The following is a 550,059-nucleotide window of genomic DNA, read 5'->3' on the forward strand; positions in this document are numbered from 1 at the left end:
CTTTATTTCATTAATTTAAAACTTTTCAACTAATGCTCCATAAACTTTCAGAATTGATACAAACATTGGAGCACACCATATGTCTATCTTGGAGTGATATTAAAAAGTAGCACACGAGGACAAGCAAAGAACAATAGTGCAGGTGAGAGAGATCAGACATTTGCCTTTTCTAAATGATCTGCTGAACATAAATGTTTGATGAATCCCTTTATTCTCATCCCTCTTCAACAGTCTATCTCAGCTTACCTCTCGTGATACAATTAAGTTTGAATTTTAAGGTCTCTCTCTCCCTCTCTCTCTTTCTCTCTCTCTCTCTCTGTGTACGTGTCTATGTGCCTATGCCTCTGTAAGCACCTCTGAATATTAAGACACTCCAAGCAGTCTCCCTGAGAGTATGGATACAAATCCTATAATCCTGCCTGGAGGAGCCTGATCTGAAGCCTCTTTTTTTGGGGGGTGGGGGAATGGGTTATTTCTCTATCTCTTTTTCAGGTCCTTCCAATTTTGAATAGTTACAACAATTCTACATTAAAGAATACTTATTGAGGGTTTTATGTAGTAAATACTGGGTGACACTCTTTACAGGCAACATTTCTTTTAAGCTGTCTCAAGAGCTAGAAAATATCGCCATCACTGCTCCCCAGAGGAGGCTGCTTAAGCGTGGAAGGCTGAACAGCTCAACAAATAGAGTCTGGATGCCATTAGCCTTTAAGTGGTTGCCCTCCTCACTAGCTTGCCAAGTTGCCCATTTACTCTCTCCTTTGCTGGGGTGACCTCTCTTTATCCACTTCCTCATCTTTGTTGCTAAACTTCTAGTCCTTCATGAGAGCCAAGACTCAAGTGTAATGTACTAACCATGATTCTAGACAGTGCTCACACTCTCAGTTTCTCTATCTAAAACCTAGCTGCCATCGCAGGGAGCCTCTTGTATCCTGTGGTTTTTCTGCCTAGATGTCTCTCTGAAGTAGATTTTGAGCAATTCTGTTATCTTTCTTTAAACCTTGTGCAAAGTTTTTGGGCAATTGACCCTTAAGAATGCCCTCTGAGTTTATTTGAATGGAGGGTCTAAGTTGCTCTTGCACCAAAGATAGTACCAACGAGGAGCAGGACAGTTTTCAGCACAAGTAGCATTGTTGAAGGGAGAATGTGAGCCACTAAAATGTATTCTTTGAAAGGATATGCCTGGGTATGGGGACTCTCAAGTCTGCTTTTTAAATTTGAGAAACAAATTAAGAAATAATCACTGTTTGGTATTGGTGGTTTAAGGTCAGATGTGTGAGCCAACAGTCTAAAAAGTGGATGGAATCAAAGCGCAAAAGCTTGAAGAATTCAGAAGTACCACAGTTTCATGAACCAGCTTCTTTCAGAAGCTGGAACCCAGAGTACTGAGGTTGGACTTGGAGATTGCTTTGTTCCAGGGTGGGGAAGAATATGGTTCTACCCAGTCTTAAGAAGACCAAGACATACACATACATACACTCATGCACACATGCACACACACACACACACACACACACACAAGAGAAGATCAACACATTGAATAGCATGTTTGATGTCGTCCTAGGCTAAGGGGATAAAATCTGAGTCCCAAATATGTGTGTGTGCGCTGGGGGGGGGGGCTCTGGATAAACTCCCCACACTCATGTGGTATTCTGAATAAATGAATACCAGAAGTAGGGCAAATTGGAAGTATGCTGTACATTGGAAAAGCTGCTGATTCACTTGAGTTGTGAAATCAGTTCAATATGATCTGTTATTTCCTCACCATTGGCAGAAAGACAGGGAAACTCCGGGCCTGATGGCTTCAGCAGTGAGTTCTACTAAATACTTGAGGTGAAGCTGACACCAGAAAATAGAGAACATCCTTGCTTAATATTATAAAGCCCAATAACCTTGATAGAAGAACCAACAAGCTCATTGTAGGAAGAAGAGTGACAGGCCAGTATCACAGAGATGCCAAATTACATTCAACAAAATAGGAAAAAGATATTTCATGACTTAGTCAAATTTAAGTAAAGATGGTTTAATACTTAATACAAGAAAAATATTCTGTAATTATTTTCATAAGTATAGAAAATTATTTGCTTAGGTAGACATGCATACATGTTAAAAATGTAAATTAAAAATTGAACAGAAATTTGCTTTTCTGATGATAATGTCCCAAAAATCCTGCAATAAATGTCTTATTAGGTGACTGTTGAAAGCTTTTCTTTTGAGATGAAGAACAAGGAATGATGCCCATTCAGTGTTGGATTTCCTGAATCTATACAATAAAAAGTTTTCTGAATTAGAAATGAGAAAACAAATGATAACTATGAGGCTATAAGCAATCTTCTTGAAATAAGCAACTACTGAATTAGATTGTTTTGAGATTGCTTTACAGTGGGACACATATTCTAAGAAGGACATTAAAATATTTTAAAGAGGCTTGATTCATTTCCTCATGAAAATTGTCTGTCAGAAATGGCTGTAGCACTCCTCTCTTCTTGGGAATACAGCAACAATCACGTCAAAGGCATCAGGAAATCCACGAGACATAACTGACTTAGTTTGTGTAAGCAGATTCTGTGACATTTGAACAATGGCACAATAACCTAGTAATACATGAATCAGAATATATCTGTGACATTAGGTGGCACATGACTGTTATTTCAACTGGAGCAAGGGAGTGCCTACAGAGAAAGATGACATTAGTTTGTGCATGAGGTATCTTCTTGGAGGTGAATATGTTAGCCTGAATGAGAGTTCTTGCTACAAATGTCACAGTTTGAGCCCTCCTCCGTTTAAGAGTCTAAAAAAAAAACAGAATTTGAAATAAAGACCTTTAGTTTGAGGGCTGGAGAGACGGCTCAGTGGGTGTGTGTACTCCTCTTTCAGAGGCCCCAAGTTTAATCGTCAGTCATTTTATGCAGCTCATAATCACCCGTTACTCCACCTTCAGGTAGACTCTATGCCTCTGGGCTCCTTGGGCTCCTCCATCATGTGCACATATTCCCCCCATACACGTAAGCTTAAAAGTTTTTCTTTTTTTTTTCTCGATAACATGACAATCTGAAAGAATGTTAGCCTGCTGACTTAAAAACCAATCTGTGGAGTTTTTTTTTTCCTATCTCATTAATGACGCACAAACTGCCACAAACTAACCTTGCCACGCCCAGCTGACAACCTAAGATGCGCGTCTGTCTATTCCTGGGCCACTGCAAACTTCACTGCCTGTCTAGACCGCAGACCTGAGCTGGCCAGGGACACACTGCTTCGGCAGCCTCCATCACACTTCTGATCCCAGCTGGGGCTGTGTTTATGGGCTTGGAGAATCAGATGCGTGCATGCTTCTCTCTCTAAGAAAAAGACAATTTCATTTCTATGTAGAGAAATTCTGCAGGTTCCTCATCACCCTACAATTATAATCATTCTTCTTCCCTAAACTCCATTCGCAAGGAGTCATATAGTTTGTCCCGAGTAGATTATATCTATGTAGGGGAGATAACAGAGATCAATAGTCTTGTTTGATATATGCTTTCAGATTTCTAGGACATGTGGTCTTTGTTGAAACTATCAAATGCTATCAGGTGGCACAGAACACCATAGTTCGTATGTAAGTTACAGGATATGGCCATGTTCTAATGAGAATTTACTGAAAGAACAGTGGGCCATTTTGGACCATGACTGTGATTTTTCACTGTGTGGTAAAGAATAATCATTTCCTCTGAAGATAGAAATTGACTGTTGTGGACATGTGGACATCAGACCAAATGCATCTGAATGCCTATTAGAAATATTAGGAATCAAAGTGTGGCAGATATCAGAATCACCCGGATAGATCACTACATAGAATCCTGGGCTCCAGCCTCAATACTTCTGAATCAGTAGATCTAGGTTAGGGCCTGGGACTTTGCCTTTTTCACAGGTTCCCAGATGATTGAAAGCTGCAGCCTCAGGGTCACATTTTCAGGATTATTACCCTGAATAACCCCTTTTCTGTACATGGGATCTGGGGAGCAGCCTTGTGGTCCAAAGAGCACTAAGCAGGGGCTGGAGTAGCAGGGGTTGAGGAGGCATCTCTGCTCATTTCTTTAGTTGACTCCTTGCTGGGATGAGGGCAGGACAGTACAGGAAGCAAAAGGTTGTGGCCTGATGAGGAGTTCTGAAGTTGGTGTGAGCAGAAAGCTCTGGAAGGAAGAAGACTTCCAGAAGGCAGAACATCCCCCTCCCATTCTCTGTGGCTCCATTTGGCCAGGATGATATCTGCTTGCATTCAGCCAATGGCAATATAAAGGGGACTTTTGAGACACATGAGACAGCCACAAGGAGAATCTACAAAGATATCTCTTCCGTGAGAGGCTGCAGCATGACTAAGTCCCATTTGCTGTGGTATAAATATTGTTCAGTTAGAACTGACTCACAGGGTGTGTAGTTATGGAACTGTGAGTGTCTCTAAAATATCTTGGGACTTTCTTTTCAGAGATGAGGTGACAGCACAAAGCTTTGTGTACAACAAATTGGATATAATTGGACATTGGTATTTAAGATAATGATAGAATTATTTGAACCATCTCTTGTTCTAAAGCTTTTGGGTAGTAAGAAGGCTTTCTCTCCCTCTCCCCTTCTCTCTCTCTTTTTATAGGGAAAATAATTATATTAAAAATGTTAGAGCCCAGTCTGCAAAATAAAACAAATATGTAAAACGGAAAGGGTTGATTTTAATTTCTAGGTAGGCTTAATTAGCTAGTAATAGTGAAAGAAATATGTAATCTGAAAGTCGCTAACATTCTGAAACACTTCAATAACATATATATATTATTTCTGTTCTTATCTAAAATATTATTTAGTAAAGGTTTCTTTCTAAGATAAAATTTCTTTTATCATAATTTATTCTTAACTTCATTTCCCCCATATTATGTAGTTGTTGCCATGTCTGATTTCATTATCTCATTTTGAAATGTGCTCATTTTAAAAGTACTTTTAAAGCAGTCAACAACATCTGTATTTTTAACTTAGACATTTTCTTTTGCCCATGAGCCTAGGTCCTTCTGTTGGGGAGCAAAGCTGTAGTCTTCTCAGATAGACACTTCTTTAGGGAATGGTAGCTCCTCAGTTCTAAAGGCACTGGAGGCCAGTTGCTCTAACCAAGCATTTAGAGATCTGAAGAGGGCTTTGTGGGCCAGTGAGTGATATCGAAGCAGATAGCATCACCAGGGGAGCCTCTTTGCTACTGTCCTCACCTCTGAGCTTCCTCAGGTGCATGTAGCTCAAAAACTGATTCTTTCCTCAAGGCTCAAGCCTTGCATAGCCCTGAAGGCCAATGACTTGGTGGCTTGGCCTTGGCAGAAGAAGAGTCTTATAAAGATGACAGACATTAAGGAAGATTTACTTAGATCTTACTAAGAAGGAATCCTTGGGGAGGCCGCTTAAGAAAAAAGGCAAGGCAAACAATTTGAGACTCTGCCTTTTTGTCTTTCCCACAGGGTAAAGGACAATATTTCTTGTGTTTCACACCCCTTTCTGTGCATTTCAGCTTTCCAGGTGGTTCTACTTCTTCAGGTGCCCATGATCTGCAGCTACCAGAATAACACTATCTGTTTCCAAGGAAGTTTCCACACAAGGGAAGTTTTCTGAAGACTAGACTTAATCTAAACAAAGAAAGGGAATTCCTGGTTCTGTGGCTCTTATGCCACAGTAAATGGAGGATACAAGAAATCTGCCCAACAAGAAAAATTCCCCTTCCAGTTTTTGGTCAGGTATATGCTTAGTTTTTGTCAACTTCATACAAACTACAAATACTTAAGAACAGGGAACTTAAAGTAGGCATCATTGCCTGTGTCAGATTGACCAGTGGAAATGTCTGTGGGGCCTTTTCTTGACTCATGATGGATGTAGACAAAACCAGCCATGAGCAGGTAAGAAAGCAAGATGAGCAACCCGAATGAGCAAACCAGCAAACAATATTTCTCCATGGTCTCTGCTCCCGTTCTTGACTGCCTCCAGGTTTGCGCCTTGTGCTTCTGCCCTGACTTCTTTCAGTGTGGACTATTATCTGGAACTCTACAAAGAAATAAACCATTTCCCTCAAAGTTGCTTTCTGCTCATTGCTTAGATCAACAGAGAAGTAAACCAGGACACTAAGGCAGTCAACATAGGCCATTGCCACTGCCTTTAACTGCCACCCTGGACTAGAAGATAAGACCCTATTGCCAAAGTCACAACACATGCCAGCCACAGGACTTGAGGGGGGTGAGGCTGGAATTGATCTGGAAGCCTCCTTCCTAAGGGCTAGTTCTCATAGCCCAGGAAGGTGTCTTCAAGAAAGAAAAGCAATCAATAATTATGCCCAGCAGTAATCCTACAAACTATAGCAATGACAGTCCAGGCAAGTTATTCCCAATGGTGCAATAAAGGCCCTTTTAACATGGCATTAACAACAGCTTATGGTCTGCCTGATATGTGAAGCTCATGCATGACATTCCAAACCAATGGCTGGAAAGGTCATAGACTCTACAGAAGAAATTCAGCTACTACCATATTCCTAAATCAATATACCTGCTTAAGAGTATTTAAATATATATCTTTATACCCACAGCTCTAACCTTTCATCAAAAGTTTCTTCTGCAGCAGATAAAGGCCATTATAGAGATCCACAACTGGTCAAAATTCAGAGAAGTGTCTGGGGATTGCTCAACTCCAAGTAGCACATCTATAATAAAATCCTCCGCATAAGGCTCAGGGCTTATCAGAGAAGCAGAGGGTGCCTGTTGCAAGATAATGTCTGTTATATGTGACAGGAAAGCCGCACCCATGAAATCTCAGCAATATTTCACCTAAACATGTATGCATAGTGACACCATGTGTTGACACGCCAACATGGGTGGCAGTGTGGAACATTGAAGACCTCACCCTCAGCTGAAGACCTACAATCAATGGCTGTTGACAGAGGGAGGATCAGTGTTTTCCCAGGGATGAGGCCACTGATAGATTACTCAATCCCAAATAGTCAGCTCTAAACACATTTACTTATAAGCAACACTAAATGCACTAAATGGACTCAGAAGGGTGTGTGCATGTGTGTCTGTGTCTTTTGTGTGCACATGGGAACCTGTGTGTAATAATAACTGTATCAGAAGTTATGATGCATTTGAGCAGTTGAAAAGGAGGAGTTGATTGTGTTACATATGAAATTCTGGGAAAAAAAACCCACTTAAAAAAAAATCTTTCTGGCATGTCTTAAGCTATATTCAGACTCTACAAGTTATGTCAATGCCCCATCTCTGGACAAACATATTTTTACACCCCCAAACCCCTTTTTCTTTTCTACTCATTTCACTGAACTCCTCACTTTCCCCAATTCTGTCTCCCTGGATTTATTTTACTCCTTGGCACCTGTTTTTCCTTTGTGCATTGCTTCAAGAGCAATTTGTTTGTAGAATATCCTTTGGCCTAAGAGCTGAGGGAAGGAGGAAGGTGGGAAAGCTAGGGAAATGTGACCTTTCCTCAAATCCCACTTTCCCAAGTTATTTTGCCAAATAAGTTAATAATGCCTATGATCATAAATCCTCTATATTAAGAATTAAATGAATTACTGACACTCATAAATTGTGAGAGTTTCAGAAGACTAGACATATTCTGGAAGATAGCTCACCTTAGAGGTATTTTTCAAATGACCTATAATCTTAATGGTGTCATAGCACTTTGTGTCAGCCAGAGGCAAAGAAAATGCAAGATGAGCATTGAGTACAGATGTCAGTCATTTTCCTTATAGGGTTCCATTCAGCTCTTTATTATCCTCTTCTAATGTACATGTTTAACTGCAGAACAAAATAGGTCTAATTTCATAATCATTTAGTCAGACTTACATAAGAAAAGGAGAAGATAAAATTTGAGGATGATAAATGATTGATTATTAAAGTTTCATTTCATTATACTTTTTATTTCAAAGTTTTAAATTAAAACATAATGACATAATCCCCCTCCATCTTACCCTTCTATGTCTCTTGTCTTAGTTAATGTTCTATTGTTACGAAGAGATACCATAATCAAGAAAACTTATAAGAGAAAGCATTTAATGGAAGGTTCGCTTTAAGTTTCAGAGGTGATATTTATTACTCAGGTTTCTCTAGAGGAACAGAATTTATGGAATGAATCTTTATAGACACAGAAAGGTGATTTATTAGAATAGCTTATAGGTCCAGCTAATCCAAAATGGCTGCATATGAATGGAAGGTCCAAGAATCTAGCAGTTGCTCAGTTCTCAAGGCTGGCTCTTTCAGCTGGTCCTCAGTATAGGTCAGAATCCTGGAGAAGTAGTCTCTGACACCAGAGAAGGAGTGGACTTGCCAGCAAGGGCAAGCAGGCAAAAAGAGAGAAGCTTCCTTCTTCTGTGTCCTTTATAAACACTGCCAACAGAAGATGTGATCCAGATTAAATATGCATTTCTCCCTCAAAAGATTTGCATTAACAGTTTATCTTCCCACCACAAAGCTAAGGAATAGAAGTGGGTCATCCCACTTCTAATGATTTAATTAAGAAAAATAGCCCTCACAAGTGAACCCCGCTCTCCCCCATCTTTTAGTTAATTCCAGATGTAGTCAAGTTGACAACCAAGCATAGCCACAAGTCTACCTCTTGTCAGTTTGGTACACAATCACAGCACCTTATGCCATGTTTAATTTCCAAATGAAAGCAATAACCAGACCATAATTACACATGCTATGACATAACTATCGTTCCTACAACTGCAAATGCATTACAAATTTGGACTAGATGGCAAAGCCCGTTGAGAGACATTCTTTAATATCTCAAACTTAAGTATAATAACCACTGATATTCTCATAGTTGATCTTACATAGCACAATAAAGAAACTGAGGAAAGAAAACACAAATGTCTGTATGTACACATTTTTTAAAAATATGACAGAAACACTCGTGCCAATTATAGTCCTCATTTCTGCAACTGGTCATTGATCTTAAGCTGGTGTTTATAGTTACTTCCCTCTTCTTCCCATTCTGTGTTTCTCCCACCCTCACTGAGCACCTCAAGCAGGTCTTGGCTCTTTTTCCTAGAGGAGGGCCCCATACTTTCATTTCTGGGGAGTCTGTGCCCTTTTTGATCCTCCTGGACTAGGTTGTTGTAGTTTCCCATTGATTTTAATGACTTGAAACATAATCTTTATTACCTCCATTGTGAAAAAGAAATGCAATTTCCCTTTGGAAATCTAGACCAATAACCCCTCCTAACACTGTCATTCTTTAGCTTGTTGGCTTAAGGGTATCAGAAACCTAAAGCGGCCAGAGAGAAGTCTGAGCTTCTAGTTCAATGGGACATTTGTTACAGCTTTTGGCAAGAGTATTCCTTCTTCTGAAACAAACTTTTGGACCTGCAGAACTTAATGCCATGGGACAGGAAGCAAAAATGTTCCTAATTGGTCACTAGTGATGATTGTGAGTGGACCTGTTAAATTTTCTACTCCTGATTTCTAAATCTGAGGATCCTGGCTATGAAATAAACCATTCCACATATTGGATGCTGATTGGGCACATGATCATGGAATCTACTGGTCTTACCACATTCCCCACCGTCTTTAAGCAGCTGGTCTGACAGAAAAATGGAATGGCCTTTGAAGGCACAGTTAGAGCGCCCATTAGGTGTCAGCAGCCTGGGTGGCTGAGGCAGGGTTCTCGGTGGTACATGCTTTCAATCAGCATCCGTATGTGACAAGTGGAGTTCCATATCCTATGTGGCTAGGAGATTTAATTCTAGAATCCGGTAAAATGAGACTGAGATGTCAGAAAAAAAAGAGGGAAATGATTACCAAATCTACAAACAAACAGAAATTCCTGCATCGTATAGATCTTAGTGATCTAGCTTGATTTTGTGATGCCCTCTATATTTAATGAGCATTTTACATGTTAAATCATAGAAATATAAATTTTCAAAATGAAGCCTAGAAAGTTGGTGGTAGAAAAAGAAGGAGTTGAGTTATGGCTCAGAATATAACTCAAGGGGAGAATGTGAGAGCAAAAGTTGTAAGTTTTAGTTATTGTGCCTAAGTGCTCCATAAAACAAAAATACTTCTAACCTATAAGACCCTTGCCCAAGGACAGATACTGCCTGAGATGGTGGCAGCTGTTGTGTATCTAACAAGCCACATGCTTTCACTTCCCTAAACAAGCTTGGTTGACCCAACTGCACCAGATACACTTGATCACACATTGGTGGGAGGTACATAGGCAGGAAGTATGTCAGGATGTATGCTTGCTTCTAGTTGGATGAAGGTGGGAAGTACAGAGCCTTAGGAGTTTGCCTTTATAAGCTCCTGGCCAATGTAGTTCATGGCCATTTTCTGGGAAACCTGGAATGGACTGGCCAGAGTCCATTATTCTGGCCAGTATTTAATTAACATTTGTTTCAAACAAATGGAACCTTGTGAGGCTATGAGCAGAGTGTTGTGAGGTGGGGAGGGTTTAGGCGAGGCTGCACAAGTTCCTGTAGCAAGGTTATAAGCTTTACAAAAGTTTGGTAAGTTAGAAGGGAGAAGAAGGTCCATTTGGAAAGGGCTAGTGACTAGAGAAAGAGGATGCAAGTTGTATCCAGCAAAGAAATGGGCACCCCCGTGCCTTTTAGTTCCTAAAATATTCCTATTAAAGAGATTAGGCTTCCTGATGTTGGCTCATTTCATGTGGGTCTTGAGTGGCTCTCCTGGTTTCATCAAAGACAAGAGAGTGTCTTTGGGCACCTGGGAGAATTAGAGAGTAGGGTGATGTCTTTTTGATAACATGCTGTAACTGGCTGGTGAGATAACTCAGTGTGTAAAGCTGTTTGCTGCCAAACCTGGAAATTTGAATTTGATCCCCCAAATGTACAAAGCAGAAGGATCAACTCTGGCAATTGTGGCCTTCACACACATGCTGTGACATGTACACACACTCACACACACACACACAATATAAACAATAGAAATAAAAAATGTAAAAAATGAATTTTGTATTGTTCCATCAGGTTCCATCACCAATTCCTGTGGTGCACGGGAATCTCTGTCTATTTTTTTTTTTTTAATCATCTGTGGTTGAGGTACTCATTAAATATTAGGTGAGTTTCTGCCACAGGAATAGAGAAATGAAAAGCATATGCAGAGAATAAGGCTGAGCTGTAAGTGGTTGTCAGGAGAAACTCACTAACAATGAGAGGCCCCAAAGGTAATGTCAGCAACAAATTGCTGCCAGATTGGTATTGCTGCCAGTGAAATAAGAAGTTTCTCCTCAGGGACCTCCATTTAGAAAAAGCTTGAGCCTTGCCACAAAAGAACTTCAGGATGTTTATTAAGCTGAGGTAAGACATGATATCATCTTTAGGTTCAAGCTTACACTTCTTAAAAGAAAGGTCCATGGCAAAGAACTGTACATAAGAAAGGCTTTGATTTCAGACACCTTGAGGGGGAGACCTGTGCTTAGGTGTACTCATAAAATATGATTCTGTGGCTCTCCAAATTGCATTTTCCATAGGATATAATTTGTAACAAGGATTGATGATTAAGAAAAGTTTAAAAGTTAAGTAAAATTTAAGTAAAAAAAATGAAATTATCTAAAAGAATTAATTTTTGTAAATGAAACTGTAACATGATTTTTATGAGGTGAATTGTTTGGGTGTAAGGGTGAAAGAATACAGACACAGACATTCTGACCCTAATTTAGCATAGTCATTTGTTGTTTTTAACATCTTTATGAAAAATCAAAAATAAAGGAGGTGAAATAAGTTTTATTAGTATTTAATAATATTTATATTTAACCTACTGTATGCATATTTCAATATGTAATCATATATTGCATGATTCACAGCTCACATCAATGTGTAACAAAAATTACTGAGCTATTTTGTCATCTCTTTTCATAATGAAACTTCAAAATCTATAAGTCTAATAATTTATACTTAAAGAAAATTCAACTAGAAATCTTACCAGAAATACATAATCTATACTCAGATTTTATAAAATTTACAATCGAAATATTCCACTCACATTTACAAATTGTCTCAGACTTGCCTAATGTAATTGAGCATGCTTCTTAACTTGACTAAAATATAATAACATTAAATATTCTCCTCCTCACCTGTGTCAGCCTCTTCACGAGTGAGTAGCAAGCAGCCACATGGGCTGACAGCTGCTTTACTTGACATTGAAGGCTTAGAATGGGAAGTTCTTGTCATTCCTTAAGCTGCCAGGTGAAATATAATATATCATTAAAATCGATTTCACCTTGTTTATTTTTGTTTTTTCTAATATAGCTACTTGAAAAATTTAAATTATATTTCTATCCAACAATCCCTTCTGTTCCTTTTATAACTTATTAAATTATTATTAAATTTTTATGCTATAGCAAGCATCAAATACTACTTAGTTACATTTATTTATTTATTTATTTACATGTTTAAAGGAATTTAAATGTAGCTCAGGGTGGACTTGAACTTCTGCTTCTCATGCATGCGTCTTCCTAGTGCTTACATATATAGGAGTGTGCTAGCACATCCAGTTTTATGTTGTGCTGGGGATCAAACCCACAGCCCTGTGAATGCTGGGCACTCTACACCCACACCCCTCTTGGTGGCTTTTCAACAGATGGATTTGAATACCTAGAAAACACTAAGACTTGTGCTGTATGCAATTCAGAATCACGAGGTTTGTTAAATAGTATACCACGGTGGAAAAAGTAAAACATGGGACTTCTTAGTTTTTTGTAAGAAATAGCTAGCATTCTCCCTTTGGTGATTAAAAATCGTGGCTACCTTCTCGAATGTATTTCCAGCTGCGTCTCGCCCCTGGGGGCAATGGTCTCCTGAACCTACTCAGACCTCGGACACCACCACTGCTAGTTCTAGAACTGATGCAGGATGTTCCAACGAGGGGGTTAAGGCTTCTCATAATATTTCCTATAAGCCCACACCTGTTTGTCTATATCCCCCATTTTTATTCATTATTAGCCAGATAGAGCCAAGTAATTGGGGTAATGATACTTGCTTTTTTGCCCAATGCTGGAATGCTAGTAAATTTAGGTATGCCCTGGTTACTCGTATGCCTCACTGGGTGCCTGTGCCCGTTGATGCCCCTCACACTATGACTCTCTTCAGACAGAAAAGGGATCTTGGAACTACAGCCACCATTGTTACTACCATCTCATTGGCGGCTGTTGGAGCTACCACTGGGGCATTAGCCATGAGTCATACTGTGCAGACTGCTCAGACCCTGAATAATCATTTAGCCAATGTAGCTCATGCCTTAGTTGTACATAAAGGAATTAATGCTCAACTAAAAGGAAGCTTGATCAGAGGATTGACCTCGTGCAGGAGCAAATTGATACCCTATGGCAAATCGCTCAACTTGGCTGTCAATGAAAATATGCTGGACTTTGAGTCACTAGCATATAACATGAGAATTTTTCCTGTGCTGCAAATCTGTCTAAACAATTGTCGAGCTATATTTTAGGTAATTGGACTGGAGAATTCGATACTACGATGGAGCAGCTGAGAGTGGCCATTGTCACAGTAAATTCTACCAGAGTGGACGCAGGACTAGCCACAGGATTATCATCATGGATTGCTGCAACCATGAATCATCTGAAGGAATGGGCGGGCATGGGAGCGTTAGCAGGCCTTCTGGTGTTGGTCTCCTTGGTTTGCCTGTGGTATATATGCAAGATTAGAGTCTCACAACAGTGTGATGCAGCCATGATCATTCAGGCCTTTACAGCCATTGAAGCAGGACATTCTCCCCAAGCATGGTTGGATACCATAAAAAGCTAAAATGTTACGCTCAGGATGCGAGGCTAAGCACTGCACTCAGGGTCAGCCGCTTTGGACCCACAGAAGAGCATGTCTGATTGCATGCGGGTTGATGCCCTAGGTCCCGCCTCTGAGAAAAAGGTATCGGACGGGTCTGATGCTCTTTGGGTGGATGACACCTAAATGAACATCGGTACAAAGTCCCAATTTATTTCTAATATCAGAGATCAGACCTCTACTCTTGCCTGATGCGTCTAAAACAAAAAGGGGGAACTGTAGAGAGCTGTGGAATGCTGTGCCTTAAAGATGGAGCTGGTTTCTGCCTTCCACCTTCCCGATGGTGAGTGCTCTCTGTCACGAACAATTCCACATTTGGCTAAGGCTGAGGATCTGGCTTGCTTCCATGTATGTGGACCTATCTGCATTGCCCACGTGGCACGCCTGGGTTGGCTACCCAGAGGCTATTTAAGCTGTGGGCTGGCTTTCCCCAGGGTCCAAGGATTGTTCAAGGTTCCTGAATAAACTGCATTGAAAAAAAAAAAAAAAAGAACCTCTAAGTTTGAAAACTAGGAGCTTCTTGGGGTTACAAGAAATTTAGTATGAGAAAATCAGGAAGGTTGGATTTAATCAGTAGCCAACAATTATGCCATCTATCCCTTCTGTGTGATTCTATCGGGTAACCCCTGATCTTGTCACAACCTAAGGAATAGTATAAACTATCCTTGCAATGAATTCTTGAAGTTTATAGTATTTTCAGAATGAAAATAGAATCAGTTATTTTTTAATCACTGTCTTGCCTAATGTGTTTCTTTTGGAATGTGAGGGGTTTTGGCCCTCTCTTTCATAAGTGATGTTCTAAGACAGATTCTCATGTCCTACTAAGTGAGCACTGGCTGGAGCCATAGTTTCTCTATCCAACATTCTAAGAGTTTGACCGTAAATACTGATGTGGAGGGGAAAAACATAATGTCAGAGTCAGGGGCTTAAAAAGCAAGTCCCTTAAACAGGTTTGAATGTGAATATTGAAAAATATGGACCTCTTATTGAATACCAAATAAGTTGTGGTTAAGGAGGCTACTAACATTGACCATAACAGCCATGAAAATAATGATCTTTTGAGGTTTAAATATGCTTTGACTTTGTGTTACTTTTGTACCAGTATTGTTCAGTGTTTCAATTAACAATGACTTTCTAGACAGGTCAACATGCAGGATAATTGTTCTGCGAGAAAGCATGTGTAGCAGTGAATGAGAAGAGGAAGCTGGCCAGGCAGCCTGGATGCCTCTCATTCCTGATCTGGGACTGTGTCCTCAGGGCCTGCAATGGCCACTGTTTCAATTATCCAAGACAGTTAGAATCCCAAGGTGTGGTTCCCATTTCCACATTAGTAAATATAACCATGTAAATTAAATTAATGGATTCTTGGTGAACTATTTACGTTCCTTATAAAATATTTAGGTATTTCCATTTTTTTTTCTTTAAAAATGCTTGGACAAACCGTAGTACACCTAAAAAAATAATTCTATAGGTTTTTTTTTTTTTTGTGTGTGTGTGTGTGTGTGTGTGTGAATTTCACCTCCTGCATTCCAATCCCACTCTTCTCTCCCTCCCCTCCTACTCACCCTCCACCCTTGCAACCTCCCTTCCAACAGAGAAAAACCATCTCGTTGTTGAAGCTGTACTGTGTCGCAGTATGTCCCACAGTATATCCTTTTGTCCACACGTCTTTGCTTCCAAATGTTCATGGCAATGAGTTGTTGGTCTGGTGTGAGTGCTCTGGCTTCTGCTACCCTATCAATACTGGAACCCCGCTGACACTCCTCTCAGACATCCTGTTGCTGCTCTGTCATGGAGATCCTCTCGTTTTGGGGTCTGTAGGACCAGCTCCTTATGTACTCCAGCAGTTCATAGATGGGGTAGATGTTGTGGTGGGCCAATTCAAAGCCCTGGATCGGGCCTGAGAGGTATCTGAACTGATCAGCCTGCTAGCTCTCCCGCTCTCATGCCCTAGGGGTCGGCTCGCTAGTAACTACTGAAACCAGCGCCAGCTCTTCCCTGCTGTCCAGGTGAGGTGCACAGTCCACTCTCCTGAATGTTGCAACCAGTTAGGGACATTGCCAAGGCCAGCTTTCTCACATGCCATAGATAGTGAGGGGCGAATGAGGGCAGAAAGGCATCTCTCCTTCATCTGTGCCACCACCCGGCAGACAAGAAGTAGGGCCAGCTCACCTGCAACCCCACATCCAGGGCCAGCTCTCTTGTGCTGCCCAGCTGAGAGGCAGGACAGATGTGGCCAGCACTCCTGCCTGCCATAGGTGGCAACGGACAATAGGCAGGCACCTCTCCCTCACCCATGTCACCCATGGCAGACAGATCTCCTCTGCTTATGCCCTCAAGGCCAGCTTGTCCATACCTCTGCCACCAGGGTCAGCTCTCCTGAGGTGCGAAGGTTAGATGCAGTGCCTCTCTCTAGAGTGTAGCTGCTGGTAATGGGTGGGACCAGCTCTCCTACTCTCATGACCCAGGGCCAACACTCCTGCCTGCCATAGGTGGCAAGGGGCAAGGGTGGCGGAAGCCATTCTCACCTACTTACAACACTGTACAGAAGACAAGAAGCAGGGACAGCTCCACTGAGACCCTCATGGCCAGGTCACTCACAGCCCCCACATGTAGGGCCAGCTCTCCTTTGCTACCCAGGTGAGGTATAGGGCCAGCTTTCCCAAGTGCTGCAGCAGAAGAGGGGCAGGGCCAGTTCTCCAGCTCTGATGACCTTGGGGCTAGCTCTCCTGCCTGCTGTAGGTGGCAAGGGGAAGGATGGGGTAGGGGAGTCCCCAGTGGCAGCACAGAACAGGACCCCACCACAGTCCCAGGTGTCATCACTGGCTACTCATAGCAGGCTGTTCCTCATTACCTCAAGTCTCCCGTCCAGCCTCTCTTCATTGTGCCCCCATCCTTCTGTTTTTCTTTCTTTTCCATTTCCACAGCTTACTTGGTCCTTTGAGTGGCTCCTGGGAGTCTCTGTGTGTCTGGGGTTGTCTCAGGAGTGGTCTCGAGAGTGCCACGCCCTGCTTATGCATTATGGCACTGGGCAAGGGTCTTCTCGGATGTGGTCTATCTGCTCAGGCCTATGAGGCACTGGACTAACGGTCACCTCAGGCTAGCTCCCTTTCCAGGACCCATGGCAGCAGTCTCGTGGTCATCAGACTGCTCCTTGCCCAGCCTGCCTGAGTGGCCCCTTGCGAGGGTCATCTGTCTCGGGCTCACTCATGCCTGGGGCCTGGGGCCTGTGGCCTGTGGCCTGTGCTTCTGGGCAAGGTTCTTCTAGTCTCCCGCTTGCTCCTACTCCTGGAATCCCATCCAGCCCTTCACCCCCCCCCCCCGGGTGCTGCACGGGTGGTCATCTCAGACTATCTCCCTGTCCAGGCCCCTGTTGCCAGACTAATGGTCATTTCATGCTGTCTTTTCAGGGACTGTACTGAGCTTACATACCTTCTCTCTTCTCTGCCACCTAGGGGCAGGAGTAGTAAGTGCATGGGTGAAGAGGGAGAGAGGGTGAGACTGGGAGGTGACGAGGGAGGGGGTCACAGTTGGGATACAAAGTGAATAAACTGTACTTACTAAAAATAAATAAATAAATAAAAGGAAAGGAAAAAATCTTAAGCAAGTTGCTCTACAGAATCCATTTGTGTGATACATTATTAATCTTGAGACTGAAATGTGAGTTTATAAAGTTTAAGCCTGACTGAATATCTATCCATGTCATTTCAAATGCATGGTTCCAAGGCAGCCATTGGGGGATGCATTTGACCTCTCTCATTGTCTAGGCAGAGATGATTACTGAATGGACATCTTTCATTTAGATGTTGCGTACACCTTATAGTGTGCTTAAGGTCATAAATTTTATGGGCTGGAAAACTGAATATAAAACATACTCAGTCAAGTTAGGTACATCACACATTGGAGTGCCTTTGTTTTTCTAGAACCAAGGAGGGACAATTTTTGCCCTTTCCTGGCACTTATCTAGTTTTTTGTTTTGTTTTTGCTTGGGGTAGGGATATTCTTCATCATACAGAATTGATGATTTATTTTCGTTTTCTATAGAAACAAAGATAGACCTTTGGGAAAACAACAATAAGAAACCAAGGAACAATGAAACTTTTTATACTATCTCTGGTCTTCCTTCTCACACTCCTGTGGTTTATCATCCCCCTCTCTATGTCTTAAGGAAGTGATGACTGCTGTTCTTAGCTTGCTGGGTTTAGTTATTTGAGTCTTAATTGCTTTTAGAGTCACCAGTGACCCCACATGTCCCTTAGGTCCCAAGCTCCCAGAATCATCTGTGTGTTATCTCCTCCTCTGCATGTGGCCTGCGCTCAGTGACTTGCTCTGAGCTGAGAGAGTTGAACAGATATGTGTCACATGAGACTGGGTCACAGAAGACTGCTGCCATCTTGCTGACCCTCCCCTTTTCACTCTTACAGGAGTGAGCCTCCATATTGTACATATCTCCAAGGACAGGCTCGCACAGCAGTAACTGAGGAAGAACTCTGGCCAAGAGCCAGGGAGGACCTAAGGATGTCAACAACCTAGAGAGTCTGGAAATGGGTCTTCCCTGGCTAAGGCTTGAGATGCCAACAGCTCAGGTCAGTATCCTCACTGTAGCTTTATGAAACACCTGAGCTACGTCCCCTTTGGATTCCTAATCCCCAGAGATGGTACCACAACAATGCAGCTTAAGCCATTAGACTTGGAGTGATTTGTCACAGCAATGTACAATCAACACAACATCCAACACCAGTAATAACACACTCCCTTTTCTGTACACATCATGAGGACAAGATCTGGTTCTAGTGCCTCCTTTCATGACTTCAGAGTGGGGCGAGAGTGGGGTCAGGAGGCAGAGACCTGAGGGAAGTGGGAGAGCTTGACATTGCTGTGAGTCTAAGAGGAGCCATGGATGAGGGGTAAATGGCCAATGCTCTCATAGCTCTGTATGGGGAGGGAAGGCCGAGCCAACATCATCGCCCAGGCAGCACTATCTCCTCCATCTCTTTCTGCAGCCTCCATTCTCCTCCCCTCACCATGGGTTTGAGCCTGGTAGAGCCTCTGGTGTTCTGCAGGGCCTTACTGTAGCACAGAGATCTCAAGTAGGCACCCAGCTGTAAGAAGATAGGTAGAACCTAAGGACTCTCTACTGGTGGGCAGGGTGTCACAAGATTAGCACTGATGGAGACTCAAGGCTGAAGGGGAAGAACAGTGGCACAGCTCCAACTTGCCTCTGCAGCATGGGAATCCTCCAGCAAGAGTTATTGTCCCAGAGGAAGGGCAGAGAGAGCCATTGAACTACTGAGTTGAAGTTTCAGAGGCACATAAATGATAGATAATAAAATGATCTCAGACCCAGAGGCATAAAGAACATCACAGGTCTCACTCAGCTCAGCTGTTGCAGTGAGATGCTTAGCTAGCTCAGGATCTCTGATTTGTCAGGAGGACAACTAGGGGAGGTTTGGGGAGAAAAGGGCCTCTCCAATAACTGAAAACCCTAGCCCCCGCTATCCCCAAAGGGCTAGAGACATTCTGTGTGTGACTTGTGTGTGTGTGTGTGTGTGTGTGTGACTTGGGTTGTGTGTGTGTATTCCTAGATATAGCCTATTCAGTCTGTAAAATGTTAATTGTGTATGTTTTCAGGTCTGACCACTTGGGAGTGAATATCCAATTGGTGTGCTTTTCTCTGGGGAAGAACTTCTGCTCCAAACTTTCCTCAGTTGCCTATAGTTCTTTGAGTAGAGGTGAGGCCTCAAAGGATTTTCTGCATAGTTTGGCATGGTCACTGGTGTCATCCTTGTTCAGCTCACATTTGAGAGGACATGTTGGTCAGACTTCATGGGTGTACTTTCTGATGTTACTATGCTACTCTGGCTCTTATGGTCTTCCTGCCTTCCTCCCAACCCATCCCCCAATGATATTTCCTGGAGAACTTTAAACCACAGGTTGTCCGAAGCTCTGAGCTCCTACTGCCATCCTCACAAGCCGGGCAGGATAGAGCTTCTGTGGACTTCCCCTTGTGAAGCCCAGTGCCAGGGCAGGATATGTGCAGAGAGTTTGAGGTAGGAGCTGGGAGTGGAAGGCGTCCAGTGAGCACCTCACAGCTACTGCTCTATTAGAAGATCCCTGGGAGCCAAGGCCAGTGGCACATGCCTTTAATCCCAGCACTTGGGGAGGCAGAGGCAGGTGGATAGCTGTGAGTTCAAGGCCAGCCTGGTCTACAAAGTGAGTCCAGGACAGCCAAGGCTACAGAGAGAAACCCTGTTCTAAAAAATTGACCCCTTTCCTCTAAAAAGAAGCAACAAACAGGAATTTGAAGAGAGACTTTTGCTTTGAGCTGCTATGGTGTTGAAGTTTTAATGGGACACTTTATGTGCAGTCTTTCCAGTGGTGCTGGGAAGAGACAGGAAGGGCTCTTGCACAGTCCCCAGTGTTTTGAATATCACAGGCATACGGTTTCCTGATTTCTCTTTTTTTTCCTTCATCTTGCCCCCAAGTACCCTCAGACAGGCAAACGTGATAGTTCCTTTAGATTGGCTGCCACCTGTGTTATTCTGTATCACACACTGCCGGTTTCAGATTTCAGGGGCTGAAAATTAAGCACACCGCTGCCTAGGCTTTCTGAGCCTTGCTTTCCTCTGAAAAACAAGCACACAGCAACTTCGAGCAGCAAACGAGCAGGGAGAGTTCAGCATGTGGCTTCTTGTAATGTCCCGTGTAAGCTGATAACAGCAGTCGGGGAAGGAGTGACCTTCAGTGGCCTCACACAGAAGCCGGGGCCTGGCTGCTCTGGAGAAGAATGCTGGATGGAAAGCCTCCTTCCAAGGACTGAATTTTTGACTGTGAGAGACCAGATTGGGCAGCCCCATCAGGAGTGGGTGTGAAGCCAGGAAGAGCCTTTCTCCATCACTTAGAGGAGGCCCAGGCCTAGAGCCAGGTCTCCTGGGATTGTGTGCATTCACAACAGCTCAACAACAGTGCAATTTAGGATGATGATGCCCCAGTGGTTTTGTTAGAATAGAACCCTCCCCCCCTTTGCCCCTGTGGGCCTCAGACACAGTTACCCCGCAGTCTGTCTTAAAGGCTCTCATAGTAACACTCAGTTTTGTCTCTCAACACCTATTCCTTGACTCAGTAAGTGGCATTACTATTTCCTCAAACACATAGGATAAAAACGTGAGCAGTTTTCTCCTAAGGTAAGCCAGCCCCATTGCCAGCACGCATCTCAACCTCAACTGCTTCTCTGCTCTGCTGCCGTTGCTCTAATCTGATCGCTAACAGCCCTTGCCTGGATGGCTGTAAGAGCTCCTTGTCTGTTCTCTTTCCTCCTCTATGGAACTACAGAAGCGGCCACCCTACCACACCTCCACTCCACTCCAATCCCCACTCCCTGCTGTCTGCAGGCTCTGTTCTACCATCTGCATGCTCTGCTGCCCACAGATTCATAGCTCTGAAGAGCACCCCTCTCATCTTCAGAGCTGTGAGAGAGAGAGAGAGAGAGAGAGAGAGAGAGAGAGAGAGAAAAGACAGAGAGACAGAGAAAGAGAAAGACTGACTTTCTATCTCAATCTCATTTGGTATTTCCCCCCTCTGAGCTCTTATTATAGTCTCTTTCATTTATTTTATTAATCTGTTTGTTTTTATCAGTTTGTACCTAGGACAAAGAGGTTCTGTATGTCCTGTTCCCTTTACTTCCTAGTGTCTAGAACACTGTCTGACCTTTGTTGCATGATCCTGATAGAGTTGTTGAGTTAAAAAAAAAAAAAAAAAAACACATAAGGACAAGAACCCTAAACACCATCCCTGTATTCTAATTTCATTGACTTCCCGTCAGATCCACACTGTGTGCATATACAGTCTCCTTTGGAAATCTCACCCAAAGTGCAGGCTAGATTAAAGTATGCAAAGTTATGTGAGTGCTGTAAAAAGTGTGAGAATATCATAACTTTGAAGAGCTAAGAATAATGCTTGAAAGGAAAATACTACTAAGAAACTCCCAGTTGGTTGTCATGGGAATTTGTGAAGTAACTCTAGGGCTGGAATTTCTAGGGTCTTTAAATGAGGATTTGATTTATCTTCTCACAGAGGCAATGCAATGCCATGACAGATCTAGCTCTGTATCCTGCATGCTAACTGGTGAAGGAGTCTTTTATTATATGAACTTGCACAACCCTGAGCTTCCTGTTCTCTGGCTGGGACACGGGTCCTCATCAATGATGAAACCATGGAACAGAGACAGAGTCCTAGGGGTCTGCAGAGGGTTCAAGCATTGGAGGCCAATCTTCTCAAGTAGCACCCCCCTACACTCCCACTCAGCTGCAAGGGCAAATTCCCAGGGGCTGGGATTTTCATTTCAGCCAAGCTAGCTTGGACCAGCACTTAACTCTCCTGGGTTAAGTCAGTGTGGAATGTCCTCTGTGTTCTTTCTTCACAGTATCATATATACTGTATCATGCTTTTAACTTATTATTTGAGGATATACTTAGTTTTTATTTGTTTTTAAAAGTCCTAAAAATTCTGTTATTTCTTTAACTTTATTGGAAAACATGTTTCATAGTGTACTGGGTTTTCTTCATGTGTGTGTGCTGCACAGACTAACAGTATCTTGTAGATAAATGAACTCTGAAGAGAAAATATGATTTATGACTTTTTCCTACCCTTCTCTCCCCCTCCACATCTTCCCCTCCGTCTTCTTGTCCTTCTTTAATTCCTCTCTCTCATTTGCTGTATGTGTGTATGTATGTGTGCTGTCTCATTTAGTATATTCTACCTTTCTAATCTTAAATTTTAAGAGTAGCAAGCTCGTGCTGGCCAGAGAAGAATAAAGTGGTGAACAGCTGTCTTGGAAGTTCATCTTCTGAAAAAGACATGGGCTGTGCGTAAGAAGGATTACTAACACTTATCAGCACACTGCTTTCTCACAGGTGACTGCTTACTCTCATGATTGTTGTAGCTTGATTTGTTTGATGCCTTATGTGAATAAGTAATTACAGGTATTGCATTCAAAACAGCAATGCTGAGTGTGGTTCTGTGCTCTGCTTCCTCCATCAGGACATCCAGGCACCTGTGCACATCGGGTTGGGAAGGATAAAACAGAGCTGGAATGAGCAAGTCAGAGGGACCCTGTGCATGAGCTGAGTGCTGGGGGAAGACGTACTTCTCAGAGGTGTTATAGCACTTTTGGTCCCTTTCTTCCCTTCTGAGTGGCTAGGCACGTGAGCCTGCAGGCACCAGATGAAGGAATGAAGCCTTGCTGGGTGTGTGGGTCTGAGGGTTCCAGTCTGTTGGTGAATACCAGGAGAGAGAAAGCCCTCTCTGAAGCAGCTCTTCAAGTTTTTACTGCCTTTTAGCTCAGAGCCTTCCCAGAGTTACAACAGCTCCCAGACGCTATTCAGTTAAACTGACACAAGCTAAACAGCTTGTGTCAGTTTATTCGGGCTGAACAAGGGCTGCTATGACTTATGGGGAGTAGGAAGGGATTTCCAGGGTGGGCTCCTGTCATTGGTTGGAGCTGGGATGCTGGTGATGTTTTGTTTATGTGGAGAGGAAGTCTAGGTGCCAGGCTACCCTGACTACTCCTAGAATTGCAGAGGAAGGTGGTAGAGACTACCCCCCCCCTTGCGTGCTGGCAGAAGTCTGATGCTGTTTCCTTATATTTATTTGCAAATGTAGTAGTCATTTACTTCCATTCCATTTGTCCCTCCAGAAAATGTGATGGCTCCAAAATCATACTCATTCCCATTCCGTTACCTTGATGGTAAGACGCTCTTGGCAACCTAACACAGGAAGTCCTCACCAACTTCTTTTCCTTTTTGTTGCTCTTCTTTCTCTTTCCTTCCTTCCTTCTTTTCAGATGCAAAGTGTAACCGGTCATCATTCTCCATTTCTAATTAAAATTATGATTGTTAGAAAAATTCAAAAAGAATGAGAAAGCAATTTATAATGACACATGAAGGAAATGAAGGAAGAGTAGAGCCCCCCCCACATACACAGAAATCTAGCGAAAGAAATAGACATTCAGAAACTACTCAATCATTATACTTTTGAAAGTACTAAAAAGGTGTCTTTCTCTTACCACTCTTCCCTTATGTCAACAGTCACCAATGTCCCAGATGCTACCCTGTTTGTCCACTTCTTTTCAGTATTCAGTAAATAAAAGAATACTGCCTTGCCTCATCACAGGTTCAGCTTTCCCCCTCTGTTTACAATGGAGATTGGATAGCCAAACACAACTGTACAGCCGTCAAAATGTCCATTGTCCTGTTCCAAGCTATCAAAAGAGCAATCTTGAGCATTTTTGTTTTGTAGCCCATAATACGCTGTTAAAAAGTGAGATAGAGATGACATGACAAATCTATCAATTTGCCTCAGATTCAATTTGACACAAGAATTTGAAACAGCTTTCAAGATTTCTAGGAAAATGATGTTTTAGTAGAATGGTAACTGCACTTTCAGTCTAGATAATTATATTTCCTGCCTGCTTTTAAGTGGAATACATTGTAGTCTGATACACAAATTTAAAAAAAAAAATGGACTTTTATAGGTTGTATCTTCCTGGAGACAAAGTTCTCTCAGTTCACAACCATACATTGTTCATGTTGCTTGTGGCAACACTTACATATGGTAATACTTACATATACCTATTTTGAAAAACAAAGGATAGCAAGAGTAAAATTAGAACCAAAATAGCTGATGAGCACCTTGAGAATTCACTGAGAGCTGTAACTACTTCAAAAACATTAAACAATGATGCTTGAGTTTCTCAATCAAAATGTCAAAGATACCACTAGTTTTATGTTGTTCTCCTTAAATTTATATTAAGAATATAAAAAATTAAAATGTAGTACTTAGATGTGTTCACTTTCTTTATAAATGGAAACAAACTTGGCATCTGCTTAATGATTAAAAGACTCTGAACAGGCTGCCACATTTTTAGGACTAATGTGCATGTCTTTTTATTTGTGGAAATAAACATCACAAAACTAAGCACAGAATTTTCCTCACCAGATGTCATTAGCCTTCTTATATTTAATATATGTCCCAAGGCAAGCAGCTAGAAGGGTGGGCACCACTGCTTAGGCGATTATATGAAAGCTGCTTTGAGAATGTTCTTCTAAACACAATGATGCAGATACATACTTCTAGGACTTGATTCTCAAGATGCAAAGTAAAGGAAAAAAGACATTACCACCATATTAGGGAAAAGGGAAGATATATTAGCGTGTGTAACATATTATATACTAATATTAGAATGTTAACATTCATAGAAAATGGTTATAATCCATGGTAGAAGAACTAAAGACAGCGAAAAGCAGAGATTTGTTTATCAATGTATGGAATTTTTTAAAATTATTTTTACCTTTTACTTTTTCTGTGCATTATACAAGAGAATAAAAGAGAAATTATGCACAAAAGAGGTCAGATTGCAAAAATAATATGTAGGCCATTTTTAACCGTGGACCGTTTTTCTCTCAGCTCTCTCCTTAATGTTCCTTGAAACCAATACCAGAAAGTGTTGTGAAGGAAACAAAGATAGATAAAAGGGAATTTTAAAAACTGCTTTAAATTTGAGCTCCTGACTGACAAACCTTTGTAATATAAACAAACACAGTTAAATTGTACTTGGAAATACATGATTAATCATAAAACACAGGGTCTGAACTGGTCACCTTAGGATAAGACAGGAATGACACCTGGCAAATGTGCCATCATTTTCTACAACCTGGGGGCTAGTCAGTTTTAAATTATCAATTACCATTTCACAATCATTCAAAACAATTTTCTCAATAGCTTTGTATTACAATGTCTATATATCTTCAAAAACCAACCAGATAATTTGATCTATCTGTGATCTGTTGATGGGTGCTGCTGCCTTCCCAGGACAGGTAAGACCCTGTGGAGTGTGGAGACCTTGGTGGAGATAGAATTCATTGCAGATGACGAGTTAATGGGGAAAGGGTGCCTTGTACAAAAATTGGGATCAAGATCAATACTGATTATAATGGGCCATGTGCTAGAGGAATCACTCTTAATCCTCTTAATATTATTAACTCTCTTAATTCTATTGCTTTTAACTCCTAATATTATGAAGTAATTCTGCATGTACATGGGTGAGTTTGGTGTGGGAGAGAAGGTAAAAGGGACATGGTTGATAATTGCATATCATGAGAAGAATTTGGATGGCTGTTACATTTGTAGTATAAACTGCCCACCCGAGTTCGTGTTTGAACACCTGGTCTCTACTTGCTGGTACTGTTTTGAGAGGTTATGGTAGTTTTATGAAGTGAACTCTGACTGGTAGCAATAGGTCACTCAGGGTGGGATTTTCAATCTTGTTGCCTGGAGATGGGTTTGAGATCTGTGGCTAAGGATAGAGGGTCTGCAGCAGGAGAATTAAGGTATGTGGAGCCTCAGATAGATGTGGCATAGATATTGCTCACAAAGACAAAGGATCAGGGAGTCCACAAGGAGGCATAATTACATCAACACTCAGTTCAATGTACAAGAGATTTCTTCCAAGAAGATGGGTTATAGAGATAGGCTATCCAGATTAGCTTAAAGGCCCAGGGAAGGATCTAATGTGGTCTGTTACACAGCTAGCATAGAAGTCATTTGCGCTATTATCTACCTCCTGGTTGTGGGAACTTGGGGGAGCCCCTGGCTATACAGATAATATAAAGGTCATGTAGGCTATTAGCCACCTCCAGTCCTGGTAGAAAAAGTTTGATATGGCCTGGTCCAACAGGTAATGCAGATCACCAGACTATTAATCACCTCCATTTTCCAGATTTCTGGATAAAAAGATGTTATATGTTCTTCCCTTTGTAAGGACAATCCTGTGTGCTTAACATTCCTGGTTTCTCTGGTAATCTGTGGGTGCAAGGATCTTCATGCGCCCAACAAAAGATCTTAAGGACATTTATACAAACTCCTCCAAAAGTGGTGTCTTAGTTGGACTAGGTTTATAGTGAGTAACATAATAGTTATATTTATATAATATGTTATAGTTATAATATGTTATAGTTATATAATAGTTCCCAGGATATCCAGTAGCTGCCATCTTAGCTTACTTATATGGATATCCACACTGGTGCCATGAGGCTCTTACAGCCTCTATTCTCTTCATTCCACCCTTGTTTAAACAGCAGGCGCTTAACTGGAAAGGGCTCATTAGGATGCTTCTTGGGTCCACAGTCCATAGCAACAGTTCAGTGAACAGCAACATGTGACTAACATACTGTATCTACTAAGACTGGGATGAGCACTTTAGGCTAGTGGAGGTATAGGCTCCCCATTGCTCTAGGGATGCTCCTCGGATACTTGTTTCTTATCATTTACTTCTTGTAAGGTAGCCGTTCTATTTCCTTAGTAGTCTGTGATGTATACAAAACACTTAATGTGGTACAAGTCCACCCTAGGCCACAGTCATCAGATTTTGGGCCATCCCTTCTGTAATATCACTCTTTTTTTGTCTCCACAGTTTCACCAATGAGAAGGGGCACAGCCTGACAGGGCTGAATCAGGACACATACCATGTGTTCTGCTAGGGCATTTACCTCTACTTTCACATCTATGGACTAACCTCAGGCAAAAAACACTGCTGGGGGATAAAACCACCATGGTGTGTGCGTCACTTGGTGCCACTGTGTGTGTCCAGCAGCCCAGTTGTGGAGTGACTGCTGCAGTGTGGTGAGATGTACAGATGCAACGTCCTGGTCCTGTCCCTCTACCTGGCAAGTATGCCAGATATATCACCCACAAATTCACACGAATCCTGGGCTGGGAGGTGGGGATCTATTAGATGGGTTCATTCTACCATGGGACTGTAGCATTTAGTACAGGGTGATCCAGTCCACAGCTGCCATGGGATGGTATTTATAGGTAGAATATCAGGACAAGGTTCAGGGCGTGTCTTTCCCACTACAATGTCTCTCCAATGCTGTACTACACGGTATAGTACTAGAGTGAGCATGTCCATCGCTTCGCTTGGTGCCTGCCCATATCCATCCCATATTCACAGGAGCAGCATAGCCTCAGCTTGTGCAGTGTGTTCCTCGCTAGCTCGGCTGAACTTGTTCCTTCAGCTTTGGTCCCAGATAGCCAGGTATGTACATTTTGCATGTGTTGCAGGATGAATCCGCTTGGCATGCCCTTTGCTAAGTCTTCAGGTAATTCCATGCACACCTGGAAACGGGATGAATTCATGGCTTGGACGTGTGTTTGCACAAAGGGACCAATGCTATTCCTTGCAGTGATTCAGGACGGAAGCACAGGGAAGACATGGAGACCACCTCGGGCAAGTCCCTGCCCTCACTCATGGCTCAGTAAAAGTGGATAGTCTGCTACATGACAGACGGTCACAGACTTATTTTCTTCCCACAGGGGGCAGTCTCATGGGGGACAGTGGTCCTTTGCCCAGTCCCATAGGTGACAGGTAGGGACCCACAGAATGAGCCCCTTGTATACAACGAATTACTGGTTCACACGTGAAGAAGGGAGGGCTTACTTGTTGCTATCTGCCATGTACCCTTTGACTCTGCCTTGACCAATCCGTGTCTCTATCCAGGTCTCATCAATGCATTGCTGCTCTGTCACTGCCAACCACGTAGCCCACGGCCTCCTGGTGGAATTCTCAGTGTTCCAGGCATCAAGGAGTGGTGTGAGCTCTTCTCAAAAGGGAGTTGGTACTACAATATCCATCTCTCAAAGGCCCATGTCCATGTCCATGTCCATCACATAGTCCACTGGTCCCAAGACCTGTTGCAGTTTAGCTGTTAGGGACTGCTGTCGAGTGCTCCACTTGGTTTTATGTAAGTATGTAGCCCCCTGCCCCCCCCCTTTTCTAAAGTATGTATACAAACCAACCTTGATAACTAAGGTATTTTTAGAATAAACTTCATTATTTGGGCATACTATTCGAGATATTCCATATATTATTCCAGATATAACCCAGACAAGAAATAAAAACAAATTTTATAAATATTGGATTACATTACGATTGGCCTAAAAGATAGAGCAATGCTAGTTTTCTTTCACTTGAAATCAACAGAAGTAGTAAAAGAGCCTGAAATGCATTTAAGGTGACAAGACTTAAGATCATTTGTAAGAAAAGATTTCTAATTTCTTATAAAAAACTATTATAAAATGATTGAAATTTCAGAGGCATTGTATTTTGTGAGGCAATGTGTCCATAATTTTAAACAGTTAAAGCCCTGCCATGAAAGAGAAGAATTTGATGCCTCTAACACATTTTCTTGGCTTTCTTGCCTTAGGTACTTGTTCTTACAGCTTATGAAATGGTTTCTAAACTTTGAAATTCCCATCAATATCTGCAGCCATAATGCTGGTAGTTTGGAAATTGTGCCTAAGTGGGTCACTATTCTGAACATGAAACTTTTTTTCATTGTGATACCTCTATCATCAAATCCTGAAAAACAGTAGACACCAATATCTATTCATTAGAATTTGATTTATCACAGTAGTCTTTACTGAGTTAAATGAGCTATTATAATTTCATAAAATGAATTTAGGGTTCACTTCTTTGTCATTTAATACAGTATTTCTTTAGTGTATCTATTTAATTAAATTTAATTGGTTGGACTTGATCTTTTTACCAGTGACAAACACAGCACATTTCTTAAAAACTATATTTAATAATTATTTCTTGCTTTTGTAATTGATTAGTGTCTTGTGGGCACATTTTGTGGGTACAATGTGTCACAGTGGGAATTCCTTAGCACTTTGTAGTCATTAATCCATGTCACTGTTTTTGAAGTTTATGGGAAGTCTGTCACCCAGATGACTTCTTTTATCCTTTCTTGATGAAGTTACTTATTTTACTCTGATGCTAATTTAAGAACGTTGCCTTTTTAAAATGCTATCTGCCTTCTTTTTAAGAAATACAGCCTCTAACATACCTGTCATTTCGTTGTATTAATTTTAAATTTCTTTTCTGGTAATTTCAGCTATAGTGCCATATCTTTGTCTGCCTGTTTTTGTTTTGTTTCTTGGAATGTGCTATCTTGTCTTTCCTTATATTTAGCAATTATTTTTTTTTTTTTTTGGTAGTAGCCAGCTTGTGTAAGATAGTGGAGACACAATCAAATAATTTTTAGCCTTAAGGTGGATATATGTTTACTTCTGGTAGCATTTTAATGGAATGTTTGCATTTTCTAAGGTAGGGCTGGATTTATAACTGTATTCTTGTCTTTGTGATGCTCAATGTATGACATTTATCAGATATTTTGACTAATACTTCACATTAAGAATGAGAGCTGATAGGCCACAAAGTTTCTCATAGTATTTTCTCCATTCCAAGTTTTAGCTAATTTCATTGTTGCACCTGAGAGAGATGATGAAGACTCTGATGAGGTGATTCTTTTTTGGAGGGAGTATATGTTTGCAATTTCCTGTTCTTATTCAGCTTGCTTCCATATCCCCCCATTTCTATGAAACACACACATTTAACCAAACCACTTCCATGTACCACAGATCAAAACTTAATCTTTTTGGTTCTTAGTTATGACTCAATGTCTGATGTTGGAAATATCACTTCATGGAAGTGAATCTTGTAGCAACTCAGTTTTCCATGAGCCACATGCTTCCTGTTTTGTGCTCATAGGATTCTTGATTGTTGGAAGATTTTACCCAAAATGTAGCCAGGAAACAATGAAGGAGAATTGGTTCTGTGAACCTTTACTTGGAATCGACTATATACTTGTCTTATGTACTTATGTATGCCCAGCTTTTAATCAGAGAACAGATATCTGGTATCTTTGACATACAAGAGTCCATTCCAACACTAAGTGTTTTTGTACTCCCACTTCTAGCTCTTCTCCCAAGCACCCACTATGTGGCAGGTGCTCAGTAATTATTGATCAAGTGAAAGAAGATGGATTTTTCCCCTCCAAGAGGTCACTTCTGAGCCAGCACACAAAACAGTCAAATACCAGGTAGCCAGTAGCATCACGGGCTGATGAGTGTCACACATACACAGAGCTGAGAGAGAGAATGCTTTTGATCAGATGGGAAAGGGAGGCTGCATTGGAAAGTGGTGCTTCCAGCTGAAACCATGATGCCTTACACAGAGAGGGGGTCAGTTACAAATACCACTCCAGCTCTGGTCACTCAAGCATGTTCTCTGCTTTCCAGGAAAAACAGTCACTGAGAGTGTCCTGCCCCAAGAACATGCTCATAGAACAGAGATTCCTCCCTCCTGGATAAGGCCAGCTGCCATAGCCCCAGGAGGGACTAATACCCTGCTAAGCAGATTTAACGTGAATCACTTCCTGGCCTTTTCATTTGTGTTGCTGCATTTGTGGCACTTGGCCTCCTCAGACTCAGCAGTGAACAAGTGTCAACACATCACCCTGTCAGAATCTCCTTTTTATTGTGGTAAGGGTGTTTGTGATTACAGTAGGATGTACTCAGAAATCCAGGACAATCTCTCCTCATCGAGCTCCTTAGTTTAATCTCAGTGCAAAGTCCTGTGAGGCATTCATTCACAGTGCTGGGGTGAGAACTTGGACAGCTCTGGGGGCTAGTTTCTCAGTTTGCTAGAACATCCAATTAAATAAGGATGGAGGCTGTGTCTTCTTAATCACTTATTTTTTTTTTTTCTTCCCTTAGTCTCTCCTAATACTGAATTCAACAAACATGCCCACAAATTAGGCCCAGACATTCTTCTGTCATGTATATGGCCAATCAGAACTTGCTTATATTTTTCAGTTGGGTCAAGTTTCTGTGTGTATGTGGGTGCCCTGAAAGTGCAATTTCCTAAGAAAGGGAAAATTGTATTCAAAAGATCCAGGGTGAGGTGCTTGATGGAGTGAGGGGTTAAGGAGACAAGAGGCAGGGAAAGAAATGCTTGTGAGGTGAACTCAGGGCTAGTTCTGCCTGGGCCAGGCTTGTGGTCATTTCTAATGAATGGGAAAGGAGAGCTGCATGAAGGAGGGGGATTTCCACACACTTGGGAAGAAGGGTGAAGGAGTGCTCAGCCTGTACTCCAAGCTCACACGGATTTCTTTGAGCCAAGAAATGCAGGCGACCTTGAAGTTTCCACCCAGGACCTGCAGAAGGAAGTAGCTCCACCTGCTGTTGATTTCATACTTGTGATATCTCAGGGAAAAAGTAAGTATGTGTGTTTTAAGCCGCTGGCTTTATAGTGACCATACGGCAACAACAAAGCAACACATTCGCAACTTCCAGCCTAAGCTTCTTAGCCGCTCTCATGCCACCATTTAATGACCCCTCCTTCTGAAATAGGACTTTATCCAGTGGGCTCTCTCTTTGGTGGTTTTAATGAATGACACCCCCACTCCCAGACTCAAATAATTGAATGTTTAGTTTCCAGTCAGTGGATTGTTTAGGAAGGGTTAGGAGGTGTGGCCTTGCTGGAGGAAATGTGTCACTGGGGGTGGGCTTTAACTTTTCAAATGCTCATGACAGGCCCAGTATCTCTTTCACTCTGCCTCCATAGAATCATGCCTGCCTGCCTGCCTGCATGCATGCTCCCTGCCATGATGATAACAGACTAACCCTCTGAAACTGTAAGCAAGTCCCCAATTAAATCAGAACATCTGGTTGCATTAAATGCCCCCAGAGGAACCCTGTGCGAGTTCCTGAGATGAGGGAGAATCAGAGTTCATTAAAACCACATTACTGCTACAGTTGATTTTTATAATGAACTTGTTGCCTCAGCCCACAGATATTAAAAAAATCAGCATGAAAACCCATTTTAAAGTAGAAATTAATTTCAAAGAAATGGAGAACTGAGTACTTATACCCCATGCTCCTCAGGAGGTTTGTTTTGTTTGTTTGTTTGTTTGTTTTTAAAGTACAGAAGCCCTGAGAAACTGCATGGGTCTATAGCATACTGTTGGGAGCTGTTAATTATCAAAAGAGAACATTTTTATTACTGATTAATACTAGACTTATGCAGTTTCTTTTGTAGGTAAGTCTGCTAGATTAAGATGATAAATGATAAGAACACGTTAGAGGAGCTGGAGAGATGGCTCGGCAATCAAGAGCACTGGCACTTCCATAGGACCTGGGTTGGATGCCCAGCACCCACATGGTTCACTATGTCCAGTAACTCCAGTTCCAGAAAATCCAAAGCTCCCTCCTGGCCTCCTCAGGCACAAAACATGCACATGGTGCATAGACATACATACAGGCAAAACACACACATGCACATAAACATATTAATAATATATTTTCAAAATAATACACCCAAATGCAGTATAATCCTATTAGGAAGTGTTAGTTTTCTTTCCTTGGATGCTTAAATGACTTTGAAACTTATGTACCGAATTTGAACCTTTTTTATTTCTTTAACCGGAGATAATATCTATCACCACTTGTAAGCATCAGAGTTAACACACACTGACCTCAGTCATTCCTCTTGGATTAGGACTTACGATGCGTCAGGACGGTCATACTTTATTATTCTCTCAGGTAGGTTAGAATAGTTTTTAAAGGTTTCATAGCATTTTTTCAAAAACTGGATAAAATAATAAAAACATGTTTTTTCCTCTTAGTAAGTATGAGACGGTGTGCAAATAAAGATTCAAAGAAGTCTCTGGATTGGGTAATCCTATTACTCTGTGCTGAAATGTCCAGATGTTTCCAACACTGAATGACTTACAGAGGAAGTAGTCAACACGTGGAGGGTTTAAATGAGACACTTAAGCACAGTTGGGAATCATAAAACAAAATATAGGAGAAATAAAAAGGCCCATTCTGGTTCTACAAATGGACGGGGATCATTTTGGAAATTGGGAAGCTGAGTTGTGGTGATGGCTTTCAAGTCCCAGAACCCTTGTGAGGCAGAAAATTACAGCTAGCTCATTTTCCTTTCAATAAAGAACAGGCACAGAAGTTTCCAATGCAGCTTCAAAGAGCTGAACACATTGTCAGCAGGCAGGGCTGTTGTGTAACCCTGCAGTGTACCCTATCCTGAATGGTCTGCAGTAGAATAGATGGGCCACCTGTGCAAGGACCAAAATAGAAAAGTCTCTCTCTGCAGGTGTCTCCAGGAGTCTGGTCCTCTGTGAACCCCTCTGTGCCTCCCTTGTTTTCTTACCTCTTAGCTTTCTGTCTTCATTTTCATCCCTGGTGAGACTGTGGGGTCCAGACAAGAGACGAGAATCCTGAAACACTCACCTTATTGCTTTCTTTGAAGACTTTAAAGCATAGTGTATGATTCTGACTTGTAGTGCATATTTTTTAAATCTTTTTGTTTGTTTGTTTCTTATACCTCTTCTTCCCTTCCAACCCTCAACATCAGGTAGGAGAGAAAGAAGGTGTGTGTGTGGTGGGGGAGTGTATGTCTCTTTACTACTTCCTGCTGTTTAGAGACATAGTTCCTTGGGGCAAGTCCAATCTTTGTTTCAGGATATCTCCAACTTCTTCTCATCAAACTGCATCAACAGCAAACAGGAGTAGCAGTCTTCTTTCTTGGAGACCCCGTTTCTCTCCTGGCTATGGCTTTTATTCCCTCTCCAGAGTCCTCAGAATTAAACTATCTGCAGCTGGCAAAGATCACACCCCTCTCAGAGCCCCCATGAGGCAAATAGCCTGCTGCTGTGGACAGTCTAAAGCAGCCCCATATCCTACACCTGGATTAAAACAAGACCATGCTTACATAACCAAGTTTTTAAAGACACCAACAATTCCACCACACTCACTCCTCTTTCCATTTTTAATTCATTATCATTGTGTATGTATAATATGGGTGACCTTGCCTGCCACAGCATGCAAGTGGAGGCCAGAGGACAGCTCTGTCACATTGCTTCTCTCCTTCCACCTTTATGTGGGTCCTAGTGATCAAACTCAGGTTGTCAGCTTTGTGAGCAAACACCAAGTTCTCTGCCCACAAGCTACCTTGCCAACCCATGGTTCTGATTCTTAGAAAGAGAAGCCCAAATCTTCCATCCCTGATATGAAAGATTGTACAGTTTTTCTTCAGGGGCTTTATAGGTAGTTGCTGCATGGAACAAATTGGAAAAGCAGGGCAGATTTCTCATGAGGGCTGGACCATATGACCCATGCATGCGCTCTCAGAGTCCTCCCTCGTTGTCAATTCCTACAACTAAAAATCACTGCTGGGCTTCTGGTTTGGTTTCAGCCAGTTTGCGATGATGTTTCAATGTATTTTGATTCCCATTTTCAGGCTCAAACTTTGCAAATCATTCTCTAATAACACAGAAGGTGTCAGTCTGGAGTGGCCAGATGAGTATTTCTGCCTAGCAATGATGCATGGTCCTGTCTGTTCACCTGCCCATGGGCTGATAAATCTCTTTCTGAGGCAGCAGTACTTTAGATGCTGTGATGGTATCCACATCTGGAGGTGATTTTATGTCTGGCTTTAGGACATGCAATAGCCTAGAGTTGCTGGGAGGGGAGTTTAGCATCCTTTCAGTTCTGCAGGACACTTAGATCTTGGCTAGTTTTCTTAGCACACTGCAGGTCTTCCATCTTGGGATAAAAGATGAAGCAGAAAATTGTGCATATGTAGAGAAGAGGCATGTCCTTTCTAGAAGTGCTTCCTGCATTGTAGTTTCTTTTTGTTTTACCTTTTTTAAAAGGCACATGAGCAAAAAGTTGCATTGTAAAACTCTGAAGATTAAAGAACACTGTTCTTGGAGTTAGCAAAGCAAACTTTCGTGTCCTGAACTTCTGGGGTATCTCTGTATAAAGTAACATGACATTTGTGATGGTTAGTGTTAACTCTCACCTTGAAGGAATCTATACTAACTTAGGAAATGGACCTGTGGACATACCTGTGGGATTATCTTCACTATGTTGAGGTTGGAAGGCCTGCCTACTGTGGGTCAGACCCATTTTTATGGCTGTGATTCTGGACTGTATTAAGTAGAGAAAATAAGCTGAGTCCTAGCATACATGCAATCATTGCTGTCTGTTGTTTTTTTTTTTTTATGGTGCAGCTGCTTCAAGCTCCTGCTTCTTTATTTCCCCCAACCCCATGCCAGATAGTACCTTGATCTTTGAGCCAGAATCAGCCTTTTCTGAGGCAGGGTTAAATAAACTGAACAAGGAGGCAGGGTTAGCTAGTCTTAATAGGAGCCGTCTCTGTAGGAGAGCAATCTTCAGGCCATAAATATCTGGATGGAGAAAACTACACTGGACCTTTCCTGTATACACTATCAACATTCACACTCAGTACTGAGAATGGCTTTGTCATCCCTTTGGGAAAGATTTTGCTGCTCCTATGGGCCAGAGACATTTGTTCTTGACATGGCTATGTCTATATCAAACAGTACACATTCGCTCAGGACTTTTCCTGCTTCCTACATCCTTGCTGCAATGTTGGCTGGCTGGTCATGTGTGCCTTTCACAGGCAACCACAGCCATAGTGAGTTCATATGTACAATGGCCCTGTGATGTCCAGACAGCTTTACAGCAATTCTCCCCAACCTTTGCTTTTTATAGTCTTTCCACTCACTCTTTGATTATCTGACTCTCAAGGCAGGGGCTGTGATAAAGATGTCTTATTTTGGTCTGGGCACCCCACGGTCACATATTCTTTTCACTGAAAACTTACTCTGTCTTAAGTACCATCTACTGCAAAAAGGAACTTCTGTGGCTAATATTGAGGCTTCACTAATAGATAAACATGGTTAAATATTATGAGAAAATTTGATACTAAGTCTACTTAGCAACATAATTATAATATACTCTATCCTTGGGCTTATAACTTCCTCAGCCATGGATTCTTGGACAGATTTACGGTATTGAGTATGAGCTATGTTGTATTGAGTTGACCATAAATTCAATCAGTAAGTGGTTGGGTACCACATAACTATCGTGTTAGTATTACACCAATGGTCATATCTTGTCATGCTGGTCATTATTGTATCTTGAAGGGTACACATCTGGGCAAAACAGCTGATGACTTCTCCCCTCCCCTTTCCTCAGCATCCTGCATAACAACTTCTAAAAGTATGAAAAAGAGGATGTAGTGAAGAAGTTTCCATGTTAGTACCAGCATGTTTTCTTCATGTCCTATGGCCATGGTGTAATGTCCTCAGCAATAGAATCTTGCCATCTGGTTCTTGTAGGCAACTAACTGCCTGTAGTATTTGGGAGGGATGTCTATGGGAGCCCCTTGACCAACAACAATTCAAAGGGAAGTATCCTGCACCTGGCATTGGAATTTTTGTTTGGTACCCTATAGATTCTGGTCTAGCATTTATTCCTTCAAGGGTAACTCCATTCAAATTCATTAAATTGTTTTTATAAATCTTTTACAATTGTAGGTTTCCATATGCCTTTTCTAAGCATTCTTAGTGTTAGTCATTTCTCTCCCTAGCCTTGCCTTTTTAGTTCTCTAACCTCTCTCCACTTACCTCTAGCTCCATTACCTCTGTCCTGCCTTTAGACCACCTGTGTTCCACTATCTCCCCAAATTTTTTTCTTTACCCCACATCGCAGTGTTCTATCTGTGGTTCCTGGATTCTACAGATACTTTCACTTAAACACACATGTTTCAAGATTGAAGTTGGGATCCACTTGAGAGACAACATATGTGTTTATCTTTATAGGTCTTGGCTATATCAATTAGTATCATATTTTCCTGTTCCAACCATTTACCTGCTAACTTCATAATTGTATTTCTCTTTACAGTAGAATAAAGTTTCTATTGTGTATATGTACCACATATATGAACATTTTGTTCATTCAGCACTTAAAGGCATATAGGAACGTGGACACAGGGGTATCTCTGTAGTATCTTTTGGCTATATGCCCAGGAGTGATACATGACAGGTTTATTTTTATTCTGAGGAAACTCCACATTAGTTTCCAGAGTGGCTATGCCAACAGGAAAAACAGTCCCTCTTTCCCCACATTCTTGGCGGCTTTTGTCTTTTCTTAACCTTAGCCATTCTAACTAGGTGTGTTCACTATCATCATCATCATCATCATCATCATCATCATCATCATCATTGTCGTTGTCTCTGTACTCCTCCCAACTCTAAGGAAACTTGGCCTGTATTTAGTGTTATCTCCTAATATATATATATATATATATATATATATATTTTTTTTTTTTTTTTTTTTCCACAAAGGTGACCCAGAGCGGAAACTAAAAGTGAAGCGTGTCACATCCACACCCTCAGAAATCCCCTGATAGATGGAGTGGTTCCAAAGAAGACAACGACTGGGAAAGAATCACATTTCTAGTCATTTACAAAGAACTCAAGAGTGCTGAAGGTCCCAGATGGTTGCCAGTGACAAACTGTGCTTAGCTCCAAGTGATGAAGACATCCACGTCAGGGCTGCCCACACTTGAATGAGACAGTTAGAGGCCAATCTGAGTACACCTGTGCAGAGAGCAAAACCATAAGGGAAAGAGAGCTCCTGACTGCAAAAGCCCATTGTGCTACCTGACAATTTTTATGTCAACTTAACATAAGCTAGAGTCATCTGAGGGGTGGAGCCTCAATTGAGGAAAAAAAATCCATAAGATGGGCCTCTAGGCAAGCCTATACAGCATTTCCTTAGTGATTGATGTGGGAAGGCCTAGGCAGTTGTGTGTGGTGCCGCTGAGATGGCGGTTCTGGGTTCTATAAGGAAGAAGGCTGAGCAAGCCAGTAAGCAGGACTCCTTCATGGACTCTGCATCAACTCCAGCCTCCGAGTTCCTTCCCTGCGTGAGTTCCTGCCCGGACTTCCTTCCATGACGAGCAGTGTTGTAGAAATACAAGCAAAATAAACCTTTCCTACCCACGTTGCTTTAGGTCATGGTGTTTGAGCACAGCAACACCAACCCTAGCTAAGACATCCTCTTAGACAAAACTGTTCCACGGCAAACACCCGTGACGCAACAATGCAGCAATCACAGGCAGTAGGAACGATGATTTTTTGCTTAATGATTTTTTGCTTTTACTAAATGTGCTTTTAGTAAATTTTAGTAATTTTTTTTGCTTTTAGTAAATATAGTATTTTGATCACCCTCACATCCCTCCCAACTGTATTCCCCACACACCCACGCTGTGCTTAGCTTGTTGCCTTGGTCTCTCAAATCCAAGAGTGCGGTGTGGGATGGGAACTATAGGATAAGCACAGAATCCACTCTCTGTGCATAAAGCAGGACAAACGCTTCTGCTCCTGACAAACTTTCTTAATAGAAAAGAGCTTCCAGCGCGCGCGCGCGCGCGCGCGCGTGTGTGTGTGTGTGTGTGTGTGTGTTTTCTCTACTGTCTCTACCTTTATTAAGGTCCTAAGGTGTTCATAACACTTAGAATATACAAAATGAGCCACATCTTAAAAATCGCACACAAGCACGCACAGCACCTTGGGTGTTTTCATCCCCCTGCCCAACCTCCTCCAGGGCTACTTTAAAAGCAAACACCTGAGAATTCTTAATTAAGCAAACCAGCGCTGAGTTAAGTCACTTCAAAACCGAAGAACTGCCTGACTGAACTGCAAAGAACACGCAAGCCCCAGGCAGAGGGACCTCGCATCCATACCTATATTTCATGCCAGTCTGCTTGGCGGTGGACTCCTTGAGAGAAATGTGATGCTGAGGGGTGAAGGTCCCCAGGCTGCGAGCGATGATAGCGACGGTGCGGAATTTGGCCCGGGCTGCGTTCACCACATTGGGGGCGGTGGAGCTCTGCTTGCTCAGAAGTCGGTCCTCACCATTTCGACTCTTCAAATTGTGCTCTGTGCAGGCTATGGAGACTTGCATTGCTTCCCAGGACAGCGCAAGGTCCTCTCAGAACCCCACAGCACAGGCGGTCGGCAGAGGGTGAGCAGTTGGGGGACTGCTGCTGTCTTTCAACCCCTCTCGCCACACTTCCTGGGGGCCTTCAGCGGAGTCCCGGCAGCTGACTTCAGAGCCCACGGAGGAGCAGGAGGGGCTGAGGTGCAACACAGAGTCCCTGGGACCCAAAGAAGTAAACAACGAGGCTGGAAGTTGTCTCAGCAGCTGGAGCGCGGATCAGCCTCCCCGGTCTTCACAGGCTGTGATCTCGGCTGATTAAACAGCCAGATCCATGTGGTCAGGAGGCTGGTGCAGAAGCCTAGAGCTGAGCGTTCATGGTGACTGCACACAGCCCTGCCTGGAGCCAGTTCGAGGAACCTGAATGCAGAGGGCTGGCTTCTGGGCGCTGGCTCAAAGCAGCGCAGGCATACCGCAAGATGCGCCGCCAGCACCCTCTGGATCTCAGGCAGGAGGCTCAACTGGAGAGGAGCATCCCAAGAAGCAGCCAACAGCAAGCGGGGCCGCGCGGACCCGTGGTCTCCATGCGCTCTGCCTGCCAAGTGCCTTCCTGCCTGGCTTTGGAGGATGCGGGGGTGGAGGCGTCTCAAGACCCCTCCCCACTCATCTTCAGGCAAAAGCTGGGGCTCCTGAGCCAGCTCTTACTCGGGTTGGCGACTGCCTGGAGGAGCTGGAAGGTCCCTTTAAGGAGCGCCTTGCCTTTGTGTGCAGTGGGAAGGAAAGATCACTGTGACCACTCCTTACTGGAACAGGACTGGGAGGGCTGTTCCATCAGGGGGCTCTGCCTAGAAGCCTCCAAATCTCGCTGCAGCAGCACAGGAGTTGGGATGGGGGAAGGCTGAGGGGGTGCTGCTCAGAGCAGCATGCCAGTGGTTAACACGTGAACACTCTTCTGCCTCGCTGGGACACAGCTTGGAATTGTGCTGTTGGCCTTGTCGGGGTTCAGTCCCCCTCTGCTTGTTATTTCTTATGCAGATGAGCTCAAAGTTTCCTGAAGAGCCAAGGTGCAATCTCGGTGGAGTCAAGTCTGCTAACTTACTGCACATCTGTTTAGAACAGCAGAACAGGGAATTCTGGGATGCTGTGGGGAGCAGTGAGTTCTCCGCACTGGGAATGGCCTGGGCATAGCTTCAGTAAGGATGCTGACTTGGTCACCTAGAAAAAAGAGGTCAGGAAGGCTGGCAGGGGCCACACACACAGATTTCCAGGAGCCAAGTGTGAACCATAGCAGGCCTTGTCTGACTATAAATCGGATGCGGAGCAACTACTCAATCCCTGAACTTCGACCAAACGAATCATAAGTTGCCTGGTAACTGATTCACTTCTCAATTTGAAATGTTCGAGAAACAAACTGTAGCATTGCTTACGGTAAAATTACAGCCTCTGAAAGAATCAGCTTTCTAGGTGGGATTCCTAACAGACCTCGCTGCCAGGCAAGAAGCAACACCGTTTACAAATGATGTTCATTAGGTGTGTTTGGGTGCAAGTGTATGTAGGCATGTGCCGCAGTTTGATTGTGAAGGTCAGAGGACAAAGTGCTAGGGTTGCTTGTCTGTCTCCTTCCACCGTGTGGGCCCGGAGGATGGAATTCAGGAGTTAGGCTGGTGGCAAGCACCTAATTGGCTAAGTCACTGAGTTATCTTACCAGGAACTCTGTGGTGGTTTTTTTTTTTTTTGCCACAGGCAACAGAAGCAAAAGCTTCCAAAACTCATCCAGACACTGTTTCTGGGTTGGATGGAGCAATGTACCAACAGGTGGTTCAAATCTTGCAATCCATGTCTGCAGTAGATTTCAGTTCTCATCCATATTCCACTTGACCATAGCTTCTTAAATTGTCAGTCACAGTTTCTGCATCCATTCCTCATTTGAGGGGCACCTGGGTTGTTTCCAGCTTCTGCTATTACAAATAAAGCTGCTACAAACATGGTTGAGCAAATGTCCTTATTGTGTACTTGAGAATCTTTTGGATATATGCCTAGGAGTGGTATGGCAGGATCTTGAGGAAGCACCAGACTGATTTCCAGAGTGGTGGTACAAGTTTACATTTCCACCAGCAATGGAGGAAGGTTTTCCTTTCTCCACAACCTCTCCAGCATGTATTGTCACTTGAGTGTTTGATTTTAGCCATTCTGATGGGTGTAAGGTGATATCTCAGGGTCGTTTTGATTTGCATTTCCCTGATGACTAAGAATGTTGAACATTTCTTTAAGTGTTTTTCAGCCATTCGATATTCCTCTATGGATTATTTGATTTGTTGCTGTTTAACTTCTTGAGTTCTTTGTATATACTGGATATTATTAGCTCTCTGTCAGATATAGGGTTGTGTGAAGATCCTTTCCCAATCTGTAGGCAGTCATTTTGTTCTGATGACAGTGTCCTTTGCTTTACAGAAGCTTTTCAGTTTCATGAGGTCCCATTTATTGATTGTTGATCTTAAAGCCTGAGCTGTTGGTGTTTTGTTCAGGAAGTGGTCTCCTGTGCCAATGAGTTCAAGGCTCTTCCCCACTTTTCTTCTAACAGATTTAGTGTGTCTGGTTTTATATTGAGGTCTTTGATCCACTTGGCTTTTAGTTTTGTGCAGGGTGATAAGTATGGATCTATTTGCATTTTTCTACATGTAGACATCCAGTTAGCCCAACACCATTTGTTGATGATGTTGTCTTTTTTCCATTGAATGGTTTTGGTATCTTTGTCAAAAATCAGGTGTCCATAAGTGTGCGGATTTATTTCAGGGTCTTCTATTCAATTCTATTGATCCACCAGTTGGTTTCTATGCCAGAATATTGCTTAATAGCAATAAAAACAAGGAAATCATGAAATTTGCAGGCAAATGGTGGGATCTGGAAAAGATTATCCTGAGTGAGGTATCCTAGAAGCAGAAAGACACACAGGCTATATACTCACTCATAAGTGGATATTAGACATATAATATAGGATAAACCTACTAAAATCTGTACACCTAAAGAAACTGATCAAGAAGGAGGATTCTGGCTAAAATGCTCAATCCCCATTCAGAAAGGCAAAGAGGATGGACATCACAAGAAGGAGAAAAAACAGAACAGGACAGGAGACTGACAAAGAGGGCCTCTGAAAGGCTCTACCTGCAGAGTATCAAAGCAGATGCTGAGACTTATGGCCAACCTTTGGACAGAGTGCAAGGAATCTTATGAAAGGGGGAGGTGAAAGACCTAGAGGGGACAGGAGCTCCACAAGGAGAGCAACAGAACCAAAATATCTGGGCACAGGGGTCTTTTCTGAGACTGATACTCCAGCAAGGACCATTCCTGGAGATAACCTAGAACCCCTGCAAGATGTAGCCCATGGCAGTTCAGTGTCCAAGTGGGTTCCATAGTAATGGGAACAGGTACTGTCTCTGACATGATCTGATTGGCTTGCTCTTTGATCACCTCCCCCTGAGGTGGGACCAGCCTTACCAGGCCACAGAGGAAGACAATGCAGCCACTCCTGATGAGACCTGATAGACTAGGCTCAGAAGGAAGGAGAGGAAGACCACCCCTATCAGTGGCATGAGTGGAGAAGGGGAAGGGAGGGTGGGACTGGGATGGGTGGAGAGAGGGGCTACATGGGGATACAAAGTGAATAAAGTGTAATTAATAAAAATTAAAATAAAAAAATATTAAGAAAAATTTCAGTCATAAAATCCACATGGGGCCAGGTCACAATGTATGGGAGTCATGAGAAATTTGGTAACAGTAAAATATTTCTGTGTTGCAGCATCCAAAATTAATTCAAAATCAAAAGTGTAATTGAACCCCATCTGTTTTTGAGTGCCCCCTCTGAATCCTTTTATCTCCTACAGACATCCTCACAGGAACACTGAAATTAGTTAGCAGTTGGCTGTAGAGTGTCCATTCCTAATAAGAATGCTAGCAGGTCACATGCTACCTAAGCTGAGGAAATTAGACTGGCTATGTGTCCTTTCATTGTTATGTAGTAGGGTTTGGAGGAGTCTTCACTATGAGAATTCCAGGCTTATATGAGACAGGCAATAAACACATTTGTATAGAGATATACAGATATAGATGTAACTATATATGGCTGTAGATAAATGGGTTAGATTGTCTCACCCAAATTTTCATGCACTGAAACTCTGGCCTCTTCCCAGTATGTCAGAATGTGACTGTATTAGGAAACAGAGTCCTTAAAGGGATAACTATCGTATAATGAAGCCATAAGGGTTCATGTCTTTATCATAAGGCTCATGCCAGGCAGGTGAAGAAACACAGAACAGCGGGCCATCCACAAGCCCAGGGAAAAGTCCTCAGAAGAGGCCAAGTTTGCTGTCACTTCGACCTCAGAATTCCAGTCTGCAGAACTGAGAGAAAATACATTTCTGTTGTGGCCATCTAAGATGCGGCACTTGGTTGTGGTGGGGTAAATTAATACAGGCATAGATGTTTTTACTCTAAGTTGTATATTTTTGGTAATAAGGAACTATTAGCTCTCTAAGGAAGTCTTTAAATGTCATGATGATTATCTTCACTATGTACTTCACACACCCTTAGCTGTATATGTGTTGATAGAGGGTGGTGAGTTCAAGACCAGGGCAACACAGCAAGAGTCTTACAAGCAACAAAAACAAAGAATGACAAAACCACAAACACTAAATCCTTTCGTAAAAGCTACTCATTGTTTTCTGCAATGGCCTCCACTTGCCGCAAAGAGCAGCTTCTTTGATGAGGAGTGAGAGCAACACTTATTTGTGGGTGTAAAAATAGGTTTAGTGTTCAGTTAGCAAATAGCTGGTCTATAAAGGCTGTGGTAGTAGGCTCACTTCCAAGATCTATGACCTCACTACCCCCAGGTAGTTGGCTAGGTTTCAAGTATCAGGCATGACTTCCCTTCTCTGAATGGACATTAAGTACAATTAGACTTGGTTACTGCCAATATATGAGTACTGTTATTGTACCTTTGGGGATATCTTGCCATGCTGGTCACTGTTGTGGTTCATGGTACTAGAAGGTACTATGAAAGTTGTCTAAGGCTGGGGTCGGGGCAGGAGAATCAATGGTTCTATCCAACTGTGACACATATGAACCATAAAGTCTTTAGTATAACTTTTCTTTCTTTTTTATTAGCATGCATCAATTCAAGAAGGTGATCAGCTGCATTATGACATTTTCATGTACATAGATATATGAAATATTTTGATCATATTCATTTCCTGCCATCCTCTCTCACCCTTCCTCTGCCATTCCTCACCATCTTTCCTAAGTCTCCCTTCCACTTTCATGTTATGCGGAAAGTCTTGATAGAAAAAGTGGTTTTCAAACACAATTGTTTTGCGATGAGGATTTGCTTATTCTGCCCAAATTGCCCTTATGATTTTGCTTCGTGCTCCTCCCTGGGCTGGGGCTCAGTACCCTCAGGGACTCAGTCAGTGGAGAGAGCACTGCCCAGCAGACAGGCATGGATTCCCCATCTTCATCTGTTGTTTCACCTCTAACTTGGGAGTGGAGTAATGCAGCTCCTCTCACTTTTCACCCAGAGGAAATTGGAGGGGACCTTATTTCTAAGGTCACTTCATGTTCTGTGAAGGCCATGAGGTATGTTCTTCTGAGGTAGCAACATAGTGCAGAGCCAAATTATCAGGCACTATTTGATTTTGCTGGAATCTCAGCTGATCCTTCTTCGTTATCTTTTTAAATTTTATTTTTAATTTATATATTCACTTTACATCCAGATTGTAGCCCCCTCCCTCCTCTCCTGTCAGTCCTCCCTTTCCCCTTCTTCTTCCACCCCCTTCCATTCTCCTCAGAAAAAAAAATCTCCCCCCACCAACCCACCCCAGCATGTCAAGTCGCATCAGAACTGATCTCATCCTCATCCACTGAGGCTAGGCAAGGCAGCCCCACCAGAGGGAAGTGATCCAAAAGCAGGCAACAGAGTCTATGTCAGAGACAGCCCCCTCTCCCCAAACTAGGGAACTCACACAGAAATCAAACTGCCCATTGGTTACATATGTGTAGGGGGCCTAGGTGCTGCCGTCCCTGCAAGCCCTCATGGGCCTAGGTTAGTTGACTCTCTTGGTTTTCTTGTGGCATTCTTGTCTCCTTTGTGGCCTTTTATTTCCCCTCACTCTTCCACAGGACTACCAGAGTTCCACCTGATGCTTGGCTGTCAGTCCCAGCATCTGATTCGATCAGCTGCTGTGTGGGCCTCTCCGAGGATGGTTATGCTAGGCTCCTGCCTATAAGCACAGCAGAGTACTATCAATGGCACCAGGGGTTGGCTCTAAGCCATGGGGTGGTCTCAGGTTGGGCCAGGCATCAGCTGGTCATTTCCTCAGTCTCTGCCCGATCTTTATCTCTGCACATCTTGTAGGCGGGTTAACTTTTTGGATCAAAGGTTTTTAGGTAGATTGGTGTGAAAACAGTGGAAGTTGGAGGGTTGGAGGCGTCATGTATTTATTTCCAAGATCACTTCCTGTTCTGTGAATGCCATGAGATATATTCTTTTGAGGTTGCAACATAGTGCAGAGCCAAATTATCACACACTATTTGATTTTGTTGGGATCTTGGCTAATCCTTCTTTGTTATCTGATGTTAAATTGTTTTACAGTAATGTCATCTTTATTGGGTCATGAACTGTTTAAAAATAGATCACAGGTCACAAAATTCATATTCTAATATTCTTTGTCCTCATGGTCATCTCAGTGTCCTGTTGTGGATGTAAACATGTTTTTGTTTTGATTTCAGGTGTAGGGTGTAGGACTGATTCAGATTTTTCAGAGCAGCAAACTATTTGCCTGGTGCCGGACCTGAGAGGGGCCCTCTGCCAGCTGCAGATACTTTAAATCTGAGGACTCTGGAGAGAGAATAAATGCCAGGGCCCAGAGAGAAAGGGGGGGGGGGCTCTGCTTCCCCCATGCTGCTCCTGATTGTTATCTATGCAGTTGGATGAGAAGTTGGAGGTACCCTGAAACGAAGATTGGACTTACTCTCTAGAACTCTAAAACACTAGCCAGCAGGAAGTATCTTAAGAGATCTCTGTCTCCTCTCCCCACTAATGTTCCTTCTCTCCTACCTGGTTTTGGGGTGTTGGAAAGGATTTAGGTGGTGAAGGAAGAGACATAAAAAAATAAAATAAAATAATATAAATAGTAAAATAGTAAGGCCAACAGTGTCCCTTATAACTCCAGGATGTATCTAGGGGAAGACGACAGAGGAGCTTAAAGCTTAATCTTCTGCATCTTCCCTTTCCTAGGCTGCTGGGCAGGACCTTCCTCATGGAGATATGAACAAGTAAGGGTGTGGCTCTTCAGATAAATTGCCCTGCTATGGGCTCCATACTCTGGGTGAGAGGCACAAGATGCAGAGAAGTTAAACCTGTCCATGGTGCCCCAGACGGTAGGATTCAACCAAGGAGGCCTTCCAGTGGATATCTGACTCTGCAAGACTTAATCAGAAGAGCCTCACTGCTCATCTTTTTATGAATATAACTTAAAAAAGAAACTGTTTTCTATTATATATGGTAGAACCAGGGAGTACTTGGGTAGGGCTAGAGGAAGGGTAGTTAGGAAGGCTGGAGGGAGAAGTGGGAGGGGTGAAGTGATGCAATTCTGTAAAGAAATGTAATTCAATATTGAAAATCTAAATATTTCTTCAGAATGACATACTTTGTGCTTAGTAGCTTTGGGTATGTCTCTTATCAAAGTTTTATTAAAATATTGTAACTTAGTAGAACCAAAGCTCCCTGTAATTTTGATCACTCCGTGGAAGTTGGTCATGGCTCATACTCCTTTATGTTCTGTAGATACCACGAGGAACATTTTTCAAGGTTGAACATAATGCTGAGCCCAATGATTACTTACTCTTCAACTTTGCTGGGATCTTAGCTGATCCTTAGTCATTACCTGATGTTTGAAATTAATAATTATTGACTGTGGATACAGTTACAGGTTAATTAAAAGGCACGCCACTGCTGGGGGTGGAGGGAGGATATAATGCAGTGACAAAGCTGTAGACTAGTGTGCTCAAGCCCTGGACTTTCGAATCCCCAGCGCTTAAAAACTTGTCTATCCTTTGATAAAACTCAGGGCTTGAGCACACTAGGCAAGTGCTGTGGTAAATATAGTCAATAAAATGCCACACATAAAGAAAACTGAGAACACACAAGAGAAGAATGGAAAATGCTAAAAATCAGTACAGAACCAGGACTAGGTAGACAAAGGCTGTGGATATGCTAAGGAGTTGGAAAAAATATTTAGGCTAGTCATCTCTTTTTTTTATCTCTCATCCAATTCTCCTTTCTCCCTAAACATGCACGTGCACACAAACACACACACACACACGCACACACACTATATATATATATATATATACATATATTTGAATAAATATCTCTATCTATCAATATATCATCTATTTATCTATCTACATATATATGTGTGTATTGTTTTAAAAATACTAAATTTCCATATAGCTTTTCGAAATATTCTTAGAGTTAACTACGATACCCCCAATGTCCTTTTCCTCTCTTTACACTTAACCCTCCCTATTCCTCTTTTATAGCACCCACATTCTAGTTATTTATTTTATGTATATGACTGCTCTATCTGTACGTACACTGCACATCAGAAGAGGGCACCAGATCATATTATAGATGGTTGTGAGCGACCATGTGGTTGCAGAGAATTGAACTTAGGACCTTTGGAAGAGCTCTTTTTTTGTATTTTAATTTTTATTATTCACAACTTTTATAAACTTTATTTATTTAATGTGTGAGCACATGCATGTTTATGTGTACATGTCTTGTGACATTTTTTTAAATTAAGCTTTATTCATAATAGTTAGAACCTGGAAACAACCCAGATGTCCCTCAATGGAGGAATGGATACAGAAACTGTGGTGCTTTTACACAGTGGAATACTACTCAGCAATTAAAAACAAGGAAATCATGAAATTTGCAGGCAAATGGTGGGATCTAGAAAAGATTGTCCTCAGTGAGGTATCCCAGAAGCAGAAAGACACACACAGTATATACTCACTTATAAGTGGATACTAGACCTATAAGATAGGATAAACATACTAAAATCTGAAGCTAAACAAGGAGGAGGACCTGGGATAAGATGATCAATCCTCACTTAGAAAGATAAATGGGATGGGCATTGGATGTAGAAGAAAACAGGGAACAGGACAGGAGCCTACCACAGAGGGCCTCTGAAAGACTCTACCTAGCAGTGTATCAAAGCAGATGCTGAGACTCATAACCAAACCTTCGGCAGAGTGCAGGAAATCATATGAAAGAAGGGGGAGTTAGTAAGACATGGAGAGGACAGGAGCTCCACAAGGACCAAATATATCTGGGCACAGGGGTCTTTACTGAGACTGTTTCTCCAACCAAGGACCATGCATGGATATAACCTAGAACCCCTGCTCAGATGTAGCCCATGGCAGACAGTGCTCTTAACAGCTGAGCCATCTCTTTAGCCCCAGTACCTGCAATCTAAATCTTAAATACCAAGGTAATAGTTGTCCATGTGGTACAGGCTTTGAAGCCATGAAAATGGAAGATTGAAGGAATCATGGCGAGTATCTGAGGCAAGGTGTGTGCCTGCAAAGTGGCATAGTGGCAAGGTCAGTATGCCTGCAAAGAGGTCACTGGTGAAGGTTAAGCCTCAGTTACAATGGGAACCCCAGGACTATGCAGCATCTGCCAAGAAGAGCTTAGGTGTGCAGTGGAGCAGTCCTGAAAGGAAAGCGTGTGTGTGCTGTGAGGACGCAGCTGGAGAGGGAAGGTTGCCCAAGTCCTTTGGAGCCCAGAAGGCCAAAAGCATCCTGGGCATTGAGCTACAAAGTTTAACTCACACTGCTGGATTTTCTTTCTTTCCTTTTAACATGTGATTGTTCATTTCACTTTTGGAATATGAATGTTTATATATCTTTTTTTATTTCTTAGAAGCACACATTTGGGAGACTTTAGAATTTTTAAGTGTTAGGATTTTAAAGAGTGGGAGAGTTTTAGAATTCAACTACACTGTTTTATGTAGTATCGTGAGACTTTGGCAACGGGGGTTTGAAAGTTACAGCCTAAGTGATGTTTATTTGTCAAGTTGTCAAAGAGCATTGCGCTGGTTCATTCTGTTAAATTTGCACAACCTGCAGTCATCTTGGAAGAGAGACTTAATGAGAAGTTATCTAGACCAGGAGGGTCTGTGCACAGGTGTGTAGGGTTTTGCTTATTAACTGCTGGAGAAAGACTCATCCTGAGTGTGAGCACCATTTTATGGGCTGGGCCCTGAGCTGAACAAAACTAACAAGCAATCAACAAGCGTGGACACATTCTTTTCTCTCTGCTCTTGACTGAATGTAATGTGACTAGTTGCACGAGTTCTTGACTTCTAGAAATAATGGGCTGTTACCTGGAGGTATAAGCTAAATCAAGTCTTTCCTGTTCTAGGTCGTTTTTTTTTTTTTATCGTGTTTCACCACAGCAACAGAAATGTGAACTAGAATAGACACCAAAGCCCATTGTCAGCTAAGACAGAAACACACCTACAGAGCACACGGTATGACAGAGACGCAGGGGGTAAGATGCATTAAGAAAAAGTAGATCCTGGTAGGGGACAAGATATGACAGTTTTGCTGGCTGCTCAGGATTTCAGATGGAAATGGAGCAGAAATGCAGCTTTGGGTCAAGTTATAGGGAAACTTTACTGCCAGCTCAATTCAGAAGGCAAAGGGACTCTGGTGGGTACCATATCTGATGGAGACGAATGTCACATACATTTTCTTTTTGAAATTTCATTTTGAGCATCATTGGTCCATAACAATTCTACCTTATGCCTTGGGTCTGGGCCTAGTTTGTATCCATGGCAATGATAAGTGTAGTGCATTTGTTCCTAATGTGATGCATTAAATCAATTCAACCTAATGGTATTCACAGCCTGAAACTGCAAATAATAGTTGGCTCATAGAACCCATAGGGATAATGGAAAGTTCAAAAGCAACAATTTCAGATGAAGTAGTTGGAGTGAAAAGGTTTGTTCAGAACAAAGTAGCCACACTGCTGGAAAACCCTTCTACTAATGGGCTGAATGCTCCATCAATCGGCCAGAGCACGGAGAGGGGGCTGAGTGTCACCCACATAGTTCAGCAGGAAAGGGGGAGGGAAGCTGCTAATTAATCTTCACAGTCAGCCACTGTAACGAAGCTCACTGCGGTTTCTCTTTTATCCGGGCAATTGGTATTAAAATGACAAGACAAGAATCTGTCTGTTTGCTTTACAGGCTACATTATTTTACCTCAGAGGCCAAGTCAGAAAATGTTACTGGGTTCTGCTGTTTCTGAAGGCTGGGGGATGGGAAGCCATGGAACAAGACTGCCCCTTCCCAAATCACCCCTGACCCAAATGGGAAGGAAGGCTGAGCATAGTGAAAATTATGTTTTGTTTTGTTTTTTGTAAATCCAGTTATGTTATGTGACTATGTTTTTGTTTTAATCCCAGGTGTGGAATATGAGGATGCTTCAGATTGTCCACAGCAGCTAATTATAATGTCTCGTTCTCTCCCAGGGCTGTGATTTGTGCTGCAGATAGTTTAATTCTGGGAACTCTTGGTAGAGTATAAATGGGAGAGCCCCTAGAAGGAAGGTGGAGGCTGCTGCTCCTCCCCACCCCCACCTCCAAGTTGCTGGTTCATCCTGCTGCTGTATTGGCTGCTGAATTTGCTATTGCTGGTTTTCCTGGTTTGCTGGGCTGCTGGATGTCCTGATGATGAAGTTTGGACTTGCCCCAAGGAACTACTTCCCTATTCAGTGGGGAGAGGTCTCTGCCCACTTCCCCTCCAACCTTTCTCTCCTACTGTGTGTGGGGGGTTGGAAGAAATAAGGAATGGAAGGGATATATAGGTATATTAACCTGAATAAAATAGATAAAACATATGCCAACAGCTGAGTCCCTAGCCTCCTTTCTGCAGCCAACAGAAATCATGAAGGTCACAGTCTGACCAGGGAGCTTTGTGACCTAGCATCTACTATATACCATGCCACCTTTCTGCACAGTCCACAGAGACATTTCATATAGATCCAGGAAGAACTGCAAAGTCCACAGAGAGACTTCATATAAATCCAGTAAGAAGCACAGGAGTCTGTGAAGAAGGCTTGGGCTCTTTAAACTTTTTTTTTTCTTGTTGTTGAGTAGATAGATGTTAAGACAACTCTGGGGACTCTATTTGCCTTAGCATGTTTAACTCAGCAAAACCCAAACAAAGCCCGTCCCTGCCATCTTGAGAGAAGAGAAGGGTTTGGCAAGAGATCTGCATGGAATGAATGATCTCATCGTGGTGGCCAGTGGCTGACCTTGTGTGCTTCTGCTGAGAGCAGGCAGCAGAACAAGCCTACTTGTCTCAAACACTCCACATAAATTATTCGTATGAACTACATTAACCCCTCTTTGCATTTTAGAAACATTTTGGTTCTCAAGGAAAGAACCACTTTCTAAATATCTTCATAAAGACATGCTTTTGCATAAGACCATAATTTATTTTATTGTAGGTCAATCACTGTAGGTCAATTTCTGGAGGTAGAAATAAAAAAAGATACAGCTGTTTTTGTTTCTTTCATTATTTGCAAGGAAATTTCAGTATGAAAACTGTTCCAGGAAACAAGAGGCCATGCTCGGTACCAGACATCTAGGTAGAACCTCTGGAGAACCCACTCACTTTCTCTGTACTCCTTCCCTTTTCCCAATACCACCTTTCCTCCTCATTGCCCTGTCCCAGTCCCCAACATGGGTAGATAACATCAACTCAGACAGAGGCTACAGCAACTGTCAGAAGTCAGGTGGAGATCCCTGGTCAACCACAAGGCGCTCAGGCCAAAAGACAAGTGTGGAAACAGAAACCAAGGAACAAAACATTCATACAACAAAGAGGAACTCAGAAATAAACATCTACACCTACAATCAACCTTAGGTGCCTAGACCCCAATGTAAGGACACAGTCAACAACTATTGTTGTTACCACCAGAGCCTAGCTGTCTTGCTAAAGCAAGTCAACACCACTGAAGCACAAGAAAAAGAACTTAAAACCAACTTTATAAAGATGATAGCGGTCCTTAAGGAGAAAATTAAGAAATCCATTAAAGAAAGCCATGAAAGCCAAGAAACAAAACAAAAAAAGAACAGTTGAAGGAAATTAATAAAACTGTTTAAGACCTGAAAAAGGATATCAAAGCAAAAGAGAAAACACAAACTGAGGGAATTCTCAAAATAAAAAATTTAGGTAAGCAAACAGGAACTACAGAGTAAAGCTTCACAAACAGAATATAAGAGCTGGAAGAGAGACTCTCAGGTGTTGACACTGCAATAGAAGAAATAGATGCATCAGTCAAAGAAAATGTTAAAACTAAAAAAATTCTACAACAGAACATCCAGGATATATAGGACACTATGAAAAGACCAATCCAAAGAATAATGGGAATAGAAAGAAATGGAAGAATTCCAGCTTAAAGGCCCAGAAAATAATTTCAATAAAATCATGAAGGAAATTTTCTTAACCTAAAGAAGAATATACCTATAAAGGTACAAAAAGCATACAGAATACCAAATAGATTGGACCAGAAAAGAATATTTTCTTGTCAAACAATAACCAAAGCCCTAAACATACAGAATAAAGGAAGAGTATTAAAAGCCACAAGGGAAAAGGAGCAAGTAGCATACAGGAAGACTTATTAGAATCACACCTGACTTCTCAATGGAGACTCTCAAAACCAGAAGTGCCTGGACACATGTGCTGCAGATTCTAAAAGACCACAGATGCCAGCCCAAACTACTCTACCTAGGAAAACTTTCAATTATCATGATGGTGAAAACAAAATATTCCATGATAAAGTCAAATTTAAACAATATTTATCTACAAACCTAGTCCTCAGAAGGTCCTATAGGAAAAACTCCAGCCCATGAAAACACAGGAAATAATCTTATACCAGTGAAAACAAAAGAAGGGAAACACACACGTGCGCGCACACACACACACCACCACCACCACCACCACCACCACTACTGTCGCCAATGTCACCACCACCAACATCAACAACAACAGCAATCACAAAATAACAGGAATTAATACTCATTGGCCATTGATATCTTTCTATATCAATGGAAGTAATTTCCCAATAAAAAGACAAAGACAAAGACTAAGACTGGAAGAGAAAACAGGATCCATCCTTTGGCTGCATGTAAGAAACATACCTCAGTATCAAAGATAGACATTACCTCAGAGTAAAAGGTTGAAAAGATTTTTCCAAGCAAATGGACCTAAGAAGCAAACTGATGTAGCCATTCTAATATCTAACAAGATAAACCACAAACTAAAAATGATCAAAACAGACATAAAAACATTTCATAGTCATAAAAAAAAATCCACCAAGATAAAGCCTCAATTCTTAACATCTATGTCCCAAATGCAAGGGGACACATTTGTAAAAGTGACATTGGTAAATCTTAAATCACACAATGGCCCCCACACATTGATAGTGTGAGACTCCAATACCCACTCTCACCAATGGACAGGTAAAGAGATGAAAACTAAAAAAGAAGAACAAACCACATGTATCTATCTAACAGATATTTACAGAACATTTCATCCAAATACAAATGAATATATCTTATTCTCGATAACTTATGGAATTTTTCCCAAAACTGACCATATACTCTGTTACAAAGCATGTCTCAACAAATACAAGGGAATAGAAATTCCCTTCATTCTCTAAAACCATGGCAGATTCAAAGCAGGATTTCAACCACAGAAACAACAGAAAGTCTAAAACTCATGGACACTGAAAACAACTCCATCGAATAAAACCTGGGTCAAGAGAGAAAGAAGAAATTAGACACTATCTGAAATTCACTGAAAATTAAAACACAACTTACTTAAACTTATGGGACACAATGAAAGATGTGGTAAGAGGAAAGTTCATATCACTAAATGCTTATGTTTAAAAAAAAAGAGTGGAGCGATACTAGCAACTTAACAGCATACCTGAAGGCTCTAGAACAAAAAAAAAAAGCAAGCAAAGAAAAGTGAAATAACAAAATTCCTTTTTTATTTTTCCATGAACACAAGCTGGTTTCAGGAAAAGATGAAGAGACTTTGAGAGGGGATGGATTCCCACCTGGACGTCAGCATTTACATATGTCTTGAACTTGACTTACCTTTGTGAAGAAGGACGGGATCACTCCCTGCTGTCATTTGGAGAACTCACTTCCCTAGCACACTGGAGTCTGCCCACTCTTCTTTCTCAAAGATTTTTCTGCTTGCCTCAATCCACCTTTGTCAATTTCCAGCATTCAGATATGCTAAAGAACTCCCAGTCAAAACAAAACAAGATAAAGCAAAAGGCCTCCCAGACCCACATCCTAGTGGCCAACACAGCATTCACTCATAGACATAGGTGTGTCATGAAGAAGGCTGCTGAACACTCATTTTTTTCTGACTGTACTCATACAGATTTCTTCCCAGTCAAGATCATCAGTTTGCAGCTCATCTTACTAAGACCAAGCTAAAGCTTATTCTCCCCGAGGCTGTGTTTCCTGTTTCCACAGTGTGAACATTCTGGTCAGATGGCTACTAAACCGGAGACCCTTACCAGCTGCACTCCTGTGCCCATGTGACTAGCTGCTGTCAATGGATAGGGACCAGGATGTGCTAAGGAACTGGGCTGTTGTTCTAGGCTGACAGGCAATTAGCCGTCAGCAAGGTCTGTTTCCTCTCTGAAACTGTAAAGCCCATTCTTGGTAGGCACTAGAAACTTATTTTAATTTTCCCTTGCATCGGATGACTGCATGGTCAGTGACCTCCCTCTCCGTGACTCTGGCCTAGGATCTCTCCACTAACAAATCTATCTAGACAGCAGCCCTTGCTCTCCATGGTCATTTATTTTCCTTCATACCACTTATTTCCTTATTCTTGGTGTCAGTGTTTATCCAGAATTACTTAATTGTTTAAAAGAAAAAGTGAGACTGCAGTCCCCAATCCAAGAGAAATCACGAGGTCTTGGAAGGATCCAGGATTCTGCGTTTAATCAGATGGTCCGTGTAGACAACATATGGTCACAGATTTCTGGTCCAGTCACGATCACGGGTGTTTCTCCCAGTCAGCCGTATACATGAGCAATCAGAACTGGCTGCTGTTCTCAGCCACTAAAGTTTGCACTGAATTCTGATGAATCAGTGGGTAACTGAAGCTCTGAGAATAGTAGAGCCTTAGATTCCAAATTCCAGAATGAGCAGTAACAAAAGGCTGCAGAATAAAAGAAAATAAAATGCCAGTTTGTTGTTTATAATGCTTTTAATTTTATTGAATTCCTTTGTCTCTTTCTGATCAAATATAACAAGTGAGACAGGAAGTGCTGCTGTGCTACCAGATCTCAAAGCCCATTCTCAGTGCTCATTCTTTCAGCAAAGCTGTACCTCTTAAAGAGCTCACAACCTTCTTAAACAGTATCATCAGTTGGGGACCACGTGTTCTAACACAGAAGCTTACAGGGAACATTACATTCAAACCACAATTGTTGGTCAAAAAGAATTCTGGAGAAATCCACAAAGAATTCATAAAGCAGAATTCCTTCCACTCACTTAACTATAGTTCAAGCACACAAATGAGCAACTGGCCTTCTTCATCCACTGCCCATGCTTTACGTTTAGATACTGCTTGGCTCTACTTGAAAGGACCAGTATATGGCACAAGACACTCTAAAACCAAGTTCTCAGCACAAGGGAGATTTATTTGTTAAAGAGAGACAAAGGGCAGGGAATAAGAGACAAAGATAGGAGATAGAGGATGAAGGACATGGGGAAGGGACCCAGGAAGGCTTCGAAGGGATATTTGTCCCAGAGGGACAAAGAAATGCCTCTAGATAGAAAGAAGATAGATGTGGCCATGGGAAAATGGAGGGTTTTTTTAAAGGTAAAAGGGGAAGCCCTGTGTTAGGATACATTGGTGTTTTTTTTTGTTTGTTTGTTTGTTTGTTTTTGATTGGGCATTTAAATTAGAGTAACCAAAAAGGAGCTTTTGATTGCTGAACTTCAAAACTTTGATAACTAGGCAGGACTTTGGTTAGCCTCAAGGGAAGGAAGTGGCCAAATAAGGGAATAGCGTGTCTCGATGGCTGTCTTGAGGGATATAATATAACAGTTTCTAGCAAAGAAGAGGGAGAGGGGGAGGGCAAGGCCTCCCAGAGCCATGTTTCCATGCTAGGGACTGCGAGAGCCCTTCCCTAGTTAAGCTTTCCAGTCTCCACTCTTGCCTTTGGAAATGATTCAGAACATCCCCTGTCCTTGACACTGCTCCTGCCTCCACACACTGTTAAGGGTGTGTGAGGTCATCTGTAGAATAAAAAGGACGTTGCAAAACTAAGTCAGTGAGTTCACTGGTAGAAACCACAGAGAACATTTTACCTTGTGAGCTCCGGGATGCTAAGAAGTTTCATCTTTACTCTATAGGCTGAAAGCTAGAAGAATGTTGGCAAAGCCTAACTAGCCCAAGATGAACGACATAGAGTCTTTGACATTGAGAGTGTCTACACTAGGGCTCAGTTGGGAAAGCAGAAGCCCACTCTGTGATTAGAGCTTACACAAACGTGGGTGGAGCCCAGAGAAACACAAATCTAGATGAGGAAAATCATAGGAAAGGAGAGTCGTGGCCCACCATAACTGACAAGAGAGTCACCCTCTTCATTAGGACCATGAGTGTCACCTTGCTTGGCAAGAGAAGATTTGCTGTTGTGACTCTGTAGGTTCTTCAGCTGGGAGGAATTATCCTGAAATAGAATGGTAGGCTTACACTACCACAGCAGTCCTTACCAGGGGGAAGCAGGGGGATTGAAGTGAGGAAAAGATGTGAAGCAGAATGAGAGGTTGGAAGACAGTGCTTTGAAGATGGAGACCCACAAACGTTGAGAGCTTTGAGACCTGGAAAATTCAAGGACTTAAATTGCTTTTATGTCCTCCAGATGCCTGGAGTTTAGACTCCTCACCTCTAGAAGTATAAGATAATAAATTCATACTGTAACTTACTGTAGCATCCACAGGAAATTAAACACAATAGCTTAAAGCACAGGCACAGGTGGAGCAAGTGAGAAAGCTTCAGAAAGAAAAAGCGCTTTGTTATCCATATGCAATAGAGAGAGGAAGCTGAGGGCAGGTTAGGAAGCCACAGCCTCTGTAGGAACACTGAGAAGCACGTGGGAGGTTTGGGCCGCGTGAAGTCAGTGGACTCAGGACTTGGGATAGCTGTGTCCTCCAACTTTACCTCTTCCTTCCAAACCTTTAGAAGTTTCTTTCTCAGCCAGAACTAAGCACATAGAAGTAGGATCTGGAGAAGATTCCCAGACTTGAACAGGTGTGGTAAGGACAAAGATATGCAGTGTTGCTCCATTCTTCCCTGGAGAAAATTTTCTGAACATTCTTTTTTTTTTTTCCCCCAAGTTAATTCATATTCTCTACCAATTTTTTTTCACTCCAGAAGTGTCCAAATAGATCATCAGTGAAAAGCAAACAAAACAAATAAAGAAAATAATGATCCCCCCCCCCAAAAAAAAAACCCAAACCTCAAAGCCAATGAGATCACATATTTGGTAGGATGCTTTCGAAGGAGAAAAGAGGGAACAAGTCAGGAGCCTGACACAGAGGACTTCTGAAAGGCTCTGCCCTGCAGACTATCAATGCAGATGCTGAGACTTATGGCCAACCTTTGGGCAGAGTGCAGGGAATTTTAGGAAAGAAGTGGGAAACAGTAATATCTGGGGAGGACAGGAACTCTACAAGGAGAGCAACAGAACCAAAAATCTGAGTACAGGGGTCTTTCCTGAGACCGATACTCCAACCAAGGACCATGCATGGAGATAACCTAAGACCCCTGCACAGATGTAGCCCATGGCAGTTCAGTATCCAGTAAGTGGGTTCCATTGTAATAGGAACAGGGACTGTCTCTGACATGAACTGATTGGCCTGCTCTTTAATTTCCTTCCCCTGAGGGGGAAGTAGCATTACCAGGCCACAGAAGAAGACACTGCAACCAGTCCTGGTGAGACCTAATTGACTAGGATCAGAAGGAAGGAAAAGAAGTCCTCCCCTATCAGTGGACTTGGGGAGGGGCATGCAGGCAGAGGGTGGAAAAAGGGAGGGATTGGGATGGGAGGATGGAGGGAACCACAGGGGGGGGGATACAAAGTGAGTAAAGTGTAATTAATAAAGAAAAAAAATTGGTAGAGAATATGAATTAACTTGGGGAAAAAAAAAAAGAATATTCAGAAAATTTTCTCCAGGGAAGAATTTTTCCCTGTTAGGAACATCTGGAGACTATTTCCTCCTATAGTGGCTTGAGCCTGAATTTACTGATTCTTACATTATATGCTCAAGTTATTTCCATCTGGAATTAAAATTTGAGATATTGGATTTTTTTTTTTAAATGAAGCCTAGAAGGGCCTTGCATTCATGATCTTTCTCCCTCTACTTCAAGTGCTGAGATTCTAGGCATCTGCTGCCATACATGGTTTGGTACATTTAATTTTAACCCCACTTTGTTTGTTCTAGTAAATATAGCTTTTAATCACTCTTATGTAAGCATAGACGACTACATAGCCATCTGCGATTCTCCCAAATAAATACATTCAGTATCTACCAGCAGATCAAAAGCCCAACTTTCTTTTCTCGAGACCCTTACATAGCCAGAAGAAGAATTTCTTGTGGGCAGGGCTTGATTGTCAGCAATTTACTGAATATAAGAAAGGACCATTTACAACATGGGAGCTTGTTCACAAGCTTTTGTTCTAGGTAGCTGCAGTTTCTCAATCTCAGGGCAAATGTGTATTTGATGGAACATTGTGACCAGCTTGTTTTAGCATCTCATCATAGGTACTTGCCATAGCCCGGAGGATGGGCAGGCAGGTTAAATGATGAGCACCATTTGGTACTAACAACAAATACCCAGGACTGGTGAATTTCTAAGGTGATAAGAACAGCTCCCTGGTCTGAACACCTCAGGCATGCGGTCAGGTTTTCTAGTGCATATCCATCCGTAATGACAATTCAGTGGCTTAAGGAAGAGAAGACCCCTTCCAGAGTGAATGCCCGTATCGGGACAGAGACTTTCTATTCAGGCCTTCAGATAATCATTTCTGTAACAGGAAGTGAAAATATTCGCATACTAATGTGTCCTGATTGCATGTCTCAAAACATGATGTGACACGGAGGCTTGAAGCACATGAATATTTTTGTTCTTGTTTGTTGTTAACGTATGTGGAATAGAGAAGGCAACACTAACCGTGTCACCAAATTGATGACACAATGACTGGGAGTGAAGGAAGACGCACCATCTTTGCTGTCTTCGTTCCCTTAGCATCCTACTGGGATCTACTGCGAAGAAAATTCATCTTTTCTTCTCTCCTCAGATGCTAAAAGTTTAATGACTCGGAGCCTGGAATCATCAAGGAAAGGCAAGAGTTGCCTCTCAGAGTTAACTAAGTTTCAAACTAAAATATATAAACTGTATTCCACCTACTTCTCTAAATTAAAAGGTTCAACATAATATTGTACCTCAATAGCATTTGTTACATTCTCTAAGGGTGGGGACACCTCAAATATACAGCCACATGCCATGTGAAAAGGCTGTTCAGGGCAAGAAGTAAAAATCTTCAAATGTATCTGGTTTTGCCATATGCATTTGTTGTTGGTATAAAACAAAAAAATCATGTGTCAGCAGTTACAGTTCAGGATGTCAGTCTAGGATATCACTAAGTAGGCTAACCCTACATGTTTTGCTGCCCTACAGGAAAAATTGGATAGATGCATGTTACACTGTGAAATGGCTGTGAGCCTATAGGGACCAGGGGCCGAATGTTGCGGCATCAATGTGAAGTGTCTACCATAGTTCCCCTGTCTCTGGACACTTCGTCCACAGCTGGTTTGTAAAGTTTGTGAACCTTTAGGAGACGCAGACTGATTGGAGGAAGTGAATCACTGGGGCATGAATATTTGATAGCCAGGTCCCACTTCTGGTTCTATGTCTGCCGCCAGACTCCAGGCACAGGGTTACTAGCTAACCCACACACTGTGCCTTGAAGAGTCTTTCATGGCCACCTGTTCTGCATAAACCCGACGTCAGCACCACAGGCCATTCTCCCATGCAGCCCTGTGTCTTGCCTTCTGTTTTTCCAGCTAGTCAGAGCATGCTGGCTAATAGATGAGCATACACGCATGTTCCCCCTTCCAGCTTTTGATTCCATTGCTGTGTCTACATGGAATCTCCACTCCACATTCTCTAGTGGCCAAATGAGTGCTAGCATTTCAAGAGAAACCCGAGAAGACAGAACTTCTTGTAAACTTTATCTGCTCCCTTCCTGTATGCCCGAGCGCTACGTCAAAAGTCACCCATGCCACCTCAGGGCCCCCTTAATCTCTGTCTGACCTCTACTTCAATGCCCACCATGTCATAGTTTTATGCATAGTGAGCAACTGTTTCATTCCTTGGGTGGGGCTTAAGCTAAAGCTAAATTTATCTATCATGCAGTGATTATTCTAAGGAGGGTTCCGGGTGTGTAGTAATTCTTCTTCCTACTGTAAAAAAGCTACCTGGCAAGAAGCAACTCAAGGAAGGAAGGGTTTGTTTTGCTTAGTCTTAGATGGGATACAGTCTGTCCTATTAGGAAAAGCATCTTGGCAGGAGTATGAGCTGGCTGATCACACTGTCTATAGTTGGGAAGCACAGGTAGATTCAGAAGTGGAGCTTGTGTATCAAAACTCAAGGTCTGCCATCAGTGATTGCTTTCCTCAGGCAAGTCTTTTCTTCATAAAAGTTCTACCACCTACAAAACTGCACCACCAGATGGCGACCAAGTGTTCAGACACATGAGACTCTGGGAAACACTTCATTTGTACCCCAGCATTCTGCCCTTGGCCGCCATAGGCTCTCAGCAATCTCAGTGCAGAATGCGTCTATTCCGGTTTCAGAAGTCCCATAGCGTTTAACGGCTTAACGCTGCTCAAACGTCGGGAGTCTTTTCTGAAACACGAGATAATCTCTGGAGGAAGGAGAAAACAGGGAACAGAACAGGAGCCAACCACAGAGGACTTCTAAAAGACTCTACCCAGCAGGGTATCAAAGCAGATGCTGAGACTCATAACCAAACTCTGGGCAGAGTGCAGGGAATCTCATGAAAGAAGGGGAAGATAGTAAGACTTGGAGAGGACAGGAGCTACACAAGGAGAGCAACAGAACCAAAATATCTGAGCACAGGGGTCTTTTCTGAGACTGATACACCAAATAAGGACCATTCATTGATATAACCTAGAACCCCTGCTCAGATGTAGCCTATGGAAGCTCAGTATCCAAGTGAATTCCCTAGCAGGGGGAACAGGGACTGTCTCTGACATGAACTCAGTGGCTGGCTCTTTGACTCCCCCCACCCTCCCACGAGGGAGGAGCATCCTTGTCAGGCCACAGAGGAAGACAATGCATCCAGTCCTGATAAAACCTGGTAAGCTAGGTGCCATACCCATGCCAGTGTCGCCATAGTAGCATAAGCTACAGGACGGGGGATATGATTTCCCCGGAAATAATGCCCCCTGGAAGGTCCCTGGCAAACTCATCCCACTTGGAAAAGAGACGTGTTCTGAGATGTCTACGCTTCTTCAGTTGTGGCTCTGGGGGTGAAATAATGAATTCTTTGATCTTTCTCTGTGACACCTGAAACAGCACAGCTAACTTTATAAAGAAATTTATTATTAGTAGATTGTTAAAGGCTTTAATAAAAATAAGTTTAAAAAAAGTAATAAATTAGATTTAGTATTAATAGGCATTAAGAATAGTAAAATAATAATAGGCTCCTTCTTAAGAAATAATAGCATGAGAGGTGCAGCTGGCGGGAGTTTCCCCCTCCCTTCAGTGCCTTGTTCCTAGAAAAGATCATAAATCTTGGGCTGGACATATGGGAGGATGGTTAACAAAGGTGTAGTTAGATTTTGATATAGAGAGGGACTTTGGCAGGCATCTGACTTAGCTCCTAACTTTCCTCTTCATTGGTTAGCAATAATAAAACTATATTTGAGGTTTCTTTTCCTTTGTTTGCTCTGATCAAAAAGTTTTTAGGCCAAGATTACTTGTGGGTACTGCTTTATGTTTGACTGCATTTTGAGTTAAAATGTAAACTTTGTAGTCTAAATGTTCTGGGAAGTATGCCAATTTTAAGGTGCCTTTTGTGAAATCATTATAAAAATACTAGCTTGATTTCAGTAAAGTTGCAGCAGAGTCAAAACCATCAAGGTGTCTCTGTCTGTCAATTCTTCGCCGAAACCGTGTCTTCCTGTCTAAAGCCTTGTTCTCCCGCTGACGACGGGAGCCCGACTGGGCCGGTCCGTGGCAGCTAGGGTCAGATGGAAGGGGAGGAGGACCTTCCCTATCAGTGGACTTAGAGAGTGGCATTGGAGGAGAAGAAGGAAGGAGGGGCTACAGCTGGGATACAAAGTGAATAAACTGTAATTAATATAAAAAAATAAAAATTTAATTAAGAAAAGATAATCTCTGACCTGTAAGATCAAAAACAAGTTCTCGCTTCCAATTTTAAATCAACACAGAGCAAGCATTCTCATTCCAAGGGGAGGAAGGATGAGGAGATAACACAAATCCAGGCCAGGGAAGATCAAAGCACAGCAAAGCAAACAACAAACCCTGCAGCTCCGTGCCCAGCATCTAACGTGCATAATGGCACCGTCACAGAGCCAAATATCCTTGGGCTCCTGTGCCTGTCGCAGATGTAGCTTCTTACTTGAGCCAGCTTTACTTTACGCTCGCAGCTTTCCTCAACGGATGTTGGCGTTTCTAGCTTTGGTCTCAACTTCCCCTTAGGCTTCTCCTTGAGAGGTTTACACATTAGTCTTCCGTGGACCCCTGGCAGGTACTCCAGCTCTGCAACACATTGCCTGGCCTGAGTGACATTCGGGAGTACTTGCAAAAGCAATATTATATGGCTGATACTACCAAGTTCTACTGACAAACAGAGGTATGTTTCCATCTCTGGTTGCTGCATCCTCTCTGTGCTCACCCTAGAAAATATTCCCTAAATCAGTGGTTCTCAACCTTCGGAATGCTGTTCCTCCTGTTGTGGTGACCCCCAACCATAAAATTATTTTCACTACTACTTTATAACTTAATTTTTCTACTGTTATGAGTCGTAATGTAAATATCTGTGTTTTCTGATGGTCTTGGGCAACCCCTGTGAAATGGTCATCCAAATGCCAAAGGGGTCGTGACCCACATGTTAAGAACCACTTCCCTAGATGCTATTTATATGCTGAAAAGCATCGTCAGCAGCATCCTTACTAATGCTTCCTTCCTTTCAAGTGAACTCTTGTTTTTTAGGAGATGGAGCTTCCTTGGGGGGGGGGGGAGGAGTTATTCCCCTTCCTATCATCCCAATGGGAAAAATTACCATTAGGATCTGGAACCAGTAAGACACTGGATTCCTGGCCTAACATGGCTGGAGAGCATAAAGCGCACTTAGAAGATTTCCTCCTATCCCAGTATACCCCATCAGCATGGCTGGATGCCTGAAACCTGGCAAGCAAAGCTTCCTACCAAGACATGGTAGCCAAGGACAGTCTCTGGACTCTTTTCTCATCCTTGTTTGATCTGAGATCTCAGCCTCATTCTCTGAATCCAGTGCCACTCCTCCCCTGAGCATCTTCCTGTGACACCTGTTACATCAAAGCTGAGAGACTCAGAACTATGCACCTGCCATGTGTTCACATCATGAACACGAGCGCTTCATGGGACATGGTAAGACGACAAAGGGCAAACTCGTATTTGAAAGCCTTTGGCACAGGGTGTACAAACATAGCACCCGTGCTTTCAGATGTGAAGGAATTTTAGAATAGTGTCAGTTATCACAGAGGTAAAACAGTACTTGTACCTAGGACAACATCTGGGAAAGACAACAGCCATTTTCCACTGCATTGACCATACATCTAGAAACACCGTAGCTTGCACGTTAAAATCCTAGGCAACGCACATAAATAATTTGGAAGAAAATATTTGCAGGAAAGTATGAGGCACAAAGCAAACCTTCAAAAAATTCAGATTAATAATTCATTTTGTGACGCTTGTGATTGTCCTCCATCTTTAATTTCTGGTCCTCAGAATAAGATGTTTAAAGGTATAGTTTTGGGACTGGTAAGATGGCTCAGCAAGTAAAAGCACTTGTTAAGCAAGCCAACAATAGAAAGAAAAAATTGTCTCTCACAAAAACTTCTCCTCTGGCCTCCATAATGTGCTGTGGTATCCACATTTTCCATTCCATCACACCTATAAGAGCACACAAATGCAGTAACAATGTACAACTGTTTTTAAAAAGTCAAATTCTGTTACCATAGTATGGTTCCTATTCCTGACTAACCTACATCATTCTGTCAATACAGATAAAAAGAGCATCCCCAGGGCCCACCTTTCACTGCCTAATCTTGGAGGAAAGGCAATATCAAATCTCTCCTTGTCTGACTTCATATGCAACCCAACACTTAAGATTTCATTGTTTATCCTGTTTTTCCTTCTGAGTGAGCGTTCAGCCTTCTAGGGTTGTTTAGCTTCTTTAGGACTCTATATTTTAGTATGTTTATCCTATATCATATGGCTAATATCCACTTATAAGTGAGTATATACCATATGTGTCTTTCTGCTTCTGGGATACCTCACTCAAACAGGATGTACACCAGAAGTAGGAGAAGACAAGGAACAGGACAGGAGCCTTCCATAGGGAACCTCTGAAAGACTCTATCCACCAGGGTAGCTATTGAAGGAGATACTGAGACTCATAGTCAAATTTTGGGCAGAGTTCAGGAAACCTTATTGAAGAAGAGGGAGATAGAAAGACCTGGAAGGGACAGAAACTCTACAAGAAGACCAATAGAGTAACATAACAACAACAATAACAAAAAACTGGGCCTAGAGGGGCCTGCAGAGACTGATACCCCAAGCAAGGACCATGAATAGTGAAGACCTAGTCCTCCTGCTTAGAGGAAGCCCACAGGCTGCTCAGTTTCCAAGTGTGTTCCCTAGTAAGTGAGATGGGGGTTGTCTCTGACATGAACTCAGTGGCCAGTTCTTTGATCACTTCCTTTAGGGGGTGCAGTCTTGCCAGGCCACAGAGGAAGAAGATGCAGCCATTCCTGATGAGACCTGATAGGCTAGGGTCAGATAGAAGAGGAGGAGGTCCTCCCCTATCAGGGAACTATGAAAAGGGCATAATGGGAGAAGAGGGAGGGTGGGTAGGACTGGAAAGAGATGAAGGAGAGGGTTATAGCGGGGATACAAAGTGAATAAATTGTAATAAATAAATAAATTTTATTGTCATTCATAAAACACTTTTCTTCTTTTTCCTGTTGCCTTTGAAATCGCCACTTTACATGTGGCCAGCACTGCTTTTTGAACCTAACCCAGTGGATAATCACATGTAGAAGTACCCACCGACTAATTTTCCCACTCTATGTCCTATTTGGTTGGGCAAAATAAAAATGGAAGTGAAAATAGAAGAGTAGCGTGCATTGAAAAGAGCCTGACAGCAGGTTGCAGACAGCGGTGCCTGCCATGGCTCCACTGACAGGGATCCTGAGGACCACAGCAAGTGTGCAAGGCCAGGGACCAGAAGATACAACTTCCAGGCTGAGAGCTGCCACTTTTTCCTGTGGTTTGTGACAGTGCGTGTTTGCACTGGAGTGGTGTTGGGGGAGGCCCCAGTCTCCTTGGAGAAGATGCTCTCAGCATGAGCAGTGCAATCTGACTGGCTTTTGGGGTGCTGCAGATCAAACCTAGGCCCTCGGCTGTCTACATGAGCCCTATACTTCTTGGGTTCATCTCCAGCTAATTATTCCTTAAAAATGTTATAACTTGTTTGTTGTATGAAGTTATTAATATTTACTAATGGTTTATCTTCTGGTAATACTTGCTGTTAATCTTAAACAGCTGTATAACCAAATCACCACAGAGAGACTGGGCTATTAGTTAACCTAGAACACAATGCAGGGCAATATTTACCCCCTCCTAAACCTCCAAGCCCTCAGTTTCCTAACATTTAGATTTCCCACATTATACTTGCTTTTTGTGAAATCTTAGGTCTGATTTATGCTCCACGTCTTCCAAGCTTCCAAGCTCTCTCCTGCGGCTCTGCTCTCCTCGTGCTCCTCCTCCTTCTCCTCCCACCCTTTCCTGTTCTCTAGCTCCTCCCCTCTTTCCTGTCCTCTGGTTCCTCCCATTGCACAGCATTGTATCTAGTTGCTTTATTTTGTCCTGTTTACACAAGAGTTGAGACTGGATGCTTATAATGAGTATCACAATGCAATATCTGGATTGAAACCTGAGAGTTGGGAGTGGGGAAGTCAGCATTTGAATTAACAAGGGTAAGGCGTATACGTTTTAAAAGAACATTATACCAACACTTGTTCTTTTAAATTAGCAAAACACTGGGCTTCGTGGTGGCATTCATATATTCACCTTGCTCTTGCTGGTCCTGTTCCACCACTCCACTCTCTGGCCCTTCCTGCTGGTCCCCTTCTTCCTACAATGGCCTGTCTTCTGATTTCATGTCATTTTTCTATTACCCTCTCTTTCTACCCCTATTAGGAGCAAGTTTTTCAGTCCTAGTTTTATGACCTGCTCTCCACATAGTCTATAGCACGTATACAAATGTTAAAATCTAGGATCTTCATATAATACTCATGGTACTTGGGTCACGAGCTTTCCCTAAATTCATACAACCTCTGAATACTGTCTGTTGATGAGAGTGTGATTGGCTCAGGTGTTCTTCTTCCTTAGAAGCAAAGACAAGTCTGGACAGAATCTGTAGCTATTCCTGCAGGGGAGCCTGACTATTGCCAGAACCCTTAGAGATCTGCAAGAATGAAGCACAGCGAGGGACAGTGGGGGAGCACGAAGTCACATCCCAGACCCAGGAGGCTGTGTGTGCTCACAGGCAATTGAGCACCATGGATACTTGCACCAACTATCATATTTTTTGCCTGAGTCAGAGATTCTTAAAGTGAAATTCAAAATACTATGTAAGAAACAATCACACCTTGATAGAAAATAAAGCAACTTTCCCACTGCTAGCTTTTGCTGCATTAGTAGTAGTGTGCCACTGAGTTTGAGTGGAGAATTCCTGACTCATTAGGACTCTCTGAGTTAAAATAACAATAATAACAACAACAATGATAATAATATAAAAACAATAGACCTGCTGTGTGGTGAGGTGCCTGAGATCCCAAGAAAGAGAGAGATAACCGGTGAAAAGATGAGAGCTAGAATTCCCCCTCCTAGACTTCACTCATGTCTTTTCATTCATCTAAAGTATATCATGGGCTTTTGGACCTGCATCTCAACCTGCATTTGCCATGGGAGCTCATGTCTGTTCAGTTGTGAAATGAAGAAAATGGAAACAGTCACCTGAAGTAGCGTGCTTGGAAATGAGGCACTGAGCATACATCACTGTGCATTTCACAAGACCCCTCCCAGTGAGAACACAGAAGGGACTTTTGTCACCTTTGCTTTATCTTTGTTGTCTTCTATGGCACTTGAAGGATGCAATCACTGTGGCCCTGACAGGACTATACCAGTATTCTGAAGTTTCAAAACTGGATACCAGGTGCTGCTGCACAAATCCGAAGCCCCCACAACCTGAAACTAATTCATGACCTAGAGGAAGAATGAGGAATGAGGAACAATCTGTAAGTGTTAAATGCTAGCTTTAAAATATAAATATAGTTAAAATAATGTATGTTCCCAATCTATGGTCTCAAGCAAAGAATTTCCTCAGAGGACTAGGACAAATCCCTGTGGGTGATAAACATATCTTTGCCAAGGAGTATTCTTGGCAACCAATGGGTAATTGCTCACAAACAGCTGCCTTCTGGTAAGAAAGGGAGGAAGCATTCCCAGGCATTCTGAGGAGGCTGTGGACTAAGCCTGTAAGCTCAGGAGGAATTCTCTCTCTGTGAGCAGTGAGGAGTGCTCATTAACCCAGTGTGGCATTTTATTAGATGAAGCCGAACTATGAAGGACATCAGGGAGAGAGCTCTCTGAGAATCGACCTATTCACTAAGTCTTGTTGGCAACATCTTCAAAGTATAAGGGTAGACGATGTGAACCTCCACACTTTGGAAAATGAAAACTACACACACTTTGCACACCAATAGCACCTGGTCAAGGCAGGAGTGTCACTGCAGAGTGACTTATGAAGGTGGAGCCAGCCTTGGAGAAATGAGGTTAAGCTCATAGATCACCAGTGAGTTAGAAATAACCTTTCTTTTTGGAAACACTAGGGTCACTGGGAGATGGACTATGTTTAACTAACTAGTAAGAAATCATAAAGTGAGGATGAAGTGAAGGCAATGAGCATCACAGTAAGGTGTGGCACTGATGACTTGTGACCCTAATGGTATCATGTGAAAAACATCCATGTGGAGGGTTATAGTGAGAAGAGCTCGTGTAGAAGAATTGTTTTTAAAATGAGAAGAGATTTCTTTTAGTAGTATATTTTTATTAGAGAAATAGAAACCATTTTCTCATACTTTATGAGGTAATACAGAGAGAGAAATATAAAATAGATAAAAGGTACATAAAATGTAGCCTTCTAGTGCATTGTGTGAGCATCGATTGGACCAGAAAATAAACATGGAAACACAAAGATGACTGGCTGTAAAACAATAAGAAAGATGAATGCCCCCAACACACCAAACTTCTATTGATGTCTTGCTCACAATGACTCCTTTTTGCCTATTAAAGAAACTAGATAGGTGAAGAACTATAAAGTCCTAGTAAATTTTAGAAATTTGGAATTAATTCTAAGTGTCCCTTTGTTATCTGTGAGTTTCACTTAAACTGTATTTTTTTTTCAGTGAATACTTTCAGGAATGTGGTCTACAGAACCCCTGTTTCCCATCACGTGTCTAGTGTACAGCTGATACCACATTCCTTATGTAGTGCATTTAGTTTATTATAAATTTTAATGCTATAAGTAAAGCTTATACATGTGTCCTTTTGTTTGTTTGTCTAATCATTCCTTAAAATGTTCTTTGGAGCAAAACCACATGATCAAATGTTCCACACATTTTCCATGATCCAGAAACTTGTGCTGCATTTTATTCTGACTATGTTCTATAAACTTTGTTCTAACAGTAGAAGGGGGAATGTTTGAGAATGAGCAGAGAGGATGACTGGAATACTGGGAATCATGATAAAATGACCTGAAAACAAGAGATTTGTCTTGAGTGAGGGCCTAGCAAGCAAGGGAGCAGAAATGGCTGGAGGTGTGGTTACACAGTGGATTGCCTGCATGGCATGCTCAAAGTCCTGGGGTTGTACAGGATTTTTCTAAGGCGGCTTAGCCATTGGTGAATGTGGCACAGAAACTGGTGACTTTTTTTTAACATACTAACAAAAATGGCAGAACACAGATTTAACATGAAACCTTCTAATTCCACTTCTTTCAGTTTTCCATTCTGTCATTTCTGCACCTGGAAGAGAAAGTGTGGTCTTCTGTCACCACTTTTGATACTTTGTGATGAAGCAGGATGCCTTTCCTCATCCTTGGAAGACCATGGAATTGGCTGCCATGAGACTTGAAGAAGCTGACAATGCTAAACCAGAGGGAATAGGTTCTACACATTAAAGTAACGTTGGAACTGACACCCATGACTCTGTCGTTATTTATCGTTGCAAAGCATACAGGATCTTCAGCTGTCTCCTCTCAGAGGATTGCTCAGCTCCTATTCCAGATCCATAACTTGCGAGTGATTGTGAGATCTCTGTCTGCAACATGAAATTATGTAGTGGGAGCAGCAAGCAGGTCACTGGGTTGAGGCACATACACACACTAACACTCCATCAAGGTGCTTTCTTCAAACGGATGAGATTTCAACACTTCCATTACCCTCGAACTCGCCATATTACAATGGATAACAGAAAGAAGTGCTTGGTTCTGGGGTTAACTGTGCTTTTATGGGTTGGATTACATACTCAAAATGAGGAAATATATGCTGATGCACCGCATAATGAGACGTGCAGGTTGATGCGCAAGTTTAATTTGAGTGGATATGTAGAAGCCGAAAACCATTCCTTTGTTATTGGAGGATTATTTCCTATTCACTCTAGGACCATCCCAACAAATGACTCTGATGAGGAACCAATATCAGCCATGTGTGAGGGGTAAGCCATTGTTAAATTTTTTTTTCCCTACAGTAATTTGGGTGGCTGGAGAAGAGTGGTCTGCATGGGGCCTGCATTTCAGTTGAAGTTCTCTGATTCTGGCGTTATCTGACTTTATCTCAGTTTATAAGGAGAGAGATTTTGTCTGTTTGCTCCTCAGAGGGTTATCTGTGGACCACCAGAAGCAGCAGCATCTATTATACTATTATATATACTATATACTATATATAATATACTATACTATGATATATATACTATACTATTATACTATTCCATGCTCCATAATCGAGTTATTATTAGAAAAAGCGATCTTCAGTACTGTTGTTGACAAAGTAAAATGTTTGTGATGAGTCCCTAATTACTACTTTCTCCATCCCTCTAATTGGTTTTCATTTTCAGAGGGAAGCAAAGGGCACAAGAAGTGAGGTATTACTTAGTTATCATAGCAGCACTTAATCACAACTGTCACTTTTTTATCACAATGCACCACATTAATCTTTCTTAAGTCAAATTACCTAACTTTGTCTCCAGTCTTTACTAGAACTTCTAAAGTTTATTTTCCAGAAAGTGTTAGATGGAAAAGGCAATATATATAATTTTTTTCTTATTTATATTGTTTTACTTTTTGGCTTACAGAGATAGGTACCACATTTAGCCCTTGCTGGCCAGTAAATTACAATGTAGACTAGCTTAGTCTTGAACTTGTAAAATTTTATTCTGATTCTGCCTTAAGAGGGCTTTGATTACAAGTACTTGTTACCATTTCCTAGAGTTTCTTATTTTTCAATATAAATTCTTTGCCTCTTAGATATAATTTTGCATGTCTTATGATGGAAACAATATGAGAAGTAAAAATATCCGCTTAGAAAACTAATTTCTTCATTAAGGGTATTTAGTGATCTGCTTAATCATAATTATGATTTGAGTGGATACTGCCTCAGTGTTATACTATTTTAAAATAATACTTCTCTAAGATTTGTTGTATATAATCTGTTCTCACCATTAAGAGTCCACAGTTCCTCTGTTTGCACACAGGCCCATTGTTCTCTAAACATTTTACCCTTTCTCCATATGACACGGATTCTCCCAGTGTGCGAGTCCCTGGACCAGACTCACTCATGCAGTGTTCAGAAGTGAGGGTAGACCTAATCTACTGTTAATTTCATCTGGTCATCACTAACTTTAACAGTAAATGGCTCAGAAATTTCATTCTGAAATCAGCAACTTTAGTAAGATCCTAGTTTCATGCAGCCATCACTTAAGTTTTATAAAAGAGGAAGATCTTGTATTATTTTGAAAACATTACAATGAAATGATTCAAAGATGAGTATTTTATTTCTTGCTTTGGTTAAGGCACCCAAAGTCTAAATTTAAAAAAAAGCAGTTTGAGGAAAAAAAAAAAAAAGATACATTGTATGTGATAGTACTGTGGGAATCATAATAGAAAACAAAGAAAGAAGAAAATTTGCTCCAAACCTCACCTATTTACATTGAGATGATTTCTTTGTTAGTATTTTAAAGGGCCCACATACCTTCTATGCAGTTTTAATTATAGGAAGTTTCCTACTGCCCATTTCACTGTCTGTTCTAGTCACACTACTGTGCCATATCTCTAGTTGAGTTTTTTTTTTTTTTAATAACAGAAAATATTCCCATACAGCTGACAAGCCACCACTTGGACAGAGAAGATTAGTCCAGTATTAATAATATTGTAAATAATTCAGTTTGGGGCAGATAGTTTTTTTCCTTTGGGAAGAACTATTTCTTTGGCTAATGTAAAGGTGGACTTACAGTCTCAAAGCAAGTGTGTTTTTTCTGTCTTTCAAAATGAAAGTCTATGTTACTTTTAAAAATTATTATTATTTATTACAATCTATTCACTTTGCATTCTGGCTTTAGCCCCCTTACTCATCTCCTCCTGTTCCCATCCTCTCACCCTCTTCCCCCTATGTCCCTTCCCTAGTCCACTGACAGGACAGGTCCTCTTTCCCTACTATCTGACCCTACCCTATCAGGTGTCATCCAGACACTCTGGAGTCTCTTTCTCTATGGCTTAGTTAGGCCACCTCATCAGGGGGAGGTGATCAAAGACCAGGCAACTGAGTTCATGCCAGAGACTGCCCCTGCTCCCCTTACTAGGGAACCCCCTTGAGCTGCCCTTGGGCTACATCTAAGCAGAGGGGGTCTAGGTCCTCTCCACTCATGGTCCTTGGTTGATTCATCTTATTTTTAAAAGATACTACTATACTAATTTTAAAGAAGTATAATATCATCATTACAAAACTAAGTAAAAGGTAAAGGCTGTTTGTGCCTTCGTATCTTTCATTTTTCACCTTTGTTTAATTGTGTTACCTCCCCCACTCTGTCTTCCAAAAATAACTATTTTTCAATATTTGAATGTTTTTCCAGTTGTAAAATCTTTCTCTAACTGTAGTAACTTCTCACTAGCTGTCTGTCTGCAGCCCTCTCCCCATCTCTCTATCATCCTTCAAGCCTTGTTTTAGCTGTTAGTCTGTCTAAGGTGCGTGCTCTTTGCATTTCATTGCTTATACATCTATTCCCATCACTATTTTTTTCTGTTGATCACTTTGCTTGACTACTTTTTTCCTTACATAGATCAACATTTTCTGGGCAAAGGAATTGAACACAGGCTCTTCATTACTGCATTTATAATATGCGATGCCAGAGAAACTCAACATCTGCATACTAAATTAAAAGCAAAAGTAACCAAAGCATGAATTAAATAGCCTGGTCTGGGGAGAGGGTTCATTTGGTAGCTCTTGCCATGAAAGAATGAGGTCCTGAGTTAGAGGCCCAAGACCCACATTAAAAAGTTTGGTGTGGTGGCATTCTGCAATTCGAGTGCTCAGTAGGAAAAGACAGGAAGATTACTAGAGACTGATGGCCAGCTGGGCTACCAAGTCAAGGTCGAAGTTCAACGAGAGACCTGGCATTTACATCTCTTCTCTACGCATTACAGAATGTGTATACACACGGACAGAAAGGGAAATTTTAAATTGTGATAGAGATATTTACTTTTGGGTATTGAATTCAAAATATCTACTAAGCTGAAGATAGAAAGTTAAATAGTACAGCTGACTACAGAGAATAGCAAGAGAGCAGTTATTTAAATAATTGCTTTGCATAGTTTTGTTAAGGTATGGTGAGAATTCAGGTGGAAAAAGGACTAGAAGAGGAGTTTTTGGTGTTGTTTCATGTAAAAGGCCTTGTAAACAATATGGTGATAAACTACTGAAGAATGATTTCTCTTTTAATGGATGCAGAATAAAAAACAGTAGTCTTGTATTTATGTTTTCAGATGAGAACAGCAGGAAGATAACTTCAATTAAAAATCTCACAACAGTAAGATGCATGCTGTAATTGGTACATAGCATGCATGTTGACTTTAATAACTTCTGCCATAATTATTTAATGTATTAAAATTATTTTTATCATTATAACTAATGTTCAGAAGAAAATAAGCTAAGAAGGAGCTCCAATGAAATGGATAAGCATATTCTAAGGGATTGTTAGGTATGTTTGCTGAAGAGAATTGTAACTAGAAGAACAATTTTTGAAAATAAATTTGAATATTTTGTAGTATATAAGACATATATAGGTCATGAAAATGCAGCACAGTCACTTACAAAGACTGAATATTACTATATTTGAATCTTTTCAGATTGCAATGTTATTTATGAAAAACTGACAAGTACAGACAACTGAGGCACCTGCTGCTGCTTCAGCAAAAAGCTGTAACCAATACTTAACTGAAGCTCCTTATCTGACAAGCCCCGCCTTCTACCCCCACAGTGGCCAGTGCCTCACAAAAGCTTTTCCTTTCCAAGTTTAACTTCCGTGGTTTCCGCTGGATGAAAACCATGATCCACACCATCAAGGAGATCAATGAGAGGAAGGACATTGTGATCTTCCTGCCCAACCACACTCTGGGCTATCAGATCTTTGACACCTGTTTCTCCATCTCCAAAACAAGGGAGACTGTATCGGCCTTACTTTCAGGGCAGGAAGATCACAAGCCCCAATTTAGAAACAGCACTGGAAAATATCTAGTAGGAGTTATTGGAGCAGGGGATCATCCTTGTCAATTGCTTCTTCAAGAATTCTGTCAGGTATCTTGGAATAGTGTGCTATGTACTTACAAAGAAATGTAAATGCTGTGCCAGGAAAGGTGATACATGCCTTTACTTTCAGAACTTGGGAGATAAAGGCAGGTTAATCTTTATGAGTTAAAGGCCAGCCTAGTCTACAAAATGAGTTCCATGACAGTTCGGCCTGTAACACACAGAAAATCTGTGTGAAAAACAAAACAACAAAACAAAAAAAGAAAGAGAAAATACAAATACAAATAGTGTGCAGAAATGATTGCAAATAAATAATTTGCAATAATTATTGCAAATAAAGAGGCTCAACTAAGGTACAGAGACAACAGAGAATGGGGCAGGGGTACTCCCAAATTACTCTGGTCAACCAAACCCCTACAGCCTGTTTAGAGGTGACTTGAGATTGTTCTGCCTCCTGGAGCATCCTGCTTGTACTGACTGAGTTGTGACACAGTGACATGGATATTAATATCTTGCTAGTCACTGAGCTTCGTGCACTGTGTAGAGCACAATAGAGGTCATCCATGAATTCCTGGTGGTTGATTGGTGGCTGGAAAAAGGCACAGGATTTTGTTTGGGTCTCTGTTGCTGTCTGTCAGCCATGAGCAAAATCATCACACTGACATATTAAAATGAGCCTGGGAATTTCACATTAGCTAACTTAACAGGCTATTTTAAACTCAGAAAGGGTGGCATGTCAATACAAGAATAAGTAATTGCAAAACAGGAATTATTAGGAAAATAAAAAGATCTAGAGTTATATCAACGGCTGTGTACTTAAAGTGTCAAAATATATTAAGATGAATGATGAGCAAGCTTATTGATGGTACTGAAATAATGGGAGTATTTCATTCAACTTTCTTTTCTTTATTCTCTCCATGCTTATGTCTCCCTAAATGCTGAAGACAAACATGGATTCCTGTCCCAGTGAGGGAAGCACACTTGTCAGTTATCTGGCTATGTACATTAAAAAGAGAGTTTCTGGTAATATTGTTGGAGAATAGTCTTTAGTCTTCTGGTTTGAGTAGTACATTCTATCATCTCTCTTAAGCCAAGTTTTAGGACCTGTATACTCCTGAGTCCTGACAGGAAGAAACTGAAAGAGAGAAGGAAGAACAGAAGGGAAGTAAGAGAGCAGAAGTGAGCCCAGGAGAGCACACAGGAAACAAACTCATGTTACTGAGAAGACTGAGACTCAGTCCATCATGTCTGCACTTGAGATGCTAAAGCTGAGTCCAGACATCCTGACTCAGGGAATCACCACTATCCAGGAGGATAAAGGAGAGTGGAAATGACCTTCCTGACAGTGTTTACGGTCTCACCTATGAAAACAAGTGCTTTGAGTATCTTCATCTGAACAGTTGACAACCCTAACAGCTTTGTTTTGATAGAACAACCATAGTGTTGCTGGAATAGTCCCTACCCCCACCCACCAAGTAGAAGCACCAGTAGGAAGCCATTGTCTACAGAAGGATGTGAGGGCAAAGGGAGAACTGTTTAGCTCACTCCGTCTCAGTATTCTGAAGCTGCCACTTAAGGTTTGGCTCTGACTTCCTAATGACTATAAATATTTTCAATTTTAGGTGGGCTATTTTTCTTCCTGCTCAATTCTTAGTGACAAATTCCAGTTTCCATCTTTTTTGCGCACAATACCCAGTGACAAGATCCAGTCCGAGGCCATGGTGAATCTTATCCAACACTTCGGTTGGGTCTGGGTGGGCACTATCGCAGCTGATGATGATTATGGAAAATATGGGGTAAAATCCTTCAGGGAAAGAATGGAGAGTGCCAACCTCTGTGTTGCTTTCACTGAAACCATTCCCAAAGTCTACGACAACGTGAAAATGTACCGTGTTGTTAAGACAATCAAGAGTTCCACTGACAAAGTCATTGTGCTTTATACTTCTGACATTGACCTCAGCCTTTTTGTGTTGGAAATGGTTCATCATAACATAACTGACAGGACATGGATAGCCAGTGAAGCCTGGATTACCTCCGCTCTCATTGCAAAGCTGGAATACTTTCCATATTTTGGTGGAACTATTGGATTTGCAGTACCAAGAAGTGATATACCAGGGTTAAAAGAATTTCTTTATGATGTGCACCCTAGCAAGGATCTGAATGATGTCCTGACCATTGAATTCTGGCAAACTGATTTTAACTGTACCTGGCCCCAATAGCAGCGTGCCTTATAATGTGGACCACAGAGTGAATATGACTGGTAAAGAAGACAGATTGTATGACATGTCTGATCAGCTCTGTACTGGAGAGGAGAAGCTGGAAGATCTGAAAAATACCTATCTGGATGTGTCTCAGCTAAGCTATGTGTGCTATGGCTTATGTCCTGGATTGTGTGATGAGATGTGACATAGCAGAATCAGAATGGGTGGGTGAGCAATGTGCATATGTACCTTTTTTTCACCCTGAGGAGGTAAGTCATTTTATCCTATGACACAACATGAGGTAAAATCAAGTTTTGCTGCCAAAACAAGTTCATTTCATTAAATTGCTGATTTGCTTCCATACAACTTTATAGCATCCACACTTACAATAATGGCTTGCCTGTATGGTTTGATTGTTCATTTAAGTCTACATTTGTTATCAAATTATTAAATTTGTTTTCAGTGATAAAAAAATCATCTCTCCCTTTCTCTCTCCATCCCTCCTCTTCCCATACAAATGTCTTCTACTAATAGGCTGTTTTTTTATTTTATTTTTTATTTTTTGTCAAATAAATGAAACTTAAAGTATCTAGGAGTAAAACATGAGTTAGTGACTCTGGTTTCTTCATTTTATTTGTTCCCTATATGCAATATAGATTTTGTAATCTAAGATAACTACTTGGGTTCCAAAACATCATGTTAATGTTATAGAAAGACATGTATGTCCCTCAAGTTTAGGATGACTCCTGAATATTACATACAATTTTCCTTACACTCCAGCATTTTTATCTTAACCATTGGTCTTATCTCTCTTGAAGGAAAGATTAGAAGATGAAAACTTCATACAATATAGTAGGAGCCACACAAAAGTGTGAATGTCAGGGAGTAAGGACTATAGGGTTATCTGGCAGGATTATATTGACAGTCCCTGTGCTTTATCTCCTGACAAACAATTCATGTTGGTACCCGGTAGCCTGAGCAGACATGCCAAGCGTGGCCTCACCCAAGATTCCCTGCTTATATCTGTCCTTGCCTCCCTCTCACTGGAAATAGAACTTGAGCATCCCAGCTCTGGCCCTGTAGGCCCTGCAGGATGTCCACTTAGCTTCTCCGATGTGTTGCTTCTTCCTTGCCTGATCATTACCACTTAACTCCCCTGTAATTCTGTCAATTTAACAGGCCACAGTGTCTGGGACCCTTGTATTTCCACTCACCTTTTATTTCCAAACTAGCCCACTCTGCTTTCAGTGCTGACTGTTCTTAGTCTCCCAGCTGACACCCATAAATCTGTGACACCCCTCACCATCCAATCTGTGACCATTGTTCTGTTTGTTTGTTTTTGTTGTTTCCTTTTGCTTTTGGGTGGTTTTCTTATCTTTGATAATTTCTTTTAAAGTTTTACTTTATTTTACTTAATGTGTGTGAGTTTTGCCTGTATGCATATATGTACGCCACAAGCATGATTATACCCACAGGGATCAGAAGGGAGAACTCAGCTCCCTTAAAACTAGAGTTATAGATGGTTAGGAAACACCATGTGGGTCTTGGAATCAAAGCTGGGTCCTCTGCAAGAGCAACAAATGCTCTTAGCCACCAATCCATTCCTCCAGCCCCTTATCCTTAATACTTTTAATCAATGCTGGTCAGGTGTTTTTAGACTGATTATAAATGTAGCTTTGTCTGATTTTTTTTTATCATGATTAGGCTGAACATATACATTATTTGGAAAAATAACAGAGATGGTATTGTGTCTGCTTTTAGACTTATTTTATTTTATGCAGATAAATGTTTTGTCTGTGTGAATGTATGTTCACCATATGCATGCCTGGTACCAATGAAGGTCAGAAAAGGGCACTAGATCCCCTGGAATTGGAATAAAGGCAATTATTAACTGCCATGTTATCTCTGGGAGTAAAATCTTACTGTCTACAAGATCAACAAGTGCTGTAAATATCTGAGCAATTTCTACAGCCCCAATTGTGTCCTTTTTAAATTTTGCATATCAGAGGTCAAGTGATATATTGTCTTTCTTTATTGCTTTAAGTGATGCCATCATTTTTCTCACCACCAAATACGTTTCTATGGAATTATTAATTATGTTGTGGTCACCACTCGTGCCTTCTATCCACTTTTATCCACCACTCACATGGCTCATGCCTTCTATCCTGAGACACTATTGCCGTGGGTTCAGAGCTAACTCCAGCTACGCTGTAAGTTCCAGGTCAACCAGAGGTAAACAATAAAGCCCTTTCTCAAACATCAAAGTCACAACAGTAGTCATCTTGCTGGGCAATATTCTCCAGCCAGAAAAGTGTCTTGCTTTTCATCATAGTTTTCCTCCACCCATATAAAATTATTCTTGCCCTAAATACCTGCCCCCTGGCTGCTTGAAAATTGGTTCTTTTTCCATTTTCTCATTCTATCCACATGTAGACTTCTACTTTTCCTCTACCAATTCTGGATATCAAGGCAGTCTCGACTAAATTTTTCTTCTGAGTGTTAGTCCATAATTTATTTATTTTGCTTGGAAAAGCTCACAAATTTGACTGCTGGGAGCCACTTTGAGTAGGCCCTCTTGTTTATTTTATTGACATTTCAGCTTCATTTTAAACTTTCTCTGCTCCTTCTTTAAAGTCAGCTATTTGGGTAGAGTGTGCTGTGTCCAGTTACTAACATGGATCTTAGAAATAAAGCAGGATCCAAATGCTAAGGATGCCGAATAGAGTTTTATTAACAATCTGACCAACCTAGAATCACCTGGGAAGGGGGAAGTGATTGTTACGACCCGTGTAATTGTCTCACCAGCAAGAACGTACGCGGACAACAGGATCCTTCTGCAGCAAGCTTTATTGCAGTCAAGCGATGAAAGGAGGAAGACCCCGAGCCCCGAAGTGGTGCTGTTTATATAAGCCCTGCTTGCACCAGAGTGGTGTGAGATGACGTATCATTCCCTGATTGGCTGCTCACCCATCACCCCATATGACGCCCCAGGCTGGGCTCGTGACTTGGTGCGCTATTGCCAAACGGTCATGCGCTCTAGGACTTGTTTACCAGTTTTGAGGGCAGAAGCCAGCGCCATGGCGACCAAACCCCGGCTCTCCACAAGTGATCAGATTGCCTTGTGTTTCTAATAGCTTGTCTTGATTGGCATTTGATGTGGGAGGGCTCAGTCCACTTTCAGTGGCACCATCACCGGGCAGGTGGAACTAGACATTATAAGAAAGACATCTCATCATATGCCAGAGAGCAAGGCAATCAGTAGCATTCCTTTGTGCTTCTGCCTTCAGGTTCTTAACCTGGTTTCCATCAGCTATGGATTGTGACCCGTAAATGTCAACCAAATAACTCTTTCTTACCCCAAATTGATTTTGGTTATGGGTTTTGTCACAAAAATAGAACAATATATATTCACTGCTACTCAGAAAATTGTGATAAATACACAATGAAAAATTAAGTTAAATTTTAGATGTCAAAGATATCATTTTACTGGAAGTCTTTTGAATACTTCTGTCAGGTTAAAAACTCTTGCATACTGAAAAAATGATCCAGTAGCTTATCTGAATACTGAAATGCTAAATTTAAATTTGTTCAGAGATACAATTATTGCAGGAGAAACAGGCATTACAGATGGTCTAGGGACCACATAGTGTCAAAATGAAAGTTAGTAGTTGTCCATACCAAGAGTTGGTCTCCATATAGCACCATATGTCAACAAGTTAAAAGAAAATCTAAGTCCTTACAGTAGAGAATAACATAAACAGAAAATCTTGGTAAGTGTATCAATATTTAGTATTTGTTTAACAAAAACAAAAATACACACACTGTCTTTACTTATGTTTTAAGCTTTTCCTACCAATAGACATGGCTAGAAAACCTTTCAAATTCTGTTATTTACTTGGGCATTTTAAAATTCTTCTGCCTTTTTTTCTTCTTATTATTTTACTCCCCCTGCTCCTTTTCCTCCTCCCTCTGAGACAAGTTTACACTATGTACCTTGTATCTGTCTCTGGGAATAGATGCGTGCCCAATACCCAATACCCAATACCCACCTGGCATGTCTAAATTCTTGAGAAATATATGATGGTAAAGAACTGTGTCCTACCATCCAAAAACGACAAGCAAGTGAAACTGTGGGAAGGCTGATCTAGAGAAGGGTCTGAGTGTGGAAGTCTTTGACTATTTACTTCTTTGACTCCTTTGTTAAGGAGGAGAAAAAAAAAGGAACATTTCATGGACTTGGCAATAAAAGTTAAATTTTCATTATTTCTGACATATATTTCATTGGAATTGAAAAGAATGGACAGGAAAAGAGGCAGATTAGAAATAAGAGGCCAGATGACAAAAAAAGTAGCCCTAGTATGTTCACTTAGCACAATCTTTAAGGTATTCAGACTTAATTCCTACAACAAGTATTAGGAAGAATAACATCTTCTCTTTACAAACCAGGCAAATAATGCTTGTTATATGTGTGCCTTGCTTATGGTCACAATATTTTACAGAACCAAAAGACTTCAGGTCTCCAGACACCATCATATAGGCTTTTCCCACCATTTTCTGCAGCCTTATTGGTCTACGGAAGGCTGACCACCATAGTAGGTTCTTTGGTTGAGAACTCCAAGTGCAGCATGTAGTGCAGATGAAGTCAAGGTTGTGTGCTGTGTGATGGACTACCTTTATGCTAAAGAAAGCATGCTCTTACCAACCTAAAGTTAATAAGGTGAGGAGTGAGTTAGAGAAAGGTTATTTTCTCATAGGATTCTTGTCAACATCTATCTTTGATCTTATAGGCTTAACATGAACTCTTGTCATGTCCTTTCCTGCACTATAGAGGCTTAGAATGCAGAGGCATATTCTGAAGGCAATTTCCTGTTAATCTTTTATAGTCCAGCTAAAGTGGACTCTTTCTGAGAAAAGAAGAATTTCCAATGTCCTAGGTCAATCAGCCATTACCTCCCCTGTGCCCTTTCAACATTCTTTCTACAAGAGCAACTGTTATGTGACAAAACATTTAATGGGAAGACACAGCACAGACATCCACTTGCCCCAGAGAGGGAGCCCACACAGACCAAAGTTCAGATGCCACCAAAGTTCCACTAAACATTTTAAGATTTATTTTTATTACTTTCTGAGAGAGAGAGTGTGCATATGAATGAAGGTGCCTTCAGAAGTCATCTCTCCAGGTCTTAGCAGCAACATTAATAAGAAAGTACATGCTGTATAGATCAATTGGGAAACACTGTGCATTCTCCGCACACACACATGCACATATGCCACTATCTGAGTTCATTTGTCCTAAAGCACATACAAATGACTGAAGTAGAAAATTAGAAATGAAAAGCAATACATAATAGCAATAATGAATAAAACATTTAAAAAGTCACAAAGGACAAGTAATACAACGCAGAAAATGCTGTGAAATAGTGCCTTGAAGGAATGTTTCCTGGCTGGAGTCTCTTGACGGGCCAGCAATATCGTAATAATACAGTCTGTTCTCTACTTGAGCATGGCATTTCATTAAAATGCTTTATTTTATTTTATTTTATTTTATCTGTTTGTTTTGCTTTGTTTTTTGAAACATGGTCTTGTCTGGAATTCACTGTGTATACCAGACTGTCCTCAAATTCACACAGATCCACTTGCTTTGTCTTTCATGGGCTAGGATTAAAGCCATGTGCCTCCACACTTCATTAAAGCATCTGAAATGTGCAGTGTGGTATTAATAAAACAAACATGTTATGCTTCTTATTAAAATACCAAAGCAAACTAGTAAAAACAAAATAAAACAAAACTATGAACAACAACAATAAAAGGTTTTAGTACATTTGCCTGTGCTGAAATTGCCATTTGGTGGCATGACCCTCAGGCGCTATGGCGATATATGAAAGCAGAAACATGATCTATCCATAGCAGAGGTAGGGAGATAAGAATGGCTCCCTTACCCTAGAAAGGTGTTGATTTGATGCTTTTTACTCTGTCTCTCAATGAAGGTTTGGGTTTAGCAAAGTAGTCCTTGAGTACCACGAACCACACAGCTCTGTCTTTTTCAACGCTGGGTTTTCAAAAGCATGTTTACAGTCCCTGTGAAGACATCTCTCCCTATTGCTGGAAGTAACATTTTGTTTGTCTGCTCAGATCTCAGTTGCACTAACATGTTGATGGCATATGAAGGCTGGGCTCATCTGTGATTTAAGAAAACATCTTCTAACTCAAACCCACAAGACTATATTTGTTCTCTCCAAAAATCTGCTTGGTATAAAAGGGTTTGACAGTCTCTCTGAGTCTTCAGGCTTCTCTCTTCCTAGAAATATTAGAGTCAGAATGCATTAAGTAGAAGGCCACTGAGAATTTGAAAATGCTCCAGTGAATATGTAGATAACACAAACTGGACTTGTTTTTTATCTTTACTTTTTTGGTCGGGCAGGGGTGTCACGAGAGTTACGGACTGGGAAGTGACTATGATGGAGTTCATGGTGTGAAACTCCTGAAGAATCATCAGTAATGCAGTGCTGGAGAAAAATAAACAGATTCAATGTCAACTACCCCTCCTCCTCCCAAAAGAGTTCTGTTAAGTCACAAATGAGAACTTTATTGCAGTGGTAGATGGTGGGTGAGTCATTTGCTCATAGGTTAACACTATACAATAACCTTGCAGAGGTCATCAGTTGATCACTTCTCTCTAGCAAAACCTTTCGAATTGTTCCCACAAATAGCGATTGCAAAGTGGTGCCATCTCAATGAAAATAGGTATAGATTTCCCAAACAGCAAAAGATAAATCTACCTCATGGCCCAGTTATACCATTCCTCCGGATATACCCAAAGGACTGTATCTCTTAAATGCTCAGGACACAATTGAGTCTTAAATACCAATAATGTGCCCACACGGGTTAGTGATTTTATGGAATGAGGTTCACTTCTCCAAACTTTAAGGCTGGATTAAAGACAATGACTTCACTCGGATGATCCACTAGCAATCACTCCTTTCTTTCTAAAATCCAGCTTGGAAGGAATGAAGAAGCTTATCTGAAACTGTAAATGACTATGAATTCATTAAAGCAGCCAGACAAACGTGCTCTTCAGCAAAGAGTGAGGAATTGTACTCAAATGTTAATGAAGAGATCAGAAATTATTATGCTTTTCATTTTCTTCCCCTTTTCAGCATCTGTGATTCTTTAATTCCTTTTCAGCTTTATGTACTCGGGATTAAAGTTCTTACTTGCTCTGTGACATCTTCTGATCTGGGCTGAAGTTTTCTTTGGTCTCCCTCTAAGAACTCTTCACTCAAAAGGAAAAAAACAAACAAACAAACAAACAAAAAGCACTATTAAAACAAAACCTAGAGACAACTATTTTATTTACTCATCTCTAAATTCTAAATGTAGCCACTGAAATACAAAATTAGCCCATATAATTGGAAGTTTACAAGTGCTGTAAACCTTTCAGGTGCATGCGCTGGAGAGATCAACACCTCGATACCAGGAGTAGACAGTGGCTGTTGTCTGGCTGCTGAAACATCAGAGTCCAGCTTGTTCAGCACCTCCCCTCTGCACTTCCTGATTCTGCCTTTTCCCCTTCTCCAGGCCTGCCCAAGCCGTTGCAATCTGTTCCATGTTTTAGGCTTCTAATCTCATAAATGCTGATCCCATTTTCTCATCTTTCTATCCAATCCACTTTTTATCAAGTTCAACACTATCCTGGAATTACCAGTTTAAGAACCAAATCTTTTAGATCTTTTGTGAATATCTCACACACATACACAGTTAAAAGATTCCAACATATACTGAGATTTATAGAGTGAACTCCCTAACCGGACTCTCCATGACTTCACTCTAGCCTACTCTATGATAACCTCTAATTTGATTTATCCATATATTTCTCTTATGATCCAGAAAAATTAAGTTTATGGCTGTTTCCTGACTAAACCCAGTGCTAAATAATACCAATGTAAATTGTTATTTAACTGTGAATAAGAAAAAAATTAGACCAAGCCATGATGGTCTATCTCTTATACTTCCAGAATTTTTAGGAGGTAAAGGCAGGAGAACTATGAGTTTAAGGGCAGCAGGGCTATACATTGACACACACACACACACACACACACACACACACTGTATTATATTTATACATATATATATGTATGTATATATATATATATATATATACATATACAGCATTTGGAATCACATCACTTGTGACATGAACTTCTAGGTATGCTTGAGAAGGACTATCTTGACTGCATTTATTGAGGTAGGAAAAGTTGCCAGTTTTACTGACATTCTGAACTATGTAAATGGATAGGAAGCTAAGCAGCATGCACGCATACATGACTCTCCCCTTTCTTATTGTGGATGTGATGTGACCAACTGACCAGCTGTTTTAAGCTCCTGAGCCTTGACTTCCTCATCATGATGGATTATATCCTTGACCTGTATGCCTAAAAAAAACCCTTTCTTCCTTCAGTTGCTTTTCTAAGGAGTATTTTATCACAATAACAGGAAAATAAACTAAGTCAGAAATTGGTACCAAGGACTGAAACTATTGCTGTACTAATTCTGACCATGTGGTTCTTACACCTTTGGCTTTTCCAATGACTTCTTCAACCTCGGAGCTGAAGTGACCTCCAACTGCTACTCTTTAGAGAAAGATAGAGGCCACTATTAGGGAACCTCCACAGCATCCATGTAGTCTAGTCTCTGACTCTGCACTGTCCTCCCCCACCTTGTCACCCAGCAGACTGCCAGGTGTTGTCCAGCCTGTGTCCCTGTATCCTAAGACTTCATGTCCTCAAGGACCTTGATCAACCGTTTGTCCTTTCTTTCTGGAATCTTCAACCTGAGTTTCACATTGCCATTTCCCTTCTAGTAGTCAGGGCATTCCCATTCTCAAAGCACATTCTCAACACCTCCTTATCCCTAGCTGCCATCATATTCCATCCACCTACTGATAAAGCTTTTCGAATCTCTATAGCCTCACCTTCTGTTGACTGAGGATGAAACATGGCCTCTATTGCTCTGATCGAGCAGTATGCCTGCTAAAAGTACCATATTTCCAGTAACTGAATCAAGCTCTCCAACTTCAGGAAAGATTTCTTTCTCTTTCTTTGGAAATTTAGGTTTAAGAAATAGAATGGTTAGGTGACAGAATGTTTGCTAAACTTGCTTAATGCTAGTGTCCTACACTTACTTTTCAATTATAACAAAACGAACCTATGGTAGAATTAAGTTGGGCCATAGAGCTTAATAGAGGATTGTATCTATGGTCAGTTCTAGGCACAAGACAGAGAAATGCCTCATGTTGGAACAGGAAGCAGCATCAGTATCAAGAAAGAGGCTCAAGGCCAGAGGCAGGTTTTAGGTTTTGAAGTAAAGATAGTTCACAAATGAGTGATCCTTATCTATAGATGGAGCCCTTTCTGCATTGTGGAAATTTCTTGCCCTGGTTTCAGTTTTATCTTTACAGTGGTCTTTACCCTAGTCCCAGGCACCTGGGAAGATTTGTACAAACCTGATAGCCACCATTTATGAAGAGAAAAACGTCTTCTATGGAAACCACATTTATTCTTTAACTGTTATTTAGTTCATATCTGAAGCGTATGTGGTTTTTATATAAAAATATGGAATATTAATCACAGGGCATGGATTTTTGGAATCCATTCGGAGGGATGGACCTAGGAAAGTTACCAAACCCCTTGCAGTTTCCTCTCTACTTCTTAAAGAAGTGTGCATTCTGTTTAACCCCTTAATCCTCTCCAGCTGCCCAAGATATGCAGACTCCTGCTTCTCAAACTTCAACGTGCAAAAGCAATACTTGAAGGGGATTATTAAAGTACAGGCCCTACTCAGTTAGGCTGGTGATTCTGTGTTTCTAATAAGCTCACAGGTGTTGCTGGGGCAGCTAGCTTGTCCTTTCGAGAACCCAAAACTCTGTGTGTTTTTACAATGCAGGTTGAGAATCCTTAATCTGAGAATCTAAACCCCCAAACAGAAGTGCCCTGAAGCTTTTTGAAGGTGATATGATTGCTCCCCCAAAATGGAAAATCTTATACAAAGCACGATCAGAATGCAGCCATACTAAAATTATCATATAAAATGCTCTTCAGGCAATGTGGACAAAATACATAGGAGGTACAGATGCATTTTGTTTATACTCTAGCCTCATCTCCAAAAATATTTTATTATCTGTATGCAATATTATAAAATCTGAAATTAAAAAAAATGGTCACAAATAAAGGACACTCAGTTTATATGACTCTGAGAAAAGAAAGCTAATGAGCTCTGTTCCTTACAGCAACTGAAATCCCTAGCATGTTCCTTGACCCAGAAGAAGTTCTGGAGCCACTGATACTATTGGGTCTGTTCCCTGAAGTATCTTATCTTGTGCCCTAACTAGCCACAGCATTTAGGTACGCCATATTTTTACAGGGAAACCTCCAGATTTCCAGTCTTTCTTTTACTAATCGGCCCCTGGAGAGGAGAGTATGTCCTAAATTGGGTCACAGGCATTGCAGAATCAGGCACTCCCTGGTGATATGACCTGAACCTCACAAGGACTCATAGTACAAAGTAGCTTTTATTAATCAGACTACGAAAAAATAGGCCAGATACTTGAATGTTACAAAAAAAAAAAAGCATATGTGGATGCTTTGAAACATCTAAAAATCACTCTAAGTGTTGAAATGGAAATAGCAGAACAATAACAAGATAATTTACTGATGCCTTACTAGGTCTCAATTGCTTTATTTGAAACATCCACAATTCTCATGGAAACAATAGAATCCATGCTTTCCTTTTTCACACACTGGGACTGTACTGGCTAGTTTTAAGTCATCCTGACCCAAGCTAGACTCATTTGAGAGGGGGACCTCAGCTGAGAAAATGCCTCCATAAGATCAAGCTTTGGCAAGCCTCTAGGTTATTCTCTTCCTGAGTGAATGATGTGAAAGGGCCCAGCCCATTGTGGGTGGTGCCTCCCCTGCTTTGGGGTGCTATAAGAAAGCAAGTCAGAAAGCAGCCCCCCTCCATGGCCTCTGTATCAGCTTCCGCCTCCTGGTTCCAGCTGAGATTGAGTTCTTGCTTTTGATCTCCTTCAGTGGTCTGTGATTCAGGGTATGTAAACCAAAAATAGGCAAATGCTGTCCTCCCCAAGTTGCTTTTGGTCATGGTGTTTCATCACAGCAATAGGAATCCTAACTAAGATGGGAACGTCAAACAAATGACTGGTCAAGGTCACATGTTCGCATAAGACAGAGCTGAGAGCAATCCACCTCTGCCTGATGACCATTAAATCCCATTTACTTTTGCAGAATTAAGTGATTTCCCAATCTCTATTCATAGTAGAAAACCACTGATTTACATTCTCATTGACAGTATTTGTGGATTTTATTAGTGAGTCTCCCATTTATTAATTTATTTATAGTCTTCAATTGAGACTATGTGATCCAATGAACTAATATGATTATTAGAAATTATCAGTTAAAAGTATCCTTGCAATACTTGTTAGATTTATCTTACATGACATGGTGTCCCTCTTTCCTGAAAATGGGTGAGAAACAAATTTATTTCTTTTTACCAACAAGAACCATCAGTATGTGATGGGTGAGAAGGATCTATCAGTAATATGAATTGTTATTTGATTTTTTATTATGAGGCAAAAAAAAGAATCTGTATCAAAAAAAGTATATAGTGTCTTCAACAATAGATCTTTACTGTCAAGTTTTGGTGAGCAACCAAGACTGATGGTAATCGCTTGTAATGTTTTTAGGACCTTTAGGACACCCCTGACAAGTGACTTGAGGGAAGGTATCCCACACATGGTGCCAAGACATACAGAAATCAAGCTGTTACCAACTGGGATGCTTCCGTGTTGTTGGTTAGTTCTCTTAGTACCAGAACGTGAAATATAGGTGTCTGGGGTCAAAAGTTACCAAGTGTCTTAGCCAGCCAGGAACCCTGTGAGCTGCAGTAATGATTGACAAGACATGGCCATGGATACAACAGCGACACCAACTACTTTATGGTTGAAGTTAAAGCCTTCTCTGTAAGAGGAAACAGCTGCCTGGTACTCTCAATTTGGCCAGAACCAATGGCTGGAAAGCTCATAAACACTAGGGGTAAACCTGCTACTATTATTTTGCTAAATGGATATAGTATCAAACTGCCTGCTAAATGTGTATCTCTTCACCCATTGATTAGTACAACTCTCAGAGCTCATCAAAAAAGATTCTCTGTATAGCAGATAGCAATTACGTAGAACCACTCAGCTCTACAAAGTGCAGAGGATAAGTGTTTTCAGAGTGCTCAGTCAAAAATTCGATATCTGTATCACAACCCTTCTCCCCAAATTTGAGACATGGAAGTGGAGGTGAGGGTGACAATGGGAGCAGAGAAAGTGTAAGATCCGGAAGCCTGGAAGGAAACAGTGTCTTCTAGGCAGGACACGAACCCAGAGCAGCTGTGGCTGCCTGCGTAAGACCTCTAAAGATCAAGCAGGTTAACTTTCCAGCATTTGGGTAGGGAAGTTGCTAACCCCTACCCTTGGCTGAGAAGCTTTGGACAGATGAAGGCTTCCAGGGGACAAATAGCCTGTTTTCTTTAGGAGTATGGTTCCTGGTAGTTTGACCACACTTCAGTGAATGGACCCACACTCAGTGAATTATGAAAGAAAGAAGAAAGGAAGCTGAAAGGGAAGTTGGAAAGGTGAAAATGAATCTGGGAGAAGTGAAGGGTAGGAGTGAAGACTTAATAGAGTACAAAATTACAATATAATCATACATTATACATGTATGAAATTGTCAGAGTAATAAAATATAATATATAATAAGATATGTCTTTATATGTACATGTGTGCACACACACATATATATACACACGTATGTACACACATATACATACATAGTAAAGTAAGTTTGCTTTTTATGTTAGGTACCAAGGTGTCAAAATATATCAAATCCAGTTTTGGCAAATTATGTACAACAGTTAATTGTCATAAAAACTAAGTTCTTTCATTACAAAATGTAACAGACATAAAGTTGAGGTATGTAACATTTTTATATGTTATTGAGTAAAGCTCAAAGGTAAAAGACTGTGAACCAATCAAAGGTTATGTAGTGGTGAGTGATGGATCATGGTGAGTGATGAACTGAAGAGAGTAGTTCAGAGAGAAAAGGGAAGGAGATAAATTCCCAGCTGCTGAAGAAAAGCTTGCTTGTGTGTTTTTGTTTTTATATTTGTTTTTCTCAACTCAACACAGGGTTATTGAACGCTAAAGAGAAACTAACCGGTCAGGGCCATAGTCTGGACTCGGGAGTCAGGCTATGATGTTGATCTACTCCTAAGGCAGGGTTTTTGTTTATGTAATTATTTTTAAGGATGTTATCAAATCACTTTGGGACTTCAATTGCATTAGATAAACTTAAGATAATTATATAAGAATGTTTAAAAACAATAATGCAATATTCTAGGTATGTATCCTTTGCAGCTACGTAATACTTGAAAAAATGTTGAGCACTCATGGGTATTTACCCTGATACTTAGTTTTAAATGTTTGAAAGGAAAGGATAAGCAGAAAGCTTACTTTTTAGAGTTATAAGAGTGCTGTGGTGAAGTTGATGCTGACATCTATTGAATTTAACGCAGAGTAAACACATTTCTAAGTGTTGCACACATGTTTTAGTAGGGGTTTCTAATAAGAGTATCAATAGTGTTCTGGTTGCTAGCGTTGCACGATAAATCTTCCCAAGCTTAATAGTCATAGTAAGGCCACTGAGAAATTTAGCTCACAACCTTGCCAGTTTGCATTTGAGCAGGGTGTGAGTATTCAGGGATGTCTTGGAGATGTACTGTGTAGTGGTCAGATTTGAGGACTCTCAAAGCTGGCTCATTCCGCTAGCAGCTAATGCTGTCTGGGAAGTTAGCTGGGGCTGCTAGTTAGGAGCACCTGTGTGAGTTCCCAGCATGGTCATGTCAAGTGGTCACACTCCTCCAAGACAGTGGGAATCTCCCTAATGAACTGCCCTAGGCTAGTGGGTAGAAACCACAGGGCCTTTCCAAGCTAACTCCAGATGTTGTATGCTAGCACTTCCTCCATTCTTAATTAATGAAAGCAGTCAGAGCCCTGGACAGAACCATGAGAAAGCAAACAACTCTACCCTTCAGAGGAAGGAGTCTGAAAGAAGTGAGAGCCTCATATTAAATCTGTAACAAATAGATAGTTTTATCTAGTTTATAGATAAGGAAGCTACAGTATGAAAGAGTTAAATAATACACATATAAACATACATGTATGTAGATGTATATATAACTAAATTATTTATATAAAAACTCATGATATTTGTCTATCTTCATCTCAGTCACTCTCTTGTATCCTTGTACTACTCTCATGTCATATATGTGTGTGTGGATAGATATATAGATAAATAGATAAATTAGATGTATGGGAGAAAATATAATATTTGCCTTTCTAGGTCTTTTTGTTAAAATGAAATCTAGTTCCATCTATCATCCTGTAGATGGCAGAATTTTAATGTTTTTTTTTTATAGATGAATAAAACTCTATTGTGCAAATGTAACATAGATTTAGTCCGCTAACTTGTTGATGGGTATCGATGCTGGTCCCATCTTGGCTATTGAGAATAGTGCATAGTCTGTATTTGACGGAAGTCTAGGAATGTCTAACTACAAAATTTGTCTCCAGAAACTGCACAGTGGAGAGCCAAGCTGGAATGGATTCTGTGTTGCAGGAAGTCTTGAATGAGCAAAGAGATGAAGTCAAGGGAGGACGCTATAGAGATTGCAGTCTGTTGGTTACAGTGACCACTGCTTCAGGTGGGGCTGATCCTGGCAGTTGATATCAACTGACTCCATGTGTGTTTCAGGTTCCATTTGGATTGTTGCTCGTTTCTAAGCTTAGACTCAACGAGAATAACACTTTCCTATATATAGGAGAGTCCGTGAGTTGTGACTGTTGCCTTCTGATTCTTGGTTTAGATCACTTAACAACTGTTAAGTCTTCTCAAAAATATTGCCATGCTTCTGAAGAGCTAACTGTTCCTTCTGTCTCTTCATTCCTTTCCTGTCCTGCCTTCTCGGAGTCTATATGACCTCATTCTATGATTTTAACCTGTGGTCTTATCATACATGGGAAAATTCACATATACCTCAGGTTCTACAGAAGACACTGAGATAAAAGTTAAATAGGAGGGACTTAGAATGATTAGGGGAGCCAGGGGTTAATAAACCAAACAACTCAGTAGTGGGAATCTTGAGAGAGCAGTGGTATCACAGATATCAAGGATCCTCTCAGGCAAAACAAAATACAGGTCATAGATCTTTGAGAAGGCTTGGGTCCTATTCATGTCTCTTAATAAAAGTTATTAACTAAACTGTCTTTCTTTCTTCAGAGTTAGTTTTATATGCCTTTAACATACGTGGGCACAAACACACGCCAACAAACATGCACACATATGTTCCTACTACTTCCTTCCACGCCAGCTGCAAATCCAATTAGAAGATGTTTTTCATGCCTTCCGTGGGTTATAGGAATCTGAAGGGCCAATTGTTGAGATCAGCTGTGGTGGGCTTACTCATCTCACAGAAGAAATCACAAAGAACTTGGTGTGTGATGTGGTTCACACATTCAGAGAGCCTTCTGCTGCCAATGGAATGTGAAATAGACCCAACCTGTCACTTTATGGCTTAGCCAAAAGGTCAGGTAAACTGTTTCATACATTGAGACAGTTAATCATATTGGAGGAAAATCACATTAAAGCTTTCAAAATTCTGAAAGGGGCAGATAAGTCTCAAGAGGGCTTTTAAAAAAAATAATGTATTGATGAAATATAATTTACCCAAATCTTATTGTCTACGATAAAAGTTGAATGAAACCATAGTCCTAACTTCATAGAGGATACAGCAGCATAAGCTTTAGAATTACAAAGTTTTGGAGACTTCTTGAATTTCCATATTTCAAGAAGTGACAGGAAGTGACCGCCTTACCTCTCTGCCAGGAAACCTTAGAGGTAGATAGCCTTTCATCCCAAGCGCGGCGGGCTCAGTTACAGGTCCATGGCAGGATAAGGTTAAGGTGGGGGAGGCAGGCGAGGGACAGAGCAGAGGAGGGAGACAGAAGTAGAAATCAATTCAAATTACTTTGATGACAGTCGCTTAGCATCTTCCCAGAAAGGCAGACAGGGACTTGCAGGATGCTGGCAGCCCGCACAGGCGCTGCCGGGAGTCAGATCTCAGACGACAACAGCAAGTTCCGAAAGCAGTCTGGCCTCTCCTCGGGGGGTAAAGACAAATCTCCCAAGAAAGCCCCCGAGAATGTCAAAGACAGCAGCCTCAGCCCCTCCGGGCAAAGCCAGCTCAGGGCACGGCAGCTGGCCCTGCTGCGGGAAGTGGAGATGAACTGGTACCTGCAGCTCTGCGAGCTGTCGAGCGAGCACACCACAGCGCACACCACGGGGATGCCGCACAGGTGAGCGCGCCGCGATGGGGGCATCCAGGGCGGGATCTGGAGGGCTGTGCCATGCATCCTCCCAGGCTGTGAGATCTTTGCAGCCTCTCTCAAGGCCTCCCGGGTGCTTGGCACTCCAGAACGCCTACAACCGAAAGCAGAAACTTGGTGCAGTTGTAAACAAGGCTCCCTGGATTGAGACTCAGAAAACATCCTTTGGAAAGCCAGGAATGCACTTAGTGGAGGAGAGTCAGATTTTTATCAAGGAAAAAAAAAAATCTAAGGAATTCGGAGGTTGTAGGAAAAAAAGTTCCCTCCACAAAGAACAAAATATTAATTGCAGTCTACCTGCAGTTTCTTTACCGTGGGAGGTAGGGCGTGAGGAGAGGGCTCTTTTCAGCTGTTTTGAAAGTGGATCGTTGAATAGTGTGAACTTGCTGGTTCAAGAGTGGTGCGGAACAGGTCGTCGTACTAACAACCACATACCTGGATAGCTGAGCCGGATGGCACTGTGAGAAAAGGGCGCGTTTGGAAAGGGTGTAGATGTAAGGCAATTTCCTGCAGACTTTCTTTCTGTTCTTTCCTCAGTCTGGCCTTCTCATGTCAGGAAGGAAGGGTAATTGCATTAAGCTCACTGCCGCAAGGCAACCTGTACTGAGGAGTGTCTGGGGTCCAGAAACAGAAGTATGCTCATTGCCTATAATTCATATTAAGAAATCTCTTAGGAAATAGAGATAATTTTGCAAGTGAAGCCATTGTGAAATGAACCCAGAATAGTTTTCATTAAATGATAACAAAAATTCATTAGAAAAAATGTTAATGAAAGAGCTAAAATATCTCTCTTGTTAAGACTACAACATGCTATATCAAACATCCTGTGGTCGTTTAGCAGCTTCCAAGTGTGTATGTGGGGTGTGTGTGTGTGTGTGTGTGTGTGTGTGTCTGAGAGAGAGAGAGAGAGAGAGACAGTGCATGGGGTGGTTTTCCTTGCATGTCTGTGATAAATATTGTCTATATGTGATATGTGTGTGTGTGATTATGTTTGTGCATGTCATGTGTGCGTGCGTGTGTGTGTGTGTGTGTGTGTGTGTGTGTGTGGTATGAGGGTGTTGGTATGTGCTGCATGCTAATGAATGCACGTGCAGGTGTATAGGGAGGCCAGAGAAGGACATCAGGTTTCTTCTGCTGTCACTCTCGTCCTTAGTGTGTTGAAGACAGATTCTGTCACTGCTCCAGAAGCTTGTCATTTTGACTAGGCTGGCTGTCCAGGGAGCTCTCAGGATCTGCCTGTCTTGGCCCCACCATGCTGGGGTTAAAGGCACGCATGGCCCACCTGACTTTTTACACAGGTGCTGGGGTTTGAACTCAGGTCTGAACACTTGCGGAGCAAGCGCTCTTATCCACTGAGCCTTTTCCCCAGCTTCCATTGTTATATTTCTAAATCAAAAAGGATATTCCAGGGAAACTTGTAAAGCAACTGAATTAGATAGTGCAAATACTGTAGAAACCTGGACAGCACAGTTCAAAATTGTGTCCTCAACATATTTACATTCCCCCCCTTTCTATGGCAGGAGGTAAATAAATGTTTCCAAATGTAAGTCACTTAAAATGTGGGATGAAATAATTCTTCTAGAAATGTCTGGGAAACAGATTTAGCATTTACAGCCAGGGTGACTATTCTGAGCTCCTGTATAAATTCTGGTACTTGCACTTGGGGCGAGATGGGGGGTGCTGTCTCCAGAAAGAGACAGTCTCATTTAAGGAAGGCTTGAGGGAACTTCTCCCAGCTAGAAATTCACCTCCTTAAATAACCCACATCTCATATCATTATGTATATTTTATGTCTATAAAGCTATTATCACAGGGCCTCTGAGGGAAGTTCAGTGACAAGGAAAATTCCTTGATAACGTTTTCTCTCCTGAACATATTCTTTGACTTACGCTAAACCTGCAACTTTCCATAAGGACTACAATACAGGACCAAAAAAAAAAAAAAAAAAAAAAGATCCCCTGCTGTCATCTGACAATCTGACACTGAAGCAACAGTTACCCAGCCAGAATGAAATACCATTTAAGACAATGAGGTTCAGTGAGAAACTTGGGGAGAAAAATAAATCACTACTTTTGAATGTTCTACTTAAGTAATAACTGGCTCTGTTGTCAGAAAAGACTGGGTAAAATATGAGTAGAGATTATTCTAGTTTTCAGAGAAAAGCCACTTAACCACTGACTGTCGCCTGCTGTGTGTGCCCTTGCTTAGTGAGTGTGTCGAGAGAGTAAAGGTCTTACCTGCTGAACATCACCAGAATGGAAGATGCCTATCCATCCTTTATTTTGCAATATGATTGCTACCAGGAAGAAACTAGTGTATGCAGTTGGCACTTAGTTCAGTCCTAACTTAGATGAAACTCTGAAGGTCTCAGAGTTTGCATAGCTTGGGAGACCAAGGCCATTCTTCTCTTTGCCAGCTCCCTGCCTTTTTAAAGGCCAGTACAGGAAGCACCTCGTTTTGATGAGTTTCCTGAACAATGACTGACTAATGAGACAACATTTCACATTTTAAAGATCATGTTGAAATGCAAATCCCAGAGTTATTGAAGTGTTTGGATTAGCTTTCAGGAAGTTATGGAAAGTTCTTAGGGGCTTGCAATGTGTTTTCCTCAAACAGTCTGGCTCTTGTGTGCTTTTCTCACTTTAGACCAGTGTGGAGATGATAAATGTACCTAACCTTTAATAAATATTATACCTCTGTGAAACATTGTGTATAGGGCAGAGCATGAAATGTGCTGAGGGGAACTTAAAGGTGCCACATATTGTAACTGAGAATTCGATGATCCTTTAGCCAGTCACCATCAGTAAGGACTTGGTAAACTATTTTGACTCTGATTCCCTTCCTGGGGAGATGGAATTAAAACCATCACATAGCAAGTTAATTCTAGCTCATGTTGGATTTTTTACACCTGGATCCCACAACAACCTGGAAAAGCATTAGAAGTAGCAGCATGGTTCAAGAGTCCTGGTGTATACACCAAACATAACTGTAGGAAACAGGACAGGAACACAGATCTAAGAGCAGCCCTGTTTCCTTCTCTGGGCTGTATGTACATAAATGATACAATAACACAATCTAATAAAATTTGCTTCGTATTGACTGATTATCCATTTCAGAGCTGCCTGGTGACAGCGACATTGGATGTATTTACTATCTGTGGCAGCTCATTACTTGCCTACCAAAGAAGAATAAAGCAGGAGCCAGAGTTCTGGAGTTAGAGAAAAACCTTGGCGTTTCCTCTTTGTTCCCAAGGATGCTAGTTGTTTTTGTTTGCTTGTTTGTTTGTTTACATTTTTTGTCAATTTGACAAAAGCTTGAGCCATCTGGGAAAAGGAAACTCAGTTGAAGACTAGCCTCTAGCAGACTGGCCTGTGGGCAAGACAGTGGGTTGTTTTCTTCATTGATGATTGATGTAGGAGCTCACTGCGGGTAGTGTCACTCCTGGGCAGGTGGTCCTGGGATGCATAAGAAAGCCACTGAGCCAGACATGAGGAAAAAAGCCAGTAAGCTATACTCCTTCGTGGTTCTGCTTTAGTTCCTGCTTTAAGCTCCTGTTCTGGCTTCCCACAATGAGAGTTTATGATGTGAAAGTGTAAGTCAAATAAATCCATTTCTCCTCAAGTCAGTTTTCGTCAGTGTTTTATCATAGCAAGAAAGAAGGAAACTAGGACACCATTTAGACATGACTTTTACATTTTTATTTATTGTTTTAAAATAAATTTTCTGAACAGAGAAGTAACCTGTGGACTTTGCAGAATGTTTTAAAATAGATGAATATAAGCAAGAGAGCTGGTGGATAGTTAGGCTGGTACAGTGCTTGGCACACAAGCATGAGAACCGGAGTTAGAATCCCAAGCACACACATGAAAATATGCTGAGCCAGAAGCAGACTCCTCTGCTCTGGGCAGGTGAAAACAAGAGAGCTAATGAACCTTGATGGACACCCAGCCTAGCCAATCAGTGAGCTCCAGCTGCAGTGAGGGACTCTGTTTTAAAAACTAAGTATGGGGCTGGGGAGATCACCCAGTGAATAAGGGGGGGTTGCTCTGCAAACACGAGGACTCATACCCAGCACCCATTTAAAAATCTGCATGGCTGTGCATGCAAGTATTGAGGTGGGGTAGAGACAGAGGGGAGCAAAGACAGGCAAATGCTCAAAGCCCACAGCCAGGCTAGCCCAGAAAAGGTGAGATTCCAGTTCAGTGAGAAATGCGGTCTCAAAGCAAACAATATAAAGAATATTGAGGGTAAGGTACCCAACTTCTTGCTCCTATTGTGGTCAAAGAAATAGAAACTCAGAAAATTAATTAACTTACTTAACAGTTTGTTGAACTACAAAACTCAATGATTTCATGGACTTGCAAGATGGCTCAGTGGGTAAAGGTGCTTGCTGTCAAGACTGACTACCTGAGTTAGATCCCTGGAACCCACAGGGAGGAAAGAGGACTGACTCTTGCAGGGTGTCCTCTGACCACCACCCATGCACCATGACTCCTCCCAATAAATAACTGAAAAGTACAAAGGGGAAATATTGAGGGCAGAAGGGTTCAGGGAGGCATTAGAGTGATAAAGATGAAAGAGGGGACAGAGGAAGCGTTCACTGGTACAAAGTGTGTATGAGTGAGCTGCGTGGGAACCTACGACCTCGAAACCCTAGTAAAAATATAATGAGGGGAATGATAGAACAACTGTGCTGTTAAAGAATAGGAAAGGGATATGGGAAGCTAACGATTGACTAGGGATGAGTGGATGGGACAGAGAGCCGGGGGTAAGGAAAAGAGAGGTAGAGGGTGGGTTAACCAAAACAGGAGCTATGAAGAAGCCATATGGAACCCTACTAGTTTGTCAGCTAATTAAAGATATACCTATTTGAAAGGAGTCTGAAGAGATACCTCACATTAGTGAAAAATGCTGCTCCCAGAGGCATTATTAAATGAAATCTTTAGTGTCAGGCACTACCCTGCTATGAGTTATTGGTCAGGAAGGCCCAGAGAGAGTCACCCCAAACTGCACAGGCTGTTTACATCACTCTTGGTTACCCACTGTAACTCGACGGTAGGACCCTCTTGCTTAATACACCACACACTTTGGTTGCAGCACACAGAAATTAGTCTTGGACTAAGTAGGAAGCTCTTTGCTTGCTGGCTAACTTCCATCCTGCTGCCAGGGGCTGTTTTCAGTTAGGGGTGAAAAGACATCAGTGGTCTTTTCACTGGATCCTGCATATTATAACACTGATTTATCCTCATGATGCACCCACTGGCCCAAAAGCAGAAAGATACTTTACAGGGTATGACAGTTTGAATTAGAATGATTCCATAAGCTCATATATTTGATTACTTGGTCCCCAGTTGATGGAACTTTTTGAGAAGGACTAGGAAGTGTGGCCTTGTTGGAGGAGGTGTGACATTTCAAAAGGCCCATGCCATGCTGAGCCTATTTTTCTCAGCTTCCTACTTTTGGATCAAGATAGAAACTCTCAGCTGTTTCTATGGCCATGTCCTTGCACCACCACCATGGAGCATAACCCTTTGAAACTGTGAGCCTCAAAGGAAGTGTGCATGTGTGTGTGTGTATGTGTGTGTGTGTGTGTGTGTGTGTTTTAAAGTTGCCTTGGTCATGGAGTTTTATCATAGTGATAGAACAGTATCTAAGATAGGAGCAAACAGTTTCTCACTCGAGTATATTTTAGGCCTGCCACACAGGAGGAAAACATGGTCAAAACCCTTGGTTATGTAAGCCACAGGCCCTAGGAGAGAATTTATTGATGTTGTTTTTCTAAATGGTCAAGTTGTTAAGCTGCCTTCTAAATGTTTATTTTTATATGTTCTGGTTTGCTTTCTGTTGCTTTCATAAAACGCTGACCCAAAGCAAGATGGTCAGTGAAAGTAAAGTTTTACTTGGCTTACAGGTTACAGTCTATCATCAAGAAATGGCCAAGACAGGAGGCAGGAACTCAAGGTAGGAAGCAAGAAACGAAGCAGAGGTCATGAAGGATGTTGCTTATAAGCTTGTTCCCTGGGCTCAAATTCATCTACCTTTTGTATCTTTCCATGAGCATCTGCTCAGTGGTGGCACCGACCATGACTTGGGCCCTCCCATATCTATCATTAATGATAGTAAAAAACTTTCCCTCAGACTTGCCCATTGGACCAATCTAACGGAGGCTTTTCTCAGTTCAAGTTCTTCTTCAGTTGACTCAAGATTGTATCAAGTTGACTGAAACTCAAAAGCATCATATGCATGTGCCCAGCCTTTGTCATAGGAGCTTCTTATTGCAGTGGGTGGTGGTTAACTCGGAGACCCACGGCCATGCAAAGTGCTGAGACTAAGGGACTGTGAGTGCTCAGCTGCAGGTGGGACCTCTGTATCAACCCTCCCCATTATCACCTCCCGCCGGGGTTCAAGGAACATTCCAGAAAATGGGAGCAGAAAGAACATGAGAGCCCGAGAACTGGGAGGAGTGCTGTGAAATGCTGTTTTACGGCTAGGATATGGTGCTACTCACAACACAAGACCTGCACAGATCCAGCCATCATGGAGGGATAACGGAACCCTCCGGCTCAAACTGAAGAGCTAATGGCTGCTGGGGGAGGGAGAGTCATTTTTATTTGAGGCTGTAGCCATCAGTGGGTTGTCCATTCCCGTTGCGTGATGCCGAGCGTTACATGCCTATAGGCAGCACTAATTGGGCACAGAGTTAAAACTAACTAAATAATTGTAAAAAGGAGGTCATGAACATGGGCGTGTCTTAGAGGAAGTTAGAGGAAAGCTGGCAGGGGGTGAATATGATCAAGATACATTGTTTACACACATGAAGTTTTCAAAGGGTAAATTTAAGATAAAGTTCTTTTTTTAAAAAAAATAGCTACCACTGTAAACAAGTGTGATAAGGCACGTGCACTATAAATACGAATGATCTGAAAGCAGAATGCATTTGCTTTCATACTTTGTCTGGAAAGAACTGAGACATAACCCATATTATGCATGGCCTATGTGGCTAAAACTTACAAAGACTGCTGAGAGTGAGCAAGGTTTCTGGAAAGAATGTGTGCTTCACCCAGTACCTGAGCGCTGCTCACTGTGCTCAAAGCAATTAAGATTCCTGCAGGTGTTGAGGGGAGCACCATCCTCCCCAGCAAACGTGAACTGGGGTTAGAGTGAGAAGAGGTTTTAAATACCAGCAGTATTAACATTCCAAACCAGCTCAGCCTGAGCCTGGTAAGTGGCAATTACTGGAGACGTTCAGTATTCACCACATAATCACGTGGGCGAAAATTTAGAGATTTCACCTTCTGAACTCATCTTCCTCATGATCTAGGGCAGCAGCTAACTGACTCGCATCCTAATGTTGCTCTCACTGTCGCCAGAATGACTTGAATTCCCCAAATTTGTTCCCCTCCATACGCTTCCAGAAGGCCAGCCATGGTTCTTAGCACAGGCCATTCTCAAGTGAGTTTTGATAGACTGAGTTCCTGCCAGCAGAGCAAGAACTGACTCCAGAGCCTAGAGGAGTTTGGTGGCATCTGTGAAAGATCTAAGATTATTAACGAAAGCCATGCAAGAAGATAATCTCGAGTATCAATCATGAGATCAGTAAATGATGGTCATCGGTGTGATTGAGCATTTTATCTATACACCATGACACAAAGATGAATTACTACAGCATCTACTTGTACACACGGGAAATAGTACTTCTACTGAAGTCAGAAATGCCATAGAAGAGAAGGTCATAGAATTCAGCGAAAGGATCTGGGTTCCTGGCGGTGACTGGATCTGCACTAGGGGCAGGAGCACAGCTTGAAAAGCTGTGATGGGCATCAAATACAGCTGTTGGCTTTGGCAATGGAAAGTATGGGGGCGGGGTATAAACTTTTCTAAGTGCCCTGAGTCAAATGTCATCTGCCATGTGCTCTCTCTATAAGCAGTGGCTAGATCTCTTTGGATTTGGAATAGAAAGGCCTGGGTCTAAGTCCTGGTGGTGTTTCTGGATACATAAATGAATGTGGGGTCATATATTCCCCTCATGTTTGAGATTATTCCTTCCTGTCCCATGTATGTTTAGCAAAGGGCTAGATGGGGAAAAAATCACTCACACGGTCACTCAGAGGACCTTCTCAATGGGATGTGCTATGAACTTCATTGTCTCTTCAGGCTTTTTTCCTACAGGGCTGTTTCTTTCTGTCGAAGGATCTGTCTGGAGGAACTGGAGTGGCAACTCTTGTTAGATTAATTGAGCTCAGTTTCACTCATTGCATTTGAGGCAGCGCTTGGCTAGGTCTGTCTTATTTGAACTTTAAGAAGGGCAGATGTAAACAACCACCCTGGCTTTTCCAGTGCTTGTCACTAAGCGGAGTGCGATAATGTCTTGCCAGGAACTCTTCTGTTGGCTTCTGTGCTATTGTTTCATTTGAGGGAGGCGGAACAGGGGGCTGAGGAATGCTTGTTCGCATTCCTCTGGAGATGCTAGCTGAAGCTATAGCCCTTCAAAAACAGCCCTTCAGATATATTAAATGCCATCAAGTGTCAATCTTCCTGGCTTAGGAAAGAATCTCCCTCTGTGTTAAGAGAAAATGACAGTTTTATGTGTGCAGGCACACATGATATAAATTCAAAGGCGGATCTCTGAGACTTTGAGGCCAGGACAGCCAAGGCTACACAGAGAAGCCCTGTCTCGAAAAAAATGAAACAAAACAAGCAAACAAAAGAAAAAAAAAAAAAACAAATACTTTTTAACCTAATGAAGCCATTCATCATAAAGCTACCCCCAGCTGCTAAATCATGACACATTAGTGACCTGATATGGTAATGTTTATTTTGCTAGTCCAGCTACAAGGTTGAAGATCCAATTGGATGGGACCTGAGGTGACAGCTCTGTCACCTTTACCTTTTGTTTTCTTAGATGGCTTGAGAATTGGCATTGACTGATCAGACAGAAGAGAGAAAGGAAGGAAGATAACATGAAGGGTGCTGGGCTTGTAAATGGTATTTGTGAGGACAAGTTTACAGTGAGTGGAATTCAGTCACATGACCACACTTAACTGAATGGGATGCTGGGATTTGTAGTCCAAACAACTGCTTAGGAAGAAAGAAATGTACATGGTACAGCTAGCCAGTCTCTACTGCAGGGCAATGGCTCAAGCAAGCAACATGAGTTTTACAATTGCCTTTAACAGGGAGAGGTCGCTATTGCCCTTTACTTTTAACAATATTCCTTTATTTCAAAGCCTGATTCTTTGACCTGACTTTTCCTTGGGCACATGGTGAGTCAATCTCTTTGAGCTTCCCTGCTTGGATTTCAACTTTCCTGTCTCACTGAGAAGGCTGATGACACTTCAGAAAACTGTAGAAGGTGATCTGACACCACGCTAGCAGGGACACGGGACACTGATGAAGTAAACATCCTTCCGTGTCCATCCATGAACACTCAGCTCTCACTCTGAATCTCCCAGCTCCATGCAGCCCTAAGGATCACCCGAGGTTTCAGAGCCTCCCTGCAGCTCATGTTCCCTTCGTCCTCCTTAGGATCGTGGGAGGTCATCTTGGTAGAGAAGCAGCTTCTTCCTTTCCACAGCCACAGCCTCTGGCGCCAGACACATAGGCTGCCATCTCATGAGACAAGATCTGGCACACGGAAACATAAGTCAGACGGCGCGGGCTCAGAGCCAGGTGACCTGTTGATTCAGTCTGTTATTTCAGAACCATCAAGGTGTGCGCTTCTAAGAGAAGCGTCTTGGTTAGTATGTCCACTCAAATGACATTTATTATGTGTTTTTCATAATAAAACTTGCATGATGTTTGATGGTGGTCAAACCAGCCATTCAGTTGTCAGAAGCAGTGTGGTTTTGCATGTAATATCATTTAGTAAAATTGTGTAAGGACATTAGTCGTCAACATCTCTTTCTCTCTCTCTCTCTCTCTCTCTCTCTCTCTCTCTCTCTCTGTGTGTGTGTGTGTGTGTGTGTGTATGTGTAGAATAGTGAGGATTCTGAAAATAATTGGTTAAGACAATCTTAGTTTATGTTCAAGGGATTTGTTTCAGTACAAATATCTCTCATTTAAAATTCTCAACTTAAAAAAAAAAAACAAAGCCCAAAGTGCATTTTATAACATAATATTTACATTTCATTTGATTACAGTGAGTGTTAAGTATGAAATAAACTGTACAAAAGAGCTGTTAAGTTATGTAATTTTCTCTAGGGCTAAGAAGCTGTTGATCAGTATAAACAATCCACAGACAAGATGTGCTGAAAGACCAGCTCTGTCTGCAAGCTCAGTGATTCAAATGATGAGATAATCTAAATAACAGTTACTTATTAAGAAAAATTTAGTGATTAAACCTGTTTACAGTACTTTACATTCCAGATGGTGGATTATCCAAAAGAAACAATAGAAAAGCATTACTTTTACATGTATTTTAAAGTATTTTCAATTAAATACATTTCCCACCATACTTAGCTTCAGAACTAATTAAGAAAAAACAAACAAACAAGCAAAAAACAAATGTGCTTTCCAGGATGTTCTTTCATTAGTGTAATAGTAAAATAATCTTTAATAATCAACTAGAAAATTAGTTCACTAAAAAGATTTCAACATTACCATGATCTAGTTTTAGGGACACAAGGATTATTCAGGAATAATAATCTTGCCGAAACAAACTGTAGAGTGTGTTCGGTGATCCAAGACTACAGTAGTAAATGGGTATGGATTTAAAAGTGTGAAAGAAAGTCTGTAGAATTATGAAGTGACTCATTTTAGAAGGGTACAGGGGAAGAAGAAAATATAGGAAAAAATAGCATACAAAATGCACTGTTGCAACAAGTTTAAATGGGGATTTATGGGATTTGTGGGATTCATGGGTTTGTGGGAATGCAAACCAATGAGAAGCAGGTAGGATGACCATTGAAAGGGGACTGTCTAAGAGCAAAGTTAAGCGCTTGGGAGGGTAAATGGATGATATTTCTAAAAAGAGAAAACAAGGCTCCATTCATCCAACACTGGGGCATAATAAAACTTTCATCAAAGCCATTTTTCCAATAGCTGAGACATAAAGTATTATGGCTTTAATGTAATTCTTAAACTTGAAGAAACAATTTGCCAACTCTAGTTTATCCTAGTGGCTGTTGACTATTGCGTTATGCTAAAATGTCCTCTGCCATGGAAGAAGGGACAAAGAGATTATAAGAACTGGAGGTTCGTGAAGACTTCTGTGGAAAAGTGTTTCCTAGACAAGGCACGGTGATATGCTCATGAACTCACTGAGGCTGTGGTGAGCTGCCCAAGACATGCATAAGTCTGTGCCCTCAAGCGTTCGTCATGGAAGAGAAAGGGGCTTGTGTGGCCTAACGCTTCCCGAGGGAATATTCATAGTTATACTGGCTGGAGGAAGGGGTGTCATTTTTGTTAGAGGTGTCACACACACACACACACACGAAAGAGCTACCACTATAGATGCACGGGGATTCGAAACGTTGAACAGGGATAGAATGTAACATGGTTCATTTCTCATGAAAAACAGCTTGGCAGTTTGTCAAAAGTTAAACGTAGATGTCTCATATGATCCTGTAATTCCATGCCTAGATATGTCCTAAAAACATTGTAATTTTATTTTATTTGTACCTTTAGGGTTTTGTGCAAGTGTATGTTGTATGTTGAACATTCCCCCCTGGTTTGGGCAGTGCCCTGAAGCAGTTTTCTTTCTACGTTCATGTCATTTCATGTCTCTATATCTGTCTTTCTGTGAGTCACTTAATTTTCTTAATCTGATGATCTTCAGTAGCATCCTGAAAACTACAAAGCTTCATTCTTTATGGCTGGAAAGGATTCTCTTTTGCTTGTATAACACCTTCTCCTTACTCACTCCTCTGCTGTTGACTCCTTGGGTTGGTTCCACAGCTTAGCTACTGTGAATAGCACTGCAGTAAACCTTTGTGTCAAAGTATGTACACATTCACCCATTTCATATCCGGACTGTTCAAAATGACCCTTAGGTGATAAACGTCCCGGGGCTCCTCAGTGAGGAATGAATGAACAGACTGTGATGGTGGTGTGCACATACAATGGGACATTATTTGGGGGCATAAATAAGGGAATCGGTAATAACACCGGCGGACCTTCAGAACATTTAGGTTAAGTGAAAGAAACCAGACGCAAATTGGCATACCACCTATGATTCTTTTTGAATAAAATATCAAAAGCAAGTAAATCCATCCTGGCAAAAACACAGATTGGGGTGTTTTCTGGAGCTGAGGGAGTAGCTAGCAGTTGATTATTGCCTGTGACACTTTATTTCGGATGAATGGGGGAGTTTTGCTGTAAGACAGAGAAGCGGCTACAGGACATTGTCAAGGCACTACTGCTGCCAAATCATTTGCGTTAAGACTTTGTATTTTCTGTTGGGTGATTTTTATTTTAACAACTTATTTTTAAAAGTGAAATGTGTTCACTGGGATTGTTTAAGCTGTATGGGATATGCCTTGGAAAACAGTAGAAGCATTTGTTACTTGAATTTTGTATTGTGGTTTCTTCATTCTTTCCCCCATTCCTCTGTAGTCTCTTGTTGATGTTGACTTTTCTTGCATATTTAGGTATATACCTGGCCCTAATTGCTCTTTTCATCTAATTTCCCATGTTTACTTGGATGAAAAAACAGGAAAAAAAGGAAATCAATAATGCTTAACTTACAATAAAGAAAGACCATTGGGCAGGCATAGTGTCACATGTTTTTAATCCCAGCAGAAGCAGGCAGATCTCTGAATTAGTAGGCCAGCCTGGTCTACAAAGCAAGCTCAGGACAGCCAAGACTACACAGAGAAAACCTGTCAAGAAAGAAAGAAAGAAAGAAAGAAAGAAAGAAAGAAAGAAAGAAAGAAAGAAAGAAAGAGAAAGACTGTTTGGGTTCTGAATGGAGGATTTGTTACATTTCATTTGTTCATTTGGTTCTTGGCTGTATTCTGTTTATCAAAGTGGGAGAAAGGTCACCTCTAAACCAACTCAGTTGCTGTTCTCTTTGTAGTAACATGAGTCTGTCTGGGAGAGTGCCAGGTCCAGGAATCACCCTAGGTTGGTGTTTATCTGGGGGCACCTTTATAGATTCTAGAGAGGCCAAGCATTTAGAACTCAGTTTTCCAAAATGTTGACAGGATGTGGCTATTTTAGCTTTTATATATGCCCCACCCATCATGCTATCACAAGTAGAGTTGGCAAAGGGAACAAATCATTTCTCATTCATAGTAGACATTCAGGCTTCTCGTCTAATTATTTTTATGTAATTACTGCCTTAGAACAATAGTATGTTCAGTAGCTGAGCGTTTATAGCTATTATGCAGTGAAAGGACATTTCGAGAGTCAGCCTGAGGACTGGGGATATAGTTAATAAAGTGCTCACTGCACTAGCGTGAGGACCTGAGCTTGGATGCCCAGTACCCGTGTAAAAAGCCAAGCATGGGGTCTGCGTGTATCCCGGAGCCGGGAGGTAGAGACAGGAACAACTATGATTGGCTGACCATACAGCCTATCAGTAGTAGTGAGCTCCCTGTTCAACAAGAGGCACGCTCTCAACATTAACACACACACACACACACACACACACACACACACACAGAGAGAGAGAGAGAGAGAGAGAGAGAGAGAGAGAGAGTAAGCCTTATATATTTGGATATTTAAATAATTAGGTCTTTGGTAGCATTTCCTGGTGGGGATATAGGTCTCCTATTTGTTGAGAGCAGCTGTTTGGAGCCTTGTTTGCTATCACCCCAATTTGTCAGGCTGAGGACAGGCTGAATAGTGCTTTGTATTCAGTCTTGGGGCTACTCAGTGTTGTTTCTGAATGGGGTGTCAGAGTGATCTCAGCGGGGCTAGGAATAGCTTCACCTTTAGCACCTAGGAGTAAATCTTCCGTAGGCCTAGTAGAGTCTCTCTCATGATATTCAGGCGTTTTGTAGAGGCCTTGCAGGGTTTTGCAGGGATCCCTTGAGTCCCAGATTACCCCGCAGTGTGGGTGCCAGATAGGGTGGCTGACAGGCAGGTGGGTGAGTCCAGGCAACTTACCAGAAGTTCTGCTTAGATCAATGTAGCACAGGAATAGAGAAAGAAAAGAGGTACAAACCTCAGTGTTCTAGGAACTACCCCCTTTTCCCATTTTACCTCTTATTCTTTCTTGAGGGAAACTTCCACAGTGTTCCGACTGGGGCAGGAGCCATGTTCAAAGCTCCACAGCCGGATGTGAATGGTGCTTGCGATCACATGATAGAAGCGGAGATGCAATTTCACTTGAGAATCCCAATTTCTCTATATTTTCATCCTACCAGGTGGGGTTTTATCTTGATTTTTTTCAAGTCTTTTGTTTTGTTATGATCTCTTCTTTCTTCCTGGAATCCAGAGCTTTGGCTTCTAAGAGGAGAAGGGAGTTAGACTGGGTAGGGCTCACAAGTGAGCTAAGGAAAGCATTGTTAACTAGAGATAATGTCAAAGCATGTGCATTATTATGGACGTTACATGGTACGTATTATGTGCTTCTATCAGATGCCATGCTCCCCTCGAAGTACTGACCGCCTAGACAGAGTGAAGATGGACACATGCAGAAAGGTTCCTCACACTCTCAAGTGTCAGGACTTCGGATCCCTGTGCTTCCCAAAGTAGGACTGGTGACACTCTCCTGGTGGGCAGAGGGTTAGTGCACACAGGAAGCAGCAGGCACCTTTGAGTCGTGTCATTAACAGAATATTCCTATTTATTTTATTTTTCTTCAAAGCTTCCGATTTCCTCCGCTAAGAGTAAAGGGCAAACATGCCAGATTCATACTGAACCATCTCAAAAACACCTCTGTAATGCCTTTTAATTTCCTCAAAATAAATGTTAGGACTCCAGTTCAGAATCTTTGGAGACCATAGGAGTTCACTTGCAAATTAGCATTCCTCATTTTGGTCATATAGCACAATGATAAGGTTTCCTTACTAAATACTTTACTATAGGCTGCTCTAATCAGTTTCCAGACCTGAAGGTCTCTGATGTTAACTGTTGTCAACTGTGCGTGCCTGGGTATAAAGAAATTTTCCATCATAAAAGTAGACAAAAGAGACTCGCCTGACAGCTACAAAGGAAAGTACAGAATGGGGAAAAGTGAGATAAGGCTGGAAAGAACATTTTCAAAGGCAGCAGAAATGCTCCAAATGGTGGAGGGTTTGGCTGTACCATGTTTCCTCAGAAAGAACTCAGCCACTGGCCAGGGGACAGCAGGCTTTGTGCAGTTTTCCTCAAGGGGAACCAGCAAGCCTGAGAGAAGAGCCTGCTGCATAACGCCATGGGCCTGAAGCACCTCCCCTGGAAGCTGAAGCAAAAGGAGAGGAAATCAAATGGCCTCTCTTAAATGGAGAGGGGAAGCCTGCAGACCTTTGCTACTAACAGAGACAGCAATGAAGAGCCACTTGGTATTCTGAAAGCATCACATCCCATCCTGCACAGGACTCAAACCTGATTTAAGCCAAGCCAGCGAGAGATCTTCAGAGCTGTTATTTCAGCATCAAAACCCAAGCATGGATATGGGAATCTTGTGAGAAGCAGTATGTCAAGCAAGGGTCATCAAATGTCATAGGGTTTCTATTGCTGTGACAAAACACTATGACCAAAAAAAGCAAGTTGGAGAGGAAAGCGTTTATTTGGCTTACACTTCTGTATTGCTGTTCACAATGGAAGAATGTCAAGGTAGCAGCTCAAACGGCAGGAACTTGGGGCAGGAGCTGATGCAGAGGCCATGGAAGGGTGCTGCTTACTGACTTTCTCCCATGGCTTGCTCACCCTCCTTTATTATAAACTTAGGACCACTACCTCCTCCCCCATGGCACCACCCACAATGGGCTGGGCTTTCCCCATCAATCACTAATTGAGAAAATGGCCCACAGACTTATGTACAGCCCAATCTTATGGAGTCATTTCCTTAACTGAGGTTCCTTCCCTCTTCTCAGATAACTCCAGGTAAGTCAAGTTGTCATAAAACAATCCAGCACACCAAACACAACCCAAAACACATTCTCATGCTGAATTCTGTGTTCTCAGGAGAAATCAACAACTTTTATTTCCTGCATTCATGGAAGCAACATTCAGCTTGGGTCAAGGGCATGATCCCCCAGGAAGTTTAGAGCAAGGGGAAGGACTGACTGAACTCTTTCCTGCCGGGGACAGTTTTACAGTAGCTGAGAACTGGAAGCCTTTGAGATACCTGCCTTTCAGTGAGGGGTTTGTCGCTGTAACCCTCCCCCCCAACCCAGGGAAAGCAGAGTGAAGGGTGCTGGATGCGATGGCAGGGGCCCAGAGCTGAGGGAAGAAACCAAAGGCATGTAGTTGATTCTTTTCTTATCTAGAGTAGCCATAGTCCAAGTATATGGAGAGCAGAGGACAGTTTTGTGGAGCTAATTCTAAGCTTCCACTTTGTGGGATCTGGGTAGTCAAACCCAGGCTTACAAACATGTTCCTGCTGCTGAGTCACCTGATGGACCCCAGAGCAAATTTTTTTCATGTTGACATGATCAACTTTGAGCCCTCCTCCTGTTGGGCCAGAAATATAGCTCTGTCAGTTAAGGTGCTTGCTGCCAAAACCAACAAAATGGAGAGAGGAGACTCTGACAAGCTGTCCTTATGCCTGTGCTCACATGTATACACTGATACACAAAGGTACAATAAATAAATACATGGAAAAATGTACCTCTCTCCTGTTTTTATAGTTTCAAATGTACTTTTGGCTCATGGTTCATTTTGAGTTAATGCTTATATAGATGTAAGTCCAGAATTCACTTATCTTTTTTTTTTTTTTTCTAATTTTGTGTGTGTGTGTGTTTGTGCACATGAGTGCATGGACCTACAGCATACAAAAGTAAACATCAGATCCCCTGGAGCTGGGATTTCAGGTGGTTATGAACCTCTCAATGTGATATCAGGAAGCAAACCTGGGCCCCCTGTAAGAGCAGTAAGCTTTCTTAGCTGCTGAGCCATCTATCCAGCCCAGAGTCACTTATCTTCTTTTTCTGGTTATATTTTGTTATCCTTATAAATGTCCTATTGCTCTACTTGTTGAAATCTATATACTTCCTTCTGGGCTTTATAAAACACCAGTTGCCCGTATTTGTATGAGGCTTCTGTTTCTTAAACACACCTCATTGATTTTCATTATCACCTGACAGAAACAACTAAAAAAGAAGTTCATGACCATTTCACCCAAATGAATTCTGTCACTAGTAAGAAAATTGATTATGAAATATTTGATAATTTAGAGTGGTCTGCTGGTGCTTTTATGAAATTATTCCCAAGGCTTTATGGTAACAGATCTGGCTGGTATCCTACCAAAATATTTCCTTTACCTAAATAGAAAGACATGGGAAAACATGCCCACATTTTTCCCTAGAGCCAATACGTAGTTGTCTTAGATTCGACTCTGAGGCATTTAAAGAGAAGAGAAAGCCTGTTGGCTTCCATTAGGCTCTTTTCTACCCAAGCCTTGGCAGAGACTCTCTGTTAGGGACTTGGGAGCCTACTTAGATTAAAATAATAGGAAGGGAGATCTAAAGAAAGCCAGCTGGTCCCTTTCAGGGACAGACCAAATCCAGAGAGCCTGAGTTACTCTCAGCCAGTCTTAAAGTGAAGAGCTGTGAAATTTGCTTTGTCTCCTTGGGCTTTTGAACCATGCACCTTTATAAGCCTGCCTGTGCAGACATCCCCAGCCCAAAGCTGGCTCTGTCCAAATCCAGTGAATCAGCTCTAAAATGCAGGCGGCACCTAACAGTGACCAAGACCCAGCCTCAGGGAGCCTGCTGGCCTGTTAGACCGAGTGGAACTACAGAATGGAAATGCCTGGAGAAGTTTTTACGTGCCCATGGAGTTTCACTGCAGGAAACCACCAAGGCGAAGACGGGCATGGCATACAGGTACTGTTGATTGCAGTAAAATCCAACCAGAAACTGTACTGATGTCAAAGGTTATTTCCATTAAAGAATAAAGATTGAAATAGCAAGACAAGATATTAAGAAGAGAGAACAGCAAATGCAGTGGGCCCTTTTGAGTTCTTTTGTTTGCTTCTTCTTGCTTTGAATTATCTTTCTCTTTGCTCAAAGAGTTACGCAAAGAGAATCAAGTTCACTTGTGGAAGGTTCCAAGATCACCTGTGAAAGGAAGGCTACTACGTGCTGCCAATAGGAATAGCTTGAGCTCTGAGGAAGTAGGTGACTGAGCATCTTGATGTGAAGAATGTGGACTCCATTCTTCTCAGCGTAGTCTATCAAGCTGAGCAGAGTGTTTTCCAATGCTGTGCAGGCTTCAACTGCTGTCTTTATTTAAGCCTAAATCACGTGGGCTGTGCTAACGGTTAACAAACTAGTGGGTTCTTCTTGAAATGACAGTGCTTTTTACCAACATAGTCCAAGATGAATCCCCTGTTCTGCACTGGCCTTTCAATACCATTATTTATTAATGAAAAGGAAAGGTTTTTTTGCTTCTTGGTATGAGGTTGAGTGTGTATTTGTCAATTGCTCTGAGAAGCAATTTGAAGCAACTTTGAAGCAATTTGTCCCTTCCTTCTGTGAGCTGAGCTGTACTAAGTCAGCCAGCAGCTGCTAAGCATGCGCACAAGGCTTTGCTCCTCCAGAGTCTCAAGGCTGAGCAAAACCACCGAGGAAGTACAAGGGAACTGAAAACAAAACAAAACAAAACAGTTTAGCATTTGTAAAGGATGCTCTTCCTAGCCACTGCCAAAAGTTGGACTTCTCAGGCTAAGTTTTTTCTTTTTCTTCTTCTTGTACAACTTATCCCCAACGGATTCATTTTCCAGCTCTAACGTTCTATTTTCGTAGAGCAGCCGCTGCTCTGATTTACCAGCTAATTTTGTTAATAAAGCAACTTGCAATAGTGTGGCTCCTCTCTGGAGAGCAATGCATTTTATACAGACAGTTTATATAATAAAGGGCTGGTGCAGAAGAGGAAAGGACTTTCGTGGATTCTTAGGGAGCTCACTACAGTTAATCCCATGCTGACTGGAGACCAGAAAGAGTCTCATTGCCCGTGTAAGAGAATTCAGCTTTGCTCACTGAGGCTGAGCGCAGGCTGCCTCCTTCTCACCACCTCCCTTCTGATTCTGCTTTGGCAGGAGCCTTCTCCCTCAGCCTCTCCACATCCCCTCACTTTCTTCTCATGCTCCCCCTTACTCTCAGTGGTAGTTGTGAGGCTGGTGTGTGAGTGCAGATCAGTGAAGGAAGAGGCATCGTTTCTCGTGCTACCATAAACTTGTGTGTAACCCTGCAGAGAGCATGCCTTCTCCTTTAAAAGTCCTCCTTCCGTTATCTCTCCATCCCTCCGAGAGCAGTGCTTCTTAAAGGATTGTGACAACCAGGAACACTTCCTTCAAACACGTGAGAGTAGAGCTGCTTCAGGGGAAGGTGGGGCCTGGAGCCCACCTCTACCGTGGTGGATTCCATGCTTCATGTGATTTGAGAGCGTGGGTCTGGGGCAATTCTGTAAGTTGCCTTCGTGAGCAGGGCTCTGCGATTTGGGAGAATGCCTTGCATAGGCAAGCTCTCCGGCCAACACCTATAATCCTAGATCACACTCCTGGGATCTAGAAATGGGATAGCAAAGAACTCTACTATGTTCTCCCTCTCCCCCTCCCCTTCCCCTTCTCCCTCTTCCTCCTCCCTCTCCCTTCTCCTCCTCTTCCAAGTTAAACTCAATACCGACCCCATGACATGGTTAAGGATTTCAATCATGATGGCCTTGGCTGTGCTGACACATCTTCCGGATGCTCCCTTAGCACGCTTCTCCCAGTTTCAACAGTGCTTCATTTCTTCTGTCAAGACACCTACTAATTACCTTTGTTTAGGCTATTTCCTTTAACTGTTAAGGAGGGAGTTTTAGGAACAAGGACTGTGACTCTTATGGTTCCTCTTCAAATAGGCTTTTACACAGTGGTGTCCAGACTTTAATTTATTATGACATTTCCTGCCAAGATAAAAGGTATGTAAAAGGATGATGGCTGTGTGAAGAGACCCCTGTTTGACTTTAACCTTTCTATTCATTTTGAAGGATATCATTCTGTCTCATATATACTGGAAAGGAGATAAATCTTGGCATTAAGCAGACCAGAAGCCATATCCCAACTCTGCCAGTTTGAGAACTGAGATATTGATCTTGAAATAATGTATTGGTTGCCTAGCACACAGTAGACACTCATTAAATTTAGGTTTTCTTCCCAGTTACCCAATAGCATTTGTTTGTCAAATCATAAGAGATTATTCTCAGGAGTAAAAGGCAACAAATTCTGCAGCATCGCAGTATGCAGGCTCCATGCTGAGCGTTGGAGCCCTGAGGTCTGGGAATGAGGTAAGCTGCTGTCTTCTTCCTAATTTGGGCAAATGCCATCGAAGCCTTCAGCCTAGGGCCAGCTGCTTAGGTCCTATCATATGTAAGGGAGTGTTATGTTATGTTTCCATGGAGACTTGCTACTATTTCTGACTAAAGCTGACCAGGAAAGGGGGGATAAGTCAGTAAATACGCAAAGGCATACATAAACTGAGAATGGTGAAAAGGTGTACCAATTTAGCATGGAGATCATTCTTAGAATTCTCCGAAAAAGGTACTTTGAAAAGCTGTTGTATTAGAGGCTACAAAATAACCACTAAGAGAGCAGTCATTTCTAAGAGGCTGAGTGTTAAATGTCTTTATTACATCACATTGAACTCTTAGGAAGACAGTAAACACAGCTGAGTCAATATTAAAGAAATATATTGAAAAGCAGGTTCGAGCAAAACACAAGATATATCTGGACTTTTAAGTGGCCACAGATAAGTAGATAGATAGATAGATAGATAGATAGATAGATAGATAGACAGACGATAGATAATTTTTAAAGTAATTTGGTTGTACTAATAATGGCAGGCGGAACTGACAGAGATGTAAAATGAAATTCTAATCCAGGGGTCAGCAAGCTCTTCTTGTAAGTAGTAAAAATCTTAAGCTTGAGCTGATCTTGTTTTTATATAAGCTAGTTGAGTGAGTGTGTGTGTGTTTCTTATAAAAATTATTCTGTCATTGCCATGAGAATGAGAATTAGACCTTTCCTATCCTGCAATCCTGCAAAACTTTTGCATTTTGGAAATTCTCAATACAAGTATGTTCTTTATTTTTTATTTTTTTCTTCACAATTTATTGATTATATATCTTGATTGAAGCCTCCTCCCTCAACCTTCCCAGTCCCACCCTCCTTCCTTCTTTCCCTCATCTCCTTCCCCTCACCATTGAAAGGGGAAGTTCCCTTCGTTGCTTTCTGCCCATAACTCAAGTCTCATCAGGACTGCTTGAATCCTCTTCCTCCATGGCCTGGCAAGGCTGCATCATCAGGTGTGAGTGATCAGAGAGCAGTCAACTGAGTTCATGTTAGAGGCAGCACTTGATCCCCTCACTCAGAGAGCCACATGGAGACTGAGCTGCCAATCAGCCACATCTGAGCAGGGGGTTTAGGTCCTCTCCATGTGTGGTCTTCCATTGGTACATCAGTCTCTGTAGGACCCCCTGGGCTCAGATCTTTTAGTTTTGTTGGTCTCCTTGTGGAGCTTCTGTCCCCTCCATGTCCCTCTAATCCCACCCCTCACTTCCGTATGATTCATCTGAGCTCTGATCAGTTTGGCCCTGAGTCTCAGCATCTGACACGCGTGTTCTTGAGGAGCATACATCCAGTCAGAAGTTGGACAGAATAAATACCAAAGAGCAAACAGGAACTTCTGACCCCCATGCTCAGTGCTCTAGCTCCCTACGAACAGTGCTGTAGCTCCCTATTTTTCCTGTATTAGGCATTAAGGTTATCCTGTTATCTTTGCTGAGTTCCAAATGCCCCATCTGGAAAACAGACCGAACTCAACATGCCAGCAGCAGGTCACGCATTTGCAGAGGCTGGGCTCACTCTTGACATTTCTGTGAGCCTAACATGGCACTTGTCCCAACACTGACTAGTTCTCTTTAAACTTGGGAGCAGGGAATCTGTGTATTTATTTTTTGCTGTTGGCAAGTAGACAGGGCCTTTTATACCAGAGTCCAAGCTGGATTTAACTCTCTATGGAGCTGAGTTTGGCTTCAAACTCATGGCAAAACCTTCTTCCTCCTAGGCAGGTCTTGGGCTGACAGGCTTCCATCACTGTATCTGCCTCAACTTGGTACTTTGAAAAACAAAAACAAAAACAAAAACAAAAAACAAAAAAACATGTGTTAACTCTCTTTAAAAGATGGACAGAAAATAAAAACACCTACACAATTCTGGCCTCATTGCTATTTCTCCCTCATTAGTATTTGCACATTCATTGCTTCTTTTATTGATTCATAAAGATCTTTAGAAATTTCTATTTTTATTCTCATGTCTTTTCACTTAACACAAGGATGTGCTCACAGGCTCAGCCTCTCTCCTTTTCTGACTCCTGTATAGCGTCCTTGTCTATAAGGAACAAACCCTTGTGGGATGATAGCATTCACACCGGGGGCTTATAGAAGGAACCAGGAAGGAAATCCACTCTGCTTTCCATAACATTACAGGGCTGAGGTACCAGGGATGAGGAATAGTATTTTTAAATTAAATAGAATCCACCACTTCCTCCCAGTACTCCATATCACACACCGTTCTCTGAATTCCTGTGGCCTGTTCTTTCCATGAGATACTTGGCACACTCAGATCTCCTTGAAAAATAGCTATGGCCATGTCTGAAAAACAATAGCCTAGAAACTGCTGCCTGGGCAGGAGCCATATCAAGGTGAGCTGACATGATTTATTTTAGGCAGGCCTAATTTGGGTCAGTCCTGGGGCCTGTGCTGATTTCCCTGAGCCTCGGCCTGTGTCTCTCCTGAAACATTTCTGGAGGGTGGTAGATGTCATCGAGGTGTATGAGGCTCAGGATGTGTGTGATCTGAGGTAAAGGACATGAAAGACAGAGCAAAGCAGCTGATTTAGTGTCGAATGCCACACTTAGTGCCTAGGTAATGGAGCAGAAATTCTAAAACAATTACAGATCGTCAGTGTCACTTTAAATAAGAAATGCCCTAGAATGTGAGCATGATTGTAGTTTGAAATATCAAGAGACTAAAACCCAATTCGTTTTAAAATTTCGACTGTGATTTTTCTAGGGTAAAAGTTGCCTTGCTTATGTAGCATGATGAAAATATCAGAATCAAAGCTTAAGAATATCTCTGAGTTACATGAATTATATTTCTCTATTATGGATGTTGTTGTTCCTCTGAGAACAACGGGTATTTTGAAACCTGATTTTTCCCGACCAAGAAGCAACCATAGGCCAAAATATATTTATCCATCCAGCCCACAATAACTTTTGAATTTCCCTGCAGCCCTTGTGAGTGCCGGTAGGGTGTGCTATTTCGTAAAGAAAAGGAAGCTTTTTCTCATTCCTTAGAATGAAGCAAACAGGATGATTTTCCAGAATCTATATAGAGTTGCCTGATTGTGTCAATAGGAAATTTTCATACTGAGAAAAAAGTAACAGATTATGTCCAGCATATTCCTGGGTTTCTGAAAAGCTCAGGTATTACAGCAGGCTTATTATGGGCTACTCCAGTTAGGTGTTTTACTATTTTAACAATCATTTAAGATGTTTTTGATTCTTGGGAATTTCATACATCTATACAAGGCAATACCATCATATCCACTCCCTGGATTTCCCTCCTTCAACTCCCTCTGTATTTCCTTCAACAAGTCCTCCTTCCAATGCCTTCTCTTCTGCTACCCTCTGTATCCAATTAGGGCTGCCCCCGGGGGCATGCACATGGAGTCATGCACTGATGGGTGAGATGCCTACTAGTAGTTAAAACAAACAAACAAACACACAAACAAACAAACAAACAAAACAAAGAAACCTTCATAAAAGGATGGTTTTGTCTCTCCCAGAAGCTATGAACTGTCAATAGCTTCTCAGTAAAACGTAAGATCTTAAGAACTTGTTTTCCGCCTACGCCGGAGTTTTGCTGGCTTGATCTTATGCAGGTCTTGCTTCAATAGCCATGGTTGCTTTGAGATGACATGTCCAGAAGCATTTCACAGCTCTCTTCTCCATCCCGTCTTTTTGGTTCTTTTTGCCTCCTCTTCCACGTTCTTCTTTGTGACCTGGCAGGAGTAGGGTCGTTGGAGAGGTCTCATTGAGTACTACACATTCAGTCTCTCATTCCAGTACTTTCACCAATTACACATCTCTGAACTGTCTGCTGATCTCTGCAAAAAGACGCTTCTCTGTCCAAGATGGAAAGTGGTCCAGGTATAAACACAAATATTTAGAAGAAAGTTTAAAAGCATTGTCATTTAGCAAAACAACAACAGCTCTTTCAATTCCATAGACACTCTGCAATAGTTAGGCAATGAAATCAACCTATATGTCCATCCACAGATGAATGAATAAGAGAAACAAGTCACATATCCACAATGAAATATTGCTCAACTGTAAAATAAAATTCTGAAGTTTGCAGGTAAATAGATGAAACAGAAAAATAAGACAGACTGAGTAAGGTATTTCAGGTGCAGAAAGACAAACTCAACATGTTCTTCCTGTGTGTGTTAAACTGGAAACACAAGTTTTGGAAGCCATAAAAGTGGCTTTGGGAAGAGGCCATGTTAAGGGAAGGGACACAGTTGATTACAGGCTAAAAGGAGGTAGGGAGGTGGGATACTGGGGATAGAAAGGCTAATGCAGGAAGAATTATAAGGGTATAGGGAACATCAAGATGTGTGGGTAGAGGACAAACCAAAAGGAAGGTATATGAGAAGCCCCATGGAAGCCCACTGTCTTACAGCCCAAGTGAAAACACAAGTGGGAGAATAGTACAGCAAATGTGATAGGAAAGGAGAGAGTGTGACCTCGGAGTTAAAGGATCAAGTGGGGTACATGAAGAAAAGGACGAAGCTGTGGGTTATTAACTAAAAATAAAGAGGCATGATAAAACATTACAGAAACCCAGTATTTAGTAAGATGATTTCAAAATATAACTTTATAAAATAAAGACTTCAAATAGAATTATCCAACAAAAGTAGACAGTGCTGCTCCCAAGAAGACATGAGTTAATAAATAAAACTCATAGTGCAAGACATGAGATGCTTCCTTAATGAGTAATTTGTCAGGTAGGCCCCACATGTCTCCAAAACAATACAGATTATTACATTACCCTTGGTTATCCATCATAACTACATGACCCTATTGCTGAAGACATCTGTCTTAGTCACTGTTCTATTGCTTTGAAGGGACACCATGACCACAGCAACGCTTAAAAAAGAAAGCATTTAATTGGGTCTTTCTTACAATTTCGGAGATTTGATCCATTATCGTCTTGGTAGGCAGACATGGCGCTGAAAAAATTAGCTTAGAGTTTTATATCTGGATCCTCAGGAAGCAGAGAGAGAGAGAGACACTTGGCCTGGCTTGGGCTTTTGTAACTTCAAAGCCCACTCCCAGTGACTTTCTCCAACAAGGCCACACCTTCAATCCTTCTCAAGTAGTGTCACTCCCTCCCTAATAACTAAGCATTCAAATATATGAGCCTATAGAGGACATTCTCATTCAAACCATCACAACACCATAATGCATTTTAGCTGCAGGAAGTAGACAAATCAATCTCAAATCAACTAGGAAGCCTTTTTCCTGGTGTTTAGCTTTCACAGTGCCAAAAGATGCTATTTAAGTTCCTGGGGGAAAAATTCCTTCAGTTTTCTTACCCACCACTGGACCACGTATAGTGCAATACAGACCTGATATGCAAGATGCTGTAATAGTGGCATGCCTGATAATTATGGGGTAAGAAAACACTATCTGATTGGGTGTGAGACCTGTTCTATGGCAGGGACTTTCCTTATTGATACAAAATCCCCATGGTTAAAGAGGTCATAGTTCCTACAGTATATCTGCTATCGTTATTTTGCAAAATGTCAGTGAGTGCTTGATAGAGCAAATAGTCTGTGTTCAGAAGTTTCCTTGCCATGTATTCTAAAGGTATGTATGCTACCGACTCCTAAGCATGGCTGACAGAAAAGAAAGGCACATCTTTCATTCCTAGCTATATTTCTATATTTGTTACTTTATTTTCACTGATATAACAAAATACCCGAACAAAAAAAAAAAAAAAAAGAAAAAAACAAAAAACAAAACAAACAAACAAACTTAAGGAAGGAAAGATAGGTTTACCTTGGCTGACAGAGTGTGGTCTGTTATGGCAGGGGAGGCATGGCAGGGAGAAGACTTCAGTTAAGGCTGTGTTATCAGGAACTTGGCGCAGTTGGTCACATTGTACCCAGTGTCAGGGAGCAGAGAGAGACGCCGTGTCTGCATCTTTTTCTTCTTTTTTCATTCAGTCTAGGGCCACAGCCCATGGAATGATGTCGTTCACATTCCTAGGATGCCTGCCCTTCTCCTTTTCTGGAGACTCTCCAGCACACCCAAGGGTGTGTCTCTTAGGTGAGTACAAATCAAACCAAGTTAACAATAAAGATGAGCCGCGACACTGGCCTTCCTTTGGACAATACTCTTTTGTGTGTGTCCATTCAGGGGATTTTGTTTTTGTTTGCTTTGACCTTTTTTTTGAAGATAACTTCAAACTACAAAAACAAACAAACAAAAAACAAACAAAAAACTAGCAAGAATAATGCACAGAAGTGCTCTTAGTCTTTTACTCTTAATGCAAACATTTTTGCTCTATTTGTTTTAAACACCGTTCATGGTCTGACAGGCCCCTACCCCATACCCACTGTCCTATTTGATTTTCCAAACCATTGAGTATAAGTTACATGACCCTCTGTCTTTCAATACTTCCTACAAAGTGGGTATTCCTGTATATATTCCTGAGGAAGTACAATCCTAGTTTGCTCTCTGTTGCTGTGATAAAACAGTGACCAAAAGCAACTTGGAAAGAAAAGGGTTTATTTGGTTTCCAGTTTACTGTCCAGCATGGAAGGAAGCTGGAGGCAGGATCTAAGGCAAAGATCATGGAGGAACATTGCTTGCTCACTCAGCTACCTTTTACAGTGTATGCCCACCTGCCCAGAAATGGCACTGATAACAGTGGGCTGGGCCCTCTCTTGGTCCTCACACACCAATCACCAATCAAGAACATGCCCCTCCAACGTGCCCATAGGCCAATCTGTGGAGGCAGCTCCTCAGCTGAGACTCTTTCCTCCCAGGAATGCCTAGATCTATGTCAAACTGACGAAACACTGAGACAATCACCACCCTCAGTAAGGTGTGCATTCACAGCCTGCTTTAACCTAACCATCTGCATTCTAATTATGCTGACCAAGAAAGGAATGCCTTTGGTGGCCTTTTAAAGTTCTAGTTGGAAGGAGCTGATACTGGATTGCAAACTGTATTGTGTCGTCCTGTCCGTGAGGTCTGTTTTCAACCCACAGCAGTTCAGTCAGAATTAAGTGTAGTACAGGTTATAGAGTTGTAACTATGAAGTCCACCTCAGGTTGGGAGAAGACCCTGTGATGCTGGAATTCGCTGTCTATCTGTAAGCCTCCTGGTTAGGCTACTGCCATGTGGTGGAGACTGCTGTCTTCCACAGTTACCTGAGGAGATCTGTCATGATTTCTTCTGGAACTGAGAACAAGGCTGAAGGGTCTTTCAGGAGAAGACCGACCTTAGGGAAATGGAGGCGAACGAACTCAGTCATCTGTGTTCATCTAGTTGCAATACCTCCTCCTCAGAGAGGTGGTGCTGGTGGTCTGTGTATGGAGGGGCGCCAGGCAGTACATGAAACAGCAGAAGGGACACTAACCGGCCATGCATGGGAGGGCAGTAAGGCAAGGGCTGCCAAACGCAATTACTTCAGGGTTAGGCAGCCTTTTTGCCAGAAAGGACCCCAAAGGGTAGAACAGAAGACAGAGAACTGGTTAGGGTGGAAGAGAATGGATTCGGGCTGGAGGTCCCAGAGCACTCCTTTCTGCAGGAGAGAGAGGATTTTAGGAGACACGGGTCCTGGAATGCTTTCAGGCAAGGGTTTGCAGCCGATTATCGCTTCTTCCCTCAGCGACGTTCTTCTGAATTCGAGTGTGATGGAAACGTTGGCAGGTGCGGAGCGCGGGCGTGGAAGGTGCAGTTCATTGACTACGCTCTGTTCTGTAGATTCCGAAGGGTCCTAACCGACCGGTGGTTCACGCAGCTTTTGGAACTGCACAGCGTTCTTTAGCTCAGCATTTAGGAGTGGGGTATGGCTGCGAAGCAGCTATGGTTGCTCCTGAAGTGGCCGCTGTATAAAACTAGCACTCGGTGATGTTTCTCAGAGGCTAACTGTCATCGTAACTTGTTTATAAGCTTCATTAAATCCGCACCTTCTTCCTTCTCTCTTAGCAGTCTTCTCTGTTTACTGCTATGCTGTCTGTCTCTCCCACTGGAGTGTGATTTCATCTGCGGGGTTAATTGCTGCATTCTCAGAATCTGACATCAAGTGTAGAAACCAATAAATATCAGGTGAATAAATGGGTTGTTAATCGGGAAAATAACAACAAAGTTCTGTTGTTTACTGGAAGACGAATCTGCCAGATTCTCAGGTGCAGGGAATATTCTGCCATCCCTAGTCTCCTTTCCACTTCTTTCCTTTCTTTACTAAAAATATCTGGGGTCTAAATTCTGGATAATTGGGTACCACATTGTTCTCATAGGAATTCAATACCCACGCAGTTTTGGTTGAGTATGCCTAAGTAGATATCATTGAGGATGATATTAACATTTGAAAGGAAGGTTGCTCTCTCTAATGTGTTGATGATTGCCTAAATAGTACAAGAAGACTGGGCTTTGCACCATCAGGACACAACTGCTTCCGCCTCACTGCTTCTAGACTTGAGCATCTAGCATCAGCTCTCTTGGTGCTGGGTATTTGGATTTAGCACTCCTAAGGAATTCTACTGATTCTCCTCCATCCCTTGGCTTCTGTAACCATGAAAATCATCATCAGTCTGGATATCCACCTATTTATCTCCTATTGGCAGGATTTCTCTGGAGAACTCCAACCAATAGAAAAGAAAGTTCTCTGTGACATCTCTGTCAGTTTAATCCACTATAGGGTCCTAGGTTACCTTGACTAGAGTGAGTCTCTCAAGGATTTCACTCCACATATTCTTTCTGCTCAGATGTGATGCTTGCTGAGTGAGATTCTAGCTGATGACCACCTGATGTCCATTATACACACTTGCCAGAACCATGAGCCTCTCCTCCACTACCCTTTATCATCCTCCCCATCTTTTTCCAGTCCCATTGGATAGCCCTCTTTAAGTTTGCCTTTTCTTTCCTATTTCCCTATTCCTATGTTACTATAGATAAGATCATCATCTCAATTTAACAAGTAATATCATCTCCCAAAAGTTGAGGACAGGTATGGCTCTTGTTTGGGATTCCTAGTTGATTCTTCAGTTGAGTTCAAATATAAGTATAGTAGAGGGTTTTCTTAGTGTAATTGCTGATGACTAAAAGTTCTAATTAATGCTTATTTGTCTTGGTATTGCTAGAGTCTTCCACTAAAAATCGCTTCTTCAAGTGAGGAACTCTATTGGCGATTAGCAGCTGCAGAATGGGCTTCAGTGGTACCATCAGGCCTATGGGTTGTCTTACCCAAGTCTAGCCCCACCCTGGCAAGAATGCAAGACTGCTCCATTTAACTGAGCAGAAGTTCTCATTGCTGCTAGGCCTACGGAATGCATTGGAAAGATCATGCCTTTCCACATCAAAAACCTTAGCCCAGACATACCAAGTGAGTCTCAGTGAGAGTGGGCAGCTCTCAGTTCTCTTCTTCTGAGCCTTCCACACAAACAGCTCCTCTCCAAGGCCTTCCACTCCCAGCCTCACAGGCATCACTTCTTGATTCTGGGTTGCTCTGAGTTAGAGACATCCTCTGTTTCATTTCATAACTATTTTGTTTGGCTTGTTGAATCGTCTAGGTGATTGAAAAACAGGTTCATGTGGCATTAGAATACATTGTATGATACATTGGTGGCATTATTTTTATGAAGTTATTCTGTTTCATCACTTATTGTTCTGGCTTTGGTAGAGGTTTTTTGTTTGTTTGTTTGTTTGTTTTGTTTTTCTGTTTCTGTTTTCTTTTTTTTCCCATAAGACATTACAAGTTCATTCTTTCATTCAACAGACATTCACTGAGTATATACCTTGTGGTATACATTTTTTTTTGTGCCTTGGAGAAACAGCAGTGAACACAGACTTTGCTATCTAACATCTCGAGTATTTCATTTTGATGGGCAGAACAAATAAAATGATAAATGAAATGCATAATACTTCAAGTAGACTAAATCTTTTGGAGAAATATAAATCACATGAAGATAATCACATGTTCAATGAACAGCTATAATTTTTAACAGTAGATCCAGAGAAGACATGATTGAAAACAGAATTTGAACCAATGCTCAAAGCAAATGAAATGTGATTGCATGGGTTTTGGGGGGTAGTCTTCTACATAAAAGGAAGAGTCTCTAAGGGAGAAACATCAGAGGTGCCAAAAAATTAAGAATGAGTTAATGGATGGTGGAATAGCAACACATGACATCAAGAAGGTAACAGGGACCATGCCAAGTTCAGATCGTTCCCTTGCGTCTGACTATTCAATAGAAGAACTCACAGAACACAACAAAGCTTTATATTCATGGCTATACTTTATCATAAAAATGGGAGATTAAAATTAGCTTAGCGTAAAGGTAGCGCTAGGCATGGTGCTTTGAAATTCTCCCTCTTAGCAGTACTGTGGCTAGTGTTTATTCCTCCCCGCAGCAATGTACACGACCTTCATGGAGTACTCCCAGCCAATACAACTCATTTAAATTGTTGTGTTCAGCATTTTTTATTGGTGTTTTGGATATGATAACTACCTGTGTGTCTGACTTTAGTTTCTAGCCTTTGTGGAGGTAAAGCTGATAGTGGGTAGTCCATGGTCCCCATCATGACTAAACAACAAATCATGAGCCCTAGCATAAGGCTCCAGATAAATAACGACACCTTTATAGCATAGGACATTCTAAAGCTTAGATTTTTAACTTGCAGGAGTTGAGGGAAAGGGGCCAGATCTTTGGGCAGTTAATCACTCATTTCATCAGTCAGACTGAAGGGTCTTACAGGTTATGTTAAAGGCATTAGCTTTTATTCTTCATACAATGGGAACATCTCAGTACTGATCATGAGAATGATGTGACTTGAGATATTTTAACAGGTTTATCTAAATGTTAAGATGTAAAATAGGCTGAAAGATAATCTTCACATATTGTTACTTTCCTGTTGTTGCAATAAAATGCCATAACCCAAAGCAATTTAAGGAAGGAGAATTTTGAATTTTTAGCTTATAGTTCCTGAGAGTTAGAGCCCATAGTGATGAGAAGGCATGGTATCATGCATTCAAAGCAGCGAGCAGAAAGGCTACCTTTCAACTTCACACAGGAAACACACACAAAGAGAAGAGACCTGGTAAGACTATAAAACCTCAAAGCTTTCTAGAATGGTTGTACAAGTTTACATTCCCACCAGCAGTGGAGGAGGGTTCCCCTTTCTCCACAATCTCTCCAGCATGTGCTGTCTCTTGAGTTTTTGATCTCAGCCATTCTGATGGGTGTAAGGTGAAATCTTAGGGTCATTTTGGTTTGCATTTCCCTGATGGCTAATGAGGTTGAACATTTCTTTAAGTGTTTCTCTGCCATTCAATATTCCTCTGCAGAGAATTCTCTGTTTAGCTCTGTACCCCATTTTTTAATTGGATTACTTGATTTTTTGCTGTTTAACTTCTTTAGTTCTTTATATATACTGGATATTAGCCCTCTGTCAGATATAGGGTTGGTGAAGATCCTTTCCCAATCTGTAGGCTGTCGTTTTGTTTTGAGGACAGTGTCCTTTGCTTTACAGAAGCTTTTCAGTTTTATGAGGTCCCATTTATTGATTGTTGCTCTTAGAGCCTGTGCTGTTGGTGTTCTGTTCAGGGATCTGGAAAAGATCATCCTCAGTGAGCTATCCCAGAAGCAGAAAGATGCACACGGTATATACTCACTCATATAGACATATAATATAGGATAAACCTATAAATCTGTACACCTAAAGAAACTAATCAAGAGGGAGGACTCTTGCTAAAATGCTCAAATCCTATCCAGAAAGGCAAAGAGGATGGACATCAGAAGAAGGAGAAGAGAGGGAACAAGTCAGGAGCCTGACACAGAGGACCTCTGAAAAGCTCTGCCCTGCAGACTATCAATGTAGATGCTGAGACTTATGGGCAACCTTTGGGCAGAGTGCAGGGAATTTTAGGAAAGAAGTGGGAAACAGTACGATCTGGAGAGGACAGGAACTCCACAAGGAGAGCAACAGAACCAAAAAATCTGAGCACAGGGGTCTTTCCTGAGACTGCTATTCCAACCAAGGACTATGCATGGAGATAACCTAAGACCTCTGCACAGATGTAGCCCATGGCAGTTCAGTATCCAAGTGGGTTCCATTGCAATAGAAACAGGGACTGTCTCTGACATGAACTGATTGGCCTACTCTTTAATTACCTCCCCCTGAGGGGGAAGCAACTTTACCAGGCCACAGAAGAAGACACTGCAGCCACTCCTGATGAGACCTAATTGACTAGGATCAGAAGGAAGAAAAAGAAGTCCTCCCCTATCAGTGGACTTGGGGAGGGGCATGCATGCAGAGAGTGAAGGAAGGGAGGGATTTTGGGACAGGAGAAGGGAGAGAACCACAGGGGGGATACAAAGTCAATAAAGTGTAATTAATAAAGAGAGAAAAAAAAAACAAACCTCAAAGCTAGACAGTTTTGTTCTTCTTTCCATCAAGACACCATTTCTAAAGGTTCAAAAACCTTCCAAATGGACCCACTAACTGGGGACCAAGTGTCCAAATACACGAACCTAAAGGGGACTTTTTTTTTTTTAATTTAAAACACAACATGAAGCAATAACACCTTGACCAAGATGGAAATGATAAGAAGTAGGTAAATTCTGGTTCTATTTTAAGAGTTGTCAAGAGGATTTGCAAGTAAATTGAATGACTTCAAGTTTCTTGGGTGGGCAACTGGGAGAGTCAAGTATCTTAAACTGGGCATATAAAGCTGAAAGACCTGGGTCTGAACAGAGGAATTATAGGAGCTGTTTTTAGACATGGTCAGTTAAAAAGCCTGTTCACCAGCACAGGGAAATGCAAACAGAAAAAGAATCTGAAATCCTTGGGCTAGAGATTGAGATCCGAATCATTAAGATATAAATCTTGAAGTTATCATTCTATTGTGAGGATGGATAACCATGGGATAAGCAAAAAGGCATAGAAGGAAAAGTGTTAAGAAATGAGGAAGATAAAACAGAAGCAGCCTGGGCATCCTAGTGAGTAAGCAGGAAAGGAATGAAGAAACCAGAGTCTGTGTTAAATCACTCTCCAAACAATGGAGGAGGGCAATATCTACTCTCTCCCTGGCCTCTGGTGGATCAAGGAAGTCGAGGTGAGAAAAACCACTGTGTCCAGGAACACAGAGCCTTTATTGACAAGAGCAGAGTTCAGAGTCATACCTTCATACACAGAGCCAGTCTCGGCAGAAAAAGGAAAGACTCATCTGAGTCAGTCAGGACATTTTGAAAGTTAATTCTGAACTCTTGACAAAATTCTGACTATTCAGCAGCATTGCTGAACTTCCTTCTACCTGAGAACGTGAAGAAAAAACGTTGTAGTTGGACACTTAAATTGGCCCAGCCTCTGACCATAGTTAAGGAGGACGATATGCTTATACATTATATAATTTTCATAACGTAGAAGTAATCTGTTTGCCTCATGAAACACATTTGCTCTGCCTTTCTCCCGAGAGAAGGAAGGCTTTGTATGTAGCCACGCTTTGCACCATTAGGAATTCAGTACTTCTTTTGTTTAGCATCTAGTTGATAGACTTTACTACAGATTTCCATTCCTAAGTTCTAAACTTTAATGTATATTGGTTTGTTATATTTGATTTAACAAATTCTGTTTGTTTGGAATGTACGTACAAAGTGCTAATCTCTCGTATTAGCCCATATGTTACTTCTGAAATTGAAATAAATAAAAATTATGCTTACAAATTGGGCACAATCAAAATTTTACATGAAAAAAAAAGAATAGAATGAAAGATAACCAAATATTAGCTGTTATTTTGACATTGTAGAAAAGTGGATTTGATCCCCTTCTGTTATTAGTTGCCTATATTACTTTAATGATAGGAATGATGATTGCAATTAAAATTAATAAGTTTAATATTAGTATCATTAAATTTTAAGAACTTAAGAGATAAATGTATATATGGTTACTATGGACATTCTGGGAGCCCCACATTGAATGCCATGCGCTATCAGAGAAACTGGGATCCCATTTTAGAGTTCTTCATCTCATTAATAAAATAACTTAAAAGCCAACTCAGAATAATTTTACTAGAAGTAAGAGGAGGGGGCTGGGACAGGGCAGGCAAGTTGTAATGTTTGCAGCTCTCCAAAAGAGGAGCTAGAAAAGAGAAAGAGAATGCAGTGATGAGAACAAAGCAGAAATAGGCTAGACAGTTTAAGGTCAGAGGCTCTAAGTGGCAGGGGCCATCTCTATCTGGCATAAACTGACTCACATTGTGAAGGAGACTTAACTAGCTTGTGTCACCAAAACTCCAGTGGCATGTGCAACTTGATAACAATGTTATAAAGTTACAAACAACGTAGGAAGGACCCAGTACTTTTTCTGCTTCATGAGGCCTCCCTTGCTTCAGTCATAACCAATCCAGGCAGCTTGTACCGGCCTTGGAAGACTCTAGTCTCATTCCCAGCAGGACTCTAAGTGGATCTTCAAACCCTGTACATGTTCTTTTTCAGGATGGGAGGGAGGGCCTCCGTAGTAACTGAGCACAAAGCAATGATTGGCACATAAGTGAGCGTCGTAATTGGTGCTTTTACAACACCTGTGAGAGAACTGGAGTTAATGCCTGTGCACGGCCATGACTGAGAGAAGTGCACGCTAAGCTTAAGTAAGCATGGTCCCTTTTGAGTTATATAAGAGAGCTACTCAGTTCTGTCATGTTAGTCTAGGAGGCTTCTCTCTTGTGTATCGCCTGCATGTCAGAACATTAAAACCCATTCCCAAGTCTTCTCAAGGGTCTTTTGTTGGTTAATACTCTTTATTATGGATAGAAAGGCTGAGTTAGTTTCACAAATAGCAGGTAAGGCCCTAGACCTTCCAGCCACTGCAGTGACAGTAGCATAAAAAAGCAGATGAAGAGTTACAGAGATGCAACAGCAGCTAAGGACTCCAAAACCCAAAGCTCAGCACTCTCACAGCAAAAGAAGAGTCCCCTAAAGCCATCAAAAGCTGAGGTCTAGGTGGAAACACTAGGAGGCAGTTGTAACCTTCTAGAAAAAAAATATCAAGGACAGAATCTGTAAAATGCTAAGACCACAAAAGATGGAAGACATATTAAGAAAGCATGAAACAGAGAAGTAACAACTGTGATAAATAAGAAGCTTTTAGGAGCTGAAAGCAGGAGCCAAGATAACAAATCCCAGTTACAAGAAGAGTTCAAGAGAGCTGCTAATGTCTAAAGAGCTACATTGGCAATATCCAGGCTGAGGGCTCTAACTAGTTGCTGTATATCAATACTCTAAACCTGCAGCAATAAGCCTGTGCATGGAGCACCTAGATCAATATGCCTACAGGCTTTCAAAGCTCAGAGCCACAGGCCTCTGAATCAAGGCTTAAACCTATAAGCTTCTTAGCCTGTGAGCCATTTAAGCTTGTAGCCCTCAGTGCTAAAAGAACCTGCCTTTGCCTATCTGTGAATCTGAACAGAGGACTAGAATGAATCTACAGCCATTTGTGACAATCTCATCGTATTTGCCTCGAGGAGGAAAAAAAAATGCTTTCCCTGGAAGTACTACCTTTCTATTCATTCCTTAGGCTTGATTGGATATCCTGCTCCTCTGATCCACTGACCACTTGTCATTCCCTGGAGCTATAGCTATGAATGAGTACCACAGCTGCTGCCTGAGCTTCCCAGATGGCTGATGAACAGAAAGTCGGATTGTTCTTATTTGAAGGAAAGACGAACAGATTATGGCAGGGCAGACTATATTTGCCATCCACATTTCCTCACGATCAAGCCTGGAAAGGCAGGTGTGGAATGAGCTGGGATAGTAGTGAATTCAGAGCTATAAAGAGATTCTAGCTGGTGGCCTGTCACCAGGAAGTCCGCAGTGACACGGCTAGCCCCTCAAGTGTCGCCTGTGTTCCAAAGCTCACATGGTTGAGGGTTGGATCTGGTTCTTAGCTCTCTTTCTGTGCTAATGTTCTCCATCTTCGTATGTGCAGGGGGATAATTTCCTTTATTAGGTAATTTCCCAAGTGGTTTTTGCTACTTAATTACACCACTGAAATATGCAGAAATCTTATCTCATTTAACCAAAAGGAAAATGTTGACTTTAAAAGATATTTAATTTACCATGGAAAGCAATGCATTTTTAATATAGAACACATTAAAAACTCATAAAGTGGTTTATTTATGAGGTGGTTAGCCCCAATCTGCAATAAATATAGTAAAGCATGTCAACTACTAAGTAACAGACATTAATTCAAATGCCATCTTCATCTTGAATCTAGTCTAGGTTGTATTCCCTTGGCAAGAATTCTCTCTGGACAGAGAGTAAAAGTGCACAGAACTCTAGCATCGGAAGCGATATGAGACAAGTAGAAACGTCCACCCTCCTTCGGGTTTACAAATGACTTCTTAAGAAGAGATCTCCCAAAGAATTCTGCAGAAGAATTGCACATAGGAAAGTTACTTTACAATCTCGGTGAGAAGATGTGAAGAAAAGCAAAAGCAGGAGGGAAGCGAGGGTAGATGCGCGAGGGCTGAGGGAACAGAATGATTTCTGGTATAACTTTGGTCACGGACCCCTGGCTTTCATTTCCACAGGCACATCAATAGACGGTCTCAAAGGGAAATACACATGAATCTAATTAGGCGTGGAGGGGGAGGTTTGCCTTAGCAGCAGCATGAGACAGACAGAAGAGCCAAGCTGCAGAGCAGCTGCAATCGTTCTGGCTCTTTCTGCATCTAAAGTACTTCCATGGAGGCTCTTAAATCATGCTCATTCTCATCCATAGGAAAGAAAATATCAGACAGAGAAAGAGAATGAGCCTTGAGCCATCAAGTCTTTCCCTCCCCCCTTTCCTGACTCGAAAGCAATTCCTTAAATGACTATATTCCTGAGGCAATTATCTCATTGTCACAATTTCGTAACTCAGAGTAATCTCTCCTGTGCCACCTTTAGGTTAATGTATAACCCAGGACTTCCTTTGAGATGGCCTGATTCTTAGGCATTGGAGGGTTCCGAGGGTACAGGGTCCACAACCGAGAGTGTGTCCCCAGGCCCAGGGGACCACTGCCTTGCCCTCATCACGACCGTCCCTCACCTTTCACTTCTACCCATCTACTCCTCACTCTCAGCTTTCTTACTCTGGTGGCCTGTTGCGTTTGTTACTATGCAACAGTTTTAGGGACTCTACTACTTAGAACCAAAGTGAAAGATTAGATAGTCTGTTTGTGCACACTCACACCCCATCTCCCACCCTGTCCAACCCCGGAACACTGCTCTCAGGAAGAACGTTGTCAACCAGGGCTCTGGCATCTGCACACACTTGAGGTGGGCCCCTGCCACCAGGGCTCTTCCTCACCCCTGGAACTCCCAAGCCACACTTCAGATCTAAGACCAATTCAATTTTATTAGTGTCCCATTTTGGATATACATATACATATATATATATATATATATATATATATATATATGTATACACATATATATTTAAACATGGTTTCATTCTAGCCACATATCAGTTCTGCATAACCTCGGAGGTGGGCCCATGTAAGCAAACTGGCAAGCGTGACACTTTTCATAAAGTGCTTGGTTGTTTAACCAGCTACAAGATGTGTACCTCAGCTGGAAATGAAAATGAGTGAAGAATTACTGACAAGGTATCTTAACTTTGTCTATAAAAAGAACTTAGGCCTTAACTGTCTATATTTAAGAAGCTATTCATATGAGCAGTTTTGAATTTTTTTGGTCTAGATATGGAAACGTTCTAAGGATTCACGGGATCACAGGATATTGCTTAGGGAGCTTGATGGAGAGTGTTAGCCACCAACCTTTGAAAAACTTAGACCCAAAGTATTTTCATCACTCGAAAGCACACAGCAGATTTCTAAATATTGCCCAAGGCCAAGTTGTATGGAAAGACTATTTAAGATATACTTATAATGGATTTATTTCATCAGTGAAGGTAGAGGAAAAGGTAACATTTCCATCATACCTGCCCATGTCTGGGTATGGTATAAATCTTATATTTCTGCCAATTTTAGGTCTGTCAGTTATTCAGCCGGCTAACTCGTTTAATAGGCATAAATCAGAAAACCAAGGAAATTCGTCCTATAAAATTAGTTATGGACTTCACAGAATTCAGAAAATCAATAACCAATTGCAATTCAGAAAATCTATACATACTTCAATTCAGAGTCAGCAACTAAGTAGTTCAGAAATACTGCTCTAAATGTGTAAGTTGATGTTTCATGTATGCAATAGCGTTTTAAAATATGATCCACAGTAGATTTTAAGGCTGCTGCTCAGAGCCGTGGATTTTAAAGTTAATTATCTTGAAGTTAATTTGAAGTTGTAGTTTCCCCACTAGCTTCAGCTGAAGAGACCAGTGGCTAAGGATGGCAAGGAACCCGTAGATGATCGCTACCACCAGAACCCTGGTCTATGACACACAGGCAGGCAGCTCAGGCTCAAAATCCTTAAATGGTCTATGTTTCATGAGATTTTTCTTTTCAGGTTTTCATGTGCACAATGTTGTTAAAAAAAAAAGTCCTCTATCTTGAGCCAGGAGTGGGACTTTTAGATGTCAATCAATGTGAGCCTTCTGGTAAAGGTGTAGGAGCTACGGTCTAAAAGTATCTAATTATTACCTAACGGTGGAATTGATTTAGTGACTTATAAATCAAACTGTTAAGGAAAAGATGTCAGGATGTATTTAGCAAAAACGTTCTGATGTATATTACTCTGCATAGCCATCTATTATTCAGGTCATCAACTGACATTATATTGTCCTAGTGATTTAATCTTCCAGAGCAAACACTTTCCTGACACCAGCTTAGTTTTGTGATTAGTGGAAGAGATACCTTCTTCTTCTTCTTCTTCTTCTTCTTTTTTTTTTTTGTATTGGCTCATTTCCAGCCATAACTTCAGGTTGTGTGTAGATTCTTAAGTGAAGAAGCACTTTAAGAAAATGAGCTTTCATTTTGCTAATTCATTGCCTTTTGCAGCGATGGCAAAGTTTGTACAGAATTATCAATCACAGCCCATGTTCTATGAACACCCCAGCATGAATATTCGTTTAGTGTGTACATAACCTTGATGATCGACAAGGTGATTCATCGCTTCTTACCCTGTCTTCCAACCCTGGATGTTGACGAATACTTGCGGATAGTCAACACTAGGTACCAGCCTGCAAAGTCTTGCATATTATCCTTCTTAGCTTTAACTGATTCTCAATCTTTGGATGCAGGAAGCATTGCCTTTCAGAATCAGTTATCTAAATGCCGTGGATAAATCTGGGAGGGTTGAAAAATGGCTTGCCACCTCTTGGTAGTTTGTTCAACCATTTGACAATTCAGATGTGGACAAATGAAGCAGGAAGATGACTATCCTGAAAGACAGGAGAGTATTGCCTACAGTAGCCTCATCAATCTTTAGATCCTACTATGCATATGTCTCACTGCCTCTGTTCTCCCCATGTGCCTCTGTTTTGAGTTGTATGCATAACTATCACTTTTGCTAGCCTTGAAGATGCCCAGAGGAAAGAGACCTTATTCTCATCCATTTTTATGACAAATAGCATGCAGACTGGTATATGAACTGTTTATTTGCCCCAGAGAAGAAAAAAGTAAATGCAACACACACACACACACACACACACACACACACACACACACACACACACAGAGATCTATAGAGAATGCCTTATATTCGTTTACAGAGAAAAGCATTGTCCTGAGTCTTTAAGCTACTCTTCCCATTGCTTTGACAAAATACCCAGCAAAATCAGCTTCAGGAAGGAAAGGCTTACTTTGGCTCGCAGTTGGAAGTATAGTCCATCAGTGCAGGAAACTCATGGCAACAGGAGCTCGAGGCAACAGGCTGCACTGCGTCCCAGACAGGAAACAAAGAAGGAAAGAAAGCTAATGCTCAGCTTGCTTTAGACTGCAGCCATGGAGTGGTGTTGCCTCATTTAGGGTGGGATTTCCCACCTCAACTAACAGCCTAGAAACTTATCCACAGACAAGCCCAAAGGTTTGTCTCCTAGGTGAGGCTAGATTCTGTCAAGTTGACAATATTAATCCTCACACGAATCTTCCATGGGTTGAGTATTTTCCTGTAACCAAAGGGAGAAAGACATTCATCACGGTCTTCTAAAATGTTCCATATATGTATCTGCTGAGTTTGAGGCATCTCTACCTCCTAAATCATGCAGTGCCGAGTGGTAGAGTTAGATCTAAGACTCAGTGTTTTTAAAAGACTATTCCCTGGAGTAGGAGCACTATAGGGTGGCTTAGCTATTAAGAGGACTTGCTGCTTTTCCAGAGGGACAGGGTTTCATTTCCCAGCACAGCACCCACATGGTGGATCGCAACCACCACCTCCAATTCATTTCCAGGGGGTCTGATACCTTCTTCTAATTTTCACAAGCACTAGGCACACACATGGAGCATATAGATTCATGTAGGCAAACATTCATACACAAAATAAAATACATTTAAAAGAATATTTCTAGTAAAAAAATTACACATTTTGTGCCCCCAAATTTTTACTTAAGAAAACTATTTATTTACTCTTAGCTTAGCAAAACAGAAAATGAATCCCACCTACTTTCCGAATAGCAACAGATGTTTTGTGCAATGACATCAATGGAACAAAAGCATTGTTACCAAAAGTGTTGTGTTTGCTTAAAAAAACCAGTTTATAACAGAAAGAAAAAGTCAGTAGAAACTGATATTACTGACTTTTTTTTAGATTATAGAATTTTATGCTGTGAAGGGACGTAGTGAGGAATAATGAAGCAAGAGACAGGGGCACTGTGGTCAGGTTGTTGCCTTTCTGTGGAAACTCTAAATTGTTTGGGGTCTGACCTCTTAAGATCCGACTTCACACTGATCAGATGGAAGAATCTACCACTCACTTTAGAGCTGCTACAACAAAATCTCTGACAAAAACCATGGAGGAAGGACATGCTTATTTTCACCTCACAGTTTCAGAGGGTTTAGTACATGCTCCTTTGGCCTTATATTTCTCAACCGTTATGGTGGAAGCACATCAAATATAGAAGGGTGTCACTAAGGCTTCTCGTCTCACAATGAGGTCAGTAATCAGAGAATGGGAGAGATAACGGGGACCATGTCTGACTCCCAGTAACTTACTTCCTGACAAAATAATTAATTGCAATGCTTCAACTTTATATAACAAAGGCTATTTATAGCATCAGAAAATAATTTTAAGTCTAACATGCCACAAATAATGATGTATGTCCCTCTTTAAAAAGAAACTGGCAGGAACCCTAAGTGGAGGATGAGTAAGAAAGGAGTGACTGCTTGTACCTTGTGGATTTCACTTCTTTAGCTGTTTTTGCCACACGGACTATGTGGGTATTTCCATTTGGTCTTTTCAGTCTTTGTCCAAGCTTCCCTTTAACTTAATTCCTTCTGCACTTGCCCCAGATTGTTCATCCTGACATCTTGTCTCTGGTTTCTCACTTCTTTTTACTGTCAGGATCAAGCACAATGAGTTTCCTGACCAGCTGAATGCTTCTCCAAACTGGGTGATGCCCTGTTGTCTAGGTGGGAGCTGGAGTAAACCTAGGCTTCCAGGACATTTTGAGTCACAGCTCAAAGTTTACCCCAGGCTTTTTGTGTTTTTTACCAGTTGTGTTGTGTTTACTCTGGGAGCGATAGAAGGGTAAAAATTTATAGTTGACTGAACTGTGTCTAGGCCCTTTTCTGTCAAACATAAACAATAGATCATACTCAGAAACTACACACAGGCACACACTGGTTTCCATCTAGACCTTTGCCACTCTTTCTAGGAATAGCCATCAACTGTTAAGAGACCAGTATTTCCCTGTTTCTCCTTTTTATAAATGCCATTGAATAATAACTTTCCCAAGAATTCTACTGTACACAATTTCACTTTAAATGTAAAGTGTTCTTGGTCATGGATGAGTTATTACTGAGTATAAAGTAGAATTCTTGAAAGAATTTCCTTGAGGGAAATTGGTATAGCAAGAAGGAAAGAGATTTGTGCTTTTCATTTAGTAGCTATATTTATTTTAAGAAAATGTTACATCACTAGGCCTAATAAAGAGCAAGAATGTGAAATATGCCCTCCCCAAAGACAGTTCTTCATGTCTGCATAACATTCTCGGCTAATAAACCAACACAGGAGAGTTGAATGTGCATGTGCTCTAGAGCTGTGAGAGTGTTTCAAGGGCTCTCCAGTCTTTCTATACCCACAGAACGCTGAAAATTGAAATCAACGAGCAAAGTGCCCAGGCTTCTACTAGATTCTAATTTGTAAACCATAGAGCAGGATCTTTGTAAATTCTCAATCTGACAGGGAGTTTCTTTGATGGAGGATGCATTTGAAAATTTGCATTTTAGGCAAGGAGAGCTTTTCTAAGTTCTAAGCATTTTGTCACGTAACAAACATATTTAACTCGGATACAGTGAGCTGGATGGTCCATTTCTTGGCAATGCTCATTCAATATACATACCACCAAAACAACAACAACAGAATCCCAGGAAAGACCTATGACCAAAGAACAAAGTAAATATGTTATTCTCAGTGTATTCACATATAGCCTGACATTTCTTGGTATCTGAATTCATCAGAAGTTATGGATATTATAAAAACCCTCTAGTTCCTTCTGGTGGAGAATGACAAAGAGATAGTAGACATGACAGAGTTTGTTGTTGTTGTTGTTTGGTTTTTTTGTTGTTTTTTGCCATTGTCAGATGCTTTTTATTTGGTTTGGTTATTCAAGACAATGTTTCTCTGTGTAGTTCTAGATGTCCTGGAACTTGCTCTGTAGACCAGGCTGGCCTCGAACTCAGAGAACTGCCTTCCTTTACTTCCCAAGTACCAGGATTAAAGGTATGTGCCACCACTACCTAGCAGAACAAATATAATTTCTTAAATGGGAATTGAATATGATCTCTTTGCTGTCACTTATTTTGAGGTCTGTGGTCAATAGGAAGTGGTCACTAAGGTAACCAATTCTAGGACATCTGGGACAGTTATTTTGGAGTCATAGAGGAGACAAGACAACAAGGTAAGAACCCTAGGCACAAAGACAATAGAGATTGGAAAGATTTTAAGGCAACTTCAGAGTTTGGGGATACTCTGAGAACCTCAGTTTACTAGTCATGGGAAAGCAGAAAGCATTTGATACCTCTTCAGCTAGGGAAGCTCTCTGGTCTACAACATAGCATCCTAGAGGCTCCTTTGGCAGGATAGTTCAGAAACCAGTTTGTGTCTTTTAGTCGCCGGTGGGCCCTCAACACTTGGCTTCTAGGCAAAGACTCATCCAGGGGACTCCATTAATGTCTGGCCAAGGCTTTCTCTGGAGACAGAAAGCCTGAAAAAAACCTTGAATGCCTAATATGTCACTCATTACTGTCAAGTTCAAGACACTGTTGCAAAATATGTTCCGTAACAAGGGACTCAGTATTTTCTCAGGGAATATCTACATGGCTTCAGACCTCATCTTTGATTGCTTTGGGAATGCAACTGAACTGTCATCAAATTTTTCAGTGAGCTAGTCAAAGCATTTCTGAGGTGTGAGAATGAGTAACAGAGATGGAGTAAGGAAATGCAAAGAAGAGAACTGGGGGCAGCGGAAGGGAGTAGGAAATCACTGTGACTCAGAGCTCCTGTTATTTTTAACTAATAAATTTTAAGGCATTAAATAGAGTAGAAATGGACAATCAGTTGTTTCAGAAATATGAGCAATTACCATCCTAGTGTTCAGTAGGGGAGAAAATAGCATAGTTTTTGAGGGGTTGCTTCCAGTTATATGAATTGATTTTTGAGACCTTGAGCCAAGCCTTGTAGATTTCTAGAGCAACCTCGGTTTCCCCATCTTTAAATAAAAAGTCTTACATTCTCTTCTCCTATCCACAATCTATGTAACCCCAAAAGACAAAAAGTTGACATGTGGTACTTAATTTTATAACTTTAACAAGATCATCAGATGCTTTGATAGGTGATTAACCATTACCTTGGGTTTGTCTGAGAAGGTATTTCCAATGAGATTGACATTTGAATTGGTGGGCTGAAAATAGATTGCCCTTTGTAGTATAGGGGCACATCATTCAATCACTTGAGGGCCTGAACAGAGCAAAGAGAGTGGAATTCACTTTCTCTGCAAGACTGTTAATCAGGAACATTGTTCTAAATCCATAGGGACAATATTCATACCATGGATTCTCCTGGTCCCCAGGCCTTAAAGTTGAACCATACTGTGAGCTTTCCTGGGTCTTCAGCTTAGGACAGGTTATGGCAAATCTTAAGTTCCACAATCACATGAACCAGAGAACCAAGTCCTTATTCTCTCCTTCCACCTCTCCTCCTTGCATTACTTTTATTAACACATTGTACATTTCTGAACAAAGGCATTGCTCAAATCTAGTCCTCTTGGCAACAATTTTACAGAACCTAATTTTAGGAGTTAAGCACTCTGTATTCTCTCGTTGTTCCTTTCAAGTAATGGTTGATTTTTCAGTGGTTTGTTCCTGGGTAGGATTTAGAAACATTGTGTAGCCGGCAGTCTCTTCATGATTGGCTTATGAGGAAGAACTGCTTTTAGCAGCTCACTTCTCAGTGTGAGTTCAGCAGGAGCAATTCTTCAGCTGTATGAAGAGTGGTCAGAAGGTAACTAGTTAGCAGCATCTATGAAACTCAACAAAAGAAAGCTCTCTGAACAGAGAGTGGCCAGCTTCATTACCCATCAGTGAATGAAATGAGCCCTTGGCTGGTATCCTGAATGTTTCAGTGTACAGCAAAAGTAACAAGAGGAAATCAATAACCCATACATCTGCTGTATTCTTCTTTAGGTCTGTTCATTATAGATGGTTAACTGCCTCCTAAATGCAGGAGGGGATGAGCTCCAGATGGGAGGAGCTGGGCAGAGAGAGAGGGTGAGGACTCCAGGAAGGAAAGGCTTGGGGTGGGAGGGTTGCTAGTCTGTAAACAGGGTTGCTGCTACTGGCTTCTTGGTCTTACAGCAGCCAGAGCATAAGGTGTGGAGTCACACACGCAGATCAGTACCAGAAAGGTATCCAGCTCAATAGCCATGATGGACCCTCTACTGTGAGCTTTCTTTCTCACTGCAGGCAGCTTCTAACTTTGTCAGGTAAAAACTGTTCAACTCCTCAACTACGCAAGTAAAAATTCTTCAGGATAACATGGGGGTTCTCTGGCTGTCTTGCAATTTGTTTGCTTAATTACATACTCTTTGATGCAATATTGCACAGGGAGGAGTGTGGTCTCAACCAAACAATCAGCTATGCAGCCTTGTATCTGTCCAGGTGGGCTTAAGCTTTGAACCTTTGGGTTTACCGCTGAGGGAAAGCAGAAGGTCTTTGAGGATTTCAAGTCCACCTGCCTCTTACTTTTGTCCCCCTTCTTCTGTGGCTCTGTTAGTAGTTCTCAGCAGTGTCTCCTCCCAAGTCTCCTTGTCTCTGCTTGCTCCTGCACAGAGCTTTGGAAGCAGTATGATTACTTCATCTTTATTGCATGTGATGCGCTTTCTCTGGGGATGACTCCTTGATTAGCACAGAATCCATAACTACAAAGAGAATTCAGGTAAACTTTTTTTTGGGGGGGGGTTATGAAGTGCTTATAGACAGACTCATAGTGCATCTATAAAACCACAGTGTTCGAGAGTTGTCACTCCCACTTCGACATAGCCAGGTTCGCCTCACTATGCCCAGGTTTTTTTTTTTTTTTTAATTATGTGGGAAATAGTGTCATTTTGAATTTAGGTTTGAAAGTTTTTAAATTGGTGAATTTTTTTTCTTTTTTTTTAGAATTTGTAAAAAGCTATGGGTCCTCTTCATAGCCAAATGTACCTAATGCATACATACCCAAATTCTATCTATGACTTCGTTAAGGGTCACCACTCTTCCCAGAACTCATCCTGAACTTCCAGGATAAAAAAAGAGATTGATGTTTGCAGTAAGGAAAACTGGATTCAGGCATTCACTTGTTATGCCAGGATCACAAGACCCTCAGACACCACCAGGAGATGACTCGATTCAAGAGCAAGAGAGCTTTATCACAAGAGTGATCAAACTTGGGACCCAAGTCTCACTGACACAGCAGTAGAGAAGTGGGACCCCGAGCCCCGGGTGAGCAGGGTTTTTAAAGGGAAAAACCGCAAGCAGGGAGTTTTCATGAAAGCAAACAGGGGGGTTCATGCCTTAGCATTACAGGATTGGGTAAAAGTCAGAGGGTCGAGGTAACCTTCTAGCTGAAGTCTAACTTACAATGGCTACTCTTCTAAACTACATCTGGAATGTTGGAAATAATTTTCCCAGCTGATTCTCACTGATTGTTGCCAGGAAGATTGTCTCTGTTTTCTACCAAGTATTTATTCTGTGACATTTCCTGGAGGCTGTTGCTAGGAGAGTTAACTTTGTTTTCTGCCAAGTGCACATTCTGTTTATTTCCTGGTACCTGAGTTCATCTCCCAGTCAAGATGGCTTCTCATTTCAAAATGGAATCACCCAAGCTAACTTAAATTCCTCACATTTGAGGAAAATTGCCAGAATTCCTGTGAAACTGTATTCATGCTGATACAAGGAAAATCAGGGAACTCAGCTTGGCTCTTTGCTTTCTACCACACAATCTCATTGTTTAATGGGAAAGGGTAGTAAGAAGGTCTTACTTATTTCCATATTGCTGGGCTAGAAAAACACCATGACAAAAAGTAACTTATAAAAGGAGGGATCTATTCTGGGCTTACAGTTCCAGAAAGATAAGAGTCTATCATCACCGTGGCTGGGAAGGGTTGCAGAGAACACCAAGCATGGTGACAGAAACAGCACCTCTCAGCCACAAACAAGAAGCAGAGACTAAACTTGGAAAGGAACATTAGCTTTTGAACTCTTAAGAACCACCCTCAGTGACACTTCCTCCGGCAAGGCCATACCTTCTAACCCTCCCTGAGCGGGGTTACCCGCTAGGGGGCACAGTAGTCAAGTGACCCCAGGGTTCAACCACCACAGGACAGAAGCAGAACCCTTAAAGAGCCCTCTTTTCTCTACAGCACATTGACTTTGGAGGAGGATTTGCCTAGTTGGTCTTAGAGACTAATTAACTTCATTTTTTGAGTGCTTATGGAGATTAGCATACAGTAGGCACAGAATAAATTTTTTGACTAAATAAGTTTATATCTCACAGCTGCACATGGTGCTACCCACCTGATATCCCAGCACTCTGGAGGCCACACAGGAAGGAGGCTGAAATGTTCAAGTCTGAGCACAGCTTAGGCTGCATTGCAAGACTCTGTCTGAAGCAAAAAAAGCCAACAAAAACTTCCGTATCTCCTGTTATTTTTTGAAAGTAAATATGATGATGACCTACTGCTGTTCCATTCAGATGAGAATCCTCAACCTTATCTAAGGTTTGATTTTACAGAAGCCATTGGAATTCAGGGAATATTTACTAGGCTTTTGTTGTATGTGAAACACAGTAGTAGGTATTTAAGAACAGTGTGTATAATAATTATTTGCTCGGCTTTCGTTGTATGTGAGACACTGTAATAGATATTTAAGAAAAGAGTGTATAACCCAGTGTGTGCTAATATCAGGAAGTATACATAAATACTACTAATGGAAAAATTATGCTCCATTTTGCTTTTCCATGTCAGAAAATTAGAGGATAAGCGCTTATAAAATAAAAGACAAGCTGTATTAAAACATCATTTGCTGTTCCTTGGCTGAGGTCTTATCACCCCGAGTTTTTCCTTCTAATTTCCCTGTTCCTTCACAGGAAAGGGACCTGCCCTGTATAAATGTTTTGGGTCGCATGAGCAAATCCTCCGCGCCCCAGGCAGAAGTCACATATGCTATGGATGACAAATGACTAGCAGCTTGGCCTCCCTTTCCGCACTTACATACAGTACAATCACATGGAGTTCTGGCTGCTTGGCTAGGACAGTAATCCCAGACAACAAAGGTACAAGGTGATGAGGCAGACACAGCTCTGTCAATGACGCAGCTCCAAACTATCTTCATTCAGGGTAAGATTAAATTGCTTCAAATACTGGAATCCTCTTAGAAAGTTTATCATTGCAGACAAGAAACTTCTTTTCATTCACGGTAGTAGCCATGTTTTGATCTTCATCTTCCTGATGCATGTAATACCAACGATGTCAATATAAACGGTATTTATTTGATATGTTCCATGCAGCAGATTCTGTTTTATGCACTTTAATAATGATTTATGTATGCTGAGTACTCACTGAATCAGGCGTTGGAGTAATTTGCACAGCAGCCTTCTGTGCTTGGAAATATGCCTGTCACCAACATTTACAGATGAGCAAACTGAGGGTTAGAGGGTTTAAGTGACTACCAGAGCCATGTGCCTGGTAAGTGGTGGGACACTGAGCTTCCAACTCAGGCTGTCTAATGTTCTTTCCAAGCCAGTGCTCTAATGTGACCATGGGCATTTCCAGCTTATAGATAAGGAAATCAAAGCAGAGGGGTGAGTCCTCTGATAATGGCCATAGCTAGTGAGATCACAGTGGAGCCAGATGTGTGTCCAGATGAGCCTAACACAAGCCAGTGCTTTTCTGTCTGGACTTAAGCACTTCCAGGTTATGAAAAGGAAGGCACTTGCCTGTCTAAACTTTTTGAAGAGTAAACATTGTTTTGGTTTGGCCAATGTGATGCTTGGTTTGGACTCTCGGCTTCTGAGCATTAGGAGATAAGCAGGAAAGCAGTGAAGCCCAGCTCTGGGTTTACCTCTGATGACATTTCCTGAAATGGCTGGAACATGAAGTTTCTGGCATAATGAATGGACCAAGCCCTTGATAGAGTCTTCATATCATGGCGTTATTGGGAAGTGGTAAATGATAAGCTGTGAGGCATTTGATTACCAAATATTTGCAAGTCTTTGCACACTGATGAGTATGGGGATGAATAAAGTCTAACATGGGGTAAAGACATCACCTAAGACACACAAGACATCATATAAGAGACCAAATAAGAGAATAATCAGTAAGAATGTGATACAAGCCCTGAGGAGATGGATCAGAAGATGTCAAATGGAAACAGAGATGGCTTTGATGATGACACAGAAGTTTCCCAGGGCCAACACACATAAAAAAGTAGCTCAGACATGGTGGCTTGCACAACAGAAATTAATTTTCAGTCTTGGGTGCTGTAGGTCCAAGGTTAAGGTATCAACAACCTAGGTTTCTTCTGAGGCCTGTCAGTTTAGTGACATTGTTGCTGTGTCCACACAAGAATGCCCCTTACTCTTTGTGTTTGTGGCATTATAATTTTCTATTGGGACATCAGTAATTTTGGATAAGGTCTCACTTTAGTGACCTCATTTCAACTTAGTTACCTCTTAAAAGGCTGTATGCAAAGACAATCACTTTTGAGGTACAAGGGATGAGGTCTTCAACATTTCAATTAGGAAGTAAGATAGTTCAATCTACAACAGATGGCTAAGCTCAAGAAGGATTCTAAGCAGAGGAAACAAGGTTAAGAGAGGAGAAGAGTCAAATGTGTTTGGCAAAATTAAGAAAGCCAATATGAGAAGCAAAGAACATAGTTAGCAGAATCTTAAATACCAGCCATGCTCACATTGGTGAGCAATGGAGTAGTCTGAAATTCCCTCCAATAAAGCTGTGCTTCGGGGTCTTTCAATTATATAGAAATAATAGATTGGTAAGAAAGAAAACAGATCAAGAGCAAGGACATCCTAAAGAAACCTATTCAGAAACTGTCGTAGAGAGATAAGGTAGGAATGAAGGAGGTGGTAGAAATGGGTACACACAGAACAGCTGAATATCACATCAACTTACACATGTGATCACTACCTAGCAGCAGTGGAACACACGAAAGAGGGATTCCAAGATGCCTTCAAGAGATGATGAGTCTGTAAGTAGGCGTGTCATCCACCGAAAGAGGAAAAGGGGTGGAGTGGGGCTCTGCTTAGGAGCAAATATATTGACTCAATTCAGAACATACTGACTGCGCTGCTCAATGTGCATCAATAGAAAAGAGCCAGCCTTTGGGGTATGTGAAAGATTGCTAAGTAGGGTGAAATGTTTCACCAAGGGAAAAATGACAGAAATGTGCATTAAAATGTGCATAGAAATGTAGTCAATTTGTATTCATGACTTTCACTCTTTTGGTATTATTAAAATATTTACCACAAGCAAATGATCGACTTCATGCAAATGTGAGGTGATGTGTAAAGGCCTGGTTAAGATAGGCCCACTGTTCACGGTCAATGCTTGGCGCCAAATAGCTAGGAATTTCGCATTTTCCTTTTCAATTAGCTTGGTTTATGGACTGTCTTAAATCTCACAGCTGAGCCTCTTATCGTGCGCCCCATTTATTGGATACTAATCGGTATTTTATTTTACGAAGAATAATTTACAAAATAGGCTAACAAAAAGTCTTTTGCTGGTGCCAGCGTTTATGGAGACTCAGGAGAGATGGAGGGCCCGTGTAATGCAGACATACAAATAATTTGATACCAAGGTAGGTCAGTCTCTCTTTAAAGGATCCCAGCCATTTCCAGGGACTCAGCCTAACATCAGGCCACTCTTGGTCACTTGTCCTAGGGGTGGGGAGTTTCTTCCCCTTCCTAATGTCTCAAATTCCTATTCAAAAAAGAAAACCTATTTAATCCATGTGTGTGATAACTCCTTTCCTGAATTTATTTCCATAAATCTTATCATTTCCCATTCAGTGGCCTATTAAGGTATCTTTTTCTATTAAAACAGTTTCAGCATGAAGAAGAATTTTAGCTCCAGACTAACACAGTTTTGATCATTCTGAAACAACTGATAAAAAGGTGACTTTTAAATACCTGCATATCAGAAGTTTTGGGCAAGCAATGCCATCAGGAAGAGTATGTGATATGAATAGGAAGAAAGCTTCGGTAATATTTATAGTGAGGGCTGGTGTGGGGACAGAGAACCTGGGGAAGGAGATGAGGAAGCCAGGTCCGTGAGGAGGTGAGAGCCCGAAGAAGGGTGTGAATTAATCCTCCACAGAGAGAATTTGGGACAATAAAGATGGAGACAAAGCCACTGTTGCCGCCGGAACGGAAGACAGTGGTGCCATCAGAGCGTGCCCCAGCTCCCTGTTCTTAGTGTCGCGGTTGCTGAAGGACTCACTTGTGCGTTTGGAAACAGGGCGCTCAAAAACTCTAAAGGTAACGTTTAAAACAGCGATGGTGTAGCGCAGGTGTGCGCGCTGCCTGGGGCGCCTTAGCAGTTCGCGCATCACAGAGGAGCAGGTGCCCAGCGGTCTGTGGACGTTGCTGAAGAAGCAGCCTGGCTTTGTATCCTTCTAAGATTTCTGCTGCTGTCCATCCCAGACTCGGATGCCAGCTTCTGCCATCCACGTCGTCTGTCTAGCTAGGGGCAGAGAACCCAGGTTCCCGGCTCCGCTGCTTTTTGACTGAGAAATCTAAGACAATCACTTCATCCCCTCTGCTCACTTTTCTTAAGTGCTGTATGGTAATGAGCACAATTTGCTCCCTCACTTCCCAGTGTTGTGATGGTGCTGACAGAGAAAAATCGTTAAAATCTTATTGACTCAGTTGCCTAGACTTGGCCATGCTTTCTGCTTTTTCCTGAACATGTGGCTTTGAACCAGTTACATAATTTGGTAATGCACAGCCCCTTATTCTATAAAAAGGGGATAGTGATTCTGCCTACTTCATAAGGCTGTGTGAGCTTAAGTAAGACCTTGTATGTCAAGATCATAGAGCAAATTTGTGGTATTTAATAAGTACTACATATAATTATGCTATAGCCAGTATTACTGCCATTATTATGTTGAATGATAGCTAATTTGTTTATACATTGTCTTTAAAAGATTCAAGTCTGTCAATTCTTTAAATAATACAGAGAGAGGTAAGTTAGATATTGAGAAACATAGTTCTTTTTTTTTTCCCATTTTTCACAAAATTCTGCCTCTGTCCTAATTCTGATGCCTGGGTGCTGCCAGCTTGGTTCTGACTTTGCCAGGCTTAGCCTCGATCAGGTTCTTATAGCTCCAGTTCCCTTTGCTTCCCATAGAGAATCTAATGTTCTGTCCAGCCCTGTCTTGGACCTCTGTGTGACTCGGAGGAGGGAGGTAAAGAAAAATGACAGCGCTCTTGGTGCAGGATAGAAGACTGGGAGCAGTCCTTTGGTGCAGGATATCAGGCTGGCTGGGTCTTTTTAAGGATGGAGTTACTACAAGGTGTTCTAAGGCCAAAGGGAAATTGCCAGTGGAGATGGAGTGATGGAAAATGCTGGTGAGAGAGAATAATTGATGGAGGAATGCTTAGAGCAAGCAGGAGCGGATGAGTTCAAGAACACAGGTCCTTAAGAAAAAAGTTAGCCAGGTCTTAAAATAAATCATGAGAAATAAAGCTGTCTACCTCTGCAGCCTAACATGACCAAAATATATCCTCTTTACCTCCACATACCTGAAGGCAAATAAAGTCAGTTCTAAGCAAAACTGGGAGCTCCAATGAGGCTTATCATGTCCCTTCCTGGTTCCCTTCTCTTGTCTCATCGCCCATCCTAGTCAGGCCTCTCCTTTCCCATCCAGGGACCCCATGATCTTCTGGGTTCATGTCCCATACTTAAGGCTCCAGCTCTAATCAATATTGATAAACGCTGATGATTTTGGAAGCACCGTTGTGAATATTACTGTTCACTGTGCCTCCATATTATTCTCATAGAGAAAAACAAAAATCCAGGGAGTGTAGAGACAAAGCTGAAGGTCACACAGACAATAGGTTGCATGGATAAAATAAAATAAAATAAAATAAAATAAAATAAAATAAAATAAAATAATAAAATAAAGACTAAAGGCCCAGGACTCCTGAAGAAGGGTCCAGGCTTTCTTCTCTTTTCCACTTTAGCTATCAAATTGCCTATGTCTTCCTTTAGTGAAACCTCAGCCATCTTGTCATCCTGTTAACAGCTGGCGTGCCTCATCAGTCCTCAGGGCTGAATGTCATCAGTGCACCCTGGTTTCCAGCTTCTCTGGACAAGGTGATGCATATTCTCTCTAGCACCTGAGAGCCAGGCTGCAGGCTTCCAGATGGGTCTTTGGGCTCCTCTCTGGACTTTCAGGATATTATTTTCCAGCCTGTCACCGTAGCTTTGGCTTTGGCATGGGATTTTGCCTGAATGGGTTCCTTTCTGCAGAGAGACCACTTGCACTGGTTGGTTTTCGTCAACTTGCACACATTGACACAGAATAGAGAATTTCAGTTGAGAAAATGTCTCCATAAGATTTACCTTGTAGGCAAGTCCATGGGGTACTTTTTTTTTTCAATAAATGATTGAAGTGGAAGGGCCCCTCCTTCCATTTTTTAAAATATCAATATAAAAAGCAAGCTGAACAAACTGTGGAGAGCAAGTAAACAGGGCTCTTCAATGGCCTTTGCTTCAGATCCTGCTTCCGGGATCCTGCTTTGAGCTCCTGCCCTGACTGCCCTGGATTATGGACAATAAGCTGTAAGATGAAACAAACTCTTTCCTCCCACTGTTGCTTGTAGTCACGGTATTTTATCCCAGCAATAGAACCCTAAGACACCATTGATTTCTGACATCCAGCAAAACATGTCATTGCCCTACTAACAATCCATCACAACTTCCCTGGCTTTCAGCTACTGAAAACTTATATTCTTCAGTATGGCATGCATTCCTCATCATTCAGCCCCCACCTGGTACTTTTATTTTCTTTCTTTCCTTTTTTTTTTTTTTCCTCGACAGAGTTTCTCAGTATATCCTTGGCTGTCCTGGACTCACTTTGTAGACCAGGCTGGCCTCGAACTCACAGAGCTCCACCTGCCTCTGCCTCCCTGAGCACTGGGGTTGCAGGTGTGCCCCAGCAACTTTTATTTCTTATCTGTTCCCTTGCTTTGCAGGCCACAGCTCATGCTGCCCTTCCTGGCCTTTTTCTGACACACCATCCATTCTGTCTTGATTCATAGCTCTCCACATCTGTTCACTGAGAGAATTCTTCTATTCCTTTAGTGAATTTCTGTTAACACCTTAGTCATCTCAAGGTTAACAACCTCCTTGGATAAATCTTTGCCCAATTCTCTAACTCAGATGTATGTTCAGGGCATTATTTAGTCCATATTGTATTACCTCTGTGTGTGTGAGTCTCTGTCTCTCTCTCTCTGTGTAGTCTAGAAAGTTTAGAGAAAATGGAAAAAGTAAAAAAAAATTAAAATTATCTATAAATTCATTCACCTTGAAATTTTTTTGGCACTTTAGTGAACTTCCACTTACCCCCTTACTATAACTATCCAAATATATTTAGAAATAAGTATCATACTGTATGCCTTGTTCTATAGTCTACTTAAAAAAAACTTTGTGTTACTGAATATTCTGCAATGGCTTGATTTTTTTTCCTGCTTTTCCCTCCTCCTCCTCTTCCTCCTTTTTCTCCTCCTCCTCCTCCTCCTCCTCCTCCTCCTTCTTCTTCTCCTCTTTCTCCTCCTTGCCTAGGCTCTCCTTAAATTCACCTGCCTGGCCTTGAACAAGGAGAAGGGTGATTCAGCTGCCTCAGTGTCCTGAGGACTGGGATTACAGATTTAAGGCACTATGCCCAGTTGACATTTTATGCAAGTAATTTATTCTTATCTTCTGATGTGAAATCATAAATAAAAATACAAGCAAAAATGTACAATTTGGCCCAGGAATTCCTCAGTAACCATGTCTTAGTCATTTGGTTGCACCATGCTTCTCTAGACTATTTCCTCTAATTTAAATATGCATTTAATTTAAATATGCATTTAATTTAAATATGCATTTAAGGCAGCGGGCAGTGTGCTGCACACTTCTCTGAAGATTTCTTTAATTTGAGTTTTACGTGATGAGTGCTCTGCCTGCCAGTGCGTCTGCGCATCGTGTGTGGAAGTGCCCACGGAGGCTGTGGAACTGCAGTTTCAGGTGGCGGTGAGCTATCACCTGGGTGCTGATTACCAAACGCAGGTCCTCCAGAAGTGAGGCCGGTGTTCTCAGCCTCTGAGCCATCTTCATCAGCTCGTCAAGTCCTCTTTTAAAAATATTTAACACTGCATGTTTTGAAAATCTAGAAATGAACTTTAATGGTGTCCCAATTATAATTTTTGTTTTGCTCCTCTATGACCCTGATTCCTGACACGAGCTATTTACCTCCAGATAATTTTCTATTTTCAGAGAATGGGGGGATATCTACAGTCACCATATCTGTTCAGAAAACTTCTTACCTGCTGAAGAAGATGTGGCTGCTGTGGCTCACATGTGGTTTCTTCACAATGGATTCCTGTGTGACAGGACCTTTAGGAGACAGAGCCCCACAGGTGCCCTGGAGTCACCTGGAAGTAAACTTTTTGGAGGGATTAACATAACTCTTATGGCACTCTAGTCTTTTTAGCTCTTTGTCTTGGGATATGATTGTTTGCACAAGTGTACCAGAGAGTGATTGAAATTGGCGTCTAACCTGTGAGTATCACTAACCAAAAGCTTCAGTCAGGTCGTTCCATGAAATTGCCATCTCCTTGCCACCACAGCTGTTTGCGGGTTTTCTCAGGCAGTTTCTCAAAGTACAATAATGAGCAGCATAATGGACTTCATGTCTAGCCCTTGGTGATCCCATAGATTATACTGCATGGTGATGTCATAGCCGTCTTGGTTTATGTAGATGCACACAGTGAAGGTTGTTTAGCTATGTTCACCTAACACTGTTATCAGGTATCCCCTTGGCAATGACACTTGACTCTGAAGAGTCCTTTTCTTCCCCCCATGCTCTTCTCCACAACGCCCAGGCCTCTATCTGCCATCCTGCCCCTTTCTTATCACTAGAACCAGAAGACTGTGCATCTTCCCTTATTTTGTGTTAAACATAAAAATACTTAGGTCCAAATATAAATTATCCTTCTCTTCTAGAAATCAGTGTGTCCTCATGACAGTTCAAAAAGCACAAGAAGCTTTAAAAGTAGAGGGGAAAAAAGAATCAATTTAGGCCATTTCTAAATAGAGCTGGTTACTTATAAAATGCAAGGAGAAATTAAGGAAATTAAATAATATTTGCAGAGTAGATACATATCTGCCGTCTCACTGGACTGTTAAACCTGTGAGCAGTTTCCTTATTTGCAAAATGGGGACAATAAGTCTGAGCCTTCTGACTTTCATGGGTTAACATGAATACCTACTAAGGTAATCTCTAGGAGTTAGGAATGCACTTTCAGGGTGCATTTTGGTAACAAAAACATATAGTATTCAGGTAATATAAACATGTGAATCTTTCAAAATAGAGTAGAGGGGCCCTACGTTGAGGATTTGTGCCTTTGTAAGGATTTGAAGAGATGGAATCACTTAAAGGTTAAATCACGGATGAGGGGCCTTTGAACATCATTTCAGGAGCGTGAAGCAAAGGCCTCAGGGCATCTGCTGGTCATGCAAGGGCTGCCAAGACCACCTGCAGCCTTACAAGCATCCCATGGCTGTTAGTGTCAGCGCTTCAGCAGGGGGCAGCAGGATCTGTCACCAGGTATCCTAGCTTTCCAATCTGGCAACTAAAACAGCCTTCCATCCCTTGGCCAAATTGCTTAAAAAAAAATATTAGCGCTGTATCTTCATCAGGATTTGTGTTCCTTTTGAAAGTGGCCCTTTCAAATGCTTCCCTGAATGACATTTTCAAAAGCTCTGATATTTTGTCCTTCCCATTGGCTGCTCCTGAGAGTAAATTCCGTAACCAATGGATTTTATGTTTTTAATGAGTCAAATTTTAAAACACAAAAATAGAATCATTGTAAATGGAGAAAGGTCTCAGAATTAGTCAGAAGTTGACTAATATACCTAGGTTCTTATACCTATTGAAGGATAAAGGTAATGAGATTTTAAAATGTATTTTCAAAAGTTGCCAGTTTATTTTAATACATTTGTCTTTTCCCCAATTTACATATCATCTCTTGACTTAATGTTCTTTCCATGGAAAAAGCTAAGGTACTGTGTCAGGTACCATCTCAGGTGAGCCTCAAGGCCATGAAGTAAACATGATATAACTCTGACTCCCTAAGTGCCTCCCATATAGGTGACTAATACTAAAAACCATAAGATCAGAGATTCATCCCTTGGAATAAATTTATCAGGCCCTTTTTTTTTATATCTCCAGGTAACCAACAGCAGCTTTCTGTTGCTGTAAAGTACTATGTATTACCTGAAACTTTAGATGTAACTGCAATCACACACTGTATCCTCTTTGGGGGAGGATTCTGACATATTTGACTCAGATTAAAAACTCAAGGCTCACTTAGGCTGCTCATGTAGCATGGGTCTATCCTATAAATCTATGGCAACTCCTTCTCCTCCTCCTCCTTCTTCTTCCTCTTTCTTCTTCTTCATCAAAAACTTCATTTTTTTCTTTTTCATATATTACACCCTGACTGCAGTTTCTCCTTTCCCTTACCCCAGTCTCTCTCCTCTGCCTTTTCCCATGGATCCATATCCCCTTCTTCTCCCCTTCAGAAAAGAGCAGGACTTCCAGAAACATCAACCAAATACAGCATAGTAAGCTACAATACGGCCAGGTACATATTCTTATATCAAGGCTGGGCAAGGCAACCCAGTAGGGAAAAAAAGGTCCCAAAGGCAGGCAAAAGAGTCAAAGACAGCCCTATCTCTCACTGTTAAGAATCCCTCATTCCAAGTATCTGAAATTAGATATTCAGTACCATACAAGACTACTATCTGTGTCTACTTTTTCACTGCAGTGACAGAGATGAAAAGTTTTGACAGGCCTGCAAACACTTACTCTCTGAATTTGAATAAAAACATCTACTGGCTGAGCTATAGAATAATCATTTATAAGCATATAATAGCATCCATAGAGCTGGGGCAGTCGTGCACACCCTCTCTGTGACTTCAAGGCAAAGCCTGGTTGGTCTAGAAAACTAGTTCCAGGATAGCCAGGGCTACACGAAGAAACTGTCTCAGAGAAAAAAAAAAAAAAAAAAAAAAAAAAGGAAGAGAATTTCCTTCTGATACAAGATCTAGAGTAAAATATCATTGGGTATGAAACTTGACTGATAAGTGCTCAGTCTTCTCATGGGCCATCTTCTTCAACTACAAATTGTGAATGACAATGCTAATAACAACTGTAAACCAGGTACAGTGGCACACACCTGTAATCCCAGAACTCCAGGAGGCAGAGGCAGGCAGATCTCTGTGAGTTCCTGGCAGCTTGATCTACAAAGTGAGTCCAGGACCACCAAGGCTACATGGAGAAACCCTGTCTCAAAATCAGGTTATTTTTATTAAACATAACATCTTTTTTTTTTTTTTTCAGATAACAGAATGCCAAAGTAAATGCATTCTAGAGTCTCTCTTGCATCTTTTCAACAACCTTCTTTCACAGGAAACTCACCTTGGATATACTGCTGTTTCTTTGTGTGTGGAGATCCTGAAACTTTGGACCTGCAGTCCTGGCCCCTTTCCAGCAGCCGGTGGGTGGGTTAGATGTTGGGGTGCCAACTCAGACTCCTGGAATCTGGGCATGGGTGGGAAGCTGATTTGATCAGCCTGCTAGCTCTCTTGTACCCCCACCCCCCAGCTCTCCTGCACTCATACCCTGGGGTTGGATCTCCCTTGCTCCTGGCACCAGGGCCAACTCTAAGCTGCCTGGCAGAGGCGTAGCAGCCACGCAGCCACTCAGAGAGGTGTGCTGTAGCCATCTGCAAACAGTAGCCCCATTTTTTTAAAACCTGGGGTATCAGATAGATTCAGGCTGTACTTTAGTTGAGTCTTTCTCCAATATTTCAGATCTGAACAAAGGGTGAAGGGTTTAGAGTAGAAACAAAATGTCTTTGGAGTAGGAAGAGGGTGCTTGTTTATTTAAACAGTATGTCTGGAACCTTTGATCTGTCCATTCCATTCAACTTTTTTCTTGTAGGTCTTCATAATGTTGATGTTTTTCAAACACACTATTTTCTGTATTATATCAGGCACTAGGTACTGCTTGATTGTGTAAGACTGAGATTTGCTCTCCCCTAGCTGTTGTATGGCTTCCCTTCTTCTGCATCACCACCCATTTGTAGGTGTTTTCATTCAGGGTAACATCTACTTATTTCCTGGATAGGCACTCTACTTTCAAGCTATTGCTCATGGGTTAGTAGGCTCTTTTTTTTTTTAAGGTGTGTATTTCATATAGTTTCAAAGTTGAAGCATAAATATGGCATCTTCGTCTCTATTTGGAGAAGACATGAATTCCCCACCCTTGTCCATTTAAGTATCAATAAATAGGAAGCTGAGTGAGTGGCCAGAGCGAGCCATTGAAGCTGTATCAATTGATTTTTTTGTTTGTTTTTAAATTAATCAAAAGGGAAGTTATTTTAGTGAAACAGCCAATCTGTACAACACCAAAATTAAACATCTCTTAAGTGAATAGACAATTAGTAATCATACATGCAAGTAATTCTTTTTTTGTAATTCATTCTTACACTGTGTACAAAGAGAAGGCAAAATTCCAAGCTTGTTGCTTAAGCATAATTTTTGATTGACTTGTATTCATTTCATGCCTGTATTCATCACCAAGATAATAAAGATATTTTAAAATCCACCTGGACATGGGCTATTTTCACGCAGGCCAAAATATTTCACCTGCAATTATTCTACTTCTCTCTTCTTTGCATTTGTAAATTAAGCAGGAAGAAGCTTTAATTATAATAGAATTTGGTTATATAATAAGAAGTTAAATATGAAGGTACACAGAAGATGTGCACATAGACACTGAAACGCCTGGAATGGATCGAGCACCCTGTTCAGCACACTGGTAAACTCAGAGTGAGCCACAACTCTTGTTCCCTATAGACACAGAAGTCAAAGCCTAAGTGCTGCTCAAATTCACGTGCTAGCAGTACCTAACGAGTCCCTCCCACTACATGCTTTCCTCTGCTCTTAGATACTCTCTCTCACCTCTGAGTTCAGTGGCCTCTTGGGATATCCATTAACTTCCAGATTCAGCCTTCTATTCAGCCCTCTTCCCTACATTGCCTGTTCTACCTTAATTGACCCCGTGTTACCATCTAGGGGTCTTGATCTGGTTTGCTTTCTGTGCCAGTTAAAGAATCAAATGGCAAATGTACTTGTTGTGTGGTTGAGCATCTTTCAGATATATGCCCAGGAGTGGTATATCTGGATCTTCCTAATTGTCTGAGAAGGCACCAGACTGATTTCCAAAGTGGTTGTACAAGTTCACATTCCCACCAGCTATGGAGGAGGGTTCCACTTTTTTTAAGTGACCAAGTACTCAGATCTGTGAGCCTGTGGAGACCATTCTCATTCAAAGCACCACACCCTAGGTTTGGAAAATGGACTGCTCACTACAGAATCCCATTGCTGAGGGCTGTAGCTAGTCCTACTTCTCTGAGAAGAACTTCTAAATCCCCTTCCAATATCTCTCCTTTGTTTTGTCACAATCTTTTCTTCTCTATGCGATCCTTCCCTTCCTGTGAACAGAGCAGCACCTCTGTCTCAGCTTGGCTTTCTCTGAAGTGGAGCTGAAGCAATGTGGAGTTAAAAATAACAGCGCCTTGTGAGACGAGGAGGAAGGGTGGGAGGGGGAGCAGAAAGCATGTTCATTATGAGCTTTTAAATTTCTGAATGCCCCGTCTGAGTCATTAACAGTCTTGGCTAAGAAAATCTCAAGCAACTTGGAGAAGGAGGTGAAGTTTTCCTGTGTTGTACTTTGGCATATTTTGAGGTTATATGTTAATATGGATATAAAAAATGCTTTTTCCTGCTGACTATGAGTTGAATGCCATGCTGTGAGCAACTGGAACAGAGTGGCAATGCCCATGTAAGCCTGTTGTGAGAGAAGCCCTTGTCCTGACTGCCCACATGGGTAACACAATGGTCACTAATTAGCCAGGACTTTCACCTTGCAGAAATTCATTGTTTACGCAAGACATACCACAGTTTCCATAAGCTCGTATATTCCAATTAGAAGTGACAAACATTGGAAGTGGAACTATTGAGAAATATACGTTATGGGATATTTATTTTAGGTGTGTAGCATAACAGAAATACACTATGTTTTTAAACTTAAAAAGGCTTTAAATAATCATGAAGTAAGGTAGTACAGGTAATAAATTCCATAATCAGTATAGATAGCATGTGCAGAGAAGACACTGCCTCTGGCTTAGTGGGAAGATGAACAAGTGCCAGGGAGTGCCAGGGAGTGCTTCTGGAAGGAAGAGTGAAGTTAAATTAGTGTTTGGATGGGACGAACATTCCAGACAGAGCAATAACACATGCAAAAACATCATATCAGAAATAAAAAGCCCAATGGCAGGTATGGGATACTCCCCCTCAAGACGCTGATTGTAGATGTACCAGAGATCCCTCAAACAATACAGGAGATTGCTATTTCTCTTGCTTGCTCACCAGAACTTGATGGTAAGACCCTATTGATGAAGAAACCACACATTTTGGTCACACATGGAGAAATCAAGTTGGTACCAAATGGAAAGCATCCTCCTCACTATCCAGCTTTCATAGTACTGAAGGTCCTATGCTGGCTTTGTGGAAAGAAAAGGCATCAGCAGTCTTACTCTGCTGTGAATGCTGTGAGTTATGGTAATGAGCAGCTATGCAAGATATACCCTCGGGTACAATAGTGGCGCCAATATTATAGAGGTAATTAACTGCTTCCTGATTGGATTTAAGGTCCTTTCCACAAGAGGAGATGCATGTGTGCCTGTTACTATAAATCTGGCCAAGAATCTATGGCCAGGGAGCTCATAAGCTCCAGGACTGAACCTCCTGCTATTATTGTGATAAATGAACATTGAACTAGCCTCTAAATTTGTATCTCTATATCCATAGATTAGTAGCTCTCAGACATCATTAGAGAAATTTCTTTGTGCAGTGGGCTGCAGGTTAATACAGAAACTTAAAATTGTCAAAGTGCAGAGAATACATGCGTGTGGGTTAATCAGCCTTATATAAATGGAGTATTTATATCTGATCCCAGGACTCAGGAACAATCTTGGAAGATTTAGCACTCTAGAGGTTGAGGAGAACCAGTGTCCTCTGGACAATGCACGACAGATACACTAGTGAACTCATAGCATCTGTGGTTGACTGAGGATGACTCAGAGAAGATCCAAGCTAGACAACTTTCCAACATGGCATGGAAGACAGGAGCACCTTCTCCTAGATGAGAGGATGTGTTAACTGATGTCTGTTGGAAGAGAGAGAGAGGGTCATCTTTCTTTAAAGCTGTGGCCATCAGTTGTTTGCCCATGCTCTAGTAGAAGAACCCACACTTATGAGTACCTGGGCAGCACAAATTTGACTCCGTGGTTTATTTAAAAAGTAGAGGATATGAGATTGGAAGAGAAGAAGGCTGATAAAAGTTGATCTAGGAGGATTTAAGGGATGAGTAGGGGTGAATATGATCCAAATGTTTTATATGCATATATGAAATTCTCAAAGAATTAACAAAAATAGTATATTAAAAATACCATTGCAGGCAAATAAGATCATTCAAAATGGAGAAAGGATACTCAAATGGCTCCATTTTATGTAAAGTATTTGTACTAATTAATAAGTTTACATCCATGTCAATAAACCTCAGTATAATACCAGAACCTTCAGAGGACAAAAAAGCTGTCCAAGTATTTCCTAAACATCAGTGACATTCATTATGGTTTTGATATATCATACAAAATATAAACCACATGCGTTTTGGTTCTTTCTGTAATGTGGATGTGTAAACATCCTATACTGCATTACATGTGTAAACTAAACAGAAAATTTCTGGAATTTCCATACAGCAGAGTAGCATACGGAAATATCTGTAGATGCTCAGCACAGCATCAGTGTACTTCCGAACCTGCTGACCATGTGTCACAGGTTATTCTCTCACCCAGGTCAAGCATCTGCATGTCTTGCTCATGCCATCCATAGCCTAGTAAACCTATTCAAGAATGTCAAAGTTGTAAGTGATTGGGGCAATGGTGGAAATTAAGATGAGTTATAAGTTCTTACCAGTGTACTCTACATGAGCTAATAATTCTTGAAGACCTTAAAACCAGAGTCTCATAGTTATTTCATTGCTGATTTCATTTTCTGCATGTACTGTGAATGTTTGGTAGGCAACCATCAAAGGGCATTGGGTTATTGAGTTTAAATGGACCAAGTTCTAGGCTGCGCTCCTATTAGTAAGCTGATTGTGTGGGTGGTGTGTTGGACAGGAAAGCTTTGGCTTTCCCTTGTTTTGTTTAAACTTTGTTTCTAATCTGTGTAGTCACTTTTTCCTCCATTTCACTCTGAAAATAGGCTAGATCTGAATGTGTTTGTTTTTATCCTTATTTTCACACTGTCTTGGGTTATACTCCTAGACTGTATTACTGGTATGAAAAATGTGAATAATTCTCTGAGGTTCTATTTGCATTTTTAGATATTACACAGCTAGAGAGGAAAAATTGGCTCCCATAGGCATCTATAAAGCCTAACACTTACAGAGCATGTGCATTGTAAAAGACAGTTATTAGCTAGAGTTTTAACTCAGCACTTGGCTAGCATGAGCAAGGTCCTAGGTTTGATTCCTTGCATCTCAAAAGCAAATCATCAAGTATGGTATGTGCCAGGAATCATTCTGAGAGCATTATCCTTCATTCAGTTGGCATGCCACCCATTCAATGCAAGACCAGAGACTGTCTTAAGTGACAGGAGTGAGTATTAGATCAGAGAACAGAAGTTATTTCTTCTGATGTGACACATTACACACATTTTTTTTGAGACAGGGTTTCTCTGTGTAGTCCTGGCTATCCTGGACTTGCTTTGTAGACAAGGCTGGTCTGAAGCACACAGAGATCTGCCTGCCTCTACCTCCTGAGTGCTGGGATTAAAGATATGCATACCTGGCTCATTACACACTTTCTAATGCCTTCAAGCCACCTATGACTAGGCAGTGACCCCAGGCAGGCTCCTATGTCTGCTCTTTAGTCTCTTTTCAATTCATGTTGCTTTGTTTCAATTTTCTTTTAAAAATAATTTTTAAATAATATAATTTTATTTATTCTTTGAGAATTTGATTATACTCATTCCAACTCCTCCCAGATTCAGCTTCTCTTCCTCCCAACCCCACTTTGTGCCCTTTTCTATTTAGAAGAAAGAAACACCCAGGTTCTCTGGCTCTTACAGTCTTTCTTCCCCCTCTTCCACAATGTTTCCAGAGCTTTTGGTGTACTGCCTTATGGTCCATTGATTTCTACATTTTGATGATTGTGGCTCTCTGTGATAATCCCCATCTGTAAAAAGAAGCTTCTTTGGTGACAGGTGAGAATTAGACTTGTTTGTGCATACAAAGATAAGTATATGGAATGCTGTTAAAATGTATATTGCTTTAAGAAATCAACAGCTTTAGCTTCTCTGGTAGGTTCCATGGGTTCACCAGCCATGGGTAGCTGGCTAAGTTTACAATGCCAAGCATGAGTTTCCTCCTGCTATGTGGGCCTTAAGGCAAGTCAAGTGACAGCTGGTTCCCCTCAGGGTAAAACTGTCACCACTGTCCTGTTTGGAACGTCTTGTCATTCTGGTCACTGTTGTGGTCTGCAGATGTTATAGCTGGATAGGACTATTGATTGCTCCAATTGATCCCTTGGTAGCTTGCTTTTCTCTTTCCAACACTGTAAGAGCTAGTTCTCAAGGAGGGCTTCCAGAGCAAGCATGGATGGATTTGTTCAAGTTCTGTATCTGAACTGTGCAGTGTCGTCAGCAAGACACCAGAAATAATGTCAGTACCCCATATTGTTTAATTTAGGGTTGCTTTTTTTTTAATTTCAGACATGAGTACATATTTACTTCATTCCTATCCTATACCTTCCTTTTCCCTACCCAGATTGTTTAATATGTACCACAACTTCCTCTCATGTGCACGATCTTCTCCAATGATTATTGTTACACACATGCACGCACACCCTTCTGAGCCAATTTAATTTTGATCTTATTTCTATGTGTCTGCTCAAAGACAATATGGAGTGGATAAATTGAGTGGTTGGGTGCTTCATCTTATGATTTTCCCATAAGATTAGGTCCAAGAAGCAGGGTTGAATTGTAAAGTGGAGATTTCAAAGCCAGAGAGAGAGAGAAACATTTCCTTTGTGAATGATAATAAAAATCCTCATTGCTAGTTATATCTGATCAACAGGACAGTAACTGAGATGGTTCCTAGAAAGAATGGATGATGAAGAGGGGTGCAAGAAGGAGCACCTCTTCTCTGCAGTGTAAGAATGGTGTAGACTAGGCAGAAGAACCTAACTATGAGAGGAAGAGAGGAAGAGAGACGGGGTGGGAAAGTCTCATGCATGTCATGGCATGTACGTGGGTACCAGTGCCCTCATTCTACTGTGGCACCTGGAGATCAAATTCAGGTTGTCAAGCTTGTGTGGCAAGTACTTGCATGCTCTGAGATTTCATCATCATCCAAACTGTTATTTATTATGTTAACCTGTTTTGAGAATGCCATATCAAAGAAGCGTGCAAGCAAAGAGTCACCAAACGAATTACTTATTAGAAACTGTGCTCATGGTTTGCTCAGTGCCTGGTTCGTTCTAGTAGATCATTTCTTTCAGTTCTTTTTTTAACAATCTTTTTTCTGAGTAGTCATCTACAGTGACTAATGTTTGTTATATGCAGACCTGTATTATTTTTAGACACATAGTCAGTGCAATGGGAAATCAACCGTTGTCTCTCACGAATCTTGACAGAAGGTATTGATGCCTTTCCGCTCTAAAATAATTGACTCCTCTAAAATCGTTCCCTCGGCTTGGTAATTTTCAGTGCTGCGCCAGTGTCCACACACAGGAGCATCAATTAAGTCCTACATGCAAAAGGCAATTCAAACGGCAATTTGCTTTCTGCTGTTGCATCATGTCCCATGAAAATTAAGCTAGGTAACATGCTATTAGAAAAGTGTTAGTTTTGCCTACCCATGGCCCAAAGATTTATCTACTTCTATGTGTCTCAGAATCGTGCAGTAATTACTCAAAGGGAGCGAATAACTCCAGGAAACTTGGAGATATTTTTGTATCTGAACATATGGTAGGGGCACAGTTCTCATCAGTCTCTCACCTGAGATGCAGCAGGTCTAGTAAGAGCTGTTCGCAGGAAGATGCTCTACAGAGGATCTAGGCTTGAAACCAGGAAGAGTTGGGCTCTCAGATGAAAGGAGGATGAAAAAAACAGGCCAGAGAGTGTCACTGGTTACCATGGCTGCACAGGAACGTCGTCTGCTTCATTTCAGGCATCCAGATGACGCCCTCTACTGAGACGGGAGGAAACCTTGCCACATTAATTCAGAGAAGCAAGTAACTTGCTGGTTCCAAATGCTAATGTAAATTAATCCTCTGGATATAGATATAGGAGAGAAGGTAAATTAAAAATAGAGACTGTTGGGAGTCCATGCATTAGCTGATACATTCTTCACAATCAAATGTGAGCATATGATCTCCTTCTCAGAGATAGTTTCTAGTTACTGACCTCTCCAGAAGGCCTGAAACTATTTCACCTCTATAGGGATAAATTCTCAGTGCTGGGCTCAGGCATATGAGAAATTTGGTGAAATTCTGTTTCATATGTAAGTTATCTCACAATCAGTAATTGATTATGACACCCCGTGAGCACTATGTCAGGATTTAGAGATGGCTGCAAAGGAACAGAAGCCCACAGGGCTGACACCTGGGGATGTGATGACAGACAATGGTCAGATGGGTGTAACATTACATCTCCCACCAGGCAACAAAGGACACACGGTGGCACCCAGAATTTACTGTAAAGGATTGGGCTTAGGCCTGAGAGTAAGGCAAAACAGGTGGTGGTCATTGCAGAGGGAGCTTACAGGGACCCAGGCCAGAGATGGGAGGCAAGTGGGGGAAGGAGGGATCTGAAAATGAGTCACATGGCAAGAAAAGCAGGCAGAGGAATGGTATAGTAGAACTGATGAAGACTAGACCATAACACCCCCCCCCCCGCCCCTGTAGAGGGTGGAGAGTTAACTGCATCGACAAAGCAAGTGGAAATATAAACAGCTATAGAGACACAGGGAGGGCTGGTTCAGCATAAAGACATGCTGACTGCCATTTGAAGAATAAATTTCCTGTTGGAGGGAGGGAAGCTGGGAGGTTTGCACTAGATTGAAAATCTCACCTTACAAGAAAGATCAAAAAGAGTTGGAGATGGCTGAGCAAGGGGGAAAATGGGGGGGGGGGGGAATCCTCCATCCTTCACCTGTCAGAAGCATTACTGTTCTCTTACTGTCCAAACAAGAGAAGCTGGAATCCTGTTAGTGTCCTCTCCTCCTTTCCTTTCCCCTTTCCTTTCCTTTCCCTTTTCCCTTTTCCCTTTTCCCTTTTCCCTTTTCCCTTTTCCCTTTTCCCTTTTCCCTTTTCCCTTTTCCCTCTCCCTCTCCCTCTCCCTTTTTCCTTTCCTTTCCTTTCCTTTCCTTTCCTTTCCTTTCCTTTCCTTTCCTTTCCTTTCCTTTCCTTTCCTTTCCTTTCCTTTCCTTTCCTTTCCTTTCCTTTCCTTGTCTGTCTTTTCTCTCTCTTTTCTTTCTTTCTTTCTTTCTTTCTTTCTTTCTTTCTTTCTTTCTTTCTTTCTTTCTTTCTCATTACAACCCTCCTTCCCTCGTCTCTGTATCTCCCTTCCCTCTCCCTCAGAAAAGGGAAGCTTACACACACCGTACCCATCCCAGTACATTTTGGTTTATCAGGACTGAGCACATTCTCTACCACAGAGTCTGGGCAAGAGGGGGAAGTGATCAAAAATCATCTAAGATAGTCATTGCCAGAGACAGACCCCCACTCCCCTTCCTAGGTCACTCACATGAAGACCAAGCTGTCCATTGGGCACATTTGTGTTAGAGGCCCTAGGTCCAGTCCATATATGGCCCTTGGTCGGTGTTTCAGTCTCTGCAAGCACCCCCCCACGGTCAAGATGAGTTGTCTATGTTGGTCTTCTTCCTATTTCCTCCAGGTTCTTCTATCCACCCCAAACCCCCTTCCACAAGGCTCCCTGTGCTTCATCAAACATTTGGCTGTGAATCTCAGCATTTGTTTTGATCCATCTCTGGGTAAGGCCTCTCACTCCTCCTTTCTTAAACCTCGTGTTTCGTCAGCTGCTACAGGTGCCTGGAGGCCTATCACCCCAAACAAGGGTCTAGATAACTGGTTACTGCTCTACTTCCCACTACAGGTAGGAAATGTTGGGGAAACTTTCCCACCCACGCCATTCACCATTTGGGGACCCAGGTAATACATAAAAAGCAGTATTACTTGTCTGCTCCTCTTCTGACCTAAAGAAAAAGAAATATTTGGTTTCTGATCACAGTTCTTGGCACATAACTCACCAAGTACCTTGGAATTTCCTGAACAGTAGTAGCATCTATGGTTTAAATGAGGCTGTTCTTTGGAGTTCTTGGATAGCTTCAATATAGAGCTAAGCATCTATCCAGACCATGATTAAGCTGGGAGATGTTTAGCCTACTTTCCGTCCTCCAGGGAAGGAAAGGAGTCTTGAGGTTGTAAAAAAATCAACCAGCTCTTCATGGGAAAGTCTTCATGGTGAAACCTGTTTGTGTGCCCAGAGGGTAGTGCATCCTAGCTCTGTAGGGTCAGAAGTTCCTGGGCTTAGGGCCTCTCTTGTTCTTGCCCTTTATCAGACTGTTCATATGTATATACTACAAGAGAGATATTTCAGGGTCAGGAGCCTTATCAATTGAGCTACCTAAATCTTCTTTTTCTTTTTTGTTTTGTTTTGCTTAATCCTAGCACTTTGAGAGGCAGAGGCAGGCAGATCACTGCTAGTTCAGGACAGGCAAGGCTACACAGAGAAACCCTGCCTCGAAAAACACCAAAAACAAACAACCCCCCCAAAACAAAACAAAACAAGCAAGCAAATACAAGAGAGATGTTTCCTAAGGTTTTATTATTTGTTTTAGCAAATCACTGACTCTGAGAATGGGGTGATGGAAATCCAAAGTCTGTGGCCAAGACAGAAGCGGGGGTAACCAGAGGAACCAGTATTTCCGTTGGCTACACATTCAGGTTAGTTTTATAGAATTGAGCCCCAAGCTCTTATTAACTCTAGGACATTACTGTCATCCTCAAGGAGTAGGAGAATCTCTCTGAGAAAACCCACACATCTAGTGTTGAAGCACTGAACATAGAAATAGAACAGGTGTTTTAGTTCACCACTCCGACAAACAAACAAAATAAAAAACAAAATAGAACTAAAAAAACCAACAACAACAACAAAAACAAAAACAAAAACAAAAACAAAAACAAATGGAAAACACCTTTAAAATAAAAATCCCCAAGCCAGCTGGGCCTGCATAAGTACAACTCTGTTTATTTGTTTACTTATTTGGTTTTCTTTTTTTTTATATTTTATTTTATTTTATTTTATGTGTGAAGGTGTCAGATCCCTTGGAGTTGGTGGTGCAGACAGTTGAGCTGCCACGTGGGTGCTGGGAATTGAACCCAGGTCCATTTGGAAGAGCAGACAATGCTCTTAAACACTGAGCCATCTCTCCAGCCCCTACAACTCTGTTTAAAAAAATAAATCCTAGGATTTCTGTCATTGCTCCCATTTTGGAGAGGTGCAAATGTTTTCAGCTCGGAGCAGGAGGTTATCTGCCTGCTGTGACTTCAGGGCAAGACAAGGTCTAAAAGACTGTGAGTTTAGTAGCATGTGGCTAGACGCAGCACTCACCCTGCCATATTCTTAAATGGCCACAGGTTGAAATGCTATAAGAAGCTCTCGCAGATCAATCAAAGCCAAACTCTAACTTCTCAAAGGCTCAAATCTGGCTACATTTTCCAGTGGATATCAGAAATAAAGGATGAAAAATATTTTTTTCTCACGTGGAGAACTTGGGATGGGCGTAAAAGCATCAAACATACTAGGTTATTGCTCACTGCAAGCAGAACTTTAGCACTCTGTCTCCCATGGAGTAGAACTGTTTGGGGAGTGTCTAGAATTCTGTCTGCCTCTCACTTTGCTCCTTCTTTAGACTTGTTATTTATCAGTTAGATGTTTAACAGAAAAATAATGATTTTACATTTATTAATATTATAATCATTCTCTTTTCCCCCCTCTATGCCTCTATGAAATGCAGCTTCACATGTATTTAATCTTTACAGTAACTTTGTCAAGTAGTAACTACTAGCCTACTTTTTATTAGAAAAGGGGGTATAAATAATTTGGGTAACTAGGGATAAGACATGCACATGGCAAAAGGGGGATTTATTTTAAAAACCAGTGCTCTTGACCTTCGTACTAAGGGTAGCTTAAATTCTGGAAAGCCATCTGCAAGCCATAATTTAATCTAGACTAGATTTAATCAACATTTATTAACCATTGTGGTGTGGATGTGAGACTTGTCACATTTTATGCCCCAAGCTGTGGGGCATAAGACTGTGGAACTTTCAGGATGGAGAGACTTGCTAAGGGAAGTGAGTTACTACAAGCAGGCCTTTAAAAGGTTTGTTGGTCTAGCTCTGCATCTTGTCTACTCTCTGCTTCTTAATTATGATGGCAAAATGATCTCATGCTCCTCTCTTCCCCTGTGTGGTGGACTGTCTCTCTTAAACTGTAAGCCAAAATAAATCCCTTTACCCTCAAGTTGTTTCTTGTCAGGCATTTGGTCACAACAATGAGAAAATTAACAAATACAGAGATTTTTGTACCTTAGGAAGGTTGCTGCTATAAGCCTGAACATGGGGTTTGTTTGCCTTTAAAATTGCTTTGCCCAGGGAATGTGGGAGAGTTGGAATCTGGGGACGAGAAATACTAAAATGTAGAAAGCAGGACTTAACGGGACATTCTGGTGGGAGTTTTGGTCTGCAGGAGCTAAAATAACAACAACAACAAGAACAAACATTCAAAATGGAGGCACCATCCATGAGGTTTCAGAGAGGAACAGGAGTTTAATGAGAGAGAGCAGCAAGCAAAGGAGAAAGAGAAAAGGTGTGCAGTTTGCTGAAGAAAGAAGGAAGTTTGAGTTTAAAGACTCAAACAAAGTAGTTATGGAAGAGATTGACACAACTGAGGAGAAACCTAGTGTTCTGCCCTGACACAATAGGCAAGACTTGAGGGCAGTGTGCCTTAACCCACACAAAAGGTTCTAGCTCTGAAAATACGGGTGCATTGAAATGAGAGAACTCAACCTAAGCATGCAAGGAAAGGAAGTCCCTGCTTGAAAACCAAGTTCTACAGAGGTGTGTGCACAAGGTCAACACATGGAGGCTACTGCAACTGCAGTGCAGGGAGACTGGCTACACCTCGGGCTGGCAGCACTTCTCGGCAGAGTCTCCCACGTCGTTATGCAGGCATGAAAGATGTGAAGGCTCAGGGGATCGTGGAGGTATGTGCCAAGACCTCTGTAAGCTACGGAGGATAGTCTGTCAAAGTGTGACAAGGATGCCAACATGGAGGTCCCGCAGGGTGTCTATGTAACATCTGTAAGGTGAAGCATAAGTTGTAGTAGAGGCCAGAAGATGGTAGAGATTCCAGGACCACAGGATATCTACAGAGGATAGCCGTGAGCACACAATGGGACCAGCCCAAAAGAAAGTCTACATGTGCTATACTCGTGAATTCTGCACAAGACAGTTGGAGATAATACCGTCAAGAGACCAAGATGCTGGGCATGGAGCTTGAAATATTTGGTGTTTGGTCTGAGGATTGGTCTTGCTTTTTTGATTTGCCCCAGTTCCTCCCTTCTTGAATGAGAATACTGACATTGTGCCATTGTATGTTGAAAGTACTTAACTTGATTTATTTTGTTTATTTTGTCACAATTAAGAGACTGCCTTAAATTTCAGAAAACTCTAGAGTTTTGAGCGGTATCGGGAATATTAGAGACTATCTGGACTTTTGAAATTGGAATAAACATTTTGCATAATAAAATGACACGAGTTTAAAGGGGAAAACTATGGGATACGGTTTGAATGTGAAATAAATCCTTGAAGGGTAATGCATTTAAATATCTGATCTCCAGCTGGTGACACTATTTTTGTAGGACTGTGAAACTTCTAAAAGGCAGAGACTTTTGAAGGAGGTTGGAGTCACTGATGGTGAATCTTGAGGTGGATTAGCTACCTCACTGTACTCTCAGTCCCATCTCTAATCCCTGACTGTGGGAACAAAGTGACCAAACACCTCACGTGCCTCCACCCTGCTCGCTCCACCACTATGGGCTGTGTTTCCTCTTGAATTGTAAAACAAAACAAGTCTTTCCTCCCCGCAGTTTTGTTTCATCAGATATTTCATCACAGTAATGAGAAGCATGAGTGACAAAATGACCAACTGCCATGGACCCAGAACTGCCCTCAGCACAACAATAACAAGATGGAAAATTTTAGTCCTAGCTTAAGATCTGTGAAAAGAACGAGAAGACTTATATTATAGTATAGCATGTGTCATTCGAGTGCTAAAATAGAACTGATGCCAAGGTTATAAAGAGCTCTGAGACGCAGAGGTAATTCCTGATAAAGAGTTGGGCATAAAGGAAGGGAGGGTAAAGTTTAGAAGAAGTGTTACCTTCATCTTGTAAAACAAGCAGACATTTGGCAGGTAGCAGAGATAAAAAGAGAATTTCCTGTAAACACAGCAGTTTATTTAAAGGCAGGAAGGTAAGGAGATGCATGGCTTGCTGAGGGAACATCAACCATATTCTGATAATGTGGTGATTTCAATGAAAATGGACCCCATTGGCTCGGATATTTGCATGTTTAGTATCCAGTTGATGAACTGTTTTGAAAGGATTGGGGCTATAGTCTTGTTGAAGAAGGTGTGTCACTGGGAGTAGGCTTTGCGGTTTCAAAGGCCTGCTATGAGGTTTTCACGGCCTGCTGCCTGTGGATCGGGATATTTAGATCTAAGTCACTTCTCTAGCACCATGCTTGCCTGCCTGCTGCTGCACTCCCTACCATAATGATAATGGTCTAAAACTGTAAGCAAGCCACAATTAAATGCTGTCGGTCTCCTCTTCCCTCCATGGCCATTGGCCACCAGCCCTCAAAAGCAGGAAGAGCAGAGGTGGGACAGGAGCAGGACTTAAAAGGCCTTGAGCACAATGGAATGACAGATTTCCAGGACCAGGTGCAGAGAGGCAGATCAACTTTATTCCAGGGGTGGGAAGAATATGTAGGAAAAGGCAAGAAGCCAGGAGGTACTCTGATAGGAGCTCACAGTGTACTTCGTTTGCATTAAATAGCATGGTCCTATCACCTGTGCGTGAATAGTACCCAATTATCATACGAGGGGATGGGGAGTGAGGGAACATTCTGGAGGAAGCTCTGTCAGAGGCTACTTCTACAATAAGCCAGGTATGTAGCTCAGGGACATCCTGCAAAAAAAGACAAGCAGAGAACAGGAAGCCCCTGCTGAAGGAAGGGAGTCCTCCATTCTGTACAGAGCTCAGAGAACTATCTGGACATGGGAGCTGCAACCCTCAGCAGCAAGTCCCTCCAATAAAATGCTTTCTCTTATAAAAGTTACCACAGTCATGGTGGTGTCTCTTCACAGCAATGGAATGTTGACTAAGACAGAGAATGTGGGGCTAACATGAAAGGAAGAAGAGGGGAACCGGGCAAGGGGGCGGCTGAGAGTGAAAATGGCCTGCTGCTGGTCTCAAGGTTCAAAGGCAATGAGTGGTTGTGGGAGATTGGTCAAGGAGAGGTAACAAGATTACATTTCTCTTTGGAAGAGCACAGGATTAAGGGGTTATTAGCAGTTACTCAGTGACACAATAAATTGAACTATATGCAACTGTTGTCACATGACCATTTGGGTTTATACCAATGACAATTTCATATAGTGAAACTAGATACATTTTGAGATTTTGCTTCTGACATGGCAAAATCTTTGCCTGTAATATTGGCTATATATTTGAAGTCTCTTTCCCCTTGAAGAACTTGACAAACCGGTCTGGTTCTTTTGAAGTTCTTAACTTAGTCAAGTCTCTGAAATAAAGTGTTTTTTTGTATTGTTTTGTTTAGTCTGTAACTTGATTTATTCGGAATTGCAAACTTGTCCATTTCATGATGACTCAAGGCTTTGCATAGTGGTAGATAAGGCATTAGACTTTCTAATGACTATAGGAAGGATATCACACACAAAAAGTGAAGATTATGGGAAGTTCTTTATAATAAGAGCTATTATCTATTAGAGGCTGTTATCGAGAGCCTGCAAGACATACGTGCTGTGATTCCCAGCATCCTTGGGAGCCTGGAGTTTGCTCACATATCTTCATCCATCAAATATTTTCTGACAGTCTAAATATTTCATGAATATTTCTAGGCACTGAAATAATGTTTGGAAGTAAGACAGATATATTTGTATAGAGGGATCTTGAGTTTTCAGTGGGAAGTAGACTAATAAAAGATAAAATTGCTGTTTAGCAGTATCACTTAATACTAACACTATATAAAATCAAGATAGAGTAGAAAGGGAAGGCAGTAGGATTTGGTAGCAAATACCTGGAGACAGCCTGAGTGTGGGCTTCTTATTTTCTTTTAGAATGTCAACTATTATACAAATTAAACAATGTTATCATTGCCAAATAAACAAGAAACTTAGATGTCATAGACACTGAGGAAATCCCCGCTGGTTAGTGAGATAAAAAGGTGGTGGCGCAGCGTGAGGTCAGACGGCACACCTGAGCTCCTACCATCAGTGTTTTACATAAAAGTCCTGCGACTCAAATGTTTATTTGTGCAGGGGCTTGTTTTCCTTTCAACCCAGACAGAAACAAAACAGGATAATCATAACCATTTGTTGACAATGCAACACAAGCCATAGAGATAGAATTAGTATCAAGGTCAGGGGACTGACATTTGCTAAGGCATGACAGCAGCTTTCAAACCCAAGGTAATGATACTGCTGCCTTCCTGCAAATCCAGCAAATTTCAGGAAATGCTGGGAGAAAGAAGACAGCACACAGACTCTGCAAAGACAGTGTGCATTTGTCCCCAGTCATTAATTTTGTGACATGCTTAGTGCTGTGGTACCTTCTCTCTCCCATATGCATTAGCAGCAAACAACCAAAAGCAATGTTCACATGGTCTAAACCTCTGTGTCACATCAGGCTTTGATCGGGACACTAGAGTAACATATAGACACATTTTTCACTTCCTCTTTCGAAAATGATTGTTTGAAGATCTGAGCAAAAAGACCATGTCCTGATATGGGCATCTACTCTGGAAGGTTTTCTGTTCTCCTTCAAGTAGATGGATTGTCACCACAATCTATGAACCAAAACCCAGCGGCCTTTCTTCTGCTTGAGTACCAGAGGTGTACAAACCACGGAGCTTGTCCTCATCTTAGAAATGCACCAGCCCCAAGCTGCCTAGTTGTTTTTTCATTGCTTTTAAAGGGAGCTCACCATTTAACCTGCCTGCTCCTCCCTCCAGGGTGGAGATTCTGGAACAGTTTGGTCACAATATTCTTTCAGAAATGCATCTGGCTGCAGGGCTGTGAACCTGCAGTTACCTGGAACAAGGACTCCAGACACAGCAAAAATTATTTCCAAAGCTTGTAAGCAATCTTCCATGTTTAAAGTACTTCTTTTATCCTAGATTCAGACAATGCCCCATAGCCAAGCCCCACCTGTGTGGCCCTGTTTCTCTCTATTGTGTAAGCTCCATTGTAGCCCTGCCAGTCTTGATTAGTTCTGGCCACAATGATCTCCAAGCATTTTGACTTTGGGGCAAATCAAACCTTGGAGGACTCTGCAGTAGCGACATAAGGAATAAACATTTACTTATTAAAGAACAAACTATAAAGCTCAGAGCTTGGAGAAACTGCAGAGAAATAAAAGCACATAAAGAATAAATTCCAAACACAAAAAGAAAGCTTTGGGGATTGCCAAGTACTTTTGCGCTTTTCTATTCGATAATAATGGCTTCTAAACTCTTAGTACTGCTTTGTGGCACTATCGCCTGAAAGAATTATCCACCAAGTCTTCCTGGGAACAAGAGTAGGCCAATACTCTAAGGATAAGTAATGAATTAAAAGAAAGCAAATATTTTTGTTCTTTACACCAGTCTCTTTTGGTTTAGTGCTGAAAAGACAGGTCATTTGTAAGAATATATCTAACTTTAAGAAACATGACAAAGGGTATTGTTTTTGGAGGCGTTTAATAAGCTCTAAAAGTCTGACAAAGAAAGAAAAAAATTATATTTGGAACATATCAATACAAAGGCTATAGCAAAGTGACAGCTTTGAGAGTCCAGGAAAGATTTATTTTTAATTTTTTACTTATTTTATTTTTTTCTTATCAGTTACATTTTATTAACTTTGTATCCCAGCTGTATCCCGCTCCCTCATTCCCTCCCAATCCCACCCTCATCTCCACCCTGCCCCTTTCCAAGTCCACTGATAGGGGGGACCTCCTCCCCATTCATCTGATCCTGTTTTATCAGGTATCTTCAGGACTGGCTGCAAAGTCCTCCTCTGTGGCCTAACAGGACTGCTCCTCCCTTGGGTGGGGAGGTCAAAGAGCCTGCCATTGAGTTCCTGTTAGAGATAGTCCTTGTTCCCCTTACTATGAGAAACCAATTGGTTACTGAGCTACCACAGGCTACATCCAAGCAGAGGTTCTAGGTTATATCCATACATGGTCCTTGGTTGAATGTCAGTCTCAGAAAGACCCTGTGCCCAGATATATTTGGTCCTTGTAGAGCTCCTATCCTTTCCCCGTCATACTAACTCCCCTTCTTTCGTATGATTCCCTGTACTCTGCCGAAGGTTTGGTTATGAGTCTTTGTATCTGCTTTGAAAACACTGCTAGTTAGAGTCTTTCAGATGCCTTCAGTAGATTCCTGTCATACGTTCAATGCACATCCCATCTGTCTTTCTAAATGAGGATTGATCATCTTACCCCATGTCCGCTCTCTTGATTATCTTTTTTAGGTGTATAGATTTCATTATGTTTATCATATCTTATAGGTCTATATAAGTGAGTATATCCCATGTTTGTCTTTCTCCTTCTGGGATATTTCACTCAGAATGATCTTTTCTAGATCCCACCATTTGCCTGCAAATTTCATGATTTCCTCCTTTTTGATTGCTGAGTAGTATTCCATTGTGTAAAAATACCACAATTTCTGTATCCATTCCTCCGTTGATGGACATCTGGGTTGTTTCCAGGTTCTGGCTATTACAAATAAAGCTGCTATAAACATGGTTGAGCAAGTATCCCTTTTGTGTACTTGAGCAAAGTTTGGGTATATACCTAGCAGTGGTATAGCGGGGTCTTCAGGAAGCACTATTCCTAATTGTCTGAGAAAGCAAGCGCCAGATTGATTTCCAGAGTGGTTGTACCAGTTTATATTCCCACCAGCAGTAGAGGAGGGTTCCCCTTTCTCCACAATGTCTCCAGCATGTGTTGTCACTTGTTTTTCATCTTGGCCATTCTGATGGGTGTGAGGTGAAATCTCAGGGTCATTTTGATTTGCATTTCCCTGATGGCTAATGAGGTTGAGCATTTCTTTAAGTGTTTCTCTGCCATTCGATATTCCTCTGTCAAGAATTCTCTGTTTAGCTCTGTTCCCCATTTTTTAATTGGATTACTTGATTTGCTGCTTTTCAGCTTCATTAGTTCTTTGTATATACTGGATAGTAGTCCTCTGTCAGATAAAGGGTTAGTGAAGATTCTTTCCCAATCTGTAGGCAGTCGCTTTGTTTTGATGACAGTGTCCTTTGCTTTACAGAAGCTTTTCAGTTTCATGAGGTTCCATTTATTGATTGTTGCTCTTAGAGCCTGTGCTGTTGGTGTTCTGTTCAGGAAGTTGTCTCCTGTGCCAATGAGTTCTAGGCTGTTCCCCACTTTTTCTTCTAACAGATTTAGAGTATCTGGTTTTATGTTGAGGTCTATGATCAACTTGGACTTTAGTTTTGTGCAGGGCGATAAATATGGATCTATTTTCATTTTTCTACACCATTTGTTGAAGATGCTGTCTTTTTTCCATTGAATGGTTTTGGCTTCTTTGTCAAAAATCGAGTATTCATAGGTGTGTGGATTTATTTCTGGGTCTTCTATCTTTTCATCTCCTTAGATGCTGAAAAAGCATTTGACAAAGTCCAACACCCATTCATGTTTAAAGTCTTGGAGAGATCAGGGATACAAGGCACATATCTAAACATAGTAAAGGCAATATACAGCAAGCCTATAGCCAACATCAAACTGAATGGAGAGAAACTTAAATCAATCCCACTGAAATCAGGGACAAGACAAGGCTGCCCACTCTCTCCATACCTCTTCAACATAGTACTTGAAGTCCTAGCTAGAGCAATAAGACAACTAAAGGAGATCAGGGGGATACAAATCAGAAATGAAGAGGTCAAAGTGTCACTATTCACAGATGATATGATAGTATACATGAGTGACCCCAAAAATTCAACCACAGAACTCCTACAGCTGATAAACACCTTCAGCAAAGTGGCAGGATACAAAATCAACTCAAAAAAAAAAGACAAAAGGGCCGAGAAAGAAATTAGGGAAACAACACCCTTCACAATAGCCACTAATAACATAAAGTACCTTGGGCTGACACTAACCAAGGAAGTGAAAGACCTGTTTGAGAAAAACTTCAAGTCTCTGAAGAAAGAAATTGAAGAAGATATCAGAAGATGGAAAGATCTCCCATGCTCATGGATTGGTAGGATTAACATTGTGAAAATGGTCATTCTGCCAAAAGCAATCTACAGGTTCAATGCAATTCCCATCAAAATACCAACTCAATTCCTTACAGACCTTGAAAAAAAGATTCTCAGCTTCTTATGGAAAAATAAAAACCCAGAATCTCCAAAACAATCCTGTACAACAATAGACCATATGGAGGTATCTCCATCCCTGATCTCAAGCTGTACTACAGAGCAATAGTAATAAAAATTGCATGGTATTGCCATAAAAACAGAAAGGAGGATCAATGGAACCAAATAGAAGACCCAGGAAAGATTTTTTATTTCAATGAAAACTGCTTTTTCTCACAGTACCGTTGACCTTATATAGGAATATATGCATATGACACATTTGTGCATATATCTCACATATGTATATATTCATATGTATGTATTTGTTATAGTTGGTTTGTTTTTATGTGTAATAATATAGCATTGTTTGAACAGTGAGGGATGACCGTAAAATGGTTCCTTTATTCAATACTATGAAAAGACAGAAACACCCAAAAACAAACTTTGAGAGACGATACCTTGAAGGTAGGACTCCAGTATAAGGAAGTTTTGGCCCATCAAGGAACTTAGCCCTGATTCTCACTCCATCACTCTCCAGGCTTGTCTCATTGTCTGAGCCATGGAATGATCTTCATCCCCTGACTCGTACTTTTCTTAACTACAAAATTTAAAGTTAAATTCTAAGGATAAGATTGTGTCTAATGTTAAGGCTTATGACTGTTCTGTTTTTATCAAACTCGGGCTATGTGTTCGCTTATTCTGTCACTGCCTCATTAACATTACCAGCATAGCGTGCGCAGAACGCAGTGGCATTGTGTGTACAGCAATTTGGAGAAGCAGTGAACTTGTGCAAAGCACATTGAGAGGAGGAGGTAGGCAACAGGCAGGTGAATAGGCAAGTAAACCCACACACACATCTTTAAGTTTTCAGGTAAATAAGAGGGACAATGAAATAGAGAATAAGACTGTGGGAAGGGTCTTCAGAAAATGAAGTTGGGTTCCTGAGCTGGGCGTAGACACAGAGTATATTGGTCTGGGAGCATCACAGATCACTGTGCAATCTTCTCTTTATATAGTATCAGCTATTAAAAGATTTAGTGTAGCACAGCAAAAAAGTGGGCTAAACCTGAATGTATGAGCAGGTACAGTCATAGGTCATAGGCACCTATAATCCTAGCCCTTGAGAGGCAGAGGCAGGTGGATCATGAATTCAAAGACTGTCTATCCTACCAAGCAAAGCCCTGTTGCAAAAAGAAGAAAAAAAAAAAACCTGAATATACATCCACATATAGTTCAGACTGTCAGCAAGTTTATGACCTGAGGCTCTTTTGGAGGAAATAGTCTCCAACCATTCCCAAGAGAAAAATCCTGCTCTGGAGAAAACTACTTCCACTCTTGGATTTGCAGCTGCTTCCTTGGGTTTTGACTTGGAGTTGTATATCTTTTGTCCTGCCTGCCCTGACTCACGGTGTACCCTTCCCTATGCCTGGCTCTGAGTTCTCTGCAGTTTGATTGGAGTAACAGCCAACACATATATTCCTGTGACCGCAATGAGGCTGAGATTATTTGTAACTGTACGTGATTTTTTTTTCCTTTCCGGTACAACTTTTTGTTTCCCTAGAATTAATAAATACTTTGTTTCAAAGTAAATGTATTTTCCCTTACTCACCTCAAAGAGTTGTCTAAATATCCCCTCAAAATATCCACTGAGAGCAGGCATGCCACAAATTGCTTTATGCTTAGAGAAAGCCTCCCAGAATCTACTGATGCGCTCTGCTTTGTGTGGGCAGCCTCTGCTTGTATCACATTTCAAATGCTTCATCTTATCCCTTGGTGGATGGCTTTCCTCTCCTCTCCTAGCTTTCTCTTTGTTGGTTTAATCCTTCTTTCTCTATATCATATCTTCCAGTGGTTTACGGGGGAGGGGAAAGGTTGAGGAAGTGAACTTTTTGAAATTTTGTCTGTCCTGTCTCCCTGTATCTGAGTCGAAGTTTGCTTACATGGGTGTTTTAGGTTAGAAATAAGTTGCCTCCAGGATTTTTGAAGTTATACCCACTGTCATCTCCCTTGCTGTGTTGCTGTTGACCTGTCCAGAGATGCTTCAATTCTTTGCCCTGTATATGAAATCTGTCTTTGATTTTTCCCTCTGGGACCTCTTTAAGATCATTCCCAGAAAAGAAAACCAAGTATATAAGAGCCAGAGGATGGGAGAGATAGGCAGCAACACGAGAGACCTAGACGTGACAAAAGCTTTGCACTCTGATGCACAAGGCCTGTGCCAGCTTGGGCCAGTCAATGTTTCATCGTGGGAGGCATGAGGTCCAAGCTCTCCTGAGAGATCTACCAGCAATTAAAGGTTGTTGAGGCAGGACATCATTCTTTACCGTGACACAACCTCTGATGTCACCCTTGTTCCACGAGAGCCTCCTAACCCCTTTCTCTTTCAGGCAAGAGACTTTAGCTCTACTCAGCAGGCCACACAAAAATAACACATGAAAGTGGGACAGGTACCTCTTGAGAAAGTTCCCATGGGAGAGGAGGATAAGAAGTGAAGGGGAGGGAAAAGGGACTAAAATTCATTAGACAAGTGTATGAAGCTGTCAACAAATAACGTTTTTTTTTTTTTTTAAAGAAATTACTCTTTGGCTCTAGTAAACTGAAGTTCTGTGATGAATGTTCTGCAGCGTGGATCTATTTTTGTCTCTTATGCTGGTGCCTTGCATCCAAGGAGCTCACACTCTTCTTTCCTGCGCATTTCCCTGGATTACTCCACACTGGCTCTGTCCTCTTCAGCTTTGTTTTATTTCTCTCATTTTAGAACTCTCATAACTGAAATGCCATGCTATTTAGGCTTTCTTTCATCTAGTTCTCAGCACCTATTTATTTATTCAGTCTTTCTGTGAGTTACACTCAAATTTATCTTCATGATTTGCTATTGAGGTTTTCGTTTACCCTGCTGTTTTTAATTTCCACAGCACTCTTTTTTTTTTTTTTAAATCCAACTCCCTGTTCTCATTTCCTCCATTTCTATGAGGCTATCTCAGAGACCTCTTTTAGGTATCCTTTTCTCTACATAGTTCTGTTTTTCTTCTTCCCCCTACCTCTGCCTCCAGCCTTTCCTTCTTATTTCTTTCATTTTAGAATCCTTACTTAAGTACATGGTAATGTTCTGTTGTGTTCTGTGGTGATGTTCTCGTAATGAATGGTGGATGACAGCTACGGTTTGAATGTATTGCCAGTGGTCATATATTGCCAACAGTCTATGAGAAAACAGTGTTGAGAAGAGGGGCTTTTAAGAGGCGATTAGGTCACAAGAGCTCTGACCTCACAAATGGGTTGTTGCTACCATGGTTAGTCATCACAGGAGTGGGCTCCTGAGGAAGGATGAGTGTGGCATTCCCCTTCTCATTATTGGGCATACTCTCACGGTTGGGCATGTTCTCCTTGGTCCTACTCTCTATCATGCCGTGAAGAATTAAGAAGGTCCCAAAAAGACGAAGACCCGTTGACTTAGACTCCAAAGCTACAGAACTGTAAGGAATGAATCTCTAGTCTTTATGAATAACTCAGCAATGCATGATGGTGAACGCAATGGAGCAGAAATCTGATTGAGAAGGTACATTTTGTTAACTCAAAGCTTATTGCAAGGTGATCTCATTAGGCATTTCTGTAGGAGAATCTACAGTGAGAATGCTTTGGGGTTTGTCGTCTTGACCATCACATTCGCAAGGATGTTTCACCATTCTGTGTCTGGAGGATGAAGGCCTGGAACAGAAGGCAGGAAAATCTAAGCATTCCTTTTACAGTCCTCTCCATTAACTGAATGGGGACTATACCTTTCCTGGCACTGGATCCCCAGAGATGAACCTTTCTAAAGAATAAAGCTCTGATTTCCACGTACTGGGTACAATCTTCAGATTGAGAATGGTTGCTTGGTTGCAAGGTGCAGGAGAGGGACTTCATGAGCAGTTTGGACTGTGTCCTTGTTTTATACCCCTGTTTATCCTCTTCTTTGGCTCCTCCCACCAGCAGTTATTAGTCTTTCAGGACTCCTAGCATTAATCAGGCTGTTTCTTGGCTCTCTTTGCAGGACTAGCCATGTGTCACATTTTTTACTACTTGCCAGCCACCAGGATTTAATGATTTTCCTTTCCTCCGTACTTTCCTCTCTCCTTGTGGGTCTCTGTCTTAATTTATAATTTCTTTGCTTTGACCTTAGTGAGATTTTAGAGGGAGTGGAATTCAATATGCATATAGCGTTGACTAGCTCCCTACATGCCACCTGCAAGGAATGGGGGCATGAAGGCCCTCATGTTTTATTTTACGTTTAAGATTTGCTTTGTTTTTGTTCTGTGTTTATGGACATTTTGCCTGCATGCAATGCCTGCAGAGGTCAAAAGAGGGCATGAGAGCCTTCTTTAAAGTAGTTGTAAGCTGCCTTGTGAGTCTTGAGAATCAACCCTGGGTTCTGTGAAAGAGCAGTCATATCTACTGATCCATATTCCCAAGCCCATAGATGCCTTATGTTTTTTTAATATATAATTTTTTTATTTATTACAATTTATTCACATTGTATCCAAGCTGTAGCCCCACCCTCATCCCTCCCAATACTGCCCTCACTCCTTCCCTCATCTCCTCCCATGCCCCTTCCCCAGTCCACTGAGAGTGGAGGACCTCCTCTCCTTCCATCTGACCATAGCCTATCAGGTCTCATCAGGACTGTTTTTCATAGTCTTCTACTGTGGACTGGTCAGGCTGCACCCCCCTCAGGGGTCAGTGATCAAAGAGCCAGCCACTGAGTTCATGTCAGAGACAGTCCCTGTTCCCATTACTAGGGAGCCCATTTGGAGACTGAGCTGCCATGGGCTGCATCTGTACAGGAGGTCTAGGTTATCTTCATGAATGTTCCTTGGTTGGACCCCTAGGCCCAGATTTTTTGGTTCTGTTGCTCTCCTTGTGGAGCTCCTGTCCCCTCCAGGTCTTTTTATCTCCCCCTTCTTTCATAAGATTCCCTGCACTCTACCCAAAGTTTGGCAATGAATCTCAGTATCTACTTTAATACCCTGCTAGATAGAGACTTTCAGAGGCCCTCTGTGGTAGGCTCCTGTCTTGTTCCTTATTTTTACCTTCTTCCAATGTCTATCCTGTTTGCCTTTCTGAGTAAAGACCGAACATCTTACCCAGGGTGGTCCTTCTTGCTTAGTTCTTTAGGTGTACAGATGTTAGTATGATTATCCTATATTACATGTCTAATATCCACTTATAAGTGAGTATATACCGTCTGTGTCTTTCTGCTTCTGAGATACCTCACTCAGGACGTTCTTTTCTAGTTCCTACCATTTGCCTGCAAATTTCATGATTTCCTTGTGTTTAATTGATAAGTAGTATTCCATTATGTAAATGTACCATAATTTCTATATCCATTCCTCAGTTGAGGGACATCTGGGTTGCTTCCAGATTGTGGCTATTACAAATAAATCTGCTATGAACATGGTTGAGCAAATGTCCTTGTGTGTACTTAAACATCTTTTGGATATATGCCTAGGAGTGGTATAGCTGGATCTTGTGGAAGCGCTATTCCTAATTGTCTGAGAAAGCGCCAAATTGATTTCCATAGTGGTTATACGAGTTTACATTCCCACCAGCAATGGAGGAGGGTTCCCCTTTCTCTACAACCTCTCCAGCATGTGTTGTCACTTGAGTTCTTGATCTTAGCCATTCTGATTGGTGTAAGGGTGCCTTATGTTTTAAAATGAACATTTCTTCAGATTTGTGGGAAATACGTTGAAGGAGAGTGAGAATAGATAGGGCCACTTCCAGAGAGAATAAGATGGGAGTCAAGTCCAAGGCACAGGCAGGAAGAAGCTTCTGAAAATACAAGCATAAGACAGCTGATGGTTTGGATGGGGGGAGTAGGGAAAGGAACACCCTACTTGAGTGCTTCAGTTCTTCCTGGAATAAATGGATGCATAATGGTGTTATTTATAAGATGTACAAAAACTAGCTGCAAAATGTCATATTGGAAAATTTCAACCATTTTAATCATTCAATCATTTCATGAATGCTGAGGGCCCTTTGTAGTCCTGGACAATAAAGACTGTTGTAGAACTGGAAAACAACGTTGATACGGTTTTATTAACCAGCTTTCTTTTTATGTTGCCAGCTCACAAGGGCTTAAGTGGTAGAAAACTAAAAGGCTCCAGTGTGGTGTTGGGATGTTGCCAGATGCTACTCTGAGTAATTTTCCTGTTTACCGTCTTTCTGTGGTTAATGCAGCGTATTACAATAAGTGAAGGTTTCACAGTAACAGCTGATCCAAGAAGCCGCAGAATCTAAGCGCATTCTTCCTGAGTGTCAGAAGTACCCTTATGAACCTCTGGATCCACAATTGCTTTTTTTTTTCGTTCTTATACTTGTTTTCTACATCATTTGATTTCACTTTATCTATTTGCTTAAGAAAAAAAAGTTTTTTTTAACACAACAACAACCAAAAAACCCACTATTCTGAAAAAAAAAATAATTGAGTTGGTTTATTCCTTTGATATTAGAAGTTGGTAACTTGGTAATAATTCTGTATTTTATGAGCTGGGTTACTTTATGAATATACTTTTATACAACAATGTATTATAAACAAAAACTGCCACTGGTATTTCATCACACACACACAAATCTGTTTTTCTCACTTGTCTTACTGTTTTGTCAATTTTAGTGAATTCTTACTATTCAAAGTTCAATTCAGCAAATCACTTTTCACTGTACAGATTTTATAGAGGTATTGTTAAGTGGCTCAATAGATTTATGTGCTTAAAATAAGTTTATATTTAAATTCTGTTCTGAAGATATTGGGAACATATATCTGAATTCTGGAATGCTGTGACCACAATAACATTTACAGACTGTAATTTGTTCCTGGGATGAAATATAAGTGTGTGACTGAAAAGGCCATTTACTAAAGGAGTAGAAAAGAGGAAAAAGAAAGCACCATGCATTCAAATGAGATCACTGGAAGATGTGGAAAAAACAGAGTTGGGCAGCAAAATAGTGTTTCATGTTGGACTTATAAAATGAGAAACAGCCATTAGCTACTCAAGTATAGATGCCAAGACTACCCCTAACCCCTAATCAGCATTCAACTGATTCCTACTTCAGTGAGAAACTCAAATCTTGAGAAGCTGCTTCTCTCACTACATGAAAATGGGACCCTGCCAAATGCTAAAACCAAAAACACAAGTGATAGTACATGCTGGTGAGAATGTGGAAAAATGGGAACATTCCTCAATTGCTGGTGGGAGTGCAAACTTGTACAACCAGCTTGAAAATTAATCTGGTGTTTTCTCAAAAAATTGGGAACAGCACTTCATCAAGACCCAGCTATACTATACCTGGGCATATGCCCTAGAGATACTCCACCATACAACAAGGGCATTTGCTCAACCATGTTCATAGCAGCTTTAGTCATAATAGACAGAATATGGAAACAAATACCTCAACCAAAGGATGGGTACAGAAATTGTGGTACATTTACACAATTGAATACTACTCAGCTATTAAAAACAAGGAAATCATGAAATTTGCAGACAAATGGATGGAACTAGAAAAGATCATCCTGTGTAAGGTAATTCACTTATAAGCAGATATTAGCCATATAATACTGGATAACCATATTATAATCCATAGACCTAGGAAGCTAAATAACAAAGAGGACCCTAGGGATGATGCTTAATTATCATTCAGAAGGGCAAATAGAAAAGATACTGGAAGCAGATGAAGAGAAGAATCAAGACTGGAGCCTACCATAGATGTTCTCCAAAAGACTCCACCTACCGGGGGATCAAAGCAAATGCTAAGACTCACAGCCAAACTTTGGGCAGAGCACAGGGAGTTATATGGAAGAGTGGGAGGATGGACCCAAAATGCACAGGAGCCACATATGGAGACCAACAATGTGAAAAAATCTGGACCCAGGGTGGGCCTGCACCAACCAAGGACCATGCACCAAGCAAGGACTCATGTACCAAACATGGACCATGCATATAGAGGACCTATACCCACTTCTCAGATGTAAACCATAGGCAGCTCAGTCTCCATATGGGTTCCCTAGTAAGGGGAGCAGGGGCTGCCTCTGACATGGAAGTGATGCCCACTTTTTGAGCACTTCCTTCTTGTGTGGTGGCCTTCCCAGGCCACAGAGGAAGAGGATGCTGGCAGTTCTAATGAGACTTGACAGGCTGGGGTCAGATGGTAGGGGAGGAGCGCTCTCCCTTTCTGAGGACTAGGGGAGGGAAATAGGAATGAAAAGGGAGGCTGGGTGGGAACAGGAAAAGACAGTGAATAAATTAAAAATAAATGGGACCTACTCCTCACCTCCTTCCCTCCATTACTACCACCACCACCAAAGAGAGAGAGAGAGAGAGAGAGAGAGAGAGAGAGAGAGAGAGAGAGAGAGAAGGCACATCAAAGCTGGACAAAGCAACCCAGTAGGAGTAAAGTGGTCCCACAAGTAGGCAAGAAAGTCAGGGAACAGCCCCCTCTTCCACTCTAGGCTCCCTGATCTCTGCAAGCCACCACGAGTCCTAGTCAGTCAATTTTGTGGGCCGTGTTCTCAGGTTTTCGTGGTGTCTCTGAGTCTTCTGGTTCCTTTGACCCCTCTTCCCCCCTCCTCCATAGGATTCCCCAAGCTCTGCCTAGTATTTGACTGAAGGACTCTTCACCAGTTGCTGACTGAAGTCTCTCCGGTGTCTTTGATGATGATTCGGCTAGGCTCTGTTCCCAGAACACTCTGCAGGCAGGACAAACTGTAGGTCAAAGTTTTTGTGGCTGGTTTGGTGCCACAATCCCTCCACTTGAGGCCTTGCCTGGTTGTAGAAGATGGCTGGTTCTGGCTCCCTGTCCCCATTGCTAGGTGTGTTTGTTAGTGTCACTCTCATGGATTGCATAGTTTCCACTGCATTAGATTTCCACTTCCCTCCCAAAATGCCCCCAATTCCATTCAGTTCTTCCACACCCTGATCCCTCCAGTTCCCAACCCCACCGGGCACCAATATTCTATTTCCAGAGGAGATCTTGCATGCCCCCCTTCAGCCTGCTTGTTGGCTTAGCTTCTTTGGGTTTGTGAATTGTAGCATGTTTATCCTGTACTATATGGCTAATATCCACTTAGACGTGAATACATACCATATTGGCCTTTGTGGGTCTATGTTGCCACATTCAGGATGACAAGCAGCAAACCAAGTAATCCAATTAAAAAATGGGGAACAGAGAATTCTCTGTAGAGGAATACCAAATGGCAGAGAAGCACTTAAAGAAATGCTCAACCTCACTGGCGATTAGGGAAATGCAAATCAAAACAACCCTGAGATTTCACCTTATACCCATGAGAATGGCCAAGATCAAAAACTCAAGTGACAACACATGCTGGAGAGGTTGTGGAGAAAGGGGAACCCTTCTCCACTGCTGGTGGGAATGTAAACTTGTACAACCACTCTGGAAATCAATCTGGCGCTTTCTCAGACAACTAGGAATAGTGCTTCCCCATGATCCAGCCATACCTCTCCTAGGCATATATCCAAAAGAGGCTCAAGTACACAAAAAGGACATTTGCTCAACCATGTTTGTAGCAGCTTTATTTGTAATAGCCAGAAGCTGGAAACAACCCAGATGCCCCTCAACTGAAGAATGGATGCAGAAATTGTGGTACATCTATACAATGGAATATTACTCAGCAATGAAAAATAAGGAAATCATGAAATTTGCAGGTAAATGGTGGGATCTGGAAAGGATCATCCTGAGTGAGTTGTCCCAGAAGCAAAAAGACACACATGGTATATACTCACTCATATAGACATACAACATAGGACAAACCCACTAAAACCTGTGCATCTAAAGAAACTAAGCAAGAGAGAGGACCCTAACTAAAATGTCCAATCCCCATCTGGAAAGGCAAAGAGGATGGACATCAGAAGAAGAAGAAAACAGGAAACAACCTAGGAACCTACCACAGAGGGCCTCTGAAAGCCTCTGCCCTACAGACTATCAATGCAGATGCTGAGCCTGATGGGCAACTGTTGGGCAGAGTGAAGGGAATTTTATGTAAGAAGTGGGAAATAGTAAGAGCTGGAGAGGACAGGGTCTCTACAAGGAGAGCAACAGAACAAGAAAATTTGAACACAGGGAACTTCCCAGAGACTCATACTCCAACCAAGGACTATTCATAGAGATAACCCAGAACCCCTGCACAGATGTAGCCCAGGGCAGTTCAGAGTCCAATTGGGTTACATAGTAATGTGAAGAGGGACTGCCTCTGACATAATCTGATTGGCCTGCTCTTTAGTCACCTCCCCCTGGGGGGGAGCAGCCTTACCAGGCCATAGTAGAGGACAATGCAGCCACTTTTGATGTGAACTGATAGACTAAGATCAGAAAGGAGAGGAGAATCTCCCCTATCAGTGGACTTGGGGAGTGGCATGCATGCAGAGGGAGGAGGGAGGGTGGGATTGGGAGGGGAGGAGGGAGGGGCTTATGGGGGGATGCAGAATGAATAAAGTGTAATTGATGAAAAATAAAATAAAAAAAAGATAAATGAAACTTTTCAGACTATTTACTTTTTTATCACATAAGCAACAGATGTTTAAAGTAGAACAATTAGTAATTACAAAAATATAGCAATTAAAATTTTGTCTTATTTTTGCCAACTTAAAAATGACTATAGACATGAATGGAACAGCATTACATACTTATCACACACACACACACATACACACTGTTTCATAACTTGTCAAAACAGTGATCTAGAAAGTTGGAGACATACCAAATATAGCTCCACTGTCCATAGTTTCATTACCCCTCGAAGCCTTTGCATATGTGCAGTCATAACCCAGCCTGGGGTTCTTACCTACCTGGGTCATACAAACTTTTGTTCTTGTAATTCATGTTGGAGATCAGATGCTACATTCTCAGACCATTCCTGGCAATTCACACGCTCATTTTTCACCTCCTTCTCTAATGATTCCTTGTTTACTTTTGAGGTGACTTTTTGTGTACTTGTTCACATGTTTCCTGTTTTGTTTTGTTTTGTTTCCTGCCACAGTACAAGTGTCTAAAAGGCTGAGTCCTTTCACCTCTGTCTCCATATCCTAGAACAACAAGCCCAGAGAAGGTTAGTCATAGTATAAGGAAATGACTGATTAAGGACTGAATGAATGAGAGTCTTAGGGAAATGGAAGCCACAAAGAGTGATGAGAGCATGAGTTGAGGCCTAGAATGGGGCAAAGAGGCAAAATCAGTGGGCTTTATAAACAGGATCACTATCCATGCTCCTAAGTGGGTCTTCAAGGTATTCTTTTGTCTCTCACAAGACAAATGGCAGAACCTGGGTGGAAAAGATTCTTTTTTCTCAGTCCTAAATGAGGCTTTGGTAAAAGTAAAATTTAGACCTTTAAGATTCATAAAATCTTCTTGATGCTGTTTGCCTCTTTCAGTTCTGCTGCCTGGACGCAGTTGCAGTAGTTGACTGGGGAAAACATGAATAATTTCCCCAACTGATGCTGCTTTCTGTGCCATTGACTCAGCTCATGGTACATCCTTGTCTGTGATCTGAAACTGTGACAAATGAGCAATATGCTGAGCTAGGAAATTATGCATGAATGCTCAAGCTATCAGCCTGCTGCCAGGCAACAAGGCTGCTCCTGTGAGAAATGTCTACACCGGGACTGTGATTTCACATCACATACCAGAGGGATTTGACGCAGATAAGAATTTGCCTAATTAGAAGAATTTGCCAGGCAGTGATGGTGCACACCTTTAATCCTAGCACATGGGAGTCAGAAACAAGTGCATCTCTGAGTTCAAGGCCAGCCTAGTCTACACAGTGCATTTTAAGACAGCCCGAACTATATATATATATATATTATGAGGCAAGAAAAATGAAGAACTGTCTACCTTATCTTGGCAAAGCTTAGAAAGCAACGTCAAGTCCTACTTGTCCATAACTGTGACAGCATGCTGTCTGCAGTTGAAGCAAGCACGTTTTTTTTTTTTTTTATTTTTCATCAATTACACTTTATTCATTCTGCATCCCCCCATAAGCCCCTCCCTCCTCCCCTCCCAATCCCACCCTCCCTCCTCCCTCTGCTTGCATGCCACTCCCCAAGTCCACTGATAGGGGAGGTTCTCCTCTCCTTTCTGATCTTAGTCTATCAGTTCACATCAAAAGTGGCTGCATTGTCCTCTACTATGGCCTGGTAAGGCTGCTCCCCCCCAGGGGGAGGTGACTAAAGAGCAGGCCAATCAGATTATGTCAGAGGCAGTCCCTCTTCACATTACTATGTAACCCAATTGGACTCTGAACTGCCCTGGGCTACATCTGTGCAGGGGTTCTGGGTTATCTCTATGAATAGTCCTTGGTTGGAGTATGAGTCTCTGGGAAGTTCCCTGTGTTCAAATTTTCTTGTTCTGTTGCTCTCCTTGTAGAGACCCTGTCCTCTCCAGCTCTTACTATTTCCCACTTCTTACATAAAATTCCATTCACTCTGCCCAACAGTTGCCCATCAGGCTCAGCATCTGCTTTGATAGTCTGTAGGGGAGAGGCTTTCAGAGGCCCTCTGTGGTAGGTTCCTAGGTTGTTTCCTGTTTTCTTCTTCTTCTGATGTCCACCCTCTTTGCCTTTCCGGATGGGGATTGGACATTTTAGTTAGGGTCCTCTCTCTTGCTTAGTTTCTTTAGATGCACAGGTTTTAGTGGGTTTGTCCTATGTTGTATGTCTATATGAGTGAGTATATACCATGTATGTCTTTTTGCTTCTGGGACAACTCACTCAGGATGATCCTTTCCAGATCCCAACATTTACCTGCAAATTTCATGATTTCCTTATTTTTCATTGCTGAGTAATATTCCATTGTATAGATGTACCACAATTTCTGCATCCATTCTTCAGTTGAGGGGCATCTGGGTTGTTTCCAGCTTCTGGCTATTACAAATAAAGCTGCTACAAACATGGTTGAGCAAATGTCCTTTTTGTGTACTTGAGCCTCTTTTGGATATATGCCCAGGAGTGGTATGGCTGGATCTTGAGGAAGCGCTATTCCTAGTTGTCTGAGAAAGCGCCAGATTGATTTCCAGAGTGGTGGTACAAGTTTACATTCCCACCAGCAGTGGAGAAGGGTTTCCCTTTCTCCACAACCTCTCCAGCATGTGTTGTCACTTGAGTTTTTCATCTTGGCCATTCTCATGGGTGTAAGGTGAAATCTCAGGGTTGTTTTGATTTGCATTTCCCTAATGGCTAGTGAGGTTGAGCATTTCTTTAAGTGCTTCTCTGCCATTCGGGATTCCTCTACAGAGAATTCTCTGTTTAGCTCTGTTCCCCATTTTTTAATTGGATTACTTGGTTTGCTGCTTTTCAGCTTCTTTAGTTCTTTATATATACTGGATATGAGTCCTGTGTCAGATAAAGGGTTGGTGAAGATTCTTTCCCAGTCTGTAGGCGGTCGCTTTGTTTTGATGACGGTGTCCTTTGCTTTGCAGAAGCTTTTCAGTTTCATGAGGTCCCATTTATTGAGTGTTGCTCTTAGAGCCTGTGCTTTTGGTGTTCTGTTCAGGAAGTTTTCTCCTGTACCAATGAGTTCTAGGGTATTTCCCACTTTTTTTTCAAGCCGATTTAATGTGTCTGGTTTTATGTTGAGGTCTTTGATCCACTTGGACTTCAGTTTTGTGCACAGTGATACGTATGGATCTATTTTCATTTTTCTACATGTAGACATCCAGTTGGACCAGCACCATTTGTTGAAGATGCTATCTTCTTTCCATTGTATGGTTTTGGCGTCTTTGTCAAAGATCAGGTGTCCATAAGTGTGTGGGTTTATTTCTGGGTCCTCTGTTCGGTTCCATTGATCCACCATTCTGTTTCTATGCCAGTACCATGCAGTTTTTAAAACTGTTGCTCTATAGTACAACTTAAGATCAGGGATGGAGATACCTCCAGAACATCTTTTATTGTAGAGGATTGTTTTAGTAATTCTGGGTTTCTTGTTACTCCATATGAAGTTGAGAATTTTTCTTTCCAGGTCTGTAAAGAATTGTGTTGGTAATTTGATGGGCATTGCATTGAATCTGTAGATTGCTTTTGGTAAGATGGCCATTTTTACTATGTTAATCTTGCCAAGCCATGAGCATGGGAGATCTTTCCATCTTCTGATATCTTCTTCTAATTCTTTCTTCAGAGATTTGAAATTTTTTTCATACAAGTTTTTTACTTCCTTGGTTAGGGTTACTCTGAGGTACCTTATGTCATTTGTGGCTATTGTGAAGGGTGTTGTTTCCCTAATTTCTTTCTCAGCCCTTTTGTCTTTTGTATACAGGAGGGCTACTGATTTTTTTGAGTTAATTTTGTATCTTGCCACTTTGCTGAAGGTGTTTATCAGCGGAAGGAGTTCCCTGGTAGAGTTTTTGGGGTCACTCACATATACTATCATATCATCTGCAAATAGTGATAATTTGACTTCTTCCTTTCCAATTTGTATCCCCTTGATCTCCTTCAACTATCTTATTGCTCTAGCAAGGACTTCCAGCACTTTGTTGAAGAGATATGGAGAGAGTGGGCAGCCTTGTCTTGTCCCTGATTTTAGTGGGATTGCTTTAAGTTTCTCTCCATTCAGTTTGATGTTGGCTATAGGCTTGCTGTATATCGCCTTTACTATGTTTAGATATGTGCCTTGTATCCCTGATCTCTCTAATACTTTAAACATGAATGGATGTTGGATTTTGTCAAATGCTTTTTCAGCATCTAGGGAGATTATCATGTGGTTTTTTTCTTTCAGTTTGTTAATATGGTGGATCACATTGATGGATTTCCGTATATTGAACCACCCCTGCATACCTGGGATGAAGCCTACTTGGTCATAGTGGATAATATTTTTGATGTGTTCTTGGATTCGGTTTGCAAATATTTTATTAAGTATTTTTGCATCAATGTTCATAAGGGAGATTGGCCTGAAATTCTCTTTCTTTGTTGAGTCTTTGTGAGGTTTAGGTACCAAGGTGACTGTGGCTTCATAGAATGAGTTTGGTAATGTTCCTTCTGTTTCTATTTTGTGGAATAGTTTGAAGAGAATTGGTGTTAGCTCTTCTTTGAAGGTCTGGTAGAATTCTGCGCTGAAGCCATCTGGTCCTGGGCTTTTTTTGGATGGGAGACTTTTGATGACCGCTTCTATTTCTTTGGGGGATATAGGACTATTTAGTTGATTTACCTGGTCCTGATTCAGCTTTGGTAAGTCAAATCGATCAAGAAAATTGTCCATTTCGTTTAGATTTTCAAATTTTCAAATTGGCATATAGACTTTTGAAGTAAGTCCTAATTATTGTTTGGATTTCCTCAGTGTCTGTAGTTATATCCCCCTTTTCATTTCTGATTTTGTTGATTTCGGTGGTGTCTCTCTGCCTTTTAGTTAGCTTGGCTAAGGGTTTGTCGATCTTGTTGATTTTCTCAAAGAACCAGCTCTTGGTTTCATTGATTCTTTGAATTGTTTTATTTGTTTCCAATTGATTGATTTCAGCCCTGAGTTTGATTATTTCCAGCCATCTACTCCTTCTTGGTGTGTCTGCTTCTTGTTTTTCTATTAAGGTGTTTGAATGAGCTGTCTCGAATTTCTTCTTGAAGGCACTTAGTGCTATGAACTTTCCTCTTAGCACTGCTTTCATTGTGTCCCACAAGTTTGGGTATGTTGTGTCTTCATTTTCATTGATTTCTAGAAAGACTTTAATTTCTTTCTTTATTTCTTTCCTGACCCAGCTGTCATTTAGTAACAAGTTGTTCAGTTTCCATGTGTGTGTAGGCTTTTTGCTATTTCTGTTATTGTTGAGGTCCAGCTTTATTCCATGGTGATCAGACAAGATACAAGGGATTATTTCAATCTTCTTGTATCTGTTGAGGCTTGTTTTGTGACCCACTATATGGTCTATTTTGGAGAAGGTTCCATGAGGTGCTGAGAAGAAGGTAAATTCTTTTGTGTTTGGGTGTAAAGTTCTGTAAATGTCTGTTAGGTCCATTTGATTCATGACCTCTGTCAGAGACATTGTTTCTTTGTTTAATTTCTGTTTTGTTGACCTGTCCTTTGTTGAGAGTGGGGTGTTGAAGTCTCCCACTATTAATGTGTGGGGATCTATATGTGCTTTAAATTTTATCAATGTTTCTTTAACAAATGTGGGTGCTCTTGTATTTGGGGCATAGATGTTCAGGATTGTGATGTCTTCCTGGTGGAATTTTCCCTTGATGAGTATGAAGTGTCCTTCCCCATCTCTTTTTATTAATTTTGGTTGAAAGTCTATTTTATGAGATATTAGAATGGCTACTCCTGCTTGCTTCTTGGGTCCGTTTGCTTGGAAAGTCATCTTCCATCCCTTTACCCTCAGGTAATGTCTATCTTTGTGTCTTAGGTGTGTTTCTTGTATGCAACAGATTGCTGGGTTTAGTTTTCGTATCCATTCTGTTAATCTGTGTCTTTTTATTGGAGAGTTGAGTCCATTGATGTTGAAAGAGATTAATGACCAGTGGCTGTTAGATCTCTTGATTTTGATGTTAGCTGTGGTCATCAGGTTGTGTGCTTGGTTGCTTTTTGTTTTACTGAAGTGAGGTTATTTATTTTCTGTGTTTTCTTGAATGTAGCTAGTTTTCCTGGGTTGTATTTTCCCTTCTAGTGTCTTCTGTAATGCTGGATTTGTTTGTAGGTATTGTTCAAATTTGTTTTTGTCATTGAATATCCTGTTTTCTCCGTCTATGAGGACTGAGAGTTTTGCGGGGTATAGTAGCCTGGGCTGACATCTGTGTTCTCTTAGGGTCTGCATGATATCCGTCCAGGCCCTTCTGGCTTTCATAGTCTCTGTTGAAAAGTCAGGTGTGATTCTGATGGGTTCTAATGTTACTTGGCCTTTTTCCCTTGCAGCTTTTAGTATTTTTTCTTTGTTCTGTATACTTACTGTTTTGATTATTATGTGGCGGGAGGATTTTCTTTTCTGGTCAAATTTGTTGGGTGTTCTGTAGGCCTCATGTATTCTAATTGGCCTCTCCTTTAGCTTGGGGAAATTTTCTTCAATGATTTTGTTGAAAATATTTTCTGGGCCTTGGAGAAGGGAGTCTTCTTTTTCCTCTATACCTATTATTCTTAGGTTTTGTCTTTTCATATTGTCTTGGATTTCTTGGATGGTCTGTGTCAGGAATTTTTCGGATTTAACATTTTCTTTGACAGATACATCGATTTCTTCCATTGTATCTTCTACACCTGAGATTCTTTTTTCCATCTCTTGTAGTCTGTTGGTTATGCTTACCTCTGTAGTTCCTGTTTTCCTCCCTAGATTCTTCCTTTCCATTATTTCCTCCATTTGTGTTTTCTTTAATTTTTCCAATTCTATCTTCAGGTCTTGAGTTGTTTTGTTTACTTCCTTCACCTGTCTGATTGTACTTTCCTGTTTTTCTTTTAGTTCCTTCAACTCTGTTTCTTTTATTTCATTCAGTGCTTTAAGCATTTCCTTTCTAAAGGCCATAAACTGTTTGGCTGCAGCTTCCTCTATTTCTTTACGGATGGCAATATTCTGTTTGAGTTTATCTTCCTCTATGTCTTTACTTATCTTATTTGTTTCCTCTGTTATCATCTTCATGAGAATAGTTGTTAGGTCATCTTCTTGGATTTCAGTTATGCTGGGGTGTCCAGGGCTACTTGCCCCTAGGTAACTGGGTTCTGGAGATGCCATATTGCTCTGTCTTTTGTTGCTTGAGCTTTTACGCTGGCCTCTACCCATTGTGCTATCTTAGGTGTTTGGAGTTATTTTCTGGTGGTTCCTGGGGATCCTGTGGTGGAGAGAATCCCCTTTGCAGAAAGCTGGATTTTCCTGAAGGATGTCTTCTCAGCTTTTTGGGTATAGTCCCTGGATGGCTGGTGTTTTTTCAGGAGTTGCTCACCTCAGGGATATAGACCTGAGTGGTAACTGTGGTCTTTGTTAGTCGAGAGGGTTCTCCTCTCACCCAGGGAAGTCCTGAGGGCAGCTGCCCTGTTTCTGGGTTTCTTGTTGTAAATTTAATGATCAGCTGCTGTGACCCAGTTGGACATCAGGCGCGCAGCAACTGTTTGTGCCTGTGTCTGGAGCACAGCTGAGTGATGGCGCCTCGGCCCCACTGGTCTGCTAGACTTTTTCTAGGGAAGGATTGGGTGATTTAAGTCAGTACAGTTCCTTCCTTCCCTGTGGATTCTCTGGAGACACGGACTCCCAGTGTCTTTTTTTGCCCTGGTGCACACTGCTCAGTGTCCGCCAGCTGGCTGGCCGCAGAAACTGCCTGTGCCTGGAGCACAGCTGAGTGATGGCGGCTCAGTCTCTGCCAGCTGTCTGGTGCGCAGAAACTGCCTGTGTCTGCCTTTGCGGCCTTTGGGAGCCTGGGTGCCTCCCTAAGCTGGGTAATTTTCCGGGGACCTTTTCAGGCTGGGGGTGTCGGCTGAGTGCTCTGAGATCAGACCAGCCGTTTCCCTCCCTGTGTGTTTGCACCGGACAGTGAAACTCATTCGCTGGTGCCCTGGTGCCCACAGTTCTATCTCAGGCGGCGAATCAGGTGCGCAGGCAGGCAGGGCTCAGTGCCGGAACCTGGGTCCCTGGCTCTGGCTCCGGGCTGGCTCCTGGGGTGCCCGTGGAACCCGAGTCTTTTCCAGGGGATGTCTGTCTTAGTGACCTAAGGCTGGTCCCAATCGTTTCCTGTACCCTGGGGTTATCTCTCGACTGAAAATTCCAGTCTCTGATAGTGTGGTGCACACGGTTCAGTCTGGGACCTTGAGCAGAGACACTGGCTTGTGGCTCTGGGCTGGGGCTGGGGCTGGGGCTGGGGCTGGCGGCTGGCAGCCAAGCGTCTGCCGGAACCGGGATCTCTTCTGCGGTTTAGCCTGGTGAGTTAAAAGCTGATTGAATCCCCCACTGTGGGGTATCCTCTCACCTGGGAAACACAATGACTGTGTTTTATGGCCGCGAGTTCTGATTACTGGTCACTGTGCTGATCCTGCTGCTGCTGCTCAGAATGAGAGTCCTCCCAGCGCCGCCATCTTGCCCCTCCCCCCGCAAGGGCTTTTTTTTTTTCTTCTCCAGTAGCTAGCTTGCCATGTTCAAAGCAAACTCTGTGTGGAGGTTATTCAATGCCCATCATCTTCTATGATGTAGACTTGGGGTGCTTCTAGGAGCTGCTATGTGTCATTGTCAGAAGATCCTTTTATTAATAAAACATCCTTAAATACCATATTCTATGGGTCTCTGAGGTTTTTGAAGACCATCTATTTATTTATAGTATATCTGAATGGGCAAATATGCTCATTTCTAGCTACTGTTGGTCTTCTTGATATCTTTCTTCCTGTCTGTAGCCAAGATCTTCAGGAGGTTTCTCCTCATCATATTTGATTTTTATTAAACTAGATGAATTCTATAGCTTTTTCTTTTTTGTTGAAATAAAGGCAAAACCTCCAATATAACACACTTTCTGTCTGACATTCTGGGACTAACACATATGCTGATCTAATTCAGCAACCCTCTCTAAAATCCAGTGTGGTTTTTTTTTCCTTTTTTTTTAACACCTGTGCTATCTGTCTCATTGACAGTTTAGAAATTTAAAGTCAAGAAAGCATTATTTAATCTATCTGTGTGAGATCCCATATCCCCCCCTTTTTTTTATAAGCATTTTCTTTAAAGTCCTATTAGATCTCGCTACAATTGTTTGTCCTGTAGGATTGCAAGATATATCTGTAACATTTCCTATATCATAATGTCTAAAATATTGCTGTATTTTACTGGATACATACGTTGAAGCATCATCAACTTCAATCTGTAAAGGCATTTCAAAGACAACCATCATCTTTAATAAATGTGAAATCTCAGAATGATTTTTTTCAGAATTCAAGGCAAAAGCCCATTGGACTTCTGAATATGAATCTATGATAAGGTACACATTTAAAAATATTTTTAAACCCTGCTAAATGAAACATGTAAGCTAAGAAAGTCGTGTTTGTACTCTTACAGTAGCAGATGGCTGGTGGAGTCTGCCCCTAGTGACACTGTAGTGTAGGCTAGCCTTCTGGACCCTTCAGTGCCTCTTTCTCAGAAACTGCCTTTTTGCCTCTTTTTTTTCTCTGTCTGCTGCTTCTGTGAAGGTAAAAATGCTTCCTGTTCTGAATCCCAGTGCTGGGTATTTCTGAAAGTTCCTCCAGAGAGGGATGCCTGTGCTTGTCTGTCACAATCTGCCAACTATCTCCTTCACACATTATTACAAAGAGAGGGAGGTACTTCTTGATGTTGGTTAGTTTGTTTATTGTTAGTCTCCTCCTCGGAAATGTTTGTTCTCAAAGGCAGACACTCTGCCCTGTTCATCTTTTGTGTCCTTTGTACCCAAGGGTACAAAAAAGATGCTCAAAATGTTTTCAGAAGCACACAGGCAGAAGTGTGAACTGACAAACTCACAGCCCTTTGGCTTTGCTTAGGGATTGGTGAATGAAGAGACCTTAGGGATGGCTGGAGATTGTAATTTTCCAACTTTGAAAATAGAGAAACAAGCTGAGTGTGTGGTGCTCTCCTTTAATCCTAGTCCTCAGGAGGAAGAGGCAGGTGGATCCTGTGAATTTGACACTAGTCTGCGCTATATAGTGAGTTCCAGGATAGCCAAGGCTACATAGTGAGATCTTGTCTTGGAAAAAAAAAAGAAAGGAAGAAGAGAGTAGAAAAACAGTTGGGGGATCTTGGAAGAAGAAGGAGGATGGGAAGAAGAGAAGAAAGAAGGAGGAGGAAGAAGAAAAAAGAAGAAACAAAGAAACAAAGAAAGGAAGGAAGGAAGGAAGAAAGAAAGAAAGAAAGAAAGAAAGAAAGAAAGAAAGAAAGAAAGGAAAGAAAAAAAGAAAGAAAGAAAGAAAGAAAGAAAGAAAGAAAGAAAGAAAGAAAGAAAGAAAGAAAGAAAGAAAGAAAGAGAAAGAAGAAAGAAGAAGCAATTGCAGTGGTGGTTCACGCCTTTAATCCCAGCACTTGGGAGGCAGAGGCAGGTGAATCTCTGTGAGTTCAAGGCCAGCCTGGTCTACAAAGGGAGTCCAGGGCAGCCAGAGCTACACAGAGAAACCCTGTCTCAAATTCACAAAAACAAAATTAACCCTCCCCCAATCCCCGCAAACCCTCAGATTTGGGACAAGAGCAGCTTTTAAGAGGTGATGGGGAAATACAGCCTCATGAAACAGGGTTATTTGCATAGTTTTTAAATTGCAAAAAAATAAAGTCATACTGAAGCAGAGGGGGGAATAAGAAAAGTTAATGAAATCATTTACAAGTTTAGTGAGTAACTGTGGATGCATTTCATTGTTTAAAAATATTTTCTACAACAAACATGTTTCATGACTTCAAGGTGTATTCAGCACACCCATAGGGTTTTGGAGTTCTACTCAAGTTGAAGAGATGCAGTATCCATTAAAGCACCTTTTGACAGTTCTCAGAGCTAACCTTGGTATTCTTCATTGCTATCATTTCTTTTGTTCCCGTCCTTTTTTTCTTTCATCCATACTTAGGCTCTTTCATCTTTCTAGTCAGTATTAAAAGTAAGAGTACCCGCCTTCCACCTTCCCAATGGTGAGTGCTCTCTGTCACAAACAACTCCACATTTGGCTAAGGCTGAGGATCTGGCTTGCTTCCATGTATGTGGACCTATCTGCATTGCCCATGTGGCATGCTGAGGTTGGCTACCCAGAGGCTATTTAAAGTGGGCTGGCTTTACCCAGGGTCAGATGATTGTTCAAGGTTCCTGAATAAACTGCATTGAAAAAAAAAAAGTAAGAGTACCCAATAAGTGTCAAAGAACATTGGAGGGCTTGTATATCAATCCACATGGCTCCTGTGTACCACCTTTCTTAGCCTTTCTATAGGCAAAGGCCTTTGACTCATTAAGATTTCCTTCTAACGTGTATATATCTGTGTTTTTACATGACATGTGAATTCATTACCCTCAGAAATAAGGAAGGACTTGAACTCTGTCTTATCACATCCCCCTGCTTCTTTTTTTCTTGTATAATATGACTCCAAATTTTGTTCAGTACATATTCAGTGCTGACATTATGTTTACGCAAATTTTCTTCACAGCTGAAAATGGTAAGAGCAAGGCTTCCGTGGAGTAGACCAGAACAAGGATTCAGCTAAAACAGTTTATGTGGGAGAAGCAAGCATCACCAAGAGAAGAGAAAGGAAAGGATAATGTAAAGGAAAGGCAGTAACAGAGGATAAGTTATCAAGTGGGTACCATGATGGGTAACCATAGCTTAATCCAATGAGGGAAGCTTAGAGAATGGCGTGGGACACTCAGGGTCAGCCCAGGATGGCTGAAGGAGAATGGGTACTTCTAAGACAGCATCATTTGTTAAATACTCCTGAGGGGCGCTGGTACCTCAGCACTTCTGGCCTGCTGTGCAGACAGCCATGGTCCAAGGCCTTCTGAAGCTATCATGAATGCCCTATGCAAAGAGAAAAAGGTGTTGGCGGGGGGAAGTTGAACTCAATCAACATCAACAACATACTGCACTGCGATTGTGTGCCCATCCCTCTTGTTTTGTCCTGAATTTGCCTTTTAGGTTTTAGTGAGTATTCTTGACACACATTGCAAATTTTTCCCATGCCCTCCAATATGAGAGTCTATGAAGGTGATCAAGGAATCTGTCATCTCCATCTTTGTCTTTGGAGACAGTCAAGATGGCCTCTGTTATCCCCAGTGGGCTGATAGCTCTCCAGGTCCACATCCTGGAACTCCCGGGGTGCTCAGAGAACTTCTGAGTCAGATTGCTCTCTGGGCTAAGTGTTTTCCTTTCTTCGGTTATTCTCGGGGAAATGCACCACGGAGAAAACAGGCAAACTAGAAGATAGTCATTCCTGAGTTTTCAGTAGGGTTGCTCCCACTGAAGCTGCCATCTCGTTTCCCTTCCCAACTCAAGGAGAGAACTTCAATAATCTCCTTAATAAATTGTCTCTGTCTCTGCCTCTCTCTCTCTCTTGCTCATTCTCTATCTCTCTGCCTCTCATTAAAAAACAAAAACAAAACCTTTCCCCCTCTTGGTTTATTTCTTCATTTTAATGAAATAACCAGTGTCTTAGAAAACCTGCTTGAAAAGTAAATGTGTCAAACCTTGTGATTCTGAAAACGTCTTTATTTCCCCTTACATGTTGGAAATCATTTATCTTCAGAATTCAAAGACATTTTTTTTTCTGTAGTATTCTACCTCCCAAAGCATATAGAACTATGAAGGAATTTCAATATGTACTGTATATATTGGTATTTACATTTATAATATTGTATTTGGTTTGTTGGTGATGTTGTTTTTAAATCCCCAGAAGCTCACAAAGTCTTCTTCAGCTCCTCTGCTCTAAACCTCCATGCTGAGGTCACATGAGGTGTGGGCTGATTACCCACTGTGCCGTGCATTACCAGGGCTGCGCCATGGCTGCGCCCTTCTAAATTGCAAATTCAAATCTTCGGTTATGAAAAATGCTCTTATAATGTTCTTGCTATATCCTCTCTCCTCTGGTGCCCCTTTTGCTGACGAGAGACCTTCTGTACTGTAGTTGCTCTGCATTTCTTCTTACATTCTTCTGGTTTTTTTTAAAAGCCTTCTTTCTGAAAAGCGTCCAAGTTGTCTTTTTCCATTATATGTTCAAAGTTTTGAGTTTTGTTTAGTATCATGGATGCTTATGTATTTAAATCATACTATAAATAACATTTTATGGATGCAATGTTTTTCTCCAAACCTCCTAAGGGAACCAGTGCTTTCAGTTGTGAGAGGCTGTTTCTACATGTAACAGCCACTTGTGTGATTTGATATTGATTTGGCATGTTCAAGGATTTTCATGGATGCTTTAATAAAAAGACCTTGAAGGTCTGTATATGTTTAAGAGTCTGAAACTAAAACTTTGCTTAGATGTTTGAAGGATGTGCATGAGGCTTTTGAGCTTTGCTCTTTGTTGAAGAGACCCATTGGGCTCCTTCTGCAAGAAAATTCTTCACTAGGCTTGGTTTTCTCAGCTTGCCATCATTGTTCCTACAGGAGGCTAAGACGAATCTTTTCTAGAAGCACATTTCTGTGTGCCTAACTTCTGCTCTTCCCCTATTCATCTAAGTTCTAATTCTTACAGTGAGCCTCTGATTACCTAACTCAGCCTAATGGATACCCTCCCAATGTCAACATATTTCTGTGCACTTCATCCTTGTAGGTTAGTTAGATTGTCCCAAGTTCTTCTGATTGCTTGCCTGTGGGTATAGAATTGACTGCTGACTACCTGGGGGTTCAGAGGGTACAAATGTAGCAGACTTATCTTGGTTCACGTGTTGACTTAGTTTGGCTGCTTTGGTAAGGCCCTCATTTTCTGCTGTAGGAAACCCCACAGATAGCATTTGCTTCATGCTTCCTAGATGACCTCATTCAGTCCCTACCAGTGAGTTTGTGGAAGGGGTAACAGTCATAAGGGCAGAGGACAGGGAGGCTCTAAACACTTAAGAGTCCCTGAGGTGGTGGTTATCTGGGTCCCTTTTCAGTAGCCTTTGCTCCTTCTTTTTGTTCAGGGATACCTGTTGCTACAAGTCCCCAATGTTTTGATGGTTCTATGTCTCAAGAGATTGCTTCTTCACATTCCTTAATCACTGTGTTTGAATATGGCTTCTGGAATCCACAGAACTATCTTATATCATCTATTTAAATGCTTTCAAATTTTGTTAATACTATCCTTTCCCTTATAGAATTTATGAGATTGTATTGGTAAACTAATCTTGTTCTTTTAATTCTAGAGTCTCATGTAGTTGAAAGTCATAATACAAAAACAACTCCATACACCTTCAACCACGATCATTATGTCCTGCATGGCTATTGCAAAAACCTCAGAGCCAGAAAGTTATCATTAAATTAAATCATTCATACTTGTTTTTTATTAGTTTTACATGTACTGATTAGTGTCTATTTCTATTAAACTTCATAGAACATGTTATATTGATATAATGCATAAGTAGATGCTTTCTGAGCCAGACAGAAGTAGAAGCATATACACATACACAGTATGCTCCAAGATCACCCATCCTTGTGGCATATACCTAGGCCTGTGGCCTGATCACCACCACTGATCTCTGCTTTTATTTTTTTTAAGAGCCTTTTTATTACAGAATTTTGGAGGAGCAAAGTCAATTGTAGCAGTGTGACATCTCTATTTAAAAGTTAAAAGATTAAAAGCAGAGCAAAAATTTTCTTGAAAAAGAACCAAGCATGGTCAAATCTTACTGTCTTTGCAACCTTGACTAGCGATAGACTGTTGGCTAACAAAGTTCTTAAATGCTCCGTATCCTTCCCATTATTTTTGAATCAAGCATTAGAAAGGCATTTACCACATAATAAATAAATTTATTACATTCATGATGTTACATTTGGTCTGTGCCAGATTCCTCCCTCACATGGTATAATAAATGATGAGTTATTTCAGTCAACATTGGTCGAAAATAAGCTTAGAGCATTAAAAAGTTATTTACATTTTCTTCTTAAAGAGGAATGCAGTATTTTTTGATTCCTATAAGAATGTAGGACTAATGAGCCAGTAAGATGCACACATAAGGAAACATGACATGTACCTGAATCCTTTAAAACTATCCCAAGTAGCTGACCACTCGGATGACTAAATTATCTTGATGAGTTTTTTTTTTTTTTTTTTTTTTTGCATTTAACTTAATGCAGTCATAGGAATTTTCTTTGTATATGTGCACTCATGTCAGGAAGCGAGAGAGGAGGCTTGTGAGACAACCAAAAAGCAGCACCGAAGCTCAAAGTGAGCCTAGCTAGTGAACGGGAAGCTGGTATTTTGTGTTGACTCATTTATGTGCATTGTGCTCTATTGTAGATTGTGTTTAGCTGAGTACAAGGAATGCTATCTAAAAATCTACCACCCTTATTATAGCAGTTCTTCTACAAGGCTCTTCTTGTAAGATAATTGTGTTTCGCTCGCTGTGCTTGATCAGGAAGACACAAGCGAGGTGATGACAATGAGACATTTACAAATAAGCAATGACAAGAGAGTTGTTTTTCTTTTTATCACTGCACTGTTTTTGTTTGAGCCCATCTGCAGAACTGATTTAGGGCACAAAAGCTTCCCTGGTAAAATGCAAAAGGGAATGAGCTTCTGCGGCTGTCTATTGATGCAGGATAAACTGCTCCAAAACGTAGGGCTTAAAACAACAACCAGTTGTGATTGCTTGTGACTGTATGGCTGATTGGGAGAAACACTTCTGCTCACGCTCAGGTCACGCTGATCTTGGCTGCTTTAGGTTCTATAGCTGTAGTCAGCTGGCAGAGTGTCTGGAAGACAGGCTGCCTTAGCATAGCTGTGCTCTCTGTGATATCCATGATCCAAAAAGCTATCCTGGACTTGTTTACATGGTAGTTTTGTGGGTTGCAAAAGCAACGGAAGCGGAAGCGCAGAAAGCCCTTGTGATGGATGACTTAGTCTAAGAAGTAGCAAACCAGGTTTTCAAAAGGCATTCTGTTGGCTAAAGTAAGTAAGAAAGCCAAGCCACATTCATGGCTGATCTTTACAAGTAAGTAAAATGTTGTTACAAAATAACACAGCCTATGTGTTCGTGTGCAGTTCTCTGTGGTAGAAGATGCTTTTGCTTTGGGGTGCCTGGCACGCTTTGTGGACCTTCCATTCCTATTTTCATAACCATATCCTCTGAAAAGTTGCTTTTGCTTTTGCTTTTGCTCCAGCATACTGGATCATAGTACCCTTTGTGTTACCACCAACTCATAACAAAGCTATTCTCTACTCAAGGTTTCCTGATCCTTGAGGACAAGTAATGTTTTCAACCAGTTTTTTCCCCAGTTCCTAACAGAGTACTGGGTCCAGGAAATATTTTCTGAATAAAAGGTGATGTGATGGCCATTTTTCTTGCTGCTTTCTCTTCTTCCTTCATGTTTTCTTTGTACAATCATATTGAGAAGATTCCCTTCCTTAATTTCTCTAGTAAGCATATTTTAGAAGGAGTCACACCATTTTTCAGGTCATCATCAAAGGAACAATAACCTTCTGTTTTGTATGTTAAAGTTTTGAGTGGTTGTAAATCTTGGCAGTTGTATTGTGATATTCATACTTTTAATTTTTCTGTTATGGTGGCTTCTTTTTATCCTGTTTAAATTTTTTTTGATGCAGTTGAAAGCCATATTTTTAACACCTATCAGCACAATTGCATATGGGCAGTTATTAAGAACTCCCTGGCACTTCTTTAGGACTTAGCTTCAGGAAGTACCTTTTGTTATCTGGCAATTTGGTGCCCTGGGAAGTTGTTCTAGGAGCCTATAATACATAATCTTTTTGTAGCAAATGCTTCTGTTTTTTTGAAATTCCATTTTATTCTATGTTATTATTCAAGGTGTTTAAGTATGTGGCATAGTTCAGGGTCTCTATGAAGAATACCAGAGAGAATGCCTAACTACACACACTCATGTTTCACAAATGTCTCAGTGAAGATCCATGGAGACAAAGTAGCATCCTCAGACACACAATCCTTTATAGTTTTAGAGCATTTAAACAACTGAAACAGTTTACCTTGTTAAGACAGGTGAAGCCCCACGTGAAAGAAACCTCACTCAACAGACATTCCTCCTTTCTGAAAATGTATCATTTACATCTCAAGCGGACAAACTGAGAGGACAGCCCCTTGTTAGCTGTGAGCACTTTGGATCAGAATCATCTAGTTAAATGTGGATTATGTGGGAACATTCCAGGTCCTCATAAATTCTTGGAGGATTTGAATAGAAACCTAGTTTATGTTAGCAAGTACAACGAAGCCAGAGAATCAAAATACACACTATAACATTAAAAATAGCAGTAAATGCCATATAGGAAAAAGAAATTACCTTGAGAAATGAAGGGACAGATGCCATTGATGAGTTAATGGAAATGTTCTAGGTCATAGGCCATGCAAAGATCTGTAGAAGGGGGCATAAGAATAAATGTACAGTGCCTGACTAGGAGTGAGCTTTGCAATTTCAAAGGAAAGAAAGACTGTGCTTAAGGCCATCCAGTTGTCTATCATACTTTAAAAGCCCACATTCCTTATAATGCTGTAAAGGACTAAACACAATGGCTGGTCCCTGTCCCCTGACACATAGTCATGGTTGGTGAGGGTCTCTTGCTCCCCAGCCATTGCTTGAGAATCACACGAAAGAGGAGCAGAGCCTTTGGGAGAATACGCGTTAGTATGTTTTTCATAAGATGAGCTGAAAACTGACCATAGATTTGGCAAGATAAAGAACACTGACAGCCTTGACAAAAGCTTTGTGTAGGAAATGCTTAGCAACCTTCATGGACTCTTATTATCTATGAGTGAATGGTGTGCTGTCTACAAGGATGTTGGATCTGGGAGATCTTTTGTCTAAAACTAGAGTCTCTGTAACACATTTGAATGTTGTTAGAACTGATCATGATCTGAGGAAGAAACTGACAATTAGCAAGCAGAAAAACTTTGAGAATGAATGGATGGAATCCAGGGCAATAGGCAAATGGCCACTCAATATTGCAACAGGGACCTTTCAAACAAGGTGTGGATTAGAGTTAAAGAGATAAAGAATATGTAAATGTTGAAATCATTCAAAATCTATTCCATCTCAAAGCCTATTTTACAGTTTTTCCGGAGACCAGCTGTGTTCAAGAAAAAGAAAACCCATTGTTTTATTTCTCCCTTCCCTTTCTTCTTCCTCCCATTATTCACCATATGGTCCTTTGTCCCAGAACCCATCGTTCTTGCAAATATTACTTATTCAGTCAACATACTGTTTGTGCACCCACTCTGTAAAATGTGGTGTCTCCAAGTGTGTGGAATAATGTCTAGATGTGGAGTTGTTACCATAAGAGAAACAGTTTTGTTCTTTATGCCAGGATGGATAGATATCTGTTACACGGGGGAGCTGATAGTTTGGACTCTGTCTATAACCATAGGTTTGGATCTTAAGAGGTGTCCTCAGTCATGAGTGGGTAAGCTTAGGAGATGACGTAGGAAGGGAATTGCTGCCCACTTGGCCATTTGAACCAAAATAATCCAAGGATTAATGTGTGATAATGTCAACAATATCTCTGTTGACACATGCAAGATATATCCAGGTTAATGCTTTCATAGCACTCAACTAAAATATTTTCTTAAAAACTTAACTTGCTAGAAATTAACAAGAGGTTTTTTTTTTAATAAACAAGAGAGTTTTGTTGAATTTTTAATATTTTCTTTACTGGCACAATTGTTTCCTTTCTTTGTTTCACATCATTCTTTGATAAATAACCAAGAAATTAAAAAGTTTCAAAAGAGCATCTTTATAACAAATGGACACCCAAACTGGGTATTCAGCTTGTGTAAAAGTTTGGATCACTGATAAATAACATACTTTCTACTACATTAAATATCCTAAGTTAGAAGAGATAGCCAGAAATACAACACTTGAAGTGGGTATGATGGTGGCTCACATCTCTAATCCCAGTACTTGGGAGGCCGAGGCAGGGCTGTTGTGACGTCAGGCCCTCTCTGGGCTACATAGTGAGACTGTCACTCACACTTGCCTGACTACCCATCCTCCCAAGAGGAATAACTAAATGTGTTTACAAGCCTGAGTCCAACTCTGTGTGAGAAGGCTCTAAGCAATTCCTGGGCAAAATATGGTCTGAGGTCTAAATAAGAGGCTTAAACCAATTTCCTGGAATAAAAAAAATCACTTAAAAGCAAGGGTACTTAATTGCCTAATTATCCTTATTGCTAAAACAAGGATAATGAAAGGAAATCTATGAATGATCAGGAGAGTAAAAGCATAAAACTAGGACTGCTTTAGAATCAGGGTAAAGTTCTTACAGAACATGTACAATGAGAAGGATCAGAGTAGAGACAATGTATGGAAGATTTGGGAATCCTATTATTTGTAGCTATCCAGAGTGAGGAAAGCTAATGGCTGTCAGCCATTTGTCCATATCTATTTTTGGCCTGGAAAGAGTCCTTTCTCGTGAAAGGGTGACCTCAGGGGAAGATGTAAGAGAGGGATGCCAGTCTTCCAGAATCTAAACTAAAATATAGATTCTTTTTTTTTTTTATTTTTTATTTTTTTTTATCAGTTACATTTTATTAACTCTGTATCCCAGCCGTGTCCCGATCCCTCATTCCCTCCCAGTCCCTCCCTCCCTCCCTCATCTCCACCCTGCCCCTTTCCAAGTCCACTGATAGGGGGGACCTCCTCCCCATTCATCTGATCCTGTTTTATCAGGTATCTTCAGGACTGGCTGCAAAGCCCTCCTCTGTGGCCTAACAGGACTGCTCCTCCCTTCGGGGGTGGGGAGACCAAAGAGCCAGTCATTGAGTTCCTTTTAGAAATAGTCCTTGTTCCCCTCACTTTGGGAAACCAATTGGTTACTGAGCTACCACAGGCTACATCTGAGTGGAGGTTCTAGGTTATATCCATACATGGTCCTTGGTTGAATGTCAGTCTCAGAAAAGACCCTGTGCCCAGATATATTTGGTCCTTGTAGAGCTCCTATTCTTTCCCCATCAGACTAACTCCCCTTCTTTCTTATGATTCCCTGTACTCTGCCAAAGGTTTGGTCATGAGTCTTTGCTTTGAAAACACTGCTAGTTAGAGTCTTTCAGATGTGCTCAGTAGACTCCTGTCATACGTTCAATGCACATCCCATCTGTCTTTCTAAATGAGGATTGATCATCTTACCCCATGTCCGCTCAACTGATTATCTTTTTTAGGTGTATAGATTTCATTATGTTTATCATATCTTATAGGTCTATATAAGTGAGTATATCCCATGTTTGTCTTTCTCCTTCTGGGATATTTCACTCAGAATGATCTTTTCTAGATCCCACCATTTGCCTGCAAATTTCATGATTTCCTCCTTTTTAATTGCTGAATAGTATTCCATTGTATAAAAATACCACAATTTCTGTACCCATTCCACCGTTGAAGGACATCTGGGTTGTTTCCAGGTTCTGGCTATTACAAATAGGGCTGCTATAAACATGGTTGAGCAAGTGTCCTTTTTGTGTACTTGAACAAACTTTGGGTATATACCTAGCAGTGGTATAGCTGGGTCTGGAGGAAGCACTATTCCTATTTGTCTTAGAAAGCGCCAGATAGCTTTCCAGAGTGGTTGTACCAGTTTACATTCCCACCAGCAGTGGAGGAGGGTTCCCCTTTCTCCACAACCTCTCCAGCATGTGTTATCGCTTGAGTTTTTCATCTTGGCCATTCTGATGGGTGTAAGGTGATATCTCAGGGTCGTTTTGATTTGCATTTCCCTGATGGCTAATGAGGATGAGCATTTCTTTAAGTGTTTTTCTGCCATTCGATATTCCTCTGTCGAGAATTCTCTGTTTAGCTCTGTTCCCCATTTTTTAATTGGATTACTTGGATTGCTGCTTTTCAGCTTCTTTAGTTCTTTGTATATACTGGATATTAGTCCTCTGTCAGATAAAGGGTTAGTGAAGATTCTTTCCCAATCTGTAGGCAGTCGTTTTGTTTTGATGACGGTATCCTTTGCTTTATAGAAACTTTTCAGTTTCATGAGGTCCCATTTATTGATTGTTGCTCTTAGAGCCTGTGCTGTTGGTGTTCTGTTCAGGAAGTTGTCTCCTGTGCCAATGAGTTCTAGGCTGTTCCCCACTTTTTTTTCCAATTGATTTAGGGTATCTGGTTTTATGTTGAGGTCCTTGATCCACTTTGACTTTAGTTTTGTGCAGGGTGATAAATATGGATCTATTTTCATTTTTCTGCATGTAGACATCCAGTTGGTCCAGCACCATTTGTTGAAGATGCTGTCTTTTTTCCATTGAATGGAATTGGCTTCTTTGTCGAATATCGAGTATTCGTAGGTGTGTGGATTTATTTCTGGGTCTTCTATGCGGTTCCATTGATCCTCCTTTCTGTTTCTATGCCAATACCATGCAGTTTTTATTACTGTTGCCCTGTAGTACAGCTTGAGATCAGGAATGGAGATACCTCCAGATGATCTGTTGTCGTACAGGATCGTTTTGGAGATTCTGGGTTTTTTGTTTCTCAATATGAAGCTGAGAATCTTTTTTTCAATGTCTGTAAAGAATTGAGTTGGTATTTTGATGGGAATTGCATTGAATCTGTAGATTGCTTTTGGCAATATGGCCATTTTCACAATGTTAATCCTACCAATCCATGAGCACGGGAGATCTTTCCATCTTCTGATATCTTCTTCGATTTCTTTCTTCAGAGACTTGAAGTTTTTCTCAAACAGGTCTTTCACTTGCTTGGTTAGAGTCACACCAAGGTACTTTAAGTTATTAGTGGCTATTGTGAAGGGTGTTGTTTCCCTAATTTCTTTCTCAGCCTTTTTGTCTTTGGTATATAGGAGGGCTTCTGATTTTTTTTGAGTTGATTTTGTATCCTGCCACTTTGCTGAAGGTGTTTATCAGCTGAAGGAGTTCTCTGGTTGAATTTTTGGGGTCACTCATGTATACTATCATATCATTTGCAAATAGTGACACTTTGACCTCTTCCTTTCCGATTTGTATCCCCTTGATCTCCTTTAGTTGTCTTATTGCTCTGGCTAGGACTTCAAGTACTATGTTGAAGAGATATGGGGACAATGGACAGCCTTGTCTTGTCCCTGATTTCAGTGGGATTGATTTAAGTTTAAAATATAGATTCATATATTTGAAGATACTTCCAGAAAGTGCCTAGGAAGAACACTGTCACATCCTTTCTTGACCCCTCTTGTTCCTCTATCTCAGTTGGATAAATTTCTGATGAATTGGGGAGTTTTTGCTAGGCATGATGATCCAGGACATGAAAAGGTCTGACATTATTGGAGGTGGCTGATAAGAAGTATGCCTTGTCAGGCCAAGTATTCAGGGACATGCTTAGGACATGGCCTCAGCGTCATCTATGCTGAAACATGGACCAGGCACTGAGTGCTGCATATGTGGCTCTGTCTGTTTTCTGACACAGGCTTAGGTGTCATTCATCCTAGCTCAATGACTCCGTGGAATGTGGTGTCTTTTCTTTCACTTGTTTTTAGTATTTTCTCTCCTTCTATTTGCCTGCTGGGCAGCACTGTATACATTTGATAAACCAACAGTCTTGTTTTTTTGTGTGTGTGTGGTTTATTTCTTTGGAGTTTTAAATTCTGCCTAAGTCTGTAGGAGGCAGGCATGGCGAATGGATTTGCCATTGCTAGCCCCCTGTTTTAAATAGCTCATAGCCTTTGGTTGAAAGGCAGCATTTAAGATGATATGTGATGTTTTCTCATCTATCAATATATGAAGCTACTGAGCTGCCTTCAGAATAATTGCTCCTCAGCTTGGCACACGGATGGGAAATGAGTTAGCTTACTTCAAATATACAGGAGATGGGGACAGCCATGGCTCAGGAGGCTATGGAAAGCAAGGTGCCCAAGCTATGTTATCTATAAATCTCCTCTGCCTCATCCCCAAATGTCAAGGAAGACTCCAGTCTTAATGAAGGAGCTGGAATGAGAGGGTTTTGAGAGATCAGAAATGACATTTCTTAGTTCACATGGTTTGCTATGTTTCTGTGTTGGGCCTATTGGGTTACTGGGACAAGACATCCCATCTATCAGTGATTTTACCTCCAAGTTCATTTAAATGATGGTTGACATTCCTTCCAGGCACAGCCAGTGTTTAGATCACTTCCTAATGAAAACCAAAATGGTAAAGAGAGGGCTGGAGAGAGAGCTCAGTGGTTAAGAGAGCATACTGATCGCGGAAGACCTGAGTTCAGCTCCCAACACAAATCAGATGGCTCACAACCACCTGTAATTCCAGCTTCAGAGGTACCTGGCCTTTGTATTTAAGACTCATAAATGGAAAGTAATTGTGTCAGACTTACAATATGGTCTGTCTTACTTCAGTGTAAGGTAATAGTCCAAATAATGAGCACTTTATTCTGTTTGTTTGTCTGGAAACAGTCTGGCATTTCACTCAGGTTGCCCTTAGAACTGAAAGTTCTCTTACCTTGGCCTTAACCAACTTTTACTTTGCTTTACCACACTATGTCAACGAATAGAGGTATTTTTCCATGGCACTGAACGAACTGGAATCAGAAGCATTGCTGACCACAAATGTTTTCCCCTGTCATGTTTCAGAGTAACTACACCCTCCACACACAATGTTCTGGGTTCAGTGGCTGGTGATCTAGGCCCCGAGATCTTTTCTGTCCAGTTCCGATGCTGTGTTTGTCAGGAAAATTAAGAGACTTACTGATGTCAGCCAGGTGACCGTGAAGCCAGAATCAGTGCATACCACACACCTTACAGGTGCCTTGGTTTCTTTTCTGTACTGAGGGGTGAATCTTGACACATGTAAGGCACATAGTTTATGTCTAGATCAGCAGGATCCCAAACTGAGAACTTTCAAAAATACACCATCTTAATTAGAAGCCACCTCAGACAGACTGAGTTACAAATTCTAGGAACAAGAACCAATCTGTCACAAATGCCTGGTACCCAGGCAAGCTTAGGAACCATTGGTCCTCCTTAATCATAAAGGCTCACATCCCAGGCACCTTTTGAGACTGATGTATCAATAACATAAGAGGAGGAAACGTGCCCTTTAAAAAAGAGACACTGGCTAGCTCAATGTCCTTAGCATGGTGGTAGAACAGGGATATGATTTTTAGAGGGAGGTTTTATTGAATAGCTTTACAAACAATAAAAAGAACGAAAAGCAGAAGTATCTCTTGTCTCTGCCTTTACGGGTTTCTTAACAAAGATCAATGCCCTCTACATCAAAGACCTAAAGATTTTCATTTACTATGAGGTGTTCTATAGATTTTAGAAAATAGCCTTTATGTGTTCTTTGAGGAACATAAAATATGATAGATAGATAGATAGATAGATAGATAGATAGATAGATAGATAGATAGATAGATAGCAATAAGGGGCTACAATGATTCCAATGAATAATTTATTTGAGATATCCAAGGTAACTGAGACCTATTATGCTCCCTGCTCTCAGCAGAACATACATGAAGCAGCCAGAACTGGACTCCTGTGAGGTTCCTCAAGGTCAGGCACTGAGGGATGGGTTTATCCATTTCATGCAGATCTCTTGCTATCACTGCTCTCCCAGGATGATGGGGAATGGCTTTGTTGGTATTTTCCTGAGCTAACCATTAAAAGGCAGAGAGGGTCTCCAGAGTTCCTTAAGCACCTTTGGTGTCCACTGCTCCATGTGTGGCACTGACCAAGGCCATGTTCTCCTCATGGCTTATTTGCAATTCTTACCTCATGGGTCTCATGAGTCTTGTTGAGAACTGTGCCAAAGGCTAGGGACTCAGCTTTCCTTACCCTCTGGGTCAGGGGTGATAAGGGAAGGGGCAGTCTGGTTCCACTCCTGCCCATCCCCCAGCCTTCTGAAGTAACAAAACCCAGTAGCATTTTCTGACTTGGCCTCTGAGGTAAAGTAATGTAGAGCAAGCAGACAGATTTCTTTCTTGTAATTTTTAATACCAATTGCCCAGATAAAACAGAAACTGCAGTGAGCTTCATTACAGCAGCTGAATGTGAAGATTAATTAGCAGCTTCTCTCCCTTTTTCCTGCTGAACTGACTATGTGGGTGACACTCAGCCCCCTCTCTGTGCTCTGGCTGATTGATGGAGCATTCAGCCCATTAGTAGAAGGGCTTTCAGCAGCATGGCCTATCTGTCCTGCACGGCTATTTATAGGCTACTTTGTTCCAACAAACCCTTTCATTCTACCTACTTCATCTGAAATTGTTGGTTGTGAACTTTCCATTATCCACATGGGTTCTATGAGCCAGATTATATTTACAGTTTGAGGCTATTAATATCATTAGGTTGAAGTGATTTAATGTGGCACATTAGGGACAAATGCACTACACATACCACTGTCATGGAAACAAACTTGGCACAGACTTGAGGCAGGAGGTAGAATTGCTATGGATCAATGATGGTCAAATGTTTCAAAATAATGTATGTGACAAATGTCCCACCCAGACATGGTACCCACCAGAGTCCTCCTGAATTGAATTAAGCTGGAACCTTACTCCAAAGCTACTTTCCTGATCCATCTCAATCTTAAACTCTCACCAGTCTTGTAAGCTCTTCCTCACTACCTGCCAGGTTCTGCTTTTGCCCAGCGTCTCCTGCCTCCTCGTCTCTAACATGCTTTATTCTGACTTAGATTAACTTAGCCTTATCTGACAGTGGGCTCTGGTGCCTCTAAAAATATGATACTCATGTTTCAAGGTTCAGCAGGACATCTCTCTTCCAAATAGACTTCCCTAACTGCTTCAGCCGTAATGAAAACGTCCCAGGCACTCCCTCCCTCACACTCCCTGTCATCCAGCAGCTTGTGTCTTATTCTGCCTTGTGCTGTGGGTGGCTACCTTAACACTTTCCTGTCTCATTAGTTTTTAAGTGCCTCAAGAGAAAGGGGCATCTCGGCGTTTACTTTCTTGCTGTTCCCACACCTCAAAGTGTGGAAACTGTTGGTACAAATTTGCTTAAATGGAAGATTAACGAGATTTCTCTTCCATATTACATTCTCCCTAGAAAAGAAGCATCGTTTAGAGCACTGAGTTGGAATAATTTCAGAAAACTTGGGTGCCTTTAAGTTTTAGTCAGATTAGTTTAAGTTAGCAAATGACAAAGGCTTGTCTTTCCAGCACCACCACTTACATTCCCGTTTGAATATGAAAGGAATACAATGCTTTCAGAAGTGTGGTATCTCACTCCTGATACTTTTCACATCTTTCTTCTCAAATGAAACATCTCTCCATATTTTGCTTACTTAGAAAGCTGTGCAACTCACTGAAAGAAAGAGTGTCCTACCCAGGTAGCTCTCAGAAATGCCTAAAGGAATTGGTTGCCCAATACCTTCACTGGTACCATCTTAAACAGGTCGCTCAAGGCTTCTCGCCGTTTTCAGGTCCCATGTACACCCTTTAACGAGATGTTTTTCACTCATGCCCATCCCTTCTTACACAGCTTTGTGTTTCCAGATGGCTGCCCTATGCTACCGAGGTTTTTTACTTCCAGTAGCTTCAGCCAGTTGGCAGGAGATTGGAAGGCTGGTGGGAATACAGTAAAGATATTAATTCCCTAAGATCCCACCCTTTGTCTATAGGCAGGTGCGTTTCTCTATTGAAGACTACACATCCTGTCATGTGCCCCTAACTAGAGAGGCAACATTCTGCTCATTCTAATCGCTTCTTTCAGATAAGGAGTAGTGATGGACCTCAGGAACAGAACCATCCTCTGTGCCTTAAGGAATTTATATCTCCCTTCAGGGATGCTCCCAGTTCATTATGCTAATACTTTCTGCATGAAATTTCCTATAAGATCCATGTCCCATGGAGTCTTTCTCTCATTGGACCTTGGCTGAATCAGTGTGGTCACATCAAGCATAATTAGTGTCTCAGTTTTGGTGTCTATGTTTGTATTGGTTGCTTTTCTTGTTGCTGTAACAAAATACCAAACAGAAACAACTTAAATAAAAGGAGGTTTATTTTGACTTATAGTTTAAGGGAGCATAGCCTTTGTGAGAGATTGTGGTACTTTTTCATATCAAGAAGTAGTGGCAGTGAGAGTAGAAACAAGTAAGCTAGACCCCTCAAATAGACTCTAATAGCTTACTTCTGCTAAGTGTCACCTAATAAAAGGTCCATAGACTCCTCAGTGACATCATCTGGGAACCACATGAGTTATTCAAATGCCTGAGCCAAGGCTGAGGGTTTTGGTACATTTGTAATTTTAAACTATAATGCTTTGCCTTTGGCTCTATAAGCTTATGACCATTTCCAAAACATATTCAAATCAACTTAAAGAGATCATCAAGTCTTAACAGTCCCCAAACCGTTCAAAAGTGCAAAGTCACCATTGAAGAAGTGCAAAGCAACACAAACTCTTGGCTGTGAACCCCTATAAAATCAAAACTGAAGTTACATACAGAGGAAATTTTCCATCCTAAAAAAAGGAGGAATAAGAGGATAGAAAGGAAAGAATGAACCAGACGCATGAAAAACATCTCAGGGCAAGCATTAAACCTGTGGCTCCACATTTGCCTAGAGCATGTGGTTGGCATCACTGAGCTCCAGTTGGCTTGGGTGGCGCCACCTCAACTACCTTGATGCCTGCAGCATGCATAACTCATCTTGAGATGTTTGCCCCCTTCTGTCTCAGCTACAGTAGCCTCTGAGCATCCTGATGGCTGAGCCTTGATCCTTTCCTAAGGCAGTTCTGTTGATTTTGTAAGATAAGGTCTCGCTATGTCATCTTGGCCATCTGGGAATTCACTATGATGACAAGGTTGGCCTCGAACTTATAGAGCTTCACCTATACCTCCTGAATTTGGGGATTAAAGGTGTGTGCCATATGGTCTCAAGCTCACTTTTTAAATGAAAACCTTTAATGTGTTTTCAGTTTGTTTCATTTCCTGCAGCTTTGGCTGGATGGGGTCTTGTCTTTCAGACACCTTTCTTAACATTGTCTTCCAAAGTTGGTTCATGGGATCTCTTCACTGGTCCTTATCATATAAATGTTTACAGCATTCACCTTGTCTGAAACTTAATATGCCCAAGTTCATTTTCTCATCACAATGTACACCTTTCTCTGCTTTTCACCCAGAATTCTCATTGTCAACCTGAACAAAGGTAGCAAGCAGCAGCCATGCAGTACCTTGGATGTTGTATTGTCTTGAATTTTCCTCCTCCTCAAAAAACAAACAAAAAACAGTCCTTCTTTTTTCAGTTCAACTCCAAACTGGAGGAATATAGCCAGATTCATTATTGGAATGTAATACAATGACTTCTAGCCAAATCCTGAATGTCCATATTCTGCTCTAAAACTATGTAAGCATGATCTTTATTAAAATCCGTGTTTCTATTTTGTTAGGGTGGTGCACACCTGTAATCCTAGCAATCAGGAGGTAGAGGCAGGATTATGGATGCAAGGCATCCTTAACTAAACAGCACGTTTGAGGCTAGCATGAGTACAGGAGACATGTCTCCAGAAAGAATTGTTTTTCCTGTCATTCTGATCTTCTAAACTCCCATCCAAGTGGCCCATTAACTTCTGCTTATAACATTCTAGGGCCCCCGTAGCTCACAGCTCTAAGCTTTTCTACATTCTTTTCATGAACCAGTTCCAAAAGCCCATAACCACATGTTCAGTCTTCTTACAGAAGTGACACAACTCCTAACATCAATAAAAGTTCCTTTTATCTCTACTGCACAACGTACCTAGCAGAAGCAACTGAAAGGAGGAGACAAAATTTATTTTGGCTTATGATTTAAGATGATACATTCCATCAAGGAAGAGGAAAGGGGAGGAGTGGAAATGGAAGCTGTATCTGTGGCTGTAGGAATTTGCTTGCTCCATTTGGTCAGGAAGCAGAGAGCTTTGTCTTAGTGCCAGAGTTGGATTATTACCCTCAAAGGACCACCATTAGTAGCCTGTATCTGTCAACTAGACTTTACCGCCTAAAAGACTCTATGATCTCCCAAAGCAGAACCATTTTCTGGCAATCATGCGTTTAAATACATGAGTCTATGTGAGATGTTTTACAGCTAAACTAACATTATTTTTAAAAAGTGGTGCTTTAGCCCCCTGAAGAAGATGGGTGGTAGAGAATGTAAGGGAAGGGACAGAATGCATGAAGTTTTCTGCTTGGCAACATTCCTCAGCAATCTTAATCCATCAATCTCGATTAAATATAAATCCATACAAAATGACTGAAAGGGAACTTTTAAATGAACCCTAAAATTGAAGCAGACCTTGGACATCATCTGTGAAATGGACTAGGATTGTTTGCTTGATTGGTGTCTGGGGCCCCATTCCAAGGACAGCTTCTGCATCAAGAAGCTTGCAGCAGACCCCCTGTACTGCTGGGCTCTTGGTGCAGCCTCACTAAAGTGAGTTCAACACTTTTTCATGCTTCCATGTTAACAAGGAACTAGATCCATGACTGGTACCTGACAAAGAGATGGACCTTCCATGGTCAAACATGAAGGCCACAGTTTAATGGGGCCTGTAACACAAATAGCATGGTCAGTTTCTTCCTGCAAAGAAACTGTTTTATCATTTATATGACAGGTCATACTATGCAGCCTCAATGGTCCTAGAACGAGATTGCCCTACCTCATCCTGGCTATCTGCTTGTGGTACATAAGTACACAACCACATTCAGCATTCTCTTGGGAATTTAAATGGGAGGTATAAAATAGTAATCATATCTTCATGAAAGAGACAATTTCAGGCTTCCAGCCCTGAAATCAGTGGACATGGAGCCCAGATATCTGAATCCCTGAAGCATCAAATGCAACATAATGCCAGGCCCTCCTCTATGAAGAGAGAATATTATGTCCTAGAATATGTGGTCACCCTAATGACTTCCATTCATACTCAAACAGGTTCTTTCCTTAGATGGCTTTAGACTAGTTTCGAGTCAAATAGAACAAGCATTTCTCTTTTCCAATAAAAGTTGCAGGATTTAGCATTATTAAACTACTAGTCAGATGACTACACCTGAGCCACTTACCATAAAAATGAATACTTTCATTGACTAAACTAGGTCACATGCATAGAGCAGGAACTTGGGCACGGGATCTCTCTAACTTGAACTATAGGATGCTGTTTCAGAAAACGGGGCACTGGAGAGCCCAAGAGAATAGATCCATGTCATCTCTTAAGACTCTGATGTCTCCCATTACCTGTTGGGGTCCAGCTTCCACTCAAAGATACAAATTCTCCATCGTTTCATGTTTAATTCTAACATCTAGTCTCGTGGCAGTGATTCAAATGTGTCCAGCAAGCTCACCAAATCTGCAGGTAGGCAGCCTGATGTACTTACTGTTGAGCAGCCCACATGACCACGAAGTCATTACCATGCAATCGTCCTGACAGCTGCCAGTTCTCTTTGGTCCTGTTTCTATCACAGGTAACAATACCCTTAAATGTCCTCCCTCCTCCACACAGCAACCTTTTGAATTTCAGAAGACAGCTAACGATTAGAGATGATTACAGGGAAATTAAAATCAGCCAGTCACTTGCTGGAAGGAACATATTTTCTCATTTACCTAAAGTAGCAGTTAATAACTCACTCCTACACAGTTAAAAGGAAAAGCCCCAAGCCAGAAACTTTATTAAAAATCTAAATACTGTCTGTTTCTTTCCTCCGCATGGAGGCTTCTATCAGAGCCTTGTAGCTGTGCCGTGCTATGCTGCTTCTGTGAGAGAGCTCTAGGCCTGAGTGATGATATCAGCTGAGGAATAACCCAGAGAGAACACCACTGGGATCTCCTGACCGAGGTGGGGGTGGGGGACCAGCATTTCCCTGGTTCCCGGGGGTTTCCTGAAGATGGAAGTGATGAGTAGGACCCATCGACAAGGAGGCAGTGCCAACTGTAATGTCTGGCACCTTGTCCATCCAGGAGAACACTGATCTGATAAAGTGGGGGCCCCAAGTGGTCTACATGGAATGCTCTCCTGGCTGGGAAGGTAGACAGTTATGAGGTCAAAGGTCACAGTACTCCCAACTCCACACAAAACATGAAATAAATAATAGCACAAACAGAGGGTTTCTTTCTTTCTTTCTTTCTTTCTTTCTTTCTTTCTTTCTTTCTTTCTTTCTTTCTTTCTTTTTCTTTCTTTCTCTGTTTCTTTGTTTCTTGCTTGCTTGCTTGCTTGCTTTTTTAATGGTTCTCATCTTGCTTTTAGGCCATGGACCTGAGCAAGCAAATAGCCCCAACCTCGCTGTTAAAAAACAACTCATCCATTACCAAAGCAGAAGCTTTGTGTGTGCCAGACTTTAAAGTCAGACTTTAACACTGAAAAGGTACTTGACACAACTTAAGGGTTTATTTTAGCTTATTTCAGAGACCCCCACCCAAGTCCATGTTTGTGTCTATCTGGGGCCCGTGGAGAAGCAGGACATATCGGTGGTGGGAGCATGTTTTACAGGAAGCAGGGCAATGCCCCCAAGGATGTGCCCCCCGTGATACACTAGCTTCAGCTCCATCCAACCTCATCAAATTTCCAGCACTGCCCAGACTAGGAGTATTAGTTGGGGACCAAACTTTGAATCCATGAACTTTGTGGGGGACACTTGCACTATTTATGTGCTTCAAACAGACGTTAGAGCTGATTTTTATGCTATCCCATCCCCCACATACACACACTCACACACAGTTCTTTGCTCTCCTATAAATTATTCCATGCCTGTCTGGTGCCTGCATGCTCCAAAGCAGTCTGTCTGGTCCTTGGGGACAGTCTGGTGTAACAGTAACTTTGGCTGCAAGCTTTGCTCTGCCTCAGTATCCAGCTCTGTGAGATCTGATAATTCCTTGAGGCACTATAGATCCTTGGCTGCTTTGCGACTCATTCAACACTGGGAGAAACTGACAGTGTAGTCTACAACCACCCTCAGCTACTTCTTCTTCATCCCTGCCCGCCTTTCCTGACCCAGCACTGTGCCTCCCTGGGGCTTTTCTGGAAGGCCTTGAATTCCTCCAATCAGGGTGCAGATTCTAGTAGCTCAGCTTCATGATGGAAAATGCACAGGTCTTCCTGAAGAGCACTTATAACAAGGAAGCACATTGTTCTTCACATTGACCCTGCTGTGAAACTCCTTTCAGAGACTCCCCATACTCTGCCTTTGTCTGCTATGGTAATAAATCCTTAATATGACTTCCAGCCTTTGCTCTGTGGGCTGCAAAAAGCAAACTTTTCTCAACGAAGTCATCCTTCGTTTTCCTGTAGAGTGTTTTAAGGAGTTTTGTGGATGCATAATTGATATGTCATAAAAATCCATCTGAAATAAATGTACAAATCAACGATGTTAATAAATTATGGAATTGTAAAGCCATAAACAAAATTCCATTTTAATTTTATAGCATTCCCATAACCTCAAAAATTCTGTGTCCATTTTCCATTAATTCCCATTTCTGTTTCTAGCCTTCGGCAACTACTAATCTCAATTTTGTCTGTATAAATGTTCCTTCTCTATACATGTCATAAAAGCAAAATTACAGTCATGACAGTTGATTCTCAATATGTTTTGAGAATTGTGGTTAAGAGATTGGGTTTTTGTGTGGTCATTGCAGAGTGTAGAACACAAAATCAGTGGTACAGTTCAGTCTCTGGGTGTGGTCCCTTATGACCAATAGAAGGAGAAACATCAAAACACACAGCATAACACACATACTCCTATAAACATAGAAGGAATACACTCTGAATGATAAAAATACAGTAGAGTGTTTTTGGTTGCTTACTATCACTCTGTACGGTAACAGCATTGTGCTATCCTTTATTGTTACTGTGTTTTTCTTCATTCTTACATTGCTGTGGGTAGGATGCAGGACCTCATGAACGCTAGGCAAGCATGTTCCATAGAGCAAGGTCCCCGGCACTGACAATACTTTTATATAACTGACCACACAGAAAGTTGTTTACACCAACCAACACTGCAAACCCATCATTCTCTGCTGGAACATTATCATAGCTATGATGTCACATGCCAATATGAATTTTTCATCTCCATTCATCTCCACCATTATGTATACAGTCTACCACTGAAAGGTCATTTTACTATGCAGGATTAGAGTAATGTATATAGTGTTTTATCTAACTGCTTTATTATGAGCTTTTATGATAATTCACATAGTATGTGCTTATTTATTTTTATAGTTGCGTAGAATTCCATAAATAGGCATTTCTACTGACTTACAATGTGATGGTTGTCTTAATAATTTATTTGGGCTTGTTGTAATTAATACCATTGGGAATAGTAAAGTACATTTTTCTTACACATACGAGTGAAAATCCTTGGACATATGATACTTTTTTGTTACACGTGATAGGAGGTTACCAAGCTATTTTCTGGGGTGATTGTATCATTGTGTATTCCTAATAGTAAGTGGAAGACTTCTCATTTCTCTGCAGCCTAATTCATGGTGAAATTTTCTATGATAGCTGTTCTAGTGAGTGTGGAGGGCTGTCCTACAATGGGTCTTTCTGTCCTTGGAACTAGCGAGGCTTAGCCTCTTCTTGGAAATTATTAGTCACTTATTTTCTTTAGTCAAATCTTTATTAACATAGTTTGATCTTGTACCCACTTTTTCAGTCTGTTAGTATCATTTTTAAAGTTTATTAGTGTTCTTTAAGTATTGTACAAGCAGACCATCATCACAATAATCATGTCAAGCTTTTTCACCCAGTTTCAGTTCATCTTTTAATTTACATTGTGCTGTATTTTGAGGTAAAGCAGGTACTTTTAGGAAATCCATTTATCTTTTTGTTTCTTTTATAGATTGTGCCTTTGATATTGTAGCTCTGCAGAAAGGTGGTTTCATTTTATGACTATGAATTTGTGAGTTTCTTTTCATGTGGTATCTGAGATGAGGACTGAAGTTCTATTTATTTATTGTTTTTATTTCTGATGCATGAATATATCTAGTTGTCCCAGTACCACTTTAATCTGTTTTTAGTATTAGACTAGATTTATTACATAAAATAATTAATTTCAAGGCACACATGGTATATACTGATTTATAAGTGGATATTAGTCATATAGTACAGGATAAACATAGTAAAATCTATACTCCTAAAGCAGCTAAGCAAGAAAGAGGATCCTGGGTAAGATGCCCAATGCTCATTCAGAAAGGCAAATGGGATAGATACCGCAAGAGGGAGAAAACAGGGAACAGGACAGGAGCCTACCACAGAGGCCACTGAAAGGCTCTACCAGTAGTGTATCAAAGCAGATGCTGAGACTCATAGCCAAACTTTGGGCAGAGTGCCCAAAAGGGGGAGATTGAAAGACCTGGAGGGGACAGAACCTCCACAAAGAGACCAACAGAAAAAAAATCTGGGCCCAGAGGTCTTTACAATGACTGATACTCCAACCAAGGAGGTAACCTACCATGGAGGTAACCTAGACCCTTGGCTCAGATGTAGCCCATGGCAGCTCAGTCTCCAAGTGGGTTCCCTAGTTAAGGGGAGCAGGGGATGTCTCTGACAAGAATTTAGTGGCTGGCTCTTTGATCACCTCCCTCTGGGGGGGGGGGTGCAGCCTTACCAGGCCACAGAGGAAGACAATGCAGCCGGTCTGATGAGATCTGATATGTTAGGGTCAGATGGAAGGGGAGAACCACCCTTCTCGTGGACTGAGAAAGGAGCATGGGAGGAAAAAAGGAAGGAGGGTAAGATTGGGAGGGGATGAGGGAGAGGGCTGGGATACAAAGTAATTAAATTGCAATAATCAAAAAATAAATTTTTAAAAAATTAAAAAATTAATTTCATTGTGACATTTTCACACTCTATTTTTTTTAATTACTCCATCCTCAGTTGAACTGTCTTGGCATGATTGTCAAAGTCAGTTGGTATGTAAGTCCAAGACACATTCAAACTCCCATTCTTCTCTTTTACGGATGTACTTGTCATTTGCCAAAACCACACTTTCCTGATTACTATAAGTTTGTGATGTTTTCTTTTTCTTTAACTTTTTATTGGTTCTTTGTGAATTTCACATCATGTACCCCAATCCCACTAATCTACCATTGTACCCACCCTCCACCCTTGCAACTTCTGCCCTGAACAGAAAAAGAAAACAATCTCATTGTGAACATATTCTTCCTCTGGGGAGAAGTGCCATCTTTATTTTGCCATTTGATGTTTCAGGGACAGGAAATGCTGCCTGCCTTCAGAAGCTAGGAGAGCCTTTAGGTGTCTTCCCTGCTGACACCTTGGGTTCAAACTTCTTGGCCTCCAGAACTATGAAAATCAACATCCGCTGTTTAAGCCAGAGCTTCCGTCACCACGTGTGTACCATGATAACTCCGGGAATAACATCTGAAACTTTCTCCAAACCACCTGGCTACCTCCCCGAAAGTTCAGTCATCAGATTACGTCAAAGCTTTTTCTTGAATAGTCTGCATTGGATCTTAGCTCAAATTCCTTCTGCTTTCTTAATGCCTTCCTCGTTTCTATTGCTTTGTCAGTATCCTAACATCTACACAGAAATATATTAATTCCACCTCCTATTTTGTGGCCACGTGATTACATAGAAGGCAATAGGCAGAATAAACAAGGGATGGAGGCAGAGCACTGAAGGAAAAACATAATTGTTACAGATGTCTCAGAATGGAAGCATTGTGATTCAGCTTCTCTATAGGAGATTCCCACCCAGTTATGTCATTGTTGGTTGCAACTGGTATCTTCAGTTGTTGAACATTCATAACCCACTTGTCTGAACAACTGTGCTAGACTGAGACACATCCTGTTTTCCTTGGAAACTCAGCTCCCATTAATTTGATTAACAGTGGGCTCTTCCAACTACAGAACAGATAAAATATTGAGGGGGGGACATCAACTCTTTGCTAACAAAATTCTTTTCATGCTCCATATTTACTGTAGCCCTCAGTGGATCAGACCGCTCCTTGCCTGTGCTGTGAGCAGGAATTCCTACCAGACCTATGAAGAATCAAAAGAATAGTTATTTGGCATGTGAAGTTATTCCTCATGTCCGTTAACAAAGCTCAGTGGCTGTATTCTGGATAATCTACACCTGGAGGCTTGTATGTTAAAAAGTAAACTGAGTTTGCCTGGGGTGTTTATCCCAAATGCATTGACACAAACACAAAGTCACCACTCTTCCCTACAGGATATGTATGCCACTGGCTCACTATTATTTCCAGCATCATTTCTTGCTTTCTGAGCATCATTTTTTTTGGGGGGGTCTCATAATACAAAAGTAATATGTGCTCACAGCATAAAATCCTATATGAGCAAAATAAAGGAAACGAAAATTAGCCATAATCCTACCACCCATGGGTAACTACTGGTAACAATTTTGTTTCTATCAAAATAAGCTCCTACTGTATGTATTATCCAACTGCTTATCAGATCCCCATGCCCAGTGAGCATTTATCCATCTTGCATCTATTAGGAAAAGCATTATAATCCCTTCAGCAGGTTGTACCTCATGGCTCCTGTCGTCTCCTGCTGCCTTCCTGCCTCAAACCACCTACACGTAGTTTTCAGTCTTATTTGCCTAAAATACAACCTAAACTCCCAAGCCCACCAGAAGCCCCGATGGACTTTTCTCCATACTCACATGTCTGCTCTGGGGGAAGAGGCTTAACCTTCCTTTTATTCCAGGCTGTCCTCTACTGACAGTTGTACTCTGTGTTACAGAAATCCTCCTTTGAATGACACTGAATACTAAGTGCCTTGCACATTCCCCAGCAAGACTCTCAGCCTCCTCGTGGAAGCTGGTTCCCCTCTGGCATCACCTCACTTGCCTGCTCTGTATCTTTGCCTAGTTGTTTTCTGTTCTCTCTGCCCAGACCTTTCCTGATAGCACTATAGTTTCTCTAAACACCCCACTCCCATGGGCCTTCCCCATTTCTTCTACAGAACATACCAGCTACACTTCACCTGATACACACCAGGAAGATAGTCATGCATGGCTGCATATTTTCAGCTAGGCAGCCTCATTTAGGGATGCCAGATAGCCTCCCTCCCTGTCTCATCAGCACATAGAGCTTGTCAAGTGAGTGGTAGCAAATAATAATAACGGATAATAGCAATGACAAACTGAAAAGATATTACCTGAAAAAATAAAGAATAAATAAGGTTACTAGCATGACGTAGCTAACTGATACAAACCTTGAAAAGTGATCAGCTACATTTAATAACAACAGAAAAATTAATGACAACCACAAACCTGTGTGTGAAAATAGAAATTACCAAACTAAGAAAGACTGACCAGGATGTTTTTTAGTCTACGTAATGGCTGGCACTCTCCCCTTTTTCCTAAATCTGTTTCATCTCAGTGTGGTGACTAGAGTTTACGTAAACTTAAGAGAATTTATCTATAAAATTTCCTATAAAAACCTTGGCATAATTCTACCATGGAAAAATAACTAAATTTTTACTTCACTTTGCTTACAAAAAAGTAATATATACATGCATTGTGAAAACCTCAGCAGAAAATATGATACATGTTTGAACATAAATGAGAGGCTTTTTTCTCTTTAAAGTAGGCACTTGTTTTTTTAATGTAACTATATAAATGGTGCATTAGGTCATTCAACATGAGTTTGGTGGTAGTTCAGCCTCAGCAGGAAACAAGTTTCATAATATTGGATAAATTATTTCTTTCCTTTTCTTCAGTTTTTATGTAGTATAAATGACAAATGAAGAATGAATGTATTTAACACACATAACTTGATGATTTGATATATATATTTATCATCACTATGACCATGATGATTAGCACAGCTATCATCTCATATAAGTCCTTCCTTCTCTTCTTCCTTCCTCCTTTCCTCCCTCCCTCCCTCCCTCCCTCCCTCCCTCCCTTCCTTCCTTCCTTCCTTCCTTCCTTCCTTCCTTCCTTCCTTCCTTCCTCCTTCCCTCCCTACCTTCTTTTTCTTTCTTTCTTTCTTTCTTTCTTTCTTTCTTTCTTTCTTTCTTTCCTTTCTTCCCCTTTTCTCACTTTCCTCCACTCCTTCTATTTCTTCATGTAGGTAGTAGGAACACATAAAACTCTACTCTTGTCACAGCTTTATGAGCTTGGCTGATTTTACATCTACAAAAGGTAAGATTTTTGTGGTAGTATTTGTATTTCTGCATCTTGCTTAGTTAATCAAACATAATGCCTTATGGTTTTACTCATATTCTTGCATTTACCAATATTTCAGACTTGATACTCCGTGGCATACATTCCACAGCCTCTTCATTTGTTAATACATTCATGGGTTACTTAGGTTGCTTACATATCTTAGCTTTGTCAGTAATGCTGCAATGACTGTGGGCATGCATACAGTTCTTCAAAATTCTGATTTAATTCTTTGGCTATTAATTCACCAATAGAATGGATGACTCAAATGTTTTTCAGGTTGTGATTTGTCAAGCAACTTCCATACTGTTTTTCTTTTTAATAATGGTTATCCCAGTCTAAGTCTGTACAAACATGTCTTCCCATATTTCCTTAAAACTTTATTGTAATGAACTTTCAAATAGAAAGCATTACACAGTGAGATTAGCCAAATCCAAAGTTTTCACAGCTCAGTGAACTTCTATACAGTTATAATAACAATCGTGAAGCTGTGGGGCTTCACATTGGATTTTATACTCTCACTATTAGTTATATTTTATGAAGGTATTATTCAACAGCATCTGTATTCACACACATGCACACACAAGAAAGGAAGAAGGAAGGAAGGAAGGAAGGAAGGAAGGAAGGAAGGAAGGAAGGAAGGAAGGAAGGAGGGAAGGAAAAGAAAAATAAAGGCAGACCCAGTTATGAACACATGAGCCAGAAAAGAGGATAAAAAGCTAACTATTTTTCTAGTTTTGTCATTGATATTTTTCCTGTCTTTTTTTGTAATAGCAATCCTGCTAGGTCTGAGGTGAGAAAAATCTTGGAGAACTGTGTACTCAGGATTATTCTCATTTTATGTGTGATGGGACAATAAAGGGGTCACCTGCATTAACGTTTCTCAATCCAATAAAGGAGGCTGAAGTAAATAAAAGATGATTCCATAGAATCTTGGATTTTCTTGCTTTATAAGAATTCTGTTTCAAAAAAATGAATAGAATAAAAAGAACAAGTCAGTAGACCCTTTATAAGACCCATTACTATTATGAGACCAAAAAGGTGCATATAATAACAGCTTTTCTTACTCTAAGCAGATAAACAAACTTGAACCGACGCAGTGATCTTGTCTCGGTAACAGTTTGGATGTTGAATTTTTTCTGCTTTGTCTTGTAAGGATGACTTTCTGTGGGAGACTCTTCAGGAATTTGATTCATGTAGGTTTTAAAAGATATATCGTGTTCTTCAGATAGTTATCATTTTGTGTGTACAGGTGGACCTCAGAATCAGATCTAGAGCCAAGCACATGATGAAAAATACTCTTCCTCATCACAGCTTTACGAGAGCCATTAAGAGTGCACATGTAACCACCTAAACAACAATTCTCATCTGATTGGAAGGATTGACAATAACCTATTTTCTCTTTCCTCTGGACTAAGGTAATGGGAGGAGAAGCTTTTATCACAATGACTAGAACATAAAAGAAACTCAGCTTGTTCTCCTTCCCTTTCTTCCTTCATTTTACTTGCAATATTCTAGATATATGTTCTAAACAATTTACTTCCTTTATATTTTCATTGTAAACTTATAAAATGATGATTGTTTTTTGTGGAGAGGGAGTCTAAAATTAAAAACTTGACAATTAACCTTATGTATTTCGGCATAATTAACCACTTTGTAGTACAAGAAATCTCAATGTGCCATTTGATTGATTTTATCATGGATTGAATTAAATATAATACCTCGTTATCTTTGAAAATAATTTCTCTATGATTAAACTTTTCAAAAAAATTTTAAGCAAAGGTACACTACATATTTCAGATTGTTTGATGGCAATATAAGGCAATGGTAGAAATTATGGTAATGGATTATAATGTAGAAGAAAAAAACATTCTTAAAAGTAGGCAGAATACAAGTCCCTGTTTTTTGTTTTCTTAAAATATATGAGAAATCACCTACTATGAAGATAGTAGGAAAAAATCAGATGAACCGTGAATTTTCCATTGCAACTGATTCTATGTAATACTGAAGCACCACGTTTTCAGTGTGAACATTTATAAAAATATTAGAATTTATGGCTCATTTATTTCAGAATATTCTAGATTCAGGAAATAATTGCCAGATGCCAATGATATGGTTTAACTTAATTGCCAGTAGAGAGTGTAGTACAGTAACAGAACACTTACTTCTCATGATCAATCTTTGGTCTTGTTTCCCAGGACTAAAGTTTGTTCATCCTTTGGCTCCTTGCACTGTTTCTGGAATAGAGTCTGGTGTGTGAGGACAGATTTGCCCTGAGTGTCCTGCTGGGTTCTTTGTTAAGTCTGTTGTTCCAGGAAAGTTGAAAGGTAGACACACAGAAGTCTCTTTTTACCGGAAAAGTCATCTGCATGTATAAGCTCTGTTTTGCTCTGTTTTATTTGCCATTGTAAAGGCTGTGTCTCTGTATATATTAGGACCGTGATCATTTTCATGACATTAAAATTGTGAGAATATAATAAATAACTCTCCAACTGGATTTTGATAGTTTTTGATAAATAGCATAATACTTCTGCTCACAAATTACAGGCACAGGAAATAGCTAGCCATCTGTACATATTCATGTTTAAAATTCTTCTGTTATTAGCAGACTCTTTTCTGTTAGGATAACTCCAATTTTGCCTGGCTGCATGATTGAATGTTTTCTGGCTCCTGCTGGCTGTGCTTTCCAGTGGACCATAAACCATAAGTTCTAAGTGGAACCAGAGAAAAATGGTTGGTTCTGACTATGCTGCGAAAAAAATTGAATAAACCAAAAATGTTCTGGGTAATTGGGAAAACAGGATAGGAATAAACAGTCATAAAGTATTTTTTTTAATGTTGATATTTAGACTTTCTAAATTAAATTTATTTCTAGCACTCATAATGATAATAGGGTTTCTTTTTTTCCTTTTTAAATTATCATTTATTACAATTTATTCAATTTGTATCCTGGCTGTGGCCCTCTCCCTCATCTCCTCCCAATCTCTCCTTTCCTTCCTCTTCTCCCCCTATGCTCCTCCCCTAGTCCACTGATAGGGGAGGTCCTCCTCCCCTTCCATCTGACCCTAGCCTATCAGGTCTCACCAGGACTGCTTGCATTGTCTTTCTATGTGGCCTGGCAAGGCTGCTCCCCTAGGGAGAGGTGATCAGAGAGCCTGCCATGCATGCCAGAGAAAGTCTCTGCTCCCCCTTACTAGAGACCCCACTTGGAGACTGAGTCTATTGCTACATCTGAGCTGGGGTTTTAGGTCTTCTCCATGCATGGTCCTTGGTTGGGGTACCATTCTCTTCAGGGCCCCCAGGGCTCAGTTTTTATGGCTCTGTTGGTCTCCTTTTGGAGCTCCTGTCCCCTCCATCTCCAATAGGATTCCTTTTTAAGCTCTAAGAGGCTGCATGTGAAGCCCTTCTGAAGAGAAAGTCTTACAATGGCAAGCAATCTGCATAGTGGTTAAGAACCAAACATGCAGAGGAAGGCTTCCTCTGTTACATCTGCGCTCTGCCTGTGTCATCTTGGATGTGTTTACCTTCTTTGCTTCTCATTCTTCCTCAACCAGAGAATGCAACTCATAATGGGCAGCTCCTCTGGAGAGCCACACTCTTAAGCCACTACATCTCCATGAGGAAACCAAGGTTCCAGCAGTGCAAACAATCCTGTTCAGTATCGCAGGAAAGGGGAGAGGCAGAAGAAGGCTGAGCTTCACACTTAACTGCAACTCATGTAACCCTGTAGTCAGGTCCCCAGGGGTTCCAGGGAACACTGAGATGGGATGCAAATTTTACACCCTGTCATGTCCTTAAATAGCTCTGTTGCCAAGACTCAACACAGCTGACACTAATGTGGAAACTTCACTATTAGGTAATGAATAGGAATCAGCTGAGATTGTGGCTGCACCAAAGAGTATGTGATAATTTGCTCCTGTGCTATATGGCAGCCTCCAGGAGTATAGTCATGACATCTACAGAAACAGGAATACCAAGAGGTCTTCAAAATGAAGACACCCCTCCCCTGCGAGGGAGAGCTCCAGGTTATCCCTAAGTTATAGGTGGGATGCTACAACTGGGCTTTGTCTGCTGGTGCGGGGCCCTCTCCCCTGCTTTAGGGTGTCTCCGAGGGTGCTGATTCTGCCTTAGGGAATATGAGCAAGCCCTTCATAGGAAAATTGGTAAGCTGAGTCGATCACTAAATACAAAAGAAATAACAAAATGTGCTTGAAAGCTGTTACTTCACCGATGGAGACTCCCCACACACGAAAGCAGAAAGGGTGGGGAACGGGAGAGTGGCAATAGGAGGATATTTGGAGGTGACTGTAATCAAACTATGTCACACACACTTGTGATGAAACTTATTATTTTTATAATTAATGTATGCTAGTGAAAAAGCAACCACATAGAACTCCGTATGACATTACGAAGAGGAATAAATGGATTGCATGTGGAACCTTTCTTCAGGACACAATTCGGCAGTCTTTCTAGAGAGCAGATTTATAGATTGTTGTCTATCTTTTGTTTCTTAGGTCAGAGTCTTGCTGTGTTGCCCAGGCTGGGCTGGAACTCACCACCCTCCTATACAGCATTAATAACAGCAGCTTGGGACTTGCGGAGTATGTGTAGTGACATTCATTGTGACTAATAGCGACCTTTAGAAGTTGGTATGTTAGTAAGCTCCAATAGTTTCTTATGAATAATATTATACATATAAATTGTATTTCACCTGAATTAATTCAGCCTTGCACAAGAAAGTGCTACAAGTTGAGCAGTTACAACAGGAAAAGTTCATTTTCTCTCAGTTCTACTGACTCGAAGTCTGAGATCAAAGTGACAGCAAACTTGGCCTCTTCCGAGGACTCTGCCCTGGGCTTGTGGGTGGCCCTCTGCTCTGCGTCTTCACATGTCTTGTCTTGGTTCTTATTATAAGGACACGTGTCATATTGGGTTAGTGCTCACCCTTACAACCTCATTATCCTTGCTATGTCTTTAACGACTTATTCCAAATACAGTCACACTGGGGAGTTGGCAGGGCTTCAAAATATGAAGCCTAAGATGAGGAAATCCAGCCCATCACTATATACCTGAATCTACAGTTACATGTATATATTTGTATGTATGTGTATGTATGTATATGTCTACGTAAATGTATCTGTCTGCAGGTTTGTATATCTATTTAAGCCTGAAATTCTCATGATGAGGATTCCTCTGACTTCTGCTGTGTGACAATGAAAGGCAACACACTCCAAGTCTAATTTCCCCAGCTTAATTAGCATGTGGCCTGTTAGCAAACTTATTAGGAATGGGCACTCTACGGCCAACTGTTATCTAATTCCCAGGCTCCTGAGACTGACTGCTCCCTTCATGCTGGGAAGGGTGAGGATGGCTGGGGAAACGATGGAGGTGCTAGCTGTTGATGAGCCAGCCTGTGTGGTGTCAGAGATGAAAGGCTCACCGTGGTCAGCAAGAGAGAGGCTCGCACTGTGGGCGTCCTCTGGCCTCAGATCTTTGATTCTCTCTGAGGCATGTCCCAAAGGCTGGGACACCGGATGACATGAGACAAGTGAAGAGAATGTGGGGCTGCACTCAGCCCTTTTCAGTACACAGGCTGAGCTTCAAAGCGAATGCACAGGGCTTCCTTTGGTTGTTCCTAAGGAATGAAGTTTATCCAGGAAATAGCATCTCCCCGTCCAAACTACCTTCCTCTCAGCCTCTTCTATATTTCCTGATCACCTCTCAGTTACTTACAGACTGAGGCCCTGCCATAGACCAAGCACTCTGTGTGGTCCTGTGAGGGTCCAAGGTGTTCTGCCTTATATCTGTTATTCAGATAACTTCTTCCCTGTTCTGGGCTAGGCTGTGCTTTTTGGCATTTGACAAAATTAAATGCCACATAGATTAATATGTCCAGGCCTTTCTTCCCCTCAAAGTTCTCAGTCCTTCCTATAAAACTGACAGCACTCTCAGCGGAGCCCCTACCCACTTTCCACAACTTCCACACTTCACAGGAAGTGGCCACATTGAAGGCCAGGTTCCTGACCCTTCCTGATGGTCATCACCTCGCTCAATTGCTCCCAGGCTACCTTGCTTTTTTTTTCTTTTCTTTTCTTTTTTCCCTTTTTATAAAAGCTGTTCTTTTTGATTCCTCCCACTTCTTCCTCTTCTCATTTTGACTACTTTCCCAATTCACATTGATCATCTCTGATGAGCTGGCTTAGTGTACAAAAATAAAGGTTCCTATGAGCTGCTTCCTCTCTACCCACTGCTTATTCCAAAGAACAAAGGTATGTCCCAGTACTCCTGCCTGGCATACATGGATGCAAAGAAGAGGTTGCTATTTAACCCTTCTACCCTCCCACATCCTAAATTGTCTCTCTGTTAATCAAGATAATTATTTTCTTAAGGAAAGAATGGCAGGGGAGGGAAGGTATGGAGGGTCAAGATGCAATTTGACAATTTGGTTTAAAATCTTATCTTCAGGTTCAAAGATGTTAAGATTAATGCCTTAAATGGATCTCAAAACAAGCACAGAGCCTCCTTAAAAATTTCATTTCTGCAACTTTATTTGATTGGAAAGAGGTGGTCAGACCAGCTGTTTTATTTATTAATATAGGCAAAGAATGTCATCTCTGAACACACCAACCCAGAGCTAACCACATCCCTCCACTCAGGCTAATGGAATCTGACCAATTGTTCCTGCCACAGGGGAGCCTCATGCCTCTAGGAGGGCAACCTTAGTCTCCACAGGCTTCCTGAAACTCCGGACAGTGTTACGTGTCCCAGCATCAAAGTCAGATGCTAACAGGGACTTCACTCAAGTGTGGATAACGGTTCAAAATGAAGACTGTTCTCCCGGCTCCTGAAATCCGTTCCTTCATTGCAGTGTGCTTAGCGTGGGCACCGCTACTGTAGATCTGAAGAATGTGATTTTCCACATAGTCAGTCTCTGAAGACTGAATGCTTTGTCCTTCCCATCTAGATTGTCTGTTCCTTGTCGATGGAGACAGGGCTTCATAATTTTCCCTCCGTATTGATCTCTATTGCCAAGTACAGAGATGGTATTCAGAAATAATTGTTGTTTCCCCGTGCTTGACAGTGAGGTCTGTTGGGAATCACATTTAGAAAGATGCTTTTGTAGAAGCCATAATTTAACTAAATCCACAGGAGGGGTTATTTTCTCACATACTTCAAATGGAGAGATAAATTATCAGTCAGCTGATAATTTGGTCTGAGCTCATTTCTTGGGCAGTTGCTCTGCATGGGACATACAGCCAGACAAGACTTGCATCTCATGTGGGTTCAGGCTTGGCTCACAGGACTTCTTGCTGCCAATCCTTGTAGCCATAGCAGGGTATACGGATCCTGCTACCCTCCCGAACCTTCTGGGCAGTGGTACTGACCTGCTTCTTTCCCATTGCTCCTACCCTCCCCGACCCCTCCAGTGTGGAGAACTCACTACTCCCTGCAGCATCCCAGAACTCCCTGTTCTGCTGTTCTAAACAGATGTGCAGGAAGTTAGCAGACTTGACTCCAACGAGATTGCACCTTGGCTCTTCAGGAAACTTTGAGCTCATCTGCATAAGAAATAACAAGCAGAGGGGGAATGAACCCCGACAAGGCCAACAGCACAATTCCAAGCTGTGTTCCAGCGAGTCAGAAGAATGTTCACGTGTTAACCACTGGCATGCTGCTCTGAGCAGCACCCCCTCAGCCTTCCCCCATCCCAACTCCTGTGCTGCTGCAGCGAGATTTGGAGGCTTCTAGGCAGAGCCCCCTGATGGAACAGCCCTCCCAGTCCTGTTCCAGTAAGGAGTGGTCACAGTGATCTTTCCTTCCCACTGCACACAAAGGCAAGGCGCTCCTTAAAGGGACCTTCCAGCTCCTCCAGGCAGTCGCCAACCCGAGTAAGCGCTGGCTCAGGAGCCCCAGCTTTTGCCTGAAGATGAGTGGGGAGGGGTCTTGAGACGCCTCCACCCCCGCATCCTCCAAAGCCAGGCAGGAAGGCACTTGGCAGGCAGAGCGCATGGAGACCACGGGTCCGCGCGGCCCCGCTTGCTGTTGGCTGCTTCTTGGGATGCTCCTCTCCAGTTGAGCCTCCTGCCTGAGATCCAGAGGGTGCTGGCGGCGCATCTTGCGGTATGCCTGCGCTGCTTTGAGCCAGCGCCCAGAAGCCAGCCCTCTGCATTCAGGCTCCTCGGACTGGCTCCAGGCAGGGCTGTGTGCAGTCACCATGAACGCTCAGCTCTAGGCTTCTGCACCAGCCTCCTGACCACATGGATCTGGCTGTTTAATCAGCCGAGATCACAGCCTGGGAAGACCGGGGAGGCTGATCCGCGCTCCAGCTGCTGAGACAACTTCCAGCCTCGCTGTTTACTTCTTTGGGTCCCAGGGACTCTGTGTTGCACCTCAGCCCCTCCTGCCGCTCAGTGGGCTCTGAAGTCAGCTGCCAGGACTCTGCTGAAGGCCCCAAGAAGTGTGGCGAGAGGGGTTGAAAGACAGCAGCAGTCCCCCAACTGCTCACCCTCTGCCGACCGCCTGTGCTGTGGGGTTCTGAGAGGACCTTGCGCTGTCCTGGGAAGCAATGCAAGTCTCCATAGCCTGCACAGAGCACAATTTGAAGAGTCGAAATGGTGAGGACCGACTTCTGAGCAAGCAGAGCTCCACCGCCCCCAATGTGGTGAACGCAGCCCGGGCCAAATTCCGCACCGTCGCTATCATCGCTCGCAGCCTGGGGACCTTCACCCCTCAGCATCACATTTCTCTCAAGGAGTCCACCGCCAAGCAGACTGGCATGAAATATAGGTATGGATGCGAGGTCCCTCTGCCCGGGGCTTGCGTGTTCTTTGCAGTTCAGTCAGGCAGTTCTTCGGTTTTGAAGTGACTTAACTCAGTGCTAGTTTGCTTAATTTAGAATTCTCGGGTGTTTGCTTTTAAATTAGCCTGGGGTGGGGTGAAAAAGCCCATAAGGTGCTGTGCGTGCTTGTGTGCGATTTTTAAGATGTGGCTCATTTTGTATATTCTAAGTGTTATGAATACCTTAGGACCTTAATAAATCCCAGACAGCAGGGAAAACACACAGGAGCTGGAAACTCTTTTCTATTAGGAGAGATTTTCAGGATCAGAAGTGGTTGATGCACAATAGATTCCGTGCTTATCCTATCAGAATAGTTCCCATCCACACTGCACTCTTGGATTTCAGAGACCAAGGCAATATGCTAAGCACAGCTTTTAAGGTTTGTGGCAGCAAGAAACACCTACAATGGTGAATTCGAGCGAGCACTGCTGTATTTAAATCTAAATTACTGCCTGGAATGAATGAAGTGTGAGTGCTGTGAGATACAGAGGGTCAGATTTCCAGTGCTCATGGACTTCTGTGTTTATTTCCCGGATCGTTGGAATCTCCCTGTAGTAAAAACAAGTCACCATTCCCTGATGTGATCCCTGCCACCTCACTGTGCTGGCACCAGCGCTCTGGACTTCAGTTCCGTAGTACTGCTGCACCTCTCCTAAGAGTTTGAGCTGACACATCCTCCGACGTCTCTGGCTCACGTCTTCTCATCTGCAGACGTGACTGTACACTGTTTTCTTTTATCTCTCCCTCTTTCGCTAGAATCCAGAGCTTACTCTAAGATGAACTCGGTACAATTAAAATACTGCACATTTAAGACTGTCCTCTGTGTAAAGTAAGCGTTTAAGCACTATAAAAGTTGGCTTTGATGAAAGTTTATCTGCAGAGGTAAGGGAAGTTTTCCATTTCAACAGTGAGTCTTGTTCTTGTGATGTTTTCAAGCCACTGGGGTGGGGGGAGCTTTGAATGAGGGTGGGAGGAAACCAGCCATAGCTGAAGCTCTGGGCCACAACTTTAGGGTGAGGATAAGACACCATTTAAATCACCTGTGGTCCGCTCCCCTCAGGTGTCAACATTGTGAGCCTTCTTTCCCTTGCTTTCCTGGTGGATGGGAGACCCCACACTATGACTTCTCCAAGGGGGATCCCAGTCTCTCATGCTCTGGCATTTTCAGTGCAGCTGCTGTGGCACACACACAGTCCTGTGCATGGCAGGTGACACCAAGCCTGTAGCTAAGCTGCTGGGGGAGATAAGCTGATGCCTCCAGGACAGAGTCCAAGAACCAGGAACGCCAGGGTGAGGTGGCTCCAACTGTGACCCATCGTATTTGGCAGCACAATAAACAGTTTTCCTGTAAGGCAGAAATTAAAAGGCCACGCTTCTACTGTCTGTGGCCAGAGCAGTGTGGATGTGCTGCAGGTGTTTGTCATGGAATAGTTTTGTCTTAATTGAAGTCAGGGACTCCCAGGTTAAGGTTTTTCTATCAATACCGTTGAACTCAGACTGGATTGTAACTGTCGTGTTTTTCAGAGGCTCAATATGGGTAGCACTCTTGGATGTCTTTCATCACTTACAGCTAAGCACAGCTCTTCACTGACAATAATCTGCGTTCTTCAGCACTCTTGAGCTTGTGGTAACTAAACAAAATGCCTCTTTTCCAGTCCTCTCCTCATCCAGAACCACTCCAGCTATGACAGGTGGTTTATGAGTGTGTGAATCCAACTTCCCTCTTTTAAATTTGACTCAGAGTGACATTTATGAGAGAGATAGTGTGATAATGCCATATACATGCCAGGCTTTCTTAGGTTATGGAGGAGTAGGGCAATTACTATGTGCTTCCCCAGAATAGTGGGCATATTTGTATTGCCCAAATTATGTTTTTGTTACATTGTTTCATCTAGAATGTAATATGAGAGCATGGAGTGGTTGTTAAAAATAACTAGTGAATTATTTTGTACAATAAGTAAGGTAATGGGCTTGTCTGAATAACCTGAAGAAAGACTAGAAGAACCAGAAGAGTAAGTAATGATTGCTTATGATCATAATATTTTTATTCTTTTAGATGGTTTCTATATTAGAGCTTTGAGGATTAGCCATCAACTCCTTAGGCCGGGGAAAAAAAATCTAAGAATATTGTTCTAAGTTTCTTTCAGAATTTGAAGTCTCTACTAAACAAAAATTGTCATAGGAGTGAAGAAGCATTCATTTGTCAGTAGTAATTTATTGCACACCTACTCTACACCACAACTGGGTACTCAAACGCAGAAGCCAAACAAGGCTTAGGAACTAGCTTCAAGTTGGGAAAAGGCAGCCTAAAAAGGAAATCAGCAAGTAGATACTTGAATTCTCTGTTGTGACACACTCTTGCAGGACTATGCACTAGGGTGATAATTCCTGTCTGTCTGAAGAGTAGACACTGTGTTTTTATCCATTATCAGGTGGCTCCATCTTGGCCATGTAACTGTTCAGATTGTCCCCTCACTTTGCAGTCCAACCCTCTCAGGGTCAGCCCTGCTGTAAGGGGCCAGTGTTCCTTGACTGTTGAGGATCTGCTTATAACCTTGAGAAATAAGTGGCCTTCTTTCTGCTTCTATAGAGATTGTGACTTTTGAGTCTCAATTCCTAAAGGCTGTGCAAGAATGTTTTGTCAAACTGGCTATTTTGTCAAGGCTTTTATGGGGAAAAAAAAGTCTGCTAGAACATGCTGCTCTTCAAATATTGCTGTTAGCAGAACAACAGGATTCTTCCTAACATCTACTCTGGGGCTATCTGTATCTAAGACTGTTCTGTGCTTTGGTAAATCGTGACAGTCACACTGGTTTTGTTTTTCCTGTGGTTTTACTGTGCATTCATCACTGCATGATAGCTTGCTGGAAATTCTGCAAGCATATATGATAAATCTCCAGGTGGCAGATGTACCTATACATAAGAACCTTTCAACCCACACAGAACTACTCAATCACAGGTTAAGCCAGGTTTTTTCATTGAGCTTTTTTTTCTGTTTTGGGGGTTGTCCTGTTTTAAGGGAGTCTTTTTAGAACACCACAGCTGCCCGTGCCTGACATGGTTTGGAACTTCTGTCGTTACATAACCACATATTTGTATTTATCAAACTCCCTGCTCTGAAGTTACTGTTTTAATTCTATAATAATTTAAATACTGACAAACTCAATTTTCTTAAGAAAAACTTATTTGAACCACAACATTACAACCTTACTCTGTATAGTTACATAAACATGCTTTGCAGTGAGTGTATTGAAGCTGAACATGGGCTTCACAATATTTTAAAGTGTTCTTTGCAAAAAGAGCATTATATACCCGAGAAATAATCTTTGAATTTCATTAAAGACTTCAAGATTTCCTGTTCTTGGCTAGCTGCATTTTACCATTAAACTTTTCAAAATAATTATGGATGCATAGGAATTTTCTGAGTGTACAGACAATTTCCATGGCCCATTAAATTTCCAGTGGTAGCATAATGACACCATGGTTTCAAAACTTGAAAACTGGTTTGTAAAATAGAATTGATTCTGATTTCCCCAGCCATGAATGCGTTCATTTGGATGCAGCTACAGCTGCCTCACCAGAGTGAAGAATCAATGTTTCCCCAGTCACAAGGCTTCCTTGTGCTGTTCCTTTAAGCCCAGGTCTTCCTCTTCAATTACCAGTGCTTGGTAGTCACCAATCTGTGAGTCATCTCTGTAATTTCATTCTTTTAAGAATATTATATAATTGGAAATATACAGGCCCTTTCTCCTCTCAGAGGACTTTTTTCGGAGAAGTGGGGAGAGAGAATCTTGTAGCCACAGAGGGGATCAGATTGTGGCATCATGGGGTTGTTAAGGCATCAGGACACAGGGTGAACCTCAGCAATGGAGGACCCACCAAGGAGTCTGAGCAGTGTCTGCTCACAGTTCAACTAGGCAACAGTAACTCTGATGGTTCTCCCAAGATCTAAGAGCTTAGGTCTGAAATAAGAGAATGTGCATTGAATTTTCATAGCACTCTTGATCTTAGCCAAATCAAAAGTGCATGGAGAAGACACAGCCCCTATCCCAGATGCCTCTTCTTCTGTGCTACTCCTCACAATCGCATCTCTCAGGCACATGCTGCATCCACCGCCCTGTACCTCCCACAAATGGTGGGTGGATTTTTGAATCAAAGCAATCTAAAGAAAAGATCCATCTTTTCAACTGATTGCATAAAAAGCACAGTGTGTGTGTCTGTGTGTCCATGTGTATATGTCTCTGTGTGTGTGTCATGTGTTCATGTGGGGAAAGTGGGAGGAAAGGGTGGGCTGAAAAGAAGCATGAGAAGAGCCAGATCTGTAACTATGTTTAAGATGGAAATGTTCGAGTTTAGTCCAGAGACGGGAGTGTCCTAGTTATTTAAAATGCCAAATTTTTAATTAGAGAAAATTTGGTGAATGCCATTATGACTTGCACCAGCAGCCCTGGATGTGGGCTTTCCTCTCTGCCTCAAAGCCAAATGGTGAGAATAGGGAGGTGGCGGAACCTTCCTAAAAAGTAGTCACTGAGTCAACCTCACAGAGTTTATTCCACCTCTGCAAGGCAGCAGTCAGAAGTCTGGCGTCCATGGGATGGTGAGAAAACAGTAGGAGGGAAGGGGGCCCCGGATGTTGTCAGCAAATGTTGTCCGAGTTCCCTGGCTCTCTAAGTGTGGGGGTGAATGTGTGCAGCTATGTATGTATGTATGTGCCACTGGCCCGGCCTGAGCATGTGTGTGTGCACAGGAACTGATCCACAGAGCCTACCCAACCATCTCATCCCCCTGCCATAGCCATGGGTTTGGTTGCCCCACATAGAGCCTTTAAACCCCAGTTCACTCAGTGACTCTCCTTGAAAGGCTCACCATGTCAGAGAAGTTCTTCTGATTTTCATTTCTGAAAACTTTTCAGTTTATGATAATTGGATAAATGTTCTGAGAGGAGAAAAGGATCCCATCAAATTCAAAAGAAAAATCAAATTCCCAAGATTCGCTTTGGTTTTTTAAACTCACTTTGTCAACTAAGTCTTTTTTTTTTTTTTTGGTAGGTTACTAGATGGGTAGAATAAGATTTGGGGCAAAGAAATTTGATCGAAATAGAGGAATCTTGGCCTACCAGGCAAGAAAATACCTTTATGAGAATAATAGAATTCATAAACTTTGGGTCACAAGCGATCATGAAGAATTTCAAAGCTGGATCAGCAAGACACAGGACAAGCCTGACAACTGGGTTCACTCAGAACGCACAGTAGAAGAGGAGAATGGACTCTTGGGAATATGTCCTGTCACCTCCTCACATTTATAAATAAGAACTTTAAAGATTTTCAAAGCCATTGAGACAAACACTAATTAGACATGATAAAAATGATTTCCTATCAGAAGCTAATTATAGTTCATGCTTAAGAAATACTTTTGTCATCAATTTTCTACTCTCCACATTTAGAAAGCAGAGTGTTGGAGGCAGTTTATGATGGACCTGAATGTACTTCAGATATTTTCAATACTGAGAGCTGTTAATGCAGTATGACCACTGGAAATACAGGGTTTGTCAGTGGGCGCTGCTGAGGGACTCTCAGATACCAGCTTGTGAGGTAATGCTGATTTATATAGAACACCACTTCCTCAATCAGTTACCCAGGAAATCAAAAATCAAGCGGACCACATTCAAGTCTCCTGACTCCAACAACAGGGTTCTCAGTGTTCCTTTAGCTTTTATTTTGCAGCTTCTGGGTCTTGGCCCGTTTTTTTTTTTTAAAGCTTGGCAAAGATGCAAAGGACCCCAAAGTGGCACACACGCAAACTTTGACCCTGAAAATGAGAATTGAAATACATTTGAACATCATCTCAGCCTGATTGAAACCAAACCAGAAGCCCAGCAGTGATTCTTATTTGTTGGAATTGACAACTAGGGAGGACTCTGAGAGCACATGCATGGGCCATCTGGTCCAGCCCTCATGAGAAATCTGCCCTGCTTTTCCAATTTGCTCTGTGCAGCAACTACTTATAAAGGCCTCTGAAGAAATACTGTGTAATCTCCTTTCACAGCAGCCACGGAAAGTTTGGCTTGTCTTTCTCAGAATCAGATTATTCAGTAAGCCCTTAAGTCCTCAGGGGAAAGGAAAGGGTGAGAGTTTTAGAATTCATGTCTCTTGGGGGATGAAGGCAGAAGGCTAAAGGGTAAGAAGGGAAGGGAGGCACAGAGGGGTACACAGAGGTCCAGCCTCCTGTAGTCACTGGGGAGAGGGACTTCCCCATTTTGGCTCTTACACCTGCTCAGGCGGCCTGTCTGTTCTACTGCCGGACCATCTCAGAATCAGCACAGTTCAGGGTTACACAGCAGCCCTGCTCAGAGTTCCCTCTTTAAAAGCTGCATTGGAATCTTCTGTGCCTGCTCTCCATTGAAAGGAAAATGAGCTAACTGTAATTTCCTGCCTCGTGAGGGTTCCGGCACTTGAAAACCATTACCACAACTCAGCTTCCTAATTTCCGGAATGGTTCTGGCCATTTCCATTCCTCCTCGATCTCATTTTATAATTCCCAACTGTGTTTATGTCCCTCACTTAACTCTTCCACATGAGGACTACCTCCTCCTAAGTCATTCGTGTTGGATACATTTGGACGTTGCAGTGCAGAACAAGATTACCCAGTCCAGGAACTTCTCTGGACCTTCGCCGTCTTTTCTTAATCAAGTTTATTAATTGAAATGGGAGAAAGGGTATTTTAGCTGATATTTGAAAATGTTGCATGGAACACTGAAAAGTATTCTAACTTTGCAGAGTAGTGGGCTCTGACCATGCTATGACAAACTGACGACTTCATCAACTCTAAAGGTTATTACAGTCCCAATTGAAGTTTCTCATAATAAAAAAAAGAGGGAAAATGTTTCACACAGAAATTTCAATAACAGCCGGGTATTTAGATAGGAAAACTAATAGCTTTATAATTGTAAAAATTAATAATAATCTGATTATTATGCTTTCTCAGGTATCATTTTTTAATCAGTGTTTATTTTGTATTTCATGTGCATTGATGTTTTGCTTGTATGTATGACTGTTTGAGGGTGTCGGAGCCTCTGGAATTGGATGGGGTTACAAACAGTTGTGAACTGCCTTGTGGGTGCTGGGAATTGAACATGGGTCCTCTGGAAGGGTAGACAAAGCTCTTAAACACTGAGCCATCTCTCCAGCCCTCAGGGATACTCTTATAGAGAGCATATTTTACCCAAGGAGATATAAGCCAACTGCATATGAGTACTATTAATCAGGAAGAAAAGTTCCCTGTATTGGTCATTAACATCTCTCAGGACTGTGTCCCAGAAGGGACTCAGCCCTCCGTGATGAGCTACCATCTACAGTAGGCCCGTGTGATCTCTCAGAGCTGTTATAAGAAAAGCTCCCAAGAAGCACATTATAATAAGTACCTAGCTCTCACTTTTTTTAAAACTTAATTTTCATTTTAAACTAGGTTTTCATGTAACTGTATTTTTTTAAAATTTAATATCTGTGGGATGAGGCCACAACAAGCTCATTATAAAAAATCAGCTGCAGAAGTAATGTGGCTTTAATGAGTGCTGTTTCTCCCTCAGCCCAAGAACCAGCACAGGGTTCCTCTGGGGCACTTAATGCAACCAGACCTTCTGACTCACAAATAGTTTCTTACCTCTGTATGCACAAGCATTTGTACATTCTAGTGCCCATATTTACTACCAAACTGGAAGTGTTGGAAGAAATGTCAGTAGTTTTTTATTTCAGGGGGCCTTCATTGTGGTGCAAAGTATAGGTGTTCCATTTTAAAGAAGAAAAAATAAATAGCTATCATTATGAGATCCAAATACAGCGAGGGAATCGGAAAATGTTTAGTAACCACATAACTACTCACTCAAAAATGACATAAATCATTGTTTTCCTTTTACTCAAATACATCTTTTTTTCTGGAAGTAGTCCTCTGACAATTGGGAGGACTAGCTTTTCATAAACTCTCAGGATACCTCGTAAGTCACAGAAGCAAGTGAATGTTGTCTGAAAGTTTGGTGTTTTTGTGCCAGAATGGTTCAGGGGAACCTAATCTGGTCTTTTTCTAGAATAAAGAAGGCACAGGGGGTAAATGTGGTTGCCATAATGCCTGATGACCTACCTGTTTGGTCCCCAGGACCCACATGGTGAAAGGAAAGATACAGGTCATCCTCCTCAAGCCCACAGTGTTGCACATACGACACACACACACAGACATTCATACACACCACACACATACACACCAAATAAATAGGTGTTTAAAAAAAGCAAATTGAGAAATTTGATGCATATGTTTTCCATTATAATAAATTTACCATAAATCCAGGGCCCTGAAACACCATGTATTTTTTTTTTCTTTTACATGGAAGCCTGAAGTCTGGATGCAAAAGTCGGTAGGGCTAAGTCACTTCTGCAAGCTGCTGTGTAGAAACTATTCCATTCCCTCCTCTACTTTGTAGAGGTCACCTACATTCATTGGTCCTTGGATCCTTCCTCCATCTTCAAGCATATCACTCTAACTTCTGCTTCCGCCTTTACATCTTTCTCTAACTTTGACGCTCTTGTTTACTCTTACAAGAATTTATCCAGTAACAGCAGGCCAATGTTGGCAGCCCAGGATAATCTTTCAGTCTCAAGACCTCTCCCTTTATTATTCCTATAGAGACCCTTTATCAGAGAAGGAGATAGATTCACAGGTTCAGTGACCAGGACAAAGATGTTCTTCACAGCCCATCATCCTGCCCCAGATCATGGGAACATGTATGTAAGAAAGCAGACTTAAAAGATCATGTGGGAACACTATTTCCCAATCATGTTCTCTACAGTGTAAGACCTCAAAGGAGCAATGCGATTATTGAAATTCCAGAGTGAAGGGGGTTTACAGCCTCAGCTCTGAGTCAGAAATTAAAACCCCCATTGATACAAAAACGTTTGAACAGTTTAGGCCTTGATAATTACTACTGTGGCATCTGTTGTTGGAATTTGGTGTGCCTCTTTTATTCCCTCACTGAAACCTAGGCAGTATTAATAGAAAATTAATAATATATCCATAAAGATTCATAAAACCATCACTAAAATGTTTCAAGGCCAAGAATGTATCTGCCTGCACATCTTCTGACTGTAATCAATGATGTGTAGTATTCTAACTCCCTCTTAGCACCTGCTGCCATGAATCTGTGAGGCTTCTGTGGGGCTTCTGTGCACTTGGAATGTGTAACAGCAGTGACTCCTTCTCCTGCTGCCTTGTATCCACAGGGCTCTGCGCGCCTTCTATCACAGCACCTCACCCTTCCGTCACACCCATGCTGCCTGCCGCTGCCTCATTAGCGCTGGCAGAGTCGTGCAGCGGGAGAGGGAGGAAGGAGCTTCTTGCCAGGATGTGAAAAATCATCTTCTGAGCCTTTCTATTATTCACTTGAAAGGTACTAGGTTATTTTGTTTTCATCACAAAGCAGCTTTTCTTATTAATCAAATCCTGACATATTCTGACAGAAATTTTCCAATGTCTTAAGCCTGTGGTAGTTTCCTCTGTGAAGCTCTGTTCTCGTTAGCTTTGACTGTCAGTTTGACACAGCCTGGAGTTACCTGACATGAGATGCCTTATTTGAAGAACCTGCCTAGATCAGGTTAGCCTATGGGAATGTCTGTGAGAGAGATTGTCCTGATTGTTAATTGATAAGGTTGAGGTAACCCACTATGGGTTTTGCCTGGGCAAGTGGTCCTGGGATATATGTAAAAGCTAGGTAACACCAGCCTGGGAAAAAGCTGGAGACAGAGCCAGCAAGCAGCATTCCTGCATGGTTTCTGCTTCAGGTTCTTGCCTTGGATTCTGGCTTGACTTCCTTCAGTGATAGACTATGACCTGGAAGTGTAAGATGAGGTAAACGCTTTTCCACAAGCTGCTGTTGGTTCCCACTGTATCATAACAATAGGATGAGACTAGAACACTCATCCACAGAGGTAGTTCTTCCATCACTGTCCAGAGACCAGCTAGTAGTATCTGATCACCATCTGGAATATTAGGCTTTGAAGATTAGACTCTTGATGCCAAACCATTTTTTAAGTCGAGATCTCTTCTCTTGGAATGTGAGCAAACAGTGCCAGATTGCATCTCGTTTGGGGAGAAATATCAGTGGCTCCAAATAAAAATGAGTTAAGAGGCAAACTCAGAGATTAGAGGATTCAAGAGTTAAAATTCAAGCTTGGTTCATAAGTTAGTCTCTTGTAGTCAGATGTCTTTTTTTCCCCCCTAGTGGCTGTAAGAAACACAATGCCTGAATAAGAGAGAAATGAGCAAATGGCCCCTTAGGGTCCTGCTGCTGATCAATTGTGCTGCCTCCCGGTAAGCTAGGGCTATGCGGCAAAGCATGGGTTAGAATGTAATCACAGCAGAAATCATTCTGAAATGGAAATTGGTGAGCTTTGTCATAGAACCCTTCTCGTGGCTAGATAACTACACCTATTTTAACCCGTTAGCATTTTCTTTATAAGGGTAGAATGGCGACATGTTTAGATTTAAAAAAAAAAAAAAATGATACCTGAATCCACTCAGGTATCTTCTATCCCTGAGGATAGAAGGGAGAATAACAAGACCTACTCCTAATGTGTTCTAAATTATTGTCAACAGAACCTGTTATCTAACCAAAAATATATTACCTGTGCCTAATATGACCACAGTGATGTTGATTACTGTTGACAGTAGGAAAGAGAAACAAAGAGAATGGAGAGGCATGTCCACCCTGCTACTGAATTAGCCTGATTCTATGTCATTGATGGCCACTAAGGAAGCGAATCTGGTGAGTTCAGTAAGCATTCTTCAGTCTCGCTGCTTAGCAGGAAAGCAGTCCCGCACCGTGGCGATATTAGTAATCACGGTATTTGGTCTTATTTTAACAATTAATTTAGAAATATAAACATTTAAAAATAGCAGTGTATAATTTTGCCTGTTGATTAATCCTGCTCAGCCGATCAGTGTAGTCTACCCTTGTTTTGAGATGGAAATTTCTTAGCAACAGGGCTTTCTGATTATTAGACTATATAAATGATGCTCTTTGCCAACACAATTTTACTTTATGCTGATTGCCTCATGTAAACATTTAAGCCAATGATTTGAACAAATTTAATTAGCATTATCTTCAGGCTTGAGAAAAGGCTGAAGGGGTGTCATCAATAGAATTCTGTCTACCAGTAATACTTGAAATGGGGGCAAAGTCCAGAACTAAGTGACGAGCTCTGCAGTCTGCAATGCTGGGCTTTCGGTTTCATCTCTCAGTTCAGGCTCCTGGCTTGCTGTGTCTCACACTGACCAGCACAAATGCTTACGATGTGGTGCGCAGTGCTTCCAGGCTGAGTTTTGTTCTCCCCCATGGGGCGAGGCAGGGGAATAGCCACATGCTCAGTGTTTCCATCTCTTCAATACCCAGAAGGCAGGATGGAGGCAGGACCAGAGGTCACAGTTGTGCAAAGAACATGTGTTGAGGATTTCAGGGATAATCCCAGAAGCTACAGATTGATAGCACAGCCACCATGTGGGGCTTTGGGGCTTTTTATTTCTGGCAGTTCTGGCTGTTATTCCCAAGAAACAAATGAGTTGCATCTTCAAATTTTAGCAGGCACATTTATAGCTTTCTCGTGAAATAACATTTTTGAAGTGGCTTTTATAATTACTCATAATGTATATTTAATCCGCTATTAAGATTGAGTGTATATATGTTTACACATGAATTTTTAATTAATTTATTGACTTGACATCTCAACCACAGTGTTCCTGCTCTGTGGCAGAAAAGGTTAATAGTTTGGAAAACGCATATTGCATACCATTTAATCAGCTTTGTCTTTGCTATCAGGGCCTTAAAGTGGATCTGGCAATACCTTTTCAGGGCTTCTGATTGTTTTGAAGATTGCATGAACCATGCATGGAAAGTAGTAATTGTTAACTATAACTGTCATTGATAGCATATTCTCAAAGAACGACACAAGAGCACATGAAGACAATGTCTTTGGTCATATGACATCTTTGCAATCGGCCCAAATTTTTAGCATTTATTTCTTCAGAATAGGCCTGTTTTAGTCATTCCCAGTCCGCAACTAGCCACCAGGTATATCGTAAGTGGTCAGAAAAGGTTTGTTGGCTAGTTGAACAACTCAGTTTGTTTCAAGCTTCAGTGGTTTCTGTGTGTAGAACAGTAGAGCCCTCCTGGCTTCCAAGATGGTCTCAATTTCACCAGAGCTTCCCTCTTCACATTCACGGCTGCCATTCTTCCCTTCAAAGCTAGAAATCCTGCTCGTCATTGACCTTGGCTAGTGAATAGCATGGCCTGTCCTTCCTATCTGCCAATTTATTCTGTCATAATGACTAGACAGAACCTAATAGTTGCACCTAGTTTCTGTCATATAAACCTGTATCCAGCTTGGTCTAGAAAAGATTCTAAGGTGGCTCTAAAATTACATGTATTCCAAGAAAAAAAGAAAACTAAAGGCACCAAGCAGAGAGAGAAGTTAAGGGTGCTTTGTACCATGTCGTATGCCGACACTAAAGAATTCAAATGTCTCCCAGAAACACTTGCTGCCCATTCATTCTCATTCTGAAAGAGAAAGTACAACAATGTGAAGGGTCCTGGGGGATGATTGTGCACAGACTGCGTGAGTCTTTGTTTTTTGTTGTTGGTCTGCTAAGAATAAGGATTCATAAAGTAGAGTTATCACTTGATCCTTTACAAATCAAGGTACTAAAAGCAACGTGGTTTGTAAAGCCGTATTCCCTAAGCAATGACACATCAACTCACAGAGAAGTAGCAGCTGAAAACTGTACTTTGGGGACCTTGTGTATTTTGATAAACAGTGGTTATGAGTTTGTAATTACTAATCCTAAATATGATACAAAAATTCTAAAGCTCACCTTTGTGACAGTGTGCATTTAGTGCTGATCAGAGCCCCATGTACAATGGGGCTGACTGAAGCCTCTGTGGGACATATCTAGCCACTCTGTCCTTCTCTCAATGACTTCAGCTGCCTGGAGGACTGAGCCCCTGCCAGAGCCCAGTCACTGAGGCCACTTGAAACCAGTTTCAGGTCCACTAGCTACAGCCCCCAGGGAGCTGAGTCTACAGAGGAGGACTTGGTTGAGATTCTCTGAGGCTGGTGAGGTAACACTGTTTAAACATGCCATTGTGAGAGATCTCAGTAAGTAACAGGATTCTTTAATTGAAGGAGGTATGGTGTTTGGTGCCAAACACCTAAGCTCATTGTGCTGTGAAGCTGGGGAGACATTTTACACAGATCACACTGCCTTTAACCCTAGCAGCATTATGAGAGAAGGAGCTGCAAGTGAACCAGTATTGTCTGAAAGTTAAATTTCCTTTGAGCTTGGGAGAATTGGGCTGGGTCCTTTGGATTCAATTTAACATAATTCACACGCACACCCACATGCACACAGTGTTAGCAGCTGTACGTCTCTCAATACCTGAGATTTTAATCAAAGACTCTTTCTTTGCATGCTCTTTGCAAGATGAGGAAGGAGAAGTAGACTGTGGATCCAGGCGTCATTTCAAGATGGGAAACCAGCCAAGCAGTACAATGACATATGCTTCGTAGTACAGAGATGAGTCTCCAGACTTAGCCACGCAGAGACTCCTTACTTGATTTCAGAACAGAAGTTATTTTTATGAAAATAGGGAGTTTCTCTAGTTTGGATTTTTTTTAAATCATTTCATTTTTGTTCTTCCACTGTCACAGGATTAAAAACTGTTTTCTTGGTAACAAATCTCCCCTAACCAGTACTTGTTTTATCTCAGAAGAATTGGTGTCTTCACTTAGAACCTGGGAGAATTTTATTAAAGTTGAAGTTGAGTTTATACTATAGAGTAGACCCTAAAGAGAAGATCAAGGCTCAGTAAATGTTCTGGAGACTCCAACTCAGCTCTGAGACAGAGAAACCACAGTGGCTCCATTCACCTCTGAGTCAAAGAAAGAGCAATGTATAGAAAAGAAATCCCTAACATACAGCACTGTTCCTGGCTACCAGGCTTTATTCCAGTCACAATGGAGCAGGATGCAGAGGACAGGATATGTTCTTCCTGCTAGAACTTCGTTTCCTACCTATGAGTTATTATTCCAAATGAAGCAGGAATTCTGCAGAATGGAACAGAGCGTCGTGTGCTTGGATATGGATTCTTAGCTACTGAGGCCAGTGGGCTCAGAAGACCTGACTCATTACCAAACACTCCCCAGGCACCAGCTCTGTGCCAGGTGCTGCTCTGGGTACAAAACGATAAGGAAGTGAATAAAAACAGAGCCTTTGCCTTTGAAAGCTGAAAAATTAGAATAGGGAGAAAGAAAGCCAAACAAATAAGTGCTCAGCATATCAGGAGGCATGACTTGCTATGAAGATAAATAGTACAGAAAATAGAAGGCCATGGAAGGCACAATTTCAAGAGCATGTACAGAAACATTTTGAACAATATTTTTTGTTTACTCTTTGAAATTTCACACATGTCTTCAATGTATCTGGATTGCATCCCAGCTCACCCCTTCCCATTATTCTCGGGACTCCCCAACACATTTTCTTCCCAAGTTCATGCCATCCTTTAAATTTTTAAATTTTTTTTAACCCACTAAATTCAGTTAGGGTTTTCCATATGCCCATGAGTGTGGGGTCATCTACCATAAAATGGGCAACCTTCCAGTGACTGCTACCCAAAAAAAAAATTGACCCTCCCTCCCTACAGCACCTGCCAATAACTCTTTAGCTAAGGGTGCAGCCTTGGTAGATCATCTCCCATCCAGTGTGGAATTTTTAACTGGTTTGCTCATGCGCATGTCTTATGCAGTAACCACTCCTGAAGTCAGTTCATGTATGCCAAACCATGGCGATATTCCAACCAAGGACCATTCATGGAGATAACCTAGAACCCCTGCTCAGATGTAGCCCATGGCAGCTCAGTATCTAAATGTGTTCCCTAATAAGGGGAACAGGGACTGTCTCTGACATGAACTTAGTGCCTGGCTCTTTTATAACCTCCCCCTGAGTGGGGAGCAGCCTTGCCAGGCCACAGAGGAAGACAATGCAGCCAGTCCTTATGAGACCTGATAGGTTAGGATCAGATGGAAGGAGAGGAGGACCTTCCCTATCAATGGACTTGGAGAGGATCAGGGAGGAGATGAGGGAAGAAGGGTGGGATTGGGAGGGTATGAGGGAGGGGGCTATAGTTGGGAAACAAAACGAATAAACTGTAATTAATATAAAAAATGAATATTAAAAAAAATGCCATGTCCAGAAGATGGCCTTCTACAGTATCCTCACCATCACTTAGTTCTTATGCTCTTTCCAGCCACTCCTCCATGATGTTCCCTGGGTCTTGTTAGGACATGGGTTGTTACGGAGATCCCAATCACTTACACTCAGCCTTTGAGCAGTTATTAGTCTCTGTGTTAACTGTTGCCCACTGTAGAAAGAAGAATCTATGGCCAAGGTTGAGAGAAGCCCTAATCTGTGTGTATATTTAGAAGGAAGTTTGATGGCATGACTATTTCACAAAACAATGAAAGAAGATTTGCTCCCTAGGGTCCATGACCTCTTAAACCATGGGCTTTAACTATGTTTATAGCCCTAGACATGAACCCCTCCCCCCCCCCGTGGAGCAAGCCTCAAATCTCATCAAGATGGTTGGTTGCCCCTACAAACAGTTTTGCTAGTATTGCTCCACTGAGCACATCCTGCCTCATAGGTCAGTGCTTTGGCGTGCAGGGGCCAGCACCATATAAGACCATTGATGTCGTTTCTACCCCAGCAGTCTGCATAGTACCTTCCAGCACTATGAAAGCTAGCCAGCAAGGAGAGCGTTTGTCAAGACAAGATTGATTTCTCTGTTCCCTAAACCAAAATGTGCTCTTACCATCTACTAGGCGACCAAGAGCTATGTCAATAGCATGATTGTTTCGGAGGCTTCTGGGGGCTTCCTGACTAGTAACTCACACATAGGTAACCCATGGTAAACACTGAGATTTTCATTTAATAACCCGTGTCTTCTGGGAGCAGCATTGTTTATCCACTCAGGATACCTCTGCTCAAGCTCCTTTGTAATGGTATTTTTATTAGCTTATTAACTAATAAGTAGGTTTTCATAAACCATCTTCATACAGCATTAATTTTGATTACTCTTCCTCCCACCACCACCCCCTTTCTCTTATCTCTCTGCTCCCTACATCATCCTCACCTAATCTCTTTTAGACCCAGGATCTCTCCTGTTCTCTCATAACACATGTGTTTTGTTATCATCTTATTGCAATTTTTACTTGTGTTACAAGATCATAGATTTCTATATTTTTTTTCATAAACATTTTGGTTAACCCTTGCCCTACTTCTTGTTTCTCCATCCCCATCATTTCACTAGCTAGACCTTTCTGTCCTAATATTCTTCCTCCTACTTTCATTTTACTTATCTACTCTCCTCTTCCTCCTTAATGCATCTACCACCAATGGCCCTATTCTAGTTTGCTGCTATCTACATGTACTCCAGGTAGAAACACACAAAAGAGCCAAAACTAAAATCCACATATGAGAGAGAAGATGTGGTGGCGTTTTTCAGAGTCTATATGACCTCACTCTGTATACATATTTTATTTTCCTTTGTATGTATATTTTATTTTTATTTACCTGAAAATAACATAATTTCATCTTTCTTTCCAGCAAGGTAAGAGTTCAGTGTGTATGTACCACATTTTTATTATTCATTAATCAGTTTATAGACATTTATGTTGATTCCATTTTCTCCATGTTGTAAATAGATCAGCAATGACCACAGATGTTCAGGCATCCGTGTAGGAATATGTGAAGTTCTTTGGGTATATTCTCGCGAGTAGTGTAGCTTGGTATTATAGCAGTTCTGTTTCTAGTGTTCTAAGATTCCTCCAGACTAATTTCTAAAGTGCCTGCACCTGTTTATACTTCCACAAACAATGCAAAATGGTTCTCTTTATCACATCCTTGTCAGCATTTGTTGTCATTTTAATTCCTGATTAAGGCCATTTTGACTGGAGTAAAATGAAATCTTAAAATAGTTTCAAGCTGCATTTGCCTGATAACTGAGGATGTTGAACACCTTCTTAAGTGTTTATTGGCCATTTGTATTTCTTCTCTTGAGAATGTTCCAGAGCCTACATTTAATTAGATTGTTTTCTTGATGCTTAGCTTTTAAAGTTGTCTATACAGTCTAAGTACTAGACTTCTGTCAGATGTACAACTGACAAAAAATGGGAACATTTTTTGATAATATTCAACCATGGGTTAGAAGAAATTGGGTAAGTGAGCCCTACAAGAAGAGAGATTCAGGCAGAGGAAACAGAGAATGCAAATGCCCCCAGTGAGTTTGCTGTGTCCAAAGAATAATTAGCTATAAACTGACATTGCAATGGGCCAGGAGAGGGAAGAGAACCCAAAAGCCACATAATGGCCTATGGGTGCAATAGGAGAAACATCTTCTTCTAATGTAATAAGCCGGACCGTTATACTGTCTGGGGCTGAGCAGCAGTGAGATCTGACAGGCTGTGCAGACGGCTTGGCTTTATAAGTGGAGGTACAAGTACAAGTCAGGAGACGAATCAGGGAGATATTGTGGTCATGTTCATGCGGATGAAGTGACTTGAACTGTGAGGATGGGTGGAAGTGGTGAGAAAAGCCAGACAAGCATCATGCCATTGAATTTCCCTTACAGATAGATAGCTTCTAGTCTGGGGATGTTCATTAGCGTAGTTGGCTTTGCGCTTGGATCCAGAGTGCCACTTACACTCATTAATGCTGAGCAAGCCTGTCATCAGTAAAATATATGTGATGGTAACGTCTCTTTTATAGGTTGCTAAGAGTATAGTAAGAGTATAGCACTGATTTCGATATTTTTAATTTATCAACTTAAAGTTAGAAAACATCATATGGGCCGGGCTAGGGAGATTGCTCACTGCTTAAGCCCTTGCCACATGAATATGAAGACTGGGTTCGGATCCTCCGAAGCTCATGTAAATGCCAGGTCTGCATGGTACCCATCTAGAATTCCAACCTCAGAAGACAAAGATTGGGGTCCCCAGAGGAAGTTGGCTAGCCAGACTAATACCAGCTCTGGGTTTGACATGGACACCCTGCTTTAAATAAATAAAATAGAAAAGTAATTGAAAATGATTCCTGCCTGCCGTCAACCTTGGCCTTCCACATGTGGCACACACATCTGCGTGGACACCCAGACACATGTAAAACCATGAATATATATGTAGTACATACACACACATACACACACACACACACACGTGCAGGAGCAAGCACATGTGAAATTTGGGGGTGAAAAGCATCTTATGGTCAATGTCTGGATTCTTGTGAATATGGCCCTCTGTTCTAAGCAACTATTGTTAAGGGAATGGTTCAGTGTTCATCTGGTGGAGCCTGAGATCACAGTCTATGGACTACCAAAATAAAACATATACTGAAATTTATTAACGCCATTTGCTTTCACTTAAAGTTATCTTTTTTCTTTTACATGGGAGTTTATTCTATTTCACTTGTAAGGATAAACGCAATCTTTATGAGTTTTAAAAATAGGAATAAAAAATTTAATCAAAACACTTATAAAAAAATTGGTATTTTAGCCAGGCCATAGTGAGACATGCCTTTAATCCCAGCATTCAAGAGGCAGAGGCAGGCAGATCTCTGAGTTTGAGGCCAGCTTGGTCTACAGAATAAGCTCTACAACAGCCAAGGCTACACAGAGAAACCCTGTCTTGAAAAAAACAAGAAAACAAGCACACATATACACACAGTAGAATTGGCTTTTTTTTTTTTTTTTTTTTTTTTTTTGCTCTGTCTAATTCTGCCTGGCTCTCTCCTATGAACAATAAATCGTACTCTCATTCTCTGTCTCTGTCTCTGTCTCTGTCTCTCTCTCTCGTGTGTGTGTGTGTGTGTGTGTGTATGTGTTTGTCTGTCTATAACATGTATATAAGCATGTCCACACATGTATGGATAAATGTGTACAGGCACATGTACATGTTTGTGCATGTATGTGTTGAAGCCAGAGGCTAAAGTAAGATGTTTTCCTCAATTTCTCTCTACTGGAGTAACATCTGGATGAACCCAGAGCTCACAATTTGGCTAGTCTACATAGCCATCTTACCAAGAGGCAGCCTACCTTCATCAGGATTGCAGATAGACTACCACACTCTCGATTGGGAATTGAAAACTCCAGTCCTCACACTGTCATGGAAAGCACTTCATTGACTGATTCATTTCCTCAGTTCCAAAATCGGCTTTTTAGCATTTTTAAAAAATCCAGACATCCAACTGTGTAAATATTTATTTCAACTCAGGGTCATTTGAACTTTGACGTTCACCGTTAAGCATCTTGCAGGTGCAGCCCTGTGCAGTAGAGCGAGGATGCAGCTCTCCTACCTACAGAGACTCACCACTCCCTAGTGGTTAGGTAGTGGCAACAGCCATCACAGGTTGCCAGAGCAAAGTGATCCATGCACCCTCCTATGTCCCATACAAGTAAAAAATAAGTAGTTTGTATCTGTTGTGTGCACAGCTTCATGGTAGAGTTGCCAGTTGGAGACAATGGATGATAATATAAAATAGATCCCAGCATTGATAACTGAAATATATGGAGTATTTCCCTCCACAGCAGAGCCAAAGAGGCACCCTCCAAGAGAATGGTGTATAACTTTTCTCTAGTGTTCTATCATCTTCAGGGTTGGAGATGGTGATAGAATAGCATCCTGATAGTTCTGAAGTACTTAGCTAAACACTGGGGACTGTGGAGCCCAGCTCAACCAGTCCTCATAGGCAGGGTTAATGAAATGCCAGCTATATTTTTCCAGGCTTACAAAGGATTTCCCCACTGTTAGTGACATCATTTTGAGCAAACTGATTGTCAGAAGTCTCCAGTCAGCAAAAGCAGAAGTGTGGGGCTTCACAGTTTCGGGAATTAGAAAGAAAATTGGGTAGTTAATGTAGTGTTTCCTATTGCTTAGACAGCTGCCTAAGTATCTAACTCATCCCAGAGAACACTGCAGCAGTACTGGTCTGGACACCATGCCTTCTAATCACCCTTCCCAAATACATACAGAAGGCTTAGGGAGAGAAAGTGTGCCTCCCATGGAGTGCAGTAGTCTTTCTCCTCTGGTGCCTTCCCTAAGTGAATAAAAATATTTCTGTCTCCATCAGAGCCAAGAGGGGAACTCTAAGACAATTACTTCAAATTTGCTATAATGTTCCAGCGTGTCCAAATGCAGGTAGTGACAGATTGTCATCCTGACGGTTTGGAAACCTACATCAAATGCCAGTAGGGATAAAGTGGCAGAAGAAAGATGGTTGAGGCAAGGATATGAAGTATCCAGATGTAAGAAGGCAGGATCCACCTGGGTTAATAGACCCAACTATTGTAGATGTAAACATGTTTTTGTTTTGATCCCAGGCGTAGGCTATAGGACGGATTCAGATAGTCCACAGCAGCAAACTATTTGCCTCATGTGGGCTCCTAGAGGGTTCTTTGCCAGCTGCAGATAGTTTAAATCTGGAGAGGGAATGAAGGCCAGAGCCCAGAGAAAGGCGGTGCTCTGTGAAAGAAGAAGTCTGCTGATGCCGCCCTGCTTCTGTTCTTAGCTGCTGTTGGTGCAGTGTGATAGGAAGAAATCAGAGATATCCTAAAATGAGGATTGGGCTTGTCCCAAGGAGCCCGACGACCCTAACCTGCAGGAAGTAGCTAAAGAGAGCTGCACACCTTCTCCCCACTAACCCTTCTTCTCTCCTACCTGGTGTTGGGTGTTGAAAGGGATTGGGGTGGAGCAGGGAGGAAGAGGCCTAAGAAACATAAATAAAACAGTAAACAGTGTGCCAACACCCAACACACTGAGAACAAAGAAGAAAGTAGAGCCATGAGCCATACGATAATATGGCATACTATCTAAAAGTCCATGGAATGGATTCATGAAGCATCCCATTCCCCGGAAACTGCTTGCCATCATCCACCTGCTTAGCTCCAAGAAATCGAGCCAGCTGGGCAGTTAGGACTCAGACATAGAGAAAACTGGACACTTTCACCAGCAGAGCAGAAAAGATACTTTTTCTGTTTCTCTTGTTTTCTTGGACTAACGCTAGATAGATGATAGATAGATAGATAGATAGATAGATAGATAGATAGATAGATAGATAGATTAGATAGATAGATTAGATTAGATGAAGTGCAAGGAAAAAGGAGGCTGGGTCTCAGGACCAGACAATGTCCTCCTTCCCCTGCTCTTCTTAATAATGTGTGGGCTAGAGTGAAGAAGAGAGCTGTGAATTAAATATGAGGTGGATGTTTTAAAGACCATAGCTGAGCCTTAGAGAGTGTTTTAAGAATGAAGTAATTCAGCACTTATGGACTTGAGCCAACATAACCTCAAGTGGAAGCCTGGCTTGAGCTTCTGAAGCACCAAAGCCCACACCCAATGACACTCCTCCAACAAGAACACACCTCCTCATCCCTCCCAAGTAGTGCCACTTCCCAATGACCAAGTACTCAAGTATTTGAGCCTCTGGGGGCCATTACTATTCAAACCACCACAGGAGGCAAAGATCTCCCTTATGATAATATTCTATGCCCCAGGGGTAGAGCTAAGGGACTGTGGTTAGTTATTCCTACATCTGTCTGTAGCTGCATTTATTGACCATACTTCATCCCTTTTAAATGTTTAAAGTGCTCACTGGGTATAGCAGTAGGGCCTGAGGCTCTGCAGCCTGTTGACAGTCTTTACTTAGAAGGCAAGATCCTGTGTCTTCGCACAGATGGCAGACAGAGCTAAGACAGCATGTTCATGGCACATTTTATTTATACTAATATTTCTGCTGTTGTCTATTTAACTACTCTGCCCCACTCCTGGAAATTAATTAGTAAGTATAGTAACAATGCTATTAGAAGGGGTGGGGCTTAGTGCCATGCATCAATGCAGAGCCATGCTGGTTTCATGAGAGCTCATGTGTGGGTGGCTACCCCCTGAGTAAGTAGGTGACAAATAGTTATTTATATATATATATATATGTATATATATATATATATCCATTGATATATAGCATATATATAGCAAATACATTTATATCTATATCTATATCTATATATACATTTATATAGCAGATTTATACCTCCTCTGGTAAAAAATGTGCATATTAAATTTTAGATTAAAAATAAGGCTGTGTCTTTATCTTCAAGGGGAGAAGTTCTCAGGGGAGGTTAAATAGGATGAAAATCAAACATATTTTTGAACGCCAGGAAGGGGAATTTTAATCAGGTAAATCAATAAGATCTCTCCAAAGGATATGTGCAGAAGCCAGTTGTGACATGGCCAATGTCTGCTGATGACATTAATTCTGTTCTTATTCGAATGGCCAAATTCTACCATGAAGGGCAGTTAAGAACGCTGGCTGCTATGTTGCAAGGGACCCAAGTTTTCTTCTGAGCACTCATACTAGATGGCACACACCATCTGTAACTTTAGTTCCTCAGGGTGCAACTTCCTCTTCTGGCCCATGCAGGCACCCTCACGTGTGCACTTTCCCACACACAGAAATACGCACATTCACATGGTTTAGTTAAAATAAAAACTTTTAATTGTTCATATTTTCAGAAGATAGTTATGTGCTCATTACTCACTCAGCCCTCTCCCTGAGGTATGTAAAACTTTCTTATCTAAAGATCATGTCAACAGCTGCCACAGTATACTCAAAGCCCCTTTCTTCCTGCATCTCTTCTTTCCCATTTATTAGAAAAGGCCACAAGTCTGGCTCAGGCAGAACTATCCCCTAAGCTCTGGTTATTGAGCTCTTGAGTATTTCTTTCCCTGCCTCTTGTCTCCTGTATTTCATCCTGCATCTTGGATCTTTTTGTTGACTTGATTTGTAGATCAGGCTGGCCTCAAACTGACAGAGACCTGCCTCTGCCTCCCTGAGTGCTGGGATTACAGAAGTGTGCCTCCATGCCCGCTTTCACCTAGGATCTTTTTGACCCACTTTTCTACTTCTTAGGAAACACTGCCTTACCCTTCCACAGTCCTGGTGACACACTTTAGCCCAAATGCACACACAGGAAGGAAGCTCATGGGAAAATACAAGCATGTTTCAGTTAGTATATCACATTTAGTGTGAGAAGGGGCTGTGTCATGTTAATCTCCTAAGGTGTTTACTGAATTCACTATTAGAAAGGACTGGGAAAAAGTTAAAAAGAGGTCTGTAAGGCATGACCTCCTTCCCCATTGTACTGGGTGCTCTATGAAGCTGAACAATTATGCAGATCCTAACCCTAGTATTGTGAATGTGTGGTCCATGAGATGTGTAGGGCGAGCTCTCGAAGGGAGGAGATAATCCCAGGTTACCAGGCACATGTTAGTGTAACCACAAGCATACTCACAAGAGTGAAATAGAGGCCAATTCTGAGAACAGAAAGTGATTCACTGACAACAGAGAGATGAAGAATCTCACAGCTGGGCACGAAGAGGGAGGTAAAGGCTGAGTATGGCAATTCAGTGGCACAAATGACAAGACCGGAAAGGGATTCTTTCCCAAAGCCTCCTTGATGACCAGCCCTGCTGCCCTGACTTTAGCCAGGTGAAACTGATTCAGAAATTCTGGCTTCCACCTTGATGCAAGGTGGAACTTAAATCCTTGTGTTAATTTCTGTGCAGCAGCAAAAAAGAATGTAATGTACCCACTTATCACCATGGTGGGGCAAAAGTTAAAACCCAGAAAGGAGAGATGAGATGTCAGTGTCTGAGAGACCAGAGCTGGAGTGGTATTTGTAACTGACCCCTGCTCTGTGTAAGAGCATCATGGTAAGCAGAAACCATGTGCAGCCTTCCTTTCCCATCTGATTAGAAGAATTCTGTCTCTCAGCCCTGTGTGCGTGTCGTTCATCAGCCAGTGATGCTTCCGAGTATACAACTGTCTTATGTACTGGCTCAGAAGTGACCTCCCGGAGGGCAGGAATCCATCTTCTTTCTCTTGATCAATAATTACTGAGCAGCTGCCACATAGTGGGCGCTTGGGAGAAGAGCTGGAAGTGGGAGTACAAAAAGAAAAAAATCAATTTGTAGACGATGGTAAGTCATACATTAAAACATGGAAAGGGAACTTCCTATAGCCTATGTACAAGACATAGGGCCGGTGTTTATATTTCTCCTCAGTGAAAACTTCCAGTGAAGTAGGTGCTATTATCCGTGTTTTGTAAGCTGAGGCTCAAGGAGCTAACGTCCAATATCATCCTGCCTGACTCTAGATGCCAGCCTTATAGCCACATGCGTCATTGTCTCCACACCACACATTCTAGGTAAAAACACAATTCATTTCCCCTCACTGTTTTGTGGCTACATTTGGAGACAGATCCACCAACAATCTAGAATCATGTGAGCACAAGGCTGGAAGGTGGCACATCCTTTGTGGATAGGAAAACTGAGTCACTACGTAATTAAATGATTTTTCCAATATCAGACACCGAGTCAGAACCACGGACAGAGGGACGTGAGGAATTTATCTGGGGTGCATAGGACCCCCTGCTTTTCCCTTCTGGGGGCTGTGGCGGCCAGCCTTGCCTATGGGGGAGGAGCCTCCATCAGAAGATCTGTGAACACGTGGGCTGCAAGCAGGCCACTACCAGGCTGCGTGTTGCCTCTACTTGGCAAAGCGATGTTCTCCAAATGCCTTTAGCTTACTGAGAGCTGTTATCAACCCCACAGCTGAGAACACCTTGCTCTCTGAAGGGCCCTGGATTCTTCAACGCCTGAGGCTTTGTAGAGCAAGCACTGCTTCTCATCATGAGAACTGGACTCCTGAATATTATCAAATACTCCCTAACCTCCACACTGGTGGGACAGAGCAGGATCTCGCTTCTCACCAGAAGCTTTAGTTTGGTTTTCATCCTAGTGTATTTATAGCTCAGTGTAGCGTAAATGGGCCAATGTAAGAGAAAAGTTCCTTGTTACTTTCAAGTGGGATGAAAACCATTTTACAGAATATAACTCATGTGTGCATTACCTTTAACCTCTAAAGCTGTGGACAGGTCTTTTTCCATAGAAAGTTGTCAATGCTGAGTAGAGTTAAAGGCAGAAAAGTTGTTAAATAATTGAATATGAATATGGGATCTCACTACTCAGAACAAAGTAGACTGGGAGAACAAGAGTAGATACCTTGGCAAAGGTTTTTGTCTTAGAAGAACAATGGCATTTTAACCTACAGACTGATTATATGACACACAATGTGTGTGTGTGTGTGTTTATACAGGGATGTGCATATTAATACCATTATAAAAAGTACAGTTACCACAAATAATTTATTCTTACATAGCATCCATGTCCGTTTTATTGCCTCAGTTTTATTTGTTAAAGAATCCTGAGCAGTAAGTGGAACAAGGCTTTTTTCCTACAATTTATAGATGATGAAACCAAAGCCCAGAGAACCAAGTGGCTCATGAAAACCAGCATCATCCAGCCACCAGTGGTAAAGTCATGCTGCCCACTTCTCCAGAACTGGAAGCCCAGGTCCACTGCAGACATCCCTGCAGAAAACAAGATAGAAAAAGGCTGTATGCCACATCAGCTCAGATCTGAGCTGGAGTAAGACCTCAGGTCACATCCTGGCTCTGCCATTTATTAACTTGTGATCTTGTCCAAGTCACAGAGCATGTCAGGGCATCAATGTATTCCAATCCATTAAATGGAAATGATTGTACTAAATTATTCAGGATCCATCAAGTAAATGGCACACTAAAATAATTGGATGAGTTTGAGAGGGCATCAATGGGCAGAGTGTACACAGAACTACAGGCACTCCAGGAAGGTTGATAAACACCCTGGGGACTGCAGGGAGCCCCCACGTCTTCAGCAATGAGGAGGGGCAGCAAGGTCCGGAAGCTAAAGACAGTGCAGGGGCTGTCAACGTGAGTCAAGACAGAGAGCTGTAAAAAGATATGGGGCCCCAGGGTCCCAAGAAATAAAACCAGAAGAATAATACTACCAAGGCTCCATTCTCAGTGAGATCCTAAGAAAACCGGAGATTTGGAGAGCCTGAAGGTAAGGTCCACAGCAGTCAGCACCCAGGGCCCAGAGCAGGGTGATGAAGATGGAGAGGAGAGATGCAGGAGGAAGTGCAGAACAGTCTGCAAGGACCACCTCACAGGGTCAAGTTCTGATGACTCTATGTGCGAAGATGGGAAACAACTGGAACACTGCCCAGAGCATAGCATGCCTCAGCACGGGTCAGCTGCTGGCATGATTATTTTTACCACTCTCCCAGCATTTGGTGCGGTTTCAGCTGCAGGGAGATATTAATATTTCTAGACTCTTGACTGAAAAGAACCTATTTTGATCTGGAACCTAGAATAATTATTCCTCTCGGAGTTGCAAAAGGTAGGTCAGATGTTAGAAGTTAATTCTATCTACATGACTAATCATAGGATTGTAAAAGGAACATTTATATGTATATTTTAGCATTGCACCTGCTGACAGTATAATTAAGCCGGTGACAGGATTTCCATTGTGGCTTGCTATTTTCAAGCATTTATAACTTGGTTATGAAATTTTGCTCCAGCAGAAACTTGGCTACTATGCCTCAGCCTTTAGATTTAAATACATTTTACAAAAAGAAACATCCTTATAGTTGCTTTTCACTTGAGTAATGGAATGCTGTGCATCCACTGTGGATGTGTGTGCATGTGTATCCTTTAATACATGGGGCTACAGTTCTCTGGGCTGTCTTTTTTCTTTACTATCTCAATGCCATTAACCTTGCCACCTTTAAAGGAAATGACCCAAAGGGATGAGTCACTTGCAGGCCCACCTAAGGAAAGGGGAAGAAAGAGCAAAAGAAAGACAGGAAGGAAAGGAATGGACACAAGACAGGTGACTTACCACAACCTCATGCACAGAAATAATGATAATAATGATTTTTAGTATTTACTAGCCACATTTTTTACAATGCCACTTCCCATCAGAGCTGATACATTCAACCATCACTCTGCACCCCAGGGCCTTCTGGGATTCTCTGGGAAGGACAACAGTGATGGAGTTAGCAAATAGATTACAGCACAAAAACAGGACCTTCTAGAATCTTGTTAAAGCCATAGGCAAATTCCTTCCTATAGCACAACTAATATTTTACACAGGAAGTTAAATATTTAAAATACATAAGACATGGGGAGCCGTGGTTATTTGCACAGCTAATCTGGGTCTCCAGATTGAAAAGCCTACTGGGAGAAGAGTTACAGAGAACAGAAAACGAAGGGAGCCAATGCAACTTGGGGGGTTGTGCTGAGTGTTTCTGGAAGCGAGAGATGGTGAAGCTGAAAAGAGGGGGCAGAAGCCACTCCTCTTCATATACACCCGTAGCTAGTGGTCTTGTCACACAGCTGAAAGCAGTCAGCATTCATTTTACATTGCAGGTTCTTTCAGGCATCGATTGTTTTGCTCATTGATTCATTCACTCATCTATCGAGCAAGCCCTGAACAAAGCCTGTGCACTCCAGGCAAGCACCAGCTAGCACTAAATCCCCAGCCTTGATTTTACTTAGAGAATCATGGATCTTAGGAACTCGGCTCTCAAATGGAGGAGCTGACTGACAAGGCCCCTGGACCAAATGTCACACACTCCGATGTCCATAGGGCCCAGGTAGATAATGTGAATGAATGTCTGTCAAGGGCCAGATGACCTATAGAGAAAGGTTGTAACTGCCACCTTCAAGCAAGCAGCACTCGAGACACTGTCACTGTTGAAATGTGGAGCTCATGCTGTCAGAGCTTTCAAATTTTCAAGAAAAGCTAGGATCCTACAAGGATGTTAATTTCATAATGGCATTTTTATATAGGTTGTTTTTTTTTTTTTTTTAAATAGAACAAGGAAGTTTATTAAAGCACCCTCAGCGGTAAATATCTATATTTGGTGCTGCTTTGGACTTACTTTTTAAATTTTTTTTAATTTTATGACTTATTCACTTTGTATCCCAGCTGTAGCCCCCTCCCTCATCCCCTCCCAACCCCACCCTTCCTCCCTCCTCTCTTCCCATGCCCCTACCCCAGTCTGCTGATATTTTTAAGTGACCCAGAGCCTAAACAAGGTGTGGCATATAGTAAGCACATGGAGCTATCTGCTGAGTAAATGAACAGTCAAGCTGCATTTTTTTTTTTAATGTGGACGGTCTTAGACTTTAATAGACCTTTGCTTTGTCATAGTTTAGATAAAAATGCAAGAGAGAACCCACATCTGTATCCCAAACAAAACCCATCGTAGGGCTAGGGGCTGTCTGCTTCTTTGTTACCTTAGGTCTATGTTACAGGCAAAAACAAAAACAAAACGAAGTCCCACAATATTAATGACCTATTCAAGGGTCATACAATGGTTAATGGTAGAGCCAGAATATCAGGTAAATAACCTCTATCTTCAAATTTCCTATTTATAGCATCTTCCTTCATAACACTTCTCCTGAGAGCCCTCTGTGGACTCTAGGTATAGGCACCAAGTCTCAACTACAAAGACATGCAAAGCCTTAATAACAGAAGGCAATTAAGTCTGTCCTTAGTTGAAGCTGTTTGTGCTCCCTGATCTAACCTGTGAACCCCTTGAGGACAACGGGTCTTTCCTCAGACACAACGTAAAGGTGTGTATAGTTATCATCCCCCAGGACTTTACCATCATCTCAAGAAAATGAGTGGATGGGTGAATGGTCCAGCACTTGATATGTGCTTGGCGCATCTGAAAGGCTTAGAAGCTGCTCCCCTTCCCTCAGGCGTACTGTATTTGGGAGAGCTTCTTCAGAAGTGAAAAATCGCCTTGTTCAATGCACGGTTTAGAGGCTATCATTTCAAGATCCGGCAGCTCCATCTGTTCAGTCCTTGGTGAGATCCCCTTGGCTGAGCCACAGCTAGACGACAGGGAAATGGCTGAGCGCGGCTGAGACAGTCATGTGATGTTCACAGAAGCCACTCCTGGAGCTGGAGAGATGGCTCAGCTGTGAAGAGCACTTTCTGCTCATAGGAAAAACCTGGATTCAGCCCCCCAATGCAGTGCCTCATAACCAGCTCGAAGTCCCTCTCTAGGAGCTCTGATGCCCTCTTCTGACCTCCATGGACACTAGCCGTGCACATGATGCTCACACATGTCGGCAACACACTTACACATATAAAGTTAAAAACAGAAGGTCCACTCTGAATAACTGAACAACTGCATCCGACAGCATTAACTCGTTTCTAGGGCCTAGGGCAATGCCTCCATGACCTGGCTACTTTTCACCAGGCCACCTCCCCCCCATAGCAGTACCCTGAGATGCTGTCACCACACACAGGACCAAGCTCCCAGTTTCCCCTGAAGACCTTTAGGGAAACCCTAGAAAGTGGATGTAAGCCCAGAGGAACTGCTCAGTACATGGGGCCTGGGGGCAGAAAGGAGACTAGGAACACAGCTGAAGGACCTCCCGCTTGTCCCTGCCTTTCCCTCTGCGAGGTCTGTTCAGTAGAATTTTCAGACCCTGAAAGAAGGTCTCCCATGCTTAGCACCTCAGACTGGAGGACAGCAAAGGGACTTAACAGCTCAGTGTGTAATTCTGGCCAGTTATATCCTCCTGCCCACTTCTGAAGGACACTCCTATTTTCCCATTTTACAGAGGAGCAAACTAAGACAGAGTGGTGTGTCCTAAGCAACAGTTAGTGAGTGTTACTGTTTGTCTACAGTCAGACTCACCCTCAGGCTCTTGGACACAGAACTATGCTTCCTACACTTTCCCCCTTCGCCTAATTTTTCTTTGCAAAATTAAACATTTTATAATACATATTTACATATGCTTTTCTGGGACTTCACATACAGTTAGGCCATTTGTATCATTGTTTTAATGTCACACGTTCTCCAAGTTCCAAATAGGAAGAATACAAGTCAACTTTTTGGCCTCACTGGTATTAAGCTAGACTTTTCCCCACTTGGGTTTAAGAATTTAAAATAGTGGAGATCAATCTTGCAGGAGGGCCACGTTTCAAAGTCAATGCAAAGAGAAAACCAGATATAGTCAAAACTACCCTCAGAAATCCCTCAGGCATGCTTCCTACTCCCGGCCATGTATGTTTTGTTTTTCTCCTGAGCAGCAAGAGGCTGTGTTGAGGGCATGAACAAGTCCCTAGCTTCGGGATCCCTTCAAGTATCAAGACCCTTGCAGGGGAACAGTCACAGGGAGTCCAGCTGAAGGGCAGAAGGTTCTTCCAACTCATATCCTCCTCCAAAACTCCTTAGATGAAGGAAACAAAAATAAATAAATGGTTTTAGTTATCTTTTTTTTTCATTTTTCTAACTGCATTTTGTTGAAATGAAATATGTTAAATTAATGATGCGCCTGAACTCAAAATGCATACAGTTGCCCCCAGGGTCTGTGGCAGGTTGGTTTAAGAATCCTCTCAAAGTACAGAAATTCTTGATCTCTTGTATGAAATGGCAGACAGCATTTACACAAAACCTATAAACATCCTCCTGTATCCACCCCCAGGTCATCTACTGTACTGCCTAATACAAAGTGCTGTGTAAACAGCTGCTTTGCTGTTTCTCAGGCAATAGTAACTGAAGAAAACTGAGTGTGTATTCAAAACAGATGTGGTTTTTTAAAAATATATATTTAAGGCTAGCTAAATTTGTGAAGATGAGACCTGCTGTTGTTATTAGGTAGGCTAGCGAAAACCGTGGGCCTAGGAATGATGCTTTTATAGTCAGCACAAAAGCACTCAAATTCTCACCTCCTCAATCACCTCAGTAGAGGGCAAGGCATAACTGAACTACTGGTTCCCATTCTGGAAATGTACTATTAAGAGACAGGCAGGTTACTTCCTGAGTGTTCCCATGCTTCCAAAGTTTCCGTGTCACTCTCTTAGTGAGCCTATTTCTTTAACTGGCGGCAGGATTGGGAGCTTTTATCAGTTTGTCTTTGAGACAGGGTCTCAAGCACTGATGATTGCATTGTCTCCCTGACAGAACCCAGAACCTCCTGGGAGCTGGGTGGGCCCATGAGCATGAGTACATACAGGGTTATCTTTTAAACTGGTGATGTAGAAAGCCCCATCTTTTTTTAAATTTTTATTTCTGTTGTAAGTGTATTGCATGCATGTCTCTGTGGGAGGCTGTGAGTTCCCCTGGAGCTGGAATTACACACAGTGGTGAGGTGGCACGTGTGTGTGTGCTGGGAATTGAACCTGGGTCCTTTGGAAGAGCAGCCAGTACTCTCTCAACGGCTGAGCCATCCCTCCAGCCTGGGGAGCAGGACATTCCCTGAGGGAGCCGAGCAGTAAACATGCATTACCAGATTCCTGCTTCTCGGCCAGCATTACCAGATTCCTGCTTCTCGGCCTTGGGACCGTGTGACCTGCTCCCTCAAGCTCCTGCCTCTGTGACTTCCCTGCCATGACAGACTGTAAACCTGGAACTGTAAGCCAAATAAACCCCTTCTCCCTGAAATTGCGTTGGCCAAAATAGTTTATCTCAGCAACAGGAAAATAAACAAATGCAGTAGCTTCTATCTCAGTTTCCTGAATGCTAGGATTTCAGATGGACTGGCTTGCCAGCAAGCACAGGTGTAGCTAACATCTGAGTTTGGCTGATAGTGGATGCTACAGAGAGCGTAAGACATTATCTCTTCATTAACTGCTGTGCATGTGGGCGCCAAAGGAACCCTTATTTATATATATATATATATATATATATATTTTTTTTTTTTCAAGAATGTGGATCTTTCCTTGGGCCTGTGCTTGATGCTATAATTGGCTCATTCCTTGACTTAGTTGCAGATTGATTTCAATTATTTGGTTCCTGGATTTTGATTTTTGAAAAGTGACTTGGGATCATTGCTAAATGAGTTCTTTTCCCTCCTGCGAGTCTTAGCCATGACGATCATTTGTGGCCTTGCTTTGTGTAGAATATCAGACTGGAGTGGGCTGTAGGTATCTGTCACATGAAACTTAAAGGCTTCTGTTCCATTGCATTATTCTGGGAGGGAAGAAGCACATTCATTAAATATCTCTACCCAACCTACACAGACTTGCATTTATTTACATCATTACAGTAGAACTTAGGCCATTTAAAACTGTAATGGGGGCTGAGGAGATGGTTCGGTGCTGCTCCATAAACCCACATAAAAGCAGAGCAAGTGTCGTGGTAGCTAGCTGTAACCCTACACTTGGGAAGCATAGACAAAGGATCTTGAGACAAGCTGAACATTGGGCCTCCGCCTGTGCACACAGGTAAATGCCCACACATGGACATGCATACACACACAGTACATACCCATACAAATGCAACAAATTAACGATAAGGGTGTATGTAGCTCAACTGTTTATCTGCTCGATTCATCTTTATTTTCCTGTACATTGACTCTGATTTAGGATCCTAAATCTGTCAGACATTAAAAATAGCATTAGGAGAGTATTTTTTAAACACATCTCTTGTGCATGTGCGATCTGTGGCATTCTTCAGAAAGAATTTGAGGTGTTTCTTTTGTGTGGGTGAAGGGCCAGTTGCCATGGTAACAGCTTTATTGTGTAATAGTGAGAGAAATACATTAGGAACATGGCACATGGGCCTCCATATTGGGCTCCTGTTCTTGCAGCCTGAGCAGCACTTCATTCCTCCTGGTCCAGGACGATCATTCTGCACTTCCATAGTAATAGAAATTTGCATATTTAGATGAGGCTGCTCCCACCCCCTGCTGCTTTTAGAACAACCAAAGGGAGAACCATTGTGAAAACCTGATTTGAATCAGATACCATGGAAGCAAATATCCTATGTTTAAACATGTGGAGAGCTTTGGGTTTTTGTTGTTGTTGTTTGTTTTTTTTTTTTTAAATATCATCTCCTGTACATTGTACTACTTCAGAATTCCAAGGGTCACAAAGGACAATGGTCAAAACTGGAGCAATTTGTTTTGCATTTTTCAGATTTTCTAGGGAACACCAAATGTTTTCTGAAAATTTATAAAGACTGAGTTGTACTTTCATAAATATGACTCAGAATTAATAGAAAAAACCTGCAAGCATCATCTAGATGGTGCTACATCAGCTTCTTTTCAAGCTGAATGGATAGACATGTGCTTTTATTTAAATATTTCAAGTTCACCTTGTCCTTGGCAACCATTTGGCTCTCTCAAGCCTGTGGTAGGCCAAACTGCAATTTCCAAATTGGTTTCTATTGCAGCGCACTTAAATTAGGAATCATGATAGATATCAAAGTAATTTCTTTAAGACCCTGCTGTCTCCTTTCCATCCAGCACCAGGGAAATATTCCCACGGGTTAAGTGACTCGTGAGTCAGTGAGACTTTAGTGGTCACAGTGCGTGGGTGACTGGGAGAAAGCCTTGTTTGTGAGCACATTTATTCACTAAATGGAGAGTCCTAACTATCTCCTCTGTGTTAAGGATGAAAAAACAGCATCAATCATTCACCTCAATCCCTATGTCTCTCTCTGCCTCTGTCTGCCTCTCAATATCTCTCTCTCTCTCTCTCTCTCTCTCTCTCTCTCTCTCTCTCTCCCTCTCTCCTCTCATTCAGAACTGGTCCAGAAGCTGGAGTTTCCTGGGGTTTTACCGGCTGACTTTCTCAACATCCTCAGTCATGTTCATCTTCCTGTGGTGCTTTCTCATAACGCCTTTCTTTCATTCCTGGCATTTGTTAAGCTAGAATCTCTGCCTGTCAGAGGGAAAGTCAAGAGCATGCCCACTCTGAGGGGTTTACTCCACTCCACGTCCTTCTGCAAAGCGGAATGTGGTCTCCGAGCACCTATATTGTTAATGGCCACATTCCACTTCTGTTAAGGTTCTTTAAATTCTTCTCTTTAATGCTCCCCATTCTTTCCTCCTCAGAACAAGGTCTTATTAGGGTGCAGTTTCTAAAACCATGGCACTTAGCTTCCTCTAGCTGAGTAAAACCACAGCTCAAAAGGACTACAGATGCCATTGATGGTGGGCACAATTGTTAAAATGAGAAACTTTTACAATACTTTGTAAGTATTGTCTCACTTAAACCTCACACAAGAGGTAGAAAAGCGAGGTCCTGAGTAGCCTTCAAAACCTCTTAGGCATGTAAGCAGGAAAGCTGAGATCCAACCTCAGTTTATCTTAGTTTGACTCTGCTACCCCAAAGCTTAAGATCTGGATCACAGACAAATTTACTGTGCAGTAACTCAGTGTGTGGTGTCCTTTTGCATTTATAAATTACTATATCTGTATAAATATTGTTTCATTCAGAGGTGAAATACATGAAAACATGTATTTCAAAGAAATTTTGATTTATAAGCCCAATAAGATATGAATAAAGTTCAATTTTATAATTTCTTTGATTTTCCTCTTATACTTTGTTTTAAAAACAAATTTTATATGGTAACGGGTATTTTATTTTTTTAACGTAGCAGTTCTGGCATTAAAGAATGTAAAATTTCAGTGAAATATAAGAGACTAAATATAAAAGACTAAAAGGGATTCTGCCAAATTTGAATTATAATGCCAACTATGAAACATGGTAATTGCTAAACAGTTCATATATTTTATCGATAACTTTGACCTAAGTAAGCTTATTGACTGAACAAAAGCCACCTCACACAGTCACGTAAGATGGGTCCATTTTAAGGGCATACAATCAAGTAACATAAATAAGGGTCTCAGGAAACTCAAGGCAAATGATCACAGGCCAGCCAGTCCTCCGCTGCAGTCAGGAACAGGAAGGGCTCCTGTCTCTGGTGCAAGTCCAATCACACTCCCTGCTCTCCAAGGGTCTGGCTGTTTCTGCATCTCTCATTTGCTTGTTCATCTCCTCTTCCCTGTGTTTTCCCTGTCACACTGGGTTTGCTTGTTCAGAACTCAAGACTCTTGGCCATGGAACATCTATACATTTTTTCAGTTCCAACCCACCTAACAGCTTAGCTTCATTTTCTCATTATATTCTGGCTAAAATTTCTGGGAGACAGCAGTGCGCAGACCCAACTTTTGACCATTTTCTCTATGTAGACAAACTCTTCATTATATGTCATAAGACAATGGTGAATCTAGCGCTCTCTCAGGCCTATAGTGGGACACCACACAGCCTTGGTGCATAAGGCTGGTAACGGCAGGGAAAAGAGTTCTCATGATGGAAAAATATGATCTCAGTGCCTCCTCAGTGAGACATTTTCCAAGACGGAGGCTAGAAGTGTGGTTGGCCCCATGACAAACACGTTTAATTTGGTCTAGCACTTATTTCCATATGAAAAATTCCAAAGTTGTCCTAGAACACTGGCGTGGACAGTTGGGCCAGTTGGACATTCTAAGCATTTCATAGCAGACTATGATTTTTTTTTTTTTTTTTACTGATTTACTTCTAAAAGTTGCTGAAAAGGGGAGCTTTCTATTTCTTTCTTTCATAAGTTGTTTAACGAATTTTGAAGGTCTGTTCATGTATATGTTTGTAGTCGTCTTCACGGTTACTTATTAGCCATGGCCTTCTTTCTAGTATGTCTTTGTTTTAAAGTCCACTGTACCTGGCTGGCTTGGTATAGCTTTTCTCATCCACTTACTCTCAACCTGTCTTTATATAGCAAGTACAAATCTCAAAGACAGCCTACTTTGGATGTTCTTAAAATTTCATTCTAACAATCTCTGACATCTGGTTAGTGTTTAGCCTCTTAACATTTGATGTAATTATGAAACATACTGAATTGACATTTGGAAGGTACTTCAGATTATCTTATGTTTTGTGTTCCTTTGTTCTTGTTTGCTACTGTCTTTGATTATTTGTCATTTTAAAAAGTTTAGATGAAGTGTACATTCTCATCTTCTGCAGTTTGAGTTAATATTTTAAATATACTTAGCATAGACTGTAGGAGCTTTGTAATATATAGGTCTGTTTGCAGATAATGATACTTTCTGGGGTTATATACAGTTTTTCATAGATGTTATGTAATCTTTCATTAACCTATTTTTGAAGGTTTATTATGTGTATGAGTGTTTTGCCTGTATGTATGTATGTATGTATGTATGTATGCATGCTGCATGCAAGGCTGGCGCTTGTAAAGACCAGAGAAGAGCATCAGATCCCCTGTAACTGGAGTAACAACTAGTTGTAAACCAACATATATGTGCTGGGAACCGAACCCAGGTCCTCTGCAAAGCAGTAACTGCTTTCACTGAGCCACATCTCCATCCCCAATAACCTATTTTTAAATTTTAATTATATAATGATACATTATCTTATAAAAATTTAAACATTAAAGAATTATTAATTTCTTAAATTATCATACAAAATATTGGGTTTATTATGGTGTTTTCATATAGGTCTGTCATGATGTTTTGTTCTTGTTTTCCCCCTTCTTCCACAACCTTCCCCTATTCTCCTTGTCCTCATCTTCCTGATCCCCTTCTCTTCCTAAGTAGTCCCCTGTTTTGCTTTATCAACTTCTTCTCATGTTTCTCTCTCTCTCTCTCTCTCTCTCCTGTATAGAGAGAAAACAATAATTGTTTTGTTTTGTTTGAGTCTGGCTTTTTTTGCTTAGCATGATGATTTCCAGTTCCAGCCATGTTCTTGCAAGTCATAATTTCAGTTTTATTTATGGCCAAATAAAATTATATTGTATGTGTATAACTTTTTTTTTATTCATTTGGGGAGTAGAGGCAGGAACCCTGGAGACAATCTACATACTGGCTTGCTTCCCCCTTGCTCAGTATCTTTCATGAGTTACTTACAATGAGCTGGATCCTCCTGTATCAATTAGCCATTAAGAAAATGCCTTAAAGACATAGGCTCAAGCCAATATGATCTGGTAAGTTTTTTAGTTGAAGCTTATCTGTTCCCTTGTGACTCTAGGTGTGTGGCAAGTTGACAGCTAATGATAACAACAATCTAGGCTGGCTTCCTTATAAGTAGTACAATAAACACAGATGAGGAAAACCCTCTATGATATCTATGATACGTTAGCTTAGAGTCATTTGGTTATATAGCCAGAAGTAGTATAGGTTAAGTAGTTCCAGTTTTAGTTTTTCGGGGAACCTAAATACTGAGTTGCATATAGCTGGACCAATTTATATTACTACCAGCAGTATATAAGAGTTCTTTCTTGGGAACCTGAAGAGATGGCTGACTCAGCATGTATGTATGTATGTATGTATGTACTGCTCTTCCAAAGGACCCAACTTTGGTTCCCAGCACCTAAGTCAGGTGGCTCACAATGCTCTGTAATTACAACTCTAGGGTAATACAATAGTTCTGGCCTCCAGGAGCCCCTGAACACACACACACACACACACACACACTCTCTCTCTCTCTCTCTCTCTCTCTCTCTCTCTCTCTCTCTCTCTCATACACCATACACACACACACACACACACACACACACACACACGGGGGTGGAGGTGAGAGGAAGAGGAGAGAGATGATAAAAGAGGTATTCTTTCTTCATGTCATTTTCTCCCCTAAAGGTTTGGTGATGTTCAGTAATGCACAAGTTTTCTTTACATACTTGTGAATGTATTTTCTTGGACTCATTTTTCTTTTTTTTTAATGTTGTCTGTTGACTATGCTGTCAACTGTGTTGGGTTTTTGTTCTGTTTTGTTTTGTTTTATTGACTCATTTTGAGCATTTTGTGTGATTCTTTTTCACAATCTTAATTTCCTGAATGTATGTTTCTGCCAGGCTTTTGAATTCCCCCCCATATTTCTGACCTTTACCTTCATTCTGCTAACATTACTATTTGGGTTCTAAATTGATTCCATTACTTCATTCATCTGCTTATTCCATTGTGTGATCATTGATCCTTTTTAAAAGGAAGGCCCTGAAATCTTTATGGCCCTTCAGCCATCATGTTTCCCGTGCTGCCTGTAGTCATGAGCTGGTAGAGGCGTCATGATTGCCTCTGTGCTCACTTCTGTTTGTGTGTGTGTGTGTGTGTGTGTGTGTGTTATAGTTCATAAACCATTCAGTTTATATTTTTCCTTTTCCCCACTCTTTCTAATTGTTTGTTTTATGTGCATCTTCTTGGTAAATTGTCTTCACTTGAGTTTATGTTCTTAATTACTCTGTACAGGAAAGCAAACTGCAAGAACAAAAACAGTGATTTGACAGCAATCTGTTAGTATGTAACTAAAAACATGTCGACAGAGGCATCAGGTACTTTCAAGAAATCATAGTTTCGAATTGTTTAGAGTTGTTGGCAGTAATAAATGAGAAGCAAAGAGATGAGAAGGGGAAAGAAGGGGAAAGAGGTAGTCCACTAGGAGAAGAGAATCAATGAAAGGTAAAGTATGAGTCTGGGGTATGAAGAAGAATGGTTTCTATATTTCTCTGAGACGTCTAGTATTTACCTTCATTGTGTATATGTTTTCTTTTCCATCTTTAAGCAGAATTATACTTGCTGCTACTTTGTCTCCTAAGCTAGGTGTAAAGGCTCACATCTGTTCTCGAAGCACCTGGGAGACTAAGGCAGGGAGGTACTGGGAACCTGAGACCCTGAGACCAGAGCGGTAAATACCAGGATATTCCTCCCCCAAAAAAGAAATACTTATCATCTAGTTCATCCATACTAGGTAACTCAGAGTCATGCTCTAACTGGGGTTTTGTGTGTGTGTGTGTGTGTGTGTATGTCATTTTGTTTTGTTTCTCCTAAGAATGGGTCACATACTCTTCTTTTTTTTTTTTACATCTTAAATAATTTTAGATTCTGAACACTGAATATTGACCTGTAAAGACCCTGCAAGATATTGTATTTCCCCAAAGAGCTTTTTATTTTTATAGAAGACGATTACATTGTTTGAATTTAAAGTGCAAACTGTGAGCTGAATAGCTGTTCAAGTCTTGTTTTAATGCAATTAATCTTGCCTGGGCCATATGAATTCTGCCTTGCAAATACATAGTTCAGAGGCCAACAGTCTTAAATCTAAAATTCATATTCTAATCCTGTAACTCTTCCTTTGGCTCTCTCCTTTCTGTGATTTCTCTGAATTTCAAGTGCTGTGATTATCCCAAACTCTATTCTTTGGTTCTTTAAGCTAGACAACCTGCAAGTTTTCTATCAAAATCGTAATTACTTCATACAGCATAGACTGAGCCTAATCATGCCAGTAGTAAATCCATCCAGAATCATTTTTTTTTTCATATTTTGACTCTGTCTGTTAGCGTCTGGGATTTTATCTATTTTACTAATGGGGCAATAAATTAAATTTTCAGTATTTCATGGGTCAGAAACAAAAATGTTATTACCAACATGTTGGCATTGATTTTCTTTATCACCAGGGAGTCCTGTGTGAATGCTCCTTGGCCCAGACAGATGGACCTAGTACATTGCAAAAAAAAAAAAAAAAAAAAAAAAAAAAAAAAAAAAAAGAAAGAAAGAAAGAAAGAAAGAAGAAAGAAAGAAAGAAAGAAAAGGACTTGGGGAATTTACCACTTTCAGTAACAGTTTTACCCTGCAGTGTGTCCCAGAGACTGGCTTAACAGAATTTCAGCTGCACACTGAACGTCAGTAATGTTCCTGGTTAAGAGCAGTTAGGGCCCTACATCCTTGACATACCCAGTCAGAAAATGCAGCACACTCAGGTTCCAGAGCAGAAGGCCTCTCCTAAGAATCTCCAGAGAGCTGCCCCTCAGTGCCTTCGGGTAAGTTTTATTCCTGTTGTGTTTGTTACATTGTTTTTGGTATTTGGTACCAAGTTCTGGGCCATCAGGAATGGAGACTGGCCACTTGGCCTCTGGAGATCACACTGTGAGCAGTCATGAGATCATCAGGTTGGGAACAGACTGACCAAGCCCTGAGTGGCCTGAGGAACACGTGGCCTTCTGTGAAGGGTAACCTCACCTCACCATGTGGGTCTTGTTTGGACATCACGTTGGCAGATACGCGAGACTAAATATAGGATAGGACCCTGAGGTTCTTAGACATGGCCCAACTTCTTTCTCAAGGAAGCAGAAGACACTCTCTCAGTACAGTCTGACTTTCCTGAACTTGGTTTCTAAGGAGGAATTGCTAGGCAATAAAGTTCTCACAAACTGTAAACTTTATTACCCAAACAAACAAACAACAAAAACCCTCTAAGCCCAATAGAGGCTTCCGTCAATGAGCAAATGCAACAGCAGTGCCACCATTTTAAGTGCCAGCCAGAGAAGAGCATGGAGAGCAGGAAGCCAGGCATACAGACCTTGTTTACTGATGTCAGACATTGTTGCCTTGGACACTTCTCACTAGGCAGACCTCCCTGTAGGGAAGAACCTGAGCTAGTAGATTTATTGACCAGGAGAAGCCTTCCCCTGCAAAACATTCAGAAGAACCTGGTGCCCATTGAAATAGTCTATCCACAAGCATCTGGCTTTACACTGTTCCTTCTCCCTCTGGGATGACAGTGACCCCTAAAACACAAGTATTATCATGTCACCCTGCTACTCAAACCTTCAACTACTTCTCACCACAGTGTGAAGAAAGCCCAAATCTCTACTCAAACACATAGTCTGGCAATTTCTCTAACCGAATTCCTACTGCTGTCGTCTCCGTTCACCCCACATCTGTGATGGACTCAGCATTCCAAAAACACTGCAAACATGCTCTTGCCTTCTGCCCTTTGTATTCTACCTCAGCAATTTGCATAGCTCCTTTCTTCCCTTTAGTCCCATACTCAAATATGACCTTTTCTATTTAGAGAGAAGAACAGGACAAGTAAGAAGGGAAAATGAGATATATAGAGGATGGAATAGGCTAAAGGAAAACATGAGCAGAATACGATGATATATGCATAAAATGTTCGTGAAATCTGTCATTTGTATGCTAACTAAAGGTATCAAAAATTAACCACTATGATACTCCAGCCAATAAGAAGAAAATTAAATGCACTCAAAACTCGCTTCTGCACATACGAATGCACACACACACACACACACACACACACACACACACTTATTCCTTGGGGGCTTACCAAGACAAACTTTTAAAAACAGTCATAACTTTTCTTGGTATAATGTTCTGTATGTGTATAACTATTTTGAGACTTTTTCTTTGTTTGTTTTTCTGTTTTTTTTTCACTAAAACAAAGTCCTCGAGTACATTTGTCATCCGCTCTTTTATGTTATACAACCAGAACCCTGAGCAGTGTCTAGCATTGGGTAGATGCTCAAAAAAGTATTTGTGAAATACATGAATGACTAAAGCCTATTTTGTCAACAATGTAGAGAATTTCTTATACTGTAGCTCACATATTAATGATTGCAAAACAATAAAGCTGATTATGGTAGCATAAGCCTATAAGCCTCAGGAGACTAAGGCAGGAGGATAGCCAGAAGTCAGTAGCCAGCCTAGTATACAGAGTGAATGCTAGAGTAGCCTGGTCTGCATGTAAAACCCTACCAACTAAGAAAGAGAGAAAGAGGGGAGAGAGAGAATACAAAGGAAGAAAAGGAAGGAAAAGGGAGAAATAGAGGGAGGAAGGGAGGAAAAAGAAAATAGAATGGAGAGGGAAGTAAGGCAGAAAATGGAAGGAAATAGTGAAAGGTTTTGTGTTTATTTGGGTGTATTTACCAAATTTTATTTATAAAATCTTTGTTAGCTAAGCAGATACACACATTTTTTGTAATGAATATTATATATAAACAAGTACAAATTTATATTTTAGTGTTACAAAATGCCATCCTATTAATTTAAATTTATTTAAAGTTTATTATAATTAGACCTGATAGACACTTATGCACCTTCTATGGAAAACAAGCAAAAATCACTAACATAATTAATTTTATATGACAACCACTAGAAAGGAGGATATTTGGAACACTATGAAGAAAGCTTCAGGAAATGAACACCATATATACAACAGTTACGATAGTAACTATTACCACAGGCCATCTTCTCCCCTGCTCAGCTTCTGATGGTTTCAGACACAAAACAGAAAATCAGGTTGTATATTGTATTTGGCTCAAGGAACCATTTCATAACTGGCATATCCATGCTGTACTTTTGGAAGGGGGATAAAATGGAGTGCTAATATTTCATGTGTGTGTATGCATTGAAATTTATTAAAAACTTGCCTTTATTAGCAACAGACTTGTTAGTAACTCAGTGGAACTGTTCTATTTGTGGATCTGTGCTTTTCTTCTTTTCATTTTGATGTCAAGCATATTATATCCTTCATCGTAGGAGACTTAAAATTCACGAAATCGGCATAGGGGTCAAAAGTGCAGGTGTTATGGCCTAAGATCCAAATTTCTTTCCTATGAGTAGAAACAACTCAAAATGTGAACATCTATGCTCAAGGGTGTATTTTTTCAAGGAAGATAATGTGGTAGTTCAAGATACTTCGACACTTGTATATTAATACTTTGAGATACTTTGAGAAATGTTATTTTCGATCCATATTGGGCTATTTTACGTGTGTGTGAATTAATAGGTCTCATATCACTGTAGAAATTCAGGGATATGGGCTAGAGCTTGGAGTCGCCGGAGTAACCCATAGCTCTATTATTAGCCAAGCATTCCTTCTGGTATGAGGAGTAGAAATATGAATGAATAATTGAAAATCTGGACTCTATGGAATCTGATAGAGAAATATTCAGAGTATAAAACTGATATAAGGAGGCATGAGTCAGCCGTCCCTTGGAATCAGAGGAGACAGACAAGGTCAAGACTGTTTCTGCTGATGACTGATGAGAAGCAGCACACAATGCAGGTCCATGGTCATTCCTGCTTCTCTACCTAGTCTTAACTTCTCCACTCTCCCACAGCTTTGACATCTCTCCCTGAGGCGTGCATCTAACATTCATTCCCTCCTTTCTACACAGCTCTTGTCTCATCCTCGTCCCTCTGTACTCTGATGGCATCTATCCCTAGGGAATCAGGCTTCCCACATATATACAGCACCCCAAAACTCTGCCCAATAGTCAATTCCTTCCTACATCCTGACAGGGAATGCATGTGAACTGTGATGTCACAACAGATAAGAATAAGCAATAGTGGTCCTTGGAGCGGGATCACCAAAGAAGAATGTGAGTGGCTTGAAACACCAAAAAATAGAACATGGGTTCTGTTCTAGAGCCAAGGAGGAATCTATGTAGTGTTTCACGGGTGGAGTTACTAAAGCTCAGAGGTTGGGCTAAAGGCATCCAGCTTTCTAGGACACGAGACACTGAGATGAGTACTTTTGATGAGCACTGCTCTTCCATCAGTAAGACCAAATCCACGAGCTTTCCCAGGGGCTGTGTGCCATCTCCAACATGGCTCCAGGGACTGGCCTGACTGTGGCAGCGAGAAAAGACAAACACATGAGTACACAGAAAAGCTGAAATTTGGTGGACTGGGATGTCTGATGGAGAAGTCTGAACCCCAAAAGTTCAATGTGCTTATTGTACACATTTGCACAAAGAATCGGGGTTATTATGCACAGATAAACAAACAAGGAGGCTGGGTTATACACACAGATAAAAAAATGAATGAGGTAGAGTTATCATATAACATACAGCTGAACAAGGAGACAGGTTTGGCTAAACTTAGTAGGAGCAATTTCTATAGGTAGCAGCCTTCAGGTCATAAATGTCCAGAGGGAGAAAGATATTTTCTGTATATATTATTAACATCCCCACAAGAACCAAAGGAAGGCTTTGCTATCCCTTGGCACCTCAGCCTGAGGAGGAGGTTGTTCTTGTGCATTTTCCCTTAGATCTGAGGCATCGGAGTCCTCGACATGGCTGTGCTCGCATCAAATAATCTGTATACACTCAGTATTCACTTGCCGCCTCCAACTGCATCTCCTTCTTGGCACATATTCCTATCACAGTCTTTCAGAACATGACACATATTCCTACTATAGTTAAGTCTTTCAAAACGTAGATATGGCAAACTTTTATTTAATTGGGTCACTTCATCCTAATAGTTATGGCATTAATGTACTAAATAGAGCAAATTCAAATTACTATTGAGTTGAGGCACATTAGTCTCATTCCATTGTTGCAATGTCCATCTTAGCTGTGGACCATCAAGAAATCCAATAATCACTTCCCTCTTCATAGAAGAGTCATTAATAACGTTGTTAGGGAAAATTCAGAACCGTATAAAAGCATGTAGAACTAAGGATCTTCTGGGAGAAACTGATCTATAACTCAATACAATATAAGTAAATTTTTCATTCAGCTACAAGTTCACTTGTTTCCACAGTCTCTTTGGGACACTCTTTACCTTGTTGGAATGCAGGGATTTTGATATAACATTGCTGTAATCTAATAGTCTATAGTGGACACCCTGCACCTGGACGTTAAAGGAGTGTACCTACCCAGAGTGGCTTGTTTGTTTTTTGTTTTTTTTTTGGGGGGGGAGGTAGGATATTGGGTGAAGTTTGAACAAATTGTGTTTGGCTGTATCTTATTTTTTTTGCGGTCACTACTTCATTTTCTGGCAGTCATCTTGAAGTTTCTAATAACTAAAGGGAGAATGGAATCAGAGATAGTGGTGAGCAACATGAAATTGCTGATCTGCAAGATGAAAGTCGACATGCTGGGCAATGATTTGAAATGGTTTGAAATTAGCCTGACATATTCCCATCTTTTTCCTGTCACTTTATGTGACACATTATGTGGTTACCACATTATGTGGTTGAGATATGACAGTCCAAGAGGCAAAAATAAAGGCAAAGTGGGAAACAAGCATGAAGATTGGATTATGGTGGTAGAGAGTGGGTCCTCTGCCTACAGCCATGGTCAAATAAAAAATGGTAGGAATGACTGAATCCTCTTTCCCTTTGAACATCTAAGAGGACGACATCTAGGTATCTTCTGCCAGCCAGGGCTCAGGGAGAGGACTGCCTTGAAGAGGGACTTAATGTGCCAGTGGTGTGAAGTGAAGATGAGGTGGGGATACATGAAGATGGCTTCAAGGCCATCTGCAAATGGCCACAAAGAGCCATTTTTTTTTGTTATGCAGGAATGAGGGAAAGCAGCTAAGCAATCCCAGACTCCCAAGTAAAGTTCAGATTTCAAGAAAAAGACAGCTGTAGGATGGAGCCATCTGACTGCGCTGAGTGGTAACACCATGGAAGAGGACCATAAGAAGATCCTAGCAGGACCAGTCAGGAAATTCTAAACAGATGTGACTTGATGATGACTTGCCTTTATCTTCAGTCAATCTCACACTGTAGGGCAGTCTAGGTCACACCAGACTAAGATCTAGAAGCCTCACCCAGCAAGATCACTCATGTAAACTTAGAGCTTATGGTTAGCTCCAGAACGAGAGTAGGAAAAACAGAATAAGGTGCTGGACTTGGCAAATGGCCCAACTGGCAGAGTATTTACCTAAAACACAGAAGGCCCTGGGTTCCAACCATGGCACTCCCAAGTGAAAAGAAAGAAAGAAATCCTGAATGAGACTGAAGTTTAATTCAAAGAGAGTTTAAAATCATAGCATTCCACCTACTTTTTCTCAAATATAATTAGTTTAAATTTTCTGAAAATGAATCCTACAGGAAAATTTCAAAAGCCTTAAAATAAACTTTAGTATGTAAAATTCATCCCATCTGCTTTTGTAATAAAAGGAGAAACAGTGAAAATGGGTCTATCTCTTTGTGGCTTATTAGCAAGTCCATGCTGGTGGCTAATTCTGAGCTGTCACCTCTTTTCCCTGCCAAGAGCATATCTGCCCAGGATCAACATCAGCCTTCTAGGGCTCAGTTTTCCCATTTGTGAAAACTGGGGCAGCTTGCAGTTGCTTTTTGGTAAGCCTCAGCTTGTTTCAGTCCTCCCAGGGACTTAAGAAAGCCACCAGCCCCTTTGTGCTTCGTAGCAAATCCCCTGGCATTTGTGTTTCTAGGTTACTATTAATATTTCCATTCTCCTCGTATAGCAAGTATATCCCTTACCATTTCTTAAAGCTAATTCTTTTTTTAAGTGCCCAGAGAGATGGCTCAGCTCGTCATGCACCTACCACAAAAGCTCAAGGATCTGGGTTCAGACACCCAGCACCTGTGTGAAAAAGGTCACACCAATCTGGCTTTCTTGGGCTATAGCTCTGTTGCTTCCTTTATGCTCTCCCTAGAGAAACATTTCCTAGGTGGATGTTGATAAACCTTTCAGCTTCACTCTCGGTTCAAGTTCATTCCTTCTAATAAGTTTAGGTTTTCACAAGTCGGAACCTTTGATAGTTGTGGCCTTTTCCTCAAGGCATGTTCTCCATTCTTCTCATCAGAAAAGTACCTTTTGCTCAATGTTTTGCTCTTTCTCACCATACACCTGGATAAGTATAGCAATAAGTAGCCACCCTCAGCCTGAATGCTCTCCTGTCCTGAAATTTTCTCCATCAAACTTCTTTCAAGTTCTCAGGACACAGGTAGAATGAAGCCAGATTCTTGACTGAAATATCACACTGATGGCCCCTATTTCCAGTTCTTGATAGCATTTTTAAACCTCAGGAGCTGGACTTCCACTGTCTTCCTCTTCTCAGTGTTCTTGTCTCCCAAGCTCCAGAATGGCCCATTGTTTTGCTCTCAGCACACTGGGGCTTTAAAACAAAAACAAAAACCTAAAATAGCAAAATTTTATGTACTCCAACCATAAAACCAAAAAAGGTCTAAGAACCACATGGTCAAGTTGCCCGCAATGGTCACACTCCTCCAGCCTCCTGTGTTAACTGGCTTTTTTGGTGCTATAATGAAATACCCTGACAGAGAAACTTCACAAAGAATTAATGTTGATTCACAGTCCAAGAATATAGTCTCTCATAGTACAAAATTAAAAGCAATAGAAGCTTGAGGTACCATCCGTACTCTGTTGTCTAACAGAGACTTATGAATGTTCATAGTCATCTAGGATCCGCTTTTTATGTAGTCTGGGACCCAGTTTTCCATGGAGTATTGCTGCCCATAGTTAAAGCGGTCTTCTGACCTCAACTAACCTAATCTAAATAATTTCTAACAAGTGTATCAGGAGGCTTGCCTCCTTGGTGACTCCAAAGCCTATCAAGTTGCCAGTCAACACTGATCATCACACACCTGAAGCTCACTGGCCTGTAGCCTAGCCAAATAAATGAGCTCCAAGTTCAGTAAGAGGCTTTATCTCAAAAACTAAGAGGGAGACACCCAATGTCAGCCTTTGACATCCTACACACACCCACACACATGCATATACATGAACAAGTATATACAGAACAACACACATACACACAGAAAGAGACACTTAAAATGAACTTTGTTCAGGACCAGGAGACAGCGTTTTCCTGAGTGTAGCCCTCACCTTGCTCAAGAACGTGTTACTGCAGGCAGGAGATGTGGACCTCGCCCTGGACTCTGCTGAAAAGGGGTGACTTCTCAGGGTCAACATTCAGTCATAGGAAACCTGCTGCTAGAACCCTTGAAGGGATTGACTTGGTTTTGGAGACAAATGCTTTCTAGCCAGTACTTTTATAAACACTGAACTGTATCATTTATTCTTTCGATGCTCACATAGTATAGAGATCTGATTTTGTTTGAGCGTGGAACTCAGAGGTGGCTAGAAAGGAGTAGAGCTAGGAGAATAAAAGAAACAGAGGTGGTGGATGTGCGGATATGTGGTTCTCTGTGATGGAGGTCTGTCTATGCTGGCTCAGGAAGAAGATTCTAACATCTCATGGAAAAAAGAAGGAGGTAACACAGCAGTTAATTTTTTGTTTGTTTGTTTTAAGACAGGGCCTCACTAGTCATCCTTAGCTCATCTTGACCTCAGCTTGTAGCCCAGGCTGTCGCCAGAGCCTGCCTGCCTTGGCCTAGTTCTGGGATTATAGGTGTAAGTGTGGGGGATGACCTAGAGCCACCATGTATTCAGATGTTAATTGCTTGAGCCCCACTGAGAGTCTTACTGCTTTATGAGAAGATTGTCATGCACCCCAAATGTTGCTGTGTAATGTTGCCTCCAAATAATCCCTGTCTGAACAATAAAATACCTACACCTGGAGAGGGCAGAAGTGAGGTAGGTGTGGCCAAGGTTCAGGGGCTCGGAGAACAGAGGATCAAGAGAGGGGAGAGACAGGTAAGAGAGAGAAGGAATTGGAAACAGATATGGGTTATCATAAAAAAACACATGGCAGATTTTAGTATGTTTATCCTATATTATATGTCTAATATCACCTTATGAGTGATACCTGTGTGTCTTTCTGCTTCTGGGATACATCACTTAGGATGATCTTTTCTAGTTCCCACTATTTGCCTGTAAATTTCATGATTTCCTTGATTTTATTGCTGAGTAATATTCCATTGTGTAGATGTACCACAATATCTGTATCCATTACCTCAACTGAGGGGCATCTGGGTTGTTTCCAGCTTCTGCCTATTACAAATAAAGCTGCTACAAACATGGTTGAGCAAATGTCCTTGTTGTATACTTGAGCATCTTTTGAATATATGCCTAGGAGTGGTATGGCTGGATCTTGAGGAAGTGCTATTCCTAATTGTCTGAGAAAGCACCAGATTGATTTCCAAAGTGGTTGTACAAGTTTACATTCCCACCAACAGTGGAGTAGGGTTCCATTTTCTCCACATCCTCTCCAGCTTGTACACCTAAAGAAACTAATCAAGAAGGAGGACTCTGGCTAAGATGCTCAATCTCATTCAGAAAGACAAAGAGGATGGATATCAGAAGAGGGAGAAAACAGGGAACAGGACAGGAGTCTACCACAGAGGGCCTCTGAAAGGCTCTACCTTGCAGGGTATCAGAGCAGATGCTGAGTCTTATAGCCAAACTTTGGGCAGAGTGCAGGGAATCTTATGAAAGAAGGGGGAGATAGAAAGACCTGGAGGAGACAGAAACTCCACAGGAGAGCAACAGAACCAAAATATCTGGGCACAGGGTTTTGTTTTGTTTTGTTTTTTCTGAGACTGATACTTCAACCAAGGACCATTCATGGAGATAACCTAGAACCCCTGCACAGATGTAGCCCAAGGCAGTTCAGTGTCCAAGTGGGTTCCATAGTAATGGGAACAGGGACTGTCTCTGACATGAACTGATTGGCCTTCTCTTTGACCACCCACCACTGAGGGCAGAGCAACCTTACCAGGCCTTACTAGCAACCTTACAGAGGAAGACAATTCAGCCACTCCTGATGAGACCTGATAGACTAGGATCAGAAGGAAGGAGAGGAGGACCTCCCCTATCAGTGGACTTGGGAAGGGACAGGGGTGGAGAAGGGGGAGGGAGGGGGGAATTGGGAGAGGAGTAAAGAGGGATCTACAGGGGGGATACAAAGTGAATAAACTGTAATTGATAAAAATAAAAAAAAATGAAAAACAAAAACAAAACAAAAGAACCACGTGGCCATAAGGAATTTACTCTAAGGATCAGCACGGTTGGATAAAAGCAGCCCAAATGGAAAATATGTGCAATTATTTATAGCATTTTGGATGGGAAGTAGCTCAGATAGGAATGATTAAACAATTGACATGGGTCGTGCAGCTGGGTGGTAAAGAGGTAGTTTAAGGAGTTAATATCTATCCAGCCACAGGTGAAAATAGGCTTGTGAAAAATCTATCAGGTGTCTGTGTCTCTTATTGATTATGATAGTGGACTAAATATAACCATCATAATAATTTTAGGCTATTAATAAACTTTTTAATTTTCTACAACCCTTAAGTATCATGCTGAGATCAGGAGTTACTTTTTACAGTTATCCACCTAACGTTTTATAAAATAATAATTTCATCCTTTCTTGATATTTTAATATGAGCACATACAGATTTTATATAAGTGAAAGTATTTATATGATCGTTAAAGTAAAGGTGTTTTCTTTATTTTTGTGTTTTTTTTTAATTTAAGGAATGTTGATGAAAGAAGCTAGCAAACATTTCCTCGTGTTTGTCAATGCCTAATTTTAGAAAATAAAAGTGATCGACCTAGCATCCAATACCCAAATTATTTTAAAATATTGAAAGTCTAATATCTGGCAAATTGTTTCATTGAGGTTCCTCTGGGCCCTGTTTTGGCAGCAGGGTTCAAAATCTTCAAATAGTCTTAGAGGTCATAGCCTAGAGGTCATCAAAGAGGAAGCTGCTCAGCAACCTGTGTCTGGTGGCAACCTGGAAATTCTCCATTCTGGGTAGGGGTACCTGAGTTCAAGGTTCATGGCTAAGCTGGAGGACGTGCCTCTGCTGCTCTGTAGTTCACCATGAGAGCCCTAACATACACTAACTTGGCATAATGAATTGAAGGAATGATACTGTGGGCTTCTCATCCCCAAGAACTTGCTGGATGAGGGGGTCACCCTGGAAGGGCTTTTCCCTATTAGACCCTATTTGCAGCATGGCCCTCAGGGTAACTTTCTCCTGGTGATGGTGATGAGTTGTTAGATCTGAACCCCTGTCCCTGCATTTCTGAAAGTAAAGACAGCACTGTGGATACAGCATGACTGTGGTGGAGTGAAGTGAGGAAAAGCAACTGATGTTGCCTGGCTCAGCACCCAGCTACTAAATGCGCACTCAATCCTTAGTTTTCCTTGGGATGTCTTCTTTTTTTAAGTTTTTCCTTAATAAGAATAGAAATCAATGATGCAGTAGAGAATCATAGTTAGTCCCTAGCTTCAAATGTTAGCCATATTCACAAAACTCCACCTACTCTTTTTGTACTTGGACCCTGCCTTCTGCATCAGTAAGAACTTGCTGTGAATCAAATACACCTGAATGTGAACTGCAGACTTGAAACCTGGAATCCTACCTGAACTTTCTATATCCAAACTTGCTCATTTCAGGCCATTGTTGATCTTCTGATTGTTTCTTTGACTCTAGTGTTAGCCCTTGACCTGAATGCATGATAGAACCTACTGAGTTGAAACACCAAAATAAATCCCAGAGAAAGAAATCAGAGAAAAAAATCAGTGCACAGGCTTTCTTGGTTGAAGGATAAAACCCCAGTGTCGCTGATGGACCCTCCAGCATCTTTTCCGCTGGCATCTGGTCTGTTTGGTTTCCTACGGATTCCCCTGGTGTATTAGTCATCTTTCCACCATTGTTACTAAGTATCTAAGAGAATCAACCTAAAAAGAGGAAAGGTTTACTTTGGGTCCTAGTTTCAGTCCACAATCCTATATTTGCTCCTTTGCTTTGAACTGATAACACAAGACATTATGGTAGATGCATGTGGCCATAGGAAACCTGTCCACTCAGGACAGGTGGAAAGCAAAAGAATGAAAATGGCCCAATAATGACCTGTGCTTCAAGGTCAGGGTCAGTGTGTGAGTTACTTCTCTGATGCTGTGATAAAAGATTACGACAAAGGCAACTTACAGAAGGCAGGGTGTATTTTGGCTGTGGTCCCAGATAAGAATTCATCATGGCAGGGCGGCACGGCAACAAACAGCAAGGTTGGTGGCTGGGGTGGGCAGCTGAAAGCCCACATCCTAAACCATAAGCAAGAGGTAAACTGGAAGTGAGTGAGTGTCAGAACACGGTGCAAGAATGAAGTCTCTCTTAGGGTTTCTATGGCTGCAATGAAACGCCATGACCAAAAAGCAGGTTGGGAGGGGGCTGGAGAGAGGGCTCAGAGGTTACAAACACTAGCTGTTCTTCCAAAGGTCCCGAGTTCAATTTGCAGCAACCACATGGTGGCTCATAACCATCTATAGTAAGATCTTGTGTGCAGGCAGAATGTTGTATAAATAATAAATAAATCTTAAAAAATAAAAGCAAGTTGGGGAGCAAAGGATGTATTTGGTTTACATTTCTATATCACTGCTATTGAAGGAAGTCAGGAAAAGAACTCAAACAGGGCAGGAACCTGGGTGCAGGACCTGATGCAGAAGCCACAGAAGGGTCCTGCTTACTGGCTTGCTTCCCATGGCTTGCTCAGCCTGCTTTCTTCAAGAACCCAGGACCACTATCCCAAGGATGGAACCACTCACAATGGGCTGAGCCCTCCCCCATCAATTACTAATTAAGAAAATGGCCTCCAGCCGGACTTTGTGGCATTTTCTCAAATTTCCCACCTTTCAGATAGCTTTAGTTTGTGTGTCAAGTTGATATGGCTAGCCAACAGAGAGTCATGAGATTCCTGAGTACTTGTGGGAAAACTCCAAGAAAACAAGACAAGAGTCTTGTGACTTCAGTTTCTTCAAAAACACAGAATTGTTCTTGGCTTCTGCTTTCACACCCTTCCTAGGTGTAGCAGATAGGAATGAGTTTACTTCAGATTATTTATTACTACTGGCTATTGTTATTCGTTTATATGCCACTTTGGAACAACATCTTTTTTACTTTGTGTATCTTGTCCACCATGGGCAGCTTGTTCACCACATGTGGCTCATTCTTGTGATTTCACACCTTATTCCTGTGACTCCTCTTAACCCTCAGAGTGTAGATTGTTTGATAGTCTGTATAAAGTTGGCTACTGTTTGAGACTTTAGTCTGCCTCCATTCTCCCAGATACCACCAACTGCAGTGTGGTAAACAGGTGAGGTTTGTTTTGCTCTCAAAGCTGCCCTGCCTCTGTCATGTACTTCCTCCAGCCAGGCTCCATCAAGTCAAGCTCCCCCAAACAGTACCAGCAACCGGGACCAAGTGTTCAGATGATCATGGAGGACATTTATCATTCAAACTACCACAGCCAGAGTGACTGGACTCCCTTTAGCTTAGTCTCATAACCTAAAGGTTCACGCACTGCCCATTAGCTTCATACACTGAGGACCAAGCTTCAATACAAAGATCTTTGGGGGACACCCCAAATTCAAACTATAATACCAATATGGTTTCCCATGCCCTGCAGCTTTTTCTGCCATCATATCAACTCAGCATGCCGCCTTCCTGAGTCTTCTATGGCCTGGAAAATGCTTCATTCCTAAGAACCTGGGTTTTTATCTGTTCTGTCTCCACACACAGAGTGGCTGACACAGAGCACCTACCACACGGCACAGCCATCACTCCCCTCACAGTACTGATTATGCTCAGATATGATCTTCCCTAATCTGTGAATTCCTTCTGGAAATTGAAGGCTTTCCACTGTTTGTCTCTAACTTACTGCCTCGTAATACTAAAAGACTCAGCATTAGTTTTAAAAATTAGTGATTAGTCTATCAATATGGAGACATTTTATAGGCTCCCAGATAAGGATTTACTGCAAGAAATAATCCTTACAGGGTTTCCAAGACTAGAAACATGTCGTTGGCAACTTGACATCGAGATATTTCAGCAAAGAACTTTTATCTTTTTTTGTTGTTGTTGTTGTTCATTCTCAGCATTTCTCCTGTTGTCATTGTAAAGTACGAGTCTATTGTACAACAGTGGACAGTGAGTCATAATTAAATGAGAAAGAAATTAAATCCTCATAAAAAAGAGTTCTGTCTGTCAAATATAGGTGTCGTGACACTATTCTTATCTGTGTCCTGCACTATGCAGATGTGAAAGAGAAAGCTTGATGACCCTTTGTCCAATATTGTGCATCTACTTTCTACCAAGATGTCATGCTTATGAATTGAACCTGCCATTACCTGCTTGAAAGTAAAAACATCAGAAACACCATTTACAATCTAAAGAAGCATTTCTTTATCTAATATTTGTTATCTAGAACATATTTAAAAGTAACAGTGCTACTAACCACAATGTTAAAATCTTGGCTGCATTGATTTTATTTTTTATTCTCTGGAGAATAACAACCAAAATTATTTTTTTATGTGTAGGGATTTTTGTCTCCATGTATGTCTGTGAAGGACATACATGCCTGGTGCCTGTGGAGGTCAGAGGAGGTGCTGGATCCCCTAGAACTGGAGTTATAGATGGTTGGGGGCAGCCATATGGGTGCTAGAAATTGAATCCAGGTTCTTAAGAAGAGCATCCAGTGCCTCTTAACCACTAAGCCTTCTCTATAGTCTCCCCTGCCCAAAATTATTTTAAGCTAACCCTGTAAGGCCCTAACTACAAACAAAACTTGAAGAGTACTTGGAGAGTCATGCTGCTGATTTATGAATCCCATTAGTTCTGAATGGATTAAGGACATTTGGCTTCTGCTATCCAGAATGATGGATAGTAGACTGAACCATTTGTACATATGCCATTCTGGTAAATTTCCCGTGATAAGTTAGGAGATGTTGTTTGCAGTTCGAAGAGAGATACAGTTCAGTCCTCCTCTCTCCAAAAGTGCTCTTCTCTAAAACAGGGGATTTATCCTAAGAGAGATAGCCAAGAGGAGAGGAAGGGGGAGAAGGAGGAAAGTAAGGAGGGGAGGGAGCCCTGGGTAGCATAGTTAAATGAAGCAGCTGTGATATTTGATGGATTTATCTATCACAGCTCTATCCTGGAATCGGCAGGCAAGTGAAAATTGGTGTCATAAGTCACTTCTATCATTGTAACCTATTTACTTTGCCTTTGCTACCAATCTTACAAAATTTAAAATAATACACCTGGAATTTATCTGCATGGAAATTACTTAAATTGTCAATTTCTGCTTTAAAAGATCAAAAGCGCCTCAAGAAAATTTCCTTATATTTAAGTGAGATAAGTTGTAAGTAAATGGTTCTCTCAAGACACATACTGGTGCATGTAGAGAGGGGAAGATGGCGTTTTGAGGAACAGAGAACTGACGGCCTAGATCTGTTGCCAAGAGGGGCTGGACCATTTCCGCAGGAGTCAGAGACCTAAGTGCTTCCCTGTGCACACCACCACGCCTTCCCACAATCCTCTCATGCCACGCCCTGTCCCCAGCAGACTAACTGGAAAAACTCTGCATGTGAGAACGCTCCAGCCTCCTTGTTTCCACACCTCTTTTCCTCTACACCCATACCCACCACACGTCATGGTCAGGGTCAGCCTGGAGGGACCTAAAAGGAATTGAAATATCTAATCAGAAAGCTTATCAGTGTACTGTACTGTGCTCCTTACCCAAGGAAAGCACAGAGGAAGTGAGGTTCTTAGCATGCCGTCTCATGCAACGATGCTGAGCCAAATGCCACTGTCTCCAAGGCCCTATCTCTGATGACTACTGCTGTTGCTGACTTTGTAGTGTCATGACACTGCAACCTCCATTCGTTGGCAACGCTCTCTAAGCATTCTGCGTGCCAGTATGTTCTCTCCCAGAGTCTCTGTGGCACCCATTTATTTCCCTGTTACAGTCTGTGCTCAGAGCCAAGTACCTAAAGAGTCACATTTAACTGCCTTGGGATGTTGTAAAGTTCCCAATGTTTCTAGTGAGCAACCAAGACAGGGGACCACTGGGATGGGCTGGCATGACTGAGAGGCTTCAGCAGAGATCTAGGGGGCATCAGTTTCCAAGTTCGGCTTGCTTTAAGAGGTGCTCATCACTCTAAGGTTCATAACGAGCCTCACTCTTAGGAGTGTACAATTCTGAAGATGAACCATTAGATTCATGAGGTTCACATGCAGTCTTCTATGTAACACAATCAACATAGACCTCTACATTATCACAACGAGTCAGGTTAGTACTTTGTCCTAACCTCTTATTCCGTTTACCTTCCTTGTTGTGAATTTAGAACTTTCTGCAGGAAAGAGTTTAATGCTGTCTCTCCCCAGCTGCTGCAGCATGGAGTGGTGTCTTCTCTCTGCATCAAACCAGCAGTTCTCAACTTGTTGGCTGCAATCTCTTTATGGGTTAAACAACCCTTTCACAAGGGTGACCTAAGACCATTGGAGAACAGATATTTATGTTATAATTCATAACAGTAAGTAGCAAAGCTACAGTCATAAAGAAGCAGGAACAATAACTTTATGTTTAGGGTCACCACAATATGAAGAACTATATTAAGGGGTCACAGCACTAGGAAGGTTGAGAACCACTGCATTAGACCAATGTTTCTTGAACTCTTACATGCACATGAATCATGGGAAGATTCTTGATGAAGTATTTGACTCAGTAGGTCTGGGAAGGCTGTCTTCCTTATTGGTTCACATGGGTTGGTTGCTACCATCCTATTGAGTATAGGCCATAGGGACAGCTCTGCTCCTGACCAGTGATCTCCTAAATGATAGCTAGAGGCAGAAGGCAATTCTTGAGCATCTCAGACCATTTTAGGATGTTCAGAACTGGATTGTGGGGGGGAGGGAGTTCTCCCTAGCAAACTAGCCTACCATGTCAGGGCCTTTGAGAATATCTCAGTTTATAGGAGGGTGTCTGATTGTACGAAAGTTCCAGGCACTTCTTCTCCAAGTTGAGGCAAGTTGGAGAAACTCCTCTTGGCAACTTTAACAACATCAAAAACATGGTTGAAGCATCAGCAACTTTAGGGTCAGTGTTTAGTAACTCTGGGGAACAAGCACCAGTGACTATACAAAACATCTTATTAAAGTTATCTTTATAAAACTGGGTTTGTTTCTCAGCTTCTCTCTTAATCTGGCTATCATACAGGTAATTGAGACTCTATTATAATATTTTAACAAGCTTCACAGAATAACTGAGAAGTTATTAATCAATTCTTGACCCTTTAATCTACTTTGGCTTCCTCCCAGAGTACATCCTAGCGATACTTGCACTTTGTAGCTTTTTCGGATCAGCTATCTCTCCTGATGTCTCCTGGGCCTCTGCGCATTGCTCAGTCCCCTACTTCCTCTTCTAACCCCTCTTCTCTTGGCTGGCAGGAAGTCCAGCCCTATTCTCTCCCCTGCTCAGCAACTGGCTGTAACCTGCTTAATTGGCATATCAGGGGACAACTGGGGAGCAGTGTTTACACAAAATTGAGACAGAATATTCTCAGAAGAAGGATTATAACCAGATATGGGAGGTACAGAAATCAGCATTTCAATTACATAGTAATCTCAAGCCTATAATCTGATTTATAGCCACATCTATAACATATATTTTATTTAAGTGTATGAATCATGAAATAATGTCGAAGAAAACAACTTTTCAACTGTTTTGAAAGGGGTTAATGTCCTCTCCATAGGTTCTCTGGTGTAGGTATTTGGTACTGTGGTTCTTAGAAAAGTCCTATTTAAATGGGCCCATCTTCCATCAGCTGCTGAAGAGCAAGCTACGGCACTCCTGTGGATGCAACCATCAATACGGGCATTGATGTTAAGAGGGTGGTAACATGTATCTGGGCCTGTGGTGCAGCACAGGCAGTAAACAGAAGCTTCCAGATGAGGAAGAGTGCTCTGAGATAGGGACACGTCACAGTGGGAAAGAGTCAGGCTGTGGGTTACTGCTTTTCCATAGGACAAACTTCTCACTCTTTTCTTGAAAGGACTTAGAAGATCTAGTTTGGTTTCACTTAAGAATAATGGTCTTTCTCTTTGCCATCCCAACAGTGGTAACTCTAGGAAGTTCACAGAAATTGCTAGGCTGCAATGATAGCTGTATAGAGCTCCTTAGTTTAAAAACAAAAATAAAATTAAAAAAAAAAAAAACCCAAACACCTGGGGTGATCATCTCTGTGATTAGGAGAGTTCTGTTCAAAGTTGAAAGGATGTTGTTTTAGAGGATCCAGGACTGAATGAATACATAAAATTCTTAAAGAATGTATAAACACTATGTCACATTTTTAAATGTCAAATTTTCTTATTAGAAGTCGTTTTCTTTGACATTTTTTCTTGATTCATACATTTTTACAGGCAAAGTCTACTTTAAGCAGGAAGGGAAAGTCAGCCCTGTGATGGAGCAGTGAGCGGCCCTTTGGTTGCTGAAAAGATGAGGACAAGGAGAGAAGGACAGAATAGTAGGTAGAGCTTTGGTGGTTGGGGACATCCAGCAAGAGTTTGAGACAAGAGCTCCTTAACCGGGGATTTTGAAAGGACAGCGTTTGAATATCTTCCAGCAATCATAATTTTAATTAGTGAGAGAAAGGGAGGAAATCCAGCGTACATGAGAAGAGGTAAGGAAGACACAGCGAAAGCGATGGGAACACCTTGTGTCGGACAACAGCCTCTCACTCCAGAGCTTGGCGAATTGAAATGAACCCAGTTTGTTCAGCTGTCTTGTTGTGAAGGACAAATGGGAGGGTTTTATGTTAAATGAACATCATTAAATGCTATTTGAAATAGTAAAAATAGTAACAGTATACTCTTGTCAATCATGGTCTAATAATTCATGTTCATATAATTAATCCTCAGAAGCAGGTACCAGCAAACAAGCCTTATAGAGAATGCGTAAAGGGGAATAGAAATTAAGCAGATACCTTCAGCTCTATACTCATTCTTTTTTCTAACATATGAAAATAGGCTTAGACAAAATGATATCATCTGTATTTATGACATGCTGGTGTGTATGTAAGTCTTGACAAATATGGTCATATTTAAGACAAAGATGACAAATTAACAAGATGATTCTGTTTCTAGACCAATAAGGAGAAGTTGTAAATAGCTGAGGAAATGGCTCAATGCAGAAAAGCCCAGGGAATCCATAGCTGGAGTTTCAGTCCAAACTGTGAGCTTGGCTCATAAGCGCTCTGAGACCATGAACATTGTTTTTCTTATTTGAAAACAGCTGTCATGAATCTCAGCACTGCTGTGAGGATTAAATAATGCATGTAAATTATTGTGTTCATAATAGGTGATCAGCCAAAGCTAGCTTCGATAATCATCAAAAATTAAGTAGTCAAATGTGAAATAGTTAGGGGAAAATGCCGAACTGATTAATGTTGTGAAAACACGTGTCTTCTTTTTTTTTACTGCCCTGCATTAATTGAGCAGATAAACTTTCAGCAGCTGGTTTTCAGACATTTTGTTCATCTTGTTCTGTTCTTGTCCACACCAGCACACCACTATCTTTAAATATGCCAGTAACCTGATTTGTAAGTAAACAAATTCAGCTTTCTTTCAGAGAAAGACACAGAGACAGAAAGACAGAAGACAAGAGAAGAGGGCCAGAGAGGAGGAAGGAAAGGAGTAAAGGGGAATGCAGGGAAGGGAGAGAAAAGAAGGTGAGAGGATTTAAAAACTTTTTTCAGAGTATATTTGCTTACATGGTAATACTAGTCTGTTTGTCAAAAAAAAAAATACTACATTAGATACTTTTGTGTTGCTATGATAAAACACCATGACCAAGGACATTTGTTGATGAGTAAATTTGGGCTTACAGTTCCAGAGGGATAAGAGTCCATGACAGCAGGGCTGACGTGGCTGCGACAGGAAGCTGAGGGCTCTCCTCTCTCAAGGGGAAGCAGAGGTAGCTTGAAATGATAGAACCCGTCAACTCACAAAGCAGGCCTGCAGACACCTCCTAAAGCTCCCAAAGGCACCATCAACTGGAGACCAAGTGTTTGAGTACCTAACATTATGAGCCTTGGAGAGATAAGTATGAGCCACTTGGAACGTGGGCGGAATGAAATTCCAGTTCCAAGGAAACAGCCCTGGCAGCTGAGTTGAGGGCTCTGGCTGAAGGGTTTGAACCCTCTGCAGACCCCTCAAACTCAGAAGATGCTTTGGTCTCTGATGCATGGTTTGATGATGGGTGAGAAAGTAGGTCCCAGCTAGAGACTCAGGAGGATCAGGCTTGTGCGATTCCATATCATAAGAGACTCTTTCACCAGTCAGCATGCAGGATACAGAGATGTATTTATCATAGCATTGCATTGCGCTCTGTGAAAACACATATCAAAACTTCACTTAAAGAGTCTAGAAACTTCCATCCCTCAAGCTGTTTCATGGGTGCCCATAACAATTGGGAGGTTTCTGAGTAGCATTTTTCTTTTAAGCATTATTTTCTAGATCATCAAACTTGTGGTTTTTCTCAGCACTCACATTATCTTTGCATACTTTAAAGTAGCCTGTGCTTTGGTGAGGTTTCCAAGGGAGACTGTTTCCATGTGTGTGGTACCGATCCGACAGGAAGAGTCAATGGAATTAGAACAGAGGAATGGTGTTTAGGGTTCTTGTCCTTTCTTTATGTTTGTTTTTTAATTCAACAGCTCTATCAGGATCATGCAACAAAGGTCAAACAGTGTTCCAGACACTGGGAAGGTAAAGAAAACAGGACATACAGAACCTCTTTGTAATAGGTACAAACCAACAATAACAAATACATTAGTGAAATAAATGAAAGGCTAAAATAAGAGTCCAGAGGGGAGAAACACTGAATGAGACTGAGATAGAAAGTCACAAAAAGAACTTTTGGTGTTGGTGGGTGAACAGAAATCAAACACAAAAAGACAGTACAATGAGGGTAAAGCTTGTTTGAGATCATTCAGGAGGGAAAGAAAAGGAAAATGTGAACCAGAAAAGCCCCTGAGATCCTTTGAGAAATCCCACTGCAAACCCAGCAATGCTTCTGTTTTCCTCTGCTAACACTGGCATGACTTTTGTCCTGTCAGTCAGAGACAGAAGTCAGCAAAGCAACAGGACAGCTCCGTGCCAGGAGAACGAAGCTCAGTGTCAGGGCACATGCAGGTTTCCTGGGAACAGGCAGAGAGTTGGAGACTTGTGAACAGACATAGGCTTGCAGTCTCTGCTGCACGCCTGGCTGAGCTGCAGTCCTTGGCAGCCACCTGATGTTAATTAAAGCTCCAGTCTAGCTCCAACTTAACGCTTTCTCGCTGTGCTATTGCTTGTCACCCCCTGGTTCCCCTTCACTTTTAAAGCCTCATTTGGGGCCTAGCTGGTAGAGCAAACTTTTGAGTCACACACAGAATGTCCCCAGCCCTTTTGAAGGTGGAGGGCCTGGAGTTTTTGGTTATTGGAGAAGCTCCCCTCTCCCCACACCTCCCCTAATTGTCCTTCTGACAAATGAGAGGCCCTGAACTAGTTAAGCATCTCACTACACCAGCTAAGCTGAGTGAGACCTGTGATGTTCTTTATGCCTCTGGGTCTGAGATCATTTTATTATCTATCATTTATGGGCCTCTGAAACTTCAACTCAGTAGTTCAATGGCTCTCGCTGCCCTTCCTCTGGGACAATAACTCTTGCTGGAAGATTCCCATGCTGCAGAGGCAAGTTTGAGCTGCGCCACTGTTCTTCAGCCTTGAGTCTCCATCAGTGCTAATCTTGTGACACCCTGCCCACCAATAGAGAGTCCTTAGGTTCTACCTACCTTCTTACAGCTGGGTGCCTACTTGAGGTCTCTGTGCTACAGTAAGGCCCTGCAGAACACCAGAGGCTCTACCAGGCTCAAACCCATGGTGAGGGGAGGAGAACAGAGGCTGCAGTAAGAGATGGAGGAGACAGTGCTGCCTGGGCCATCATGTTGGCTCTGCCTCCCTTCTCCATACAGAGCTATGAGAGCATTGGCCATTTACCCCTTATCCATGGCTCCTTTTAGACTCACAGCGATGTCAAGCTCTCCCACTTCCCTCAGGTCTTCCCACACCCGCCAGAGACTACTGTCTAGAGTCCTCTCTGCATCAGATCACCAATTCTTCAGACGCTATTATTTCAACACAAAGCTCTTCCCCTCCAAGTCTGAAGGTGAGCATCTGTGTATCTAGTCCATGTTCCCCTGATATTCCCAAGTTCAAAGGCAGAAGGGGAAACATTCTCCAACACCAGGAGGAAAGCTCTGGACAGAGGGTAGAGCCTTTCTTGGGAGTAGCCCTCCCAGAACCTGCTGCCCCTCGCAAAGCCCTGCTGTCTATCCTGTGCTCTGAGTTCCTTCTGCCTCAGGCATCGTCAGCAGTGGGATGCCTCAGCAGTGGGTCCATCACCAAACCCATGTGTAGGCTGCCTGTTGCTGATCACAGAGCTGAGTCTCCCTTTCCAGAAGCACACATGGCCAGCCAGGCCCAGCCACCTAACAGAACAGGCCTTCTGCACTTCCACGTTCAACAGAGCTCTTTGAAGGTTCTAGCAAATGTCCAAGAGAAGAGCTCTGCTGTAAGCACATTAAGCAATTTGCCAAGGACAGAAGAATGTCAGAATTGGAAGCATGTCGGCTAGATTTATGTCAACTTGATTCGAGCCAGAGTTGGTTGGGAAGAGGAATCTCAATTAAGAAAATGCCTTCATAAGACAGTGCTGTGGGTAAATTTGTTGAGTAATTTCTTGATTAATGGTTGATATGGAAGGCTCAGACCACGGTGGGTGCTGCTACCCCAAAAATAATATTAAAAAGCAATATAAAGAGTAAGGTAGTAAGGAGAGTTCCTCCATGAAGTCATTATCACTTCTTCCCTTCAGTTCCTGCCCTGAATTCCCTCAGTGATAGAATGTGACCTGACAGTTGTAAGAAAAAATAAACTCTTTCTTCCCCATGGTGCCTTTCATCATCATGTTTTATCACAGCAATAGATACTCTAGCTAAGACAAGAAGTAAAATCACTTGAATGACTGTAAGTCTAGGGCAGTTGACTTAATTCTTAGTTCTATTAGGTAAACTAAAACTCAAGTCTCCATTCCTTTACTGGTTCTAGCTTTTCACTCCCTCTCTTTTATCATTTTCCTTCCTTCTTTCATTCTCAAAACCTTTTTATGTGTCTGTATTTGCCAACTCTCATGCTGAGTGGCAGACATAGAAGGGGAACTAGAACCTCATGATGCTTACAGGAAAGGGAGTGTGTTATTACTGGTTTGGATGTTGTATTGATTGTTCACTGCTGTGTGACAGATCACTCCAAGTCTAATAGCTTAAGCTGCATTACTGTGGTACCATCCCTGGGATTAGGAATCCAAGCGGGACTTGGATTGTCATAAGCTCAGGTATTGTCATAAAGCTACAGTGAGGATACTGACCTGAGCTGTTGGCATCTCAAGCCTTAGCCAGGGAAGACCCATTTCCAGACTCTCTAGGATGTTGACATCCTTAGGTCCTCCCTGGCTCTTGGCCAGAGTTCTTCCTCAGTTACTGCTGTGCGAGCCTGTCCTTGGAGATATGTACAACATGGAGGCTCACTCCTGTAAGAGTGAAAAGGGGAGGGTCAGAAAGATGGCAGCAGTCTTCTGTGACCCAATCTCATGTGACACATAGCTGTTCAACTCTCTCAGCTCAGAGCAAGTCACTGAGCACAGGCCACATGCAGAGGGAGGAGATAACACACAGATGATTCTGGGAGCTTGGGACCTAAGGGACATGTGGAGTCACTGGTGACTCTAAAAGCAGTTAAGGCTTAAATCACTAAACCCAGCAAGCTAAGAACATCAGTCATCACTTCCTTAAGACATAGAGAGGGGGGTGATAAACCACAGGAGTGTGAGAAGGAAGAACAGAGATAGTATAAAAAGTTTCATTGTTCATGAGTTTCTTATTGTCATATGTTTGCCCACAGGTGAATCTTTGTTTCTATAGAAAACTGAAATAACCTCATCAGTTCTGTATAACCAAGAAAATCACCAACCCCAAACAAAAACTAGATGAATACCGGAAGGGAAGAAAATTGTCCCTCCTTGGTCCTAGAAAAACAAAGGCACTCCATTTGGCTGGGTATGCTTTGTGTTAAGTTTTCCAACCCATAAAACTTGTGATCTTAAGCACACTATAAGCTGTACACAACATCTAAATGAATGATATCCATTCAGTAATCATCTCTGCCTGGTTAATATTCAGTCACAGTGCCAAATGAGAGAGATCAAATGCATTCCCCGCTGGCTGCCTTGGGACCATGCATTTGAAATGACATGAATGGCTCTGTCAGCCTTGATTTGTAGAAACTCACATTTCAATCCAACGATTAATAATATATCATACAGATGGATTCTGAAAAGCAATTTGTTTAAGAGTTTTAAGAGTGCATTACCACTTGTACAAGCATTAAAAAAAAGATTGGAAATATCTAAATATTTTATAAAGAACGTAGACAGTTCACCAAAGAATCTGTTATTCTAATTTACATAATTTACCAATGTGGAAATCGAAGCCACATCTTAAGATTCTAGCTCTCTTTTGCATCGTTAGCTCAGTGGCCACTGCAGGCCCTGAGGAGACAGTCCCAGAGCAGGAGGTGGAAGTATCCAGGTTGCCTGGCCAGCTTTCTCGTTACAGTCACTGCTACACATGCTTTCTTGCAGAACAATTATCCTGCATGTTGACCTGTCTAGAAAGTCATTGTTAATTAAAACACTGAACAATCCTGGTATAAAAGCAAAATGAAGTCAAAGCATATTTAAACTGCAAAAGGTTATTTTCACTGCTAATGTTGTTGCTATAAGTAGCCTCCTTAATCACAGCTTGATTGGTATTCAATAAAATGTCCATATTCAATAGTCACATTCGAACCTGTCTGAGGGGCTTGCTTTTTAACCCAGGCTCTGACGCTGTGTTGTTGCCTTCCACATCAGTATTTACTGTCAAACCCTTAGAATGTCGGATAGAGAAACTATGGCTCCAGCCAGTGCTCATTTAGTAGTACATGGGAATCTGTCTTAGAACATCACTTATGAGTGAATGAGTGGAAACCTTTCCACTCTGCACAGCCAATTTCCAACAGAAACACATTAGGCAAAACAGTGATTTTAAAAAAATAACTGGTTCTATTTACACACGATAAGCTTCAAGAACGCACTTAAAGGCCAGTTTATACTATTCTTTTGGTTGTGGCAGGGTCAGGGATCATCTGATAGAGTCACACAGAGGATGAACGACGTAATAGTTGGGTACCAATTAAACCCCACCTTCCTGATTTTCTCCTACTAAATTTCTTGTAACCCCAAGAAGCTCCTGCTTTTCAAACTTAGAGGTTCTTAAAGCTCCCTTTCTCTGGGTTATCTGAGCAAGTAACACAACCAAATGCAGCACAACTGGAATCTGCAATTAACTAGAGATTTTATTACCACCCCTCAAAGCACGCTTCAGGTTTCTACAGAAGTTTGTAGTCCTGACAGTGTAGTCTGTAGATAAGTGTCTTTAACCACTTTAGCAGAAGATGGATGGAAGAGCAGTGTGTCCTTCAGTTGTCAAACTGATGAAGTGCTACATAGCTATAGCTAGGAGCAGCATACAGGAGAGGAACTCTAGAATCAGGGTAGATCCAAGGGAATCCTCTATCTTTTGGCACTGTCTTTCCAACTGACAGCAAGAGGGAGTTCCTTGAACTTCCCACTCAGTTGGCAGGGTGCCTCTGGTATGTTGTGATGCTGTGGGTGTTTTATTTGAGGTGGTGAAATGGAAGAAACAAACAGTCTATGGCCAGATTCATAATGAAATATGAATGTATTCATGAGAATGTCACAGCACACACCCTCTAGCCACCCACAGAAAACCTTGTTCTGAAGCTGTGGGCTCCCTTACCAAGCTCAGAGAGATATTTGCTGCATCTCAGCACTAATGTTGACATTCCCACAGTGGATGCATTTGCAGGTTGAAGAATGGATCCACGATGCCTTTAGCTAGGACCTTTGAAATAGAAATATGGGCAGAGTAGCAGTTATGATTTTTCATGTGGGGGTAAAACATTTTTTTCTTATGAGATACTCAAGAATTCTAAATCTTCCTCTTTGTATAACAATGTAATATTTAAGAAATTTAGTAACACTTAAGTTGCATAAAGTATAACAGGTTTATTATTTTTCCTTATGAAAATTTGTGTGTTATTAAGACAATGAGGCCTGTTTGATGCTTGCAATATTGTCTCAATTTTAGTAAGAGTTGATAATAAATAATAAAAAAATTAAAAAGCAGTACTGTCTGATCATATATACTGAAGTTGCATATGTAATCTAAAACTTACTAATAGCTGTATTTAAAAGGAAGGCACCCAGGCGAGGTGGCACACACCTGTAATCCCAGCACTTGAGGAGGCAGAGGCAGGAATATCTCTGTGAGTTCATGACCAGCCTGGTCTACAAAGCGAGTCTAGAACAGCCAAGGCTACACAGAGAAAGCCTGTCTCGATACACCAAAACAGAAAAGGAAAGAAAAGGCAATAGGTAAAATTAAATTTAATAATTGCCTTTGATACTTTTTTGTTACTGTAAATAGACACCATTACCAAGGCAACTTACAAAATAAAGCATTGAACTGGGGCTTTGTTTACAGTTTCTAACGATGAGTCCATGATCAACATGGCAGGGAGCATGGACCCAGGCAAGTACTGGAGCAGTAGCTGAGAGCCCACATCTTATCTGAGAGCTGGAGGCAGAGAGAGGTCTCCTGGTGGTCTTTAGAACCTCAAAGTCCATTGACACAACTTCTACAGCAAGGCCACACCTCTTAATTCTTTCCAAAATGGTTCTGCCAACTAGGGACCAAATAGTCAAATATGAACATATGAAGGCTCTTCTTCTTCTTCTTCTTCTTCTTCTTCTTCTTCTTCTTCTTCTTCTTCTTCTTCTTCTTCTTCTCTTATAAAGGAAAGCATTTAATTGGGGCTGTCTTACAGTTCACAGGCATAGCCCATTATCATCATGGCAGAAAATGTGGTGGCACTCAGTCAGACATGGTGCTAGAAACGGAGCCAAGTTCTACATCTTGATAGTCAGGCAGCAGGAAGAGAGAGAGAGAGAGGAGAGAGAGAGAGAGAGAGTGACTGGGCCTGGCCTGTACATTTGAAACCTCAAAGTCCACCCCCAACAAGGCCACACCTTCTAATAATGCCATTTTCTAATGACCAAGAATTCAAGAATTCAAATCTGTGAGCCTATGGGAGCCATTCCTATTCAAACCACCACACCCACTTTGTCTTTAACTAGATTGATGTTCAAATAATGAGTAATGAGATTATTAAATTTGGGAGAGATGCCTGAAGTAGTGGTGATTTCCTATTACAGAGTGTAGATCTTGCACTCTGGAGTCTGGGTGCCTGGGTAGCAATCTGGGCTGTACAGCTTGAGGCTTTATGTACATCTGAATTCTGAATAATCAACATATGGCAGCTTTTCAATAAAATAAAAACAATAAAGGGCTTATTTTCATTGTAAAAAAATAACATGTGGATTGATTTCTTGGAGATTTGCCATATCTATCCCTTTGAAATGTATTCTGAATCTTTGGCAGGCTAGTGTTGTATGTAGCAAAAAAGGATCTAACTGATCTCTGGACCCAACAAGCCAGGAGCCCTAGGTGACAAATTGAGAGAGACCAAAAAAATAGAGCTGAGTCAGAGGCCATGAGAAAGAAGGCTTGCCCCAAGGCTTTCCTGCTGATTACCCTTGCAAGCTCCTCCTTTATCCCACTGGAAGGAGGAGGTTAAGTCTTGTTGGGTCCAGAGGCTATTTTTATTCAAACCACCACAATAATATATTTTATTTAACCTAATGTATGTATGTCATTTTAGTATTTCATCCTATCCCACAGAATTCCTAGATGAAAGCAATGTGAAGCATTAAACTTGCTGAGATACTTTAGCTCAGATATCAGTTTTCTATATTAAATCTTCAAGCTCTATTAAGTAAATGAGGTATGTGATACTTAAGGAAAATTCATTTTAGATGCTTAAGTCTCATCAGAAACACATAATCTACACTTAGATTTTATGTAGAATTGAAATAGCTCTTTATGTTTCCAGGTAGCGACTACAGAACTTCCTAGAAAAGGATTCATCATAAAGAATTAGAGCCTTGGGCCAAAGATTTTGAATTGCCCTTGATACATCATCTCTCCACTTAAACCACCACCAAGAAAGCTGTAGTTAGGACGTAAGTTTGGTTACTATTTACGTTCCTCCATCAATCAGCTGTTACCCAGGGTGATGCAAGCTGCTGATCTGGGAAGGAAGAAGCCCGGAAGCCAGAAGTAAAGGACAACAGGAGCCAGAGCTCTGGTAGCAAGGAGGTAGAGGCCACACAGTTACAGGCCTGCAGAGCTTTGATCCCTAATTTCAGTGGGAGATGCCTGAAAAAGGGAAACTCCCAGAAAATGCTGGAGGTTTTTCCAGCAAAGCAGAAGCTCAAAGCCTGTGGACAAGACTGTATCAGTTAGCCAGCGGGGTTTCTTTTGTTAGGCATAGTTTTTGCTACTATTGCTGTTGTTTTGGTTTGGTTTGAGTAGGCGTTTTATTTTGTCGAGTTCTTTTTTCCCTTTAGTTTGAATGGAGAGGCTGAGCTGGCACTGCGCCAGGCTTTCAGAGCCTTCTCTTCCCACCTATGAGAGGAGACCTATCTCAGGTCCCCATAGATGAAAACTACAGTTTCATCAAGCATTAAATGAGTTGGTATTTGAAATGCCTGCCAGAGAGGCTGATGGATAAAAAGTGGGAATGCTTGCTATGATTGCTTTAGATCCTTTATAAAAGCTATTAATAAATAAACAAACCATGGAGACACTGTAAGCAAAATGAGTGTTGTCTAAAACGGCACCTCCTACAGTGCACAAAATCGAAGATGCTTTATACGGTTTGGCAAAACTATTTTTAGATAAACAAACAACCTCCCATTCCCACCATGACGAGAAGCAAATATTACATTTGTGCCTACCTCCTCTCCAAATCATATTGTTTGGGTCTTTTTGTTTGTGTGCATCAAAAGTATGTACAGCCCTCTGCATTGCCAGAGGAAAATGGCCAGTGGATGCTCACGAGCCTTTCTAAGGAGTGCATGCCTTTTTTCCCTCAACATTTGCCATTTTCTCATCTCCTCTAAGGAGACTGTAGCAACCTCGGGTTTTGGCCAGCCTCTCCCATAACCCATGGCCACCATTTATCAAGAGGATGTTTTAAGATGCAGTCCTGTGAATCAACAACGATTTTGTTCCTGTTTGGCATCTGAGATCACACCCCTAGAACAGAGGGATCCGTGTCTTAAGTCAGGATTCAGCGCCTGGAGAAATGAGCAGGACACGAGGAACACAGGGGATGATTTGCTTGTGTAACGCTGAGGAAATGATCACTGTGGTGGGAGCACACTATGGCACTCATCTGTAAATGACCGGATGAGATAAAAGCTGCCAGTCAGGCTGTGTAGTGTGGACTGTGTCAGTGAAGTCTGTTTGGGAGAGCATCCTGAGATACTTCACAGATGCTTAGCTGCAATAAGCTCGCTATAGATTTGCCATGGTTCCAGGAAACTGGAACTGGGAATATTATGTTACAGGCCGTAGTGGGCTGGTGGGCTGAGCTTGTATCTGATCTCCATGGAATGGTGGCGACACTAAACAGGCATTTTTACTCACTAAAGTCTCCCTCTTCTTATCTGTAAGGAACAGTCAGGATAACTTTGCCAACATGTGTGCAAGAGGTTTAAAAGGAGAACTATTTTAACTGTAAATGTTTGATTCGTATACAATTTTCAAAACATACAACTTCATTTTACTACATGAGGAAATAGACAATAGAAACAGTGGGTTACTATGTTACTCATAAAACAAGCTAATTTTTGTAAGTAAACATGTATGCCCTTGTATCCATCTTGTTTTGCTCAGAGGCTCTAGATTTGTGCTTCTGCTACGTTGTGCTCTTCTACTGGGATCTCACATTTTACATCTCAAACCAAACCTGTAGCCACCACTCTCAGCCAGTCTTTCTTAAAGCTTCCTCCATCCTAATTATTGACCGTTAGCTTACAAACCTTTGGAATCCTTCCTGACTTCTCTCCTGCCTTCTCTAGGGGCAAAAGGAAAACTCCCCCCAATGGTTTACAAATGTTCATTGAAATGAACTGATAATAGGCAAATGGGAAATAAAGACATAAATTAGTTAATAGGGGGAAACCACAGCATAGGAGTCAAACAACTAGAGAAATAAATACCTGAAGTTAAATACAGTATTTGTGGGAAGAGGAAAGTGGGGGTGCAGGAAAAATTATTTAGGGGATAGGAGAATTAATGTGGTCTGTGACACTGTCCAATGTCTTTATAAATTGAAATATTGATTAAGAACAAAGTATATGACAAAAAACAATCTGTCCAAGTGTGCTGACTCCCCTCTTTATGTGACCTGAGTTTAGTATTTCCCACAATGAAACTACAGTAAGAAGCCTGAAAACAGTGGCTTCTCTCTTTCAGAGGATCCTGTCAGTAAATGTAGGAACTTTACAGAAGCCTGTGACTAAAATGTCTAAGTGGAACAACTTCGGGGGAAGAAGGATTCATTTCAGCTCACTGTTTCAGATGACTCATTCCCCCACAGCAGAGAGTTGATAGCTGAGCAGAAGAATTCACACCATTGTGGACAGAAAGCAGAGAAAAGGAAAGAGAAGTGGCCAAGAGCAAGGTCTAGTACCCGTGGATACAACCCCAGTGATCAGCATTCTCTTGATAGGACATCTCTCATGAAGTTTCCACAGGTTTCCAGGAAGCATCACCAGCTGAAGACAAAGTCTTTATCATGTGAGCCTGTGGAGAACAACCTTGTATTTGGATCATAACACCAGTGAGGAACCTTCTTCATTGTGTTTTAAGACTATTCAAATATCAAAGTACAAGTCTCTGGGTGTTGTCTTCTGAACCCTAACATGCATACAACCTATCAGCAAATCCTGTCGGTTCTACCTTCACAATACATCCAATTCTCTCCCACTTCCAAGGTTGCTACCTAGTCCATGACACTTTTGTCTTTAGGCACTGCTCCTAGCCACAAAGCCTGCTTGCAACCTAGAAGCCAGAGAGAGGTCCTTGCTTAATGTCTCTGCGCAGTCAAAACCCTCCCACGATTCTCCATCCATTCGGAGTAAAAACAAAACCTCTTATAACTACCTGACAAAATCCTTACCACCTGATTCTCTAACCTCCCTTTACCCCTTGGCTTCCATCCCCTTCCCAGCTCTACTTAAACTGTTCCTGACACATCAGCCTCCTGGGAGATTTTAAAACAGATCCAGCTCCTCTGTCCTAGTGACGTCTTTGCTCCTGTACCTGCCTCCCTGCTCTTCTCCACCTGTCCATAAACTATGCCTTCCTCTATTTCAGATCTCATCTGAAATGACTCCTGCCCAGCTCCATCCTCATTTCTAACCCCTGAATCATCTAAGCATTATGCCTAATTTGTTTGCTGGCTTATCACCTGGCATCCTCAACTAGCACATAAGCTATGTTGGGTCAAAGATCGCTGTGACTGACTGCTACACCTATTGCTATAACAGAACCCAGCACAAAAACAGTCCTAATAAGTGATTTTGAAATGGTTATAGAACCGTTAGTCTATATTAAATAAACATTATTGAGCCCTCATGACAGTACATAATGAATAAAAATATATACACTGCTATCAAAGAGCTTATTTATCTATATCAAAATCCGTATTTGCCTAAACATGTCAATTTATCAATGCCCTATATATCCATCTCCATATTACTCTGCACGTTCATGTGTCTGAGACTGGAAAAGATTAGTAACAGGATTGTGAATGATTTTCCATTATTCTTAGACTTCCAAACATTCTGAGACAAAGTACAATTTTTGAAATTTCTAATTGATGTATTACTATTTTTATATTTCTTTATCTGATTATTTATTTTTGGTTTTTTGAGTCAGGGTTTCTCTGTGTAGTCTTGACTGTCCTGGACGCACTTTGTAGACCAGACTGCCCTTGAACTTGCAGAGATCCACCTGCCTCTACGTCCTAGAGTGCTGGGGTTACAGGTGTGTGCTACTATGCCTAGCTATATTATTACTATTCTAATTAACAAAAATTGTATAGAAAAGGAGTGAATGGGCAGTCAAATGTAAGATAAAACATAAGCATTCATATGGTGCTCTTGTGAGTGGAAACATTTAATAAATGTCAAATGTTTTTGGTCCTGGCACTGAGGCAGGGTGGCACTGACTGTGAAAGCATAATTAGCAGAGACACAGTGCCTGGGTTTAAAACCCTTTGAAGTTTTGTGACCCTGACTCTTGTTACAGCTCAGCTTCCTCCAGTGAAGACGAAAAATATTACTAGTATCATTGGTATCAATACTCCATAGAACTGTGAGAGGATTTGACACTTGAAACGGTTTTGGCTCATGCAGAACACAAAACTAATAACCAGAAATAACTTTTATAGTTTTTGTTGCTTAGTACATTACTATGCGAAAGATAGGAAAGAATTATCCTCTCTACCATTACATTTAAGTATGTCTCTGTAGGCTCCCGGGGGAAAAAAAAAACACTATTTAGAATTTCATTCTCATACACAAATTTGAATTGTATATTGATGTTATACCTAGTTAAAACAAACAAACAAACAAAAACAATGAAAAGAAAAGCAGCAGCCAGTCCTGAGGAATCCACCTAAGTTCTCGAACTTTCTCAGACGCTGTCTGTAAAAGCAAATTTCCTGCCCCTATAGGAAGAGTAGATGTTCTCTGCTGTGCTGCCATGTTGAGTGGTGAAAACGAGCTCGTTTCCTTGTCACCACACTGAGAATGAATAGTTACCAATATGAATTTTATTAAGCCTGATAAACCATCACATTGTCTCAAAAAATTAAACCTAGCTCAAGATCACATTTCTAATTAAAAACACAATTGTGTATTGTGTAAATTTTTATTTATTTTTATTTTATTTAATATAAGTGATTGTGCCTTATCAAGTTTAATTTTGAAGGTTTTAGTATTTGGTATATGTATTCATTCCTTGGTTTAGGCCCCATTCTTAAAGCATGTCCAGCCAAAGCTAGTTATGTTATTCATTACAAGCATTTTCATCTGGTGTCTTTGTCATACTCGTTTATAAATAACCCAATTAGATCTGATCAAGCATATTGTTTAATGTAAAAAAAAAGTGTTAAGATATTTGCAAATTCCATAGTGCACCAGTCCTGCTTATTACAGCTGGAATGCTCACACAGCAATACACGGGCTGTAGAAACCTCAGCGTTAACCCTTCTTCTCCAGGACAGATGATTAGGAGGCTGACAGCCAACTCCATGATGCTAACCCACACTGCTTCTGTTTCTACCACTAAGATAGATTAAAAACGTGTAAACCTAGCGTAATACCTTAGTGATTGGTGATGAACTAATCTCCCTTCCTATAGCATGCATCACTCAATATTCTTTCAAGTTCTGGCAGTCAGTCTCTACCTACTCAAATCTTATAATTCAAGAAAAAAACAAAAAACAAACAACAAAAAACCTGCCAGGTAGTATGGCAAAGATTAAACAGAGTGATCAGTGAAAGGTACTTTGTTGGATGACGACTGAACTGTAAGATTCTAAGCACAGGTAGGTGTGGCTCACACCTTTAATCCCAGCATTTGGGAGGCAGAGGCAGGCAGGTTTCTGGGAGTTCAAGCCCACCCGGGTCTGCAGGATGAGTTCCAGAACAGTCAGAGTTATTTGGGAAAACCTTGTCTCAAAAGAAAATAAAAAATCCAAACTTGTACTTTAGAAGAATACAAACTTGCTCTCCCTGAGCAACTAAGCTGTACTATATATGAGGTATATTTGAACGCCAGAGTAAACTGCCTAATTCTAGCTAAGCTCATTTTTCCTGTTATAAATTCTCCCCTCAGGCCTCAGCTAAACATGAAACCCAATTCTTTGATCACTATCAAATGATGATCAGTTCTAGCAGTACATGCTAGGAATAGATTCAGAATGAGTGGTCCCTCAGCTCAGAAATGGAGAGGCCCTTTGGTTTAAAGCTGTAGCAGACATGTTACATGACAGATGACTGCTAAGGGAGTCATACCACACACACACACCACACACACACACACACACAAACACACACACACACACACACACACAGGCATACACGGACCCACACATGCATATATGCACATGTCACCCCAGAAACAGAATTCTCAGGAAACAGAATTCACAACAGAACAAGATAACAATTGTGCGAAAGTTTCACTTAGCGAACCAATGAGCTTTCATTGAGGGATTACTTACAGGAGCAGAGATGACTCCAAAGTAGCTGGATCCCAAAAGGCCCACCCCAAGGTGGGTGACAACTGGAGGAAGTCACGCCCTGGCGCGCTCTGCGCAGCCTGCAGGAAGCTGAGCAGGTCTCAGGCTCTCCTCTGCGGCGGTCCTTTACACTGCCTACAAAGCTGGGAAGGGCCTTCAAGAGTCTTTCAACTTTCTCCCTTCCCAGATCACTAACATTTTCTTTATTTTCTGAGTCTTCTGAGTCTCCTTCCCTCCTGGAAGTAGCATTTTAATTCAGCGCATTCTTGATGAGGCATAGATCGTTCTCCCTAGAAACAAAACACCACATAGGGACTGGAAGGACAGTCCTGAGCTGGGATGTCGAGGGTCTTCCTGAGTGTTCGTTGTCAGCACAGCCTTGATTCGAATTCTGCCTCCACTGCTCACATGTCATTTTGAGATAATTGTCCTTGTTTGGATGTGGTTTATTCTCTGGTGTTCGTATATCAAAGGTTTGGTCCTCACTGTGGTGATATGGACTAAGGAGACCATGTTCTGGCTGGCATGATCAGATCTTTGTGACAATGCTCTGAGAAGGTATTATAGATCCAATAAGTTCTCATGGGACCTGCCTGGTTAGGTCTCAGGAGAGTGAGTTGTCGTAAAAAGAGCAAGCCTAACCCCTGGGTTACTCTTCAGCGTCTTGTCAAATGTCCATTCCTTCTCACATGTGCCTCTGCCATGATGTTCTCCATCTTGATGAAATGCAGCTAAAGAGCTCCTCACCCGAGGCTTCCCCAGTGTAGCCAACTGACCTTGAACTTTCAACCTCCCAAACTGTGAACTTTCTTCAGCCTCAGATATTTGCTATGTTAATAGGAAATAGATAAATATGATTGCAGTACTGACCTCACAAGGTAGTTGTAATGCATAATGTATACAGGGCCTGTTAGATAGTACCAATCGTATTATTTTCTATTGGATGCATGAAGGAAAATTGGTTAATATGTGAATGTAAAAAGACCATCTTCTTTTGACCTAAACAAAATGCTAGGTGCCCTTGAACTCTGTGCTCTTTTGCCCCACAGAATAGTAACATTATTGAGGCATTTAAATCCCTAATCTTCATAGCATTGTACCTCCTTCCTGTGTTTATTCCTATGTGCTCTATTTTTTAATAGTTCTATTCACAGTGATTACATGCTTTTCATATTCAGATATTTTCTTTTAACTTACTTTTTAGTCTGAGTTCATGCTGGGACATTTTATTACATTTTCAGTCTATGATAATTTGAGGAGAGCACTGGACAAGGACAAATCAAATCCTTTCATCAGAACAAGCCTGGGTTCTTTCATTTTGAATTTCTGCTTACTATTGCTCATTATCTTACAAAGAATTTGGCTCTGGTTTTGGCCTTTACAAAATAAATTTAAATAGACAAGGTCCTAAATTCGAAGAGTTTATAACCTCATACAACCTAAATGGATACAAACTGGAGCAATCACGGCAAACAAGATTTGAAAAATTATAGAAATGAAATTCTTTGTACAGCGTGTGACATTCTAAAAGGTAAGCAGGACTTGGAGGGGTGGGCTACTTATTGGAGAAATTGGAGTTCTCTTTTTTGGCTTCTTAGCCTTGTTAAGAAAATAATTGTAAAATTGACTCAGAAGAAAGCTCCAAGATATTATTAGCATTTGAAAGAAAAACAACAAGGAAGGTAAGCTGGAAATCTTGGCAGCTGATGAGAGAAGGGAGGTTGAAGGAAAGAAAAAGAGACATGCCTTTTTCAGTTAAGTTCCAAAGAAGCAGGTTTTCTTAGCAATGGAAATCCACAAACAGTAGCATGGAAAAAGGGGAATGGGGGCTCTTCAGAAAGATGGAGAAGGCCCAAAGTGTCCCGGAAAGCTTGCTTAGATTTTTTTTACCAATAACTGAAAGAAAAATATAAAAGTTTTAAAAAGAGGAAAAGTTATAATTTTTTTTAGTTCAAATTCAGAAAATAAGAGAGGCTTAACAGTAAGTGTTAATGTTGTCTTAACATTGCCATTAAGAGTAGCTCTGTAAGCCACTTACACAAGGAGCAGCCTCCAGGAAGGGTACTATCTCACTAAGGGATAATCATTCCTCCCATCTCATTAACCTTCAGATAAATAGGCTTTCCTATGTGGGTTGGACTCCTGGTTAGGTTTTTGACAGGCCAGGCTAGATTCGCTGGACAAGACACTGGGAGGTGGGGGCTTTATGTTCAACCCTGTGGTCTTAGAAGATCAGAAATTCTATGTTCTCATTTCAAACTTTTGAAACCCTCAAGCATATAATGTTCTGATTTCTGGAAATCAGAATGGCATGTCTCTGCCCAAGGCCAATATTTTGACCAGGAGGCCTAAGGAGATGCAGCTATGATGTTTTACTTTTTAATACAAAAAAAAAGAAAAAGAAAAAGCAGGAGATAGAGTTCAAAGTATCCACAATGGTCTCCAAGCTTGCCGCTCCCTGAAACAGGCTCACTGTCCACACGATGAAAGGCAGAGGGGGCAATGCTCAACTCTTAGCTTCTTCTTGCCACTGGACCCTAAACATTTAGCTCTGTGCTTGGCCTGTAGACAAAAAGTGAAAGAAAAATGGAAGAGCTTGGCCCTCATAAAGTTAGTAAAACATATATATAAAGTTTTATACAATATACAAGCAATGGAACGTGGCATTATCATGAACTTTAAATACTGAAATAGCAAGTATTTCTATATTTGAGAGTTTGTTTCTTTTCTCATCTTTCCCCCCTTTCTCTGCCCAATAGTATTTACAACAAATGGAAACATTAAAAGAGGATGAGCTTTAGACAGTTATTCAGAAAGTTTAAAAAATTGAGAGAGAAATAGGAATTGTGTGCTTAGTGATGCTGTGTTGTTGTCTTTCTGTCCCTCTGAGCAAGAATGATCACACTGTGGTGTGAGGAGCATTGAAAACGTGGCTCCCCACTGTACTCCGAACAGCCAGAAAAGGGCTTCAAATGTTGGAAATGAGAGGGTGGCATTTTCAATCTTGTAAGGCTACAGGGTTTGATACAATCGGACATAAAACCTCCACCTCCCCTAAAGCAAGGAAGCACTAGTGTTGGCATACATTTTTAAAAACTCTTTTATTTACACTTTTATCTTTCTCCTTACTCCACCCCAATCTCTTCCTACCCCAGGTAGGAGAGAGAAAGGAGAAAGTGGGAGAGGATGTGCAGTTCTCTGAGCTGCTTCCTGCTGGTAAGGGTCATCGGGGTCCTTGGAACCAGTCTAGTCCTCATTTCAGATCTCCAAATTCTTGTTTCACTGCATCAACAGCAACAGGAGCTGCAGGGGAGAAACAGCACCAGCCTTATTCTTTCTTGGAGCTCCCCAACACTCTCTGGGCTCTAGCATTTATTCTCTCTCCAGCGTCCTCAGAGTTAAAACTATCTGCAGCTGGCAAAGAGCTCCTCTCAGAGCCTATATGAAGCAAATAGTTTGCTGCTGTGGACCACCTGAATCAGTCTCACATCCCACACCTGAGATTAAAACAAAACCACGTTTATATCCACAACTTGCTAGGGTTCCCAGCCCTCAGGAGCAATGGTTTCCTCTAAGGTCACTTGTGGGAGAAGAGCAAAGCAGAAGCAATCCCAGCCTCCCATCCCTTTAACTGGCAGGAACACCCCTCCAGCCTACCCCGCAGACTGCTGCATGCTTAGCATGGATTCAGCTGGACTCAGCTGAGTCCGTGCTAATAGCCATAATCTGAAATGTTGTTACCCAGCCAGGGAGAGTAGCCTGCATCTCTGCATCTTAATTGCATCTTAATAACACTCAAACAGGGAAAACGCTTTGTTCACTGTGGCTTCCCAGGTAGTTTATAAGTTGTACGTGTCTTATTGGAGAGCATGCATTTAGATTTAAACCACCCAGCTCCCAGGAACAATATCATTTGACTCCAAGAACAAGCGTAATGTCAAAAGATAAAAAGAACCTGGTCCCCGGAGTCTTACTGGAAACCTTGGAAAGAAACAGAAAGTCATCATTTTATCAGTGTTTTTTTTTTTCCAATACCTGTGTAGGCTGTTTAGATTCTTGTATTCAAGTGGGAAAACTGCAGATAATTTTGTAGCTCACATAAGCCTTTTGCATGTATCTAACAGTTCCTCTCCCCTCTAGAGGCATGTCAGAGTCGTCTGACAACTTTAACACAGTTCTTTTATTTATAGAAGTTATCTGGAGGATGAAAGAGCAGTCTCCCTGGACACCCAACACTCCACCACCACCTACACGCACACACACACTCCCACACCAAATTGATAATTAAAGGGCATAGCTGGTATTGTTTTAATTAGCTGGCAATTTGAGGAGAATTTTCATTGTCCTTGACAAACTGTCAAATAGAAATGGCCATAGCAACATTGTGAAGGTGTGAGAGATACCCCAATACCTCATGCCTTGGTTAATTTTTCTCTTGTTATGAAGAGACACCATGATCTGCCTTGTATATCAGGGGCTGACAATTTCAGAAGGTGAGTCCATGACCATCACGGTGACAGCATGGCAGGAGGCAGGCAGGCAGGCATGATGCTAGAACAGTAGCTACTAGCTTACATCTTATGACAAATGTGTGAGAAAAGAACACTGAGCTATTTAAACCTCAGAGGCTGCCCCCAGGACACACCTCCTCCAACAAGGCCAGACCACTTAACTCTTCCAAATAGTTCCACCAATTGGAGACCATGTATTTAAACATATGAGCCTATGAGGGGTCATTCCCACTCAGGATACCACAAGTTTTATTAGTTGGTGCTACTCCAGAGGAACAGAACTAACAGAATGTATATAGATTATATACTACTATGTTAAAATAGGTATATTGAAAGGGGATGATTAGAGTGTCTTATATAGGCTAGGGTCTGAGGAGTCCAACAATAGCTATCTTCTGATGGAAATTCCCAGGTTCCAGTAGTTGTTCTGTCCAGGAGACTGAATGGCTCAACAGTCTCAATCTAGTGCTGAGCTCCCAGGGAAGACCTAGACAGCCTCAAGTTTTCAGTCAATGCTGGAATCCCAAAGAAGTTTCTAACACCAGTATAGGAATGCCCCAGAAACAGGACAAATGAACTTGCCAGCAAGAGTGAGGGCAAGCAGGCAAAAAGCATAACCTTCCTTTTTCCATGTCCTTCTAAGTAGGCTACCACCAGAAGGTATGGCCTGATTTAGTGGGTCTTCCGACCTTAAATGATCCAGATTTAGGCACAGTCTTCCCACCTCAAATGAGTCAAGAAAACCCCTCACGGGAGTACTGAACTGTTTGGGTTTTAGTTGATTTCAGAGAACATAATTAAGTTGACAACCAACATAAGACATCACACATCACTTCCTTTATCCTAGCCACAAATTATGAACAAATATACCAGAGATGTAGAAGGATCCTGTCACTGATTTATTTATTCATGGAAAGCTGAGAGATGTTTTTACCTCTATCCCAAAACGAAGGGAAAAAAATGAACAAGGTAAAAATTTGGGGTGGCAAAATTTCCCCACCTGCGTGGTCCCTTTTCCTACCCCAAGCTCCAAGTTTTATCAATGCTGTTTCAGAGGTTTTGTTTGTATATATCTTTGGAGTTTTGCACTTAAATCTAATTTGTGAGTGTGAAATGAAAGGCTCTCAGACTTGCAGCTTTCATGGAAGAGATATGACAGTGATTAAAAAACAAGATACCCACTAAATTTCAATTTCAGATAAAATGCAAATTTTGTTTTTAGGGTGTGTGAGCTGTTGGTTTGAAATTCAGTTTGAACCAAGCATTCTGTTTTCACCTGCCAAACCTGGGCAGGGCCTCCTGGGTATGGAGCCCCTGGAATCCTGACATCTGGGCAGAGCACTCAGCTGCTGCATCCAACAGACTCAGAAAGTCCCGAGACAGTTCAGTTTGTTGCTGTTTTGTGGAGAGAGATTTGCCCTTTGCTTTCTTATCTGTGCTTGCAAATGAAAGCTTGCCTGGACAAGCCATGCAGGAAGTGGGAAGGCCCCTGACACCTTTCTGTGCCTGCGCACAGGGGTACAGCTCCAATTCTGACATCTGTTTGTGGTGTAACCTCAGAGTAATGAACTCACATTTGGCAACAGGGATGATAAACACCTGTCCTTTATTCACGCCAGATTAAAGTGAGCATTAAGACATCAGTGTAAGAGACAACTGCCCAAGGTTGCTTTATTTCCCACATCACCTTGCCCATCCCTTCCTTTGGAAAGGATATTTCAAAATTATTGGGCTCCTAGACTTCCTGGAAAGCATTGAAATATGAATTGTTTATTATTATCATTATTATTATTATTATTATTATTATTAAAATTTTTACGTCTGTGGGTGTTTTGCCTGCATGTATGCCTGTGTACCACATGCATATCTGATGCCCTGGTAGGCCAGAAAAGGATGCTGGATCCCCTGGAACTGGAGTCCTAGGTACTGTAAGCTGCCTTGTGGTTTGTGGGTGTTGTGACTCGAACCCAGGCCCTCTGGAAGAGCAGCCAGTGCTCTTAACAGTTGAGCCATTTCTCTAGTCCCTGAAAGTAGACATCTTGATATGATTCCTTGTTTCTTTTTCTTTTCTTTCCTTTTTATTTTTCATTTTTTTGCCTCTCATTGTGTACATTTTGTCTATCGTTAAGAATGCAGATATCCAGGGAAACAATACACTTTCATGCATACTCAAGCACTACAGGCATGTCAAAAGCCAGGCTTCTCCAACCCTCAGCCTGTGAAGCTGTATGCAACCCAGCAGAGCCATCAGTGTGGCCCAACACAAACCATAACTTATTTAGAACACGGAGACCCTTTTGTGATTTTACTTTTAGCATGTGTCTGTGTGTCTGTGATGAATGCCTGTATGTGAGTTTACACACTAACTAGAGGCCAGAGGTCAACATCATGGGTCTCCCTCTAGCCTCCTCCACCTTGTTTTTTGATACAAGTCTCTCAATGAACCTGATGCTCATAGATCAGCTACACAAACTGGTCAGAGACCACCAGAGACCTTCCTGTGTCTGCCCGCTAACCCTGGGAGCACAGGCCAAGACTTGAGGATAGAAGCCAGACTATCCTCAACTAACCAGACTAGCCTTCCAGATAAAGAAAGTTCCAGGAGGTTTGCGATGTGGCTATGAGTACAGTCACCTGAAAGCCATAGGCCATCCCCGCTAATGGGGATGATTCTGGACAACCAGCCCAGGCGTAATATGCATTCAGTCAGTGGGAGCAGCCTGTGCTCGGCAGTGGACATGGTTGCTGAACTAGGATGGTCAGCAATAAAGACCCCTGACTGAGTACTTAACTCACCACTCTTGCTACTTCAGACAGTTTATCCGAACATGACTGCATTGGGAGTCAAGGAGTGTCTGTACTGTGAAGCACAGTGTTGACTGAAAATATTATTTAGCACAGACAGAGTAAAGCCTGAAGCCTGGTACTGGGATTAGAGTTAATCCTCGGGAGGAGTTTGTCCTGTTCAGGACACTAAGCAGGATGAAGGCTCAGGAATAGCAGCTGTTCTTTCAAACATCCAGCAGGTGCTGCTGGACGGAAGTCAGCCAGGGAGCTGAAAAGGTGCCAAAGAATTCAAGGGTGCTTTGTCTGCATTGTTTCTCTGCCACATCCACCCACGGGCATGCTTGGAAGATAGTGTGGCCTAAGAGGAAGCAGAAACATACCTTCAACTTGCCACTATGGATGCCAAAACCTTGAGAACATTTATCCTCAAGCCCCAATCCTCCTCACTGTTTCCTTCTGAAATACCCAAGCAGGCCAGGACATTGTTTCTTCCCTTGGGACTGTCCTAACTTCAGATCCTGTTCTTCTACTTCTTGCATATTTGCAAACACATACAAACACACACACACACACACACACACACACATACTGGGGGAGGGAGCCTGACTTTGTGGCAATGTTAATAAATTTTAGCAAAAGCAAATTAAATCTGCCCCCCAGCTTTCACAGTATTTTGCACATAATAAATACTGAACAGAGTCAATGGGCGTTGAAATGAATTATATTCACTCTAACCCTGCATTTAATAAAGGCAGAGCCTATTCCAACTTTCCTCACAAAAATTACCAAAAGGTGATGAAATGGCCATTGTGAATCCATACATCTTCGTTTCTTGGAGGACATTAAAGGCAATTCCAAACCTATTTTACTGCATCACAGTGTTTATGAACCTTAGAATAGTTCTTTCTTTCTTTTTTCTTCTTCTTAAGTTTATTAAAACAAATTCCATGAGCATCTGCCTCAAGCTAGGTGTAGGGTTGAAAAACATTCCTTGCATCATCTCTGGCCAGAAAGATTTCACTGTTTGTGGGCCAGTCAGAGACTGGAATTTACCTTGCACTGTGATGGAAAAGGGAAAGTGATACAGTATGCTGGGCAGCACCACAGAGTAACTCAGAGAACAATGGAGTTAATAAAGGGAGAAAAGAAAACTCTAAGAAAAGAATGCACTGAATAGTAAAATAATGTGGCTCTGAGTATGTAACTCAAACTTTCTGTGACTGACTGAGGAACTCAGCTGCAACATGAGAGTATTGTCTACCTGACAGCCTCACTTTCAAATGGTCCCTCTCAAATGGTCCCTCTCAAATCAGCATGGGCCACAGATTTGCCTAGAGGCTTTATGGTAAGACTAGACACTGCCCCATCCCCTAGATCCTGGTCCAGGGTGGGGTCCTGAGAATTTGCCTCCCTAAGGAGCTCCCCAACAATGCTGGTGCTGGTGGGCTGTGTGTAAGTGTGGGCTTAGAGCCACCCTGTGACAGGCAAACGGTAAGTGGGAGCTGTCATATGCTTTTGAGCTACACTTAAATAGATAGGAGTGTTCCAAATGGAAGAAGGCACTCAAGAAAAGAAAGGATGTATCTAAAATAGACAACATTAAATCAAGTTGAGTGTTGGTAGAAGGTTAGACATCCTGAGCCTGTGAGAGAACAGTAGAGAAGAGTTGGGAAGTTCCTGTGACTGCCACAAAGACTTGAAATGAGGATTTGGGGGCCTCTATATTGCAGTCTCCTCACATTGTACCCCTTAAAATACCGGCTACTGGTAAGAAGCTGCATGTGACAGGCATACAGCGTCCACTTGTGGGCTGAGTGCGCAAAGGGGCTTAATTGGCTAATCACATCGGTCACCAGCTGACCAGTTACCAAACTCTTGACTTGGAAAACCCAGAGCTTTTTGAGCCAGACTCAAGATTCAACCATCTGGGCAGCTGAAACTGTCTCCTTCCATTATTTCATCCAGCAGAACAGGGCAAATCCACAGAGCAATTTTTATCTACTAAAAAACAATTACAGCTGGGTTGAGGAGAAAGCCACACAAGCCTCAGAAATATCCTGAGAGACAGGCCACATGCAAGCCAGACAGATTTAATCACCCCTGGTGCAGCTGGTCCTTAGCTGGGGAGCTTAAACACGTTGTTCCTTAAAAAAAAAAAAAAAAAAAAAAAAAAAAAGCCAATCTAGACAAGCTTTGGGATGTGAGAATCCAGGTCCCTCAGTCCCAAAGAGAAGTCAACATTTCAGAAAAAGAGTGAAGAAAGGCAAAAGGAATATTCCAAATGTGGGCATTTAAAATGTCTACAACCTATAAAGTGACTTTTTCCCCTTCTTTGACAATTTTGTATCTGTATATACCAAATTTTTTAGTCATTTTTACACATACACTCAGGACACACTCATCCACCTTTCTCCTGCAGAAGCTCTTCTTAAGAAGCTCCTTCCTCCTTTGGCATCTGAGGTCTGTCTGTTCTCACTGTTGACTTAAACATGAGCATGTCTGGGAGGTTATCTACTGGAACATGGCTACCCCACTGAGGAAAATGGCACCCGTTCCTAAGTAACCATTTACTACATATAGTCTCTTAATGAAGTATGGGCCTCTTGAACTCCCACCCTGCACATGATAAAATTATGACAGGTTTGATCTAGTGCAGGTAAGTAACCACAGCTTCAACAATTTGTGAATGCAATGTCCATGTCATGTCCAGAAAACACTGTTTAACAGCACTCCTCCCCAACCTTGGCTCTTAAGTTTTTCCACCAGCCCCCTTCTAAGTTAACCTGGTGGGAAGCGAGATGGATGGCTCTTCAGTCTTGAACCCTGGGGTGGGAGGTGGAGGTGAATGTCCCCTTTCTGGCTGAGCACAGCACAGACACTCACTCTCCACACTTTGACCAGCTGTGAGTCTCTGCATCAACCGCCACCCACTGCAAAAAGAGGTTTCTCTGTTGAAGGCTGAGACCTGTATTAATCTACGGGTATGAACGCATTTTTAGAAGGGAGTTTGACAGAATAACAAAACAAGTATAATTGGTTTTCCTTTAGGACCTTGGGCCTCCCTGGTCATGTGTATTATCTTAACCAGGTTTGTATTTCCAGGCATGACTTCCTTTCTGCAGAATAGACCTCAAATCCAATCAGAAAGGGTTGGTTAGTCTCATGTTAATCACACCACTATTGAACCAGTGGACCTGCCTTGCCAAGCAGATCATTCCTGTAGCTCATTCTACACTGTCTACAACTAGGAAGAACAGCTGATGCTCTTCGACAGCAAGTTGCACAGTACCCATGAAAGCTCTCCATCAGGGAGGATGCTTCAGTTCCAGTCCTGTATGACCCACACCCAAGTGTGTAGTGTCTTCAGCGATAGGGTCTTACTATCTAGTTCTGGCAAATAAGAGCTTTGATAGTGGTCTGTAATGTTCAGGGCCTCCTTGAAAAACAACTCATAAAGTATCTCACACCCAGTATTGGGTTTTATTTTGTTTTGTTTTCCAATAACCGTTGGTTGATGAAAGGAACACCCATTGAAGATGCCTCCATTCAAAAAATTCAAGGTATGTCCCTTGTATTCGTGATCTCTCAAAAAACTTTTTTCATGAAGGGGTGTTGGATATTGTCAAAGGCTTTTCAGCATCTAATGAGAGGACCATGTGGAATTTTTTTTTCTTTCGGTTTCTTTACATGGTGGATTAATTGACAGATTTTTGTATGTTGAACTTTCTTTGCATCTCTGGGATAAAGCCTACTTGATCATGGTGGGCTACCTTTTTGATGTGTTCTTGGATTCAGTTTGCAAGTATTTTTATTTTATTGAATATTTTTGCATCATTGTTTGTTAGGGACTGTAATTATTTTTGTTGTTGTTGTTGAGTTTTTGTGTGCTTTGTGTATCATGGTGAATGTGGCCTCAAAATTAATTTGGTAATGTTTCCTTCTGTTTCTCATTTGTGGAATAATTTAAGGAATATTAGTATTAGCTCTTCTTTGAAGGTCTGGTAGAATTCTGTGATAAGACCATTGAGCCTGGTCCTTTTTTTGTTTGGGAGACTTTTAATGACTTCTTCTATTTTCTTAGGGCTTATCCGTATATTTTAATTGTTGATTTGATCTTTACTTACCTTTGGCAAGTGGTATCTATTGAGAAATGTATCCATTTCTTTTAGATTTTCCAATTTTGTGGAGTGCAAGTCTTTGAAGTATGCCCTAATAAAGTTGCTTAGAGCAAAGGAAGACTTAATAGTCTCATCAGCGCAGGCTAGCAAGGGTACCAACTTCCTGAGTGCCTGTTCTATGTGTAAATGTACTGGCTCATGGGAGAAACAGAAGAGAAGCCAAACAATCATGTGTCTTCAGTGGGCTGAATCATTTGTATCTGTTTCCTCTTCCAAAATATGGAGGTGATCGAAGTGTCTATGGAGTTGTAAACATTTAGTGGCTCTTATATGTCATATATCCAAAAGGCACCTCATGCATGTTGCCCAGGTGGTTTCAGGAAACATATTTCTTGGGTCTCAATGTCTTGGGAAATACAGGTAGGGGAGTATATCTGAGATGACCCCTAGGTTCTGGTGCTGTCACTCTGCTGTGTCATTTTGTTGTGAGAAATAGAGGGGTGGAGAGAATTGGAGGCTGGTTTTATCACCCCTCTTATTCATTTTGACACAACTTTCCTAGATACTTAATACTCCATTTGAACCCAAACTTGAGAATCTTTCACTTGAGGAGCTTCATTTGTCTATGAAAATTTACCTGAAGCAAATGTTTCATCGTCAAACACTGTGTGCAGCACTTACCAGTGTCGTCCCCAGAGCCCTGTGTAAACTGACGCAGAAACATCAGCCAGTGTGGCTGAGTGGGCAGACTCTATAGAATGTCCTAAGTACGAAGAGGAATGGTGGGGACTTCAGTGTCCCAGGGACAGATGTGGCTCCAGCTCTGTCTTAGGGCTAACTTTAGCATTGATGGTCAGTTTGGGAAAAACAACAGCACAGAAACCAGCCACAAGTTGCTAGAGGCTAAGAGGTAGAGAAGTATGCTAAAGAATGCAGGGTCAGAAAGGCAGGCAAGCAAGCCCAGAAAGGAAAGAGAGAGAGAGAGAGAGAGAGAGAGAGAGAGAGAGAGAGAGAGAGAAGAAGAAGAAGAAGAAGAAGAAGAAGAAGAAGAAGAAGAAGAAGAAGAAGAAGAAGAAGAAGAAGAAAAGAAAGAAAAGGTTGTTCACTACTGCTTGTGACTAGAAGCTAAGAGTTCTCTGGAGGAGAGACCATTGAGGTAACCCAGGCTGGTGGCCTACTTTATATGGAAGGCTAGGCTCTCTCACCTAGCCCCCTAACCTTTCTGCCCCCATTGCCATTTTTTTTCACTCCCTCAGAAATGTGGAGAAAGGAAAACTGACAAGATGGATTACACCGAAGAAAAGAAATGCTGTTCATGAGATGGCAATAGCCCCATACAGGGGGAATTACCTGCAGAGAGTGGTAGGAAGGGAAACATAAGTCATGTCAGTCAGGGAAAATAGCCTTTCAAGTTTTTAAGCTATGAAAAGAAATGTGCAGTGAAGTTTCCAGAGGTATAAGCTAAGCTTGTGGAAAGTGCTGAGGGAGGCTGCTCTATTCTCAGTGTCTCCCTATTTTTATAACTTACCTCAAGTCTTCTTCAGAAAACAATGGTAAGGCACAATAGTTCTGTGTAGAAAAAGCTGCCATTGGTTGTTCATGAGAAGGTCTCCAGGGATGTGTTCTGGAAGATGCCAGAAGCCCCAGATTTGCCATGGAACTATGGGTAATTATTAGGCACATGGACATGCAGATGGCTGCACCACTGGAATACATTTCAGAAACAGAAACACATTGGTGCCGATTGAAAAGGAGATGGTTTTTCTGTAAATCAGTTGTAAAAATAGGATCTGGATAGAGATGCATTGCAAATACCACAAACTCAACTCTTCAAAGGCATAGTGCCGCAGAGCTCAGCTCAGCTGCGGAGTTCCTCCAGTTTAGTTCTACAAACTAGCCCAGATCCAGGATCCCAGAGCAAGTATTGAAAGAGGTTGCAGAGAACCTCTTTGAGGAGCTTCTTTGAGCCTCTTAGGACCTGAGAGAGAGAGAGAGAAAGAGAGAGAGAGAGAGACCTCTCTGAGACTCAAATGGTGTGCTCTTCTTTGAACACTTGAGTCCTGTTTCATGGTGTTCCTTCCTCTGTATATTTCCGTCCTCTCCCACATAAGGCCAATGGAGTCCTCGAGTCCTTGACTGGTTGATTTGTGCCACTACCACCCCGCACAGAGCCTGGCATACTGCAGAGGCTCAGAAAGCGTTTCTTGGTTGCAATGTGCCTTACTGTATGGAGGCTCCTGGCGCGGGAGCAAGGAAGGGGTAACCATGTTGACTAAATAAAAGCTGGAAGCAGAGGACAGGGAAGGGTATGGCAGGGGGAGGTGTGTCTAGGGTAAAGAATATCCCCATGGCTCCATGGCTAATAGAGGACCTAATGTAAAGTGTAAAGCTGCCTTTGAGAGTTTCTACTCAGAGAAACTTCCCAGAGCTCTGAAGCTCTGTCTACAGGGATCTGCTTCCTGTGAAACAGTGTGAGAGGATGGTTTGCAATTCTCACCCCACCAGGAGAGAATTTATGAGATTATTCATGGCCATGTTAGGAAGACGGGTGGCGAGTCTGCAGATTTGTCAGGTTCTTGTCCCCTCCAGAGCCTTCATTCATTTTCACTCAACAAATATTTACTAGCCTCTTGATTAGATCCACAAGCTCTACTCTGTCCTGGGCATACAATGATAAACAGATCTGACAAAAAGCCCTGTCTTGAGGGGCTGGCAATTTAGCTAGGAAAGAACAGATAGTAAGATAAAGGAGCTATCCACCATGTTAGACAATGCTGAGTGTTTTACATACTGCACTTGAGAGACATATTTCTCTAAGGCAGATATCACCCTTCAGTGAAATTAAAGTTATAGGGAGGAGGGAGGCACAAATGCAGCCATCAAGAGTCCATACTAACAAAGAAGTCTAATGTTGAGTCTAATGCTGGGAGGTTTTGCAGGCAGGTGGTGGGTGGTGGCATCTGGCCTAGTTGATTATAGGGGAGAAAAATATTTCATTTTTTATGATAAGACACAATTAGAGCTACCAAAGTGCATGGTGATGTTAGAGAGGGGCTCAGTGACCAAGGCTGAGGGGACCTGAGCAGTATTGGAGAGTGAGCCAAGCACTGTGGTGAAGAGAAGGAAGCTGCCAGCACTGAGATCTGTGCCCACCCCTCCCCCAAAGCTGGCCCAGTGTTTATCACCAGCTGGGGTTCTTAATGGATGTTTTCCAAGAGGAGGCAGTGAGTCCCTCAGCCCAAGTTTTCTTCCGGCGGTTCTTACAGAATGTTTACATTCAGTGGACCTTGAGAGCTAAAAGGCAAAATAATTAGTCTGACCAGAAAACTAAGTGATGAAAGAAAGAATACACTCAGGAATATGGATAGGTTTCAGACAGCAGGAAACATAGGAAGTGGGTCTAACTAACCCATCCCTGATGCCTGATTCTTTCCTGCTCGCTGGAGATCCTGAATCCTGAGTAATACTGATGAGATTATCCATCCATTCGACCTATAATGAAATCCCAAGACCTGAAGCACTGGACACTGGCCTTGTTCACTTCTTTAATGTCTCATTGAATATCTACCTCCTTAAAGCAGGTGGAACAGTTTGAAAGAGAATAGCCTCAAAGGCACGTATGTTTGAATACTGATGCTGGCCTGGGCCTGCCTCTTCCCTGTGGTGTCTAGCCACCATTGTGCACAGAGGCTGGACTTGAAGGAGTAAAGCTTAGCTAGGTGCTAGCAGGATCTCAGTATGGCAGTGTGGGTTGAAGGGAACCTCCTCCAAGGTGGTTTTCAATAAAACAGCTCTCTTTCATTGGGGGTTCATAAAGGCTATGTAAAACCTGGAGAAGTAGATGGGGATTTGGGGGGTGAGTACATCATTGGCTGGGGCTTCATTTGCATGGAGAGGAATTCCAGGTGCTAGATAGACATGTCCTTATAAGGAAATAGAAAGTTTTAACCTCAAACCTGTACACCAGGCTACATGACTACCTCAAGGGTGACACATGTGGGTGGAAGGGTCAAAAGGCTACGTTCACCAGGGCATGCAGGCCCAGAACAGGGAGGGAGCAATCTTTAATCCTGCCTGTCTCAAGATGAGATTTTTGGGGTTTGAACAGGTCTCGACCTCACTCTTGCTCTAGGACTGTTAACCCAGTCCCATGGCTCGCTTGCCCCGCAACTTGATCGCCAGTTGGTGGAACTGTTTTAGAAGGATTGGAAAAGGCCTTAGTATTACTGAGGGTGAGCTTTGAAGTTCCAGAAGACTTCTGCCATTTTCAGTGTCTAACTAATTTGTGAATCAAACTTCCAGTTCTCAGCTACTCCAAAACCATAGACACTAACTCTTTGCAACCATAAGCCCAAACTAAACACCTCCTTCTGTAAGTTGGCCCAAACTAAACACCTCCTTCTGTAAGTTGCCTTTATCTTGGCCTTCTGGCACAACAATACAAATGTGACTAAGACAGGAGGGAAGCCGAGTGCAGCTCAGCCAGGCTGAAAGACCTGGTGATGAACGAAAAAGACCCATAAGCATTTTGAATCTTATCCTTCAATGGCCTTACATACAAGCTAGCCTGGCTTGTAAGGGCCCCACACACTGCCCGTTTTCACAACCTGGCATTCCCGCTCTATATTAATGTGCTAACTTCACCCAGATACACTGTGTCAGTCCCTACAAGTGATTGAGCTACAGCCTGCATTTTCTTTCCTCCAGACTGGGGATGGAATTTGCATCCTAGAATATGCTAACCAGGTGTTTTACTGCTGATCTGTGTCCTCCTCAGACTAAATTTTGTTTTTGTTTCTCCTGCATTTGTTGGATTTCATTTTTAACCTGAATTTTCTAGGTGTCTTGTGGAACTGGTTAGTACTCTTCACCAGTTAGTTCCTGTCTCATCTGATTCTTGGTAACAGGTATGCCTGCTTGCCCTTTGTTGCAATATGGCCCCATGAATGGTTCTGATCACTGATTTCATAGGATGAGGCCTTGATAGTCGCTTAACTTGGGCACTAAATTGGTATACTTATGTAGACTAGCCAAAGTTGCATTTCCACTCTGGACTTGTGGTTATATGTGGATTCCATGCATGACCATGATTAGCAGAGCAGCCTGATTGGGATAGACTTAAAGCCTGAGTGAAAAATGAGCAAAGAAAAAAAAACTGTAAAATGAATTATACACACATACACAAGAAATTATTATGATAGAAGTTATTCATAAACCAAATATTTTCTAAATTAAAGACACAGAAACATGTTAGATTTATAATACGCCTTAAAGCACTAGAGCTGAGCAAATATCAACCCTGTAAACTGTCTTGTCTGTTTCCCATCCAAAATCCCAAATACTTGCACATGTTCCATTTGGGCTGTTTCTGCTCCACCAGGCCAGTCCTTAGAGCAAGTGCTCTTGGCCACATACTCTTGGTTACCCCATGGTGACCTCCTGTCTCCTCTCCATCTCCTTCCTTCTCTTTCTCCTCTCCTTATGGTCCTCCTAAGACCCCAAGCCTGGGAACCTTCACTCCACCTACCTTTTTTTTTTCTGCCCAGCTCAGGCTTTCAGCAACTTTATTAACCAATCAAAGCTAATTGGGAAGCATTCCTTATATCACATGAATACAGGAGATGGTTCATACTGTCTATGGCAGGGTAGTAACCAGATCTCAGCATCTGGAACCACAGTATACAATACCCTCCTCCAACAAAAAAAACCTTACCAGTTCCAAGGCCCTGAGGTGGGAGCATGGTTGAGGGAGCAGCACCTTAGACAAGCAGATATCTGTCTTCTGGGGAATTGTGCATTTCTTCATCAGCATCAGGCGGGTATCTGGAGTCCCCTAGAAGATCTTTCAAGTGCCTTCCAAATATGAACTGGCTTGATTCTATAGGCAGATGGTTAGCTTCCCCTGAGAAAATGTAAAGAGATACTCATTAGGTGATCCCAGACCCTTCCCTGGCATACATAACTGAGCTCTGAGATGCAGATACCCTTATAGAAACAGCAGCTATAGGCAGGGAGTGAACAGCCAGCACCCCCCAAGATTTATCTCACTAAACAAAACTGGACTATATATTTGTAGCTTTTGACATTGCTTTGCACTTCAGTTTTTATAGAAAATTTAACTTCTGTATGGAGCCAGAGCTGTTCAGCACCAAAAGTTGCTCTATCTCAATCTACTCCAAGGGAAAATATCCATTCTCCCTGGCCTCTAACTATAGCTGTTTGGCACTGAACATTCTACACTCTGTTAAGATCCCCAGTCTTGGGAAAGTTTGGCCAGTCACCCTGCAAGACCCCTTGCTTATTTTCAATAATGTCACTGTGAATCTAGTCCCTACACCCCACCCTGATGCATCCTTGGCAATGTTAGACTCCAGCTCTTTCTGTATGCTCTGGCTCAAGTCAGAACAAATAAGCCCCCAACAGCTTCTGTTCTGCAGAAAGTGGTTTACAGATTTCAACATGCTAGCCAAAAAGAGGGAAAAAGACTCTATTCTCAGCTCAATTCTGTTGCCAGTGCAGAGATGGGGTTCCAGCAGATTTGTGCCACCTCTGTGCTGGTTTTGAGCCTCTCAGCTCTGCCACTTGAAGGTTTCCAGGCACTGGCAGTGAAGCCACCGTCTGTCACCCCCGGGGATGCCTTGAATTTTCCTGTTCTGACAACTAGACAAGATATCTTCTGAAGGGTGTTTAATACTTGGGTGGTTTGCTTTCAGGACAGACAAGTCCCAGAGCGGACTTGCTTCAAGAAACATTACATGTTAGAGATGGCTCTGTATCCTATAGGAAGAGTCTGCCTAAAGGGTTGTCAACTTAGACACTTTTTGTCCTGACTGTTGGCTGAAGGTAGATAATAAAGACCTTAATGGAATCTTTTTGGGGGGAAAAGGTAGAAACCCTGAATTTGCTTTGCCTCTGGCTTATACACATAGCTAAAAAGAAAACATCTTTAGGATGAGCTCCCTGCCTTGATGTCCTCTCCCCACCCCCACCCCCACCCCCACCCCCACCCCGAAGCCTGTTGAGAAAGAAGAGCTTCAGACTCACTAACCTCCACCCTCCCTTTGGGTCTTAAAATGTTTGAGCTCCGGAGCCAAAGGTATTCTAGAAACAATTAACTCCTGGAACAATACACAAAGGAAAAGTAGAATGCAAAAGTTTTAAAATTTTATTATAGGTAAGATAGTTTGGAGAGGAAATAAAGAGTGACGTATCAACAAAATCAGTGGAAGGAAAAAGAGGGGGGATGAAGGCAAATCTGGAGTCAGAGCCCTGGGTGCCAGGAATATAGCACGAGAAATGTCAGGTTTCTTGTTTTACCTATTTACTTTGGCACAGAAACCATAGCACCAGAAATTCTTTCTCTTCCTTTATTTAGATTAAAGTTGAGTCCTCAGAAAACTTCTACTATATGAACACTGCCTGGGGAAGGGGGACAGCAGATGCTTCCCAAAAGCAGTGTTTATCCTCCTGGCAAGAGAGCTTGGCCTCTGAGGGAGGAGAACCACCAGAGAACTGACAGGAATGTTGTCTTACCTCCAGTTTTTCTCACCTCAGGGGAAAGAAAAAGAAATGGGTATGCCTAAAGTCTGGCTTTGGCCTTTCCATTTTAAGCAGCCTCCTTGGCAACTTAGTCTTAGTAAGCTATGTGTAAGGAGATATCCCTTAGCAGTGCTCATGTTTAAAAGACTCTGGCTTTTTCTGCCAAGGCCAACCAATAGCTAATGGTCTGTAGGGCCTTCTACACCTTGGGCTTTGAGGCAAGCACCAGTTTTGAGCTATGTGGCTTGAGGAAACTCAGAAACGGAAATGAGAGTTATAAGTGCCCTTTGTGATGTAGCCTAGCTCTAAGAATCCACTCCACATCACTGACTGCCCTGTATTCCCTGTTCGGATCTCTAAGATGCAATTCAAAATTAGACTGAAAAGTCAGACGTGGAACCTAATGTAGGGAAAATAATGATGAAAACAAATCACAATAAAATAAATTTTATTAAAAAATACTTTACATAAGACCAGAAAATTACATTTTAAATATGAGTATCAAAGAACACTTCTGAAACTGTTCAGGAAGCTAGATTTCCTTCAGTTTTTTATTCTGATGATCTGTGATTCCTCTAAGACTAATCCAATGTGTCAGTAACATTAAATGGTCAGTTTTAAATTTTGTGTATTTGTTTTATTTTGCAAATTGAATTTTCATGTTTTTAATGTAGTTTCTCTGCTTTTAAAATAGTGAATTAATTCTTTGGACCCCTTAAAAAACATCCCCAGTCTTCCTGCTTTCAAACAATGGATAATTCAAATAGTTCATCCGTCTAATCCCAAATTAGATCTAACTTATACAATAGACATAGGGCATTGGGTGAAGTCACCTTACTTCTCAGTAAATCTACCAACTCATTTCCTGAACAGAGGCTAGATTCTCTCGTCCTCTTCTTCCAGGTAAGGGCAGCTATTTCCCATTTTAGAGCAAATGGAAGAAATTTCAGGGGAAAGAGTACTTGGGAGTAAGAGGCCCAACTCCCCTTCTGTGCCGAGTCTTATTCATTAAGACTTGGAGACTTCGAAATTAATTTTTATGTTATTGGAATTCTGGTAAACTACAGGGCAAGCTCCATGGAACTACAAACTCTCTTCCTCAAAACTTAATAGTTCCTTATGTTGTAGGCTGAACAAGACAGATGTAGCTAGAGATTATTGACATGCGTGTGAATTCTTGAAAGAGAGGGATATGGATAGGTACTGAAGCATCCCAGGGCCAATGCTGGAACCAAGCAAAGCCAGGTTAAAAAAAAAAAAAGGCAGAAAAAGTGTGGCCTTCTGTCTGTCTTTAATCCTTTCTTGTCGTAAATTGTGTCTCATAAAGGACTTGTATGAAGAGGAAACAAGAGTAGAGCCCCAGAGTGAGGGCAAAAAGCATAAACACTAGAACCATCTTGCTTCTCAAAGTATCATCGTAGAGACACTAATAATGTCTGAAAGCCATCCAGCCCAGCCCTCTGCAACCTTGCACTGACTCTCTTCAGTTTGCTTCCTTCAAAAATTCTTACATGGCCCTTTCAAAGGCTGTACCTCTGTGTTGCAGGCGGGGATTGCATGTAGTAAAGAAAAAGCAAATCAAGTGAAATTTGCAATGCTGTTTGAACAAGTATCCATGGAAATAGGTACGTCCATCTACACTCTTCCTTGTAGAAAAGCCCGAGCACACACCACCTACCTCACATCCTCTGGGCGCTCCTCCATCATTCCAAAGAGCCCTTAGCCTCTGCTTACCATCTAACAAATCCCTTGGCAAGCACACAAAAGTAGACGGTGCCATGCTGTTTACACATCAGATATCAGCCTCTGGCTTCGTCAAGTCTTTTCATATTGGGGCATTTCATGACTAAAGAATCCAACTCATTTTTTTTTTCTGGCTCACAAAGCTTTTTTTTTTAATTACAATTTATTCATTTTGTATCCCAGCTGTAGCTTCCTCCCTCATCCCCTCCCAATCCCGCCCTCCCTCCTTTTTCTCCTCCCATGCCCTTCCCCCAGTCCACTGATAAGGGTGGTCCTCCTCCACTTCCATCTGACCCTAGCCTATCAGGTCTCATCAGGACTGGCTGCATTGTCTTCCTCTGTGGACTGGTAAGGTTGCCCCACCTCAGGGGGAGGTGATCAAAGAGCCAGCCACTGAGTTCATGTCAGAGTCAGTCCCTGTTTCTATTATTAGGGCACCCACTTGGACAATGAGCTGCCATGGCTACATCTGTGCAGGGGTTCTAGGTTATTTCCATGAAAGGTCCTTGGTTGGAGTATCAGTCTCAGAAAAGAGCCCTGGACCCAGATTTTTTTATTCTGTTGTTCTCCTTGTGGAGTTTCTGTCTCCTCCAGGTCTTTCTATCTCCCCCTTCTTTCATAATATTCCCTACACTCTGCCAAAGTTTGGCTATGAGTCTCAGTATATGCTTTAATACCCTGCTGGGTAGAATCTTTCAGAGGCCCTTTGTGGTAGGCTCCTATCCTGTTCCCTGTTTTCTCCCTCTTCCGATGTCTATCCCATTTGCCTTCTTGAATGAGGATTTAGCATCTTACCCAGGATCCTCCTTCTTGCTAGCTTCTTTAGGTGTACAGATATTAGTGTGTTTATCCTATATTATATGTCTAATATCCACTTGTAAGTGAGTATATACCATGTTTGTCTTTCTGCTTCTGGGATACCTCACTCAGGATGATCTTTTCTAGTTCCTACCATTTGTCTGCAAATTTAATGATTTCCTTTTTTTTAATTACTGAGTAGTGTTCCATTATGTAAATGTACCACAATTTCTGTATCCATTCCTTAATTGAGGGACATCTGAGTTGTTTTCAGATTCTGGCTATTACGAATAAAGCTACTATGAACATAGTTGAGCAAATGTCATTGGTATACCTGAGCATCTTTTGAATATATGCCTAGGAGTTGTATAGCTGGATCTTAAGGTAGCACTATTCCTAATTGTCTGAGAAAGTGCCAGATTGATTTCCAAAGTGGTTGTACAAGTTTCCATTCCCACCAGCAATGGAGGAGGGTTCTCCTTTCTCCACAACCTCTCCAGCATGTGTTGTCACTTAAGTTTTTGATCTTAGCCATTCTGATGGGTGTCAGGTGAAATCTCAGAGTCATTTTGATTTGCGTTTCCTTGATGACTAAGGATGTTGAGCATTTCTTTAAGTGTTTCTCTGCCATTCTATAATCCTCTATTGAGAATTCTCTGTTTAGTTCAGTACCCCATTTTTTAATTGTATTACTTGGCTTGCTGCTGTTTAACTTCTTGAGTTCCTTATATATTCTGGATATTAGCCCTCTGTCAGATATAGGGTTGGTGAAGATCCTTTCCCAGTCTGCAGCCTGGCATTTTGAGAAAGTGGGGAAGAGCCTTGAACTCATTGGCACAGGAGACAATTTCCTGAACAGAACAGCAACACCACAGGCTCTAAGATCAACAATCAATAATTGTGACCTCATAAAACTGAAAAGCTTCTGTAAAGCAAAGAATCCAACTCTTTAGGGGATTTGGAAGTTTTTGCAGGTGAGAAAATCCAGGCTTGTCTCCGGGGAAACTTCGAGTAATGTCTCCACCCACTTCACTGAAGCCTGCCATTCTGTAACTCACATGTAGTAAGTTGATTCAGAAGGGACATGATTCGATATTGCAGGAAAAGCTCTGGCCTGACAGGCCACAGTCTCTTATGTTTATAGACTCACTCTGTTTTCTACTTATGTGGCTCACAGGCGCTCCTGATATTTCCTTTGCCTAAATGCTGGCAAATGTTATCATTTTGGCCAAATGCAGCCACAGAGAATGGGGACAGTCTGTCCTATGGAAGTCTTCCTCATTCCAGAGATTTCTGCTCACACCAGCTCCAGAAGTTCTTACCAGACCACAACCTTAGCTCTCTTTCCTTCCTGGACTGTCCTGCCCTCACCCCCGCAAGGAGCTAACTAGAGAAATGAGCAGGGAAGCCTCCCCAACCCCTGCTGCTCCAGCCCCTGCTTAGTGCTCTTTGAACCACAAATCCCATGTTCAGGAAGAGAGTTATTCACAGGTGTGACTCTCAAAGTGTGCCCCTGGTCTGCAGTGTTCAATTATCTGGGAACCTGTGAAAAAGGCACAATCCCAAGCCCCAAGCTAGACCCATAGGTCTCAAATCAAAAAGCCCAGATTGGAGCCCAGAATTCTGTGTTCAATAAGCCTGCCAGCTGACTCTGATCATTTCCAAGGTCTGAGTATTCACATTTCTCATAGTTGCCTAGGCAATACCGCTGTGTTTGATCTGAGTCGCACGTATTGAGAAATAGTCTATACCAGAAGTTGGAAAGCTATATGCAGGCAGTAATCCAAAAATGGCCCACCATCTATCTGGTTTTGTAAGCAAAGTTTTACTGGAACATAGCCACACCTAGTAATTTACATATCTATGGCTTATTTCTTGCAACATATAGCAGATTTGAACAGTGACCATATGTCCTACAAAGTTGAAAATCTGGCTAGATAAGGTTTTCTGGGATGCCTATTTTGCACAGGCATACCCTAGCTGAAATAATCCATGTGATCCTTCCCAAATGGAATTTAAGCAAAGTCATCCATAATGACCCAGTGAGAGCTTGGAACAATTTTTCTGACTCGAAAGAAATCTTTATGATCACTTTTTGTTTCTATAAAGAAAATATACATGCACCCTGTTCTCCAAGCCTGTAAGCAAATCTAGCTGAGATCAGTGGTAGCTGGTAAGGGCTGACACAGTGTTTCCTTGACCCAACTCAGGTCTGAGGGCCAGAGAGGTGTCAAGAATTGCAAGTGCCCAGGAGTGGACAGGCAGGAATTCTGAGGTGTCAGTTGGCAATAGATAGGGCTCATTCTTAGTAGTCATATGTTTGGTGCTTTGAGAGATAGTGTTGGGGGGGGGTGGATTAATTTGTAAGGTACTCATGAATCTCCCAGATCAGCATGTTAACCAAATTAAAAGTTTTGTATCAATGGTGTGCTTGATTGGATTAGACCGAAAGGAGAATCTTTGAACTTAGCAGCCAAGAAATTCCATTTTTCATTGTTACCTCTCTCTACTGACTGAATGTGCTTTCTTCCTTCTCAGCCTGAGCTTTTGTATAGGAAAAGCAATCTAAATGTCAGAAGCTGTGTGGATGAGACACGTACTTCAGTGCCTGATGCTCATCAAGGCTATCCTTTATCTTGACCAAGCATATTTCCCCCTTTTTTAAGAAATGTGGGAAATGAGAAACGCTCCTCTGAGAGTAAGTGTTGGCTATCAAGAACAGTCTGTAGCACAGCCCCTGGCATTTCTGTGCAAGATGGAAACATACACCTGTCGTTCTCTGTTGGAGGGACTGTGTGCATTTTTTTCTGAACTTCAGGCCCTTAGGGCTGGTTTCCTCGGGTATACAACAAAGAACAATGTACTCAGAAGAGAGGCATCACAATCTGGTTGGTAAGTTCCTATCATGGCTTAGGGCTCTCCATCAATGTCATCTTCATTTGTACCTTTTCTTTCGTGTTTTCAGAATCTTTTGTTTGCAGCTTCAGAAAACTTAGAACTCCCAAAGAGAGGATCTTTGGGAGGGGAAATAGAGATCCTTTAAGAGTCTCCCCCAGTTCAAGGAACTGTTTCATTTATTCATCACTGCTGAGGAGCTGTCATTAAAACTGCTTCTTCCTAAGCTCAGTGTTTCTATAGAATTTGACAGGAGAGCTTAACACAGGGAATTTAAGTGTGCCCTGCCCGAAAGGGAAGAAAACCTAAGTTTAAAGATGATAACAGGATAGGAGTCCAGACTTACTTCAGAAACTGAGTTGGCAATTTATTTTTCCTCCAGAATTCCTTGAGAGTAAAGTGACCCAAATAGCATTTACGCTTTCCAAGAGAATGATAATACATGGAAGATATGAGCAAGCATCAAAAGATAATTTTATGGTTTTTAAATGCCCAACAACTTACAGATCATTAAATAATTCTCTAAAAAAAGAATTCTTATGATCTCTAGATGTAAAGCCACCTTATGAGGTGCTTTGTTATTGAGAGCTTGACCCACTGTTTTCAAAGAAGCAGGTCAGTTAGCTTAATGAAAAGAAGGGCTGTGGTCCTGGTCTGTCACACACACTTCTGAGGTATGCCAGCACTCTCAGACGCCATCTCAGAAAAGATTCCCATCTACCGTCTAAAGCCATCTTTCTCTCTAGACCCTCTCCTGCCCCACTCTGTTTGATCACTTGAAATGACAGCCATACGCCACCTAACAGTCAGGACATTTCTGTAGAAATACAGAATGGGTATGTTTGTCATTGTGTGAGCATCACAAAGTTTTTGCACAAACCAAAATAGCTATGATGCCATGACATTCTATGTGTTATAGCACCAGCATTGTGTGTATGTTGTATGTTCCATTGTTGACCAAAATTCCGTGATGTAGCATGCCTATCATACAGCCTATCTGTGCAAGGTACGTTTACTTTGTTTCTTGCTTATTGTAAGTTTCTCCAACCAGAATGAAAATATCTTCTGGTTTTCATTACCGAATCTTCAGGGACTAGAACAGTATCTGAAAAACAGTAGTACAGATTTCTGTTGAAGAAATTAACAAAATCTCCCCAAAACAGTTTTTGAAATCCTGCTTATACTATGTGTCCTAGTGTATGCCAGGTATGGACAGGAAAGCCTGTAATGGCAACTCTTAAAAACACAAGAAAAGCAGATCTCCATGAGCTCAAGTTCAGCCTGCTCTGGATAGAGAGTTCCAGGCCAGTTAAGGCTACATAATAAGACCTTATCTCAAAATGCCAAACAAAACAAAACAAAACAGAAAACCTCCTTTATAGCTTTACTGTTGCAGGCTAAGTCAGTCCATCCACGACGATAGTCACAGTAATGGGCTTCTTTTTCTTGCCCCTACACAGATATAAATTTTAAGATGTCATTATCTTATTAAGAAAGTTCCTCTACTCCTAGATGGGGGCCAGTGAGATGGCTCAATGCTTCAAGACCCTTACTGCCAAGCCTGATGTCCTGAGTTTGATCCTAAGTCCCATATGGTGGATTTAAAAAGAGAAATATTCCTAAATTGCTAACTTTTAAAAAAAGTATGTTTGAGTGAAAACTTCAGCTGGTAAGACAACGGTAGAATGTTCTGCTTGCTATCAAATGTAAAACCATCCCTACATTCCTGATAGAAATGTGATGCAGTCACAATAAGTTAACCTTTTCATTTTTGGTTGGACCTAATTTGTTAATATGTCCCTCTTTATCTTGGCATCTGATTTCATAAGTGACATTGGCAGCAAATTTCTTTTCTCACAGTGTTCTTGTCTAATACAATTATCGAGCTGTGCTGGCCTTTAAAAGAAAGTGAGAATGTTTCCTTTTTCTATTTCCTGGAGATTTGCACCAGGCAGGTGTGAATTCACCGCTGAAGCCGAATAGGCCTGGACTTCTCCTCTGCTTCTCTGATAACTGAGAGAAGCCAAAATCCATAGTAAGCTGATTTGGGAACTTCAGAGAATTCAAATCTTGTCTGCAGTTCTTGCAGGGCCCAGTGTACATTCAGTTTGCCCTTACATCTGCAATTGAGCTACCCAGAGTTCCACATCAGTTGTAGGGAGTTTACACAGGCTGTTACTGTCATCCCAAACTCAGGTTTTATATCCATAGCCTATGAAGGATGTCAAAAGTGTTACTCAACTCATTGCTTAGCCTTTGTGCCTGAGAACCACCTTTGCCTCACCGATAGGATGAGCAGTACAAGCCCAGGCTCTGGGCTCTGGGCTCCAGCTCTCCTACATCTTCATTCACATTCTGCACTGAACAGTCACCCTCTTCACGGCTTCAAACCAATCACTTTTATCATCTCCACATTCTAAACTTAGTTGGATTGATTGTCCTAAGTGCTTAGACACTATTACTAGACAGTGGTAACTCACAGCAAAACACAGGCCTTATGACAGAGGCGGCAGCCAGATGATATGCACAGAAAACACATAGCACCAATGCTGTCTACAAGGACAGTTCATGGGTCATATTTTCATCTGGGCATTCACAGAGGAGCAGGACTTCAGCAGCAAAGAGAAGGAAAGATTTTTTTTTTCAACCAAGAGGGCAGCAAGAATGAAAAGGAAATGCAGACTTGGTAAAAGCAGTGTGGCAAGGCAATGAGGAAGGCAGCCACGAGACAGAAGACAGGGCTCCTAACACTCCATTTGTCAAATTTCTCAAGTTTCGAAGCTTCTTCCTGTGCAATAGTAATAATAATATTTTCTACCTCTGAAGACATCTTAGTTAAAGGATATGTTGCTTATCAAGTGAATAAGATATTTGTAAATAAAAACCATAGATAGATAGATAGATAGATAGATAGATAGATAGATAGATAGATAGATCGATGATAGATAGGTAGGTAAAGGCACCTCATGATATAAGTGGATGGGGTTGTAAAGGAGAGGGAGCACAAATCTGGCTCTCATTTATTTTAGCTGCTTACTTCTGGGCCTATTCAGAATTGGAAAGAAAGAAAAGAAACGAGGAAATACCTGCCAAACAGTTTCCAGAGCAAGCCACACCACATGGGATCATGGAGTCTGTATGTAGACCTGGAAGGAGACTTCTTGAAAGGCACTGACCCAAAGGCCAAGGCTGAATTATTATGCCAAAGGACATTACATTCAAGCTGTTCTGAGGGCTTCTACCTTTTAAGCCCATCCCATGCCTCTTTGTTTTTTTATCTCCCTGTCACTCTTTGCTAGTCTCATTTTCTCTCAGGAACATCTCAGGCTGTTCCTTGATGGCTGCTCACTGGTTGCCAGGGCTTCATTCTCCTGTGGAAATTTCTACCAACCCACCCCTCTAGCCCCTTCTCTGCACTCTTCAGCATAATTCCCTCCTGCTCAACACTTTCTAGGTGTTATTTCAGTCTGTCCTATCTTTCAATTCATGGGACAGTCTTTTCAGCATGGCAATCTCCATGCATATTCCTCTCTGGCAGCACAGAGGGCATGTTCCATCTCAGTGAGTACCTGAGTCATAGCAGGCTTCAGTAAGGTCTTATTTATTCCCCCTCCCCCATTCTTTTTTACCAGGGAGGTTGAAGACAGTTTTTGAAATAAATAGAAAGGTCTGCTTAAGAAACTGGTAAGTGTTCATCTGCAAAATTAAAAATGGTTGCCGCAGCAGCACCTGGAAGACATTGAAGACAGTGGCATTTTCTTATCCTTAGCCAACCCCTGTTCCTGGCTGAAGAGGCTCCGTGGCTTACAGTGAGACCATCCATCTACAAATCAAGTGGCCAGAGTGTGAGCCTGACTCTAGACTGCTCAGTCTATACTCTGCAGCATCAGTTGGCTTTGGAAGTAACAACACCTACCCTGCCCACTTCAAATAGGAGTAGTGAATATGGCAGGTCCAAAGGAGGCAGTGCTATATAAATACACAATTTTTAAGAGATAGAATTTGGCTTATACTATGGAAGAAACAAATTAGAAATAAATACTCCATTTTTTTTATTAGGTTTACTACCTCTCCTAGACTCTTGTAGAAGCAAGCTAAATGTCACTGAGGAAGCTAAAATAAGACATGTTGTTTTTGTCATGTTTTAAAATGGGCCCCTAAGAGTGAAGTCTATTTTCAAAGGTAGGTTCCAGAACTGGCAGAAGAGGTTGAGTAAAGATAAGAACAAAAAAGCCATGGATGTGTGTCAGCTGGGAGATAATAGCACCATGTTGATTCTGAGCGGAGGAGAGGTGAACAGAGACCTTTTTCTCCCATGACGTGTACAAGGGCAGCAGCTGCCTCCACAGCCATGTGTTGACTTCCTACTTAGCTGAACAGGGAGAAGACAGCCTGTGGGGCTAAAGGGGGAAAAGGGATGTCTCCAGCCAAATCAAATGGAAAGGTTGAACATATTGTCTGCCATGAATAAAGTTAATATGTTCAGCTCCATGCTGCCTCCTAACACCTCTCCCAAGCAGTCATTTCACTTACCCTCTACCAAGGACTCTGAAGTCTGTGCCTGTTTCTGTTTATCAGCCTTATCCTGTTCTCACACCCAAGGAAGAATGCGGTAAGAGTTCCTGCTACAGTGCTCGCTAAAACTTGGAACAGGCTCAGGATATAAATGAATGTAGTAATTGCATGCCAATCATGTAGTGTTATTGAAAGTAGATCACTGCAGACATGGAAATATTCCTAAATAACCAAGAACAGCGATTTGTGAGTCATTTTAAAAGCAACTTCTCATTAGTGTCATGGCATTCTGTTTCATGTGCATTTAGATACCAAGTAGAACTTCTCTAAATTCATTTGTTAAAGCTTCTTTGTTCACAGTGTTGGAACTAATGGACTTAAATGTTTAATCCCATGTGTATTGTGATTGTAAATCACCAAACATAGTCCAGTGTTCACTAATCAAGACAGATGTCTTATTCCTCTTTCTATGAACCTACATTTTCATCCACACTAGAACTTGCAGTCACGAAACTCTATGATTTGTGAAGACTAATAGTGCACACAAATTTTTCCTAAAGTGGTTATTGCAATTTCTGGTGTGTGTGTCCTTGCTAAGAAAACAGTAGGTTCTTGATTTACAACCAATCAATGTTTCCAAAGCAGCATGTTTTCTGTTAGAAAGTTTACTTCCCCAGTTGTAAATATGTATTCTGAAAATGTATGACGAATGAACATACATACAGGCATAAATGGACAGGTGTGTGACTGCAGAGAAAGCATTGCCTCAGACACTTAGGAAAGACAGCCCTTCCTCCTTCCTGCTTCATATATATTATCACATACAGAACTGCCCACTGAGACCCGAGACCCACCCAGGGATGGTGCTTCAACCAATAGTCAATGGGGACTACACTATTATTGCTTCAAAGAAATTTAGTGGGTGTACCAAGAATGGGTGATAAGCATTAGAGTAACCCAGCAGGTTCTTTAAAAGCACATTGTTGTATAAGCCTTGCTTTGGCCTTCGAAAAGGGCATTCTCATGAAGGCTTGTTTGTTTTTCTTCTTTGGAGCTATGAGGTGGCCGAGACAATTGCTAGATCATAGCCAGCGCTGCTCTTGCTAACTAGGAAGTCAAAGCTAATTCAACAGATAGACTGTGGAGTGCAAAAACTGGAAGGACACATCTCACTGAACTGCTTGTGACCATGCGTAAATCTCTGTTCTTTGCTTCTTGTGTGTTTCTTGCCACATACGTGTTACCTTAAAATATAAAGGTTGCTCTAAAGCATGTAAAGACCAACTACAGGAATCCCAAAGAGAAAATACAAACTATTTTTTGTTTAAAAATATTTTAACTTATATTTATTAAGTGTATTCTTTGACAATTTTACACCTGTGTAGAACGTATTTCTACCCCAATTCTTACCAACAACTCCCATCCTCCTGACTAATCTCTTTCCCAGGTTCAGGACTTTTGGGTTTGTTTGTGATCCATTACTTTAGCCAGGGCCATCAGTGTGACCATTTTGGTTGGAATTATCCATCGGAGCCTAGTGGAGCACACAATTGTGAGTACACAACTGAAGGCAATAATCTTCCTTCTCTGAACCTGTCTAGGGTCCCACAAGCCATTCCTTCATCCATGTCCAGCTGTTGGCCTAGTCTAGTGCAGACCCAAAGCAGGCATCCACAGCTATGTTCATTTTGATGAGTATAATGCTCATGTCTTCTTACACAGAAAATGATGTTCTCAGAACATCTCTGATCTAATTTTTGCATTCTTCCTGGCCCTTTTTCTGAGTGTTCCTTGAACCCTAGAATCAGTGATATAAATGTCTTGTTTAGGGCTAAGATGTCATCACTTTCTTATTTTCAATATCTTGTGTAGCCATGAATCTCTATATTTACCACTGTTCACTGGAAAGATTTTCTGATTAAGGCTGAGAGTAGCATATGTCTGTGAACATAAATATAAGTAGGCATTCCCATGGCAGGGAAGCCTAGTAGCTGGACCAGAAGCTGAGAGCCCATGTCCTCAATTTCAAGCACAAGGCAGAAAATGGAATGTAATTTTTGAAACCTCAAATCTATCCCCTGCTGCTGTAAAACAAAGCCACACCTTCTAAACAACCAAACACTGCCACAAACTGGGGGGCAAAATTTGAAATGCCTGAGGTCGTGGGAACATCCCATTCAAACCACAAGGTGGTTATTCCTATACCAGTAGTGCCACTGTTGTACAAGTGGGCACACTTTGCACAGCAGGTTTGTCTTGTAGTTAAGGTTTAAATTTTAAACTCAAGATAACTTGTAAAATTGATCTCCCAAATCTTAATATGTAACAGGATAGCCACTTCCATCCTTTCATATTTTTAAGTTCATCTTTTCAATCAGAAGAAAGCAAACATTTCTCACCAAGTTCTGATTAAATATACCTCATTTGCCAAAATGCTTCTTCTGTTTTCTGTTGCTGTGCAAAAATATTGACCAAAATCAACTTGGAGAGGAAAGAGTTTCTTTTATCCAACAAGTTACAAGCCATCTATGTGGGAACCCAGGGCAGAAGCTCAAGGCAGGAACCTGGAGGCAGGAACTGAAGCAGAGATCATGAAGGAGCACTGATTGACCTGGCCCAACAGGTCATTCTTCAGTGACAGATTCCTGATAGAGTAGACCAGGGGATGAGAAAGATAGAAAATAAAAGCTGAGATCAGGAGGTCATTCACAAACTGTGTCTTGGGCCAAACAAGTTTACTGGGAAGTACAGCATCTTATATACTATTTTCAGGATAGAAATGGGACGAAGTCAGTAGGAAATATCACAATCAGACAAAGTCAGCAAGAAGCTAATTATAGAGTGTTGCACAAGGGTAACACAGAATATCTCAAGGATGTTAGAAACCAGCACATAGTGGTCTTGGGACTATAAGACCATAGCCCATATAGTGAGAAGAGTTGGGTTCTCAGGGTTCACCACAGCACCCCCAAGGCCCTGGCCCGAGGACATTACTAACTTTGACAAGCTTATTTTTTGTTTTAGAGAAAGATCTATGTTCTTCATACATAGGGCCTTGGGGAAAAGTTCCTAAGACCCTGGCCCCAGGCTATTACTGGCTCTGCCAATCATATTCCTGGTATACATATATATATATAGGCATATATATGTATGTATATGCTAAATCATGACTTATCACTACCAGTCAAACAAACTAGTGACTGTTTGAACCTATCCATTTCTGCCATGTCTGTATCCTTCTTCCATTTAATGGGACCAAAGAACATGCTAGAAAACAATGAATTTTTCTGGCAAACTCACAATTTAATAAAGTACACAGCCCCTACTGCTCCAAGTGTATTAGGTTAGCTTTATTTGTTGGATATATATTTGACAGATATATTCATTTTTTTTAACATTTCTAGTGACAATTGTTTTAAAAATGGAGTTGGACAGCAAATAGCAAGCAACACTGAACTAGAAGGGCTCAGGGTGATGGTAATTCTATCTGAGCTCTGGCATCCAGATAATCAGTTACTTCAGCTCAAATTTCTATCATCTTAATTAGGACAGGAGACGTAATAACACAACATATACGGTAAGAATCATAAAATTTTTGGGATGGCTTCTGATTACTCCTTTTCTATTATATTTACTACAGTATATTGACATGTACATGAGAAGGAGTAATAACCACTGTACCTCAAGGCAAGAGAACTAACACACCCTGGCTCCCAGAACCGGTGCTGAGCAATCAGTGCAAGGTGTCCTTTCACAAAGTACTCAAAAACAGTGTGTTGTTCAGAGTTCGATGGGTGGAATCCTCGCTGACACTTGCTAGCTAGGAAACCTGAATCCATCACTAACACTGTCTCAATATCCACCTCGAAGAATGCAAAAAAGATATCAACTCACGGATGTTATTTATCAGGAGTAAATTAGATGGTGTATGTTAAAAACTTGACCCAAGGACTCTAAAGAATGTACCCATGAGGAGCTAAATACTTAGCATGCAGACTTGAGCTTGCTTGCCGCTCAAAGGTCTGAGCTATCTATATGTTTAATATATACTAATGGAAGAAAGGCTTCAGAGATGGAACATGAGAAGGTAAGTTACCTTTCCTAAAAGAATGGAATTACCTTCTCATGCCATTTAGCTCCTGTGGAGCTAAATGGGATGACTCTTGACAGCTGATGTGAAGATACCTGATGCACTCGTTTTTCCTCTGTAAAGACATTAAACAACTTGCTCTGGTGCATTAATAACCTTGCCTACTTAAGAATAATCATTGCATTGTCATCTTCTGTGACCTGGTAAGGCTGCTCCCCTCTTAGGGGGAGGTGATCAACGAGCAGGCCAATCAGTTTATATCAGAGGCAGTCCCTCTTCCCATTACTATGGACTCCTGATGACATCGGATAGTCTAAGATCAGAAGGAAGGAGAGGGGGACCTCCCCTATCAGTGGACTTGGGGAGGGGCATACATGAAGAAGAGGGAGGGAAGGTGGGATTAGGAGGGGAGGAGGAAGGGATTTATGGGGGGATAGAATAAAGTGTAATTAATAAAAGTTAAAAAAAAATCATTGCAACTCCCAAAGACCCTTCTACTGCAAAGTGTGAGATGGAGACTCTTTATTCATATCCCTTCTGTTTATTCTTTTTTTTTAATCTGTCCCCATCCTTGAGAATCATAACTTCACCCTTACATATAGACCTGGGCAGGGGGCAGGGGACAGGAGATAGACCAATGAATGCTTATGATATGTGTGTTTTCAACATATAATTCACTAAAATCCCTTAGAAAAAAAGAATGTTGGTATATGGTTTGCTTGTTATATAGTAGATCATTTCAAAGTGCTTTTATTTTGTATCTTAATTAGAAAAACAAAGCACTTTTAAGAAGGATTTTTTTAAAAATTCATGTCTGTAATTCTCACATTTTATTAATTATAAAAATCCTCGATGAGAGGAAATAGTTTGAAGAAGAGATTTAAAATATAAATGAATGCGCTTCAGACATTTTCTTCTCGCAGTACCATGGTTGTCACTTGGGTATACCTTGACAGCTACCCCTAGGAATAGCCTACTCTGCTTCAGTGCTGGGTGCTCACACTGGCTGCTCCAGACCCAGGTATGTTCTCTTCATTGCCCTCTTCTTCACTTTGTCTCTTGCTCCTATGTTTTCTCCTCCTTCGTTCGCTTCAATGCTACCGGCACCTCGGAAACTTACAGCTGACTAGATTCTTGCTTAGCTTAGACTACTGCTTCATAGACTAATGCTCTTGTGATGGAAAATTTACATCAGCCTTCCTTTTCTCCTTAAATAAATACATGCAGCACCCCTGAGCTTTTTTGTTGCCAATGACCCTGCAGTCAGTGTGGTGTTTTTGTCATCCTTGCGTGTGCCATCTGAAATGCATACACCCCCTTCCCAGGAAAACATAAGGAAAATTTTTTGCGGAAACAACCCCACCTTTGTTCAAGAGTACAGATGGCTGTGTGAGGAAGAGGTGGTTGACAAAGCTAGAGTGTGTGTGACTGAAGAGTCTGCATAATGTGGGGTCTTCTTGAAAGGAGACATTTTCTTTAGACTTTCCATTCCTCGTATAAAGAAAAAAAAATAGAGACCAGAGAAATGAAATTGTGTTGCAGACATCTGGCATTGACAGGACATGGCACTTCAAAGTCACTTCAAAGAAGATTTGAGTGATGTAGTGCAATTTTGGAATTTTGGTTTAAAAATAAACACAGAAATATTGTAAGAATATGTTTTCATTTTAATCACAGGTGTGGGATATGGGGCTGCTTCAGATTGTCCACAGCAGCTGACTATTATTTGCCTCATGCTCTGGAAGGGGCATGGTTCTGCCAGGTGCAGATAGTTTTTGCAAATGTGTGACATTTGAAATTCTGGGAACTTTTCAGAGGGTATATAAATGCTTGGGCCCCAAGAGCCATGATGGGTTGTTGGCTGTTGGCTGTTCCTGGTTATTTTTGATTGCAGGTTACTCAGTAGTTGTGTGCAAAGAAGAAACAAGTAGAAGTTAGATATACTGAAAGTGAAGATCAAACTTGCCCCAAGAAACTCAATGCTCCAAAGAGCAGGAAGTAGTCTAATGATAACATCACTCCCTTTCCTACCCAAGACTTTATTAAGGAATATTTTACCTTTTTCTCTATTCTTTTTTCTGTCTTATCTAGTGTTGGGGGCTGAAAGGGTGAAAGAAAAGAGGTGGAGAAGAGTGGAAGAACAATTTACAAAGTAGCAAAAAATTGGCTACAGTGTGGTTTGTTCAATCCTGACCACACAGCCCATGAGACCAGAACTACTGTGGTGAAAAGACCAACTTGTTTAGAATGTGGAAGCTCATAATGAATAAGACCCCAAACACAGTCTTCCAATGTTGCCAGGAGCTGTTCTTGTGTCAAATCTGTTATATACAAACAGAATGCAAAGTCAAATTTAACAGGTTTTCTCTCTGGAACAATTTTCCATCAAAAAAAAAAAGGAAGAAAAAGTCTTTCCATTGCAAAGCCATCTGCAATCAACCACTGCAAAAGTTCTGTCATATGACTGCACCCCCTTTCCATCACATCTTCCTCCAGGTCTGACACCTGCATTATTGTTTTACTGTCCACCCCTCCCCTCAGGGGCAGCAGATGCCCCCTGGCAACCCTCCCCATAAGGGGCTTTGTGATGGTCATGGTTTTTAAACACCTCAGAGTTTGGGTGAATCCATAATTAATTCTTTCCATGGTTCCCAAATGTGAGGTGCTCATTTGCTTTTAATGCCTCACAGGGAAGATGAACTATCTGTCAGTGATATTCAGAGGGGAAGAAGGAATTACAGATGATGGACATCGTGGGGAAAAAAAAAGTTTGAATTCCTGAGGATATTTCCTGCCTTGGCCTTCCCTCATGTGCCAAGCACATAGGCAGTGTTTAGGGAGCCCATAGAGTTCTCTAGTTTGTAGAGATATTAGGCTCTGCATCCGGGTCCCTTAGAAAGCCCTTGTCAGTCTAAGGCTGAACTTTAGACTTTGATACTTTCTTATTGCAGCTACTGCAATTTCCTCCTAATTGAACTCCCTCCCTCCAATAGCAGCCTCCTCCACTTCATCCTCCACACTGCTGTCAGTAGCTTTCTAAAATGTAAATTGGATGACATTTTATCCTGCTTTAAGAGTCTGATAGCTTTATATCACCTACAGTTTATGTTTCAAATTAAACACACTATTTGAACTGTCTCTCTCTAGCCCCATTCTTTCCAGCTCTTCTCCAGGATATGAAGCTCTCCTCAGAGCCACTGACCATCTGTGCCTTCCTGTTCAATTGTGGCTCTTAGGATCCCTAGTGAAATCTCTCAGCTCAAATCTATTCTTCTGAGAAGACTCTATTCAACACAAGAGCACCTCACCCACAGCTCTGCTCCTACCTCTCCCCCCTAGCTCCATGCCCCTTACCTGTCACAGGGTGAGCCTTATATTTCTTTATGTACTTTCTCATTACCCCCTTAACCCAACTAGTGAGACCCATGGGCTACTAAGTACATCCTCTGTGAGGACTGCACAGAGACACACTCAATGAGCTACTCAGTACCCTAGCAAGGATCTTCTTATTAACAGGTAACCCAATTCCAAGTTTCCAGATGGAAAGACCTCCACTCAGCCATCACTTCACTATAAACATCTTAAATCAAATTATAGGGCTACCAGTAAATAAGAAAAGAAAAAGCCTCAGGGTGAAATAAAATATAGACAAATGTAATTCAGAAACAGCCTTCCAGTGTCACTTTTCATTTCCTATCATGTGTATCTATTGCTTTATGGATAATTGTTTCATCTTAAGCATGTTGTGCTAGAAAACCATGATTCCTAGTGAGTCAGCTGCAGACTAGATTTTGTCAGAGGCTCAACATCTGATGTTCCATGCTTGCTCTAGCCTTTAATGCTGAAAATGTACTAAATGAATTGCTAAATTGAATCTTGATTGTTTTCTTCCTATTTCTGTAGAAAGGCAATGAAACTCAATTTAAGGAAGCATTCGTGAATAGAAGCTTGTTGGTGTCAAAATGAGGCTACTTTGATCTATCACCAGTGACCAAGTTCATTCCTTTAGCCCTTAGGAAGCCACTTTGTGGATCTGAGTCCAGATTTCCCTTCCATTTGTCTGACAATTAGAATTTGCATCTCCTTTATCTTTTTTTTTTAATTCTTTGACACACAAAGGCTTCCACTATGCAGTGGAATTTGAACTTCTTTTTTAGAAAGGCCACAAAGGCATAAAATGAGCTTTCTTCAAAATGAACCAAATTCAGTTTAAGAAAATCATGTTTCTAAATTTGTTTTGAACATAAGAGAAAGAAAGAGAGAAGAAAGAAGGAGGGAAAATAGGAAAGAAAGAAAAAAAAGAAGACTCCTTTTGGATTTCATTAACAGAAAAAAAGACCAAACACTCTCCAAAGAAAGTTAAGAAAATGTTTAGAAAAGCAAGTTGTGTTTTTTAAGAAAAAAAAAAAACAAACAAGAAAATGTACAGTAGGTGGGAACATGCAAGAAAGGGAATAGTCACAATGTTTCATAACCTTTGAGACAAACACTAAATACTCATTTCTCTAGTATCTCTGAATAGAGAAGTAGTACATTTACATGTTAATCACAGAATATATTCTTCTATACACTTAGAGAAAATAACTAGATCTCTCCCTAAACTTCATAAACCTATGTTTAGCCAACCATGTTTTCATTGAACATATTTATATTAGGGAACTTTAATATAATTATCATCAAACTTCCTAGAGTCAAATAAATAAACACCTACTATTTTAATGATGGGTCTCAGGTATATTTTAAATCTCTTTGCAGACCGAGGATGAGCTGATATGTAATTATTAAAAATGTGATTTTGCTTAACTGGTAAATATTGAAACTCTGGGATTTCCTTATGTGAGTAAAATCAGTAGAGACTGTAATCTACTAGCTTGCCTTTGGCACTAGCTGTGGAAATGTCCTAAAGGAAAGCTAAATCCTTATAATGTTGGTGATCAGCTTATATTATGCCACAGGGAGACAAACCACAGCCCAAATGACAAAGATAATTCTTTTCTGTTTGTATTTCAGCCTCTCTATTATGATAACATAACTAGAAATATTATTTCAGGAAGTGATTTAATGTTTCTGTGGGATAATACTAGAACAGAGTTTTGTTTTCTATGACTTACTGAACAAACATTTGTTAGAGATTCACCTTGTCTTGGCCCTGAGAATATAAGTGTGGAGGGAGAGGGAAGGCATTTTTCCCTATATCTGATCATATATTTCCCTAAAATATCCTTTCTTTCTTTCTTTCTTTCTTTCTTTCTTTCTTTCTTTCTTTCTTTTTTAATACCCCATTCAAAGCTAATTACATCCTATTTGACTTCAAACAGTCAAATTATTTATCTGGACTCTAGCTCCTCTGTTTGTTTTCTAACACTGTCAGCAAGGAGTGTAAGAAAGTGTAGGAATATCTCGGGCTGTGAGCTAGGATCCCGATCACCCTATCTGCTGCCCCCGGTGACCAAGCCCTGCTGGTGTAAAGCATCTACTCAGGGCTTAGAATTCTCTTGAGAATCCTGAGGCCCCAAAAGTAAGCTCTCATTCTGAGGTTCCCACAAATATATCTCATGATTTTTCATCTTTCCTGTTCCTTCTGGAGAGTTATAACCAGAGTGGGCAGGTTGGGAATAATCAGAAAAGAGGGATCCCGGAAATTCCTGGATTTATTTTTTCTCCTTCTACCTTTTTCAAAAGGGAGATGTTTTATTTCCAGTGGGAGACTCATATTCACGCAGCTCCTTACTGAACTGAGGTAGGATGGCACAGTACATAATCTAGCAGCCAGCATGGAAGACGTTAGTGTGTAAAAGACTATATAGACTTCAACACTGACTTGAGTCAACCTTGAGACATGGTCTCTAATCAGGTGGTACCAAAACCTATGCATCCCACCTCCAGATTTAGGGTTCCTTGCCTGGTGCTTATGGTGACTCTTCTTTAATATCATTGCCCAGCTATTGTAGAAACCTTTGTGCTTGATGTTGTTATTGGTGATTGAGCCTTGTCTGTTGCTAGGCAAGTGTTCTACTACTCTATGTGCTCAAACCTTTTATTATGCTTCATTTTTGAAACATGGTCTTACTGAGTTGTCCTAACTATACCTAAAGTTGAAATTAAAAAATTTTCGAATCAGCCTCTGAGTGCCTGAGGTCTGCACCACCAGGACCAGCAAAACATGGACACACATGTTTTTTGAGAAACACACACATACACACACACACACTCTCTCTCTCTCTCTCTCACTCTCTCTCACAGAGAGAGAGAGAGAGGACACCTAAGAGTTTAGTAATATTAGTCATCATTGGCTGAAATCAGTACTGAGTTATCCTAGCATCTACTTTTATGTGGTATCCACAGAAAGACACACAAGGCAAAAGCCTCAGCAGGAGAATTTGGTTTGTAGCATATTTTCTAAAATCACTTGAAGGGTGTGCTGTTGTTCTCCCTAAAAGTTAGGTCCATTTGATATTGACTAGGGAATCAGTATATCCATCCAAGTCTGAAAATATACTGAAGTCAAAGACTGCATTAGCATGTGTGGGAACCTCAGATTGGTCTATGAAATTGTGGAAGAAATGCCAGACTTCTGAGCACTGTTGGCCCAGATGAAAGCATGATTTCTTAACTTAAGTGAGAAACATGTCATTTTGTTAGGAGGAACCCATCAAAGATGACCACTCAGACACAGTTTATACCCAATAGAAAGTCTTTATTCCTGTAGGTTGACAGGACCCAAGTGTTGCACCAAGTGTTTAGGGTAAGAGTTTTTTTTCTTTTTTTGTTTCAGTATTTTTTTTAATTTTATTTTTTTCTTATCAGTTACATTTTATTAACTCTCTATCCCAGCCGTATCCCGCTCCCTTATTCCCTCCCAAACCCACCCTCCCTCCCTCATCTCCACCGTGCCCCTTTCCAAGTCCACTGATGGGGGGACCTCCTCCCCATTCATCTGATCCTGTTTTATCAGGTATCTTCAGGACTGGCTGCAAAGCCCTTCTCTGTGGCCTAACAGGACTGCTCCTCCCTTGGGGGGTGGGGAGGTCAAAGAGCCAGTCATTGAGTTCCTGTTAGAAATAGTCCTTGTTCCCCTCACTATGGGAAACCAATTGGTTACTGAGCTGCTGAAAAGCAGCAAACCAAGGGGTTTTTATAGGTTAAAAATGACATCCTTTTTTATCTCATTCGGCAGCTGCAAAAGAAGGTTTTGTGCAAGCAAGCAGTTTAACAGAAACTATGATAAGCAGTCAACTGGGGCATATTGACCTTAGGTTCCTAGAATAGAGCTGGGTAATTTTCCAAAGAAGTCTTCATCAAGGAGATCAAGTTCTAATTAAATCTGAAATGGCCTGTGCAAGAATATAAGTCAGAGGAATTTCTGCACCATCTTGCCCTGTCACAATTTGTTTATCTAGCCATCATTCATCCATAACATGCTTTCTTCTAGTTAAGAAAAACAAAGATGGCAGCCAAAACTGGAGCCAAACATGATGCTAAATATGCATATTAGTAGATGTACTATGGTCCACAAAATCGTCTCAACACCTTTAAAAAGATCTTCAAAGTTACACAAGTTAATATCTGTTAGATAATACCTATGTTTGAATGCTTACTTTACTGCATAATGGGCACTGAAGTAAGCTTTCAATAGGAACAACTAAGATATGTTTTATAGATGTAAAAATAAGACTTAATGAGAATAAGCAATATACCCACAAACAGATGGCCACTGTTTATTTCCCTCAAGTGCTTGGAAAATCCACCTTTCTTATTACATCAGCCCTCACAGCTTCTTAAGGGCTTCATAGTGAGGAGTCTCTGGACTGTGGTATGTGAGGCTCTTGACTATTAGGTCCAAAGAAAACTCCATTCCCCAAACTGCAAAAGGCAGTTTATATGCCAGTCTAGGTTTGATTCATGCTGGGCTACAGAAGAATTTCTGTTGATTAGATAAAAGCCATCATTCCTCAGAAACCAGTCAGACCAAAAGGAGTCATTTCCATTGCCTCTGGCAGAAGAGACATATGGCTCCCCATACGTGGCAGCTATCAGCATATCAAAGTCCTGCTGGCCTCCAAGTTCCCTTTCTGTTCCTATTCACTCTACTTATACATTTCAAAGTTCCCATGCAAGCCAAGTGGCCCCCCTTCCTCCAAGATTCCACTTTGTTCGCTATGTAAGGGCAAGGATTTTCCCCTTGCTTCTGCTGTTACTCCACTATTTTCTCCCACTATTCTCCTTTCTTTCACAGAAATCCCTGGCCATGTCCAGTGTGCTTGGGGTTTTTGTTGCTGTTAATTTGTTTGTTTGTTTGTTTGTTTGTTTCCTCTGCTCTTCAATCTTCCAGGTGACTCTGGATATTTTCTCCTTCTTATTCACAATAAAAACTTAACTACTTAATCATGGAGCCATTTCAGCAGTTCATTTACCTCACCCCCTCACATGCATTGACGCTTTGGCAAGCCAAATGTGCTCATCCCTCCCTACACTTCTTTGTAACATACAGCACAATGCAAAGTAATTATTTGCTGTCTTTTCAGCAAGACTTAAAGGACCATGAGGGTAATGACTGTGTCCTTTTGGTTTGTGAGTCCTTGCACACAGTAGATGTTTAAAACCTGTTTTGAACAAGTGACTATAAAAATAATGTAAAAAATTTCAGAGCTTTCTTTTTAATTTAACCTATCAATAAAAGCATCTTTCTTCAACATTAGTAAAATACTCATTAATAACATTAAAATAGTTATATGATAATTCATCATACTGATAAAACTTCATCAATTTTCTTCCTTTTCTACAACAAATAATTACTACAATCCATACTTTTATTCTTAAACTTAATTTACAGATCTGAATTTTTGTTTTAGATAGATTTTTAAAAGTAGAAATACCAGGTCTTAATTTGCAACTCTAAACTCAATATGTGAGAGGGAAAAAAGTAGTCTTTGCATATCCTTAGTATCTCAGCATGATAACTGGACCACTCAAAGCAAAGAGGACTAAAATGTGTGATTGTTCCATAAACATACAGGCTCAGTCTTCATGGGTCTATTTGCACTTTGACAGTGAATGCTTACCAGCAAATGTGTCTCATATTGGTAGACAGTGATAGTTATAAAAGTTACAAAAGTGGATAAATAAAACTGAAGATAATACAGGACAGTGAGAAGAAAAAGGCTTCTAACAAGCCTGGGTTCATCAGCCTCTGGTGGTCAAACAGAAGGTTCTCATGTTCATGCCCAGTACTGAGGTCAGTGGGAAGACTAAAGTCTGGCATTGTGCTCTGATCTACAGAACAGGTAAATGAGATAGTGTCTGCCTAGCTCCTAGAAGCACACCCATTGATAGAGACAGATTCACCAGGCAGCATGCCACACAGAAGAGCAGAGTTGAGAGGCAAAACCAGTGTAGAAGGCTCTCTCCTAGAGAAACCCTTCCTGGCAGAGAGCACTTGAATGAGAGTATGTGAGAAGAACATTCCAAAAATATGCAAATGCAGAGAGATATTCTTTTCTCACTCCAGAGAACCCTAGAGGTGAAATCCAAATCTTTTCTTTCCTTCTGAAATTTCAGTCAGCTTTTATTCGTGCTGGTCATTTTCGCTTTGGCAGGAATGAATTGTTCTGACTTTCCTCAGAGCAAGATTTGATAAAGGAAAAATAGACAGAGGCTAAGAACTGCATATGCTTGAGGCCAAATGAGGGAGAAGAAAATAACACTGAAAAAAAAAAAAAAGAAAACATTGTCGAGCATGATGGATGATACAGTCCTGTAATTCCAACATTCAGGAGGCCGAGGCTGGAAGATCACAAATTTAAGGCTATCCTGGGCTATAAGGAAAGATGTTATCTCAAAAAAGAAATAAGAAGAAAGCTCTAAATATGAAAAGAAAGAGTTTAACTGTGCAGTTGGGGAAGGGAACACACATCAAGTACAACGCACACTGTTGGTACAACAAGGCAACCCTAGGTCCCAAAACATGAAAAATCTCCTGAGGGTAGGAAATGTGTGGTCTAACCCCAAACATCCAGAGAGCCTCTCTCCGTCTGCTTACTGTGTTACTATAATGGGTATCAAACTCAGGACGTGCCAGGTGCTCATGGCCGACATGTATGTCCAGTCCTCTGCTCTGTGCTTTCTAAAAGTTCTATAGTCATTGCCTCTGGTTTTGCTTCATTTGCTCTCAGCATCCTGTCTGCAACAATTTGGACCATTCCATTTGCTCTGGGAGAAACACCTTACTTAAGCTGCTTGCCAGAAGCCTTTTAAGTTCAGGACCCTGATGGCCTCTCTAGTACCATCTGCTCTGGCTCCCTGCTCATACCCTGAACTCCACCAGGTCTACCTCTTTTCTTCTTAAGCCTGTCCCCACCATTAGGACATGTTAGGTCTTTGCCTAGAACTCTGATTCTCTAGAGCTCTACAATGTTGGTCTTTCCCATCCTTCAAGTCACTGCTCCAACGTCATCCCCTCAAGAAGTTGTCCTTGTGCGGGGGTCAGCTCTTAACTTTGCCACTGTGCTGCAACTATGTTTTCAGAGCATCCATCATTCATGAGAGCTACTTGTATGTTTACTTGTTTTCTGTGGATATCCCCCATGAGGATGTAAGCCACATGAGGTCAGAAACTTGGTGTATTGGTGCTTGTCATAGCCCTCCACCAAGAACAGTGACTGTCTTTCAATGGGTACTTAATAAATATAGGGGGAAGGAACGAATAGCCATCTTTGAAATGTGCTTTATTGCATTTATTTTAGGTTCTAAACTCTATGCTACTGGCAACTGCAAGTCGATCATTGACCTGAATTGTACTGAAAAGCATTACTGAGCCAGCTTTTACTTCTTTCAAGGTTTCCTTTTCATTTCTCTTCTGTGGCCTAGGAGCCCATGTGCTGCAGGTTGCAAATATGATCTCCTCCAGCCCTGCTTTCCATCTCCAACAGGCAGAACACACAAACAGCTTCATTTTGTTTCTCTTTCCAAAAGAACACATACAAAAACAGGATGACATCAGTTCTGATGAATTCTGAACCATTTCAAGTTGTAAATTTCCTTCTGCCTTATTTTTATTTTTACCCAGTTGTTTCTGGATGAGGGCTGATCAGGAGAAGAGCAAGATGATTGGCAGTTCACCAACTCCCACCACTGCGGGAGCATCAATCATAAAGAGACTGCAGAGAGCTACAGGCAGAGGTGGAGGAAAATATGGGGAAGACACAGGGAAGTGAATGCATCACTGGCGAGGCTGCAGCAACTTCTGTTTTCCCTCTTCTCCAGGCTGCCAGTACTGGCCAAACTAAACAGGTCCCCAACCCCAGGTGATTGTGTCATTCCTACTTGTCTGTTTCTTAGCTGGAAGCTCACAGCTGGGTCACTTTAAGTGGGCAAAGAAAGTGATGAAGCAGAAAGGGTGAATAGTTCAGTCTCAGACAGGCTGACCATGAGAAACTTCACTATGTATTTAACAGTGGTTCGTCAGTCTCTCAGTTCTCCTTGTGTATGAAATAGATACACAGTGCCTGCTCAGTAAAGCTGTGTGCACTTACACATGTGCCTTGGATAAAAAACACACAGACTAAAGTTTCACACAGCAAGTGGTCTATTCTAGGTTGCTATTAGGAAGTTGGGTTTAAAAACAGACAATTAAGTGAAGAAGAAACCATGCATGCCTTCTGGCTGGCTGTACTTTTCCACTTCCAAAAGCCAAAGGCTTGTTGTGTGATACAAAGTGATTCAAGGGTCTATTATATTGTCTAGTTTCACACACAAGAGTCCAAATAATTGAAATTTTTACTATAGTAACAAAATGTTTGACTGCCATGTTGTAGACTACGCCTCCTTTTTACAGTGATTTTCCTTCTTGTCTATGATGACACCAGCATGGGGTATGAACAGCTTTGAAGCCACACTAAGGAATTCTCAAATTTGCATCTACTTGGCCATCAATACCAGGATCCAGCTATGAAGTCCTATTATCTAAATCTTACTTAGGATCAATTAACTTCTTAGCTTGAACAGAGTACAGACAGTGATTTTAATCAATGGAAATCTATTGCTTTAATTTCCTGGGATGGATTATTCATCAATCAGAAGGGAAACTATTTCACAGGATTTTAAGGTTGTCATACAGTGATTAATTTAAAAATGCCTGAAGTCAACATTTGAAAAGTGTTCGTACCCTGGCCCATGGAGAGATAGCTTTGCTTCCATTTGTGAGGGGATTTCAGTAAGGCCTAAAGCGGGTGTAAAGAGCACATTCTTCTGGAGCCTGCAGTTTAGACTGTTCTCCTCTCTCTTCCTCCATTCCAGCACGTACAGCAGAGCTGTCCCTTTTATTCAGCTCAAGTCAGGATTGGCATGGATACCTAGAATCATCTAGAAGAACAGTTCTAATTAGTCACCACAACTTTCTGTCTTCAGGTCAGATTCCACTTTGCTTCTGGTCACCCATGAATGAATGAGGACAAGCTGGTTTAAGACATAACAGATTCCAAGAAGAATGAAAAGAGCAGGATAGAGAATGAAAGATGAGTGTAACCTAAGACCAGCCATCCAGCCTGGCCAGTCACTAGCTAGCCACTGCCAAGATGCAAAGTGCCACAGTGGGCCTTCTGTACTCCACTAGTGGCCAGGTCAAGTTTTCTTATTTTGATAGAGAGGATGAGCATCCATCATTCTAAAGTTGGTTTATAGCACTGCTAATGTGTAAATAGCTGCTCAGTTTGGAAAATAAAAATGCTCCAGCAACATGAGAGTGGTTACAGATGAAAGGAAATGTAATGAAAGGATATTAGCTTTAAGAGATCCTCAATTTTCTTCCACCTTTTTTTAAATTTACTAATCTGGTGCTCAGTGTTTTGTTCACTAACATTTCTCAGTCAGCTCTATTTTCAGAGCTACTAACTCATAGTCCTATGGAAAAGAAACTTAACCAGTGCAGTGCTTTCGGGAGGTTCTTTTTGTACTAGCCTTGTGTTTTTATCCAGAGTCAGCTCTGTGTGTCTTATCTCGTCCTGTGTGATTTGGTTTTCATTATAATACAGTTAGATCAATTTCCAAAAGGCTGTATTTCATCTCCGGTAGCCTTGGGTCCTGACAGACTTTTAAAGCTCTTCACAGAGTGAGTATATGGTGTGTAGGGGTTTAATATGACATTTGTATTTCTTCTTTGAGAATTCATGTGTGGTCACAATGTGTCTTGATCATACCCACCTCCACTCTCCTCCAATTTCTCCTGAGTCTCTCATATTCCCTCCCAATTTCATGCCCTCTTTTCTTTCTTTCTTCAGACCCACCACGCTAACTAGTATATTAACAAATATACACATATGTATACAGAGATATACACAGATGTGGGTAATCCACTGGGGCACTTTCACCAAGTGCCACACACCTAAAGACAAGTGGCTCTACCTTCCCCCAAGAGGAGAGCAACTATCAATAGCACCTCAGCTGTGGGTAAGAGCGCATGTGTTCTTCTCTCATCCATGCTGAACTATTAACTGGCTTGATCTTGTACAAGTCTTGTGCAGAAAACCGCAGTTGCTATGAGTTCATGAGAACAAAGCCACATCATGTTCAGAAGGTACTGTCTAGCCTTAGTTGTTCCCCAACTTCTGGCTCTTACAGTCTTACACACCTACATGTGCACACATGCACACACACACACACACACACACACAAACACATGCATACGTGTATACATGCATGCACCCTCTGAGATGGTTCCTGAGTCTTGGAGAATGGGTGTGTTTTATTTATGGCTGAGCACTCCATGCACATTTTGTGTTTTACAATTGTATGGGTTTTGATCCTTACAATTATACAGAGTAGTTGCCTAAGTCCCCAAATTCCTTCTTTATATTTAACCTTTCTTTTAACCTCCAAACATTAACTACTGTACATTTTTCTCCTCCTTTAATTTTATCTTTGCTAGAATGTTATATAAACAGAATTATACAGCCCTTTGAGTCTGGCTTCTTTCACTCAGCACACTGCATTTTAGATACAGCCATATTATTCTGTTAATCATGAATCAATTTTTCCCTCCTTTCACTGCCAAGTGGTATTTCATAATGTGAAAGCCTAGTGTGTTTATCCATTCATTAGTTGATGGACATCTGGGTGGTTTCCAACTTGGGGTGATTATGAGTAAAACTGCTATAAATATTTGAGTGCATTTTTGTGCGTGTGAACAGAAGTTTTCAATTTACTCAAGTAAATACCTAGGAATAGAATTGCTGAATCATTTGTTATAAGTATGTTTAACTTTCTAAGAAGCCATCTAGCTGCCTTTCAAGTGGACTATACCATTTTATACTCTTCCTGGAAAGGAAAGGGGGTTCATTTGCTTTGCATCATTGCCACCTCTTGGTGTTATGTGTTTGTGTTTACTATTTTAATTTTCATCTTATGTGTTTTAGCAAGTATGTTAATGCATGTAATAATGGTTTTACATTGGTTTTTCCTAGTATCTAGTAACACTGAACTGATTCTCTTCCTAAACATTTATCAGCCACCAAACATCTTCTTCAGGGCCCTACCCATTCAATGCCTACGTCATTTTATTTATTGACCTTTGGCAGAGATTTTCTTTCAGGAATCAGCTTGTCTTTCCAAACTTTTTAATTTTTATTAAGTTTAATTTTTTCTAAATTTGTAGAGATTATTCTTTTGCTCCCATACCCCCAAACCCTGTTAAATCCAAAGTCACAGAATTTCCTCTGACATTTTTTTCTAGACGTTTTACAGTTTTGTGTTGTACATTTAGGCGTATTACCCATTTTAAGTTAATTTTTGTACAGAATGTGAAAACTGTATCACTTTGTTTTAACAAAAAGACAATTGTTCCATCTGCTTCAGCACCATTTACTGATGTTATTTTGTTGTTGTTGTTGTTGTTGAATTGCTCTGTACCTTTGTCAAAAGTCTTTAACTAATGCACCTATGTGCCTCTTTCGCCCTGCCTGTTCTATTCAATTTATATACTCATTTCTTTTGACAATGCCACACTGCTTAGATTATTAAAGTCTCTATTACACCCTAAAATCAGGTAGTAAGAACCTTCCAGATTTGTTCATTTCCAAACTGTCCTGGCTGTTCCAGCCTTCACCTTGTCAAGTCAAGTTTAGAACTAGTTCATTAATATTTATAAGATACTTTGTTAGGACTTAAATTGGGATTGGGTTTACTTCATAGATCAAAATGAGGGGAACTGACATCTTAACACGATTGGATCTTGCTAATCATAACTACAGTGTGCATCTTCATTTAGCTAGATCTTTTATTTCTTTCTTCAATATTTCACACCATTTTGCTCACAGGTCCTAATTACGTTTTGATAGATTTATAGCTTGTTTGGGGAAGGCTGTTGTAAACACCATTGTTCCTTTAAATTTGATTTGTTATTAAATATGTAACTGATTTTTAACTTTCATTACATTTATTTATGTGAGTGCATGTGTCACTGCACATGTGGGATGAGAGAATAATTTGCAGCAGCATCTCTCCCCTTCTACTGTAATCCCAGAGGTCAAACTCAGGTCCTCAGCTTTGCAACAAGTGCCTTTATCCACTGAGCCATCTACCCAATCCACAATTGACTTTTATTTGCTAACATTACACCCTTAAATTTTGCTAAAATCACTTGATAGTTCTAGGGGAATTTAAGAGGATATTTGGGATTTTCTCCACAAAGATAATTGTGCTGTTTACATGAGAAATAGTTTTATGTATTTCTTTTTAATCTTTATGCTTTTTACTTCTTCTTATTGCACTACAATGTTTAATAGTTTTAATTATCTAAACACCAAAGTATCAAGACAGAAATAACTAACCCTGGTAGCTCACAGCACAGACTTCTCAACCCACCAAGTGATCATTCAGTGAAATATTTGCTTATACTTCCATGATGCTAAGAATAATGAAAAGGCTCAGGGAGGTCAGGCTTGATGCCTACTAGCAAGCACTTTGTAAATGACAAAAGATAAGACATGAACAATCACCATTTCAGGCAAAAATAAGATGATCAGCGTTCCAATCAGAAAGAAACACAGAAAGAACAAATGAGAACCTAGAGCCAATAGGAGTCAGACTCTGACCAGGAAGTGGATGTGAATCAGGATAGAGGTGAGAGATGGCACAGCGAAGAGGTCTTTGGAATTTGCTGGTTAGTTGATTGTAGAAGCCGGTGGGGAGAGGGGCCACAAAGACAACTCAAAGTATGGGATCTAGATCTGGCTATGTTTTTCAGATGCATAGCTTGACATTGGTTGACCTGTGACATACAGGTGGCTTAAAACCAAGCTCAGATCAAAGCAGAACATAAAAACAGACCTTAGTCATCTTTCCCCTTTACCTACATCTCAGGCTCTGAAACTGAATTCCTGAGCTCCAGGTAGGGCGAGTCTCCTCTGTTGCTGTGGCAATAACTGGGTAAGGCAGAGGGGCAAGGAGCCAAAGGAGAGGGTATGAGCAAGGAGAAAACGCACCTGGCCAAGCTCAGACCTCTTGCAAAACTGAAAAGAACCCTAAGCCGTCTATGGTTGAGGGATAACTGAAGGCTGCCGTGACTGTTGTGATACTCCAAAGTGGGAATAGAGACTTGCTCTACACAGGAGAGAGACTTCACATGAAAGATGAGGCTCAAAGCTAAGGGCCGTGTTTGTCCAGTAACAGCTTGAAATTGGCAAGCATCTGCCATGTGCCAGGCGCTGTCTTAAGTGATTGTCTCCACATCGAACCTTCAACCACCACTCTCTACCATTATCCTCACGGGGCAGATGGGGCACCAGAGGTTCTCTGAGCAAGGTTTCCCATTACAGAGAAACCAGTCAAAGTTCCTATCATCTTTGGAATGTCATCTCTGAAATACAGCATCACTGCCGACTGAAAACTTAGGAGTAAGAAAATTGTAACCGTCCAGAGTTTCGCAATGAGCAAAGGTCTCCCTGGCTAACAAAGGTGTCACAATGAGTAACAATACTGTCTTTCCCCACAGCAGGATGAGGGGATTAGATCATTCGCTCTGGGCATCACTAGATATCACTGTATAGCCAGCACTGTGTGTGGTTGTAAGTATGTGCAGATGAGCCAGGCAGAGCCACTGTCCTGGATTTCAGTCTGGGAGGGGAAATGACCCCGCACTCAGTAGTTTCACTATGCATCGCTAAGGCCTTCTAACCTCAGAGAGGAAAAATGTGAGCTCCTTAGTTTTCTATTCTGCTGTCAAGGACCAGGAAAGACAAACTCGGGAACTCTGGCTAAAAGCATTCACATTTAAGTGCAGTTAAAAGGTCATCTCCTCCCTTCTCCCCCAGCCTTCCATCTCTGTAATCCTATTTAGCACTTTCTACAGAGAAGGCAGCTTTGCCAAGAAAAACACTTAGAAACACGTCTTGCCTGTTTATAGGAGATGGCCAGTTCAGACTCCTTATCCCCCATTCCCAGGTGTGCTGTTAGCTTGCTAGTATGAAATCTCTACAACTTCTTTGTGAAGACAGTACTATGAACTTTCTTAGCACCATTATAATTGTGTCCTGTAAGTTTGGGTATGTTGTACATTCATTTTCATTTTATTCTAGGAAATCTTTAATTTCTTCATTTCTGCCTTGATCCCGGTAGTCACTCGGTAGGAAGCTATTCAGTTTCCATGAGTTTGAAGGCTTTGTGTTGTTTCTGTTGTTGTTGAAATCCAACTTGAATCTATGGTGGTCTGACGACACATAGGAGGCTATTTCAAATCTCTTGTAGCTGTTGAGACGTGCTTTGTAACCAAATATGTGGTAAATTTTACAGAAGATTCTGTAAGAGGTGCTGAGAAGAAGGTATATTCTTTTGTGTCTCAGTAAAATGTTCTGTAAATATCTGTTAGGTCCATTTGAATCATAATGACTGCTAGTTCCCTTATTTCTTTACTTAGTTTCTGCCTGGATGGCCTGTCTATTTTTGAGAGTGGGGTGTTAAAGTCTCCCACTGTTAATGTGTGGTGTTCAATGTGTGGTTTAAGCTTTAGGAATGTTTTATTCACAAATGTAGGTGACCTTGCATTTGGAACATACATGTTCAGAATTGAGATGTCTTTTGGATGGATTTTTCCTTTGATGAGTATGAAGTGTTCTTCTTCATCTCTTTTAATTAATTTTGTTAGAAGTCTCTATTTTGTTAGACTGGCTACACCAGCTTACTCCTTGGGTCCATTTGCTTGTAAAATCTTTTTCCAACCCTTTACTCTGAGATGATGTCTATCTGTGATGTTGGGTGTGTTTCTTGTATGTAGCAAATGGATGAATACTGTTTTTACATCCATTTTCTTAGTCTGTGTCTTTTTATTGGGCAATTGAGTCTGCCTCTATATGTTACATGGCCTTTTCCCCTTGCAGTTTTTAATATTCTTTCTTTGTTCTGTACATTTAGTGTATTGAGTATTATGTGAAGTGGTGGACTTTATGGTCCAATCTATTTGGTGTCCTATGAGCTTCTTGTACATTTATAGGCATTTCCTTCTTTAGGTTAGGAAAATTTTCTTCTATGAGTTTGTTGAAAATATTTTTGGACCTTTGTGCTGGGATTCTTCTCCTTCTTATATTTCTATTATTCTTTGGTTTTGCCTTTTCATAACATTTCAGATTTCTTGGACATTTTGTGTCAGGAACTTTTTAGACTTGACATTTTCTTTGGCTTATATATCAATTTCTTCTATCATATCTTCAATGCCTAGATTCTTTTCTCTTTCATCACTTGTATTCTGTTGGTAAGGCTTGCATCTATGGTTCCTGTTCACTTACCTAGATTTTGCATCCTCAGGATTCCTTTATTTTCTCTATGGCTTCTATTTTCATTTTTAGGTCTTGAACAGTTTCATTCATTTCCCTCACTTGTTTGTACATTGCTTTCTGTAAGGGACTTATTCATTTCCTTTTTAAGGACCTCTATCATCTTCATAAAGTTTAAAATTTGTTTTCTTGTGCTTCAGCTGTGTTAGAATATTCAGGAGTTGTTTTAGTAGAATAGCTAGCCTCTGGTGGTGCTATATTGTCCTGGCTGCTGTTGATTGTGTTCTTACCCCGGTGTCCAGGCATCTGGGTTTGGGATGAGTATAGGCATAGAAGCCAGTTTCTGAGTTTGTTTTGTTGAATGGGTATTCCTTGGTTTTTTTGTTTCCTCTTTTGTCTTCTGGTCTTTGTGGTCTGTGTTTCTGGCAGGTGGCATGACCTCTGGTACAACAGGGAATCTTTATCAATTTGGGGGGTTGGACATCTGGTAGCGAGCATGGCCGTTGGTGCAGCAGGTGATCTCTGTTCTTCTGAGTGGAATGACCTGCACTGGAGCAGCAGGTACCTGCCTGCCACATAGGGGCTGGGATAGGCAGTGGGCTCATGGGAGTCTCAGTGACTTGGGTCTTCTGGCTCTGGACCAAGAAAGTGGGCCCTACCTGCCCAAGGGCAGGTAGGGCTTTACCTGTTCTGTGTGATGTGACCTACACCTGAGCAGTGGGGTGGGGTCATGGCAGTGGGGGCAGGCAGTGGGTAAGGGGGGGTGTCAGCGGCTTGCATCTTTGGGCTCAGAACTGAGAGAGTGGAAGGATTCGAAAGGTAGGTGGGGCTGTTACCTGATCTGACTCCTTTAGCTCTAAATTTAAATGTCACATCCCTAAAAAAGTTCTTCCTGGCTGCCCCAACTAGGCAATCTTCCACCAATCACAATCTTCTTCTTTTTTTTCTTTTTTTTAACCTGAGATTATAATTTCACCATTTCTCCCTTTCCTTTCCTTCTCCCAACCCCTACTTCCATTCTCTTTCAAACTCACAGCCTCTTGTCTTATTACTTATTCTGACATTACACACACACACACACACACACACACACACCCTGTTCAGTCTGTCAAATGTTACTTGTATGTATGTTTCCTGGGTTGAGCACTTGGTGCTGAATACCAATCAGTGTGCCCTTCCCTAAGGAAGACTTCATCTACTCTCAGCATTTTGTAGTTGCCTGTACTTCTTTGTGTACGCTGGTGTCCAGGCATCTGGGTTTGGGATGAGTATAGGCATAGAAGCCAGTTTCTGAGTTTGTTTTGTTGAATGCGTGTTCCTTGGTTTTTGTTTTCTCTTTTGTCTTCTGGTTTTTGTGGTCTGTGTTTCTGGCAGGTGGCAGGACCTCCGATACAGGAGGGAGTCTTCATCAAATTTGGGAGCTGGACATCTGGTAGCTAGCATGGCCTTTGGTGCAGCGAGTGAAACGACCTACACTTGAGCAGCAGGTACCTGCCTGCCATGGAGGGGTTGGAATAGGCAGTGGGCTAGTGGGAGTGTCAGTGGCTTGGGTCTTCCGGCCCTGGACTAAGGGAGTGGGCCCTAACTACCTCATGGGCTTTACCCCACGATCCTATATTTAGATCATGCTACCTTTTTACTTACTGTTGTAATTGTTAAGAACTTTAGAAATATTTTACAAGGCTTAGGTGAACAAAGAACAAGTCATAAATCAGATAGCCCTCAAAATCACAAGAGTAGGAAAGTCTGTTTTGTGACATGGGCAAGAATGATTCAGAAGACAGTGTGTGCTCGGGGAGTGTTTGCTGGGTAAACTGCTAACACCAAGACTGATCTATGTTTTCTTTTTCTGAGCAAAGGTTAACCAATCAGCAGTTTGTGATTGCCTAAGACTCAGATATTTGTCACAAAAGTACACTTTTAAATTACTCTTATTGGTTTGTTTGGTTGGTTGGTTTTGTTTTTCATGACATGGTTTCTTTGTGTCTAGCCTTAGCTGTCCTGAAACTAGCTCTGTAGACAAGGCTGGCCTCAAGCCCACAGAGACTCACCAGCACCTGCCTCCTGAGTGCTGGCATTAAAGGCTTGTGCCTCCATCATCTGGCAGGTTCATTATGCAAGGGATCAAATTGTTGTGACATCCTTAAGCAAAAGCTATTTTAGAATAACATAATCAAATGGTCAGTTAACTACCATGGATCAGCAACTATCTCCTCAGAAGAAATGATTTGCCCGAGACGCTCTCAGAAGTTTATTTAACAAAGAAAAGCAAGTACTCTGGGGAGAAATGGGGTGTTCTTTCCTAAAGAAGATGGTAGCAGTATAGTGGGTTCTGTGTTGTGGATTATTGATGAGTTTTCAGGATGTTTACAAGAAGAGTGGCATATTCATGGGGTAAAGTAACACCTTTCCTTTTCCAGCTTATGGTGTTCCTAAGCTTCTCCTTAGAGTATCTCTTCCTATCGTCTTCAAGTAAGGCCCACAAAGGGCTAGGAGGGTAAATACCATACCACAGTGCAAATGATGTTTTTAAAAGTCAAGGTCATTTAGGATGTTAAGCCTTATGCTCGTGGGTAATAACTGCACAGTGCCCTGAAACCTTAGTTTCTGGTACAGGGGGAGGATCTGTGTGTGGCTTCAAGGATGCTTAATGACAGGCGTTGTTCTTTTAATATAACTTTTTTATTTATTACAATTTATTCACTTTGTATCCCAGCTGTAGCCCCCTTCCTCATCTTCTCCCAATTCCGCCCTCCCTCCATCTTATCCTCCCATGCCTATCCCCTACTCCACTGATAGGGGAGGACCTCCACCCCTTCCATCTGACCCTAGCCTATCAGGTCTCATCAGGACTGTCTTTCGTAGTCTTCCTCTGTAGCCAGGTAAGGCTGCTCCCCCAGGTGTGCAGGGGTGGCTCAATATATGGAAATCCATCAATGTAATCCACCAATATAAAAAAACTAAAAAAAAATAATAACACATGACAATCTCCTTAGATGCTGAAAAATCATTTGATAAAATTCAACATTCATTTATGTTTAAAGTCCTGGAGAAATCAGGGATACAAGACACTTACCTAAACATAGTAAAGGCAATATACAACAAAGCATTCTTACAATTAAGAAAAAACCGCTACCAAATAGAGCTGCAGTTTGCTTTACCTCAAGTCTAACTAAACTCCATTCCTACCTGGTATCAGGGCTTGTTACATAAAATGTGATACATCTTCTTCCTCATTTTTAAGACAAAGTATCACTCTGTATCCTTAGCTTGCCTGCGCTCAAAGAGATGCACCTACGTCTGCCTCCGGAGTGCTGGGTCTCAAGGAGTGGGCCACCATACATCTTGAACTAATTAATTATAGAATTTTTTCCTTTGCTCTAGATTTTCTTCAGATGATACAGGTGAATGGATGATTTTTCATTCCAAGAAAACAATCTAGCTGGAATTTGGAGCTGACAATGGCTTAATCTTTATGAAATCTGAAAAAAAAAAGCCTTATTTACTTTGTTGCAATAATAATGAACCACTGTCCTGCCCTACTACCTTTTGTCATTAGCAGGCATGTGGCTTCTGGTTCCATCAAGGGTTATCAGTCATTCACCAAGTTTTCTCTTATTCACCGATTGTACCACATTCACAGTAGAGAAAAGTACTATATGACCTCATTATCATCTTGCTTGAAAACTGAATACAGTTTAAATTCTAGAGGGGCTTTTTGTTTGTTTGTTTGTTTGTTTGTTTGTTTGTTTTTAAGGGTTTTGTCTTGTTTTTGTTTTCTGATTTAGAAAAGTTAAACATACATTTTTATTAAAAATTAGACTTGCTTAGTAATTTCCAGGTAAGACAGAGCACATTGCAAAGTGCAGTGTGGAGGGTCAGAAAGATGGTAAGATAGAGATAGCAAATGATGTCATCATCAGTCTAGTGTTCTGGCCACATGGAAACCAGGTCAGGCCTGACTGTGTCCACCACCTACACAGCAACTAGAGCCTCTTACATATGCTTCCAGGGCATCCCTGCTGTGACATCCTTTAAACTGGGGCTTTTGTCGGTCGTAATATGCTTCTTTCTTGGTCAAATGCAAGATACATATTTTCGATGGCTCCTCCTCTCTGCCTAGCAGTTTTAAACTGTGAATCATACCTAAGATGCGCCGATGCGGGAGCAGGCACTTAAAACAACACTTTTGGGGTGTTAATCTTCTGATTTTAGCAAAGGACCTGGGAGCAGAGGAGTAGCACGCGGCACACGGCCGAGATGATGCTTCATCTCAGTCCCCACTATTCTATTACTGCCTTTAGAACAAAAAGAGCCTGGTGCACCGTAAGACGGTCCTGGGCATTAGCCTCTGCAGGAGAGTAAGCTTGGCCGTGTGTTCACTGAGTGGGCAGCTCCCTCCCAAAAGAGAACAGAAACAAAACCTTCCCATCCTCCACGAGCTAGAGCCTTCTTCCAGATGACTTCACTGAAGCTTTCAGATTTAGGAGTTCCAAAAATTTGACTGACAGAATGAAGTGCCCCATGTCCCCACATTGATGTCACTCGTCTCTAATATTAGCAACAGAGCATTCCGGGTTCACCTGGGAAAGAAGAGCTTTTATTTTTGAGTCGAACAAGAACAGATACTAAAAATGAACATGGTGAGACTTCCTTCTGGTGTATCTGACACAGATAAAATAGGGAAGCCTCTGCATCTAGACTACTTTGGATCAAATGAAAAAGGGATTCAAGATAGTTGGAAATGATTTAAGTCGTTCTCTGTCATCACAATCACTTCTTGCTACTTGTTTTCTTAATTCTGAGGAATTAATAAAATAAAATCTTATAAAGTTATTTGGCTACTTCATATCACAAAAGATCATGATATGCTTGTGAAGATTCTACCTGGGTGACAAAATGTGATGTGTTATAGCTCAACATGAGTGATAAACCCTGGTGGTTTACTGTTGTAGCCATAGGCACAAAGAACTAACTGGCCCGTTTGAGCCTCACTGGGCCACATGTGCCCAGTGTTTGGGCTTCTGTCATCTGGCAGAGTTTACATGGGTCAGAGTAGCTGGTCACAGCCACATGTCTGATTCATATCAATGAACAGGGTCCGGAAGATGCTGCTGTTCCACTCAGTATAACCGCTGTAGTGTTGGGGTTTCATGCCCTGCGTGAATGCCAGTTCCTTCCATCTTCCCCATCTACAAAGTGAGCTGCATCATCACGTGTCAAGAGTGATTTTTCTTCTTGAAAGTGGATAAAGTAAGAGCAATGTACTGACTCAGAAACCTTTAAAGTATAAAAAAGAAAAGGTGACCACATAAGTTTAGTAACCATTCTCTGTAGAAAAATAAATATTTAGAGACAATATTATCTCTATTATCTAGAGATAATAAATGTTATCTCTATTATCTAGAGATAATAAATGTTATCTCTATTATCTAGAGATAATAAATGTTATCTCTAGTATCTAGAGATAATAAATGTTATCTCTAGTATCTAGAGATAATAAATGTTATCTCTAGTATCTAGAGATAATAAATGTTATCTCTAGTATATCTCTAATATAGAGATAAATAAATATTTAGAGATTGTAATAGAAATTAAAGAGTTAGGAGAAACAAAAGCACTAAGGCTCGGTAAGACCTGATATCACTGGATCGGGGTTTGTCTATAATTGAAATTTCCTTACATTCCACATTTTTCTAAGACATTTATTTTGAGAAATGCTGGGCCTGTGTGTCTAAGAAGCAATGGTAAGGGAATGGGCCACACTCACTTCTTGCTGTTTGGCAACTTGTTTTTGCTGACAGTTCTCTAGTTCAGTCTTTCATGCTGACTGATGGTTAGTCTCATTGTCACAGGGAAAATTGGGCAGTTCTGTACCTTGGGTGGGGAGCTCTTGCTAAGAAAGTTTCCAGTCATGCCAACTTACCTTTTTGACTTTGTGAGAAACTCTGATCTCTACAGGCTTAGCCTTGTTTTGCTTTACAATGCTTGTTGTTTTTGTTGTTATCATGTTTGTTTTGTGTTGTTACTCCTCCACATTATCCTCAAAACCACTAGTTTCCACAAGAAGCCTTGCTTAGATCTGTCTCCTCATGGCAAGCACAGAAAGCCCACACCCCATCCTCCCAGGCATTGCTGTGGCTGGCACACACCACTGAGCTGTGACAATGAGCTATGCCCTACCTCATCACCACCAAACTGTGATAACAGGTTATGCTCTATCTTGTTCCACCTTGGGATTCTGGGTTCTTTCAAGGTAGAGATCTGTGCCTTGTCCTCTGTATCCCAACACTGTGCCTGGAGTATAGTGACCTCTCGTTAAACATTTACTTATTCATCAGTGTTGGGCGTCTTACTTGGGAGGCTTACTTGGGTATTCACTTACACTTTACTTGTTCTGTTTCATCATAGATGTTGTACTTTTTATTCTCCCTGTTAAACTATTTTCTCAAGATTCCTATCTTTGTAAATAAGCAGACTTTCAGATTACTAAAGACAATCTCCCAGTTGCACTCCTACTGATTTTTAAAAAAATCAAAGAACAATGTCTTATGAATTTTTTCACAGAAGATATCCAATTATTTTTTTCCTATCTAATAGTTCAAAGCATATTTCACATGTACTTATATGTAAGCTTCCTTCCAGTTGCAAATATCCGATTCATGTGGAAAAATGCAGCACAGTATCGGCTAGAAGTCAGCAGTCAGGAAGCACCAGGTTCCCTGTATTGGCTTACTGTATAGCATTATCATCGTTAATTGGATTCCATCTACATAGACATGACACCAAGCGAATGACACAGATACCAACATCCCATCCTACTAATGAAGAAATCAAACCCCAGTTTTTTTCCAAAGGTTACTCAGCTAGTGTAACAGTGAGTAAAAACCCCAGGCCTTTCAGTTCCGTACTAGCTATGAAATTCCATGTATCACTTAGGTGACATTTTATGAACAGTAGAGGGCAAAAGGAGGAAATCATGGTGTAAAAAGTGCTAATTACTAACTCTAAGGAAACCAAAGCGATGACAAAGTGAACTGAACAAGCTGGTAACGTGACCTGTGCCTCTGGAAGGGAAGGTTTATGTGTCTCACTCTACAGCAGAAGCGGTCAGAATAGGGGGTAATTTTTCCCCTACACTGAGATTATTTCAGCCTTGCCCCGCTGGTTTGATGTGCACACTGGTTCTATGAGACATTTGTGCCATGAGAATTCAGGAACCACTTGTGCCATGAGAATTCAGTGTCTGCTCTGACAAGTATTAGTGAGAGGACGGAAATGGATTGATTCTGGATTTCCATAGACTTTAGGTAAATGAGTGGTGCGAGGCCTGATTCTGTCTCTACACAAGGTATAAAAGTATAAGTCTTCTACTCAATGAATTTCTAGTGATGAAAACAGAAAAAAGTAATGTTGAAGACTAAAAGAGGATTCTTTCTTGAAAAGGTTATCTGAACTTCCTGTGATAACTTCATGCAACATTGTATAAAAATGCATTATAGTAAAGAGAGTTTTCTGTGTGCTCCTCATTTAGAAGTAATATTCTATTTTAAAAGTCAGTCAACCAGTCAACATTTAGTAAGTGCTTATTCTTGTGTCATGTCTGTGATGAATGATTGACAGTTGGTTAGTGAAAAAGGTAAATTCCCTTGCTCTGGAAAGATGCACATTCTAGCAGGAAAGAGCATGGCAGTTAAAGTAAGTCAAATTACTAAAGACGATTTCACAGCTTCATTTTGTGGGGGATATTTTGTCCTTGGGCTATTTTGAAGTTCCTCAATAACTAAGTGAAATAGCAATGAAAGCAAAATAGTGATGGAAGAGAGGAACTTCCCAAGGCCACATGTGGCTCCTCCTCTGCCTCAGCTCTTGTCAAGAAAGATAATGTTCAAGGTTAAATGTGAGCTGCTTCCTACCTGCAAGTGATAATTGTGTGTTGCTTTGCTTTTGTTCTAGGAATCTTGGGAAATCGGGACTCAGAGTTTCTTGCTTGGGTCTTGGTAAGTATTCAGGGTGTTATTGAGGGGATGAGGGGGAGGGTGGGAGACTGAGGAGGTAGTGGAGAGTAGTGTGATGTAGATCCGGGTACTGTCACAGTAGGAGACTGGCCAGCTTTGCCTCATCTCCCCTCTGAGCCTTTCCTTGTCCAGCATGCCCATCTCCCTGTCTAGGCTCAAGGACCCAACATGTGCCTCTCCTACTTATCTGGTGTGCAAGATGTATGTATACATCCATGTGCTTACCTCAGCTTGCCTTCAGTTTACCTCACTTTTCAGTCTTCTCCTTACCTTCCCTTTGGCTATTTTCTTTAGTTATTTAATGTGCCTTGAAAAATCTGCTTCAAGTTCTTGGGGGCAGACTGAAATGATGCACACACAGAGTGTTCTCAGTTGACAGACTCAAGATCAATATGGAGAGGATCCTCTAGACCTGTGAGGCATCCTCCCGGTTATGCTATCTGACATGGAAAGACCCATCTTAACTGTGGATGGACCCATTCCCTGGCAGCGGGTCCTGAACTGAACAAAAGGGGGTGGGGATGCTTTTTGGAATGGTAATGTTCATTCCCTGCCACTATGTAATTGGGTAAATGTAGTGTGGGTATGGTCTGTGAATCAGCTCACCTCAAGTCAGGAAGAAAAGAGAGCTGGTTGCTGGCGTTGTGGGAACTTACCAAAGATGCCCGCTCAGACACAGAGCATGGCCGATTTAAAGCCTTTATTCCAGCTGTCGGGGACCACACCCAGGAGACCTAGATGTGGTCCCGATGGTCCAGAACACGGGTTTTTAAGTGCAAACTTTTGATCCAGGCATCTTGCTGGGCAGCTGCAGTGGGGGGCTTCACCCAGTGAGCAGTTTAACAGAAGCTAAGATACATGGCTGACCAGCCCAAGAGGGGGTTTCCTACAAGGAAGCAGCTAAGATCTGTGCTTAGCTCGAGGGGACTCTGCATAGCAAGATGGTTTAACAAAGGCTAAGTTAGCTACGGCATCCTGACCTTTAGTTCCTAGACTAGAGGTGGGTGACTTTCCACGGGATTCTCCATCAAGGAGATAGGATTCTAGTTAAACCTGAAATGGCCTCAGCAAGAATACAAGATGGAGGAACCTCTTTCCCCCATCACACTGCTGCTTAGCTCAGTTTCTCTTCTCATTTTCATTCACTGAGACACTACTCATGGAACGGTGTCACACATTCAGGGTGAGTGATCCCTTCTCAGTTAAACCTCTCTAGAAATGCTCTCACAGACACACAGAGGATATCTCAGGTGACTCTAAATCTAGTCAAGTTGACAACGAAGATTAATCACCACAAATCTACACCTTGTCAACCTGATACCCCAAACATCAGTTATAACCTTCCACCCTCCTCCTGAGTGTTTCCTCCTCCATGGCTATCTCACCATTCGAAGTCAGTTCAGCTGCAAGAGTCCTCCCAGATACTAACAATTCCAGCATCGTTGAAAGTCCCTTGTAAGATTCAAGGCAGTCTCTTAACTGTGAGCCCTTGCTCTTTTTTTTTTTTTAATTAATACTTCTAGTTAGTATACCATAGCACAGGATAAACATTCTATTCCAGAAGAGAGAAATGGTGACATAGCAAGGAAAAAATGAGCCAAAGCAAGACTAAAAGCCAGCTTGTAAAACACTAAATCCTGCGACTCCATTGAAAGGTCTCAGATGTGGGTTCAAGAGGGACATTGAGATAGGTTGATAGGGGTGAGGATTTTTCAGCATTACTGACGCCGTGGACAGGCAGGCAGACAGCAGCACGGTAGGGACTCTAAGGAGGTAGAGGTCCCATCACCAGAGACAAGGCAGCACAGCAGGAATGAAAGCCTCTTCTTACAGCTCTCTGAGGAAAGGGGTGATTCCCAGGCAGGAGGCACGAAAGGGAGTGGGGACCAGGATGTGTGCCCACTAGTACCCACTTTTATATAAACTCATTTCCTCCATGAGAACACCTGACACCTAGAGGTTTAGCTAGAGACTCACAGACAGTGGTCACAATAGAATTCCTGTCAGACAGCAAAAGGGCTGCTTCCGTTACTGCTGTCTGAGTAGTCTGGTCTAGAATCTAATACATTCTTATATGTAGCTGGCACCCTGGATGCATGATGGAATCATTTGGATCTCAGTGGCCTTGGGCAACCCTGCCAGTCTGGTTTTGCCACCCATAGCAGCGTGAAGCCTTTATCAGCAAATATCCCCTTCCTGATACGACTGACATTTCAAGTTCTCCATTGCTACTTACATTCTAGCTTCATAACTTTATGCAGAGGCCTCCGAGGTTCTCCCTGGAGGGAATCTGAACCTGCCACACATTGCTCAATCTCAGGGGCTTTCTGGAAGTTTGCTGCAAGCTTCCATAAACCTATAACTGCTGCATTTTGCTTGTACACAAAATCCAGAATCATCTAGAAGATACTGCCAAGTTCTGTGTTGGTTTGAGATTCAATCCTACCCTCAACTAACACAGCTATAGCCACTGTATATCACGGTAGCTGAACCAGACAGAAACACTTTCCAGGGGAGATGGTTTTGAGTATGAAATACCTTTCAGTAGAATTCTTGGCTCAGGCTTTCTTTCTTTCTTGGCTCTTGCTCTTTTCGAATGAATTTGTCTTTTCACATGATGGAACCTTCCTGGGCAGGGTCTTGCCAAGAATACCCTCATTTCCAGTACTGGGGAAAAGCTCAAGGTTTGTCTTTAATGCTGCTGATTTCTATAACCATTATGATGGCTTTCTTTTCTTGTTTTGCCTATAACTTTACACTCATTCACGTTCATTTCCTTGCTAAAACTGCACTCTTCACATATTTCTGTTCTCTGGCACTGTAAGTATGACTAAGGATACTGAGTACACAGCTTATACTAAGGATACTGCCACAAGCTTAGATGTAATGATGTCATGAAATTTCCTCCACCAGTTTGCTTTATAATATTTTTCATTTTCTTTTCAAGACAGGGCCTCACTATGTAGCTCTGAGTGTCCTAGCACTGACAATATAGACCAGACAGGTCTCAAACTGACAGAGATCTACCTTCCTCTGCTTCCCAAGTGCTGGGATTAATGGCTTGTGCCACTACACATGGCTAGTCCATAACTTTTGAATTCAGCCTTATTCATGTTTCTGGGACACTGGAAGAATACAGTCAGACTTTTTTTTTTTTTTTGCCAGAATATAACATGAATGGGTTCTAGTCTAGCTCCCAATAGAGTCCTATTCTCTTCTGAAACTTTATATGCCCATTCTTTGCTGCCCACATTTCAGTCAGTATTCTTGTCTTACATATACACACCCGAGAATAGTCCATTATTCTTTGCTAATAAAACTCTAGCCAACTTATGCTGCTCTAGCTTATTAAAACATTGCTAATAGAACTTCTGTAGCTTACAGCCTCCAAATCTCTAAATTTATTTCTTTAAACCAGTTCAGAAGGTCTTGAACTGACTGGTCAAATTTCATATAACCAACTTTCTACCCTTCAGTCCAATAATCTGTATCAATCACTTTTCTCCCTGTTCTGACCAAATATCTGACAAGAAGAAGCTTAATATAGGTCCACTTTGGTTTGTAGTTTAAAGAGAACAGCTCACCAGGGCACAGAAAGAAGAAGGGTTGGACTTCTGTTTTCTTTCTGTTGCTGTGGTAAAACAACATGTCTCAAAGCAACCTTCGGGGAAGAAAGGGTTTATCTGGCTTACATTCTGAGATCGCAAACAACGGAAGGGTGCCACCCACATGAAAAGTGGTTCTCCTCTCTTCAGTTAAAACTGTTTGGAAACGCCCTTGCAGACAAATACTCCCAGAGATGTCTCCTAGGTGATTTTAACATCTGTTCATTTGACAATAATGATTAATTAGCCATCACTAGGTATTTTGAGAATGTGTTTATGGTAAATCATGGTACATTATTGAAAGGAACTACTCAGTAGCATAAGATTTAAACTATAGTGAATTATGAAAATATCAGCTGGGAAGATGGCTCAGCAGGTAAAGTGTTTAACACACAAGCAAGGGGACTAGAGTTTATATTCCCAAAATCCATGTAAAAGCCATGTAGGCTTAGAAGCCTGCCTGAAATCCCAGCATAATGGGGTGGAGACAGGAAATTCATGAAGCAAGCTGGATAGCCAGACTAGCCCAAGTGGCAAGCTTTGGGATCCAGTAAGTGATCATGCCTCAATATACAAGATAGAGAACAAACTGAGGAAGACACTTAATATCAACCTCCAACCTCCAACCTCCACATAGACACACAAACATATGAGCCTGCAAACTGAAGTGTACCTACACACATGCAAACACACATGCATACCACAAACACATACATGCACTCAAAGAAAGAAAATACAGGTTAATATGAGACATGAAAACAGAGGACTACTTCCATGAAAGGAAGGATGAAGAAACACACACCACCACCACCACGACATATGGGTTTATTTAGAAGATGGTGGTGCCAGTCGCACAGTGTCTGATCAGCAGGACAGCAGTGACTACACAGCAACTGACAGGCCAAACTGTGGTCCCCAAATCACCAGTGTTTGTGTTTCTCAGGTGAGGTGAACCCCACGGTGAAACCCCACAGTGAGGGAAACAAGTGGGACTGACTTCAGGTCATCTGCTAACACCCAGAAAAGTTTCTGAGTTCCCACTGGCACGAGTTCCCCAGTGTCAGGCCACACACCTGTGTGCTGTACTCACCAGACCAAACTGTGGGCCCTAAAGCACCAATCTCTGGGTCTCCCAGTCAAGAAGAGACCCCACAGTGAGGTAAACAAACGAGTCTGACCTCATGAGGTCACTGGCTAACCCCCAGAAAAGTTCCCAAGTTCCAGCAGGCTTGAGGTTTCAGCAAAAGTTCCCAGGTTTCTAGGCTCAAGGTCTCAGGGTCTAACCACATGCCTGCCCACTACTCTTACAGGCCAGTAAAATTCTTCTGAGTACTGGAGCATGAAACTCCAACCTCAGGGCCTCCTGATGCCCAGGAGCTGCAGAAACAGCCCCAACCACCACTCCAAAGCTTAACCCATCTCCCTGGGAAAAACGACGAAACCTCTGAGCTCATGGTTCTCCAAGTTGGCTGAACCCGGCAAGCATGACATCTGAGCACATTATCAGGGCTACTGCAGCTCATTAACCTCAGAGCAAGAAAGCCAGTGCTGGGTCAGATGTCTCTGAGACTTCCCCTAGTGAGAAGAGAGGCCTTGGGCTCCTGATGTGTCCAGTTACTCCACACAATCATACATCTGAGGAGGGCCGTATGACTCTTCCTGTACAACCATGACTCCCCATCCCTGAACTCCAGCAGCACCAGAAACTACCAGCCAACACCAAAGACAACCATGTGGCTAAAGGCCAGTGTAAAAACACAATCAACAAAAACCAAAGCAATATGGCATCTCCAGAACCTAGTTATCCAAAGGCAATCATCCCTGGACACTCCAACAAAACTGAAACACAAGAAAATGGTCTTAAGTCTATGCTTATGAAGATGATAACAGAGGAAACGAATAAAATCCATAGAGAAATACAGTCAAACAGACTGAGGCTTTAGAGAGACCTGTGAAAAGGAAATTAATAAATCACTCAGAGAAGTACAGGAAAATACAAACAATCAGGTGGAGGAAATCAAAGACCTCAACATAAAACCAGCACACTCACTCTATAGAAGAAAAAGTGGAGAAGAGCCTTCAACTCATTAGCACAGGAGACAACTTCCTGAATAGAACACCAACAGCTCAGGTTTTAAGATCAACAATTAATAAATGGGACTTCATAAAACTAAATACTTCTGTAAAGCAAAGAACACTGTCAACAAAACAAAATGACAATCTACAGACTGGGAAAAAATCTTCCCCAACCCTACATCCAATAGAGGACTAATATCCAAAATGTATAATGAACCCAAGAAATTAAACACTAACAAACCAAATAATCCAATTTTAAAAAGGGGCACAGAGCTAGGCATAGGAATACCAAATAGTGGAGAAACGTTTAAAGAAATCTTCAACATCCTTAGTCATCAGGGAAATGCAAATTAAAATGACTCTGAGATTACATCTTACACCAGTCAGCATGGCTAAAATAAAAAACTCAAGTGACACTACATGCTGGCAAGAAAGAGCAATATTCCTCCATTGCTGATGGGAATTCAAACTTGTACAACCACTTTGAAAATTCTAGAGCACAAGCAGTGGATCTTATGACTAGGTATCATGGGCGTCTTTTTTTTTTTTTAAGTTATTAGCTTTACAACTCAATTATTGCCTCCTTCCCTCTCTCCTCCCAGTCCCACCCCTCTGTGGCCCTCTCATTCCTCTATCCTCCTCCCTGCCCCTCAGAAAAGGGAGAACCACATACAAAACCCACCCAGCACATCCAGTCTCATCAGGATTTTGTACCTCCTCTTTCTCAGTGTCCTGGAAAGGCATCCATGCCAGGATATAGTGATTGAAATGCATGCAGCAGAGACCATGTCAGAGATAGCCCCCATCCCCTTTCTAGGGGAACCATGGCTAAGCTGCCCATTGGGTATATATTCATAGAGGGCTAGGTCTAGTCCATGCCTGCTCCTTGGTTGGTGCTTCAGTCTCCACACGCCCCTTTGGGCCCAGGTTAGTTGGGACTGTTGGTCTTCTTGTGGAGCTCCTGTCCCCTCTGGGTCTTTTTATCTTTCCCCCTACTCTTCTACAAGGTTCCCTATGTTTCTCCCAATGTTTGGTTCTGAGTCTCAGTTTCTGTTTTAATCTGTTGCTGGTCAAAGCCTCTTAAAGGACAGCCATGCATGGCTCCTGTCTGCAAACAGTAGAGCATCATCAGTGGAGTCAGAGATTGGCTCTCTCCCATGGAGTAGTTCTCAGGTTGGGCCAAGCTTTGGTTTCACATACCCTTGATCTCTGCTCTATCTTTATCCCCACATACCCTGAGGCAGGGTAAATTCTGGATGGAATTTTTGTAGTTGTTTTCCTCTCTTCACCATAAGTCCTGTCTGGTGGGAGGGTGGCCTCTCCAGTCTCCATGACCCCTGCCACCAGGGGTTTCAGGAGCCCACCCTGTTGCAAGATGCCCCTGCCCAAGGTTGCTCTTCTCTCTGCAAGCCCTCTGTCCTCTTGCCCCTACTTCACCCTATATCTGATCCCCACCCTCATTTCCCTCATTGTTTCCTTTCTTCAACAACTTCCCATGAGTGCTCCCCTTCATGGGCTTCTCTTTCATGCATTGCATGTGTGCAAAGTGCACAGCTGGCTCATCTCCCTCTGCTTTGGAGATGCTCTCACTGGACATGAATATTGTGACACTAGGAGAACGTGACATTAGACACTTAACATGGTTAAGATTATTTTTCATGACACCCTTCATGGTTCCCATTCCTGCTGTCAAGGTCACCATAGAGTAGCCACCTCGCCTATTATTATGACAGCAGTCATAAGCATTTATAAAGTACCTCTAGACACTCGAGAGACCATTTAAAAGTACAGTTTCTTTCCTCAAAGATTTTAACAATTTCCTGTATCATGCAAATGGAACGAGGTATTAGAAGACGGAAATGCCCACAGACTCTAAGTGGGTGCGTGAGTGTTAAATGCACAAGAGGGTTTTAGGCTTGTTACTCTGCCTGGAGAATTCTAACAAAACCATGATACAAACATAGAAAAATTAGTAGGAACTTTTATGTTTACAAAGCAGGACTTGTATGTGTACATGTTGATGGGCTTGTGTGCACAGGTACACATGCAGGTGCATGCCCAGTGTGTGGAGGCCAGAAGTCAGCCTTTGGTGTTATTCCTCGGGAGCCATTCAACCTGTGTCTCTTGTTGACTTGGAGCCTGACAAGCAGGCTACACTGCCTGGCCCTGTGTTCATTCCCCAGAGGTGACATTAGAAAGACTCCCACTCTGCCCCCAGCGTTTTAGAACAGGTTCTAGGGTTGAACTCTGGTCCTTGTGTTTACACAGCAGACACTTTACCCAATGAGCTATCTCCCCAGCCCCCAACCCAAATGGGATTTTAGCTGAAGAGTTAATGGATAAAATACTTCTTAAGAATTTGTGACAGCCTGATCCATCTGAATAAGCATTGCTGCTGGCCAGATGCCTTTGCTTGAAAGAATCCATTAGGGCCAAAGACACAATTGAGAGACTGAAATAGCCTGACATTCCATACAATGATTAGAAGAGGACTCAAGAAGAAAAATATCCGAACCCATGTTTGAGCAATTGGCAGAAACAGTAACAATTTATAAACATGGTTTTCCTAAAAGGCATCACCATTATAAGAGAGCCACTATTATGGAAATGCCAGCTCCTTTCAAAACAGGGAAACAGATTCAGGAAAAGCCAATGCCCTGTGGTAGAGCTGGCAGTCTTGTTTTTCAAATTCATGGCTGTGAAAAATCATCTAACAATTTAAAGAAGAAATACTTATTTCGTTCTTGGTGTCAAAGGTTGAGCACACAGCCCCTAGCTGCATTGTTTCTGGGCTCATGTGAATCACTTCCTGGATTCACAGGTTGTTCACTTCCTGGAAAACAGGAAATAGAAGGCAGAAACAGACAAGAGCCGGGGCAAGAAAATAAAAACCTGATTCCCCCCTGCCAGGCCCCACCTTTCATAGTGACACACACATGTGAACACACACACACACACACACACACACACACACACATTGGTCTGCCTTTTAACTATCAATCGGTTAATATCCATCATTAAGAACAAACCCTGCATTAAGTCACACCCCTCTGGAGACACCTTCTCTTCTACACTCAAAGTTGTGCTTTACTAATGTCCCAGGCATCTCTCGGTCCAGTCAGCTTCATTCATTTGTTCTCCCTCACCAGCACCCTCATCCGCATGCAGCACACAGGTGCACGCAGCCACCTCTCTCTACATCTGGACTTCGACCTTCTCTTTGAGGAACCAGCAGCTTCTGATGGTTAGTGTTAATGGCAAGTTGGCAGAATCCTGTAGGAGATAAATCTCTGTATCCACCTGTGGATATGATTGACATTGTTAGCCTCTGAGAATATCTTCGAGGGATAATCTCAACTGGATTAATTGATGTGGGAAGACCTGTTTTAACTGTGGTCGGTACACTTTCCTTGGGTAAGAACCCTAGACTGAATACAGTGGTAAGAGACAAAGACAGAGAGACAGAGACAGGGATAGAGACAGAGAGACAGAGACAGGAATAGAAACGAGGACTACTGTTCATTGCTCTCTGCTTCCTTATTCCATAAAGTTCCTTTAGGTTCCTGCTGCCTTGACTTCCCAGCAATGATGGGTTGTACCCTTGAACCATGAGCTGAAATAAACCCTTCTTCCCTTCACTGTTTTTGTCATGGTATTTTATCATAGCGACTGAAAAGAAGCCCATACACAGTTTCATCAGACATAAGGGGCTCTTTCACCTCTAAGAGAGGTCTTGTTAGCATTAAGCAGGTTCAGTATGACTTCTAACAGCAGCTGGCTTCAAACTAGAAACTGTAAGAACATGAAAATCCCTGTCCATCATTGGGGTGCCCAACAGCCTTCAAAGCTCCCTGGACATAACCAGAGCCAGAATCTGTTTCCACCCAGGATCAGGTATGCTTTCACTATGAGACTTCAAAGTCAGAATGCTACCCAGAAAAGATGTTTTGGGTTTTGTGGATGCCTTGAATGATGTCATTATTGGTATGCTGCCTAGAAGATAACATGTGTTACCCCATAGCTCCTCTACCGAGCAGCATCTTGGCCATAGCACGTGCTGTATGTACACAGTTCACATCAGTGTTCACTCTATGCTTATACAGAAACAATTCTTCAGAACCTCCTACAGCACAGAAACTCAAATGCATGTCCAATCAGCTTGATCAGTAGTACACATGAGTCCTTTAGGAGTGAAGAAAAGACACTGAGGGAATCATTTGGGGTATCGTCTTCCAGAAAGGTGGGGTGTACTTCTAGGATGCTCAGTAAAGAGAATGACAGCCACAGACAACTATTTCTGGAAGGGCAGCATAAATGCCTGAGTGGCCATCCTGTGGGTCAGCGTTCATTTGTCATTTGCCACAGCACAAGACAGGAATAAACGCCCAGGTCTTCCCAGGTCTACTGAGAATGAGTCAATCAAAAGGTTCCCAAAACAATTGAAAAAAAAATCCTGGATCCAAGCAGTACAAAAACTAAGCTTCCAAAAATACAGAAATTTCTAGGCCAGATGCTAGAGTCTCCAAATCTGTGTAGACAGTAAACTCGTATGGCACTTTTGCAAAATCAAACTATGAGTTCTGCAAGGTTTGATCCATTATCAGGCTGACCTCACAGTGATAAAATAGCTACCATAGCTCCATGCCTCATATCTCATTGGCTGTGGTATCCGTGGGTGAACCAATTTCTAAAGGACAGCAGACAAGCAAGAACTACAGCTGGGAATATGGTTTTGTGGTAGTGTTTACCTAGCATGAAGGAGCCCCTGGATAAATTCCCAGTACCCCACAAACAGATCTAGAAAGATGGCCAGTACACACTTCAGTTCCCAGAACCACACAGCAGCTCACCACTGCTTTTAATGGTAGCTCTAGGCAGATTTGATGCCTCTGCCTTTGTGGGCACCTACACTCACACAAATATACCCACACAGCCAAATACATACACACGTAATTAAAACTAAAATAAATCTTCTTTTTAAAAAAATTACGCCAGCTGGCCATGGCGGTGCAAGCCTGTAAACCCAGCACTCAGGGAGGCAGAGACAGGAGGATCTCTGTGAATTCCAGCCAGCCTGGTCTACAAAGTGAGTCCAGGACAGCCAAGGCTACACAAAGAAACCCTGTTTCTTTTTTTTTATTATTATTATTATTTTTTTTTATCAGTTACATTTTATTAACTCTGTATCCCAGCTGTGTCCCCATCCCTCATTCCCTCCCAGTCCCTCCCTCCCTCCCTCATCTCCACCGGAGAAACCCTGTTTCAAAAACAAAACAAAACAAAACAAAAAACAAAAAAACAAAAACAAACAAACAAAAAAAACAAAAACAACAACAACAAAACCCTCCAAACTAAGGAAGGGTTTCAAACCTCTGAAACTGCATTCTCAGAAGAAATGTAAAGGACACTTTTCTAAAGACAAGAAGTGGTGGTTGACGATCATAACTACAGGACCACCACGAAGAGCAGACCCTTCTAATCTTACTCAGCTTATGTGCCTCTATGTTTTTGGTAGTCATGGTCAAATATCTAAATTCTGCCACAGTATCGAAGGAGATACAGCCAAACCTTGGATGTTTGCTGGAATCAAACATCCAAATCAAACATTCCAGTGCTGGAATCCTTATGGAAGAAGAAAGAAAGACCTGAAGGGGACAGGAGCTCCACAAGGAGACAACAGAGCCAAAATACCTGGGCCCAAAGGGCCCTGCAGAGACTGATACTCCAACCAAGCACCATGCATGGAGAGGACCTAGACCCCCTGTTCAATGGAAGCTCATTGGCTGCTCAGTTGCCAAGTGGGTTCCCTAGTAAGGGGCGCAGGGGCTGTCTCTGGCATGAACTCAGTGGATGGTTCTTTGATCACCTCCCCCTGGGGGTGGGGGGCAGCCTTGCCAGACCACAGAGGAAGATGATGCAGCCAGCCTTGGATGAGATCTGATTTATCAGCTAGGTTCAGATAGAAGGGGAGGAAGTCCTTCCCTATCAGGGCACTAGGGAACAGGCATAGGGGGAGAAAAAGGAGGGTGGGTGAGATTGGGAGGAGAAGAGGGAGGGGACTACAGCGGGATACAAAGTGAATAAATTGTAATAAATAAATATAAGTAAAATTAAATTTAAAAATTAAAAAATCTAAATTCTGACTTTTCAGTATGAGGTTTGCTCAGAGTTTAGTGAATCAATTCACATTCACCTCCTACTGCCTCAGTTTACCCACTGGACAATTTCCCTTGGCTTTGGCTTAAAAAAAAAAGATTTGTATTCTTTTTGTTTTATATGCTGGGTGTTTTGCCTGCACGAATATCTGAGCACCGTGTGTATAAAGTTCCCATGGAAAGAAGAAGGCAGTATTAGATCCCCTAGACAGTTGACTGGCCACGTGGGTGCCAGGAACTAAACCTGGGTCCTCTGGAAGAGCTGCTGGTTCTCATAACTGCTTGAGCCATCTCTCCAGCCCCTTTTAATGTATTTGTGAAGCTTCGAAGTCACATTTGTGAGAGAGGGTGCCTGCTATGACGTGCTTGTTGAGGTCAGAGGTCACCTTGGGGGGGAAGTTCTCTCCTTTCAACATGTAAGACCCAGGAAACAAACTCAGGTCGTAGAATTTAATGGCAAGTGCCTTTCTTGCTGGGCCATCTTACCATCCCCGGTTTGTAGTATATTCTTTCCTGTATGTTCCCTATAATCTTGAGGGATCTGTGAGATTAGTGGCTCATTTACGAATTAACAGCCTCATCCTAACACCTGGATAATGAACACAGGCAAAGAAGGGCATCCACAAGAGCGAAGCAGAAAATACTGCTAATGTTCATTTCATATCTGACAACTAATTAAAATGAGAAGAGGAAGAGCTGCCCAACATGTAATTATAGAAAATGGGTGATGAGGTAATGAGCAAAAGCTAAATTGGAGCTGACAGTCAAACCAGAGGGACTGCTTGCGGCTGCAGAGAAGGAGCGAGAGGATGAAAGGCTTACCTGGTGCTCTAACAAGCTCTTGCCAGGCTCGGCTTCACCTTCCCTCTTGGTCTCTGACCTTACCTCCCGTTCATATGCAAGGCATAGGCTCTACCATGCCACTCCTTCAGCCTTTACTCAGAAGAGACTACAAGTGACACCTATATCTTTTCTTGTGTGCTCTCTGAGGCCACAGCTGAGTGGTTTTATATCTTGAGCCAAAGGCAGCAGAGACTGTAGCCCGCTGGGATACAGAAGCTTGCACATATGAGAGATCTCAAAGCCTGCCTCCACAGTGACACACTTCCTCCAACAAAGCCGCACCTATTCCAACAAGGCCACACCTCTTAATAGTGCCGCTTCCTTTGAGTCAAGGGTTCAAACACATGAGTCTAGGGGAGGGCCTACCTATTCAAACCACCACAACGTGGCGTTCTGCTTTCGTCGAAGAATGGAAGTATTTGTTTATGACAGGGATCCACTATGTAGCTCAGGCTGACCTGGAACTCAAAATTCTCTGTTTAGCTTCCTAGGTGCTGAAAACACAGGCTGTGCCACCATGGCCCAGCTCACAGCTGTTTCTTTTGGTTGATTTTACTACCTAGTTCTCACTCTTTTCTGGGCTGCACTGAGGCTTTTGAGACCATAAAGTCTTGATCGAGGCTTCTTGTATGCCGCATTTCAATTCCCCAAACAATGTAGCCTTCAGGCCCTGACGAGATTATTGAGCATGTGTCTTCTTTTCCCACTTATGGCTCTAGAAAATGGAGGCCATCGTTAACTCTTGCCATCTTGATTTTACCATGTGGCATGGATTCGAGGGAATTGAGAGGGCTCACTAAATATCCTAAATGAATTTCAGCAATAGAAGCCTAGAGAACTATCATGGGAGAGAAAATGATGAGACAAAACTTGGAAGTACAGAATGCACAGAACCCGTACCAGGAAGCTTGCAGTTTTTGCTATCTGATCAGCAGATGAGATGATTTAATATCGTTAGTCACTTTGGTCAGATGCACTTGAAAAAGCTAACTCTAATCACAGTAGTCACACAGCAGACAGCAAGGTGGAGACGGCAGGAAAAACAAACACGGAGCCAAGCTTGCTGAACAAAATGACCTCCATTTTGTGGAAGACTCACACATGATAACATGTAAACGGCCTTCTGTGAGCCCAGCTCACTACACGGTGAACATGTGTAAACACGTGCGCAAAATACATGTCAGGGTGTGAGGTAAACAAGGCCTGACAAAATTATCAATAATGGAAAGAAGAATTGAGAAAGGGAGTGCGATTTTAAAATATTGCTTATAATTTCATACATTGGTACTGTATTTACACCATTTCCACCCCTTTCTCTCCTGCTTCCCCCGTATCCTTTCCACTCCCTCTCAAATTCATGACTTCTTCTTCTTTATTATTGTTAAAGTACCTCTATATGTACATATACGTGTTTCTATACAAATACAACCTTCTGAGTCCATTTAGTTTGTGTTTATGATAGGTTTCACTACTTGGGATGTCTTTAAAAGACATAAAATATCATAAAAATAATAAGTTATAAAGATCTGGAGACTGAATGGAACATATGCTAGTTTCTGGCTACCTTCTTTAAGGAGGAGGACAAAGATAAATAAATAAGTAATCAAATAAAACTCAAATACTAGAAAATAGAAACCGTGAAAATTATGATAAAATGAATCATGGGTGGTTGAGATGGCTCAGGTGGGTAAAAGCATGTGCCATGCAAGTGTGACAACCTGAGTTTGACCCCTGAGACTCATATAGTGGAAAGAGAGACTAATGTCCAAAAAAATTGTCCTCTGACTTCCACACGATGCTTGGATGTACACACACACAACTATTTTAAATCCATCAGGAACTAAATGAAGAAGTATTGAAGCATTTGAGGCACCCAGCTGATACCAACAGTAGTAGATGAAGGATAACTGATCACTGATAGAGTGGCATCTCTGGAGAAAAACCAAAGCATAGAATCCCAAGAGAAGAAGAAACATGAGACTGGGAGAGCCCAATGTTCCTAGAAGGAGCAGAAGATGGCACTGCTCCCTGTATGCTCATTTTGTATGCATGAAGCAAGTTCTACGAAAATAGTTTAAGGGCAAACAATTTTCTTAGAGATGGTTATTGTCATCACTGTTTTCATCAGTGTAGAAGTGGATCAAGAAGGGAGTTGAGCCACCGGACAAGCCAGCAATAGCTGGATGAGACAGCCCCTCAGGATGAAGGAGCCAGGGCAAGTAGATGTACACCGTAGAAGAAGAGGTGGGCCTGTGCTGACCAACAGAGTTGTGGGCAGCTGGAAGCTCACGCGGAATAAGGCAGAACAGTAATCCTACCACAATAGGAAGTTGGTAGATTCTATAGTAGGAAATAGAAAACATTTCTAGTTTGTCAGCTTTATTCTTTTTTCCCTGTAGAGCTAGTGGCCTGTTTTCCATGGAGGTTGAAAGAAGAGATGTCGTGAGGACAGAGAGGAAAGTTCTAGAGAGGGAGGATTGGCAATGGGTCCATCTCTATAACCTGTGGCTCTTTTTCCAGCACATATCCAGCATCTTTGTTACAGGTGATGAACAGCCAGATAGTTGGGTTTATCTACATTTGAGTTTTGCCACGAAGGTGTCACAGATGGGCACTAAAGCCATGGAGCTGAGGACAGTGCAAGAGAAATTTCTAAATCATAAGTCTGCTAGCAGCCCTTGTGATCTTGTCCCAGAAAACAAGACTGCTGATGCTGTTTTTTATCCCAACTGTTTTTTTTTTTTCCTAAGCTATTTTTACTGTAGTCATTTACTGCTACTGGGACTTTTGTACTAGTAAAATGAAGGTTAAAGAACCAGAGAGAATGCAGAAGGAAGTCTTATTTTAGTTATTTTCTATTGCTGTGAAGAGACACTATGACCAAGACAATTTATAGAAGAAAACACTTAATTGGGACTTGCTTGCCATTTTAGTTAGCCCATTATTAGGACAGGAAGCATGGTGGCAGGAAGGTCGGCATGATGCTGGGGAAGTAGCTGAGAGCTACATTTTGAGCTTCAGGAAGCAGGCAGAGAGAGGCACTGGGCCTGGCTTGGGCTTTTGAAACTTCAAAGCCCACTCCCACTGATACACCTCCTCCAACAAGGCCACACCTCCTCTCCCTTACCTTCCCAAACAGTTCCACTAACCGTGGACCAAACATTCAAACATATGAGCCTATTGGGGTCACTCTTATTCAAACCACCACAGTCTGTAACTACTTGGTCAAGCTAAAGGCCCAACAAGACATTACCATCTGCAGCTTGGGGTCAAAGCCACCTTCAGCTTTCTCTGTTCAATGGTTCTTCACTTTATTACTGATCCTTTTCCAATACTGTGGTTTCCCTCATGGATGGATTGAGTACATCCCCATGATGTCCCAGCCATCACTTAGAACAGTTGTTGACTGTGGCTGCCATTCCACCCACACAGAAAGCTTTATTAAAACAAAACCAACCAACAAACAAAAACCACAGAAAGATAAACAAACAAAAACAACTTTTTCTCGGACTAACTAAACCAGGATTCCTCCCTAGTGGGATGGTTTATCAGCTCCCCAGGTGGTCCCACTTACTGGGCTGGAGTTGAGGTTCACTGACCTGGACAAAGGGTACCAGCCTGGCTTCCTGTTGAGAGACAGCCCTGACTTCTTGCCTGAGTAACTTGTTCATCAATGGCTGGGTAGGGGAGGAAGTTTGGCACATCTGAATGCATTTTGTTTCCCACACAGCATGCAAGAAGCCCAGCCAGAAAGTAGGCATATGCCCATCTTCTGCTCACCAATATGAGAAGCAAATAGTGAATTGGGAATTCACTTTTATTTACCTTTGATCCCAGCTTAAAAAAAATTGAAAACTGCAGTATCCTTTTAATGTTTTCTATTCATAATGCACCACCTCATAATCCATAATAAATAACTCTTGACTTCTTGACAGAAGTTTGTCTCTAAAGACCAGGCTTCCAGGAGCTGTTCTGTGCTTCCCTCAGACACAGATTAACTTTTCAATATAAACTATCATTTGGAAGAAGAATGACTCCTCATTACTCAGTTTTATTGTCACTAAAACCAAAAGCCTGACAGAAACAACTTGAGGAAAGTTGCATGTTGGCTCACAGTTTCAGAAGCATCATCCATGGTGGCCGGAAGGGAAAGCCAGAGCAGAGCAACTCATGTCATGGTAGCCAGAAAGCAAACAAGGCAAATACTGGAAGCTAGAGAGGGACACAGGCCTCAAAAACACACCAACAGACCTTCCTTCATCTAGGCCCCACCTCCTACCTTTCACCACCATTCAATGAGGCCATGATACTATGGATCCATCTTGGGATCAGTAATTTCATTATGGCACAGCCTCTGTAGTCTAAACATCTTCAGAGAGTCCATTACAGACACACCATAAAATGCCCCTCACTACTCTCCTAAGTATCCCTTAATCTAATCAAGCAAACAGTCAAATTTAGATATCATATTTTATGTGGAGTCTGGATTGGACTGAATCTCCTGAAACTAAAGATAGATCAACATGGCTTTATGACTTAGGACTGTTCTGCTTTGCTCTTGAAGTTGTGTTAAATTTCTGCATATAATTATTGAAAAATGAGTGTTTCTGTTATTTTAATAAAAAGAGAAAAATCTACATAAAAGGAACGTTTGCCTAGCTGGGCATGGTGGTTCACGCCTTTAATTCCAGCACTCAGGGAGACAGAGGCAGGCAGATCTCTGTGAGTAACTTGGGATAGCTATAAATTAATGGATCTACAGGTGAACATAGGAACTGAATTAATTTGATTGCAATATGGCTGAGAATGAGAATTATTTTTAGGCTTTTTTCAAATTGCCCCATATATGTATATGTATATATATATGTATGTATATACACATTTTAATTACTTTATAGTTCAAGAACTTCTTAGTCAAACATCACATGTGTATTCCTGCTTCAGTAAGAATACTATACTATTCCTCCTTCTAGAACACAAAATTTGCCTTTTATAATATTTAATATCCTGAACATCTGGCCATTCGTGGCCCGGGAAGAAAACCTTGAAAGGACTATTGCAAAACATTTTCATGGTTTTTATAATTATTGTCTTCTTGTTTTTACCTAGACATTTTCCTTGCTTTTCAGGAAATTAAAATGTATTTCTTAGCAGATCCTAACAACCACACTAATTCACTCTGTGTTTTTATGTTCAGAAACACTAAAGTTTTCAAAATTATTACTGTTTGAGGTAGAACACTTCTCTGAACTATCAGTGATGACAATGGTTCAACAAACTGTTCAGAGGTCAAATAAATGGTACAGAAGGTCACACTGACTTTCACATTTCTAGGAAAGAGTATTTTTCCACATTTTACCCGTAGTAAATTGCTGTGGAAAGAATGATAGATGCCAAAAGAGAAAAAAAATATGTGCTTGAGCACAGACTATATCCAGGAACTGTGCAAAGATCTCCCATGGGGAAAGCATTGCCAATCTTAGTGGTAGGTCACATTTTGAAAGAAGATATTAAAAATATTTGAATTTTTTAAGAATCAAAAAATGTATTTATTTCTTGTATCCTATAATGTCTGCTTTTACTCTAATACTGTTTAGTTCGCCTACATTAACTACTCTACATATTTCTTACAAGAGAAATATATTTTTAAAGAGTAACATGAAGAAAGCTTTGCTGATGCTGTAGACCGAGCATTTTGTGCCCTACAAGGTTCATTTGAATAAAAAATCCTCAGTACATAAACATCAGTACAAGAACAATATTAGGCACTATAACCAAGAAACTTGGAGCACAATATGACAAACCACATCCAGTGTCCCTTTTCCATGATCAGGAAGTGGAAAGAGTCTTGATTTGTTGTGACGTTTTTTTATTAAATGGACTGTTCCGTAAAAATAAAGTAACTTTTGCTTCAGATTAGAAAAGTAATAATATATGCTTCAGTAATATGGACAAAAGAAATAAAAGCAGAGAAGAAAAACCAAGGATTTTAAGCTTTTTTGTTTTATTTTGAATTTTCCTAAGAGACTCAAGAAACCAAATCAATTCAAAAATCATGTCTTTGTAATGACATTTTATTAGGGGAGGTTGTGGGTTGAAATTGATAGTTATGGTTAATCTAATGTCTAGGTACCAAAATGTCCATCTGAATGATGCTCAAATAGCATCATTCTTCTGGAGGAAGAGCTACCCTTACTTATAATATGAATATGCTTTATAATACCCTTCTAAGATTTAACCACGTCTAATGTCACATTCCTGTCATCCTGTCTTCAACACCACTCTGTTGTCTTTAAATTGTATTGACCAGACAAATGGAGAAACAGAACAAAATGGTTCTGGGCAAACTTGCCCTGAAATAACTCTTAAAACAGCATGGAGCTAGGAACTTTGGCACCTAATTACAAAAATCTTTAAATTAAAGAAGGAAACAAAAAGGGAGGAATAAAGGAGGGGTGGGGAAGAACCAGAGACAGGGGGCAAATGAAAGAAGGATCAAATATTTGTACAGTTTTTATAAAGACCATAGAGAACTTGTATCTGACCCTTTAACTCTCAAAACCTTAAATATGCTCACAGGCTCAGAAGGTCAGAATCCATCTTTCCACAGATGTTTCTGTGATATCCAAACAACACGGCCAGCCAGGGGTTCCTTTCTGCTACAGGTTCCATTCCTGGGCAATCTGCCTCAGGACCCTCCAGTTATATCACACCCTGTCCTTAGCCAGCTCCAACCAGGTCTTGAGTTCTGAAGAGTGTGCCAACTAACAGTTGGGTCTGTTTCTTGTGCATGAGATTGGGGCGTTGCTTACAGACCAATGAAGCCCTTAGACAAATCACAATTTCAGGTTAAATGGAGAGAATGCATAAGCGTGGAGGTCACTCGGATACATAGAGGCAGGTATGTGCCACTCTTCATCCACAGATGCACAAACTGAGAGAGGAAAGTGGTGCAGAGCTTATCATAACAGAGGTTTTCACAGGGGAGACATTTGGCAGGGGAAGGAATGTGGACAGAGCCCTAAGGCACAGTGATGTTGGGGACAGCCAGACGTACAGTTGGAATGGAGCATGAGGTAGGTAGGGAGAAGGAGGCACATCACCACCCAGAACCAGCATGGGACTGTGGACAGTGTGGCTTGGACAGCCTACCACTAGAGAGCCCTGGCAAGCCACGGTCTGACACTGGGTGACCTCACTGGTAGAATTAAGTGGTGTTTTCCCCATAGAGCTGAAGGAGCATATAGAAAAGTCTAGAGCGGCGGCTGGATCTCAGCCTTCCCAATGCTGCGACCCTTTAATACAGTTCCTCAGGTTGTGGTGTCCAACAACCACAAAATTGTTTTCATCGCCACTTTATAACAAGTTTTGCTACTAATGTGAATTGTGATCTGGATTTTCTGATGGTCTTAGGTGACCCCTGTAGAAGGGTCACTCGATCCCCCAAAGGGGTCACCAACCCACAGGTCTAGAAGAAACAATGAATCTGTACAGCAGACACTGAGAGCTTCTTCCTCATCTAACTGTAGTTTCCTATTTTACTCTACCAAGTGGTAGAAAAAGGATTTAAATGGTTCTTTTAGTTCTTAAAAGCGCATGTGTGAGAGAGAAGACACTTTCTGTCTCTGTAAATGGGAATACTACTTGCCTGTCACCTGCCTTAGAGGCACACTTTAATTCCACGTGGCCTCCACCACGTCCTTGTCTAGTTTTATTGCTATTTCGGGTGCCTTTGTAAAGAGCAGGTGTGAAAGGAAACCAACCTCACCTGCTGAGAGGCTGGGTGGTATTACTGGTTCTTGCAAGAAAAGGTAATCAAAGTAAAAAGAAAAGGCCCAGTTGATACCACATTTGTTAACTCTGGCCAGATGCTCATTAGCAACACACTAGAAGCCAAAAATGAAAGATTAGACGGCAGCTTGGATCCAAAAATAAAGGCCAGGCTCTGTGTAAAACACTGACAGATGCAAGCCAGAACGAGGAGGAACGCTTCATCTGCGTCATTTGCAGGAGTTGTGGCCTTGAGCTGTGCTCCAGTCACTGCAATAGAAGGGTGCAAATCTGCCGTGGCCACCATAGGGCTTTTTGGTTGTGACATGACACAGTCAGATCCTATGGATGCTTGTTAAGTATACAGGTAACGGGCTGCAACAAGTTGGTAGATACAAATGATCAAAACCACAGAATGGGGCTTCTGGGAAATTCTAATGTTTAACACTCATGAAGCTAAGAGGGGGAGTTAATGGTGGCACTGAGGTAGAGGCTGTTAACTCTTTATTGTATTTCAGTATCCTCCCAAAAATCCTATGGTGATATTGTATTAACATTTTATTTGTTTGTTTGTTTGTTTATTGCTACCAGCCATTATCCCCCTAGCAAGGACTCAGGACTCCAGCCCAGGCCTGCCTGACTACACTGCTTCCTTAGCAAATGTATCTCCAATCCCTACCCTTGAGTTGATAGAACTGACAAATTCAAGAAGTGAACTCCTCAGCCTTACCTCAGACACTTGTTTAGACATTCCCAAACCCATCCCTGGAGCCTTTTCCTCAGACCGTGTTGCTAGGCCTAGGATTTCTGGGTTCTTTACTTTGTTTACTCTTGAACGACAGTATTTCTCTTAATGAATGACCACAGTTCCTTCCACACCATCTTGTGAGTAAGAGAATCATACTAAATAGCAAACCACCTTAGCTTTCCTGGAGACAATACAGTAGAGCATAAAATCGGAGACCGCTGACTCTCCAGCAAGGACTGTGGCGTCTAGCTCTTCCTCCAGTGATAGTGGGTACATCTTCCCACAGTGTCACCACTCCTCCTCCCGGAGTCCTTGAGGCAAGGGGTAGGGTTATCATAGGGCTCTTCTCCAGGAAAGGAGATGGCTGGTGTACCCAGGGGTGGTGGGAAACATCTCAGCCACTTAGGGACTAGAACAACTGGTAAATTATCAATGGGCATTATTCATCGTTCTTCAATAAATCAAAGTAAATATGCTTGGTGGGAAATTGCCCCAGTACTTTGAAGACTAACAGTAGTCAAAAGGCAATTCAGTTCAACGTAACCAGCGTTGACCAACCATCTGCTAATGCCCCACTTTGATTCTAGGGCTTTGGGGAATAGTCAGTGTGTAAAAGAAGGGAGGTAGACCCCTTGAAGAGAGTAAGATGAAGGTAATAGTACCTAACTTCCAAAAAAGGAAACACTATTATTCTTTAGTTATGGTGTATATATGTGGCTTTATTAGGTTGTCATCACTACAATAACGTATCTGACACTCACTACTTACTTAGCTTGAAGTTTTGAAGGTACAATACAGCCTGACTTCTGAAAAGTGGCATGGAAGAGTTGTGTTGATTTTCGCTTTTGTTTTTCTGATTCTTTTTGGAATAGAACTACTCCTAAGGCTAGGGTCATCCCATCATGGCTGGAATCACTGTCAGCAGTTAATGGAGAATGGCCTTCTCTTCCTCTGAGATGTACATACAGTTCTGGCTTTCAGAGTTTATTTCATCTTCAATACTCTCAGTAACTAATTAATGAAACTTAAAATCAGAGAACTTTTTGGAATCCAATTTTGAATGACATCGTCTTGGAGGATGAATGCTAGGCTGTAATTCTCATCTAGAAATGGACTGTCATTCTTCAATAAGCGACTACCCCCAGCTCTGTCAGGTCTGAGGGCAGCAAATAATAATGTAGGCAAAAACAGTTTCTAAAGTAACAGTGTCTTGATTAGAAATTTATAATTTTATGATGTTGCAATTTGGTAGAAACTATACTTTGATTTTGATGGTGTTAGTGATGAAATCTAGGGCCTTGTGCATGCTACCCTAATATGCTACCACTGAGCTAAACCCCAAACCTTCATACTTTGCATGTGATTTTTTGTTTGACCTTTTCCTGGAATAAAATGTCCTGTCATGACACTGGGCAGTGGCAGATGGGGAAACCCCTGCTCAGCTAACCCGCCTTCGAGGAAACAGCTGATCCTGTACATTAGACTGCTGGCTAAGCTAGGATATTTGGTAAATGAGATATGTGAAATGCATTAGGCTTATGGTATTTCCAACACATAGTAGCTTTACCAGGCCATAACCCCTTTGTAAGTCAAGAAATGTCCCTGTAAAAAAGTGTTCAAGAACAGATGATTTGTAAGATCAGCAAGAAACTCAGGCTCAGGGAAATCTTCAGGACTCAGTAGAGATGGGTCTATTCCCATTGATGACATGAACAATTAAAACAAACAAATAAAAGAATTGCTTGCACAGCACAAGCTACCTGGCAAATCCACTAAGCAAAAACTGACCTGATTTTGCTTAAAGATATAGAAGAATAGCTAATTTGTGAAATTCATTACTGAATCTGCGGCTTGTCCCATTTTAGCTCTTTGCCCAAAGCACTTTATAATGAATGAGAAAATTAAGGGACTCAGGTATAGTGTTCCTACAAAACAGTGCCATCTTTGGTGACTTGACAGGCTCAGCAGTAACCCCACCCCCCTCTGGCAACACTGACTTTGACCAGTATATACTGTTTTTAAATCATCTGAGACTTGCCCCGTAACACACACACACACACACACACACACACACACACACACACACACACGACATTCCTCATATTCTTCCTTTTCTGAGCCCACATCCAGAAGTTCTTTGACTCCTTCAAAGTTCTCACCATACCACAAATTAAGTAGTCAACAGGGTGCTGTCGCTCACACCTGCTCTGTCATTTGCTGCAATGGAAAGTGACTCTGATAATCCAACTTGTGCTGAATGTTCTCATCTATATACCTCACATGCGGAGCTAGTTCCACTAACATTCTCAAATGTTTGTTTGTTCTCTAGACACATCATCTCTGCCATGTTCAAAGGGACTCTTATAACTACGTAGTCTGTGAAAAGGTTTTGATGCCAAGCAATTTTTTTCACTTAATACCAAGCTGCATTTCACAGCATCTCACTTATTTGATTCCCATTGAAAACCAAACACTGCCATTTCTGCAGGCCATTACATTTTTCAAAGACCATCTTTTCTGTGTACCAGTCATGGCTAGTTTTATTTTGGTGCCTTAGGATAGGCCTTTTTCCATTAGCATTCTTCCTTTGGAATATTCCTTGGGGAGAAAAGTCTATGCTTTTTTTTTAATTAAAATACTCAATTCTGCCTTTTGTTGTTTTGTTTTTAATGTACAAGTTCGTTTTCCTCTTATTTTTGCTGTAAGAAAAATGGCAATAAACATATGGTACAAAGCAGTAACCATTTTATTTCAATGTTAAGAATACACCAGGCAGTGAGGTGGGGGTGCTCACCATATTCTTTCACAAAAGCACCCTCCTGCCTCTCAGTTTGGGGCATGCCAACCAAGAAAGAATATTGACCTTTGTTGTCAGTGTTTACTGAAAATCCAAATGTTTTTCAGAAAACAAGAAATTCCTTATGTGTTTAAATGTCAGTAACTCATTCAAAATTTATTAGAAGGCCAAGTTAGTTAACTCCATCCAAGTGAAGTGGAAAAGTCCTGCAAGCTGAGGTCAGCTGTGGGCTGTCCATCGCAACCTCTGCAGATAGAGAGCACACTCAGAAAACCATTAAGACACTCTCAAAGCCGAGCATGTTTGTGAAAGCTTGGAGTATCTTCCTAGCATGTTGGCTAATGTGAGATTTCTCAGCTGTAAACATGGATAATAAAATTGCCTTTTGAGTCTGTCAAATGATTCAAGAAAAAAAAAGTTCTTATGATACTATATAGCGTCTAGAAGGTGTGTCCCAGCCGTAGCTGTGACTGATACAGTGAAGGGCAGAACATTAAGTTTCCAACAGCATTCCTTTCATGCCCTGTAACTATTAGCCCAGGTCTCCCCCTCTGCACTCATGTTTCACCCCGTGGCTGGATGGTCTATATACAGCTCATTAGCATACTCACATCCTCTGCCTACTTGTTTTCCCAAGCTCTGATCTGTATCTGAAATGCCTACCTCGTCCCTCTCTGCTCCCTTTAGACTCAACCAAGGCGTCACCTTCTCTAAGAAGTGCTTTCCCCTCAGGCCTAGATAGAGCGCCCACTGTCACAGTGCCTGTGTCTGCCTCAGTTAGAGCATTTATCAAGATAAACTGCTAACTGTGAGCTAAAGACGGGAACTGTAACGTTCACCTCGCTATCCTAAGCATGTGAGTGTTAAGTCTTTATCTGATATACTTAACGCTCAAAAAAAAAAAAAAAGTGGAGAAAGAAGAGACTTGCTGGCAGGTGCTTGCCCAGAAAGAAGAGATGAGCATGGCAGGTGCTTGCCCAGCGTCTTGCCTTACACATGCTGCTGGTTGTACCTCCTTCCTTTGCCTTCCTTGTCCTCGCCCTGGCTCCTCCTTTGCCTTCACCCAAAGCCAACAGAGATTTTGCAGAGCATATCATACACTGAAAGTAGATTAAATGTCACCACCCGGGTCTTGTAAACAGAGCCTGGCAGAGTGTCTTGAAAGAGAACGGAAAATACAAAACAAAGTCTTGTTGGAGGCAAAGACAAGAAACGTGAGCAAAGGTCAGGCTCACTTAGACTGCATACACTTTCTTGAGCTCACTTTCAGAACAGACCTTTTAACTGCAGAAGAGGAAAAAGAGCTGTGTAGCCAAGGTGAGCTCCATAGCACTGATTTCGCGTGCATCTGTTCTTACAGCAGAAGCAAAGTTTCCCATAGAGCAGGGCTGCCTGCCACAAGCATCCATGGGGGCTTGAAGAAACACTCTTCCCCCAAAGGGACCAGGCTCTCTCTGGACTATTTAGGAAGTTGGGGGAAGGAGCTACACAACAGGCTGCGTGGGGCTTCTGCTAGCCACATTTGTGAACTGCCTGTTCTGATATAAAAGTCCCCTCTTATTAGGTAAATATGAAAAAAAAAATGGCTACAATTAATGCACAAATGTTTACTCTCTTCCAGGAACATGGGTGACATTCGGAGGTCAAATTTCAGATGAGGTAAGCCACTTTTAGCTTCTACAGTTCTGATGAGGAAAATGTACAATAGGGATATTCCTTAACTTTTTATTTTTTGGAGTGTGTGTGTATGTGTGTGTGTGTATGTCTGTTTGTGCTGCCCAGTCATTAGATAAGGCTAGCCTAGAAGCAGATCTTGGCTGAGGTGACTCCAGCCAGGCCTAGTTTGAGGGGGGTTGGCAGCAAAAGGTCTTTCAACAGTCACTCCCAGTAGCTAAGGAAGGAGGTCCTCCCTCCCTTAGGAGGACCTGGGTGCACATCAAGAGACCTGGCATCAGGTAGGGATGTATGAGGGTAGCACAGAGGCCCATTCACAGGAGTACAGCAAAGCCACAGACAATCAGGCACAAAGTAAGCAGAAAGTTAGGAGGGAGCTAAGTTCACAGCCAAGGTCTCCAGCCTGCGTGCAACCTACCTGGTGCAGTGTGTGGAAGGAAAAGACAACGATGGCCAGCTTGTGAGCAGACCTATTTCTCCCCGCCTCTCTGCTCTCCCCTTCACACTGCCTCTGCTCTCTGATATTGGAAGCCCATGTTTGGACATGTAGGGTTCTTCTGGAGAGCCGCTGTGGAAAGGTTCCTGCAGACCTGTCTGCAAAGAGGAACGAGGAGGACTAGCCAAACCCAGTCATACTCACAACTGAACAGTGCAACCCCGCCTGTTCTCTCCAGTTAAAACCATAAGCCGATAACAATGAGCTCACCTCCCTGGTCGTTCTGCCTTCTCTCAGACTTCCAGGTGGTCATGACGCAAAGCAGGTTCAAATGACCACACCACAACGTGCTGGGTGAGGTAATTAGCAGTGCCGCTTCAGGACGGTGTGACATCCCTAACCCTGAAGATTTCAGCCTCTTGTTGGAGAGGTACTTAGCACTGATATTAACAAACTTAGTACCTTGGCTGTATGCCTTTCAAATAAAAACCAAGACACATATTACACATATGAGTGATCATTTCTTGAAAACAACGCGAGCACATTTACCATCCAACAGCACGGAATTTGGGGATTTATTTCTTATTTTCTCATCTGTAGTGTAGTTGGGGTAGCTTTAATAGCAGATAACACTAAGCCACGCCCACATTAGCCTAGCCAAAAAGATGGCTTTCGTTTTGACTTTTAAACTGTAAGTATAGGAAGAGAACATTTCTCTCTGCTCTATACAGCGCTCTGCATTAACTTCCTCTTTGGGTAACAAGAATGAAACAGTTAAGACTCAAAAAGAACAGGGCAAAAGTGCTGTTTCTAGAAATTCTGTGAAGAGGGGAAAGGTATTCCAAGAATTCTCTGCAGCATCTCATTAGTGAGACTCTCTCATTGTGAGAGACCTTTCTCTCACAAGACCTTTCCCAGACATGTGGTTCATAGGCCATTAATGCTCTTGTTGAGGAAGTGAGGTCAATCCCTGATGCCTCCAGGCTCCATGAGGGAGAAGGGGATCCCTTCATAGAATCTCTTTCAATTTTCAGGATAAAACAAAGAAACAAACAACAACAACAACAGAAACCCTGAAAATCTGTAAAGGCCAAATGATTTGCCCAAGTTTATTTATAAACAGGAAGAGGACATGCAAGGACTGGGTTCATGTTCCATTACTATGACAGAAGACCTCAAGCAATTAACTTTTAGGAAACAAAGGTTTATTTTCCCATTCTTTTGGTGCTATTGAGTTTGATCCTGTAGTAAGCCAGTTCGTCATAGCTGAGTGTGAAATAGAGGACAAGGGCACCATGAAGTGAAGAGAGGCAGGATCGTAGTAAAGTAAGATCCCACTACTAGGACCTGTCTCTTAAGAACTCTGCCACCTCCAAATAATGCTACAGGGTAGGGACCAGACACAGGGGCCTTTGTAAGACATTTCAGATCAAAAACTATATCAAGGCCCTAAAACTAGTATTCAGACTCAATTTAATGTTTTCCCATTATTCCACATGAGTCTTCAGATCCTGTGGTTGGAAAGTCACTCCATTTCAAATCTTCTCTGTAGATGAGATGTAATTGTTACATTTCCCAAAAATAACACACCAATATGCTGTATGATGCACGATATAATTTTTACTGCAAGTATGGTAATCTCTAACACTTAGGCAATCAGAATAAGGAAAACTATATTTGCTTTACTTTTCAGCTCTGCTTCAAGATGATGTTTTAATATTATCAAATTAAAAGCAGTAACTGCTTCCATTTCTGTGGGCAATGCTAAAGGATACACACACTAGCCTATCTGTGGTCTTGAGAGGCTAATTTCTAAAACTGCAGAAACAGTCGATCTTAGAAACGCTGCTGAAAGCAACTTTAGTCCACCGTCAAAGAACAAAATGGAAAATCAATTGTAATGATTTGAGAAATAGGAAGGATTTCAAACCTCTAATAAGTTAATCAGCAAAGTGGAAAAAGACGCCTCCTCTGCTCTATACTATGCTGCTACTGCTGTCCCTCAGGCTGATTGCTGCAGACATCCCTCTACTCTCCTGCCACCCTTCTCACACTGAGCAGCTCAGAGGATGGAACAGGAGCTCTGGTCTGTGCAGCCTAGGCAGAGAGGAGCTGGTCCTTCGGAGTTGGGGGGGGAGGACCCTACTCCCTCCCGCTGTGCTGACTCAGCAGCAGCTCCTGAGAGACTACTTACTGTTCCGTTGAACTGCGGGTGGCAGGAGCTTTACAACAGTCCTGATTGTCTGGCCTGTGATTCATCAGCACAGTTGGCGAGGCCTTGAGGAAAGTCACAAGCTTTTAGGTCAGGAGTCATCCAACTGCCAGAAACTATTGGCTTGCAGAAAGGAGTTGAGAGATAGAGTCAGTGTTGGTATAAATGGTCCTCTTTGTCAGCAAGATTAGATGTCACAGAGGGTGTTATCGGACACGGTCTTCCCAGCAGGGTGGGAAACACAGATCTGAGCCCCTCAGTGCGCTGTGGGCAACCAAACACGAGCCCTGAGAAGTGGTATTACAATGTACTCTGTATCCGAGGCGAGAAGGGTCACCTGCTCCACGCCTTCGTCTTCTTTCTTTCTCTTGTCACTCACAGCAGCTGAGAAAAACAGGAGTGGTTAATGGGATCTCAGAGGGAAAGGTATTGGAAGGGTTTAGCATGGCCTAGGAAGCTGCCTGGGTTTCTGACTGACCGTTGCGTCCTCTTGCAGGTTGCTGAACGGCTGATGACTATTGCCTATGAAAGCGGAGTTAATCTCTTCGACACTGCCGAGGTCTATGCTGCTGGGAAGTAAGTCAGAACCGGTTTCTGTCCCTCACATGGCATCCATGGAACCAAGAGGGTGTGCCCAGACATGGCAGTGTTGGTGAGGAGGGGCTGCTCCTCTTGGGCACATGTTGGCAGGCGCGCTCTTTCTCAGCCATCCCCATCACTAGATTTGGGAGTATTGAGTCCTAGGACCCTACCCAAACCATTCCTGTAAGAAAAATGGGCTGAAGGGTAGGAAATGCAAGAAAAATGGGTGCTGGAGAAATGACAGTTGGGGACAGACAAGTTTTAGGTGATTATTTGATATCCTTTCCTTGTGGTGCTCTTCATGAAAGCTGTGGTTCCTAAATGATACCAAGAAATCAACAACTTTTGCAAGAGGGCACTTGAAAGCCTACTCACTCTGAAGACAGCAGGCCGAGGAGAGACCCTGCTAGTGTTGACGAGTGATTTCTAGAGATTTCCCTCGGACCAAAGTGTTGTTTTTGGCACTCTAAATATGGCCTGTTAAGTCAGGACACATAGCTGATGCTCTGTCAGGCCAGATCACCAAGCAGAAGCACAGAACTTGACTAGTGTATTTTAGAATAGGCATTGAGCCCTGCTCTCCTGGAATAATCATGGGTGTGCAACTTCAATCAGCAAAGGAAGAAAACATCGCTGCTGGCCTCTCAGGGGACAGTGGAATATGGCCACAGCAGGCTGGCTGCCCCTCTCCCTTAGGAAAGTTACAGTAGCTTGCCCAGTGGGCTCCAATGATCTAGGAACACTTTTCTTACTTGATTTCCCCTTTTTCACGAGCCTGTCTTCTGTGTAAAGACCATCAGAGGACTTGGGCATCCACATCCCTGTTGTTTATAAGGAAGCCAAGAAAAGAAAGTAGGCATTGTAAGGCCAGGCTACTTTTTACACACCCTCTTCTCAGGAGTTTCCTCTGCTGAGTCTTGCTCAGCACCAAACAGGCTAAAGGCAGAAAAGGGGGACACAGTAAATCTGCTAGAGACCTGTTTGTAACTTCTACTATGAGGGATAGCCATTTGAATCATTGTTGATTTATGGCCACTGTGGAATTGGGATAGGGTCCCACTCTCTAAAGGTACATGAAACAGCAGGCAAACAAGAAGTAAAAGAGACTCTGATGCCATCCAATGTCCATCTGGAGCATGCTCCACAGGTAGCCTGCACCATCATTTCTTTGGGGTCTGTGCCCTCTGATAACAACTCTTGTTTACATCAGATAATAGCAATGGCATCATCTCTGGCTCGGTGATGAGCAAAGCGCGACCTGCATGAACCTCCCCATTCCAATCTCAGGGAGACCCACTGCTTCTCCCACTCAGCATCTTACCGGGAAGGATGTAGAACATTTTAGCCTCCTCAATCCTAATAAATCTGCCCGGGGAATCGGCAGGGGAAAGAACCACAGGATGTCTTCAGCACACCTTCCCACAGCCCTACTTCAGGGACAGGAAAGCTCTTTTGCAGTGTCTCCTCATATCTTAGTCCTAAGACAAACCCTTCTCAGTGCTAGGACATTCTCATACGGACCACTATAACTGCAACCCTGGACTTGAGGACAACTGAATGCACAATGCAGATTATTTCTTTGCTTCCAAGATCACCTGGGAACCAATATTTCCTGTTAAAGCCGTCTGCAGTCTCTTGTCATCTGGGCACAACTGAATTGTTCCACCACAATAGAGGGGGAACCTGGACTCTCATTACACACCACCAAGTGGGATATTTTTGTGTGGGAACAAGCTGCCAGATGACTCCTCTGTTTCTTCTGTCAGGACCACAGGCAGTCTCCTGCCAGCGCCAGCATTTGGCAGGTGCTTCTGGAATGGCTGGGAGCAGGATTCTGCGGGCACAAGCAGAAACAGTGGAGACTGTGCAACCAGCTGAGAGCACTTCTATTTTGGGGATCTGTAGGCACTGAGAGTTCAAAAACGGGTTGGCTCTGGGGTTGGCTTGACTCTTGCTTTTCCGAGACACCGCATTGTAAGATATTGTGTGTTTCCCCCTTCAGGGCTGAGGTGATTCTGGGGAGCATCATCAAGAAGAAAGGCTGGAGGTACCACATTTACCATAACTGCTTGTTTGCCTTTTAAAGACTTACTAATATGCACCAGAAAAGCAAAAAATAAAATCACATGGTACTGGAACAAAAGGCTGTCCAAAACATAATCAACATTTGGTAAAGAAATAATCTTCAATGGTTTGGAAATAAATGCCAGGGAGTCTGTTACTTGAACTTCGAATTTTACATGGCCATTGACTACAGGGAATCACAATCACGGTGGGGTTGAGCAGAGATAAAGAGACTGTTTATGAGATTATTTGTGCATAAAAGAAGGTGGCATTTTCATAGCTTTGGCTGCATTTCTAATTAGTGAAGAAAGAGCGTTACAGGAATCTCTGTAGACACACAGATTTATGTTCACCACTCATTTTATTAACAACTCTCTGTACAAAGATGAAACAAAACAAACAAACAAAAAAAAAAGCCCTTAGGAAAATTGCCTAAAGTTTTCTCACCTGGATACAATTGCCAACATCTATCCTGGGTGCCAGGCCCTCTGGTTTCTGTGTATTCAGAGAAGTATCCCTGAGAGCATCAAGAAAGTCAGAGTGTGCTCATCCCTCCCTTCCACCAACTCTATACCCATAGCAAGAGGTAATGAGGGTTGCATGGCTTTTGGGCTGTCGTGCAACACAGCACAGCAAGACCAACAGCAAGGAGAAGACTGCCCCTTGCCTGAGAAAGAAGAAGCAAGCATTAACCCACCCTCCTAAACTGCAAGACCCGTCATACATGTCTTGTGGGAAATAGATTAGTATGAATATTTCACAAGCCATCTTTCATGAAGCCTTGCAAATAACACCTCGAGTTATTACTGTGCTATGAAAACATTATACTGTTTTCATTTGCCTCCAGGAGGAGACTGGTGAGAAGAGAAACCATGCCATCCTGGCATAGAGCTTATAAAAGCTATTCAACTAGCTGGCTTGGCTTCTTGTCCTTGAGTTGTCATTTGCCACACACATTGTCCAGACAGAGTAATTTCACTTCCCTGAGCCTTGATTGCCCAGACTGTAAAATGGCTGCTGAAGTGCCAGGCTGACAAAGTGAGGGGAAAGCGAAGCCTGCTGTCTTCCTGGGTTACACTCACGCTATCTTTCTCCACCCTGAGCAGTTGCTCCAGGAGTCTCCATGCCAGTCAATTTGCCAGGCTTCCACCTAATCTTGCCACTTGAGCATAAGTGCTAGTGTGCACACCCACGTGGGCAGACAGTGTCGTAGGAGGGTCTAACTTAAGTGTCTGGATAGAAGGTGAAGCTTTAGCATAATATTTGCTCGGAATAATCAAAAGGGCTTATGCTCATTTTCTATAATATTCCAAACATTTTTTGGGGAAGATACAAAGTGCTTGCTAAAGGAGACTTGGATCCCCTGTGCAGACTGTTGGTCATCACAGACAGCGGAAGTTTGATGTATTAATATGAAAAGTACGTAGGCCTTTTGGAGTATGTCATCCCTAGGACCTTATATTCACAGACCTTCCATTTCTGTAACTCAAATTGCTTTTCAGGGAATTAGCATACTGGTATGGGCTTACTGACGTTTTCCACAGATCTTTCGTTTTGCCACCAAGCTGTCAGAATTGTGCCCATCATTTCCCACTGGTCATCATTGATCACACACGGCTTGTATGCCCTAGAGCTGTGACATCTAGACTGCCGCTGACAGAATTTTACATGCATTGTATTTCAAACAATCCCCAAAAATTGTAAGATCTCAGAAGATTTCGTTCGACACTGAAGTGCACTGAGCTCTGACTGCCTCACACGTTTAAATTGTAGTCCTGTAGTCCTCAAAGGATGGTTCTTGATCAGGAAGAGCAGAGCATTTGAGGCCCTTCAGCGAGGCCGTTGAGAAGGTAACAGGTTTGCTAACACGGCTTCCATGTTTCATTCCTTTACGGTAAAGTGACAGGACCTCTGGCAAGAGATTTAAACATTTCCTGGCTACGAGGCTTTAGCTCATCATTCATAATCCCATACAGCCCGTCACTTCCGACTGCCGCTGAGTGTGATGATTGCGTAAGAGAGTAACGCAGAGCCACTTGGGCCCATCGTCCTTGGCAGAGAGGAGGCCTCCTCCCAGGAAAGGTTCACAGGCAATCAACGTTATGCCAGATTCTAAATAAGTGTTAATTAGTGGCTGCTCTTTTAAGCTAGTAAAGCAACTCATGCTGTAAGTCACCTACATTCTCAGGCACCATTTCTGACCTCCAAGGTCACCTCCCACTCAGTACACATGGCAACACGGTTTACAGACAGGCCGGGCAGCCCTCCTCCTGGGAAAATTATTTCCCCTTATTCCCTTCTGGTGTCTGACTTCAAGTCACTACTCCCCAGCTTCTGTTGCTCTTTCCTTTTGGTACCTCGGATTCAGAGCTCCACCTCCATCTTTTTTTTTTTTTTTTTAATGTGAGGTACTATCACAAATCCTTCGGGTGCTATAATAATAACATGATTCTGTTTGTCAACAACCCACAAATTACTCACTATTTCTCTGTGTCTCTTTGATATACAGGAGGTCCAGCTTGGTCATCACAACCAAACTCTACTGGGGTGGAAAGTAAGTTAAATCCCTTTTATTTTTTATTTTCTATGAGATTAAAAAAAAAATGACTGACAATTCCTGCTTTTTTTCTTTTTCTTTTTTTTTAAGCAACCATTTTACATTTAACTCATATTAAAATTGATTGGTCTATAGTAATTATCTTAGACCTTATCTTATGTTAAAATTACATTTTAACAGAGATTTCCCAAAGAAATTCAGTGCATAGCAGATGGCCACTTGTTACTAAATGACTTGTGTAGATTTTTTCAGTGTCATACTCAGAACCATTTCCAAAACAGAGTTCAAAAAAATCAGGAAAGGAAAATAAAGCATCACAAAAGAAAAAGCTCCTCAAATCTGCCAAAAACTCAAAGATTTCTACGTAAGGCAAAGATAAAAATATCTTGTCTGCCTCCGTGTCCAAGCTTCTGATCATTTCTACCGAGGGTTCTGAGTTTGCTCATCAAAAAGACCATCTCATTGGGGAGTAACAGAAGCTCACCCCATGTCACTCACCAGCAGGACAAGCGAAAGAGCGCCGTGCTGAGCTGGCTTCCCGTGAACCAGCCTGCTAGTGTTTGAACTGGTGCTTACATTATTCAGCAAAACCCAGGGAGCGTGTAAGAAAGCAGCAAGCTGGTCCTTACAGAGCAATGGCCGGCCCTGCACTTCTCGTAGAAACCACAGAGATGCTGGGATTTTAACAACAGTAACAAACCAGAAGCATGCAAAACCTTGTTTCCTACCCTGTAATAGGTAGGGAGAACCGCCAGGGGGCTTGTGTTATGTTTGTTTGGTTTAGTTTGCTGTGTTTCCCTGTTGTTATTGTTGTTGTCATCAGTTTGTCTTTTAAACTAGGAAACCCACGCTAGTTCTTTAGGACGATTCTAAGCACAAGGCATGTGGGTACACACGCACACGCTCACACTGCTATGGCCCTTGAGCCTGTTAGTGATATGAAGAGTTAAAGATGGGCTTTAGACTTGTTCCTATTGTCCTCTTAGATAATATAGCACCTACCCATAAGAGATACAGCTGTCCACTTTCTGTAATTTGACTCGTGGTGTCCTCAATTCCTATGCTTTCAATGGTACCTGAAACCTTGCCTTGAGGGTAAAAATAATTCAGAAATGAAACCAGCCGCATGTTTTTAGAAGAAGCTGTCCAAAGTATTGATGTTTCATCCGTACTTAACAACTCAGCCCCTACATCCTTTCTATTTGCCCAGACTTTTGGGTTTTTCTGGAATGACAGAAGTTCTGTCATCAAAGGTTTGTCTTGTCCCTTTGGGTGCTGGCTTATGGAAGGTTTGTTGCATCTTTCTTTGTTCAATCGTTGTTAAATTATTTTCAATGTCAAAAGATGCTTTCAAATTTGCTTCTTCGTTCAAATGTTTAATATCAGTAGCATGGCCACCATGGAGTAAACCTATAAACTATGCCAAGACTATTTTTCTTCTCTACGTCAGTTCGGGACAAAGCTAGAAGGCTGAGCTGTGGATTGTGTTCTCTAGTGAAAGTGGCTGATTGGAAGCTTGGCCTAGAGCTGAGTGATATCAATACCCTGGCTACACCTCTTAGGGTCTCCATACATGGGGTGCTGTCCACCAGGTTTCTCTCTTCTGCAGCCAATGGTGCAGAATTTGCTGAGAACATGATAAAAACTTAGCAGTGCAGACTAAGAAAGATTGATGGTTATTCTGCATCTTGAAAAAAGTTTTAGAAAATAAAACAGCCTTCCCCACTCAAAGTCACCTGCCTCTGTTCTGTTGCAGAGCTGAAACAGAAAGAGGATTGTCAAGAAAGCATATCATTGAAGGTGAGTGCTAACGTTTCCACTTTATTTTTGTTTGTGGGCTCCCTGTTTCAAGGAAGGTATCCGCAAAATAGGTCCAAAACACCTAAGTCCTCTGCATATATATTACAAATGAATTCTTTGGTGTTCCTGTGGGTGTCCCTGACTCCTTTGCCTTTTTAGGGGACCCATTTCATTTTACTGGGTTGCCTTGTCCAGCCTTAGTGTGATGGTGTGTGCCTGGTCTTCTTGTGGCTTGCTATGCCATGTTTGGCTAATGTCCCTGAGGAGCCTGTTCTTTTTTTTTTTTTTGAAGGGAGGTGGAAGTGGGTAAGGGAAAGAGGGCAAAAACTAAGGGGAGGAGTAGAGGGAACTGTTGTCAGGATGTGATATATGAGAGAAGATTTTAAAAATACACATTGGAAAGGAAAAAAAATATTTATGAAAAAAAATCAATCATGTTTCTTCCTGGGTGGAGCTCAGAGAGCATAGAGATACAAGAAGACATTAAGACCCAAAGGCAAAGGTGAATTGTCTGGCGTTCTGCCGTTGCTGCTATAGTGAAGACCAGGGATGACTGAAGAGTCTTACTGAGATGTGACATGTGTCACCACAAAAGGGCACCCACTTAAAACGTGCAGTTCCTTGGTTCTGAGTATAATTACAGATCACCGTAACTTTGTGCTCATTGGGAGCTGCCAAGGTTAGAGAGATGGCTTGGCGGTCAGGAGTGCTTCCTCCCTTCTTACAGAGGAACAGAGTGTGATTTCTAGCACCCACTCCGAGCAGCTCATGACCACCTGTGACTCCAGCTCCAGGAGATCCAGCATCCCCTTCTGGCCTCTTCAGGCACCTGCACACATGCCATACATTCTCACACGTATAAATAAAAATTTAGAAAAACAAATAAATCTTTAAAAAGAAAACAAGTCTCTTACCATTCCTTTCCACAGTCCCAACAAACTACTTTTGCCTCTAAATATTTGACACTTCAGCACATGTTATATAAATGAGATTGCATGACTGATGGTATTTTGAGGCTGGCTTCTTTCACTAGGCACAGTGTTCATCCACACTAAGCATGTGTTCGTACTTCACTTCTCTCTCTCTCTCTCTCTCTTTCTCTTTTAATTCTTTATTAATTACACTTTATTCACTTTATATCCCCCCTGTGGTTCCCTCCCTCCTCCTGTCCCAATCCCTCCCTTCCTCCTTCCTCCACCCTCTGCATGCATGCCCCTCCCTAAGTCCACTGATAGGGGAGGTCTTCTTTTTCTTCCTTCTGATCCTAGTCAATTAGGTCTCATCAGGAGTGGCTGCAGTGTCTTCTTCTGTGGCCTGGTAATGCTGCTTCCACCTCAGAGGGACGTAATTAAAGAGCAGGCCAATCTGTTCATGTCAGAGACAGTCCCTGTTCCTATCACAATGGAACCCACTTGGATACTGAACTGCCATGGGTTACATCTATGCAGGGGTCTTAGGTTATCTCCATGCATAGTCCTTGGATGGAATATCAATCTCAGGAAAGACCCCTGTGCTCAGATTTTTTGGTTCTGTTGCTCTTCTTGTGGAGTTCCTGTCCTCTCCAGATCTTACTGTTTCCCACTTCTTTCCTAAGATTCCCTGAACTCTGCCCAAAGGTTGCCCATAAGTCTCAGTATCTGCATTGATAGTCTGCAGGGCAGAGCCCTTCAGAGGTCCTCTGTGTCAGGCTCCTGACTTGTTCCCTCTCTTCTCCTTCTTCTGACGTCCATCCTCTTTGCCTTTCTGGATAGGAATTGAGCATTTTAGCAAGAGTCCTCCCTCTTGATTAGTTTCTTTAGGTGTACAGATTTTAGTAGGTTTATCCTATATTATATGTTTATATGAGTGAGTATATACCATGTGCATCTTTCTGCTTCTGGGATAGCTCACTCAGGATATCTTTTCCAGATCCCACCATTTACCTGCAAATTTCATGGCTAAGATCAAAAACTCAAGAGACAACACATGCTAGAGAGGTTGTGGAGAAAAGGGAACCCTCTTCCACTGCTGGTAGGAATGTAAACTTGTACAACCACTCTGGAAAGCAATCTGGTGCTTTCTCTGGCAACTAGGAATAGTGCTTCCTCAAGATCCAGCTATACCACTCCTAGGCATATACCCAAAAGAGTCTCAAGTACACAAGAAGGACATTTGCTCAACCATGTTTGTAACAGCCTTATTTGTAATAGCCAAAAGCTGGAAACAGCCCAGATGCCCCTCAGTGGAGGAATGGATGCACAAATTGTGGTATATCTACACAATGGAATAGTTCTTTTTTTTTTTGTAACAAATAATATTCCATGATGTGGACAGGCTATACTTTTGCTATCCTTATATTGGTTAATGTACATTTGGATTGTTCACTCTTTGGGGCTATTATGAATAATTACCTAAACATTCCTGCTTTTATTTGGGCACGTTAACACTATTACACTTTTTTAATTTTTATTTTTTCCAATTTATTCATTTTATATCCCAATTGCAGCCCCCTCCCTCATCTCCTCCTGGTCCCTCCCTCCCCCTTCTTCCCTGAATACCCTTCCTATAGCCCACTGAAAGGGAGAGTCCTCCTCCTGGGCCATGTGCCCATAGCTATCAAGTCTCATCAGGACTGCCTGGATCCTCTTGCTCTGTGGCCTGGCATGGCCCCATAACCAGGGAGAAGTAATCAAGAGCAGGCAACTGAGTTTATGACAGAGATAACCCCTGCTCCCCTTGCTCAGGAACCCACTATTATACTTCTAAAATTGGGGGGGGGGGAGAAAGGGAGAGAGGAAGAGGGAGAGAGTGAGAGAGAGAGAGGGAGAGAGAGAAAGGTTTTCTGACCCTGGATAAATTAACTAACAGTGCCATTCTTCTCCCCCATGGTTCTCAGAATTTTATGTAGATTAAAAATAAACAGGAAATAAAATTCTGCAAGAGTCATACTAGTTTACTTCATTGAGAGGACTGAGTTTTGATTAATTTTTATTTATTTATTGCCTGCCTGTATATAAATATTTTTACACTTGCACATTTTGCTACAACGAGGGAAATCTTACATTTTCTTTTCTTTTTTAATTTTTTTTATTTTTTATTATTAGTTACATTTTATTAACTCTGTGTCCCAGCTGTATCCCGCTCCCTCATTCCCTTCCAAATCCTCCCTCCCTCCCTCATCTCCTCCCTGCCCCTTTCCAAGTCCACTGATTGGGGAGGACCTCCTCCTTTCATCTGACCCTATTTTATTAGGTATCTTCAGGACTGGCTGCAAACTCCTCTGTGGCCTAGCAGGACTGCTCCTCCCTTGGGGGGTAGGGAGGTCAAAGAGCCTGCCATTGAGTTCCTGTCAGAAATAGTCCCTGTTCCCCTTACTATGGGAAACCAATTGGTTACTGAGCTACCTCGGGCTTCATCTGAGCAGAGGTTCTAGGTTATATCCATCCATGGTCCTTGGTGGAATGTCAGTCTCAGAAAAGGCCCCTGTGCCCAGATATATTTGGTCCTTGTGGGCCTCCTATCCTTTCCACATCATACCAACTCCCCCTTCTTTCATATGATTCCCTACACTCTGCCAAAGGTTTGAGTGTAGTATCTGAGTCTTAGTATCTGCTTTGATACACTGCTAGGTAGAGTTTTCAGGGGCCCTCTGCAGTAGGCTCCTGTCCTGTTACTTGTTTTCTCCTACGTCCAATGCACCTCCCATTTGTCTTTCTAAGTGAGGATTGATCCTCTTACCCTGGGTCCTCTTTCTTGTGTATCTTCTTTAGGTGTATAGATTTCATTATGTTTATCATATCTTATAGGGTATGATATGATAAGATGATTTATCTTATCTTATAGGGTAGACTATATGAGTGAGTATATACCATGTGTGTCCTTCTCCTTCTGGGATACCTCACTCAGAATGATCTTTTCTAGATCCCACCATTTGCCTGCAAATTTTATTATTTCCTCGTTTTTGATTGCTAAGTAGTATTCCATTGTGTAAATATACCACAATTTCTGTATCTATTCCTCCGTTGAGGGACATCTGGGTTGTTTCCAGGTTCTGGGTATTACTTCATGAACAATTTATAGAAAATCTAAGACTTTTGGCCAGACCTGATAGTGTATGCCTGTAGTCCCAATGCTCAATGAACTGAAGCAGCAAGATCACAAAGTCAAAGCTTGCTTGATCAACAGTATGAGTGAGGGCCAGCTTGGGAAACTTGCTGAGACCTTGCCTCAAAATATAAAATACAAGAATGGTTGGGCATGTAGATCAGAGTTAGGGTGCTTGCCTGGCAGGTTCAAGACCTGGGTTCATTCCTAGTAAAACAAATGCGTGATCCAAGATTTTTATACCTTTATATTTATGATTTATACCTTTATATTATGATTAAGGCAGAGTCTCTCTCCTTCTTTGGAAATAATTTCATTCATGAAATCCCAACATTGTCAAAACTTAAAAAATAAATAAATAAATAAATAAATAAAGCCACCATCCCCTATTCCACCACCAACACTCCCCACATTCCGGGGCCCATTTCATTCTCTCCTCCATTTTGACAATCTGATCCATGTCCTTCACATCCTTTCCCTTCCCTGCACTAACTTGCTTATCTGGTTGGCTGGCTGCATACCCACTTAAATGAGTGCTGTGACTTAAATGGCTGTGACTACATGCTCAAGACAGGCACAAAATTCCAGCCAGCCAAAAATTCCAGCATGGGTTACGAAGGGGCCCATGCAGTTCCATCCCTAGCTTGAGGAGCCACTTGAGGTTGATGATTGCTAGGGTAGGGAGAGTTGGTGTTCAAGCACACAGTACCTGAAAGGTTACCCAGGCCCCAGGACATGGTCTTAGACCCAAGCACATACAGATAGCATTAAGTGAATTTGTGGGCTTTAACAGAGAGCTCATGACATTGGGAGGGGAAAGTAGTTGGGGGATAGGGAGAAAATGGGGGAGGGGTTGGAAGGTTGATTTGATTAAAACAAAATATGCACATGTATGAATATGAAAATATAAAATAATAGAATCAAGTTGTAGATAGTAACTTAAACTTTGGATCTTTTCTCAATTAAAATATATTTTACACACAACTCATTGGTATGATAATGAATTACATAAATGATCATCTTTCTGTATATATGGTAGATTCTACAATCAGTTTTAAGTCAAAGAATAAGGTGTATTTTAAAAATTATTTTCTTATAAAAATCCTTGTCAAATAAAGTGATTTAACTTATTTACTCACTTATTAGTAAATCCAAACTTCTTTTTGTAATTTTATGCTTTTTATTTTCCTTTTGTGTTTTTACGCTGTTTTTCTGTGGAGTTGTTTGCTTTGATGTTGTCAAGTTCAGGAGCTCTTTATGAACTGTGCTCTTTACTCTTTTTTGATCCCCTTGATCCCCGGTTGGCTGTTTCAGCATGAGCTTCTCCCTCCACACCAGCTTAATCTAAAAGATAATGTTTAACTTCAGGATGGTTAATTCAGCTGGAGGTTGGAGATGTTTGTTGAGATATGAATATTCATATTACTGTGAAATATGTCAGACTGATAGTAGAAAAAGATAGTTCTGATGTTCAATTAATTAATTTTAATTTTTATTACATTGTATTTTATTAGGTACAGGGAGGGGTCGGATACCAGGGTTCCAGTGTAAAGATCAGAGGACAATTTGCAGGAGTCAATTCTATCCATCTGTGATGGTGGTCCCCGTGAGCAAACTTGGGCCACTGGTCTTGGCAGCAGGAGCCACTGACATCTCACCAGCCCTCAATTACTTAATTTTAATTTTAAAAGGAGATTTTTGAGAGCAGTTCTCTCTCTCCCTTTCTCTATCTTTCCCTCCCTCCCTCCCTCTCTCACACATATACACAGTTTCAGCCCTAGTGTTTATTATTAATGTTCATTGTTTCTAAAGTCTTTACCCGAGGTTTGTATCTCTCGCTTCTTGGTGTTTCTTTATATGAATATGAGCGTTGAGACCAGGCAAACACTTATGTAAGTTCTGACTGTTTATTACATTCGAGCTGAGTGACAAATTACTTAAATCTCTGTGTCATTGACTATAACACAGGTTACAAGTATTCCTGCATTAGAGAGTTACATTATGGGGAGTAAAACTCAATAATTTACATGAAGCATAATGCCCATTACATAAAGAACACTGTCATTCTGTCACAATAATCAGCATTGTCTTATGAGCACAACTGCTTTATGGAGGACATTGTCCTGAGCTGGTGACATACTGAGGAGGCCACAATGAATGGCCACCCCCTACCCTAGCGAAAGTGTCCAATTTTCTCTTCCAAACATAACTACTAAGCTAAGGCTTAATATACAATTTGGATACCAAAGTCAGGCCCAGCCTGTCCAGCCATCACAATGCCTGCCCTAGCACCACCAAGTGTAAGTGTCCTGTACCATGGGACTTGTCAATACCCAACAACCCAGGCAAAACAGCAATGCACATGAAATAAAACAAGCCTTTAATTGGGGCCTGCTTACAGTGTGAAAGGTTCACTCCATTATTATCATGACAGAAATCATGGTGGCATGGAGGCAGACATGAGTTCTGCATCCATATCTGCAGGCAGCAGGAAGAGGGAGACACTGGGCCTGACATGAGATTTTGAAACCTCAAAGCCTACCCCTGCTGGCATACTCCCTCCAGCAAAAGACCACTTCTCAGATAGTGTCACTCCCTGATGGCCAAGCGTTCAAAGCTTTGCGCCTGTGGGGGCCATTCTTATTCAAACCTCCACAGTCTCATTGTCAGAATAAGTACATTCCTCTTAAGATTTTACAGTCAAAAGTTACACCAAATCACACACCATTGCTGTCAGCTCAGCATAGGAAATGAGGTGGCCAAAAAAAAAAAAAAAAAAAATCTCAGCTCGAAACTTTCTAGTGATGCCCAAATGATAAAACCCAACCCTTCCTTTAAAAGAAAGACCATCAATGATTTCTCAGTTAAAGAATACATTTTTCTGAGCAAAGTGAATCGTCACAGTGGTCCTCTCTCACATACCATGATCGTGAACACTTATGCCCACTCATGAAAACCGTGTTTCCCAATGGAATGTGAAGCTACAGGTTAATTGAGCAGACTAGGTGCCTTTAATAGGAGAAGTGGGTGGCTAACACAGGACTACACAAATGAAACTGGAATATAGGGAATCAAGGACATTGTTTAAAGCAACATTTTTCCAAGCCAGATAGGAAAGCAAGAAAGTGAGAGGGAAATGCGATAAAACACACGTTTAACTAGAGCCCTTGCAGACTCTTTATACCAATTCCCCATTCAGACACGGTTAAAGCTGCCACGCTGAAAGGCTGCCGCACTTCAGGTTACGCCCATTGTTGAAAGTTTGCCATCAACTCGTTATTTTAGAAACCTGTCCAAAAATATTAGTTCTAAGCCGGGCATGCTAGTGCAAACCTTTAATCCCAACCCGGGGATGGGGGGCAGAGGAAGGCATCTCCAAGTTCAAGGCTGATCTGATCCAAAAAGCAAGCTCCAGGACGGACAGAGCTCTACAGAGAAGCCCTGTCTCAAAATAGCCAATAAAAGGGCTAGAGAGGATGGCTCAATGGCTAAAGGCTAAAGGCACTGGCTGCTCTTCCTGAGTTCCCGAGTTCAATTCCTAGCACCCACATGGCATCTCTATAACTGTAGACTCTTGTGATCTGGTGTCTTCTTCTGGTATGCAGATACAAATGCAGACAAAATACCCAGCTACATAAACAAATACATCCTTTAAAAAAAAATCTAAACAATACCAGAAAAGTAGACTTGGATCTATTTTCTTGTGGTCATTTGGAAATACAATTGAGATCCTGCAGACTTTTGGGAACTTGCCAGTGAACTTTCAGCTAACACTTCTAGGGTGTGGCACTGCCTTCTGCTCCTTCAGGATCTTCTCGAGATCTTTAGTGCCTTCTGCAAGCGTGCTTACTGAAACTGTCTTCAGCTTGTTAGATTAGCTGCCCTCATACTTCTATATGCGGGCTATATGGAGCTAGGACTAACGCATTTTTGCATGTCTATTTAAATTTAAAACACTATGTGGTTCCCAGCCAGTGCTCAATAAAATATTTGGTAAATACAAGTTTGTTTTAGCAGGTCCCTAAATAGCTCTTAAGGAGACATGTGCTCAGCACCTTTGGAGTGCTTTGATTTAGCCATTTCTACAAGATTAAGGCATCAAAGTTCGAAAAGGTGCTATGTCCTGAGGGAGGGACTACCTGGCACAATTTCCTCTTTGGACAGATTAGGAAACAAGCAGCTCAGAGAGACTGAGACATCGATCACCATATAATGCCACTCGATACCAGTCCTCGGCATCTCTGAAACACGGTGTCACCGTCTATGAAGGGAGAGCGGCCCGCCCAGCAGCCAAGCACTCCATGTGTTGATAAGTGTTCCTCACATCCAGCCCAGCTCCTAATACTTCCTACATTCGCTTTCCCCCTGAAATCCTCACCCTCGTTATAATCACCTGCCTTAGGCCGTAAATCTAGGAGTCATTGTTGATTCGTGTTGCGAGCATAGCCTGTACCCACAACAATGTCCAGTTGTTTCTATATGTAAGACTTGACCTGAATTTGAACACATCCAGCCAGCTTAGTCTGAGCTTGATCTGTTGCAGTCACCTCCTTGCTGTCCCAGCCTCCCACCCTACCCCACTTCAGTCTTGTTTCTATGGGATCTCCTCAGCAGGCAAAGCCATTGGCTCAGTATGAAAATCTGATCAGATTGGGCCCGCTTCATCTCCTCCTCTTAACTCTCCACCGTCCCTGCATCCCTGGCCAGTGTTCCAAAGTGTCACACAGAATAACATTCCAAACACATAGCATCGATTACAAAGTTGCTGAAGACTTTCAGAGTGACCAGCATCGGGGATACGATGCCACACACACGCCAGTCAGACTGGGGTCATGAACTTGTCCCAGCAAATAGTGCCTCTTACTCTCAAATGAAAATATTTTTATCTCTGCCAAAACATCAAGACACGGGGCCTCCAGAGAAATAATCGAGAGGCCAAGAATGACCAGCTATTGACCAAATACAGCGAGATGGACCTGTCATATCATTGTTATGGATAAACATTATGACTTTGAACAATGAGCTCAGGCCTATAGATGGCATCATGCGTGAATTTGACTCCTTGGGGCTGGAGACTGACTGTATCTACCTATCTTTACAGTCCTGGGATCGGGCACACTCTGGGAACCAACAGATTTGTCACATGAGATGATAAATGAGCGGACAGGTGCTGCAGTGAGCAGGGCCACGTTATCCTAGCTTCTCCTCCTCTTCCCCACATTGAGAGCTAGTGGGGGTAAGTGTCCCCACAGAGGAGGACACTTGTTTCCAGGGCTTGGAACCAGGGCTTCCAAGACAGTTTTGGCATTTAGTCTTTAACCCCCTCCCTCTGACACACTGAACAGTGTAATCACCACCTCACGTTTTGTGCCCAACACCTTAGACAACATTCTCCAAAGTGTCCTTCTGAAGATGATACATATTTTTAGCTCAGGTGTACTCTGCAGAATTAAGTCACCAAAAGATTTTTCTTTAATTGTCAAGAATGTTTCCAAACCTTCTTTTTTGTCTGGTTGCCCATGTCCCACGTCCTGTCTACATACTACTTTTCCTCAAAATGGCTCGTGTCATAGTGCTTTTTATGAGCTAAATTTCCTTTCAATCTGCTACTTGAGTAAGTTGGTGCTGTCCTAACGGTGAGCATTACCCAGTTTGGGAAGAGTTGTTTGACTGCCCAACACCTGTTTGCCCTGATCTCCTCATCAAAGCTTTTAACGAGAACTACCACAGCCCATCCTTTCTCCATGAATAGAAAATATTTCCAGGACAGTCCATTTCCAGCATTCCATTTTTCTGTCAGAAAAGTAATTGTGACTATCCAATAAACTAGTTTGAAAATAAAATTTAAATGAGCCAAATTTAAATTTATAAGAGTCTCATTTAGGAGGCAATTAGTTTTATGCTTATAATAAAAGGAAAAAAAACCTCCAGTCTTCCTGGGGGATTAAAGAGGCTGATAAGGACCCGCTGTGCCTCTTGGGGATGAGATAAAACAGTACCCTGAACACTGACCTCCTTTTGACTGCATAATATTATATATAATACATTCTATTTGGGAAAGTATTAAAATTAGTGAAATTAATTAACTTTTCCTGAATACTCCTAGGAATTTTAGCAATGTTTAGGACTGAAACATAGCTATTGCTTCCAGATTTCCTGAGTTCTTCTATTATATTAGATCTTATTTCCTTATGGCTTCTCGCATCTTGTTTCTTTCCAAAATAAAAGAAAACATAAAGCTGGACCCATTGGTACAGGCATGCAATCCAAGCTATCCTAGTGGCTAAGACTTCAAATTCAAGGCCAGCCTGGACAACTTGTCTCATAATGAAAAGATGACTGGAGATGTAGCTCGGTCACAGACTGTTTGCCTAGCATCCCCAAGGCCCTCTGTTCAAGACCCAGTGTCACAGAAGGAAAAAGAGGAAGGGACCATTAAAAAGCTAGAGCTTGGCCACATCTTAAAAGGTTTTCTAGCATTTGATACAATTAGTAAGTGCTGCATTGGACTCGACTTGCAAGAGGCGAGTCTGGTCTCAAAATGGAGGGTCATGATCCAAAGGAACCAGAACAGCAGAGGAAGCTGTTTACTGATGGTCTGAGCTTTGAAACCACAGATGATAGCTTAAGAGAATATTTTGCGAAATGGGGGACACTTACAGACTGTGTGGTAATGAGAGATGCCAACAAAAAGTTCCAGTGACTTTAGTTTTGTGACCTACTCTTGTGTTGAAGAGGTGGTTGTTGCAGTGTGTGCCCGGCCACACAAGGTGGATGGGTGTGTGGTGGAACCAAAGAGAGCTGTTTCTAGAGAGGATTCTGTGAAGCCTGCTGCCCATTTAACAGTGAAGAAAATTTTTGTTGGTGGTATTAGAGAAGATACAGAGGAATATAATCTGAGAGACTATTTTGAAAAGTATGGTAAGATTGAAACCATAGAAGTTATGGAAGATAGGCAGAGTGGGAAAAAGAGAGGGTTTGCTTTTGTAACTTTTGATGATCGTGACACGATTGATAAAACTGTTCAGAAATACCACACTACTAATGGGCATAATTGTGAAGTGAAAAGGGCCCTTTCTAAGCAAGAGATGTAGTCTGCTGGATCACAGAGAGGTTGTGGAGGTGGACCTGGCAACTTCATGGGTTGTGGTCAAAACTTTGGTGAAAGAGGAGGTGACGGTGGTGGCAACAGAGGTAGGTATGGAGGTGGTGATGATGGATGTAATGGATTTGGAGGTAACCCTGTCAACTATGGTACTGGCCCTGGTTACAGTAGTACAGGAGGCTATGGTGGTGCTGGACCAGGACATGGAAACCAAGGTGGTGGAAATGGTGGAGGAGGAGGATATGATGGTTACAATGAAGGAGGAAATTTTGGAGGAGGTAACTATGGTAGTGGTGGGAGTACAATGACTTTGGAAATTATAGTGGACAACAGCAATCAAATTATGGAGCCATGAAGGGGGCAGTGTCGGTGGAGGAAGCTCAGGCAGTCCCGATGGTGGTGGCTATGCATCTGGTGGTGGAAGTGGCAGATGTGGTAGCAGAAGGTTTAAAAAATAAATCAGCAGAAAAGGCTACAGTTCTTAGCAGGAGAGAGAGAGTGAGGAGTTGTCAGGAAAGCAGCAGTGGGTTACTTTAAGACAGTTGTCCAAAATGCATTAGAGGAACTGTGAAAATCTGCCACAGAATAACGATGCTCCATAGTCAGAAAAGTTACAGCAGCTTAAACAGGAAGCCCTTCTTGTTCAGGACTGTCACAGTTTGCAAAAAGTGCAGCTATTGATTAATGCAATGTAGCGCCAGTTAGATGTACATTCCTGTGGTCTTTTATCTGGCGTAGCTTTGTCCTTTTCTTTTTCTTTTCCTTACATCAGGAATATTGCCCTGTAAATTGTGGTAGTAGTACCAGGAATTAAAAAAATTAGGGACTTTTTAACTTTAACAAAACATAGCCTTTATTTGATCTCCTTTTATATGATTAAAACATACATTTATTAAATGGAGTCAAGGTGGTCTTTTTTTCCTGACTCATACAAACAAGAAAAAAGAACCCTGAAGAGAAGCTGCCTTTTATTTTAAACTTGGCTTCCAGCTATTGCCACAAGTGTCACCGTGGAAGGTCAATAGTGGGCTGGCAGTGTTTCCACTGAGAGTGCTAGTCATCTTGAGAGAGGCCTGAGATTTTCTTTGCTGAAGCAAAGTCAGCCTTTGATGTAATTTAATGGCTCCAGGGAATCAACTAATACATCATTGCACTCAATGTACTTTTCCTATTCTTAGTTAAGATTTTTTTCTCAAAATTTGTGCATATTTGGGGGTTACTGTGTGCATGCGAACATGAGATAACATTCAAGTCAAGATAAGCAACTCTATCCCTCAAATACTTATCATCTCTTTTCTTAGAAGTGTTCAAATTCTCGTCTGTTTTGGAACATTCAGTGCACTGTTGTTGTTGATCATCGCTCTGCTGCCCGGCAGAGCTCCCTCCTTCTACGTATTTAACTTGGCACCTGTTGGCCAACGTTCATCTCCTATTCCTCAGTTCTTCCCACGTCCAGCATCTGGAAACCTCGCTCTGCCCTTCTTTTAGATTTATTTATTTTTATTTTGTGTGTCTGAGTGTTTTGTCTGCGTGTGTGTGTGTGTGTGTGTGTGTGTGTGTGTGTGTGTGTGTGCCATGTGCCTGTAGTATCCAGGGACACCAGATGATGTCATCATATCCTCCTGAAAGTGCAGACAACTGTGAGCTGCCATGTGGGTGTCAGGAGCCAGACTTAGAGAGGACCCTCTGCTCCTCTCGACTGAGCGTCCCTCCCGCCCAACATAACAGTGCTAAAGTCTGCATGCTAGTGAAGCCATTTGGTATGTGTTTTCTTGTAGCTTTTATTTTACCTAAAATAATGCTTTTCTTTCCATTCATGTTGTCATAAATGATGAGATACACCCTTTTAACGGCTGAATGCAATATTCATGAACATATAAAATATATTTATGTATAAATACCACGTTTTCTTCATTTATTTGAGGAAATGTGTATATGAGGTGATGTGTATATGAAGAAGTGGTGGTGATGATAATGATTTGACTTGATAATAATGATTTGTTATTGAGTTGAGTTTTTTCAGTGTTCTTGGTATCAGTCAATCTGATGTATAGTGGGCAAATATTTCCCTTTTATTACTGCTATTATGTTGTTACTGGTTTTCTGTATGTTTTAGTTCCTCATTTCTTCCTCTGTCTTTCAGTGTTTGTGGTTGTGAGTTTCTCTACTAATGTTTTGCTTGATTCTTTGTTATTTTGTTATGGTAAAACTGTAAGTTTTTCTCTTTGTACTTAATATTAAGTTTCCAAAAACCTTTGTTTATTACACCTTATTTTGAAAACACAGCAACTTAATTTTGATCATAAACATTGAAAAGGGAAACCTCAACACATCTTACATTCTTTTCTACATTTTAATTTCTAATGTTTCACTGTTTCTATATTGCCTATTTCTTAAAATATCAGTGCAGTAATTTTTATTTTTTATTTTTAATCTTCATACTAAAGATGTTTGGAGTACCATTGGTAAAGTATTAGAAAACACTGCATCTTTCTGAAAGCTTACTGTTACCTTCCACAGGGTTCCTCTTACTCATCAATGTCTTGTTCTCTCACACTGAAGAATTCCCCTTAGGACTGTTTCTAGGGCAAGTCTAAGTGGAGATAAATTCCCTTCGCTTCTGTTTGGAAATAATCCATTCAGGTTACTCTCCCTTCCTCCTATCCCCATCTTCCCATTACTGTCAATCTCCCCTCTTGCCTACAAGTCTCTTTCTTACATTCATGTCTTTTGTTTTGTGATTCCCTGAGTTTAACCAAGGCAGGCATGTGATTATTGGGCATACAACTAAATATAATGGCTGATCCTCCCCCAGAGGCCACCAGTAGTTCAACATTGAGGGGTGGGGTCCCCCCCTTATCCATGTTTAACTGATGTCAAGCCCAGAGTTACATAAGTCCAGTGGAGACAGCCTCACTGCTGTGCAATCATGGTGGCACTGACTGTGGCATGCCCAGAGCTAGCATTTCACAGCCTTTCTGGCTCTTACCTCCTTCCTGACCCCTCTTTCTACAATAATCCCTGAGCATTAGACAGGTGGTATAAATATCCTGCTAGGACTGGTCACTGAGCTGTCATTTTTGTCAGTATGGTCTCTTCTATTCATGTTATTATCTGATTTGTACATTTGTTTTAATCTTTTTTCAAATTTATGAGTACATGTTTGTGTCTGTGTGAATAGATGCCACTTGTGTGGGGGAGAGGGGTCATGGTCAGAAGAAAGCTAGAGTTACAGGCGACTGTATGCTACCTAGCTCTGCTAGGAACTGCTAGGGTCCCCTCGTAGGGGAAGAAGCCTTATTAGCTGCTGAGTCATTCCTCCAGCCCCTTGTTACCATTCATAAATGTTTAACTCTAGGATTCTGAAGCCCTTGTTGAAACCCTAAACCTGAGTATCGGTTCTTTTAATGATATTCTTAAGATCCTATGAGCTTTCTTCATGCCTCCTCATCTTCTCCCCTCTGAATATCTTCAAATATCTTGCCTTTTCAAGTTCATTGGATCTTCTGTTAAATGGATTCTGCCATGGATGCTGTCAATTCCATTTTAATTTCATTTGTTCCAGATCCAGAATTTGTCTCAGTTTTTTAAAAAGTATTTTGCTTTCTGTAGTAAGGTTTCCTGATGATTGCTGACTTGTTTCTCTTGAGATTTGTGTGTGTGTGGTTGTTATTGTTATTTGTTTTGCTTTTGTTTTTCAAGACAGGGTTTCTTTGAGTAGCCCAGCTGTCCTGGAACTCACTCTGTAGATCAGGTTGGCCTCAAACTCAGAGATTTACCTTCCTCTACATCTCAAATGCAGGGACTAAAGGTGTGTGCCACCACCACCCAGCTTCTCTTGTGTTTTTAGAGACCATGTTTCAGTAGGTTATCTTTAAGGCATTTTCCACCCGTGCCTACTTGTGCTATACACACACACACACACACACAGAGAGAGAGAGATTACATCATTTCCCCTTTCCCTTTCCTCCCTTCCCAGCCTCCCATATATCCCTCCTTCCTATCTTTCAGATTCATGGCCTCTTTTTTTCATTATTTGTTGTTGCAGGCATACATACACACATATGTATATACATATACCTATGCACTTACATTCATAAATACAGCCTATAAAATGTTACTTGTATGTACATTTTCAGGGTGGACCATTGGTATTGGATAATCAATTGGTGTGTTTTTCCCTGAAGAAGACTATTTCTCCCATTTGCAGCTGACCATTATAGAAAATAGGATCTCATTATTTAACTAAGCCTGGACTTTAAGCTACAATCCTGCTGCCTCGATGTCCCTAATGCTGGAATTACAGGCATGTGTCACCATGTCTGGCTTCTCTGTATTTCCTTGAAGTTCATTAAGTTTCCCTAAAATAGCTGTTTTGAAATCTTGTCCAAGAGGCCACACATATCTACCACCTCAGTGGGCATTTATTTCAGCTTTCATTATTGACCTTAAATGGTGCCTGGCCTTCCAGGAATTCTAAGCAAATTGTCTTTTACTGGAGCCTGTAGTCATTGGCACTGTTCCAACACTAGAGAATGCTAATCCCAGTAAATCCAAAACCAGTGCTGCTGTCCTGTTAGTGAAAGACAGGATCCCTATCTTAGGTTTGTTGCAATTGGAATGCTGTACGTGATGGATTAGGGGACTGCCTAGAGAAGGTAATCCCACCTCCATCTGAAACAAGGACTAAACACCTCATCTGCAATCACTAGCCTGTGCCCAGGAATAAATGGATTCTACCCAGCTCTGAGCCTCACCACAGGGGCTGCTGCCCAAAGGGCCAAGTCTGGAGCCTATCTGGGGCCCTCAGCTTCCTGAGACCAGTCTGGCTTTGCTTCTACAGCCTATCGGGTGCTGTGGTCTACCTTTGGCCTGACACCGCTGCAGCCAGACACAAGTGATGGTAACTAGAACCACATGTGACATTCAGGCTTCTGCTGGGTGCTGTGCTTGGGCCCTGGCTGCAGGGAAGGACCTGAGTTTCAAGTAAAAGTTCTACACCTCTTTCCACCATGGGCAACTTGCAAATGAAATGTCTTTGAACGTGCTGCCTGAGACTGAGGGTGACTAGTGGGGGCAATCCCCGGCTAACTACACTGGTGCCAACTTGTGTCACGCCTGAAGCTACAGCCCTTAGGATGGGTGTAGTTCTGACCACAGGCAGCAACTGTGGAGGTGGGAACCCAGGTCCACCTCTCCAAGGTCAGAGATTCTCTCCCAGCTCTGGGTGGATCCAGAGACTCTCTGTGAACACTAGCCAGGGAGCAAGGGCTATAGTGAAAGGCTATTCTGAGTTTCGTCCTCGTGAGATTGGTACTGAGTTCAAGTCTAAGGTGTTAACTTCCCCTCCCAAGAGAAAGCATCTCTCTCTAAGCTGAGTGACCCTTCTACAGGCATCACTAAGACCATCAAAAAAACACAGATATTTGGACTACAGTTTATAACAGTAGCAAAATCACAGTTATAAAGTAGCAACAAAAGTAATTTTATGTTTGGGGGTCACCAAAACATGAGGAACTGTATTAAAGGGTCAAAGTATTTGGAAGGTTGAGAACCACTGCTCTGGGCTGTTTGATTCTTGGATTTGGTGGATTCCCTCCGGCTTTCTCAAACATCTCTTTTACTTATTTTACTAAAACCCAGGTACTATCATTTCTTATCTGGTTTCTTAACTCTTGTGAATAACTCAGACTGATGCTTCTGTGGGCAAATAATTAGTGCTGCGGTCTTGCTATCTCCTATTCAGAGAACTTTTGTAACTAATTCAGTGTTTGTGTTTAAGTAAATTCTCGAAAGAAATTGAACTCAAGCCCTTTCTAACAGTGTTCCCTTTGGGACTTCTTGGGCCTCTTGCTATGTTTTGGTTTGTTTTCTGCTTCTCTACTAGGGCTCAAAGGCTCCCTCCAGCGGCTGCAACTGGAATACGTGGACGTGGTCTTTGCAAATCGTCCAGACAGCAACACCCCCATGGAAGGTGAGTAAAGGAATTCTATAAGAGGCTACAGCCTGCTGCTCCTGGCCTGGAGACTCTTTCTACTCACAGTAAGTGACGAAGCATATTCAGACCTAGAAGCATGGATTCAAAAAGCGAAACCTTTCCGAACTTTTAGCCTCTGTATTTAGCCCAAAAGCCAATAGAGGACTACTCTTTTCCTCCACCTCTTCCTCCTCCTCCTCCTCTTCCTCTTCTAACTTCTTGGTTTACCTTTATTCTCGGTGGCTTTTCTCGGTTGCAGGGTGCTCGTTTTTTTCCCAGACCCATTTCACTTCCGTGATCTCATCAAGGAAAACAATGATATTAGCTAGAGGGGTTCCTAACAGAACCATCATTTCTGAAGGGATGATGCTAGGTCCGGTTAGGTTCCAATCCTGCGTAATAAATGCTTGAGTGATGCAGAGAGCATGGACGGACAGGAGCCGCCCAAGCAAGGCTCTTCTTTGCAGTTTGGTTGTTGATCCTGGGCAAGCTGTGCCCTGTCTCCCTCTGTCAGAAGACCACAGTTTGTCCCCCGTGAAAACTTTCAGAATATTCCTAAAGCCACATTTTCTTCATTTGTGTGCCTTTGCCAATACTACGTGGGATGACTGAGAAATAAGATGGTTTGGACAACAACATGGAAAAGACCACTTCAGTTAATTGAGATTTATAAGCATGTGGATCATAATACTCCAAGGTAATAAGAATAAAAACATTTCAAGATGAAAAGGGAATATTTGGGGTTATTTTTTAGGTTTTACAACATCTGAACTATCAATTCTGTTAACAATCCAAATAGTGGAATCCACATAAAATTACACTAAAAGTAAATTTGTCTTTATTAGTCTTTTGATAATTCAAAAAGCTGTTCAGAATTTTTCAAGAAATTGAAAAACTCTTCACTCATGTGAAGAGTTATTCTTGCTGTTGGGTTATAGAAATGAAGGAAAATATAGGTGATCAAAGTTCACAGTGATTTTTCTAAGTTGCATTTCTGGCCACACATAAAATATATAATGGAGACTATTTGTATTGTCATTTATCTTTCCCAACTACAGAGAAACTATATGTGCATACATACGTGTATATACACAGTATTATCTGTGTTTATGTCATATATATGTGTGTGTATGTATATTTGTCAAAGCAGATTGTTTGATTAAGCAAATCATCCTGCATCCTATTTTGCCTTTAATTTTTAGGGATATATTAAAGAAGGAAAAGCTATATTTTTTTTTGGCTTTTGTTTTATTTTTTATTTTTTCTTTATTAATTACACTTTATTCACTTTGTATCCCCCCAGTGCTTCTCCCTCCTCCCATCCCAATCCCTCCCTTCCTCCACCCTCTGCATGCATGCCCCTCTCTAAGTCCACTGATAGGGGAGGACTTCTTTTCCTTCCTTCTGATTCTAGTCAATTAGGTTTCATCAGGAGTGGCTGCATTGTCTTCTTCTGTGGCCTGGTAATACTGCTTCCCCTTCAGGGGGATGTAATTAAAGAGCAGGCCAATCAGTTCATGTCAGAGACAGTTTTTATAATATGCTCCGTAAAGCTTTTTTTAATTTTTGTCAAGCTCTGAGGATTATTTACAAACATAAATTTCATTATCATTTAATGTTGAAGTAAAATATTTAGTAAATATGAAAATAAGCCTGTGATAATGATCTAAAGTTCTTACAAAAGAAAAAAGAACAAAGGAAAAGCTATAGTCTAAGGTTCTCTCAAATGAAAAACATACAGAACGTAGGTAAAATAAGGACATTCTCCAGCTACGTGATGCAGCTTAAGTGCCTCTTGTATAAATATCAACGGTGTGTTGAAATTTACTTAATTTTCAAGTATTTCTTAAAATAATAGATTGTTGCTACCTTGATAGGGTTTGTAATGAAAGCATTATCTAACCTCTATGAAATCAGAGAAAGTTGCATTTTTCCCTAAGATTCTCACATGAAATTCCGCAAAGTGAGGTGGGAAGCTGTTTCATGAGTGGTTTCACTAAGAACATTAAACACAGGGTATTTCCCACTTCCTGAGTAAGTCAGGACGTGCAGATCTCTGTAGCTGGCTTAGCAGCAATCACCACCTTATCCTTGAGGGCAGCCTGCCCTCTCCCCATCTCCAACCAGACTCCCGTCCCCAGCAGGCCTACCAGCGTCCTAAACTGACTCTCTGCCGAGGGCTTAGCAGACATGCTCTCCAGGCTGTTCTCAGGAGGGCTTGTCCCAATGGCTTCCATGTAGCTTGCTCTAGCTTCCTGAAAACGTGAGTCTACATTTATATTCTATAATTATTTTTGATGTATAATTACTTATCTGTAGGTCAAACAGAAACACCAGAGTTCTGGTCCTGGAAGCACAGATTGTGCAGTCGGTCTTTTCTGCTTTACTCTAGCAGAAGCAAGAGCTGACCTGGGAAATGGCGGCAGGGGGGAGTAGAAAGACAAGACTGCCAGGTGAATTGGGAACATCAGCTCCTCAAAGTGTGGGGATGTGGGGGGGAAGGGGGGTTATACCCAGGCCATTTCTAGATTCTATATTAAGATTCATGCAGGCAACGATTGTAAACCCTATGTGTGTGTGTACGTAAGTAAAAGTTGCACATCCACAATGAGGTCGACCTTGGGAGATGACGTGTGTTTCTAAAAACAATGCCCACAAGACAGGCAGTATATTACCAAAACCACCTCTGAAACCTTTTGGTAACTATCTGTTGGTCAGTGTAACTCTAGAGCCCTTAAGGATTCAGCACCTTCAGATAAAATGGCCAAAACATCTTCAGATATTCACCCAGCCAATTTCTTTAAATAACATCAGGGGGAAGACATCCTTGATATCATTCACGTGCCTGTATTATCTCATTACATCACAACTTAGGTGAATCCAGTTTTATTTGCTATTAGTTATATAACAGTAGTTACCAAGCAGATATTATTAGCTGCAAATGTATCAAAACTCTACGGCCTCAGCATTTGTAGGTCTTCATTCATTTCAAACATCACTTTCCAAACCTATGGAGTCGGCGCACTTTACAGAAGCCAAAGCATTTCTCTAGTGAGGCAGCCCAGGCACGGCATCAATGGCCCTTCACTGCCGCTGATTACTCGAGGGAGTGGAATAAAACAACCCACAACCCACATGGACACTAGCCATGTGAGTGTCAAGATCATGTGTGTGCCCGCTTCGGGTATCTCTCAGTCACATTTTAAATAACTTCCAAGTGGAAGTTAAGATCACATTCCCGTTTATGTGATCTGTAGCATGAATCAGTGTTAATTGGGGGCGTAACTAAAATAAACCAAGATGAGTTTCAGCCCATTTCTGCCTATCAAGTTGCAACCAATCGAGCCAGAAAAAGATCAGCTGTTCTTCGCCATGTACGGGCACCGTGTATCCCGTTGGTCGGTCGCTGCTACTCATTCCTCCGTCCATTCTTGCCAGAATTCAAAAGACAAAAATCTAGTTCTACCAAGAGAAGGGTGGGAAATTCCAAATGTGCAGTCAGTGGAGAAAGCGGAAAGCGCTTCTCTCGCAGCCTGCCACCTGATGGAACAGAGTTAGATGCTTTTTAGAGACGGGAAGATGTGACAGCAGAGAGGAGCCCGTGCTTTTCCTTCCGTCCTTTCATGGCTCACCTAGTCGGAAGGCGTTTTTCTTCCCCAGCAGCTGCCGTGCCATCTGTCCCTGCTATACTATCTGGCAATGGCGGCACATTTTCCAATTGCAGGACGAAAATCGGCCCCACCTCCCATGTCTCCTTTTTTATGGCAATCTATCCCTCCTCGCGGAAGCGCTGAGTGCTCCTTGTCGCTGTGAAACTCACGCTGGCAATTCTCTCACTTTCATAAGTCAGTGTGTGCTTGAGACGCTTCCCCTGTGCTCACTAGAGGAGAAGGTTCAAGGCAACTGAGGTTGCGCTGCACATGGACTGACAGAGACATTGGTGTCCCGTGCCAGGATGGTTTGAGCTTGTTTTTCTGCTACTGTCAGCTGCAGGGTAATTCTCCAGGGAGAAACCCACTGAGCACCACTATAGCTGTGAAGTGGGGATAGATGTAAGGTGTGGACCACTCGGGAATAATAGCAAAAAGAAGAGGTACTTTAACATATAGACTTTTAAATCTATTGACACAATATGATAATTTTTTTCAAGTTGAATTACATTTTAATAAAAAAAAAAAAAAGAATTACCTTAAGAACATGACTGGAATCAAGTCCTTTCATTTTGTACTCATTGCCAAAGCTAATTTGATAGAATCTCTGAATCACTGACTATTATGTCTAACTAATTACTGCTCCCACTATTCATTTTCTCCTTCTTGCAGGATAGTACAGACAAAAAATAACCCAGATGTCTTTATTTCAAATAAGAGGGATAAGACCAAAGTTAGTTCACTAATTCCCACACTTTCATCAAACAGCAGGTTCTGTAAATATTTTTCATAAGCCATGTTTTTAACTGTCGCTACAATGCAAACAGGAATCTGTGGATATTTGGGGATCTAAGCTCTCCATGACAACTCAGAAAACAAGCGACCACAGAAAGCAGCCCAGATTGTCAATATTTTATCATTTCCAAAGTACTGATCCCAGATATTTTATCTTCCAAAGTGAAGTCTTTAGAACTAAAGTTTAATCACCTGAAATTTACTTATATCATTTGGCTTTAGTTGGTCATCATGTCTGGATTTAACTTTCATTATCGCCCCTGAAGGGTGCCCCAGCTCATCTCCAAAATCATGAGAGCACGAAGAAATCCTTTGCAAGCCATATGACAATGTTGTCCCCGAAAGACATAACGCAAGACACTTACGCAATTTAAATTACTTATTAGCCACACTAAAAAAAAAAAAAAAAAAAAAAAAAAAAAAAAAAAAAAAAAAAAAAAAATTAGATGGGTTTCGATACAATATTATTTTAACCACACACACAAAAATTACTATTTCAACATGTAATCATTTTTTAAATGTAAATTTCACTCTTTTCATACTAAGTCTTTGAAATCCCCAGTATACACCCTAATTTGGACCTGCACATTTTAAATACTCAAGAGCTGCATGTCGGGGAAAACTACTGTGTATGATCAGAGTTAAAAGCTCTTCCTGGTCTAATAGCAGCCTGGGGTGTTAGAGGCTTTTGTAATGCCTGAATGATGAGGCTCAGCTGAAACAACTCATCACTTCAGAGAGATTTCAGCCTATCATCAAAGGGAAGGCATCACAGGATGCATGTAGCAAAATCTCATTCCTACATCCCAGAAACCAGCGACAGGTGGGAATCGGGAGCCAGGCTGCAAGCTCCCAGACATGCCCCTGGCGACTTCTGACAGACAGGCTTGCTTTCCTACAGGTCCCACACCCTCCCCAAATATTGCCACCAGTTGGCCCCAAGTGTTCAAAACATGAGCCTGTGGGAAATAGTCCAGGTTCTATCTTAACTCCACAGAGGCTCACATCTTACAATGCAAAAGCACCTAGCCCAGCTTCAAGGATCCCCCAAGTCTTAACAGCCCCATATTTTTTAAAAGTCAAAAATTCTAAGGATCTACTGAGACTGAAGGTATCTTTTAAATAAGAAGCTGTGAGTCCCTGTGGGAGGGGGAGGGGGGACCAATTACATGTGTCCAATGTGCAATGGCACAGAGTAAATATCCCCACCACAAAAGGTCGGTAGGACAGGAGAAAAGCAAGGAAAAAAAAAAAAACTGGATAAAAGCAAGATCAATTGGTACAGAAGAAAACTTCCTGAACAGAACACCAACAGCACAGGCTCTAAGAGCAACAACCAATAAATGGGACCTCATGAAACTGAAAAGCTTCTGCAAAGCAAAGGACACCGTCATCAAAACAAAGCGACTGCCTACAGATTGGGAAAGAATCATCACCAATCCTTTATCTGACAGAGGACTCATATCCAGTATATATTAAGAACTAAAGAAGCTCAAAAGCAGCAAACCAAGTAATCCAATTAAAAAATGGGGAACAGAGCTAAACAGAGAATTCTCTGTAGAGGAATATCGAATGGCAGAGAAAGAGAAATACTTAAAGAAATGCTCAACCTCATTAGCCATTAGGGAAATGCAAATCAAAACAACCCTGAGATTTCACCTTACACCCATCAGAATGGCCAAGATCAAAAACTCAAGTGACAACATATGCTGCAGAGGTTGTTGAGAAAGGGGAACCCTTCTCCACTGCTGGTGGGAATGTAAACTTGTACAACCACTCTGGAAAGCAATCTGGCGCTTTCTCAGACAGCTAAGAATAGTGTTTCCTCAAGATCCAGCCATACCACTCCTAGGCATATACCCAAAAGAGGCTCAAATACACAAAAAGGACATCTGCTCAACCATGTTTGTAGCAGCTTTATTTGTAATAGCCAGAAGCTGGAAACAGCCCAGATGCCCCTCAACTGAAGAATGGATGCAGAAACTATGGTACATCTATACAATGGAGTATTACTCAGCAATGAAAAATAAGGAAATCATGAAATTTGCAGGTAAATGGTGGGACCTGGAAAGGATCATCCTGAGTGAGTTGTCCCAGAAGCAAAAAGACACACACGGTATATACTCACTCATATAAACATACAACAGAATAAACCCACTAAAATCTGTACATCTAAACATACTAAGCAAAAGAGAAGACCCTTACTAAAATGTTCAATCCCCATCCTGAAAGGCAAAGAGGATGGACATCAGAAGAAGAAGAAAACAGGAAACAACCTAGGAACCTGCTACAGAGGGCCTCTGAAAGCCAGAAGAAGAAAACAGGAAACAACCTCGGAACCTGCCACAGAGGGCCTCTGAAAGCCTCTGCCATGCAGACTGTGAAAGCAGATGCTGAGCCTGATGGCCAATTGATGGGCAGAGTGGATGGAATTTTATGTAAAAAGTGGGAAATAGTAAGAGCTGGAGAGGACAGGAACTCCACAAGGAGAGCAACAGAACAAGAAAATTTGAACACAGGGAACTTCCCAGAGACTCATACTCCAACCAAGGACTATTCATGGAGATAACCTAGAACCCTGACAATGCAGCCACCTCTGATGAGAACTGATAGACTAAGATCAGAAAGAAGGAGAGGAGGACCTCCCCTATCAGTGGACTTGGGGAGGGGCATGCATGCAGAAAGGGGGGGAGGGTGGGACCGGGAGGGGAGGAGGGAGGGGCTTAAGGGGGGGATACAAAATGAATAAAGTGTAATTAATAAAAGTTAAATAAAAATTAAAAAACAAAAGAAAACAAAAAAAAAAAAAAGCAAGATCAAAATCCAGGAGGAAAACATTAAATCCCATAGCCCATGTCTAGCATTGGGGGGAATGGCGTCATCTGAACTGCAGTGCACTCGTTCCTGTTTTAAAATCTCCTCCACCAGATTAATTAGTCAGTTACCTTTGAAGTCAGCCTTACGGCACAGTGGTAACTGAAGCCCAAAAAGAGAAACAGCAATGGGGAGAGACAGAGTTCACTCCAAGGTGTTTCACTCCGTAGCCTGCGAGGGGTCTCCTCGCTGGAGCAGTACTTCGGCAAGGAAGAGAGGGCAGAACAGACAGGTCTTTGCCAGCAGTCCCACTACCCTCAAGCAGGTCACTGTCCCTGCTCTGGCTCAGCTCCTCACTTGAAAATAGGGGTAAAATGCAGAGCACCGTGGGAGTGAGTTAACAGTGTGGGTTTACCACCTCCCTCAGAGCGAAGACAAAGCATAAGCCGCATTTTCAGAGTGCACCATAAAATGCACACACATATAACTCACCCTTCTGCATCTTTCTTCTCAGAGGTATCTGGGAGATGCCCAAGGCCTAGAAAACCCAATGATGGCCAAACTACAGGGCTAAACAGGGTCTGTGGGGTCATGAAAGGATCAAGCCAGAGGTAGAAATACAATTTTCTTAGAAGCTATTTGTTTTCTCCTTTGAATGTTGTTCTGCATTAATTTAATCATAGATTTTTCCAGGCTTCAGTCTAAAAGATGCCTTGCAGCTATTTTCAAAAATATCTATAAAAAGAAAAACAACCAAAGAAAACATTTATCAACTCATTTTTAGTTGATACTTGCTGAATACCTACCATGTGCCAAGCACTTTTCTTAGCACCTAGGAGAATTAAAAGTTAATAAATCTGACAAAAAATATTGCCCTCATAGGAGTTACATTCGTGCTGTGAAAACAGACAATAAGTAAGAAAAGCTAGGGGCTGGGAGATGGCTCTGTGGGTAAAAGCAGTTGCTACACAAGCACAATGTCCTGAATTCAAATTCCCAGCATCCACACAAAAGCCTGCAATGGCCACACATGCCTGTAACTCCAGAGTCCTGAGGAGTGGAGACAGGAGGTTCCCAGGAGCCGGCCACCCTGATCAAACTGAGGAGGGCCACATTCGAGAAGAGAAGAGACCCTATCTCAAGGAGACAACACAGCGAGAGTGATAGAACAAGACACCAGATGGCCTCCTCTGGCCTCTGCAGATACACTCACACACGTGCATGCACACTTCAGACACCACGTGTGTAAATCAATCATAAATGAACAAAATGCATGAGTCAAATGATTTATCAAATCAGTTAAAACACAGCACGAGAAGAAACGGAGAACTGATATGGGGCGGCTAAAACAATTAGGACTGAAACCTAGAAAAATCCAGATGCCTAAGTCTTGGGATACACAGAGCTCCTGGGATCTGTCCGCACTCTGCCACCTTGGTCTTCCCCGAAGCGATGTGCTTATAGCGATCGGACCTCAGATATGAACGGCACTCAGCAGAAAGTACCTGGTTCAGTAATATGCTTGGAGTTTGAAGAAGCACTTGCTGCTCTCAGGGAAGACCCAGTTTCGGTCCCCAGCATTCAGCTGGTAGCTTACAGCCATCAGTCACTCCAGTTTCCGGGGACCCGGTATGCTCTTCTGGCCTCTGTGAATACCAGGTATACATGTGCACGTGCAGAAGTGCAGGCAAATTCTGCCTGCATCTAACAAGCTACTCACTGCCCTCCCTGCTGCCATCCATTTCCTTCTTTGTTCCTCTCGCTTCCTGGAGAGAATCGAATGGTCTTAGGTAAAGCGGCACAGTCAGGTACAGAGCATGCACACTAATGGCTGTGATGCCGCTTCCCGAGGAGTCTCCAAGAGCTGGTGAAAAGGGTCCCAGAGGAAAGAGAGGCCTGAGAGGTTCCGTGCACAGACCGCTAAGGTTGTACCTGTCAGAAACAGAGCCCTGGCTGACAGTGTTAACCACAGACTGAGAAAGGTACTTCAGAACAATTACTGGGTACTGAAAGTTGAGGTTGCCAAAGCTGCAGGATATCTGTAAAAGCTGACTGTGAAAAAAACTACTTCCTAAAATCAGTTTTTACTCATGCAGTGCTCTGGTCAGAAGGTGAATTCCTAATGTTGCTGTCTAAAATCTTGGTAGGAATGAACGATCTTGGGAAAGGACATGAGTATATACTATGTGACTTAGCTACTTCCTATGCGCAGCTTCCTATGTTTTCTCTCCCATTTCTACCTTCTTCTCTCCATCTTTATTCAATTGTGAGAACAGTTATTCAGCCCCTACTAGTGGATTCAGTAAAAGAAGCAAGGTGGGCCATATGTCTTCTCTAGGTTTGCTTAAACTGTTTTCTTTTTATTACAAAAATGGGGAGAAGAGGAATAAGGAAGGAAGGGGAGAAAGAGAGAGAGTGAGAGACTATGAGAAAATGCTTTGCTCACCCCAGCTGGCAGGTGAGGACAGAACTGCTTAGTATTCTATTGGTGACTCATGCGCTCTTCCTCCCAGGAGCTGTCAGTTCTCAGAAAGACATTTAGGGACGTGACAGGATTCAAGTCAATATTCCAGGACATGTTGACTCCCTCTCAGGGGAATCCATGTTCCTCGTTGCACCACAGCAGATCTGCAGGGCAAGCACAGGCACCAGAGACCCACATGCCCACACTGGCGCTCTAGCCCACACGGGTGGGGCTGCAGAACTTAGCAGCTCCTTGCTTAGCAGCATCGATCGCCTCCGAGGGTTTCACAGCATGCATGTTTAATGGGGTGAGCCCAGCCACCTGTACGGTTGCTTCTCTATAATTCTCACACAGTGAGATGAACAAGTACCTCACGGTCTCCTCCTTACTCTGTACGAAAAAGAGTCGGGGGTGAGCGGTTTTGTTAAAGTCCCAGCTGTGCAGAGGTGTGCTGAGGAAATACGAGAGGACTTAAGTGCCAGTACGTGGACTCGGACAAGGTGCTTAGGGCTCTTCCTTCGGTTCTCATTTATAAAATAGAAAGAATGGAAAAATCACATTCTTTCTCCAACAGTGTCGTGAGAAAAAAAAATTGTATTCATTTAAGTGGAAATGTCTTATAAACTGTAATGTCCGGCATAAATATTTCAAGGTGCTCATTTTGTGTTAAATTTTTCTACACTTTTAGGACACTGGATGCTTCAGATGAAGTCAGAGTTTCAGTGAGGTCCTAAAACACAATCAAAATATCAGAATGAGGTCATTGCCTTGGGCTTACTGGCCACAGGCTTCACAAGGGCTTTGATGGCCTCTGCTTGCACACTCATTGCCTTTGCGTTGTTTGCCAGCATCTTCTTCAGGCCTTTCTTGTTGTGCTCCTTGGCAAAGGGCATGCTCCTCAGGAACTTGGGGTCCACCTCTTAAGAGATTAGTATCTCTGTGACCGTGGTTTCTTGATGCCATTTCTGTGCCATTTGCAGGACTGGCTTGTGTGGGGTGTGGTTCTTGGACTTGGCCATGTCTGCATGGTAACCAGCAGCTCCCACAGAGCCAGGGACCCAAAAAGAAAGCCTGGATTTTCACTGTAACTTTTACGGACTTTTATGGCAGAGTGACCTGGGACTGATTTTTGTCTGGAAAATCTAGAACTGAGTGTTGGACTGACTGTCTGCCTTGATGGCACAGCTGGCTGAGTGCTGCCCTCCAGAGAATGACAGAGCTCGGGTGACAGTGCTTTGTGTGATATCATCTGAGGCCTCTTAAAGGGTATCTAGGGGCCAGGGATGGGGAGGGATACAGGGAGCAGAGAAACAGAAAAACCCACCATTCCCAAGACTACTCTCTCCTTCTAGAATATACAGGCTCTAGGTAGGGAGAAGGAGAATTCTGACATAAAGTGTCGATTGACGCCTATACAGGATGTGTTTACTACTTAAAATTACCTTCAAGATGCCTTAAAGTGGGCAGAAAAGTCGTGTGACAAGTGTGAGATTTCACTGGGGGCCAATAGGAAAAAAAAAAAGACCAACAGGAAATGCAAAAATAAGGCTGAATGGTTACACTACCAGTCATATTTATTGAACCAGTCATATTTGTACATTTAATACCTAATTTTAAAAACTATCTGACTTAAATTACACATGCAAAAAATGACCTTCTGTTAGTTTCAGAAAACATGTTTACTTCATAATAAAATACCATTATATCCAGTATAATTGGAGCGTAGAAAAGTGCTGTGTGTCTTAAGATTCAAATCTCCACAAATTACAGAATTGGGTACTTGGCCACCTTTACAAAATTTATACATTACAGGCAAGCATTCTTCATCCCTGTCATTATGTCCCATAAACCCTCCTCAGGAATCTGAAGACCTCTGAAAGTGTCACTTCTGCTTTGGGAAGTAACGGTCAATGTTCAAGGCCTGAAAAACATTACATGTCACAAAACTGCTGCAATCTGAAATGTACCCATGCTTTCTTTTCTTTTTTAATTAAAATTTTTTACATTAACTACATTTTATCACTTTGTATCCCAGCTGTAGCCCCCTCCATCATTCCCTCCCAATCCCACCCTCCCTCCCTTATCTCCTCCCTACCCCTTTCCAAGTCCACTGATAGGGGAGGTCCTCCTCTTCCATCTGACCCTAGCTTATCAGGTCTCATCAGGACTGGCTGCAGTGTCCTCCTCTATGGCCTGGCAAGGTGGCTCCTCCCTCAGAGGGGGGGGAGGGATCAAAGAGCCAGCCACTGAATTCATGTCAGAGACAGTTCCTGTTCCCCTTACTAGGGCACCCACTTGGATACATGGAGCTGCCATTTGCTACGTCTGAGCAGGGGTTCTAGGTTATATCCATGAATAGTCCTTGGTTGGAGAATCAGTCTCAGAAAAGACCCCTGTGCCCAGGTACATTTGGTCCTTGTGGAGCTCCTGTCGTCTCCAGCTCTTACTAACTCCCCCTTCTTTCATATGATTCCCTGCACTCTGCCCAAGGTTTGGTTATGAGTCTCAGTATCTGCTTTGATACACTGCTAGTACCCATGCTTTCTAACGTACCTCTGTGCTAAGTTTTACTTTCAGAAAGCAGAGTTGTGAGGCTAACTGGCTTCAACTGACCTAATCCTACAAAAATAATGAAACACAAGCACTTTTAAATTTAATTTGTCAAAATTTAAATATAGGCCATAAGTTACTTATACATGAAATCCAGGTTGTGGGTTTTAAGGGGCAGCAGATGGGAGGGATTTGTGCAAAGCAGCAGGAAGGGAAAGAAAACGTCACCAACACTGTTATTTACTGAGGGAAATGGTACATGTTATATCATTGGCTTTGAAACTGAAAGCATTGTTACAGAACAAACTCAATTTCCAACTGAAAATGAGTGTATTTATATATTGAGACAAAGAAAACACCATATGACAAAAATACACATAAAACAAAACAGAAGGAAAATGGAAATGTTAAAACCAAGAAAATCTTAAGACAAGGATGAAATTCTATTTATCACTTCCATTTCATGATTCCCTACCTGAGAAAGATGAAACTGTCAAGATTTTCTCTTAAAATACTGACAGGACACAGTTTAAACGCCACCATATGAAACTCAGGGTAGCCCAAACCAGAACATGGGAGACCATAGCACCTGTGTCCAAAGCTGACTCTCCACTTGTTTATACTTATTGTATGCCAACTACACACCACAGTATGAATAGGCTATTCAAAGCAGAAGAAAGCCACATCCCTGGGGGACGAATTTAATCCAGGAGAAGAGGTAAGAAATAAACAGTATGACATTAAAAGTTTTAATAAGTAGACAGAAGAGGGAAAATGCTATGAGAGAGAGAGAAAACAAGCAGGTCATGAGGACAGAAATGCTAATAAAGCTGCCAGGGACCACAAGAAGATGAGGTTTGTGTATGACTAGAAGGGGTCACTTGATTAACTAGGAGTGGGATAGATTACTTCTTCCTGAGGAACAGTGTTAAGGCCCTGGGGTAAGAGCTGCCTGTGTTGTTCGAGGGCTTAGTGGGGCTGCAGCAGAAGAAGGGGTGAAAGTGTAGAAGATGAGAGAGTGAGAGATGACAGAGCCATAAATATCCCTTGGGCCCTCTGAACTTCCAGTCACGAAGTGATGTGAGTTGGGTTGCATTTCAAAAGGACCCCTCAGCCTGACTTGTGAATAGATTGTTGGTACCAATGTGCCAGCATGGCACATGACTTAAGAAATGGCCACCACAATCTAGGTGAGATGCCAATCGTCAGATGAGGGTGCTAACCAATGAAGGGCAAAGGTGGTTTGAGCCTGGACCATACTGGAGTTAGGTAGTTTCTTCACAGACATGACAGGAAGAGTAGAGCATGAATGACTCCGGTTTTAGGCTTGACTCACTGGAAGGATAGAGCTGCTTTAAGCCTTAGGTGGTTCTCAACCTTCCCAATGCAGCAGCCCTTTAATACGGTTCTCCATGGAGTGGTGAACCCCAACCACAAAGTTATTTTCCTTAATACTTCATAACTGTAATTCTGCTACTGTTATGAATCTTAATGTAAATAATTTTGGAGAATGAGGTTTACCAAAAGGGTTTACCCACATGTTGAGATCCACTACTCTAAACAGATATGAGGATTCCACATGGAGCCAGAATGATAGCGAAGGTTTGGGTTTATCATCCTGACTTTGAGAAGTTCATTAGCTAGCCGAATAGAGATGCTAAAGAGAAAGCTGGACACTGAATCTGACTCTTGTGAGCAAGTCCTGGCATGAAAAAGATGCAGATTTGCAAGTTGTCTGCATATGAATGATATTTAAAATCTTAAGAATTGATAAAAGTACATATAGAGTAACATAAATAGAAATGGAACTAATTAAAAAAATAACTAAGTCCTAAAGTTCTCCAACATTAGTTAGTTTGGAGGAAAAAGAGAAGAGTGCGGTAATCAAAGAAGGAGGTAAGGAAAGCACCCGAAGACAGAAAGAAATAGCAGTGCATCAAATGCTGCTTAAGGTCAGGTGAGAGGGACACAGAATGGTCCACCACAATTACCAGTGTGGAGATCTCTAATTAACATGGCAACTGAAAGGAGGGGATCAAGAGCCACTTAATCTTTACTTACAGTTTTCTTACTTGCAAAAAGAGTAAGAAAACTTCTGCATTTAGACTACCAAAGCATATGTCTACCCATCATGCTAAAAATAAAGATCATAAAGTAAACCAATCTGGCTGGCAGAATGGTTGGTTGGATAGTTGGTTGATTAGCTGGTTGGTTGGCTGGCTGGCTGGTTAGTTGGTTGGTTGGATAGTTGGTTGACTAGCTGGTTGGTTGGTTGGTTGGATAGTGGTTGATTAGCTGGTTGGTTGGCTGGCTGGCTGGTTAGTTGGTTGGTTGGATAGTTGGTTGATTAGCTGGTTAGTTGGTTGGTTGGATAGTTGGTTGATTAGCTGGTTGGTTGGCTGGCTGGGTGGTTAGTTGGTTGATTAGCTGGTTAGTTGGTTGGTTGGATAGTTGGTTGATTAGCTGGTTAGTTGGTTGGTTGGATAGTTGGTTGATTAGCTGGTTGGTTGGCTGGTTGGATAGTTGGTTGGCTGGCTGGCTGGTTAGTTGGTTGGTTGGATAGTTGGTTGATTAGCTGGTTGGTTAGTTGGTTGGATAGTTGATTAGCTGGTTGGTTGGCTGGAGTGTCCACAGGAGAGAATTTAAATGATGAGTATGACACAATGTTAAAGGTACTAAGCGGCACCAGTTTCAGAAGATGCCAGAGACTAGAGACACAGGCTTTTTGCCCGAAAGTCTACAGTCGAGGTCCTGCCTTTCCCCTCCAATGAATAAAGCAGCAGGCCCACTGACTGGAAATTGTGTGTACATATATTTAAAACTCCAGATCTGTTCTATCACTCATATCCAAATCAGCAAGAACCAGGTCATATATACCATCTTAATGTAAAAAATAGAATATTTCTCAGGGAAAAAAGTAATCATCCCGGGGAAAATTCCAATAGATAACATTATTATTACAAAATTTAACAAAAATTGCAAACCTGCAAATTATCCATTCAGTGAATTACACTAGTTGAAAATCACTGTTCAAACACAATTTCAAAATCTTTTGTTCTTAAGCAAGAACAGAATATTTAGAATCACTTGGCATTCAAGACATTCTGCACCTGAGTCTGGAGAGATTGTTCAGCAACTAAGAATACTGTTGTTCTTACAGAGAACTAGGTAAGTTTATTTACCTAGTGAAATTTGAAAAATATTTTATCAGTGGGACACACACACACACACACACACACACACACACACACACAAAATGCAGGAGTGACCAAAGAATTAGAAAACTTTCTTAGAAGTTAAAAATATAATGGCTAAGGTTTTTTTTGTTTTGTTTTGTTTTTGTTTTTTTAGTCAATGAAGATATTAAATATGTAAGTTGAAATGTTCTAGAAAGTGTGAAAAAAATCATACAAAGGAAAAGTGAAAACATAAGCGTATTGGTGTTCTGTCTAGGAGATCCAGTATCTTTTCAAAGCAAGGCTATTTAGAAGGGAAAATAAAATAAAAGTGAGAATTAGTCACAAGCATTTGTGGATCTGAGTATCATGACTCTCCAGATCGGAAGTGCGCACTGAAGATGCAGCACAATGACCACAGAGCCTCAGGAAAGGTCTTGAAAATAATAAGCACCCTGAAAACCCGGAGGGTCTGTGTTCATGACTGTGGAGGACCAGAAGGAGGACTGCCCAGACAATCCTCAACAGCCACACTGCAGGCGAGATCACCATATCTCCGAACACTAGGACCTGACAAGCAGCTTGCCTACCACGGATGAGGAAATAAAGCCATTTTGGCTTTCTGTCTCTCGTACACAGTTTCTCAGAAACTGCTGGAAAATATGCTCATGCAAATGAGGGAATAAAACCACAGAAAGGAAGCCATGGGATCCAACTCACTGGAGGAGAGCCGCCTTCCCCAGATGACGGTGGGAAGCTGCCAGAACGAGGGCTGTGCAGCAGGTACAGAGAGGGCTCAGTTGTGGAGCTGAGTTCCTACAAGGCCACTATGTGGAAAGAAAGTTAAGACTTATCTATAGTTCCAAGAGCAACTAACGAAGAGGTGGTTAACAAGAGGAAGGGAATCATGGCAGACCTCTTTGGCAGGCAGTAAGAATAAGTCCTCAATCATAAAAATGAAAACAAAATGAGTCATAACTGTGTTTTACTTGTTCCAATTTTTGTTATTTTTAATAAATGTTACTGGATCAGGTAAGACACTGCTTAGCTTAGGGCTTTTGTGCCTATATCCATAAATAAAATGAATCTGTAATTTTCTTTCTTATGGTATCTTTGTTTGGCCTTGCAGGTCATTCATTTCTTACTCCTCTTATGGGGTCACCATATTCTATGAATAGTTAATATTTAACTCATGCCAGCTGTCTATAATACCATTGTTGGAAAAATTAAGTGATAAAATTAGGAGGAAATATAAAGAATGAAACAAGAAAGAGAAGATCCCTGAGCGGTACCACATAGTTATCTGAAAAGTCATGATTCTGTGATCTAATTTGAACGAATCTAATCACACAATCCTCCAATGAAACATCAAGATACAAACACAACAGAAGTGACTTTGCAAAGGTAATAGCTACGTATCGGAGGAACCAGAACTAGGGTCTTATCTTCTAATTCCTAACCACAATGATGACAACAATGCTAAAAAGGCATGCTAATAGATCCGAACTATACCACATCTAGTTTGCTTAGGGATGGGTATATTCAATTTCAAGAAATACAAGGAAATGATGTGTTTCTTTCTCCCAATACACCCAGCACCACAACCATTTGGATTCCTTTAATGGATTGTGTTGAGGAGTGAGCCTCTCCCCTCAGATCCGGCAGAGCTCTGTGACTACTCTGAGCAAAGCAATACAAAGTGATGTCAGAATGGTTCAGGAGCTGAGGCCTGAGAAACGGGTAGTTTCTACTTCTCATTTCCAATGCTAACCAAAAAGGGGCAAAAAAGAGAAATGCATACTCAGCCCTCAGCTGTTCCAAACATCTTAGCCCAAGGATTTTTTTTTAATGTGTATAAGTGTTTTGCCTGCATGAATGTCTGTGTACCTCTTGTGTGCCCAGCATCCTCATAGGCCAGAGAAGGGCACTGGATCCCCAGGAACTAGAGTTGCAAATGGTTGTGAACCACCATGTGAATGTTGGCATCAGAACCTGGGTCTTCTGAAAGAAGAGCCTGCACTCTTAACCATTGAGACATCCCTCCAGCCCCTCAACCTAGGAATGTAATATGTCAGAAAAGAAACTCAGACTCCTCAGCCACAAGTACACACAACAGCCACTGTATGCGGAGCCACAAGAAAGAACACCAACTAAACTCATAGGGGCCAAACTGTGAGGAATATGAAAACAGAAACAGGCCAGGCACAGCGGTGCATGCCTTTAAGCCCAGCACTTGGGAAGGCAGAGGCAAGCAGACCTCTGTGAGTTTGAGGTCAGCCTGGCCTATATGGCAAGTTACTGACAGCCAGGACTACATGGAGAAACCTTTCAAAAAATAACAAAACAAAAAATGCAAAATATGAATTTAACCCTATATGGAGATATGGATACATTAGCAGTAGGTAAGATAATAGAGGTATAACTGTATATGAAGCCAATAAAATGTTTCAAAAAAATGAGCCAAAAGAAAAAGCAAATACAAGTATTGCTGAGAAATATAGAAATTAACAACAGAGGGAATATGTGTGTGTGCATGTGTGTGTGCGTGTGTGTGTGTGTGTGTTACAAAAAACAAGTTCAAGAGACTGCAGCTTTTGGTATATTTGTTACAAGCCTTTTAACATTAACACTAACATTAAACAATGTACATGAATTGCTTTGAAAACATCAAAAGACTGAAACAACTCACACACAAATAAGATAAGAGTGACAGTGACAGCATTAAATGACTGTGGCTGGCAAAATCCAATCCCAGCCTTGGGATTTAGAAACATAACAGAGAGCCAGTCCTAGTTTTTCCAGCCCTTATTCTGTGATCAGCTGCCACCAGCTGAAAAACAAATATCCAAAACACAAGCCCTTGGGAACATTTCATATTCCAACTAGAATTTTTCACACTGGCTCCAAATGGCTAACAGCTGTCTCATAATGTAATGTAGACTAAATCCATTTCCAGAGTCCTCAGAGTCTTTGGCTAACTCTTTCAAAATGCAACATCTCTACTGAGAATCAAGGTTGTCTCTTAACTAGGAACCCCTGAAAACTCAGAAGGAACAGTATCATTAACAAGCATTAGTTAACTGATTTATTAATAACATTACCATGCCAACAGACAGGGGCACAGATTAAGCATTTCTATTCCAAAAAGGAGAAATAAAAGGATAACAAAGAAAGATTGCACAAAACCAAAACCTAGGAGGGAAAATAGTAGCTCCTGAATGGCTGTGTCTAGGATCTAGGACACATGGTAGTGTGATGTGGTCTCCAACAGCCCACTCCAATGGCCTGGCATTTGCAGCCCACACATTCTCCGCTTTGGCTGGCTCTATTCATGGCCTACAACCTCCCTCTGCAGATAGTCCACATGCCTTGAATCTCCACTCCTGAGGTTTCCCGTGAAACTTAGGTTTTACCCGTGCAGCTTCATGCATTACCCTCCAGGGCAGGGCCTCCCTGACGGGAATCCAGCTCTGTGCACACTGGCATAACTGTTCCATGTGCCTGCAAAACCAGTACCACGTGCACAACATCACGGTCTGCAAACAGCCTGGGCTCCAGTCAGGACCACAGCAGAGGCTTCTGGATGCTTAGGTAACGAAACCAAGGAAAACCCTTTCCTAGGCAACCCCATGCAAATGGTGTGCCCTGGTGGCTCCCTCTACTCAAAGTTTATAGCCATAAACCCCAGAGCCTTTGATAGAGAGGGACTGGCTGGCTTACTGTTGTCCCAATGAAAAGTGCTTGTCTTCTTCTTTTTTTTTTTTTTTAAGATTTATTTACTATTTATACAACATTCCACCTGCACACCAGATCTTACGATAGATGGTTATGAGCCACCATGTGGTTGCTGGGAATTGAACTCAGGACCTTTGGAAGAACTGTGAGTGTTCTTAACCTCTGGGCCATCTCTCCAGCCCGGCTTTTTTTTTTTAAATACAGTATCTTTTATTTATTTTCTGACAAGTTCATACAACCCAACTCCCCTCTCTAACTTTCCCCAGGAGCCCCCTGCTTTTTAATAATTTACTCAGTTTCTTTGTGCCCCAGTGTTCTCATGTATAAAACAGCAATAATCACCTATTTGATAAAATTGTCCTAAGGAACTGATTCCTTAATATATGCAAAGAACTTTGCCAGGAACACCACCAGTGCTGTGTTAAGTGTGAACTATTATTTATAACACCTCAGGTGATAGAGGACTCTTAACAGTAATGCAGATCAGCTTCATGAAATCTGCAATGAAGGTATGAAACATTCAAGATGTAAAAGACTCGGCCAAACCACTTCTTGGGCAAGGGAGTGTTTGTGTGCCTCTCAGGAGACTGCAAGAGCAGGGGAGCTGAATAAGCCAGAGGAAACATGAGACGTTTTTCCTCTGTGTCAGTCTTACTCAAGGATTTGTGAAGAAACAGGTTATCATTTTAAATCTTCACTAGGGAGTGCAATAGAAAGCTCGCACACGTTTTTGTGATGAAGCCAAAGCTGTCTACTATAGCTTGTGTGTGTTTATGGCCAGTTTTTGGTTTATGGAGAGGAAGCAGTACTTTATCATTGAAAACCCTCCCTAAATCCTTGCTTAGAGCAGGGGATTCTAAAAGAAAAATAAAAAATTAAAAAAAAAAAACCAGGAAAAAACTGACATGTTTGAGTGAAGGGTGCAGAGGATCCCACAAGTGGAAGGGAAGCTGTGAAGAGTCTACGTGCAAGCAGACGCTATGCAGAATGGTGCAAAGGGGACGAGGGGTTACACACCGAAGGACGGGCATCCTGACACCAGACCTTGTCATCACAGGATACCTGAAACGATCTCAAAGGAGATTGGTTTGGGTTCGTGAGTTCAGAGCTGTTAGCGCATCCTGTCAGAAGGACTTGGAAGGAGAAAGCTGTTTACCATACCACAGCCAGGAAGAGGTGAGAGAATCAGCAGGAAGGGCCAGAACCAAGCTCTAAACCCCTCAGAGGCCGGTGAGCTGCTTCCTCCAGCCAGGCTCACCTTCTGCCTTTCACCACTGATTCAGAATCTGAATCCATAACTGAACTAATCCATTGATGAAGGCAGGGCCCTCGTGATTCAATCGCTTTCCAAAAGCCCCGCCTCTGAACACAGCCTGTGTCAAGGACCAAAGCCATTGATACATGAACCTTCTGTTCCAAACAACAGACAATTACAGCTTCTGCAATGCAAGTGGCCCACCGTGGGCACAGCCTCATGTTTTAACAGATACAGCTGAGAAGGTTTTGTTAAAAACATTATATGGTTAGTAACTCCTCCTTACCAGGTAGCTTAGCTGATGAGAGGCTGAGAAAATTATTCTGCTCCACCGAATCAAGTTTAAAAGTGGCCGTTTGGTTACCAGATACCTGACAGACGCAGATGAGCATGAGGGAGCCAAAATGGATTAGGGGCTGCCTGGGATGTAAGAGGAGAAGGTTTTTAATGTCATTAAGATTAAGATAGCTGCTTCTTCCAGACATCTCTCATGACGGGACCAAAGAGGCAGCTAGCTTAGACTATTAAAAGGGCAATAAAGACCGCTTCCTTTGGATCATTAAACTGGATTTGCAGTAGAAAATCTCATTAGGGTTGATATTTTTTTCTACTCTGATTAATCTCTGCCAGGTTGTTTGCTTTATCCTTTTATCCACAAGATAGCATGCCTTTTAAAATATAGTTGAAAACCTGTCCCCAGAAGCAGATACACGCAGCTGTAGAATAAAAGGCTCCAGACAGGATAACAGAATAAGAAGCTATGTGTCAAGATTCTACATCCATCTATCTGACCAATGAGGATGACATTCTCATAACTTAAAACATCAGAGATTAAAGCCTTGAGTCAGTCAGCTGGAACGAAATGACAGGTGCTCCCAATTATAAAAATAGCTGTTCCAGCGGTAATGGGTATGGCTACACTAGGTGCCTGCCATGCAGCACTGGGGAAGCAGGCTAAATTTATTTTTTTAGCAGCTCAAAGGATGTTTGGAAAACTACTCTCTAGCAAGTATTTTGCCGAATACATTTCCTTTTGACATGCCCAAAGGCTTGTTTCTTCAGTCAATTCGGACATTGTTGCCACTCTCTATGTTTCAAAGAATATAATCAAAATGGTGGGCATGAAACACAAATGTGAGTCAGGAGAAACGGAAAAGGGTGTGCTGCTTCGTTTGTCTGAGCATGGAGTTTAAAGGGAAATTTCAAAACTAGCATAAACAACTCTACATCTCTCTATGCCTTGATGTCTTCAAACACAAAATGAGATTGTGGCTATATCACGTGCTGTGTCACTGTACCTGGGGAAATGTGACGAGACATGTATTCACACCAGATAAGACCCTGATGGCAGAACAAATAAATTCTTCCACTCAAGTCTAGCTTGGTGAACCAATGAGTTTACTGGATTACTAACAGGAGCATAGGTAGCGACTTACTCATAAGAGCAATTAAAAAGCAGTTGCATCACAGAAAAGTGCACCGCATCATAACTGGCAACTCATGAAAGCTATGTCTCTGGAATTCTCTTGCCAACCTGCAAACGGCTCTGCTGAATAGTCTCCTCCGGGGAGCAACCATTTGCTACTTAAATAACCTTGGGACTGGGTCTCACCAGTGTGGTGACTACTATGGCTTCTTAAGTCATACAAGTTTCTTGAACTTCCTGAGATTTGTAAGTTTGCTAAGCTGCTGGAATCTCCTGAGTTTCTTTACTCCTTCCTGGGGGTAACACTTCTACTCAGAGGAAATACCTTCAAAACATTACCATACAGAACTACAGTAAAAACGTAAGTGCAATAATATTAGAGAAACTCCCAGCACGTAGTCTAGCACATAGCAGACAAGCAATCAAGTAAGCTCTCTCAGTGTCCCTCTGCTGCCCTGTGGCCTAGATGACCACCTGCCTGGAGTGTCTAATAATACTCAACCCAAAACTCATGGAAATTGTTGCTTAACTACCCAGGAGCCACACTGCCTTCTTAGCGCATGGGCTTTCGTGCAGGGTGTGCCCGGTTCCTGAGCCTGATCCACAGGAAGGCTGGCCTCCTCTTCCCTGACTGCTCCTCAGTTACAGGGCAGGTCTAGGTTATAAGCCAATCTCCCTGCCGCTCCCATTTGTCCAAGTCATTGGTTCATGTCACTGAAGCAGCCCACTCAGCGGGCATCTCAGAGTTTTAGAATGATGAGCCAAAGGATCATGCTGAATCTGTCCCCACACAGCACTCTCCGATGCTCTAGGAGCTGTATTAATGGCATAAGAGATACCTTAAGGATAGCAGGGAATCTGGAGATAAAGGTTAGTCCTCAGTAACTTGTTGGAACAACCATCCAGTGATAAGCATGGATAAATACCTTTAAGTTGAAAGAAATTCGACTGAGATTTTGATAGCCTAACCTCCATAGACATAGAATAAAAACCCCTAATGAATATACCAAGAGGAGAGAGGCACCTTATTTCCAGATAAGAAAAGCTGCAACTCAAAGCTCAGGAAGGTTAGAGTAAAAATCTAATATTTCTTAACAATATTATCTTTAGATCCTTTCCAATATTATGCTTAAATGTGAACTAATAACTTCTATACCTTTCTGTGTTGCTGATGATGGCTCTTATGATTCATCAGAATGATCTTCTGTCATCATTTTTCTGGTATACAGGAAGGGTTTTATTTAGCTACTCTGAAATTATAGTAGATTGATTCTATGAAATAAACACCCAGAACCATTTCACTTCTCCATTTGTTTCCTTATACATTTTGCAGATTACTCATTCTGGTCCATTACTTTGGAAAATATCAGGTTATTCAAACTCAGATGTTCATAGGAAATTATCTGTGACAGTGGAGAGTAACTGGGAACACTGGCTTTGAGAATTTTCTAGGTCAAAATTTATCGTAACCACATTTTATGACAGGATTTGAGGGACTTAATGGAGCATATGCCAATACACCAGCATGAAGCACAATGTCTGAGGTCCCAGAAGAAATGATAGCCTTGCATCCGGGCACGCACACCCTGAAGCAAGCATTTCCACTATGGTCCTTCAGCTTCTAAGATACACAGACTAATTCTCAACAGAGAATGCTAGTGTTAGGAAAACAAATTTTAATACATGAGCCTCCCTAGTAAACTTGCATGTCTCTTTCCAGTACTGTTTTTCTCTTTTGGCTTCTAACTTTCTGCAGAGATAGACATAGGTAAAGAAGTGAGCCTGAGAAACCAGAGGGCCCACGGGATTTACTTGGGAAATGACTGAGAGCAACCAATGGGAGGGAAAAGGGGAAAAAAAAAGGAAAAGGAAGAGAAGAAGCCAAAAAAAAAAAAAAAAAACTAAAGCAAATAAAAAATAATCCACAAAGTAGGTAAGATAGGAATCATTTTTTAATGTGCAAGAACTACATATGGAACCATATTAAATTCTGTATATTTTAAGTTTGTAATGTGTACAAAGATGATGCCATGTATAGACTATGGAGAGGAGATACATACCAGGACCACGAACAGGAAGGTGTAGGTTCTTAAACTTGCCAATTCCACTAAATTAGATCTATTCCAGCCAAATCTGCCACTTGAAAAATTAATATGACAACCAAATTGAGCATTTATAAGAAAATTAAAGGTCCAAGAAAAGCCTAAATGACCCCTGAAGATGAGTAAGTGGAGAGAAGGACTTGGTGTTATGTCTGAGATGTAAGCGTCTCCCACGGGCTCATGTTTGAACACCTGGTCCCCAGCAACTGGCAGTCTTGTTGGAAGGAATGGAACCTTTCAAACGTGGGGCCCGCCTAGAGGAATTGGTCTCTGGTTCCTGTCATGTCTCTGCTTCCTAGTCTGCCGAGATACAGGCAACACCATGCCTTCCATGTGAGGAGGGCTCAGCGTGGACCATGAACTGAGTAAGCTATTCCTGCCTCATGTTTCCTGGCAGACATTTGCTCACAGATCATGAGGGAAGGAAGTGATGCCGTGGCCCAGCCTGGTCTCCGCACTCACTATAAACCTTAGTGACTCCCCCTGGGAGAAACCGTGGAAGGAACTGACAGCAGAATACAGGGTAAATATCCCTTTCCCTGGACATCTGAAATCCAGATTGCTCCAGAATCCAAAACTGTTTGAATGTTGACTTCAAACCCCTAAATTCAAAAATTTGCAGCTTGAAAAACGGGGATATAAACATTCCTCTGAGGAATCCTCAACCCATAGAGACACCAGAAACAGACATGAGCAAGTATGAAACCTGACCCATAGCAATATGGCAAAGAAGATTAAAAAACAAAAACAAAACAAAAACCATGGGACATGGACCAAGCCTGTCCAACCTGGGGCTGCATGTGTCTTGGGAGAGCTATGACATATTTGTAGATCTTACAGTGTCAAAAAGTTACACATCACAATACTCAATAACTTAACCTGGGCTGGATCCTCCCACATCAATCATTAATTAAGAAAATGCCCCCACAGACTTGCCTATAGGCCGATCTGATGCAGGCATTTCCTCAACTGCAGTTCCCTCTTCCCATATGACCCTAGCTATTTTTTGTCAAGTTGACAAAAAAGAAAAAGAAAAAAGAAAAACCTACTAACTATCCAGGAGAAAGCAGCTGTTTTCTGTGGTAAAAAGAAAGAAATGAAACTAGGTCCTCATTTTGTATCATCTATACGCTAAAATAACTTGTAGGTCAGAAACCTGACAAGTGTATAACTTTAAAATTTTAGAAGAAAAAAAAATTCTTTTCGTGTTTTAGTATTTTCCTTTTGTGAGGGGGATACCCCAGATCAAAGGAAGGCCTGTTGTCCTGGTTTGCTTTCTACTGCTCTGATTGACATCATGACCAAAAGCACCTGCAGAGGAAAGGGGACACAGTCCATCACTGGGAGAAACCAGGGCGGGAACACAAGGCAGGAACCTGAAGGCAGGTTGAAGCTGAGACCATGGAGGAACAATGCCTACTGGCTTGCTCAGCTTGCTTTCTTATACAACTCAGGACCATTTACCAAGGGATGGCACCATCCTCAAAGGGCTGGATCCTCCCACCTCAATCACTAACCAAAAAATGCCACAGACTTGACTACAGGCCTTTATCCCAGCACCGGGTAGCTGGGGGCATAGAGTGAGTTCCAAGACAGCCAGGGCTACACATAAAAATCATGTCTCAGAAAAAAAGAAAAATCCCTAATCCAAACATTTAAAATGAGAAACGTTTCAAAATCCAAACAGCACTGACATGGCATCATAAATGAAAAATTCATACACCTGGGTGTATGATGTATCGCAATAAAAGTGCAGGTAAACTTAAAATACTGTATAAAATAAGCCAGGTGTGGTGGCGCACAACTTTAATCCCACCACTCAGGAGGCGGAGGCAGGGGGATCTCTGAATTTGAGGCCAGCCTGGTCTACAGAGAGTTCCAGGACAGCTGGGGCTACATAAAGAAACTCTGTCTCTAAAAATAAATAAGTATATATAGTAGAAAATTACCTATGTCTATGTATATGACTTATATATATAAGTCAAATGATTTTAGCATTTAGACTTGGGTCCTATGCCATGATTTTACACACACACACACACACACACACACACACACACATCTTCAAAAATCCAACCATTCTCAAATCTGAAACAATTTTTCTGAAGCTTTTAGAATAAGAAGTATTTAAGCTGTGCCGCAGAACACAAATCCACAAGTGAGTTGCCTCTACCTCAATCTCTATATATACCTATGCTGTTCAAGGTGTGGGTGGGCTGCAGAGGGCCAGTTCTCTAATCCTGGTGTCTGACAGAAGTACCATAGTGCCTGACAAACTGAGTGATGCTAAATAGCAACTGTTTTCTCTTTTTCCAAGCATTTAGGCTTGAGCTAAAAGGCTGAAATGGGAGTGGGGTAAGTGCTCAGTGATTCAGAGCACTTGCTGCTCTTCCAGTGGACCTGGGCGTGGTTCCCAGCACCCCAGGCACATGAGCACATGGCGGCTCATAAGCATCTGTAACTGCAGTAGCAGGGATCCCATGCCTTCTTCTAGCTCCCTTCAGCACCAGGGATATGGCACACAGACATACATACAGGCAAAACAACCATACATATAAAATAAAATATTTTTAAATAGGACTAAAAATGTGTGTTTCAATAACCTGATTCATATTTCAGAAGCAGAATAAAACTCAGGCTCACATTTGGACAATAGCTAGGACTCACTTCACAGTACCTCAGGTCGGAGAAAAGCAGAGATTGTCGGAGCAGGGTTTGAAGACTCTTTGCCCTGTGGAGGAGCTACTCTTAGGATGGACGGCTCACTGTCCTTGAAGAGAGAAAGCTTCAGAACATCAAGGCTGCATACTGGAACCTTGCCCAAGGGACTTTGCTTTTCAGCATCCTTGGTTCTGCATCAATAAAATGAGGATAAAATGTTACTACTGACTTAAATAGTCATTACAAAGATTGCACACTGCTTCATTTCTATCAATCTGTTCTGCACAGAAGAAACTGAGAGGCAGCAAGGTCTAGATATGGGTCCCAGGTTACCAGGATCTTCTGGATCCTATCTATGGGTGTCCTGAGAGGTGGAGCCAGATTCTCCTAGGCTTGACAGTCAGCAGGTCTTTCTGCTGGCAGCTGTGGCCCATGCTGAGCACACCCTTATCTACAGAGCAGGTTGCAGTCCTGTGAGAAAGGCAGCCTTCCAGCTCTAGGCTCTGAGCTGACAGGCAGAGGCATCTGTGCAGTCTAGAAAATAATTAACTCATACAAATCCAAGTGGAAATTTCAAAGCTGAAAAAAAAAAACCAAAACAAAAACACCAGCACTAGCTTCTGGAGTTTAAAAAGAAAGCTAAAGACGGAGAAATAAAACAACTGGTTCCGGATAAAAATTGTGTCCAGGTCTAGACTTACATCTTCTGCCCGTGTTTTCAACTTCTCTGATAAAACTGAAGTCTGCATTCATGCCAGGGTCAGTCCCTCTCTTATGTATATATCAACACTTTAATAAAATGATCTGAGGTAGTTTCAAACAGAAGAGAAAAATTACAGGCTACAAAATCCCTCTCCCCGAAACACTTACTTTAAAAAATACTTTTTAAGTGGGTCAATGAAACAACTATGTCTAGTAACTACTCGTGCTACTTCCTATCACAGGAACAGTCAGTGGAATTAAAAGGAAAGCCCCCAACTTCCACTCAAAGGATTAACTCATGGTGGATTCTTTTGGAATGCAAAATGATTCTTGCTACTTCTGTACACAAAAAGTTGAATTCATACATCCAGCACAAAAGAACAACATTCTGTGACCTAGTTGGAAATGGAAAGAAAAATTAGTTTTCGATCCTTTCTCATGACCCCTGTCCTGCCTGCACTGTCCTTCCTTGTCACCTGTTACCCTCTCTTGGTCTCCTTTCTGTTTTCAGACTTTAGACCTAAAGTCAGCAAGAACAAAAACAGTCTCCCTCAGACGCAGACCCTGGCCTATAATGGATGTACACATGCATATACATTAACCTGGTTTAAGTCTGGGGAAATTGAAATTTTCAGAGAAAAGAAATGAACCCCTGCCTTTTAAAAAAGAGCCTCTGAAACCACAAAAGTAAAATCATTTAACACTGCCAATTTTCAAGCACTTTCTAGCTCTAAAAAGCAGTATTTAGTTAAGCATGGAGTATTTTAAGTGGTACCTTTCCTCACTGATACTTTTTTTTTCATTGCAGAATTATAATACACATTTACATAAAGTTTGGGAAATATAGAAAAATAATGATGATGTGTGTTTTCTCTCAAGCATAATATACTAGCATGTGGTCCTGTCCAAACACAGTGGACTCCCCGCCTGTTTCCTGACCTACAGTCAAAGGAAAGTGCTGCGCTCTGTCTCAGTGTTTCCAGACTCCTTGCTTACGTGCAGATTCATTTGAGTAATTGTTTTTTTATCTAAACACTAATTTCTACACATTTATGTCCTTAGTCTCATAAGAACATAAGTTTTTTTTTTTCATACAATCTTATTATCTACACAGAACTCTCACGATGTCAGAGCCATTTCCTATTTAGTGGAAGGCTTTGAAGGCAGGGTTTGTAGCCCATCATTTTTTATGTGGAGTCTGACTGCAAATTTAAAATATTCGCCATCCAAAACTTTTCACTCAAAGTATTTGTACCAATTCCTTTGGCATAAAATGCACAGTTTAAACATAGATGAACTACGTTGCTGAAAGAAGAGTGCACTAAAATGTGGGAGCCAGGTCTCTGCAAAGGAACCGAGGCCACATTCTACTCACTGGCTCTGCAGTTTGTAGGTGCTTCAAGGCATCTACAAGCATTATCTGTACCAGACAATAACAAATTCCACAGGATTGGTACAATCTCACTGTTACAGATGGAAATAAGATATCTAAAGAGCAAAACTGACTTGCAGGATTTATGAAGGCCAGATCCATGTAGCCTCGGAGCCCCCGGGAGAATCAAGAATGATTTCAACTTAAGAAAGATGGGAAGATCTAACCGTCTTGTGACCATTTAGATACTTTTCTCAAACTTTTGAATATGTATATGTATATACACATATGCGCATATGTGCGTATATGCGCATAGCCAGGCATACCTGTAATTACAGATGCATATCCGTTAATCCAAGCACCCAGAAAACTGAGCCAGGAGGACTGCAAATTTGAAGCCAGAGTGGGGTACCTAGCAAGTTCTAGGCCAGGCTGAGCTATGTAGAGAGAAACTCTACTAGAGACAGAACGGAGAAAGTAAAAATGGAGGAAAGAAGACAGTGGGAAGAAGAGAGGAGGAGGGGAAAGAGGAGGGACACAGAGTCTCATTAAAAGGAAACTAAGATTTGGAACTAGGTGTTTTTATTAATGTGTTTAGTTTTTTATTTCATGTACACTGGTCTTTTGACTGCATATATATGTCTGTGTGAAGATGTCAGGTGCCCTGGAGCATAAGTTACAGACAGTTGGGAGTTGCCATGTGGGTAATGGGAATTGAATGTGGGTCCTCTGGTGGAGCGGCCAGCGCTCTGATCCACTGAGCCGTCTCTCCAGCTCCAGAACTAGGTTTGCTTTATTTTGTCTTGTTTTGTTCTATCAGATTCTGCAGGTGATCCGATTTATGTCAAATTGTTCACCTTATTATCTGCTTGCAGAAGTAGTAAGGCAAATAACTAAACAAAGGTTAAATGAAGCTGTTGGTTAGATGAATGGAGAAGTGTTTAGGGCTTTGCCATTGACATGGCTAGCTTGGGAAGGATACAGAGAGGGGTGCTCAAACTTTAGGGTGTCAGAGGGAGTCTACCACATGATTTTCAGTCCATTAGTCTTGAGGTAAGACTCCAGGCTGCCCATTTGTAAAAAGTTCCTGGCTGCGCCTGCACGAGCTGGCCTAGGAGCTGCACTTTGAGACCAGAGATACAAGTAGGTAAAAGGGTTCTTACCGTAGATTGTGTATGAGAATCAACCAGGCCAACTTTCTAAAATATTCGTGCCAGGGCCTCAGCCTGACTGACATAACAGAACCTTGGCGGAGCCTTTGTGTGGCCGTTTTTAGAGCCCAGCCTTAGGAGTGGGGGTGCAGTTGTAAAGAGAGGGTAGGCAGAGGAGAGAACAGCAGGGGCTGAGGCTTCTATAGCCATCTGGACAGGGGATCCAGGGTCAGTCCCGGGGAAGCCGACTTCACATTTGCCAGCGTTCTTTCTCAGAGCTCCTTGAATGTATACCCTAAACACTCATTCTAGTGCCCTCTCCCCATTCAGGATCAATACTTTGACAGTATAACCTTTTCAATGTGTTTCCATGCACTGTCAAGATGGCTCAGCAGGTAAAGGTGCTTACTGCAAGTTCCATCCCATTAAGATGACCTATGACCTCCACAAGCTACTATGGCTCTCTCTCTCGCTCTCTCTCTCTCTCTCTCACACACACACACACACATACACAAACAATAAATAAACAGTGTAATCACCTATATTTTTAAAGATTGTACACTTAAAGTTCTCTACCAAGGTAAAACTAAATAATTAAAATGAATTTCCATATTTCTCAAGCAAAACAATTATTAGTGTCAGGATTTTTTTTTTCTTTCTACAATGCTGCCCTCTAGTGGTCACAAGTTAGAAACCATGAAAAATTCACCTGAGCTACCAATAAGGTATTTTTGGTTAGCTAAATTTGGGGGATTTTCTTTTAAAAATAGATTAGATGATAGATAGATAGATAGATAGATAGATAGATAGATAGATAGATAGATAGATAGATAGATAGATAGATAGATAGATAGATAGATAGATAGATAGATAGATAGATAGATAGATAGATGGATGGATGGATGGATGGATGGATGGATGGATGGATGGATGGATAGAGAGATAGAGATAGATGGATGATAGACAGACAGATAGAGGTAGGTAGATAGATAGATGATAGATAAGAGATACATAAATGATAGATAGGTGATAGATAGATAGATAGATAGATAGATGCTATAAGAATTTAATTTAAATTTAAGTTCCTACCTCTTCAATTCTCCTACAAGTTCTGCCTTGGATGCTGAGCCTCCTCCACAGACAAGAATTCCTGGTACCTTCTTCCCCCATTCCTCCCTGTCTTCTCTTCAGAGCCACACACAACAGAGAGGTGTGGCCAGCAAGTAAAGGCCTGCACACTCTGCCTCTCCCCTTTCATCCACACCCTTCCGTGTATCACAGTCCACTGAGAGGATATCATCAAACAAGACCCTGCCTCCCGCTGAGTTCCACAGACCCAGCCTGTCCCTGTTCTTGGCAGGTGTCCCTCCCCTCAAGCACCTCTCCCCCCCCCTCACCACAGTGTCCTCTCTCCTCCCGTCCCAGTCTCAAAGTGGGTTTTAACAGTGATTCCCTTATTCTAGCTCATTCCCAATGGTACCCAGACCTTCTCTCACCTCCCCATCTTTACCCCCTCAGTCAGCATCCCTTGAATTACTCTTCTCTGTGCTTTCATTCCTTTGAAAACCTGTTGAATTTGTACAAATTGTCTCCAAACCTGCCTGCCCATCATTCCTTATTCCATCACTCCAGCCTTACCCTGATCCTTCACAATGACACTAAAATGGCTTTCATCATGGTCTGCAGGTACTGGTGTGTGTGCGTGCATGCGTGTGTGTGTGTGTGTGTGTGTGTGTGTGTGTGTGTGTGTATCTAGCAGACATTGTCTGCAGCCTCTCACGTGGGGGTTACAACCTGTAGGCCTCCTTCTTGAAGCACCCTTTGTTCTTGGCTCTAAAATGTCCCTCCCTTCTGGCTCATGGTCAATCATCTGACTGAACAGAGTCCTTTCTGTGACCTCATACTAGCAATAAAAACCTCTTCTCTTTTTCACTTCTGACTTCCACCACTATGGCTTAGCAGTAGGCAGTACTCCCTAACATACCAGTGTACAGGAGGGGACATTCATTATCTCAGGTTTTCAGCCACATCTAGACATCCCCTCCGGTGTCACCCACAGCATCTCTATGTTCCTCACCGTTCCCTAGCTACCCTTACCCTTGCCCCAACCCCTAAACCCACCCCTAACCCTGTAAACAGCCAGGTATCTGGAAGAAGGCTTTGATTCCTTCCTGCCCACATCAGTCTGTCTAAATTATCAAAACCCTCTTCCAGGTCACTCTTGCAAAATGACAATCTTCCTGGAGGCCTGTACTCCAGGGCTTCCTCTTCCACTGATTCTGCACAGCATCAGGAGAGATGGCATTCTGAGATGCAAGCTTCGATGGCAGGATGTCTCTCTCATTTCCTTGCCTAAAAATGGTAACAACCCCATTCAACTTCTAGTAACATACAGTCTGGTTTGTTACCCTCTGGCAACTTTACCCCAAACTCCTGACCTTCCTTGATGGGTTTCTGCTACCTAGCTTCATTGCAATCACTGTAATTTGCTGAATTCTGTCTTACTTTCAGGGCCCTGAACAAGCTGTTTCATCATCCTAGAATGTTATTCTCCTATGCATCATATGATTAGCTCATTTTAATGCTTCAACATAACTCCAAAGTGAGACACTCCTAGCCCTAACTTGATAGATCCTCCCTTTCATTTCCTATCTGGACGGCCTCATATTTTTCTGTAACACTTTGTATTTTATTATCATTTCTTTATTTCTCCATCTTTGTCATCCAATCCTAAACTCCCCAGGTCTGGGAATTTTGTTTCATTAACAGATGAATCCAGAATTCTGCATGACACAACTCAACGGTGCATGACACATATCATTATACCGAGTGTGTTCAATGAGTTAAATGGATGAGTCTTAGAACACTCACAACTTCCCTGCACCACAACTGCTCTGGTCAAGGCTTCAGTAACTTCACATGGCCAGGCCACCTGTCTTTTTCACCCTGTCTGCAGAGAACAGACTCTTCCAGTTCAGCTCGCCCTCTGTGACCCTCCTCAGTGTTACCAACAGGTCTGGCACACCTCAGCATGTCCAGCTCCCAGAACAACAGGTGCCTGATGAACATACTGACTAGATGAGCTCCCAGCTGTGAAGGAAACAGGATACAAACAGGAAGGGACTTGTTGCAAAGATGGATGTGACTAATCTATGGCAAATATGCAAAAATAAAACAATATTTTAAATGGCTTCAAATTTCAGAAGCCTTTATTATCTCCATTTTACACTCTTTAAAAAGAGAGGGAAAGGTTTCCTACAATATTTTTCACGTTTATTTAAGAAGGGATAAATAAACCTTATAAGTTAAATGCTGTGATAAGACTGACCACAAGGAAAAGTGTTTAACTAATAAACCAAATTCTTTGTCAGATGATAGTGAATAAAAGCATTCCCTATCTTCAAAATAAACCAACCACAAAAACCTTAAAATAACACATGTAAGCCAAACCACAAAGATGCTAAGACCCTAACCTTGACTTTCTCGACCCAAATCCTACCTCCTATCAACTCAGATACAAACAAGAGTACATCTACCCCACGCCAGGTATAGCAAGCAGCACACATCTGTAATCACAGCACTCAGGGGGCAGAGACTGGGGGATTGCTGTAAATTCAAGGGCAGCCTGTCCTACATAGGTGAATTAGAGGCCAGTCAAGGCTATACAGTGACACTCTGTTTCAAATAACAACAAAGAAGAAATTAAAAAAAAAAAAAAAAGATGAAAGGAGGCAGGGAAGAGAGAGGGGAAAAGAAAAAAGAGAGAAAAGAATGTATCTACCCCAGTTTGATCCAAAGCAAGGACTCTATTCTGAAGGACATTTAATCTGCGGTATTACTGGGACATAAAGAACTCCATGACCTTGACCCTTTAACCATGTCCAGTGATCTGGCATCCCAGGAGCGCAGTTCACTTGCTCTGTTGGAATCCGTCTGAGGATCTTGCTAGCTTGAACGTGAAGCTCTTCAAGCCTCCCAGTTCTGTATCTCATCTGGCTGGTGCCAAAAGGATTAGCCTAGCTCCACCCTACGGGGGGGAGGGGGAGAATTAGTCTTCCTGATGGGAAATACGATGTGAAGCTGGAAGAGGCAAATGCGTGAACTGGGTGGGCCCACCAGCAGGCCCGGGTGAAATCAATTATAAGGGTGTCTTAGAACAAAGTCTGGTTCAAAGCAGTCAAGGACAGGGTGTGTCAAAGTGGGCTCTGAGCCCCTGCGGCTTCAGCTGTTTGTTCAGCATTTTATATGTTTATCTTCCTGCTCGACAGAGCTATTGAGTCATCTCTATTAAACGGCTATTGAGGGAAAGGAACAGCTCTGCAAATCCACCATAGAGAAGAGACAGGCCGTTCATCCTGTATGACCCTACATTCTACAGTCAAAACAAATGATCTCCCTCCCTTCTCGCTGTGTGAACAAGAGCCATGAGCAATACAAGTAAAGAAAGACCCTGTGGTGGTCGCTGTGTTTTTAATACTGTCTAATATAGTTGCAAACTAAAAATGAAGTGTCAATTTACCTAAAAGTGCTGTCAAGCCTCACTGCTGGTGAATGAAATGTTGTTATCAGGGTTCAGACTAATTACATTAACCAAATAATTACATTAAACTTCTAAATTTTGGAGGGAGAGGGAAAAACACAATTCTGTAAAGTAGGTGGGCTCACGGAACACTCTTTGGGCTTCCGTAGAAATTGTTCGAGCCATGACACACGTCATCAACCAAGGCATGGCAATGTACTGGGGCACCTCGAGGTGGAGCGCAATGGAGATCATGGTGAGTTAAATTCTGATGTTTACTGGCTGCTGAGCACCTTACCATTATTCTTTAAATACCATGTTTGAGTGGCAACCTCTTCTGCAGACTTTTCTCACAAGACCATGGCACTGGAATTCTAGGATCAGCTCTATCGTTAAGGAAATGGGTGTCAGGGCTGGAGCCCTGCACTTTAGAGCAAACACAGGGGGCCAGGTCTCTGGTAGGAATCATGCTTTGGCATGTCCTTTGCTGGCAAAAGGGCGGAGAGAATGTCAGAACTAATGAGCTATGTGAAGAGTATTCTACCTTTCTGACAATAAGCTCATTAGAAGCTATTCTGTGGCATGGTATACCATGCCACTTACAGATCACTTTTATCTGATTTTTATTTAAGAACCTAACCATGCTCAAACATCTTCTTTATAATAGTACATAATTCAAACCCTGACTAATTTCTCCAGACTTTACTCACTCTAGTGCTCCCAAAGAATAAGAATTTCTCACATTCGGTACCTCTCTTGGTGACATTTACAGCCATAATTTTACTTTTCTTTGGCTTATTTCCTTGTTTCATACTTAATCCACTAAAGCTCTAATGCATATCAGTATAAACTCAGCTGCAACCTCTTCTGCCCTAGGAAGCCTACTCCGTGGCACGGCAGTTCAACATGATCCCACCTGTCTGTGAACAAGCCGAGTACCATCTTTTCCAGAGAGAGAAGGTGGAGGTCCAGCTGCCAGAGCTCTACCATAAAATAGGTAATTTTCAGGATCACATCTGATCATTCTTCACAATTTGAGGATCAATGATGGGGGGAATAGGAAAATGCTTTCCCAAATGTCCCTAACTAATACAGAGCTGACAAGAACTATGCATCTCAGGGACTGTGGCTGAATCAAGTGGGTCCATATTCAGTCTACAAGATACTGTGATGACAATCATAGAGCTGTAAATTGACTGTAATGCACTCAGCAGTCATTCAAAAAAAAAAAAAAAACGAAAGGAAAAGAAAAAAACTGCTCACACAAAGAGGATCTGGTGGATAAATTGATCTGCACAGACACAGCCAGGATCCAGAGGACGAACTTGGTTTGTATAGGTGCTTGCTCTAACCTAAACATGCATCTGTGAGTAGACTGAGTAGCCTTTTACAAACATAGATACCACATCAGTCTCTCATGCTGTCCCCAGGACTGGGTAAGACAGGAGCAATCCAACAACAGCAACAAGGCACATACAATTTGTTTGTGTGTGTGGAAGTAGTGCCTGGGGGTGGGGGAGAGATGTAGACAAGATAAACACAAGAATGTTGGATATTACAAACACCAACAAGCCACATTTTCAGGCGCATATGCCAAAGCAAGGTCCAGATATTACTTTTTGCTTAAAAAGTAATAGGGAAATGCTGGATTAAAAGCAATCCAAACTCAACAATAGCCAATGCTGTTCTGCTCCTGTGCCAGGCATTTGCTGGGTAGCAGGCTGTGCCCCTGCCTTGCGCCAGGTACCGTCAGGCACTGGGTGGATAAGTGAAGCACTGGCTCTCTTTGCAGGCAGAAGCTCTTATCTCTTGGTCTATGAATTGTGGCCATGAGAAGACCATGAATAAGCCATATTTTCAGGTTTGCTTATATGGCTCACTCCCAGGAACAGACAGTACACGTTTAATTGGTTTATAAAGGAATGAGGCACAATTTGTAAGTGCCGAGTTGTAATGGAAACATGGATGGAGGCATTAACTCATTTATCTGGCCAGCTTTCCCCTAGAACTGACAGAGCTGTTTAAACACACCCTCACTTTTGCTCCCACTTGGCACAAGCAATTTTCTGATGGTGTGTTTCTGCTGTTGTTTTCCCCCAATAGGGGTCGGTGCAATGACGTGGTCTCCGCTTGCCTGTGGAATTATTTCAGGAAAATATGGAAATGGGGTGCCAGAAAGTTCTAGAGCTTCACTGAAGGTATTTTCCTCCACTTCTAGAAGTTTCTGGGGGAGGGAAGGCTATGGATTAGAAGGAGCAGAGCAGCAACCCAGAGCTACCCATCTCAAACACACTGAGGCCTTGCCCAGCCATGACCTCTGGCAGGGCCCTCTCAGCCCTGCCCTGGTCTCTGCTGCTGGCGAGGCATCAGTCAACCCTTCAGAATCTGCCTGCACAAAGAATTCGTCTCCAGGAACTGAAAGGAAAGTGTCCAATGACCTGGTTGACTTGTGGACTAAAATCCCTACATTCTTACATTCTTTCTTATTCTTCTGTTAAAGGAAGCATTTCATTCCTTGTCTAGAAATAACAAAATTTTAAATCTCTTTTCTGTATAAGAGGATTTAGTTTTCCTCTTCTTTAGAAAACAAAATTTAAGACATAAGGACTTAATCCATTTGAGGTAAACAGCTAGAGCTGGCTATGGCTTGAGGTTGGCTTACATTTCCTACTGCATTTGAGGACAGTGTAAAGCAAGAAGACCTGGGAGACAGATGCTGAGTACATCATCACCAGCCCCCACTCTGTCCAGTGGATCATCTGTTTGTTTGTGCGTGTGTTTGAATCAATATGTCTTATACAAAGTAATGGGTTTCTTAATGGCATTTCTGTTCAATCGTATCATATATTTCAACTAGCCTCTCCTCATTGCCTAGTCCCACAATAGGCCCCTTCCTGATGGTTAACTTACTGGGAAGCACAACAAACATCTTTCCTATTAACAACAGGATGACTATGTTTTAAAAGCTTGAGAGTGTGTAACAACATTGGAATCACAAATTACTCTGTAATCTCAAGAGAGAAATAATACAGGAATCTTAAAAATTCAGACAAGCCAAAGTCATCTTAAGTGGAGGTATATGCCCAACCCAGCCTCCATTAGCACTGAACCAGCAGAACAGCCCAAACCAAGCCCAGATCTTTACCAGTGTAGCTGAGATTCTGGGCGATGGGAGGGAGAGGGGGAGGCAAGGACACAACACAGACATGTTGGACCACCAACATTTCCCTAGCTAGAACCTTCTCAAAACTCTAGGCTTTTACTGTCCTTTCTGCCTATACGAGTTGAGCCTTTAGCTTGTTTGTTTTCTAAAATCACAAGATATAAATATCCCCCAAAGCGTGCTGACATGACAGTGTTCTCATTTTTTAATTATCCCAAAGCACAGTTATCTCAGAATATTTAATGAGATCCTGTTCCTGAAAATTGAAGGTCATTCAGAACAAACTCTAAACAAGTCCATGAAGAAAATATAAGGCATCTTAGGCAAGGATATGAAAAAGGAAGAAGGCAAGAAGGGCATGAAGGGAAAAAAAAAATTGAGAATTGTGCCTTTACTGAGCACTACTATTAGCCACGCAGTGAGCTACAAAATTATCTCTTACTTCCTTTTATCCTCACAATGAGAAATGGGCACAGATGGCTTGCAATCAGTTATGGTTAAGATAAACTTCTATATAGAGACTCCTCTACTTATGACAGTGTAATGCCCAGATATACACAAAATAAACTCAAAGTGTCCTTCAAAACTGCATTTAATATGGCTAACCTGCTGAAAATCATAGCTTAGCCTAACTTTATCTTGAAAACAAAACAAAACAAAACAAAAAGCCAAATAACCTAACAAAATTCCTTTTATATTAAAGAGTTGACTATCTCATGTAATTTATTGAACAGATTGAAACTGAAAAACAGAGGTTGTATGGATACACTTTTTGCCTATCAGTAAGAAAATCCTAAGTCAAACAATTATAAGCTGGAGACCATCTGTATGTTCTTTCATGGGCTTTCCAAAAAATTCAAAGCACTTCACATATGTGGGCTATTTGTTCTCAGAGTAATCCTGTAAGAGGCAGGCTTCTGGCGGATGCAGAAACGAAGCTCAGGGACATTAAGCAACATTAAGACCATAAACTCCAAACAGATAAAGCTGACATGAGAACCCAGGCCTCCTGCTGTCAGTGAATTATCTTTCCCCAAGGACATCTGTTTCCTTTCACACCCAGGTCTTTTGAGGGAAGGAGTAGTGCGCTATCTGGTCAGTATGACTGTGGAGCCTCCATCACTGTTTGATAAAAGGCTCACACACAGATAGGGAACTTCCACAAACGCACTAACAAAAGTAGACAGGGGGTGGGGAGAACATACAAAAGTAGCTGGGTGAATGTCTGGTTGGTTTTCATCAAGTCAATCAAGTGAGGCACTACTGCAACATTAACATAAACATTTAGAGCCCCATCTAGCGAGCGAAAGGTTCTATTTGAAAAGTACTGGGCTGCAGGCAGCCATGAACCCTCCAGGCTCTACACTATCAACCAAGTGTTTTCAGAGCAACATGTCTGTTCTGGGGAAAGCTACTCAAGCAGAACTTCCAAAGTGAAAAATAAAAAGAAAAGAAGCAAACCGCCAGGCACCCTCTGTAGCAAATTATGGTGCTAATAGAAAAATCAAGGACCGGAGACTGATACATTGACAACTTTTAACACAGCCCACCAAATGGTTCATATAGCACCGTCTGTTGTTATATCAATGAAATGCTAATATTTGTGTCTGCTGTATTGAACGATAATTGAGGAGTCAGTCTTTTTTTTTTTTTAATGACTCTCCAGGGCTCTTGCAGTAAGCAAGATTAGCCGGGGAATTTTCTGGGCAGCCTCTTCCGGCTGGCCCCATCACTCTAACAGAGAATTCTGATTCCATGCCATCAGCTCTGACTGCCCTGCTGAAAAGCAAACCTTGTCTTCCAGTCTAGTAGTTGTCCTGTGACTATCTGTCAAGCATTAGAGAATCTCCTTTCACATACCCTTCTGTCAAACTTAGCCCTTCATAGGATCAGCAATTTTGCCTCTGTCCAAGACGCAGCCATCCTGGTCAGATGTCAGTTTTACCTCAGATTTCATCCTCTTTATCCTCACCCTGCCTAGCAAGGCCCCAAATCCTCCAGGCCACCCCACTCAGCTGCTTTCATTTTCTGACCCCTCTTCTCAACAATCTTGTGATTAATTATCTTTCTAAAAGACTGTATCATAACCCATTTTAAAATGTTTTCATGACTTGTTACTGCTTATAGGATAAATCCCAAATCTTCTTGGAATCTAAGTCATCTACTTTTCCATTCTTGTCTCTGCTACCCTCTGTTATTTCATTTTCCACCCAAATGCTCTGTACTCTCCTTTGCCTCCCAGAAGTGTTTTCATTCTCCTGTGGTTCAAAAACAAAGCTTGTGGCACAGCAGAGCTATTGGGTTATATGCACTTTATTCTACCAACACTTCATTCAGAGGTTTGAGGTTCTCTGGCTGCTAGTGACAGACCTCAACATGAACCTTATTTTAAGAACTCTACTGCCACAAAGCCAATCCTTGAGGATGGAATGGGGCTGAGCTCAGTAGTGATCTGTCCGTGGACTTGAACATTATTAATTATCTCTAATATGAACATGTCATTTTCTTCCACTACATGAATCTTGCCAATGAAGCTGGGAGCAGGAAAACTGAAAGCTACAAGCCTATATCATTAAGAGAATGTATCCTAGAAGAAACAAGATCTTTACTAGCTTCAGACCAGAAAAGAATGGCCCAAGTTAGGCAAGGTCCAAACTGTGAGACCAACAACAGTAGCCAAATGAGGAAAATACTTTGATATATACAGCTATATCCTACTTTTTGGATAAAAAGAAGGTACTAAATACATGGCTTGTGAGAAAATCATTGAAACAGGAAGGCCATTCAGCTACAAAACTCTTAAGGTGCTACATAAGTTATGGATGTTTCTAAGAAACTAAAGCTCTCTAAGCCACCACGGTGCCAAGCACACGATTCAATAAATGGTGGATGGATGGATGGATGGATCAAACAAATCTTAACAACTAGTACTTTGGTAAATATTACCATCTACCCAGTACTGGACTCTGTGCTGGTCACTGGGAACACAGGGACTAATGGGGTAACCCTGATGCTCAAGAAGAATCTCAGACTTCCACAGAGGCGTGCACGTGAAGGGATACATTGTGGAGGAGCAGAACCCACAGCACTGTGCCTCCCACAGAGTGGCAGCCATTTCACCACCAACCTTCTTACAAAACATAGGCTCATGTTCATATTAACATTTTAATTAGACGTCACCTCTTCCCACTGTTAATATTTCCCATCTGAAAAAAAATTAAAGCTGTTTCTTAAAAAAACAAACAAAAAAAAACTTCTTTAAATTAGGAAAGCAATATAAACAGTATTACTTTTTAAAACCCTAATTCCCTATATCGACCACTGATTAAGCCAACAGTGAATCTGACAGCATTAAGAGTCAGAAGAGGGAGGTTCCATAAGTGCATGTATGTGCATGCAAGTGTGGGCGCACGCACACCACTGTGCACATGTGGCAGTCAGAAGACGACCTCAGACGTCAGTCTTCACCTTCCACCTTGTAAGAAAGGCTCTCTTTTTGGTTGCTCGCTGCTGGACCCCAACTTTCTGGAACTCTGTCTCTCCACCCTTTTCCCAGTAGACGTGCTGGAATTAAGGCATACATTATCATTCTCAGCTTTGCACGGGTGCTGGGGATCCGAACTCAGGTCTGCAGCCTTGTGCAGCAAGCAGGGTATCCACCGAGCATCTCTCCAGGCCACACTGGTTGTTTCTGGAAGTCTTTCAATATGTTTGGTGTGTTTATCACACACACGCACGTGTGCATACACACACACACATACTGTATTCTTAAGAAAAAGAATTTATTACACATAATTTTTCAAAAATAGAGTAGTCCTATAAAACTGATAAACAAATCAAGCATTCTTAATGTGCATGATACATATGGAGACCTCAGGAACTCTCTTTTAATGTTCAAAGGCATTGTCTGTTAACTTTCTCATTTTGTGTCTGGGTTACATTCAAAAATATTGCTTCCCTGAACGATCATGAAATGTAGGTAAGGATTGGTGATATTTTCCCATTTACGACATCCACAGCTGCCTGGGTCCTGATCATGTGCTCATTATTCACAGCCATCCACCCTATTACCACTGGCCCTGGCTGTCATTTCTAGAGATGTCTCTCCAGGCACCCCTCCTCTGGAGGAATCAGAGGCTTCCTAAGGCTCAAGCTGGGAAAGCCTTGGCCATTTCCCCAAGCAAAGTCCCAAGTGAGGAGCCAGACCATAAGCCTTTGATATCTAGGAGCAGACAGAACTGGGGCAGCTTGCCCTTGTCCTTTTCACATCTTTAAAATTATTCCAAAAATCACAATAGAACATAACATGGTTATCCTTTCCTTTGGAAGTTCTCGGGGTGGTTATAAAAATATTTAATAAAACAAAGCCATCAGCCAGCCTATGGACAGCTTTTGTGGAAGGAGTGCCTGTGGCCCACTGCCAACTGCAGAGTTTCCCGCTGCCTCTGAGAAGCTTCAGGTCCACAGCTGTGAGGAAGAGGAAGGTTCTTACAGTCCCTCCTTCCCCTCAACTTGGTCAGTGCTGGCCTTATACTTTGCAGAGCCTTCTGCAAAGTGGGGAAGTGAGAAAGGCTGAAAGACTTTTCATTTTTAGGAAGGTGAACTCACTAGGCTACAGGTCATGGTCCATCTTTTCCCATGTTTAAAGAGTTTCCTGGGTTGTCCTTAAACTCTTGATCTAATGTGTGACATTAAAACCAACCACAATAGGAAGTCAACACGAAGTCCCCATAATAATATTATTATTGTAATTACCATACTTACCAGATCATTATATTAGGGAGCTGGAGAGATGGCTCAGTGATTAATAACACTTGTTGCTCTTGCAGAGAACCTGAGTTCAGTTCCCAGAATTCATGCTGGGTGGCTCACAACTGCCTATAACTCCAGCTCCTAAGGATTTAACATCTTCTTATGGCCTCAAAGGGCATCTTCACATGTATGCACATACATGTATATGAAGTATTTTAAAATAACAATGAAATTAGGAATGGAATAAGGCAAAAGAAAGGACAGTTATAACAATAATGTAAAACAATGATCTCCACCAGCAGAAAGCTGGGTTTATGTGCTTGACTGTGTGTGTATGTGTGCCACATGAGTGCAGGTGCCCTTGTAGGCTAGAAGGGGGCATTGGACCCCCTGGAGCTAGCGTAACAGGCAGTTGTGGGTTGTGAACTGCCTGATGTGGGGGCTGGACATCAAACTCAGGTCCTCTAAAAGAGCAGCAAACACTCTTAACTGATGAGCTATTTCTCCAGCCTCACCCTGAGAACCTTCCGCTTTACTGAATTAACAACTTTTGACATCATATTCATGCATTATTGCTTCCCTGTTATTGTCATCCCCAGTGCTACCAGTGGTTGAAGGAAAGAATTGTAAGTGAAGAAGGGCGAAAACAGCAAAATAAGCTGAAAGACCTCTCTCCGATTGCTGAGCGTCTGGGATGCACACTACCTCAGCTAGCTGTGGGTAAGGAAATTACGAGGGGATGGCAGAGCAGGGTCTGGCTGGGGTGGGGGGTTACTTTTGCTGAGATTACTAAAGATGTACTTTAAAATTGCACAGTTTAACAGTTTCCAGGTTGATTCCTCTCACAGTAAAATGTTTACTGTAGGAGCAGACTGATCTCAGAAGCCTTAATTGCTGGTACATGCAGCAGAAAGTGAGTTATTAGAGGTCCCTAGAATTGTCTATATGCTATAACATTTTTTTCTTTCCTTTGTCCCTTATTATAAGACAGTCGCATGAGAATACGTTAGTGAAAATACGGAAGGGGGGGCAGAAAACAAAGTTGGGTGGGAAGGGAGGAACTTGGAGGAGTTGGGAGAGGGAAAAAAATAAACCATGTATGAAAACATTTAATAAAATTTAAGTTTAAAATATACACATAAACTGTTTAATTACACAATGACACCCATTTCTTCTGGCTCAAGTTCCTACCCCTGTTGACATTAAGACAAGGTTAGTGAGAGGTTGAGAAATAGGGCTACAAAGAGGCCCTTGGCTCTTGCCACATTGAAAGTTGATACTGCAGGGCAGCTTCCCTTGGAAACTTTTCAACAGCCATGAAAATTGTTCTTCTCATGCTGTGCAGTCCGTGAAAGGTCATGGCCACCCAAAACCCACATGCACTGGCACTGTCCATTATAACATATTGGGAACTACTTATTTCAAATTTTCCAATGGCCGTAGTAAGAAAGTAAAACAGGAGCTTTTACTCTGGAGAGAGAGCTCAGTAGTTAAGAGTGTTTGCTATTCTTCCAGCGGACCAGAGTTTAATTCCCAATGCTCATGTCAAGTGACTTACAACCCTCTGTAACTTCAGCTCCTGGGGACCCAACAACCCCTTCTGGCCTCCACAGAGACCTATGCCATATGGCATACATTCACACAAACAAACACACATATGAACATAAATCAAAATTTTAAAAATATCTTCAAAGTAAAACAGAAAGGTGAAAATATTTTACTAATCCATTTTAATTAACACAATCTACCCCCCAAATTATCATTTCAATATATAATATAAAAAAAATTACTAAGGTTCTTTAAATACTTTTTCAGACTGTTTTTAAAACTGTGTGTATTTTACATCTGAAGCATCAGCCTGAACATGGGTTCAGTATTCACACACAGTTAGCGACCACCACACTGGATACAGCAGCATTAAAACCTGGGGTTGGGAACAGGGGTGACAGGCTGTGCTATACACACTTCACATTCACTGTCTTACCTTCTTAGACTAGAAACAATCCTGGAAGGTGCATGCTCTAAGGAGGCCCCTGTCTTACAAATGTCAACCGGATGATTACTAGAATTGCCATGTTGGTTGAAAAAGGAATAAAATAGGTATTAATTCCAGTGGGGGAAATCCTAACAAGAAACAGCAAATAGATACAGCAACCCAGGGAGAAGAACAGCCCATGGTAAGGCCTGTGCAAATAAGTAGCAGAATATTTGTCGGTAGCCTGGCTCTGCTGGAGTTTACATGTTAAAAGAAGTATAGCCAACAGTACTAGAAAACTGTACATGAAGGTGGGAGAGGTGGCTGGTCGGGTAAGGGCCCTTAGTACCAAGGCTAACAACCTCATCTCCAGAAGCCATAGAGTAGAAAGGACTCCTAGGGTTGCTCTCTGACTGCTTGTATGCACTTGTGAACACCCTCACACTAAGTGAGTGAAGATGAAAGTAAGAGTTGGCTCATCGTAAGCCGAAGGGAATTTATGAGCATTACCTTAATTCTTTCTTTAAAAGAATCAAAGAACATGTTTAATGCAGTACCTGCAGCTTCAGCAAGAACAGCAAAATGACTGTCTGACCATACCAAGTTGCCTGGCCTGATCTTCTCATCTTTAATGGATACAATCTATAGCTTATAAGCTTAGACTAAAGCAAAATTGTTTATGTAAACACTAGATATTCAATAAGTGGTGAGGATGGTGATATTGGCAAAAGATATACTTACACAGAACTAGACAGACTGGGCTTGAGGCTTTCCTAACATACACAAGGAAAACATATTCAACTACTGTAAATAAGATTTTAGGTAGTAACATGAATTGAGTACACCTGGCCCTTTATGTCCACAAAGTCAACCAACAATTCACATTATATTGGACATTATAAGTAACATAGAGACGGTTTAAAGAACACAGGAGCATGTGTATGCAAATGCCATGCCATCTTATGGAATGGAGTTGAGTGCTCCTGCACTGGGGGAAGGGTGAAACCAGCTGCCCACAAATAACAAGATGATTACATTACACTCTGGAAGAAATGGAAGAACAGTATCTTCCTGGAAAGGAAACCTTTTAAAAATTCAGACTTTCGTTGGATGTTAGATTATTCAGGATGCACCCTTTGTACAGAGCTTGGCCTAGGTTGATACAAGCCGTTCCCCCCACTCCCCTTTCCTTTATCTATGCCCTAGATCAGTGGTTCTCAACCTGACCCCTTTGAGGCCAAACGATCCTTTCACAGGGGCCACATATCATAGCCTATATATACTTACATTATGATTCATAACATTAGCAAAGTTACAGTTATGAAGCAGCAATGGAAACAATTTTATGGTTGGGGTCAGCACATGAAGAACTTTAAAGGGTTGTGGCATTAGCAAAGTTGAGAACCACTGCCCTGGATGTTTCCCTTGCCTGTCGTCTTTTATTCGTTCTTTACAAACAAGCAGTTTTTATCCGCAGAGTTCTCAGACCCCAAAGGGAATGATTTCCAGCCTCACTGCCTTTGATCTCCAAGGACAGAGTATGACTTGGGGCAGGGAAGCTCACAGCAGAAACAGACTGCTTGAATCTGCACGCTGCTCCCCAGTCACACACCTGCTCAGGAGCCAGCACTCATAGCTTGCTGACAGCTAACAGGCACCAGGGATGTGCTTGCTAGTGATGCCCAGTTAATGGCTAACTGTGAAGAGTCAGTTGCAGATGCTAGCCATGGATTGGCCAGCTCTGCAAAGTGTGTCCTCTTAGCCCAGGAGGCATTGGAGGAATCGGTTGCTGCTACAGCAACTGCTCGGAGCCCTAATTTGCCCTGAACTCCCACTGGCTTCAAAAGGAGTTCTAAGTGCTAAGCAGAATGTTATAGAGCCAAAGGAAAGGGGGTGGGGGTAGAGGTGCGGACTCTGATCACCTGGAACAATTCGGTGAGCCCCAGCCCTAGTAACAGCTTTGAAGATCAACTGACAGACAGCAGGGCCTTGAGTAAGAGGAAGATATGCCAGAGATGAAACAATCATCCGTGCCTGTGTTTCCCCAGCAAACATTTAATCGCTGCGTCCCATGGGCCAAGTAGGAAGTAGGTTGCTAAGCGTCCAGTTCTAGATAGCCGATCACACAGCCCCGTGAGTAACTTGGGAAAACTAACAGATGTGAGTAGGGGTTTATACTGTATAGGACACGCTAGCCAGCCTCAAGTTCAGGGTAGGCCTTACGAAGAAAGCAGGGGCATTGGGAACCTCAAAGGACAAAATGCTAAAGGGGCAACGAAAAAAATGAGAGCAAAAGAGCATTCCAGGCAAAGGGTTCCTGGAGGAAAAATTGGTTATAATGTTTAGAGATAGGGAAATTAACAAACCAGTGTTCCTGAAGCGTGAAAGTCAAGGCAGGGAGCCTTGAAGCTAGAACAGCAGAATCAAATTTAAGATTTGCCAGGGTGAGAAGTGCATGCCATCTTAAAGGAAAGCCATCTGGTTAGGCACAAGCTAAAGTCAGGAAGCAATGTTATAAAAGAAAAGCTGCAGCTAGGAATAAGGGCTCTGGATTAAGGGAGGGGCAGCCCAAGCAAAAAAGTTGAAAAACCAGTGATTCTAGAGCGTTCCTGAGGGCTGAATGAGGACAGGGACAACAGAGGAGAGATGACCCAGAGCAGTGAGCCTCATGTCTACCTGGTAAAAATGATGTGCAGCAATGAAATGATACACTGCCACAACACCCAAGAAACTAAAATTCATGTGCATGCAAAAAAAGTGAAAGAAATAAAATACAAAAGATGACACTTTATTCTATTTAAATGAAATGTTCAGGAAAACAGATCTACAAACAAATAGCAAGGATTGCCTAGGGCTGAAGTAGGTATCAATTAATGCCTGTCTTAAGGGATTTTATCACGGTGATGGGAATGTTCTACTAAACTGAATTTAAAATGGCAATGGTTACATACTAAAATTACTGAGGGCCGGCAAACTTTTTTTAAAGGTAGTTAAAGTACACTTAAAGACATTAAATTCTTTTTGATCTGTAATTTCTACTTCAATAAGGCTCTCCCCACTCCCCTTAAAAAGATAGTTTTAGTTCCCAGGCTGGAAATGTAGAGTGCTTGGCTAACATTCATGAAGCCCTGAGTTTAAGCCTCAGCACCACCTAAACCTGGGATGGTAGCACAAGCCTCTAATCCCAGGACTCAGGAGGCAGAAGCAGTATTAGAAGATCAAGGTCATCCTTGAGCTATATATAATGTTCAAGGCCAGGTTGGACAAGAAAAAAAAAAAAGTTAATCGAATAAGTACAGAGAAGCGAGAAGCACATATCTCAAGCCAAGATCTTCCAACTTAAAAAAAAAAAAAAATTGTGAGGCCAAGAAAGGATGCTTCATAAACCCACCAGGTAACTCTCTATTGCATGCTTAAGTATAAGAGCCAGTAGATTAGAAAAACAGGACCAACGAGACCTGGAATTTAAAAGGGAAGGTGGAATCAGAAAAGACAAGCCCTACAGATCCCAGATGTCTAGACTGAGAGGCAAAGACACCGACACTGAGCCAAATGAGACTGGCGAAGCAAGGCCAAGGCCGGGTCAGATGCTTAGTTCAGGAAGGTCCAGTGCACATCCATGCTCAAGTGTTCACTGTAACCAGGAGGCCCCTGGGGGCCTTGGCTTCCAGAACAAGGTAAAAAGGGCCCTAGACTATTCTGAGGGGAGTACAGCTGCCTAAAATGGCATTTCAGAACTTACAGAAGTTGGAGAAGTGTCTAGGTAAGTATGGAGTCAGAGGCTATTTCTGAGTGAAAAAGAACTGAGAATTCTTTGCTGACAAAGAAAAATAAGAAACAAAACTTTTAGGGCACAGAAGAATGAATGTTTAATTAATCCAAATGGGGGGGGGGGGGCGGGAAGGTGGATCTAGGGCAGTTTAGCCAAAACAGCATCCATCTTCTGCAACTGGACAGTATCATTATGAGTACTAAGTAGGTAAAAAAAAAAAAAAAAAAAAAAAAAATGAGGAACATCTACCTAGTATTTAATACCTCATATAAAGTTCAAGGGAAGGTCATCTGCTGAGAGTGAATGCAAGGCTTTAAGGTAGAGACCCTGCCAACATGGTTGCCCATGTCTGTACTTCAAGCACTCACAAGGCAAAGGAAAGAAAATCAGTTCAAGGGCATACTTGCTACATAGCAAGTTGGCCTAGTTACATGAGACCCTGTCTCAAAAAAAAAAAACAAAAAAACAAAACCCTTATGTCACTGAGGAAAAGATGATGATCAAGGGCCAAAGAGAGGTTTGTGAGGCTGGCTAAGGCAAGGTGGCAAAGAAGAGAGATATATGAGGTACCAGACCATGAGATTCTATGATTCTCTCCAATATACTACACAACCCCCAAGCAGAAAACATGGGTTCAGTTTTGATGGGATTTTCTAAAGCAGAGAACAATTGGGGCTTTGAGAGTTGGGAAAAAATTTTGAGATAATCAATACAAAAGGTTGGCAGATGAAGAAAAGTGATAGCTTGTATAAGACAGCAAGGAAGCCTAGCAGAACAAGACTCCAGACATTGTTAGTTGGTGAGCAGTGTGAATATTTTCAGGAACAATACTCTGGTAGCTGGAGCAAAAGACAAAAGCTAGAAAGCCACAAACCTATTTAAATGCATGCATTGCATTAAACTTCTGAACTAGGGGGCGCTGCTCCAGATTTTAATCCCAGACAACAGTGTATCCTCCATCCTCCACAAACATAACTGCAGCTGATGCTTATTAGTGCATCGATAATCCTGACCAGTGCTTTGCTCTTTACAGCATGGTGCCTGAGAAATGAGGGTGTGAGCTCTGTGCTCCTGGGATCATCCACCCCTGAGCAACTCATTGAAAACCTTGGTGCCATCCAGGCAAGTACTGCGGCCCCTTCTGGCAACTCCAGGGAGTGTTGCAGCGTGTTTCAGGCAGCCCAAGCACGGCAGCGCAAAACCAAGAAGCGGCAGCACACGCACACAATGCGCGAGTCCTGGGCTATCCTCGGCTTATTTAGCATAAAGGTTTTCTCAAGTTCTAGTGGTTCATTCTGTGTGGGGCAGGGTAGGTCTAATCATAAAAGCATGCTTAACTGCCTGCTTGAGATGTAAGTTACAGGACAATATACACATCATACATGTGAATTTGTTCTTTCCACAAATTGCCAATATACCATGCCCAGTGCCTCCTTATCAACCATCTAACAGCATCCTCTGACGGCCAGTCAGGGTAAGATGTCCCTGATGCCTGTCCCTTCTGCCTGAAGGTCAGAGACTAAGGCGTTCATCTCCACTGACCCATGTCCTACTATGTGGTTATTACTCCAAAAATAACTGGAGAATAAATTCCTGTTTGAAATTTTCAGGATCAAACTCCCTGAAAGAAGATCCAAGAAGCCCATTCTACACCAAGGCCTTGTCCCCAAGAGATGGCCCAGAAGGCCAGGTGCTGGACTGAAGTTGCAGCAGCACTTGGGGAATACGTGGAAGCAGGAGGGAGGAGGGGCAGATGCTCACAGGCATCTAAAGAAAGGGCCTGGGCAAGCAGTCTGTTGAATCACCTTTCTTCACCGCTGAACATCTGTCCTGAGCCTGCCCCTCCCAGTTCTGAGTCCTAGGATGAGCCTCCCACTGTTTGGCCGGAGCCTACTGAAACAAGCAAAGGTGTTTCCCTCTTGCCCACTGGGAACAGACTGTCACTGTTTCTCTTCTATCCATCTATTCCTAAAACAAGCCTTTCCCAAAATCAGACACACGAGGGTGGATACATGAGTATTTAAAAACCCCCTTTTTGAAACAGACCAGAGTGGTGGTGCACCCCTTTAATGCCAGCACTCGGGAGTGAGAGGCAGTTGAATCTCTGTGAATTGAAGGCCAGCCTGGCCTACAGATTGAGTTTCATGACAGCTGGGGCTACACAGAGAAACCCTTTTTTCCTTTTTTTCTCAAAGAAAAGAAGAAACAGAGCAGAATACACCAGGGAGAAAGTTGGTACAGACTGCCTGCCTGGGCACCTTTCTCAGATCCAGGCAGTGGGGCAATCCTCTCCACCTGTTTCTAAACCCTACCCAGCTAGAGTTCCTCCTGGATACTGTGGGGTCTGACCCTTCCCCGGGAATGTCCCCTCTAACGAACCACACCATATTCTCTCCTATCAGTTATGCGCTGGGAAAGGATAAGGTTTACTCTGTAATGACGGGGTAGGGGCTCAGCTTGTACCCAGAATTTAAGTTCAATCCAGTAATTTCAGTTCCACTCATTTATGAAGTACTTACTGAACCCAGCACCAAGCTAGACAGTTGTGTTACTGTGATGTGTAAGAGCAAGATGCTGTCCTTAAACGGCTAGTGTAGTAGGAAAGCACGAATTAAGATATCTATGCTCTAAAGCTAGTCTGTGAGAGCTCCCTATGTGCCAGGTACTGACCACACCACTGGACATAAGATATTCCTAATCTTCTCTACTAAGATACTGACAAAAATGTACAAAATTTCAGATTATTAAAGGGTTAAACAAACAAAATATTGTACTAGAGAGCAATTGAGAAATGGCAATTGACATAGTATCTTTGCAAAAGCCCCCTCCCTGTAGGATGTTTATTCCCCTTCCCACAGCATAAGAGAAACCCAGGAGTGTATTCCAGGAACAAGAAAGGGCAGTGCAGAGGACCTAAGTTGGGAGGGAGCATGGCTTATGCCAGACTATCATTTACCTTACTGGTAAGGAGTCCTTTACAGGATTAGGAGGGCAGCTATGCTTCTAGCTGAATGTTAAAGATCCCTGAGGCGGCCCCAAGGAAAGCAGAATGCAGGTGTGGTCATCACCTCGGCAATGAAGTGGACTGGATGGATCTGCTGATTCGGAAAGAACAGATAAAAATCTTGGCAGGAAGAGAAATGCAGGATTCTCATCACGCTAGCACTATGATCCCCAATCTCAGGGGAAGCCACGTTGACTGCCAGGGGCAGGCATGAAGCAGCAGCCCTGGACCTGAGTTGCCAGAGCTGCAGGACCCTACTAGGTGGTGAGGAAAAGGATACTTTAATTCCCAAAGCTTTTCCTCCCTAACAAAACTCTGGCCAAAAGCAAGTTGAGACTTCGACTCTCAAAATGCAAAGGAAAGGGGTGTTACCGAGACAGAGTCATAGCTAGAACAACGGCTTCCTAAACTTCACCCCAGGCACCAGCATGGAACAGTCTAGACATGATGTGATGGAAGCCTTGGACATTGTAAAAATTAGACGAGATATCAATCTGGAGAGGCCAAAACTGATGGCACCAGCTGCAAAATGCACAGAAAATGTGGCGTGCTGGCCACCATAAGGAAAGTTCAAGGGATTGTAAAAGTATGAGCAATGAAATATGCCTGTGGCATAGGGGTGAACATATTCCTGTATACATGTGTGCACGTGTATCCAGGCATGCCTGTCTTTACAGTGATTTCACGTGAAATTCTAAAAGTATTGCTCCTTTAAAATACACTGGTCTTCTAACACTACACACGTCTTCTTATTTACTCAAGTGCTTTTGTTTCCACTGTTTTTAGCTGATAGGTATTTTGACATAGTGAAGGTCTGTCATCTCACATGGCTAGCCCACTGTTTTTTTCTCCCGCCAAAGCCAGTTTCCAAACTCCAGTCTCATTAAGTCCCCACGTAACCTTAGCTATTTAGAACCTAAGACTCTCCTGGGCTGATGAGAAACAAAACTCATCCTTTAGCTTCAGGTAGGAAAAAACGATAACCAGACCCGCAAGTTTTCCAGACAGAGGAGCCTCACTATTGTGCCAAACCCTCAGGCTGCTAAGTACAGCCCTGGGGTAGAGACGAGGTCACCTTGGCCAGCAGGACTATACCAAAGGGTGGGGCCCAAACCTCGGAACTGGTCATCCTAACTGCATCTCACCCATCTCTACACAGGATCAGACTATTCCAGAGAGAAAGCTGGTCTTTGTCCCTTGTCTCATGGTATAATGTGTACCCTTGGTTTACTTCTTGTAATAAACGCTGGTCCTGAACGAACAGCTGCCTGTATATCAGTCAATTCCACACAAAGGGCCCCACACACAACTCATCCTAGTTCACACTCACTCTCCAGACTTCCCCTTTCCCACTCCACTGTCACTAGCCTTGTGAAGTCCTTTACAGTCCCTGACTTAGGCTGTGATGTTTTAACATGATACCTTTTGGCCGCCTCCAACTTACCCTTCAACTTTGGATCAAGTCCTCAGAGCAGTTCTCAACCTGTGGTTATGACCCCAAAGGGGTCTCATATCAGATCTCCTGCATATTGGATATTTACATTATGATTTGTAACAGTAGCAAGATTTACAGTTATGAAGCAGCAACAAAAATAACTTTATGGTTGGAGGAACACAACATGAGGAACTGTGTTAAAGGGTTGTGGTACTAGGAAGGTTGAGAACCACTGCCTCAGAGGATTGCCACAATCTACAGAATGAAATCCTAATTCTTAGAAAGCACCACTCATGTCCCTACACCTTCCAGCTTCTTTTCCTTTATCCCTACCATCTCCATTAGTCTGTCCCAGGTATTACCCCATTTCACTGTTCATGTACATGCTGTTCTATCTGGGAGGCCTTTACCAGTTCTAAGGAACCACTGCAAAGTTTATTCCCAGTCTAGATCAATGCTATCACTGCTGCAGCTTCTAACAACAGGAGGCTATTTGTCCAAATTTGTGTGTGTGTGTGTGTGTGTGTGTGTGTGTGTGTGTGTGTGCGCGCGCGCATGCGCGTGTGCATACACTGAAGTATATAATGTTCCTAGGATTTGAAAGACTAAGCACTACCCCAAAAGTACCTTATTTTTCTCCACGAATTTCACAATAAAATGATAGATATTAAGTAAAAGTGTTAGCAGGCTACAATGTTATAAAAATATAGTAATTTATACTATTTTAAAGACAGCTAGCTTACCTGCTAGAAAAATTAATTACTGCCACTGAATTTCCACTAGAGAGAGCTACTCTGTATGGCTGAGATTTGACTTATGTCTTCATTTCTTTAGTCAACAAACACAATCCCTGACTTGAAGCTTGTCCAGTGTGAGGAATGGGGGGTGGGGGACCTTCATTCAGCTATGGCTGGCAAACATATAGCCAAGTATAAATGCCTGCTTAATGTTGAATGCACAGGACAAATGCTCAACACTAACAGCATCCTTTGTGCTTCTCCTCAGGTCCTCCCTAAGATGACATCACATGTGGTAAATGAGATTGACAACATACTGCGCAACAAGCCCTACAGCAAAAAGGACTACAGATCATAGGCAGTGCATGAGCCACAGAAGCTGCAGGGGTAAAATCATGTGGGTGGGCAGTGCAGAGCGACCTTACTAGCCACTCTTTCCCATCTCTTAGCAGCTGCTCAACCTCTAGTGTCCCAGGGTTCTCTGAGGTTTCTGCTGTTGCAACCACTGTGCACCCTGAGTTCTGAACACATCTGAAAATTCACAACCCAGAAAATTCATTCTATTTTCTTATCTTGGACTGGTTCCCTATCCTTGCGTTGCTGTGTACCTCATGTTTCTGCAATGAAAGGAATACTGGGGTAGGGGAATCTACTATCTTCAGAAGAAGGCTGTACATATATATTTTTTTCAAAAGAGCAAAATTCACAAGATATAGTATGTGAACTACATAGGAAATAGGATATCCTCGCTCTTTGGTCTTGCTCGGGAGAACAAACAGAACTAATTTACTTTTCTTTTTTTCACATTTCATATTCATACTAACAAGTTTTATGTCACCTGTCATTCAATACAAAAATTTCTAGGTATTTGCTTTCACTATCTTTGAAGTTCTTTGTTGTTGTTTGGCCCTGTACCATCTAGCTGGAGTGCCTCTCAGGATTCTAATGTGTCCATTCATATAAAGGTATGAATACCCCTATCTTTACTAGATACATTAATGGCTAATTTATAAATGGGTTACAATGCTATGGAAACAGCTTTAAAGAAAAATGTTAAGCATTCATTTTTTTTTTTTACATTCTATTTAAACCTGCCTATACTTTCAATTGCTTATAGGCACAATTCTGCAATTTTAAATATCTGAGCTTTAGAATTATACCCATGCTCAGTTTTGTAATTAAACCTATAAATACCTGGAAAGGCAAGTACTCAGTTTACCACTGGGACAATATAATATAATGCTTGGTATTTTCTGAGAAGTTATTAACATGGAAACAAATCCTAGGTAACATGAAAGAAAAAAGTCTCATTCCTCAGCATATGCTGGATGAATTAACTTGCCCAAAGAAGAAGCAAACTTTTAAAAAAGCTCCTTATTCTAACTGTATCACACACTACAATATATGCATGAAAGCTCTTTGCATGCAATAAACGGGCTTAGCTTTGTGCTCAGAATCTTGAGATGCACCCAGCCCTGCCTCTAAGCTACTCCCCCTCACTGTATCCCACTTGAGAAAAATTCTAAGACTATACTGTGTGTTATATCTGTAAATAAGGAGAAAACACAAGGTGTTTTTTTTCTTTCTTTTCTGTAAAGGTGGGGTCATTTTCTATCTGTCCATCTGTAGATGGAAAAAAAAAATCTACTTTACCTAGCTAGCAAGTTCTCCATCACTTTCAGATTTACACAAGAAATATATGAACTTAAAATCATTTTCAGATATGTGTAACATGGTTAAGTTCTAAATCTTAAACTATCAGTGAAAGATATCAACAAATATGATTGTTACTACCTACAGCCTAGCAGGCAATTGAAAAGTTTCACCAATGAGTATCTGATTAATGATGGAGCTATTCACTGTAAATGATCCAGCTATTCACTGTAAATTTAATCCTCTGAACTACTGTATGTATAAATGAGTGAAGTGCTGTCTAAAAAAAAAAAATCAATTCATTTGCTTCAGAGTAATAAAGGCATCTGTGAAATCCCATAATAGATCTTGGGGTCTATCATTATAAGGCTTAAGATATATACATTTTCTCATCTATAAAATAAAAATAACATGTCACCATGAAATAAACAATAATCACCTAAGTAAATTACAACAGCTGCATTGCATTAATTGCTTAACAGAAGTCACAACAGCCAAAACAGACTGAAGCAAGGAGAGGTGGTACACACCCATACTCTCAGTTCTGAGCCAGCAGAATACACAGGATCAAGAGTCCAGTTTGAGATACAATACAGCCCCTCTCAACCACCACCATCCCCACCAAAGAAAAAGAAAAAACAGACTGAGATATGCATTGTAAGCTTTGAGTGCTGGCACACACCTGTAATCACAGCACTTGAGAAACTGAAGCAGGGGGATCGAAGTTTGGGGCCAGCCTGACTGTACTTACAAGACAACTCCAAAAAATATTTTGCAAACTCTTTCTTCCTTTCCAGTGGGTTTTGGAAAACTTCACAATACGTTTGAAGCTTCTCAAGCCCACTTGAAAGAACCTGCAAACTCAAAAAGAAATATAAGCAATACTGGTTATCTGTGGGACGAGCTACTTTACACATACCTAAATCAAGTAACACATTTCATTTTCACCCTTATAAAAGAAAGGTTCCATGTACTAAGTTTCTTTTCAGAACTCCTTGTCAGAGAACATACTGCCAGAGTCATGGGAAGCAGTTGTAGCTACTCTGAAGTCTCAAGCATGACAAATACAAACTACAAACTGTGCCTGGATTCAGGAACTTCAGTCTACTTCGCAGACTGTCAAGTATCATTCAAGCACACAGCAATAGCACTGCTTCCATGAAACTAACCTGAAAAGCCACCTATTTGTATAACAAGGAACTCAAGTCAGGACAGATCAAGAAACTTGCCCAAACACATGGCTAGTGATTTACAGAGCCAGGGCTACAAGGCACATACCTTGTACTCTAGTCCATCGCTCCTTTAGACATTTGTGTTTGTTTTGCTTTATACGGCTTAGTTTTAGAAGTATGCTTTAGGTTGAAGGAGACACCCATTTCACAAGACGATCCTCTGATCTTCATGTACACATACACTGCTACCCTGACTCCATCCACCTTCAGCTATCTCACGCACATTCACATACACGAATGCACTCGAAGGCAGTGAAATAAGAAATGGGATATAAATCTGTACTGTTCCCGAGAGGTATGCTGGTATTCTGCATATACGCATGAACGTGCACACATACAAATCCCTTCTAGTGTCCCCAGAAACCACAATGCCTGGTAGGAAGAACTGCATGAGCAGGAGAGCACAGCAAATACACAGCAGGCACTATGGCAGGGACCTGCTGCTGCTCCCTTTGACTGTGCTAGCCTGTCACTGGCCCACAAACATCTGACCAGTGACCAACAGCGCACTTACATGTGTAGGAAAGAGGGTTAATGCAAAGCATGTAATAAACATATTTATATGGTTTACATAAAGAATTTCAGAAAAAACACATTTTTAAAAACAAAGTTTAATCATACTTGTTAAAAACAAGACTTTTCTTAAGAATGCTTATATAATGAGTATAAATTTCAACTTCCATTATTCCAATTAACTTCAATTCTTGATTCAAATTATGCTTTCCAAATTAAAATAATATACCAAATAGGACAAGTTGTAAATTTAAACCTAAGACTTCTATTAAGTGATAAGTGAGTAAATCAAGAAAAAAAAATGCTTTAACACTAAGATTCTACCTATCACACATATAGGAAAAAAAATGAATGAATATCCTATTTTACTGGCATGGTGTACAGGGTCCTTTTAAGGTAAAAACTCTGCACAGGAATTTACTTTCTGTGTCTTACTCAGCACTTGGCAATTCTACCTGCAACATTCTATGGTGGAGAGGTTAGAGAACAGGGTCACACTTCCAAGTGTAAAGGACTGATACATTAATTCCTTAAAGGGAGCGGATGACCTGGCTACACGACTTCATGCACAGAACTGTATCTGGTAGCACAGTTAGAGGACAACTGGAGAGTTAAACTTAAACGGCTGTAGGAAACATTCAAGACAGAAGAAAGCTACATAATCCAAGTTTTTGGTTACTAATTAAAATTAAAATTAAAAATTTGAGGCTGGCATCCCTATTTCACTAATCTTGAGCTTCTGACCATACTCTGCAATAATGAAGGTGACTTTCTCCCCAGCTACACAGGCACCGCCACCTAGTGGCCAGTTCACAGACAATGGAATGGTGTGTCAAATTACCATTTTATTAGGTAAATGCACTAGTACATAAGCTATTACCAGCAAAACAACAAAACACCCTACCTCAAGTATTATACAATGTGCTTGCATTGAATCTCTTCTCATTTCTGTATTCATTCCTCATTACATGGCAACAGCACTCAGACATCAATGCACTGCAGGAAAGAACTGAATTCTCAAATGACTCTCAGTTGCAACAGTAAGTAGCAAGGACTGTACAAACTCCTCCTGTCTTCCCTATGTTCTTAGTGGAGACCACTGAACCATCTACCAGCACAGAAGCAGCTCTACTCCTGGTGAACACATCTTTACAGTCAGAATAGAATCATATGTTCCTCTTAAGTTTACAAGTAGAAACTAAATATTAGCAACATTCCCCTTTTGAGGTGCTGTTTATAAAAGTTCCTCAGTGTGGTGAAATAGGAATACGGAATCAGTGATCCTAACTATAAATTTTCCTAACTGGGAAGTCATAGCACACACAGAACCTGCACATACTGCGGAGGAAGGGGGGATGACAACCCAATGAGAGGCTGCTCTTAGGTAGACCCCAAAAGACCAATGTGATCAGTATTTTTACAACTGAAGGGAACACTGGGCAAAAAGGGCCAAATTTATTAAAGTCCTCATAGAAAAATGCTGACAACCCTCGTAAGCCACTGTAAATTCCTTGGAGACTTCATAGAATTCCAGGGCTGAGTTCACAAAAATTCTTTTGGTCTCTCATGTGTCAATAATCAGGAAAGAAGTGCTCTCTCACTTAATATTCTACTCGTGGTGTGGAGAGCCTGGTCACAGAAAACAATGATTCCAGTGACTTCACACATCAAACCAACATGGCAGGGTCAAGCTGACCTCCCTGGCCGCCCAGGGCCAAAGCCATACAGCTGAACAGTGTGTGCTTCAGCCGCACAGGCCAACACTCATAGGCCTGGCAACTATTTTTAGGTTACTACCTTTGGCTGCCTTTCCTTAAAAAAAAAAAAAAAAAACCTTCAAGTTTCTCTCCCTCAAAATGGAGAGGCCATGTTTTAACTATGAGTTATTATAAATTACAAATCTGGACACTTGTTAAAAAAAAATGAGGCTTCTGTTTAATCACTTGGGAAAAGGAGTCACTCTAAGATTTACAGTTCACAAAGTTATAATATTGTGCTTGGAACACAGAGAACCAGTTATTAACTTCTTCCTCCTATTATAAATAATAACAGCTCAGGCCAGGTCACCATGACCTCTGACAGATGTAGGAAACAAGTTATTTTCTCCTCTTACGATTAGAGCACATCACAAGACTTCTTGTCTTTTAATAAATGTCCTGGTACTCTTGAGTTTCCCTTTCAATTCATTTAATTTCAACAATCTGTCAAAGAGAGCCAATAAACAAACCCTGAATTACATTCTACTGCATTTTTAAACCCTCAAACTCAAGACTATAAAAATATCTTATGTGTCTTCCAACTTGGCCACCCTGATACTTTTCCATATACCACAGGCCACCCCTAGATACAAAGGCAGGGGGCCAAGCTCCACGGTCTACTTGGAGCCTGTGGACAGGAGGGCGATGAGTCCAGATGAAGCACTTATGGACAAAATGTAGTTCCTGCAAAGAATTTAACGTTAAGGAAAAAGTGAAACGCCCAAATTAGTTTTCAACAATAAAAGAGCTTTTCCTTATTGACAAAAATATGCACATGTAGCTGCACTGTCTGTAAACACAATTTGTAACATGGGAGGCTATAAAACATGAAAAAATACCCACAAGCAATGTGTCTGAATACTGAAGACACTTGAGACAAACTTAGAACTAATCACACAGAACACATCTTAGTTCCATTTAACCCTTATGAGAAGAGCTGATCAAAGAACACACAGACACAAACACAAAACAGCAAAGGGAGAAAATTCTCATGTCAATCACAGTGCTACTATAGTTGGCCTATAAGGCAAGGAGATTCTGAAAGTTCATGGCTGTTTACAGACTCTGAAGAAGCCATGTTGGGGCCACTCTAGCAAGGCACACCAGTATTCCCAAAAGATGTTGAGTTGGAAGGTATCTGATGTTTTACCTCTGATTGTTAAAACTCTGGCTGCATTTTCCTGGGTAACACCTTTAATAGAAAATTACAAAGTTCAATTTAAAATCATCTTGAAAATACTATAAACTATGCATTTATAACTACCCTGGCAATCCAACTAACCCCAAGGCCAGCAAATAAGAGAGCATAAAGGAACCAGTAAAGACAGCACATTACTCTGACTTCGACTCCTTGTAGAAAGGTAGGTAGACAAAGTCACACATACAATGTAAGACTGTTTTGTAACACTTGTCATTTACCATAAAACTACAATTTATAAACTTAAAAAAACACTGAGTCAAGGCAGAACTGTCTAAGCTCTAAGTCCACAGACACCTGCCTACAGTCTGTGCTACCTAACTGACTCTGGGGAGTTTTGCTTCCACTAATATACAAGACAGCTTAAAGATAAAACGAACTACTGTTTATAGTCTTCTGAAAACTTTCTAAAGGATACACTGTGGGGTTGAAGTTCTTCAGTATAAAGAAGGAAGCGACAATGACCAAAACCAGGAACAGAGTGTTGTTATAGAAGATGGAGAATGTTGTGGCTTCATAATCAGCAACTTCATTCTTCTTCCACAAGATTCTAGAGATACAAGTTACACAAGTTTAAAAATATGACCAAAAACTATATACCAAATGGTTCCCACTTGTTACAAGACATCCTTGTAACAAGTATTCAAGGATGAGAATGCATTTGCAGTATTAAATTTAGAGCAAATTATCTCCTTTCTGCCACTGAATTCTGTTTTCCTTGTTGATGCTAAATAACAGTTGATGGGTATCTTACCATTTTCCCAAAGAGCCAAGGCTACAGTAGAAGAGACTGACATTAATTACAACCGGCTTGATTTTGTAAGCACCTAAAATAGGTGTCTTTGTTTAAGAGTCCCAGAAAAGGGAGTATCCAACCTGAGGCCCATGGCCCAGCCATACATGTCCCAGGACTGCTATAGATGTGACTTAACACATTTATAGATGATATCGAATCAAAGATCCAAAGGCTAATATCCTTGGTCTCACTTAAAACTTGGTCTCAGAGGTTAGAATGATATAGGATTCTCTGGTCAGCTTCTCTGGAGGCATAGATCAAGTCTTTAGTTTCACACCTTACAAGAGATAATGCCAAGAACACAACCAGTCACAATCTCACCAGATCTATCTTCAGCTATCTTTACTAATTTGGATATGAAATTTACATGATCTTTAGGAAGATGTTTTTAATTTCCATAAAATTCTTACTTTTAAATCTGTTTAAATTGCTCAAATATCTATATGCCTTTTATCCCTCCAAACAGGCCAAGAGAATATTTCATAATGCTTCTGATTAACACAGATTTTACTCCACTTGGCTAATTAACTTTGCAAAATCATTCTTTAAAGAGTAGATTGTAACCCACTGGTGGAGTATGCAATGAAATAAACTGATCGAATGCCTACATAAACTAACTGAAGGAGTTCAGACTTGCTTTTCTTTTTGAATGCAACAGAAAAAAAATTAAGAATCCACCACATACAATACAGTAATTACTGTTTCCAGAAACATCTATATACATGTACAATCATATTGGGTTAAAAAATAAAAGGCTGCTTCATTATGGAGTAATCATCAAAAAAATTAAAACCTGCAACTCTAGCTACAAAAGCAAGATATCCCAGCAAGATACAAAAGCCTCCCAAACACCACCCCAGGGGCTAGTAATTGACACTTCTACTCTAGTCCAAATTCAAGAAGCTTGGCTATAGGAGCTAAAATATATTATCACCTGATCTTTACCATAAGAAATCTGTAGCCTCTTGTAAATATATAGTCTATTTCCTTGATTTTATAAACACTATGTACTAATAAATTTACTCTACTTTGGGAAACAGGAAGAATACTACATTAAAGTGCAGTTAACAATATTCTGATTTCAAAGAAAAGTAAATATAAGTCTACATTGAAGGAAATACATTTTACCACTCTAACACTGCTCCAAGGAAATCAGGCATAGTACGCTGCATAGGGCCAATGCACCTGAATGTTAAAAAAACATTCAGAATCAACACAGCTATTTTTAACTCTGGCATAAGAGCCAGTGAGCTATGGCATGCTTTTATTCTGCTGATTAAATCATCCCAGTGACATCTGAGCAGGTCTCCCTAACTCTCTTCTTGCCATGACCTGAAACAAAATCACCTCCAAAACAAGTGAGATGAAAGTCTGATGATTCAATCCACGATGCTCCCCTAGCTCCCATGTTACATTAGGGTACATAAGCCAGGACCGTCCAAATGCCTTCCAAACATTTCTGGTCCACCACACACTGGTTATTTTGAGGTAATTAAAAGAACTCCAAATGTCCTCCAAATATACTAATTACCAATGATTCTCCCAAAGCTTCACTAGCTTGGGAGACTATTTACCAAGCAATCATTCTTTAGGAACAGCTTGTTAAAAAAAGAAAAAGGGTAGACCAAACAATGGTCACAACCAGATAACTGACAAAGAGCTTCAGGCCACCAAGGAGTAACAGTCAGACTTTGGAACACAAGCTCAACCTCTAACTTGCCATCGCTTACTTCCATCCTAGTGGCATGATATGTGCATGCCTAAAGTTATAAATGGAACCTGGAGAGAAACACAAGCTGTTGTACCTTTCCTTACATCAAATCTCTTGGAATCAACTTATCCTCTGACAGCAATTTACCAAATCTTAATGAGTCTCTGATCTGTTATCCAGATTAATCATGAGTCTAGACCTGGAAAAAACTTTGAGAGAGAAAAATACTAACAATACTAATTTCTACTGGTAACAAAAGGAATTTTATAATCTGCACTTTACACATTCACCTGACACCTTTGAAATAGCTAAGTCAACAAATAACAAAGAAGTTTTCCTCCCAGTTCCCGCTAAACTTACTGGCAATGACTACTTGAACACTGCACTGAAAAGATTCTGAGCTGTGACTCCATATAAAAACCAGAGCAGACTAGGCAAGTCTGCAGTGGGCAGGTGAGACCTACCTATTTGCCATTTCCAATGCATCTCCAAAACCTTGATAGCTATGCCAAATACTCTGAAATTTGGTTAACTATGCTATGTACGCCAATTTAACAAATATTGTTTCCACAATTCAACAAAAGCGTTTTAGGGTTACAGATTCTCTTTTATTCATACTCAAAATAATGCAACCAAAGAGCTCTGCAGCAAATTACTGCTCCCTACAAAAGGCCTTCATCGCCTTCATTGACTTTAATATCATGTCCTTAGTTTTATAAAGTATCCACAGAAGATAATCATTTCTTTAAAGTTTGGTATCTTTCCAAACCACTACAGAAGCATTGATTATTAAGTTACTTGGTGTTCCTTAAATTAGGATCCACTTGATAAAATCATTCCAAGGGCCAGTGCCAGGAAGACTTTTCTGCAGGGCTTGCATGCTGCTCCCCATCAGAGTGAAAACAGCATGACCTCATATGCTTCCTCAACACTTGGGAACTAAAAAGAGGTGCAGTGCTCAAATGCTAGGGCTAATTCCAAGGTCTTCATTTAAACACCTTTTCCTCCTTTTAAATATTTTCAAGTCTTATAAAATTCTATTACTTTACAAGGCCCACACAAAGTCTTTCTGGAGGAAAATGTAGTAAAAGTCCCATCCCATAAAGCATGCTGCTAAAGCGTAAGATCCATGAAAACAAACTATGCTGATGACTATTAAACCATCTGGTAACTCCTTACTTTTCTTTCTTTTTTTTTTGGGGGGGGGTGTCAGGGTGGGTCTTTTGAAACCAGGTTTCTCTGTGTAGTGCTGGCTGTACTGGAATGCGCTCAGGAGACAAGGCTGGCCTAGAGCTCAGAGATTCACCTGCCTCTGGGATTAAAGGGGTGTGCTGCCCCCATCACACCCAGCCCATCTGGTAACTTTTATGCACTAATTTACTTGATCAATTAAAGGCTTAGGTAGTTTACACAGATGGATTGTTTGGGAAGTCTTCCAAGAGCAGCTGGCCAGAAAAACATGGTTTTTTTAAAAAAAAGGGTTTAACAAATATACCACCACAGACTCAGGCAACAGAGGACAAAGCTAGTTCTTTCTTTCCCCAGATAGTATATCCAGTATTCATATACACCATGGACAGCCCTGGGGAAACTGAGATCACAACTACTGAAAATGTTAATATAATACCCCCGTACCCCTACAGATTTCAAAGGGCTAACTGACATACAAGGGCACATAAGGAAGTTCTCTTGCGCCCTAAATTCCAGTACAACAAGCTTCTGGTACAAGCTTCCAAGTCAGACAGCCTGTATTAGCACTGATCTACGTTCAACAGTCAAGGCAACAAGTTTGAGCCTTAGATGAAGTTAACAATAGCACCTACTATCTCACTCTGTGCCTGAAATTATATTTGCATCACTTGCCCCCTTCCTTTTCTCTGCAACCCCTCCCATGAATTCCCCTTTGTTCCTTTTCAAATTCATAAACTTTTCCTTTACGTGGGGGTGGGGTGATGATATGTATCATGTGTATTCCTAATTATATAATTATAACCTGCTCAATCTGTATGATACCTCTATGTGTGCGTTTTCAGGGCTGACCATTTGGTACTGGACAACCAACTACTGCGCTCTTCCCCAGAGACTATTTCTCCCACTCTCAGCTTTCTTTAGTTGCCTGTTGTTCTCTGTCAGGGTTGAAGCCTCATGAACATTCCCCTTCCCCATCAGATTGTCCACTGGTATCTTCCTTGTTCAGGCCACCATTAGGCACCCATGCTAACGGGTTTCATGGGTGTAGCTCCTCTGACATTTTCAGTAGACTAAATCTCACAGAAAACTTCCTGTTGCTCTGGTTCTTACAACCTTTCTCTCCCCTCTTCAGTTAATGATTCCTGAGCTGTAAATGCAGGAGTTATGTGGATGTACACCTCATTCTTTGGAACAAATCAACTGTACATAGCTCAAAGAAAACACTCTAGCGTTCACAAAAATTAAAAAAAAAAAAAATCAGCCATTACTATCACCATTGCTACCACTTACCCAATTCCAACACCTACCGTCTTTAATGAGAATTCAAAAACCTATTTAGTAACAAGGTTTATAACTACCACTTTAATAAGAGCCAAAGGGCGGTTAAAGAAACAGATTAGGAACCCAACGCATGTAGAAGTGGGCATGTAATCCCTGTATCCCACCTGAGAAAGAATCAGTAGGATCACTAGGAGTTGCTGACCATAGGGCTGTTCCAGGTTTCTCAAAAGACCACAGTGGAAAGTGATAGAAGAAATACCTGACATGTCTTCTGGCCTCTAATGCACATCCCTATGTACACATACACACACACACACACACACACACACACACACACACACACACACATCAAACCTTTCATCTTTCTCCTTCCGAGACATCTTTCTATTATCAGCTTCAGAAAGTTTTCGAGTCACTTCTTTGGAAACAGCATCCTCCCTCTTCTGTGCTACTCTGAAAGAAAACACAGAAAGAAAAAGGTTTCCACATGCTCTAGAGATGAAAATCAGATTCACAAAAACACTCTGTACTCACATTTTATATTGGCAATGAATGACACTTTACATTTCAAGAAAGTCAACTGGACAGAAAGTTTTAAGTTTATTACACCATACAAACCTAAGAGAAATTAAAAAAACTCTGAAGATGTGATTTCTTAGTGTGGGGATTTTATTTCTGCTTGAAAGGGAACATTTTCCAAGGCTGAGGTACTTAATATGGGTATAAAAGTCAAATGCTATTAGCACAATTTATTTAGGAGTCACTGTAACTACATTTCATTTTCCTTAAGTTTACAAGCTGATGTTTATAAATGATGTGATTTCAATTACCAGTATACTACATGATAGACAACTTGATTTAATACACGAAGAAAAATAACAAATACAATATCTTAAAGCTATGCTTTTAACTCCAATCCAAAGAACAATTTCATTTAAGAAATAACAGAACATGGCCAGAGGCTGACTATAATACTTTTAGTTAACACTGAGTCACGCAGAAATGCTTAGCTCAAGAACTCAAGAACTCAGATGAGAATTAGTAGATCTTAGAGGAGAGGAAGTATGTGAAAAGCAAACTCATCAGCTGGCCATGAAAGTAAACATCTGTAGTCCCAGTGCTTGGAAGTGGACACGCAAGCCAGCCTCAGCTGCATGATACCTTGTCTCAGAAAGAACACACAGATCAAACCAACAAAAATATCTACAAGTGAGTTTTATCAGGTGGGGTTATTAGTAAAAAAGGTCAATGTAAAACTGATACTCAACAAAGTGTATTTTTCACAAGTACAAGCTACAGTTAGCCCTATAGAAAAGGGTAATAATAGCATGCCCCAAGGCACTCCTACTATAAAAACATTGAATAGAGCATCCCAACAGGACAGATAACACAGAAATGGAAGAAGCCTGTTTACTGTGTTCAAGTCCTCAGACTCACATCACCAGACTGTATTTGGTTCTGATCAGTATAAAGGAAAACTGGACAAATTAGAATGGACTCAAGAGAATACCCAAGGTCATTCATTTGGGGTGTACATTTTCTGCTTGATTCAAGCACAAGAGCCTGTAGAATCTACAGTCTCGGTGCAAGGTAAGCACGGGCTTTGGCTGATGTTCCCCATGCTTCCATCTCTAGCTTTCCTTTTAACAAAGTTAAAACTGACATTGTGGGGAAGAAGACCTTCCCTATCAGTGGACTGGGGGAGGAGCATAGGTGGAGAAGGGGAAGAAAAGGTGGAGTTGGGAGGGGAGAAGGGAGGGAGCTGCAGGGGGCAATACAAAGTGAATAAATTGTAATTAATAAAAATAAAAATTAAAAAAAATACTATGGGTCAATTTCAATGAATTACCCAAGGGAGATAAAGTTAGAACCCTGCAGGGTACATTATAATTCTAAAGATAAAGCTCATGTGACATTATTATGTAAAAACCACCCTTTCCAGTGTTTCTTTCATTTCTAAGAAGCCAGGTTTTTTAGGGAGAGACTCTTCTCTCAGCCCCTCTAGCAAACAAGAGACTATTTCCTAAATTTAACTCCAGGCCCCTTTTCCATATAAAGCCTCCAAAGAGATGGGCATGGTTTACAACAAAATGTCCTTAGCTGAACATCAAAACACACACAGGCATAGTCTCAGGTCCAGGAGACTTACGTTAAAAAAAAAAAAAAACCATAAGTCTTCAAAATAACATAAGTCTCCAAAGAATGCAAGCTCGTCTGTGAACTCTATGCAGGGTAAATCTACCTGAACGATCCTAAACTAGATAACCACTTCTCTTGCAGGACCAGCATCCTGTTATCTGCCAAGTACAGACTCAACCCACCAATTACTCCAAAGAGAAGACCTCTGCAGTGTCAGATGTGTGAGGTCTGCTGGAAAATGTATCTCAGTCAGTTTCCAACAAGACACCCAACTCAAGGGGTCACAGTATCAACTGAAATAATGCATGGAAACTGTGTTTTTATTCCTTTTTTTCCCCATCAGTACATCAGAACCCTTCAGGGGAAAAACATGTATTTAATTTCCTAAAACGAAATGTTATTACAAACACTATTTAAATCATGACACCTTTTAAAAAAAATAAATTCTAAAAGTATTCACTGCAACCTTCAATGTTCTTACATGCTAGAGGTGGCGCTTGATGGCTTAACATGTTACACATGTGATCCTACTTCAGCACTCCCTTCTGAATTACTGTTAAAATCCCTACCTTATAGCTCTAGAGTCAAAAGTATCCAGAAAAAATATATCGCCCAAGACAACACCCTAAGAGTGCAGAGCAGACCCTGGAATCAGCACTTGTTGACTCTGGACCTGTCTGGAGCAGGGGGAACGTGTAGAGCCACAGGACAACTTTTGGGACTTGGTTCTCTCTTTCCATTGTGGGTTCTGGGAAGCAAACTCGGGTCACTGGGTTTGCACGGCAAGTTCTTTTACCCACTGAGCTATCTCAGAGCCCTAAATCTACAGTTTCTATGTCAGAAACAATACTTACTACCTCAAAACTATGGCTAAAAGAAAATTCTACTTAAAAGCCTACTAAACTGGCAAGCCACTGAAATTTTACTAAACTAAAATGTATCATTAACTATTCTAAGAGATATAAAGCAAAAGACATAGCAGCTGTCCTCAAGAAGCCTAGAGTAGGAATCAGATAAAAAGAACAATTCGGTGCCAATGAAGTTCATAAACAATTAAGTTCAAAACAAGTAAGAGAGCTAAAGGGACAGTCATTGAAGGTTCTATTCTGATGAATTCTCATTCCGTATATATCTACGCATGTCCTACGATATCTCATATGTCCTATGAGAACAGAGTACAGAAGGATAGAGAACCAAATAAGCTGAATCTTGAAATAGCAGGTGGCAAAAAGGCTGGGAAGCAGAAAGATGACAGAGATGACCTGATTAGTCTGCTGGTCTAGCAAAACTACAATCATGAAGCCCAAGCCTTTGCATAGCTAGAATCACAGCAAAGGGTATTGAGGCAACTGCTGGCCCATCTTTTAAAAAGAACTCTTTAACTGAAATTGTAAAACACCATCAATTCCTTGCCAACTGCAAGGGCCTTATAAAGACAACAAAACAGAGGAATGATCAAAGTCAGGCAAGAATTCTCCATAAAGGTTTTTTGGGTCTTGAAATAACAGAAGCAAGGCGGGGGGGGAGGGGGAGGATCCTGAATGGAAGTGGGCATAAGACACACACAAAGGATGACAAGGGTATGTCTAATTCTGAAGGGTTAGGCTAAACTCACAGGAAGGAAGTAGAATTTGATTCTAAAAACCTGAAAGAACTTTTGATGGTACTGTATAAAAAGAAGGAAAAAAAAAAAAGCATGATGTGTTAAGATAGTTAACAAAATAAAAATGACAGATGAAGAGGAATACACCACTTCCCAGACTTTTAGTTAAGATATGTAATCTTTAAAAAAATTCTATTATTATTACTTATTATTATTGTTTTATGGATGTTGCCTGCACAAGTATCTGTGTACCACAGGCCTGCCTGGTGCCCACAGAGGCCAGAAGAAGGCATCAAATCCCCTAGAACTAGAATTACAGATAATTGTAAGCCACCATGTGGGTGCTAAGAATTGAAATTAAGTGCTCTGGAAGAACAGCCAGCAGGCTTATCTAACCATCAGGCCACCTCTCCTGCCCATCATGTGTATATATGCTTTTATCCCAGAAAATACAAATGATGCAAGAAATAAAAAGTATCATCAAATAGCTTTACATAGTGCATGTCAGAGTATGCCCTACATTTTGTTTCCAGAGACCAGGGAGAGGCTGTTACACTGTACAATTTAATTACATTAAATTGTTTCCAAACAGAAACAATTTCTAATGAAGTGTGGATATTATGGGAAATAAAAAATGTTAAATACACAGCATGATTAAGCTCAGAATTCCTACTGCCTTTAAAGAATTACTTCAGAAGCTAGAGAGATGGCTCAATCCTTAAGAGCATATACTGCTCTTGCAGAGGACCTGAGTTCAGTTCCAACACCCACAGCAGGTGACTCAGAACTATGTGTAAATCCAGCTTCAGGGGATCTAACACTCTTTTCTGGCCCCCTCAGACCACAGCAGGTGACTCAGAACTATGTGTAATTCCAGCTTCAGGGGATCTAAAGCTCTTTTCTGACCCCCTCAGACAAACACACACACACACACACACACACACACACACACACACTTAATTCAAAAATTAAAAGTAAATCATTTAAAAAAAATTACTTTGAATAAAAAAACAAACCTAAAAGACCCTACTGAATTCACAAAAGAATATCCTACTACCCCAAAGTGTATATGAAAGCACCTCTAGAGGACATGTTTTCTAATTAAGTATTAATTCACACTCTGCAAAAGGACCACAGCACTATGAAATAACAAATTATAACCAGTGTGATTGTTCATGCCTATAACCCTAGCAACTAGTCAAAAGACAAGCCTGGGCTACATCTCTCCCTAGCTCAAATAAGCAAATAAATATTTCAATCATTCCTAATTCTACACTCTCCTATTTTATCTTTAGGAAAGCAAAGTACACAAGTGCTTACAATATAAAAATTTACTGCAGTAAAACTTGGGTTTTCTTCTCCAAAAGCTATTAAAATAACATCTTACAATATATGTGATCTTGAATTTTGAGAAATATCATTATCTTCTTTAGTCAATTCACTTATAGGATTAAATAAAATGTAACTGGCATTGAAAATATCAGAGGTTTTTGGTTTGTTTGTTTGTTTTTTATTGCTTCCAAAATTAGTAAATGGACAGCCCAGTACAATTTCTAGAAAGAACTCCACTGAGCTTCAGAAACATTAATTTATTTTGTAAATTTGTTTTTCTGATCAAAATGGCAATTTAAAACTAGGGATTAAATGTTCAACTTCCACCTTCAACACCTATCTCTGCTGAAGTGTCAGATGGCTCAAAGGTTTATCAATGCCCCGGACATCAATTAGTTTTCTTCACAAACTAAATACACACTTCAAACTAATGCTTATAGATATAAGTCATCTCTAAGAAGACACCCTACCATAAAATATGAGAGCGGGGTGGTTGAGGTTGGGGCAGGGAGTGGGGTTAGGGTACTTACTTGTGCTTGAGGACAAATTTTACGTTCTTATAGGCAAAGGCTACCAAGTAAGTGCTTACTAACGTCATCACACTGTAGAGAAGAGCAGACTGGATGAGATCCATATGCCATATTCTCCAGTACAACCCTGAGTTAAGACAAAGGGAAGGGGGAACACAAAAGGGAAGAAAACATTACTACCCCATTACACAAGCCTGCCAGATCAGTTATAGCTACACCAGATAAAGGAGAAATAGTCAACCTCACTCAGCATCTGAGGAACTCCACTAGCGGTGAGACACCCAATACACAGGGTTAGTCCCAGTTAACAAAGTTAACTCCCTTCTAACTTGAAAACAAATTTTCATCTTCTAACTTGAAAACAAACAGGTTGGGGGTGGGTCACAAGAGTTGAAATCTCATTCATGGGATACTACTGTGCTAAAATATGGTCCATTTAAAATCAAATGCTGTCTCCAAACACTGGCTAACTTGATGACGTGGCTCTTCTCTGAAATCAAAACACTGCTTTATCGGGCCATCGAACCGGCGGGCTCCACACCACATTCCCTGCACACTGTGGACATGGCCTAAGTAAGAAAACACGCTCAAAAAGCTGTGACAGGACTGCAACGCTGCGACAGTGTGGGCCAGAAGACAAGAAATTAGGAAAACCTGGGCTTGAAAACCGCGGTGGACCGCCTGCTCGGCAGTTCCCCAATCAAACGAGAAGTCCTTCCTCTCTCGCGGTTATAAAAATCCTAAACAGGGCTGGTCGCTCGCCGCTGACCTCTGGCCCCAGCCTAACTTCTGGTCATTCTGCATATCAAAAGGATGCTCAGGGGGGAAGGGGGGTTCGCCGTGGGTCGCGCTGCAAATTCGGCGAAGGATACATCCGTGGGTCTCCCATCTGGTTCAACAAGTAGAGAGGGGGAGGGCAGGTGGCGACACGCGTGGACCGATAGGAGAATCAGGCCAGAGCCCGCGCCCGGCAAGCCACGGGTGACTTCCCGCGGACGCCGCTCCCGACCCTAGGCCGTCCGCCTCCCCGCCGCGCCCGCCACGTCCCCGCGGCCACCCGCCCGCAGCTCACAGATGGGGATGGCGGACACGATGAACGCGTTCCCGAAGAACAGCGCCGACGACTTGGCCGACAGGTTGCGGCTGAAATCCTGGAGGAGCAGGTCCTCCTCGGACTGCTGCTTGGAGCCGCCTTTGGGAGCCATGGCGGAGGGGACGACCGGAGGCCGGGAGCAGGGAAACCGGGAAGGCACCGAAAGCCGCGTGTCCGCCCGAGCCGCGTATCCGCCCGCGACCCGTCAGCGCGAACGCGGAGGCGGGACTCCGCAGGGCACGCTGCTTCGGGATTGGCTAGCCTGCCGCCGCTTCACAAGCCTCAAGGGAGGATTGGGTATACGGATAAGACTTCCGCGTTCTTCGGGCACGTGACTTCTCAAGTGCTGCAGGGATTTGTAGTTTTCCATGTATTCGTGGCACTCAGAGCAGCTAAAGCTTATCTCTAAGTCGCCTGCCTCAGTCTTCGGACGGCTTGAAGGAAACATAAGCCAACACAGGAACAATACTCTGTTTTAACTAACGAACTTTATTGGTATTTCATTTCACATGTGAACTTGTTATTTTTTTTTATTTTGTTACATTGATTGAATGGTTGGTTGCTTGATGATTGATTGATTGGAGGGCCGTGCCACAATGTTAGTGAGTGTAGAGGGCAGAAGACAACTTGAGGGAATCAGTTCTCTCCTTTCATTTTTTTTTTTTTTTTTTGGTCCCGGAGATTGAACCAAATTGTCAGGTTTGTGCCTTTACCCTCTGAGCCATCTGCATGGCCTGAGGTCTAATTATTATTATTATTATTATTATTATTATTATTATTATTAACAAAACCAGTTAGCCCCCGAGAGACTCTCTCATTCCAATCTTTAGAAACTATAAAATAAAATTAAAATTAAAATAAAAAAAACTTGTGGGTCCCGGACGTACATTCAGTAATTCAGTGAACATATGGACATATGGTTAATAACCCTGAACATTGGAGAAGAAAGTTACATCTAACACTTGCACACATTCATTATTTCATTTCGTTTTCATGGAGTCCAGGTTAGCCTCAAACTCATCATGTAATGGAAGGTAATCTTCAACTTCTGACCCTTTTGCCCGTGTGCGGTTTTATAGCAGGTCCTGGGCACCTGAACTCAGAACTTCTTGCATGCTGAGCAAGCACTCCAGTAGGTAAGTTGTATCACTAACCCCTCACCACACAGAATCCTTGAACATTGCACATCCTAGTTTCCATTGCAGATTGCGAACCTGGAGGTTGGGGACAGACCCTAGTATGTTCAACATGGGCTCTATTCACTCAAGAAATAGACATAAGGAAATAAATTATGATCATGAATTCTTCATGATGAAGCAATGATCTCCAAATGATAACATTCAGTGCTTGTCTCGTGCCTTTACAAATTATTACTATTTTGTTTCTTTTTATTTCCACTTCAGCCTTTTTAGAGTAGCATGTTTCTCTGAAATATAAGTCCAAAAGTATTCTAACTGAAACTGAAGACAACCTATGGCAGGACTCCTCTGAAGCTCAGAAAGACTATATTAACTATATGCCATTTTAACTGACCAGCTGATTGCTTTTTCTTTGAAAGGGGATACACTACCATTCCTTCACAGAAAGCCCTTCTCTTCACCACACTGCTGAGAACATTACAGTGCACAGGGCAAATGTCCTCAACCTCCAGCTTCCCTCTCAGCAGACTTTTCCCCTTTGCTTTGTCCAAATGGCAACTGACCTGCAGAGTCAATAGATCCTCACTGAGCTTTTTATCTTTCATGTTTTTTTTTTTAATTGGTTCTCTACACAGGTTCTGGAATGAGTTTCTCTGAAATATAAGTCCATCCCTTCTCAAGTGTCCTCAATTCCACCATAAAGTAAAAATATTAAAAAATGGACCATCTAGAAAGCAAACTGCAAGTACTCACTCCAGAATCTCTGGGTACGCTCTTGATGCCACACTGCTCTTGCCTTCATCACATGATAGTGATAGAAAAAAGAACTTTTCTACATTCTTTGCACCTGGATTTTCCTACTTTTGTAAACCTCGTCCATTTTATTCCTTCAAACTGGTAAAAAAGACTAGGTTTTCATAACCGTTTATTTTGTTCCTGTCTCCACCTCGAAACAACTCAGAAGCAGAAACTTGGGGCCTATCTTTGTAACTGTGCTTCCTTCTGGCTATAAACCAAAGATTAAAAAAAAAAAAAAAACATAAAAAATAAATTTCAGAAAATTATAAGATCAGGAAACAAATCATCCAAATAGTTTTCAAAAGAAGAAAATCAGAGAGAATAATGATGAGGCTAACTAGAATTATGCCTGAGGAAGAAAATAGTTAAAATAGAAAAGGCTTAAAAATGTTAATTAAATAAATTTTGAAAATTAGGGCTGAAGAGATGGTGCAAAAGCTCTTAGGAATGTGTACTGTTCCTGCAGAGGACTTGAGTTCGGAACACAGCACCCATTCACATGACTGACAACTGCCTACAACTAGTTTCGAGGGGATCTAATTCCTCTTACCTCCAAGAGTGCAAACACACGTGTATAACCACCCCTCTCCAGCACACACACACACACGTGCACATATACTATTAAAAATAATTTTTAAATTTTGAAAAAAAATTTGAAAATTAAATGACCTAAAAGGACTTTGCAGAGAAAAACAAAGCAAACATTCTATAAAGCTGGAAAGAACAAATATCAAGGGCTAGTATGTAGCTCAATGATAGGGTTCTTGCCTACCATGCAAAGAACCTTGGGTTCAATGCCCAGCACTGAAAGGAAACAAGTATATATGTATGCAAGTAAATTTAAAATGTAGGAGGCTTTATTAAAATGGATCAGTAGGACTGATATAGAAAAATTGCCATCCTACCAAAAGCAATCAACTGACTCAGTACAACCCCCATCAAAATTCTTCACAGATCTTGAAAGGACAATTTTCAAGATATGGAACACCAAAACAAACAAATACACAAACAAAAAGCAGAATAGCTGAGGCAACCCTCAATAACCAAAGAACTGCAGGAGGTATCACCATCCCCAACCTCAAGTTGTCCTACAGAGCTACAGTGATTAACATCATGGGATTGACACAAAAAAGAGACATGGAGGCCTAGACATAAATCCATGTACTATTGATTCATAAAGAAGCCAGAAATACACCCTGAGGGGAAAGATAGCATCTTCAGAAAATGGTGCTAAGCAAGTTGGTGGTGGCATGTAGAAAAATGCAAATAGATCCATACTTATCCCTCTACCCAAAATTCAACTCCAAATGGATCAAGGACCTTAACATAATACAAGATACACTGAATCTGATAAAAGGGAAAGTGGGGAATAATAGCCTTAAAGTCACTGTCACAGAAAAAGGCTTTCCGAACAGAGCCCTGTTGGCACTGGCACTATGATCAACATAAATACATGGGACCTTGTGAAACTGAAAAGCTTCTGCATGGCAAAGGACACTGCCATTCAGACAAAGCAGCAGCCTACAGAATGAGGAACATTTTTTTTTTACCAACTGCACAACTGATAGAGGACTAATATTTAATATATGTGAACTCAAGAAATTAAATATCAAGAAAACAAATAACCCAGTTAAAAATGGGATACAGATCTAAACAGAATTTTCAAAAGAGGAAAATCAAATGGCTCAGAAATGCTCAAGGTCCAGCTATATACCCAAAGGATGCTTGATTCTACTACAGAGACAATGAACCATGTTCATTGCTGCTTTATTCATAATATCCAGAAACTGGAAACAATCTAGATATCCTTCAGCAGATGAATGGATAAAGAAATGGTACATTTACACAATGGAGTATTACTCAGCAGATGAATGAAATCATGAATTCATGGGTTAATGGGTGGAACTAGAAAAAAAATTCCCCAGACCCAGAAAGACAAATATGTTATGTATTTGCTTATATGTAGATATTAGCTGTTAAGTCAATAATAAGCAAGCTGTAATTCGTAGAGCCACAGAGGTTAGGTATAAAGTAAGGGATTAGTGGGGACAGATAGATCTCCCTAGAACAGGGAAATTGAGTAGATAGTAAAGGATGAATGAGGAGGCTGGAACAGGAAGATCAAACAGGGAGTGGGGGGAAGTAGAGGGACAAGGGAGGGAATATTGAGGAGGGACACCTACAATTGAGGACCATTTGAAGGGTCATAAGGAAACCTAATACAGTAGAAGCTTCATAAAACACGTACCCATATGAAGAAAATCTAAATGAAAATGCCAGATAATGGGAGAGACAGCCTCAGCTTGACATCTCTTGTCACCAAATCAAGCTTCCGGTTCTGAGAATAAGTTACATCTAGTTGAATTGTTGACCAAAGGGGTCCCATGAGAACCTAAAAACTAAAACCTTGCTCTTGCCAAGATTGCAACTTGCTTTCCACAAACTGATGGCAAGGCCCTCTTGCCGAAGACAACTTATTGAACATAAAGTTGAACTGGCACCCACATAAAGCCTTCACTGATATGTGTTATCAGGTTTGGTACATGAAAGTACTCTGCACACCACTCTGCCTCCATCCCTAAGCCGGAATCTACCTCTAACTAACTGTTAACCACATGAAATGAAATGAAATTGAAAAATTTAAATGAAAAAATGAAGTGAAAATTTAGTTTTCTCCAAGGGAGTCTCTCTGGGGAAACAAATACTCTTAAGGTAGATAGACTGCCCAGCAGTAGATGGCCAACAAACAGAAAACTACTTCAATGGCATCTTTGGAGGTTCCTTGTCTTACAATGTCATGTCAGGGTTTTTTGTTTTTGTTTTTGTTTTAGTCTTATTTTTATTCATACATTTTCTCTCTTTTTACCTCGCAGGTCCTTTGGTTACACATTATGGCTTCTAGTTTAGTGAATTATGGAATTCCTAGGTGTGTGAACATGTGGGTCTTTGTGTGCCTTTTTCTTGGGATCTTTTCCTTCTGTTTCTTTTGTCCTGTTCGTTTTTGTTTTATCATATTATATGTTACTATTAATCCCTTAGAAGCTTGTTTGTTTTCTAATGAAAGCAGAAGTGGTGTGGTTTAGCATTTGGGGGGAGGTGGGACAGAACTGAGTTGTTCTTAAGAAAGACAATCCCAATCATTCATTTTTACCAATAAAGACTTAGGAGCCAGATGCAGTGGTGAAAGCCTAGCTCAGAGAGGCAGAGAAAGCACCCGGCTGACCTTCCTACTCAGCCAACATCACAGAAGGAAAGGGCTCATTTCCCAGAAGGAAAAAGCCTTTCTGCTCAGCTCATATCCCAGAAGAAAAAAGCTCTTTTTCCTTCTCCACACTGTCTTAAATACTCTTCAACTCAATGTCCCTCCTTTCTACTTCTTGTTCATCTCTTTATCCGTCCCAGTGACTTCCTCTCAATGATTTTTTGCCGTGTTCACTTCCTGTCACTCTGGTTGCTTGTTCGACCTCTCAACCTATGGTTGACTTTATTTAATCCTGTTTAAAATAGTCAAGCAGAAAGCTCTTGGGTTAAAGGTGTTTGCTGGGGCTGAGCCACACCACGAGCACTTGTTTACAGCAAACAGAAAGCAGGTATGGGACCTGCTAGATAAGGTTGAAGTCTGACATATCCAGATAGCCTCTGTGCTCGGTCTATAATGGTGGACACCCTTTTCTCAGGCGGGCTCTCTCTCCCATAACCTGCTAACCCCAGATCTCGTAAGGAGAATCACGTAGCCCTCAAGAGAAAGATCAGGGGCCTGACCCTTTCCCAGTAAGGAATCTGTTAGGCGGCAAGCACCGGGGCTCGCTGGAGATACCCACCCTATATTAATGAGGTGCCTTGGTGTCTTGGCTTAGTCCTTCCCCCACCCATAGGATAATTAAGCACTATGTTTGCCTTCTTGTGATAAGACACAGAGATACTGCATGTAAATGAGGAACTCTACCACTAAATGTAAATCAAGTATCACTAGCATCTCTACCCCCAGCGAATCAAACACACCCTCAAAACCCCTCCCATTGCCCAAGGTTTATAAGTCTTTGATTCCACACAAAATAAACGTGCTGGGTGTTGCCTGCTCCATCTGGCACCGCCGTGGCTGCCTGAGACTCATCATTTATTCTGGGGAAGGAAGGGCTCCCCTCCTCCCTGGAGAAGCATCATTGAATGCCCTGAGGTTGACTGCCAATAAGGCAGCGCGGGTCCAGGCCACTTCAAACTTTTGGACCACCCGGCGTTTGACTACTGGTCGGTCTGCCATGGGTCGCTGGCCACTGTTCTGCTGTTCATCAGGCGTGTCAGCATCAGGCATCTGCTGAAGCCTGCCCCATCGCCGCTAGAACAGTGCTGACCTCCACTGAAGCACCCACCAGACCTTCTTTAAGCCGGCTGGGCCTGTGTCTCACAGGACCCGCATGCTGGCCGGTTTCTGGCGTTCGCCTCTGCCGAGCTCAGCACAGCAGCTTAACCAAGGAGCTGTAACACGCTGGTGTCATCACAGGCTTTTGGAACTCCCTCATTTCCACTGCCTCGGATACTGGCAATCTCATTGAAAAGAGCTGAATTGTGATACTCGGTGGAAAACTCTTTCCATACCCCGGCCTAGCACATGGGCCTTACCCTAAAGCGCTCCAGCTGTTCCAGACTCCTGCCAGATGAAGAACAACAGTAGGATCCAAGACTGAGCCACACCACAATTAGAACCAGGTTTTTAACAGTTCCCTCTCTCGGGGTTCACAATGGGATAAAATACCCTGCAACAGAACTGAGAGGAATAGAGGGAGGAGAAACCATACTCATGATATATTATGTGAGGGGAAAAAAAAAAAAACTATTTTCAATAAAAGGGAAAAACATAGGGTTTTTTCTTTCTTTTCAGGCATGAATTAGAGAAATGTAGCAGGCATCTGATGTTTATAGCAGAGAAAGCTTTTGATGGTAAAATGAAGATAACAGATGTGGTGCACTTGCCCATGAGAGCCGGAGAGATGCTTTCTGGTACCTGAATTATCTATTTTGTTTTCAAATGATCATGATATAATGACTTGGCCTGTATTTGTGGCACAATGGGCAAACAGGACAAGCAATATGCTAATGGAAGAGGCCAACAGAGCCAAGCTAAGCCTTGCTGCCTGCTTTAGTTCAATACAACTCATCTTCACGAAGGGACCAAATGGACTTGATTGTGCACCAGCCTGGCTCTAATCCGTGGGTCTCAGGCCGTATGTTTCTCTCAGATCACTTTACATCTATCAGACTGGTGAAAAATTTTAAGCGATAATACTTGCTACTCTTGGGGATAGGGTTAATAGATTTCTCTCCTTCACCACTGACAAATTCCCGTAAGAAAGTCTGTTGGGTTAGTAATTAACATGTTTTGCTAAGGCAGAAACACTAGAAGATTCCTAGCCAGTAGAGAAATTTAGCGCTGGCTTTGCGCTGAGTTTTATAAAGAATAACAGATGAATTATCCAGGGCTACTCTGCGGAGGGGGAAAAATATTCCCCTCTCTTTTAAAGACCAATTGAAATGAAAGTATCCTTATGGAAAAATTTTTGAAAGGAGATGGGATACTTACATTCATTTTTAATGTTTTCACTTATCACCTGGGAAATTATTTACTTAGCCAACACATTTTCAAGCACTGATGTATGATTTATCCATTCATTAATATATTCATCCAGCAAATGTTAATTGAGAAGCTACAACATGAAAGGGACTGACAACAAGCAACTGTCACTCATATTTATGATGATTATAATGACCAATTTCTTTTGAATCCTTGTTTTACACATAACTCTGTGCTAGTTTGTTCACATTTGTGGTCACCTTCCAGCAGCCCTGTGAAGGATGTGTCATTCTCTGCATCACCAGATGAAGAAACTGAGCATAGATTGGTACAATAACTAACCTAAGATCCCACCGCTAGTAACTGGGAGAGCAAGTTACAAAACTGGAAACATATTGTTAACCACAGATGAATTCTGGCCTCTTTATATCAGTGGGATCTCTGATTCCAAGCACCTACCCCCATGAGCCCAGTTTTAAGCCAGCAGCCCTAGAGAGTTCCCTGTACACTAATTTCTCTGCAGAGTCAAGTACACTGCAACTCTGAATGTTCATCCTTAGACAGGAGAATTCTGTGTCCAAAGGCAAACACAGGTGAGCAAGCTGGGCTCTCCTATGCTGGCTGAAATCTCTGTCTCAGTCAATTTGAAAGTAATGCCCCAGAAAGAGACAATTCAGGCAGATATGCAGACTTAGGAAAGCAAAGTAAGAAGATTTCATGTTGTAGTGCAAAATAAAATCCATTACTCCCCAGCAGTCATAAATTAGAGGGAGAGAGAGTAAAGGGATTCTCAATCCTTTCAGGTTTCCTCATTTCTCTCTGTAGGTTTAAAAGGTAACCCTGTCACTTGCAATGAATCAAACCACTCATATCAAAAGTGAGGACAATTGTGTTGGGAAAACATAAGTATGAATAACATAAACAGTTTTCACATACAAATGACTACATAGATGAACACTATGCTCAACACAGTTTTTCAATCTATATGTTACCTCCCTAAAAATAAGCTAATAATGCTCAAATGCTTACAAGGTCCAGATAAATAACCTCAAAAAGGTCATCATGCCAAGTACGGAATATGAAACAGTGATGTAATCAGGACAGCTTAAAAGCTTGCCCTTCCAAAAGGCATTCAGACTGAGGTAAGTATGCTAAATTAATAAATCAATAGAATCAACAGGAAATCCTTTGCAGGCCAAACACCGCAGATTTGGGGGATATTTCTGCCTCCTGAGACTGAAGGAGACTTTAAAAAGGCAGGGGATAAAAACCTAAGATGTAATGGGAAAGCTAATTACAACAGAGAGAAACCCATCTTATTATGACTAATACATGCTGGAAAATGTTGGTCTTTTGTCTTTATCTGACCCCATCCTTGAACCTTTCACATACTCAGTACCCAAAGGTTTTGTTGTTGTTTTGTTAAAACAAGGTCTGGAGACTTTTAAATGTACAATTTCCTGTGGACTTGATTGCTTTTATAGCAAACAAGGCACTGAAGCATTTGGAGGGCAAGCATTTGTCTCTGAAGACTGTACTTTCCCAATAAATACTATTTTCCTTTTTAGGAAGTATTGATGTGACCATGGTGATGTGGAAACCTCATCTGGAGAGATTAGAGAAGCTAGTTTCCTTTCTGCCTACGGATATGCATAAAGCCCCTGTATCCTTTAAGAAAATGATCCAGATCAACAGAAAATATATTATCTTAATAAGCACTAACTAAGGCTATCACACTTAAACTATAAAACTCCCCCTGGAGTCTTCTAGATGTGAGGCTTATCATACATGCATCATTCATGCAGCACTGTGGGGCACAATAAAAATTAAGAAGGCTTATACTGGAAATCAATTTTCTTTTGTTACATATTTAACCCAAGCACTATGGCAACAAAATGTAAGATAAAGTAGGTCATGGGCTTCAATAACACAAAAGCCAGTTACAATTTGTAAAGTGTCTTTTAGGAGTCTTCATCTTAAAGCTCTGCTCAGCTACCACAGTTATTGTATAAATATTGTATGATAGTTCAGATTAAGGAACAGTATATAGGTTGTTACCATCCTGAAGGGACACGTGGATCCCTTCCAGTGAACTATAGATGACACTGGAAACTTTAACATTATAATCAGTAGGTTGAATAAAAAAGTCCACACATCAATGCAGATGGCCATCCTCCAATCTGCTGAGGGCCCAAACAGACCAAGAAGGCTGAGGAAGAACAAATGCATTCTCTTTTGGGAAGATGGAACACCATCTTTTACAGCCTTTGGACATTGGCCCTCTTGTTATCAAACCTTTGGACTTGGACTGAAGCTATGCTACCAGCTTTCCTGGGCAACCAGCAAGCAGACAGCAGACTGTGACTTCTCAGCGTCCCAGGCATATTCATAATTTCCATAATTAATTCTTCTGTAGGTGTGTATATACTGTTGTTTCTGTTCCTCTGGAGACTCAAAACAACCACAACAATAAAACAACACTGATTCTTATTGCTAGCAAACACATAAATTAAAAAAAAAGCCATGATTTCAACACAGGTGACTTCTATTAACACTCTGAAATAACTCCGTTAGTCATTCCCATATATCTCACGATGTATACATAGCTAGTGTTAAATGTTGTTTTGATTACCTTTCCAATAGTTCCAATGTGAGCATTTTTCAATGTCACTAAAAATGCTTCTAAAACACCATTTTCAATGACTACAAAATTATCTTTTAGATAAATGTAACATAATTTATGTATTTACCTTAATAACTCATTACTTTCTAATCATGAAATAATTATGTCCATTTATAAAATTAGAAGCCATAATACATAAACCATCCATAATATTATTATTCAAATATAACTACTATGATATTTTGATATATTTCCTTTTGATTTTTTTATGATTAGCTATTATATGCTGAAAATAATTGAGGTCATATATTACTGCTGCTTTCCCATCTCTGTCATTTAGAATGCTTTTGAATATAATTCGTAGTGCCTGCAAAATACTAAATGAAGTATGTCTAATATAATGTCCTTACTAGTAAGGAGGAGAGAAATGTCTAGCTTACAAGGACAAAAACTTTCAAGAGTCAAAACCTGCTTAGCATATAAAAGCCAAGTAGTTCTTTCCATTAAACCATTGGAACCAAGAAAAGGTAAGTGTTTGGGGTCAGAGCTCTTTTAGTAAAGACAGAAGCCCTTCCCAAGAAGGGCTTGGGACTCTTCTAAAGGAGATTAAGAAAAAATAAATAAATAAACAAGAAATGTAGAATAGGAAAAAAAAAAGGAGGTAAACAAGAGATACATCAGCGTGGGTAAGCAAGGAAGCCCCTGCTGAGTCCAGGATCCCTAGATAAATCTGCAGGACTTTATATTAGACTTCTTCCTCTTGGTCATGTTGGCATCTTTCTTTCTGGTATGAGTAGTAGTAGGACTATATTTCTGAAAATAAGCTGGTCACATGACTGTCCAGCTTATATGGTTGTTGTAGTCCTTGATCCCAAAGGTGAACCTGGCACTTTGTCTGGAGACTCTTGAACAGGATTACCAAGGAAAATTCTAGAAGCCCAAGCTGATCCAATCACCATGATCAGAAAGACAGAATATCCAACTGGCAAAGCTGCTATGTGGGAACAGACCTAGCTGGGTGTAGATTGGCTACCCTGCCTTTCAGGGCAGGTGTGAAAGGAAGCAATAGCAGCATAGTCATATGCAAACAGATAAGAGGCCAATGGTTATATCCGCCACAGGCAGCAGGATCCTGAGAAGGAAAGAGGAGTGGAGTAACTGGGTAGTGTGATCCTCAGTAGGAATCATCCTGTGAACACACCTTCATTTACTTCACGATTCCCACGGTGAGCCTTGGAGATTGCTGCTAGTTGCTCTGTTCATCGATGCCTCCTTGTAAATCATTTATTTTTTCATTTATTTTACAGTAATACTGCTTCGTTTCTGATTGTGAAATAAATGCAGATTCAAGATAAAATCAAAGAAAGTAAATGAATAGCTGTATTTCTGCTATCAGGGGTGACCAAATGGACATGTGTATATACATATATATATAGATATATACATATATAGATAGACATATAGATATACTCACACACACTGTTGAAGGATATTTGATCACACTGTGAACGCTGAAATTGTGAAGTAGAAAAACCTGTTTCTTGTTGTGGTGTGGCTCAGCTTTAACACACACCTTTAACCTAAGCTTTCCACTTATTGTAGTGTGGCTCATCCCTAGCACACAGCTTTAATCTAAGCGCTTTCTGTAAACAATAGCTAAATAAAGCCAACCATAGATCAAAAGTCAGAGCAAGCATAAGGAAACACAGGAAGGAGGGGGCATTGAGTTGAAGGGTGTTTAAGACAGCATGGAGAAGGGGCTCTTTTCTTCTGGAACATCAGCTGAGTAGGAAGGTCAACTGGGTGCTTTCTCTGCATATCTGAGCTAGCAGGCTTTCTTTCATCCCTGCATCTGGCTCCTCAGACTTTATTGGTAAAATGGAACATTTGAAATTTTAATTAAAAACAATAATACAGATTTGTATGCATATTTACACAAAGTTAACAAAATACTTTAAAGTTTCAATTTGTGATTTTAAGACTAAAACAGAAGCATTTTTATTATTAAACATTTCTATTTGTTTTATTCAGTGTGTTCTATTGCTAGGAAGAGACTCCATGACCAAAGCAACTCTGATAAAAAATATATTTTTAACTGTGGCTGGCTTACAGTTTTAGAGGTTAGTCCATTATCATCATGGCAGCGAGCATGGCAGCATACAGGCAGACATGGTTCTAAAGAAGCAGCTGAGAGTTCTACGTCTGTATCTGCAGGCAGCAAGAAAAGAGATAGTGGGCCTTGCATGGATTATTGAAAATCTCGAAGCCCACCTCCGTGACATACTTCCCCCAACAAGGACACACCTCCTAATCCTTTCAAATAATGCCACTCCCTGATGACCAAGTACTCAAATCTATGAGTATAAGGGCCATCTTATTCAAACCTCCTCACTGTCCAAATATTAGGAAATGTTTAATGTGTTAACATATGCTCTTACGAATTTGAACAACCGTTTCTTGACTAGGAGACATTTAGATGGCTTTCACCCTTTTCCCACTCCAAGCACATGAATATTTGTATAAATATTGTCTATTGAATGGGGAGGAGAGAGCAGCATGCCAAACAAGACTTCGGGGATGTTTTCAGGAAGATGGTGCCAGGTGTCTCATTGTCTTTGTCATTGATTCCCGGAAGTTGGTTTATTAGGCTAAAATATGTGAATCCCCCTCCAACTACAGTTACACAGACTGGCCTGGGATCAAGCATTCAGGTGAGTAGAAATTCTATAACCTTCCACATTCAAAGAGAGAATAGTAGGAAGCTAAGAATTAACGTGAACATGAAAGGCTACATCCCATACTTCATGGGGAAGAAACAGGATTTGTTTAGGTTGCCACTCAGCAAGATTAAATCGTTTTTAATTATACAGTTAAGGGATTCCCATTTTATTTTACATAGCTATCTCACATGAATTTTTCCCCAGGAAAAGAACATATGCTTTAACCACTCACCCTCATTTGTCCTCTAAACTAAATTGTGGTCCAGTTGTCCCCAACTGTTCAAGCTGTCCCCAGAAAGAATATTTTTCCACCGAGGAATGTATATAGAACAAAGCTGAACAATTGATTCATCTTCGGCAATGTCCAAAAAAGTAGTGTTTTCCACAGAACATCTGAGGGAAAGAGCTCTTTCCCACAACCCTCTATGGACCTAAATTCTGTAGGAGCAAGAACAGGCGCAAAGCTGCACGAAGAGCTCTTCAGCACCAGGAACTGGCAACCAGAGGAGGAACTGGCAGAAGAAGCCTGGGGACAGAGGGGCAGGTGAAGAGGGTGAACTACATGGACCAGGAGAAGCAAGAAAGGTTTGTTTAGGGGCCTCTGTGACTAGGAAGGAAAATGTTCCGACCCCTGGATTGTTCCCTGGAAGATAGCAGAGGTCTGGTCTGGCTCCTTAGGACACGAAGAGCAAAGCTATGTGCCAGCCTTCAAAGCTTTCCACACAGATATATGATTCTTGGAAACATGACGCTGTACAGATCCTGGCTCGCATGTAGCCTCGGTCAGCTTTGACATCTGGGGTCTTCGAGGTGGCTCAGTGCTTGTTGCCAGTCCTGCTGATCTGAACTGGATCCACGGAGCCCACATAGTAGAGGACAAGAACTTACTCCCACAGGTCGTCACAGGTCGTTCTCTGACCTCTACACACACGGGTGGCACGAGCACATACCATACACACTCACTCACACACACACAAATATGTAAAATAAATATAATATGTAAAATATGATATATAAAAATAAAATATGGAAGCCGACATGGTGACACACGCCTGTGATCCCAGCACTCTGGGAGGCAGAGGCAGGTGGATCTCTGTGAGTTTGAGGCAGCCTGGTCTGCAAAGTGAGTCCAGAACAGCCAAGGCTACACAGAGAAACCCTGTCTCAATAAAAACAAAAACAAAAAAATAATAGTAATAACCATAAAACAAAATATGTAAAATATATATATTTGAGTGACTGAAATCTGAACCCACAGTATCTGCTTTGGAAGAAGGGTTCACATTGATTTGGGGCCTGTAGAATTTTACTTCATCGTTTTTCTTATAAGCCAGACTCAAAGTTAGAACAACTTTCCATGCTATGATTGGGTCAGTGCAGTGTGTTGTAAATTTTTGGTCTTATCTCAGCTCTGTAAATTTTTTCCCCACAACTTACTGTTATGTCTCAGGAAGTCCATCTGTCTAGAAATGAACTCATGCTGGACTATAGAAGGGTTTCTGGCGGTTAGATAAAATCCAGCATTCCTCAGGAACTTGTGAGACAGGTTTTCCATCCCCCAAAGGAGTCATTTCTCTTCCCTCTGGCACAGGACACATATGGCTCCATTCACATGCACCTGTGGTTGCATATCAAAGTCCATGCTGGCCTCCAGGCTCCTTCAGTTTCGATTCACACGTACCTATTAAACATTTCAAAGACCACACTAGCCTCCCCCTCCTCCTGGCCCTTCATACTCCACAGCTAATGACCCTCCTTGTACCTTTCTATTCCCACTATTCCTTATCTTCCTCTCCTGCCTTGCTATCTTCTTGCTCTCTTCATTATTCTCTCCTGACTTCCTAGCTCTGGCCATGTCCAGTTTACTCCTGTATTTTCTCTCTCTCGTTGTCTATCTGTCTGTCTCTGTGTGTGTATGCCTGTCTGTCTGTCTCTGTGTGTGTGTGTGTGTGTCTCTCTCTCTGTGCCTCTGTCTCTGTGTCACTGTCTCTCTCTCTGTTTCTGTCTCTTTCTTTCTGTTCCTCACACACACAATAAAAGCCTTCTCCCTAGTAATGGAGTGGGCAATTCAGCAGTTTCTTTACTGTGCCCACACACATACATTTACCACATCTGCCCATTGGCTCCAGTTTGCTGCTACATAAGGACTTATTTTATTTGCTTACGTGCACTTCTTGGATTTCATACAGAGATTTGCACCTGGCATGCAGTATCTACTGTACTTGTTAAAGCACAGTGACAGAAGAAAAGTAACAGTGACTAGAAAAAAGTTTTCAAGTATCTTCTGCCTTTATTCATTAAATCAACAAGCAGATATCAGGACTTAATACAGCTGAAACTCTAAGTTCATCATTCTCTTGTACAAATGTTTTGTATCTTCCCAAAAGAGTATGACTTCATCTGTTGAGCATTTTTTTTAACTGGCCATAGCGAAGCATATAATGGGCTACAAAGGAAAACAGAGACTATTCCAGTTGAAAGCCTAGCCCTTGTTGTCAAAGGGTCTAAACAACAAAGCACCCTTTGGGGGCTGGAGGGGTGGCTCAGTGGTTAAAGTGTTTGCTGTACAAGTATGAGGACTGGGGTTCAAATCCCCAGAACCCAGATGGGCATAACACCCACCTGAGGAGGTGGAGATGGGGTGTCTTAGTCACCTTTGTACTTCTGTGAAGAGACACCATGACCAAGACAACTCAATATGTACATTCTCTCTCTCTCTCTCTCTCTCTCTCTCTCTCTCTCCTACACACACACACACACACACACACACACACACACAATGGGGGAAAGCACCCTTTTATACCCAGATGCTTAAGGATCTTGAACCAAGAAGGTCATTGGCCTGAAAGTTGATGTAGGTGCGTGTTTATGTTATCTTGGCATGAACTGGTAAAGACCTATGAGACCAATGGCTTGGAAAAAGAGGAGACCAGGTTCAGGGAAAATAAAGGTGTCCCAAAGCCAAGAGATGTCACCACAGCTTCCTCAAAGGAACAGGATCATTGAGGAAAACTTGGTAGGGAGGCTGGGAAACCAACAAGTGTGCATGTTCCACACATGAAGGTAAGACATCTGTGGTGACTTGAATAAGGATGGCCCCACAGGACAATAGGTAGTGGCATAAGTAGGAGGTGTGGCCTTGTTGGAAGAAGTGTGCCACTGGGTAGGCTCTGAGGTTTCAAGTACACAAGCCAGGCCCAGTGACTCTCTCTCTCTCTCTCTCTCTCTCTTTTCCTGCTGCTCTCAGATATAGGTGTAGAACTCTCAGCTACCTCTCCAGTATCATGTCTGCCTGAGTGCCACCATGCTTCCCATCATGATGACAATGGACTAAACTTCTGAACCTGTAAGCAAGCCAAAATAAGGCCTTATAAAGGCCTTCCTTGATAAGAGCTGCCTTGTTCATGGTGCCTCTTCCCAGCAATAGAACACTAAGACAACATCCAATGGAACAGAAGGGAGCTATTAGAACTGTGTTGCATTGCTCAGATATGTCTTACTGTCTCTCCTCACCATATTCTTCCCTCCATGAACCTAGAACCTAGAACAGACATGACCCCTCTGCCAGCCTCACAACCCACCTAAGAACAAGCCCATTGTCACCAATAAAGAAGTTAGGAACTATTAGAAGAGAGAAAATAGTAGTAATTACCCATCCCCAGCCCCACTGCCCCAACCCTTCATCCTCCCAGCCCCCCACCCCTATCTCGTTTCCCTGGGACTATGATGGTCCAATCTGTCTAATCACAGAAGTCCTGTTTCCCAGAAAATAGCTCAGGTCCTTGCTAAATTGTCAGTGGTTACCCTACTCATCACCCGGGGAAGGAGGGGGGACACGACTGTAAAAAATTCAAATGCTCAGTGGATTAACTTAGGTATACATACTTTGTATAACTTCATAATATTCGAAATGCATTTACATGAGTACCAGTTACTCCATTATAAGACCAGAAAGGAAGAGAAAATTGAACAAGACCAACTAATTGTGGCAAGTGTGGGAAGTTAATCCATACATGGATCTGTAAACATGTTACTGTAACCCAGGAAAGGGAGGGCCTGCCTTTTTTTAGGAAGTAAATATGGTAAAAACATAAGGTATTTTTTTCTCACTAAAATATGTGGAATGGTATTCTCTGTATTATAGACATATATTTTTACACCAATAAAGGAATTTGTTTTCATTTTAGACTTAGAATATAAAGAAGGGATTTCATTAATTTGTAATCACTCCCCAAGTAAAGCTAGTACTTCCTGGGTCTTGAGTTTTCAATTTGGAATGCTCTAAATGACAAATGACACGTCATGAAGGTTGTATATCCAGTGCTCTTTTGCTTTAATGTTCTGCTGAGAACTGTCACCCGCTGCTAATGCAGAAAAAAGTACTGGGTCAACAGTTGGTCTGCACATCCTCTCTGCTGTCCTCCAAATCTCCAGTCTTATGTCCTCTCTCTCCTGCTGATTCTCAGAGAATAGAAGGTTCTCACAGGCAAAAGGTTTTGACGTTCTGACATGGCAGCATCATCTACAAAGTTGATGTTTGAGAACCAGGCAATGGAACACACGCATGCGCGCGCGCGCACACACACACACACACACACACACACACACACACACACACACACACACACGATCTCATACTGCTTTCAGCAAGATTACAGTTTTGTACTGTGCCTCCTTTAGAGCTGGATCGACTAGATCCTCACCACAATCCCAGGAGCCTAATCTGGTCAGTTACCACGCCTCGCCTCTGAGTATCTTCAGCTGCCTCTTCTCAGGCCTCATTCTCTAGCACCTGGCCACACTCAACTTGTCCCCAGCTTTAAAAGGAATCACTGAACACGTTGTGTGTGATGCAAACAGCACTTGGAATTGTCTCAGTTTGCTCTCTTTGCTCAATAACGCTTTTGAGAATTACTGTTACAGAACACCACACGGAGCATCCCCACACCTGTGTGAAAGCGTGACTTTGTGTGGGAGGTTCACCTTGCCTTATTCCTAGAAGTGAAACTAGAAAGGTCCTCGGCTATTTTTATACTTGTTTCTAAAAGAGATTACTAAATTGCCTCCCAGGACTACTTACTCAGTTTCTTTCCTGAGGGGAACTGAGGTCTAACTTCCTGTTATGTTTCATCCTAAGCATTTAAGTCATAGAACCCATGGTTTTGATGTGCTAATTATGTATTTTCTGATGTATGTGTGTGTGTGTGTGTGTGTGTGTGTGTCTGTGTGTCTGTGTGTGTGTCTGTGTGCGAGTAAACAGGAAAAGGGAGTTACTTTTCTCTCCTAGATATTTTCAGCACCAACTGCTCTTTATTATCACCTGGGGATAGATTTTAGAGACATGTAGTGCTTGGGCTGTACCTTAGAATAATCATGGAAGAATGGGCATGGTGGAGCCCAGGTGTCAGAAATAAATAAAGCTCCCCAGGTTATACTGTGCTGCCTGGAAAGAAACACTGCCAGCAATCCTTCATGCTGCTTCCTCCCGCTCCTGGGCCCTCTACTCTAGAAAGGAAAGAGAGGGAGGGACGGGGGGTGGAGAGAGAAAAAGGAGGGGGGCAGAGGAGAAAGTCTGGTTGTAAAGTTAGATGGTCTTAAAAATCTAAATATGGCTTGAAGTTTAATGTTTTAATTTAAGTAAATTAGTCTGAGATTATCTTAGTTTTAGAATGGGCAGTAGACCTACTTTTAAAATCCTTGGTGCATTTATGAAAACCATGAGCATATTAAATATTTAAAAATGTATTATATACTACCTGCTTCCTATCAAATTCTACCTCCTTTCCTGTCCTAAAAAGAAACAGCTGTTTGTTAATTTAAAAAGGCTCATTCTGTTCTGTAATTCTCTTGCACATGAACTAAGGCTACTGCAGTTCATATGTTCTGGGAGCCTTGAAGAAAAGACCGAATTGGTTAAAATTCTATGAACTTTCAGGTGTTTGTTTTCAAAGGACAGTGTTTTTCTTTTCTTTTCTTTTTTTTTTTTTTTTTGGTTTTAATTTTAGGTTCTAAAAGCTGGTTTCCCTACACTTTTACTAACACAACGGTTCTGAAGTCTAAGCCTGTGTTACCAGTTTTGAGAGATGCCCTTTGTCCATAGCACCCCTATTGTGGCTTTTAGGAAATCCCAGAGTTAATCATTTGTCTATCATCAAACCCCTGGCTTCACTTTTGTTGGCCATCTGCACGCTTTGCACGCACAGTAGCTGTTGGTATGCATGCGCAGCCCTCCTCTGCATGTAGAATAAGCATGCTTTCCAAAGGCAGAACTATCTGAAGGAGGCGCTGCCAACATCACAAGATGGCGCTGCCTGGTGGGGAGATGATGGAGCTGGCTGCTCTGGATATCCCTGGCTTTGCTCCATGGACCTTGAATGGATGGCATTGGGTCTGTGAGTTTACTATTGATTAGGTGCTTTTATGTGGTACTGAGTAGTGAATTTGTGGAAGAAAAACATACATATTAGTCAGTATTCAGTTGTGGTGAAGAGACACCATGACCACAGCTACTTTTTGTTGTTATTGTTGTTTTGAGACAGGGTTTCTCTGTGTGGCCTCAGCTGTCCTGTAGCTCATTTTGTAGACCAGACTGACCTCAAACTCATAGTGATCCACATGCTTCTGCCTCCCAAGATTAAAGGCGTGCATCACCACTGTCAGCCATAGCAACTCTTATAAAAGAGAGCTTTGGGGCTTCTGTACAGTTTCAGAAATTTAGTTCACTATCATCATGGCAGGAAGCATGGCGGCCTGCAGGCAGACATGGTGCTGGAGATGTAGCTGAAAGTTCTACATCTGGGTCGGCAATCAGCAGGAAAAGAGAAACACTGGGTCTGGGTTGGTCTTTTGAAACCTCAAAGCCTACCCCCAGTGACATACTTTCTTCAACAAGGCCACACCTCCTAGTCCTTCTCAAGCAGTGCCACTCCCTGAAGACTAACCATTCAATTATATGAGCCTATAAGGGGCATTCTTATTTAAACCATCACAATACCCAAGTTTCATTTTGTTTTTTGATCATGTTTTGTTTTGTTTTCAAAACAGGGTTACTCTGTGAAGTCCTGGAACTTGCTCTGTAGACCAGGCTGACCTCAAACTCAGAGTCTCACCTGCCTCTACTTCCCGAGTTCTGGAATTCATGGGCCACCACCACCCAGCTACAACAGCCAAGTACTATTTAATGAATGCAAAATAATGTCTTCTCTCAATTTTAAGTTAAAAAATTAAGTAAAAGGTTTAAACCAATGTCAGTATTAATAATATTGATAGTAATTACGACAGCACCTTCTAGCTTGCTGTGAAGAGAAAAGAATGACGGTAGATTTCTTGCAGCACTCCTTGGCGTGTTGCAATTGTTTCTCTAAATCCCACAAAAAAAAAAACAGTTGTGGAGGGGGAAATGATTTATGTAGATTTAAATGATGTTTTTGCCTGAGGAGACTCCTAGATGGAATGAGAAAGGGAGGGAGCATTTCCCCAAAGATAAGAACATTTTGAAGTAGACAAGATGTTTCATTAGGTTAAAGCTAGTTTCTGCCAAACTTATGACCTGAGTCTGACTCCTGGGACTAGACACAGGAGAGAACTGACTCCAGTCAAGCTTTCTCTGGCCTCCACATGAGTGCATTATTATGCCCATGCAAACACACACACACACATACACACACACACACACAACATAATAATGTCTTTTGTTTCTTTGTTTTTTAGTGGACAGAGCACTCTAGGTTTAAGAGAAGGAGGACATTTCACATAGGATGCAATAGCTAGAGAGCATTTGGAATATTCACTGTTGAGCTGGTGGTGGGGCCACTATGCTTAAGTTTATATGCCTGTAGCTCCCTTAAAAGTTGGGATCAGCCGGTCCCAGCGGCTTGCACCTGTAATCCCAGGATTTAGGGAGGCAAAGGCAGGTGGATTTCTGTGAGTTTGAGGCCAGCCTGGTCTACAAAGTGAGTCCAGGACAGCCAAGGCTACACAGAGAAACCCTGTTCCGGAAAAAAAAAAAAAAGTATGGATCAAGAACAAATCAGTAGTTAAACACACTCATCACTCTTCCAGAGGACCCAAGTTTGGTTCCTAGCACCTATTTTAGGTGGCTCACAACTAGCTGTTAAGGTCCAACTCTAGAGGGGCTGACACGTTCTTCTGGAATCTGAAGGCACCTACACATAGGTGGTGCCTGCTCTCTCTCTCTTTCTCTCTCTCTCTCTCTCTTTCTCCACACACACAAATAAAAATAACTCTTAAAGATGTAAAAACAAAAAACAAAAACTAACCAGCAGTTGCCCCTAGTTGCTTTTGACCCTGAGCTTCAAAAAAGCAACCGTCCAATTGTATTTGGTGAGAGTATCCAATGTTCAAGTCAGGCCTGGAAGCCAGTTGAAAGGGACAGAACTACTTGTGAAGATCTTGTCCTATTTATCTTGTGCTGTTCTGTGCCGAGCACGGCTTTTCTCGCATAGCTGATGCTCAAAGACATTTGTTGAACCAGAATGACTGTCTAACATCTGTACAAACACAAGGAGGGCAGGCAGGGGCCGGAGGACATGGCAGTGTGCAGCAGAGCTTGTGCGCTTGAGAGAACAGGGCTTATGAGGAAGAGTGACTGCTAAATGTGGAAAAGATAAAGATGTGGCTGGCGTGCTCTGTAACAGCTCTTTTGATGAGACCACAGCAAGCCATGCTGATTCTCTCTGCAAAGTAATGCAAACCAGATGAGGCCCAGAGCATGTACAGGAGAGGCAAGGGTGCTCAGGAAAGATAATTTGAGGTTATCACATTATCCATTTATACATTTGTCTTGGGACAGGACATTACGCTAGTCAGGGTCACCCCTGGCCCTCAGTGAGGTACAGCCAGCTGGGATGCTATGGAGTCATTGTGCTCCTCTGACTGGTGGGATGCTATGGAGTCATTGTGCTCCTCTGACTGGTGGGATGCTATGGAGTCATTGTGCTCCTCCGACTGTTTACTTCCACATATGGCCCCCGTGAATTGTTAAAATCCCAGTGAAATGCCTTCAGCGGAAGCATGTTTTGTTTTGTTTTGTTTTATTTTGTTTTGTTTTGTTTTGTTATTTGGAGACAGGGTTTCTCTGTGTAGTCTTAGCTGTACTGGACTCTATTTGTAGACCAGGCTGTACTCGAACTCCCTGAGTGCTGGGATTATAGGCGTATGCCACAATGCCTGGCTGTGGAAGCACTTTCAAAGTAAGACAGTTTGTGATTTGAAGACAGAACCAAGACTTCCAAACACACAAAAGCAAAAGGCAAGAAAAGGGCTAGGTGCCATTCTTAAAGTATGGTTCTTATAAGTGTTTCTCAGGGTCACTGTTCCTCAGAAATAAAAGCTAGTAAAACTTTCGGTGCTGGGAACCAGCCCAAAGCCCCATGCTTGCTAGGCATTCATTCTGCTACTAAGCTAAATCCTCAACCTCAAAATGTGTCTTCTGGCCTACACCTTGCCAAACAAAGCTCAAACTCAGGACCTAGTACTCACTAGGGAAGTGGCTGAAGACTTCTATATTGAACCTATTTCTATGTCATCTTAGGGGCTTTTAGGGAGAGGATCCTACACAGCAGACAGCTAAAACTAATAGAACAGCTGTGATTGTCCAGCGGAGATGTACAACTACAAGGAGAGAAAAGTGTGAGTGCACATACTTTGGAGAAAGGCAGCATGAGGAGGCTCAGAGCAGAGCAAAGTAAAACCCAGTGATGACTGGAAGCGACCCATGAGAAGCTATCAGGCAGTACAAACACCAAGAAAGGTTCCCTCTAAAGAGTAGATTTGAATGAATTACAATGAGCTTGGTTATATTTTCCACGATGCTGTTTTCTTTTGCTGTTTCCCAGTGGAGAGCTTCAGAGAGTTCTGCATCAACATAGCTGTGTCTGGGTTTAATGATCCAGAAACGTAAAAACACCCAGAAGCCTCATGAGTGTATGAATTTTGAGTAATACTCTCATGCCTGTGCCCCCTACATCAAGTACTGACCACATGAGCTCACCATGAAGCTGGACATTTTGACCTCAGTTGGTGCTAGAGAACAGCAAGGCCAGGCTGGACATGGCTTTGGGATCCAGCACTAAAAGAACCGCTTGTCCTGTCTTCATGTGGAAGCCGGTCCACCTGCCAGGGATTTTTTATTATCTAAATGAAGACTTCTTCCAAGACTCACACTTTCTTAAAAACAAAAATTTCTCATTTTATTTCAATTCTAAAAGTAGCAACCACCAGTGAATTTACTATATAAATACAAAAAAAAATAAAAGTAACCATAAATTGAAGAAAAATCACAGAGTACAGCAACATCAAGTTGCTGGTATTTAAAACAAATTTACATTTCCCTATTTATTGGTGCGAGTATGTACGCAAATGAGTTCATGTCATGGCACATGTGTAGAGGTCAAAGGACAACTTGCAGCAGTCAGTTTTTTCTGCTGTGTGGAAATTGAACTTTGGTCAGGTTTGGTGGCCAGCCGGCCCCTTTTCCCTCTGCATGATTTCCCCTACCCAATCCCTAGTATTTTTAAGTGTGTTTCTTTTAGGACATACTTTTTTTTTTTTTTTTAGATGTCTGACTACTTTACAAATGGCTTTTTTTTTGTCAATTTTTCCACTTGACATTGCATCACAAAGCAGTTTTGCCTAAAGACTAGTTGAATGGTTGTATTTTGTAACTTAACTAATGAGGTCCCTATATGAAAACATTTGTATCCATTTCTAATTTCTCACTGTTGCCTTAATGCATTTATTTTTAAAGCTTTTTTTTTTTTTAAACAAATTTGTCAAAAGATCTCATTTAAAAGATTAAGAAATCTGAACATTTTGAAGCTATTGCTTTAACTGGTAAAACTGCTTTTCAGGTTGAGTCCCTGTGGTCTGTTCCAGGTTCAGGCTTTGGAGTATGTATGGGCTGAATCTAGGCCCTATGGCTGGAAGGCAGCAGGCTCTCTGCACTGATGATAAGAATCTGTGGTGCTGCCTACTCCCTTGCAAGATAAATCATTCTGCTTCCTTTGTCCCCTGCTTACCTTGCAGTAAGCTCCCCAAGATGACAAATTATAGCCATGCTGTTATTTTTTTAAAAGCTATGGCCAGGACTGGAGGGATGGCTCGGCTTTGAAGAACAATTGCTTTCCTTGCAGAGGACCAGAATTAGTCTCCTGCACCTTCTTCATATGGCTTTGCAGAAAGACTGGTTGAACGGTTGTATTTTGTAACTTAACTAATGAGGTCCCTATACTAAAACAACTTCCTGTAACTCCTGCTCCTGGCAATCAACCCCTCTTCCGGCTTCAAGGGTACCCACACACACTCAGCAGACTTCTCACAAACACACAGATATACACATAATTTTTCAAATAATAAAATACTTTTAAAGATTTAAAGCTCAGGTGCTAGAGAGGTAGATGGGTGGTTAAGAGCGCTGGCTGCTCCTGCAGAGAACCAGGCTTCAATTTCCAGCACCCACACAGTGGTTCACAACCACCTGAAACTCCAGTTCGAGAGGATCCAACAATTGTCTTTTCTGGCTTCCACATGCAGCGGGCATCCATTTGGCGCACATATATTCATGTGGGCAGAACATCCATACCTGTAAAATAAAATTTTAAAAATTTAAAAGCTCGGGCAGGCCCAGCAATTAAAAGTGCTTGCTGCCAAGTCTAAGGATCTGCCTCCTACAAGTGGTCTTCTTACCTCCTTACACAAGCTGTGATATCCATCCCCTTCAGCAAAGTAAAATAGAAGAGGAGGAAAAGGAGGAGGAGGAGGAAGTTATGACAATTTATATTCTCAAATTCCAGAACAGTAAAACTGGATTTAATATGTCATCTGTCTGTCACAATTTTAGGTATCACATGACAAAAGCATGAGTGGGCAAGAGAGGCACTATCTGAAGGGCAGGGTGGTGTACGCCTGCAATCACAGCCCTCAGAAGTCACAGGCAGAAGGCTTATGACTTTGAGTGTGTCTCGAACAATGCAATGACTTAAAAGCCACTCTGGGCTACGTATTGAGATCTTGCCTCAAGAAAAAGGAAAGGGCAGGCACTGTGTGTTTCTAAGCAGGAGACATCACGTCCCCGAAGCCCCTTAGATCAATTTTTCTCTCATTGCAGTGGCTAGATTTTGCCGTGGGCATCCTAAGCCAATCACTGCAACCACTGCACGTATTTCACACAGGGAGCATGCACACAGGCTAGTCTGGACTCACTTCCCTGAGGTGGGAACAGATTCCCTTGAGGACTGGCCAGCTGAGAATCGAGGAGTGGCTGCCAGTAGAAAACTGGGGTTCAGAAATGATCTTGACCGAGGAGGTACCGGAAGGGGTGTATTTCTCAGCTCACATACACACTTCTGGACCTCAGCTTCCCCTGCATCAACCAGAAGACTATCCACCCTGTAGTTTCTTTATTTTAACTGAATGTCTGAAAAATAGACAACACAAGCTGAACTAATGTGGTTGCTCAGAAATTTTAGTTTGCCATTTTTAAAATCTTGTCAATTTTAATTTCTCTTCCACAAGCTATTTGTATAATTATTGGCTGTGTTTCATATTAGTGCAGATATTTTTTCTAAATTTATTTCAAACTTGATCCAGGCAACAAGATAGAGAAATTTGTAGTTTCTGTGTGGTCAGGTGCATTCTGCCTTTAAATTTTTCTTCTAACACCTTTAAGCTTAGAAAGTACCCTCTGCCTCTTTCACTGATACCTGGTTACAAAGTCACATTATTTGCCTCTAGTCTTTTCTGATGCGATGTGTTACATCCTCTATCGTGGAGGTCAGTGTGAGATGAAAAATGCAGGTCTAGCCTTTCCTAATTTCCTAAACGCAAAGCCACTCGCTTTCACACCAATCACTTAATGATGCTTTGCCTCGGTAATTGTGACACCTTCATGACAACAGACCATATTCCTGTACAAGCCGAGACAAGCAACCAGGAAAATCTTTTCCCTAAAAGCCAAAGGGGTAGGGGAAGATGCACCTGTGCCAGCCCACTCCACATCCTGCGACCAAATCCAAGGATCAACGACTGCATAAAATCCAGTCTGTCTATGTTCAGCAAGCCACAGCCTCAGGCCTTCCATCAGATGGCTTTCTGCAGTTCCTTCATAGTCTGCTCTGTGCTGCAAACGGCTGGGGCTGTGGTCATTCTTCCTGACACACCCGGTGCGGAGCTTTGACAGCAGCAAACTGGGGTTTCCATGTGGCTGCTCTGTGATGTTGTTCACATCACCGTCCTGTGTGTGTGTGTGTGTGTGTGTGTGTTTTCTTTTAAGCAATGTGTGCAATACAAATTCACATCCCACTTTTCATTTCACACGCCCTACCATTATTGCACCATGAGATCGTTTTGTAGTTATTTCTGTTCCCTCTATAACTCAGCTCCAGCCAAATAAGATTATTTGTTAATCCTTAAACATGGTGTGTGCTTTCTCGCCTCCACGTCATTTTTAATACCATTCCCTGAAGCTGGCAAGCACTCTGCCACCACATTGTAACCGCAGGGTCTGACATTTTGTAGATAATCTAATGATTGAGTTAAAAAGAGAGAGAGATTTCAAACCTGTGGAACATTATATAATGACCAAATTGGACAGAAGAAACAAGGAGAAGGAAGAAAGGAAACATAGACTAAAATAAGTCTAAGTTGTTAAGAACAGGTTAAATAGCTGGCCAGCGGTGCCACACACCTTTAATCCCAGCACCCCGGTAGGGACTAGCCTGGTCTACAGACCAAGTTTCAGGACAGCCAGGGCTACACGGAGAAAGCTTGTCTTAGAAAACAAAACAACAGTAGAACAAGTTAATTGTGACAATGGTGAGACCTCTACTTTCTGAGATTTGGCCTTGCTAAAGCTTTCTTTTTCTGTCTTTCTCTGCCTCTTTCATCTTCCATCTTTTCCTCTCCTGTTCTTCCTACTTTATTTTCTTTCTCCCCAGACAAGCTTCTAGACATCCTCTGGGGTGGAGGGGAGGGATGACTTTGTAAGCCAGCTGGAAATTGTAAAAATCTTCAGAACGGACTTTGTGCTGGGTTGGCTTGTGCTCACTGCATGGTGATGGTCACTGGACTGGCCTGGGTAAGACCTAGAGCATGAGCTTGCCCCTGTCATTGAGAAGGAAGGATGCTCACCGACAAGATCTTCAGAATCATGTAATTTGAACGAAGAAGAGGTAGCTCCATTAAGGGAATGCTCACGTGTGCATGTACACATTGCCATGCAAGGTCATCTACGATGTAAGCCAGCCATGCAACAACATCGACGCCTTCTATGTGTCATATTACTATGAGAAGAATATCCTGAATTAGGCAGGGCTCTGCCTCTCCTGAGCTCCTCATTCACACATGCTGTTGCTTTCACCTTAAAGCCCTTCCACCCCCCTTTTGTCCCCCTGACTAATTCTAGTTCATGGTACCTCTGCCACCTGCTAACGGCATTCCAGTCAGAGTTAGAATCCCACAATGCTTGCAGTGCTTAAGGCTGACCGGTAGCATCGCATACACCACGTCCTATGGAGGCACACTGGTTTAAGAAGAGAGGAATTCTTTTAGGGTCTTAACTTACAGAATTTCTGAGAGTGTGAGCAAAGAGGGCCATCTGGCATGTGCAGAGATTCCACATCTGCCCTTGCCTGCCACTCAACAACTCCTAACACTGCAGCCAGGATCCTAGAACTCCCAGACCCATCACTAGAGACAGTACCCCCTACACCATTGTGGCAACCACATCACATTTTTTTGTTTAACTTTCTAAACCTCTGTTCGCAGAAGCTGGGTCGCACAGAGAACTTAGCTTCAGGAAACTAGAACATAAGGACTTGTTAATTTTTTAAGAGCCAGGTGTGGTGGTGCATACCTTTAGTCCCAGCACTCAGGGAGGCAGAGGCACGCAGATCTCTGTGAGTTCAAGGCCAGCCTGGTCTACAAAGTGAGTCCAGGACAGCCAAGGTTACACAGAGAATCAAAGCCTTGAAAACCCCCCCAAAATTAAAATACAATAATATATATATTTAAATATTTGTTTTTAATTATGTGAATAGATGTGTGTCTGTTTGTGGCTACACGCATGTGAGTGCAGTTACCCACAGCAGCCAGAGATGGTGTCAGATCCTCCGGAACTAGAGTCACAGGTGGTCATGAGCTGGGTGAACATTTGGGGACTGGGAAACTTGGGTCCTTTACAAGCATAATACGGGTACTCTGTTATGCTTGCAGACAGGAGCCTAGCATAGCTGTCTTCTGAGAGAGTAATCCAGCAGCTGATGGAAACAGTTGCAGAGACCTACAGCCAAAAAATACCCTAAGCTTGGGGAGTTTTGTGGAAGAGTGGAAGGAAGGATTGAGGGAACTGGAGGGGTAAAGGGAACCACAAGAAGACCTACGGAGTAAACTAACCTGGGCCCATGGGGGCTCACAGAGACTGAACCACAAACCAAAGAGCTTTCGTGGGCCAGACCTAGGTCCCCTACAGATGTGTAGCATGGTCATCCTAACAATGGGAGTAGAGGCTGTCTCTGACTTTGTTGCCTGCCTTTGGAGCCCTTTCCCCTAGCTGGGCTGCCTTGTCTGGACTTGGTAGGAGAAGATGCACTTAGTCCTGCTGTGACTTGAGGAGCCAGGGTGGGTTGGTACACCTTAGGGTCCTACCCTTCTCTGAGAAGAAGGAGAGGGGGAGTGGGAGGAGGGGTGTGAGAGCCGGACTGGAAGTAGAGGAAGGAGGAGACTTGGATCAGGCTGTAAAATTATTAAATAATTTTTTTAAAAAAACAATGCATACTCTTTCTTAAACACTGGGCTATCTTTCCAGACACCTCTCATCATTTTTTTTTTTAATCTTCTTTTCTCAGCCCAGTATTATTTTAGTTTTGAATTTCTTATCAGCGCGTGTATATGTGCATGGTGGCGGCAACATACGCTGCAGGACTCATGTGGAGGTCAGAGGGCAACCAGAAGAGTTGGTTCTCCCCTTCTGAAACCTGTCCATGAGTTCTAGAGATCAAATGTGGATTCCCACGCTAAGGCAGCAAGCACCTTTGCTCGCACACCCGTCTTGACCACCACAAATCTTAACTTTTATAAATTTTTGATATTTTTATTACATTTATTTATCTGTGGGATAGAGGGACACACATGTGTGGTGTGCAGGTAGATGTCCTGGGATGACTTGTTGGAGTTCGTGCTTCCCTTCCACCATGTGGACCCCAGGAATCAAACCAAGGGCTTAAAGCTCAGGTAAAATTACCTTTACCCAGTAGATCATGTTAACAGGTCAGAATCTTATCTTTTTTTTTTTTTTTTATTGGCATGCAGGTGTTTATTCCTCTGTTTTGTTTTGTTTTGTTGAGGGGGGTCATAGCATAACAGGGATGACAGAAAAGGAAGCTTATAAACTTAAAAATGAAACAACAGAAATTGTCTAGTCTGCTGGTTTGATGATACACCCCCTTAACACAGCAATCAAGAGGCTAATTCAGAAACAACCTGAGTTGTAGACTAGTTAGAGTTACAAAAGAAGAAATGGAGGAGTTAGGGAGAAAGAGGGAAAGAAGAATTTACCCAGTCTGAAGAAAAGAGAGCCATGACATAAAGACTCAACAAACAAACATACAGCCAAAGGTAATAACATAAGATCTATAAGGAAAAAATTCATGCTGCAAATTTTACATTTGAATCCACAGAATCTTATCTTTTAATAGGTGAGTTTAAACATTTTGTTTTCATAGTAATTAGAGCTCTAATGAATGTGGGCAACTTATTTGAACACTTTGTATTTCCTGTTCCCCTTTGTTTCCCCCTCGCCTTTTCTATGTCCTCTTTTGTTCTATGGTGTTTTCCTAACTCTTTTTCATATTCCCCAACATATTTGGAAGCTATGATTTTGCTATTAATTATTTAACGGTTTTGGAGATTGAAGTTTATATTCTTCTAGCAAAGTCTAGCCCACGACATTACTATCCCTATTAGGATTCACAATGTTTTTTATCTGTTCGTCTAAAGGAGGATGCTTCTTTGTATGACAGCCTGCCTTCTTCTAACTAGGTGTTACAAATATTCTCTGGGGTTGCAATGAGGGATGATTGAAAAGACAGGAGACAAGATATAGTAACTGGTGGACTGTGTCACAAAGCTGGCCTAGAGCAGAGAGGGTCATTGTTCCATGTGAGACTTGAGAGAGCAAAATGAGGGAGCCGGGGAATGCACGTGATTTTATTGGTGAGTAAGTGGAAAATTTAAGAGTTTTCCTGGTTGGCTTCTACTGCCACTGGAGCAGGAGGCAGGACCATGAGCTGAAAAGACACAAGGCATGCTGGGTGAAGACACTTGGCACTCACTCTTTTGCTTTTTCAGATTCCACCAGGCTCCCCATTCTACTTATTACTTTGATCACAGCCTACAAGACCCCCAGGTCCCTCACTTCATGCCTTCCTAATACAACATCCTGCAGCTGAAAGCTTGGCTGGAAAGCAGTTGCTCATGTGCTGAGGACCTGCCCTGCATTATGAAGAGTGTACAGACACTGAGATTCTTCAAGGGTCTTCACCCAGCATGCCTTGTTTTTTTTCAGCACATGGGCCTGCCTCCTGCTTTAGTGGCAGTAGAAGCTTTCCAGAAGAATTCTAAATTCTCCATTTGCTCATCCACAAATTCACTTGCATTCCTCTCCATATTCCTCTCTGTCTCCCATGAAACAATGACCCTTCTCTGCTCTAGACCAGCTTTGTGACACAGTCCGCCAATTACTGCTTCCTGTCTCCTAAATTTTCAATCATCCCCCGCTGCAACCCCAGACAAATAATTTTCTAATTTACAAATTATTTGCTTTTAGTATTTGCTTGTAAATGTTTATTGAGTAAATAAACGAAGAACTTATAAATGAATGGTAAATACCTGCTGGGTAAGATAGTTGTATCATAAAAGCTATGTTTCCATTTGAGATATTTTGAAGAATATCATAAATTGTAAACACTCAAATGTATAGCATTCATTAAATACTTTAAGATAATAACAATTTATAGAAGAAATACCTGGTTTGGGTTTGTTGTGTTTTAGTTTTTACAGGGTTGGAATTGAACCTAGGGTCTTAAATGCTGGAAAAGTACTCTACCATTAAGCCATCTATCAACCCTATGGAACAAATATCTAAGCCCTGTGGTGTAAATGTTTTTATTTCCTCAGATGATGGGGATGAGATGAGAGTTGAACCCAAGTTTTATGAATACATGGCTTGGGCTGAGCCCAGAGTGTTTTTATCTAATTATCTCTAGGCCTGAGAGCTTCTAAGAAGCCTCTGTACAATCTAATCTTCTGCAAGCCTGGACTTGGAAGGTTTCAGCTTCCAGCCTGCATCTGCTAACCCCGGCCTAGAATGTTTTCAGCCTCTGAGACTTACTGCTAAATAAGTTCACCCCTTCTAGTTCTTTCTGAACTCTGGCTGTCTGTTTCAACTCAGCTGTTCTAGCTCAAAACTCCTCTCCAAGCTGACTGGTTCAAATTGGCTCCTCTCAGCTTCTCACTGACTTGCTCTGCTTGGAAAAACTGCCTCTGAACCGCATGAACCCAACTGCACTCAACTGAACTGCACCAAACGGTGCTGGACTCCCAAACTCTACCGTACCATCTCCACAAATGCCCTGCCTATTGTCGTTCCCTCTCTCTCCTGCTCTTAAGTAGCAGTATTTGAGTGACTATTTCTTGTGAGAGTTGAGCATATGCTATCACTGACTCATTCTGTCAAATCTTTCTCTGATTTATCACTTTGTCTGCCCCTCAGTTAGATGTCATTGTTTGGGATTAAAGGTGTGTACTAAGGGTGTGTTGGTATTCCAGCTGGATCACACAGACCTAGATCTTTGGATGTGATCCCTTGCCAGAGCAGGCATATTTGCTGGATTAAAATTTCCCTACACTGTGGTTGTCACATTCTGGGTGCTGCAGATACAGTGACTAACACAAACAAGTCCTCTGCTTTAATGAGACTGATATTGTGGATGAGGGTTCAGGAAATCACTTAGTCATAAGTAAATAACTAAGGAAATAACAATTTTTCAAATGGTGGACGAGGTTGTGAAGGAAGTAAATTGAGTAATAAATAGGAAGTAGCATGTTTGAAAGAAACTGGAGGCTCAAGCTTATGTGGCAAGAATATAAGACCATGGAAAAGGGGCTGGAGAGATGGCTCAGTGGTTAAGAGCACTGGCTGCTTATCCAAAGGACCTGGATTCAATCTCTGGCACCCACATGGCAGCTCACAATCATCTGTTACTTCAGTCTCAGATTATCCAACACCCTCTTCTGGCCTCTGTGTGCACGTCACATATGTGGTACACGTACAGTCAGGTAAAACGCCCAGAGTCACAAAATAATGAAATTTGTTTAAAAACACCATGGAAGAATAGGAGTAAGGAAAGAAAAACAGGAGCCAGGCCAGGACATGATTCACAAACATTAATCCCCAGGTCTCACTAGTGCTAGTCCTATAGTTCACCACTCAACTATCCACCAAGCCCAGTGTGAATATTCTGCAGTCAGAACACAGACCAAGAACGGACTGTGAGGATTCTGAGCATTTGTGAAAAAAAAAAAAAAAAAAAAAATCCCAAGAAAAAAAGACATGAGTTTTGTGACCTCAGCTCCTCGGTAACACAGTATTGTTCTTGGAATGTGTTTTTGTGTTCCTTCCAGGGGTAGTGGGTACATGGTTTTGCCACTTGCAGCGTATCCTTCTGATTGTATACTTAGGTGACTCTTGCTAACCCTCAGAGAATAAAATGACTGGCGCTCCGGATAGAGTTGACTATTGCCTGTGACTTTAGTCTGCCTCATTTTTTGGCTCTGGGAGGCCCAGGTTCTCACTGCCAACTAGAGCAGTAAATACTTCAACATCTTTGCATGGATAGAAGGCCCCATCTCTTCTGGGTATCTATCTAGGAGTGGATTAGTTGAAGGCCCATTTAGTTGAACTATTTAGGAAGGATTAGGAGGTGTGGCCTTTTTGGAGAAGGCGTCCCTGGAGTGGACTGTGAGGTTTCCAAAGGCCACACCAGACCCAGTCTCTCTATCTACCAGCTTCCTATAAATAAGCTGTGTGCTCTCAGCTACTGCTCCAGGGCCTGCCTGCCTACTGCCGTGTTTCCCGCCATGATGGTCATAGACTAACCCTTTGAAACTGTAAGCAAGGCCCGAATAAAATGCTTCCTTTCATATGTTTCCTTGGTCATGGTGTGTCTTCACAGCAGTAGAACAGTGAGTAAGACAGTTAGGAAGCCCGGTAAGAACACATAGATATTTTGCCAAGCAACTTTCTAGACTCAGGATATATAGTCATCCATTAGCGTTGTTAGGAAGTTCTAGCTCATAACCTGCTCACAAAATGAGGTAATGGTAACACTTTCAATTTTAGCTGTTCTGTGGTGTGCAGCAAAATCTCACTGGAGCCTCCTTCCCTTTTACTTTCTTTGCTGATTAATAACAATTGACACCTTTTAAAAACGTTTAATTGTGTTTTGGATTTTTTTTTTTTTCTAACTAAAGTCAGCTTTTAGGCTGGTGACTGAAATGATTAGCCATTTAAATAAATCTCTCTCAGGTTTCTCTGTGGAGAATTGGCTGTGGGAAACATGGCAGAAGCCAAGAAAGCATTTAGACGATGGTATTGGCCCCAGCAGGAGATAGAGGAGGCAGCTTGGATTTGTGGTAAAGGAGCTAAAGGGAAGCAGGAGGACTAAAGACACATTTTGGAGGAAGCCCAGCAAGGGCACCCACTAACTGGCTGTTGGGGAGAAGGGGAGAAATCAAAGATGATCTGATCGGGCCAGCCAGTGGTATCGTTCGCGCCCCACTGTGGAGATACCCCAGAGAAGGTTCACCGAGTTAGCAGGTAAGTAATCGGAGATGAGAGACCAGGTTGAATCCTACCCCAGCAAACTGTGCCAAGCCCAAAATAAAATGTAAAAAAAAAAATAATAATTCTAGTTACAAACTGTGTTCAAAGAAACCACTGGGCACTCAGAACCACAATGGCTTTGACTCGCTTCCCTACTGTCCGAATGAGCTCGGTGGCACCGTGCAGTTGGCATCTGTCAGCAGAACCGACATGGTTTCCTTTAGCACGGATGGGGCTAGGTTTTGTTTTGTCTCACTTTTCCTTCTTCCAAGAGTAAATATGTTTCCACACGATGAAATGAAAAATCCAAAAATTTAAAATTAGATTAGTTTAGAAAATCTGGCATTTTTCTTCTTGTCTAAGGTCACTCTGCCCTTCTGGGCCAGTGCTGGGCAAGTGACACGTTCTTTTTCCATCCCACACTTTGCTTATTTTCATGCACTGCAAAGCAACATTTCCACATTTCAAACATGTAGCACACATGGTAAACACTTTTCTCCTCATTTAAAACTTCAGGGTTATTTATTTATTTTTTTTACTTTGAGTTATGTTATTATGTAAAAGATGGCATGCCAGAACGCTGGCTTACTGGGGCATTTCTACATAGGAAAGAAAATTCCTCCCTTGCAGAAATAATAAGCTGACTCTTCAAGCTGCGACAGCGTTCGGCTGCCTGCTGCTTTTGGTTTGTGTAGCGCTTTTCAGTTCTCAAACCACTGATAACACTGCATAAAAGAACTTCATAGTTAATAACAACTTACTATAGATAGTCCTGGTGCGAAACACCAATCCCATGAGCTATGCACTATTATTATCTCTATTGGACATATCAGAAAACCAAGTTCAGTTGTTGGCCCAGAATCACTCGGCTGGGAAGCATCAGGGTCAAGATCAAAACCTAGGTTTATCTCAAACTAAAAACTAAAGCTCTTAATGGTTTCCCGGCCAAAAGAGTGCAGCATAAAATTAAGTGTGTGTTCAAGAGCCAGCCACTCCACAGACTTGCTGTGTGGGCTTGGGTGGTTTTCTTTGGGAACTTCCAGAGTCCTGTTAGATTAGGTCGGGGCTTTCCTTTTTCCCGTGGTACCCATTTCACTGAGCACTGGGAGAGTTAATTGGAACGAATTAATTGGAAACATGGCTAGATCCTGCCCAAAAAGTTGTTATCTATCACTTTTTAGAGGTTGCTTTCTTACAATGTAACTTACATCCCACACAATTACAAAATTACCATTAGTCGTTGCTAATTTATTCTCTCTTTTTTTTTTCTACACCCCAGCGCTTTGTGCATACTAGGGTAGTGTCCTGCTACTGAGCTGTATACTCCGGCCCAATTCCAGAATATCTCTGTGACTGCCATTCATGGTTGTCAGTTTGAAACACCTGGGAAGAGAGAAGCTCAACTGAAGAATCACCTTTACCAGATTGGCCGGGGATGCATCTGTGGGGGCATTTTGTTGATTATTGTAGTAAGGCCCAGCCCACAGTGGGTGGTGCCATTCCTTGTCTAGTTGGTCTGGACTGTATGAGAAAGCTAGGCGAACAGCCAGTAAGCATCACTTCTTCACGGTGTCTGCTTTAATTTCTGCCTCCATGTTTATGCTGCATAATTGTATGTCAATTTGACACCATCTAAAATGATCTGAGTGAGAGGAGGGAACCTCAGTTGAGAAAATGCCTCCGTAAGACTGGCCTATAAGAAAGCCTCCAGGTATTTTCTTAAGTAGTGATTGAGGCGAAGGGTGTTGCCATTCCTGAGCAAGTTCTATGAGAAAGCAGGCTGAGCGAGCCAGGAGGAGCAAGACAGTAAGCCGCCCGCCTCCATGGCCTCTGCATCGGTCCCTGGCTCCAGGATCCTGCCCTGATTGAGTTTCCGCCCTCACTGCTCCTAACAACGAATTGTGAGAGAAGTAAACCCTTTCCTTCACAAGTTTCTGTTTCCGTGGTGTTTCATCACATAATAGGAACCCCGCCTAAGACAACGTTTCTGCCTTAAGTTCTGTCCATGGCTCCCCTAGATGATGGACTCTAACCTGTCAGCAGGAATAAGCCCCTTCCTACCCAGCGCTTTTGCTAATGCTATTTTTCACAGCAACAGGAACCAAACTAGAACAATTCCCTTAGCGCAGAGGAAGAAACCTGGTATCCACTGAGGCCTTCCTCCTCACCCCAGCTCTGTTACAGGACTAACTACTAGTTTACCTACATCCCCAGTCGCTTTCCCGTCTATTATAATTTCTAGACATTTCCCTCCCATGGGGTCGTATAACATGCTACCTACTGCTGCTGACTCACTTGGCCTAACATCTCAAAGTTTATCCATACTGTAGTATATATTGTTTGAGGTGGGGTTGTTGTTGTTGTTTTTAACAGAGTCCATGTACCCTGGCTGGCACAGAAACTCACTATGTAGACCAGGCTGGCCTGGAACTTGCAACAATTCTCCTGCCTCTACCTCCTGAATGCGGAAGTTACTGGTATATGCCATCACATTTGACTTCAACATTTCATTTCTTTTTATTGCCAAATAATGCTGCATTGTGTAGACCTACTACGGTATATTTGTCCATTCATCAGTCAATTAAGTGTTTCCCTTTTTAACTATTATTAATAAGACACTCTGATCACTTGTATATGAATTTACACATGAACATACGTTTTCATTTCCTTTGGGAATGCAAGTGTATAAAATCGCATCTATTACTTCTCACAGTGCCCCTCTAAGTCTCTGGATGTGTAGACATATGATTCTCACATACAAGCACGTGCCTCAGTGCGTGTCTTCTGAATGACCTAATGAGGAACAGTATAGTATATTATATAGCATAATGAGTACAGCAAAGTTCTAAAACACATGACACTGAGGCTTTTTATTTTCAAATTTTTTTCTTTTTATGTGTATGAATGTGTTACCTGCATGTATTTATGGGTAGCACACACATGCCAGGTGCACATGGAGGTTGGAAGAGGGTTCCAATCCCCTAGAACTAAAGTTACGGATCTCTTCATGCCTTATCTTAGGAGCAGACTAAAAGGTTTTTTTTTTTTTTTTTCAGTTAAAATGATTCAAAATATGTATCAGGTAAATAAGAATGCAGACGAAACACAGATATAGGAAATATCATATCCACAGTATAAAATAATTCAAGTTTTCGCTCACTATTTAAAGATATTTTCAAATATGAAAAGCTCTAAGCAGAGCGTATGTCATAGAGCAGCGTGTCTCCACGGTGGCAAAGCGTGTGAGGAACCGGGGACACTGCAATACAGTTTGCAGCACATCTGGGGTCCCTCTGAGGAACCGGGGACACAGCAGTACAGTCTGCAGCACATCTGGGGTCCCTCTGAGATCCCCTACTTCAAAGACGCATGCAGAGAACACTGACACTTCTGAGGCCAAGCCACACTTGTAGTATCAAAGTTTAAACCATAAATGTAATTTAAGGTAATAGCACACTATCACCTTAATAGTAAGGTAATAGTGATCCTATATACTAGCTTTTGAGTTCTCTTCTGCACCAGGAAGGGTACTTTTCCAGTAGCTATTCATTATCTCTGTCTCCCTGTATATCTCTGTCTGCCTCTGTCTCTCTATATCTGTGTATGTATGTGTGCGTGTGTGTGCCCGTCTATCCGTCTATCTATCTGTGTCTGTGTCTGTGTCTGTGTGTGCCCCTGGAGGCTACAAGAAGGTGTCAGATCCCCTGGAGCTGGAGTTACAGGCAGTTGTTAGCCACCAACTTGGGTGCTGGGAAGCAAACTCCGGTCCTCTCTAAGAGCAGCAAGTGCTTGGAACCCACTGAGACATCGCTCCAGTCCCTCTGCCACTATTAAACTTACCACTATTAAAGGCATTAAACTTACCACTATTTCCAGAAATTTGGGAAAAAAGAATTCCACTTTAAACATTTTCAAATCAGAATTACAAATGGTTCAACTTTTCATCACAATTCTGCAGCTTCTCTGTACAATAAGACACATACAACAGAGAGGAAGTGGTATTATCTGGTCTTTTATTTTCATTATTTTTATAAAAGCAAAGCAGTCAAGCCAGGGGCCCTGAAAGATTGCCTTTGCGTGGGCCAGTGCAGGTTCTCAGCATTTGCTCTGTTCCCATGTCCTGTCTGTGACCTCACTGTGAGACTGAAAATAATCTGGTCCAGGGATCAAAGCCTGAACTGTATTCTCATTTCCTCACATTCAAAACAAAACAACTCTGGGCAAAGGATGCATTTCTATCCGATGGTTATGATGAAGAAAAAAAAAATACAAAACTCAAACAGAATCTGGAACAAAAATATATTCTTAAAGCAAATATCAATTATCAGTGATTAAAAAATAAACACTCATGCATGCTTATGTACATAAACTCACAGCCTATAGTCATATGGACACAGATGTCAGCATTTAGAACAGATTCTGCTGTCTGCAGGGAAATTAGGTTGCTAATACTACTAATTCACTTCCACATGAAGTGAATCCTACCTTTGTATGCTTCTTGTTTTCACAAAGAGTCCAAATTTTCTAGTTAAAAATAAGGCCAAGAAAAAAAAATGAAGATTTTATTTCAGAGAGCTGTGGTGAGCGGGACAGGGTGACAGGCTCCTTCACCTGGCTGAACTGCAGATTTCAAAAACCCTACAGTTTAGGGCTCCATCCGCCTGCTCAGTTGGATTTGTTTTTGTTTTGCTTAATCGGGAAATGCCCATATAATCTGCGTATCTGGCATCTCTTGAAAAATCAGGCCTGGCAACACTGGGCACAGATTCCTGCTTTAGCTGCAGTTTCTAGCCCCCGAGGACAGCTCTCCCTGCAGACTTCCCCAGCAGGCTTCACGCAGCCTGTCTGGCCCTGGAGGCTAGAGTTTAGAATCGCTCATTTATAAGTAGGGTTTGTGGACAGCCAACGTTCACTGTCCTCATTACTATCCCAGGGAAAAGTGGGCCAAGTAAATACATCGGAGCACTGAAAAGCAGTCCCCTCTTCGCAAAGTGAAAGCAGCTGGCTCGCACAGCTTGGCCCACTGGGTTTGCGGAGCGGGGTGTACCTTCATTTAAAGACTTCACATTACTCCGATGAGCGAGTGACAATCCGCTGGGCCTGCTCCACTCCCCAGATCGTGCAGCTGGTCTTCGGCTGGTAGATTCTTGGCTTATTCCCTGCGAGGCTCATTTAAAGTGCGAGAGGGACGCCAATAATGGCTCCGTGTCCTAGGCCAGTCTCCGGTCCAGGTTGCTAGTGGTGAGAGCTGAACTTCTGAGCCAAAAGGGTCGAAAGAATGAACAATGGCGGGGAGACATGGTATCCAGAGAATCAAGTTATACCTTATAAAATAACAGATAGTTTCTCATGTTAGAGGTGAGGGACATTCCAGCCATTTCGAGCCTTTTATTGTTCAATTAAATGTTTATTAGACACCAACTTTGTGTCGTGCATTGTGCTGAACTGGAAACACAATGATGACTAGGATTGACCCTAGCCTTGGAGAAATTCATAGTAAATTCCTATGTCTATACTTAGAGTGCAATAGCAACGTGAGAGGTGATTGGCTGGTGCTTAGAGGTGGGCGGGGTTAAAGACCAGCACTTCAGAACCATTTAGGAGATTCTACAATACATCTGATTCCGTTCTCTGCCTTTAAACACACAAAAACAGATTTTTTTAAAGTCCTATCATCCCAACCCCCAAAACCACCTACACCAAGAAGAGATGCTCAGGCAAGTGAGAGCCCAGAGCCTGTGGTCACAGGGAGAGTAGGCACGTCCTACCTAGACTCTATTGAACTGAGGAGAGGGCACTGCTACTTAGCTAAAAATTAGAATTATTTTAGACGTCCTTTCTTTAAAGTTAGAATTCAAAAAATAGTTTAAAATTCAGTGTGGTAATTAACAAAAACAATTGTAGGTAGGTTTCGGGAAGGAGGCGGAAGATGCTCTCCTCAAAACCTGGTACCCAGTCCCACAATGTTTGAAAAAAACAAAACAAAGAAAAAAAAAAAAACAAAACCAACTAGCCCTGGGAAGTGAGTCACTTAGGATTTAACCTTCCCAGGAAGTTTCTCTGAACCTCTCATGCTTTTGAAAATCTGATACGTTGAAGGTTTCAGACTCTGCACATCCCCGCCTCCTCTCACCACACCCCTCTCACACACACACTTTCCCTATCTATGCCTAGCTTCGCTGAGTAAAATTTGAACACATTCTTAAAGAGGAATCTTTTAAAGACAGAGCGGTTGAGATACAATTTGCTTCTCCTGAATCCAATTCTTAAGACACAAGTGATTGAGATACAATTTGTTTTCTCCTGAATCTAATCCTTAACTAATCTGGTGACTGGCATCCTAGCTTCAATCCTTTCCTGGCACTCATCATTTTCCCTGGGACTGGTTTTGCTGCGATGCCCCTGAGTTATCTTTCAATGCCTGCAAAGACTTTATATTTTCTATTACTCACAGGTGTCCTATTGCCCTGCCCAGATTTAGCCAACCACATGAAAGGTTTTGTTTTGATTTTTCGTCTATCGGCTCTCCCTGCCGCTTCCTTTTCATCTAGCTGCAGCTGAGGAGAAACACATGAGCTGAGAGTGTACAGCCCAGCCTCCCTGGCTTTTGTGTTTGTTCTGAGAAAATAATTTCATTCTTCAATTATTTTACTGCAATTTCTCATAAATTAAGACCCAATTTATGCATAATAAGTTGAATTAATTTTAATTAGCAGCCTTGGATTCTTAACTTTCCTTAGCAACATCGCAGAAGGGGCTTCAGCTTTTGTAATGTCTACCATCCTCTGCTACTTCAGAGTGTACTCTACAAAGCAAAGGACGCAAACCAGGCCCTCCAACACAATATGTGCATTTAAAGCATTCTAATATGTTGAAGTGCTTTAAGTAAAACTTACTTTGATTTCTGTAATCTCTTCCTCATTGTCTTTTTTTTTTTTTTTTTAAATGGTGTCGCCAACTCTGATTCTCCTCTGGAAATGCTTTATCCCTCAGGAACATAAGGAATGCTTCATGCTGGTGTTTTAAAGCTGAAGCCTTAATAGTTAGTAATGCCTAAATGTGATCTAATTTTCTGAGAATGAGGAAAGTGATAATTTATAGGGCCCAAGACAATAACAGCAGCTGGCATTTCTTAATTGCTTGTTACATGACAGAACTGTTGAGGTCACTCTGTCTCTGCCAGCTAATTTAACTGTTATTATCCCATTCTAGAGTGGCACAGCTGAGGCATGGAGAGGGCACTGAAACTTGCCTGAGGTCCAGTGGTGGCAGCAGGGCACAAATATGCATTAAAGGCCTCTGGTGCTAGAGTCCAGAGCCTTACCCAATGGACTGTCAATGTCTAAACTTGAGGAAAAAGAAAGCAGAGACGAGGTTCAAGCTGATGTGTTCCCCTTACAAGCCCGTTTTGGGCACCTTTATTTCTTTCTTCCATCCCAAATTCTTCACTTGTAAATCCAACAGTCTGTTTACCAAGACACTATGGCAACTCATTATTTAAATGTATTCCCAGGTCCTTGAAAGAAAGGCTGCATAAATATTACAGAAGCATTTTAAAAATATATGAAACCCGTTCACCTGAATAGAATGGTCTTATTTCTCACAATAAATAAATAAATGGTGCTGATTTTCTCTCTGGCTCTGTGTCCCTCTTAACTGTCTCACAATCCAGGCTGCCGAGGTCAGACTCTGGACCAGGCGGGAATCCCCAAGAGGCCTCAGGAAACCGCCTCCTGAGGTTTTTTTTTTTTGTTTGTTTGTTTTTTTTTTAATTATTCAACCCTTCTCCAATTCTAAATCCTTTAAGAAAATCATGAAGAAGCAAATAAACGGTGGCACACTAGCCCAGGAGCATGCTATTGAGCGATGGAAAAGATAAATGAACTAAATATATGCATCTCATGCATGAGTTCCCCAAGTACTGATGTTGAAAGATGAAGGACATAAAAGAACCAGAGCTGTATAATTTTATTCATAAAATGCTTAAGAGCAGGCAAAACCTAGGGTGTTGGGTGCTGAGCACACAGACCAGGGCTGACACAGGAAAGCTTACAGAATGTGTGTGTGTGTGCGTGTGCGTGTGTGTGTGTGTTGGGGGGTTACGCATTGATTCGGGTGTAGTGATACACATACAGGTCTATGTGTGTGTCAGAACTATCAGGTGTACCCGGGGTTGCACACTTTATTCGAACCAGAGCTTCCCCACACACACACAAAAAAAAAAAAAAAAAAAAAAAGAAAGAAAAAAAGAAACAACAGCATGTAGAAGACTGTCAAGCTGAAATGAGAACAGTGGAATTTGAGGCCAGCTCACAAACTAAGAAGTTGGGACTCCACTCAGTAGGCCCAGAGGCCTTGGGAAGAGGTGCTAGGATCAGAACCAAGGGTTGAAAGCTCAGTCAGGGTCATTCAGTATGGAGGGCGCCCTGGGGCTGGGGCAGGGCAGAAACCATGTAGGCAGATAGCCTCGAAGATTCCCTAACTGAGGTAAAAAATCCACCTCTGTGTCTATGCACTTCATAGAGGTACAGTACCTGCGCGCAGGCCACGCGGTCAGTTCCATGGAGTGGGGGTTCTCACTCAAGCAGACTGTCAAAATGCAGGCCAGTTTTCCATATTAAAAAATGGAAATTACTCTCCAAGCATGATGGCACACGCCTTTAATCCCAGTAGTTGGGAGGCAGAAGTAGGTGTGAGTTTGAGGCCAGCCTAGTCTACAAAGCAAGTTCCAAGACAGCCAGGGCTACCCACAGAAAGACCCTGTCTCAAAAACCTGATAATAATAATAATAATACTGATTTAAAGGTTAGCGTTTTAAAGATGGAAATGAACGTTGGTAATTTTAAAGCCTTACTTTTATTTATTATTATCGCGTGTGGGATGTAATGGCTGTGTGGGTGTGCTTGTGTCATGATGCCATGGGGAGATGAGAGGATACTCTTGGAGTTGGTTCTCTCCACTTCTTTTTTAAACAAGTAATTTTCTTTTGTTAGTTTATTCTCTCATACTTTCCATCCCTACTGCATTTCCCCCCCCTCCTCTCTTTCCAGACTCTCCTTTCTCCTTCCCATCCACTCCTCCTTCGTTTACCTTCAAGGAAGGGCAGGCCTCCCAGGGCTACCAACCAAACGTGGTATGTTAAGACGAGGCACCTCCCCTCACATGAAGGCTGGACAGGGCAACCCAGTGGGAGGACAAGGTCCCAAAAGCAGACAAAGGCGCAAGCAGCAGCCCCTCTCCCTCTGTTAGGAGTCCCACAGGCACAGCAAGCTACACAACCGTCACATGTGTACAGTGGGCCTAGGTTAGAGCCGCGCAGGCTCAGTCTCAGTGAGATCCTGTGGGTCCAGATTTATCCATTCCGCGGGTTTTCTCATGGTGTCCTTCACCTACACTCCTTCCTCCTCCCTAAGTGGATTCTGGGAATCAGACTTAGAGCCTCAGGCTTACACCACAAGCGCTTTTACCCCCTGAGCCATCTCACTGGTCCTGTCAATAAGCATTTTTAGCCCTAAGTTATTTATGAAACATCTATTTACACATTTCAAATACGTACACATAGAATAAGATCAGAAAGTTGGGCTCTTTTCTGGTGTGGGCTTCTTTAGGTATGGCCCAGTATTCTCACCAGACAGGTTTGTACAGGGTGTGTGTATAATTACACATTTTGTGTGAGAGTACATGTGTTTACATGTATGTGTATGTGTGTGTTATGTAGTATGTGCAAACATACATGGTGTGTATATATGTGTAGTGTGGATGTGTATACATGTGTATATGGTGTTTCTCTATGTGGGTATATGTGTGTATTGCGTGTGCACATACAAGAGTGCATGCAAATGTGCATGGTGCGTGGGTATGCGTGGGTGTGTGAGGTGTGTGATGAGTGTGGTGTGCTGTGTGTATATGTGTGTAGTACATTTAGGGGAGTGTGTGAATTTGTATGTGCATGTGTGTGGTAACATATATGTGCATGTACATGTGTGTATCTGATGTGCATGTATGTGTGATGTGTGCATGTGTATATATGTGTGTGCATATATATCTGTGTGTTCTCTTGTGTGTGGGCATGTGTTTATGTCGTGTATACATGTTCATATGTGCGTATACATGTATGTGGTATGTGAATGAGGTGCGGAGTGTAGCGTTGTATAGGCATGCAGGTGTGCACACATATGCATGTGGTATGTGTCTCTGCACGTTTGCATGCTTGTGTGCATGTGTGTGTGATCTGTTTGTGCCTGTGGTGTGTGCATATGTTTGGGATGGGTATATGTAGGGTTTGTATGTGGTGATTGTGGCGGGGGTGGACTCTGTGTGCGCATATGTATAGTGTATCCATTTGTGCTTGTGTGAGTGCAGATGTGCGTGTTATGTTTCTGTATGTGCGGTACGCATGGACCAGCGTGTATGCACACTCACTTGTGGGATGTGCACTGAGTCTGTGGTCGGTAAGGCGTTTCGGTGGTGCTCTCTTACGCAGCTGGGAGGCAAGGTGTAACTGGGTCAGCAAGCCCTGGGTTTCACAAGCAGAGAAGGGGGCTCACCCAGGCCAAGGGCCCGGCACAGCCACACTGCTGAGACAGGCAACTTACTGAACATTCTTTCAAATCTGGATTAAATGTGGCTTTAAAAAAGTAAACGTCAAGAAAGATTTTATTCTGATAACTAGGAGGGAGGAAGAAAGAGCATTTCAAAATGTATAAATCTAAAAGACAATGAGCAGAGCAGTTGTGACGGGTTCCAATGGGCCATGAGCTGTGAAGGCGATGAGGGGGAAATGAGAGCTGCTGCTCACACCTGAGACATAAAGAAGCACCTGAGGAGCAGAGTCTGCCTCGCGCACAGACAGCCACTGACGCTCTCAATCTAGTACAATGTGGCCATTGATGGATTGATGGAAATAGAGTAAGCCTGGAAGACAGTTTAGGTACCTGGTATAGTGTTTTGCTTTGTTTTTAAAAACTGCAGCTAAACATCGTAAAGAAAACATAGAATAAATAAAGATATTGCATGATAGCTCGTCATTGATTGACTCACTAATTCTCACCCTGGTCCCAATGAAACTTTATTTACAAAAATAAGCAACTGAGTCACAAGCTTACCATAAATTATAGTAAAATGTTACTTACTTAGATTGTTGAGAGTCAGCTTCCTCTTCATTGTGTTCCAGATATGAATGTTCTACTCACTTTATGCTGCTTCGGGGGAGAAGGCAAACAGTGGCTTTCTTTCAGATTAGATGACAAAAAAGTTTGAATGTAGAACAAGTAAAGTTATATAAAATCAATTAACTAAGCCAGTATAAAGTCTTATGTGTATTATATTTTATAATTCTTCTCTATAGCTGCCTTGCAGTCTACAGAAAACATTTTTGCGAGTGACACAGAAATTAAAGACCTCAGAACTTTCTAGTCCTAGATGGTGTGGGCCAAGGCCCAAGAACCTCATTCAGCTCATTCAGCCCTTTGGTAGCAAAACTGTGGCACCAATACACCCAGATCCCAAAAAAAGGGACCTAGCAAGTCCCAGATTACATGAACGCTGAGAATGTGTGTGTATGTGTGTGTGTGTGTGTGTGTGTGTGTGTGTGCACTCTAAGGTTCATATCTCCTAAGGCTTCATTTTAGAGTTACTTAGTGGATTTTAATCATAAATTATGGCTCAAATGCAGCTCAGGGATCCAAAGAAACTCTTAGTCCAAAGATGAGGTCAGAATTTCTTTAGCCTACGAGTGGTGATTTGTCTCAGTCTTATGATTGTTAAATATATTTTCCAAATAATCTCCAGTTGGAAAGATTAAATCTGAGATATCACATCTGCAAAAATGTACTGTACAGCTTTTCATGTTCCAAGACATTATATATTTTGTTGATTCATTAACAGACTTTGGGTATTTCCTTTTCCTACTAAAGTGTCAGTCAAACTCATTTTCACTGTGCAATTTTCTTCTAATGGAGCTATTTTATACTTCAGGATTTCCTGTGATTCAGGACTGAGACTGTCACCATCCAGACGGTCATCACAGAAATGGTCATAGTTGCCTTTAAATTCTGCAGACAGAATGGCTAATGTGATGTTTAAGCACATCAATCCACAAGCCATTAATTTTGTTGTGATAGAAGCATTCGGACTCATCTCTACAGCCATTTATCCTAGGAAAAGTTTATGTCTTACCATGGAAATTTTACACACCTTTTGGATTTTGTTGCTGTCATTTGGGAGTAATTATGTATATAAGTTCCTTCTCTTTTCATCTTACGTCTTCCTTTGTTACTGTTGTTGATTCTCAAAGGAATGAAGCACTTTCTTGTCTCGCTCTGTTTTACCAGCTAACGTCTTCAGTGTCACAAACAAACAATATGAGGCTAGAAATGTAGGTCAGTCCGTACAGTGTTTGCTTAGCACGCACAGAACCCTGGGTTCCTGGGTTCGATTCTTAGCACTATGTACAATGTTGCAGAACAAGCTGGGTGTGGTGGTGCACAGCTGCAATCCTAACACTTGGGAAGTAGAGACAGGAGACTCAAAAGTTCAAGACTCTACCCAGCTACAAACGAGTTTGATCTCAGCCTAGAGCTTGAGTCCCTGTCTCAAACAACAAAGCAAAACAGATATATACACATGTAGATATGTGTATCTCAGAGGACAATCCACTAAGGGAGAAAAGGCCAGTCCTAGTGAGTTTCCTGGAGCCAAAGAACTCCCCCTTATCTTCACTGTCAGAAGAGGCTATTTGAGCTAGAAAATGAGCACAAACCCAAGGGCATGCTGGCAGGCATCTTTCTCTATGGTTGCCAAGTACAAGAGGTGAACCAAGTCTCTGATAAATATCTTACAGGGTACATGCTCATGTGGACAACTAGAAAATGACCACCCTGTACTGGAAAGAACATAGCGCTCCTTCGGTAATTTAGAGGCTCATTTTTCTCTTTGTGGCTGCCATGCACTCAGGGTAGCTTAGTTGGCTGGAGCATTAAGTTCCAAATGCTTCACAGGAGAGAACAAGCCCCCGGTTCTCCTGGAGTGCAGACGTGGAGGTGCTCTCAGCATGATCCAAGCAAGAGAGTCTAGGATGAGCCTTAAAGAGGCACCCAGTGGGGAGGATGGGGCCACGGGGACAGGCTGGCCAAAGACTTCCAGGAATGATGATCCTGTAAAGCAATTTATTTTTCTTTGTATGTGAGCTGAGAATAGTAGTAGAGCAGGGGGACTGAAGCATAACGAGTGCTATGCCACTGAACTGTCATGTATCCCCAGGCACTCTTCTCTTTCTTCAGGGTCCTAGTACATTTTAAAATGCATGGCAATTACACGTGCCTATAATCCCAGCTACTGAAAGAAATGGAGGGACAGGATCACAAGTTAGAGGTCTGTCTAGGCTCTATAAGGAATTCACAACTAGCTTGATGAACATAAAAAGGCCTTGTTTCAAAAAAAAATAGATAGAACCCACCTTGTAGATCATGTTAGCTCATGTTTGCCCTGGGTTCTATCTCTAGTACCACTGAATGGATGGACAGATAGATAGGTACATGAGAGATAGATAGGCAGATAGATTGATAGACAAACAGATAGAGGTGGCAGATAATATAGATAGATAGATGATATATAGCCAGATGATCGATAGATAAATGGCAGATAATAGATGATATATAAATAGATGATAGATAGATAGATAGATAGATGGTAGATAATAGACAGATTACTGATAGGTAGAAGATAGATAATATATAGATAAATGTTAGATGATAGACAAATGATAGATGATATATAGATTATAGATAGATAGACATATGGATGGATAGAATATTAAAGTTGTTGTGTATTAAAATATGTAATATACCCAAAATTGCTTATAGCAATTAAAATTACAAGTTGAAAGTATTGTTATCCCACCAGTTGTTCCATTTTATTGGAAATTGTGTCCACATTTGAGGCCATCTGAGGTTGACAAGCTTCAGGCACATACTGCCCACAGCTCACTACTAACATGGATCAGATCTTGAAGAGGTCCTCAATAAGTAAATGCTGGATAAATAATTGGATACCCTTTAAACATAGGTAGGAACGTGGTTTTGAACTTTTGTACTTTCCTAAAAGGCCTTACCCAGTACTCAGCTCCCCAGTTTAACCCACCCTTGATGGTCTAGTCAAGTTCCACATACCACATTTTTAAGTGAAGTCTTTGTGGCCCAAATAATACAGCTAATTTTCTCTATATTCTGAACTCTTCCTGTGCTTATCGTCAGAGCCACACATCACAGCTTAGCACCCTACACTCCTGAGCCCCATTCTCACTCCAACCTAGAGAAATCAAGGTCATGTCAGACAAGAACCATGGCATTTCCTCCTTTGCTGCCTCAGGTTTATTGATACTAATCACAGAACCCCATTGGCACTCTGGTGATTGTGCCAATCCTTTTGTGTTTACATAGTCTTCGCTGTGGAACTGTTTCTCTTTAGAGCTAGAATATTTCCCTAAGGTTGTGTTAAAGACTTGGTCTTAGCTTGATGTCATGGGTAGGTGATGGAAACTTTAAGAGGTGAGTCCTAATGATATGACTTCAGTCAATCAGAGAATTTTTTTCAAAGGGCCAGGGAGCCACAAAGACACTCCTCACTTCCTTTCAATTCCCAACCATGAGCAGGACAAGCAGTTTTGCTCAGCCATGTTGTATTCCCACTAAAATATGCTGCCTCAACATGTCCAAAGCAACAAAGCCAAGTGATCCTGGACTGAAAAGTCCAAAACCCTGAGCCCCAAATAAAAGTTTTTGCTTAAAAAATCACCCCAGTTTGGATGTGGGTTGGAGCCTTGCTCATGGCCTTTGCTGGAGGAACCTGAGACCCTTAGCAATGAGGGCTGAGGCATGCTCCCTGAGCTTGGGATGGGAGATGTAGGTAAGGGCTTGAGCTATGGCTGACACCCTGTGGGAGCCTGGACTTACCTTCCTTAGGCTTCTGGGGACTTTTGGTCTTGGAGTTGTTGGCTGGCATTTCCTCCAAGCCTTTACGTGCTTTAAATTTTTTATTTTTTATTTTTATTTTTTTACATATACACATATACTCAGATGTGTGTGGGTACACATGAAGGGTACACGTGCATCATATATGCTCGTATACATGAAAAAAAGTTGAGGAGAGGTGTCTTCTCGATTACTGTCTACCTTCTATGTTGAGGCAGGATCGCTCCTCTGTAGCCAGGGCTCACTCGCTTGACTAGTCTGCCTACGCAGCTGCCGCTGGGGATTCCTTGTCTCTATCTCCCTCACAGTGGAATTACAGACAGGCCGCCCAGCCCACCTGGCTGTCCAGTAGGTCCTACGGATCGCAATGCTCTTCCTCATGCTTGCGTGCTGACTCTTTCACCCACTGCACCTGGGCCCTTTTATGACCTTCTTGGCAAAGATCGGGTTCCTGAGGACCTTGGCATTCGTTCCGAGAGATTTGTATCTTCGAGACCAGACTTTCTTAATGTCATTTCTGTGCCATTTTGATGAATAGTGTGTACGGTATGACAATTGGACTTGGCTCTGTCTGCACTGTAACCCACAGCTCCCCTATTTTTTTATACTGATAGTGTAAAAAAAGTCTAAAACATCCTGTGTTGTCTAGATGCCCCAGAGAACCCCCCAAAAACACCTCACTGGAAGTTTCTCTGTCCTTGCCAGGGCTGCCCCTGCCCTCTGGAGAATGGATCCTATGTGCCTCGATGCCCTATTTACTCAATCAACTACGCTACCTGGTTCTCTCCTAACAGGGTTTTATTTCCCTGAAAACCCATGAAATTATTTGAACAAGGCAGTTACATCAGCAGCCAGGATCACCCGGCGCCTGGTTACTACCAAAGCCTGCTTCCCATAGCACGTACTAGCCTGCTCCAGTCCTGAGCGCAACTCTCCATGACCCAGCATGACTGGGGTGGGAGACGGTCTCCCCCTCCACAAACACATATGTGTGTGTATAGACATGTATATATGTGTGTGTGTATATATATATATGTATATATATGTATATGTGTGTATATATCTAGTTGTCCAGTCCTATGCTGAACCACCATATTATTTAGAGCAGTGAAGTGCCTCTTTCAACAAAAGATTGTGCAGTGTCCTACCCACATCAGCTGCCCACATTTGCCTTTATTGCCTCTTCATCCTATGAACTCCCTAACTTAGGTGGAAGAGTGGAAATCAACAAATCCCTTCTTTACATGACTGCAGATCTGTTTCCCTTATAAATAATCCTTCAGAATCAATTATAACAACAATTTCTACTCGTTCTCAACAACAAATACGCGCTCACCTGTGTACGCATACATGAGCGCAAGCATGTGCACGCATGTGCGTGAGTGCGTGCGGTGTGCGAGCAGAGGTCGGAGGTCAGTCTCAGGTGTTACAACTCGGTAGCTGTCCTATCCGCCATATTTTTAAGCAAGTGTCTTACTAGGGACTAAGACCCATTAAGCCATGCTGACTGGCCAGCTACCTCTCTGACTCAGCCTGTCTCCATCTCCCCTGCACTGAGATTCCAGGCCCATCCCCCCATACCCTGTCGATTTGGGTCCTGGGAATTTGAACTTAGGTCCTCTGGCTTGTGCAAACAAATATTACGGATTGAGCTGTTTTCCTAGCCCCCACTTTTCTAATTATTTCAAGCAATCTTTCCTTCTGATCTCCATACTATCCACCAATGAAAGCAAGCCAAATGGCCCTAAAGACAAATCTTGATTTCTATACAATATATCTGACATTTACACTGCGATTCGTATGACTAATACAGGTAAATTGTGGGAACAAATAGAGTCAGTCAATACTGAGTCTAATCAAGAGCGTAAAAGCAGCTGACGGCACACAGGAGCTTACCCTTTCCCACGGAAGAGTTTTAATCTGCTGTGCCTTCTCGTAGCTCCCCACTTTGTAGGTGAAAAGCAAACATTTCCCAAACACTGTAAAGCTGCTGGTGATTCAGGAAGTGTCACTTGTGATATTCTGTTATCACTGGACCCGGTGATCCAAGGAGATGGGGGACAAGTTTCACTTCTCAGGGCTCTTGCCTGTAGGATAATTACAGCAGCCTGTACAGGGTCTCTGTCACACTTCTGCTTTTTGTTTGTTTGTTTTTGTTTTAAACAGGGCCTTGCTATGTAGTTCTTGCTGTGCTGTAACTCACTGTGTAGACCTCAAAATCACAGATCCTCTGCTTCCCCAGTGCTGCCACCACAGCTGGCCCCTGTCACGCTCTTAACTGACACAGAACCTGCCACTTCTTTGCTGGGGGAGGGTAGGTGGGGGCGGACAGTGACGTTTTAGGGTGGAACCCAGGGTTTTTCGGTGAAGCAGGACTGGAAGGATTGTTGATGACAGCTTAGATCTACTCTGCGCTCGGTTCCCTGACCTTGCCGGGATGTAATGAGGAAAACTGCGGGAGGCAAAAATTAGCGGAAAATAATCATTAAATAATTCCAGAAAGGTCTAGAGTGTAAGCCAAGTGCAAAGCCTTTCTTTTGAAGCAGTCCTGGGCCCCGGATCCGGCCGCACCCAGCCGCTCAGCTACTCCTTCCAGAATGGCAGGCGGGCTGAAACTCCCGGACACAACGCTGGGACATGCTGATCAGGCAATAATTCCAAGACTATTATCAGAGTCAAGGGTACACGCTCTGGGCGGGGAGGAGGAGGGGGAGGAGATGTTTCCAATCAACTCAAATGGCTCCTTAACTGGAGATGAAACACTTCAACACCGGCCAGGGGCCTGCGGGCCAGGACCAGCTAGCACTGACTGTGCCTAGAAACTGTGGGGACGGAACAGATGATTTTGCTGCACAGTGCTCAGGCCAATGTTCCAAGACTGAGCTCTCCCCGTACATGGGCTCAGGGCCTCTGCTTTCAAAACAGCGACAGGACGACGTGCTTTGTTCCCTGCAGGGCTGGGAGAAAGTACAAAATAAAAGAACTTTGCCTACACTCTGCTATGGGAGAGGGCAGGCAGGATGCCAACTCCTGAGAAAAAGCAGGACTGCCTCTCCTTGCACTAAGAGATCTGCGCTCTGTGGGGAGGGAGCCCCAGGGCAGCTGCTAGCTCTCAGTTTGCCAAAATTCACCCACGTGAGTACAGCCCGCTGCCCCCTCAGTAGGCAAGAACAAACCCCTCATTTGAATGCTAGACACTGACACTGTTCTCAATATTCAACATATAAACTTGCTAATCTCACTGAAAACTCTTTAAGGGAAGAATGCAGAGGAAAAAATACCGTTCATAATCGAGGTACCATTTTAACAGTTCCATTGTACACTAGAGTAATTGAATATATGTGTGTTTAAATCAGAACATACCATAGTGTGTCATCTAGTTCTAAGGTTGTTTTTTTTTTAATTGAGGTTGAGAACATAGCATTAGATTTAGCAGCTTATTTTTAAATGTACATATTTGCACTGTCACACAAATTTATTGTTTCCCAGAAGATCTTTCTAAGTTTTTCATCCTACAAAACTGACACTCCTGTATCATATGTAGCTAAGTAGGAGACTGCTTGTCTCACATGCGCAAAGTCCCTCACCCCCTACCCTGTAACAACTAGAAACTCCATGGCCACTAAATATGGATTTAATACCTGGGCCCAGAGGAACCAGCAGATACCAATACTCCAACCAAGGATCATGCATGGAGACAACCTAGACCCTCTGTTCAAAGGAATCCCATTGGCTGCTCAGTCTCCAAGTGGGTTCCCTAGTAAGGGGAACCTAGTAAGGGCTGTCTCTGGCATGAACTCAGTGGCTGGCTCTCTGATCACCTCCTCCTAGGGGTTGCAGCCTTGCCAAGCCACAGAAAAAGACAATGCAGCCAGTCCTGATGAGACGTGATAGGCTAGGGTCAGATGGAAGGGGAGGAGGACCTCCCCTATCAGTGGGCTAGGGAAAGGGCATAGGAACAGAAGAGAGAGGGTGGGTGGGATTTGGGAAGAGATGAAGAGGGAACTACAGCAGGGATAGAAAGTGAATAAATTGTAATAAATAAACATATATAAATCAAATTAATTTTAAAAATAAAATTATAAAAAAGAAAAAAAATGGATTTTCCCAGACATAGACCCCCGGCCTTTAACCACCATGTGTTAACTGTCAACTTCTGTGATTTTGACTACCTTAACTCCTTCACCTAAACAGGGTCATACACTGAGCACAGTCCTTTCGTGATGATTATTCCTCTGAGTATAATATTTTCAAGGTTTATCCATCCTGTAGCACTTGACAAGATTTCCTTTTTTTTTTTTTAAAAAAAAAAAGCATAACACTGCCCTGAACAACACAGAGGTGTGTGTGTGTGTGTGTGTTCTCCATCTCTGTAGGTACCCACATACAGACACCAGAGAAGGATGTCAGGTGCCTCCCTCTATTCCTCTCCACTTTGCATTTTAAGACAAGGACTCTCACTGAAACTGAAGCTTACCAATTTTGCTAGGCTGGCTAGACAGCAGGTTCCCATGCTCTGCTGGTCTCCTGTGCCCAGTACTGGGATGACAGATACACACAGCCATGCTATCTTTTACCTGGGTGTGTTGTAGGTTAGTAACATTTGTTATTGATTTATCTTGTAGTTAAACAATGGTTATTCCTAAACCAGCTGTTTACCCAAATCACCACACAGAGACTAGGGTTTATTTAATTAACCTAGAGCACAATGCTGGGCAATCGTTACTCCATCCTAAACCTCCAAGCCTGCATAGTTTCCTCCCATTCAGACTTCCCACATCATATATACTTGCTTTTAGTCATATCTTAAGACTGGTTCATCTCTCCTCATGGTTCCAAGCCCTCTCCTGCTGATCTCTCCTCTCTGACTCCTTCTACTCGCTTCTTTCTCCTCCCCTCCGGACCAGGATGTCCTACCCTATTCTCTCCATTGCTCAGCACTGGCTGAGAACAAATGGTGGCATGTTTATACAAACTTGAGACAGGTGATGCTTAGAATAAGCACCACAATGCAATGTCCAGATTGAAATCAGATAGTGGGGTAGAGAAATCAGCATTTGAACAAACAAGGGTAAATTGTATACAACCCACAAGATTATACCAACATTTCCCCTTTTAAGTCCAATAAAATTTTCCTTTTCTTTTAATACAATAATAATTATAAAACAGGTATGAAAACTATTAGGCAAGATTTACATGTGCAATGTCCAGTCCTTGTGCATTTGGCAACTTGGGAGAAAGTATTTGATTATCTATCCTATCTTGACAAGTTTAGAGTTCTATACTTAAATTAATTTTTTATCCTTATTGGTATTACCTATATGAAAACATTTTCTTAAATTCTAAACAACTTAAGCTTAATTGTGGAACTATAATTATTTGGTCTTCAACCCCACCAGAGACTTGAAAAGGAATAAAATTAGTGACTGGAGTAAATAGGAAGTACATGTTAGCGGCTTCCAAAAAATAAAAAGTTAACAGAGACAGTTTGCTGCCTGAACAGTCACCCATAACTCTCTATAATATTGGAGCATCATCTTCAGCCTTCTGGCTCAGAATATTTGACAGACATATACATGATTCAGGAACTATTTAGGATATGCTTACCCTGTCTTGGCAGAATTCGGCAGTCAACTTGTCCTGCATTTAAACTTGCCCATTTTTGGCAGAATTTTGTCTGTCATGAAATGAGGGCATTTTCTTTTTGCCTGGATGGCTCATTTGCCATATTTGAAGCCATCTACATATGGAGGTGCTTTGATGCTCATCATCTTCTTTGAGGTAGGCTGGGTGCTGCCAGGAGATGACCTGTCTCATTGTCAAAGAGACAAATGTCTTTAAAATAATAAAGACATTTTTAATGCCATATTGCATAGGTCTCTGAGGTTTTTTTTGAAGACTTACCTATCTTTATATAATCATATCTGTTAACCCTAAGATGTATACTCCTGTGATAAATTAGACTAGTGTCCTAGTGTCTGATATGACTATGAGTCAATTAACTAACAATTAACTTGCATTGCCTAATATCCTAACTTTATTTTCTCTCTGAATAAGATCATTAACAACTTATAGCCATCTCTCAATGACAATAAACATTAATAGCCCCAGAAAACAACCAAAAACCTACCGAACCCCTCTTAAAGAAAATTGGATGTCATTCTCATGAATTTTTTTGTAGCTGACTTTTTGGACATGTGAAAATCTTGTTAGGGGGCCCAAAGGAAATTGGGGAAATTGGTTAATTAAGGAAGCATTAACATTTGTGGCCCAGTCTTTGAATGTTGAGAAATTTGAGGCTTAATAGAAGTCCAGTTTGGAACAGTCTAAAATGCTGGACCAATTGAGATTAGTAGCTTTCTTCAGAGCTCTCTTGGGACCAGGCTTTGATGAGAAACAGCAATTGAAGCAGTTGAGGCAGGAACAACTAGAATGCTAGAACACCCTAGATGCTGGAACAGATGTGTCATCTTCTCAGCATGCTGAAAGAATGAATTTTGTCAGGCTTGATCCAGTGTCCAGTCCTTTTGTTCTGCAAACATATAATTTCTGACAAGCATTATACAGTCCTAAAAATTATAAATGTATGAGATGTGCAGGATGAAACCAAATAGTGGGGTAGAGAAATCAGCATTTGAATTAACAAGGGTAAATTGTATATATTCCACAAGAATATTATACCAATGTGGGTGCTAGCGGCTCAAACTTAAGTCCTCATGCTTTCACAGAAAGCACTCTTACCAGCTGAGCCATCGTCCCAGCCCATTCTTAGTATGTATGGACCACATCATTATCGATTCATGAACATTTGAATAGTTTCTCCTCTTGGCAATTATGATAATTATGTGTATGCAAATATCTCTTTGAAAACTTGACTTGAGTTCTTATGAATATATACCTAGAAAGTGAGATAGTCTAATCATATGGTAGTACTATTTTTAATGTTTTGAAGAACCCCCATACTGTTTTCCATGATAGCTACACAATTTTACATTTTGAGCAACCATATACAGAGGTTACAATTCTTTTTTTTTAAGATTGATTTATTTATTATGTATATGATATTCTGTGTTCATGTACACGTGCATACCAGAAGAAGGCACTAGATCTTATTATAGATAGTTGTGAGCTACCATGTGGTTGCTGAAAATTGAACTCAGGACCTTTGGAAGAGCAGCCAGTGCTCTTAACCTCTGAGCCATCTCTCCAACCTCAAGGTGACATTTCTCATGCATCATAGACAGATCCAGTCATTTTTGTTCTTTGGATAGTGACTATTCTAATGGGTATGGATGATGTCTAGTTGTGGGTTTGATTTGTATTTTTCTTATGAATATTATATTAATTACATAAGTAATAATAATTCTGATATTTTCCCATTGGTTATTCATTTGTAAAGGTTCTTTGGTTAACTGTCCATTCAAGTCATTTGCCCATATTTTAATTGGATTACTTGTTAATGTAATCCAATGTTTCATATAATATACCAGGTTTTAGTTTCTTTTTTTAATTTTAGTTTTTATTAATTACAATTTATTCACTTTGTATCCCCCTTGTAGCTCCCTCCTTCCTTCCTTCCCACAGGTTTTAGTTTCTTATCACACATGTAATTTGCTCATATTTTCTCCCATTCGAGGCAAAGGTGATTATTTCCCACATTCTCACCGACATTTGCTGTCTTTTCTTTTATGGGTAATAGCCATTCTGACTGGCATGAGATAAACGTTCCATTTTCTGAATAATAAAAAAAAAAATCTCCTACTCTATAGAGTTGGGTTCTTACAGAGCTGAGTCACACTGGAATGTTCTGGTTCCTATTTCTCAGTTCTGCTGCTGCTGAATCTCCACCTCTACTTCCTACTAAATGCTAGCTTTATTATTGCTGCAAGTTCTTATAACCCACACGGAGGTTGCAGGACAGACAGTATTCCTTTCATCTTGATAAAGAAAGCACAGCTGCAATCAGGAACTGTGGGTCATAATATGAACTCTATCATTGTGGTAATAGTTTTAAGTGTTAGGGGATTAATTGTTTCCCTCCAGAATTCGTTAGTTGAAGCCTAATATCCTAGTTCCTAGTACAGAATGTGACAGGGTCTTTACATAAATGATTTAAGTTTAAAAGAGGCCATTAGAGTGATCCTTAATCAACTGCAAACTAGTGTCTTATAAGAAAAGGCACTTTGGACATACACGGAGACTCTGAAAACTGGCAAACATAAGCAAAGGCCTATGAGGTCACAGTAGGACGGAAGCCAACAGCGAAGTACAGTAGAAACAAGAGTTGCTACTGCATGACCTTATGGTTTTGTAATTCCAGCCTTTAGAACCATGTCATGCTTTGAGAGAGACTCATGTGTTTGAGTGTTTGTTCCACAGATGGTGATATAGTTTGAGGAGATGGTAGAATTTTTAGGAAGACTACTGTTGTGGAGAAACAAATTGGAAACTAAAATAAGTATTAAGTATGGAGGGGGATGGAAGAAAAAAGGATAAAGAAGGAATATGGGGAGTAACAACTAACATTAAAAGACACTTGAAAAAAAACATGTAAAAACCTATTTCAGAAGAAGGTTCCTAAAATATATACATACATGAAAGGAATCCAAATAGGGTCACTTTTCAAAATTATTTTTATAAAACTGTGTGTGGTTCTCAGTTCCTCTCTTAACCCGGCTGTCACACAAAAATTGAAACTATTTTATATTTGCTTAATAATAACCTTCACAACACAAGAACTGAGCAGTTGTTACTCTATTCTTAACCCTCTAATTTGGCTTCCTCCCAGTGCACATCCCAGAGATACTTGCATTTTGTACATTCCTGCTGTAGCTCCTTCCTGGTGTCTCTTGGACCTCTCCCCTCACTGAATCCCCTACTTCCTCCTTGAGCTCCTTCTCCCCTGGATGGCAGAAAATCCAGCGCTATTCTCTCCCCTGCTGTAAGCTGCCTTATTGGCATACCATGGAACAATTGGGGAGCATTGTTTAGACAACCTTGAGACAGGAGATTCTTAGAACAAGGATTGCACGCAGATTGGGGGGAGGGAAGTTACAGAAATCAGCATTTGTATTACACAATGACATTACACGTACAGTCACCAAATAATATAGAAGACAATGCCCAACTAGTAAGTGAAACCTCTAGTTTCAGGATGGGTTACATCTTGCTGAGTCATTGGCCAAAGGAACCCCATGCAAAACCCCAAATGTTATAGGCCATTGCCAAGTATTTCTCTCCACAAACTGATGGTAAAGCACTATTGCAGAAGACAATACTTGCATATGTCCTTGATCACAGAGAAGTCAAGGTGGTGCCTTGTGAGAAGCTTCACCCTTTCTGACTAGCATCCATGGTACTGGAAGGTACCCTGCAAGCTACCATAGGAGAAAGACAACCTTTGACACAGCTACAAATCCTGTGATCTGCAACACAACAGTGACCTGCCTGCAAGGTATGCTAGTATAACAGTGGCATAAATGTTATTGGAGAAACCAACCACTTTCTAATTGGATTCAAGGCCCACTTCATCTGATGAAACCGATACCTGACATTGCTAAAGTTGCCAAGAACCTGAGACTAGATAGGTTGTGGCCTAAGGGAAAGTTAATACTGTTAGTTTGATACAAGAACATAGTAATAAATGGCTCCTAATAGCATACTGCTATAGATCAGTGCCTCGCTCAGCCCTTGTCAGAGAAGCTTCTCTTGCAGTAGATGGGAATTAACATGGAGACCCACAACTAAACAATGTACAGAGAATGAGAGACTGTGCAGCTCTCATAAAGGCTCTCCCTTGGAGGCACAGGGATCTATGTGGAACAGAGACCAGAGGTGATGGCTAGCTCTAGGGAAATGGTGTTTTCCAGACAGTAGGACTGATACACATATGAACTCACTTGGGCTTACAGAAGTTCAAGCTGGATGGGTTTAGCACTGAGAAGGGAAAGTAGACACAGGGTCCTGCACCTAACCAAGAGGCTATCCGCAAGTGATATCATCTGCTGGCAAAGGGAAAATCCGTTTTCTCCAATGGAGTCTCACTTCAGGAAAGGCCCATGCTCAGGAGTAGTTGATCAACACAAAAGAAATGCAATCATATTTTTTTGTAGACCTTTTGTCATATTTTGCTTTGTATGGGCATTTTTTGTTTGTTTGTCTTATTGTCTTTTGTTTATTTTAATTTCCATTTTTGTGGAGGGTTTTAGTGTGTGTTTCTTGTTTTTTTGTTGTCGTTTTTTTAACGGAAAAAGAACATAAAATTGGGCAGATAGGAAGTACGAGGGATCTGGGAGGAATTGAATGAGGAGAAAAACATGATCAAAATATTTTTTTAAGAAAAAAAAATGTTCAGCAAAAAGAAAAAGAAGCATCAACAGCTCTTAGCTGCTGAGGCACCCATCCATCCCTTGAAGATATAATCTATTATCATGAGGAAGCAGTCTATGATTTCTTAACTGCACATCCAGAAGGGAAGATGTCAAAATTGTTGATTTAGGAACATTCAAAGGTTTTCACGGGCCCGGGTCATTTTTTTCTCTGTTTTTGTTTTGTGGACCAAAGTATGGGCCTCTACTTCCTCACTGGTGTGGCTGCCTCCAGCAAAAGCGGAGGAATATGAATCTGTTCATATTCACATCTAAGAGGAGCAGGAGGAGAAGAGGACCAGCCATTTCTATTCAAACATCACCAGCCAGAACAGCTTTGCCAATTTGTTAAATTAGAATGCAGGTACTGAAAAGATCTGAAATGATACTCTGGCTAGAGAGGATGCAGGGAGGTACTGAAAACATAGCTACTAAAAGTAGGGAGTCATTCCTTTAATTGCTACTTCATTATGTTCTCTGCATAATCACGTCTGAAATATACTGAAAGCCAGATAACAGTATAGTATGTGGATAATAACATTTTGTGGACACTGAAGCTAACAGTCAGTATATTGGATACAACTATGATTTGTAGACATTTAGCTAAGTCTTTGCTGGTATTTTATGTCACTGTTTTCCTTGTATATACGGAAGCCTGTTTTGTTTTTTGTTTTTTTTGTTTTTTTCCATATCTAAATATTGAGCCTCTGCAAAGCTCTCAGACTCCAGGCACTGTGTGAGATAAAGAAAAAGGCCCCAGAGGCCAACTGGAATGTGATAGTAATTAAGAAAATCCAAAATGTGATAAACTATTATGTCCCTTGCCAGAAGGAAAAACGATGCTTATAGGAGAAAGAAAGTCCCTTTGCAGCTAGAGAAGGAAATGTAAAAATAGTAACAATCTTCAGTGCGTATGTAGCACCATCCAGGGAAATCAGTTCTAAGGAAATCAAAAAGTGTAGACAGCCATGACTCAGAAACCCCTTTGCCTCACTACTGTATCTTTGAAGTGATGTGTCTGGCAGAAAAAGAAAGCCAGCCAGATCAACAAACAATAGCAACAAAATAGCAGCAAACCCGGAAGAACTATATTTTCTTCTCTTTTCTTGCAAAGTGGGACATCAAGGATCAGGCTTCAAGCCAAGGAGGTACAAGGGAAAATTTGTGGAAATTTTCTACAAAACTGTTTTCTGGTCACTCAGAAGCTTCCCACTCTCTCTAATACTTCCTTTTTCTCCTCTCTGCAAGATGCAGATGAATGGCTGGAAGTGAAGCAGCCATTTTGTGACTATGACGTGATTATGAATAGAAATGCCCCACACCAAAGACAGTGACACAGAATGCAGAAGAAGCTAGGCAGAGGCTGGAGATTCCATCACCCATCTTTGGATACAGGAGGAGAAATGGCTGTTCTGTTGAGATTCTTAATGTGGTTTCCTTAGCTAGCAGCCGAATAGGGTCCCTCGTTAATACAGAGAACATCACCAGACTCTGAGCACTGGGCTCAATTGATGAAAAGTGCCTTAACAAGAATTAAGGGGATAAAGGCACTGCAGCTGGAGAAGCAGAACAGTTCAGTGGGTTTCTCTTATCTTGGGAGAAGGGAAGGGTCATACTGTGTATTCATGTGCAAACACAAGTGAGAAAATAGGGCTCAAAGGCTGGATTGAGAACATATTTTAAAGAATTATTGCTCAGATTTAACTTGAAATTCTTTAGTAACCACCACGAAAAAGTAAAGGGAAAAAGGCAAATTTCATCTTAAGAATACATTCTATTTAGCATACTAAAAAGCATGTTATTTCAAAGCGTAATCCATACAAACGATGAACAATATGTATTTATTTGTTCTTTTCTTACTCTTCAAAATCTGGCATGTACTTTTACACTGTCATCCTGCTCTATGGCTCCACAGGGACAGCTCAAAAGGCCACGTTTGGCCAGTGACCACCCTATTGGATAGTACATTTTTAGAAGCGTGGGGTTTGGAAGACAGCTCCTTGGAAGATGGTTAAGAGTATTTGCTGTTTTTACAAGGATACGGGTTCAGCTCAGCACCCACATCAGGAGGCTCAGAACCACCTGTAACTTCAGTTTCAGGGAATTTGTTATCTGCTCAGGCACATGCAGGTACATGTAAAATAAAAAACAAATATTAGAACCTCAAATTTTATACTTAAAAGCCTTGAAGTTAAACTACACAAGTACAAAAGCCGTAAATTAATCTCTGATAAAACCTCTAACGTTCCTGAAATTGGTGGTGTCCTATTTTGTTCTCAAATGTTACAGCTGTGTAAGACAAACATAATGTTTCCAGAGCTAGCCATCATTCTCTACTTCGATGGGGCAGTTATAGAGATAATCTGGAGCAGATACTGGTTTCTCTTAGCCTTAGCTCACTTTTTTTCACGCTAACATTTTTCTAAATATTTTTTAAGAGAGAAAGAGAGAGAGAGAGAGAGAGAGAGAGAGAGAGAGAGGTGAGTAAGAATAAAAACAAAGCCAGACGCCAGACACCACAAATAACTACGACTGGAAAGTTAGTAAACTGTCTTCTTGAACACTTTTTTGGCAGGAGGTAGGGGTGGAGATTTTCACGTGTTCATGGGTGTCTGTGAGGAGGGCACTTGTGTGGGTGTGTACATGCCAGAACACACATATATGGAGGACAGTGGACAATGCATTGGAGGTGTTTTTTTCCACCACTTGAGTTTCAGGGACTGGACTCAAGATGCCTGGCTTTGCCGCAATCATGGAATTGATTTCATGGAATCATTTCAGCTGTCCTTGAAATTTTGTTATGTTCAAATACTTCGGTACAGTGAGATTTTGCTTTTTTAAAATATTTATTCGTTTATTTATTGTATAAACATTGTGTATTTGCCTGCATGAGTTTATTTGCACCATGTGTGTGCAGGAGTCCGCTGAGGTGCGAAGACGGTGTTAGTCCCCGGGAACTGAAGCTGCAGGAAGTTGTGAGCTGCCACATGGGTGTGAGGAACTGAACCCAGGTTCCTTGCAAGACCCGAAAAAGCTCTTAACCCCTGAGCCAGCCCCAAGAATAGACTTTTTATCCTACTCTTTACACTCAACATAGTTTCATAAGCCTTTTCTGTTACTAAAATTCCTCAAAAATATCACTAACTTTACCTTATGCCACCTTCATACCAAGAAGCCGAAACTATTCTGTTACCTTAACGTAGACATGCAGGTTCTTCCAAACTTTGTGCTTCTCTTGGTAGTTTTTGCTAGCCAGCTTCATACAGAAAACTCCTCTGCCTTCGTTCACTGTTTTATGATAGATTACAGTGGTAAAGTTGCTAAACACTTACTAACATAGCTCTCTCTGTTAAAAAAGATTTATTTGAATTTTTAAGTGTGTGTGTTTTGCTCAGACATGAAAGAGAGCTTCAGATCCCCAGAGCTAGAGTTACAAGGCACATGAGGTACTGGGAACTACACTCAGAAATATACACTATTAACCCGTACAGCACACACGCGCGCACACACACATACACACACTCTAGACTTGCCAAACTGTTTTCTAGCAGGGTTTGAGCCAATTACACTCTTTCCAAAATTGCTTGAACACATATGTCCCTGCATGCTGAGCCCACATTCTGTAATTCCCGTTTTATAAAGCCGTAGAGAAGGAGACTAAAGACGCTGACCCGGGCAAACGCACCCTCAGTGCCCCAGCTTCTAGTCTGTGCTTCTGAGTGCTTCCTGCCACTTAGCCACCAGGGTTCTTCCTTCCAGATTTACATTGTTTATCTGTGAACCAGGTGAATGGTTCACAATGC

At 41.7% G+C, this 550,059-nt stretch overlaps 2 protein-coding genes, 2 long non-coding RNA genes and 1 pseudogene across 6 annotated transcripts; 2 read left to right on the plus strand and 3 right to left on the minus strand.

Moving 5' to 3' along the window:
- Window positions 1-7,760: 7,760 nt before the first annotated feature.
- On the minus strand, window positions 7,761-93,173 carry LOC132652481 (uncharacterized). The gene is made up of 4 exons (XR_009590119.1): window positions 93,035-93,173; window positions 23,558-23,693; window positions 12,097-12,201; window positions 7,761-8,387 (listed from the first exon to the last, which is right to left on the minus strand). It is a non-coding gene; the product is annotated as an uncharacterized LOC132652481 (long non-coding RNA).
- Window positions 93,174-93,240: 67 nt separating this feature from the next.
- On the plus strand, window positions 93,241-471,166 carry Kcnab1 (potassium voltage-gated channel subfamily A regulatory beta subunit 1). 3 transcript variants are annotated; one of them, XM_060378390.1, is made up of 14 exons: window positions 93,241-93,515; window positions 363,388-363,431; window positions 389,065-389,102; window positions 392,262-392,341; window positions 394,350-394,394; window positions 396,921-396,965; window positions 398,725-398,768; window positions 415,844-415,930; window positions 450,476-450,561; window positions 451,182-451,302; window positions 452,409-452,503; window positions 458,820-458,940; window positions 465,001-465,089; window positions 469,412-471,166. In XM_060378390.1, exons 1-14 carry the CDS (start codon window positions 93,241-93,243, stop codon window positions 469,499-469,501), a joined length of 1,260 nt encoding a protein of 419 aa, XP_060234373.1. In that variant the 3' UTR covers window positions 469,502-471,166. The 3 variants fall into 3 exon arrangements, with proteins under 3 accessions (XP_060234373.1, XP_060234374.1, XP_060234375.1); XM_060378391.1 differs by lacking the exon at window positions 93,241-93,515 and adding an exon at window positions 111,160-111,460; XM_060378392.1 differs by lacking the exon at window positions 93,241-93,515 and adding an exon at window positions 229,125-230,096.
- On the minus strand, window positions 114,321-119,979 carry LOC132652480 (uncharacterized). Its single transcript, XR_009590118.1, has 3 exons — window positions 119,741-119,979; window positions 117,432-117,678; window positions 114,321-115,732 (listed from the first exon to the last, which is right to left on the minus strand). It is a non-coding gene; the product is annotated as an uncharacterized LOC132652480 (long non-coding RNA).
- LOC110546872 (heterogeneous nuclear ribonucleoprotein A3-like) lies at window positions 409,318-410,414 on the plus strand (annotated as a pseudogene).
- Window positions 471,167-472,621: 1,455 nt separating the features above from the next.
- Ssr3 (signal sequence receptor subunit 3) lies at window positions 472,622-487,385 on the minus strand. Its single transcript, XM_021634060.2, has 5 exons — window positions 487,152-487,385; window positions 486,080-486,206; window positions 480,830-480,928; window positions 475,915-476,046; window positions 472,622-474,982 (listed from the first exon to the last, which is right to left on the minus strand). Exons 1-5 carry the CDS (start codon window positions 487,282-487,284, stop codon window positions 474,916-474,918), a joined length of 558 nt encoding a protein of 185 aa, XP_021489735.1. The 5' UTR covers window positions 487,285-487,385; the 3' UTR covers window positions 472,622-474,915.
- Between the last annotated feature and the right edge of the window lie 62,674 nt (window positions 487,386-550,059).

This window comes from Meriones unguiculatus, chromosome 2 (genome assembly GCF_030254825.1).
Source record: "Meriones unguiculatus strain TT.TT164.6M chromosome 2, Bangor_MerUng_6.1, whole genome shotgun sequence".
Taxonomy (NCBI): domain Eukaryota; kingdom Metazoa; phylum Chordata; class Mammalia; order Rodentia; family Muridae; genus Meriones; species Meriones unguiculatus.

Bases quoted from the DNA above. Each gene is read 5' to 3' on its own strand.
- Kcnab1 (XM_060378390.1), top strand. From the start codon at position 93,241: ATGCTGGCAGCCCGCACAGGCGCTGCCGGGAGTCAGATCTCAGACGAC. The intron at 450,562-451,181 runs GTGAGTTAAATT...CTTCTGCCCTAG, and splicing joins GGAGCGCAATGGAGATCATG to GAAGCCTACTCCGTGGCACG. The intron at 465,090-469,411 runs GCAAGTACTGCG...GCTTCTCCTCAG, and splicing joins AAAACCTTGGTGCCATCCAG to GTCCTCCCTAAGATGACATC.
- Ssr3 (XM_021634060.2), bottom strand. From the start codon at position 487,284: ATGGCTCCCAAAGGCGGCTCCAAGCAGCAGTCCGAGGAGGACCTGCTC. The intron at 476,047-480,829 runs GTTTGATGTGTG...TTGTATCTCTAG, and splicing joins CGGAAGGAGAAAGATGAAAG to AATCTTGTGGAAGAAGAATG. The intron at 474,983-475,914 runs GTATCCTTTAGA...AATTCTTTGCAG, and splicing joins AAGAACTTCAACCCCACAGT to GAACTACATTTTGTCCATAA.